The sequence below is a fragment of the Chelonia mydas genome, chromosome 8, assembly GCF_015237465.2.
Source record: "Chelonia mydas isolate rCheMyd1 chromosome 8, rCheMyd1.pri.v2, whole genome shotgun sequence".
Classification (NCBI taxonomy): domain Eukaryota; kingdom Metazoa; phylum Chordata; order Testudines; family Cheloniidae; genus Chelonia; species Chelonia mydas.
The window spans coordinates 81,772,051-82,235,325 of record NC_057854.1 but is presented as its reverse complement, the minus strand read 5'-3'; the positions used below and the strand labels follow the sequence as shown (position 1 = coordinate 82,235,325).

Genomic DNA, 463,275 nt, shown 5'->3' with positions numbered 1-463,275 from the left:
AATTCATCTCATAGAAGTACAGTTGTGCAATCTCTTTATTGTGAAAGTGCAACTTACAAATGTAGATTTTTTTTTGTTTGTTACACAACTGCACTCAAAAACAAAACATTGTAAAACTTTAGAGCCTACAGGTCTGCTCAGTCCTACTTCTTGTTCAGCCAATCACTCAGACAAACAAGTTTGTTTACATTTACGGGAGATAATGTTGCCCACTTCTTATTTACAATGTCACCATAAAGTGAGAACAGGAGTTCTTGTGGGACTTTTGTAGCCGGCATTGTAAAGTATTTATGTGCCAGATATGCTAAACATTCATATGTCCCTTCATGCTTCGGCCACCATTCCATAGGACATGCTTCTATGCTGATGATGCTCATTAAAAAAAATACTGCATTAATTAAATTTGTGAATGAACTCCTGGGGGGAGAATTGTATGTCTCCGTTTGTTTTACCTGCATTCTGCCATATATTTCATGTTATAGCAGTCTCGGATGATGACTCAGCACATGTTGTTCGTTTTAAGAACACTTTCTCTGTAGATTTGACAAAACGCAAAGAAGGTACCAATGTGAGATTTCTAAAGATAGCTTCAGCACTTGACTCAAGGTTTAAGAATCTGAAGTGCCTTCCAAAATCTGAGAGGGACAAGGAGTGGAGCATACTTTCAGAAGTCTCCGATGCGGAAACTACAGAACCTGAACAACCAAAAAAGAAAATCAACCTTCTGCTGGTGGCATCTGACTCAGATGATGAAAATGAACATGCATCGGTACACACTGCTTTGGATTGTTATTGAGCAGAACCCATCATCAGCATGGACACATGTCCTCTGGAATGGTGGTTGAAGCATGAGGGTACATATGAACCTTTAGCACATCTGGCATGTAAATATATTGCGACACCGGCTACAATAGTGCCATGCGAACACCTGTGCTCACTTTCAGGTGACATTGTGAACAAGAAGCGGGCAGCATTATCTCCTGCAAATGTAAACAAACTTGTTTGTCTGAGCGATTGGCTGAACAAGAAGTACGACTGAGTGGACTTGTAGGCTCTAAAGTTTTACGTTGTTTTATTTTTGAATGCAGTTATTTTTGGTACATAATTCTACACTTGTAAATTCAACTTTCATGATAAAGAGATTGCACTACAGTACTTGTATTAGGTGAATTGAAAAATATTATTTCTTTTGTTTTTTACAGTGCAAATATTTGTAATAAAAATAAATATAAAGTGAACACTGCACACTTTGTATTCGGTGTTGTAATTGAAATCAATATATTTGAAAATGTAGAAAACATCCAAAAATATTTAAATAAATTATATTCTATTATTGTTAAACAGTGCAATTAATCGCACAATTAATTGTGATTAATTTTTTTAATAACATGATTAATCGTGATTACTTTTTTAATCACTTGTCAGCCCTAGTTCTTTATATTCAAATAGATCTAAACCTATTTTAGATCAAGGTCTTAGGTTTTCTTGAATAAGTATCAAATTGTTTAGACTGAGCATTTCTATGTCGAAAATATATGTCACATTTTTATATAATCCTCTATGTTTTGGTTCATTTGTGGCCAATACAGAACCTCCCTTGCTCTACATTTATATTTTTCTATGTCTAAAATGTATGTATGTCAACATCTCTGCTGTTAATCCTAGAGGAATTACTACTATATTACCTTTAAATGGAATTCCTTCAATTACTGATACATCTTGAATAAAATGATTATATGGCTTTTGGTAGAATTTTTTATTATATCCTTTTTCAATAGCTGTAATAACCTATTGTAAATTCTCACCCTGTCTAGTTGCTTGTAAAATTTCTTCCTATGCTCTGATATAGGAATTATTTTTAAGTACATCTACATATACCACATCATCTTCTGTTACTCTTTCTAGAGCTTATGATGTAACCAATGTATCAGCGACCGCTAACGATTTGCTTGGCTGATGTTCTAATTTTAAATCATATAGATACAATTAAAAAAATAATCCTTGTAACCGAGGCAGTATGTCTGTCAGTTTCTTTTTTGAAATATTAACTAATGGTTTATGATCTCTGTCTACTATATATAAATATGTGAAATAGTTTGGGTGCAAAAACTAATGCCAAACCCTCTTTTTCTATTTGAGTATACTGACATTCCATTTTTGACATGGCTGTAGATCAGTGGTGGGCAACCTGCGGCCCGCGGGCTGCAGGTTATCCACCACTGTTCTAGATGCATAAGGAATTGGTTTCCAAAGATTACCATTCGTTTGTAATAGAACTGCTCCTAGGCAACGTTTGGATGCACCTGAAGACAATTTTGTACATCTGTGTTACTATCAAATCATTTTAGTACTGGAGCTGTTTTTGTTAGTTGCTTAAGATGCTTATATTCTTATTGATTTTGACAGTCCCATCTCCACTGATTATTTTTACAGAGTAAAGACCCTAGATTTGTTGTTTCTTCTGCTAGGCTAGGTATGTATTTTCCTACAAAATTATCCATACCCAAAAATGTTTGTAATAACTCCTTATCTTTTGGGTAAGCATTAACTACCTTATTTGAAACCAAATGGTAGAGTATGCCCTCAATCTTTTTAAAATGAGAACTTAGGTGCTGGGGTGCAATTATGTCACAATTTATGTGGGTGCACAGCCATATAATGACCATTGTCTTTGCTACAGTAGTTTCTCTGCCACAGCTGTTTATGGGTTTTTTTTTAATTGTAACCATCAATCATTTAAGCTTCCAGATGCCTTTGAAATTGCCAAGTACTTTATCAACTGTAAATAAGATTTTATAAAGAATTTTTAGGAAGGACCTACTTTCTGTTGGCCCAGCTTAGTAAAAAACATGGGGGGGGACGGATAGGGGGGGTGTAATGGGTGGGTTAAGAATTGTTAATGAAATGTAGAGCTTGCTACATATTTGGTTCAAATCCAGACCAGCTTAGTAATGATCAGAAGCTAATACCAGTTGATGGCTATTTGATTAATTCACTTCAACTCCCCATGGATAAGTGACCATATCACACAAACCACTACCACAGCTGGCAGAAACCAAACACTCTGGTTAATAGCTCAGCAGAGAGAGTGAGTTCTGAATTACCCTTCCCCACCCTGAGACTCTCTCTCAAATTCAGACTGGAGGGATATTGGTATAGAAAGCTTGCTACTACCTGTATCCAGTATAGAAAGCTTGCTACTACCTGTATCCAGTTCTTTACATTTTTTCAAATTTTTATTAGTGGACAGATGCCTCTACCTCAGCATTCTTATATGTACATACATACACATTTTTTTTTCTTCAACAGAGAGCTCGTAGTGAGCATGTGTATGTGCAGCTAGAACCCAGATAATCTGAGAATGGTGCCTATAGAATAGTTCCTCAAATACCTAAAACAGACCACAGTGAAAACATTCCAATCTAAATGATCACATGGACATATATTTTGTGAGTTACGAATTGTGTGTTTAGTCCTAAAAATATCATGTTACACTTAAAGTAACAAACTGTGTCCTCTTGAATTATAGTGGAATGTTTCACATATTCCTCTGTTGGGTGGAAAGAGATTGGTGGCTAGGGAATAGCCAATACGTTGGGCAGGGTGATCAACTCCCCATGTCATAACCCCCACAGAAAAAGAAAAATAACTCCTAAATAGGGCTAGCTTCTATCGTAAAGTTATTGAACTGTACCTTTTAATAGATTTTTAAAGTTTTGAACAGAGGTTTAAACACAAGACGCATGTCGTTCATCCGTAAATTGTAGGTCCCTCTTTATTCTTGGGAACCAGATGAAACAATAATGTCTCAACTGGTATTTGCAAAATGAAATTATAGAATGATCTCATTTTCAGTGAGGTTTGGGGTCAGCAGTAAACACAAGAAAACAAACTAAAATAACTATAACTATAGAATAACTATAGAAACATAAGAAAACAAAATAAAATAACTATAGAACTATAAATAACTATAGAATAAAGCAATCAGAAGGAAAGTGAAATTCAGTTGACATTTATTTTTAGTACATATTATGGGCTCTATCCTGCTATCAGTTCTGTTCTGTAATTATGCATTCAAACCCCCAGCATATCAACAAGAGAATATAGATTTCCTGATGCTGTATCATGGAACAATCCAATATTTCACTTTCAGACTACATGAGGTTAGAAGTCATTTTAATATCATATACAGCTCATTCTATTGTGAGAGGAGGAAATATGGGAAAAATAATGGCAACTTGTTTATATTCTCTGAGTAGGTAATGTCAGAATCATAGATCAGAGGTGAATGTGTATCATATTTGCTTTTATGTGGACCAATGGGTTAGTTCTTAATATCCTTTTTTTTGGTTTTCTAGGTGTAAGGTCACATTTAGCACTGAGAACCTTCATCTAAAGGTTGACTGAAAGAAAAATACATGAAGGGAATAATAGTTCAAAAATAGTTTTCCCTTTAAAAAAACCCATACTTGTTTGTTGGTGTTTCCTTCTTTGCCAGAGTAAACTGCTTCAGTGTGATTCATCCTTGAAAAGGAATTTCACTGTGCTTCTTAAATAGAAGCACGGTAACAAACATGTAAGAATCACAGTATTTTCTTTTAAAATTGTTGCTATAAAGCTTTCACGCCTTCTTCTGGTCAGTTAGAAAGGTAATTCATAGCCAATCTTTTCTTTAGACTACTCTGATGACCTTAAGAAACTGCCATGTCAAGGCCTTTATTACTGCTGGTCACAGCATAATATAGCAGGTGTTACCATGTGGTGCTGTTACACCTAGTCTTCAAGTTCTTAGCATGCAAGCAAGTTTTTGGTCTTGGAAAAAATGCTTGTGTTATTACTTTTGATTGTGCAAGAATATTTGTGTAAAGGCTGCTTTGGGAGAGAGGAAGCAGAGCAAGCAGGAGGAAAGTTTGCTCTTTGCCTTAAACTCTTGATGAGAGTCAGTTCTTGATGTAGAGTTGCTCCCTGGCCATGTAAATGAAGCAAATTATGCTTAGAATATACCCAGATTCTGTGTCACTGGTTTCTCCTCCAACAGAAGCCAACTGACAAGGTCCTGACATTCTGATATCATTTGGAAAGGGGTCATAATGGTTTCAGAGCACGACATTGGTGTTGAAGATAGAGGCAACAGGATGTGTGGCTAAGGCCTCATCTATACTACACAGTTTTGTCAAAAAAGTCAGCTTCCACGACAAAACAGTTGAGGTGTATACACTGAAATGCTCCTCGTGACAATGTAACTCCCCTGCTACACCAACCTAATAAAACCACCCCGATAAGAGCCAGAGCACTTTCTGTGACGTAGTTAGAGCGACGCAGCATCAATGTAGACACTGCACTTGGCCTCCAGGAAGTGTCCCACAATGCCCATGATGACCGCTCTGGTCAGCAGTTTGAACTCAGCTGCCCTGAAGATACACAGGTATGCGCCCCTCCTCTGTTTAAAGGCCAAGGAATTTTTGAAGTTCCTCTTCCTGTTTTCTCAGCATGGACAGTTCCATAGGTGCCGACCCACCATCAGCCACCCATCAGCTCCCTCTAACCTCCAGTGCCTCCTGCTCGCCAGTGGGCCCCATGGATCAGCGCCTCCCTCTCCCTCCCAGGCCTTCCGCATGCCACAATCAGCTGTTTTTCAGCGTGCATGTGACTCTGCGGGGGGGGGGGGGGAGAAAGGAGGGAGGATGCAGCACGCTGCGGAACTGGGCAGGGAGAGCGGGGCAGGAAGAGGTGGGGTGGGGGTGGAGCCTTGGGGGGAGGGGTGCAGTGCGGGTGGGGCCTGGGGCAGAGCCGGAGGTCGAGCACCCCGGAGCACTTTGGAAAGTTGCCGTCTGCGGACAGTTCACATAGCCTCTTCCCAGCTGACCAGGCTGGCTTGCCACAGCAGATCCGCTCCCACATGGAGTACACCAGAGCTGTTGGATCTTTTGGGAGAGGAGGTTGTGCAGTTGCAGTTCCAATCCAGCCGTAGGAACTTTGATATCTACGGGCTGATTGCTAGTGGCATTCAGGAGAAGGGGCACAAAAGAGACATGCAGCAGTGCCATGATAAGATCAAGAAGCTGAGACAGACATACCAGAAGGCAAGGGAGGCTAACTCCATTCCATGCCCTCCCCAAACTCCCCCACCACGTTCCTCACATCTTCCTGGTCCCTCGCAGTACCTCTTGCACTCCACCCCTAGGGAAGGTTTCAAAATGAAAGCTGGAGTTACACACAGCTCTGAGAGCCATAACTGAGAGACTGCTCATCATTGCCATGTGCCCTGTTTGACAAAAAAAAATGTGTTTTGTCCTGCTATTAAACTTTATTATTTGAAATAAAATGAGTCTGTGTCGTACACACATTAGTTGGTGCTAAAATTCAAACGGTGGCTATAGGCAGGAATATTTGCTCAGTAAGCCTACAGGGGTTATCCAGGGTGGCAAGTAAACATTGCCTGTCTGAATGCATCACAAAGACATTACCGGGAATCATGTTCAAAATGCTCCTTCAAAGCTTCCCTGATTTGAATAGCCCCCCACTGTGCCCCTCTAGTTTCCCTGGTATCTGGCTGCTTAAAATCAGCAGCCAGACCATCAACTTCAGTGCTCCACCCCTAGGGAAACTTTTCCCCCTTTGCTTCACAAATGTTATGCAGAGTACAGCAGGCTGCTATGACCATGGGAATATTTTCCTCATTGAGATATAACCTGCCAAAAAGGCAGCACCAGTGATCTTACCAATCAGCCAAAGGCACATCCAATGGTTATGCGGAACCTGCTGAGCCTGTTGTTGAAGCACTCCTTGCTGTTGTCAAGGTTCCTAGCATAAGGCTTCATAAGCCACAGGAGCAAAGGCTAGGTGTCCCAGGATCACTATGGGAATTTCCCATTCCCCAGTGGAATCTTCTGGTCTGGAAAAAAAGTCCCAGCATGCAACTTTCTACACAGCCCAGTGCTCCTAAAGATGTGTGCACCATGCACCTTCCCTGACCACCCTTCACTGAGGTCAGTGAAATGGCCCCGGTGATCCACCAGCACCTGCAACACCATGGAGAAGTAACCCTTTTGGTTGATGTACTCTGTTGCAAGATGGTCTCGCGCCAAGATTGGGATATGCGTTCCAGCTTATTGCCCTGCCACAGTTAAGGAATCTCATTGCCGCAAAGCCATCCACTATTTCCCGCACATTGCCCAGAGTCACAGACCTCTGTAGCAGGAGGCAATTAATGGCCCTGCACACTTTATCACCGCAACCCTTATGGGTAGACTTTCCAACTCCAAATGATTCACGATTGACTGGCAGCAGTCTGGAGTTGCCAGCTTCCAAACAGTGATTGCCACTCAATTTTCCACAGTGAGGGCAGCTCTCATTCTGGTGTCCTTGTGCCATGGTGCTGGGGCAAGCCTGACACACAGTTCCAGGAAGGTGAATTTGCGCATCCAAAAGTTCTGCTCGTCATCCCATATATGCATCACGAAGCGATCCCACCACTCAGTGATTGTTTCCCAAGCCCAGTACCGACGGTCCACTGTGTGCAGCCATTCCATGAATGCCAGTGGCAATCTTTAATTATTTCTTTCCATGGCAGGCTCCACCTATTCACTTTGTTTTGCAACTCACTAAATACTGCAGGACCAGCCACACTGTGTTCATAACACACATTGCCAGACTGGTCAGCAGTTCAGGAGCCATGCTTTCAGGCAGAGATTGCAGGCACACAGTTTAAAAGGGCTGTTCAAAAACAGCACAAAATGAAATCAGAAGCCCACAGAATGATGGGACGGTGCACCATAAAATAGTAAGCACGCCCCCTCGAGGCACTGCGATCTGTTCCCAGTGGCAGAGGGTGGTGGTGAGTTGCACAGTGGGATAGCTACCCACAATGCAACATTCTCTGTTGATATAAGAGCACTGATTGTGGAGATGCTCTGTCGACACAAAGAGCATTATGTAGACATGCACAACCGATGTAATTAAAACGGCTTATGATCGTCAACTTAAGTCTGTAGTGTAGACATGGCCTTAGCGATTGCTAACAGCACCCAGTAAGAGTGATTCATCTAGGGACTCCTGAGGAGTTTTAACAGGACATGAGTAGTCCTATTAGTGTCAGTGAGACAAATTATGTGCTTAAATTCAAGCATGTATGTGCATGTTTGCAGGAATGCCCCTTCTTCATTCACCCTTTAAACCAGGTTGTTTTTTTAAACCAACATAGCCTTCTTCCTCAATTGGTGGAATAGTAAGTTTTTGGACAACTAAGGCGTTCTTAAATGATTCCCAATCATCATTCACATTTTTCTGAATAAGTTCTTCCTCCCAGCTATTTGGCTTATAACTGATTTTAGCTTTCAGTATCCACCTTTTTAGTCCTTAATCTTCTGTTTTATTAACCATACAATATAGCTATGCGCACAAAGATAGTAAGATGAAATCTGCTGTAAAGAAAAAAAATGCCAGTATGGCTCCATAAACTGAACTAGTGCCAAGAGGCCAAAGTCTGCAGTATTTATACCAATACAATCCCATTGAAATCATTGGTTAAAATTTACTGCTACGAAGAGAACCAGTTCAAGGTCAACTCACCATTAAAATCCCACTGGGTTAAATTAAGACTTAGTTAATTCCTTGATCTTTTGCTGGTCTGTGCAAGATAGAATTTCACCCAAAGGAATTAAATGGGATGTCAACAGAGTCAGAGAATCTGGATTAAATCGAACAACAGATTTAGCAACGAAGTTCACTGGTGACTATGCAATTTGCAAAATATGGCAGCCACTAGGCTTAAATTGTTGGTGGTTGTGTGAATGCTGTCCAGTTACAGAACTCTTATTATGCAGGCTATGACAAAGATAGCCAGGGAAGCTGTATTGAGTACTATGAAAAGTTATGATGAAAGTTCTCCCATATTGTTCTGCAACCCTATTATGAGTAAAATATCCAGAGACCCCCTTCCTCTTACAATTGTCTTTGTGAGAAAGGATGTGTCTCAATGAGGCTGTTCTGTGATAGGAACTAAATGAGAATCAAGAAATATACACATTGATACCAAGGATTACTCACACACTAATGTGAGTCTGTTGGTTCTTTAGTTCAGGTCAAGAGCAGGAAGAGATATAATGTGTTTTACTGATAAATATATCTGCTACATGAAAAAGCAGCTAGTGACCTTATACAGTTGTAATAGACTTAGTTTACTTTCTTATTTGGGATATTGATGTCAGTCAATGTCAGCTACTCAGAGCTTTAATGGATGATTTTGGAGGAGTATTACCTCAGTGAAAGTCAGCTATGTACAATTTCAACCTTTACACTTTAGCAGGAGCTTTAAAAAAACAAAAACAAAAAAAACCACATGCTTTATAAAATAATGCAATCTGATAAAGCGGAGGGGCAAACAATTTATATTGAACTTTCAGAAAAACAGTAAGCAGTCAGAAAAACAGTAAGCACAACTTTTAAAGAACAGATCATACACATGTAGAAGTTTAAGATTTAAAACCTCAGGGCCAGATCCTCTTGTTTATCTCAGTTATTGATACCTTTGTGAAGGGAGTTCTGCATGTTCCCCTTGCAATCCCCCCGTCCCATCTTCAACTTTTCTGTTGTCCTGGAGTCCCGCTCTTCCTATGTTTCATGGAGGTGGTCCAGCATTCCCCTTGGCTGCCTCCCGTACAATAATTCAAATGGGGAGAAGCCTGTGGACACCTGGGCATCCCACAGATGACAAACAGGAGAGGTGGGAGCAAGCTCTCCAAGTGTCAGAGATCAATGGCTATGAACTGCCTCGATGTCTTATTAAACTGTTCCACCAGTCTGTCGGTAAGGGGATGGTATATCAGTGTTCTCAAGAACTTGACTCTTAGCAGGTCGCACATAGAATCATAGAATATCAGGGTTGGAAGGGACCTCAGGAGGTCATCTAGTCCAACCCCCTGCTCAAAGCAGGACCAATCCCCAATTTTTGCCCCTGATCCTTAAATGGCCTCCTCAAGGATTGAACTCACAACCCTTTAGTGGTTTAGCAGGCCAATGCTCAAACCACTGAGCTATCCCTCCCCCCTCCACATCTCCTTCATTAATCTGAGCACCACCCTTATATAGGCATAGGGTTGCTAAACAGATTAGCTGATGACAGTAACCATCTTTTCCCACCTAAACATAAAAAGGCACCACCATTTCTTTAATCACATGCTGTTGGACAGCAAGCTGCTGGAGCATTTGATTCTGCTGCTGGTTCTTCAGGCCCCACTTCAGAAGCTTCTCAAAAATCCATCTCTGCTTCGTTTGTTGCCTCTTCTCCTTCTCTGGCCTGCTTTCAGGCTTGGGATACTATGAGTGCCTGCATTCTCCACCACGCAGTAGGGCCAGGTAGCCCGCAATTAGCGCACATGACCACCAGCCCTTTGTCTCTGTTGGGTGACAATAGAGATACCTGGTTTCCTGACCCCAGGCCAGGAATGTCTGGGTGTGCACTTGGGTCTGGGCCTTTGCCCTTAAGTGGGGAGTCACAGGTTGAGACCCAGGTCCTTCCTTTCCACCAGGTCCCAGCCCAGGGCCCTGTGGGAATAACACCGCTAGGGTCCTCCTGCACAGATCTAAATCTGACACCCTGGGCTACTTCCTACCTATGTAAAAAGAAAAGGAGTACTTGTGGCACCTTAGAGACTAACCAGTTTATTTGAGCATGAGCTTTCGTGAGCTACAGCTCACTTCATCGGATGCATAGCATATTGTGGAAACTCCACGAAATTTCCACGATATGCTATGCATCCGATGAAGTGAGCTGTAGCTCACGAAAGCTCATGCTCAAATAAACTGGTTAGTCTCTAAGGTGCCACAAGTACTCCTTTTCTTTTTACGAATACAGACTAACACGGCTGTTACTCTGATTCCTACCTATGTGTTCCTTCAGTTTGGGGGCATGGCCCTGTTAGCTGCACAATTTAAGACTCCACCCATACCCCCCCTTGTGGATCCTCAGGGCCATACTATACGTCTCCCGTCCTTGTGGGTACTCAGGTCATAAGGGACCCAATTTTACCCCTCCATGGGCTCAGTGCTCTACCCCTCTGTGGGCTCAGGGCTAATGCCCATTCCCAAAGGACTCAGGACTCTAGGGGTCTGCACAAAACAAAAGTGAATTAGCAGTTTCAGAGTAAGGTCTGAAGAAAATCTGAGAGGACCTCAGGATTTGGCCCCATTATTTAAAGAGCGTACTTGCCTGCATTACTCATATCATATTGGATTAACAACTCCCCTCCTCCACCCTTCCCAAAAAAACCAATTCCCTCCCCTACACTTGAGATCCAATTTACTTTCCAGATTTTCCGTTTACTCATTTTTATTTTGTAGTGCATTGCAGTACATTTTATTGAGTTTGGAAAATAAAACAAGTAAGTCAATTTCGCTGTAATTTCTAGTCAGTTTCATTTTTCTTGTTCTTATTCATTAGCCAAGTGCTGGTTTAAAAACACAATACTGTAAGAGAATATTTAAATAAAATAAGATTATTAACGTTATATACTAAATGAAAATATTTCTGTTATTGGGCTATGTAACCATCCCCACACCACTACCTCTTTTTGTTTTTAAAAGAATGAATTTAGGGACCTAAACAAAAGCTGATGGCATCTGCACAAATGATATGTAACACAAATTTTGAAGCTCAACCAATGCTAGATTCAGAAGTTAGATTCCATAATGTAGAATCTTCACCACTTCTTGAGTCATGATTCCACTTCACTCAGCTAATCTGAATAGATACCAATAAATTGTATCATTACAATTAACAAAAACAAACTCTTAGCTAAGTGTAACAGAAACGGGGGGGTGGGAACTTACAGACGTTATGAAAAGCTTGCTAGATAGCTATATGGCAAGAAGTGTTCAGAAACAGTGTATTTCCTCTCTAAGGTGCAAAGATTTCCTTTTAGTCATCCCTGTCTGATGAATTTTCAACTTGCTAATGGACTGAGCACAATGTAGAGTTGCACAAGTTGTACATCTACATTAAAAGACATTAATTCTGGAACAGAAGCATAAGATTCAGCAGGTTCTGTTGAAAAGGTCTCACATTTCTCACAGACTCTACAAAATCAGGCTTCCTATGTATATTGCATCAGCCTGGATAAATGCGTCAATCCAAAAGCATGATTCTTTGATTTGGTAAAGCTATCTAGCAGAGCAGCAGCTCCTGTAAGAAATGCTGTTTATGAATGATTCCACGGTAATGTTTAAAAAAAACCGAAAAAACCCAGATGATGTTTATACATTGCAGATGTGGTTCTGAAGTGATGGTACAAACACAGGGCCTAATCCTGCTTTCATTGAAGTCAGTGGGATTTTTGTCATTGATTTAAGTGGGAGCAGAAGCAGGACCATAAGGACCTTTAGCTGGTTTCACACATTTTACACCAGTCTAGTGGACAAGTGGATGAAAGATCAGAATCGGGTCCATGGTATGGAATTCACCAATCAATTTAAAGATGAGTTCCCATAGTAAGTGATGAATCAGTGTTTGAATTACCTTTTTGAGAGCAAAATTCTGCTCTTGACACCCTCAGGTGGGCTTGGGCTGTGTAGCTGCAGCTCAGGCCATAAGCAGAGATCCCCGGAGACTTTCAGAGGGCTGGGGGCATGCATGCCCAAATGGTTCTTCCACCTTTTCTATAGAGTACCACAAAAGGGACTTCTCACACCCTCTTCTTCCTGTTATAGAATCTGTGCACCCCTGTGCTTTCTCCCAATCAGCAAGACTGAACCACTTCCATTTGCTCTCTGATGTTCTGATATTGTTAATTGCCAGAGTGCTATCTTCAAGATACACATAACCGTCAGTACAGCCAAGCTGGGTTACCCAGCCTTGCATGTACATTTAATAAATACATCCTCAGCCTCTAATTCTTCAGAGGCAGTCTCATCCGATTTTTTTCCTATATATTACAGTAATGTACATCTTGCCAAAAGTAAAAGTTATATCAAGGGAGAGATGTTATGTCAGTAAGATCTAACAGTCTGATTTCTAGCTACGTTTCACATATTCAGAGCCTGACAGATTTCCAAAGGGGCAATCATTTTCCTGGGATGGTAAATTGTACAGCATAGAACTAGATTCTGTTTACCAAAACCAAATCAGCCCCAGATCTTTCATTGTCTGATAGTAATTTAGAAGTGCATGATAAGTTATGTTTGCCTGGAAAGTCAGAATCAGTCTTTAATTTGACCCCAAGACATGCCGAGAAACTGGCAGCCAAAACAGCAAAAATGTCAGTTCTGACTTTGCACACAAATTGTTTAGGTTTCTGAGGAAGACACTTATTGAGCATTTAAGGAATGTGAGTGAAAAGATTTTCCTTAGAAATCAAACCCCATATTTTTTGACTGTTACCAGCAGTGCAGCATGAAAGATTATAAATGCAATTTGGAATGCATTGTTCTTCAGGGACAATGATAGTTTCACTGTATCTTCGTCATATAAAGTAAAAAGATATGAATTTCTAAAACACCCAGTGCTTATTTAACACTGCTGAAGCCTGTCTTCCTAAATACAAACTTAATTTACATTCACCATTCCCTAGAGTAGATCAAGAACATATCCATTTAATTGATTTCAATCCTCCTTTTGCCTGAGCTTCCTTTAAGGTATCTGAGAATAATTCTCTTCTCTTTTCTGACAGGTATATGTAAGCCTTGTCTATTCTTTACTGATTTAAGTTAAGTTGATATAACGCACTTTTCTACCAATTAAACGGTGCCCAGACAGGAGGATTACATCAATTTAATTAAATTGGTGCAACTTTTGTGTATAGACATGGCCTTGATGAACAGTCCTTGTTGAAGGACTTAGTTAACAATAGATTGCCGGCTTCCTCATCATGATCAGAATTATTGATGCAGCTGTAACCTTACTCTCTCCTTTAATCAGTCAGACTCTCTAGACACTCTTGATATTGAATAGCAAGTTCCAAATTTGACCAAAAGTTCACATTTTTCAACCAGCTCAGCAAATTACCTTGATAATTTTTGACAGCTATTAGGTTCTCTTTATTAGGCCTGGTCTACGCTACGAGTTTAGGTCAAATTTAGCAGCGTTAGATCGATTTAACCCTGCACCCATCGACACAATGAAGCCATTTTTGTCAACTTAAAGGGCTCTTAAAATAGATTTCTGTACTCCTCCCCTACGAGGGGCTCAGCACTGAAATCGACATCACTGAGTTGAATTTGGGGTAGTGTAGACGCAATTCGACGGTATTGGCCTCGGGAGCTATCCCAGAGTGCTCCATTGTGACCGCTCTGGACAGCACTTTCAACTGAGATGCACTAGCCAGGTACACAGGAAAAGCCCCAGGAACTTTTGAATTTCATTTCCTGTTTGGCCAGCGTGGCAAGCTCATTAGCACAGGTGACCATGCAGTCCCAGAATCGCAAAAGAGCTCCAGCATGGACCAAACTGGAGGTACTGGATCTGATCGCTGTATGAGGAAACGAATCTGTGCTATCAGAACTCAGTTCCAAAAGACAAAATGCCAAAATATTTGCAAAAATCTCCAAGGGCATGATGCACAGAAGCTACAACAGGGACCCGTAGCAGTGCCACGTGAAAATTAAGGCGCTCAGGCAAGCCTACCAAAAAACCAAAGAGGCAAATGGCTGCTCCGGGACAGAGCCCCAGACATGCCGCTTCTATGATGAGCTGCATGCAATTCGGGGGTGGGGGGGGCTACCACTACCCCACCCCTGTCCATGGACACCTCCAAGGGGGGAGTCTCATGCAACAGGGATATTTTGGGGATGAGAAAGAGGAGGAGGAGGAGGAGGAGGATAGCGCACAGCAGGCAAGCGGAGAAATGGTTCTCCCTGACAGCCAGGAGCTGTTTATCACCCTAGAGCCAATACCCTCCCAAACCTCACAAGGTGGGCTCCCGGACCATGAAGCTGGAGAAGGCACCTCTGGTGAGTGTACCTTTGTAAATATAATACATGGTTCAAAAGCAAGAGTGTCTAATGATTAATTTGCCCTGAAGACCTGGGATGCATTCGTGGCCAGTACAGCTACTAGAAAAGTCTGTAACGTGTCTGGGGATGGAGTGGAAATCCTCCAGGGACGTCTCCATGAAGCTCTCCTGGAGGTACTCCCAAAGCCTTTGCAAAAGGTTTCTGGGGAGGGCAGCCTTATTCCGTCCTCCATGGTAGGACACTTTACCATGCCAGGCCAGTAGCATGTAGTCTGGAATCATTGCATAACAAACCATGGCAGCATATGGTCCCGGTGTTTGCTGGCATTCAAGCAACATCCATTCTTTATCTCTCTGTGTTATCCTCAGGAGAGTGATCATCCCAGAGAATTGGGTGGGTGAGGGGTTAGTTGGGTTTGTGCTGCACATTAACCCAAAAACCGCAGCCCCTCCTTTTAAATGGCCAACCCACCGGCTGCTTGGTATGGGAAAGGAGGGCGCTGCTGTTGGAAACCATTCCCACATGTTATGAAGATTGAAGAAGCCAAAAGACTGTGGCTTACCATGGCTGCCTGCAAGCCGAATTCTGTTACCTGGCCCTGCGTGTGTGATCTCTCACACCAAACTGGCAGGCCCTCACTATAAGAGGCAAAATGCAACCTTGTACCGAAAGCACACGTGCTATGTAATGTTAACAGCTTGGTTCACCGTGAAAGAGTCGACCCATTGTTCTCTAAAATGTGTCTTTTTAAATACTACTCTCCCTTTTTTTCCTCCCACGGCTGCAAATGTTTCAAGGCTCCCCCTATCATCTCCGTCCCAGAGGCTAGTGCAGATAAGAAGGTGAAAAAAATGCACAATGAAATGTTCTCTGAGCTCAGCAGAATGCATGGAGGCAGACAATGTCAGAGTCCAGGAAAGCAGAAAATGAACGCGAGGTCAGGAGGGACGAGCGAGATGAGAGGTGGCGGGAGCAAGATGAGAGGTGGTGGCAGCGCGATGAGAAGAGGCAGGATGCAATGCTGAGGCTACTGGGGGATCAAACTGATATGCTACAGTGTCTGGTAGAGCTGCAGGAAAGGCAGCAAGAGCACAGACTGCCGCTGCAGCCCCTGTGTAACTGCCCACCCTCCTCCCCAAGTTCCATAGCCTCCTCACCCAGATGCCTAAGAACACAGGGGAGGCCTCCGGGCACCCAACCACTCCACCCCAGAGGACTGCCCAAGCAACAGAAGGCTGTCATTCAATAAGTTTTGAAGTGCAGTGTGGCCTTCTCCTTCCCTCTCCACCACCCCACCCGGTGCTTCCCTCCTGCCCCACCCCTCCCGGGCTACCTTGGCAGTTATCCCCCTATTTGTGTGATGAATTAATAAAGAATGCATGATTTTGAAACAACAATGACTTTATTGCCTCTGCAAGCAAGGTGATCGAAGGGGGGAGGGCAGTTGGCTTACAGGGAAGTAGAGTGAACCAAGGGGGTGGGTTTTCATCAGGGAGAAACAAACAGAACTGTCACACTGTAGCCTGGCCAATCATGAAACTGGTTTTCAAAGCTTCTCTGATGCTCAACGCGCTCTGCTGTGCTCTTCTAATCGCCCTGGTGTCTGGCTGCGCGTAATCACTGGCCAGGCGATTTGCCTCAACCTCCCACTCCGCCATAAACATCTCCCCCTTACTCTCACAGATATTGTGGAGCATACAGCAAGCAGCAATAACAATGGGAATACTGGTTTCGCTGAGGTCTAACCTAGTCAGTAAACTGCGCCAGCACGCTTTTAAACGTCCAAATGCACATTCTACCACCATTCTGCACTTGCTCAGCCTATAGTTGAACAGCTCCTTACTACTGTCCAGGGTGCCTGAGTATGATTTCATGAGACATGGCATTAAGGGGTATGCTGGGTCCCCAAAGATAACTATAGGCATTTCAGCATCCCCAACAGTTATTTTCTGGTCTAGGAAGTAAGTCCCTTCCTGCAGCTGTTCAAACAGACCAGAGTTCCTGAAGATGCGAGCGTCATGTACCTTTCCCAGCCATCCCATGTTGATGTTGGTGAAACGTCCCTTGTGATCCACCAGTGCTTGCAGCGCCCTTGAAAAGTATCCCTTGCAGTTTGTGTACTGGCTGACAAGGTGGTCCAGTCCCAAGATAGGTCCCAAGTTCCGTCTATGGCCCCACCACAGTTAGGGAATCCCATTGCAGCAAAGCCATCCACTATGACCTGCACATTTCCCAGAATCACTACCCTTGATAGCAGCAGCTCAGTGATTGCATTGGCTACTTGGATCACAGCAGCCCCCACAGTAGATTTGCCCACTCCAAATTGATTCCCGACTGACTGGCAGCTGTCTGGCATTGCAAGCTTCCAGAGGGCTATCGCCACTCACTTGTGAACTGTGAGGGCTGCTCTCATCTTGGTATTCTTGCGCATCAGGGCAGGGGAAAGCAAGTCACAAAGTTCCATGAAAGTGCCCTTACACATGCGAAAGTTTCGCAGCCACTGGGAATTATCCCAGATCTGCAACACTATGCGGTCCCACCAGTCTGTGCTTGTCTCCCGGGCCCAGAATCGGCGTTCCACAGCATGAGCCTGCCTCATTGTCACCAGGATGTCCAAATTGCTGGGGCCCATGCTTTGAGAGAAGTCTGTGTCCACGTCCTCATCACTCTCATCACCGCGCTGCCATCGCCTCCTCACCTGGTTTTGAAGGTTCCGGTTCTGCACATACTGCAGGATAATGCGCGAGGGGTTTACAATGCTCATAACTGCCGTGGTGGTCTGAGCGGGCTCCATGCTTGCCATGGTATGGCGTCTGCGCGGAAAAAAGGCACGAAATGATTGTCTGCCGTTGCTTTCACGGAGGGAGGGGTGACTGACGACATGTACCCAAAACCACCCGCGACAATGTTTTTGCCCTATCAGGCATTGGGAGCTTAACCCGGAATTCCAATGGGCGGTGGAGACTGTGGGAACTGTGAGATAGCTACCCACAGAGCACCGCTCCATAAGTTGATGCTAGCCACAGTAGTGAGGACGCACTCCGCCGACTTAATGCGCTTAGTGTGGACATACGCAATCGACTGTATAAAATCAATTTCTAAAAATCCACTTCTATAATATCGACCTAATTTCTTAGTGTAGACTTAGCTGAAATTCCTGCCTTAGCTCAAAGCTAGGATCTTCAGTGCTGGCAGGACCAGACACAAGAATCTTCCCAAGGAGTAAGGGAGAGCATGAGGGGGGAGATCACTGACACTTTCTTCGATATTGAAGCAGTTAAGTTTTCATTAAAAAGTCTCTTGGGAAATCTCTTGTTAACACACCAGAGAATTTAAATTAGGAGTCAGCTAGTCCAAAAAGTTCTCATGCAGAGGCTGCTATTATTTGAAACTAAAACTTAATTATAAGTCAGACTCATCAGTGCCTAGCTTGAAATTGTATGTTAAGTAAAAGGTCTCTCTTACTATTACTTAAAAGCAATCCATGACAATGCACAGGACAGCATCTCATGTTTGCAGTGTTGTAGCCCTGTTGGTCCCAGGATATTAGAGAGACAAGGTGGGTGCGATAATGTCTTTTACTGACTTCTGTTGGTGAAAGAGACAAGTTTTCAAGCCAACTGAGTTCTTTTTTGAAAGCTTGTCTCTTTCACCAACAGAACGTGGTCCAATAAAAGATATTACCTCATCCACCTTTCATAATGGAATGCTAAACTGTATTATACCATTCAGCCACCAGTTGGCACTGGGTGCAAAAAACTTATTCAAAGGAACCTCAGCTACAACTGGCAGAGCATTCAAATGATGATGAACTCATCTAGTGTGTATAAGCAAGCTCCTTAGCCAGGCTATATCTGGTATAGAAGTAGGACATTGTGTCAGGAGCAGGATAAGAACAGAAACAGAAGAAACAAACCAACCAAGGCTGCAGGCTATCAATGCACCAGAAAACTTCAGCTTTGATAGACCTTCACAATGGACAGACTGGAAGCAATATTTTACAAGATTTTGAATTGCAAATAAACACAAAGAAACTGGAGCTATTTAGGTATTTTCTTTAATTTACGCTATCGCAGAAGCAGGGAGAGCCTATCTTTAAAGCCTTTGACTTGACTGAAGACAGTTACAAAGATTACTATGAAAGGGTTCTGGCTATGTTTGATGACCACTTTATACCACAGAGAAGTGTGGTTTATGAAGGGAAATGTTTTCACCAGAGAATTCAAGAACCAGGGGAATGTTTTATAAGAGCTCTGTGTGCATTGGCTGAAAACTGATTTGGGGAATGCAAAACATGAAAATCTCAGACAGGCTGGTTATTGGGTTGACAGATAGAAACCTTTCACAGCAGCTACAATCGAAGAGGGATTTAACCATAGCCACAGCTATTCAGATAATGAAGTGGTTTGAGCTGGTGAGACAGCAAAACCAAGACCAACTCAAACTTGAAAAAACAAGAAACTAGCTTAGAAACTATTAATAGATGCAGTATTAGTGCTAGGAGTCATTACCAAAAGCCCCCTGAGGCAAGGAGAAAGAACTCCCAGACTAAGAGGGACAAATTCCAGCCTACATGCACAATGTGTGGAAAAAGTCATATCCCAAGAGATGGTGCATGTGCAGCCAGAGGTGCATGGTGTAATACATGCATGACATATGAACATTTTGCAGCTGTTTGCTGCAGCTGCACCAAAGCAGTCAGGGAGCTGATTCACATGACACACAGTCAAGAGCATAGGCGCCGACTCCATAGGTGCTCTGGGGCTGGAGCACCCATGGGGAAAAATTGGTGGGTGCTCTGCACCCACTGGCAGCTCCCTGCCCCAGCTCGCCTCTGCTCCGTCTCCGCCTCCTCCCCTGAGTGCGCTGGGCTCCACTTCTCCCCCTAGCTCCCAGCACTTGCACCGTGAAACAGCTGTTTCGCACGGCAAGCACTGGGAGGGAGGGGGGAGGAGGGTAAACGCAGCGTGCTCTGGGAAGAGGCGGGGCTAGGGCGGGGATTTGGGGAAGGGGTCCAATAGGGACAGGGAGGGGGCGGAATTGTGGCAAGGACTTTGGGGAAGGGGTTGGAATGGGGATGGGGGTGGAGTTGGGGCAGGGATGGGGGCAGTGGGGCACAAGCACCCACCGGCGCCGGGGAAAGTTGGCGCCTATGGTCAAAAGCCATTGTTTCTGGAATTTATCACTTGTGATGACAGAGCCTGTCTAGAGAGTTAAACTGACTATTCATGGCAAGACTATTCACTTTAAAATTTACTCAGGAGCTGATGTCACATGACACAGTCATCTCAAAAAGGACTTACAATCACTTTCAACCTTTCCCAGAGTTGATGTCATATGACACATCTGACTCGTCCTGGAGGTGTTATGAATTGCATGGGCCAGTTCACCAAACAATTTACAAAGACAAAAGCTATACATTCAGAGTGCACGTGATTAAAGGATCAAAGGCCAACAGCCTTCTCAACTGCAGTGTAGCAGCCATAACGGGCCTAGTGAGATGTGGAAGAATTTGGAGAATTTGCTTATATGACTTTTGAAAGATGATCCAGTACAAGTCAACTTAAGAGAAAATGCCAGCTCATACAGTGCACAAACACCTCTACCAGAGAGACCATGGAAGAGACTAGCTACAAATTTATAGGAATTCAAAGGACATCATTATCTGGTCATCGTGAACTATTTTTCCAGGTATATACAAATAGTATACTTGAAAGACATAACATGTTGCAATTTTATTGAGAAACTAAAGTGCACTTTTCTCACTTTGATATTCCAGAACAACTCGTGATGGACAATGGACCACAATTCACTGCAGCAGAATTTAATTTTGAATGAAATATGATTTTCCTCATATTACTACCAGCCTTACCCACAAGCAAATGAAAAGGTTGAGAGAGCTGTACAGGCAGCCAAGAAAATCCTACAGCAGGAGGATCCATTCTTTGCTCTTCTGAGTTATAGATCAACACCTACAGCAGCTGCTGGGTATAGTCCAGCACAACTCCTTATGGGAAGACAACTCAGAACTATTGTTCCAGCTTTGGAAAATAACTTGTTTCCAAAGTGGCCAGACACGAAGAGAGTAGCCAAACTGGATAACAAGGTTAAAAGAGCTTATGAACATTTTTACAAGAGACATCACTCAGTTAGATAACTGCCACATCTAGAATCTGGTGACTGTGTTCATGTCAAATTGGATGAAGAAAAATGGACAGACAACTCCAGCGGTCATAAAGAAAAAAATTCAGCACCCAGATCATATATTGTTCTTTTTCTTTCTTCTTTTTCCTTTATGCCGCTTTTCCTGGTGAGTGTTGTGGCAGCAGCATAGAAAGTAGGGAGGTCCAGACCTCCCCTTCCTCTGCAACAGGTTTCTGCTCCTCCTGGGGTATTACCCAGCGTTCCCAGGCCAGCCAGGAGATATAATCCCTCCAGCATGTCTTGGGTCAGCCTCGGGGCCTCCTCCCAATGGGACATGCCTGGTAGAGTTCCAAAGGAAGTCCTTCCAGGGGGCATCCTTATCAGGTACTGGAACCATCTCAGCTGGCTCCTCTTGATCTGGAGGAGTAACGACTCTACTCAAAGGCTCTCCTGTATAACAGAGTTCCTCACCTTGTCTCAGAGAGTAAGCCCAGCCACACTGCAGAGAAACTTCATTTCCTTCACTTGTACCCATGATCTCATCCTTTCAGTCATCACCCAAGGTTCATAGGTAAGGATGGGGACATTGATCAACCTGTAAATCAAGAGCTTTGTCCAAAAACTCAGCTCCCAGTTCACCACCATGGATTGGTACAACACCCGTATAACTGCTGCTGCCTTACCAATCCACCAGTCGATCTCACGCTCCCACTTACCATCATTCATGAACAAGACCTCTAGATACTTCAATTCTTCCAATAAGGGCAGTTGCTCTCCCCTCACTTGGAGAGAGCAGTCCACTTTCTTCTGGGAGAGTACTATGACCTCACGACTTGCAAAGTGAAGGGTGAGGGTAAGGTGAGATGGCAGCAGAAGGTATGGACCACGACAGATTGGCCTTCCACAATGGAAACTGGTTCTAGATCATATGTGATCAAGACAAACAGTGGAGAGTTCAACAGAAACTGTCCACATCTACAGTTTGTTCCTCAGAAAGAACCATCAACAGAGCAAACTCTACAGCTGGGAGATGCAGAACAAGAAGACGACGACTCAAGGATTCCAAACCAGCCAGCCAGTTGTTGCAACTAATGAAAAGCCAGCTTAGCAAGTTGTTTTGCGTTTGGGTTGTATAATTAAAAAAAAACAGTACAATTCAGAGGCATTTAACACAGAGATATGTACTGTTACGAATTACACCTTGTAGGACACGCACACAACTGCTGCGAATTATACCTGGTAGGACACGCACACAAGTGCTACGAATTACACCTGGTAGGACACGCACACCAATGCTGCGAATTATACCTGATAGGTCACGCACAGTTCGAATCTAGGCTGAGGCACAGAAATAAAGTCCACAACTGCAGAGTTCCCAAAAGACACTAAGTTTATTACGCTCAAGCGTGGTGCCCCCCTGCTAGCCAGGAGGGGACCCTGAATGCAAATTATACAAAGGTTATATACCTTTTAGCAAAGCATGTTGCCCTCGTGCATCGGAAACCTTAGCCAATAAACAAACCCTTGTCTTATCTACCACCTATCCCTGCTTGGTGCATTCCTCGTGCTATACCAGTATGTTAATTACACAGCATGGTCCTAAAGCCATGCATCAGTAACTTTTATTATCAGGATGGGAGGCCTCACATCAAGGCCAAGAGACAGGGAGTTAGAGACTGACAAAAACCAGATACTGCAAATCAAGGCAGGCTGGAGACAAGGAAGAGGATTTTCACATGGATTCAGTATCTAAGGATTACTCCTCCTGGTGTATGATGTGCTGGCATTTAAACAATGGTGGGTCCCAAACCAAAATGGAGTCACATGTGCTAACTTTTCCTTAACAGTACTGAACTTCAAAGACAGTATGATAGTGTAAATATTGTAAATGGCAGGAATGTAGAACTTAAATGGAGAGATGTAATGGAATGCTAAACTGTATTATACAGCTCAGCCACTAGGTGACAGTGTGTGTAAAATACCTTACAGGAGAACCTCAGAGTTATGAACACCAGAGTTACAAACTGATCATTCAACCACACATCTCATTTGGAACCGGAAATATGCAATCAGGCAGCAGCAGAGACTAAAATATAAAATAAAAATGCATATACAGTACAGTACTGTGTTAAATGTAAACTACTAAAAAATGAAGGGAAAGCACCATTTTTCTTCTGCATAGTAAAGTTTCAAAGCTGTATTAAGTCAATGATCAGTTGTAAACTTTTGGAAGAACAGCCATAACGTTTTGTTCAGAGTTATGAACAGCCTCCATTCTCAAGGTGTTCATAACTCTGAGGTTCTACTGTATTTAAATGAACCTCAGCCATACCTGGCAGAGCACGCAAAGACCTTATGATGAACACATCTGGTGTGTATAAGCAAGTAGCTAGTCCATATCTGGTATAGAAGTACATGACACCTTGTCTTTCTAGCGTCTCACACTTACTAAAACCATGCCTTCTGTGCTGGAAGTCATCACACATTAGTTAACAAAATGAAATCAGTCAGCATAGCTTAAGTTATTTACAAAACCCTGACTTCTGTTTCCTACAACACAAAGATGCTTTCTTACTCTTCTAGTCCATTGGCTCCATTGTGCATTAGCCATTGTCCATAATAGTGGACTATATGACATCTAGAGGTTTCTTAAATAGACTTAACGCTACTGATGGAATTATTCCTATAACAACCTATTTTATTCTGTATTTCAGCTTTTTAGGACAAAGGAAGTTGCCCATTTTTATCCTTTTCAAAGAAGAGTGGTAAACTACAAACTTTAGTTTTTCAGGCTTCTGTAAGTAAACAAAAACAAATGGCTTCTGGGGTGCCAAGTTATGTTTACACCTGTGGGATTTAACTAGTGCTTCTGAAATAGTGTTAAATACAAATTGTCCTTGTACTGTATTTAAACAATGTTCAGGACCAGTTTGGCTGCAACTGTTATTGTCAATAATGAGTATTTTTCCATGTGAGAGAAATATGCCTGCAGGTAAGACATCTATGGCCAATAAAAAATGGTTACTCAGCCAGGTCAGTAGAAGTTGGAGCAGGTAGAATTTCTCTCTCTGATGCAGGTCAAACAAATAGAAAAATGATTCCACAAAGAATTTCAAAACATTGAAGCTGGGTTGTTGGGTTTTTTTGGGTGGGGGGGAGGGAATTCAAAATAGACTTGTTTTTCATGAAAAATGTCAATATTTTTAACAGAAATGATCACAAATTATATTTTGTTTTTGAAGTCATTATTGTAATTTTCCTTTTCTTGAAACCCAGGGTTTTATTAAATGAAAAAAATTCAAGTAATTTTGATCATAATGTGAGATTATTTCAAGAAAAAAATTGAAATTTTCAATCTCAACAATTTTTCACATAAAGGTTAATTATTGAGAAAAACAACTTTTAATTGTAAAAGATTTCATAAAAATATTCACCGGATCTAATAAGAATTAGATCCCTCTACCTTAGAAATATTTGAATAGATTTAATTCAGTAAATTACCTGAGTAAAGCATGCCAGTGTAAACCCCACTTTGCACTAGAGCAGCTTGCATTAATGCAAGTAGCTACATCAATGTAGTCTGTGCACCATGTGATTTAAATTCCATGGTGTTTCTGGGTTACATTTTGGTGTTTCCTTTGCTGTTACAGTTTGTTATTCCAAGTGAATAACTGTAGATTTAGTAACCTCTAGATGTTTGGCCTCAGTGTAACAGGGTTCACTGACCACTAGGGTGCCTCCTCCTAGCTGCTGTGGGGATTAGCGCCTTCCAAGTCCAACAGCTCCTTCCATCACTCATGCCATGGTCCCTCTTGCTCTTTCTGGGATTTTGCATCCTCCAACTTCATGACTTGCTCTTCATGGCTTGGCCCTCCAACCAGGTCCCTATAGTCCTTCCCTTCCAGATAGCAACATCTCACTGGACAACTGTCCCAGGCAGCCTTCTGCTGCACTGTCCAGTCTGTACCACTTCCCCAGTGGCTGGTGTGGGAACCCAGGCCCACCCTCTACTTCTGGTTCCAGCTCGGGGACCTTCAAATCAGCATCCAAGATCTGCAATATCCCACCTTACCGTCATTTCCCTGAACCTTTTCCTATTCTGCCTCTCCCAGGCTTTTGCTCCACCATCCTTTTGATAAACCCTTCCTTCAAGCCCGGATCCCTGAGGTTTCTATTTTCCCCAGGCACCCTCCCTCTCTAACATCCAGAGAATAGCTGCAAACTCCCTCACTGTAGCCCTGTTCTGCTGCCAGCTTCCTAGATTTTTTACTAGCCCTGCCTACTCCTTCTCAGCTGGGCTCCATCATCATTCAGGGGTTACTTAGGCCATCTAATTCCCCTCAACTGTGGCCTATTCATTTAGCTGACCCCTTCTCAGCCTCATTAACCCCTTTTAAGCTAGTATGGGATGAACACCCCACCACACTCAGTATTTACGGATGATGTGTCAGATGACACACATTTCAATCCCTCCAACATACACAAAAGTGTTAACTGTTCTAGGAATGAGTAAACAGAGCTTTTTTCCAGCTTCTCCCATACAGTTCCAGATGCCCATTGCATTCAAATGCATCATGTTAAAAGTGGAAGTAGCATATCTGTCAACACCGCCTCTGGAAGAGGTGACATGTTGGTTTTCCCTACACAGTAGCATTGTATTTCCCAAGTCTCTTACACAAAGTCATGGTGGAAATATGGTTGTCCCAGCCCCAGTAGCTAGAGATTTCCTTTGGAAATACCCCAGTACCACATAAGGTGAGGATGGTTTTTACCAGGGAGATGGGACCAAGATATATCCACTCTACAAGGTGTGTTGGAAGCAGGCTTTAACACCTGTCCCCATTTTCACTGTGATATTGTAAGGAAAATTAAGCTTTTCAGATTGGACACCTTGCATCAAGCCCTTGCAAAGGACCCGGTACCCAATGCTAAATTAATTATCTAACTTCATGACTAGATATGATTATTGCAGGACAAGACAACATTTAGTGCTTTCTGATATGGTAAGTCTAGTCCTTGAAAAGGAACCAGTGACCTGCAGCATTTGATAGTCCTAAAAAGAGTATCTAGGCTGCCTTGACCCAATAGCAAAGCTTGCCTGTGAACACAACCCTTCCTCACTTTGGCACTCACCCAATCTGGAAATCTTATTCTAAAGAGTCCCAAGGGCTTGGCTGGGATCATCGATCACATAGAGGAGGGGAGGCGCTAGGAGATTTAACTGGAACTGAGGTAGTTACTCACTGGTAAGTGCACATGGACTTCACCACCGTGTTTACAGGTACCTGCCCTTGCAGCCTCCCTCTCCCTATCTCTTTAGTACCACAGGCACGTATTCACAAACACGTTCATACGCCGGCTCATCCACAGACACACTCATAGAATCATCGAATATCAGGGTTGGAAGGGACCTCAGGAGGTCATCTAGTCCAACCCCCTGCTCAAAGCAAGACCAATCCCCAATTTTTGCCCCAGATCCCAAATGGCCCCCTCAAGGATTGAACTCACAACCCTGGGTTTAGCAGGCCAATGCTCAAACCACTGAGCTATCCCTCCCCCCAAAAAGAATACATTTTTCACAGGAGCTACTTAACAGGGTATGTTGCTATTTAGTTAATATAGGATTTATCCAATTGGAGTAATCATGGGTATAATTATAGAGTATCAGGGTTGGAAGGGACCTCAGGAGGTCATGTAGTCCAACCCCCTGCTCAAAGCAGGACCAATCCCCAATTTTTGCCCCAGATCCCTAAATAGCCCCCTCAATCACTCACAACCCTGGGTTTAGCAGGCCGATGCTCAAACCACTGAGCTATCCTGTTCCTACCCTCCACTCACATCCCTTCCTCCATTCTCAGCCGTCCACTCACACGGAGATGGCACAGATGTATTTTCTGATGACTGCAATAACTAAGCGATGATTTTCCACTGGTTGGGAGCATTTCGGGTTGCCACTGGAGGCCCCCAGTAACAGCAGTGTCCCAGTTACACACGTGTATCATTAACTGCACTAAGTACCACGGCCAGAGGTCGGAAGCTCAGCTGGTGCCAGTACTGCGCGTCCTGGACTTGGGTTGCAATCTGCACTGGCTGCATTGCAGCCTATGAAACTTTCCTGACCACTGTGGTCCGCTGGAAACGCTTTCGATCCAGCGGACCCTGTGCCCCTCCTCCCCGTCTGCAGACTACATGCCCTGGCAGATCTGTGCAGCGGGGAGGGGGACTGGGGCTAGGGGGATCTCCTTTGGCACGTACAGGTTAATAACCCAGCTGTAAGGTGGCCGCATTTGGCTGCCTAGCGGTGCCTGGAAGCGCTGAAAGGGGCCGTGCCGTGTGCGCGATGCAGCCCGCAGGAGGGGGTGTGCGCTGCTCAGCCACCCACTCACACCGCCCGCTTGAGCTGTGGAGCGCGCCTGGCTCCCGCGGCACACGGCTGGGCGGCCGCAGCGGTGCTCAGGGGAGCTGGGGAAGGGGCTGGCTCTGCCTCCTCTCGCTCGTCTCTGCCCTCCGGAGCGGCCACAGCCAGTGGCCTGAGCCGGCGCCGCGCTGCAGCCCTCGGCTCCTGCCGTGGACACGGGAGAGAGGAGGCCCCCCGGGGCCGGGGGAGGAGCAGCAACCGCGGAGCCGTCGCCCCCCTCTCCGGCAGCCGGCGGCATGAACACCTGCGATGCCAAGGAGTACCTGGCCCGGAGGGAGATCCCGCAGCTCTTCGAGGTAAGGGCGGAGCCCAGTGACCGCCCCGAGGAGCGGAGCCCGGGCAGGGGACCGATTCCGGGGGCCGCTTCCCCGGGGCGAACCCGCGTGACTCCGCCGGATCCATCCCGGGGCGCCGAGAGCCCGTCTGACCCCGGCCCCGCAGTCCCTGGGCTGCCAGCTCCCTTCCTGCGCCTTGGGCCGGACCCCAGCGCGGGAAGGGGGGACTGAGCCAGCCGAGTGGGGCAGGGAGGGCAGGAGGGAGGGGGCCAACGGGGGCCCGGAGTGGAGGGGAATGGGCAGGATACACGGGGACAAGGGGTGCCCGGATGGCGGGGGAGGTGGGGATGAGCAGGAGAGAGGGGGCCAAGGCGGGCCCGGAGTGGGGGCGGGATGAGCAGGAGAGAGGGGGCGAAGGGGGGGGCGGAGTGGGGGCAGGATGGGTAGGAGGGAGGGGGCCAAGGGGAGCCCGGAGTGTGTGAGGGGGGAAGAGCAGGGGAGAAGGGGTGAAGGGGGGCCCGGAGTGGGGGCAGGATGGGTAGGAGGGAGGGGGCCAAGGGGAGCCCGGAGTGTGTGAGGGGGGAAGAGCAGGGGAGAAGGGGTGAAGGGGGGCCCGGAGTGGGGGCAGGATGGGTAGGAGGGAGGGGGCCAAGGGGCCCGGTGTGTGGGGGATGAGCACGAGAGAGGGGGAAAGGATGCCCGAGTGGGGGCAGGATGGATAGGCGGGAGGGGGCCAAGGGGGGCCCGGAGTGTATGTGTGTGTGTGGGGGGGGTGAGCAGGAGAGAGGGGGCGAAGGGGGGGGCGGAGTGGGGGCAGGATGGGTAGGAGGGAGGGGGCCAAGGGGAGCCCGGAGTGTGTGAGGGGGGAAGAGCAGGGGAGAAGGGGTGAAGGGGGGCCCGGAGTGGGGGCAGGATGGGTAGGAGGGAGGGGGCCAAGGGGAGCCCGGAGTGTGTGAGGGGGGAAGAGCAGGGGAGAAGGGGTGAAGGGGGGCCCGGAGTGGGGGCAGGATGGGTAGGAGGGAGGGGGCCAAGGGGCCCGGTGTGTGGGGGATGAGCACGAGAGAGGGGGAAAGGATGCCCGAGTGGGGGCAGGATGGATAGGCGGGAGGGGGCCAAGGGGGGCCCGGAGTGTATGTGTGTGTGTGGGGGGGGTGAGCAGGGGAGAGGGGGTGAAGGGGGGCCCGGAGTGGGGGCAGGATGGGTAGGAGGGAGGGGGCCAAGGGGCCCGGTGTGTGGGGGATGAGCACGAGAGAGGGGGAAAGGATGCTCGAGTGGGGGCAGGATGGATAGGCGGGAGGGGGCCAAGGGGGGCCCGGAGTGTATGTGTGTGTGGGGGGGGGGGGTGAGCAGGGGAGAGGGGGTGAAGGGAGGCCCGGAATGAGGGTAGGAGGGAGGGGACCAAGGGGCCCGGAGTGGGGGGGATGAGCAGGAGAGAGGGGGAAAGGGGTGCCCGAGTGGGGGCAGGATGTGTAGGCGGGAGGGGGCCAAGGGGGGCCCGGAGTGTGCGTGGGGGGGAGATGAGCAGGGGAGAGGGCCGAAGGGGGGGCCGGAGCGGAGGCAGGATGGGTAGGAGGGAGGGGGCCAAAGGGGGCCCGGAGTGTGTGGGGGGAGATAAGTAGGCGAAGGGGGGGCGGAGTGGGGCAGGATGGGCAGGGCCGGTGGGGTCCTAGGCTGGGCGGGAGGAGAAGGCTGGAGCCCGCTCCCCGTCCCAGAGCCAGGAGAGAGGGGACGGAGCCCGCTCGGGTAGCCCGAGGGCCGGGGAAGGCATCTGGGCTGCGCTTCTACCGCTCGACCCTCTTCCTCAGCTTGAGAAGAGCCGGGCGGGGCGTTGCCGCGCCCGCCCAGTCAGCACCGGGCCAGGGGCGGCCCTGCAGGTGACCCTGCTGCAAACATGGGCTTTCTGGCTCCTCGGACCGGGCTGGGTTTGCCTCATGCAGCACAGAAACACCCCCGCCCTTCCGCTCAGGGCTCCGGTCCCAGCCTGGCCAGCGGCCGGGAACTAGGGAATGTGTGTGTCAGTCACATATTCCACGTAACTCTGGGGCGCTTTGTCAGCCTTGGCTGGAAGGCGAATGTGCATGCTATTATTATCTCTTCCGTGATCATTTTGTCCTTCAGCCAACAGTAGAAAACGTCGTGTGTGACCAAACCCTTTTTAAAAAATTAGGTTTTAAAAAAACCCACTTAGATAAAACCCACTTAGATAAAACCCATATGCCCAATGAGTTCCTATAGAAAAATGAAATGATTGTCTAGAAACTCAGGCATAAATGATCATCCATTGTTCAAGAGCTCAATTCACTGACTGATCGATCACCCAGACTATTTCATGAGAGTTTTTTAAACATAAAATTGTTGAAGTGGTTTAGTGCAAGCTACCTGGTGTATCTGTTAATCAACATTAATTTGCTTTTTCCAGTACAATGTGGATTTTTCCACTGAGTAAATCATCTCCTGCCTGATCTGTATGAAAATATTATTTTTATACTGTTTGAAACAAGGCTTTCCCTATGAATGATTGAAAAGACATATATATAGGGCAAAGGCTATGTTTATGTTTTATTCATAAGTTTTAAAAATACATGGTTTAATTATGGATACAGGCAATTGTGCATCTAGAGAGATGCAAGACTTGTGTTAGCAAATAAAAGGCTCTGGTACTACAAAGGTATGCATTCTCCCACAGAAATATGTACATAGTTGCAATGCTCAGTTATTTGATTATACAAAAGGTGTAACTCATACATACAAATTATTTACTATATTATAAATGCAAGTGCATATAAAAGCAACATTTAAATAACTATATAAACTGTAGCTATAAAATAACACTTGGAGAAATATTGAAACATGAATGTAAGGTATTTTCATGTATTATACTATAGCACCGAATTTTATGCACACTAATCAAGGAAAGCTGAAAAATGCAATGGAAAGGACTACATCCTAAAGCATATGTTAAAAGCTAGGAGTAGGAATTGCCATATTGGAACTAATGGTCCATCTACCCATGTATCCTTTCACCAATCCTGTCTGCTCCAGAGGTGGTTATAACACCCCATAATCCACCCTACCCTTCATACACATTTATCCTGGACCAATTAGTGCAATACTACAATTAATACTACACAATGGACATTTTCTAAATGACTGTAGCTGGTGGTCAGTTCAGCTTCTTATACCACATCCATCAACATGATGTTTGAGCCCCTGTCAGGGCTTTTAAGATCTATCTTGTTTTTATTATAGTGTTGTCTCTCGAACATTAATATGAGCAAAATGTTTGTAGTCATACTGGTTTTTCAGAAAATTATAAATTTTTATTGAACTAACAAGTAAACTAGAAAACATAAGCTTTAGGGCGTATCTAGCTAGTACAAGAAACACTATATATATTTGCCAGTCAGAGATGTAGTTCTAAGAAGGATTAAAGAAAACTTGTTACTATTTTCTGCTTTCATTCCATTTGTAAACAGGAAAATAAAGACATACCTAGGAGCCTTATGTTCTAAGTCGTACTGGTGACCTCAGTGGGCCCAAATCCTACATTCCTTTAATGCCCCGAACATCGACTTGAACTGGAGATTTTGGGGGTGCAGGGAATGCACAAATGGGTGCAATAAAATTCAAAATACAAGCTTGTGTTTATTTTCATAACCTTGGAACTATAACTTATTTTTGGATGTTATGTTTCAGAGTCTGTTGAATGGATTAGTGTGTTACAAACCTGATGACCCAATAGAATATCTGGAAGGCTGTTTACAAAAAGTGAAGGAACTGGGAGGGTCAGAAAAAGTGAAATGGGACACATTTGTTAGTCAAGAAAAGAGGACATTACCACCGCTCAATGGAGGACAATCAAGAAGATCCTTTTTCAGGAATGGTAATGTATATCCTTGAGCTGAATATTTTGTGTATCAGTGTAATATTAGGCAGTTTCAGATCCACTATTTAAAAAATATATATGTACACAAGTTTTATTTTGTACTGCTATGACAAATTAGATGTTACATTTCTTTGGGGGAAAAGTTGTAGAAATACAGACAGATATATGCCAAAATATTTTAAACAAATGTGCAAGCAATTAATGAGCACTTAATTAAATAAATTACCATTTCAGGTTTATTTTAAAACTACTTTCAAGAGTGGTTGTTTGTTGTTTTTTGGTTTGTAATAGTGGGTGGATTGTTATGTTTTCTCATAATGGTTGTTATATAGGGGGAAAACTGATCAAAATTATGCCTCCTATGATGAAGTAGTTTGATGCAGAGTGGGAAGTGTGTTGTCAAAGCCATGGTTCCTGGAGGCATTATGCCTCAACTAGTGTTTGGGGAAGTGCTCGGGGATGCAACCCTTGCCAACACATTTGAAAAGGGGCATCCTGGTGCTCGATGCATAGGAAATGCAGCTCTGCGGATGCAGACGCATGCTCTTTCCCTGGCTGCTAGCACTCTTGACCGTGCCATAATTGGCCACCATAATCCTGCAGCTAAACGATGAATGTTTGTTGTGTGGATATGCTGCATTGTGGGAGAGTAACACATCTACATATATACATAATTCAGCCTCAGATCTTTACAGTATTTGGGCCAAATCTCTAACTGGTCCTCAGGAGCCACACACTCATTGACTTCAGTGGACCTACACTGCTTTACACGAACTGAAATTTTTTCCCTTTATGTTATAAACAGTTATTAGAGCTGTACATTAATTTACTAACTATAACATATATGAAGAAATGATTACAACTGGTGCTTCTCAGTAAATCTAAATCTGTCATATCAATACATGCCATTCATATATTAGTAACATTAATGATCAGTAATTAGTTCCTTTTCAAGTTGCCATAGTTATTCCTCCTATCCAATATCTTTATGCAACATGAAAGGAGTTTCCACTCCCAAAATCATGGATCCCAGGGGATCTATAGGAAATAAGGAGGGCCATCTGCTCAGAGGCTTGTGCCTTCCTGCTGTCTGCGAGGGCAGATTTTCATTGAAGAATAAAAGTACTTTACCATAAATGTAAGCTTGTAAATTTAAAAAGACACTCAAGATATCTTATAAACTAAGAACTAATTGTTTAAAATTGAATAAACCAGCTGAGTGGAGAGACTCAATACCACATACTTCTAGTAAGTAAAATGCACTTGAGATATTGAAGAAATTTTGTTACCACCATATTTCTTAATATAGCAACACTAGTCTTCTTTGTGTCAACCTCATGTAATAAAAAAATACAAGTAATGTTGACTTTACTATTTATTTCCACTTTTTCCCATTTATTTTATTGTTCTGCAGTGATGCCTGACAATCCTAACTTTCCTTATCGACGATATGACCGACTCCCTCCAATCCACCAATTCTCCATAGAAAGTGACACAGATCTTTCTGAAACTGCTGAGCTAATTGAGGAGTATGATGTATTTGATCCTACAAGACCTCGACCAAAAATCATCCTTGTCTTAGGTATGAAGGCGAAGTGAGGGTCAATTGTTTGACAAACCCATATTATTATTCTCTCTGCACTGATATTTATAGTGTGAATAAATCAGATGCCTACAATGTTTAAATGTAAACTTTCTACTTCGGTTAGGGAAAGAATATGGTCCAAGTGCAAACTATGTCTCAGGTTTGGTTGCTGGATAAGAAAATATAGTTGTCCACAGAAAAGGGAACTGTAAAATTAGATAAGCTATATCCCTTGAGAAGAAAATACTGGTCTCATATGACCTGCGCTTAAAACTCCTTGATGCATTAAATAACCAGCATATCCTGCTTGAAAGCGTGCCTCTTCAGCCCACTACTTTGAAAAATTCATCTCTAGCTACACTCAGCCAGTTGTCTGATGTGCTCAGTAAGAACGAACTACTTAATTACACATTTTTCACAAAATTCAGCATTGCTTGTTGCTTCATGGCATTTGCAAGCAAACTGATAATTTTCAACCTCAGGTAAGATTTGCTAATCACTCAGTATACCTATAATTTAAATCCAGGTCAATAGTTTGTCCAGTGGACATGAAGCATTTGCATTTCACTTGCCTGGATTACGTTTTTTGTTGTCAGGGTGTTCTATTTCCATGTGCCAAGAGGGCCTGATTTCCAAATGCCATATCAGGGCCTGATTCTCCAATGCTTTGCACCATATCTAGTCATTTATACCTGTGCAAAATGAGTGTAAATTGCTGCCAAATCAGATTTCTCCTCTCACTTACACTGGTGGTAGTGTTTTGTGCCCATTTTGCATTTACTTTGCATATGTGTAAATGACTACACAAGGTGCAAAGCAGTGAAGAATCAGATTCTGAATCTAAAAGGACTTATATTAAAGGGACCAAATGCAATCTCCATGAGAGAGGATATTGTGTGTGTCTCCTCTAAGATATACAGCAGAAGCGCTGAGAACAAAATGTCTGCTGAACTCTGCACACAGGGAGAGTTCTTAGAAATATAAAGGGCAATACACATAAAACAAAAAAGCATCACATTTTCATAGCTACTGGTGCATACCCCTCATACGACTGCTAGACAATGGTGTTTTCCTCAGCCTGTTGCTCTTACTTTCTAATGCAGAAATCAAAACATGGGAAAATTTCAGAGCCTTCATATTCTTTGAGCTCTATGACCTTCAGCAGATGGAGAAGTAACACAAATGTCTTTTATTTTTCTTATTTTAACAAATAGATGGCCGTCCTATTCATAAGAGAGCAAATCCAGGCCTCTCTACTCTGTGGCCATGGAAGGCCCTCATGCAGTGGAATCAATGTGGTTCCATTGCACAAATAAAGTGGGTGAAGACTGGATGTAGGAGAAATGCACAGTATGCGTGCACTCCTGGAACAGGGTGGAGTTTTCTCCAGTGCGTGCTTCCTGCCTCATGGCATGTAGGGAGCAAGGGATGGGTGTGTCAAGGTTCCTTCCCCACTCTGAACTCTAGGGACCTGCATGAAAGACCCCCTAAGCTTATTCTTACCAGCTTAGGCTAAAAACTTCCTCAAGGTACAAACTTTGCCTTGTCCTTGAACCCTATGCTGCCACCACCAAGCGTGTTAAACAAAGAACAGGGAAAAAGGCCACTTGGAGACGTCTTCCCCCCAAGCCCTACACCCCCTTTCCTGGGGAAGGCTTGATAAAAATCCTCACCAATTTGCATAGGTGAACACAGACCCAAACCCTTGGATCTTAAGAACAATGAAAAAGCAATCAGGATCTTAAAAGAAGAATTTTAATTAAAGAAAAAGTAAAAGAATCACCTCTGTAAAATCAGGATGGTAAATACATTACAGGTAATCAGATTCAAAACATAGAGAATCCCTCTAGGCAAAACCTTAAGTTACAAAAAGACACAAAACCAGGAATATACATTCAGCACAGCTTATTTACCAGCCATTTAAACAAAAGGAAATCTAATGCATTTCTAGCTAGATTACTTACTAACAAGTTCTAATACTCCATTCCTGATCTGTTCCCGGCAAAAGCATCACACAGACACACAGACCCTTTGTTCCCCCCTCCCCCCCCCCAGCTTTGAAAGTATCTTGTCTCCTCATTGGTCATTTTGGTCAGGTGCCAGCGAGGTTATCTTAGCTTCTTAACCCTTTACAGGTGAAAGGGTTTTGCCTCTGGCCAGGAGAGATTTTATAGTTCTCGATAGAAAGGTGGTTACCCTTCCCTTTATATTTATGACAGGGTGCTGTGAAGATCTTTCTGTTTTCCATCTAAAGGGAAACTGTGTAAGCAGCCCACAAAAGCTACTTCAGCCATTGGGCTGACTTGCCCCCATTGAATGGCTCTGAAGCTTAGCGGACAAAGAATCCTCAATGCATCTATACATCATCTGTTGGAAACTATCTCCAACATTTCAAATTCTGTACATTATCCAAAAAAATCAACCAAATTCAATTTCCTCCCTCTTTGTAAACATACTTGTCAACTTAAGTCATACCAAGGAACTAGGAACATCAACTCTGCAAAAGAGGAAAACAGATAATTATTTGACATGGGAAATAATTTTGTCCTAGTCCTCTTAACTTAGGAAAAGTTCAGAGAATAAACTCATTGTTTCATAAATCAGTTTGGTATAAGTGTAATTTTCTGACTGATAAACTTACTTCAGATATGAGAAGGGGGTTGTGAACCTTTGATACCCTACAATTTGTGGCTTAATTATTTTTTGGGGGCACAAAATGAAGATGAAAGCATAGAAATACAGGACTGTGTGCACTTCCTTTTTAATATGTGTTTCATAGCAAAGGAAAGTTTTCTTGAGGATAAGAATGAAACCCTCCTCTGTTCAGCTGTGTGGTTTCTTTCAGCTCTTTTGAAAATTTAGGAGTAAAGATTGAGATTTTTCAGTATTAATAAAGGGGATATTAATGGGTGATCTTTTTCCTAGTTCTTCACATCAAATATCCTGTGCAGCTCTGATAGAATAAGGCAAACTTTTTCCTCCATCACCAAATTTGCTATATCAGACAATATTATCTATATTTATTCTGCCTGTTAATTATTGCTCTGTTGCAGTTAGGTGATTTCAGGAAGATTTTGAATCTCCCAGTTGAAGGATAGGGAACTGAATTGACTGTCCCTCTTTGGCAACTCTGTTCAACCTTTAAACCTTGTAAAATGTTTTGATTCCCAGTTGATAGGTGCTTTATAAATAGATACCCTGTTGCCAGTAATAAAGCCTTGCAAATTCATAAGAGTATATTTAAAATTACTTAATAATTACCTATTACAATATATATAGGGCTATATTCTGCCATCCTTATTCTCACTCAGTAGTTTCTCACTCCACCAGTAGTCCCACTGATTTCAATGGCAGAATCTGGCCCACTACTATCTAACCCTAAGTCATGCTATTTTGTAGCACACATGGAGAAATATCCTAGGGTGTAATCTTTCCAACAGGTATTTGTTAATTATATAAATCCTTAAGAAAGGTTTATGGGACTAACATAGGTAATATAAGGAAGAGATACGTTATCCCTCATAACCAGTTCGTTATCTGTTATCTCAGATATTAATATTTGCTTCCACTGTATTACTTTATTTTAAAAAGTACACAGAAGAACAAAACTAATTCTAAATGGTTCTAAAATTCTTGTGGTACCTGAAGTGTGTATGCTTTGACAGAAATCATTAAATATACCAATTCACTTATACCTTCTCCGCTCGTTTAACATTTGGAAGTATGTTCATTTTACAAACTCCAGAATTTTCTGCAGACATATTTAGGAATAGACATTGATACTCCTATTCCATGAGTAGTTCCATTGACTTCAGTGGGACCACTTTTAGACTAAGGTACATTTTTAATGTGAATAAGGGCATCAGAATATCTGTCCCTCCATTTGGATTCTGTTATAGCTTTCCTTAACCGAAATGGAGAAGAGGCCTTGATACTCTTCTTCCTTACACTTGTATAAACCAGGAAAAGCTCCACTAAAGTGGTTAGTAAAGGGAGGTAAGTGAATGGAGAATCAAGCCCAGAAAGAACAAGCTCATCTGTTTTTTTGACTCATGCAAATATTCTATTTTAGATTGTTAACTTTAGGTTCAGTCCTGCAATAAATCCACTTCCACTGAACTTTGATGAGAGTGCTAACCATGGAACAAGTGTAGGATTTGATTTGATAGTACATTGGGAAATTGGTGCTGATGACAGAGGTGTCATAGTGAATTTGACATTCCGAATGAAAGCTCTATTTTTTGCTTATCTTTACAATAGGTGGCCCAGGAAGTGGGAAGGGAACACAAAGTTTGAAAATAGCAGAACGTTATGGATTTGAATACATATCAGTTGGTGAATTGTTAAGGAAGAAGATCCACAATACAAGCAGCAATAGAAAATGGAGTCTAATTGCTAAAATAATTACTACAGGAGAACTGGCCCCTCAGGTACAACTCACCTAAGAAATACCATCTCTTTGGTATTTATTCTGTAAAGATTTTTACATGCTGCGTTAATATGCATCACCAAAAAACTTTCAAAACTATTTCTCTCCATGAAAGGAAACAACCATAACTGAGATAAAGCAGAGATTAATGCAGATTCCTGATGAAGAAGGCATAGTTATTGATGGATTTCCAAGAGATGTTGCACAGGCACTCTCCTTTGAGGACCAAGTAAGAGACTGTCTTTATTCTTAAGAAAACTTATGTGTCTCATATCATTGTTAAGCTTCTTGAAATTAATGAGCAGATTCTCAGCATTGCTCTTTAAATCTTTTCAAATACATAATTACAATTGACAAAAGGTCACTTTCTTGGCATATACTTTAAGGTATGAAGATAGAAAATTCTGTAAAAAGACAGAATGTGATAGTGGAACCAATAAGCCTAACCTCCCGCTGATGTAATGAAAATCCTCCCAAGTTCAAGGAAAAAAATCTAACAATTCTCTTACATCATTTAGGAAGGGAAAAAAGTTATCCTTTAATATTTAATTGTACAATTTAAATGTTCATTAAGAGAAACACATTGTAGTCAATGAATTCCTTCACAATCAAGGAGGAATGGTCTCAAGGTTATTCTGAGGTGCTGAAAAGACTGGAACAAATGCTAAGATTAAAATTGCCTGCATTTTTGTGAGCTCACTTAATCCAGTAGTGGTCATCTCATTTTAGAAATAGTTGTCTGTTGGCTTGCCTAGTTTTGATTATTGAAATCGATTTAGTCAAATAAAATGATTGCGTAGTAAAGTACAGAGTCCTATCAGGATGACATAGACATGTATATAGACATGTATATAAGTTAATTAATCTAAAATATGTAAATGTAATTTCTACTTGGGTGCAGTGTTGTGAGGCAAAAAGTTATTTCATCTTCTGATTAAACACTGTAACATGTAATATTTCCTTATGGCCATATGCAAAGGTTACAATTCAGTATTGCATTTCTAGAGTGCTTTTCAAGCAAACCATTTCAGAGTGCTCCATAATCACTAAAAGCACTAATTATCATTTCTATACTTTGAATTCTAAATGGAATTGCCTCAATAGAAGTAACAAAAAGAAAGCAGCCTAATGAGGCTCTTCATTATTGCTCTTTTATAAGGTATAATTCTGTGTGAAGTTCAGAAAATCAAATTGAGAAAATTAAAAGAAACTGACAAAATAGTTATTATGGAAAACAGTTGACTGCCAGCTACATTTGCTTATAAATTAAAAAAGGAGAAATTTGTGGTTAATGTTAATTATTTTGGAAACTAAAAAAAGAAAAGAAATTTAGTCCGAATCATCATTCCTTGAGTCAGTTTTTGTTTTCAGTAGACATTGTTTAAAATATCTTTTTATAATAAAATTGCAGTTAGTGTAAGCAGAGTGGTGTTATTTGAAGAGAGTTATGCCAGGCAGGTGACCATTATATATAAGGTTTATGCATTACATAACATACTTACAGATATATAAGAATAATGATCATACAGTGTAAGTACATACATCATTAAAAATTGGGCCTTATTCTTATTTACTCTAAGACAGTGGTTCTCAACTCTGGTCCACTGCTTGTTCAGAGAGAGCCCCTGGCGCGCCAGGCCAGTTTGTTTACCTGCTGCATCCATAGGTTCGGCTGATCGTTGCTCCCACTGGCCGCGGTTCGCCGCTCCAGGCCAATGGAGGCTGCAGGAAGCAGCGCGGGCCGAGGGATTTGCTACCCACCCTTCCTGCAGCCCCCATTGGCCTAGAAGGTGAACCGCGGCCAGTGGGAGCCGCGATCGGCCAAACCTGCGGACGTGGCAGGTAAACAAACCAGCGTGGCGCACCAGGGACTTTTCCTGAACAAGCGGTGGACCAGAGTTGAGAACCACTGCTCTAAGACCATTTTACATTTTTGCTCAAGCATTGTAACTTGGCCTTAAAGGGCTATGGCCCCATTACACTGCCAAAGCCTTACTGTAATTGAGAATCAAGCCCAGCATATTTATTCATCTCACTATGAGCCTTTTGCCCAAGTCTGTATATGTATTTATTTCTTTAAGAACATATGGTCTGATACTGCAGGCTTTGTGCACTAAAATCTCCCATAAACATCAAGGGAAAACGAGTGTGCAGAGATAGCAGGAGTAGACCAAGAATTAACATTTTAAAACTGTATAACACACTGATGATTGTCAACAACAAAAGATAAATCGTATATTAAAATCTAATAAGCAGGACAAAGAGGAAAACTCAAAACACTATCACCAACCAATTAAATGTTTAAAAAATAACAGAACTAGAGAAAATTAAACAGTAATAAGGCATTTTACAGACAAGGTCCCAGATTCAGCAAAGCATTTAAGAAAGTGTTTAACTTTAAGCATGAGTAATCTATCACTATTTAACAGACCACTTAGGTTCTTTATTGTACTGGGTCCAATGAGAACAAAGTCCCTTCCCTGAAGAGTTTGTTGTCTAGCTTACAGATGAATGATGACAAATGGCATACAACTAAAAGCAGTGATTTAGTGGTGAAACGGAGGAAGCTTCTTGGTGCTATGACTTTGTTGTTTGATTCTGTTGTTGGCAAGGGAAGAATGAAAAGAGATGGGAGTGGAGGAATAGGCAGGAACTACAGTGCACGGGTTCTTCATACCCCAACAACTATCCTACAGTGAAATTAACCCATGTACATAGGACCAGCACTTGGCCTATAAACCTCTTAAATCCCACATAAGCCCTTACGCAGGGGTGCATTTCACTCTTAAAGATGTTGTGACTAATACCACTATGCCTCTGTCAAGCCTGAGGGGGTGATGAAAAGTAAATCCATCTGCACGGAAAGGGAGCAGGAAGAGGTAAAGGCTCATTTGTGAACTCTTCTTTTGCTGCGTTCAAATATATCTTATTGGCTTTTTTTAAAATTCAGTTGTCCTGTCAAAGTTCCTCTAATATGTGTTAAAGATACCCTTCTGGCAACATTGTTAGCCCTCATTGATCCTAGGAGACTAGGGAAACAGAGGGGGATGACGACAAATGCTAACTTGGGCTCTACCACAGACTTTCTGTGTGATAAACTTCAGTAAGCCACTTACCCTCTCTGTGACTCAGACCCCTCTTCTGTAGCATGAGGATAATAACTGAAGGGATGGCATAGTCTTCAGGCTAAAATTGATAATGTTTATAAAGTGTTTAGAGATCCTTAGGTAGAAAGTGCAGTGGAATTGTTAAGTACAAACTACTGAATGCTTCACAGTAATTTGTATAAGACTGCAATTTAAAAACATGACTCGTGTTTTCTACAACTTATAAATGTTTAAGCTTTCTTAATGGCTGTGTGTAGAAGCTATTCATAATTTATAAGGAAAGGGAAAAATTGTTCTCATTAGCCAAAAGTGAAAAGATGAGAAATAATGAGTTGAAGCTGCAGCAAGGGGCATTTTGATTAAATAAGACGACACTTCTTAATTAGAAGATCTACTAGGAAGTAGAAAATGTAAGGGAAATGGTGAAATCCCCAGTAATGAAAATAAATAATATTAGGCTGGAGTATGTACCCCTTATTCATGTTGGTGAATACTTACAGTTGGTGAATACTACACAATTGACTTCAGTTCCTCTGAAGTCAATCAGACTATGCGTGGGAGTAAGTGCCCACCAGTGTGAGTAAGGGGTGCACAATCTAGGTTATTACAATCAAATTTTAAAAGATTAAATTTAATTGAACCATCACCTGTTGTGAGCATGTATACATCTTGATCTTTTTAACAACCATTTCTCTTCCTCATCCCATCCCCACCTTATAGTTTGGCAACAGCATTCATCACACTGAATTTAAAATTACAAGACTAAACTCTTTAGAACAGTGGCTGTGTCTTGTTATTTATTCTATAAGGCACTTTGCACACTTTTGGGTGCTGTGAAATTAATAATAAATATTGTGAGTTTGTATTGGGATATGCAGAACATGCCACAGTACAGTGGATGTATAGATGACCCTCTAGGATCCCTTGAAATAGATAACATATGGATTTGGGGGAGGGACAACAATGAGAAGCGGGAACATAGTGTTGTAATAAATTCATCCCTTGTCATTTGTTATAATCTGTAGAATGCTTGGGATGGATATGTACCAGCCTGTAAAAGTGTGTAATTACCAAAGGAGTGCTCACTTGCAAAGCAGCATTTTCACTGGAGTCCCCTCCTTTTGACACTGTTTACACAGAGCTAAATCACATTGCAAGAACATACATAATGATATCAGATCAAATGGGAGAGAATGAACAAGGAGACTTTGCAAAAGGGTAAATGGTTAAATTATGTGGAATTGGAGATTGATACAAATAAAGGAAACTGGGGAGAATGGGTAAAGCAGGAAGAGAGATTAAGTTGATGTGGAGAGGGTGGGATACAGAGAGCAATAACCTGGGCAGGTTTCAAAAACAAACAGCCTTGTTTAATTCAATTAAACATTTTTGCAATATTGGGTCTTTTGGCATCAGAGGCAAACTGAGAGGGCCTGCATAGGTGCTCTGTGCCATTTGAGCCCTTTCTTTGCTCTGCCTGTGAGATGTGGGGCAGTGAGGCTGAGGAAGATGTCTTGATAGAGTGTCCGCATAAGGGGCCTCTGTACCTAAGATACACCAGACAGGCAGGCTCTACACTGGCTCTGAATAGGCTACTGTGGAGAATGTTATTGGTGGCAGGCTGGAGGTGGGCCAGGAGAGGTTCCATTCTTATCAAGATCCGGTGCTCCAAAACTTCCATATAGGTGTGTGTAAGGGCACAGGCTGCTAGGCTATGGGCTGGAATAGTGACCACAGAGAGGAAATCTGCCATACACACGCCAACTCTACAGAGTTCCGTGAATGAAAGAGATTTACTTAACCTCTATGCAGTGTTAGGGTATAAATGTCACTACAGAATCATAGAAATGTAGGGCTGGAAGAGTTGTCATGTAGTCTAGCCAACTACACTGAGGCAGGATCAAGTATACCTAGGCCAATGCTGACAGGTGTTTTTTCCAACATGTTCTTAAAAACCTCCAATGATGGGGATTCCACAACCTCCTTTGGAATCCTATTCCAATGCTTAGTTAGATAGTTTATCTTAATATCTAACCTAAATCCAGAGGTGAAAGTAACACAGAAGACTTATTGGTACGGGGGCCCAGCTCCAGGTCCCTGGAAGGGGTGCGGCCTCGGGCAGAAGGGGCGGGGCTGGGGGCTGGCCTCCCCCAGCCAGCCCATCTGCGCTGCCTGGCCTGTGTTGCCCGGGTCTCCAGCGGTGATTTTAAAAGGGCCTGGGGCTCTGGCTGCTGCCGTGGTAGCAGCAGTGGTGGCCGGGAGCCCCAGGCCCTTTTAAATTGCCGGGCTGCCCCTTTTACTCCCCCTCCCCCCCCCGTCCCCCCGTCGGTGGCTCTGCCAGTAGGATCCCTACCGTCAGGGCCACCAACAGTGGGGGAAGGGGCAGTGATGTTAAAGTGCTGCCGCGGCAGCGCTTTAACGTCAGCTGCATTTGGCCGGTACTGGTGGCTATTTCTTACCGGTATGCCGTACCGACCCATACCGGCCCACATTCACCCCTGCCTCAATCTCCCTTGCTGCAGATTCAGCCAATTACTTCTTTGTCCTACCTTCAATGGACATGGAGAACAATTGATCACAGTCCAGCTGTACTGCTACCTAGCCAGTTATTCCCCAGTTTGTATTTGTGCATTTGCTTTTTCCTTCCTGAGTGTAGTACTCTGCACTCATCTTCACTGAATTTCATGTTATTGATTTCAGACCAATTCTACAATTTCTCAAGGTCGTTTTGAATTCTAATGCTGTCCTCCAAAATGCATGCAACCCCTTCTAGTTGCTGTCATCCACAAATTTTCTATGCTTACACTCTACTCCATTATGCAAGTCATTAATGAAGGACTTGTGCCCAGTAATTACAAAGACAAGCTAATGACTAATTGTCAGAAATGGCTCACCATACCAATAAAATACAAAGGCTAAGAGTAGGGAAAGCATTCTACCATTTTTGTTTGCAAGCACATGTAGAAATTAGTTAAATAAGTGCATGTATCCTCAGAAGCATCTTTAACATAATATCTGATATTAAAATTATGTGTATTTAATTAAAAATTAAACTTATTTGGTTTTCCAGCTCATATGGCTCAATTATGAAGAGTTAGCATTCTTTGGGCTTAAATCTTTTCTTTACTTAATCAAGAAATTACAAAATGCTACAGTATGAGCATTAACTACAATGTCTGCTCTTGCATAGACTTTTTATGTTAAAATATCCCATTGATAGTGAATTCTAGTTAAACTTCTGACGTATTTCCTCCTACTAACTTCAACACATTTCTTCTTGCCACTTCGGCTAATCCAAAAGCTTGATTCACTGAACTTCACATACTCCCTTTTTGCTAGGACAAAATATAGTTGAGCCAAACAAACCAATTAATGCTAATATTCCTGAACATAGGAATAGTTTAGAGATTATAGTATCTTCCAGTTATGTTTCCACCATCAGCTTGTTTGTGCCGCGCAGCTACAATGTTCCCAAAGTAGTACTATGTAGACTTATATCAAAAACACAGTGCATCTCAGCTAGTCAGAATGCCTGTAGGAAATGGGCATCTTCAGAGTACCCATAGAATCACAGAATATCAGGGTTGGAAGGAACCTCAGGAGGTCATCTAGTGCAACCCCCTGCTCAAAGCAGGCCAATCCCCAACTAAATCATCCCAGTCAGGGCTTTGTCAAGCCTGACCTTAAAAATATCTAAGGAAGGAGATTCCACCGCCTCCCTAGGTAACGCATTCCATTGTTTCACCACCCTCCTAGTGAAAAAGTTTTTCCTAATATCCAACCTAAACCTCCCCCACTGCAACTTGAGACCATTACTCCTTGTTCTGTCATCTGCTACCACTGAGAACAGTCTAGAGCCATCCTCTTTGGAACCCCCTTTCAGGTAGTTGAAAGCAGCTATCAAATCCCCCCTCATTCTTCTCTTCCGCAGACTAAACAATCCCAGTTCCCTCAGCCTCTCCTCATAAGTCATGTGTTCCAGTCCCCTAATCATTTTTGTTGCCCTCCGCTGGACTCTTTCCAGTTTTTCCACGTCCTCCTTGTAGTGTGGGGCCCAAAACTGGACACAGTACTCCAGATGAGGCCTCACCAATGTCAAATAGAGGGGAACGATCACGTCCCTTGATCTGCCGGCAGTGCCCCTACGTATACATCCCAAAATGCCATTGGCCTTCTTGGCAACAAGGGCAGACTGTTGACTCATATCCAGCTTCTCGTCCACTGTATCCCCTAGGTCCTTTTCTGCAGAACTGCTGCCGAGCCATTCGGTCCCCAGTCTGTAGCGGTGCATGGGATTCTTCCATCCTAAGTGCAGGACTCTGCACTTGTCCTTGTTGAACTTCATCAGATTTCTTTTGGCCCAATCCTCTAATTTGTCCAGGTTCCTCTGTATCCTATCCCTACCCTCCAGCGTATCTACCTCTTCTCCCAGTTTAGTGTCATCTGAAAACTTGCTGAGGGTGCAATCCACACCATCCTCCAGATCATTTATGAAGATATTGAACAAAAACGGCCCGAGGACTGACCCTTGAGGCACTCCACTTGATACCGGCTGCCAGCTAGACATGGAGCCATTGATCACTACCCGTTGAGCCTGACAATCTAGCCAACTTTCTATCCACCTTATAGTCCATTCATCCAGCCCATACTACTTTAACTTGCTGGCAAGAATACTGTGGGAGACTGTGTCAAAAGCTTTTTTAAAGTCAAGGAACAACATGTCCACCGCTTTCCCCTCATCTACAGAGCCAGTTATCTCGTCATAGAAGGCAATTAGATTAGTCAGGCATGACTTGCCCTTGGTGAATCCATGCTGACTGTTCCTGATCACTTTCCTCTCCTCTAAGTGCTTCAGAATTGATTCCTTGAGGACCTGCTCCATGATTTTTCCAGGGACTGAGGTGAGGCTGACTGGCCTGTAGTTCCCAGGATCCTCCTTCTTCCCTTTTTTAAAGATGGGCACTACATTAGCCTTTTTCCAGTCATCCGGGACTTCCCCGGATCGCCATGAGTTTTCAAAGATAATGGCCAATGGCTCTGCAATCACATCCACCAGCTCCTTTAGCACTCTCGGATGCAGCGCATCCGGCCCCATGGACTTGTGCTCGTCCAGCTTTTCTAAATAGTCCCAAACCACTTCTTTCTCCACAGAGGGCTGGTCACCTCCTCCCCATGCTGTGCTGCCCAGTGCAGTAGTCTGGGAGGTGACCTCGTTTGTGAAGACAGAGGCAAAAAAAGCATTGAGTACATTAGCTTTTTCCACATCCTCTGTCACTAGGTTGCCTCCCTCATTCAGTAAGGGGCCCACACTTTCCTTGACTTTCTTCTTGTTGCTAACATACCTGAAGAAACCCTTCTTGTTACTCTTAACATCTCTTGCTAGCTGCAACTCCAGGTGTGATTTGGCCTTCCTGGTTTCACTCCTGCATCCTCGAGCAATATTTTTATACTCTTCCCTGGTCATTTGTCCAATCTTCCACTTCTTGTAAGCCTCTTTTTTGTGTTCAAGATCAGCAAGGATTTCACTGTTAAGCCAAGCTGGTCGCCTGCATATTTACTATTCTTTCTACACATTGGGATGGTTTGTCCCTGTAACCTCAATAAGGATTCTTTAAAATACAGCCAGCTCTCCTGGACTCCTTTCCCCCTCATGTTATTCTCCCAGGGGATCCTGCCCATCAGTTCCCTGAGGGAGTCAAAGTCTGCTTTTCTGAAGTCCAGGGTCCGTATTCTGCTGCTCCCCTTTCTTCCCTGTGTCAGGATCCTGAACTCGACCATCTCATGGTCACTGCCTCCCAGGTTCCCATCCACTTTAGCTTCCCCTACTAATTCTTCCCGGTTTGTGAGCAGCAGGTCAAGAAGAGCTCTGCCCCTAGTTGGTTCCTCCAGCACTTGCACCAGGAAATTGTCCCCTACAGTTTCCAAAAACTTCCTGGATTGTCTGTGCACCGCTGTATTGCTCTCCCAGCAGATATCAGGGTGATTGAAGTCTCCCATGAGAACCAGGGCCTGCGATCTAGTAACTTCCGTGAGTTGCCGGAAGAAAGCCTCGTCTACCTCATCCCCCGGGTCCGGTGGTCTATAGCAGACTCCCACCACGACATCACCCTTGTTGCTCACACTTCTAAACTTAATCCAGAGACACTCAGGTTTTTCTGCAGATTCATACTTCAGCTCTGAGCAGTCATACTGCTGCTCCCCTACATACAGTGCAACTCCCCCACCTTTTCTGCCCTGCCTGTCCTTCCTGAACAGTTTATATCCATCCATGACAGTACTCCAGTCATATGAGTTATCCCACCAAGTCTCTGTTATTCCAATCACATCATAATTCCTTGACTGTGCCAGGACTTCCAGTTCTCCCTGCTTGTTTCCCAGGCTTCTTGCATTTGTGTATAGGCACTTGAGATAACTCGCTGATCGTCCCTCTTTCTCAGTATGAGGCAGGAGCCCTGCCCTCTCGCTTGCTCCTGCTCGTGCTTCCTCCTGGTATCCCACTTCCCCACTTACCTCAGGGCTTTGGTCTCCTTACCCCAGTGGCTATTATTTCTGTATCACTTCAGATCTACAAATCAAGGGGAAGAGAGACAATCCTCCAAACAATAATCTCTAGTCATGCTAGCTCTCCCTGCATGGCATCCATATTTACACCTTAAAGCCCAGAGGAACAGATGACTCTTCAAATTAGAATTGAAGCGCAATTTTATTTTCTTGGTCTACAAAACCTCCATATGACTATGCAGAAATGTCTCAGCTCCCTCTGTAGATACTGGATTAGTTAGAATAATAAACTGGCTTCTAGTTTTTCTAATTTTGGTAATACTGAGGCTCGTGTCACCGTGGTATCTGAGCAGCAAAAGTGCTCAGCACCCAATAGCAGACATGACCACTTGGTTAAATTAATTTAATTCCATTAATTAAAATGATTTTATTATGGATATAAACTAGTATGGTGTCAAAATCAGACTCTGAATACTCGGAGTCACAGTTTTCCTTAGAGCCACTTGCCTATGTCCAAAGTAAAGCCTGTATTTCTCCGCTTTAACTCCTTCTCCTCATGACTGAACATCTCACATCCTAACCAGGTAGCTTTTCTCACAGGAAGGCCTTTGATTCTTGCCCAGTTTTGATTCTCCCATTTCCTATTTCAAGAGTGTTGCCAACTTGATTTGTGATATTACTGCTTATTCTTAAAATTCCAGCTCCTCGAATCATGGGATTACATGAGAATCTCAGCTGCCGTTTTAAATGAAAATAAGTTTCTAGCCCTCCTGGTCATGGAGAAAAGCTTGAAAACATGAACCAAAAAGCAAATAAAAAGAACCCCAAATTTGTTCATGATTTTTTTTTGGAGATTTGTTCATTATTTTTGAATGCTTGAGGCTGTCAGTACTGCTGATTTAATTCCGGTTTGTCCTTTCTTTGAGCCTCAAGAAATAAGTAACCTAAAAGCAGGCATTCCACTTTCCTTTAGATTGGCAAATATTGGAAAGTTATTTAAATTCCAAGCGTATTTTGGAAAATGCTGAGGTGAAAGCAATTTACTTAGTATTAACCTGTCAGCTTGAAATCCAGCGAGTCACCTACAGGAGCAGCATGCTCATGCATGTTAAGTATCTTCAGCTCCAGTGACACCATAATGCGATGGCTCTGATTGGTGAGTTGAACTCAAATAGCCTATGAAGAAGAAACTGCAGCTTGACCTTCTCATCCAGTCCCTGAGGTGACAGTAGGTCTTTCCTTCCCAGGAAAACCACAGTTTAGAATTACAATATTTTCCAGTTAATTTCAATTACTCTTATTCCATTTTCATTCACTCATATATCACTCTTTCCTTCTGAGTTCAGCAGGTTTTTTTTAATCTCAGCAGGAGTAAATCCATCCAAAGTTTGACTAGAATTTATTAACAGGTAGATATATCAATAATGAAATGAAATGTAGGGTAGATATTGCAATTAATGGATATGTTAATGAAGAATATAGAGTTTAATTCCATGTTAAAATAAAAGGATTAAGCTGTAAAGAATAAGTATTTTTAATTGTGTTGTGTGAGCTAGATAATATGGATTAATTTGAGGAAGTTAAATTTCAATCAAATATATATAATGTTCTTTTAAAGATGCCTCTGAGAACATGTACATTCATTTCTACATATGCTTTGCAAACTGGAAGATTGGAAGCCTTTTGTTTTTCTTAATTTATAGAGAACCATTTTGTATGAATTAGGTTAACCTGTTAATTCCCAAACACAGTTTTCCCAGGGAGGAGTCCATGCTCCCTCCACAATGCTGGAGGGAAACAGGTTTTGTGCAGAGAACACTGTAGGAACTTGTATAGGACGAGAATTCAGTTCTCCCCATGAGCAGGCTCAGGGCAGCACTACAGGTGCTCTAGGTCTGTTACTCAAACCCTTGGACGGGAATAGTGGCTGCAACACTTATACAGCCCCACGTTGGTATTTATGGCCACTAGTTGTGTTCTCTGTGCTGGGATTTGCAGAGCAGAACAATTACAAGTCCACTATATCACAGATCTTTTATGACCATCCACTGATGGGTGAATTTCAATCTTAATGAGAAAAGGCAGGTACTTAGTAAAAGGGGAGGGATGGTGAAAATTTTGTTCTTCAGAACAACAGAAGCTATCTTGAATTCAACCATGCTGTTATTTATCTATGATGAAAGTGACTCCTCCTGCGTTTGGTGCATTTTGGTTCATTCCAACAGCTACACACCCACCACTACCCACATCCCCTCCCACAAAGTGTTATGAGCCAGATTCTCTACTCTGCAAAACAAATCTATCTTTTCCTATCTCATCCATCACCCCTAAAATAAATCCATTGCCCAGAAAGTAAATTTACCTCTTCCCTCTCAAAAATCTATATATCTTCCTCCTCTTGCCTGCTCCTCTCCTGTTTTTCCCCATTCCTAAAACTCCATCTCAAATAGCTCACTACCCCCCACAAATTCAACTGTTTATCTCCTCTTGGCCCCACCATTTTATCCTTTGTCCCTGGCTGCTCAAGCCCCAAAATACCATTTCCTAGTGGACTAATACTTGACTAAAGGCATAAGAGCCCTGCCTAGCTGGACAAAGCCTCTCTGGACAGAAGAGTAAACTTGGTCTGCATGGTCAGTAACCCTTGCTCCCTAACACACTGCCTGTGTGTTCTCGTTACCCGCCTTGAGGTGCCTGCCGCCCAGGAGTGAGAGTTACGCTGAGGGAAGAGCAAAAGGCTGAGCTGCTGACTATATGTTTTGGATACCGATCTGCAGGGAGAAAGGCCAACTAGCAGGTAATGCTGTTGGCACTTGTTACTGAGCCCCTGCTGGCTGCTTCAGAGTCATAAGTAACAGAGCTCCCAGTCAGTGTATCCAGGATGATATTTATATGCACAGAGAGAGCCAGCACATGGTTTATATACCATTTAAATCCCACTTAAGTTCCCTCTGCACAGGCATGAATTTCATGCTCAAATCACATGTATCTGAGAGAGAAGAGACCCTCCAGCTGGTGTGAAGATCTAACCCACTAGGCAATTGCCCCACCTCTCAGTCTAGGCCTAATCAGAATAAATACCTATATGAATGTTTGGGAAACAATTGTGTTACCCATGTAGCACCTACGTTATGAAAGACTGAAGTAAATTAGCAGCATACCCCCTTCCAGCAGCATGCATCATTTGGCATAATTGGAAACACATTTTTGTTTTCCTAAAACAAAAAAGAAAAATTATGCAAATAGTCTAATAACCCAGCAGACATGGGATTATACACAGCAGATCAGTAATTATCATGGGGAGTAACAGCACAATGGACATAAAGTAACTTTATAGTAACCTTTATTAGTATAATTAGAATTAAATGCACTATTGATCTAATGATGAGTGTGCATGAACTATCAATTAAGTTTTCTCATGAGTATCCAGTAGAATGTACCAGGAATTAAGAAATGAAGCAAATTAGTGATATATATATATTTTTGGTCTATGAGGAAAAAAGAGTTTAATCATCTAATTTTCTAACTAGCAACTATTGCAATCTGACTAATAAGAGGAGACATGAAAAGTACCCCCAGAGATTACAAAGCCTCCCTGTCATTTACGCTGACTTTATTCCAGTAATACCATTGACTTCAATAGATTTACTCCCAATTTACACTGGTCTAAGTAGGAGGAGACTTGTACTGAAAAGAGAATTGGATTTGCTCACCAGAAAATTTTATTATAAAAGATAAGAGGACTGGCACCATTCTGCACCCACCTGTTGTATTTAGAGTTGAAGCTGTATGTTCTTTGCCTAGTTTAAAACTCAACAAGCAAGTCACCCATAGTAGAATACCTAATGCCTACACATGGCCAGATTTTCTCCTCTGCTGAGCTCCACTCAGTGGGGGTTGGGGATGCAATTCCCAGCTCCCTGACCATGAGGGCCAGTCTATGCCAGTAAGATTTAGAAGAACGCCTGATTGTTCTAATTTGCACCACTGGCATGGGGCCTCCAATGGATTCTACATCAATGGAGGAAAGGTGTAGTGGAATTCTACCCTACAACAGCCACATCCCATCTCAAAATGCCTCACCTTCCCTAGACACTTCACCTACACCAGGGACAGGAGCAGCTGGCACAGGAACCACCTCTACCAGCTTTATGCTAGTGGGAGCTCCCCTATAGCAGGGGAACTCCCTGCTGGACATATATGGCCAGAACATGGCCCTCTGGTGCAGTGCAAAGGGATTGGATCTCAAGTAAAGAAAATGGCCTATAGGTTTTAGATTTGGGTAATATTTATGAGAAAATTACTATGAACATAGGCAATCTCTTCTCGTTCCTGCCATCTACCAAAGGAAAATACATGCAAATTCTCAGTTTCATCCTTTAACAATTCCTTCCACCCTTGAGTTCAGAGAATTCAAGCATTGTGATTCTAGTTACTCCCTGCCTGATCCAGCACCCATTCAGATCAATGGAGTCTTTCCATTGACTTTAAAAGGCTTTGGATCAGGCCTCAGATGAGTAAGATGCCTTTCCCTGTACCCTTCCGAACCTGCATAAGAGAAAGCATGGAATACAAATATATGACATATACGAAAGCTATACAGGTAGCATGTGTTTTACATATTGGTCTTAACAGTTCATGTACTGAGTCATGTATGAATTAGTATGGCCCCTTTCATATGCTACAGTTCATATACGTGTGTAACATAGAAATAATCATAGAAATGCAGGACTGGAAGAACCTTGATAGGTCATCTAGTCCAGTCCTCTGCACTCAGGCAGGACTAAGTATTATCTAGACAATTCCTGACAGGCGTTTGTCTCACCTGTATTTAAAAACCTCCAATGATGGAGATTCCACAACCTCCCTAGGTAATTTGTTCCAGTGCTTAATTACTCTTACATTAGTTATCTGTGTACATAAAATATGTATGTCCTTTCTAAATGGATGGTCCTTAATTTTAAGAACAAATGTAGAAAGGATAATTTGCAAGCACTGAATCAGTCTGGGTCTTTACTACCTCGGTGCACGGTCTAGGCACGTATCATGGAGCATAAATCCACTGGAAGCATAAGTCTTTGCAAACATAACAGCATTTGTTCAACTCTGGAAATAGTTCAAGTGGTTAATTCTTCGCGTCCTCCTTGTAATAAATTAAACCTGCCCCCCGCGTTAACTTTTGCTTAAGTTTTTAAATACATTTTCTTCAGTCTTTTAAGTTTTTCTTTTTACTGTGCCAGCTGCTTTGGGAGCCAAGACACTTTATATATTTTTTTCAGCTTCATGGGAGAGAGGTGCAGGATGTTGATAAATTGGAGAGGGTTCAGAGAAGAGCCATGAGAATGATTAAAGGATTAGAAAACATGCCTCAGCAATAGACTCAAAGAGCACAGTCTATTTAGCTTAACAAAAGAGAAGATGAAGGGGTGACTTGATTACATATTACCTACACGTGGAACAAATGTTTAATAATGGGCTCTTCAATCTAGCAGAGAAAAATGTAACACACTCAAATGGTTGGACGCTGAAACTAAACTAGAAATAAGGTGTGAATTTTTAACAGTGAGACCAATTAACCAGTGGAACAATATACAAGAGTCATGTTGGATTCCCTCACTGACAATTTTTAAATCAAGTCTGGATGTTTTTCTGAAAGATATGCCATAGGAATTATTTTAGGGAAGTTCTATGGCTTGTGCTATACAGGAGGTCAGACTAGATGATCACAGTGGTCCCCTTCTGGCCTCAGGATCTATGAATCTATTAAAATAGGAAACAGAAAATGTATTTAGTCTTTTCAGCCATAGTTCCCTTCTGGGATTTCCTTTGTATTCCTCAGAGGAATGGAGAGCGGGGCTTATCTCCCTGTGATGGGAAATGGGGTGTGGCTCACAACCCTGGCAGTTCCCCAAGGGACACAGGACTGACCATATGAAAGCCCTCTGCCTTCCTACTGCCTATGGGTCCCATTCCTGGGAGCCAGACAGTCGGTATCTTCTCACCTATGACTTTTAAAGATGGGTAGTGAGTGTAAAGCTATAAGATGACAAGAACAATGGGATCCTGACTGTATCTGCATCCCTCCTGCTCCTTGCCTGTGCACAGATTGCTGGATCTACAGAAAGCTATCCTTGAGTCCCAAAAGAAGAGTATTAGGGGAAGCACTGGTATGGAAATGATGGATTTTTCTTTCTGTGCAGGGCTGGAGAGATCTGCATGCAAAGGATCACTTCTGCATGCTAATCCTCAGAATACAATCTGTCCCCTAGTTAGGAAATTCAAAGCAATGTACTTTTGAATGCATCTTAAGAGCAGGCTGATTTTCAACTAAATTATAACTACTTTTGAAAAAAACTTTTGTTGCAAAAACATTTTCCATACTAATTTTTACGTAAGGGACCTATATCTATCACCAGTGAATTATTCCCACACATCTCTTTGTCCACAGCAATTTGTCACATCCCTTCTTCATATGTACACCCTTGAAGCCATAGCATATATCTTGAAGATATAGCTGTGGCTGAGGTTAAGTGGTAAACAGGAAACACAGGGCTTCATGAAGAAAAGAGATGCAGTCATCACTAATATTTGGAGTGTTTTGCACTTTTCCCATAAAAATTGTATCTGCATGTAAGAGAGATGTTATCTTTTTGTGAGCAACACACTTCTTGCATCTAAATACCAAGGCGAAATGCTAATTAACATAATTTTGTAGCACTGTTTTTCAACTGCTTTCTGATTGAACATTTGTACTCTACCGATGAGGGGTATTAATGGAGCTGTCACAAAAATTAGAATCTATTTTGTAGTCCTACCACACATGTTAACATCTATTATAACCTTGAATCACTATTTCCTTTTAAGAAACCTTTTAGAGAATAGCTTGATTTGACCATAGGCTTCATGTGTTGAGAATTTTAAACTACTATTTGCACTGACATTTTCTCTGAGTGGATATGTGTTTCCAAGCATAAAAGCCAAAGCTTCAGGATAAACAGCTTTAGCTACTGGGTTTCTGGTGCTAACAGCATAAAGTTTACTACACTATTACTGTTGTTAGTAAAAAACATTAACAATAACAATACTTAACACTTTTATAGTGCTTTACATTTTAAAAAGCAATGTGCAAACAATTAATTCTTCCTCACAGCACTCACTGTGATGTACCCTCTTTTTATCCTCATTTTAAAACTTGGAAGAGAAAACTAAGACCCAGAATATGTCTTTCCATTGACTCTAAAGGGAGCTGGCCCCTCACAGTCAGCCCAGTTTGTCTAGTTGGGCCACAGCATTTGCCAGCCCACGGCAGCTCTCCTTTGTTAGGAGAGTTGCCATTGGTCAATCTAGTATTTCTTATAAGCACTGACATTGACTAGTGAGCGTGGGGGGGAAGGCTGCTCACAAAAGGTGGTGCCAGGCAGAAGGCATCTTCCTGCTTTGCCCTCTAAACCACTACACAGTCCTACCCTCTCCCTCTCTTTCTTTGGGACCTATTGGTTTCCTGGGGAATCTTTTTCTTGTTGCTTACTCTGCGGTTTTATGCTGTACATGAGGTTAGGGCAGATTATTGCAGCCACTGCAGTTGAGCAGCCCCGGTGGTGGCCTCATGCAGCGGAAAGCATGGAGTTGCGGACATTGGCTAGGCCTTGGAACAGCTGCAGGCCTTGATAAACCCAGGCTATATTAGGATGCTGTGGATTGGAGTACCAAAAGAGAGGAAAAACCGGTGACAGTATGGGGAGGCCATGGCCTTCTGCCCACCTTTCTTCACTTCTGCCAGAACAGGTGGCCATCAGGAGATATGCTGTGTAAGTTAAAAGTTAGCCAAAATTTTATTTACTTGTCCAAAATACTATATTGTCTCTGTCCATACTGGCCCTCTGCTATTCTCAGCAGAAACTGGATCAGGTTTTAGCTGACTTGCATAAGGTTGGTTAGCAAGTACAAAACGGTGGCAGAGCCAGGATTAGAGCAGTGGAGGTTCTGGGTACAACTAATATGCTCACCCCACTAGGTGATACTACCTTTCCACCATACATTCTATAGCCATACAGTTCCATGACTTGGAAATACATAGTACTTTCCCTCCAAGGGTGAGTAAATCTCATGTTGTAAATCGGGTTTGTTTACTACTATATGCCCATTAAAACCCCACAACTTCTGGTTCTTCTTCGTATCCCTGCTTAACAACCACCACCTGAATTTAACATAGCTGCTTTTACCAGAATGCTGTTGCACAGAAGTCCAACACAGAAATTAACTTTTCATAGGACGTGCTGGGAGTAATGATGTTCTTTGAAACCACTAATGTGGCAGCTGAATTCCGCTGTCACAATTAATTTGGCTTTTGATTATAGGGTGTGTGGAAGGGACAGAAGAACCCAGTTAACTACACAATTAAAATAGCTTGAAACAATATGAATTTTATTTTATTTTGTTGGAGTTGGGGTACCTGTCTTGGACTTGTGGGAGGGGATTAGAGAAAGGATAGGCAGTTTTCTACCTGAGTCAGCTATGTCAAAGAGTTTTAAAATTATAAATATAAATTATTCCATAAACTAATGGATTTCCTCTTAAAAATAACCAAAACTAATATTGCTAATTGATTTGCATTCAGAATAGCTCTTGTCACTTCAACAGAGATCACTCTGTACCAAAGAATCATTATATTTGACTGTGTTTAGTCATTTGGTTCCAATCCCCCACCTGTCAACCCCATGGCACAAAGAATGAATTAATTACCTTTAAACTTTTCTTATCATCTAGTTTAGTCCACTTAGTGCTGGTCATGCCTCAGTATCCCTTGACTTTTTTTCTTCTTTCTTACTGTTATTACAGTCCTAAAAATGTTCCTATTATCTAGTCTAAGTTTCCCCTTTTGTACTTCCTAGGTTCTGTGCTGCTGACTTGCTGCATGATGACCATAGGCTAGTGATTTGGGCTCAAATTTTGAAATGTTTACATCAATTTTGGATGCCTCAATTTTAATTCTTTTGGTGGTGAGCTGCTGTTGCTTCCATTGACTTCAGCTAGAGCTCCAGGAGCTCAGCATCCCTGAAAAAACATGTCAAAGATGTTTACAGTTGGACACCCAAAAATGGAAGCATGCATAACTAAAGGGCACTTTTCAAAATTTGCTTCTTGACCTCTCCACATTACCCACCTGTAAAATAATGACAGAACTTCGGTACTGAACCTCATATGGGTGTGTCAGCCTAATTCATGTGTCAGCCTAAGCACTGCACAATTCTGAGATGGGAGGTGCTACCATAGATAAAGTGCTAATGACTACAGTAACTTACTTATGAATGATTATACTAATAAACATGTTATTTTAGGTATGTAAATTATTCCATGTCTACATTGTAATAAGTAAAATGCATGTGAATGCTTAATGATACCCCTTTAATGTTATTAAACATTACCTTATTTAGATAGTGCAGACAAAGTCAATTTATACATAGGTAACTTGATGGGAAATAATCCATGTACCTTACACTCTTGACCATTAACTATTATATTATCATATATTTTACACACACACTATACAGCGAAGTTAAAATTTTATCAATGAATTTTAGGGACATCAGAAATAAATGTATGTGGGAATGCACACAACCCTTTTGTAATCTGTAGTCAGATGGAGATCTGCACCCAGCTTTCTTAACAGTCAGGAACATCACACACTCTGAAAGGCTAAAGAGAAAAAGATTTCTTGGTAAGATTTAAAGGGAAGCAACTTGCTTTGTTACAGAAAGAGGAGAAAGTTCAAGATAGATAGAGCAGAACAACTGGACAAGGGCTTGAATCAAGGCAGGGGTCCAGTCAATCTTGTGAAATAGCACTGCTTAAGTAGGGTTGCTGAGCATGATGCTTTGGATTCACAATCCAATGAGAATCAGTAGACTGAGGAGAATGGGTGTTTTAGGCTGGAGGGGCATCAGGACTATTGGGCAACATTTTCAAAAGCACCTAAGTGATTTAGGAGCCTAAGTCCCATCAACTTTCAGTAGGATTCAGAATCTAAGCCACTTACGTGCTTTTGACATTTTTTTCCCCATTGTATTTATCATATGGAATAAAGCAATGAACAGTGGGCTCTGAAGACTCCTGTTTCATGAGAACTTTTAGGAGCTTTTCTATGAATGGCTATCATGGCTCTGCTGGTCTTACTTATTCTGTGAGCATCTCTCTCACTTGAGAAACTTCTAGTTGATAACAGAAGTAACTAAAAGTCCATGAAGAGCTTTGAAAATCATAAGGACAATTCAGAATTTGAGGAACCATTGGGCTGATATGGTCTCACTTCCAGCTGCAACTGAATCATCTGGCTATAGAATTCTGTACTCTGTAAACTTTAGTGCATAAGGACTTAAGAAAAAGGAAAAGCTTTAGGGAAAACTGATTGCAATAGTCAAGTCAGGGTTAGGAAACATCTAGAGATGGCAATGTGCTGACATAGACACAAAAAAAAGATGAGAAAAAAAGAACATTCTGAATCAAGAATAATTGGATGATACCATCATCATTTTACTATAAGGAAACTGAGCCATGGAAAAATAAAAGATTTTCCGAAGTTGCAGAGGAAGTTTATAGTGGATCTGGGAACAGAAATCAGGTTTCCTGTCTTCTGGCTCTGCACCGTAGTAAACTCTGTAGTGACTGTTGGATTTTAAATGCCATCTTATTGAGTAAATTACTTACTTTTGGAAACTACACAGGGGTTTCCTGCGGAATATGGGATATTTATATATTTAGATTTTTTTAAGATCTAAATTTTAGTTACAATGTACTGAAAACTTTTAGTAATAAAAACGTGACAAACATGTCTATATATAAAGTACCCTGCAAAGTCAACTCAGAATTACTGAGTTTGTCAAAGTCAGCAAGCTGCTCAGAACTAATATATGCAAGGATAGCATATTTAAGACTTCCATGAAAAGGTTACTGTTGTTTATGGTTTATTAAAACACAGTCTTTTTGGATAATCCTCACTACAGATCTGCACTCCAGATTTGGTGGTGTTTCTGGCCTGTTCCAATCAGCGGCTGAAAGAAAGGTTATTGAAACGTGCGGAACAGCAAGGGAGACCTGATGATAACCTCAAAGCCACTCAAAGACGACTAATTAATTTCAAGCAGAATGCTGTTCCACTGGTCAAATATTTCCAGGAAAAGGGGCTAATCATCACAGTAAGTCATTTAGCCATCAATATATGAACCTGATAAATGAATGTATGGCGGTAGTTGAACTCAGGAGCTTAGACCTGGTACGTTGCATTCTCTTTGCTTTATAATAGTGAGTCTGAGACAAATTTTGCTCTGATTATTACACTTGTGGAACCGCACTGCAGTTATTGAAGGCAAAGTTTGGCTTGTATCTTTGTAGCTGTGGAATGCAGAGGTACTGTATTATCTCATGCATGAACTTTACATAATTTTTATTCACAACTCCATGTTAACACAAATATTTTTCACTTCCTATACTAAAGAGATCATATGGAAGTCAAAGGGTAATCTGTTTAAAGATCATATCAGAAGAATGTTTGCCATGCATGCAAGGACTGGAACAATTCTCCCAGCTCTACAATTGTGATGTCAATTAGTCATCTGTTCCATTTCCAGATTTTGGGGGTGAGAAAGTGAGGAACTAGATTTCAGATAATCTCTCGGTAACGCAGTTATGAAATTTATACTTTAAGGATCTACCTGCACTTTGAGCTGTCGGTGACTCAAGGAGACGTACCTGCAGTAGCTCTGAGTGAGCATGCTAACATTAGAATGGAGCCATGGCAGCACAAATGGCAGGAGAGGCTTAGCCACCATAAGTAGGTACTGTCAGAGACGTACATAAAGCAACTAGCTTCTCCTGCCACTCACGCCCAGGCAGGGATACTATTTTTAGCACAGTAGCTCAATCAGAGCTAGCATGGGTATGTCTCAAGCTAGAAATTAACCCCCAGTTTAAAGTGCAGACACACCCTTAATTTGATGTAGACTGCATAGCAATGTAAACTCAAACAGAAATTATATAGCTGCTGTGGAGCATAATTTCTCTAAAGAGCATTAATGCGTATGGAGTGAAATTCAACCCAGTGCAGACAGCAAGTGACCACTTAAGCCCACTTCAACTCTTTACTCAGGGCAGAAATTGTTCTTAGGGCCTTGAATTTCATCCAAGGAAACAAAAACAAAAAACGATGAAGCTTTAATTACTGTTTCAAGGTTACAGTGTCATGCATTGCAAACACATTTGGGATTCTTTGTCTTGAAAATATCAGAGAAATCATATTTGATTCTATTGATTGCGGGGCTATATCCTCAGCTGGAGTAAACCAGCATAGATCTTCTGAATTCAATGAGCAATATTAATTTACATCAATAGAGGATTTGGCCATTAAAGTGTAAGCTCTTCAGACAAGTCACATCCTGTTTATAATGTACACATAAATTTATGGTGTTATATAAATGATATTTTTTAAAACTTTGGAGACCAGGAAGGTCTGGTATAAATTGGTCCTTTTTGCAAATCAGTATGAATCGTGATCTCCGCAATATGCTGGAAAAGAGAATCCATCTTTGCACACTAAACAAGTTGTATACATAAGTGCAGCCAGAAGGTTTAATTAGTGCAAGCAGGGTTATAAAGTACTGCAAACGTATTTCAGTGATTACGCCAAGCTTATCACCTATATCACCACAAGTAAGATAGATTATGGCAGCTTTAATAAGGGGATGATTAATTTATTTTTTGCTTGGTGAAATGTCAGTAGTTCTAACGGAGGAATTGAATAACAATGCAGATCCTGAGTGTGAAAACAGATGAGCTTTAAGATGAATACCTCTAATTACTATAAAAGGATACTTAAAAAAAACTTCAGGAAAAGTACAGAATAAGCAGAGAGGCTGGTTTTAGAATCTACAGCTGAGAATTCACAATACACTTGAAGGAGCACTTTATAAAATATGGACAAGTGTATCTCTCCAACTCATTTATCTTCGGTTGTATTTGACATCTTTCATAGTCCAGTTGTAAATAGTAATTCACTGCCGTAGGTAAGGAATCTAGATAGTGCAGTTAGACTAATAATTGTTCTGTGTATTTCTCTCTTAGGACTTAGTCCTGCAAACGCTAACAGGTTTAGCCAGCGCTAGCTAGTTTAGGGTGAAATTCTGGCCCCACTGATGAGCGTGGCAAGTACCCCATTGACTTCAATGGGGTCAGGATTTCACCCTGAGTGCTTCCTACTATGAGTGGTCCCAGTGAAATCAATGCAACTACTCAGAGTGGTTAAATTACAAATGATGAATTATGAGCTCTGCCTGATAGTAAGTGTTTGGAAGATTGACCCTTAAGAGAAAAACTGGCATTATATAATGTATCATGTACAGTCTCCTTTGGAAAGTTCTGTAAATCATACAGATAATTTTTCCTGTCATTACAAATATGACAAAGTCTTTTTAATACTATGTGCTCATCAGATTCATGAATGTCAAAAATGTCCTTAAATTGAAAACTAGACATGGTATGACAAGGATAGTCAATTTTTTTTTGTCAAGGTCCAAATTTTTTGGTCAAGGTATAGAGCTCATAATTCATCATCATCAGACTCCAGAGAAAATAATAAAACAACAACAATGGTAAGTAAATAAAAAGACTGGATTAAAAATAAAAAGATGTATTTGAGACCATTTTTTATTTCAGAAGGTGGAGAAAGCTACTAGGGGAAAGGCTGTTCTAGATTTGATTTTGACAGATAGGGAGCAACTGGTTGAGAATTTGAAAATGGAAGGCAGCTTGAGTGAAAGTGATCATGAAATGGTAGCAGGCATGGTAGGAGGGAAAACAGCACAGTAAAGATAATGGATTTCAAGAAGGCAAACTTTAGCAAACTCAGGGAGTTGGTACATAAGATCACATGGGAAGCAACTCTAAGGCGGAAACAGTTCAAGAGAGTTGACAGGTTTTCAAAGAGACATTATTAAGGGCACAAGAGCAAACAATCCCACTGCATAGGAAAGATAGGAAGTATGGCAAGAGACTACCTGGCTTAACCAGGAGATCTTCAATGAGCTGACACTCAAAAGAGTCCTACAAAAAGTGGAAACTAGGCCAAATTAAAAATAATATAAACAATATAAACAAATATGTAGAAAAATTATAAAAGGACAGGGCACAAAATGAAATTAAACAAGCTAGAGACATAAATGGTAACAAAAAAACATTTTACAAAAAAATTAGAAACAAGACGAAGACCAAGGACAGGGTTAGGGTGACCAGAGAGAAAGTATGAAAAATTGGGTCGGGGGTAATAGGAGCCCATATAAAAAAAAGCCCCAAATATCGGGACTGTCCCTATAAAATCAGGACAGCTCATCACCCTAGACAGGATAGGCCCATTCCTCAATGAGGGGAGAAAAACAATAACAGAAAATGTGGAAATGGCAAAAGTGCCAAATGACGTTTTTGTTTCAGTTTTCACCAAAAGGTTAGTAGCAATTGGATGTCAAACATATTGAATGCCAGTGAAAATTAGGTAGGATCAGAGGTTAAAATAGAGAAAGAACAATTTAAAAAGTACTTAGACAAATTAGATGAATTCAAGTCACCAGGGCCTGATGAAATATATCCCAGAATACTCAAGGAGCTGACTGAGGAGAGATCTGAGCCATTAGTGATCATCTTCGAAAAGTCACGGAAGAAGGAAGAGATTCCAGAGGACTGGAAAAGGGCAAATATAGTGCCCAACTATAAAAAGGGAAATAAGAACAACCTGGGGAATTACAGACCAGTCAGCTTAACTTCTGTACCCGGAAAGATAATGGAGCAAATAATTAAGCAATCAGTTTGCAAATACCTAAAAGATAATAAGGTGATAAGTTACAGTCAGCATGGATTTGTCAAAAACAAATCATGTCAAACCAACCTAATAGCTTTCTTTGACAGAGTAACAAGCCCTGTAGATAGGGGTAGACGTGGTATATCTTGACTGTAGTAAGGCTTGTGATACTGTCTCACATGACCTTCTCACAAACTAGGGAAATACAACCTAGATGGAGCGACTATAAGGTGGGTGCATAACTGATTGGAAAGCCATCCCCAGAGAGTAGTTATCAGTGGTTCACAGTCAAGCTGGAAGGGCATATCAAATGGGGTCCTGGAGGAATCAGTTCTGGGTCCGGTTTTGGTCAATATCTTCATGAATGATTTAAATAATGGCATAGAGAGTACACTTAAAAAGTTTGTGGATTATACCGAGCTGGGAAGGATTGCAAGTGCTTTGGAGGATAGGATCAAAATTAAAATGGATCCAGAAAAACTAGAGAAATGGTCTGAAGTAAATAGGATGAAATTCAATAAGGACAAATGCAAAGTATCCACTTAAGAAGAAACAATCAATTGCACACATACAAAATGGGAAATAACTGCCTAGGAAGGAGTACTGCAGAAAGGGATCTGGGAGTCAGAGTGGATCACAAGCTAAATATGAGTCAACAGTGTAACACTGTTTTTTAAAAAAAGGCAAACTTAATTCTGGGATGTATTAGCAGGAATGTTGTAAGCAAGACAAGAGAAGTAATTCTTCCACTCTACTCCGCACTGATTAGGCCTCAACTGGAGTATTATGTCCAGTTCTGGATGCCACATTTCAGGAAAGATGTGGACAAATTAGAGAACTCCCAAAGAAGAGCAACAAAAATGATGAAAGGTCTGTTTAGTCTGAAAAAAGAGAAGATTGAGAGGGGACATCATAACAGCTGTGGTGAGCGCAGCAGTCCGTCCACCTGCCCATTATGCGATGGGCCCACCGAGAGCAGCCCCCTGCCCAGGGCAGGTGGAGAGTCCATGGCTCCCCACAGCTGCCCACTCAGCTCTTATCCTGGCTGGTCTGCAGCTCTGAGACCCCACCCCAAGGCCAGAGCCAGGTTGGGGAGAGCCATGTGGGCAGCTCTGGTGAGCTGGTGTGGAGTGGCAGACCTTCCACCTCCACCTGCCCTGGTCTGGGCTAGAAACTTGGGGGGTGGGGACACAGGCTGGGGGCTGCTCTCAGCCCCTCCTGCACCGCGGGCAGGTGTAGGGTCCACGCGGCTCCCATAACTGCCCAGGCTCCTCAGCTGGGCTCCATGGTGGTCTGGTCGGGGGCTGGGGCCTTGGGGGGAAGAGGAGGGAAAGGGGGCAGGGTCCCCCGTGGCAAAAAGTGGGAAGACTATGGCCCCTCTGACCCCCCACTTCTGGCACCACTGGATAACAGTTTTCAAGTATATAAAAGGCTGTTACAAGGAGGAGGGAGAAAAAATCCTCAACTTCTGAGGATAGGACAAAAAGCAATGGGCTTAAATTGCAGCAAGGGCAGTTTAGGTTGAACATTGGGAAAAAGTTCCTAACTGTCAGGGTGGTTAAGCACTAGGATAAATTGTCTAGGGAGGTTGTGGAATCTCCATCATTGTCTAACCTGCTCTTAAAAATTTCCAAACACCTGCCAGGAGTGGTCTAGATAATACTTAGTCCTGCCATGAGTGCAGGAAACTGGACTAGATGACCTCTCAAGGTCACTTCCAGTTCTATGATTCTCTGATTTTGGGGTCCATTCAAAAGTATCTGATGCTCCAGATCTCGCCTACAGACCACCCAGTCACTACGCCTGTGGTATGATATTACCACTAATAATGCTCTTCCAAGATTTTGTATCTTTGTCTTCCCGTTGAAAAGTCAGTGGGATTATTTTAGTTTTCTCTCAGAATTTCTGTTATAGATAATTCTATATTGACCCATCACTACTCATTGCTTGTCCAATCTAGCAAATTTTAGGGTAGGATGAGACCATCCAAGGTTGTCCCTTTCATTGACCTATAGTGCTCACAAATTGCCTGTAACAATATTTGAAGATCCAAATCATGTACCTAATTTGTTGTTAAAGTTATATATATTATTTCCTCTTCATGAATGAAGTTCATTTATGATGTAGAGTGTCCACTATAGACATGTAGCCACAGCTTCAGTTTCCCTTGAACTCTGGGTAGATTCTCCCTCCATCCAAACAAAAACTCCAACCTCAAAGGGACTGCACTGGAACCCCATGGCTTGACCACATATTTAAAGGGGGTGAATTTCACTAATCACCTCTGCTTATTGCTCTATGCATAAGCTTGGTACAGGAGGGTTAAATTTTACCTTATTTGAATAAAAAGTTTCTCCAGTTCCTATATTATTTTGGTTATGCTGTACTGCACCCTTTACTGCTTAGTTCCAGCTTCACATACCGCCCACTAGTTCCTTATATTACTCATTTTCAGATTCAAAGAGGAAAGATACTATGACGCTGCAAAGCATTATCACACAGTGCTAGAAAATTGTCCTGTGGTTTATCTATAGTAGTTACAGTTGTGCTGCCCAGTATTTTGTTTGTTTTTGTTCTTCCTGCTGGTAACGTTTGAGAGTAGCTTTCCCGATTAATAAGCCCAGGGCATTCTTGTGTTTTGGTAATAGATTACCAATGAATATATATCCCGATTTCTTGTTTTTTACCTCCAGACATATTCTGTTATATTTTTTCTACACTAACTTGCACAAATTCCTTAAAGGTACATCATTTAAGAGGTGCAGCACAGAAATGCTGCCCATGAGACAGGGGAGCGCTAGATTGGCTTTCAGAGCCATGAAAGTTGGTGGTTTTCCCATAGGATGGATGGTGGTGAGATGCAAGTAAACATATCAGACACAGGGGATCCACAGCTGTCAGAGGAAACAACCCTGCTGACACCTGGTCAGCCACACTCCTCCCCAGACCCACAACCAGCTAATGGCTGGACCTTCTGCTCAGTGACCCATAATGAGATGGAGTGGTGGCGTGAGAGCACACAAGGGTATTCACATTAACTTGCCACAAGCAGTAGTGCAGTTCTCCTGCAGTTCCCATGGAGTTGCTGCTTTGCATCTCCCCTTTTCCCAAGCAGACATTAGCTGGCTCTCTTATCCACACCATGGTTTTTTCTGCAGTTTTGTCCCCCTGCATATCCCATAGGAGGGAGCCAGAGAGTACAGGGGCCCAGGAAAATAAGAGCTGATATGAACATTTTAGATATTATTGTCCCAAGTTTCAAGTACAGAGTTCTTATTTGTGGGTAGATTCATGCTGACTATCCTTAATAGAGCTTTCCAAATATTCCCCCCTTTCTCACCTAATTTGTCTTTTTTTTTTTACTACTGTTTGAAGTCCAACATACTGATTTTATGTTAACTGATTATTTAATTTAATAATTTAAATCTTTTCTTAACACAGATATTGCAATCTATTTTCTCCAGTCTCTCAATTCTTTATTACTGCTCTTTCCAAACAGTGTTTAAACATCGATATATCTGCTTAAGTTTTCCTTGGCTCTTTTGCTCTTTCCTCCAAATTCTGACATAGATGACCATTTTTTAATGATTCTTAATAGTCCTCTTATATCCTAGTTCCCACATAACCTGCTACGATTCTGATTTCACATGATATTTCTTCTGTCCACTGGAAAATCTGTGTCTCTTTGGGCCAACTTTCCATTATCCTTCATTGTCGTAAGGCAAAGAATTGATTCTTTTTTATAAAAATGAATGCCTCCCTGTTGTCCATCAGTTGCCTTTCCTATTGCTTGGAGATCCTGCTATCTCTCTCACTGGCAGACTTGAGTTTTCTTATGTGCTCTAAAAAATAATCTCTTTTTCTTAGTGTCCTGTGAAATCTTTCATTTCTCATATTTGGCTTTTTTAAAAAAACATAGCTTATTTCTGATCTCCCTTCTGTTTGGTGATTGTTATTTTAATATGCCTTTTTCTTAGCTCTCCCTCTTTATTAATGCTTTTAAGCAATTTAATCCTAGCCATACTGATGCTCAGTGATACAAATTTAGTCCCTCATCCTGGAATGAGCTCCTCACTGAAAGACCCCTGCACCTGCATGAAGTCCCATCCCAGCACAGAGCCCCATTGACTTCAGGAGGACTGTGTGAGTGCAGGGGTCCATCCACATGAAGCTCATTGTGGGTCCAGGGCCTTACGTTGCAATAAAAGCAAATCCCCCATTAGAGCTCTGGCCCAAAGGCAATGAAACAAGATAGAATTCTGTTTGCACCCTTTTCAGCTGGGATCACATTCAAAATTGCACTGTGGGAATATGACGAGGGAAAGTTTAAATTTAAACTGCACCCAGGAATAACTCTTACAGAGGGTTGCTAATTTTGGATGGACATATTCCTGGAGGTTTTATCACATGACATAATCTTTAATTAAAAATTAATCTTTAAAATCCTGGAGACTCCAGGACAATCCTGGAGGGTTGGCAATCCTACGCAGCAATTCAAGAACTTAGTCTTTATATTCAAGGCATTCAGTGGTCTGGGCCCCAGAGTACTTAAAAGATCATCTGATGCTCCAGGATGAGCATTGTGGTTGACAACTTTGCTCCTCTGGCAAACTGAATTGCCATCACCAGGGTAAAGCTTGTCTGTGTGAAAGATAGCGCTTTCTTGGGATCCAGTCCAAGACTGTGGAACTCTCTCTCCCAGGATCTAAAAACCACCACAGACCTTACCACTTCTCCTCCAAGTATAGGGGGGAGGTACACGTCAACCTTGACTTTACTAATATGAACAGTGTACACACAACACATTTAGTTCTAAAACTTTCCACACATTCTCCCTCTGGGAAGAGGAGGGGAGAAAGAAAGAATCACATGTGGCAGATGCTAGTCGTGATGTTCAGTCTGGAAGGAATTTAGATTCTATGGTGATGAGGGCAGTGTAAGAATCTGAACAGAATAAAATAGAATTACAATAGCCTAATTCCTGGAGGAATGATGCCTCAGGCAAGACCAGAGTGGAAAAGGTTTGTAATTTTTAAAATTTTTTAATCCTGCTTATCTGCTACTTCTCACTGATATTCAGAGCTCCAAGCCTTAGGGGCGTCCTCCATTCCTTGCTCTGATTCCACTCAGGGAAAAGTAACAAAACAATTTGTCGTATGGACAATCACAACTTTCAAATGCCAAGTATAAAGTACTTACAACATATTGATCACAATTAATCAACAGAGCAAGAGAGAAAAGAAAAATTCAGCAGAAAATGTGACTAAATATGATTGATGTGCAGACATTTGAGGAAATTGCAGTCTGCTTGTTGACATTGCAGGAGAAGGAAAAAAAAGGCTAAATACCTAAAAAAATAAAATTCACTCTGTCTTCAAATTTATGCTACACTGCTGTTTATATATTTTGGTTAAACTACTGAAATTAAAACCGCTCCTGTCTATGTATATACTTCTGGGTTCCTTATTTTCTTAGTCATACTTCTTGCATTTGTATTCAGATATATTGCCTTAATTGTTCTTCTTGACATTTTTCTTGTTTTAGACCTTATTTGTTCTGGTGCTTAATTTGTAGTCTTCTTTCTTATTGTTATTTTGATTGTTTTTTCCTTCCTCTCTGCTAGTTTCCATAGGGTATTTTTCATATACCTACCCTCTGCCTACATGCCTTGCTATCTTTTCTGCCTCTTTGGTACCTCTATTGTTGTATTCAATCCCATCTGTAATAGTGTTTATTCTAAAGAGAGATCCAGCACCCCACAAATGTAAAATCCTGACATTAATGCTGACTATAGGGAAAGAAAAATAATAATGACATATGTAGAAATAGCCATTTTCAATAAACACTTACTCTATCCCCAAAGTCACATCCAACTGTAGGCCATTTAATCTCAGGGGTGAAACCTTGGCCCCATTGAAGTCAATGTGAGTTTTGCCATTGACTTCAGTGGGGTCAGGATTCTTTTCAGGTTCACAGATGCTACATTATTGGACATAATATAAGACTATAGATAGATGCCTAACCAGACAGATATGCAGAAGTTTACATGCGTTTACAGTTTACTTTAGTACACCAGCATACTTTTTTCTAAATTATGCTAATTTAAATGGTTTTTAAATGTTTACAAGACACCAAACTAAGCAAGGAAAGAAGATTCAGTGAGAGGAAGGAGGTAAAACCCACTGTCTGCCCCAGCTGTAAGCTTCCTGCTGGCTCAGCACAGAATGTCAGCCCCCCATTTTTCTTAAGTAAAGGTTTCAGGGTTTAGACTTGTGAGGGTAGTTTGTTCAGGACAGTGATGCAGTTGCCAGTGTAATAGTGAATACTGTATCTTACTGTCTGGGAAGCAGATTAGTTAATATAACTACAAAACATTCCCACCTTTAAAAAGTAGTATTTATTAAGCCAGAGACAAAGAAATAATGTGGGGTAAAAGAAGGGATTTGTTCAAAGCCACTTCTTTCCCCTAGAATGTACATTTATGACTGCAGAGTTTTAAATGGAAAGATACAACTCCTTATGCCAGTTGATGACAGTATTTCTGCTACAGCACAAAATAAGCTTAAGTGGAACTTCAGTGATGAATAGGTCTTGTGCTGGCCCTCTGCATAGGAGTGAATTTCACTCTTATGTGATCAGCTTGACTGAAGAACAGGTAGTGCAATAATAATATCCTATACTTGACATTTAGAAGACATATCACCTGAAATGAAACCAGTGCTTATCAACTGGAGAAACTATACATTAAGTTGAAGATATGGTCTGTTCTTAACCTAGTTTATTCTCACCTATTTCCTTCCCAGTAATCATCTAGAGATGAATATTTTAGAAGAGTGTACATTGGCTCTGATATACTGATGTACCATTCTGTCTGTGCAAACTGTTATACCAAATAAACCAAGAATGTTATAGATAAATGGACTTAAGTAGAAAAACCTCAAAATAAATTGTCTGTACAGTTGAATTGTACTAGACAGCTCTTGTTGTTCAATCACAAACACTTAACTGACTCATACCATTTACCTTCTAAAATAATTGTTAGGTTATATCTTGCTGCATGTTTAATAAACTGTGCCTATAATAATCCTTAATATGAAAATTCTACCATTGCAAACAACATGATGCCATTTAATATACTAATACTGCTTTCTGAGGGTTTCATTCTATTTTTTTTAAAATTGTAACACAATTAGGAAAACAGTAAAACAAAGCAAGAGAAAACAAAGAAATAAATAAATGTATAACCGGAGACATCTAACTAGTTACATGAAGAAGTATGTTTTGAGATTTGTTTTTCAACTTAACATTATGCAATAACAAGGGAGAAAAGAGACAATACTATACAGGTTAACAAGGGTATCTTCAGTGAATAGTTTAATGCAGCTGTTCTCAAACTTTGGGTCGGGACCCCAAAGTGGGTTGTGACCCTGTTTTAAGGGGATCGGCAGGGCTGGCATTAGACTTGATGGGGCCCGAGGTTCAAGCCCAAGCCCAAGCCCAAGCCCCACCTGGGGTCCAAGCCCAAGCCCTTGGGATTTGGCTTCCGCCCCCACCCAGGGTGGTGGGGCTCAGGCTTTGGCTTTGACCCCCTCCTACCCAGGGCAGCGGGACTCAGGCAGTCTCAGGTTTTGGTCCCCCCTCCTGTGGTCATGTACTAATTTTTGTTATCAGAAGGGAGTCACAGTGCAATGAAGTTTGAGAACTGCTGGTTTAATTCAAAGATAATGGAGCTAGCTCCTCAGCTGTTGTAAAAGAAGCATCGCTTCATCTTTGGAGCTACACTGATTTACAGCACCTGAAAATCTGGTCCACTAATTTCCTCATTGTCTAGGGAGAACCTGTTATGAACAGAGCTCTTCTCTGCATTATACATCCATGAACTCTTTATGGCACCAAGCAGAAATTTCAGTTGAAGAACTATCCTTCCACTGTGTTATTTTTCTCTACCAGGTAAACTAAGCAGTGTAATAGTATTTTTACCATCTGTTAGCCCTGAAATAATGGAATAGCTAATCCCTAAGAGATCTGCAGTGTGGAGCTTAGGGAAATCATATTCACTAATCTCTGAATAAAAGACTGCCTTCCAAAATTATTTTTATTAGTGGATGTCATCATCACATATCCTTGTTTACTTAATTCACTCCACCACACAAAAGTCCTAAATACTGTGATGGAGTGTATGACCTTTTAAAGGCCAACCAGGAGCTGCAAACAGAACCACCTGCATATAATCAAGGAGTCTCATTCGTGTGTGTGTACATGTATGTACTAGAAATTGTACAGCTGGTAAAGGGATGGTAATCTCTGGCCTAGCTCCCTGTTTTGGGAGCTTTCAATCTTGAGTAGTCCAAACCAGGGCTCTGAGGTAACAGCCTTTAAACTTTTGTTAAAGTGCCCCTTTTGGGGAGCTTTACTGAAGGGAGACATGCTTATGTTATAATATTTGGCTTATGTTACAGTATTTGGCTCCTGTGTTCAGTGCTGGTGCTAGCCCATTGGGGGCCCTAAGCAAGAATATTTTGGGGGCCTCCCCACACAACACATACTAATAATTAATAGAGGGCCCCCTTGAGTTGCTTTGGGCCCAAAGCAATTGTTTAGTCTGCTTATGCCTAGCACGGGCTGGGCTCTTCCTGGACTGTTAAAGTGAACCCTTTGCTGACCGCTGAGGAGGAAGAGAGGCAGGCCTCAGCAGAGCTACACTTGGCCAGAAGGTGGTGGTACTGGACAGGCAGGCCATTTTACAGGTCTATAGAAATCACAGGGAATACAAGCAAGCTACACCATAAAGTAGTTGTTGTATTAACCAAAACTGAATGATGCTAACTTTGGATCATAAACTAGTATCAGAAATAACCCCTGCCCCCCCAAGAAAGCAGAGGCTCCTCGTCTATCATTAAACCTAACTTTGTAGACAAGGGGATATGGCCCATTCCAGCTCAAATGGTGCAACATTCCTCATCCACAGGGATTGTGCCATATTCTCAGGGTGTATTCAACTGTTGATATAGTAGTGGGCACAGATTTGTCTCTGTTGCCACTAAGGAACATCCTTTTCTTTGAACAATGACTCTATTAAACACCAGAGACTCTACAAGTAGTGATTCCCATAACCATCCTAACTTGCGTTTATACACTTTACAGGGGAGAAGGTTACTTCCTCTAGGCATGTTCTACTACTGTTATTTTCTAGTGCCCTCAATCTCATATTTGAAGAGCTGTAGTTAATGGTTTATAACAATTGAATGGTTACTGTGGTCTAGGGTAGTATATGACTTTTAATTAGACAAAGAATGTTAAGATATTATTGTCTCAAGTATCTGGATTGTGAATCTTCAAACTGATTGTGAAAACAGATCTGTAAACATTCTGTTGCCTAAGTTTCATTAGGAAGTCTACAATTATATGTCTTCCACTAAAATAAAGGGACTCCTTTGTTTATGGTTTTAAGATCAAAAGATTCTGTCAGAAAATGAAGATGCTTTAAAGTGAGGATCTTTAAGAAAAATGCCTTTTTGTTACTAGAGATTCAGTGCCTATAATTTTTTTTAATTAGGCGTCTTTTTATACTGATTTACTGATGGGAGCATGGCAAGAATTCATAAATAGTTACTCCTTTAATAGTCAGTCAATGATAATGCCTTGGTAATTGGTCTTAGGGCCCTCCTGTCGACATAGCACTGTCTACACTGGTGGTTAGGTTGATAGTATAGACCAAGCCTTATTCAGTGAACAATGAATTTTTATAATTTTTGAGCAGTTCCAATTGACTTGAATTTCTTGAGTAGTGTACTTGCATTTTCAGAAAGCTGTTCAACATATTCCTTAATGATCTTGAAAAGGGAGTAAACAGTGAAGTGCCAAACTCTGTAGATGATACAGAATTATTCAAGATAGCTAAGTACAAAGCTGACTAAGATTATTCAAGATAGCAAAGTGAAAGCTTACAGAGGGACCTCACAAAACTTGGAGACAACAAAATGATAGATGAAATTCAGTATTTAAGGGCAAAATAATGCACATTGGAAAAAATAATCCCAACTACACATACATAATAATGAGTTCTAAATTAGTTATCTCTCAAATGAAAGATCTTGAAATCACCATGGATAATTCTCTGAAAACGTCAGTTCAGTATACAGCATCACTTCCAATGCAATGTTAGGCACTATTTGAAAAGGGATAGAAAATGACCAAAAAAAAATCATAATGCCAATATATAAATCCATGGTGCACCCACACCTGGAATGGTTTGTCCAGTTCTGGTTACCCCATATCAAAAAGGATATAGTGGAACTGGAAAAGGTTCAGAGAAGGGCAACAAATGTAGAATCACAGAATCATAGAATATCAGGGTTGGAAGGGACCTCAGGAGGTCATCTAGTCCAACCCCCTGCTCAAACCAGGACCGATCCCCAATTAAATCATCCCAGCCAAGGCTTTGTCAAGCCTGACCTTAAAAACTTCTAAGGAAGGAGATTCCACCACCTCCCTAGGTAACGCATTCCAGTGTTTCACCACCCTCCTAGTGGAAAAGTTTTTCCTAATATCCAACCTAAATCTCCCCCACTGCAACTTGAGACCATTACTCCTTGTTCTGTCGTCTGCTACCACTGAGAACAGTCTAGAGCCATCCTCTTTGGAACCCCCTTTCAGGTAGTTGAAAGCAGCTATGAAATCCCCCCTCATTCTTCTCTTCCGCAGACTAAACAATCCCAGTTCCCTCAGCCTCTCCTCATAAGTCATGTGTTCCAGTCCCCTAATTATTTTTGTTGCCCTCCACTGGACTCTTTCCAATTTTTCCACATCCTTCTTGTAGTGTGGGGCCCAAAACTGGACACAGTACTCCAGATGAGGCCTCACCAGTGTCGAATAGAGGGGATCGATCTGCTGGCAATGCCCCTACATATACATCCCAAAATGCCATTGGCCTTCTTGGCAACAAGGGCAGACTGTTGACTCATATCCAGCTTCTCGTCCACTGTAACCCCTAGGTCTTTTTCTGCAGAACTGCTGCCGAGCCATTCGGTCCCTAGTCTGTAGCGGTGCATGGGATTCTTCCGTCCTAAGTGCAGGACTCTGCACTTGTCCTTGTAGAACTTCATCAGATTTCTTTTGGCCCAATCCTCTAATTTGTCCAGGTTCCTCTGTATCCTATCCCTACCCTCCAGCGTATCTACCTCTCCTCCCAGTTTAGTGTCATCTGAAAACTTGCTGAGGGTGCAATCCACACCATCCTCCAGATCATTTATGAAGATATTGAACAAAACCAGCCCAGGACCGACCCTTGGGGCACTCCACTTGATACCGGCTGCCAACTAGACATGGAGCCATTGATCACTACCCGTTGAGCCCAACAATCTAGCCAGCTCCTATCCACCTTATAGTCCATTCATCCAGCCCATACTTCTTTAACTTGCTGGCAAGAATACTGTGGGAGACAGTGTCAAAAGCTTTGCTAAAGTCAAGGAACAACACGTCCACTGTTAGATTAGATTAGGCAATTAGATTAGTCAGGCATGACTTTCCCTTGGTGAATCCATGCTGACTGTTCCTGATCACTTTCCTCTCCTCTAAGTGCTTCAGAATTAATTCCTTGAGGACCTGCTCCATGATTTTTCCAGGGACTGAGGTGAGGCTGACTGGCCTGTAGTTCCCAGGATCCTCCTTCTTCTCTTTTTTAAAGATGGGCACTACATTAGCCTTTTTCCAGTTGTCCGGGGCTTCCCCCGATAGCCATGAGTTTTCAAAGATAATGGCCAATGGCTCTGCAATCACATCCACCAACTCCTTTAGCACTCTCGGATGCAACGCATCCGGCCCCATGGACTTGTGCACGTCCAGCTTTTCCTAGAATCTTTCCAGTCTTCCTAGAATAAGGTCATTTAGACAGTCAATTTTATTTGCGTTGTTTTACTTAGCAGTATTATCCATAAGGACCAGGAAGTGACTTTTCAAGCTGACAATAGCAAGCAAAATCAAATAAACCAATTTCCAGTTTACATATACCCTTCTAAATATTTCTTGCCAGATTCAACAGATACTAAAAAATGAGGGATATCTGCCTCACAAAAAGCTTCACTTATTTGTCACTGTATTACTTTTTAAAGAAATAAACAAGAACAAAATCTTAAACAATGCTGGACGTCTTTTTCTGGGGGTGGGGGGAAGGACAAAATTTAACAGTTTCCAACTACTGCAAAAGTGGAGAAAATGTAAACTTCTGGTGCATAGTCTATCAGATTTCCATGCTGTGCTCTGATCCTATGTTGGATGGCCATGGTCCATTCCAGGCCCTTTATTTGACTAGCTTATGTTGTCACATTTGACAATACTGTATTACGACCAAGAAAAAGGGCAACGATGTCACTAAAACATTTGAATAAGGATTCATTGCTTACAAATATATTTTTGTAATTGTTTCCAATACAAGAAGAGTGACAGGTTCTCAAATAAGCATTCACCAGTTTTATGAAAATCACAGAAAAAACAGCACCGTTTGAACTAATCAAGAATGTAAAAAGTATGATCAAGGGTATGGAACAGCTTTCGTACAAGGAGAGATTAAAAAGATTAGGGCTGTTCAGCAAAGAGATGACTAAGGGAGGATATGATAGAGGTGTATAAAATCAGAAATGATGTGGGGAAAAAGTTATTTACCCTTTCTCACAATACAAAAACTAGGGCTTACCCAAATAAATTAATAGGCAACAGGTTTAATACAAACAAGAGGAAGTACTTTTTCATACAACATACAATTAACCCATGGAACTCATTGCCATACTATGTTGTGATGGTCAGAAATATAGCTGGGTTCAAAAAAGAACAAGATAAGTTCATGGAGGATAGGTCCATTAACGGCTGTTAGCCAGGATGGTCAGGGATGCAACCTCATGCTCTGGCTGCCAGAAACCGGCAGGGGAAGATGGGGTGGGATCACTCCAAATGCCCTGTTCTGTACACTCCTCCTGAAACTCTGGCACTGGCCACTGTTGGGGACAGGATACTGGCCTAGATGGTCTGAACTAGTGTGGCAGTTCTTATGATGATTTCTTTACCATGGAAAAAATGGGGGGGGGGGGGAGGAGAGGGTGCGAGATAATCATGTGTGTCCTCTTAACATGAGAAGTGCAATATTATTTTTGCCAGTTTATACAATGTATTGAAATTAAGATTTCTGGTTTTAAGTTTAAACTGTAAACTACATGGAAGTCATTTTTCACAGTTCATTTTTCAAAAGAAGCAAGCACTATTATTTGTAAATGTCTTTTTTTGTTATTTTAACCTTTCTGCAGATTGTATCAATTTGTTATTGAGAAGGTAAATGACACGTATAAACACAGAAGGCGCTGAATGTGCAATTATACAGCTTTCAATGCCAAATGCCAGAGCTGTCTTTACATTTGAAAATTAAGTGGAGGAAAACTTGTACTAAGAAACTTTGGATTTTTTTAAAAATTATTTTTATTCTAAACAAAAAACAAATATACAAATATACAAGCAGTAATAATTGTCATATAATAAAGAATATCAGAAAAAATAAACACTGAAAACCAGAAACCTTAAATATAATTACATTAAGTTATATGATTAGTTACAAGTAAGATGGTACCACATCATCTGTTACTCTTCTCTGTGGGATTTGTCATAACACTCTGGAAAGAAGGTCATGTTGCATAGTGGGATGTTAAATTATATCTAATCATATTGACTTATGGTACAGACTTTTTTTTTTTGGGTACACAGACAAATAAGGCCCCAATCCTGCAGTGAGCTCACTGCAGGAACAGGGTCGTGATGGCCAAAGCTAAAACAAAACAAAAGATGATGACCTGATAGCATAGCCATGGGAAGAAAGCACATTCTGTTGGTTTTTTAAAAGTAAAACATTCACATTAGCTATAAACTCAGTCTTATATGTACAGAATAAACTGGATGTTATGAGATTTAAGGCTAGATTCTGCAATCCTTACTCACTTTGATTAGCACTTACTCAAGTAAGAAGTCTCATTAACTTCGATAGGACTTTTCTATAAATACGCACCACGTGAGTGTAGGTTTCAGAGTAGCAGCCGTGTTAGTCTGTATTCGCAAAAAGAAAAGGAGGACTTGTGGCACCTTGGAGACTAACCAATTTATTCTCTAAGGTGCCACAAGTACTCCTTTTCTTCAAGTGAGTGTAGATTGCACAACCTAGTTCTTAGTGAATCACATTACATTTCTACTTCCAAAACAAAATGAATTTCAGGACATTCCACAATCAAAAACTGGACATGACACAGGAGAGGAGGATAGGGAAGAATCTAAAACATCATATCTACTTCTGTTTATAATAAACCAACCTTTCTGAATCAAAATATTTTTATGCAGTCAACTAGTCTAAAGGCATCATCCTTCCCAACGTATTCAATTACTAACAGTCACATTTGTCTATTAGATGTTACTCTCAAGTCCTCTGATATTATTCTATTAACTTTTCCTAGTATTCAAGGCTTAGAGATGGTGCTTGTATTCCCAAATTAAGTATGGTTTCCTTGCCCAATCAAAAAGAGTGGTTTTGATTGTCTTCTGATGCATGGCTCTTTGTTTCAGTACATTAAAAAAAAAGTAAGAAGTCAGCATACTATCATCATATAGACTGAGGATCAGACCTGGTTTATCTTAGGTATATTATATGTAAGCACAGCGCTTCACATATCAACCGTGAGTTAGAGTTTGTAACTAATCCAATCAAATGACTGGCTTCAGTGAAACGTTCTTTTTTAATAAAGCATCAAAAGGAGGGACTGCATCTTCATTCATAAACTGATTGGATAGGACAACATGCTGTGGCATGCAATGCTGATTTCACTAAGATATCTTCATTATTTTGCATTTTAAAAAACTCACTTTTCCATTCAAAATAAGACAGTCAGATGAGCTATAGCTGCAGAGGACCCACCAAAAGCAGCAGAAGCTGGAAGTGGGCTTGTTGTGCACTGATTTAGAAGTTTAACAGTTATCAGCAAAGGAATGGCTTATATAGTTGTCTGACCTAATTATCATCAAACAAGCCTAATAGCTGTCAATTGTCATACAAAAACTCCCCATGGAATTTAGTTACATAAGATTTTCTCTTTATTGGATGGGAAAAGTGGATTTCTGCACTGTCTGAATACTTCCTCCTTACTGCCTTGCCATTCTGAATGGCACAGCCTTCTAAACGTCACTCACTTGCAGACCGAGGTGAACTTTAGCTATCAAGCTGACAAAACCATCCGCTACAAGCCATTTCAAAGTTCTGGTGCTATCACACAGCATCCCAGCTTGAATGTTTTGTTTTTCTGTCTTTTGGTTTCTTACTTTGGCATTATGAGTATATGTTTATGTAACTCAGTGTTTGAATGCAGTACATAGTATAGAAAAACAATGTGTGGGTTGTAAAAAAAAATTCCTTGCCCTTTAAGTATCTTTCTAAATTTCTGAAAGGACTAACTGATGATTCAGAGAAGTGAGGGAATGTGAAGAATTCTACTGGAGAACTGAAACGGCATTACTGCTACACTTTGTTGTGAGTGTGCAAAAATATTATTCTCTTCCACTCCAGATTAATTTGTCAGTTTAATTTTGTTTCACCCAGCCCTGACAAGCACTGGGGGTGTTTATAATAAGTGTATCAGTTCACATTGTATGAACTTTTGACTCCATGGTAAGGAGTCAACAATTGTTTGATTTCAGTATTTCCAGCTGATGATTAATGTAACTGAAACCTCAGTTGAGCCCCAGCTGCCTTTTAAGTGCTCTGCAAAGCCCACAGCTGGCATCCTCCCAAGCCTTATTAACCTACGAAACAACTGCAGCTATCTCCAATTGCTTGTACCCTTCCTTACTTCTGAGATTTAACATATTTTTAGATTTAACCTCTTGGAGATCGATAAGATATATTATTTCCTGAACCTTAAGCCAGTATTGCCAACCCTTGCAAGCATTTCAAACTCCTGAGCACTTCCTGGTACCATTATGGGATGGTAATTTGATAACATGGCTGTAGCAGCTGTGATGGGGTGCTCCACACACTGCTAGGATGGCACCTCCTCCTGGTCACTCTGGGGAATAGCTCACCAGGTCAACACTCCTTCCTACAGTTGCACATGGGCCTCTGCCTCTCTCCCTGTGTCTGCCATCCCTCTCTTGCTCCATGGGCTGCTGCCTCTTCATGACTCAACCTTTGGCACCCAGAAGGGGAAAATGAGTGTAGTGACCTGGCTGGAAGGCTTTCTCTAGGAAATCCTGGGCAGTGTTCCCCTTCACTGCCACATAGTGCCACTCCCTCAGCTGCTGGCATGGGAACCCAAGCCTACCCTCTAATCTGGGTTTGGCTCAGGAACCCTCCAGTCAGCCTCTAAGGTCCATTCCCTTCTAGGCCTTACTGCTTTTCCCAAAGCCCTTTTTTTTTTTTTTTTTTACAATCTGGCACTCCAGGCTTGCCAGCCGCTTAACTCCCTTTTCCCAGGGAGAAACTGTGAGCTACCTGTCCCCATAGCCTCCAAAGACTCCTCCCAGACTTTCCCAGCAGCCTTTCTGCTTCTAATTCCTGTCTTTGTAGTCCCAGCTCAGCTCCTTCCTCCTCATCTGGGGATTGTTTAGCCACCTGATTCCTCTCAGGTGTGGCCTGTTGGGTTAATTAGCCTCCCTTCTTAATCTGCCTTAACCCTTTTAGGGCAAGTGTGGGGTCGACACCCCATCACAGCAGCCAATTTCATTTTACCCAAGAAGAATCCTCACTTAAATTGATGGAGATACAGCTGATAAACCATAAGGGAGCCACATAAGTTTCTAAATGGAGAAAAGGCATTGAATCTGAGAGCAGAAACACAAATGTGTTCCACCTTCTAAACAGATTCCTCTCTAATGTCCTGGGGTTATAACACCTCTGCATTTGCTGTCAACAGGATGACCTGATGGGGTGTGTCTACACTGCAATTAAAACCTGTGAGGTGGGAGGGTCCTAGAGCTTGGGCTGCAGCCCAAACCCCTACACCACAATTAAATAGCTCCTTAACCCAAGCCCCATGAGCCTGAGCCAGCTGGTATGGGCCAGCTCCTCTCTCCACCCTCCCCTCCCTGTTTCTGCTCCCTCCTCTCTACCTCCTCATGTGAGCAGTGGGCAGGACCTCAGGTGGAAGAGGTTGAGCAAGGGCGGAGTGGGGGGCATGGCCATGGTCTGGACACCGGAGCCCCCCAAAATTAATCAGGCCCTGGGCACAACTGCCCTGTTGCAGCACTGTAAGTGTAGCTAAGCCCTGACTCTCCAATCCTGCAAGAAGCCCAACTGAAGTCAGTTTGTGGATGCAGAGGTCCGGCCATCCGCACTGATCCTCTGAGAGTATTTGTAACTTTCTTCAATTTATGCCTTTTATGGTGCTGAACATTTATCAGTGCTTAATTAATACTAACTAAGGGGAAGTAGCCTTCAGCAGTGCTCTCTGGGCTTCCATTTTCCAGTCATCCCAAGAATTTTTTCCCTTAAGATTCATACAGCCCCCTGGCGTTCTCATTCCTGCTGTGTTTAAGTAAATGTTGCTTAGTTTTCTGTTCTCCCTCAAGATTTGTGCTTGCCCTCTATCTGCCACAGTAACCACTGAAGCTTTCATGAATACTCCAGTTCTTATCTCTGACCCTGATCATCTGGAGTAAAGCACAAACAATTTGAAGTTCTGTGCATACTAGCCATCTCTTCATTTGTGCTAGGGTGACCATATTTTCCTATGCTGAATACAGGAAACCTGGTAAAGTTACTTGTATTCAAGTGAGTTCAATAGCAATCAGTCAGAACTATCCAGTACAAACAAGTCAAATTAACATCAAGTTGACTGAGCCCCTGTTCAAAAGAAATACTGCATATTTGGATTCTTTTTATTTACCTTCTAACCTTTAAGACTTTAGCGTTCACACGGGGAGAGGTGACACACGCACATTCCTGTACACCTCTCTCACACAGGGGGGAGTGGCCAACCAACCCAACCCCCCCTGGCCGGCGCTCTCTGCCCTCCATGCCGGGCTGGGCCCCCAGGATGGACCCGCCTCTCCTGGTGCCATGTCTTCCCGAGGCAACAATTGTGGGTATGCAGGGTCACATGCCCCCCTCCCAGATTTCAGCCAGGGTTCACACCAGAATATGGCCAGCAGCAGCCTTTCGGCACTGTGCGGGAGGGAAGGGATGGGAGCTGCTTCCAGCCGCAGGGGGCCCAGGGGGAAGGGATGACCTGGCTCGTGTCTTTGCAGAGCTCATCTCTTCCTCTCCCCCGCCCCCCTCCCCAAATCCCCAGTGACTGGAAGCAGATTGTCCCTTCCTGCCCACACAGCGTGGAAAGGCAGCTAACACCTCCAGGCTGCTGCTGGCCACAGACATAACCCAGCCACCTCCTGTCCCCCAGCTACAGCATGAGCAGGAATGGGTTAAACTCTAAGGCTGCATTGTGTACCAGGGTCCAGGGACCCTAACTGCAGGGGCTTCAGTAAACCTGGCGAGAGAGGTGGCTCAGCAGGGGAGAGTGTCTAGGGGACGGAGCAGCCCTGCTCTCCCTGGGGACAGGATCCAGAGCGGAGGTGGAGGGGGGTGGTGAAGCTGGTGCTAAGCTCCTACCTGGGGGATTGCTGTAGAGCCTGCAGGGTTGGGGCACGAGCAGGCTGGAAATTGCTTTCCCCCCACTCCAGAGCTGAGCTGAGGGGTGGAGAGGCTTCCCCGTGCCAGCGCTGTGCAGGGCTTTGGCACATGCAAGGCTCAGCTCCTCCTGGCCAGTACCCAGGCCAGAGGGTCTCGGGCTTTCCTGGGGTGCCGACCCAGCCAGAGGCAGTGCAGGAAGGAGGAGTCTGTCGACCAGGCTGTTGGTGAGCTGAATGCTCCGATCGGGGCTGGTTCTCCACGCAGCACTGGGAGCAGGAATGGATATGGAGGAGCTGCAGGGGTGAAGGGGCAGAGCAGGGAGAGGACAGCGAGAGGGACAGCATGTAAATGGCAGATGGATGGGCGGCAGAGGCAACACTTAACCGGCTACCATCTGGCACCTGCCCACACTCACCAGCCACCGCAGCTCGCAGCCAGTCCTGGCAGGAAACGGGACAGGGGGTGGGTCCCTGCTGGCTGAGAGCTGGCACGCAGCGGGGGCTGTGCTGATGGACCAACAGAGGGAGCGGCCCGGCCCCGCGTGCTGCAGCTTCACACCGCCACCAGCCTTGCACACCCACCCCCACTGTTGGCCACTGGACCCCCCCACTCACTGCTTGTGGGCGGATGGCTGCCAAGCTGGGATCCAGCCAGTGGCAGGACCCACCAGTACTGATGGGGGGAGACAGAAAATATGGGACAATTTGCCCATTTTTAAGAAAAAGTCGGGGCACTGCAGGATGGCTTAAATACGAACTGTCCCTTTAAAAACGGGATATCTGGTCACCCTAATTTTTGCAGTTCCTGTTCTCTTATGTCTGTTGGACTTTTCTAGAGAAGGTCAGGAATCTTGGGGAAACTGAAGTCAACATGTTTTGGGGAGTTTTTCATTATTTTTGACAACTACAGTCAAAAGACAATTCAAAAGAGCTTAATTTAACAGTGTCGGTTTAACATAATATAAGATAAGCAAATCCGTATCTTCAGCAGTTAAGACTTTATAGTGCAAATTATGTGAACTTTTCTTACATTTGGGTGATAAATATAAAATTACAGTTAAGTATTTATCAATTAAATACTTCTGAAATTACATTTTATAGAAGGTATTTGGAAGCACCTGCTATAGTTAAAAAGGCAGAACAATTTCAGTTAAAAGCTCCTATTCTTCAGACACTCAACACTAGAGCTAGGGTGACCAGACAGCAAGTGTGAAAAATTGGTACGGGGGTGAGGTGTAATAGGAGCCTATATAAGAAAAAGGCCCAAATATCAGGACTGTCCCTATAAAATCGGGACAGCTGGTCACCCTAAGAAGAACTCAGCAGAATTGTCCATTTTGTGTGGGAGTCCACAAATTAGAATTCATTCCAAAAGAGAAAGAAAACAAACATTCAAAATTTCCAGTGAAACAAAATTCTGGGACAAAAGCATTTCAGATCAATCAAAACACTTCATTCCAATTTCAACCTTTTTAAACTTGAATTTTTTTCTGGGTGAAAAAAAAGTTTCAAAATGAAAACTCAAAATGTTCTGTTCCAAAAATATCAAAAGCATTATTGGAATTCTTCATTTGTTTTTTTAAAACAAAATTTAATCAAAATTGATATTTTTTGAAACATTTGGACATTTTTCATCGAAAAACCATTTTGACATCAAATTTCCAATGAGCTGTATTCACTTTCCAAATATTCATTTTTAAAATTAAAGTTCATGCTTGCTCTCTGTACAGAGACAAAACTTTAAACAAAATGTCATAAGCTATTTATGAGAACAGAAAAAGGGAAAAGGAACTTTTCTGATTAAAAAAAAATCTAATTATCTTTTTTTAAGACAGAGCTACAATAAAAATGGCATTGAACCTTGAAACCTTGAAACAAACAATTTCCTTTGTTTGAATAAAACAAAAATACAACTGTTTGGAAATTGCACTTTTGAGTGTATATAGTAGGTTTGCTCTTAATCGCTGAAGATATGGATTTGCTTAGCTTATGTTAAACTGACTCTTAAATTAAGTTCTTTTGGATTGACTTTTGACTGTAGTTTTCAAAGATAAAGAAAAACTCTCAAAAACAAGTTGACTTCAGTTTAAATAGGTCTACAAGTGTGCACTGAAACAGATGTGCTGTGTGTACACAGCAAGTTAAATGTGGACCTTGCCCCCAAAGCACATGTGCCCAGTGTCCATGCATGGATCTCATTTCCTTTTTACATGGAAGTCAGGTCAGCCACTTCCTAAAGCCCTGTGGAGAGCTCTCCATAGGGTTGAGACCTAGAGTGGGTAGCTCCACACTAGGTCTCATGTACCCACCTCTAAAGGAGTGCCTGTGTTTAAACGCAGTTTCCCTGATGAGCGAAGACAGGGCATAACCTTGTTACAGTATAGGCCTTACAAGTACCTAGGTATCCATGTTTAAACACAGTGTGCCAGAACCAGTTGAACAAACCTTTCCCCCTCTTCAATATAGACCAGTTTTAAGAGTACTAAAAACAAATACTGAATTCAGGGCCGTCCCTAGCCATTCTGGGGCTCTACGCAGCCCCCCCACAGGGGGGCAGGTGTGGGGGGCCCCAGGCCTCCACAGAGAAGAGGGGCTGGCTTGGGGGCAGCGGGGAACCATTCCCCAGCACTCATCAGTGACGCAGCTGCGGCCGAGTTGCTCTTACCATTGCTGATGAGTGCAGGCCTGGCCCCTGCTGCAGTCCACAGGAGAGTGGGGCAGGGCTGGGGCAGGAAGGGGCAGGGCTTTGGGGAAGTGGTGGAGTGGGGGCGGGGCTGGAGCGGAGCAGGGGTGGGAAGAGGCAGATCTGGGGCGGGGAAGGGGCGGGAAGGGGCAGGAGCCATGCGGCAGAGGCGGGGCAGGGGCTAGAGCAGGATGCAGCTGTGAAAGGCACCAGGAAATTTGATGCCCCAAATTTCCTGGTGCCCTATGCAGCTGCATACTTTGTGTATGGGTAGGGACAGCCCTGACTGAATTACATTTTCTTGGAAGCTTGATAGTGACTTTCAAAAGCTACCTCACTGCAGCTCAATTTAGAGAGAAATTATGCTGTTTCCACCACTGCAATAACAATGACTGTGGAGTGACTTAACCCAATCACAGTAACACTCCTTTTATAAGCACTTAGCTACCAATACTTAGACATCTGCAGACTTCCTACTCCACCCCCATCTTCTGATTGAAAAAATAAATATGCTTTTAATTAAATTTCACTGCTCTGGGAGGATAACTGCACTTAGAAAACCTTTCTACTTGAACCTGATTTAACTTGGTAAATAATGGTCAAATATACGATAATTGTATTAGAGAACATAGAAACTTCCAGTGGGTCCCTTGCTTTGTGGATTGATTATAGTGAAATGTCTAACATTAAAAATGTATGTTTAACAAAGAAAAATTGTGAAACCTTTTTAATGGGGACTAGGGACAGGAAATAATGACAGCTATGCAGAAAGCTCTAAAGGAAAGTAAACACAGGAAGGCATGTTTCTTAGCATAATCACTCCTGCTCTGTGAGTCGAAGACAAAATTTAGCTTTTTTATTATATAAAATATATTAAAATATAGTATATTAAAATGCCCACGACAGAGTTTAGCATAGTTATTTGATACTGTACTGTTTTTCATAGCTTCTTATTCTCTGAATTGTAGTCTAACAGTAGAAAACGAAGGAACTAAAACATACTAATTGGCTGAATTTAGAGTTTCCGCTATTCTGTCTGTGAGAGACTATGAAAACTCAGCAACTGACATCCTCTACTTATCTTACTGGAATCCATTGGCACAATTGATTAGAAGCATGGTTCTACTCTGAAACAAAGCTCTTGGCTAAAGCTGAACTATGGGGCTGCTAGCACCTTGCTACACACACCTATCACAAAAACAACGAGGAGTCCAGTGGCCCCTTAAAGACTAACAGATTTATTTGGGCATAAGCTTTCGTGGGTAAAAAACACACTTCTTCAGATGCACCTATCACATTGACACAGAGTAATGGAGTTAAAATCTACATCTGCCTTTCTGCCATTGCAGCTGCCGGACTATGAGGGCTTCCACCAATGCCCACTGGTAATATTTATTCAGTTTATTAAAAAGGAGTGGCTAACACCCTCTCTCACTTTGTCAACACTGCTCCAGCTTCTAGCTACATCCACCTGAGATCCAGATATTTGTTTAAATCTTGTGCACATCCACTGCTGAGCTCTGGTAGCACCCAGCCCTAGCCAAGCCCACTTGTAACATTGATGCTTGTTCACAAGCAGGTTGTTGATAGAGTTCACAATTTGATGTGCATTAGTTAGTTTTGATGGGATATATTGGTCACATGGTGTGTTGCCATTCCATGAGGATGAGCATAACTCTTACAATCAGGCTTCCAGGGCAAATACTTAAAGTTTATTAATTTAAAATTTTCCCTTATGAGTATTCACCAAAAATTCACTCTGCATTCATTCATAAGACTGTTCACAGAAAGCAAACCTCCAATAGGGTTGAACACAATGAAAACTTACTAGTTTAAATTTTCAAATAAATATTCAGACTTTTTTCAGTATTCACCAGTCTCTAATGACAAGACATCGAAAGAAGATCAGAAAAATGTATGCATCTAAGCCAGTCACATGCAATTCTTTATTGTCCTTAAAATACTAGTGAATTTTCATTCTGAACTCCAAGTAAAAAAATGGCCACAAATTCACCACTTTCCATTGTAGATTTAAATTTTTATTGCTTTTGCACAAAATGTGTTTTCAAAAACTTTTCCCAAGCATTAGATCCTTAGGTATTTTATCTATCATCTAAATTCATTTAAAAGGTGTAAAATGTTAACTGCATAAAAGTTAACTTATATGATGGCAGACTGCGTCCTGGAAAGGAGTCATCTCTGAAAATGATTTAGGAGTCATGGTAGATTGCCAATTTGACATGAGCTCCCCGTGCAATGTTGTAGCTAAGACGGCAACCATAATTCTTGGATGTATATGAAAGGGGGTATCAAGTAGGAGTAGGGAGGTGGTATTACCTCTTTGTACGGCATTATTGAGATCATTACTGTGATATTGTTTCCAGTTCTGGAGTCACCACTTCAAAATGGATGTTGAAAAATTCAAAAGGGTTAAAAAAAGAGCTAACAAATGATTTGAGGTCTGGAAAACAAGCCTTACAGTGAGAGACCAAAGAAGCTCAATTTATTTAATTTATCCAAGAGAAGGCTGAGAAGTGACTTGATCACTACCTACAAGTGTCTACACAGGGAAGAGATTTCTCATAATAGATGACTCTTTAATCTAGGAGAAAAAGACATAATGAGATCAAATGGTTGAAAGCTGAAGTTAGACAAATTCACACTAGGAATACTGTGTGTATTTTTAACAGTGAGGGTTATTAACCATTGGGACAATTTACCTAGGGATGTTTGTTCTGTGCCTCTCTAAAGTCTCCTATGTAGTCGCTCTATGCCAGGGATGAGCAAACTTTTTGGCCCGAGGGCCACATCTAGGTGGGGCAATTGCATACAGGGCCATGAATGTAGGGCTGAGGCGGGGGGTTCAGGTGCGGGAGGGAGTGTGCGGTGTGGGAGGGGGTGCAGTGTGCAGGAAAGGGCTCAGGGTAAGGGGTTGGGGTGCAGGAGGGGTGCGGGGTGTACAAGGGGGCTCAGGGTAGGGGATTGGGGTGAAGGAGGGGGTGGAGTGTGGGAGGGGCCTCAGGGCAGTGGGTTGGGGTGCAGGGAGGGGTACAGAGTGTGGGAGGGGGCTCAGGACAGGGGGCTGGGAGTTCAGGGCTGCCCTCGCCTGTGGGTACCTCCCCTGCAGCCCCCATTGACCGTGGTTCCCTGTTCCTGGCCAATGGGAGCTGCAGGGGGCGGTGCCTGCAGGCTAGGGCAGTGTGCGGAGCCCTCTGCTCCCTCTTCCTCCAGGGGCTGCAGGGATGTGGTGCCGGCCACTTCTAGGAGCGGCCTGGGGGCCCATGGCCCCACAGGGGTGGCAATCCCATGGGCTGGATCCAAAGCCCTGATGGGCTGGATCCGGTCTGCAGGCTGTAGTTTGCCCACCCCTGCTTTATGCCATTGGGAGAGTGTTCTCCTGCTGGCATAATTAAACCACCCCAATGAGCGGCAGTACTTGAAGGCTGCTATCAAATCCCGCCTCACTCTTCTCTTCTGCAGACTAAATAACCCCAGTTCCCTCAGCCTCTCCTTGTAAGTCATGTGCCTCACCCCCCTAATCATTTTTGTTGCTCTCTGCTGGACTCTCTCCAATTCGTCCATATCCCTTCTGTTGTGGGGGGACCAAAACTGGATGCAAGACTCCAGTGACGAATAGAGGGGAATAATCACTTCCCTCGATCTGCTGGCAATGCTCTTACTAATACAGCCAACGGTGAAGGAAGTGATTATTCCCCTCTATTCGGCACTGGAGTCTCATATCCTGCTGACTCATATCGAGCTTCTGGTCCACTGTAATCCCCAGGTCCTTTTCTGCAGAACTGCTGCTTAGCCAGTCGGTCCCCAGCCTGTAGCGGTGCACGGGATTCTTCTTTCCTAAGTGCAGGACTCTGCACTTGTCCTTGTTGAACCTCATCAGATTTCTTTTGGCTCAGTTCTCTAATTTGTCTAGGTCAGTCTGGACCCTATCCCTACCCTCCAGCATATCTACCTCTCCCCGCAGCTCAGTGTCATCTGCAAACTTGCTGAGGATGCAATTCATCACATCATCCAGATCATTAATAAAGATGTTGAACAAAACCGGTCCCAGGACCGACCCCTGGGGCACTCCGCTTCATACCGGCTGCCAACTAGACATCAAGCCATTGATCACTACCCGTTGAGCCTGACAATCTAGCCAGCTTTCTATTCACCTTATAGCATGTTCCTACTCACTGTACAGCATGAAGGAAATATGCAAAGGACACTCTATGAACTGGTTATCATCCTTTACTTGGTAACCCATAAAGAGCCTGCTGGCAGAGAGCAGCCACCCAATGATCCCTGAAGAATGAGGAAGTCACTGAGCCCCCAAACACATCAGAGGCAAAGATGGAGGAGGAGTCCCAGGGCTTGCTGAGGAAGGAGAAATATTGCTGCAGGGAGTGAGGAAATGCAATTGGGGGGGAGGGGGGAAAGAGGTTTGGGATTTTGGATCTTTCATGAGCATGAGCTGAGGTGATTAAATGGAACTACCCACCAACCCAGGGCATACTTCAGTAGGTTTCACATGAATGTTTTGCACAGTTCTGCACTTTAGTTGCCTTTGACTGAGTCTCAGAATACTACAGTTTATACGTTGGTTCATAATTTGCAGCATCATGTCAGCTCTGGCACTGTAATAGCAAAGGGTACTGCAGTTAAGACAGAGTGCACTGGTAGAGGATGTTTGAAGAGCATCTAGCCACTCCATGCATGACTCCAGCCAATACATTCCTTCCCTCCTCTTTTAGATGCACTTAAAAAAAAAACCCACCCCATTTTTAGAGTGAGCACCAATAGAGACAAGACTCTCAGACCATCTCTCCGTAAAGTCTGACATTTTCCTAAAGTTTTATGAGCCAAGCAACAAGCAAGTCCTGGGGCATCCTAACCCAGAGTGTAATTCAATTTGCCATGCTAGTGCTCCAATAACAAGTTGCCCTGCTGTCAGCCACCACTGTACTACTTCTGTGAAATGTAGCTTGCCTCCAGAAATGGAGAATAGGAAGTGAAAATTACTCTGCCAGTGTGGAATATAAAAACATGACACACTGGTGTTTTGAGTTGTCATTTCAAAATAGAATAGTGTATCCAATGCTTGTGCAAGTGGTGAAATTCCTCCTTGTTCTAAATTAATTCCCAAACCCATTTGATAGGGTTAGCTTTACTATACCTTCTGCAAGACAGGTACATCCCACATGCATCCTATAAAGCACTCTCACTTTTTCCTGTGCAAGTTTACAACAGATGCAAGCTGTACAGTGCTGGGAGAGTTTGTATATGGAAGCAACTGGCTATGCTTAGAATACTGAAAAGTTACTAGTTACTAAGTCTGTTGGTAGGTCGTGTGTCCAGAATGAGCAAACAGGCTATGGTGAGCTTTGTTATGTCATTTTGGGGGGTTTTGTTGTTGTTTTGTCCGAGACAATATTGTCTCTAACAAACCTGCTTATACTGTCTAATTCAATTCCGGTTGTGGGAGAGAGTAGAACAGTATATCTACTGCAGGGTTAGCCAGCCTGGAAGGAGAGCCTAAAACTTTTGTAATGCTTTAATACTGTGTTAAAAATTGATGGGAGGAGGAATGGAAGAAAGGGGGAAAATACATTTGGATATAAATACAACATAAAAGAATGCCTATATGAAACTCTAGGCACCTTTGGTATTAATTAAAAATACAAAATAATTACAAAGCCAAAACAACACATTATGCCTCACCCTTCACAACATAACAATCACTGGTCAACCATATATTATAATTCAGAACCTCCCATCCCCTATATTCTTTCTGGACAAAAATTAAGATCTCTCTATAGCCATCTTAATTCTCCCCAAATGCCTTCTCAAACATGGGCTTTGCCTCTTAGAGTTACAAAATCTACATTAAATTTGAATATATTTCAAAACCTCTATACAGCCCTCTTCCCAATTTCACCAGCCCCCCTGAAAACCCATCAGTTAGCTCAACACAAATACATTAGGCCTTCTCCTGACGTGCCATCAAGCATTGATTCCCCCTTTCCCCCCACCATCCCCAGTTCAAGCTCTCCCTAAGTCTATCAATAGTCCATCCTACCAAGTCTAATAATTGTATGGTGTCTTCCCCATCAGTTCTCTTCCTCCCATACAGCATTAAGCACATACATTTTTATGAAATTTGTTGACAGTTAAAAACCATTGGTGTATGAAGCTTCAGGATGCTGCTTATCATAATCAAAGCATAAAGGATGACTCCTTCCCAATCATATCTATCAAAGTTGTTATTCCATACAACCCTGCAATGATTTAGGTAATAGAGCGTTCACTTATAAAGTTTGCGGATGATACCAAGCTGGGAGGGGTTGCAAGTGCTTTGGAGGATAGGTTTAAAATTCAAAACAATCTAGACAAACTGGAGAAATGGTCTGAAATAAATAGGATGAAATTCAATAAGGACAAATGCAAAGTACTCCATTTAGGAAGGAAAAATCAGTTGCACAAATACAAATGGGAAATGACTTCCTAGAAAGGAGTACTGTGGAAAGGGATCTGGGGGTCATTGGACCACAAGCTAAATATGAGTCAACAGTGTAACGCTGTTGCAAAAAAAAAAGCAAACATCATTCTGGGATGTATTAGCAGGAGTGTTGTAAGCAACGCTGATTAGACCTCAACTGCAATATTGTGTCCACTTCTGGGCACCACATTTCAGGAAAGATTTGGACAAACTGGAGAAAGAGCAACAAAAATGATTAAAGGTCTAGAAAACATGACCTATGAGGGAAGACTGAAAAAATTGGGTTTGTTTAGTCTGGAAAAGAGAAGACTGAGAGGGGACATGATAACAGTTTTCAAGTACATAAAAGGTTGTTACAAGGAAGAGGGAGAAGAATTGTTCTTCTTAACCTCTGAGGATAGGACAAGAAGCAATGGGCTTAAATTGCAGCAAGGGAGGTTTAGGTTGGACATTAGGAAAAACTTCCTAACTGTCAGGGTGGTTAAGCACTGGAATAAATTGCCTTGGGAGGTTGTGGAATCTCCATCATTGGAGATTTTTAAGAGCAGGTTAGACAGATACCTGTCAGGAATGCTCTAGATAATACTTAGTCCTGCTATGAGTGCAGGGGACTGGACTAGATGACCTCTCAAAGGTCCGTTCCAGTCCTATGATTCTATGATATCTACTCTGCTGATCATAGGCCAGTTTGTGCTGCAGGTGCATGAGAAGGGGGTGCACAGTAGATAGGCTTGTCAAGAAGAATTACACACACTGTCCCGTGGGATCCTGGCTCCCATGCAGCTGAAAAATGGACAGTGTGAAGCATCTTGTGCCATCCCTTTTCTTCCTGCATCTATGCAGAAGCTGTCTGGAATTTACCCTATTTTCGTATTAGAAATTGGCCAAACCAAAACCCCTAATCCAAATACTCACAATCTTTGGGAAGTCTGGAACAGAGTTTAAGTAGGCCCATCCCTTTTTTCACCCCCTACTTGCTGTAGAAATGAGCAAATTTGAGTTCTTTGTTGTTTTGTTTTGTGTCTGTTTGTGGGGTAGTAGTTTTGGAGGAAGGGAGGCTGATTGTGTATGTCAGTATCAGGGGCCAGACCAGCTGGTGTCCTGCTCCCAAGTTAACTTGGCTACTAGGAAACCATGAGCCCAGCTGCACTGCCTTGGAACTGGCAGAGTAGCCATAGAACCTGATATGGCTGCTGGTTTAGCAGCCCAGCTTATAATCCTGGCTCCCACAGCAGATCAACAGCTGATCAACATATACCATGCCTGCAGCAGCACTTGTCCTGCTCTTGCTTCCAAGCCCTTGCTCCAGCCTCCTTCCAGTCCCTGCTCCTCCTCTGTTCCAGTCCTGCTTCAACCGCCTGCCCCATTCCTATCCTGCTCTGACCTTGTTTCTGAACCTGCTCCAGTTCCAGCCCTCTGCCTGCTCTGACTCTAGCCCCTGTTCCTCTCTTGCTTCTGGCTTCAATCCTCAGCTCCACCGCTGGCTTATGACTGATTATCATGTATTGGCCCTTGGCTCATTCTGGACTCTGCCCCCTCAGCCTAGACCCAGTTCTAACTGGTAGGCCAAACTCTCATTTAAACCACTAGGCCTGACTACTCACAGTCCTGTCAGCAGAAATTTGAGCAGACCAATACAAAGGATAGGGCCCCTCTCACTAGCATGGACCCCAGTGAGGCCAGTTTTTCCCTGGCAGAACTCATAGGGGCTGTCCAGAACTTGCAGGCAGGTGTCCAGAACTTGCAGGCAGGTGTCCACCCTGCAGGTGCAGAATGTGGCCCCACAAACCCAGGTGGCTTCACTGACAACTCTGGCTCCAGCCTCCCAGGAGCTGAAGGCCCTGCTCCCAGACACATTTAATGGTGATCTTGTCCAGTTCTGAGTTTTCTAAGCCTATGCTGACTCCTTTTCTTGCTACGTCCCCAAGCATTCCCCACAGACCAGGACTGAGGGCTCATCATTAGCCTGCTCACTGAGGAGGCCTTGGCCTGAGCCTCCCCCATTTTGGAACAGTCCAGCCGCATCCTCAGCCAGCTGGAGCAGTTCATTCAGGCCAGGTTCATTATCTTTGGTGACCCCACTGCACCTAAACCGCTGAAGTCATGCTGCAAACACTATGACAAGGACGTTGAGCAGCTACTCAGATAAGCCTAGCAAGTAACCCATGCCCACATGGCAGAGCAAAGCAAAAAACAAAAACAAAACAAAAAAACACAAGGTCACTGCCAATCTGACCTGGGGAAAAATTCCTTCTGGACCCCAAATATGGTGATCAGTCTGACCCTGAGCATGGGAACCCCAACCTTTAAACACTCCCCTGGGAGTAATTCCTTTAGCATGCCACGGGTCACATTTTTCCACACGGGTGAGCCATGTAGCCTTAACACCTATGAGACAGAGAGAGGCCTTCAGACTCCAACATATCTGTCTCTTATTGTGAGCTCTGAAAAGCAAGTCCAGCTAAGGTAGATGCCTGTTCAGAGACTTTTCACACCTTCAGGGATCAATGCATGTCAGTCAGTATTTGCAGCTACAGCATGTATCCTTTTCAAAACAGACTGGGTTTTAATAGTCAACTGCAGTACAGCATTGGGAAGTCCTTAGATTAGCAAAGGTTAAGACAGTTCACGCAGGCCAAATGTGGCAACTGACATGCATATTGTTCACAAAAAGGCTACAGAAAATTTCCACTTTCATCACATCCATCTCCAGCTGTGGCAATCTCTGAAGCTTCAGAGAAAGAAGACTCCCTCCTGTCACCAACAAAAAACAAAAAATAAACCAAACCGAATGCATGAGAGCTGGGCAAAGGGACTCCCTTCCTGTCCTCTGCAAATTGACTGTCTGAAGCCCTGAAGCATTAGATTTTTAGGAACATAAAAGATGAATAAAAAGGAACCACCAAGGGAGGCCCTGCCCCCACCCACAATCATCCCTATCATAAAATCCCACTAATATTTGTCAAGCTCTCTCTTAAGACTAATTGAGTGATCAGTTTATGTTCCATTTTATAATCCTATTTATTGGCCAAGAAGATTCTGCACCTTTAAATTAAGTAATTTGTTTCTTTATATTTATTATCTTGGAGCATTAAGTGACAAATAGCTTCAAAACTGACAAATGCCAGGATATAAGGGGACTGTAATGTAGTGTGATTTTAAAATCTGGATGTTTATTAGGCTTTTAAATTGTGGAGGGGACAAAAGGATAATAACAGAGTCCACACCGCCGCTGTTTCTTGGATTTGGGATGGGGGGTAAACAAAACTGTTCCCTTCCTTGGGAAAAACAACCTGCCTTAGTGTGGTTTTTCCACTTTGTAAATGATGGCTGTGTATGTCACTTCCAGATTATTACTAATAAAGCATTTATCTGTATTTCCACTACATATGATTTTCAGCGTACCTTGCTCTTGTCTGTACCACAACATGGAAATGGAGGGCTGCTGAGATGTAAAGGTTCTAGAATTTGGTAACTTATCTTTATAGGTCACCTGTATGTCCCTTTAGATTTTGTAATAATGACTTGATTTTTAAAAATCATTTTTCTTTCCCTAGAACAACAACATCTGTACAATGCAGCTCCTCCAAAATTAAGGTGGTATAAGAAAGCTCAATTTTCACTTCCTCTTCCACTTTAGAATCATCAAAAGTTAGTATTCTCCATACAAAACCCCTTATTCTGTAAATATATGCAGGTACCTGGATTCTGATACTCAAGACAGACTTAATAGTACAGAGTCCATTGACTGTAGGAAATACCTATGGTGGATTTAATGTTTTACTAGAATATGGAAACCACTCTGATGTGATTTTGAAAAGTGAATCTTTTAATTAACATTATTTTCCAACAGGTTGCTTTTGCTTGCATTTCTGTACAGCATTCATATATACTATTCACGTTGTTTCTCCATGTGCCATATGTTTGTTTCAAGAACTGACAGAAAGCACACTCATCTATGCACTATAGCTGTTGTTACAGCCTTTCCTACTTACCAGATGAACAACTTGAGCATTCATCATCCAGTCCCTGTAATCCGATTAGACTTTCAGATGGATGGGAAGATTGCCATATATCAATGAACTGAGCCACAGCTTTTTCTCTTCATTCCCATTAGTCATGTTCCAAAATAGATGATATCATGATTTCAGCAGTTACAAATACTTATTCAACTTCACCTCTTTCCGTGAAGTTTTATTTATTTCCATTTCTGTATATCTGGAAGGCTCTCTGGGCAGCATTATGCCTTGCTCTGACCTGAAGTCTGCTGTACTGAGACTCCTTTATGTTCTTCTTTTGTACACTACTTTTGAAAAAAATATTATCTCCCTGTTTCATGGCTGTCATCATAGATAAACTACCTGCATTGAGACAGACCATCAGTGTCACATTGTAAATCAGCCTGTAGGGGGCAGTGAGAATGGATGACTGTACCTTCATACAAAAGCATAAGCAATCATGCAATTTCCTTGATATATTTGTTTTCTACTAGCTAAAGAGGAAAGAATACTAGATCTCTACACTGTATTCTCTTTCTCTTCCTATTTTAAGTCAGGATGCTGCCGCACTTCCATTTATTATTACTGGCCACCTAACCCACTTATTTAGAAGCACAGACAATTTTTTGAAGTGGCATATAACTTAATGAAAGCACTTCTTTGGAATAGGATTCTCTGAGAACATATTTAAAAATGCTCATCGAGTGTCTGATGACTAGCAGCACAACTGCTTTCCCTAGAAAGATTACTTATGGCATGCAGACAGGACCTCAGAATATCATTCATCATAAACTTTGCCCCAGATACATTATAATGCCAGTTACTATTTATCCAGTACTACCAAAAAGAAAATAGTAAAGAGGATGTCTCTTATTAGCCTATTTCTCTCCTAACTATTGATGTCAACAACAAAGTCAAAATATCTGCAAACCAAATTGAAAAAAAGCTCTGCGGAGTTTAAATACCTGCTCTTGTGTAATGCCAACAGATCCTGGTCGTCGTCCGGGACCAAACCAGGGACTTCTGGAGCTTAATACATGAGCCTCTCTCGACTGCATGAGCTAAAAGACACATCTCTGTTATCTAAGGGTGTAGCAGGCTCATCAGTCTCTAGCTGGTCTAGCTGCCACTAGAGGGGAACAGAGTGCCACACCAAGCAGGCATGGGTTACACTTGCTCCTACCAAAGTCAATGGCACGAGTCCCTCTAAGTGCAGTGAGAGCAGAATTGGGCAGTAACAGCTAGATTATGCCACTACAAAGGTTGGCAGCATCAGCCCTTAAATGAAGACATTTCCTCAGCTAGTATTTCTGTGTTGAACTTTATACAACATTATATTATATATAACTTTGTTTGGAGAGTAAGCGGCAGCAGTGGAAATATGACATCATTGAATTCATTAACTAAACAGAGGAATCACAGAATAGGTACTATAAACGCTCCAAAACTTTCTTCAGTGACAGAGAGAGAAGCCATGCAAATGGAGCACTGTTCAGCACCTAAGCAGCTACTGCTTGCATTACAGCTCCAGATTATTTCCTCACACCCCCCGCCTGTATTTTATTTTCAAAAGAACTTTTCCAGATAATATTGGTTTTTCCCATGTGCAGCATTAAGGATGCAGTTTAAACATGTTGGTTTAACTAATCCATTTGGTGCTGGATTAAAAAAAATCAGCACAAAAGATAATTCTGAGTCTCAGACAGTTCTGTCCTCATGTATCTCCTTAAGGGAGAGAATTAAGATTGACAGTCAACTCTGACATTTTTCTCCTCCTTCACCTTCTAAGGCCCCATATAGCTAGCTTCCTGTCCTCCCTATAATGAAGTCCATCTCTCACTCCCCTCAACTTTTGCTTATAGGACCCTATATCTCTTAGTCTAGGTTTCTGCTTTCTGGTGGAATACTCAGAAGAATGTATATGTGATACAGTGTCTAGGCTCAATGTGGCCAGGATAGGGATATCCTCTGAATTGCCTAGTTTTTCTGTTAGCATCCCAAACAACATGTTATATATTTAAATGTGATTAAAATATGTACACAGAAACTTGTTTTCCAGAATGAGACACAAAAACATTGAAGCTGAAGGACACATTGCTATTTCATCTTCTATGGTCTTTGTAGCTTTCTTTCACTTTTGAAATTAGTACTTTTATTTCTCCCTCTAATGTTGTCAAAGGAAAACCTGATCAGAAAGAGAGTATTCAATACGTTAACTTTTTGACTATGTCAGTAATTGAAAAGTCTACATAATCAGAATATATTCCACCACTTGCTACCATGCTTTCTGATTCCTACTCTGCAAATCTTACATGTGGTATTAATTATATGGCAGTGTTTCTCAGCTGAAAGATGAGGAGGAAATTAGCCCAAGAGTAGGATGTCCTGCTTTTGAAAGCTTGTTATGATTGTTGGACCACACTAGTAGAAGATATGCAAGAACTGAAAACCACAACCAAAACCCCCACAAAAGCCAACTATGTATTTTAGAGACACAAGGTGGATGAGGTAATATCTTTGATTGGACCAACATCTGCTAGTGGAAGAGACACGCTTTAGAGCTACACAGAACTCAAATCAAGACCTGACCCAAGGAAAATACTTATGAATTTGCAAATGATAAGCATTACTGAATTATAATGATTGCGATGTCTTAAACTATTCTGCTCAGAGGATGCATATTTTTGCTTAAAGTACAAATCTGAAATGTATTTTTAACAATGGCATTGTGGGGTCTTATAGTTATTTTCTCTGAGTGACTTCCAGATCAAATGTACTCAGTTTACAAGTAAAAATATGTTTTTCCTCACTGCCATCCCTGAAAACTAAAACTTAGGCCTAGTCTACACTTAAAATTTAGGTATACATAGCTATATCCCCAAGCACCATAGCTATGCCAATTTAACACCCAGTGTAGAGGTGGCTAGGTTGACAGAAGAGTGCTTCCACCACCTGGAGAAGTGGATTACCTACAGCAACCAGAAAAACACCCTTCTGTCACTGTAGGAAACAACTACGTTATAGTGCTAGAGCACCATAGTGGGCTGCTGTAGGACTGTAGGGTAGACAAGCGCTTGGGAGCCTCAAGCTAGCTACTTTCCTTTTCATGCATCATCATCCACGATAAGGGTTGCATAAATCAGATTTTGTCCTCAGCCACATCTGTGCAACCTAATTCAATGGGAATCAGACAGGTGTGGCTGGTTAAAATTTAGCATGCAGTTCTGTTGATAACAAACAAAAAGGAACTGCATCCATCTCTCTCTCAATTGTATTTTTTCCCCGGGGATAAAAGGAGCAAAAGGCAATTTAAAGGTATTTAGTTACAGTCTTTCATCCTGCAGTAAGTTCCAATTGGGCACACTGATGCACCCTTGTGGAGCCCCAGCAAAGTCAAAGGAGCATACGGGAGCATGTTCAGGCATACGGGTGCCATCCCACATTGCTTATTGCAGGGTCAGGGCCAAAATTAAGCAGATGTGATTCTGAACGCAGATCTCTTGAGTAAAAAGGTGCCATATTTATACAGTAATTATTCAAAGTAGAACTTCACTTTAGTGCTCCACCTTTGGGCAAATTTATTGTTTATGGAATAAATATATGTTAAATAAAAACCTATGCTTTGACTGTGGATATTTTGCATCACCAACGGAGGTTGGGAGGTAATTTAGCAGTACATGCAAGTAATCAACCCTTTTAGAGATCCTGTTTGGGCTCTGAAATTCTCTTTCTTAAGATGAGAACTGGATTGCGCACATAGTAGAGACTTTTGTTCTTGCAGTGATTAGCAATTCTATTTTCAATAGGTAGAAACATCCAACAGATTTAGAGATGAAATGTCAAAAATATTTAATCATAAGGGTTTTGATATTGTTTAAAACTGAATAGGGCCAGTTGAGCACCCTTATGTTCTATTCAAGTATCTGGCAGTTATCAAAGAATTGCAATTTAAAAATGTGTAATAATTCACTGAAGTACAAAACTACATCTCTGTTCCTTTCAAAAATATTCTCCCCATCGAAGTTACCTTCCTTCCCACAGCTCAGGACATTACAAGTCCTATAACATAAGGGAGAAACTTAATTAAGTGCAAGTGTTCAAGTAATTGATTTTCTTTGGTTTGCAATAAGAAGATTTCACTCTACACTTAGATCTTCAGAGTGCAAAGACACATCTGGTGTTCCCAGAATGAGAGAATGCAGCTACGTTTTGAGTTCTGGGAAACCTTTAGAATGTTTCAAAAAGATCTAGCAATTTTCCACAGCAAACTGGATTACTCAAGGGATTGTTAATACTGGGATACAGAGCCTTTCATCAGTTCAAACATGGCACGGCCCAAGTTGACAGCAATTAGACTGTCTGACAGCAATTCACCGATTTATATGCCATAAGTTTATTTTTTATTTATAAAATGTGCCCCCTACAATGTCTCGAGTAGCATGTACAAAATCTAACAAAATATACTGGTTTTTGCTATGAAACAACGTAAAAAGGACATCTCCCCAAAATATAAAAGTCCACCATTCTGCCTTAGAAAAAGGCCGGAGTGAAGGGATTCATTTTAAAGGTCAATACACTCGACCACTGCTAGATTATTAAATTCCAAAGTCAAGGACTCTCCATGGACAGTGCATTGCCACCACTATACAAACTGTTAAATTTAAGGCTGAAGACCACACTTGCCTCCGTTGTTGTCATGGTATACAGAGAAGGAGGCAAGCTCTGAGATAGGATCCAAATACATGACTCTCTAAATCCAAATCAATTTGAATTGCACCCAAAGGTCAATAGGAAGTTAGTGCAACTCCTGAAGAACTGATGTGATATGTTCCCCATGAATGATTCTGTCTAAAAAGATGGACAGGCATATTATGCCCCAGAGGTAGCATCTGAAGTTAGGGTTAGAGTTAGGGTTAGGCTACTGCACTGCAGTAACCAATACAGAAGTCAAAGGCATGGTTTAGTGGGGTACAGTCCACTTGTGAAAGAAAGAATCATGAAGGTAGTATTGTCTAGTGGGCTGAGGATGGAGCTAGGAGCCAAGAACTCACGTTTTAATTCTGACTTTGCCACTGGCTCACTGTGCAGTCGTGAACAAATCATTTAACTTCAGTGTGCCTCAGGTTTCCCGTCTGTAAAAAGGGGATAATAATTAAATTAGCTACTTTCACAGCCATGTTGTGAAGCTTAGGCTATGTCTACACTTGGAGTGTGATTTCCTGGCTTGAGTAAACATACTTCTGCTAGCTCTCATCGAGCTAGTGTGTCACAAATAGTGTAGCTGTAGTAACATGGTCAGCGATGAATGGCAGCATAGGACAGCCTCCCTGAGTTCAGAACTGCCTGGACCCAGTGGGTTGTACTTGGGACAGCTAGCCTGTCTCACCGCTCACCCCTGTCCATGCCACCCCAGCTACACTTCTATTTTAAAAACTCCAGCTCACCATGGGAGCTAGTGTGAGTACATCTAGTTGAGCTAGGAATTACACCCTCAGCTCCAAGTGTAGATGCAGCCTTAGTTAGTGTTTGTAAAGCCCTATGTAAATATAATGCCCTATGTAAGTGATTAAAAATTATTAAAGGATCACAAATACCTAATCAGCCACAGAGGGAAAATTGTGCTCTTTGTCACCAACCCCGTCTTGAATTCCAGGAGCAGTTGGGCTTAAGAGTATCCCCACACAGGGAACATTTTAGACAAACCTTCACGTCCAACCTTCCAGCACTAGGGCCTTGTCTCAACTAGGCTGTAAAAGATCATAGGTATAGATCATGTTAGCTTGCTTAATCTAACCAACACCTTCTAAAAGTCTAGGGTAGACAAGGAAGGAGTATTCTTTAACTCATGCTAAACAGATGAAGTTGAAACCTAAGGGAGTGGGGGATGCCTAATGCTTCAACTTGACCATCGTACATGAGGAAGTGCAACTTCCTTGTCTTGACTAGAGTTTTAGTCAAATCTTAAATCCTAGTCAAGACAGGATTAGAAGAAAGGGCATCATTCTGTGAGGCCTTAGAGGGAGAAACTAAAAGGAATAGGGCAGTGGAATCCTAGGCATGCTGAAGACACCCAGGTAGCTATGTAGGGTTTGATTTCCTGCACTGGTTCTTCAAGTTTTAGCTGCCTCCCTCCAGCATGTCCTGTTTCTCTCTGCTCCCAGAATCTCATCTGTTAGATTTATTCTTTCTCCAGAATTTCATATTCTTTCCCCATTTTCAGGACTATTTCTCTGGGTTTCCAAGGCACAAATTCTATCTCTGTCTCTTGATTCCTATTATGATGAATGGCCCTCAGAGATTCTTCCTTTTGATTCCTTTTTGCCTCTAAATCCACTATTAGGTGCTGAAAGGAAATTCCACAAACAACAAATACAAAACAGTTTGTACGGTGCGAGTCCTATACAAGTTGTCATGAAGGACCATGAGGGCTAATAAACAGGGTGAAACTGATTTTTTAGAAGTAGGGGCTAGCTAAGGGCTTTAACAATTTTCTGAATAAATGCTTGACTATCACACTGTATTCTTAACCAATATACATGATAAGTACTGGAAGAACAACTACATTTCCACCAATGTCAACTTTCTGCAGCCCAGCTCCAACCAGCATTTAGACTAGGCTGTAAAAGGGTTCGCACCTTTGCAGCAGCAGCCAGGCTTCTCTCACACAGAGTGTAATAAATTATGGTACTAGCACAAGGTGTAGAAATAAGAAGATTAATTCTTTTTACCAAAACGTCCTATTGCTGTTTGCATCACTAATACTAAATCATTTGTTTCATAATCTCTCCAAGAAATCTCACGCTCCTGGATCCCCAAACAAAACAAGACAAACAGACTTTGACTATAGAGCTGGAGCATGCTGTTCAGCAGAGTTTCAGACTTGAGAGGACAAGCCCATGAAAGCTCATGAACTCACATTCATCAGTGTATGGCTATTTGCCCCTTAGGCTCATTCGGCATCACAAGGCACATTAGTCTGGAGATGAAAAATTACCCCGAAATGTGGAAAATTGTGCCAGGAAGCCAGTTTATGATTAAAATTGCTCCAAGCCTGATAGTCAAGAAAGGAGCTCAAGATGTATATAAACACTCAGAACAAGATCAGTTCATCGTCTGTAACCTGGTTTTTATTTTGGTTTTGTATAAGGACAGCCGAAAGCTTGTTTGGTTTAACAGAAACTTAGAATGATTTGTGGTGAATCGGGGGTGGGGGATGGATTTAACCCTAAGTCTACACTGAGTGTTTAGTTTTCTCTTGGAAACATACCTGGCTTCAGTTGAGGAAAAAAGGCAGCTTAATTTACCCAAATGTACATTTTCCCTTTATTTCCATGTTCAATTAATATGAAGAACGCTGAAGGTAATCAGCTGGCAACATATTCAAATCAATAAAAGAAACACATGAATCATCTTCAAGCAGGCATTCATAGTTTATTAAGTAGGAACAATAAATAAAAAAATGATATAGTTGAATGGTGCAGTGATAAATACCAGAAACAAGAAAAAACAGTGTAAAATGATGGATTGGGATCAGAGACTAGGATGTAGGAAAACAGACGTCAAACTTTGGTAGGATATTGTAAATGAGACAAAGGATTTTGTAAATGAGAGAAGGAAAAAAGTCAAACTCAAGAAGCTATTGTACAATTTTAAGGGGACTTCTACCCCCATGTGATTTTGTTAACTTATGTTAACCAGGATAGTACAGATATCAGATAGCAATACACAGAGGAAACTTTTTCTTCCTCCACTTATTACAGGTAAGTTTTCAAAAGTATTTCATTTTTCTAGTAACTCACTGAAGTTCTGAAAGAACAGCACACATATTAAAAAGATTAATTTAAGCCACAATTCAGAAGTTGCTCAGCAATTTTGACGTTGAGATTAAATGTATTTTGTTACAGCTTCCCCCTAAAAATCAGGTGATAAGAACTATTCATGTGATCTGTAGTTTCACGGTCTCCACATAGATACTTTGGATGGCAGAAAAAGCATCAAATATAGTGCTATGTATTACTAATATTGTTTTCTGTGGTTTTATCTTGGAAATGTCAGTCTTTTAAAACAACTCAACTTCTTTTTAACTGCAGTCTATGAAATATGGGCAAGTTGGCAATGGAATGAATCATAGTTAAGGGCTTGATTCAAAGCCCATGGAAGGAAATTGAAAGATTCCCATTGACTTTAATGGTTTAGGATTGGACTGCATATTATATAATAGCATTCATCTAAGTAATTCATTCTGTCCAGAAGTGTCTGACTGCCTTCTCCCTTTCCAACAGTTTGATGCGGACAGGGACGAAGAGGAAGTTTTCTATGACATAAGCATGGCAGTTGACAATAAGCTATTTCCTCCCAAAGAGGCAGTGGCAGGTGAGTTACTGTACAAGCAAAAGAAACTGTTTACTTTCAACATCCAATGTAGCAGTGATTTCTGTTTTTCATATCCATCAAATATTAACGAAAACACTGAAACAAACTCTTGAATTCTTCCCCACCCCCTCGAAATTGCTAAAGCTGAGGTGATGTCTTTTACTGGACCAACTTCTGTTGGTGAAAGAGATAAGCTTTCGTGCCACACAGAGCTCCTCTTCATGTCTGGGAAGGAAATTGTATGTTTCACTGTTTGAATGGGCAAATATTTGGAGAACTGACATAATTGGAATCAGCATGGCTTGGATATGAGATCTCTGTGGTGGACCACAGAAAGGCACAAATTGGGTGTGTCACCCACAGAACAGGTTGCATTCAGTGGCTCTACAGATCGTGTAGACCCACATAGCCAAAAACCCATTGCAAGAGGAGCAGCAGGCAGCATCTGCTACTCCTCCCAATACCCACATTAGCTGTCAATGAGCTCCGCGACACATGTTGGAGGATTTTTCCCCCTCAGCCCTTCTGTGTTAGAGTGAATTTTCATGTGAACAGGAACCTTGTACCTGCCTTTGTCCTCCTTCAAAATAAGGTTCAAAAATGAGGTAATCCAGTCTCCAGACTAAGAGCTATCACTTCATTAATTAGCCTTTTCTCCATATCAAACATGGGCGTCAGACCAAAGAGGTTACAGTCAGTTGGGTACCTCTCTTTTTCAGACAGCGTGTGAGGATTAATAAAATAGCAGGCAATTAAAGGCTCTTTGCTTATTTCAATAATGTTTGTAAAGGTAATTAGCCCCAGTTCATTTTGTCTTTAAACTATTACCATAATTGCAGATGTAATTTGGTTCATAGTGGCTAACAAACAAGACATTATTTTCTGAACACATTCATGGCTTCACATCATCATATTTGATATGTCAAACCTTGAACTACTCTTACAAGATCCATGTGCAACCACCTATACAACAAATATTTGAAGAAAGAAAGCTATTCAGTGTGCTCCTAGATGATAATGATATTCTTTTTCATTGTGGATTCCTGAGATATATTGACTGTTGCCAAAAGCAACAACCTGTCATGAAATTCCACCACTAAAGGTTGCAATAAATTTTGTATTAGAAACATCTTACTGAGAGAAAAATGGAACTGTTATTCTAATACCAATCAGTTCTCTCTCTTTTTTTAAAAAAAAGAAAAGGAGGACTTGTGGCACCTTAGAGACTAACCAATTTATTTGAGCATGAGCTTTCGTGAGCTACAGCTCACTTCATCGGATGCATACTGTGGAAATTGCAGAAGACATTATATACACAGACACCATGAAACAATACCTCCTCCCACCCCACTCTCCTGCTGGTGATGATCACTTTAGATAAGCTATTACCAGCAGGAGAGTGGGGTGGGAGGAGGTATTGTTTCATGGTGTCTGTGTATATAATGTCTTCTGCAATTTCCACAGTATGCATCCGATGAAGTGAGCTGTAGCTCACGAAAGCTCATGCTCAAATAAATTGGTTAGTCTCTAAGGTGCCACAAGTCCTCCTTTTCTTTTTGCGAATACAGACTAACACGGCTGTTACTCTGAAACCTGTCTTTTTTTTAAATTATCTTTCCCTGGAAGGTGATTTTCTAAGTATTTCGCTGACTTGAAATGCTGAAATGTAAGACTTATTAACTGAGTTAGACCATTCTTCAGAGAGTTTCATAAACTAAAAGGACAATTTGTATTAAACCTAATTTTTTTAACCATGTGGACAAACCTAGGTTTCACAGAATTTTTTAAAAATTATTTTTATGACAATGTCAAATGTAAAAAGCGGAAATACAGTTTTTCTTAAAAAGATATATTGTGTGAGGATATTTGAGCCGTTTATGGACTGCAAATAAAAATAATATTTAAGTTTGTGTGGGAATATATTAATACATTACTGAAATACAAATGGTCCAAACAGCTGCTTAATTAACTTGTATCAATGTGATTCTGCTACCTTTTAATGGCAAATTAACAGCAGCTAAATTTAAACAGATCAGCATAATTTGACTCAATGATATAAATGAATATAATAAATTAACACTGGGGTACATTTCTGTGCTAGGATCCAGACATCTGTTATACATAACCGCCCATGAGTTATACCTTGATAATAGTTTTTCACTAACAGTTCTGTGCAAGTCAGCTTCATAACAACAAAAGATGGGTCAAAATTTGAACCAAATCTTTACTAAGAATGAACTGTCAATTTACAAGATAGCATAAATGCTGCCCTACGTGTTGAAGATGCAAAGTTTAGCACAAAAGCAAATAGAATTGTCTGAAATACTTTCTTCCTTCAATAACTTCTTCCTCTTTGTGGAGCTGATTATTTAGGTAAGGGAGCTCCAATAAAGAAGTAAACTGAAATCTTTAAAAAACTGTAATAAAACCTTTCCATTTTTCCCCTTTGAAAAACACAGTACACAAGAAAATTAACTGATTTCTCCCCAACCCCCATAAACACGTATATGTCAAAACTGAAGGTATTTCAGATTATAAATGCACCTTTTCAGATCAGGTCTTAGTTTTTGCATTCTGTGACCCCATTCCAGCGTAGCATTTAAGCATTTGTGTAACTTTAAGCACATGAGTAGCCCACTGAAGTCAACAGAATTATTCAGATACCTATGGATAGCTTTGATGTAAATTGTCATGTGCTTAATGTTAAGCAAGCATTTAAATGCTGTAATGGAATGGGACAATGGAATGCAAAATGATCCACACCAGCTAAGGATGTACCCCTTTGTGTTAACCATGTGCTAAAGTGCTTTGAGGCCTATATCTGTGTACAAGTTTAACGTTAGAAAGAAAGATGCAAAAAATAACAACATGAATTAAAACTTGTTTATGATTGCAGGGTATTACCAGACCACTGCTATATATAGACTAGCCATGAGCATGCACTGACATTTTAAAGAAAACATTTGACAACTCTTTCTTCATCCACTTATTTGCCTGGTCCTGAGTTCAGAATTCTTTGTTTCCCCATTCATACTGATGACAGCAACACCAGTTTAGCATAAGCCTCCTGAAACTTGGTACAGAAAGTTTTAAGCAAAGTTGGGTTGAGACTTAGAACATCCACCCTCCCCCTGACTTCCCCCACATCTTTCAAGGTCTTCTGGTGTGTCAGTGGCAATTCCCACCCCCATCCTCATCACTTCCATTATTATTATTATACAGGTTGAGCAACTGGCCCTTTCCCACTCCCATCCTCCTAAGTGAATGGCCAAGCCTGCTCTCTTCCCCTACCATCCCTGTAGTAGCAGGCTTTAGTGTGGGTCCAGCAAGTTAGGTGTGCTCCCCCTTACAGTACAGTTAGACTGGCAAACTACCTACCCCATTCTCCATTGGTACTGCAGCAATGGTATCCAAAAGCTCCACCAGGCCCCTACTGCTTTTCCTTATTCTCACAATAGCCTCTTACTACAGTGTACTGCAGGGCATCTCTTTTAGGTTTATTTCATTTCACTCACCAAAAGTATAGCTCTCTGTAGAATATTCAGAGAGTGACAGATGGTTTTCCTTTCGCTAAGTTCTCAGTGAAAACAAGAAAGAAAAAAAACCTCTCAATTTATCCTACCCTTTCTTGAACCTTGCAAAAGAGTTGGGGCTTCTGCAGTGAAAACAAGCCTCACAGTTCAAGGAAAAACTGCCATAGACAATTCGCCATGTTAAAAAATACAGAACTATTATGGCTTTTCTAGTTTAAAATATATTATGCGTGACCGTTAACTTTCAGCCCAATCTTTACATTAAAAGTTTGTGGTAGTCTATTTCCCTAAAAAGTACTTAGCTTCTAAATCCAATATTTAATGTTAATGTTCCTAGTTAGGGAGGAGATATACTGCTCACAGTAGATAAGGAATATTAGTGATAGTTAATCAAATATTTTACAAAAGTGCCTTTAAAAATAATTGGCAGTTCAAGGTAGATCATTCTCAATCAAGATTCAGGTTTAGTTGAATTATATACATTATCTACCTTGGTGTAATATTAAGATTGAGACTTCAGTTGCATAAAATACAAGAAACTTAATTAAGCTTCTCATAATAACCTTAATTCTGTCCTCTTGCACCTATCTATAAAAACAGGTATTTTCATTAGAAGCTCACAGAACACCTATACCAAAGTACAGAATGCAGCACAGGTGCATCTCTGGTTATAAAGATGGGGAAAATGTAATCCTTTTCTACTATATTAATATAACAAATTGTTAAAGTGTACAAGAACATTTTTTTTAAAACCCCACACAAACAGATGGTGGGCCAATCCATCCCTGGTGTAAATCCCATGAAGCCAACAAGCTACATCAAGGATGAATTTGGCCAATTATAATATGGATAGCAAATTAAACAGCATTGACGTAATCTCCTTTTACAAAGCTTTATGGTTTTATTCATCATGCTATCCAGTTCTGCTCCTCATGTTCTCTCTCTTATTGTTCATCTCACCACCTACACAGATTATTACTATGTAAATGTTAAAAACAAACAAAAATAGCTGATGCTTAAATGGGTTGGGAACTATGAAACAGTAAAGCCTTTGGGGACAGTGCATGATACAGACAGCTCTCCATATACACTGTAAAGTAAGGATTAGCTTTAATAGCGAAAAAACCATTTAATCAAAAGATTAGTGGCAGTGTTAAGACTATGTAGTCAGTAGTGCCTGTTCTTCCGAAGATATTTTGCTGCATGATCACACATGCAACCCACCAGAACATCATTCCCACTTCCCCATCCATAACCCTGACTGACTGATGACAGCAGGTCACAACAAAAATTATATTTATTAGCTGCTCTAGTGTTCTTCACTGCTCCCAAATTGGTAAATGGTGCTTAGGCCCTTCGCAGGCTTCTTGACAGCTAATTTGTAGCTGCAGTCTAGAATGGACTCAAAATTTGGGTCCTAGATTTTCTCATTATTTGAGTTTGTTATAACGTTAGGGTTTAAAATTCTGTAAATAAATGGCGTGATGACAAGTTGAAAGTTAAATAAGAGTAGTAAATTTTGTTTTTAATGAGTCTACTGAAGTGATAGCAAAAAATTAAAAGATATACTGAGTTTATGTTATCAGGAACTCAAATCATTTTGTAACAATGTGCCCTTTGAAACTTTCATAAATCCCAAATACTGGTGGGCTGTGATGAGCTATGAATGGGGCTAAATTATTACTCCAGTAGAGGGTACAGGGAACCCTTCCTTTCCCCAGAACACAGGGGACTGCCATAATCCATCTGCCAGCACTGGGGAGTTGTTGCTGGCAGAACTGGTGGTCCCAGAATAGATGTTTCTGGGATGCAGGTGCTAGGGCCCATGGCTCTATCTTGTCTGTTGGTACCTCTGGACTAAGAGATTGATAGGTGTCCTACCATACCAGTTTAGCCCGGGACACCTCCAGCACCTCTGGAGATATTGAGCCTCATTTTTCCAGTGCCCTGAAGTCATTTACACCAGAGCAAAGCAAATGTAAAATGCAACCATTCTGATTTACTAGTATACACAAAGTAGATTATGTCTTTCTCAGTCTATTGAGTACCATTAATTTATCTCTTTGTGTATAAAATTATTTTATTCTTCACCAACATTATAGTTAATTAAAATTCCAGTAACATTTTTGTAGTGCATTACACTGTGTACAACACTTTGCAGAATACATGAAAGGCATTGTAATTCAGACAGTATACTAATCACATTAGAGATATCTTTTAAAAGCTACAACAATCCTAATAATGAATGGTTAAAGAACCATCACACTGATTGGTATTCTTTCACATACAAATGACTCCTTGGATAGGTTTTGTTTAAAAAAAAAACCACATATATGGACAACGAGAGAGCCGGATTGAGATTGGAAATATAACTATGTCCCACCATGTGAAGTGAAAACTGCCAGTCCATGTCTGAAGTTTCATTTCCTTTCATACTTTAGGGCCAAATGTACTTGATCTGAGCCCAATTCTGGATTCTGGAGATATCGCTGATACCGAATTTGACTTTGAAGACCAGGTAATTGCTTATATAAGTATCTCTTCACACACACCTGCACACATACCCCCTCATACCCTAGTCTCTTCACTCATTGCTTTCTAGTTTATGTATATGCTGTGTTTTGCCTGAGCAAGACGGATGAAATGAATATTTACACTTAAGGGCTTTTGTTGTGCCATGTAAGCAAATATGTCATAGTGAAGTAGCTATCTGGTTATGGGACAGCAATGAAGATTACTTTGGAGTTCAAAGCCCTATTCTCCATCCCTTACATTTTGCAGTTTTCTCCATGCAATTCAGAATGGTGGCACGTGTGGTTCTGTTATAGACAAACAGAAGTCTGTCATGCTCGATTTCCCTGCCTCTCTAGGTGTATCCCATTTAGAGTAGGAGCAATGGTTAAACATATTTTAGAGAGGAGTTAAAAAGAAAAAGGTGTGGAATATAACCAAAACCCAAGCAAACACATTCCCCACTTGAAAGTGTATATGTTAGGAGCAACCCTCCTATTGTTAAATTGTTAAAAGCAACTGCAATCTCATTCCTATTGCGGGATCAAATTCAGACAGCCTTTTCCAAGTCCATGGAAAAAGAGGTGGTCAGATGGTGTGTCACCCTACTCCTTAACCCATGGAGGTATGAAAGGGCAGGACCTAGAGTCAAAGGATGGGCTCAGCCTGTTTATAGTATGTATATGCCCTGCCCTAGTTTTCCCTCCTCTATCACAGGCTACTCCTGCCATGGCAAAGCTAGTCTGGAAGGGACTATGCATAGAGCCACAGCCTGTCACAGTACAGGTCCACACTAGAGTTACAGTATGACACTCATCTGTTAGAGAAATGGAAAAGGGCATGAATAGTGTCCTGTTAAATCTTCGCTGAAGACTCTCTCCCTATTGCACTAGCATATTTTAAAGTTAATTTTTATAATTCTGCCTTTCACATTTTCATTTCCTCATTTGCATATTTGTTCTTGGGTTTTCTTTTGCCAAATCTGATGCAAACACCTTCAAAGTCTAATATATTCTACCCTCACTTACTCCTACTCCAGTTTTACTCCCAGTTCTTCCCTTTAACTGTTCTTTACAGCTCTCCCCATTCCCAGCTTTTGACTCTCTCTCACTTCTGTCCATCAAGCAGCCTTGCTCTCCCTTCCAAACCTTCCTTAAAGCACACACTTCCTCCAGTCGTTCCTAAGCTGGCCTCTTTACCACTAAGCTCCTTAAGTTTCCTTTGTTTTTTCCTTGTCTTGGTTAGGTCTAACTCTTTAGGGCAGGGAGAGGGTCTGTTAGCATTGTAATGCAGAGTGTACCATTGTAGTACTATACAAATCCATAAAAGAATAATCATGCATTTTTAATTTTTAAATGACGGATGTGTGTGTTCCCTTGGCAAAGTATGAATCCCTGGAGAAACAGCACCCCTTAGTCCACAATCTGTGTACATAAAACCAAATTATTTTAACTGGTCCTTAAAAGTGCAGCTCATGGTTACAAAACAAGATTAACAGGAAAAAGTATATGAACTTGCTAATTTCATAGTATTGGGTCATTGCATGTATGGTTGAGTTTGGAGGCAGAGGGTTAAACTTACTTGTTTTTTAGCCATATGTTTTGTTGAGAAGGCTGATATGAAACCTTATACAATTCATTAATTGCAAGTCTTCCTCCCACTGCTTGGGGTAGACTGTCATTCCTGCCCAGAGCAGCAAATTGTCAGGTTGGCAGAGAAGCAAGATTGTTGTCAACTAGGGAAAGAAGGAGAGGAAAAAAGGCGATTTGAAAACCTCCTAGCCATAAGCACCAGAAGCATCTGGTGCAGTTTTAAAGCAGCTCATTGATAATGACTGCCTTCATCAGGTAGTGGGAATTACTAATATGGCCATTGATTCAAAGATCAGGAAAACAGGTCAAGTAAAAAAAATAAAACCCACAAGACAGATTTCTATTGCTGCTTATTAATGATCTTTGTGTCTCTAAATCTGTGATAGGCATTTTATAGAAATGCATAGAAGAAACCCAGTTCTATCCAGAAGCACTTACAATCTAAATTTAGGCATGACACAAGTGAGGGAAATATATGAAAGCAAGGAAGAGAGAGATTAGGATAAGGGTTACAATCATAAAACCATCCAGTTACTCAGTGAGTGTACGTACACATCTGAAAGACTAAATTAGAAATTATCCTCAATAAAAGAAAGTAAAATGAAGTAGATTACTTGACTACGTGGAACTGCTTGTATTCAGTGCTGGAACACATTTTGACTAGGATAGTAACTTAATATCCCAATGACTTACCACATGACAGATTATTTAGTAATTGTCTCAAGCACCAACACCCTCTATAGTGGGGCTCTCAAGTGAGGTAGGCATGCATGTCTAGTTACAAGTGTGTCATGTGAGGATGTTATTGCATAGAACAGCTATCAGGAGGAATGTGAGGGCTAAGTGAGTTGGTTTCCAAGCAACCTTATGCAGCAGAGCTGCTAATATAATGGTTGAGATTTAGCAGAACATCTTGGTAGCCACTGAGCAATTAGAGGTAGATGCATTTGTGGGTTACTGCTATATGGCATGTGCTGCTTTCATTGCGGCAGATCCTCAGCAGGGACTGAGCAGCACTTGGCTCAACTGAAATGGAGGTACAAATATGCCCTTTGCACCCACTAAATTTGGGGGGGGGCTCTGTGTCAGGATGGTCCGTGAGGTAAATTAGGGAAGCCTAAGGACTTCATTAGTCTATGTCACTTGCTAATGGCCCGCCAGGGGCTATTCTGGCAGCCAAAAATTCTCTCACCCACCCACACCCTGTTACTGGCAGCCAGGAGGGTGAAGTGGTATAGGAACCTCTAGGACTATGCCACCCAAGGATTCCTCTACATAGAGAAGATCCTCCAGTGTACAGCTGTGCTGACTTCAGCACTGCTTTGCTCCACTGTGCAAAGCAGCATTAATTGCAGCTCAAGATCTGGCTCTCTTTTTTGTAGTTTTAAACTGATTCTGTACATTTTACACATTTATAATGTAAATTAGAACAAATTGCTTATAATTAATCAATAAACAAGCTGACTGTTCCCTGCTTGCTATTCATGAATGCTTTATGAGCCTGAATATTTGCACCTCAGTAAGATCCCAAAACATTGTAAGGCAACACAAGGGAGGCCACCTAAACTGAAGAAATTTAGAAAAGCAAATTTCCAGATAAGAATTACATTTCCATTTCTACTTATATCTGGAACTAACAGGTCTAACAAACAGATTCTGTGTCAGAGATGGTGTAGACAGGTATTTTAGAAACACTGTTTAGAGAACAGTTTTGAAAAAAGACCACACAGTGCATCCAGCTCATAATGTCTTGTGAAAGAATGAACCAAATTCCACTTTGTTGCTTTACCCATATCTTTTATTGATTCACTGTCCCTAAAAAATCTCAAGCAGACAATTTTTAGGACCATTCAGATCTGACTATTCCTCTTCTTCTGGGCTATGATTTCTAAGCCTGTCAAAAGGTAGATCCAATTACAGAAGTCATGCACTGCATCCTATGCCAAATCATGAAGTCTGAACTGCAGCAGCTGAATTCCCTTCCTTTGCCAAAAGTCTTTCTAAGCTGGCGTCCTGATGGGCAGATCTTGGAGTTGATGTATTCTGTTTAATCAAACATTTAAATATAAAATTCCTCATGTTGACATGTATTAGGACTGTAACAATGGGCCTGCCAGAGGGGTATAATGCCCTTGTAATGTTGTATATAATGAACTAGAAATAAAAAGACATTTATTGTTAAGCTAGAGGAGCACTTCAGATCCTCCACATCCAAAATATTGCTCCTGAAATTTTGAAACGTATTCATTAGATTAAGTCAGAACTCACTCAGCTAAAAGATCATAATACAACAATGTGGAAGAAGTGATTTATTCATAGTTCTTCTCATTTAGTAATGTTTTACTGCAGCATTTAAAACTGCAAGCTCACTTTAGAGTTAATGAGTATTTAAACTCAACAAGAATATTCCCAAGCTAATAATTTTATCTTCATTTGAGAGAAACCATATCTACAACCTTTTAAAGCAGAAACTCCTTGTCCTACACTTAAAATGCTCAGACATCTCAGATTCACCCTTATCTTCATTCTCCATCTAATTTGCAACCATAATTCCAGAATGAGATTTGTGATTCTTAGGTTTCTCACAGAGATATCTTTCTTCAATGGCACCATTTCCACAATTTCTATTTCAAAAACCTTGGATCAAACAAAGCTCCAGCCTATCCACTGCTCCTCATCTAAGCACCAACCTTTAACTTCTATGTTGGCCTCTCTTTCTCCATTAACATCTTTTAATATCCCATGCAGTGAACCAATTAATCTAATTTGGATACATTACTCTCCTTTGATAATAAATCCAAATAGAAGGTTGCATTATTTAAGGCAATCAGATCTAGTGAAACTGCATTTACTTCACTGAAGTTAGTCCACCATCATACCTGGTATATCTCCCGAAAAAAACAAAACAAAAACAAAACCACCATATGGGTAGGCATGGACTTCTACATGGGAAGCATTCCTAGCAAATGGAAGAACTACGGTTGGATGTTCCAGCCTCCTGCTAATTCCCTGCAATTAGAGGAGGGGAGGAACTGCTGTTTAGTCAGCCAAGCAATTAGGGCTCCTTTTTTAAGGGAAATGATGGCACCCAATGACCCAATTGAAAAATAGAGAGCTGGAAAAAAGCTCCTGCTATTTCTACTCATACCAGGACCCCATCCTTGGTTTCTCATCCTGGGAGGTGACAGGATTGCTTATGACAATGGAAATATATTTTATGGTATTCTCCCAATTTCTAATAACAATATTTCTAAAAATGAGTATTTCTATTATCTGTTTTATTTAATAAAGAAATATTTGCATTACAGACAATGCAGGTGTGTGCATCTGCACGTGCAGTCTTTGATAACAGAATTGCTTTCTGGCATGGCTATGTTGTCCTACTGCTCACTGTATTTGGTTATGCTTACTGCTGAGTTCCTTGGCCTTGCCATAGAATTAGTTGCTATTGTGCCATTTGATGCTAGGACTCAGACATGTTTTATCTTTCAAAATTCAGTAGTTATTTTGGAGTCTATTATTTGGTCCAATTTGAGTGCATTCAGGCCAAACAAGAATATAGATGAATTGGAACCAGTGAATCACGTCAAAGAGCTTCAGAATGAAGTAGCAAATTATTTTCTTGTGAAAGGCAAAGCTTTTATGGACGGCTTCAACCAGCCTGTAGAGTAAGAATATGCCCTCATTAGATAAAGAAGAATTATGTCTAGAAAATAGGTGGAAGTTTACAAATCTGAATACATGCTAACAAAGCAAGAATTAGTAAAAAACAAAACAAAATAAAAACAAACCCTACACTCCTGGTAACCTAGGAGAACATGCCTTAGTCAAGAGGATAAAAGCCAGATGGACAAAAATACTTTGAGGAAAAATTTTAAAAATGCTGAGTGCAATTTGCACACACATTTTTTGCCACAAAATAAATTGCCAGCTCAGATGCAGGTTTTTTTCCCCCACAGCAAACCACCTGATTATGAGTGCAAATAACATTTACAAAATGGAGATGGCCAAGTATGTTTAAGATAAAAGAAAAAGTGTCAGAAATATATCAAAAAATATATCATGAGTTCAAGCAATCTCCTGTATTAAGCAAATTGCATAACCTGATCTTTGCTGCAAAGGAAAAATGTTTTATAATTAGAAAATGTTCCAGGATTACTCAAAAAGCAACAAAGAAAAGGAGGAGGAAATAGAGGGAAAGAAACTCTCTCAAAAACAGAATTACATTCTACTCACCAAAATAGCAAATTCTTGATTAGAACGTATGGCAACAACTCTTCAAGAGGGCTACAAATAAATCTGTTAGTCTTTAAGGTGCCACCAGACTCCTCGTTGTTTTTATGGCTACACTATTACTTCCAGCCCAGAGTATGTAAAAAATTAGGTTTTAGGATATGCAAATATAAACAGAAAGGTATCAACTCAACCAATGAAAAACAGACTCCGTTGCTACCAGGATTAGTGCAACATATCCATCCTGATCCTTTGTCATAACTTAAAAACTCAACTGATAAATGTCCAAGAGAGAATCAAAATGCCCTGGAAAAAATCCTGGTCAGTACTGTAGCAGAACAATTTTCAAAAGGTGGATAGACAGCAGTGAATTCAAATTCCCTTTTAACTATGGATATCAAAGATCTTCTCTCTGCTTCTACCCATATTATCTCATTTGTCACATTATTTTGTCTCTCAGTTCCCCACTTCTGGAAGACAAGACCCATGGGAATAATCCAGCACTACAGAGATGATACTTCAAGGGCTGAAATTAGAACATGACAAAGAACATGTTTCCCACCTCTATCAGCTATACAAGAACTTTTAGTTTCCACTGGGACTTTTACATTAGTCCTTCAAGATACGCAGTGATTAAATTATTTAAGAGGCTGGGTCAGACTGCAGGAGAATACACTATGATTTTTTAATCGTACTCCAGGACATAAAGTATGTAGTAAAGTGGCAGTGGCATTCACATATGCTGTACAGCATTAATCATAAGGAATCTGACTTTAAAATATGACCATGAGCATCCAGAAGGTCACGGTCCTCCAGGCTTATCAACTCCAATGTTTTTGTTATGGGCTTTTCTCCTTCACTGATATGCAGTGGCATCACTTCAGATTATAGATCCAGATTCTGCCTTTGGAAGGAGAGAGATTATACACTGGAGGACATGAATGTCAATAAGGGAAAATGAACATTCAAATCACAGCAGAGGGTCTAAAAATCTGTCTTAACATTAGGCAGATGAAACATGCTTAACAGAAATCGACTGAAGCCAGTGCACAATCTGTTCATTTTGAGTTGCCATGGAAACTGTCCTATTAGGGGCTAAAAAAATCAGTTCTAGAAACAAAAGAACTGTAGTTTGCCTTGAACAAAGTGCTGCTTTAATATGCTCAAAACTAAATGTCGTTTTGGTGCTTTTATTTCATTTTGTACATCTTTCAGGATTATTCAGTTATTTCAAAAGGGTACATTCTATACCGTAAAACAAATCCTATAGCTCCATTCTTCCTTATGCAGGTTATTCCCGCGTAGGGGAAGAGAAATGCCACTAGGATCAGCCTGCAGACTATCCTTGGAATTCTTCTGTCAGGAATAGAAGTTTGCTTCCCCATACGTGGAAGACACAAGGCTCCACAGCCAAACCCAAAGGTCTTAGTGGAGATCTGCCAGAGACAAGGTGAAACTGCCTACTACTACCCCAAGCTAATTGCCTACTGGAGCCATATTATCAGGGGCTTCCTAGAATACCCGTCAGTTGGAATGTCATTGCATGGAGGGAAACTCATGCAGGTTGCTGCAGATTTAAACATCCACAACTTCATTTTCCAAAAACCACTTGCATTTTAGGCTCCCCAGATTCTGTCAGCAGCAGTGTCGTGAAGTTTTGTCCTGTGGCTTGTGGGGGGGCAGGAGGGCAAAGAATCCAGTTCCCCTAGTGCCTCTAGTTTAGAAGCTTAATGGCTTACAAAACTCTAATGCCTCCAGGTATTAATACTGGGGCAGTGTACCGTCTCCCCATCTTTAATATAGCATGCTTCTGTGCAAGTATACTTGAGCCTATAACCTACAGGTGCCCAGTTCTCACTCATGCAGAGCTCCCACTGACTTCAAGATAGCAATTACAGCAAGAGCAGCCACCAGTCCACTTTGAGCAATTCTTTGAAAAGAAATGCATCAATACAAACTATGAACTTTGGAAAGATGACTGGTGAGCAAGCTCTATTTTATAAAGAATGTTAATGCTCATTATTCAGACTCACACCTATTTGCAAATCTATACAATTACTTTTTAAACTGCAGTGTCTGCACAAGTGCTATTTTACTCTACTGGGTACAAAAATTGCTCTTTAAAATATTTATTCATATTGTATCAAAGCAATAGAATGGCTCCTTTGGGTACAATGTATACGTTTTAAAAAATCCTTTGCGTATTTGCCTGAGAGTCAGCATTTGTCATCAAATGCATCCTTCCTCCAGCTCTGCATCCTCTCAGTGTCTCCTCCTTTCTGAGTTACATGCTTTTGCAACACATTTTAGTAGGGTTAAATTTGCCTTTCCATGCCCTTTGGCCAAGGAAAGTGTGGAGCGGCCTGGTTTGAGAACTCCTTCCTGGAAGGTCCTTCTCCAGGACGGAACTGCATGAAAATCACACTCAAAAGAAACTCTTTGTTTTATAAAGAGTTATAAAAAAGTAGATAGAAAAAGGATTTAATACACTGTAAATGGCTGTCTCAACAATATCTAGATTTATACTTGGCCAAAAGATTCACTAGATAAGGCTTTCTCAGTTTCAGTTACAGAAGAGAAAACAACTTACATCTTTCTAAGAGCAAATTCTAGGGTCCGATACCTTTTATCACAAACCCTACATGCAGCCGCCTTTTCCTGTGTTGCCCCCCATGTCCTGGTATCCCAGTGTCTTTCAGGCAGTAAACATATTACAAGGGCCCTCTTTTCTGCAGATTTATTTCCTGGGAGTGTATCTCTCCCTACCTTAAACCAGTCTGTCCGGTGCTCTGGGAGTGTGTATCTGCTCTTTTACACATGGCCGGTGAAATCTGGGCTCAGCTATTCTGTGATAATAACCAGTTATATTCATCATCTTAAAGGTCTTCTATTCCAGGAGGTGTTTACTCATCATCTGGACATACATGCTGTCAGAAAGCCAAACTCTCCCACCACCAAACCTTTTTCTGTAGAGCCAAAATATAACTGAGAAATTAAAGGAGAAGGGAGAGAGGTTTGTACCTGGACAGTACTATTTGAGAGTCATAGGTAAATAATACATAGTGTTATGGGGAGTTGTAAGTGGGTGAGGTTAGACAAAAGCTGGCAGAATGTGAAGTGAAAGAAAATGTGGTTTTGGCTGGGTACTGCTTATAGCACGATCTAGTAGGAAGCAAACGTGCACGAGGACTGTGGCTGCATTAAGGACTGTTGGATTTAAAAACCATGTGCTTTTGCCTCATTGTATTTGGATACTCCTGCTCCAGTATTATTTTAACTTTTGAGTTCCACTATTTTAATCTTTTGTTATACACATGGATATGAATAGAGGGGGTACATTTAAAACAAAAATTAAAATGATTAAAACCCCCAAGAAAATTAAAAGTGAAGGTTATATTCTGTCCTTGACTCAGGATTTTGGATCTTTTTATTCTCAAAACTACATGACTTCAGGCGTCCACTTTGAATTTCCTGTCTTTTTTAGTTTGCTTCATAGCCTTGGGGCTTTATTTTTCAAAGCAGGTTGTTATTTTTCTGCTTTAGTTCGACTTTGTGCCCAAAATATACAAAAGCATGTGTCCCCTTTTGGGAAGGACTGTTTCTGAACCAATAAAAGTTTCTCAGATAATAGTGTCACATTAAAATAGGAGTTAAGTTTAAGAATTTGTGGCCTGATTTTCAGATGGGCCAAGCACCCCCAGCTCCATAGGACAGTATTTTATTTAAAAACAAAAAACAAACCCCAGAGCAATATGGAATGTAATAGCTTTAAAAAAAAAAACAAACACACACACACCCCCAAATTCTCTATTAATCTTCCCCCACTGGCCTGAACTCTTTCTCCTTTATATAAACTTTCAATACAGAACTTCTTTCTTCTTTCCTGGAAGAAAACTCTGGTGGTATGCAGTTCTCAGGCCCATATGCAATCACACAGAAGCCAGAGACCACTTTTACCCCTAGATCTCTTTCAGGTGCTTTTCATATTTCAGTTTTCCACTGAATATTTTCATATTATTTTCCCCTAGCTTATTTTTTTCCAGCTTGAAACCCATTGTAGTTTTCTGTCAATATTTCTCCTCTGTCCGTCTTTGTTTTATTTCTCCATTCCCATTATTATTTGCGTCTTCGCCCAATTGATCATCTTCTGCAGATTTCCAATGTGCTGTGTAGTCCCTTTATCACAGAAGGAGGAGTGTTTCTGCCAGCATAGGAACACCACATCCTGGAATGACATTAGCTACAGTGACAGAAGTAATCTTCTGTCAGCATAGATGTGTCAAACACTGGGGTTTTTGTCAGCATAGCTATGTCAGGCAGGGATGTGAAAAAACACAGAAGAGGGCTTCTGGCAGCATAGTTAATGTCAAGGGGGATGTTCCTATACTGGCAGAACTCCTCCTGTTAGTGTGTATCACATCTACACGTCAGGCTCAACGGGTAGTGATCAATGGCTCCATGTCTAGTTGGCAGCCGGTATCAAGTGGAGTGCCCCAAGGGTCGGTCCTGGGCCGTTTTTGTTCAATATCTTCATAAATGATCTGGAGGATGGTGTGGATTGCACCCTCAGCAAGTTTGCAGATGACACCAAACTGGGAGGAGAGGTAGATACGCTGGAGGGTAGGGATAGGATATAGAGGGACCTAGACAAATTGGAGGATTGGGCCAAAAGAAATCTGATGAGGTTCAACAAGGACAAGTGCAGAGTCCTGCACTTACAACAGAAGAATCCAATGCACCGCTACAGACTAGGGACCGAATGGCTCGGCAGCAGTTCTGCAGAAAAGGACCTAGGGGTTACAGTGGATGAGAAGCTGGATATGAGTCAACAGTGTGCCCTTGTTGCCAAGAAGGCCAATGGCATTTTGGGATGTATAAGTAGGGGCATTGCCAGCAGATCGAGGGACGCGATCGTTCCCCTCTATTCGACACTGGTGAGGCCTCATCTGGAGTACTGTGTCCAGTTTTGGGCCCCGCACTACAAGAAGGATTTGGAAAAATTGGAAAGAGTCCTTTTTTGTGGATACAGACTAACACAGCTACCCCTCTGATACTTTGTAAAACAATGGAATTTGATTTGCTTCATTGTCCACATACTGCAAAGTAGTCTCTTATTGCTCCCTTAGTGCCTTTAGATACTTGGACCAGCAGCCCAAATATAACTTAAAACTTCTTGAAGTTGCATGTCTGTCAAGGTTACTTGTAGCTGGAGTAGTCTCTTTTCTGACGCTACTCTGTATGCATCTACAGCATTCACAAATGCCTTTATAGGTCAGCTCTGAGTGGGTTGCAGGGCTCCAATGCAGACTGTCTGCTACTACCAGATTTTTTCCAGGAATGTAATTTGCAATTGGATTGAATCTCATTAATTTTATCAATAGACGCTGGTATTTCAGTAGTGCTTGATTCAGGTCTTTTCCATTGATGAGTGTTACAAGCAATTTATGGTCTGTTATCAGTATAAAAGAATCCAATCCACAGAAACATGTAAAAGTTTTCACATGCCCACATGCTTCCCAGGCACTCCTTTCCAATCTGTACATATCATTTTTCCTGTTTCTTTGAGTATGCGAGAGAAAAATGCAACAACATGGATCTGAGTGGAAGCCAGATGCAACAATACACCATCTAAGCTATAGCTGCTTGTATCTGCATTGACCATTGTGGGTTTGTTCACATCATAGTATTTGAACTGGAGCTGTTGAAATCATTTTTACCTTTTCGAAGGCAAATTTCTTTATTTGGCTCCATACCCACTATGTATTAGACTTTAATAGTTCATCCAGTGGTTTTCTCATTGTAGAAAGGTCTTGTAGGTATAAACCTAGGTAATTCACCTTACTGAGAACACATCTCAGTTCTGGTACATTTGTTGATGCATTCAGTTCTTGAATTGCTTTTTCTTTCTCATGGCTATGACTGATTTAATCTTTGTTTATTGTCTGCCCCTCAAAAAACTTGATTTGGGGTAGGTGGAAAATACACTTGTCCTTGTTTAGCTTCCATTCAGAATGACTAATTAGGGGCTTAAAACTTCATTGAGGGTTTTGTTGTGTTCTTCCATTGAAGACCCATATTGTCTATGAAAAGTGCAACTCCATTTGTGTTTGTGAACTGTTTTGCCATCTTTCTTTGGAAAATTTTAGGTGAACTGGTAATCCCAAATGGTAATCTTCAAAAGCAAAATTTCCCAGAGTGTGTGATAAATGTAGTCAGTTTAGAACTCTGACTAAGCAAAATTTGCCAGAATCCACTTGAGGCATCCAGCTTGGAGAACACTGTAGCTCCTTTTGTTTGGGGGAGGAAATCATTCAGTATTGGGAGGATATATTTTTCTCACAACAGTTTCATTCAGTATTTAAAGATCCACACATTTATATTTTTCCATTTTTCTTTATAACCGGTACCATTGGGTTACACCAATCTGTTGGCTAAGAGATTTTCTACATAGTGCTAACCTAGTCCATTCTCTTTAATTCAGTTTCTACTTTATGAAGCAATGGGATAGGAATCCTGCAAGGTGTGTGTAGGCTTTATGGTTCAGCAATGTCTGTCAATGTTTTTTGTATTGGATCTCCTTTCAAAAGTCCAATATCACCAAATACCCCATCGAGTTCTTCAGCCTCTCTTACTGAGGCCCATCATGGCTGCCACACTGCAGTTGAGAAGGTTGTTGGTCTTTGATCACATACAAAGACAAAAGCTGTGCATTCAGCGTGTAAGTTTTCTGTGGTGAACTGGTCCATGCAGTTCAGAATACCTCAACTGCAAATCAAGGCTGTGTCAAGTGATTTCAGCTCCAGGAAGGACTGAAGGTGATTGTAAATTCCTTCTGAAATGACAGTCACATCTGCTCTGGAGTCAATTTTAGTCAGTCTTTCCACAAATACTCATTTTAATTCTCCAGGCATGCTTGTGTAGTTACATGATGGAACCCAGCAACAATGGCTCTTATTCTCTCTAATCATAGTTCGCTCTCTCAGTGCTTCAGTATGGCAAACAGCTGCAAAATGACCATATTTTATGCATTATTACATATTTCACCTTTAGCTGAACACATATCTTGAGCTATGAAATCTTCCACATATTGTACATTTATTCAGAAAGGTTTTGTAGTTTGGCTGGAATTTTCCCCCCTCTCAGGCTCAGGAGTCTTATGATAATTACTTTTAGCAGTCATGCTGCAGCTGTTTAAAGCTTATAAACTAGTTTCTTGTTTTTTCAAGTCTGGCAAGTTTGTTTTGCTGCTTCACAAGTTCAGAATGCTTTGCTACTTGAATAGCTGTGTGAAGTGTCAGGTCTGCCTTTAATTGTAGCTGCTGTGAAAGACTGCCTGTCTCTAATATTTTCATGTTTTGCAGTCCCAAATATCACAGTTTTCAGCCAATGCATGCAGAGCTTTTACAAAAGATTCATTTTTCTCCTCGTTCTTGAATTCTTTGGTGAAAACATGCTCTTTCATACACCACATTTCTCAGAGATATAAAGTATGCATCAGACATAGCCAGAACTCTTTCACTGAGATCTTTATGACTGTCTTCAGTAAAGGGAAAATATTTAAAGATATACTCTGCCTACCTTCTCATAGCATAAATTAAAATTTATATATTGTGACGAGACGGCCGATCTTCATATGGTGGGTCCTGGGCTTTTCTTGGGGGAGGCTAAGACACCACCCCTTACCCCTGCTCTTGGGTGCCGAGGGCCCCGCTAGTGGCCCAGGAAGGTGATAGAGGAGGGAAGTGGGGGAGGGGTCTGGGTTTGCTCCTCGCTCTGAGTCCCAGCCCCTCTCAACCCCCTTAGGTGGGGTTACCCTCAGTCCTTAGACACTAGAGGGAGGGAGTCTCCTTGTCCTGCTGGGGCAGGGTCTCTCTTACTTCAGTTCTCTGGTCTTCACAACATACCTCCAAGCTCCAGTCCTCTCTCCTTCCTCCTCCTCCTATGACTTCCTGAAGCAGTGGGTTTTATTAGGTTCCTGACAGGGCCTTAATTGACAACAGGTGCTCCAATTAACCTGCAGCAACCTTCCCTAGTCTCCAGGGAACCATGCTTTAATTAGCCTAGGGTTTATATATTTCCCCTCTAACACTCTACCACTTCTCCCTGGCCCTCCTGTATCACAATATATATATTATATATACACACACACACACACCCTTACACATGTATATCTCAAATTTTCTTATGGAGTTTTGTAGCAATTTGAAATTTTGTGAAATATTGTTTCCAGTCTGTCCATTCTGAAAGTTTATCAAAGATAAAATTCTCTGAGGCATTGAAGAATGGCATGTTGATGAGATTCTGCAACATTTGTTGTATATTTTCCCCCTTCTGTCCCCTTCTTCCTTCTGTTTCTGTTCCCTTCTGACACCATGTCATTTACATCTTGTACACCATAGACTTTTCTATCAGATATGGACTGACTACAGAGCTTCCTTCCCTGGGAGATGCACCAGAAAGGTGTTCAGGTTAAGAGGCATTAATGACCAGTCCATGGACTGGCACCGATCCCAGAGATCTCCTTGGTGCACAGTATAGAAAGGCAGTAAGCTGGTCCCTGGTATCAAAAAGATTGAGAAACACTGCTTTAATTCATTGCCAGGAATGGCTGTTGTGAACTTAAGTTTGATTTGAAGCACGCACATTCCATATTGTAATACTGGTCATTGAAAATACTTCTGGTTCTGGTTTAATGCAATTCTATTGACACAGGAAAGGAACTATAGATATCAGTGTCGCCACTACAGTTGGCTACTCTACTTGTTCAGACGTCCAAAATTCATCATTGGATGCAACAGATAGCCTCTCTTCTTAGTACCAGAAAGTGAATCAAATAATATCCCTTCCCATTTTGTTGCTGAGGGATGACCTCTATGACTCTCATTTGGAGGAGAGAGAAAGCAGAGTAGTTTCTCATGAGGTTTCCTTGGGGCATTGGGAAGCAGATGCGTGGCTGTCATGGAGTGTGACTGTATAAAGTAACCTCTTTCAACTTTCTTTACAATTTCCAATGTTAGATTTAGGAGAGGAGAGCGGGACAGAGAGAACAAAGCTCTTGGAGGGCTGTTTGAAATCCCCCCTAGCATCAGAACTTTCCTTATGGGATGATACTGTTGAGTCCATAGGCATCAAGCCTTTTGGAGGGTCTGAGGCTGCTGTTCCCAGACTCAGACCAGGAACTCCAGTGTGCCTGAATGCTCTGTAAACTCTGAGCAGATATATGCCTAGTAGATCATACCTACATGCATTTTAGATCATCAGATGAACTCTAAAACCACGCAGAATATACCTGAGACTGGAACATCTTCAAACAAGCAAGTCATACATCCAAAACTTCCCCTGCTGACAGCCACCTCATGATGCTTTCTGATTCCCAGACAGGTCTCCCCATATTATTATTAATCCCTTGGAAGGTTTGGCATCCTTTGTTGATCTTCAGGGGTACCAGCTGCAAACATTTTGGATCTTATTTTAATACTACTCTAAGAACTACAACTATACAACAGACACAGAGCAGAATTGGCAAGTGGATTGAATTCAGAACTGTAACCTGGATTGCCTTGCTGCTGTAGCCTCCGATTTGGATGGCTCACAGACTGCCACCAGCAGGCAGGTCACTCCCAGATGTGTTTGTGTGACTGCAGCCTGCCAGTCACAGCCTGGCTCTCACCAGCCTGGGTTACACTGCAGGGTCACCCCAACACACTCCCAGTCTTTAATTTTTCCCCAGAAAAGTACGTCTTCTACAGTAGAACCTCAGAGTTATGGACACCTTGGGAAGGGAAGTTGTAACTCTGAACAAGCCATTATGGGATGTTCCTCAGGGTGGACTGCTGGGGGGGGCGGGGGAAATCACAGCTCTGCAGTGGCTGCCCAGTGAGTGGGGGTGGGGAAAGGCAACTGGTTCTAGCCCCCTGGCTGCAAGGGTGATGAGTGAGGCATCTGGGGCACCGCAGTGTCAGTGGGCACGTAGTGCAGGCTCTGGCATTTTAAATCTGAGCTGCTCCTCCAGAGTGCAGCATGCAGGCAGGAGCTCGGGCTCCGGCTCCTTCAGCTTATGCTCCAGGCCAGGTTTCAGTAGCAGCTTGGAAAGTTTCTTTCCCAGGGCTCTGAGCTTACAAGCTTGTCCCGCTCCCAGCCAGGGGGAAGGGAGAGGGGAAAACAGCATTCACCACCTCCTACCTGTAAGTGGCTGCCCCACACCATGGCGAGTAGGGGATGGGATGGGGACAGGCAGCCCAGATGTGCCTACCTTTAAGATGCAACACGGGCTCAGTACAGTATTTACTTTTTTCCCCCGTCTCTGCTGCTGCCTGATTGGTTACTTCTGATTTCACATGGTGTCTGGTTGACTGGTCAGTCCGTAACTCTGGTGTTTGTATCTTTGAGGTTCTACTGTACTGCCCAGTCCTCTCCTGGACAGTCCAAATATACTAAGTATATTCCCTTTAAGGGAATAACAAGCTGCTGGATATTATCTTAACTAGAGTTACTCAGACACTAAATTAAACACACTGGATTAGATAAAACAAGTTTATTAACTACAAAGAGATAGATTTTGAGTACAAGTAATGAGGCATAAAAAGTCAGAATTGGATGCAAGAAAGAGAAAGATAATCCCCTTCTAGTGCCTGACAAACTATATTAAATTAAAGCAAAGTTTCTCACCACATGCTTCTAGCAGAATTAGTGAACAAATGCTTCAGGTCAGGATCCCTTCCCCAGAGTCCAACAGCTGTTTCCTTTCTCTTCTGGGGTGCGAATAATGAGATAGACAAAAAGAGAGAGAGAAAGTGTCTTGGGGTGTTCAACTTTTTTTTTTTTTTTTTGGTTTAAAACAGTTTTTACTCCCATTTCGAAAAACATTTTCAGCTGAGAACAGGGTGACAGGCAGACTGCTGGAAGAAGGATGTTCCCTGCTGGGCTTTTTCACCTGTGTGACCTCTCTGTTTTTCTCCCTTCCCCCTTCCTGACTGATGACTGTTTACTGCTTAAATGCAAATTAAGACAAGCATACACTCCTTTGTTCAAGACAGGTCTGTTTGACTAGTTTGGTGCTAGGTGAGTACGTATTTTTATCACCATATAGAGGAATTTTTTTATTTTATGCATAAAGCTGCTATACACATTTTACCATGATATTAATGATTAGCAAGTTATGAGTTTTCAAATTATCTCACAAGGCATACCTTGTATAAAGATTATTACAAATAGTGTGAGGGTGTGAACATAGGGTGTAGTCCCTCACAGCCCTACAGCATGACGTTTAATATCCCTTCAAGAATTTTTGTTAGCAATAACAATTATACCTCTGGATATTCTTGAAGTCTTTTTGCTATGATAAAAATTGACTATTTAATCTTATTTATTTTCTCTCTCCTAGCCAATTTCTGATCCATGACAATACTTTTCCTCTTCCTTCATGACTACTTAGTTTCTTTAATGTCTTGTAGGTGACCATGTCAAAGACCTTTTAAGTCTAAATTATGCAACTAGTTCTCTTTTATCCACTGCTTTGACACGTTCAAATAATAAATGAAATAAATAATAGACTAGTAAAACATGATTTTCCTCTGACACATCAGCTTTCTCCATATCTGTTCATATCCCCTGTGCTGGTCTTTATTTTCTTTCAGAACACATTCACACACACTTTAAAAGCACCATCCATTATAAAAACATTCCACTTTCTTTATATGAATGTGATTTATGAGTCACAATTGACCATTATCACCACCTACAAAGATCTGAGTAGTGCTATAACATTCCCTCTAATATGCTTTGACTTACTGTCAACCCATTTTATTATAATAGTTATTTCAAGTCCCAATCATTACACTCAGAAAGTTAAACATATTAACCTATAACAATATTCAATAAATCTAATGAATTAAATGACAAGAAAAGATCTTATTGTAACCCAAACTATATAACAGGACATTGTTTTATCAATATTTCTGCTATTATCATTAGATCACATCCATGGTAACTTATTGTACTCCTGATATTATACTTCCAACAGCTAATAATCATCTCAGTCTAAAATCTGTCTTCCCAATTTGAAAAAGGTAGGATATGTACTCTGTTTGTTCAGTTATAGATCTAGATCCCCTAGCAGCTAGATCCCCTCTACCTGATGATCCTTCAGACAGTACGACTACATCTGTTAGTTGGGTTCAAGTGCAATTGCCCAACCCAAAAACTCTGTTATAATCCACCACCAAAGAATAAACTATATTTATGGACAACCTTACCTTGACCTACCTGCACCAGTAACACTGGACTAGAAACTGCCCATCAAATATCTCTATTAAAAGATAGATATCCCCTAACCTCAGTATGAGTTACATGAGCCTCAGCTAAATGGAAACAGCTGGCTCAAGAATATAAAGACATTTCTACTACTGAATCGCTATATTCCTGATAGTCGTCTCTTACAATGAACCACTTTCAACCTAATTATTCCTGGCACCACCTCTTCAGTTCCTTTCCTTATGTGATCATTAGCCAAGTCTTACAGTTCTTCTCCAGAGCCCTCTGGTATACAGGCAGAGCCCACCATCATCACTGCAAGCCAACAAATCCTTTACATCTTAATCACTTTCAAGACCCATCTGCTAAAAATTAATACATATAAATAGGTATTTAAAATTAAAATCTTAGTTGACTGGCTTAACCACTGACATAAGGCCCTGCCTACCCTATACAAAACGACAGTACAAGAGAAATCTACTCACCAACTGCTCCTAGTCTGACATGGTCACATCACATAACCGCTTCAAGAGTGTGCAGATCCTGTAACTGAATTCCATACAGCAAGAGTCTAGCTCTCCACCCACATCAACACAGGCTTCCTGTGGGTTTGGTTTTTTTTGCAGGGGGGAGGGAAGAGGGCAAAGGAGAATCAATCTATGAGTAGGGTTTAATACCTAGAACAATGTGAACCTAAGAAAACTAAAGCACCAAAATCAAATCCAGAGCAATCTTATTTTCTAATTATTTTAAGCCTCCTTGACTTTCTCTCTTGGCTCCCCAAAGACCAGAGTCAGTGTGGATTCTTACCTTTCAGAGTTCATAGTACCTCTTTGCCCTGTAGTCCAGTATTGTACTGTGGACCTCACTGCATCATTTCAAAATCAGTGTGATTGACTACTATGAGAGACATTTTCAAAGGATAACTGTAAATCCAAACTGTAGTCTTAAGCAGAGGAAACCTATTTTGGACTATGGCAGTTAAGTGGGCCAATGCTGATACAATTCTCAAATCCATGCCCGGGGAGCACAGTCTCACAATCCCTAATGTTGTCTCACTGGGGAAACCCTGTGGGTAAAATTTAAAAATAAAATAAAGTCTAGTGAAAATGGGCATAATTCTACACAAGAAAATCAGCATATATGCAAATAAGAGTACAAGCAAATATTTTTGAGATGATAGTTTTTGATCAATGATTCCTGGTGTATGCTATTTATCTACTTGAATTTTAATGAATACAAATACCACTTATTACTTCCCTGAACCCGGACTGAAGACTCACAAATATTGATCTTTTCTGGCACATAACTAATCCTAGAAGAGATATTGCCTGCCCAACAGGAAACTGAGAAGTTCATTCAGCGTCACTGCTGCCTCCTGGGATGTATTTACAATATAAGGAACTTCCAGTGCAAAAAATTATAGCTCTGATTGACTTAAACTTTCCTTAACCTTCTCAACAACTGAGAAGCCTGCAAGGGTCCCAGTCTGTTTAATGTAATTTCATTTGAGGAGTTGTTGGAGAGAAAAAAGAGCTGATTATGTGAAAGGATGGCAGTAACTTCTTTTTCATTTGAATGGTAGGTAAAATTATGACTAAAGGCATGCAAAAAAAAAGGGGTGGGGTGGGGACTGTTTTGGTTAGCTAACCTACATCAGCTAACTCTAGTTAAAATAGCAGTGAAGAAACTGGCAATTCAGCTTTTAACTCATGTTCAGGGGCAGTAAGTTGTATGGGCCTGTGATGCCCGGGCTCCAGCAAATTCAGGACTGGGGAGGGGCCCCCATTCCCCCGGAGCCTGCTGCTGCTGGCAGGGAGAGGGCTGGGGGGAGTCCTCCTCTCTGGCCCCCAACTCCGGAGGAGCCTGCCTGCTGCACCCCAAACTCCTCATTCCTGGCCCAGGCCCATGCCCCGCACCCCCTCCCACACCTCAAACCCCTGTCCCAGCCCAGAGCCCACACCCAGCACCCAAACTCCCCCCCAGAGCCCACACCCCCTCCTGCACCCCAACCCCCTGCCCCAGCCCAGAGCCTGCACCCAGCACCCAAACGCCATCCCAGAGCCCGCACCCCAACTTCTTCCCAGAGCCTGCACCCCAAACCCCCTACTGCACCCAAACTCCCTCCCAAAGCCTTAGACAGGTGTGTGGGGGGGACTTGGACCCAAAAATTATACAAACCTGCCATGCCTGCTCACGTTAGCAGCTTGAATTAAAGCGGATAGGAGAGTCTGTGATTGAACTCAAGTTGCCAAACTGAGTTAAAAGCCAAGTTGACTATGTACTTACTGCTGTTTTGATCTGAGTTAAGAACACACTTTTTTTTGGCAGTGCAGACATTCCCTAAGAGTTTGATTATTTTTTTTTAAAGAGACCTCAACTTAGCCTTCCATTTTGCACCCACAATTTTTTAGCTACAAATAATTTTTCCTGCAATTATTTGCATTCAAACCTACCAGTGCAAAATGAGAGGCTGCTTCTAAAAACCAGACCCTTAATATTTTACGCCTATCTTCTTCAGAGCTGGAAGGTTGATTATGTTATTCCCTCAAAAAAAGTCATACTAGATGAAGATGTCAGTGTGGAGCACCCTGCAATTTAAGCCCATTCCTTCTTGTCCTATCCTCAGAGGTCAAGAAGAACAATTCTTCTCCTTCCTCCATGTAACAGCCTTTTATGTACTTGAAAATTGTTATGTCCCCCCTCTTCTCCAGACTAAAAAAACCCCAATTTTTTTTCAACCTTCCTTGATAGGTCATGTTTTATAGACCTTTAATAATTTTTGTTGCTCTTCTCTGGACTTTCTCCAATTTGTCCACATCTTTTCTGATTGTAAGGTGCCTATGTCAAAGACTTAAAAATACTATAAATCAAATAAGGAACAGTAGCCTCATGACACAGAATAACGTTAAATAACCAGGCAGCGCAAAATAAGTAGTTAACCACACTCCTCACTTCTCCCATACCTTCTCCTCTAACAACATTTGCTGCTTCAGCAGCACTTGCAGTTTGTCCTGAAGGTCAACAGATTCAGGCTTTTTCAGACCAAAGACAAAACCACTCCAAATCCACATTATATCTCTGAACACAAGAGCCTTTATTGTGGCCAGGAAAGTTCAAAGACAGTTTGCATAACCATCCTTGCAGGAGCTCACCTAGCTGTCCTTTTCCCCCAGGCATTTCCTTACCACTCACATCTTTATCTTTGTTGGGTTCAGGGGATGCATCATCTTTTCTGACCCTGCATTCTATGGAAGAAGTTGTCACTGATGTGTGCAGGTTGTGGAAGAGAAAGCACAAAGCCGTCCTTCTTTGTTCCTCCATGCCCCTCCATACAGGGGTCAGTCAAAGTCACTTCACTCTCCTGGGTTACAGGAAGTGCTCTCCTATTATTGCCCCTGGTTTGTTGGAAAAATAGTTTCCTGACCAGCTCTAGTCAGGAGTTGAGAACATGCAGCCAGAGGGTTTACTACAAGTTCGCATAAAATGAATGTAACATATTCCAGAACTGAGGACTATAGCTAAGGATAACTTTTACCTGGATGGGTCTAGTGAATCTGCCAGAGAACCTCTGAACTCATTGTTTCTGCTACATATACAAATGGCATATTTTACAAAAACAAACACACTTGCCAAAACTTCATGTTCATCTGACCATTTTGGCAGAGGAGACTTCTCCTGAGAGCCCAAACAACTCCCAAATGGGCAAGAGAGGTCACTGCAGAGTAATGCAAGGTAGATTTCTTCTCCCTCATGATGCCATCAAAGCATGCCCAGTTCCTACTACCTCAAGAGAGAGGGTCATAGTTCAAGCCCTGAACTCCAGTTTCCTGAGAGTTAGTGCAATATATTGCGAGGGGCAATATGGTAATTTCATCTTTATAACACATACTTCACACACTATAACTCACTCTACTGTTACTTATCCCATGGTTGACCTGGAAACATGTCCACCATTTACTATGGGAAGCTATTTAGTATGCATACTAGCTGCCTCTGAAATACTTAGCCACTATATGGCTTAACACTATAATAGGCCAGTCATTGCAGCAATTACAGCATGGGCCAATATCAATCAACGTGAGCTACTTTGGGTTCCTTGTATGCATGCTTTGCAGGGAGAAATAAAGCTACATTAATAGAGTTCCTTTGTAGCCATTGTTACTGTATATTTGAGTAGGCACAAAAATTGGAAAATCATCTTTTACGTGGTTAGTTTTAATATCCACGGGTACATGAAGAACACACAAATTATGCAATAACAATTCTAAAAATGTCAATTCCTTAATTAACAGGCAGATGACCCATCAAATTTCTCTGAATATGAGAACGCAGGCGGTGAGTTTCTTCTTAAGTATAGACTAATGTATTCATTATGATCCTTTCAGTTCCCCCTTTAGTATAATCAAGTACATGATAAGTATAATAAATTGCATCCAGATTTTTTTTTAAATGAAAGAGGTATGCATTTCAGCTGCTGATGGAAAGAACATTTGATTGTGTGAAAGTACGTCAGAGAGTTACTTCAATTCCCATTCAAACCATTGGACTCAGACTTATTCAGAAGTCTTACTATTAAGCCAAAAACAGCTTTCAGAATTTGGCAAACAGTTATTAAAGGCTGAGTTGGCAGGATTCTAAGAGCAGCCTGAGTGTTAATGAACACCCTCAGCTAGTGATATCCCATAATTCGAAATGTGCAAGTCAGAGGTGAGTTGCTTCTAGTCTAGCTGAATTTAAGATAAAATTTCCTTTTAGTCAGAAATGTGGAGCACTGAATGCAAAAACCTAAAAGGATATGGAAATGGTTATATATGAACTTTAATCAAATTATACTTTTAGAATAAAAGCAAAAAAAAAACATGGTGGCTCATGATGCATATTATTCTTATCTCAAGAGCAGTTTGATTCTTTTTAATTATTATGATTTTGCCTTATTTAGCTAAGGTGTGCATATGAAAGGGCTGTCATTGTTTCCATGTAAGATATATTTTTATCATTTCTGCAGTGACTGTTACAAAACTGGGACATAAGTGAACTTGTGAGTAACAGTTCATTTCAGAATAAAGAACATTCTAGTAGAAAACAAAAGCTACTTTAAATCAAAAAGTTACCTTGAAAACCTTGCTAGGTGTTATATAACAGTGTATAGAAAGACCAGAAGATTAAAGTCAGTAGTTGCTGCCAATAAAACAAAGATTTTATTTTTATTTAGATTTTACAGAAGATTTAAGGAAATCTAACATCATTTTTGTAGTTGGTAAGTAAGAGCCTTAATATAACTGTTCCATTTGAAGCGGTTAACAATGGGTCATACAGCTTTGATTTTTTAATGTATGTAGATGAAGTACTGAAAGTGGGGGGACAAACATGACAACGAGCTTCACTTGCTGCTCCTCAAAATCTGGCACACCAAAGAAATCCCTGCTAACTTACATAAGCTGACATCATCACCATTTTCAAAAACGGAGACAGGGCCGACTGTGGCAACTATCGAGGCATTGCCCTCCTCTCCATTGCTGGGAAAATCCTTGCCAGAATCTTACTGAATCGCCTGCTCCCTCTTGCAGAGGAAGTACTTCCAGAGTCCCACTGTGGCTTCAGACCAACATGAGGCACCACGAACATGATTTTTGCAGCCAGGCAGATCCAGGAAAAATGTCAAGAACAACACCAGGAGCTGTATATGGCCTTTATCAATCTGACCAAAGCCTTCAACTCCATCAACCGTGAGGCTCTGTGGAGAATCATGTCAAAGTTTGGCTGCCCAAGCAAATTTATCACCATTGTAAGACTCCTCCATGACCAGATGACTGTCTCCATCCTGTGCAGTGGCTCCACCTCTGATCCCTTTGTTATCCGAACTGGCATAAAACAAGGCTGTGTACTGGCACCCACCCTTTTCTCCATTTTCTTAGTCTTGGGTTAGTGTTTTCATAGCGGCTGTCTACCACAGGGCATTGGCATCCAAGATCGGATTGATGGCAACCTCTTCAACCTTTCTCATCTCTCTGCCAGAACTAAAGTAATATCGGCAACAATAACTGAACTCCAGTACGCAGATGATTGTGCTGTAGTTGCACATTCAAAGGAGGATCTACAAACAGCCCTTAACTGCTTCTCTGAGGCTTACAAAAGCCTAGGGCTAACTCTGAACATTGACAAAACAAAAGTTCTCCACCAGCCAGTCCCCAGTCAGTCATCAGACCCAGCAAGAAAAGAACTAGAAAATGTAGAATACTTCGCCTACCTTGGCTGCCATCTCTCACAGAGGGCAGACAATGATGTCGAGATTCAGCACAGAATTTGCTGTGCCAGTCTTGCCTTTGGCAGACTGTCTTGCCAAGTGTTCCAACAATCACAACATCAGAACACATACCAGACTTTTAGTTTATAAAGCGGTGGTAATCCCAACTCTCCTCTATGGCTGTGAGACTTAGGTGACCTATAGAAAACACCTGAAAACCCTGGAACGCCAGCACCCACGCTTTCTTCAGAAGATTCTCAACGTGAAGTGGGAGGATCATCCCACTAATGTCAGTGTCCTCACAGAGGCCAACATCTTCAGTGTTGAGGCCCTGATTATCCAGTACCAGTTGAGGTGAAGTGGGCACTGTGTGTGCATGCTTGATGTATGCTTACCAAAACAACTACTGTATACCCAACTCACCAAAGGAGAAAGGAAATGAGGAGGCCAAAAGAAATGTTTTAAAGACACCCTCAAGATAGACATCAAGAGATGTGGTATCGACAGCACCCATTGGGAGACAGCAGCCCAGGATATGGATAACTAGGGCCAGCTTGGGCTGCACTGCTGCAGCTGCGCCTGGGGCCGAAGCGGGCTGTGTGTGGGGCTGGCCTGGGGTGCGCTACCCCAGCTGCTCTGGCCGCACCTGGGGCCAGCCTGGGCCTCTCTGGCCACGGCACCCCAGCCACGACTGGGTCCGGGCACCCCAGCTGCAGCAGGTTGGGTGCCCCTCCCCAGCAGGTCTCTGAGAGGGTTCCCTAGGCGCCTGCGTGGCGGTAAACAGGCTGGTGCACAGCCACACAGTTTACAGGGAACTTAGGTTGTAAGCCCAGTCTCTGAGGCTTCATGACCATGTGAAATGGGCCATCGTCCTTTTCATCCCTTCTTTTGTTAAATGGTCACTGTAAATACAGGTTCCCATCCTACACTTAATTAACTTAATACATACCACTAATGCCATTAAAGTTCGGGGGGCTAATCCTAGCACGTAAAGTTAAGTACATGTGTAAGTCTATGCAGGATCAGGGACTAGTTTGTATTCAGTTTATTGAAATCTCTGAAAAAAGGTATTATATTAATGTCAAGTACGTAAAATTACAGTGATCTAATTAGTGTACAGTTTTTTAACTAATTAATTACACAAAAACATTTACAAGTTTCTAAACATTTTGTACTAAGCTTTTGAAGAAAAGAATTGAGAAAGATTTTTCCTGGGTCAGGCAGGAGTGTACAGGATCACATTACAGCAGGGAGAAAGAGCAACAAATTTGAGCCCCTGGGGGTAATTCCCAATTTTTAAAAAAAAGTATATATTGTTACATGAAAATGAATTATTTGTTCCTCTGGTTGCTCCACCATAGGATGTACATGCACCTGTGCACTTGTGATTGGAAATTTTAGCTAGCAGTGTCTGAGGGTCCACACCTGTGCACCATACATCTTTGTGCTCTGGTGCAAGGTTATATAGGGAGATGTGAACCTGCTTTCACTCCGGTTCCTTCTCAGCTGCCCTTGGGTCAAGACAGATCATAACAGTGTCTGCTGCTAGCTTTGCAGTTTCTTCTTTGTGTTCTTTATGTTACCTTTCATTAGCACACTTTGTGCTTTCAGAGGTGTCTCCCTCCCTTGAACTCTTCTTTCTGCAGTCAGGGCCTTCTGCCTTTGGCTGTTCCCTTGATGGAACAGGTTATGCCAAGTACTCCAGGTTGCAAGCCTTGTCAGACATGCTATAGGTCTTTCTCCCTCAGTGACAGACATTCCAGCTGCCTCAGAGTCCCACATACCATCCAAATCCAAGGTCTGAACTGGCTTTAAAAAGCAGATCTGTCCAGACCCTTGCACCTCAGGGCAGACAGAAGCGCCTTCTCATGGAGCGCTCACTGAGATCCAATCCCACCCTGTACATCAGCCTCAGCCACTCAGGTCATTCCAATGCCTTCAGCCTCAGTTAAAAATTGTGGGCAGCTCCAGAATCGAATATTCCAAGGAAGAGTCCACAGTACCTAGAGGGACTCCTAGAAGAAGGGAAGTCATCTCCATGGCCAGAACTTAGGGAGACCTTGCGTCCCAGTATGGGTACTGTTGAGGCTTGTGCAAGCCCCAGTACCCATTAAGATGAAGCCTATTTCATCCCATACCAAGGGATCTCCTAGAAAATCACAGCCATTAGCACTGAAGTTGGTACTAGAAGATGAGCCCTCTGGACACAAAAAGAACTCTAAGGGACTCCTCTAAGAAGCCTATATTGACCTCAGTATCCTCCTCTTCAGATTATAGCCATAATGACCATACCTCAGCACAATCCCCAGTACCTTTGTCCTCAGCTCACTACCTACAGGGCACAAGGACTGCACCTCCATACCATCCAAGTTATGGCGGAACATTGCCCAGGCTCCATGGTACCGATTAGGTTTCTTTCTCATGAGGACCTCTTGATCACAGAGGAACTAGACTCTCCCTCTCAGATTCCTTCCTGGTACCATCCCACCTGTCAGAATTGGAGCTTTCACATGTGCTATTATAGTCAGCCTCCCAAAGGTGTATCTCTTTGCAAAACCATCCAGTGGAAACTGCAGACACTTTTGCTTATGGTAGAGTCACAACTCAATGGGGAATACCCTCTTCGTCACCTGGCATTACACCCTTCTCTGTGCCTACCCTCCAACACATGATCCTCAGGGTTCTAAACAGGAACAAGTGGTAGAAATTTTCATAGCTCCACGTTGGCCATGACAAGTCTGGCTCTCAAACCTGCTTACAACAGTTTTTCTCAAAACAGTTTTTCCCTGTGAATGCCACTCTGATAATGGATCTCCTGACCCAAAACTTAGGCACAACAGATCAACATTTCTGTATCTCAGAGCTTGGATCCTTAATGGTTCTTGGGCATAGAATTGGACTGTTCCCCCAAAGTTAAGATAGTACTCCTGGGAAGTAGGAAACCTGCCATTAAGAAACCTACCTGCAGAAAATGGAAGCCATTTCCAGATCCTGGCGTACTCATCGATCAATAACTCCTATGGAATGTCCACTCAGGCATTGTTGACTACCTGCTGGACTTGAAATCACGAAGTTTGTTGTGGAGCTCTGTTAAAGTGCATCTTGTGATCATTATGGGATTTCACCCTCCTGTCACAGATTGTTTTTGTACACTGTACCAGTCAGGTTCCCTCAAAGGTTTGTCTAATCTGTTTTCATAAATCAAGGAGCCTACCCCTCCTTGAGACCTTAACCGGGTTCTTAATGCACAAGTAAGTAACCTCTCCATTTGCATATTAATTCTTGTAAATTACAACCATGAATTTTGAAATAAAGCCATGCAAATTAAGGTTTTGCAAAGATCAAAAGACCACATTTCTGTACTACAGTTTTTTTAAGCCCCGTTTTTGTACTAAATATGAATAGACCCCGCTCATCACTAACCTGTATGTATATAAAAACCTTGAAAAGTGAGGTTGGACTATTACACCATTGCTATAGTAACCCAGAACTTTCATACAGGGAAAATGCACAATGTTTTGCTTCATACTTTTTAAAAAACTGCAATCCTATGTCATACAGTTACAGCAACACTTTTTCTCTCTCTCTTATTTCATTGAGAACTCATACGTGGGTTTGTACAAAACAAGGAACTGTGAAGTGATCTGTAACAAATGTAAGAAATTGTATCTGTTTGTGAGCTGTCCACACTCAGACAATGTTTCTCTCACATATATTCATATACATAGTGTTTTAATCGTTTACATAATAATTGAAATAAATATGCACATCTGCTGTAGCTGACAAGTTGAGACTGTTTATGAGATTAAAAAAATCACTAAGAAATCTAATTTCTTTCAAACGTCTCTAGTAAGGGAATGAAAACATGAACTGATTAGCAAAGATTTACACGAGGGTTAGAGTAGGAATTAATTGGAAATGCAGTCAAGTCAAATTAATTAGGCAACAACATCAATATTTTATCCAGACAACCAAAGCAAAGATATAGAATCAGAAGGGAAAAATGAGAGACATAACAACAGGGTAATAGACTACAACAACATTAATTCATTGAATTTAAAAACACAAGCTGAAGAGACAATCATGAAATTAGATATAACTCAATAAATTAGCAAAATGTGGGTTTTTTTGGATGCTAGTATTTTACATTTTTGTAATTATTGCCAATGACTCAAATTGACTATATCTCAGCTGCCCATAGTAGTGAGCACCCTCACTGTCTTTGAATAGTGAAAAATCTAGTGGACAGCTTTTAACCAGTTTCACTCACTTGATAGCCTAACACCACATCTAAGAAAACCAGCACTCATACTGGCTTCATGGGCGCACGCACGAGACATCCTCACCTTCTGCCAGAATTTGATACAATACAATAGGTGACTGAAACAATCCTCACTCTAATCAATGAAAATATTTCCATTGACTTCATTAGCATCTGGATCAGATACTACTAGGCACTCATCTGTATCTAAAGATTAATTAGTTCCCTTGCTAGTAGAGTTTTAAGTGTGTTTGTGGACAAACTGGATCTAAAATGAGATTAAAGATGCATATTCTGTTTTGTAGGCATTTCCCCCATATATGGTATAGCCCTTCCCTCTGACAGTTGCTTAATAGTTTATATTAAATAACTATTTGAGGACTAGTGCGTGGCAGGATTGGCCATTTAAATGATGCTATCAAATTGACCCCTTTGTAACAATCAGTGCCTACAATGAGTCCAGGGCTGAAGACAGTTTAACTACAAGAATAAACAGAATCAGATTGTTTTCAGATATGGCTCCAAAAGCTTTCTGAATGGTACTGGAAATAGTTGGTCCCACTTATACCTAAGGCATTCTTAGCATGGTTCAGTTGCACCGATTGGCTTTGGTTGTTCTGGCAACATTTACCAAAGAAAAATAATATAGTAAAGTGTTGAAAATGCTAAATAGCAAGATTTTATTCATACCAGATATTTCAGGATTTTAATTCCTCAGTTTCTGACAGATCAGCTCAACAGAGCTAAGTAGTCCTCACAGGTGTGTTTCTTCAGCTAGGCTGTTTTCATGGTGTCTCTCTCTGTCTCACACACACACTTTTTTCTACTACATGTACCTTCAATGCACTGTGTCCAAACAATAGCAGAACATAGCACAGGTGTACCACAGGAGGAACCTGTCATACATCTACTCTCCTCAACCCAGCTTACCTTCAGGGCTTTCCCTCTACTTCATGTTCCTCCAAATGATATGTCCTCCCAGTTACTGAGACAATTGTCTCATTAGCCCAGGAGTTAGGACTAACTGTCAGTAATCCCCACTACCAACAGGTTGATTAGCTCCAATTCAGCCCGTAACCATCTTGGTGTTGCAGCAACTTCAGTGACCAGGATGCTACAGCTAGCACTCTGTCCAATTAGCCATACCTAAAACCATTCTAAGTGCCAGAGCTAGAAGATGATGATTGTTGCTTTCTGCAGTACTTCATGGGAGCTACTCCCCTACAATCATCCAGATTAAACACTTGATATCCCTATAGCTTTTCCAAAAAGCACATGAAGATTATTTTCTGTTTTCAACCAATATGATCTTTAATACATAGTATTTCAGCAAATGGCTTAAAAGTTATGGAATTTAACAACATATAGAGACTTTTTTAAAATTTGCATTCTGGTTTCTGAGCCTTTAGGATACACTCAGGTCACATTTTCAAGCTTTTCTCCACAATGGAAGGGCTAGGAAAATAGATGAAAGCCAAGATTCTCACGCTCACTTGACTCCAAGAGCTGGAACTTTAAATAAAACATCACATATCATGAAACTCTCAATAAAGTCACAAGAGTTGGCAACACTGAAGTGTCCTTAAGACATTTCACCTACTGATGCATTACTTTCTGTCTAAGAGGCTCTGGGATACTACGTTACAGGAGTCTGACTCCATTTACAGACTCACTGTTTGTATCACACGCCTGACAGAGCACAGAATGTTTGTTCCCAAGATTTTTTACAGAGAGATGCAATAGGCTTTATTTCAGTGTGTGTGTGTGTGTGTGCGCACGCACACGCACATGGGCTGTCAAGCAATTAAAAAAATTAATTGCGATTAAACATGCTATTAAACAATAATAGAATACCATTTATTTAAATATTTTTGGATGTTTTCTACATTTTCAAATATATTGATTTCAATTACAACAGAATACAAAGTGTACAGTGCTCACTTTATATTTATTTTTCATTACAAATATTTGCAATGTAAAAAACAAAAGAAATAGCATTTTTCAATTTACCTAATACAAGTATTGTAGTGCAATCTCTTTATCATGAAGGTTGAACTTACAAATGTAGAATTATGTACAAAAAAAAGTGCATTCAAAAATAAAACAATGTAAAAATTTAGAGCCTACAAGTCCACTCAGTCCTACTTCAGCCAATCGCTCAGACAAACAAGTTTGGTTACAATTTGCAGGAGATAATGTAGCCCGCTTCTTGTTCACAATGTCACCTGAAAGTGAAAACAGGTGTTCACATGGCACTGTTGTAGCCGGCGTCTCAAGATATTTACGTGCCAGATGTGCTAAAGATTCAGATGTCCCTTCATGCTTCAACCACCATTCCAGGGGACATGCGTCCATGCTGATGATGGGTTCTGCTCGATAATGATCCAAAGCAGAGCAAAGCGATGCTTGTTCATTTTTATTATCTGAGTCAGATGCCACCAGCAGACGGTTGATTTCTTTTTTTGGTGGTTCAGGTTCTGTAGTTTCTGCATCTGAGTGTTGCTCTTTTAAGACTTCTGAAAGCATGCTCCACACCTCGTCCCTCTCAGATTTTGGACGGCACTTCAGATTCTTAAACTGTGGGTCAAATGGCTGTAGCTATTTTTAGGAATCTCACGTTGTTACCTTCTTTGCATTTTGTCAAATCTGCTGTGAAAGTGTTCTTAAAACAAACGTGCTGGGACAACATCTGAGACTGCTATAACATGAAACATATGGCAGAATGTGGGTAAAACAGAACAGGAGACATACAATTCTCCCCCAAGGAGTTCAGTCACAAATTTAATTAACGCATTATTTTTTTAACGAGCATCATCAGCATGGAAGCATGTCCTCTGGAATGGTGGCCAAAGCATGAAGGGGGCATATGAATGTTTAGCATATCTGGCACATAAATATCTTGCAATGCTGGCTACAAAAGTGCCATGAGAACGTCTGTTCTCATTTTCATGTGACATTGTAAATAAGAAGCGGGCAGCATTATCTCCCGTAAATGTAAACAAACTTGTTTCTCTTAGCGATTGGCTGAACAAGAAGTGGGACCAAGTGAACTTGTAGGCTCTAAAGTTTTACATAACTGCACTCAAAACCAAAATAATGTAACAAAAAAATCTACATTTGTAAGTTATACTTTTATGATAAAGAGATTGCACTACAGTACTTGTATGAGGTGAATAGAAAAATACTATTTCTTCTGTTTACCATTTTTACAGTGCAAATATTTGTAATCAAAATCAATATAAAGTTAGCACTGTGCACTTTATATTCTGTGTTGTAATAGAAATCAATACATTTGAAAATGTAGAAAAACATCCAAAAATATTTTATAAATTTCAGTTGGTATTCTGTTGTTTAAGTGTGATTAATCGCAATTAATTTTTTAAATCACAATTAATTTTTGAGTTAATCACTTGAGTTACCATTTATATTATAAAAAATTAAAAGCTTGAATACACAAAAGGTTAGCATATTGGCAGATGCAACACAGACACACTGATGCCTCAAAGTGCTTTGATAGCCAGATGATTCCTTTCTAATCACTGAGATGGCTTAAGGTTTTATTAGCAAAATCAGTCCTGAGCTGCACCATCCATTAAGAATATTCATTTTCTATTTTGGTAAGTGTGAATCTGCTCTCTCACTAAAGGAGATTCACATTTCCAACACAGATGGGTAAAGGATAAATAGAACATCAGCTAGCTAGGAGAGCCAGAGAAAGTGTTCCTGTTTGTAATTAACAATGTATTAAAGAAATCTAAGTGTCTCTAGCCTAATGATGATTTCCCCTGTATTATCTTTATTGATTGCATACACATAGCTGTAAGGATGGTCTTGTAGTTTGATTTAGACACTGGACTGAGACTTGGAAGGATTGGCCTTCTGTTCTATGTTCTGCCACAGACTTGCAATGCGATCTTGGATAGCTCACTTAATCCCTCTGTGCCTTGGGTTCCATATCCATGAAGCGAAGTAGTAATATTAGCCTGCTTCAAAAGTGTGTTACAAGGGTAAATAAATTAATGTATGAGGTGATCAGATAATACAGTGGAAGGGGCCATAGCAATAGACACTCGTTTCTTTTTAAAAGTGTTAAATTACAAGAGAAGCTTAGAAGAATCTTATTCTTATCCCCAACCTTTGTTCAATTTAACAGTTGGTATAAAACAGCTTTAAAAGAAGAGTGATAAGTCTTAAATGACATATCGCTCCAATCAATGGTAAAAAGTGTTTTAACAACTTCATAAGCACTCTCTCTACTATATTTGTTGGAAGGAAGAAGTATGCTCCTGAAACAATATCATTTAAACAAAACACAAAAATAATAATATCATCTCTTTCTGCCCTTTTTCTTTTGTGTGTGTGTACAAGCTAAAAGCAATAAATTCCGAACAGAAAAATACAAACCATACAAGACAGCATTTTTGATTCCTTCTGGTCTATATCACCCACTCACCCTTAAGCATTAACCAGTCTCTCTTTCTGGTGCTGAGCCCAATGGGGGTCAGCTGTGCCCAGTGAGGGTCAGCTGTGTCTAATTAGCTCACAGCTGAGAGAACCGCCCGCAGTGGATCTTGATTCATTGCTGGCAACTAACCCACCAAAGTCCAGCCCTTAGGTCAACTTGGCAGTATCCTTCCTTTGCTCTTGTCCATGGCTTATTAACTCTGATTTTACAAGCAAGACTCATCTAACAGCATGTATATTCATACTGGCACAGATCATGAACTACACATAATTCTCTCATCTAGTCTTTAAGCCACAGGTAGGACTGTGATAATAAGCCTTCTGGACTAGCAGCCAAAAGTGTGGGTGTTCCTAAGAAGAATATTAGAAGTGAACTCTCCCTACTCTTTGCACTGGTTGGTTTAGATTTGTAAACTCTTATTGTTGGACCTTGCATTGATTGTTATACAATATGGAGGGATGTTCATCTGCAACCCCCAAAACTCCTTAGCTAGAGAGACCAGCGTTTAGCAAATCAGGCAATGGGGAAAGAGCATTCTGAACAGTGAGATGAAGAAAATGGAACTCCACCATGTGGCCCCACCTGCTCCCGGGCATGGTAGGAGGAAGTAGTTTCTGCACCTCCAAGAGTACAGGAGCTACGACTGGCCCTTGAGTTGAATGCTGGAAGCTTCCTTTCACCTTCTCCCTGTGCACCTGTACAAAGGCAAGACACAGGCTAGCCCTAAACCTGAATATTTACTCCAATTTGTTTTAACTACTGTGTTACTTTCTTACAATGGGACAGTTTCTAATATAAAGAGCTACAACCTACCATCCTGCAGTCTTTGCACCTTCACTCGTGACTTGCATCCCTTCATTGTGAGTCCAATTCTGTGAGGTGCTTAGTGGCCTCATTCCCATTAAAAAAATGAGCTTCAGGCTTAAAAAAATAAAAAGCCTGCCCTCACAGCATACAAGCTCAAGGCTGTTAGCATTCTGGGACCTTTCCTGGCACAACTTACATTGTTTAGGGAACTGTGCAATTATTGGCAAGGAAGAAAACAAGAGGTAGAGGACAAAGAACTTCAAACATGGGAACAGTGTTATTGTACTTTCAATCACTGGGCTTCTTAGCTTCCCATCATGTTGTTTGCATTCATATTTCTTGTACAGTTTTATCTTCAAAATGGTTGTATAATTAATTAATTAATTATGGTAGCACTTAGGGAATGTCTACACTGCAATTAGACATTCGCGGCTGGCCAATGGCAGTTGACTTATGAGGGCTCTCGGGCTGTTTAATTGTGGTGTAGACATTTGGGTTTGGGCTGCAGCCTGAGCTCTGGGCTCCTCCCACCTTGCAGGGTTTTAAAGCCCAGGCTCCAGCCCCAGCCCAAAAGTCTACACAGCAATTAAACAGTCCCTTTGCCTGAGCCCTGTGAGCCCAAGTCAGCTGGCACAGGCCAGGGCAGGCTTTTAATCACAGTGTAGACATACTTCTAGAGTCCCCAGTCAAGATTGGTGCCTCCTTGTGCTAGGCACTGCATATAGTAAGAGATGGTCCATGACCCCAACTGCCTACAATCTAAATAGACAAGACACAAAAGGTGGGAGAGAAACCAGTAAGGAAACTTGCCCACGGTCACATAGCAGGTTAGTTACAGAGGCGGGATTAGAATTTAGGCTCCTAGCCCAATTCCTAATCCACCAAACCACTCTTTCTCATAAAAAGTATAAATAACTGGAAAACTCAGGGTCCTCTGTGACTCATATTTTCTCTGTGAGATGGTACTCAATATTTTTAAAATATAATTTAGTCTAAATTAGTCTAAATTTATACTAAATTAATTTTTTGTAGAAGAATGACCCAAAAAAATAAAATGCAATATTTTTTCTTTAAGGCAACCACAGTCTTGGGTTCCTGCCGGTGGCTGTTTTATATATCAGTATTGTAAATGCACAAAAGCAATTATATTTTTGGTAACATATTTAGGTTTAAATAAAACAGTCAACAGTAAAATATGTCATGTCAGTTCTATCCTGTAATTTATAACTAATGGTAGAAAGAAGCAGGGATAGTTCATACTTATCCTCTCGGGTCTGATCATGCAGTCCTGAGCTTAGTGGCAGTTTTGCCTCCAGAAAGAACTGCAAAACTAGGTCTGCAATTGTCAAAGTTTACACATACCTGTTTTTCTTTTTTTAAATTGCCAGTTGTCTATTAATGAAATGTAACACTCAGATGATCATCTATCAAGAATGTGTATAAACAGAGTTTGCTTAGGGTTTAGCTCTTTATGTTCATGACATATTTAAAATCAGAGAGGATGAGATTAAATCAGAAAGGATGAGATTAAAACTGCCAGTTACTAATGATCATTCTGCTGCGGTTAATACTCATCCATCTTCCAAAACCATGTAGGTGGAGCAAAAAATGACAGCATTCAAAAATTGATAGTATTCACAAAGAATTTTACGCCTTTATTACAAAAACAAGGACACATGTTCCTACTTCAAAACATGGCATAGCAACTGGGCCATTGTGAAGACTGTTAACTCATTATTTCAGGGTCTTTGCTCTGTTCTGTTTGAAAAACAATGTGAAAGAAACTGCAGTGGAAGCTCCATACCTAAAGGTTTCTAGCTGCAAGTATCTAGCTGTAGTTTAATGTGCAGTTTTATATATCTAGTATTTTTATTTGGCAGGTGTCAAGCACTGTGGAGAGTGCACTTCCTTCTGTTTTAGAATGCTATGTTGATGTAACAAGACATTGGAAAAGACATATTTTGCAACAGTGTTTTTACTGCACAAAATAATAACCACTGTTGGTTTACAGTTAAGATTACTTAAGTGCCAATCTCATCAGTGCACTCCCTGAAGAGCAAGGGAAAGTTTCATTAGGGGAACCTTCTTTCACATACCTTCCCACCAAAACATCTCTTAGCCAATCACACTAACAAACTCCAGGCTTCCAGCACTTCTAGCTCCCTTCAGCTTCCCTCACAGACAGAAACACAGCATACACGTCAAATTCCCGAAATTCACACTCTAATTCAAAACCTGAGTGCCTGCCTCAACAACATTACTGTGACCGCAGGGATGTACGTGTGTGCTGGTTTGAAGTATGACATGCTATATGTGCCTGGAGAATGTATGAGGCTGGTGTTAAGGTTTTGTGTTAGAGTGAGTTTCAGGAATTTGGTATATGCTTACAATCTAAACAGGCAAAACCAGAGGAAGGATGGAGAGAGAGCATGTAATGAACAAGCAGAGTAATCAAGATGATGGCAGTCACATGGCACATTACTGCCAGGGCTGGTCTTTTTCATATTTGTTTATATAACTGTTTTATTTCTATTTTTAAAACTTTGGGGGCACTCGGGGTTGAGGAAAGGATTGTTGGTATAAGAGAGGAGTTGGTAAAAGGAGAGGAAAACTGAGGGGGGAGCCGTGTAAAAATGGGAGGAGGAAAGAATGAGCTGGAGAGCGCACAATGAGCTGGGGGGGGGTGGAGGAGAGAAGAGGAGGAAGTAGGGCAGCTGAAGGGCTGCAGAGCTCTGAGAGGGGGGAAATGAACAGACAAGGGTGATACAACATATGAGGGGGGAAACTAAGTGAATATGAAATCAGGAGGCCATGAGGCTCCTCCCCACGTGCAGTGAGGAGGTGAGGTGACTGTGCCTAATGCGCTGGGCAGGACCCTGTGGGGCTAGCTGGCTCATATTTACCACTGACCCCCTCATCTGTAGCTGCTACTCAGATACCTAGGCCTGGATCCACAAAGGAACTGAGTTAAATCCCATGTTTAGGCACTACTCTAATCCCCGCTCAGCAGCTGCCTCACAGATGCCGACTTTCTAAAGTGCCGGAGGGTGCTCGCCCCCTGGCTGTGTCCCAGGCCCTGCCCCCAATCCACCCCATCCCCAAGGCCCCACCCCGCCTCTTCCCGCCCCTCCCCCGAGCATGCTGTGTTGTCACTCCTCCCCCCCAGCCTCCTGCTTGCATGCCGTGAAACAGCTAATTATGGCAGGCAGGAGGGAGGGAGAGGTGCTGATCTGCGGGGCTCACGGGCGGGAGTGGGGCAAGCTGATGGGGAGGCTGCTGGTGGGTGCTCAGAATCCACCATTTTTTCCCTGTAGGTGCTCCAACCCCAGAGCACCCATAGAGCCAGCACCTATGAGCTGCTTAACCCTGTACACGCCTAGACTCACTCAGCACCTAAGTTTTTGCAGTAAAAATTTCCTAGATGCTTACATTTCTGCCTCTGGGCAGGCACACTGCCACCTCACTCTAGGCATCTGGACACCTGTCTTTCTAAAGGAAAGACAATGAGATTATCCAAAAGACTCACCCTTTCCCCAAAAACATTCCCAGTGAAGATGCAGCGCCTGATGCTGTCATTGTATGTGAACAGTGTTCATTGTGATGCTGCAATAAAAGGCACTGCATTTATACAAGAAAAATGCATTCTTTTGTCAATGTTACATTATGGCCTAATTTCTGTTCTCAGTTACACCACTGTAACGCCACTGAACAATATCTGTTTGGGGCAGCATTTTCTTACAACTTAATGTGAAGGCCTGGAACATGGATACTTTTGTGCCTGAAGGGGACTGATGGCTAAATTCATGAGTGCGTCAGCCCATATTCATCCACTAAAGCAATCAAGAAAGAAAAATGGATGAATCTTGGACTCAGTCACATAGTGGAGTAGTATGCATAGTATCTGGATACTAAAGAGTTAACAGTGTTGATTGCCAACCTCAAACGTTCAAAAATTCTGAGTCAGACACCCAAATCATGAGGTTTACTTCTAACAAGTATACTGTGGTTTTGGGCTGTCTTTTGATTTTTGAACTCTCCCTTACCCCCATGTGCAACAATGACAGTGTTACCAGCTCTCCCAAATGTACAGAGTAAGGTGACTTTTTTGGTGCCTCCTGCAGATGCTCTCACCCTGGAAGACCCAGCTGAGGTCCAGTTACACAGACTTGTATAAAATGCTGCCTGTTAATGGTGCTGCCAAGCTTCCAGCTTCTCCCCAAACCCAAATATTCTAATTGAGCAATTCTGCCACCCCAGACCCATATCTGCCCATCCCACAGGCTGGCCATTCAATTCATTTTGCCCCCTTCCTAGCTTCATATAGGCCCCTGGCCCTCCTCCCAACACACCTCTGCTCCTCCTGCAGCTCCAGGAGTTCTTCACCCACCTCCCAGGCTGGTGAGGGGCAGCTCCAGGGGTTCTTTGTCCCCTCACCCCCTTCCCAGGCTGGTGTTGCAGGCATGGAGAGGTGAGGGAGGAGCAGACTGGTGGGAAGGGGGAAGCAGAGCTGTCCTGAGCCACTTAGGCCTTTCTGCTTCTTCCTCCGCTCTTGTGACAATGTCAGTGGCTGCTCCCTCTCCTCACCCTGCCAACCCAGAAATGTCTCTCTCAGCTCCTGAAAGGATGGGGTAGGGGGCTCTGCCTGCCTCCTGCAGCAGCCCTGATTGGCTGCTCTTCCCCAGGAGGCAGGTCCTGGGGGAGCCAGACACTCAGAAAGAGTTTTCCCCAGGCAGGGCTGAAAACCATTTTAAGGTTGGAGGGTCTAGTGAGACTGGCTCCAGAAGGGCTAATATCCTGGTGCCCCAAGGCTGGAACTGCACTCAGGGTGGCCAACTCTCACAGTTTTTCCATGCGTGATGGGATTTTGGCTGGCCTGGAGCCCTTCTCCTGATGGCCTGGGAGCTTCAGTGCTCTAACAAATTTGAGCTCTGCCTGAGGAAAATCCCCCTCTGACTGGCTGTCTGCCCCCTGCCCTGCCTCCTGGGTTAGAGCAAGCAATCAAAGCTACTGCAGAAAGAGCTCCCTCCCTCCCAGCTCCCAAAGCTATTCTCAGTTTCTCACAGGAAGAGAGAGGGGAGGAAGGAGCAGGAAGAGGCCAGCAGCCTTCCTGTCCTGTGAGCAACAGCCCCAGTTCATCAGCTCCTCCCGCTTCTCTGCAATGCCCAGCCCAGAGGTGAGGCGGGGATGGGGGGAGGGCTGGGCAGATGTGAGGGAAAGGGGAAGCTAGGAATTAAGTGCTGGGCAGGGGTCAGGTTGATGTGGGAGTGAAAGCTGCTGCAGCAGGAGCAACAGTCACCTTTCCCAGTCACCTTTCCCAGTAAATCTGGGAGAGTGGGCAGACACATTGTCTCACACACACACCAGCAATGGGCAGGGAGAGTTCAAAAATCAAAAGACAGACCACAAAACACAATTTCTTTCTGACTTTCTTTAAAATCTCATGATTTGGGGACTATAACATGATTTTTGATGGCTTGAGGTTGGCAGTACTATGTACTGTTTTCTTGTAACCTGATCCCTGCCTCAGAAACAGGCTTCCTGCTTCCCATGCCCAGCCTGTGCCCGGACCAGGTTAGATAATAAACCAAACATAGGCAGAAAGATCCTCTGTGTATGTAGTCCAGCCATTGCTGAGCTATAACCCCTCCATTGGAGGCAAAGCCAGTCAAACTCCTGGGCTTGCCTGCCATTCCATTCTGTGATACATCTGGAGAACAAACCAGTATCTCCCAGCACTGTGTAGAATGAATAAAGCTTCCAGTTTAGTCTGTCAGCCACTGGAATGGACAAACCACAAAAGAAACTGGCTCCCCCTGGGGAAGGGGCGGGCAGAATCTTCTGCTACCTATTGGTGCATCTCTGCACTAGAAAATACCATCACTTTTTGTACTGGGTGGGCCTTCAGGTCACGGTTAATTAGCTAAGAAATTCTGTGCACTTTCTGCCTGGTAATTTACTGCCATTAAGTTATATTGCTGATTCCACGGTCTTCCACTGGTACACCAGTGTGAAAGGAGAATCTGTTAATGGCACTGAAAGTTACACTAATTTCTGGTCCCTCAAATAGTTACCACATAATGAAGAGGAAAAAGGGGAGGAGGAACAACTTATTTTAAGAGCTAAAAAGCTCCATCAAGGGGCTTGCTCTCTTCACAGCAGTGTTACTTAATGGCAGTATGTTACCAGGCAGTTTCTGCACAGACTGCTTTAACTAACTATGTACTTGAACGCCCAGTCAGTACAAGAAGTCATGTTATTTTCATTACATTTTCCCAACTGCAGTGATTAATAAAAAGGCCAATTGCTCAGCTCCCCGCAATTTCTTTTTCTAACTCTAGATTTTTTTCCCACTCGTGAAGGTGGTCCCGGCTCTGGCAAAGGAATCCAGTGTGAACAATTAGCACAGAAATACGGATTTACGCATCTGTCCACTGGTGACCTCCTCCGATGTGAATTAACATCATCATCAGAGAGGAGCACACTGATCAAAGACATCATGGAATGTGGCGAACTGGTGCCTGGAGTAAGCTGCAGTTTCATTTGAAAAATAAAGGGGGAACAGGGTTTCCCTTAAAAAGTGTGGAAATAGGAAAGCTGCACTGGTATGTATTCCCATCTGAGGGGAAGTAAGCCTAGAGCTTGGTAGAGAGGATCCCTAATTCCCAGATATATGGCATTTCTCTTTCTTTTATATACCGGGGACATAGTTATCCCTTCTCACACCATACCCATAAATTCCCTATGGTAGATTAATTATTAAACACAATGGGCCAGATTGCATGCTACACCTTGCAAGAGATGCAACACAGAAGTAGCAGCAAAGGGAACTTTATGCCACTTTTACAGCTTCCAAATTCTGGGCTAGTCCCAGATCTGGCATGGCCTTCAGTGTAAATTGGAACATCCCTAGCAACTATTTTAATTTACATTAACTGCAATGGCTCCCTAAGGAACTGGCTGGCAACCCAGAATAGCTGAGTGCCAACTGATGGGGAACGTGAAGAGTGTAGGGGCTGTTATTCCAGGCTGTGGCCAGGAAATCCCTCTGAACTGCAATAATTCCCAGATGCGGGGCGGAGGGGCGGGAGAGGTTCCCCCCACTTTACAGCATATGAGCAGCATAAAGGACCAGGCTGCAGGCCAGAATCAGGGACGATATGATGTGCAGCAAGTGCAGTTAGATCAAGAGATGTGTGTGTTAATATAAGGCATCAAGAAATGCCGCCCATAGGAAATTAAAAGGAGTACTGGGTCTAGCTTAGTGTTGTTATCTTCCCCAGTTTGTCTGATGGGACGAACTCTCTTGTCATTTACAGCAAGATACCATGACATTGCATTGACACAATGTGATGCTGTGTCAAAATACAATCAGATTGTGAAGTATCATTATAATGTCATGAAGTTTCATGGTCCCCACAGTTCAGGGCAACTGCGCCTGTATATCCCCTCAGTGATCGAGCAAGGGAATACTCAGACTTCCAGCCCTTCATTTGTTGCCTTTCTGGATGGGGACCCATGTCTCTTTCCCTTCTGACTGGGATATTTCCAGGCTGCACAGCTTCCTGCCTTCATTGTGTTATTTCCAGCACAGACAGGTTGCCCAACTTATAACTGTAGCAATTACACCTGCTTGCTTTCTCATCAGAGATGGTTAGGTGTAATTGCTACAGTTATAAGTTACCACACGGCACTTCCTATGCAAGCCTGCTTTAGTCTTAAGGTAAAAACACTACAGAGAAAACATATTAAAAACAATAAAAGAACACACACACACACACACACACACGCTAATAAGCTTACCAGAATTAACTCTAACCCTAACATGGAGTCTGACACGAGCAGTTCTTCAGCTCCTCACCTAAGGGGATCCTTTGTGGTTACCAGTTCTTCACAGCTTCAGCTCAGAACAAGCACCCAGTTTTATGGGACCTCAGTAGGTCCAGTCCTTTCAACTCTATGCTAATAACTGCGGCCCGCATGGACCGGGGTCCTGTCCATTTGAAGGATCAGGAGAAAGGCCATCAGCCAGTTTAAAACCACGCTGTTTATCCAAAAACCATTTCTTTGCTTTTTGGTTCCTGGAGAATCTGATTTGAACTAGTATATACAGACCTTGGGGGGAGGGGTGTCAAAGGCTGATAAGGGAGGAATTACATTAGCATCCCCCCTCCCAACTAAAGAAGGTGCATAGGGTGCCATAGTAACACACACACACAACTGTATTTTAATACAATGTACTCCAAATGTATTAATTCAGTACAGTTTAACTTACTTCAGTAAAGTTTATCTTAATTCCATAAGGTTTGTTCAGGCTATTACAGGATAGTGTCTGTCTGTCACAGCCCCCAAATTGATTTTGAGACTCAGATATGTCCCACAACAACAGCGCATCACAACAGGAAAGATCCTGTAAAATTCAGAACAGGATTTGTTCTGACCCTGGTTCTGGATTTGTGTAACATAGCTGTTCCTGAGGGAAAGCTATTTCTCCCCATGGCAAACTATCCTCTCCCTGGGCAGCTAGGGGAAAAAAAGCCAGCTTTCAAGGGACCTGCCCGAAGCAAAGCAGAGTTATGGTAGTTCCTGAAGACACAGGATTAAAGTCCATGTGTAAAAACTGAACCCTTTAAAGCAATATTTATTAGTAACCAAAGAATTCTTTTTCTTCAATACAGGATATTGTTTTGGCACTACTGAAGGAAGCCATGATTGCCAGTTTAGGAGACACAAAGGGATTTCTGATTGATGGGTATCCACGGGATGTGAAACAAGGAGAAGAATTTGAATGCACGGTGAACATCTAGTTATTTACCATCATTGCTGATATTAAAATTTCAACTTGCATCTGACTCACAAATCAGCTACTCGGGTCCCTAGTTTTGACAGATATGACTCTTTATAAGCCACTGTTCCAATTTGTTGGCTAAGAGAGTAGAGCGTTGCTATTGATCACTGGGGATCTGGAATGCCAGCAATACAGTGAATCCAACTTGCTCTCCCAATTGTATGGTGTCTGCAGTGCCAGAAGAAATAAAAATTGATTTTAGCCATTTAAGTTACATTAAATATAGACAAGAGCAATTCTGTTTAGTAAGACACTGCCATTCTGAGAGTCACTTTTCTCCCTATAGCTATACCTTCAGTTTGCTTGTGCTGTTACTGCATCTCTCATCGAAAGGCAATGTGGCGTAACAGAATTTCAAGCACTATGAGATGCATGTATCATCATTATTAAGCGCTTTCTTTAGGTTGAGTCAGAGCTCTCAATGCCTGCAACCATTGTGACTGAGCAAAGCACAGGCCAAATTATTGTGGTAGGCAGCATGCTGAAATATTCATAAAAGGGCATTTTGCAAGTTTTTGTGTGATAATTTACAAAGATTAAGGAAGCTATTGATTTTTTCACTATGCACAAAGACCTACAGAGAAGTCTCAGTTATTGATTTTTCAGCCTGCAGAAAATATTCCATTCTCTCTAAATAAGTGCCTGCACTGAATTTGCACAAGCTCACTACCACAATGAAAAAGGAGAACTGGAGTGGCTGATTAGTTTATATCCTGGAGGAAAATAATAATTATGTATTCCATTATATTACACCTTCACTCTACACAGTCTTGTAACTGATTTAAAATGTTGTAAAGACTTATTGAGTCATCGAGTTCCTCCCATGAACCTTTAGTTACTTTATATAGATTCTGTTCATTACGAAAGAATCACAAAAGCCATAGGAGGTGGGAGAAATGGCTTCAGCACCCAGTCAAGGTAATTAGCAATAAAGCTGGGCAGGTCACAGATTCATTTTTGGTCCATTAGTGCCTCCCTGTGCACAAAATTAAGTAATTCTCCCATGTCTCTTTCCAATAGCATGTGCCAATTTAACAAAGAGACTCCCACAAAAATGTTCCCTCTCTGCCTCTGATAAGCTCCATATGCATTTGCATGTCTTTGCAGAGTTGGGAGGGCGGGGGGCAGGACTGGAGAAACTCTGTATCCAAGGGGAAAGGGGCAAAGGGCAGCACCACTGGACAAATAAACTTATAGTGATTGCACTTATTGGAAGTGACTATACCTGAAATAGGATCTGATTTCTTACTCAAATGAGTAGTTCTTTCTGATGCAAATAAAGTATTGAGTAGTGTAAGTAAGCAAAGGTTTTCAGGCTCAACTGAGCAAAGGTTTTCAGGCTCAGGCTCCTACTCAGTATATTGATAGTTCATGTGTTTGATCTGTGTAACTTGAAATGGTGTGGGAGGAGGTGGAGGGACATACCTGGAATATACTTAGAACAGACTGACATAAGATGCCATCAGATTCATTCCAAAGGCTGCTTGTTTGGATTTTTTTTTTTTTAATCTTCAGCAGAATCCCAAGAGGTAAAGTTTGCTGGCAGTAATAGCGGGAGGAGTTGACTCCATCAAAGGCAGGAAAGCCATCCCTTCAGTTTGGTGGTAAAATTTTAATAAAAGTTCCCAAGCGCCATCTCTAGCACATCACAGGTCTATTGGAGAGCGACAGAGCTAGTAATCATGATTCCTTAAATTGAAATATTGATTCACAGACCCAGGGAATTTCAGTTATCAGAGGCCAGAACTCTGCACCCACCAGCTTTGTTGATGTCCCACGCAGCTGGGAAAACTCAAAATACTTCATGGAAGTTATACTTTAACACTGAATAGTCCAATTAACGCCCCATGGCACTGATCAGCACAGCTAAGTGTAAGAGCTGCCAAGGGCAACTTCCAGCTGAGACAAGTTTAGCACAGCTCCTACAGGCTTGCCCAAAGGGGAGCTACCTGGTAGTGTTGAGCTGCCAACAGATCACCAAGGTCCCACTTCAAACCTCAGCCCGCTTAATGTGCAGAATGCACAGCCAGAGTCCAGTTACCTGATGAGGTGCCTGCAGTGGCCTAACTGAGTGAGTTCCACTCTCATATCTGGCCACCATTTAACTCACCCCTCACTAGGGTGACTGCCATTTCAAAATGCAAAAACAGGACAGATGCAGGAGCCCCACCCTCCCTCCATGACCCTGCCTCCCTGCTCCTCTTCTTCATCGTGAGGCCTCGCCCCCCAGCCAAGCCTGAGCCAGGCAGTGGTAATAGCTGCCCAGGGAGCCCAGGCCACTGTGGGGAGCCTCGGACCTTCCACCTGCCCTGGGTGGGGTGCCAGGTTGTCCAAGAACAGCCCCAAGCCTGTGACCCTGCCTCCCCTGTCTGTGCCACCCAGGGCAGGTGGAGGGTCCAGGGCTCCCCACAGTGGCCCAGGCTCCCTGGGTGGCTTTTACTACTGCCCGGCTTCTGGCCTGGACAGAGGTGGGGCCTCAGGGGGGAAGAGGAGGAGCATGGGGTGGGGCCTCATGGCAAGAGGGGGGCTAAGGCCCACCTCAGTCCACCCACCAGGAAGAGACTGGTGCCACCTTGGACAGGCGTGGAGTGGCGCCACAGGGAATCCAGGACAAATTCTGATCCAGAGTCATTCGGACTGGGACTTGAAATGTACATTTCAGGACTCTCCTGCCCAATTAGGGACTGGTGGTCACCCTACCCCTCACTGGCAGTTTTGGAGAGGTAACACCCAGATGGTGACATTAGAGGAAAATACGGGAAGGGCACATCCTCAGAGGCCACCTGCTGCATTGGAGGGACATCTGAAGGATCCATATGAATGGTGAGAGATACGACAGCTAGAGACAGAAGATCAGATTCTGTACTGGGTCTCCAAGAGACACAACTCAGGGCCAGGGGAAACAAAGGTGGCTTTGGGCTGCTGCAGGGGCTGAAATGGCCCTCAGTGTAACTTAGACAGCCCTGGAGGCTCCTAACCTGCTGCCCACTCTTTGTGCCTATTACTTGAGGTGCAAGCCAGAACGGCCTGAACAGTATGTGTCATGGCCCAACTCAGTGCCTGCTCTTGGGGAGTTTTCCCTCAGGCCTCTCTGGCCTGTTTGCAGCCCCTATTCCTTGCCAGAGCAGCATGTAGGGACTGGACCAGAGGAAGGAATTGCTCCCAGAATTCCACAGATACTGTTTCCTGGATTAAGCTCTATGGGCATTGCAGGAGCCCACTGGTGGCTGTACAACACTGAATCCTTATCAGCTTCTGGAACAAAATATAAAGATCCAGATATTTATTACTTAGCTGAAAAATACTAGTCACCAAAGTCATCCCTGGTGTAGCAACACTGAAGCCACTTGAGTTCCACCAGGGGCGAATTTGGTTGTAGGTAACTCAGTAAATCTTTGAAACATTTTAAATTAGTCATGATTGATGATTAATGTCATTTTTTTCTTTTAAAGGGCATTTTAATAATATTTCCTCACCGCATTAAGTTTGAATGAATGACAAGAGGTGACATCAGGAATTTGGTGAGGCTGTATATATACAGCATATGTGAAAATCATTACGAGTATTAAAGATATATACTATTTAGAAAGCTTCAGGAATAGTTCTTATAGAAATAATTACAAAGCTTAGAGGCCCTAAACTAATTCCCTCGTGAATCCATGCACCCAGCACTAGTTCCCAGCCATCATATTCTCTCAGACATATTTTTTATTTTAAATGGAACTAGTATTACGCTCCTGTAGCTGTGAGAGGTGGGGTGGGGAGAATCCTGTTTATCAATAACTTAATGTTGCTCTCCTAAAATAGTGTAACCTGAAAGAGTAAATTACATAGGGACAGTTTCAGTAGTATCTTCTCTGCAAGTAGCCCTATGGAAACATTCTAAAGACCCAGTACATCAGAGTCAGTGAGAGTTGAGGGCACTCAGAAGCATCCTAGAATTGTTCCATATCCTGCATCACTGGGCATTGTGGGACAGATTGTGCCTCCCTTATATGGAGCAGTACTGTCGAGCTCCTTTCTACAGTATCTGAGCACCTTCAGTTGTCAATGGATTTTATTCTCACTGCCCTCCCCCCCCCGTGTGTGGTAAGAATGTATTATCCCATTTTTAAGATGGGGAACTGAGGCAGAGTGAGACTAAGGCCTTGTCAAGGAAAGAAGATACTTTTTTTTAAATCATGTGGTAGCTAACATGTGGTAATTAATACATGGTAACATCCTAGCATGGATAAGACAGTTGTGGTTTTAACACATTAACAGTTCAACATAAATACAGTAGAACCTCAGAGTTATGGACACCTCAGGAATGGAGGTAGTTCGTAACTCTGAAATGTTTGTAACTCTGAACAAAACCTTTTGGTGATTCTTTCAAAAGTTTACAACTGAACATTGACTTAATACAGCTTTGAAACGTTACTGCACAGAAGAAAAATGCTGCTTTTAACCATCTTAATTTAAATGAAACAAGCACAGAAACAGTTTCCTTACCTTGTCAAATCTTTTTTTTTTAAACTTTCCTTTTATTTTTTTTCTAAGTAGTTTACGTTTAACACAGTATTGTACTGTATTAGCTTTTTTTTTAATTTTTATATTTTGGTCTCTGCTGCTGTCTGATTGTGTACTTCCGGTTCCAAATGAGGTGTGTGGTTAACCGGTCAGTTTATAACTCTGGTGTTCGTAAATCTGAAGTTCTACTGTACTAGGCTCCACCTGGTGTTTACCTCAATGTGCTAACATGTTAAAGCTACAGCCGTCTTGTTCACACTGGGATTTTATGGCATGTTGGCTAACGTGGTTATAAAACCTTTTTTCCTAATGTGGGTGTATTCCAAGTGACTCGCTCAATGTCACACAGAAAGCATGTGACAGAGCAGGGAATTGAAGTGGTGTTTTCTGAGTCCCAGTGTGCTATCCTAACCAGTGGCCCAGCCTATCCTACTATGAAAGTTATTCTAGGCAAGCACTGTAGGTGTAGTAAGCACCAGCCCTGGTGGGTCCCAGTAACCACTGAGATATATGGCTAAGTGAAAGGGTATTTTAAGGCTGTCAGGAAAGGGAAAGGTGGCTAATATCCTAGGTACTGAGGCTTAAACAGTTACAGTTCAAAGTGAGCAATATTGGTTCCTGTTCGGGTCCCTGGGGCAGTACAGTCGAGAGTCAGGGCCCTACAGGCCTAGTGCCTGGGGTGCCCTCTACAGTCCAGTTTTTGCTCCAAGCGAATAGGTGCTTGCAGGTTTCTAAGCCAGGCTCAGTTAATTTCTCTTATTGGGGTTTCTCTGTACTCGTGCCCTGCCCAGCCATTGCTGCTCCTCCATAAGTCCCACACAGAGGTGCACCCGGTACTTACAGCCTGTTCCACGCATGGCTCTACATACAATTAGGGTTGCCAATTTAGGTTGGACGTATTTCTGGAGGTTTCATCACATGACACAATTGTTCATGAAAGATTAATTTTTAATTCCTGGAGACTCCAGGTCAATCCTGGAGGGTTGGCACCCCTACATACCAGTTCCTGGGGTTGACTCTCTAATTCAGTTTCTTTCCAGCTCCCTGTTTGCCATGTGACTGCTGCTTCAACTTTCCTGCAGCTTCTCACTTCCCATACAACCACTGTTTCCAAACAGAGCCTGGAGTGGCAACTTCCTGATTCATGACCTTTTCCCTTACCTGGCCAGGAGGAAGAGGAATGTGCATTGGGGAAGGGGCTAATGGGAATTGTAGTCCCTTGTTTGGTGGATGCATCACAGAATTCATAGTGCTCTAAATGTAGGAACCTGGTTGAATCCAAAGCAGCAGAAAAAGAGAGATTTGCATCATAGTCATGTTCCAAACAGGAATTTCAGGATTCGTTCTGGTATGTCTCTTGAGCATCAAGTTTTGTGGATCAGAGCTAGCACTAAGTCAAAAGTGGTGCCAGCTCCAGCTGACATACAATTTGGTGAATCCACAGCAGAGCGCTCCACTGTTTTGGAAGAAAGGTGGAGTGGAAGGGAGGAGATTTGGGGAGAGCTCGTTTTACAATATGTACATTTTGCTAGCTGCTGCTCCCATACTTGGAAAAAGTTGCCCAACATGCTTCTAGAAATGACGAGGAATTATTTCGTCTTTGCAGTGTTGGAATCATTTCACTGTTCACAAACACTCCTTTGGTTGTCTTGACAACAAAGCTTATAGCAGTCTTTATTCTGGGATGGAGATGCTACTCTCACTTTGGAAGCCATTCTTAAATGTACTGAACCTAAGGTCATTTTCTTCTGTTGGCTCTTTAGTTTTCTCCATTATCTGTGATGAACCTGAGGGAGAAGAGCATTTACCAAGGAATCTCAGAAATTAGGTCCCTTTTAATTTAAAAGAGAAAGCCTTACAGACCCAATTCAGGAAGGTGCTGAGACCCTCTTATAAGGTGCTGAGCACCTTCAATCCATATAATGTCAATGGGAGTTGAGGGCACTCAGTACCTCACTGTGACAGCCTGCAGATGTGGTATATGTAGCTGTATAATCAATATGATTTTGTTTTCTGTGTACCACACCTTTAAATCCCTAGGATTCTGTTGTCTGTTTTGCAGGACAGAGTTGAAGCAGCACGTTACTGAGGACACGCACACATTGTTCTTTCTTGTTGTTTCCATTAATTTGGAATAAAAATTACTCAGACTGAAAGTATGACTGCTGTATATATATATTGAAAAACATAATACCAGAGAGTAGGTGAGTTTATATGCAGTCTCAGCAGAATCACATGGATTTTCAAAAGTAAAATATACCTGGTTTACCATCCCAGGTAACATAGTTACCTATCAGTCAGCTGAGTCCTTGATATCCTCTTTATAAAAGTTACATCATGGCTGTACTGAAGTTAGAGGAATTACTCCAGATTGACACCATCATAACTGTGGGCAGACTCTGGCCCATTTATCTTGCTTTGGATTTGGAGGGAACATTAACCCATGAATAACTTAGCCACAAGTGGGCAATGTGGGCATTTACTTTAGGCAATACAGATAGTATTAGTGTAGTTCTGCACCTCTTGATAACAACTTGTCATATTTAAAACTGCTTCTGGACCCTTTCGTTTTAAATCCAAGAAGACAACATTGCAGGCAGTACTGCCATTAGTCTTTCCTTGGTTGTGCTGAAAAGCCCTAGGAATGAAAGCCTGTCATGGGACTGTCCCACTGCTAGAGAGAGAGGCTCCCATAGCATAAGACCAGATGTTACAGCTGAGCCTTAGCTGCCTCTTAGAAATTCAGTATGTAAGGAAGCGGAAAAACAGGCTGAACTGTTCATAGTCCAAACCACCTCCCTTATTCTTCAGCTACTGTGAATATTTACCTTTAAAAACTTACCTTTAAGGTACTGCCTGCTTAAAAGAATGGACTCCACGAGAGCATCTTTCTTTCTGGGAGGTCCACATGTCAGTCATCTAAGGCTCTTTTACAGCCAATGATAAAGTTCTCTAGCTCCTGGTCACTAATGAAATCAATGGCCACTTTTTCTTGTCTTTTCCTAGAGAGAAGCCCTCCAAATCCCTGCTGGGATGGAAAAGAATAGAGAGCATATTTAATAGTCTGTCCCTTTCAAAGAACTTCAGACATACGTGGATGGAGATCATATCTGACATTACATGTGTTGGTCATTAAAAAGCTAAGGCACAAAATGAGTTACACCAAGCAAGGGACATAAAAGGCAATAAGAAGAGTTTATTAAAATACATTAAGAGCGAGAGAAAGACAAAGGAAAGTGTAGGATTTCAGGTCTCTACTTAGTGGAGAAAGAGAGCTAATAACTGATGACATCAAGAAGGCTGAGATTTTTAATGCTTATTTTGCTTCAGTCTTCACTAAAAGGGTTAGTGGTGACAGATACTCAACACAATTAATATTACTACAAGAGAAAAGGAACACAAGCCAAAATTAGGAAACAGTAGTTTAAAGGATATGTATATAAGATAAATGTTTTCAAGTTGGCGGGCCTGATGAAATTCATCCTAGGATACTTAAGGAACTAGCTGAAGCAATCTCAGAACCATTAGCAATTATCTTCAAAAACTCATGGAAGATGGGTGAGGTTCCAGAGAATTGGAGAAGAGCAAACATAGTACCTATCTTTAAAAAGGAGAACAAAGAGGAGCTAGGGAATTATAGACCAGTCAGCCTAATTTCAATACCTGGAAATATACTGGAACAAATTCTTAATCAATTTGTAAGCACCTAGAGGATAATAGGGTTATAAGTAATAGCCAGAATGGATTTGTCAAGAACAAATCCTGACAAATAAACAATTTCCTTTTTTGATGGGTTTACTGGCCTAGTGGATGGGGGGGAAGCAGTAAACAAGATATATTGTGATTTTTTAGTAAGGCTTTTGACACAGTCTGACATGCGATTCTCATAAACAAACTAGGAAAATGTAGTCTAGATTATATTACTATAAAATGGATGCACAGTTGGTTGAAAGATAATACTCAAAGAGTAGTTCAGCAGTGGTTTGCTGTCAAACTGGAAGGAGGTATCTAGTGGATTCACACAGGGATCTGTCTTGGGTCTGGTACTATTCAATATTTTCATTAATGAATGAGGTAATGGAGGAGAGAGTACACTTAAGAATTTACAGATGGTACCATGCTGGGAGAGATTGCAAGCACTTTGGAGGACAGAATTAGAATTCAAAACAACCTTGACAAATTGGAGAATTGGTCTGAAATCAACAAGATGAAATTCAGTACAGATAAACGCAAAATACTACACTTAGAAAGGAAAATGAAATGCACACACACAAGGTGGGGAATAACTTGGCTAGGCAGTAGTACTGCAGAGAAAAGGATCCGGGAGTTATAATGGATCACAACTGAATATGAGTCAACAATGTGATGCAGTTGCAAAAAAGGGTAATATTCTGGGGTGTATTAACAGGAGTTGTATGTAAGACATGGGAGTTAACTGTCCCACTCTACTCAGCACTGGGAAGGCCTCAGCTGTAGTATCGTGTCCAGTACTGGGCACCACACTTAGGCCAGAGGAGAGCAACATAGGTGGTAAGAGGTTTAGAAAATCTGACCTATTAGGAAAAGTTAAAACAACTGGGCATGTTTAGTCTGGAGGGGGAAAAAAAGACTAAGGTATGACCTGATAACAGCTTTCAAAAATGCTAAGGGCTGTTATAAAGAGGATAGTGATCAATTGTTCTCCATGTCCACTGAAGGTAGGACAAGAAGTAATGTGATTATTTAGCACAGGAGATTTCGGTTAGATCTTAGCAAAACTTTCAAACTATAAGGGTAGTTAAGTTCTGAAGTAGGCTTCCAAGGGAGATTTTAGAATCTCCCTCACTGGAGGTTTTTAAAAACAGGTTAGACAAACACCTGTCAAGGATGGTTTAGGTTTACTTGGTCCTGCGTCAGCGCAACAGGCTGGACTTGATGACCCAGTGAGATCCCTTTCAGCTCTACACTTCTATGATTTTATGATCTCCATGCAGTTTATCACATAGTAGGCTCAGTCCTACAGTTCTTGCTCAGACAAAATTCAGTGTCAATGGGAGTTTTTGGCTGAGCAGGCTGCAGGATAAAGTGCACTGCAGCTTTCTTAACCCAACATGTAGAGAAACATCCATGACTGCCCTTTACAATTAATTACTGGGAGTCATCCTCAGAATTTTTGTAAGGATCTCACACACACACATGATATTTTATAACATGGGAACAGTGTGACCTGCCTGGGTTGGTTTTTTTTCCTCTTATTTTTACAGGTTCTTTTTCAGCTGGGAACAAGTAAATGCATATAATATAATCTTCTATTTAATTCAGAAATTGACTGCCTTTGCCATGTCCCAAGAATGAAAAAAAAAAAACCCACACAAACCTATTTCATTTTGCCGTGGTTCACTTGCGCCTCCCTTGGAAAAGGTCAAAGCCTCCCCAGGGAAGGCAGCTTCACAGTCTGAGAAGCACACAATGGTAGGTTTCTTCTTATATGAGTTAGAAACAATTCATCTCTGCATAAATCAAAGTGATATAACACATCTCTCTGTTCATACTGGAGCCACAGGGATGGAGAGTTACATCTCAAGTAGACCTAGGCAAATACTGCAGTAAAGTATCTATGAACATTTGTTAGAGTAAATGCAGTGAATTACATTGGATGGCATTCTTAAACCCCTTATTGGCTGTGTAATTGCTATTCAGGCAGGGTTTTGTTGACATAAACATTTGGGGACATTCATACACAAGACTATGTGTGTTTGTATGTAGTTCTTTTATTTGCATGCAATTACACATGTTCATGTGAAACCACCTAGTTGCACTTGAAACTATCCAAGTTATAGTCATCCAATCATGGAATTAAAAACAATACCATGTGATTAGTCACAAAGCTTGACCAGCAAATACTGAATTCTTACAGTGGGCACTCCAGAAACTGGAGTGTGTTTGCATAAAGCATTTGTTGGATAATTACAAATAGCAAACAAATTCTCAAAGCCCTAGTCTGGTTCTTAGCTTGTAATTACTTCAGGGCTAGGCCTGTATCTTTGTTTGTGTTTTCCCTAGCACAGGAAGGCCATTGTCCTGACTGAGGCCTCTGCTGTATAACATGACTATTTGTTAATCATCATAGAATATTAGGGTTGAAAGGGACCTCAGGAGGTCATCTAGTCCAACCCCCTGCTCAAAGCAGGACCAATCCCCAATTTTTGCCCCGATCCCTAAATGGCCCCTTCAAGGATTGAACTCACAACCCTGAGTTTAGCAGGCTAATGGTCAAACCACTGAGCTATCCCTCCTCCCTAATAATCTACTTGCTGGCAAATCACAAATAGAAGAGGGGCTAAATTCATTGAATAACTTGTTTGCTGAAGAGAGTTGGTCTTGCTTTAATTATATGACTAATCAGATAGCTTATCTGAAAAAATTTGGGTTAATAAACAAAACCAGATTTTTCCAGCCCAGCATTTGGACTAATTATTGTTTCTTTGCTTCTGTAGATTGGGGAGCCAAAGCTTGTGCTCTGCCTGGACTGCTCCACTGAGACCATGAGCGGTCACCTTTTGAACACTGATGATGCCGAAACTGTCATGAAACAAATTGAAACGTACTACCAAGCAACCGAGCCCATGATTGCATATTATGAAAAGAAGACACAGTTATGCAAGGTAAATTACTTAACTTTTGAATTAAGCTATTGTTCTCCTCTTCCATTATGTGAATGGTGTTTCAGGATTAGTGATGGAAGGACCATTTATAAACTGTGCTCAATTCCTGCCAGCCTCCCACAGAGCTCATATTCTGATTTGATTTCATCTTTCTCTTGCTTGATTTATTTTCTCCTGTGCACAGACTGGCATTGGCAATTTCAAATAGTCTCTGTAAAATACACTGTTACTTCCAAACACCAAGTGGAGCAGCCTGCATTATGCAACTTCTGCAATCAAATTCTGACTTCTGGAAAACAATTTTAAAGCATAAAAAGGCAGATTCACCTAGAATACCATGCAGCACCACAAACCATAGCATCTTCTCCTATTAAAATCTTTTATTTAAAAAAATCTGTGTATACTTCTCTGCATGGTCACCCAGGACCCACGGTAGCATAAACAACCTTAGTGTGACATCTAAACCTCCCTCCTGTGCAGAACTGAACACACACCTCCACACCAGGTTTACATAGCCCATTAGGGACAGATCTTCAGCTGGTGTAAATGGCATAGGGCCACTAATTTCAATAGAACCACATCTTTTTACACTTGCTGAGGATCTGACCCTCATAGCGTGACTTTAGTTAAAGTAAAAAGAATGAATAAGCAGCACTTTGTAGAGCTGCAAGAGGAAAACAAATATAAGTTTAATTGATTGATGTTGATGTGCCTTGGAATCCTATATACAATGGTCACCCCTCCCCCCACATTCACAGATCACCTTAAAGGAGGATAGAAAGAAGTTCCGAATCATGCATAGCCCAGGGTTCCCCAGTCACTCCTTTGTGCCTTGACCTGGGGCCAGATTCATTCTTGCTGGCATTGGGAAGTAAATTACATCTTCCAGTTCCATCTTGGACCCCTGCACCCAGGAAAGGGCCAGTGGTGATATCAATGATGTCATTTCCACCTGAGACCCCCCCCCCAGCCCTGCAGGGCAGAAGCCCCAAACCCCACCACTCTGCCACAGGGCAGAAGCTCTGAGCTCCCCTGCCCCAGTTTGTTAGGTGGAGTAAGGATGCGGGGGGGCTCCACGAACCGCGCTTTAATTGTAAAAGAGCCGCATGCGACTCAAGAGCAGAGGTTTGGCCACCCCTGTACTATGTGAACAAAAAATTGTAGTGGATAAAATAATAACACTTGGTCAGTCGTTTTGCTATGAGAATAATATATAGTAAATGAATGAATTCACATGGCTGGCGCTCTTTTGGGTAATGTTGATTGCTCCTGAACCACGGAGATCTGACAGGTTTCAGAGTAGCAGCCGTGTTAGTCTATATCTGCAAAAAGAAAAGGAGTACGTGTGGCACCTTAGAGACTAACAAATTTATTTGAGCATAAGCTTTCGTGAGCTACAGCTCACTTCATTGGAATGCATCCGATGAAGTGAGCTGTACGTCACAAAAGCTTATGCTCAAATAAATTTGTTAGTCTCTAAGGTGCCACAAGTACTCCTTTTCTTACTGAGATCTGAGTCTCCCTGGTGGAGGGGAAATTTGCAATTTGCAGGGCATGGGTTTTGCTTTCTCACTCATACCAAGTTGCAATATATTATTCAGACTGCTGTGTGCTGCTCTGTGGCGGGGCTAGGGGCTTCTGCCCTGGAGGGAGGGAGGTCTCAGGTGGAAATGGCATCATTGATATCACCACTGGCACACTTGTGTGCTCTCTGAGATAGAGAAGTGGAGTGGAAGTCAGGTGAAAAATAGAAAAATCCAATACTACTTCTGATCACAACTTCCTTGTATTCTAAATCAAGGAATTTGTCACAGGCTTTGTTACTTTATGGATCTAGCTATGTGTACAGGATAGAGTCTTTCTGTAAAGGCATTTCAAGATACGTATTTCGTATACTTGCATTTTATTTTAAACATAACTCACGTTTTCACCCTCAGGAATCTAGTTCATTCTTAGGTGGGAAGGAGCCATTAGAAGGGCACTGTGTGCAGGGAAGGAGGGAGGGTTTCTGGCCAGTGTATTGGGACTTAAAGGTGAAGCAAGTCCTACTCCACCTCACTAATGCTGGGAAACCCCTCCTGCTCAGGCCTGTGCTCCCAACAGATGAAATTTGCTGCTGTGCTGAGGGCCCACACAAAATGTATGCCCCTTTAAATCTGACAAATCCTATTTTGAGGGATTGGGAAGGATTTAAAAGGGCATAGGGTGGGATTTGAAAAGGTGTTTAAGGGGCCCAAATCCCACCCAGCTCCCTTAGGCTGCTTTGAAAATCACAGTTGTCTTTATTTTTAAATGCAGCCTGCCCCAGTACATGACCAAATACTGCTTGTGCTTTTACTTGCAGGGAGATTAGCAATCTTACTTAAATGTTCCATGTTGCAGCTTTCAGGAGCATAAGGATACAGCACTTCTAAAAGAGCCAGCCTTTGCGTTGGCACAGAGCAAAAAGACAGAGTTGTCAATTAGCTTGTCAAAGAGAAGACTATTTTTATTTGGTTTCAACATTTGTAAGTGAATTTAATGCTGAGACACTGGATCAGATTGGCAGCCCTGGCAACTGAGTCCCCCCATTTATCCACAGAACAGGTACAGTGCGGGGCAGTGGCAGTGCAAGCTCCCCTGCACTTCGCAGCTCACCAGCTCTTCAGTCAGGAACTGGAGGGGCTATGTGTGCACGGGAGAAATTCACCTTGGCGCAAAAGGCCAGCACAAGGCCTAGAGTGGCCTCAATTGGTACATCACCCCGCGGCCCAGGGATGTGTTTCAGCTTGAGTGAGAGGAGAGGTGGGTGCATTTCAACTGCCTGAAGTTTACATGTGAGCAGGTTCCAAACTTCCCTTTTGTTTTCTGAAATTTCTTACTGACTGCCCAGTACTGCCTCCCCAGTCTCTGGTTATAATGTCTCGTTTACTTGGTACAGAGTCAAGAATCTGTTTGCTATATTTTTGTGCATTTAATTTTGTTTTTAAAAAGTCCTTTCTTCCACTAAACAATTAGTCCCCGCGTTCTATTATATCACCGATAGAGGACTGTATCAGTCACCTAATAAGGCCAAGTGACCTCTGCCCCCTTAATGTAGTAATGGGCGGGCATTAAAAAAAATAAACAAGTTGTGTGCCAGTCACTGCCACCTGCTCAGTCATCTACTTTATGTTTCATCCCTACCTTGCCTCTAGCTGTTCACTGCCCAGTTAGGGTGCAGACTCGTTGGGGGATAGGGAATCAATATAAATACATAAACAAACAACAGGATTCTTGCCAGCCTCAGCCATTAACTGCATCCATAGCTTTCACTCCACCCAAAAATGCATTCCTAGACCATTTGTCACTCCCCTTGATAGTCTCTCTTTCTCCCTTTACTTGGTCTTATTAGTGTTCATGGTCCTGCTGTTGAAAGGAACAGACACACACAGCGCATTATCACATCCTAGCAATGGTTTCTTACTGTTTTCTCCAGCTCCTACATGTAGGTTTTCCAAACACTTTGTAGTTTGCCCCTCTTTAGGTCACTCTGACAAAGGATATGAATGTAGCTCACCCTGTTTATTGGTTTAAGTCTAAGCTGAAAATGTTTTCTTTGTGGGCTAGACTTGTTAGTCTTTGTTTTGAAGAGTCACTTTCCCTACTGCTGTATAGCGCCATGATACGTGGGAATGGCCCTCTATGAATGAGTGACAGATCACTCTCCTGGCTCATGTAATTTTTGGCCAGCAAGGGTGCCAGTTAAATGTCAGTTAGGTGGGGAAGGTAGAGATGTGGAGTAGGGGCACCATATTTTATAAAGAGCCCAAACATCAAACCTTAGTTGGTTCAGTAACTGCATTAGATTTACTGTTAGAACATACATGGAAGGAGCCTTAAGGACCTTATGGAGACCAAGAACCTTTGGAGTCAATAGGATTCTTGAAATGATGATTCGGCAGTGTCAGATTACTGTGGCCGGAAGGTCAGGTCTCCATTTGAAGTCACTCTTTGAACAAAAGATAACTGCTAACTGCTTCTATTCAGCAACTAAGGCCCTGCACCCAACAAAGATATTGGAATCTTAATATGCAAATGATTCCCACTGTCTGTGAACCTGACAGGAATAAATGATAGCGAACCTTTTGAAAGCTCAGCTGAGCAGAGGCACAGGGAGTGTGCCACATTGATGTGCAGTTGCAAAAGAAATCTAATCAGAGAGAATAAAGGGGATAGAATTGAAGGGGTTTGGGGGTTTAGTTTGTTTGTTTCTAATCTGCACATTTTCCATTTGAGCAGATAGCTTCCAAACCCTATTCTGGGCATCAAAGTGACTGTAACGGTGGGATAGAAGTTTTTCCATTTAAGGAATTTAAAATCTTCGTATTAGGGGCAATTCGGTTCTCTATGATCCCTACCATGTGTGACGCAGTGCACCCAGCTGGTAACGACGACTACAGATTGTTTTTACAGATTATTCCTATCCTACATGTAAGTGCAGAAAGTACTTTTGAAAGGAACAAAGACTGTAACTTCCTTAATACAGAAGCATTCATGCTGTTGAGTGTCGTTTTTCAGAAATACAAAGCTGCTGCACTATTTTAATTCAGAAAGCTGATATAAATTTGCAATTAACTATTGAACTATGTCATTTTGGGGTAGCTGCTTGTTATGGCAGAAAAACAGAAAAGTGAAAAATTTCATAACAAAAAATGCAAAAGTCAAGGTTTAGTTAAAATAGGAAAACTCATGGCAAAAGTCAATCCCAGGTGCAAGAACAAACTTATGGAACCATACTCACATTTATTATGTGTGACAGCCACGTGTGAATCCAAATTAGGTGCTTCTTTTAGAAAGGGCTGTATAAACAAAGACACAATTTAGGGCAGGCTGCATTTCAGGAGCACTGCAGCACACATGGTTTGTAGGCTAAAAGGTTTTATAGCAAATGTTGATTTTTTTTTCTAGTACAAAATCAAATTATGAACTACAAATATATTTTACTCTTTTTGCCATTGAACATGGTTATCCACAGGGACAGGGTTTTTGAGGAATTATAAGTTGTCTTCCACAGTATAATGGTTAAGTGAAGCAGAGTATGGGTCTGGTTTCTTATTGTATTTGAGTGCCTAAAGATACAAGCTATTCTACCTGTGTAGCTACATGCTGGACTGAAAGGCAGGCTGCATCCACACTTGTCACTGGAGTGTGTAGTTACACATGCCAGTGAAAGGCTCTGGCAGGGGGGAGGCAGCGAGTTAAGGCTCCAGCAGCAGGGAAGCTCCCTGACAGCTCTTTTCCCTCCACCCCCCTGCCAGATCCTTTCCCTGCTGCCTCTCCCCTGTTGCTGGAGCCTTTCACTGTGGCAGGGAAAGTCTCTGGCAGCGGGACACTACATTGCTAAAAATAGCAGTGTAGACATGGGAAGCGCTGCTGGGGGTTGGAGGGTGGTCTGGGACTGTAGCCAAGGGGTTCAGGTGTGTAGTCTACTACTCGCCTAAGCAGTGCCTCACTATTTACAGTGCTATTTATATCCTTTCTAGCTGGCATGCTGTGTGTGTACACACCCCACCATAAGTGTAGACATGACCACAAATAGGCACCTATTAGGATTTTCAGAAGTGCCTAAGTGCCTCACCCCCATTGATTTCCAGGGGAGTTAGGCACATAGGTGCTTTTGAAAATCCCACTAGGCATCTGTCTGCATCTTTAGGTGCCTAACTACCTTTAAAAATCAGGCTTGATATCTAACGTAATAGTGGTTTATTCAGTAGTTCTGCTTTTTACTGAGAAAGACAAATTCTGATTATTCTTAATATCTGACTCATCCTTTAAAGCTTCGTTTATTGACAGTATGTAGGAGTTTAATAAGTAATATTAACAGCAATGCCATAGGCAATCAAGCAAGATCCCAACCTTGGTTTACAGTAGCTGAGTAGGTGTATTCCTAGGATACTTCATGTTCAAATAGACAGCTAAATAAAAAGAGTGTGCACTTAGCAAATAATGTAAGCAGCCTGGCCCAGTGGATTTTTAGGGATTCATAAAACTTCCCTATTTCAAATTACATCAGCCTGAAGTTTAGCCTACAAGATGTCAATCCAGATGCAGTTTTTTCCTTCTACTTTTAATAACAGCTCTGAAAAGTAGTTAAGTCATGTGCTGGTTAAGGAGAAGTAAAAGAAACTTTTAGTTACTTATTGCAGACTTTTTGCATAGCTGTTACAAAACCCCCCACAATTATTCATAGAAATTGCCATACTGGATAAGACCATCTAGTGGATTGTCCAGTCTCTGATAGCAGCCAACACTATATGCTTTACCGTAAGGGTACCTACATGGTCTCGTTTCTATAGTCAAAAGCTCCATCTTCCTCTGTGGCAATTTCAAGTTATGCATTTTCAATACTAAGTCATGCAATGAAATAAAAATATGGGAAAGTATAAAATAAACTGAAAATAATACCAAAATAAACAACACAAGGACTAAAGGACTGAGTGTAATATTTATTTTCAGACTTCACACTAAAACCCTCCGTGTTGGAATTTACCTAAAACTGCAGTGGAATTTCCAATCAGATGCACCACAAAAACCAGAGAGCCTTAATACTGTATTTAGATCTAGCTCACAACAGAGGACACACAATCTTGAACTTACCGTACCATTTGTGAGTTCTTAGCTTGCAGGGTCCATCATACACTTGAAGGAACAAACTTCTCTTTCAGGCAGTGCTACTCGCTGAGATTATACAGGTGCTGGGATAACTTTGTGCTATATCCTGCGAGTTGGACCTTTTCCCTTCATGTCTGGTGAGGGCCAGTGGTGGTGGAACGGGGCCCATTGTTGGTCAAAATTGTCAGTGTTTCCCGTTGAGTGGATAGATTCCAGCAGCTCTTAAATAAAGTATTGCAAATCCCATGTTCAGGAAACCAACTCTTGATGCTGACAGTCTGGCTATTGGCCTGGGTTCTAGCTCCCATTATTAGGAAGCGTCACTGACAGGAGGTCTCCACTGCAATAAAAAACCTGCAACAGCGAGTCTCAGAGCCCAGGTCAGTTGATTAAGGCTTACGGGGTTCAGGCTGCAGTGCAGATTTTTGGGCTCAAGCTGGAGCCTGGGCTCTGAGATCCCCACTCCCCTCACGGGCTTTCAGAGCCCAGGCTACAGCCCAAGCCCAAACGTGTAAATTACAAATTTTAGCCCCACAGCCAAGTCCTGTGAACCCCAGTCAGCTGAACTGGGCCAGCTGTGGGTCTTTTATTGCAATGTAGACATACCCCCAGAAGGTGGTAGCAAGGCAGCTACACTGGTTGCATTTGCTAACCTCCTCCCAGCAATGGTTGAAGATACAGGATCTCGGGAATGGAGGTTGTTCATAAATCTGAAATGTTCCCTAACTCTGAACAAGACATTATGGACTTCAGCCACTAGGGGGTTGGGGCTGCAGCCACGGGGGATGGGTGAGGGGCTTCTGACCCTCGAGGCACCAGCGTTCTGGGTTTCTGCCCCGGAGGAGCACCAGAGCTCAGGGCTTTAGAGCTGGAGGGAGCTGTGGTCGGGGCTTCAGCCCAGCAGTTCCATTCCCAGCTTCTGCCCCACAGGGGGCATCAGGGCTCCCCACAGCTCCATTCTCCTCCCTCCAGTTTCTGCCAGGGGTGGGGGCACACCAGGGCTCGGGACTTTAGCCACGAGGGGAGTGCTGGGGCTGAAACCAGCACTCCCCCTTTAGCAAAGTCCTGAGTCCTGGTGCCCCCCCCACCGGGGCTGAAGCTGGGAACAGAGCTGCGAGGCTGAAGCCCCGAGTCCCAGCGCTCACCCCAGGTCTAAAACCCTGAGCCCTGGTGCTCCCGATGGTCAGAAGCCTCAAGCTCCCCCTCCCCCGTTGACCAAGAGCCCTGACCCCCCCCTCCCTCTCGGCCCCATGGCTGAAGCCCTAAGGCAATACAGCACTTGCTGCTGGGTTTTTTTGGTCTCCACTGCTGGCTGATTGATTATTTCTGATTCTACATGGTGTCCAGTTAACCAGTAAGTCCGTAACTCTGGTGTTCATATCTTTGAGGTTGTACACTAACGTGCTCATGCTGATTCTTTGTCTTCGGCCTACAATACAGTTGACCATGAGATCTAATTGGTTTGTTTGTGAACGCAAGGGGGGTGGATGGATCCTTTCCTGGGTGTGTCTGTTCTTTTACTCCTAAGAGAACCCAAAGTGTAGTTGTGGGCAATAGTTCCGCTGCCCCATGAACTGCCTCATGGGGTACTACAGCGGCGGATATTGTCACCTCACTTGTTTCAATAGGTAGGAGGGAGAGTAGGAGATGTAGGCTACCGGGTATCCTTGATTTTTAGATGTTACCCCCCTCCGTCCCCATTGGATCCACCAAAATCCAGAGTTGTTAACCTTTGGACACATTGCAAAACATATCCTTTCCCCCTCTTCTCTAAGGCTGTTGAGGAGGGAATGTGCTGAGGTGGCTCTAGTTATGGACAGGCCTTTATTTAGCGATTTTAAAATTATGGGATAGGCACATAGAGCCCTGAATGGGCAGCTAATGTTATATTTTAAAAATTTGAGAAATAAAAGAATTTTGAGGAACTTTTCTTGCACTGAAATTTTGCTGGCTCTAAAATATGTATTTTGTGTGCATACAGTGTAGAGCTTCATACTTTGGAAGAAACAATTGAATTAGAGATTGAAACTTTAGTTCAGATCTCAAATTCTGTTTCACTACATAGATGAAGCCATTATTTATCAGTGGTAATAAACATGATAGATTGGATTACAGATCCTGTTTGCAGATATTTCTGGAATACAAAATATAAAAATTTAGAGAGGTGTGTGAATGGTTTTAATAGGCCAAAGATGAAACTCAGAATAAAAAAAAGCATCTGACACTAAATACAAATGAAGAAAATCGATCCATAATGAAAAGAAATAAGCTGTTTCCAGATCTCACTCAATCACTGTATTAATCTACACATTTCCCATATAATACACAGAACAATTAATGGCTGTAAACTCTGTTCCCCACAGCCAAAACACTGGTAATTATTCCACAGCATAGGAAGCAGTTTTACTCTTTCTTAGTCAGTTCTCCAAAGTGAGTCTAACAGCCAGGAGAAAATTTGGTCAAAGCAGAATCTGTGAAGAACTCAAGGCTAAAGAGAACAACTCGGACTTATCGTCTCTTTTGAAGAAAGTGAGCAATGGACCAGAACAAAAGCAATGCCCACTGCAGAATATGCACTGCCCAAAGGTCATGAAAAAACTGGAACAAATTCACAAAGCTTGAAACACAAAAAACTCAAAACTGACATGCTAGGTTGGGAGCTGTTGCCTGAAAGCCCTTACATCATAGGATTATATGCAGTGACACTTCAAATGACAAGAAAACAGTAAACAAGTCAGTGCTAGGGACTTATTTTTTTTTTACCAGTATTAAATGGGGCTATTTTATTGAGTTTATGTTTAACATAAAATAGTGTTAAAATAGAATCCCAAAAATTTGAGAGTCCTTTCCATATATCAAAGTTGTTACGATATTTTAAACTTCAAAGAACTCTGCAGAAAGATCAATGTACAATTGAGTGACCTACAAAACCTCCATGCGATCTAGTGGAAGCATAAGAAATGAATACGCTGTTTTCCAGTTCAGCATTTAATGAAGCTGCAGACACTACAGTAGGATTTTCTTAAGGAGCATGTTTATAAATCCAATCCCAAATCCAATAACCCAGAATTAGTACTGCTCTGAGTCCTTTGGATCAATTATTTAGACAACATGGGTAATTTAAATTGTTACAACGTAATCAGCATAGGCTGGTGTTCACAACATCATTTCTATGTAACATACTTTTTGTTTTAATAGATAAATGCAGAAGGAACGCCAGAGGAGGTTTTTCTTCAAGTTTGCACAGCAGTTGACTGCTTTCTGAAAAAGGAAGAGGAAGCATTGTCTCTTTCAGCAGAAGTACAGTAATGGTTTATACGCAAAAGTTTCATCTTATGTGCACTTGTCACACTTGACTAAAATGCTGTTCAAAGCAATATCTGCTGTTTTGAGAGGTATCTGGAATTAGTGCATGTGGTATTCAATGTTATTTTAAAATAAATCTTTTATTTATAATCATACAGTATGCTAAATACAAAATGGTCTCCACACTAAAACCACACTAGTACTGTATGTTGTTTATCAAATTGTTTGCACCGGTTAAAAGCAGCATGGTGAACAGCAGCTCCAGTTTATATTTATAGTATCATGCATTTGAATATAATCATATGTATTGCACAATCAGCAGTCAGCTCCGTCAACTGCCATATAGCAAAGACTTTCAGGATTGCTCTGTCTCATTGCAATGAGGTTATTTTTTTTCTTTCATTAATTAACACTGTTCATTTTTGTGCTAACACTTAGCTTGTTCCTGATTTATAGTGGTTGAAATCTGTTCTCTGCCATTGTGCTTGATAATGGAATATTCCTGGAATTAGTCATGCTAATTTGTGGAGCTGTGGAAGTTGAACAGACTTTTAACACTTCCCCAAAACACTGTAAATGCATTGAAAAAATGAACGGAACATGCAGAAATTAACAAATACTGTAGAGGTCTGTCCATCTGTTGCCATCGCACAGACAAAACTGCTGTGAAATCTTTGCTGTGCTGGTAGAATTTGCTGTATATTGTAACAATTTTCTAATTGGGCAGGGATACCTTTGTTCTTTGCTGAAAACATGAACTGAGTAATGTTGGTACAATTAAAAAAGTGCAAACAGATAGTTCTCCATGCTAATAATAGTTGCATATTTCACTGTTAAAAATTAGCATGTGAAGTTGTTCAACAGCCATTATATATAAAGATATATAGCAGATACTATTAAATCTTACTCTCTAAGTATTCCAAGTGTAAATTTCAGTTTTGGATCCTCATCTGTTGTCTTCTAGTGGCATTCCCAAACTTTGAAAATGACAGTCAAAAAGAAAAAAAAGAAGAAAAAAAAAAGAGGCAGGGATTGTTTGATTCCTGTTGCTTGTATCTTTAACAATCTATCTTTCCAAAATATCTGCACAAAAATATGCAAAATCATATGATATTTCCATCTACTCAGCCAAAATGCTTTTGGTATACTGGTAGCCAAAACACCCCAAACTTATTTGACAGTCTTGTGAAGTAATTGCATCCTCTTACCGTGCTGTTGCACCAGTCCATAGTTTAAGTTTGCATGATTGATCTTTCCGTCAATAACTGTACTTTCAATGAGCATTTATGGGGCAGATTTGTATTTTTAAAGTTATCTTTCTTGTAATGAAGACATAATACAAATAAAAAGTATGGACAAATGCTAAGAGTCGTAATTTATGCTGCAGTACACTTGGGTTTGATCTTGCCTAAAGCTCCATAAAATATGGATAACTGATAAATATAAATCAAATAAAGCACTCTAAACTCCCCCTCCCCCCAAATCACGGCAGGTTTTTTTTTTTTTTCCTTCTACTTCCTTGCCATCTGCCATGTGAGCAAATAGCTCCAGTTATTCACTAAATGGCAATTTTAGACCTGCTTTTCTCCTTTAATCGTGGATGTTCTTGCTTCCTTGGGTTCCTTTATAAGTTAACCTTTACCTCTGACACCAACTGAAGTGCTATGCGAACTCCAGAACATTGCCATGAACCACCTGGAAGAGTATGTGATACAACATGTCTAGCAAAACACTTCTTGGAAATAATCAATTTACCTTCAGAATGCAGCCAGACTCCTCCAGCTTGAAGAGAAACATCCTTTTAGCCTAGATCTGAACCTGGTGGCACTAATGGCTGTACTCTTATGCTATTTTTCCAGTAATTAGAGGATTTTAGAATGATCATGTGGTTGTAAATTATCCTAAGCACACTCGCATATAGGTATTTGTAGTTGTTCCTTGAGTTATTTCTCATTAGAATGACAATTAAAATGAGTGGAATGTGAAACTTTGATTTTTGGTGCTGTCCCTCAGAAACTGATCATCAGTTTCTAATTCCAGAAGTTATTTACAATATTAGTCAACATACAATTCCATATTTTAAATGTAGTATGTCAAATCTTACCCTTAATTCCACCCTCCTTCTTATATCACATTTCCTAGTCCAGTGGTTTTCAACCTGCGATCCGCGGACCCGCTGAACATCTGCACTCTATGTCTAAGGGGTCCGCGAATGGTGACTATGAAAATAAAATTTCAGATCTCAGAAAAGGCATTCTGTTTTTTCTGATCAATCAAACGGATGTGAATACCCCCACCTACAGGTCAAAACCCAGAAGTGTTGTTGTTACCATAGAAGCCCACAGTTTAGTGCCCTTTCTCACACTGTGTCAAATGCTGTGCAATAAAACATTTACAGTTGAATTCTGTTCAGTCAGTTTTCAGTCTAAGACTTCTATGGTAGGAGTCTCTGAATCACAGGTTGAACTTTCAAAGGGGTTTGCAACATCCATTTCAAATTTTGTAGGGGTCTGCAAATGAAAAAAGGTTGAAAACCACTGTCCGAGTCCACCAGGTATATCTGCTGTGATGCCAATCTAGAACCAATGCAAACATTACATGGATCAAATATGCAAGTATTACACACACACACACACACACACACACAAAGATTTCCCCCATCTCAGTAAGTAACACTGTTTTTGTGTAAGTATATTATATATTTGATATCCACCACTCTTACATATATCTTCATACAACATACATACTGTGTGTGAGAGAGATAATTGTGTGTGCATGCACACCATATATACACACAAATATTCATTCAAATTAGAAACAGGGCTTTAATCAAGAGATTTTAACTAAGGGATTTCATGTCTGAATTCCCTCATGTCCGAAACCCCCACCTCATTCCACCCTTCCCCTTCAAACTGTATTAACCTTTCCCCTGTGCACATTTGTAATTTTTTCCCACTTATGTATTATGGTTATTTCCCTCTAAGAACATTTTAAAAGCCCTTCAAAAATAAGATGACAACAGATTTCTCTCTTTAGTAATCACTCTTCACCAAAACAGCTTCCATGACAGTAGTGTAACTGAGTGGGAGAACATAATATTATATGTTCCCATGACATTATAGATTCTATCACACAATAGCTTTTGTCTTTCATCAAAGAGAAAAGTGAAATACATATGGTATCTTTGTTGTATTATATATCTTTAGGTTTATTAATTTCTCAAAGTATATGAGATGTTTACAGATGATGTATTACATCATTCAATGTTTTTAGTAACTGTACTATATTATCTACTCAATATATTATATGCTTAAACTTATTTTCCTTAGAAACAAATAGTATGAAAACCTAAATGAAATTGTGAAATTTAACATTGTGATCAGGCTACAGTTAAAGTTACTATCAAATGCAATCAGCCAATTACCCTTCTTATTGCCATGGTTTTAAGCTAATGTGTTTCTTTTACATTCTAAATCACTCTGAAAATTTGAGTTTTTGTTTCAGTGGAAAACTAATACAGTTTAAAATAATGCATGTTTCTGAATCACCAGTGATACAGTTCAATAAAAAAAGTTATTAGTTCAAAAATATCACAATAATTACAAAGCTTTGCAGACATCAGCACGTTTTGAGATTAATACAGCATACCAAAGTTGCTAACGTTCCTTTCTTCTTCAGTCTGAAAAAACAACAACCCAGTTTGTGAACAGGATATGAGAAAACTAAGGCTCTTATCCCGCAAGAGGCTGAGCACATTCTATTAGGTGCAGCGTACGTTCAGTTCCCGCTGAAGTCAACAGTAGTGCCAAGTGCTGAGCCAGTGCAGATACGGGCCCTTTAAGTATTCATGTGACCTACTAAAATGTACTATTTTCTATTGTTAATGTTGGTTAAAAAATTAATTTCTACCCAGAAAGGAAATCACAGTAAGCATTCTATATATAAACAGAGTGTATCCACATAGTTTATTTCTCACAGTTCTCCTGACAATTGAACATTATTTAAGAACATACTGTATACACAGATAAGAAGAAACATACAAAATGTTTTAAATGATGCACAACAAAATCCAGCAGTATAAAAGAATGCATGTGAACCTTTGCTCACTGCTCAGGCTAAATTTAATCACTTGTTTAAATAGTAATAAAAATACAATCTTTCATGGATCTTGTGCAGACTACAAAAGAGGAAAATTATTACCATATATATGATTTATATTAGGCAGTTTTCTTTGATGAGTTGCACTAACAACTCCAAATACAGAGGCAGAAGGCTGTGTACTTTATTTTAAAGGAGTTAATGTTGAGTATTAGAGACTTTACACAGTTACTACCACTGGCACTTTTCACCATATTTTGTACACATCACATGATCATCTTATATAACATTACATTTAAAAAATATATCTGAGTGACAATTTTTTAACATTCACAAACCATGAGCTGGTTAAGGAAGCAATGCAACAGTTGCTCCCTGTAGTGCTTCACTGTTGGTAATAGAGTTCATTGTGGTTAAAAAAAAAAAAAAATTAGAAGTCAATGTGATTAAGCAGCTCCAATTTAATAAAGACCTGTAACCAACCATCACTGGAACAGTGAGTATTTTTTAGAGTATATCCTAGAAGCAAACACTGTCATTGGTTAAAACCTTGCCTAAAGAAGTCAGTTCCTGTGCGGAAAACTATTTCACAACAAAACTGCAAGCTACTAAACTGTTTTTATATAAATACTTCATCTTCTCTGGATCTCATAACCAAGTTCTTCAAAGCCTTTGGAATTTATTGTATCTTTAAATGCGTGCTCTCATTTCTGGCTCAGCCTTCTGTATTTTTTTTCCTTTCTTTTTTGTTTTGTTTTAGATTCACCACCTAAAAATGACTAAGGTGGGAAAAGGAAAGTCTCCCAGTGAAACCTTCTGCACACTAGGAATGTTCAGCTGCTGTTCAGTGATCAAGAACCGTGACAGTTCAGAGCTGTAGTTTGACGAGTACACCCAGGAAGCTGTCATGCTGTGAGTGACATTTCAGGGAAAGCAGAGTCTTTCCAAAGTGTGCACGGAATTAACAATGATGCCATTGTTACTTTTCAAAGAGGATAGTAAGCCCAGGTAGTAAGTCTGCTTCCCATGTCATCTATTTGCTGGAAAGTAGTTTGGGTCAAGATAATTGTAACTGGTGCCTTGGGACATGCAGTAGTCTCTATCTAAGAATGTCTCTGCTCTGTAAATAGGCTGTAACTGGTGATCTTCTTTGTGAATCTCTGTTTCATGTAGACTGCAAAGGAAAGAAAACACAATTTGGCAAGTGAACTTATTTTTCATAATATATTCACTTCCAGAATAATGAATATATGTTTCTTTTTATTTTTTTAACTGACAGATGCATGTCAAATTCTATATCACACATCATTATTTCACAGTTGAGGATTTCAGAGAACATACTTTCCCTGTCTCATACTTAACAGTCCAAATATTAATTACTCTCTCCATTACAGTGAAAGAATGACTTTCACACTACCAGAAAACACACAAAAAAGAACTATTAGAAACACACTTTACAGTTATAATCTGGTCACATCTAACTTTCAAGAGGTATCATGGAACAGATAAATCCCATATATGAGAAGAATTTACTCAGTGTTTACGCCTTAAAGGGTTATTCAAGTAATTGCAAATAATAAGCATCAATGCTTGCTGCTCACCAGTCAGAACAAGAATCACAGAAATCCAAGGACATTTCTTGAGGGCAATCCTGGCAGTGCCACCGAATGCCTTGAATGGGTTCAGTTCCGCAGTTGTCACACTGTGAAACATATTGAACAAAAAGGTAGTGAAAGAAAGAATTTATGTTAAAAATATATATAGTTTCATCTCAACCAATGTACTGCATTCAAAGGATAATAAAGAGCATGGTTTCTTGCAAAATCATCACCACCTGCAGATGAGCTCTGTATAATCCTGAAAGTTTGTCTCTCTCCCCAACAGAAGTTGGCCCAATAAAAGATTATCTCACCCACCTTGTCTCTCTAGTATTTATAAATTAACAGATCCTAGGAAAGACCACTTAGACTGCTGATGATCATCCTACTTTCTGCTTCATTCCCCACTCCCTCAAGGCTCCCATTGCAATTATCCTTCTGGCCAACAACAGATGGACATGCTTTCCTCTGGAACCTATCAGTGCCAGTCCTAAACTGGCCAGAGGAGTTGCTGCAGAGTGATACAAGGCAGTCCTTTCTAGCTCAGGGATGAGCATGATGACCCTGCAATTCTCCAAACTCGACAATCTGAAATGCCTGAACTTGGGATCCTCTACATGCAAGCAAAACGTGGTATCACTAGACAGCCGCATTAGCAACCTTTTAAGGTAAGCTGTACGGAAGAATAAAAAACAGTTACTCACCTTCTTGTAACGGTTGTTCTTCGAGATGTGTCGTTCATGTCCATTCCAATCAGGTGTGTGCGCATGCACGTGCACAGTAGCTGCAAGATTTTTCCCTAGCAGCAACCATAGCCTGGCCACCCTCTAGAGTTGCGCCTTCATGGCACCCAATATAGAGAGCACCGCTGACCCATCACCCCCGCAGTTCCTTCTTGCCAGCTACTCCGACAGAGGGGTAGGAGAGTAGGTATTGGAATGGACATGAACAACGCATCTCGAACAACAGTTATGAGAAGGTGAGTAACCGTTTTTCTTCTTTGAGTGCTTGTTCATGTTGATTTCAATCAGGTGACTCACAAGCCCAAGTTCAGGAAGCGGGGTCGGAATCATCCCCTGATTGCAGCACTGCTCGTCCAAAGGCCGCATCGTCCCTGGCCTGCTGGGTAATCGAGCAGTGCGTGGTGAAAGTGTGGATGAAGGACCATGTCGCCGCGCTGCAGATTTCCTGAGTGGGGACCTGTGCCAGGAAAGCTGTTGATGAAGCCTGCGCCCTAGCGGAGTGCGCAGTGATCAGGGGTGCAGGAACTCCTGCCAGGTTGTAGCATTCCCGGACGCAGGATGTAATCCGTGACAAAATGCATTGTTACAACACAGGCAGACCTTTCATTCTGTCCACCACTGCCACGAATAACTGGACTGATTTTCTGAACAGCTTAATTCTCTCGATGTAAAAGGCTAGCATCCTGCGGACATCCAGAGAGTGTAGTCTCTGCTCCCTGCCACTGGAATGCGGCTTAGGGTAGAACACTGGAAGAAAGATGTCCTGGTTCACGTGAAACCGTGACACAACCTTCAGGAGGACAGCAGGATGAGCTGCACCTTGTCCTTATAGAACACAGTATAAGGGGGCTCTGAAGTTAGAGCCTTGAGTTCAGACACCCTCCTGAGGTTATCGCCACCAGCAACGCCATCTTGTAAGAGAAAGAGAGAAGGGAGCACGTTGCCAAGGGCTCAAAGGGTGGTCCCATGAGCCTAGAAAGGACCAGGTTGAGGTTCCAGGCTGGGACAGGCTGTCAGACATTAGGATATAGCCTGTTGAGCCCTTTTAAAAACCGGCTGACCATAGGGTTAGCAAACACCGAGCGGCCCTCCTCGCCTGGGTGAAAGGCCTAGATGGTGGCTAAGCGCACCCTTATCGATGACAACGAAAGCCCCTGCTACTTCAGATGGAGGAGCTAGTCCAGAATAAGCAGCACTGGGTCCAGCGTCGGCGACGAATGGCGCGGCGCCAACCAGACTGAAAATCTCTTCCGCTTGGCAAGGTAGAGGCTCTCATAGAGGGTTTTCTACTGCCAAGGAGGACTTGTCTAACCTGGTCTGAACAGGAAAGCTCCATCGGGTTCAACCATGGAGCTTCCACACCGTAAGGTAAAGCGAGTTGAGGCTCAGATGTTGAAGACGACCATGATTTGCGTCAGAATGTCCGGGAAGAGCAGCAGGGCTTCCATGGACATGTCTAGAAGAGATGTATACCAGTGCTGTCGGGGTCATGCTGGAGCGATCAATATAACCTGAGCTCATTCCCTCCGGTCTTGAAGAGCACCTTGTGAATGAGTGGTATGGGCGGAAAGACATATACAGGAGAGAACCTCCTCAGTGGTGGAGGAACGAGTCCGCTCTGGAGCTCGGGCTGTGGTTCTGGAAGGAGACGAACAGCTGGCACTTCCTGTTGTGTCGCGTGGCGAATAGGTTTATCTGGGGAAAGCCCCACCCCTGGAAGATTGAAATCGCGACATCTGGGTGAAGGGACCGCTCGTGGCCATGAAACAACCTGCTGAGGTGGTCCGCCAGCTCATTTTGTACCCCGGGGAGGTCCGATACTTGCAGGTGTATTGAATGTTCTACACAGAAGTCCCACAGCATGAGGGCTTCCTGGCACAGGGGAGAGGACCGTGCACACCCCTCCCCCCCCGTTTGTTAATACAGAACATTGCAGAGGTGTTGTCCGTCATGACTGATACACATTGTCCCGTTAAGTATGCCCGGAAGGCCTGGCATTTCAGGCACACCACTCTCAGCTCTCTGACATTGATGTGGAGAGCCAGATCCACCTGAGACCAAAGACTTTGAGTCCTGTGGTCTCCTAAATGTGCTCCCCAGCCCCTGTCTGATGCATCCGTCACTAGAGACAGGGACGGCTGTGGACTGGCGAAGGGGACCCCTGAGTATACCTCCTGAGGGTTGAGCCACCACAGGAGGGAGTCGAGGACCAGGAGAGGTAGAGTCACTATCTGTCCAGGCTGTCTCTGGCCAGGCGGTACACTGACGCCAGCCACGACTGAAGAGGTCTTAGTCTGAGCCTGGCATGCTGCACCACATAGGTACAAGCCACCATGTGTCCCAAAAGCTTCAGGCAGTTTCTTGCTGTGGTGGTGGGAAACTGTCTGAAGCCTCGAATGCTATCCGTCAGGGCCTGAAACCTTGCTTGCAGCAGGCATGCCCTGGCCTGGGTCAAGTCCAATACTGCCCCTATAAACTCTATCCTCTGGACAGGGGACAGAGTGGACTTTGCTTTGTTTAAAAGGAGACCCAGGTTGATGAAGGTGGCTCTGATAAACTTGACCTGAGCCTCTACTTGGGTCTTGGAGCGGCTCTTGATCAGCCAGACGTCGTCGAGGTAAGGAAACACCTGAACCTGGTGCCTGCGCAGAAACACAGTGACGACTGCCATGCACTTGGTGAAAACCTGAGGTGCTGCTGACAGGCTGAATGGGAGAACTGTGAATTGGTAGTGGGTGCTGTCCACCATGAACCTGAGGTACTTCCTGTGGGGCTGAGTGACCGCGATATGAAAGTACGCGTCCTTCAAGTCGAGGGCGGCATACTAGTCTGCTGGATCCAATGAGGAAATGATGGAGACCAGAGAGACCATGCGGAACTTGAGTTTCTTTATAAACTTGTTGAGTTCCAGCAGGTCCAGGATGGGCCTGAGGCTGCCTTTAGCTTTCGGTATTAGGAAATACAAGGAATAAAAGTCCTTGCCCCTGTGCTGCTGAGGAACCTCCTTCACTGCCCCTAAAATAGGAGCGACTGCACCTCCTGGATAAGGAGTTGCTTGTGAGAAGGGTCCCTGAACAGGGACGGGGAAGTGGGGTGGAAGGGCACAGAATTGGATGGAGTATCCCCTGCTGTACCGTGCGGAGCACCCATTGGTACGAGGTAATAAGGGATTATGCATGGTGGAAAGGGGATAGTTGGGACGAGAAGGTAAGACAGGATGGATCCATTTCCAGGTGTGGTACACTGTCCTCAACCATGCCTTCGAAAGGCAGGCTTAGGTCCCGAAGATGGCTTCGGTTGTCCCGAGCTCTGGCCAGAAGGTTGACGTGGCCTTCTCCTGCCACTTCTGTTCTGCTTTCTGGAGCCATCTTGACAGTTCTGCTGACTGAACCTTTAAGTGGGCTGTGGCCGGAAGTGTCTCTGCTGAGGGGAAGGCGTGTAGAGGCCCAGGGACCTGAGGGTGGCTCTGGAGTCCTTCAGGCTGTTTAGCCTTTTGTCTGTCTTTTCCAAAAACAGAGTCTCACCCTCAAAAGGCAGGTCCTGTATGGTCTGCTGGACCGCAAAGGGGACTGGAGCCACTAGCCCCTTCTCATGGATACACCCATGGCCATGACTGTAGTGGCAATGTCTGCCCCATCAAGTGCTGCTTGCAGGCATGTCCTGGAGATCAATCTCTCCTCCTTGACCAAAGCCGAGAATTCAGCCCGGGAATCTGAGGGAAATAACTCTAAACGTAGCCATTGCCAAGCAGGTACTATAGGTATACCTGCTGATGATGGCCTGTTGGCTGGAAATGCAGAGTTGCAGTTCCCCTGTGGCGTATACCTTCTGCCCGAATAGGTCCAGTTTTTTTGCGTCCCTATTCTTGGAGGAAGGGCCCTGGAAACCCTGCCTCTCTCACTGGTTAGCAGCGTGCACCACCAGTGTACAGATGTTCGTAGCCCATGGAGGGCACAAAGTACCACCGTTCATTGAGCTTGGCAGTAGGCGGCAGAGAGTCCGGGGTCTGCCACAGGGTCTTGGTCATATCCGGGATAGTTTTGATTAGTGGTAAGGTGATAAAGGAAGGGCCCTAAGGGGCCAGGATGTCCACCATAGGGTCTGCATCATCTACAACTTCCTCTGCCTTAATGCCTAGACCCTGTGCGACCCAGTGCAGCAACTGCTGAAACACCCTGGAGTCTTCCAGAGCTGGGGCAATGGCAGTGTCTCATCTGGGGACGATAAGGAGGCTACTAAGGAAGGTAGTTGCTCCCTTCCATCCCCGCTGGAGGGATCTCTTGAGCCGGTGGGGACAGAGGTGGAATGGTCTGGTCTTGGCACCATGAAAGGCATAGGTCCAGGCGTTGACGTCGGCCCCCACACCGGTGCCGGCTGCACTGTCTGATGGTGTGTGTGCACCGTGGTTGTAATCGACATCGGCGCAGGCAGCATCCATGACGGCATCGGCGTTGGTGCCAGAGCCGGTGCCAAAGGTGCGGTTGGTGCCGTACCCTGAGCCGCTGACACCTCTGGTGCCAAGGATGTTATTGAAGGTGGCGCCGCAGTTGGTGCCGATGTCAGCAACAGAGCTGCGGTTGCTGGCATCAACGATGGAGATAACTGCTCAGCCACTGGATGTGGTGGGACAAAGGTTGCAGACACCAGTGAAGCAGCACCCGAGTGAGATCCTTGGCTCAGATCCATGGAGTCCAGAAGGGCCATTGAGCTGGGTTCTGCCATTGAGGGGTGCACGGCATTGGCTGGGACCTCCTGTGGTGCCTTGAGCTCCATCTTCTGCTCCTGCTATAGTTGGACTTTGAGGTCTCGGAATACAAGGACCAGGGCAGCGCTGCACCTCTCGACATGGAGCGTCAGAAGCCCGGGGACCGACTCCGCTCCCTGGATGGAGGTGCTGGTGTCTGTGATTGCTGAGGCTACGGGGAGCAGCACGACATCATAGCTGGCTTTCCCTTCAACTGCACAGTGCGTCATGGAGCCTGCAGTGCTGACGCCTTCTCCTGCCTCGGGGGTGAGAACAGTGCCATGAGTCTGAGCAGGTCATGTGCTGCCTCAAACACTTCAGGAGTGGACAGAAACGGCAGGCTCTCTGAGGGATTTGGTGAGCTCGACAGGCCCGGACTCGACTGCCTCGCTTGGGGAGGAGTCAACGTGGCCACCCCTTGAGTTTCGGAGCCGTGGCCCAACTGTAGTACCACTGATGGCTGGTCTCTGGATCTAGGCAATGGGGATCGGCCCCTTTCAATTCTCCTCTTCTTCTGCACCAGCAATTGGAACTGGTACCAAAGGTTGGAGTGTCCCCGAGACACTCCATGACAGTGCCTAGAGTCCTTAGCCGTGTCTTTCTTCGATGCCTCTTGAAGAGGGCACCGGCGTGCTCCGCACCGAAGAGGATGTGCTGGTGGTGAGATCCCCAGCACCGGGGTCCAACTGCGGTCGAAGAGCTGCCTCGATGAGGAGGATTTTAAGCTGCTGCTCTCTCTCTTTCAGGGTTCTTGGTTGGAATTTTCAAGGTTTCAAGATTTTACAGCGGTCTTTTTGGTGACCCTTGCCCAGACACCATAAACAGGATGTGTGGGGGTCACTTTTTGGTATGCACTTTGCTCAGTCCTTGCAGGTCTTGAAGCCCGGGGATCGCGGCATGCCCCAGAGGCAACAAATAAGTGGGGTGGGACGCGGGGTAAACCCCTGTAAATGAAACTTACAGCTGACTAACTAACTATACTAAGCTACATGATCTGAACAAACAAGGTGAGTACAACAGAAGCAAGAGCAAGGGAAGTTCCACCTACCGTCACTGGCAGTTAGGGTGACCAGATGTCCCGATTTTACAGGGAGTGTCCCGATTTTTGGGTCTTTTTCTTATAGAGGCTCCTATTACCCCCCACCCCCATCCTGATTTTTCTTTTCAGACCTTGCATTCTGATTGCTGTCTGGTCACTCTACTGGCAGTAAGAAGGAACTGACTGGGTGGCGGGTCAGCAGGGCTCTATTTTGGGCGCCGTGAAGGCGCGACTCCAGGGGGCGCCCAGGCCGACCCTATGGTTGCTGCTAGGGAAAAATCTTCCAGCTACCGTGCACGTGCGTGAGCACACACCTGACTGGAATCGACATGAACAAGCACTCAAAGAACATCATACATTAGCTTAGGTTTATTACACAGTAGCGTTTCCAAATTCAGTACATACATAACTTATACTCCATGCAAGGCTGGTAGTTCCACCTATTGTTAAGGGTGCTTGACGGTTCCCATGATAAGACTTGATTTCAGTTGCTTATAACTCTGCCAAAAAAACCCATTTGGACTGAGATTTTCCATGCTGGGTATTAGCCTATGGCTGGTTTTTACTTATTTATTTTTAATTCTACCGAAATGGTTCAGCCATTTCCAAGAACAAGGCTAGGGAAAAAGTCCGTAGTTCTGCCCATGTTAAAAAAAAATCATGAGACCTTTTTTACTTCTTGCACCCTCATGCTTTGGAGCAGGGACTTGAAGGGGGTGGCCTGTGTGTCATGGATGTGCCTTTTGCTATTCCCAGGAAAAATCCAGCCAAATTTGTCCAAGTTATAAGCACAGGAGAAATCTCAGTTCTCACAGGCTCAGTAGAGACTTCTTCCATTTTACCAGTTAAATCTCTGAAGATTCCTTCCTCACTGAACATGCTCAAGCCTCTCACAGATCCTAATGCTGACTACACTCCACATGCACCATTCCCACAGAATGACTGAGCATGCTCCAGTCCAAGGCTTCAGGGGTGAAGATGGACTTTCCCTGTAATGGGACTGAACTGCAACTGAAAGCAATGAGTCTTTCTTGTGCTCTCAGTGACTCCCCTACTGGCCACCAGTCAGCGTGGAGGAAGATGATGCCTACTTTGAATGCAGAAGGGACAAAAGCTAGATCAGGGGGAGGGAAAAGAGGAGACTGGGACTGGAAGTAGGGAAAAGAGGAGACAGACTGGTTGGCAAGATTGGGACTGGGACCAGGCATGGCAGGCCACGACTGGTCAGGCAAGGAGACTAAAGCAAACTCCCCACCATAGCCTGGACCGGAACACAAGATTCCTGAGTCTCACCATTCTTGCGCTGACAGCAAATAACTGTGAAACCCTCTGGAAAACTGTGTCTCATCACCTCTCTACTGGGAGTTCCACAGAGAGGATTACACCCAATGATGGATATCATTCAGTGCACAGGGCGGACCCACTCTGGAAATGAATGAGGGTTGTACAATAAAGGAGGCTGTTGTCTCCAGGACTCTGTTTCATTTGTTGCAGAAGTTGGAAGGTGTGTAGTGAATGAGGCAGAGGACTGGACGAAAAGGAAGGATGGTCTCATGGTTAAGGCAGTTGAATGGTGTCCTAGAGAACTGGATTCTATCCCTTCCTCAGCCACAAAGTTCCTACGTGATGCTAGACAAATCACTTAAACTCTTCATAGACAGGCACCCAGAAAACGAACACACAATTAGTGAGACCCAGGGATCTGATATGCAGAAATGCTGAGCACTCAGAGCTGGAACTGAAATCAATGGAAGCTGTACTTAGAACATATAAAGTGCTATATAATGCTACATAGTCTGAAAAATGAGGTTCTAATCATTTCAAACTGGGCACTCACTACTGGGGGCAACTTTTGACCTTAATCTCAGGTCTGTGACTGAGTCTCAGTTCCCCATCTGTAAAATAGAATATCACCCCCCCCCCGCCCCCGCTCCAGTTCACAGGGCTGTTGTGACAATTAATTAATGTTTGTGAAGCACTCAGATACTAAAGCGATAAGCACCAAAAAAAAGCCCATGAAGAAATAAACAATTGTGTATTCTGACCAGGGTTTCAATAATGTGCAGTAAATGAGGCAAGAAGCCACACTTTGAACAATCAGGAAAAAAACTAATTATTGAATAGCTATTCATTAAGTAAGCAACGTCCACACTGTGCACTGAATGAGCTGGCAGTCCAGTGGAAAAATAAAGTATGTGTTCATGTAACTAAAACTGTATCATGATGCATACACACAAGGGGGACAAATTATGGTTGCAAGGACAACCTTAATTCTGGCATTTCCTAACTTCTGATTTAGTAACCTTAATAACATTTTGAATATAGTACATTAAAGTACTAAATCAGTAACTCAAATTACTTTGTCCATTATATTTCATAGCTAGAATTGCAATATTCCTGCTCAAAGTCCATATTTTCTATTCTGAATGACAATAATAGCATTCATTTAAAAAAGCCTCAGCTTTCCCATACCGTGACATAAGTCTGTCAGTATCAGTATATTACTAGCCTGATAGTCTCAGTTTTCAAGTGTATGTCAGTCTCCTTGGACTGAATGACCTTGCATTCTTATAGAAAAGGCTACTACCAAAAAAGCCCAATAAGCCCTTTCTCATCTCTAAGGAGTCAAGGCAATTCCTGCACGACTGCATACATGGGGAACAGCCAGAGATGAAAGTAAGTTAAAGGACTTACTGGTACGCTGGAGTCCTGAGCAGGGAGCTTGGCCTCAACTGGAAGAGGCAGGGCCTTAAATCCCCGGGCCCTTTAAATCCTGATTTAAAGGGCCTGGGGCTCCAGCTGCGGTAGTGGTGGCTGGGAGTCCCAGGCCCTTTAAATCACCCCCGAGCTACCAGCTGCAGAGGCAGTTTAAAGGGCCCAGGGCACGATTTAAAGGGCCCAGGGCTCCAGCTGCCGCTACTGCAGCGGAGCCCCGGTCCCTTTAAATCACTGAGGAGCCCTGGGGACTCCAGACTGCCACCGCTACCCCAGGGCTCTGGGCTCTGGCAGAGCTTTAAAGGTAGCGGCTGCTGGAGCCCCAAGCCCTTTAAATCCCAGCCTGAGCCCTGCTGCCCAAGCTCTGGGGTAGCAGCGGTGGGGCTCCGGCTGCGATTTAAAGGGCCCCGGGGCGGTAGCAGGGGCTGGAGTCCCAGGCCCTTTAAATCCCCGCCAGAGCCCCACCGCCACTACCCCAGGGCTTTAAATTGCTGTCTGGGAAAGCCGGTCCCGGTACGGCGCACTGGCTCTTGCCGGTACGCCGTACCAGGGCGTACTGGCTTACTTTCACCTCTGGAAACAGCTACAAAGAAGCTTGTTGGTAATGACTGAAAATCCTCAAACTGGAACAGGTATCCTCGGGCACTCCCTCCCTTTTCAATGTTGCCTAGAAACGGATGGTGCTGCGGATAGCACATCTCTGTATGTTAAGTGTAAAAATATTATTTTTATTCATCTCATACCAACATCATTTTATTTCCTTGCTTGAATCTTCTCTTCAAAAATTGCTTGGAGCTGGCCCAAATGCTGCTGCAATTTTTCGCTGCACCTACAGCCTCAGTACACTACCTATTGATCTACCAAAGTTATCATTCCACATCTCTGGCTTTTTTTTCCTTCAAAAGGACAAATTCCTGAAAGACTAACTTTTTAAGTGACTGGGAGACTTAGCTACTATTAACTGGGATTAATTTCACCCTTAAGGTTTAATACTCCCAGTACCCCAAAAGAGATTATATTCCAAGAGGAGTTTCACAAACCAGTGCAGATAGCTGTAGTCATTTATTTTTCTTTACAGCGAGTTTTATTGTGCTGTCTGTACATTTCTAAGACAAAATCCTGCATTATGAGATTACATATTTCCATCATTATTTTTCCTATATATCTATCACTCTGAAAAGGAAAGTTTCCTATTTTCTTAGAAAATCCAATTCCTGCTAGTTTTAAAAAAAATGCTCACACTAAATTGAATACAGTAGAACCTCAGAATTATAGAAACCTTGGGAATGGAGGTTGTTTGTAACTTGGAAATGTTTTTAACTCTGAACCGCATCTTCACCTACTACGTGTAAGTGGCTTCCCCGTGCATGGGGATGGGGACAGGCAGCTGGTTCTAGCCCCGACTGCAAGGGTGATGAGTGAGACACCCTGCGGCCCTACGGCATCAGTGAGTGCGCTGTGCAAGCTGTGGCCCTTTAAAATTGAGCTGCTCCTCCAGAGCGCAGCATGCTGGCAGTAGCTTGGGCTCACGCTCCAGGCCAGACACTGGCCGCAAGAGCAGAAGCTCCCACCCCAGCACCAGCAGCTTCCTTGCAGCATAAGCAGCTTGGGCTGTGGCAGCTTCTTTCCCAGGCTTGGACTGAGCTTGCAAGTTTGTCCACCTCCTGGTCAAGGGAAGAGGGTGAAATCAGCACCTGCGGCTTACAGGAAAGCGGCACAGACCGCAGCATTACTCCTGCTCTGCCTTGGGCTGGCAGCGGGGGCTCACAGCTGTGCCTGTGAACCTCAGAGTCTTCACCTCCTAGCTGTAAGTGGCTGCCTCGCAAGTGGGGACAGGCAGTCCAGATGTGCCTACCTTTAAAATGCAATACAGGCACAATACAGCATTTGCTCTTTTTTTCGGTCTCTGCTGCTGCTTGCTTGCTTCCGGTTCCACATGGTGTCCGGTTGACCAGCCAGTCTGTAACTCTGGTGTTCGTATCTTTGAGGTTCTACTGTTACAACAGATTACCAGTATACCTTACCTTGAAGCCCACATGCTGCACAAATCCACTTTCTGCATGCATCTGCTGGAGTTTTTGCTTCTTCAACTTTTTTAACTCTAGCAGTTCTTTGTATTCAGGTAATTCTCGATATGCTATCGGGATACTTTCTTCATCCTGTTCAAAAAAGAAAACCTTTGCTTTGAGGATATCATTACTGAGAAGATCTACCTTCCTTCAACATAAAAGTGTGATCAGATTTCTTTCAGAAAAATATTGACAGAATAAACTACATAAGAGACATACAAGAATTATTTGGGGAAAGAAATCTATTGTTAATGGCACGGGAAAGGTTTGACACCAGCTGCTAAATTTCTGAAAGGACCCATTTTGAATTAGTTAATTTTAACTCCTAAACTAATTAATGGACTTGCTTGGAAATTCACAGAAAACTAATCTTATACTCAAAGTAAAAGTGCTGTAAAATTTTAGGGATGATGCGCTGTATTTTCCATACATAAAGAAGTGGCTGAATTCCTGCTTTATATGAAAAAGTCAACTCAGGGCTTGTCTACACAGGGAAGTTGACCAGCACAGCTAATGCAGAATAAGCTATACCAGTCAATTTCCCCTGTGTAGACAAGGCCTTATCCTTAACTATGGAGCAGGCAGCAAATGGTGCCTCCAGAGTCAAGAACTATAGATAAACCCTTCCCACTACTTGCTGGTTGCACTGTGATGCCCCACAAAATCATTCTGAGATGACGCAACTGCCACTGTGGATATGTCTACACTGCAATTGAACACCTATGCCTGGCCTGTGTCAGATGACTCGGGCTCACAGCGCTTGGGCTCTGGGGCTGTAAAACAGCAGTGTAGATGTTTGAGCTAAGGCTGGAGCCTGAGCTCTGGGACCTAGCTAGGGGAGACGGTCCCAGTGCCTGGGCTCCAGCCTGAGCCCAACTGTCTACACTGCAATTTTATAGCCCAGCAGCTTGAGCTCCTCAAGCCCAAGTTAACAGACCCGGGCCAGCCATAAGTGTTTAACTGCAGTGTAGACATACCCTGAGACCCCTGCTTTGAATCCTGAAATTCAATCCAATTTACTCATTTTGTCAGCAGGGCATGATATTTTTGTTCTCCTAATACTGTCATTTTGCATTGATAATGGGTAAGGCTGCGATTTAGTCACGGAGGTCACGGAATCTGTGACTTCCAAAGACCTCCATGACTTCAGCCAGCGCCTGCTGGGAGCTGCAGGTTTCCCTGCTGCCTGCACAGGTGGGGAGCTGCGGGGTACCCCTGCAGCTCCTGGCCTCCACAGGTGGCAGGGGAGAACCCCACAGCTCCAGGACACTTTGGGCAGCAAGGGGGAACCCTGCCGTTCCCAGCTACGGCAGGGGGAATCCCTGCTGCTCGTGGCCACCCCAGGTGCCAGGGGGGATCCCCACTGCTCCCATGCACCATGGGTGGAAGTGGGGATCCATGGAGCTCCCGGCCGGAGGGAGGCAGGGGGGATCCCAAGAGCTCTGGGATCCCAAGATCCCTGGAGCTCCCAATGCCCCCGTAGCCAGCTGCCCAGGCTACCCATTTTGTCATGGGTATTTTTAGTAAAAGTCACGGACAGGTCAGGGGCTTCTGTGAATTTTTCATTATTGCCCGTGACCTGTGTGTGACTTTTACTAAAAACATCCATGACAAAAACTTAGCCTTAATAATAGGGTCTTTCTGGTAATGGAGCTCACCTGTCTCTTTCTACATTACTGCAAACGAGAAAAATATCCATCTGAAATGCTGCACTAATGAAGAATGAAAAGAGTAAGCCAAGCTTCCTAAAATAGGACCAAGTCAAGCATTACCATTGCAAAAACCAAAACCAAAAGCTACTAGTAGCAAAATTGAAAAGAAAAACTGGTGTTGAAATATAGACTCCCTAAATCTACTATAATTGTGGTATCATGGGGTGAAATGTAAGCAGTTTGGGGGGGAAAAAAAAAAAATCTAGATGTAGAATGTAGTACAAAAAATTATATATATGTGCACAGAAGAAAAGTATAATTGATTCCAGAATGATTTGTTAAGATAAAGAGAGGCAAATTTTAACATTTAATTTTTTAATTTAATTAAATTTAATTAATTTTTAAAAATACTTGTTTCACCTCTTTTAAGATTCATATAGAAAAATAGTAAGTTACTAGTAAGTAATAGTAAGATATGCTGGTAAAGGATGGGAGAGAGAGATGTCCCAGACAGCTCAGAAATTAAGTCACAAGGAGAAGACAGAGCATGTCTAAAGACAAGAGATGTGGCTGGAACTGAACAATGGATTCAGGAGTATCTAACAATTTAAGATGAAGAAAATGCAGTACATGTCACAAAGTCACTGAGAAAAATTGAACTGATCTGTGCTGGACAATCTCATTACCTTTTGTTATGCTGTGAGGCTTGTGAGTGATAACACCCTCCCCCCAGCATTCGCACAAAGATAAATTAGGGGGGGTGGGATAGCTCAGTGGTTTGAGCATTGGCCTGCTAAACCCAGGGTTGTGAGTTCAATCCTTGAGGGGGCTGTTTAGTTGATCTGGGGCAAAAAATGGGGATTGGTCCTGCTTTGAGCAGGGGGTTGGACTAGATGATCTCCTGAGGTCCCTTCCAACCCTGATATTCTGTGATAAATTCAGCAGGCCAGATCCTTCTGTCTTGACTTCAGTGGAGTCATGCTGATTTTACACAAGTGGAGAATCTAGACCCATAATCTTCAGCGGTAGGATTTATTCCCTACATACAGTATTGTGTAAAGAAGTATGAAAAGATGTTTATGTTATAAGCCCACAAACCCAGTCCACTGAATACGTAATGATGAGTTGTCTGTGATGAGACAACTGCTGATGAGTTGTCTGTGTGGACCTCTGCATCTAATCTCGATTAGTCCAGCCACTAAGGTAAGACAAAGAGCCATATATAGTATGGGATGCAATTATACCAAAGAATGATGAAAGGATTTAGTCCTTTTGGTGCAACACTTTAGGCAGAAATAGGTCTACACACTTTATCTGGTGTTCAGAATAATTCACAGTTAGTGACTGAACTGTTTTTGAAGATGTGAACGTGCAATTAAAAGTTTTCGGAAGTGTCTAATTTAGGGGTCGGCAACCTTTCAGAAGTGGTGTGCCGAGTCTTCAACTATTGTAGTATGCAAAGTAAACAAGGTTTTCAAAATGTTTAAGAAGCTTCATTTAAAATTAAATTAAAATGCTGATCTTACGCCAGCGGCCCGCTCAGCCTGCTGCCAGCCTGGGGTTCCGTTCACTTAGGCCAGCAGCAGGCTGAGTGGGGCCTGCGGCCAGGACCCCGGCTGGCAAGGGGCCGGCAGCCAGAACCCCAGACAAGCAGCGGGCTGAGCGGGGCCAGCGGCCAGGACCCTAGACCGGCAGGACCCTAGACCGGCTCAGCCCACTGCTACTCAGCCCACTGCCGGTCTGGGATTCCGTCTGCCGGCTCCTGCCAGCCAGGGTCCTGGCTGCCGGCCCTGCTCAGCCCGCTGCTGGTCTGGGATCCCAGCCCTGCCCACACAGAGTGGGTATCTACCTTCTCCCTAGTTCTAGCCCATTCTCTTCCTCTCTCTCTGCTCTGAGCGGAGGATGTGAGTGCACTGAGCACAGGGCTGGGAGTGAAGGAGCAGGCTGGGGGTTGGGGTGTAGGGTCTGGCCAGGAGCTAGAATGCGGGAGGGGACTCAGGGTTGGGGCAGGAGGTTTGGGTGTGGAGTGCTTACCTGGGCAGCTGCCATTTGGTGCAAGCGGTGCAGTGGGTGCAGGAGCTCCCGTTTGATGCTCAGGGTGGGGGTGGGAATGTGTGGGCTGCAAGAGTCAGGGCATAGGATGTGGGGAGGCTGGGTATGTGAGGAGGGTGCAGGAGTCAGGGCAAGGGGCATGTGAGGAGGGTGCAGGAGTCAGGGCATGGGGTGTGGGGGGGCTAGGTATGTGGGGGGGGTGCTGGAGTCAGGGAAGAGGGCTGGGGGTGTGCAGGGGTCATGACAGGGGGCTGGGGGCATGTGAGGAGGATGCAGGGGTCAGGGCAGAGGGCTGGGGGCATGTGAGGAGGGTGCAGGAGTCAGGGCATGGGGTGTGGGGGGGCTGGAGTCAGGGCTGGGGTTGTGGGGGGGTGCAGGGGTCAGGGCAGAGGGCTGGGTGGGTGTGTGGGGGGTGTAGGGGTCAGGGAAGAGGGCTGGAGGTGTGTGCCTGAGCGGCTCATGGCAGGGGGCTGGAGTGGATAAGCTCTGATTCCATCCCCCTTCCCCAAGGCCCCGTGTCCCCACCTCTTCTCCGCCTCCTTCCTGGAGCAGCATGTGTGCTGCGGCTCCACCACTTCTCCCCCTCCCTCGCAAGGGCCATCAGCTGATCGGCAGCAGGGAAGGAGAGGAGGAGGGGCAGGAACCCAGCACGCTGGGGGAAGAGGTGCGGGAGGGGAGGGGACCTGGCAGGCAGCAGCATGCCGTTAAAAATCGGCTCGCATGCTGTCTTTGGTTGCCGACCCCTGGTCTAATCCTTCCATGGTATCATGTTTTTTGTTTGCTTCTTTTTTTGGTTTGGACTTTCCCTGAATTTTCTGTACTTGACTCTTCACATCAAAGAGGTGCCAGAATTCAATCTCCTGCTCCACCTGGCTTATGCAACTGAATTTGCAACAGTTTACTATATACCTGACAATGTTTAAGTAAGGACACTTTTTCCAAATATTACTACTTAAACAGTCAAGAAAAACCGTGAGTGAGACATTTTGCAATTTTGTGTTTAAATGACATACCGATACTTCCTCCTCTGCTGCAGCATCCATATGGCTCTGAAAACTGGATCTGTCATCATCCTCATCCATATAAACTGGAGGTTCATGGGATGTCATGAATGTTGAAGGTTTGAAGAGATGTTTATTTAGGGGGTGCTGTCGCCTGCTTGATGACTGTAGTAGAAAAATGATGAATAATGTTCAGATCAGATTCTTCAGAAACTATTTTTTTAGTAAGAAATTCCTAACAATAAAACCTGTAGACAAAATGTTTACAATTTTTATATGTGATCTCTTATCTTTCCCACAAATTTTCAGACAGCATCCACTTCTGAGCCTAGTACAAGTGTTCTGGGGGCATTCACTTGAGAGATTAATACATTATGCCTTGGAGATTGCTTTCTATTATCTGTTCCATACATAAATACTGTGACACAATCCTATTTTAGATAAACCCCTAGTAATGAACAGTCCCTGCCCTGAAGAGCTTACAATTTAAATAAATAAGATAGACAAGAGAAAAGAGAGGAAGCAGGATTATCCCCATTTTACAGATTGGGCTCTGTAGCACAAAGATATGAAGTGACAAGGTCACACAGAAACACTGTGGCAGAGTCAAAAATTGAAAAGAGGCAGTTTGGCCTATTGGCAAGCGCACAGGCCTTGGAGTCAAGAGACCTGTGTTCTATTCCTGGCTCTGCCACACCTGTCGGCTTTCCCCCAGCCCTTAGTTTAAAAAATCCACTACAATCTTTTTAATTTTATATGCCAGCAGCCTGGTTCTATTTTGGTATTGGTGGAGCCCATCCTTACTGTATAGTTTCCTCTTTCCTAAAAAGTTCCCTAGTTGCTAATAAACCTAAAACCCTCTTCCCCACTCCATCGCTCATCCACACATTGAGACCCTGCAGGTCTGCCTGTCTTTCTGGCCCTACGTATGGAACAGGAAGTATTTCAGAGAATCTTACTGTGAAGGTCCTGGACTTTAAGCTCTTACCTAGCTGCATAAATTTGGCCTCCAGGACCTGTCTCCTACCCTTCACTATATCATTAGTACCTACATGTACCATGACCACCAGCTCCTACCCAGCACTGAACATAAGTCCGTCTAATATCTGATGAATAAGTCTGTCTAGATCAAAAAAATTTTCAGTAGCCTCAGAGTGCAGCCACCATCTCTTGCCAGTGGGCCACTCTGACAATTTTTCTTAAATTACTTAATTAACTTTAGGAAAAACAAATAAATATGCACATATACATGTCCACATCATTGTAATTTATGTAGGATTTTTTTCCAGACTCAATAATAAAAATAATGTACAGTTGTCTCTATTCTTTACTGGGCCTAAACAGAATAGAAACACAAATAAGGTACATTCTTCTCTTTTTTCTAACGTCTTTTGCTTTTTTGGTTGTCTTTTCTTTTTTTTTTTTTTTTTTTTTATTTTTTTTAAAGATGTGCTAGTTACTAAGTCTGCTGTGAAAAGTGGCATTAACAAACATACAAATATCACTTTTCACAGCAGACTTACTCAGCCCCAGCAAGCTTTGAGATAAATTAAGCCCTGGATGGGCAGGCGGATATGGAGGTAGTGGGGGGCAGGGGCACTGGAGACGGGAGTGACCTTGGGGCCAAAGCTTGCCACCGTACGGCCAGGGAACGGAGCCTGAAGCTCCATGACTGGAGCCTTCCACCCTCCATCTGAGGGCTGAAGCCTGACCCCACTAGCCCTGGGAAGATGGGGAACTCACTGGCTGCCTGCTCCTCCAGCTCTTGTGTCTCCAGAGGTGGGCAGGGACCAACCACTATTGGCTCCCCCTGCACAATCACCACCCAGGAGGCTGTGATTTTTAAGTTTTCAAAGTGGCAGCAATGTTAGCTTCTTCTGAAAGGTTGTCTGCACAAATAATTCTGATGGCGAGCATTCTTAATTAAAGATCTGATGCTGCTAAGACATATATGTGCTTATCTTTACACACTGAAGCCATGTGCATAAATCTTTACAGGATTCGGGCCTCTAATTGCAAATACATTTTAGCAGAGTTATCTGGTGTGAACAGATTTTGTGGACATTACTGCACCCACCTTTGAGAATTTTGAAGACCCTGAAGTCTGGCTTAAATCTCATTAAGATGGCTTAATTGATATTCATGTTTTATCAGTTTATATTTTCTTTTCTGTTAATGTCAATGAAAGGGTGCCAATGACGTGCTCTGTGCTACAGCTTACACACCAAAAAATGATAAATACATATAATGAAGACAAAATGGTAAGCAGAAGAACAGGGAGATGGGTGTTCTATAACCTGTGTAAACTTGAGTAAGTCACTTCATATCCTATGACCATCACAACAGCATCTGAGCGCCACATAAAATTGCATCAATCCATGTTAGAGAGACAAGGTGGGTGAAATACTATCTTTTATTGGGCCAACTTCTGTTGGTAAGAGAGACAAGCTTTCAAGCTTACGAAGATCTCATCTTCAGGTCTGGGAAATGGGACATCTCTCACCAACAGAAGTTGGTCCAATAAAAGAGATGATCTCACTCACCTTATCTTTCTAATATCCTGGGACTAACGTGGCTACAACAACACTGCATACATCAATCCATATGACTATTTTAAATATACATTTGAGTTTCTCTTCTCTTCCCAGTACTAGGAAGAATTCTCAGAAACTTCATTGAACTTCTCCTTCTATTCTTATTCTTTTCTCTACCATTCCAAGAGCAACACTGTATTCAAGGGGGACGGGATTGGGAGGGCTGAGGGTGGAGATTTGTTCACAAAGAACTTACTAAGTAAAATCAAATATGATGTACAATAATAGTGGATGATCTTACATCTTAGAGGAGTTCAGGCCTGAGAAAAGCATTCAGTTACAGTGTTAACTCTATGGCCGTGGTAGTTTAAATATACTCATTTTTGTGAAAACTCATCTTCTGTGTTTTTTATTTTTTATGGATTTAAAGTTTTGGTCTTCTCTGAAAGGTGACTGTGAAAATGCCATTGCTGGGATTCTATATTTTTTTGTCTTAAATGACTACTAGATCAAATATGCTCAGTTTACGCGTGCATGTGCTAGGGGCAGGGGGACTGAGGGAAGAGAGTAAACAAACCTGCCAGCCCTGCAAACTCAAGTGTGTGCTTCTGATTGGCACTTCATCACCAATAAAGACACTGCAACAGGAACTAACTTACTTAAAACAACTGTTGATGTGCAAGCCAGAATAGAATCCAGCTTTCTCTCTGGTGCTAACAGCAGTAAAAAATACCTCTGTCAGTGAAATAATAGATACATATCACTTGGGATGAGCAGTCTATTTAATAAAAAGGTTCCATTCCGCACTTTAAAGTAGGATCCTTAGTATTTTCAAAACTAATTTGCATGTAAATGCACATGCAAATATGAAGTTTCTGCTATAATGTAGTCTTACCTTTTTGGAGTATAAATATAAGTTTGGAGTTCTGCCTGGTACCGGAATGCCAGCTTTAGTCAGTTTTATGAAATACTTTTGCACCCTGCTGGCAACCTAGAAGAAACAAGATAAGTTAATTAAGTGTTAGATGAATAAATAAATACGCTATGACCTTTAAATAAGGAATTCAAATACCCACTAAAAATCTAATGTTTGACTGAAGTGCTTAAAGAAAAACACAAACTTCAGAGAAAGATGACATTCCAAACTTTATGTAATATTTATAAAAGGCAAATGTCTAGGTTATTCTTCTGCAAAGAGTTAAAAAAAAAATTGGGGGTTGAGCATAGCAGTTAAGTTTCTGATTCTGAAATTGCATCAAAGATATTGTGTGTGATTGTGTTCTCAGATCGTGGACCTAGACATATTTGCCCACTCTACAGTGTTGAAGAAGAACCTGTCCCTCATACGGTCTTTCTGCTCGATAGACAACAGTAGATATTATGCATTCACAGTACCTTACGATAAGAGTTAAAAGTAAATGACTCTGTCAGCAGCTGGTCACAGGGCCATAGCCGGATTAAGGCAGGGGCTTTAGGGGATGCAACCAGGGGCTCCAGCTCATGGGGGGCCCCGCAAAATAAATCACAGGCAGCAGTCTCTGGGCCGCTAAAAGGGGCGTCTGGCCTGGCCCCATGCTGCTCCCAGCAGTGGCTGGCCCCTGGGGGGTGTGTGTGTGTGTCCGTGTGTGTCCGTGTCTGTGTCCACGCACTGCCCCCGCAGTTCCCCTGGCCAATGGGAGCTGTGGGGGTGGTGCTTGCGCGTGCAGGGAGCGCACGGAGACACAGTGTCCCCCTCCTGCGAAGGACACGCAGAGACATGCCAGCAGCTGGCTGCTTCCAGGAGGGGCATTGGGCTATGCAAGGCAGGCAGCCTGCCTGAGCCCTGCTATGCCACCGGCTGGGAGCTGCCTATGGTAAGTGCCTCCCAGCTGGAGCCTGCACCTCGCACCCCCTCCTACACCCCAATCCCCTGCCCCAGATCAGAATCCCCCTCCTACACCCCTATCCCCTGCCCCAGCCCCCTCCTGCACCAAACTTCCTCCCATGAAAAAGACTTGTATACAGGGGCCCCACAAAATCTAATAGTCCCGGGCCCACAGGAGCATTAATCCAGCCTTGCACTGCACAAAGTCTAATGGACAACAATTAGACCTGACAGCTTAATCATGGTTTGTGGGCATTTATTAAAAATTAATACAATTTCACATTTAAGAGTCCTAACAAAGAGCCCTATGGTCAGATCCCTTAGTAGAGATGTTAGTAGTGCTGCAGCCCTTGCTTTGGATGACTGATTACATTTTTCATCAAAATATTAACAGGTTGGATCTGAGGATTTGACAACTTTCCTGATTTTTTTTTAATCCAGTATGAGTATTTTAAAATCTCCAAATGGAATGTGGGCAGCTCCATTTTGCATGTATTTCAACATCCTCAGGATGCAGTAATTGATGTCAGTAGTCCCCAGGGCATAGGCACTAACAAAAGCAAAGAATTTGTTGGTGAGGTTCCTTCCCCCAGAAGCAATCAATTCTTTTCCAACCAAAATACTTTTTATAGTTTTAAAAAATTCTTGTCTCTTTATGAATCGACCTGACTTTTGCAAGGCAAATCCTACATAAGAATTCCATTACTGAAGAAACTATGCAAAAGACCACCTGACACCTACCCCGTATAGTATTTCCTGGAATGTCTACAAAGCAACAAGAGAGATGATTACTTATGCAAGAGAATTCTCCATTACCTGTTTTGCAGTTCGATTTCCCAGTTCATCAGCTATCTTCTGCCACCGTCGGGATTCTACTTCCTCTGGTGGGTACTTCAGGAGTAACTGTTCAAGTTTTTTCTAAACCAAGCACAAGACAAGTTCATAAACATTAATACACCTTATCTAGAAGGGGCATGGCTTGTCACTAAAAAAAAAAAAAATCAAACTGGTGCAAAAAATGAATAAATACATACATGTTATCTTTGACTCCAAAGCGTTATGCGCTTTAAACGTTACTACACAATTTGAGTTTATTTCGGTGAACATCACTGTTCAGTTACAAAATGGTCTACGAGCTAGCTAGGGTTTCCCATTACCTGTTCTTCTACAGTCCACAGCTGGTTAAAAGTTTCGGGTTTGGTCTCATCGCAAAGTCGCCCTCTTATCATCTGCTTAAATACAGTATATAACATGGAATAGGACTTTAGAAAAAAAGTTAGGATAACTTGACTTTAACCCTTTTTCCACCCAAGTAAAAGAAAAACATACATGAAAACATTATTTTGGTAGAGGACAGAAAAAAGCTATCTGACTTGGTCACATGAAAAAATGATATCACCAAGTGTTTTGATGACTGAATTTTTGAACATTTGGAAAGCAAGGCATTAAATTTATTATAACAATTTTAACACTACCCGCATAATCTAGTATTAATAAGTAATCTATTTTAAAGTTACTATTTTGTAAAATTTTGCCTACTTTCTTTTTTATAACATTTACCTGTGGGCGGCTGTTTGTAGAACCTTCTGGGCCATCACTTAAAGGCAACACAGAGTATGAAATGGACTCTCCATCCTTCTTGGGATCCAAAGGGCTTTTTGGTCTTGCAGGCAAACCTACTACAAGCAACATAAAGAAAGAATTATTAAACCAACATAGCAGGTTATTTTTTCCTGTAATATACACTTAGTTTTCCACTTACCTTTATCAAAAATCAGCTTCGCTCTCCTACTGTTACGTTTCCGGTTTTTGAATTCTCTCTCAAAGTTTCCAAGGCTGGTGGTATATTGGTCCCAGGCAATCTCAGGCAGCTGGACAACTCTTTGAGGACATGGAAGCCCTATATCAACCTGAAAGAATCAAAATGAGAAGCAATACTTAATGCAGTCACTTAGCATCCAAATGAAAGGATATGGAACCACAGAAATCCTGGATCTGTTTTTAGCTAACAGCAGGAGTCAAAGTTTGTATATTTAAGTGCCATGCAGCACACATTCTTTATATAGGGAAAGCATTTTCAAAGAGCGATACACAGCAGGGCATATAAAATATGCAGCGGCACGGTCAATGATGGTTTATTGGACATGGAGTTTGAAAATTACATTGAATAGTTGCAGCCAAGTATTTCTGATTTTCATATCCTGTTACTGTCTATCTTCATTGATTTGTTAAATATTAAAAAAATACTGTATACCCAGACCTGTACTCCTGCAAGCAAACACAGCAGACTAACGAGAACTAAAAGTAACCCAGTTATCAGAACTGATTAATCACATCCACATGTAAACTTAAATGTCTACTATAATAGAAATGACTGCACATTATACTGCGTTTTTACTGTTAAGTTGATTTTGTTGCCTTCTGCCCACAATACAATTGCTGGCAATGTTCAAAACACACACATACACACACACCATTTGGCATAATTTCTTTGGCCAAAATGGTAAAATACATGAAATGCTCTGCAACAGGCATTAATGTTTTCCAAGGACTGGCTGATATGGTTGCCAGAGCACAGTGCTTGGATGCCAGATGAATCACAACTATAACTTGTTGAATTTATTTCTAAGCACTCACAAAAATCAATGGAAAGACAACCATTGACTTCAGTGGCCTCTGGATCAGGCCCCAAGTTTATATTAGCCTATGGAAAGGGAATCTCCCAGAACCAGCATCTCGCCTTCATTAAAGCACAATGTGCTGCTATCAGAACATAAGGTCAGTCACTGCTTTCATTTAAAAAAGAAACTATTAAGACTTTAAAAAATGTGTTTTCCCTGTTACTGTTGTTATAACTTCCCTTTAAACTTTTGAAAATGAAATCTGTTTCTTTACTGAAATTTGTTCTCCTCCTCCACACATGTACACTAGCTTGATATAATCACTGGCACTCTCTTGGTTTGAGGTATGCTTTTATAGCTCATTTTGCTTTCAGTTTACTAACTACATTTCCTGCTTACAATCTCCATTTAAAAGTACCCTAACCTGAAATAGAACTCAAAGCATTTAAGTCTCTTTGGTGACAAAGGCCAATGATTTCTTGATATCATTCCCTACCACAAAATGCTTTCTTTCTGATCATAGAAGTCTTGAAAAGCCCATATGCATTGAAAGCTTGAAGACAAGATGAGTTTTATACTCCTATAAAAATGTGTCCTTAACAAATTTTTCAAAATGACTTGTATTTTATAGGTTTAACCAATATTTAACCAATCATCAAACCTGAACATAGGGCAGTTTTCTCTCACTACAGAATTTAAACCTTTTAATATTTACACAAGTATATATAAAATACACTAGTTTTTAATAGGTGAGGAGTTAATTGTTATAAAAAAAGTTCTCGTAAAACTTAAGAAATGCCTATTGTATACCTTCTTTTGGAGTCTTTCCACAAATCCAATGGGATTTTTCAGTGCTTCTCTCTGGTGTCTGCCTAAACTTTCAAGGTCTTGAACTGCTTGAGTACGTTGAGCCTCGAGTACAGCAATCGTCTGTAACAGTCTCTGATAACTACAGAGACAAAGGGAAACATCTCACTAAAGTTTTCTAGCAAAAACAGCAACAAAAAATCTAAATGCCAGCCATGATTACCCACTAAGAAGAAGTCAGGTAGTGTTGTACACTTATCTGTAACAGTTTAGCAAAGCATTTTACTGAAACAAAAATGGTCTTGACTGATATTTAAGTAGTTAAATACAAAGCACACCAATAAAACAGAAAATTCAGGCATTCCTTTAATATGAAATCCTTATTCTAGCAGTTTGCTCATAAAAATGGCAACAAATCATGGTGACATAAGGCAAGCTCCTGAGCTTCCCAATAGCTACATGTGACAACCAGAATTGCTCACAAGAGTAAAAACAGAAAGCAAAAGACATGACTTTTTATTTCCTACCTCAAAATAAACTTCCCCACACCTCACCCCACCCCATGACAAATGGTTCCATTATTAAGTGTTAACTTGTTACTCTACCACAAGTGGAGAAGAATGATTGAGATACTCATCTACAGAAACAGAGAATTTCATAGCAGCTTCAGATGAAAATACTACAGTGCAATTATTCACAAAGAACAACCAAGAGAGAACTAAACAGACTCAAAATGAACATATACAAGAAACCACCTCGTATAAGAATAAACAAGTCCAAACCAAAAATTAATCCCCTCCACAACATCTGCCAAGCTGTACTCAACATCATCCTGCTTTTCCAGAATGTAAAATTACTTAGGAGAGTATCTATTAACATATTTCCCCACAAGCTGCTTTCCGTAAGTCAACCTGGTGATGAAATTATATGTTATTGTAATATGAACCTTTAAAAAAATTCAGAGAACTACTTTTTAGTAGCTTTTTATTAATGTTATAGTTGTCATTGTTTGGAATATCCTAATAGGAGCTGGCTAATAAAATTTCTCTCTATTGCCTGTGTCCTTTACACATTCACCAGGTTAGTTCCAGTATTTCTAGACAAGATAAAATTAACATGCATCTCATTTACGGTTTCTGAAACGGAATACATATATTGTAAACAATGCTTTAAGAACATGTTAAATAAATGACAAAACAAGTCAGGGGGGGGAAACACTCACAACATTGTTTTCTGTTGTTCCTGTAAAGACCTTGCCTATTTTATTTCATTTAGGTTTCTGAGTTGTGTAATGGTGGATGTACCTACATATATATGACTCCAGTCCTGCAAACAAGTAAGTTTGAGTAACTTTTGCATATAAATATTTCTGATATGTATACATGTAGGTCATGTCTACACTACAGCTATTACCGCTGCACAGCTATGGCACAGTGCAACCCTGAGCAACGGAGCTATGCAGATCTAATTTTTGAGTGTAGACCATGCTGTAATATTATAATTTTATATAGTTTAAGCCAGGGGTTCCTAAACTTTTTGCAGGTACAACCCCATTTTAATGAAGTGAAGGTCCTGCCGGGACCCCAGACAGCGTGGAGGACGCTACTTTATAAAGCAAAGTGTCGTCCCCCATGCATTACGACCTCGCATGCACCACATATGTGAGGTCACGCTGTGCAGTGCAAAATGGCATCTGCGTGCACTAGGGATTGCCGCGCCCCCATCTGCTGATGGCACAACGCCGTTTGGGAACTCCTGGTTTAGGCCCAACAATGTAACCTGACTTGCATTAAACCCAGAGAAAACCTTAAAAACAAAAATTATCTTCTATTTCAACAAATTCCTTTTTTCTATTGATCTTTCACTTAAAGCAAGTTTAACACAATGAAGCGTCAAGTACAAGTGTGAATGATCAGATCCAACTCCAACTAAAGTGAATGTGAGGGTATTTCTTCACTAGCAACGTTAAAGCACTGCCGCTGTGTAGTCGCAGGGAGTAGCTACCAGCGCAGGGAGAGCGCGGCTCCCAGCAATGGTGCACTGTCTACACTGCCACTTTACAGTGCTGAAACTTGCAGCACTCAGGGCTGTGTTTTTTCACAACTCTAAGCGAGAAAGTAGCAGCGCTGTAAAGTGGCAGTGTAGATAAGGCCTTGGTCTCTCCATTGACTAGAATGGGAATTGGATCAGACCTTAAAGGCACAGATCAAAGCAGGACCTTCATGTGCCAGGTACAAAACAGGCACCTCATGCCACCAGATCCTTGTGCTTTGCTCATTTGAAAGTTGTGAATTTTCCAATGTTAAATGGTCCTCATACCAGAAGATAATTGTCTCCCCCGCCCCCCCCCCCTTTTTTTAAGAGAACAAAAAATGCAGTAACTGAAAACAAGGAAAGAAGACAAGAAACCTAGGTTCAGGTCTGCAGCCTCTGCAAGAAAAACACAGGGCTTACTGAAAATAAGGCACATGACTTCTTCTATTGGGGGGGGGGGGGGAGAGGAGGCAAAGTGTTGACATTTGTCTGTATACACCTGAAAACCAAAAAACCCAAAATACTAATTAAACAAGCAATTAATAGGGTGCAACTGTTGGAACAGCACTCCAGTTTCCTCTAAACCAACAAGAAAATGTTAAAAACTTACATTTTTGTTATTTTGCTATTTTATTGGGGGGGGGGGGGGGAGGAGATAAGATGACTCATAAAAGTTCCTACCTTTTCTGAACACAGTGACTACATTTAATGGGATATTTACCTGGAGTATCTTATCATCAAAGATATACAATTTAACATATTAAGTCTTGAGAATTTGCCCAAGAGACTGAGGTGATTCAAGTGGTTAAGGGCCTAATCCAGTGACCACGGAAGTCAATGGTAAAACTCCCACTGATTCCATGGGCATTGGATCAGGTCCTAAGCCTTTCACCTAGCTTCCTAAATTCACATCACAATCACCACACAACTCTGCACAATGAGCAGTGTCTGTCTGAGACAAGCCTTAGATCTGAGTGAAAGATGTGTCACTGGTCAGGATTAAGGTACATTAGCAGAACTGTGTAAATAATCAGGGGGTAGCCATGTTAGTCTGTATCCACAAAAACAACAAGGAGTCCGTTGGACTCCTTGTTGTTTTTGTGTAAAAAATAGCACAGGGCCTGACACCATTATTTGTGGCTCGAACCAGTACTAGTAATCCTTCACTTTCATAACTACACACAACAAAAGTTTGCAGAACCAAGGTTAAAAATATAGTTAATTATATATAGTCAATTACATAAATTTAGTAAATAAATTATATAAATATAGTCAATTACATAAGATTTTAAATAAACTTCTGCCTTCTTATTTCTTAATAAAAACCTGGGGTATCTTAAACTGTTTTCCCCAGACTGTGTTTAAACAACTGTTTTTCAAAAAGAATCCAAGATAAAACAATCACCGAGTTCAATCGCACTGTTTAATGTTTTAGGAAAAACAGTTATTTAAATGATTTTAAGTAGTGCATCATTTTTCACAAGGACTAATGTTTTTCTAATATCAGTCTATGAGACAGGGCATGCACATACAAAATAGAATGGTCATCAGCTTATTATGGCCTTAATATACACAGTTGTGGGTGGGCCTAGAGGAAATTACGTTCCTGAAGAAACAAGAAAATTCAGATCTGTGTAACTATTTCTCCCCATCTTGTGGTCTGATCAGCTGAGTAAGACACTTTAGGAATTGCAAGTTCATTGGTTCACAAATTATCTCCCTTTGCTCTTGATAAAAATCAGAAACGTAAGAAGTATTCAGAAGTATTACATGCAATGTGTATCTGCAGTTACTGTAGCTATATCCTCAGGCCAAACCCAACTTGCTGAGCAAACTATTCAGATAAATAGGATTTCCCAGTAATGTTTTTAGCTTCTGCTAAAGGTATTTATTTCTATTTGGAGATTACAACATCATCAAGGGATATTGTCATATAATTTAGCTTCCAAATTTAAGTTTTGTGTAATTAAATGAAAAGATTCACAAAATAAGTTTCTCATTACATTTTTGAAAATACAGAAACCAGCTTTTCATCCTGATTTCTCTTACGGCCGCAGGACTGTAGAATCACATTAATACATGAAGATCAGAGCTGTCATTTTAAAAGTAAGTAAGTTTATAAGTCTCATGGTTGCAAAGTGCAGCTTGAAAATGTGAACACTAAAAGTTGAAAAAGGAGGAGACAAAAACACTTTTTTTTTTTTTAAATCATGTTTTTTGGGAGCCTGGCTCATGCTTTTTTTTTTTAGATTTTTGTGGCTGGAAATACAAGTGTTAGTACTACAAGTCTCTTTTAAAAAAAAATAAAATAAATGTTTTAACCTGACAATACACCTACTGATAGCAGGAGTACTGAAATTGAAGGTCCTACACACCTGTTTAAAGCAATCTAGACAGAATATAAATTGATATTTAAAACTCCATGAAACTCATAATGGAAGATCAGTACTTTTTCAGCACAACTACTCTAATAACATAGTAAAATATTTCTCAAAATATTAACATCGTTGCCAAGTGAACCTAATCTAAATCAATTGTATTATTTTCCTATAATTAAAAAGTGATTAAGTAAGCACTTTACTCTTGGCCCAGTACAGATTAAATGACTAAATCTAGAATGAGCATTATTAGGTTACTTACAGATCTTAAAATTAAATATAAAATAACATTGTCAAGTCCTTTAGGCCTGAAATTAATTAAACTGTACTTTAAAAATAACATTCTAGTAAAAAATGTCATCCTTGTTCTGATAGTGCTTTATTTCATATAATTAATGCCCTCTCCATCCCCTATGCTAAATAAATAAAATGAAAATTAAGAAGTGGAAATTGTCTTTTTTTCCTAGAAATGAACTAAACTGGGATTAGATTTCCCCCTCCCCCAAGCTTTTTGGGGAAATGCAGAATGTGTGATTTTTGCTTACTTATTCAGTCCAGTATATACCATATTGAGACACATTTACGTACCATTATGTGGAACTCTTCAGAGAGCGCAAGTGCAAAGCATGAAACAGTTCTCAAGGGCTGACTGTCCTGCTGGGCTTTCATTGCTCTTTCCTTGTCTCCCCTTATCTTGTTTCTATTACTTCTGTCTATCTCCAAATTCCAAGCCACCCTCCCCACCCCTGCCACCTCTTTCCCTTCTAAAGTTCCTGGTGGATGCTATACAGTCTTCATAGAAGAGAATGTATTTCAAGTTCCTTGACTACAAGACAAAGAAGAGAAAGAGTTAAGAGTGTTGCCTTCCTGATGGATCTACTGCCTAAAATCCTTCTTCAATAGCAAAGCACCTAGGTGTAACACATTACATTGTAAACATGAAAATATCAAACTCTTGGCTGCTTTGGTCTCCATTCACAACAGATAACCTACTGGGGTGTGACATCATGTGTGAGGGAGACAAGTGTCCTGAAAGCAATCTAATCTCTCTGGAGCAAAAATAATATTGGTGCTATAGATTCACATCAATATCTTGCCACAAACCATAAAGTTACCTCCACATGTCAGACCTACAGACTTGACTGTGCAATAGTATATCATAAAGGGGAACTTCCAGGGTGCTTTGAGGAAACAGGAAGGTTAGAATCAGTTCACGCAACATACACTAAGTGACCCTAAATAAATTCAGTCTGGAAAGAGTGCAAAGCAGCCATCTTTAATATTTCCATATTTTCTATTCCACGGAACAAAACAAATGTCCGTGGCTTTTTCTTTTTTCCTCCTTACTGCCTGGTGTTTGTACCAGTGGTTCAGGAGTGCCACTGTCAACACTCATGGACTTCAGAAGATACCATAGATTTTCATCCTTTTAGGTAACATCCCTTTAACTCGTACCTTAAGCAAATAGTGTACAACATTTCCTTGTAATATGGAAGCACATGCTTTGTGTTCTGTTACACTTAAGCAATTCAGTCAGATTTCCTTCACTACCAGGTTCTCAAATAGCCATCATACTTTCTTCCTTTTTACTTTCAACGCTGCTTCTTAATTATACAACCAATTACTCATCTGACCACCAATCTATTAGGTTTTTAACCATTCCAATTTTCAAAGATGCATACAGACTTTTAGCTGTATGACTCCCATTTATTTTATTATGAAAACCAACTACCTTTTTGAAACAGATTTATTCAAGGAAATTACAGGCTGAATATAAACATTTCACATCCTCCAAACTTTCTTCTTCTCCTCTATCTATAAGTAGTGACATAACATTTTGATTATATTTCAAAAAATGCAGTAAGTCACAAGTTTCATTTTTTAACCAGGGATCTTAAAATGTGCATGCACTATGTTTAGGATTAGATGCTTTTCTGCAGTGGCACAAGCAAAGTGGCTATTTTCAGAATAATTTGGTTTATAGACTTTTACTATACATTTTCTAGGTTCTCTGTGAATATAACAATATGAATTATAATTCAAGTCAGTCTCTGTACCTGTGCTAATTCACCAGAAGACAAAAGCCTTGTCTTCCCTGGGAAAAGAAGGTATGTTTTTAACTCAAGTTAATTAACTTGAGGCAAAATCTCAGAGAAGACAAGTCATAAGATTTTGCTAAACTAAATGAGAACTATGTAGTTGGAGCCTAGAGCCTTTACAAACCACTTCAAAACTTCCAATTAAATTCATACTTTGATGACCCACCAGAACAACACTTCAAACTTCTTAAAGTGAGCTCCAAACAATTGAAGTCTTAAATAATTTCCTTTGATTAGGGCTTTGAGGAATCACCAGGAAAAATGATCCCTTACAAAACAACAAAACCATCTTGCACAATTACACAAGTGTACTTTTATTAAACTCACACTAAGGGTATGTCTACACTACGAAATTAGGTCGATTTTATAGAATTCGATTTTTAGAATTCGATTTTATACAGTAGATTGCGTATGTCCATACTAAGCGCATTAAGTCGGTGGCTAGCATTAACTTACAGAGCGGTGCACTGTGGGTAGCTATCCCACAGTTCCCACAGTCTCCGCTGCCCATTGGAATTCTGGGTTAAGCTCCGAATGCCTGATGGGGCAAAAATATTGTCAGAGGAGGTTTTGGGTACATGTTCTCAGTCACCCCTCCCTCCGTGAAAGCAATGGCAGACAATCGTTTCACGCCTTTTTTTCCTAGGTTACTCGTGCAGATGCCATACCACAGCAAGCATGGAGCCCGCTCAGCTCACCGTCACCGCTGCTGTTGTGGGCAACTCTACTGTGGCGGCTGCTGTGATCCAAGTAGCCAATGCAATCACTGACATTCTGTTATCAAGGGCAGTGACTCTGGGAAATGTGCAGGCCTTTTTAGATTTTAGGTGCATCATATTCCTGTCCTTTGCCGCTGGTGAAGAAGTCTTGCAGCCGTACATTCCAGTCCGGTCAGCACTGTAACACCCCATAGCACTTCTGTGGTTGACACATGTAACAGCTCCAGGGCTCTTGCTCTTTTGCCTTGGCCAAGGTACTTTGCCCTACCAGGACCTCCAAGCATTCGATTACAGAAGCACCTGCAGCCGCTGGCATTGCTACATAGCAGCAGCTCCTGGGTGCCTTCGCAGCAGACGGTGCAGTAGGACTGCTAGCCGTACTCATCCATGGTGTATGGCTCCACCACTTCCGCTGCAACTCTGCTCTCCTGCTACTCTGCAGCAGACGGTGCGGTAGGACTGGTAGCCGTCCTCGTCTTGTAGCTTGGTCAGGGGTTCTGGGAACGTCTTCCCTGCCCGGCTCCTACCAACCTCCAGGGCATGGTGTACGGCTCCACTGCTTCTGCTGCAATTCTGCTCTCCTGCGAGCTGGAGGCTTCTGCCTCAGGCTGCTCTCCCAGCCGGCAGTACCATGTGGTTGCATCTACCCCAGCCTACCCCTTGCTCCCATGGCTCATGAAGCCTGGACAGGAGTAAGGAGCAGTTCAACTATAGGCTGAGCAAGTGTAGCATGGTGGTAGAATGTGCCTTTGGATGCTTAAAAGCTCACTGGCGCTGTTGGTCAGACCTCAGCGCAACCAACGTTCTCATTGTTATTGCTGCTTGCTGTGTGCTCCATAATATCTGTGAGAGTGAGGGGGAGAGACGTTTCTGGCGGGGTTGAGAGGTTGAGGCAAATCTCCTGGCATCCGATTTTAAGCAGCCAGACACCAGGGCGATTAGAAGAGCACAGCAAGGTGCGCTGTGCATCAGAGAGGCTTTGAAAACCAGTTTAATGACTGGCCAGGCTACGGTGTGACAGCTATGTGTGTTTTTCCTTAATGCAAACCCGCCCCCTTTGTTGATTTTAATTCCCTGTAAGCCAACCACCCGCCCCCCTTCAAAATAAAGTAACTATTGTTTTGAAACCATGCATTCTTTCTTTATTAATTAAAAAAAAAAAAGAGAGATAACTGACAAGATAGCCCGGGTGGGGTGGGGGAGGAACCACACTAAAAATGAAACTGTCTGAATGACAGCCTTCTGTTGCTTGGGCCATCCTCTGGAGTGGAATGGTTGGGTGCCTGAAGCCTCCCCACCCTGCGTTCTTGGGTGTCTGGGTGAGGAGGCTATGGAACAAGGGGACGAGGTTATACAGTGGATGTAGCGGGGGTCTGTGCTCTTGTTGGCTTTCCTGCAGCTCCAACAGACGCTTCATCATGTCCTCACTACCCCAAATTCGACCCAGCAAGGTCGATTTTAGCGCTACTCCCCTCATCGGGGAGGAGTACAGAAGTCAATTTTAAGAGCCCTTTAGGTCGACGGAACAGGGTTGGTTGTATGGATGCAGTCATTTTTAAATCTACCTAGTGCAGCTAAATTCGACCTAACCCCATAGTGTAGACCAGGACGCAGACATAATTAGATACTACACTGACTTAACTCAAGTTACAGACTTAATCTTAACAACAAACATCTCTAAAATCATTCAATTATTAGCACTTCTGAAAAAATTAATGCACAGTGCTCTCCACAGGAACTCTTTCAGTCTGTGAAATTAAGATTTGTTTAAATCTACAAATGCAGTATTAGAACACTAATGACAGACAAAATACACAGTAGTTTGTAGAAAGCCTTCGAAATAAGAGGTTACTAAACTATCTGATAATCTAAATAGGTAGGGTTCTCTGTGATCTTTAAGATGAAATAAAAGGTTTCCTGAGACTGTACTTTTAAAAATAAAATAGGTTTTAAAAGACAGATGTAAATTGACAAGAATCCCCTACTCAAGTGTTCTGCTATAATGTTTGTTGCACCATTTTTAGATTGTCCCACAATGTAAGCACTACACTGTGCTCTCGATTTCTAGAGATGCTGCCATATGGGGGACAGGGGAGCAGGGTTGCTTAGTATGATGCTACCTTTTTTGTTTTTTTGGACAAATTTCTTTGGGAAATCATGTTCTTTTTTTGCCCACAACAAATCCTCAAAGTAGTGCATCTAGTCATTTCTGAGATGCAAGATCCATTTGTTTTTTGCTGTGGTCATTTTTTTTTTTTATTACTTGTCCTGTGCTAATTATATTTCTGTTCTTAGGTATCCAGTAATGGATCACATATTTCATCTTTATTGAGTTGGGAAATGACAATGGCTTATCATAAGGACTGTGGTCTCTGACATACTGGCTTCCACTTGCTTTACGAACAGAATGTTTCTTGCATTTATTTTTCTTTTTAAAAAACAGAACAAAAATAATAATAATAAAAAACCACTTATATGCAAACTTCTTCACAGATAATGTGATGTCATCAGGGTCTTTAAAGGAATGGATTTCTCTCCACCACATCACCAGTCTTATACTGTGCTACCACTGGATTTCTTGGGTCACAGTTAGTGCCAACAACTTTACCTATAGCTTCTCAAGGCCTCAAATGTTGCTTTCAAAACTTAATAGTTCCATGTGACTAATGTTTCAATGAATTGGTGATGGGACATCAAGTTTTTCACTGATAGCTCACCAGTCCAAATCCATTCTAAAGCAGGAAATGAAAAAACACCCACTGTAGCTAATCAGTAATTTATTAAATGAGTTTTGTGCTTCAATTTTGTTCTGACAGGTTTCTATGCCACAAAAACCATCACAAGTAGCAGACTTGTTACTTGTTCATAATATTAGCAGAAGTGTCAAATTCACTGGATGTGCATGAAGGATGCCATACCCTCTTCTCTTTAAAAATTAATCCCCCCAAAAGGTTTGGGTTTATGTACATAGGCTGGACTGTGGAGAAGTACATGCTCTTGTCTCCACTGTAAATAGAGAACTTCCATCACCAGAGTTGTCCGTTGTACACTAAATTCACATACAAAATGTAAGGAAAAAATCCGAAACCATTATGGACCCACAATTTGGCAGTTTTCCTTGATCTGATACATTGGCCTCTCCATTTTCACCTTCATTTCTTGTTTTAAGTTGGAGATCTGGAGAGAACAGTATCAATTCTGCTCTTCTCTCAAGTAAAACAAATTAGGCTTGTGATACCAGCAGGAGATAATGAACTGAGTTTTGTCAACACCATGTGATAACACAACTGATTACAATGCCACAATATATTCAACCTTCTTGTATTTGCTTATTTAATCACTCAATGGAAATTGCTAGAGCTTTGGACTCTTACAATTTCACACTATATTACCAACTCTGCCTTTTAGGATTTATCAAGTCTATCCACCAGACACATGTATAAGCAAATTATACTTATTTGGGTTTGGCATCGATTGCATATGTATTGGAAACGTTTGCATTACCATGACAGTAATAATTTTTTCTCTGACCATTTGAAAGTGGGGTTATCTCCTGGTCTTAGAACCCTTATTCAAATGCAGTTTTCTCCTCGGGCTAATTCTAGGCAATAATTTTTGAAATAAGCAGATAGTTTATGAAATTATTTTGTTTTACATGTAGGCTTGGCAGAATTCAATTTTTATTTTTTATAATTTTTATGGATAATATTGATGTTTATTTTTAAGTATTTTTTCAAGTTAAATTTTCACAGTGGTGGAAAATTATGAAAGGGATCAGACAACAGGGGGTCAGCCAATAATTATTTAATAACAGTACATGCTAAGATTCCAAAAGTTAAAGCTTTATAAACTTTAAAACATAAATTGTGCCAAAATATACAAAGTAAATATCCTTAATTCAAACTCTAATATGTTCTCAAGCAGCATTTTCTTACTTTGCCTATCTGTATATGTTGATTATTATTTATGGAAATATTTCTCTTTGGTTTGTGTCTGTACAGTAAAATTGACATTTACCAACATTTATTGATACAAAAATATCCTTCCTAACCTATTTATATGGCTAGCACAGAATAAAGCTGACAGCTGTTATAAAGGTATTGTTACAGAATACTTTCATTACTTTGGAATTTTATATTTAATAAAAATGAATGTACTGAGTTTGCTGCTATTTATTGTTTGTGCACTTTTCAGAATAAGAGCGGTCCTGTCAGCTGTCTGTGGATCTAGAACAGTGGTGGGTAACCTGTGGCCCGCACTTCCCGCAGCTCCCATTGGCTGGGAACGGCGAACCAAGGCCACTGGGAGCTGCGGGCAGCTATGCAAATGTAAACAAACTATCTGGCGGTCCACCAGCGGATTACCTTGATGGGCCATGTGCAATCCGCTGGCCGCAGGTTGCCCACCAATGAACTAGAACATCCCATGGCACCTTTCATAAGACAAAGGTTTTGGTCTTGTGACCCTGGTAACAAAAATATTTCTTCTCTTCCCTTTCTAATGTTGTGCACTGTTGGTTGCCACTTTCCATCCCAAAAAGTGACTGCATTTCAGTGGTAGTTTGCATATATAAGAGCAATTATGGTCATAGATCAATTTTTGGGATCTCTGGTGCTAAACAAACACAGTTTTCAGTTTTACAAGACTTGAAATACCAATTCTGCCATTTCTTGCTATTGTGCGCTTAGATAAATTATTTTAAGCGAAAGAGCAATATCAGTTTGTCGAGCATTAGACTAAACCATTGTTTTACTGCCATCTACTGGCATTCAAACAACTCAAGAAAAGTCTTATATTTAGTCATCACCACAGATTGGGGCAGAGGGGCGGAGAGGAGTTGTTTTTCCCCACCTGCTAGAACAGTGATTCAGAAGAAATCTCATTAGATCCTGGGCTAAGTAAGGATTAGTATATTACATACTTTATATTAGTAGATTGTAAATTACTGCAGAAAAAAATTAAAAAATTAAATGCATTTAGAATTTAAAATTTAACCAACAGCAAATAGTATGAGATTGGCTTTCCGCAGAAATCTATTAATCAGATCAAATATTTTCTCTCCTGAGCAAGCTGTATTTTTTTCAGCTCAGATTCATTCAGTAGGCCCTGCTAGATTTCAGGCTTGAAATCCTTTTTCACCGACTGTCATGATACAGCAAATGTGACACCATGGCAATGAGCACAAAGTATTCTGAGGCACATCTGAGACTAAAAAACAAGGAATATATTGGGGTAAGAAAACTGGGAGTCAGAGACAGAGGTAGATCCAAGTCAGGGACTGATGGATAATATAAATAGGGAAGGAGAAGAAGAAAAGGGTGTCTTGTTCTTGGTCTCCATTTAAAAAAAACAAACAAACAAACAAAAAAACTTATTAATTTTACATCAGCTAGAGTTAGGGCTACTCTACACAGGGACACTCAGGAAACTTAATCTGAATTAACTAAAAATGTGAATTTACAGTGGATTAGTTAAACAGCATTAAATCCCTGTGTGGATGCTTTTCATTCATAATTAAAGTGTCCTTAACTCAGTTTAGCTTCATTCACTTCGCAAGGCTACATTTACACTGTGCCGCAGTGTGGACTATAGGGGTGCAAACTGCAGAGCGTACCAAAGAGGACTATTGTTAACACACACTGGGTACCTTTTAGTTTGCGTCAGCAGTGTCCTTAGGGGGCAGTTAGAGGACAACACTTTGGTACACTGCAATTCACACCCCCTTAGTCTACATGGCACGGCACTGACAACAAAACCCACATGATTTAAACTAAACCAAGTTAAGGACACTTTAATTCTGCAAAAGTGCATTCACATAGGGATTTAATGTGGTTTAACTAATCTGCTTTAAATTCACACTTTTAGTTCATTTGAATTTAACTTTCCTGAATTTCCCTATGTAGACAAGCCTTTAGATTTAAAAATTATTGCACCTAGTACTGGGCACTTGACCAGTCCAAAACTAATTGGTCAATTGACTCATCAAATATTGTCAAATAATATAAAAAATGGTTAAATACTTGAAAGTACCAATTTATTTGAACAGTAACAACAGTAACAAAAGAGAGGAAGGCTTTATTATCTCTAATAGGCTTAGACTTGGATAGATACTTATGCCTAATTGCAAAAAACAAGTTACTTAGATGAGTTATTTTAACTCAGAAAAATGTGAAACAATTAAAAAAAATCCTGAAAGACAGAAAGGAACTACGTAGGCTGCTGCCTACATCAGGGCATTCAGGCTCAAATATCTGACAACATGTGACCATGATCAAATAATAGGTGGTCAACTGACTGGCTTGCCAAGCCTACATCTGGGATTGAAAAAAGTGACATCTGGTGGGTAAGAATGCTTGAATCCCACAACCAGGGACATGAAAAATCTACTGTTGGGTTGTTTTTGAAACTCATTGTGCAGTAGTTTTATAACTATTCACTTCATTCGATACAGAATGTGTTCTATTGTCCTCTGAATGTCCTTATAATTCCCAATATATAATGAAAAAAGAGACCAGGTGGATGAGGTAATATCTTTCACTGGAACATCTTATGTTGGTGAGTGAGAGAGAGAGAGAGACCGACCGTGTGGCTCGACAGCTTGTCTCTCTCACCAACAGAAGTTGGTCTAATAAAAGATATTACCTCATCCACCTTGTCTCTCCAATATCCTGGGACTGACACGGCTACAACTACATTCAATACAACAATGAAAAAAGAAACACTTAACACTTATGGAGTGCTTTCCATCTTCAAGGTGCTGCACATATGTGAATCTTCCCCAAAACCTATAAGGTAGGTAAATCCTGTTTTGTAAATAATGTCAGAGTTATTTTTTTTTTCATTTGTCAGCTTGCCGATTCTCTCCAACAATGTTCTTAAGTTCCTACCTTGACCCAGAACCATAATATTTACTAGTTTACTAGCTTTAATGGTTTATTTTCTTGATGCCTCCCTCTTAAAAGAGAGCTGTTCACCATATTCAGTAATAGGAAATGTAACAATATAACGCCAGTGAAAGCATAATAAATCCCTCTCCACAAGTACTTCCTGTGATGGGCTGGATCACAGAAACACCCTTGGGGCTGCCACCTGATGTGCTAAGACTACTTCTGCCCCTGCTTTCCCTGCCAGTTTGGGACTCCAGCACCCTGTCTTGTGGAGCCAGACACGCCAGTCTGCTCCAACACAGACCCAGGGTCTGAACCACGTGCCCCAAAGCTGCAGACTTAACTGAAAGCAGCTTAAGAAATATTCCTGTCTTTAACACTCAGATGCCCAACTCCCAATGGGGTCCAAACCCCAAATAAATCCGTTTTACCCTGTATAAAGCTTATACGGGGAAAACTCAAATTGTTCGCCCTCTAGAACACTGATAGAGAGATATGCACAGCTGTTCCCTTCCCACCCCCCGGTATTAATACATACTCTGGGTTAATTAATAAGTAAAAAAATGATTTTATTAAATACAGAAAGTAGGATTTAAGTGGTTCCAAGTAGTAACAGACAGAACAAAGTGAATTACCAAGCAAAATAAAATAAAACATGCAAGTCTGAGCCTAGTACAGTAATAAAACTGAATACAGATAAAAATCTCACCCTCAGAGATGTTTCAATAAGTTTCTTTCACAGACTGGATGCCTTCTTAGTCTGGGCACAATCCTTACCCCTGGTACAGCCCTTGTTCCATCTCAGGTGGTAGATAGGAGATTTCTCATGATGGCTCCCCATTTGTTCTGTTCCACCCACTTATATATATATATATCTTTTGCATAAGGCAGGAATCCTTTGTCCCCCTGGGTTCCCTCCCCTCTTCTCAATGCAAAAGCACCAGGTTAAAGATGGATTCCAGTTCAGGTGACGTGATCACATGTCACTGTAAGACTTCATTACCCACTTGCCAGCACACACATATACAGGAAGACTTACAAGTAAAACAGAGCCATCTACAGTCAATTGTCCTGGTTAATGGGAGCCATCAAGATTCCAGACCACCATTAGTGGCCCACACTTTGCATAACTACAATAGGACCTCAGAGTTATAGTTCATATTTCTAGTTTCAGATACAAGAGTTATACATTTATACAAATAGGATGACCACACTTTATAAGCTTTGTCATGATACCTTACAAGAGACCTTTTGCATGGAGCATATTCCAGTTATATTATATTCACACTCATTAGCATATTTTTATAAAATCATATAGAGTGCAACGTCACACTTCCCATTTAAAACTATGTAATCTTCCATATCTACACATCTCCCCTTTTGCAAACACCTATAGGCTGCCTGTTCACCACAAAGCTCACAGCAGTCTTTGCTTTCCTTCCTTTGTAGATTGCTCACTTCTTATCTCCTGCTCCTCTGCTGCTGGCCTAATGTCCCTCCAAGCGTCACATACTGCCTCCACTCCATGTTACCAGAGGTAGACATGGCCTCTGCCTGTTTGCTGACTACTTACAATTCCTCTTCGGCCTTCTTACAGATCTTCTGAATGTTCCAACTATTCTCTAGTCTCTCCTGTTTACAAACAGCATCTGGTCTAACTCCCGAACAGGCTTTACTCCTCCTAAATGCCTCAGTCTACTGTTCTTCACATAACATGGCATCTGCATCATCTTCTGTTCCTCAACACCAAAACTTCCACTCAAGGCAACCAAGTTCCTATATAATTCCCATGACTAAGTATTCGCTCATCCGTGGCTAAAATCTCTCACACCGAGAAGTACTGTTTCTCCAACATTTTTCTTCCTGCTTCTGTGTGCAACAAGGAATAGGACTAAATCCTGATAATCTAACTGGTCGTTTAAAGTTCCCATAAAACTGAATAATTTTGATAAAACTTTTAGCCTCCCAAAAATATAAGAGGAGCAACAAGCCAGGATGCTTGTCCCTTGCGATCAGGGGAAATAAAGCCAGGGAGGAAGTGAATCCAGGCAAGACACCCCAACCCTGATGGCTATCAAAGTTTCAAAGAAATTGTGGCCTCTAAGCTGTTATACATTTATGAAGATGCCTTAAAGAAATGTATGTTACCTCCGACTATGAGGGAAGCCCTAATTACTGTACTACTTAAACCAAGCAAGGGTACAAAAAAGTGTAATACGTATGTATGCACCTATCTCTTTAATCAATATTGATATAAAAATACTTTCAAAAGTATTGGCTAAGAGGCTTGAAAAAATAATGAGTGACATGGTTCACTCCAATCAGGTAGGATTGATTAAAAAAAGGCATGGTTCAGCTAAAACATGTCAGTTGATTAATGTTATGGCATTCCATGAACAGTAAAAATTCCCATGCAATCATTTCACTCAATGAAGAGAGAGCCTTTGACAGACTGAACTGGTAGTATTTGTTTCCTACCCTAGCTAAATTTGGGTTGGGGAAATCCTTTATTTCATGGATCAGTTTGTTACATTAAAATCCCAATTCTTGTATCCTATCAAATTGCACTATATCCCCCAGTTTGATCTGTTTCAGGGACTAGACAAAGATGCCCCCGTCCTGTTCAATCTAGCATTATGACCACTTGCAATACTAAATAGGGAACACAAAGGTATTCAAGGAATCAAACCAGGGACTCAGAACACAAAAATCCTTCTGTATGTAGAGGCCATCCTCCTATTTATCAAAAATCTGGACCAGTTTAGTCCAAATATCCACAAACAATAGAAAACTTTGGTAAATTCTCTGGTTACAAGATAAACTGGGTAAATCAGAAGCAAGGAGGATCCTATTGGATCTAGCTAGAAGTTGCTCTGCTATAGGGACATGCAACAAACAAACCTCAGATATCTCAGCATTCTGTTCCAAAAGGAAATTAAAAACAGTCAGAGTTAACCTAGTCCCATTAATCATGCAGTTAGCAAACAATTTAAATAGATGGCAGGCACTACCTCTCTCCCTTTGGGGAAAAATAAACAATCAAAATGAGTACCCTTCCCAGGATCCTTTTTATTCTGAATTCCCTCCCTATCTATATTCCTCCCTTTTATTTTACCAAAATCACCAATACGGTCAGGTCCTTCTCGTGGGTTACTAGTAACAAACCCAGAATCTCCTTTAAAAGATTACAGCTCCCTCTCAAAACAGGTGGTTTTAGATTTCCTGACTTTGAACTTTACCATCAGGCACAGACAAGCAGCACAGTGGCTAATTCCCTGATGCTGCAGAGCCCCATATTGTCTCCAGCTAAAAGTAGAATTAGTTGCTCCTTTTCCCCTTTCCAGCGTGCTGCACTTGGATTACTACTGATTCCCTAAAGAATAATTACCAACTACAGTATTATGGAAGCCATAAATACTTGGCATGTCTACTAAATTTAAAAAGAAAAGGAGTACTTGTGGCACCTTAGAGACTAACCAATTTATTTGAGCATAAGCTTTCGTGAGCTACAGCTCACTTCATCGGATGCATACCGTGGAAAATACAGAAGATGTTTTTATACACACAAACCATGAAAAAATGGGTGTTTATCACTACAAAGTTCCCCCCCCTTCAAAACAGGTGCTTCTAAGTCAGACAAATGTTGGTGCTGTGATTCGGGGGGGGGGGAGGGGGGAGAAAACCTGGATTTGTGCTGGAAATGGCCCACCTTGATTATCATACACATTGTAAGGAGAGTGATCACTTTAGATAAGCTATTATCAACAGGAGAGTGGGTTTGTGTGTGTGGGGGGGGGGAGAAAACCTGGATTTGTGCTGGAAATGGCCCACCTTGATTATCATACACATTGTAAGGAGAGTGATCCCTTTACATAAGCTATTACCAGCAGGAGAGTGGGGTGGGGGGAGAGAAAACCTTTTGTAGTGATAAACACCCATTTTTTCATGGTTTGTGTGTATAAAAACATCTTCTGTATTTTCCACGGTATGCATCCGATGAAGTGAGCTGTAGCTCACGAAAGCTTATGCTCAAATAAATTGGTTAGTCTCTAAGGTGCCACAAGTACTCCTTTTCTTTTTGCGAATACAGACTAACACGGCTGTTACTCTGAAACCGACTAAATTTAAAAATCACTCCCTTCTACATAGCAAGGCATCTACCTGGGATAGCTTGAAACTGTATAGCAGAGCACCCCATCATTTGTTGAGATTGGATTAGGAAATGGATTTGACCATCAGTCAATTTGTTGAAAATGATACCTTCCTCCCTCTTAAAATATTAAAAGAAAGGTTCAATCTAGAGATTAAGGAGTTGCAATATATCCAACTTAAACATTCCACCTCCATTCTGTTTTCCCACAATGCCTGTGCTACCCCAACCCACTGGAACTGCTTTTATTTTTCCAAATATTACCCAGATTGCCAAGACCTATGGCAATACTATATGAAGACTTGGCCAGTAAATCTGAATTAAACACGGATTCCCTAAAAAAGAAATGGGAATAGCAACTAACTTAATTATAGTCTGCTAACCAATGGAAACAAATTTTAGCCAATCCTCTGAACTGTTCCCCTATTTAAGATTAAGCCAGCAGAAAATCATATGGAGGATGCACTGGTCCCCTCTCTGATTCTTCAAAACAGGTGCCTCTAAGTCAGACAAATGTTGGTACTGTGATTCAGCAGGTGTTAACTTATTCCATATGCTCTCGGAATGCTGTTATACTCGTACGTTTTGGGCAGAGTTAATTTTTTTCCTATCAAATAAAACTGTGTTACAAGCTACATACATAATCTTAAACCTAATGGATGTTAATTGGAAGCTGAATAAATGTAATAATTATTAGTGTTCAGCTGAGCCAAAGTTTGCTAAAAGACTAGTGCTACAAAAATGGAATTCCAAAAAATGACCAACAACTGAGGACTTAAGCATAGACATCATAAGTTTGGCCACACTGGACAGAACTGTATACTGTAACAGAAATACTTAAGAAAAATTCTCAGATATAGGATGCTTTCCTGGAATTATCTGCATGGTCCTATTAAATGCATGAGCTTCTCCTCCTCTTCTCCCTTTCCTCTCTATCCACTTCCTTCCCTCCCCATCTCTATCCCCTTCCTCTGAATTTTGCTTGTATTCTTCATCTTATTTTAATACTTTTATTTTACTTCGTTTGATATTTATAAACAAATTGTAATTTGTGTAATACAAATATTTGATTTATATTTTAACCATTCCTATTATATAATTAAATGTTCCAAGTATCGGTAAGGTTAAGTAACAAATGGTTATTATATTATGAGACATTTATATACTATGAGAAGTTTATGAATAGCTTATGTTTGGTTTTTCTGTATATTTTAAAATTTTAATAAAAAGTTAATGATTCCCATATAAAATAAGTCCTGTACCATATTTAGCTTAGTAGAATATTATTTTATATATCATTTTGACAGAAAATATTGTTTATTTTTAAGCATTTTTTTCAATTTTTATCAATTTACATTTTCACAGTTGTGGAAAATTATGGGGACAATAATTATTTAATGACAAAACTGAGATTCAAAAAGTATAATCAAAGTTTACTGATGTTGACCAATAAAAATCTAATCCTTCTAACCTTAGGCCATGTCTACACTACAATATTATGTCAACCTAATTTACGTCAGCATACAACCACTGAAGTTATTAAATCGCTTGTGTGCACACACTTGGCGCCTTATGTTGATGGTGCGCATCCTCACCAGGAGCATTTGTATCCATTGTACTGTCAGTGTGGGACATTATGGAACAGCTCCTGAAGTCCAGAAACAGTCAACGTAAGCAATGCAGTGTTTACACTGACACTGCATCGACCTAATTCCATCGACAATGACTATTCCGCTCAGGGAGATGGTGTTACTAAATTGGTGAGAGAGGCACTTACATTGGTGGGAGACAAATTTAAGTAAATGTCGACCTAACCATGTAGTGTAGACTGGGCCTGATCATATGATACTCTAATTTAGATGGTCATCAAAAATACATCTGCTACTTAAATTGTTTTTACAACACCTGTTTTCATAGGATCCAACTCTGCTGGTTCGGACATACTAATTTTATACTGGTGTAATTCACTGCCTTCAAATGAGTTATTTTTTATTTAATTTGATGTACATGATAGCCCAATCAAGCCCTTCCCTAGTAAAGGTTATAGCAATTTTGTTAGTACTGTACTTTTCAAAGAGTACATGTATCCCAATGGTCAGTGTTTGTTACAATCCCCAGCTACAGAGCCTAGTTTTTCCAGGTCACTCCATAGAGAATCATGCTTTTAAGCTCTGGAGGTCCCCAGTTCAATCCCTAGCATCAGCCATCATGGAAGTATCACTATTTTTTAAATTAAATGTCAGTTATGTTGTATGTAATTAACACAACACAGTTTAGGGGTGAGGAAAAAAGATGAAACACACACACACACACACACACACACACACAGACACATAAATCTTCAGTAAATTAATGATTCATTATTTTCTTCATAAGGACAATATCAAAATTGACAGTGGCTCAAAAATTAATTATCCTAAGGTAAGAGAGACACCCAACTGTTTGGACTGAGGTTGCACAATGTAGAGATACTAACCTACCCTAAATTTACTTTTTAAAATATGCCCCAAATGCTAAAAATGTATCTGACCTTCAAAAGTAGGGAAACAACATTATTGAAATGTTATTTTCACTGCTAAGCAATACAACTATTATCTATTATATATCTGTGGTGATTGTGGGCGCTTTATGTCAGCCTTCTATTCTGCCTGATTAATCCTCTGAACATAGTACTGAAATATAAAATGTTAAATAAATAATATTCCTAAAATTACAAACATCTAAAAGTGAGCCCTGAAGCCAGAGTAAGAAACCAATTTGTGTGTAAGCTAAAGGCATGGTCTGTTCCTCAAGGAATGTACTGTCTAAGTGTACGTCTACACAGCAAACAAACAAAAAACATGGAAGCAATATTCAACTGACTTGAGCTTGCAAGGCTCACGCTGCAGAGCTAAAAATAGCAGTGTAGAAGTTTGGGCTCTGAGACCCCCTGGCTGGGTTTCAGAGCCTGGGCTCCGGCCCAAATATCTACACTGCTATTTTTAGTGTTGCAGCGTGAGCCTGAGTCAGTTGTCCTGGGCTCCGAGTCTCACTGCTGCAGATTTTTTTTTCTTCCCCACAGTGTAGAGGCACCCTGTAAGGACAGACACTCTGAGAAACCTAGAGGATAACTTACTCTTTTTTTAAAAAAAAAATATGGGAATAGTGACGTGCATAATGACATGAGTTAGGATCTATACTCCTCACAAAAGTAGTGGGTTGTTGGGAGGGATTTAAAGTAAGAAAGAGGGAGACCTGGTGCACTGATATAGGAAGGTTTCAGAGTAACAGCCGTGTTAGTCTGTATTTGCAAAAAGAAAAGGAGTACTTGTGGCACCTTAGAGACTAACCAATTTATTGGAGCATAAGCTTTCGTGAGCTACAGCTCACTTCATCGGATGCAGTGATGCATCCGATGAAGTGAGCTGTAGCTCACGAAAGCTTATGCTCAAATAAATTGGTTAGTCTCTGAAATAGGAAGGTTATTCAGGCACATTTCTTCATGCTTAATTCTAGGGTGGGGGGGACATGTTCCACATTTCTAACCATTTTTAATATTTTAAAGCTGCCAAGACACATTGATAATTTCATTTACTTTTTCTGCACAGCATTTAGTGTTCAATTATTTTTCCAGTTTTCCATATGCATCAATAATGATATATAGTATAACTTGTTTCAGTCCTGCCAACCCCCAAAGTTCAAAAATCCTGAGTCAGATCCCTTCAAAAAATCACAAGAGCTGTCCAAAAATGATGATTTTTTAAAAAATTATAGTGTGTATTTCAGTCTGTCTTTTGATTTTTGAACTCCCTATGCATCATCCCCACGGTGAGAGTCAATTAGTGTTGCCAACTCTCCCAAATTTATTGGGAAAAAGTAATTTTGGTCCCCAGTGGAGATCTCACCTCTAAATCTGCTCATCTCCCTGCTTAGCAATTAATACTGCCCTCCCATCTCTCAAATCAACCTTGTCCCACAGCCCCTCAGCAATTCTACTTCACATTAGTTCTGCCCTCCATCCTCATCAATTCTTAGCCTAAGTCTGCACCATCCTCGGCCCCCACGCCACCTAACTTCTGTTCTTCCTGCAGCTCTAAGCGATCTTCACACACACCCATACACACACCCTTTCCCAGGCCGGGGTGACCAGCTACAGTGGTTCCCCTCTCCCTCTTCCCAGCGCTGGTGTTGCAGAGAAGGAGACAGGGAAGGGGAAAGAAGGCCACCGTGAGCTCAAAGGAGGGGAGGGCAGAGGAGGCCACTCTGAGCTGCTGGGGTCTGTCTGTTCCCTCCCCTCCTGTGAGAATGGTGTTGGTTTCTGATGGGACGGAGAGATCTCTGACTGATTTCTGCAGCAACCCTGATTGGGTGCTGTTCCCCAGGATGTGGGAGGGATGGAAAGGCAGTCAGTCAGAGGGGGTTCTCCATAAACAAGGCTCAAATTCACCAGATCCAGCTGAAATCCCACAATGCTGTTGTTTAATTAGGGGTTTCTTCTAGATCATTTAAGTAGATTTTCACTAAGCAAAAAAGCAAGGGGCCAGAATAAAGTGCTTAAGCAATACTCTTGTTCTAAGAATATATTAACAGCTTAATCCATTAGGTATTGCATTATACTACTATTACAGAACTACAATCTATTTATACAGAACATGACTTGCAGTCATGAACAGTTTAATGAGTCCTGATGCAAGGAATCATCTATAAGGATAACCTTTAGACTAAATCTTCAATAATCAGAAGGCATAGTAAGATGCTATGGCAGAAAGATGAAGCTAAACAAATTCAAACTGGAAATAACGTAAACATTTTAAACGAGGATAAATAACCATTGGTAAAGCCTACCAAGGCACATGGCAGATTTTTTCATCACAAAGTCTTTAAATCAAGACAGGATGTCTTTCTAATAAGATATGCTGTATTAAAAAACACGGCTATTGAATTTGATGGGGGAATCTCTGGGTGAAATTCTATGGCCTGTGTTATGTTGCTCAGACTAGATAATCATAATGGTCCTTTTCTGGCTCTAAAATCTATGAATAAAAGACTGAAAAATGTGTTGGCATTTTTCAAAACTATTTGTATAATAAATATTATAGGATCCAGTTGATGCCTTCAATAAAAAGATGCCAAAATGTATACCAATAATTTTAAAAAAGCAAAATATGTTACATGGTATTAAGAAACTAATGGAAAATAATACTGAAAATATACCACCACCATCATTAGTTGGCCTTGAAAAATTCCACATTTTCACTCAAGTTTTTGTTTTGCTTTTGTTGTTTTTTCTATTTTGCTGTGCTTTGACATGTCTTTTTATTACCATCAATCATACTGGTAAAAGGCAGGTAAGCAGATTTTGTCTTTAGGCTGGGAAAATTGCACAGTTGAATCATTGTATAAATCAGTATTATGTCCTCACCTTGAACACTGTCTGCAGAAAAAAAGAGTGAGGCCATGTCCACATTAGCGAACTTGCAGCTGTGCTTGCTGTATGATTGTTCATGTAGCAGCTCAGTGCCGACAGGAGAACTTCTGCCGACATAGCACCGTGCGCTCAAGCGCTTATGCCAGCGAAACTTGTCGCTCAGGGGGGGTGGTTTTTTCACATCTCTGAGTGACATAAATTTTGCCAACATAAGTGGTAATGGAGACACAGCCTGGGAGAAGACGTAACAGTCAACTGAACTTTAAAATTTCATTCATTATTTTATGTCTATATCCTATTCCTAGTAAGAACAAATTTAAAGGAAACAAACTAATAAAGGTATTTATTTCCTTTAATCACTTCTAAACACCACATGATTAACACCTAGCAAATATGAGCTCCAATCAGGATTGGGGCCTAGTGGCACTATTGTAATACAAACAAACACCACCATCAACCATCACCTATGGAAATCATTTCCAAGAGGGATTAATGGAGCAAACAGCTTAGTGGCTCTTGATGGGTATAAGTGAACAGAATTCAAAATCAGATTAGAAATTTATATTTACATTGCCTGGGATTAAGATGTATGACGTATCAACCCTCTTGTTTCAGGGCATAAACCAATAACTACACCCAGATTTTGTACCAATATAATTATCGTCATTAGGGGTATGATTTAAAAAATAATCAAAATAGTTATACTGGTACAACACCTAGTATGGACACTTTTTTATCATCATAGGTGCCTTTCACTGGCACAGCTGATTCCCCTCCCATATAGGAACAGCTGTACTGTCATAAGGTACCTTTATACTGACATAACTATGGAGTTTATATCACTTTAACTATCCCAGTATAGTTAATACGGCACAACTTTTGTGTGTAAACAAATCCTAAATACTTGGGGTAAAGAAGAAACTCTCCAGACACATTACTGCAAAATTGTACATTGTGTTTTCTCATGCACCTTCTCTGAAGCATTTAACAGGTACCACTGTCAGAGACAACATACCAAATTAGGTAAGCCATTTCAAAAACCAAAGGAATATTTCATAGAAAAGTCTCATGTTTGTTTAGTAGAGTATCAGAATATTCTGTTCATGTTTCTTCTGAACTACAGACAGCCCTGTTCTACTTTAATTATAACTTTACAAGAACACTGCAGTTCTGTAGCAGTTGCTTTTCTTTTAATCTGATATTTCTGACACCTCCAAAGAGAGACTGTTGGTCTAATCTTTTGTCACTTTCCAATTTAGATATTCTACAATAATTAATGTACTTTAAAACTGATTAAGCATTTACAAATCAGTAGGTGCCGAATGTTATCTTTGCTTTCTTTCTTTTTAAAAAATTATTTAAATTTGTTATAGACTATTAATTAGGCTGCACTGTAGTAAATATGTATGCATTTATATTTTTTAGGAAGGTGATGAAACTAAGGACTTGAAAAAAATTACTTGAAAAAAACTAGCCGAGGCCTAGTATACACTACAGTTAGGTTGATGCAAGGCAGCTTACATTGACCTAACTCTGTAAGCATCTACACTAAAGTGTCACTCCTGCTGATGTAACTCGCCCGCTATGCTGACTTAACTCCACCTCTGTGAGAGGTGTAGCAATTAGGCTGACATAGTTAGGGCAACACAGTGTCAGTGTAGACACTATGTTATTTACGTTGACTCTAGTGGCCTCCAGGAGGTGTCCCACAATGCCCCACCGTGACTGCTCTGGTCACTGTTTTGAACTTTGCTGCCTGTACAATACCATGTACATGCCTCTCCCCTTTTAAAGCTCCATGAATTTTTGAAATTCCATTTCCTGTTTGCTCAGTGTGGAGAGCTCACCTAACAACTACCAGATGACCATGCTGGCTCCATGCTGCCTGGGGTACACAGGAAGTGTTGGATCTCCTGACTCTGTGGGGAGAGGAAGCTGTGCAGGCACAGCTCCAATCTAGCTGAAGAAACGTTGATATCTACAAACGGATCGCTCGGGGCATGGGGGAGAAGGACTACCAGGGGGACCTGCAACAATACTGCATGAAAGCAAAGCAGAGGAGCTGTGGCAGAAGACAAGGGAAGCTAATACTTGCTCTAGTGCAGCGCCGCAGACATGCCAACTTTACAAGGAGCTGCATGCCATCCTCAGCCACCCCCACCCAAAGGCCCCGTGGATACTTCAGGGGAGCTGAAGTCACAGGTCCCTGGAACGAACATTGAGGAGGAAGTCTTGGATGAGGAGGAGGAGGAGGAGGGATAGTCAACCACGGATCCAGTGGCAAAGTGAGCCAGGACCTGTTTTTGATTCCCGAGCAGTCTGATGCAGGGGAAGAAACCTCTGGTAAGTATGCAGTTTGCTTTGATATTGCAGGGATACATCTGTTTATTTACTCTTTTTAAATCAAACTAGAAGAGGTAGGAAATAACCAATAGAGATAGAGTTGCTATCTGCGTCTCATTTCCCATGTACACTTAGGCAAAGGGGGCATGGTAGAACAGTTTATGTGCACCGGGATGTACCGTGAATCCTCCATAGCGATCTCGAGGAAACTTTCCTGGAGGTAGTCTGCAATCTTCTGCTGAAGGTTTCTGGGGAGGGCTGCCTTATTTCTTCTGCTGTTGTAAGACACTTTCCCATGCCACTCAGCAATTACTTTAGCTGGCACCAATGCAGCACACAGGCCAGCAGTATAAGGACCCCGTCTGCAGCCGGATGCATGCAGGAGCTCTCCCCTTTCAGCCTCTGTTCCCTCAGGAGTGAGATATTGGCTAAAATCACCACCACCTGTGGAAAACGGTGCCAGTATCCAATTCAATTGCTCTATCAGCATATACTGATGCCCATGAGATAACCCCTGCCTTACTGACCCAACTAGCCCTCTTCCCCGTCCCTGGGCCATATTCACCATGGCTGGGACTGCTGCCGTGTTCTTTGAATCTCAAGAGGAAGTGAGAATGCAGTGTTGTAACTTGCGTGGGTCAAAGGGAGTAAGTTCAGTATACCAAGTTTTCATTTATCTTGGGAGTACACTCACAATAGTACTTCTGTGCATATCTTTTGCAACTGGAAACGTGGTCTTGACGGTCTCTCCATCCACACCAGCACAGCAGCTTTAGCCAGATGAGAAGGAAGAGGACACGGGATGACATGTTCCAAGAGACCCTGCAAGCCTCTAGTGCTTTGGATACTGAGCACAGGGCTTAGAGGATCACCCTTGCAGACAGAATGGACAGGGATAGAACAGAGAACAAAAGCACAAGAAAAGGAAAGACACATGCCGCAGGAGATGCTAGCATTTCTCAAGCAGCAAACAGACATACTGGAGATTCTTGTTGACTTTCAGGCTCAACAGACCCGCGCTCGCCTCCCTCTACAGCCCAGACAGAACTGCATTCTGGGAACTCCCTACACACCTACTGCACATTCCACGTGGCATCCAGAGCCGCAGCACTACCCCACCACTCCACCCACAGGGAGAGCAGAATCAGAGTTGCACATACACTGATCTGTGAAAGACACGGTTGGCGTATGTGTTTGTGAAATGAAAATAACTGTTCTTTCCCCTTCAAAGGTTCTTTCCCCGTGTATTTATAAAGTTTCATTCAGTTACAAATATGTCTGTTTGCATGGGTTTGGAATAAAAATCTATAGAAACTTAATTCATCTTTATTAGTTCATAACATACGCTGGTTGGGGCTGACATCATTCACGGATAACAATAGGTGCACTTGCAATGTTATATTACTACACACACAGCATTCATTACAAGTTTCGTACCCGGGTGCAAAAAAAATACCAGGCAGAGCACACTATAGCAACACACATTACTGTGGCTCACTATTAAAAAGTTTCTTTCAATGTGTGCCTGATCCATATACCTCCCTGTTGAGCTCTTCTTATAAGACCTGGTATCTGGCTACTCAAATCAGCAGACAGTCATTCCACCTCTGCCCTCCACCCTGGTGGAAACTTTTCCCCGTTTGCTTCACAGATACTATGACGCACACAGCTATAATCATTGGGATTTTCTTTTCCACTGAGGTCTAATCTTGTAAATAGACAGCACTGGCGGCCTTTCAAACAGCCAAAGGCACATTCAACTGTCATTCTGCATATAGGGCTGTCTGGCATATATGTCCTGCATATAAGGCTTCATGAGCCATGGGAGAAGGGGTAGGCTGGGTCTCCCAGGATCACAACTGGCATTTCAACATCCCCAATGGCAATTCTCTGGTCTGGAAAGAAAGTCCCTGCTTGCAGCTTTCTGAATAGGCCAGTGTTCTGAAAGATGCATATGTCATGCACCTTCCCTGGTCTTCCACGTTGATGTCAGTAAAACGTCCCCAGTGATCCACCAGCACTTCCAATATCATAGAAAAGTAGCCATTTCTGTTGCTGCACTCTATGGCAAGATAATCCTGTGCCAAAATAGGGATATGCGTGCCATCTATTGTCCACCACAATTCAGGAACTCCACTGCTGCAAAACCATCTACTACATAGGTGCTGACTCTATGGGTGCTCCGAGGCTGGAGCACCCACAGGGGAAAAAATGGTGGGTTCTGAGCACCCACCAGCAGCCCCCATATCAACTCCCCCCACTCCCACCTGTGAGCCCCGCAGATCACATCTCTCCCTCCCTCCCCATGCCTTTCGTCTGCCATAATCAGCTGTTTCATGGCACGCAAGCTGGAGGCTGGGAGGGAGCGGGGAGGAGTGAGGACACAGCATGCTTGGGGGAGGGGTGGAACTGGGCGGGAAGAGGCGTGGCAAGGTGGGGCCTTGGGGGATGGGGTGGAGTGGGGGCAGGACCTGGGGCAGAGCCAGAGGGCGAGCATCCCCCGGCACTTTAGAAAGTCAGGGCCTGTGATCTACTATGTCCTGCACATTGCCCAGAGACACAGTCCTTTGCAGCAGGATGTGATTAACGGCCCTGCATACTTGCATCACAGCAGCTCCCATGGTGGATTTCCCAACTCCAAATTGATTCCTGACAGATTGGTAGCAATCTGGCATGACAAGCTTCCACACAGTGATCGCCAATCGCTTCTCCACTGTCAGTGCAGCTCTCCTTTTGATGTCGCTCCGCTGGAGGGCTGGGCAAGCTCTGCACACACTTCAACGAATCTGGCTTTGCGTATTCAAAAGTTCTGCAGCCACTGCTCGTCATCCCATACCTGCATAATGATTCGATCCCGTGAGTCAATGCTTGTTTCTTGGGCCCAGAATCAGCACTCCACTGTCTGCAGCTGCTCTGTGAATGCCAACAACTTTGAACTGTTTCTGTATCCCACAGCAAGCTAGCCTCCAAGGAATCCTCATGTTCCCCGCGGCTCCTCTGGCGGCTCTGCAAATACGGCATGTGCTGTGCTCGCAACACTCATCACAGTAGTCCACAGATGTGCAGGATCCATGCTTCTCACACAGATGGTAGACACGTGGGTTTACAGGGCTTTTGAAAAGAGGCACAAAATATTATGGGATGGAGAAAAATACATCATGGGACACTGAAACCATCTTCCCAGTATCTCCTGTGCGACTCGTTTGTTCCCTTGAGGCATTTCAAACCCTTCCCAAAACACCCTGCACTAGATGGGGGCGAGTTACACAGTGGGATACCTACCCAAGGAACACTGCTCTCTGCACAGATGCAAGTGCTAGTAGTGAGAACATGTACCGCTGACACAAGGAACGTAGTGTGGACAGGCAAAAGCAATTTAATTACAGGGATGGCTGTACATTGACGTAACTTAGGTCAACTTAATTTTGTAGTGTAGACTCGTCCCAAGACTAAGCAGATTAGCCATGCCCCAAGGCAATAACTCCTGAAATGTTAAAGGAATAAATCCATTGTTTACTGTTTATTGGGTACTTTATGTCATTACACCATGTGACAACTTTTTATTTAATATTTTTTTTTAAACGTAACTTACTAACATCTCTTGCTTTAGTTTGCCCTTATTCCTAGCTTCACTAGACTTTTCCTTTCTTTCCCCCCCGCACCCTCCTTTAACAAACGTGCATTGCTTCCTTCACGCTTTGGTCTCTCTTTGTGATTGCTATTTTCTCTTTCTTCCACCAAAATCTCCTTCTCTCTTTCTCTCCCTCAATATCACACTTATCTTTCCTACCTTGTATCAATCCCTCCTTCTCTTCTATGTCCATGCTCTCACAAGCAAACATTTTTCACACATTCCCTAAACCCAACCCATCACATAAGCGCTTTAACATTTTAACAGATGCCTAAGAGCCACATAATGAAAAATATTAGTCAAAGACCAATAGAAATGATGAGGGCACTCCCACTGTCCAGGTGCCAAAGGAAAGAGGAGGGTACAGGGAGTAATATCAGGACGTCATCCCAAGATCCTTAGTGGGTTCAGCTTTAAAATCAGCCTCTGGCTACTAAGTGCCTAATAAATTTGAAGCGTTCCCTTTCGCGTCTCCACAAAACCACTGTGCCTGCTGGAAAGAAAAATGAGCATGCACATTCTGTTTCACACTATTGCTCCTCTTTCATTTCAGGGCCCTATCAAAATAATCGGCCGTCTCCACTTCTCTACTATTAGGTGTCTTATAGGTGCTGTGATTACAGTGTGTGTTTCTGTTAGTTCACCTTTAATCACAGCATTCTGGCTATGGCGAGGGAGATGTTTCCACTACGGCACCCCCTCCCTTCAGATGCAAATTATTAAATCTTCTTCCCTAATAAGTAACTGCAGTTTCTGACCCTGTTCCTACTCAAAGGTTTCCCAACTAGCAACAGAGTGAAATTGACCTTATTATTGTCAGAGTCCTGTGGACAGCAATGAAACTGGTTAGTTTTACTCTGCTGCAATTTGGCAAACCTATGAATAGCTGGATAGGAAGTGGAACTGTTGTCCATCTGCATTGGTTTAGGCTCCACTCACATTTGAAGATTATTTTTGAAAAAAAAAAAAAAAAAATCTTTATAAAGGAAAGCTTCAACTCTGTAGAAGTTGCCAGCACTCATCCAGAGAAGCTTTTTACTAGCTATGTGTTATTCATCGAAGCCATTTTTCAAGTCATGTGGAGGGTTAGTTTATTATTTATTAATTTAATATTTAATGTAATATTCTATTTACCGATACCTATTGCTTTCTCAAGGTTGTATCTCTTATAAATGTGACACTAATGGAAGCTGCAGAGAAATTATACTAAAATTTTGAAATTGTGTAAGTTTGGGGTCAGTTATAAAAAATAGCAGAACTTCACTAACACCACTTAACTTAATCACATTTTATTAGTATAATGTTGTTTAGTAACAAAAACTTATTTGTATTACTAAATTGTAGTTCATTTCAAACTCATACAAAGGATTTCTTATACATCTCCTTTATGCTTCCACTTTATGGAAGCACCAATAGTGGTTCCACAGTTCAAGTTCAGATTTTCATTTAAAGCAGGGATTAAGCTACTTTGTTCTGTATGAAAAATACAGCCAGACCTCACCAAAATTACAGCACGTGCTTGAACACAGAATAAATTTTCTGAATTGACAAGTAAACCCATTAAGTGTCTTATGAGTTAAAATAAACTAAAAATCGGTAATTTAAGAAATGTATCACCCTTTGTCAGACCATTCTGTCCCAAGTGATATTAAGAGAACAACACAGACCCTTCTCACAGTTAAAACTCACTCCAACCATATGCATAAACTACACTTGGAGATTCTTTTTAAGGATTAGTGGTAATTTATTCCCATTATTCTTCAAAAGTGAAAATTTCTTCTTTGGCGGCGACTGTCAAATAATATTCTTCTACAGAGAATATCAAGAAGAATTGCTCTGTTTCAAAGTATTTGCCATCTCCTATTGTTCTCAATGTCAGTGAGGGTACAAGGCCGCTATTAGCAAAAAAATGGCCTCTTTCAAAATGACCACCGGCCCCCATTGTTCCAAGTAAGAGTAATGTTAAATTTCCCTCAGGAAAGATGGTGTGCCCCATGAAGAAAGGAATAATGAAAAAAATTAACATGTCTATAAAAAAACAGTATGATCTAAACTGGAACTGCACACACTATTAGGCTCAATTCATAAATGCATTTTCAAGGTGGAATAAAGGTATTTCGATGCCTTATCTGTGCATTACCAAATCTTAACATGTTTGGATTTATTTTAACTTTAACCTTAACTCTGAATTCTCTGGTTTTTATCTGTGAATAGATTAATGAAAACCAGTAAAAATATTAAAATGCAAAAATTGGAACAGTTTGTCATGAAATCATTATAGATTTATAATTCAAATGGGTTCTCTGTAAGAGGGTCTTGAAATAATTGGTAAGGCAAAATACGTGTGTGCTCACAACATACTGGAAGTTAAAATATCTAGGTCTGACCCTGCAATTCTTTGTCCGCAGGTGGACTCTTGCATGTGTGTGAAGCCTACTGGCTTCAATTAGGGCTCCACATTGACAAAGCAATCCATCACAGACAACAAATAGGGATTTTGTAAATGTAATTAAACGTTTTACACTCTGTCTTTGGTTTTAAACTCATATATGAATATGTCATTTTTAAACTATGAAATACAATAAATGTATGCAGAAAGATATAAGGAAGAACTTGTCTGTTGGAAAAATATGGATCCACATATCCTGTAATCTAGTTGCCATATGCAGGTCCTTGTGCCCATGCAGAACCCCACTGACTTCAGTGGGATTCCTTGCAAGTGTAAGTGTCTCCCTGAAAAACTGATTTCAGATTTCAGGATTCAGGCCATAGCTGTATAGCAATACATAAAGGTATTATGAACTCACTCAAATTTGGCCCAGGGACTATCCAATCTCACAAAAGAAAGTTCTGAGCAGACACTTCCAGCTCCCCTCCCCATAGTCCCTGTAATGCAAAGCATTTAAATACATAAACATAGGGAAAGTACTGTAATTGGAGAGAAGTAGGTAAAAAATAAAATAAAAAAAAAAAAAAGGCAGAGAATGAAGGAAAAATGAAAAGCAGGACAAAGGGAGACACATACTGAAAACAATAAGCCTGAACTGAGAGAACAGAGAATTTATGGCAAGTAAGTTAACGGGAATGATGAAAGTTAACAAGGAGACAGCAAGGCGATATATTAGCAAGTATTAAGACATAAGACGACTAAATAAAAAGACTTTTGAAAACTGTGTTAAAATGTAAAAATTCTGTAGTGGCAAAATATATGGAAACACTTTAAACTACATACAGAATGGCTTTTTCAGAGAGGCACTTGTACGAGCAGAAATGTACAAAAGAAAAACAAAATCGAAGATTGAATTAACAATATATATGAAACAAAGGAAAAAAACTCAACATTTTACAATTATATAAACTCCTAGATCAGCCTGTTATTGTTTATATGTACTGCTGTACAACTACTGTTTATAGTTTTCTGAATCACTCTTTGGAGAAGGACTGTCATTTACTATAGGATTGTAAAGCACTTACCATGACCTGGATGAGACTGTTATACCCAATATAAATATTAAATAATAATATTCCACTATCCTCCCATTTTTGTGGTATTTATTTTCCTACAGTATTTTCATATTTCCTTAGAAGTGTTCACATAAAAATGTTTTATGGACACTGCCAAATTAAAACATCATAATTTCACATTAAAAGGCTACAATACATATGTTATTACCTTGTTTTTCTGGGAAACGAGTCTTTGGGTTTTTGGGTTGGCCTTTTTAGCATAGTCTAACAGTTTCATATTTCTATTTAGGACTGTAATTGTTAGAATTTTACAAATTAAGTTATTGGAATTATTGTGAGTTGTGTAAATGTAGGAAATGCCTTATATTAACAAGGAAATCAATACAAGTTTAATGTTCATCAGTAAATGACAATCCATGATAATATTGCATAAAACAATAAAGCCATTCTCAAACATGGTGAAACTTAGATTTATGAACTGTACAGTTAAGGTCTATGAGAACACTAGGGAGAGAAACTGGGCAAGTTTTACAGATGATACATTGTTTTAAGGCAGTGGCTCCCAAACTTTTCAGGGTCACCCCCCTCTTACTTCTGTTCTCCCCCATCCCACCCCACTGGGGAGTGGGTCTGTGGCTCAGGGAGGTGTGGAAGAGCGGGAGGATGCAGACAGGTAAAAGGGGGCTGAAGCTGGGGCCTGAGTAGGGGGCGGGTCTGGGACTGGGACCAGAACTGGGTGCAGAGCTGCGGCCAGGGGCCTTGGTTGGGGGCAGAGGCTGGGGGTAAGGCTGGGAGCCAGGCCATGCCTGATGTGGGGGGTGCCAGAGCAGAGCTGGGAGAGGAACGGGGCCGGGTGGCGCTCCCTCCCCACCCCGTGGGAGCTGGCCTAGGGTACAGGTGGGTATCAAAAAACACTGACTTCTCTTTGATAATCTACGGAGTGATTTAAGTGTCATCTTTTGAGCGGCTGCCTGGATTGATTTGTAAGAAGGAATTAAAAGGCGAACGAAGAGCAAGACTCACCCACAAAGAAAAGACACGGTTAATCATGAATTGCTGTAAGATAGAGAGAGCTTATGCTCTTTGCAGAGCTACTAAACAGAAGACCACCACACTCTGCAAAGCCAAAATGACACAGAACTAACAGCGTTTGCCTGCTATAATGGAAACTCTTTAAACAGGTCTACATTAGAGTGAACTAGGGACCTTTAAGTTCACGCGCACGGCTTCCACACAGGGGAGTTATAGCACAGCACTTTGGTGCACACTGCTATTCACAGCCACTTAGTCCAAACCGCAGGTCAGTGTTGACTTGCACATTCTTTCTAAGGAAGAAAGACCGCAGATTAAATAACAGTATTTCAGTGGAACTGTGCTTTCCACCTAGAAAGTGGGCACAGTCCTTTCCTGATTTATACCATTATTTATAAAGGACTTCAAAAGTCTCCCTTTCTTGCTATAATAACTGATGGAATGTCCCACATTTCAGAAACTCTAATACTTAATTAAAATTCTGCATCTACATCATTACCTCTTAGCAATCACCAGAGACTAGCAGCCTATAAATATATAACCATTCCAAGCAGCTGTCACAAGCAGCCTGCCAAGCTCAACAATAACTAGTTAAATTTAAAAAGCAATTGTACACATACAGATGTTAAAATACTGGTCCAGGTTTTCAGGTGGCCTCAAACCAGCCTCTAAACTGTATAGAAATATATGTTTACACCCATTTGCACATACTACTACGGAAATTAAATGCACTATTATCTAATATTTACATCCACATGTGGATTTCGTCTACAATAATGTGGGTTTTGTGTATACTTAATTTTGGAAGAGCAAAATCCAAGGCCACATCTGAAAATTTGCCCCACTGTCACATTCTATTCCTAAAAATCAGCAATTACGGAGCTGAGAGAAAAACTGTCTTCGCACTGACATAAATTAAAATAGATCACTTTGTTTAAAATAAAAACAAAAAAATTAAATGAGAGAAAGTGATCAAGTTCCCATTTCATCTGACCTTCATCATACATTTAAGTCTTATACAATACGCAATGTCTGTCAATGGGAAAGCAGCAAAAAATACTTGGCTTGAGAAAGTGCTGTAGTGCACGTACATTATGCAAACCTCACAGCTGAACTACTGTATACTTTAATTGGCAGCTTTCTCTAATCAAAGCAATTTACTTATATCCAATACTGAAGAAATTTCATTATAAAAACAATGTAACTCCAAAAGCCATAATAACACAGTCAAACTTCTGCAGGATTAGAGACAATCATCTGTGTCTTGTGCCTTATAATGCCCCAGGGGTGCCATTATCTCTGGAAACCACAGCTTCTGTCAAGTCTTACAGCTAGCAATAACTTTGTTTGTCTGTTCATATGAAGCAAACTAAAGCTCATCGGCACTTAATATTTTTGGTATTTCAATACTCTGAAGAAAATCTAGACAATATATTAAATAGCAAGAAAACAAAAAACAAACACAAATTTTAAAAAGGTCTTGAAATTGTTATGTGGTATAAAGTTGTGGTCTGATCTGTCATTCTAGGGCAAATTCTTTACATATAAACTATATTTATATAAAAACCAGTGCCTTTTCTTTACAAGGACTTTCATCACGTTACATATTTGTTTTACTAATAGCTATTCAGATAATAAACAAATGATGTTTATACTTGCTAAGGGAATTAGAATATCAATCTATACTTTCTGTACTAAAATAACGTCACCATAGATGAAAACATGATGCAAATGACAACACTGGTGTAAATTTTCAAATTGCTGCACTGGAATTTAGCAACATGACAAGTTAATTGACATGAAAAAAAATATAGCTAAATCTCTTCACAATGCTTGGAAAATGGATGCCATAGCAACTTGTTTATATACTCTGCTATGTATAGTAGTATCACCATTTAATAAACCTGTATGTACTGTAACTGTTAGACAGGTTGATAAATAATCAAAATGTATCTAGTTAAATTAAAGGATGTAATATTTTGGTTTGGTTTCTGTAAGTTCCTTGGGGGGAAAACAACAGAAGTATGTTTAAAAAAAAAACTTTTTGCTAGAAACTTAAATTATTAGAACTGTATAAACCATATTGCTGTACCACACTGCATATTACGTAGATGAAAGGTTACTTTTTGAGAGGATATGGGAAATGAGGGTTGAAGTTAAAGTATTTATGAAAACTAATAATAGCTGAACAATTAAGAAATTGAAATACTTAAGTTATTGTGGAATTACTTAAAGATATATGGATAATTTTTGAAAATGAGATTTTTGGCTAAGGAACAAAAGCAGAATTCATGGTTACCATAGTTACACATACTCTTTGTTGTGTTTCAATGCCACATGATCTGATTCAAAGTAATACACATCAGGCTCTTCCTCATCATCTTCTGCAGTGTGCAGGTTGGCACTCTCTTTGGCAGATGATATATATCCAGCAATGAGCCGAGCCTCAGAGGGTGGCTTACTTAGTCCATCACTCATATAATCTCCAGAGTCACAACCTCTCACTTTTTCACTCTGCATAATTTCTTTAGCATTTATGGGAGATCCACGGATATTATTAGTACTTGCAGCTATATTCTTTTCAGTGAGACTAAGATTATTTTCCTCAACCTGCCCATTTTCTCTACAAGGCGAGTTATTTTTAGTGGGGCTACCTTTGGCAGGGGCGGCCCTTCGTGGTGAAGTTCTCAATGTATATCTGTGTTCTTGAAGTTCTGACATAGATGTAATTTGAGCTGAAACACATTCCACCACAGAAGATGGTGGTTCAGGTTCACCTGAGATTGATGTACTATCACGATTGGTGTTCAGGTTGCTGTTGGTGTTTTCAGCACACTGTTCCTTTGAGGCACTGCTGTCTCCCACCACATCTACCTCCTCCTCAGAATCCCTTAAGAAAGATGACTGGATTTCAGAAAAGGACCCTGTAGCTGGCTCATTTGCCTGATCAGCATGTTCTGCAGGCAAGCAGTCACTTATTTTGTGGTCCTCTAACTTTACCTGTTCAGGTGAATTTGTGCAAGGCACATAATGGTCTATAACACTGTCCTCCTTGCTGCTATTAAGCAACAATGAAGAATGGGCAAATGAATTCCCATTTTCTGCTACTATTTTCTCCTTGGGCATACAGGAACCAGCACTGTTCTGTTTAGTGTTCCCATCAGGCTGACAGTCATCACAGTTTAGGGCATCTGATTCTCGCTCATCAACCCCATTGACAGCCTGATAGCCCGTGAGCTCTTCAACTATTGCAGAATTATTAAACCCTTCCGCACAGACATTCACCTTTTTAACTTCCCTTTTGTCACAATCATCCAGTATAAGACATCGACAAGCTTGTTTAGTCCCTGCAGAGACTGCATCATTGTCCGATATGGAACTCTTACACTCCAATGATTCCTTTTCTGCTTTAGTAGGCAACTCTTCTTCTGAACTGTTTGCTACTTCTGAACGCAGGCAACGTTTAATTCGTTTTAAAACTGGTGATACAGATTCTGCTGGTCTTTTCTCACAATTTTCCACAATTTGTTTCTCAACATTATCTTTTTCAGAAGTAGACAGTCCTCTCTTTCTAGGGCTCACCCATGATTCCCGAGCACTTTGTTGTTTCAAGTCAGTAGTTCTTCCACTATTACTTCCCTTTTGAGTTTGCACAGACTCTGGTCTCTTCTTTGGTGATCTTGATCGTACTTGAGAATGAGGAGATAATTCTTCTGGATGAGCAATACTACGGTTTCTTAAGGTTCGACCACAAAAGTTTTCATCCAAACCATTTAACCCCACTGTTGATCTTGTAACACGAGTAGATCGAGAAGCAGCCATACTATGGCAAGTCCCTAAAGTATGTTCATCATGATCCACTCATTGGGAAACCTTCAAAAAAATGTAAACAAAACAATGAGAAAAAAGTAACATTCAAAAACATCTGCATTCATAAAAAATATGCTAATGTTCTGAAGGATATATTCTACATTGTGACAAAGGTACCTAATTGTGAAAATTAAATATGTTTATGAAACATATAGTTATTTCTTCCCTCTGTTTCAACCAATAAGGACTTTTACAGAGATGTATATTGGCCCCAAGAAATAGAATAGTTTACTTACTATTTCTATTTATTCTGTCTTTAGAACAGGTATCAGAGTATCATTAAAGTCTGAATATCAAATATAACTGGAACACTTCAGTATTACTAAAATGCACTATTTTTTTACTATATTGTACAAAAAATCATTTTGTACAGGCATGATTATTAAACGTCTGCACTCAAACAAGAAAGATCAAACCTCATCCTTAAAATTCCATATTCATCAATAGCAACATACATTAATTATAATCACATAGCAAGATGAAATAGAAAACATAATAATACAATATCTTGCTAACTGAATCTGTTGCCTTTATAAATCAAAGACAAACTGATAAGTAACATTATTTTCATTTGCATTTCTAATTTGACAGATGATCAAAAGATGTTACTCCTGTCAAACCACTAACAGTAGAAATGGGTCCAAAAGAAACATCATATTTAAAATTTGCAGTTTGAACCTATTCCTCTAATGATGGACCAAATCATTTTCTATCTCAAATTTTGGGAAAAAGTGGGTTCAGATCTAATTTTCAAACCCCTGCGTATGGATTAGAGGAGATGTTAGTGTGACACAGTAGGACTCTCTACGTTTCGTCCAATCCGTGAATCTTAAACCCCAGCCGTATCTTATTGCATTCCTCATATTATTTAAAAGTTGAACATACAACACTGGACCTTAGCATTGGAGCTCTATTACATCAAAGATGATGAACAGAATTTTTTTTTTGCATATATTTAACTGCATATTTTTTCTTTTCCACCTGTCAGAATTCCAGATTTCAGCAACCCATTCAACTGACATATATGATGCACAAGGCCTGAATGCTATTTTAAAAATAAATAAATAAATAAATAAAGAAAGAAAGAAAGAAAGAAAGAAAGAAAGAAAGAAAGTCAGGCCACCCACATGTTATTGATAAAGGCATGAATTGACAAATGGAAGGGAACTACTTCAGCATTTTTTTTTTTCATTTTCAGCCAGAAGGAAAAAGAATGACAGTGTCACCTCTCAGAAAACTATATATATGGATAAGTAGGGTAAACAGAAAACATTGGGAGTGTGCTATTTGTATCAATCAGGGCAAGACAATATGCTTCTAGAACAGTTTGATTCTGCTTGACAATGACAGCAACTAATGGAACTGCCTATTTACATGTGCTTATATTAAAATTTCTATTTCAAATACACTTAAAAATTCCTAGTTACATTAAGTACCAGATATCATAATAGCAAAGTATTACTTGGTAAACATTATGACCATGAAACAAGGAATGATTTACATTCTATATATAAAAATCAAACAATGAAAAATTTGTTACTATTTATTAAGGTTAATAAAAAACATAGACAGAGCCTAAAGTAATTGTTTGCTATTATTAGATGCAGGTTAATGCATCCTAGATACTCATCCACGAGAGTATGAAAATATGTAAACTTATCTTTACCGTATAATGACAGTGAATTAACAAGACAATTGTTAAGAGAGTATTTAAATGAAAAACATTGCTATACATTTAAATAAGTTAGTTAAAGATTATGTAGAAAATAAGTTCAGAGTCCTGACAAATTAATTTCTCAAAATATGAGACTATTCTACGGTATTAACTAAGCCAAATCAAGGTCTCTCCTTTCCTTAATTCGTCCCTGTTTTATGCACCACAGCAGTACAGACACATGAAGCAATGCTGACTGATTACAAAGACATTTGATAAACGTTACAACTTTTAAATTGGGAGAGTGGGTGACAGATGGCTAAAAGGACCTGAAGCAAAGCCTTGTAGGGACCAGGGCAGCCTTGAAGGAGGCAGCAGCTGCATTCATAACTCCTAAGCAGCGCTGCACTCTTGATGCACTGTAGGTGAAATCAACAAGGAGTCCTTGTGGCACCTTAGAGACTAACACGTTTATTTGGGCATAAGCTTTCGTGGGCTAAAACCCACTTCATCAGATTCATGGAGTGGAAAATACAGTAGGGAGGTATAAATACACAGCATATGAAAAGATGGGAGTTGCCTTACCCACTGCATCTGATGAAGGGGGTTTTAGCCCACGAAAGCTTATGCCCAAATAAATTTGTTAGTCTCTAAGGTGCCACCAGGACTCCTCATTATTTTTGCTGATACAGACTAACACGGCTACCACTCTGAAACCTGTAGGTGAAATAGTTCTGTTCCTTAAAGCCATAGGATGGCAGCCACATGCTTCTGTATCTTTCTCCATGGTCCCCAAAGATAGTGCACTAGCACCTTCTGAACCTCATGTTGCTGTATTCCCCATTTCTCTGTCAGGCTACACAATTTCTCTCTCCTGGAGATCCTAAAATGGCAAGCAGATAAGCTGAGGAACAGAAAATTACAGGAAAAATTCATTTGTGCTGATCTGCATAATAAACAGATTTAAGTGACATCTTAGCAAAAAGGTAAATTATATGGTATTTACATGGTTGCATAACCACAAATTACATGATGCCCTGGATATACTGAAAGAAACCAACATTCAAACACTAATGCAACAGGTTAGAACCAAATCAACAACACAAAGTCACATGGGATGTCATCTCAATTTATCTAATTATTTTAACTTTTTCTGACAAAGTCTTAAGTAAAAAAATGAAAACACAGGTTTCTACATTTTATCACCTGGGGGGATCCTAATTACAAGATAAAATGATTTGACCCCTTTGCAGCCATAATTATGTGTACACACAAACAGTTAGACATGGTTTATGCCCATTAAGAGGAAAATAACATAGTAATAACCATCGGAAGTAGAACTGATTCTGTCATAAATTCTCAAGGATCTTTGCTCTTCTACAAATATTTAAAGAAACATAGTTGCGCATGATCCCAATTTGGCTGGTACTATATAAGAGTTAGAATATCTGACCCAAGAACTGGCAATGGTAGCAAGCAGCAGGATATAGTAACGATGCTGTACTTAGAAAACAGCAGCACCTCTCCCAACAAGTTAATCACTCCTTACCCTTGGTTGTCTCTTAATGGTATATCTATACTGTAATTAGACATCTGTGGCTGGCCCATGCCAGCTGACTCAGGCTCGTGGGGCTTGGGCTGTGGGGCTGTTTAATTGCAGTGTAGATGTTCCAGCTGGGGCTGCAGCCCAAGCTCTGGGAACCTCCCACCTCACAGGTTCCTGGAGCCCAGGCTCCAGCCCAAGTGTCTACACTGTAATTAAAGAGCACCTTAGCCCAAGCCCCATGAGCCTCAATCAGCTGGCATGGGCAGCCATAGCTTTTTAATTGCAACGTAGACATACACTTAAGTGTAAGAGGCCAGCTCTCAGCACTGAATCCCATAGCCACCTCTCTGCTATGCTCAGCAAAATGTTTCATCTGAAACTGAGAGTCAGTTGGCAGTGAGCATGATCCTGAGCTCCACTCAGGTGAAGAGGAAGAGAAATCAGTAATGAGAGGGGAAAGGAGAGAACAGCAGCTATGGAGGTAAAGGAGAGAAACAGGGGGAGCACTAAACCAAAAGAGGAAATGGAAGAAAAATGTTTTCAAATACGGTTACGGTCTGTACAGGTTGCTGTAGAGTTTTAGTGCATTCTAGTAAATATTGGACAAGGCTGTACCATGTGGCGCATGAAACCTAAATTACTCAGCTGAATAAATTCTGCGGCAAAATGGACATTATGTAGCAACTTTTAACAATCGCCAATTTTTTTACAATATATACAGCACCAGAAGTCAGTACAGTGATTTTCACAGAAATGAGAGACAGTATATGCCCCAAAGAGTTTACAATTTAAAATCATTGGCAATTTTCAGTTTGTCTAAAAATGAACTACAAACTGAAGATAATTACAGAAGGAAGACTTTAGACTGGATGACTAGCTGAAGGCATGCATTAGCATGAGGGCAGAAGATGCTGAATGGGACTAGGCAAAGAGATGCCATATGGGGATCTTTAACTGTGCAGGCATAAGACTCCACTCTTACAGAGTTTAGGAGCCCTGCTGAGCAACTGTCTTTGCCTACTGCACTGCATCTAAACTGTGAAGGGATTTCATATAGCATAACAACGAAAAATAAATAGTTAACATGTGGAACTTCTAGCACTCCCCAAAATTGAGCTCTTATTCCTGGGCAGCTTTGGCACCCTTTATGGCAGTTAGCTGTCTCCTCCTGCAGTCCTTCCACTGATTCATCTTTCTGCGTCTTTATGTCAGTGTATGGAAGAGCAGTTTGCTTACCATCTTGATGAGATGGGTAAAATAACTTTTACCTCACTGCCTCCCATTCTGTTCTGTTAAAGGCAGTAGTGAAGAAAGAAATCCACTGAACTTCCTCTTATGCGGAACACACAGAAAGACCACAGACATTGAGAAAAAAAGGCAAAATGGTAGCAAAAAAAGCTGAGGAGCTGGTAGATCGAAAACTTATGCTCAAATAAATTTGTTAGTCTCTAAGATGCTACAAGTATTCCTTTTCTTTTTGAGGAAAATAATAGTTACCATAGTAACTGTGGTTCTTTAACATAAATTTCCTGCAGGCTCCACACTCAGTGATGTACATTCCCTTTACCTACAAGCTCAATACTTTCTGGACAGCAGTGCTTGTTGGGGCTATGTACACACACCCGACTATATCCTCACGCATTACCTGATGATAAATGGGGGTTACAGTCCCAAAGGCCATCCATTTCCTTCCATTAAATTATTCTCCAAAATAGTCAGGAAGATGGGAGACTACTGTTAATCAGTGCAGACAGTATCTCGAAGAAACTATGTTACTGTGATAGGTAATCACTTTCTTTTTCTTATAGCATTGCCTCCATAGATCTCCACTCCTGTTAATAAACAAGTGGAAAGGAAGTGGATTTGAGGAGTCTCAGCTGAAACACTGCAGAACTTCTCTCCCGAACTGAGAATGTAAACTAGAAGCTAAATCCAGGGAGCAATATGAAGATATGGCTAGAACTCCACATAGCAGCCTTGCATATTTCAAGAACAGCCACTGAGGCAGCTGTAGGTATTCAAATCCTGCTAGTTCATAGCAAGCAAATATGCATAGTCTAATCCACTTCAAAAATATCTGGGTGGAACTTGACTGACTTTTAGAATTACCCTTGTGCTTATCATAATACAAATTATGTAGGTGACTTAGAAAAATGTAATTCTGTTTAGAAAGCCATTTAAGTGCCTCCTTCATCTCTAAAAAAATGCAGACTCACCTCACTGGTGCTTAGAGGAAAAAATGGTAGACAATAACTGGTTGAGGGAGAAATCAGAGTCCACCGCAGATAAAGTACCACCTTAAGACACATCCTATTCTATACAGAGGTTCAGCCATTGGTATCAAGAGTTCAGTCTCTCTTAGCTGACATAGTCTTTAGTGAGAGATGATGCAAGGAATATTCTGACACGACGGTCACTTGAACCAATCTGAGAGCACATTTACATCCCTAAAATAAAAGTAACTCCTGAACAGGAAGAAACTCATGCATCATTTTTTTCAAAACAAAGAGAAAATAGTAGATGTGACAGGTTCGGTCACAGGGACCCCCTTGGGACTGTCACCTGATATGCTGAAACTACCTCTGGGCCCGTTTTCTCTGAAGTCTTGTTGAGAAACCAGAACCCTGTCTTGTTGAGCCAGACACGCTAGCCTGCTGCAACACAGACCCAGGGTCTGAACCACGCCCTGAAAGCTGCAGACTTTAACCAAAAACTGCTCAGCAAGTACTCCTGTCTCCACAAGCCAGTTCCCAATGGGATCCAAACCCCAAATAAATCTGTTTTACTCTGTATAAAGCTTATACAGGGTAAACTCAAATTGTCCCCCATCTGTAACACTGATAGAGAGATATGCACAGCTGTTTGCTCCCCCAAGTATTAATCACTTACTCTGGGTTAATTAATAAACAAAAGTGATTTTATTAAGAATAAAAAGTAGGATTTAAGTGGTTTCAAGTAATAACAGACAGAACAAAGTAAGTTACCAAGGAAAATAAAACCAAAACACACAAATCTAAGCCTAATACATTAAGAAACTGATTACAGATAAAATCTCACTCTCAGAGATGTTCCAATATGCTTCTTTCACAGACTAAACTCCTTCCTAGTCTGGGCCCAATCCTTTCCCCGGTACAGACCTTGTTAGTTCCAGATCAGGACGATGGGATTTCTCATCACTGGCAGCCCCCTTTGTTCTGTTCCACCCCCTTTTATATCTTTGGCACAAGGCAGGAATTCTGTGTCTCTCTCTGGGTTCCCACCCTTCCTTCTAAATGGAAAAGCGCCAGGTTTAAGATGGATTCCAGTTCAGGTAACATGATCACATGTCATTGTAAGACCTTCTTGTTCATTACCTAGTAGCTGGAAGACAGGTACACAGGAAGATTTCCATGTAAATAAACCCATTCAAAGTTCATTGATTCTGAAGCACCCTTAATGGCTTCCACGTAACATGTTTACATCAATAATACAAGTTTATACTTTATTCTCTTAACTCCAGACATAGAAATAATACATGCAAACAAACAGGATGAACACACTCAGTAGATCATAAGCTTTGTAATGATACCTTACAAGAGACCTTTTGCATGAAGCATATTCCAGTTACATCATATTCACACTTATATTTCCATAAAACATATGGAGTCACAGTCGAGTCCTGTATCAGTGGGCAAAAGGACAAAAATCACAACCAGATGCATTTTATGGAGCTGCAGGAAGAGACCAGTTTCTCTGAGAAGAAGCAGGTGCCTCAGAAAAAAGGGAATGGAAAACTGGAGAGCATAAGAACTATTTTGTCTTACCCAGAAGGAAAGAACCTCTATATTGTGGAGATTTCTAGAGGATGGTCTCCTACTTTCTGGCAGATAATTGTGGATTTTTGAGCACTCTAGTCTGTCTAATTTGGTCATTCTGCTGGTGTCCATACTAATAGACTCAGGAACCTCACACTGGGATGTTGAATTTGGCCTTGCTTCTAACACAGGAAATCTGATCCATTGGGCAGATACCCTGACTGATCTACTGGCAGATCGGAGAACTAAAATTAACCAAACCAAGTTGAGGTTATAAGAAGCTCCTTGATCTTGTTCCATAAAATCTTCGGTTGAACCAAGGGAATGAGTGGAATTGGAGGAAAAAAATATATGGGAATGTCTGGCTCTAGCCTAAATGAAATATGTTTACAGATTCTGAACTTCTCCAAATCTTGAAGCAGAAAGTTGCACTTAGTATTGTGCTCCATGGCAAACAGATCCACTTGATCTCGGAAGCAGAGCTTTGGCTACTGCCTCTTGGGTTGGGTGCTGTACTTCTTGCTGATGTCATCTACCAGGATATTGTCTTTTCCTGTAAGATGGGGATCTGTGAGCATGATACAGTGATGGGCACATTGGTTCCAGAACTTCATGGCTTCCTGATGAACAATATGAGGTGTAAGTTCATATAATCATAGTGATAGCATTAAAATGTAAGAGAAGTGCTCCTTAAAGGAGGCAAGGATTCTTTATAGGCCAGAAGGGCCAAGCTCAGTCACAAGACAATACATGAAGTTGGATCTTCTCCTGTGTCTAGAGGCCTTAAATTAGGAATTGATCCAGAAGAACACCTCAAATTAACCCTAAAACATAGTGTAGTTGGGTGAAGAGTTTGCTTTTGTCATCATATCCTTGTTTTATCCATCACAATATGGAAAGTACAACTGCAGGAGGTATGGCAATCTGTCAAGTCCATGTTAAGGGAAAATGTTCCACAGAACAAATAGGAGAGTTAGGCACCCATCTTCCACTGAAAGGGCAGTTAACTGACTTTTGTGCCTTTAAAAATCTCTTCTATTGTCTAGATGAAGATTGTATTTAGCCAGACCTGCAATTATCTCAACTGAAGTTGAGCAAGAAAAATGATAAACATGCAAAAGAAATGAGGCCCAATTGCCTAACTACAGCAGAAGCCACTTTGAACATAGCTTGGAATCAGTATTGTGGGAGATACAATGTGGTGATTATGGAGTTCCAAACTACCCGTATGAGATCCACTTGTGAAAGGGCAAAAATGGATTTTGTGATGTTAACTATTAGGTTCAATAACAGGAACAACTGGCAGAATATATTGAGGTCAGACTGCAACTTTGAGGCAAATAATCTTTTATTAGTTGCCGAGGCACTCAGATAGATCACTAATATTAAGGCATTTGATGAAAACTTTTAGGGCCACAGAAAATCTGAACTTCAGAACCTATTGTCAGCAATGATGGCATTTCACTCAGACCCAAAAGTATTTTCAATGAGCAGGTATTATCACAATATGGAACATGTGTCCTTCAAATCAAGAGCTGTAAACCAATTCTGCTGACACAGGAAAGGAACTATGGATGCCAGTGTCACCATACAGAATTTCAGTTGCCTATTTTACTTATTCAAACATCCAAGATTCATCATTGGATGCAACATCTAGATTCTCTTTCGTGAACTAGAAAATAAAGCAAATAGTATCTCTTCCCATTCTGTTGCTGAGGGACCTCCTCTATGGCTCTCTTTTGGAGGAAAGATAAACCATAGCAGTTTTGCCTTAAGTTCCCGTGGGGCATCAGAAAGTGGATGGGTGGCTGTCATGGAGTGTGACCGTATAAAGTAACCTCTCACAACATCCTTTACAATCTCCAACAGCAGATCTAGGAGAGTGGGACAGAGAACTCCTGTATTGTTGTTTGGAATAATCTTTAGCATCAGAGATTTCCTTATGGGATGACACTGTTGAGTCCTGAGACATCAAGGTTTTTTTGGGTGTGAGGCTGCTTGTCCTGGATTCAGACCAGGACCTCCAGTGTGCCTGAATGCTCAGTAGCAGATGATGAGGCCTATATGTCTGCTCCCAAAGATGGTGCTTGAGTCAACTCTCTTAGACTTGATGCATGCACCTTGAGAAGGCTAGCATACAAAACAGAATTCAAGATTATGTCCGTCCCTGAAGCAGAAAAGGTATACGCTTTTTCTGCACAAAGAAACTGCACCAATATAAATCAGTTAAAAAAGAGTAACTATCATTGATTTAGTTTAATTTGGTAATAAACTGAAGTAAGCTAAATTGATATTAGCTATTCAAACCAATTTAAGAATGCCCGCATTGAAAACTACACCAATTTAACTAAATTCATTTAGAAACTGATTTAGTTAAACTGATGAAACTTCTGTGAGTAGACTGGGCTGCAGAGTGTGCTCATCAGTCACAAATACAGTACCAGTACAAGAAGGACAATGCTTGAAGTTGGCAGATTTCGCCACAATCATCCAAAGCACATCAAGTAAGGCAATCTGCCTTGAAGTGGAAGATGCTGAAGGGAACCTAAGGAAAAGAAAGAGCCAAACAGGGGCAGAACTTTCCAAAATGTGCCAAAAAGCTATCCCTTACAATAACTATTATAATTTTATACTCATAAGAACAAGAAACAGAGTGGTTTTCCTAGAGACACACCCAGGATGATAATGAGACACATTCTGAGGGCTTGTCTACATAGCAAGTTAGTGTACAGCAAGCCCTGGTCTGAATCTACAGTGCACTTGATTGCTGCACACTAACTTGCTGTGTGGCTCTTCCTAATGCACACAGAAAGTTCCATACTGCACTTTGCTGTATCCTGTGCCAAGCTAATGTGCTGTAGGTTCATACCCTGGCTTGCCATGCGATGTGTAGACCAGACCTGAGTTTCTGCTTGTGCCTACAGTTGTCAATATTACTTCCGGGGGAATTCTGTGCCACTGTGTGCATGCATAATTAATGAACCATGCATATTCATTTTTTTGCATACAAAAAAAGCTTCTGACAGAAAGCTGCTGCTTTTGTCCACTAGAGGGCGCTGTGGGGCTAGTACAGAGCAACAGCTCCTGGCCAGCTAGGAAGAAAAAAAAGCCTGCCTTCTTCACAGCGCCTGTCAGGCCAGGTCAGGAGACAGGGGCTATGGGGAGACAGACAGCATGGGGCTGCTGGGGGATCAGACAGGGGCTCATAAGGGCTAGTGGGGGAGGATAAACTGGGGCAGTGGCTGAATGGGAGTGGAGTCACAGGGCCACAGGGGGACGGAGGTGCAGGGCCACATGGGGATGGGAGAGAGGGTGCAGGGCCACATAGGGATAGGGGGTGGCTGAGTGGAGGCACAGACACACCTGGGAACAGGGGGAGTGGATGCTTGCGTGAGGGTGGAGGGACACATGTGGACAGGGGGCGCAAGGACACATGGGGACTAGAGGTCAGCCAGGGTCTGCATGTGGGAAGCTCCCTAACAATCCCTCCCCGCCTCCCAAAAAAACCTGTTCCATACTTTTCCCACCCATACTCAGCAACCCTTCAAGTTCACACCCAGGCTCCTTCCCAGCAATTACTTTCCCTCCCTCAGCTCCTCCACTACCCCTGACTCCCCTAAGCCTTTGCACTGTTTCTGAGGGGTATGGGAAATACTGTTCTGTATTGTAGTTTACATGAATTATTACTCAGGGTTCTGTATTAATATGCCTAGTAAGGAATCTATTTGTCAAAGAATATTTCCTGAATCTTTTTTGTTGTCTGTACTGTTACAGACATACTTGCTGACAGGTATTTTGAAATAAATGATGAAAAATAATTTAAAGTGGTATGATTATATTGTGTTATTTTGACAAAATATGCAGAATTTGAAAATACTGTGCACAGAATTTTTAATTTTATTGCAGAATTTTTAATTTTTTGGAGCAGAATTTCCCCAGGAGTGCAGAATGAACCAAGTGGCAGTTGGGCTGTGCATCCTTAAATAACCTGAGGGGTTTTGTGCACGATGTAACTATTTTGAAAGTTCTGAGGGCACAAACATCAGTCAGAGCGGAGAGTCACACAGGCAATATCCAAAGAAGAAGTGGCCATTTTTGTAGACGCATGTGGTACAGAAACAGACTTATGCAGATATGTGCAAAAAGGTAAATTATCTATGTCACATATGCTTGTAACCTGAGCGGCAGTTCTCACATACTGTAACACACAGGTGCAGGAGATGCTCATTCTTTCCAAGTCTAACATTAAGACTCTGTCGTCTTTGGCAATAGAACTAAATGGCTGAAATTCATTAAAGAAAAAAAGAGCTTACTATAATTTACCATGCTACTTTGACACTTTCTGACTTCCAATACTCATTTAATGTTTGCAACATCAACTGAAGTGCGTGCCACAAAGCATCACTAAAGTGGCAGTCCCAAATTAAAATGGCAATAGCACAACTCAGTGAAAGAGATATTGAAACAGTGTCATGTTTCCCTAAAACCACCTTGAAAGATTTTATTATTTATTTTATAAATAACTTGTATTTTATTTAGGAAGGCCACATTTTTCAAAATTAGGCGCCCAAAGATAGGCCTCTACATCCACATTTAGGAACCCATTGACTTTGGTGGGAACTGTGGGAGGTCTACCCAATTATGTAGGTCTTTAAATATGAATTTAAGGGCAACTTTAGGCATCCAGTTCTGAAAATGCTGACCTAAACATTTATTTCACGAACATTTGCACATATCATAATCAATCACTAATATTTTCATTAAACAAATTCCATAGTTTATAGACCCAGTTTTTTCTCAACATACACATAATTAGAGCTGGAAAATAACTGATTTTTCAGTTCAGTGACTGAGCTGAAAAATCTTGGGGGAAAAACCCTTTGTTTTTGATGGACTCAAAGTGACTTTTTTGTTTGTCTTTCTCACCAAAAACAAAACCAAAAATGTAAAATATTTCATTTGGCATTTGTTTTGGTGGTTTATATATATTTTTTGAAAACCAGCTAAATTTTAAAACATTTTGCTTAGATATTTTCAGACTGTCCCCTCCCCCCCTTTTTTTTTTGGCTAAAATTTTGACAAATTCACCCAAATTCATTAAGTTTTGGTCAAGCCAAAATTGAATTTTTTTGGTACATAAGCTATTTGCCAAAAAAATTAATTTCTATTAATTAATGCACAAATTGAAGAGCAACAGAAATGGGCAGAACTAAAACTACACACTGACAACTGTAATTCTGCCACTTTCTAACTTTCATATGCTTGACTTTGCAACCCAAATATTCTTTTAACTGGGGGTTTTGTACATAAATTTCTAAGGATTGGGTTTTTTAAAGAAAAAAGGTAAAAACAAACTGAATTATGTGCAACTATAACACCATTCAGTATGTACTATCATCAGGGTTAAGCCTGAACCTTCAGCACAACATAGAGCAGACTATCATTTTAAGATAGAGGACTAACTACATTAGCTGGCAGTAGCTGGTATTCCAGAGGGAACAGAGCACTGAGCTCCTATAACCCTAAAAGAGACAGAGTGAGTGAGCTGCTGGGGCCACATGCTGGGTCTGGAGGGTTGGTTTAGGTGATGAGGGGAAGAGGGTGCCCAACAGGGGTGAAAGTGGGCTGGTACAGGCCGATACAGCGTACCGGTAAGAAGCTGGTACCGGCCTGTACGCAGCCCACGTTAAAGCACTGCCACAGCAGTGCTGTAACGTTGCTGCCTCTTTTGCTTCCCCCGTTGGTGGCCCTGCCAGTAAGGCCGCCAATGTGGGAGGTGTAAGGGGCAGCGATGTTAAAGTGCTGCCACGTCAAAGGACCCTCCTTAAATGTCGCTGCCCCTTCCGCCCCCATGTCGGTGGCCCTGCCGCTGGGGACCTTAGTGGCAGGGCTGCCGATGGGGGAGGCAAAAGGGGCAGCTGCCCTGGGGCTGGCAATTTGAAAGGGCCTGGGGCTCCTAGCTGCTGCCGCTACCATGGCAGTGGCTGGAGCCCCGGGCCCTTTTAAATCGCTGCTGGAGCCCCAGGCAGCAGGAGCCAGGCAATGCAGATTGGCTGGCTGGGGGAGGCTGAGCCCCCTCAGCCCTGCCCCTTCCGCCCGAGGCCCCGTCCCTTCCAGGGGCCGGAGCTGCACCCATGCCGGTAAGAAATTAATATTACTTTCATCCCTTGTGCCCAAGAAACAGATTGATTGAGAAGAGCCTAGCCTAGTTCTTCCCCCCCCCCCCCCCCTTTTCTAAATGGGGCAGTTCCAGATCCCCAGAATGGGAGAGAGAAGATGTGAGGAGGGAAAGAAAGAGGGAACACTGGGGCTAGATGCCAGGCTCAGGAGGGCTTACTCACTAGGAGGTGACTAGGTGCGGGAAGGTTGTTCTTGTCCCATGAACCACTGGGGGCCAGGACTGGCTGTCCCACCATGCCCTAGACAAAAAAAGCCCCACACAACTCAGCTCCCCACAGCGGCTCTAACAACTCCCCGTACACAGTGTGCTGCTGCTGCACTGGTGACAGAATCAGCCCAGCTTCAAAAGGTGTGAGCACTGTACTTAGTTGTTATTTTGGCAGGCTGCCAACATTTCCTTGAAGCCTGCAAGTGATAGTAATGGCAATTTTTAATACTTTATACCTCTGCAAAAGCTTGACAGAATTTCATGTGACAAAGAAAGAGCACTTCACTAGCCTGAGGGAGTTCTCCAGGCTGCAAACAATGGAGGCTTCCGAGTTTCTCAAAGAAAAAGTTGCAATAATTCTTTACAATGGAAAATATTAGGTAAGCTAAATATAGGGGTCACTACCAGCTATCCCCATAATATGATGACATTTTTGGATAAATTTTCACAAATTTGAACTGTAACAGTTACTGGGAAATAGGCTGAAGAAACTGCAAGAACTGAAATAGAAAATAAACAAATATTGACTAAGGTGCTTGTAGTCTTCCTAGAATAAGGTCATTTAGACAGTCAATTTTATTTGCGTTGTTTTACTTAGCAGTATTATCCATAAGGACCAGGAAGTGACATTTCAAGCTGACAATAGCAAGCAAAATCAAATAAACCAATTTCCAGTTTACATACACCCTTCTAAATATTTCTTGCCAGATTCAACAGATACTAAAAAATGAGGGATATCTGCCTCACAAAAAGCTTCACTTATTTGTCACTGTATTACTTTTTAAAGAAATAAACAAGAATAAAATCTTAAACAATGCTGGACGTCTTTTTCTGGGGGTGTGGGGAAGGACAAAATTTAACAGTTTCCAACTACTGCAAAAGTGGAGAAAATGTAAACTTCTGGTGCATGGTTTATCAGATTTCCATGCTGTGCTCTGATCCTACCAATCACCATTGTGGATGGCCATGGTCCATTCCAGACCCTTTATTTGACTAACTTATGTTGTCACATTTGACAATACTGTATTACTGTATTACGACCAAGAAAAAGGGCAACGATGTCACTAAAACATTTGAATAAGGATTCATTGCTTACAAAGCTAGTATGTATTTTATAATGAAAATATATTTTTGTAATTGTTTCCAGTACAAGAAGAGTGACAGGTTCTCAAATAAGCATTCACCAGTTTTATGAAAATCACAGAAAAACAGCATAGTTTGAACTAATCAAGAACGTAAAAAGTGTCAAAACCCTAAAGACACATGGCCCTTATATAATATTAGGTAAATGTTAAAATGCCTGTCTGGTTCAGATATTTTTGAAGTAATTATTAAGTACAGCCAATCAACTATTTAATGTAAAAGAAAACTGATCTACCATAACCATAGTAGAGCCAAAAGTGAGTTCATAAATCATAGTTCCAATTTACTATTGGAAGAATTTTAAAGTCACATGAGAAAAAAAGCTGATCACACACAATAAATACAATCGCATGAAATATAAAGGACATTTTTATAACTACACACAAAGAGAATGGATTTCAGCCATTTAATTTTAATCAATCGAGCAAATGTCATGGTTTCTTAAATATAAAATGAAATCTTTTCCAGGCGGTTATATCAATTTTGGATCAATGATTTAGGGCAGGTCAATGCTTCAAATTCACATTGGTGCAGCTGCACTGATGCAGGCTGTGCTGCTGTGTAGTGCATCTGATGGAGATGCGCTAAGCCAATGGGAGAGGTCTCCCATTGGCTTAGTAAGTCTACCTCTGCGAGAGTCAGTTGCTATGTTGGCGGGAGAGCTTCTACACAGAGGGTTATTATCAGTATAACTACATCTCTCAGGATCCACACCTGAGTAACGCAGTTATACCGAAGTATGTATGTAGTCATTGTAGTGTAACCAAGCCTTAGACTTTTGATCTGCCATTTGACAACTGATATCTTATAATGTTGGAACAGTTACAGTGGGACTCCAAACTTTGGAGTGTGCGCCCTTCTTCTGTCAATATCTTGAACATGGAAGACTAATCAGATTCCTCAAGTATGTCTCTATTTAATCTCTGTTCTTGTAGCTGAATTGGCATGCTAAAAAAGAGTAGTACTTTCTAATAGTCTAATTCTATGCTTCCCTTAATCATTACTGCAAAAGACAGAAGGCCAAGTGTAATTCTCATGGTCAGAGTTTCCTACCTCCATCTGAACTTTTTTTTAAAATTAAAGGTGTGGGGGAACCAAGGGAAAACTTTTAGCGGTATGACAAGCCTGGAGACAAGTTCCTTTTTTCTGTTGGTACTGACTGTAGTGCTGGAAGAGCTGTTTAAAAGACAGACCCAGCATCATGCAAGATATTTAGTGTTACCTGTGATCAGTGTTATCTGTTCATACAATACAGAGTGGAGAGAGGATAAACAGTAATAAATAGTGCTATGGAAACAAATCCAACTGCAGAATTACAAAATCAGGACTGCACTGTTTTATTTCCCAGTACCATGGCCAGGAAGTAGCTCATGAGTAGACATACAGCACCTATAACAGTACTAGTTTTTCCTCACAAAACTGTATTGGATACAGAAGAGGAGAAACCAAAAGTAAGATTCAACCTAGGGGAGAACAAAGGCCAAGTGCAAATATATACACTGTAGTACACTTGTTCTCTTTCACTTTTACCTTCTCACCCTTGAATTATTAAAGAAAATATATTAAATGTATTTAGTATTACCTACAGCACTTTTACTCTTCAAATTACTTTACAAACATTAACTAACAACACTTGAGTTAGGTTGTAGTTTTCATAAGAGCAAAGCCCACAATAACCCCTAATTCAGGCTCCCAGTCCTGTGCCATACCTCTCTTTAGGTGGATAAGAAGAGCCCAGGACTTCAATATCCTTGGGGCTCATAAATTCCCTTGGCTTCCCTACTCAATTGTCAGGGAGTGTGTGTGAGGGAGGAGTGTTACAAGAGTCCGCAAGTGGGTCCCCAACCTGTTTTTTCTCCCCAACCAAAACACTCCATGCTAACTTGTTTCCAGTAGGAATTGGTTTTGTGCACAAAACAGAAATGAATGTACTCATCCAAATGCAACACGTTTTCATTTGCCCTAAGAGTTCAGGCACCAACACTACAATCCAATAACTATTATTTGGAAAAGCATACCAGATAATGACATAAAAAGGAGAATCCAAAGAATACCACTACATTTCATAATGCGTATTTCCAGTAAGACTGCAGTAATCTACTAAAGAGTAGGAGTTATTAATCTCTGAGCTATTTTCTGAAGTTCAGGAAGAAACTGAGAGGGTCATGGACATGCTTTCAGATGTGCCAAACTCAACTCAATTTGCGATGAAAGCCAGAAATTTTTACCCGCAAACCATTATTTGGGTGATATGCAAAAACAAAATGTCATGGGTATTTTGGAAATCATCTTTTTTATTCTCAGCCTGATTGTAATCTCAGACTGTGGTGAGAGTCAGGATTAATTCCCCTGAAGACAGTAGTTGCACCAGTATAAAGTTAGCATAAATGAGAGCAGAATCAAACTTACCACATCTATCTCTAGCGAAAATGCATTAGTTTAAAAAAAAAAAAAAAAGGCGTAGTGATGTTACATAAAATATCATAGTTATTTCACAAGATTAAAAAAAATTCTGTATCTGTATTTGGATTAGCCAAATTAGATGTAAATTATCATTAAGGTTCCTTAATGTAACCATATAAAAATCACAGAATTGTGTAGAAATGTTAATTGATAAAGCCACATGATAACTGTGCAGCTCTTAAACTGGAGAAAGTAGATGGCAGGTGACAGAAAGGGCTAAAGAAGGGGTGGGCAAACTTTTTGGCCCGAGGGCCACATTGGGGTTGCGAAACGGTATGGAGGGCCAGGTTGGAAAGGCTGTGCCTCTGCAAACAGCCTGGCCCCCGGCCCCTCCGAATCCCGCCCCCTGACTGCCCCCCTCAGACCCCCTGACCCATCCAACTCCCCCCCCGCTCCTTCTCCCCTGACTGCCCCGTACCAGGACCCCCCGTCCCTAACCGCCCCCTCAGGACCCTACCCCCTAATCAACCCCCCCTTTCTCCTTGTCTCCTGATCGCCCCCTCCAATCCCCCAGGACCCCACCCGCTATCCAACCCCCCCTGCTCCCTGTCCCCCCCTCTCCCAGGATCCCCCCCATCCAACCCTCCCTGCTCCCTTTACCCCCCTCCCAGGACCCCTCGATCCTCCGGGACCCCACCCCCATCCAACTCCCCCGCTCCCTGTCTCCTGACCGCCCCCCTCCACGAACCTCCAGCCCATCCAACCATCCCCTGACTGCCCCCCGTGACCTCCTGCCCCTTATCTGAACCCCTCCACCCCCCCCCTTACCAGGCTGCTCAGAGCGGCAGGAAAACCTGGGAGGTGGGCAGGCACAAGCTGCGCGGCACACATACAGGGGAGGGGCTGGGGGCTAGACTCCCTGGCTGGGAGCTCAGGGGCCAGGCAGGATGATCCCACGGGCCAGATGTTTGCCCACCTTTGGGCTAAAGCAATGTTTTACGGGGAACAGGAAGAGTTGCCATTCAGAACATAAGCCACATAAGATGAGAGCAAAATGCCAGCACAAGCCACAACAGCAGAAGATGGATGCCATACAGAGCTCCTAATTTCCAAGAAGCACCAGGATGGGAGTAGGGTTGCCAACTTTCCAATCGCACAAAACCGAACACCCTTGCCCCACCCCCTGCTCTGAGGCCCTGCCCTTTTCCGAGTCCCCGCCCCCACTCGCTCCATCTGCCCTTCCTCCATCACTTGCTCTCCTGCACCCTCACTCGCTTTCACCGAGCTGGGGTAGGAGGTTGGGGTGAGGGAGGGGATGAGGGCTCTGGTTGGAGGTGCATTTATATCCTCCAGGATAGGGCCAGAAATGAGGGGATCAGGGTGCGGGAGGGGGTGTGGGTGTGAGAGGAAGTTCTGACCAGGGGCAGGGGGTTTGGGTGCAGGAAGGGGTTTGGGGCAGCGCTCACCTCAGGCAGCTCCCAGAAGCAGCCTGCATGTCCCTCTGGCACCTAGGTGAAGGCGTGACCAGGCAGCTCTGCGTGCTGCTCGTGCCCGCAGACGCCGCCCCTGCAGCTTCCATTGGCCATGGCTCCCGGCCAGTGGGAGTTGCTGAGCTGGCTTTCAGGATTGGGGCAGCACACAGAGCCCCCGTGGGCACCCCTGTGCCTAGGAGTCAGATATGCTTCCAGGATCTGCGCAGAGCCAGGGCAGCAGGGAGCCTACCTTAGCCCTGCTGCACGGCTAACTGGACTTTTAGCAGCCCGGCCAGCAGTCCTGACTGGAGCCACCAGGGTCTCTTTTCGACCAAGCATTCCGGTCAAAAACTGGATGCCTGACAACCCTAAATGGAAGTGGCTTCTTCTACAACTTTCTCTTTGCTCTCTGAGGCCCTTTCTAACCCTCACACTACTCACGCCCCTAATCCTCTGCAAGCCTCTTTCCTGCAAAATGCTTTAAATGTTTGGTAGGTAAACTATAGGCTGAAAGGAAAAGACAATCTGGGTGGATATATGAGGCAGAGAGAGAGATTTATATGGCATCTTGGAACAAACAATCATGCAGCCATTCTGGTAAAGTGCTCTGTACACAGGGCACAGGGCAAAATATACCAGTGAGATAACCAGATGAACGTCCAATCTCAAAACAAGGTATTTTTTTTTTCTGTTGTTTCTGTGTTTTGTTGATGTTTCTTTGTTTCTGTCTTTGGTGAATTACTGTTAATAGGATATAGCATTATTTAAATGCATTGCTTAGAAAAATAATGGTTATTTCATAGGAGTGACAAGCAGGGAATAGATATGTGCAGTACAGCAATCCTTAATAGTCGTATTAAACCGTTACTGTGGATTATTAAAGGCTAGCTGGCACATTTGTCAATATTACACCAAATGCTGAAACACGAAAAAAATATACAGTACGATAATCTGCTGTGCCTTTACTCACATTTTACACAGGCACAGGATTACTTACTAGAGGAGCGTATCTTGTACCTGGTTCAAGTTAACTGGTTTTCAATTATTTCCAAATCAATATGCTGAATATCTGCTCAGCAAAAGCCCCAAACATATTTTGCTAATTTCTGATACACAAAAGAAGGTTTTGTAAGGATCCACAGGACTAAAATCTGGATCTGTGGAGCCTGGGACAACTGCCTTCCACCATTACCATTGGCCACACAGAATCACAAACAAGAAGAACTGTGGAGATTAGGTGCCTCAGAAAGTACCACCCAAACGGTCTGGAATAACAGCATCCTGTGGCTTTCCAATTGACCCATGCTCACTATTTAACCCTTGTGGGTGGCCTAGGAAGTTGTCTGGGCAAATATGTAGACTGCTGGCTTGCTGTGACTCTAGAACTCACCTTGCTTGCTGATCTCATGTCTTCGACCCCAGCCTGCCTCCTGCTTCCAGACTGGTAACTCTCTCTGATCTCTGGCTTCCTACTCCAGCCTGACTCTGGCTCTTGCCTCCTGACTCTGGCTGGTAAGTACCTCTGATCTCTGTTTTCTGATCCTTGCCTCACTCCGACCTTGGCTCTTGTCTACTGATCCCCGCTCTAGCAACTACTCTGATCCCTGCACGCTGACTACCACCTCATGATTGTCCTTGTGGTGACTCCAGCCCAGCTGTGACCCTAGACCAGACTGCTGGTGTCCTAGTCCCTTACAGGTATAGAAGGAACAACATAGCAGTAGGCAATTGCTACAATCCTCACTACTTCAGTCTGGTAACAGAAGAGCTGACTAAGAACTTTGCAAAACTCTTTAATAAAACTAAATCAGGAAGTCAATAGACTTTTGAGAGAGTTTCTTACAAGCAGTTATTTTATGGATAAAACACAATCACACATTATTTGCAACTCAATAGCTGTATCTTGATAGTGTCCAACATTTGTTCATAATAGTTTTGTTTCACACTTGATTTAAGAGCTCTGAGATATGCTTTGCAATAAAACACACCAAAGAGAAAAAATGAAAGTTATGAAAATAAAGCATGCAACAGGGGAAGGAAGAGAGCTGAAACTAATGAAAGAACACTCTTAGTGAAGAGAAACCATCTTTTTGATATTCATTAAATAGGCTCAGGATTGAAAAATCTATTTTTGTACTAGGGCTTATGAAAAAGGATTTTTTTCACCAAACAGCAAATTCAATGAAGAAAAATGTACAAATATTTTTGTAGCAACGTATTTATAATGCTCATAAGTTTTAAATATACTTATTAAAACACAAAGTGTTTTTCCCTTTACAACATACCTAGTTTTTCCATTTGATTTTCAGTGTATTACCAAGAATGTGATGCTGATCAGACTGCAATATCATGAAGCAAAAGATGGACTAAAATAAAGAACTTTTTTGATTAGAATACAACCCCCTTATGACTACATATTGAAAAAATCGTTATGAAAGTTAAGTGAATTTGTTTTATAATGAGATGGGTAAAATATTTTGGATCTGTGTGACAAATTGCTGTTAAAGTACAAGGTTCCTGAAATACTGACATATTTCTTAGTAGCTAAACAGATTAGTCATCTTTTAATATAAGAAGAATTTTGTAAGTAAGATTAACTCAGGTTTCTAGCCACAATGCTACATTATTACTTATTAGATAGCACTGTAACAGGACTGTCTGTCCCTTTAAGCCCCATCCCCAGCCAGTCTTGTTCAATGATCAGATCCAGCTGGGAAAAGGTCAGGTGTTATTTATAAAGGGCTGAGAGAGCTCAAATGAAGTGCAGCTGTGGGAGTGGGGGAGGACTCCCGTGGCTCACCCTGGAGCAGTGAGGAGAGATACAAGGGGCCCCTGCAGAAAATCCTAAATAAGGGGCAGAGACTGGGTTTATACATGCAACTTATGTTGAAATGTTTTATCGTTTGAACAAACTTTGGGCCTGGCATTAACAGAAACAGGCCCACATCCCTTCATGTGATGGAGAATGTGGGCACATGGTTGGTCCCTGAAATTGTGGGATACGTAAAGGTGTGTCCTTTTGAAGACTGGGACGTTGGGGAAGTGGGTGATGACCCTCAGAAACGTGGCCCTGTGAATGAACAGAAACAGTCCCCAGTACAGAGAGTCAAATGAGGGAGAAGTATATAGTATGCTAATGGAACTGAGAGTACCCCAGGCACCTGAAGTGAGGCAGGAGGAGAGAGAGATTCTGTTCCAGCCAAGGGACATAGAGAGATTGGACCCCAAGACCAGCACACCTACAGAGATGATGCACCAGGCTGAGATAGCAGTGGTGCAGCAGCCTTAAAGCTATCCTGAAGACTGCTACACAAGTAGGCGGGGAGTTCTGGGGAAGGGGTTTCTAGAATGATAAGAATATGTGGAGCTCTTTGCCCAGTCTAACAACCCTAATGGTTGCGGGAGCAGGGGTAGGGTATGAACGCCAAGGAGTGGAAGTGCAAACTTGAGATTGAGTAGTGTATGGTGTGAGTACAGCTAAAACAATGAAACAGTATGATATTCTTAAGAATTATACATCTGTTAAACTCAAGCATTCTGATAACAAATAATTAAAGGATCCAGCCTCTTCTCCACTACCATACAATTACTTCACTTTGCACTCTCAATCACCTGACTTATGTCACCCACCCTACACTTGCACTGCTCCCTAAAAACTGCAAAAAACAGACAGACAGAAGGTCAAAATAACTAATTTGGTGATTACTGGAAAAGGACTGCTTAAATAGGGAACAGAATTTTATTACAGTCTAATAATTTATTATTGGTACTCACCGAAACACATTTAACCCATAACTCTGAAGAAAGCTTTTTGTTTTGTTTTTGAGTTACCCAAGTTGAGTTATTTATAAACAAACACCAAAAGTGCAAATTTGGTTGGTATATAAAGTCTGCATGAAGGAAGTCCGACACTGCTAGATACAAGGAATATCAATATTAGGTTTACTTTTGCAGACTTTACCAAGTTTATTTTAAAATATTACAAATTTATGTTTAACATATACAAATGACACTGCCTCTCCACTCCTTTCCCTGCATCCCATTCCATAACTCCCAAGACTCTCTCCACTTTTAGGTCTACCTCAGACTGCTCTTATACACCCTCTTCCAGACTCTAACCCTTCCATATTTACCCCACCTCCATGTCTGAATTCAGTAGCAGGTCATCAGTGAGGTTGGTTGCACCATCTATTATTCAGGTTGCCTGACACATTCAATTATAATGGATTTCTATATGGGGAAATTTACTGACAGAGCTATACCAGTGTAATTATCTGGCATAGCTATGCCAGTATAACTCCATGCATGGCACTTTTATTCAGGAATAAGAGTGCCATTTTCTGATTGATCTTATACCACATTCAAAGCATCATAAGCTAAACTGAAAAATGCACTGTTATACCAGAAGTGTCCACATAATGAGTTATACAGACATAGCTATGCCAGTATAATTATACAGGTATACCTGTTCCAGTAAATTTCCCCATGTAGACAAGTCCTAATTGTTTTAAATTGCTTATAATTTTGCCAAACTTTAACCATTTAGACTGAAATTTTCCCTGTCAGGTATCTGCCTCAGGTTGAAAATTTTTGGAAAGTTTCACCAGAACTGAGAGCAGGGAGCCTGTCCCTCCTGTCCCCCCAATGACCTTCCCGCCAGCACCCAAGAAACAAGGAGGAGGAAGTTGCTTGACTTGAATGCTATGGGGACAGGAGCTGGAATGGGGGTGAGGAGGAGATGGGGGCAAGGAACCTGGTGAGACTGTGACTGGAGGGGGGGAACTGTGACTGGAAGCTGAGGGAGGGAGAACTGGGATTTATTGGGAAGGGGACTAGGGGCTCAGGCAGGGGACAGATTAGGCAAGGAGACTGGGTACTGATGAGGCAGGGTTGGGCAAGGAGATTGGGAACAAGTGGCTGTGGGGGGAAAGAAATGAGGATGGGAGGGGCAGAACACTAAACCTGAACAAAGAGCTAGGGAAGCAGAGAAGATTGGGACTGTGTTTATAAGGACACTGGGAGCCAGTGGAAGGGACAAGCGTTGGAGGGAGTGGAGACCCAGATCTGACAACGAACCAGGGTGCAGAGGGAGAACTGGGAGTGGCTGTCCAGAGAGACTGGGACAAGGAAACAGCAATGGAGGAAACTGGCACTAGGTGCCCATGAGGATTGGGGAAAAGACTGGAGTCCAGGGGGCAAGGGAGAGACATATTGGATGAGGGAAGAAAGGGAGATCTGGGACAGGGTGGCAAGGGTACTGAGGACAAGGAGTTGAGACAATGGGCGAAGCTGAGGCTGACTGGATCAGGTCATTAGGACTGGGATGAGGAGCCATGGGTTAGAGAAAAGACAGGACTGGGACAGAGACAAGTTTCTCACACACACACACTGCCCTCCCCTGCTCCTCCAAAAAACATGTTAAAAGAAAATCAAGATTGTAAACTAAGACACTCAAAAGTTAGGAAACACCGGAATTTAGGATGCCTGTGCATCCTTAATTTAGCCCCTTGTGCATAGGCATTGTCTTCAGCTACATGATCACATAGTGTTTTTTCAATTTTTAAAATTATTTCTAAATTACAGGGGACCTTCAGCCCATCTGAAGTTTTGGAAGCAGAACCAGACCTCTCAGTCACTAGCAAGAAAGGTTGTGGCTCAGTCCCTGAAGACCTACACAGTTTAAGATAACCCTTTGTTGTCAAAGTTAACTGCCTGGTCAATGAACCATTACAGAACTCGTGTCAAGAAAGATAGTTATTACAATTATGTATTGCCCAACTTAACAGGAACATCAACATTTGTTAATGGAATCAAAAGCCAAAACGGGTCCCTGCTTGTAATAGAAAACAATCTGCCAAGGATGGGCCAGTTCTGTGGAACTTATTTGCTCAGAGAAAGGAAATTTTCAAATAAGAACGAATAAATCTTTCTATTTTCTCTCATACTAGAAGTCCGCAAATCTAATTCAGTAGGATTGGGAGAGAGGGAGAGAATTATATTCTAGATAGAACACTAGAACCACCAATATTAAGGTTGTCCAACACTTTCCATTCTGATTCAAATATTTATAAAACTTCTAAATATCGTCTTGGAAGACTAAAGATTTGAAATAATGTTGACCTTTCCTAATAGCTATTCTCTTTTCTTTGCATTCATAATATTTTTTCTACAGCTGAATATTGGCAGACCCTATAATTCCATAATAGATTCCAATGCTGCTCTAAATCTCAACACATCATTAATACATGACCTTTGATATAGGAACCCACATGTTCTTTAGCAATTATGGATCTTGGTATCCTGTGTAACAAACATTTAACTTCCAACATCAGGACAATTTTAAATTCAGTAAGTGATATACTAAGCTTTAGGAAATGAAGAAATTCAAAGGACTAGTTCTCAGTTTTAGATATTTAGTCCCTATGTTGATGGTGGCACGAATAAAGTCACATCTGAATATTGATACCATCCTTCTTCAATTAAAGTTAGTGGCAAAACTCAGGATAAGGCTCACAGGACCATATCCAATAGCCACTGAAGTCAATAAAAAGACTCCTAATACAGTGAATTCAGCAGGAAGATTAAAAAGGTAACTTCAATCTAAAACATTTATTTTGGTAAAACTAACTCTTTATGCACATCAAAAGTAAGAGTTGTCTGATACATTAATACATGATAATCTGTCAAGATAACGAGACGCAGACTAAACCAGTGTTTTTCAAAGTTCAGGTCGTGACCCAGTACTGGGTCGCGGCATGTAAGGCACTGGGTCGCCGAGCTCAGCACCCAGGGACCCTAGCAGCTCTGGTCAGCACCACTGACCAGGATGTTAAAAGTCCTGTTGCCAGTGCTGCCCAGCTAAGGCAGGCTAGTGCCTACCTGTTCTGACAAAGCGCTGTGCCCCGGAAGTGGCCAGCAGCAGGTCCGGCTTCTAGGCAGGGGGGCCATGGGGCTCCACATGCTGCCCCTGCCCTGAGCACTGGCTCCCCGGCTAATGGGAGCTGGGGGGAGGCACCCCAGAGCCTGCACCCCCAGCCCAGAGCCATCAGCCCCCCCCACCCAGACCCCTCCTGCACCCTAAACCCCTCATCCCCAGCCCCACCTCAGAGCCTGCACCCCCAGCCCAGAGCTCTGCCCCCCTCCTGTACCCTGAACCCCTCATTCCGAGCCCCACCTCGCAGCCCTCACCCCAACCCTCTGCCCCAGCCCTGAGCCCCTCATCCCCAGCTCCATTGGGTTGCGGGCATCAACAATTTTCTTCAACTGCGTCCCCAGAAAAAAAGTTTGAAAACCACTGGACTGAACAAATGATTTTCATGTCCTGCCTCACAAATCAGACCTTTACTCCTATCTACTATCATACTATATATTCACCTCCTCCTCCCCATTTTATCATATCATCACAGCCTTATGTCTGCCGCCTAAACTGACATATTGTCAATGTGAAACATAACCCCATCTGCTAAAAAGCTTTGCTCTTATCCAACATCACTTGTACACAATTACAGAAATGTGTTTCAAATACATTTATTTAAATTATAGAGGTATTAAAGTTTAATTTAAAAAATTAAAATAACTTCATTACAGTAACCATAAGTCAATATGTATTCATTAAAGAAAATAGCAGATGAAAAATAAACTCTTAAACATAGCTAGAATATTATTTTAAATCAGTAAAGACATCTAGAAACATTGTTATTTCCTAATAGTTTTATCATTATAGTATGAGAAAGATATCAAACTTTAAAAGCCATTTAAGAAGTATTATCAGATTTATTAATTCCTTGGTTACATTGGGTGGATTGGAATGTTCAAAAGTTATCAAGTACTTATCAACCCTTATATTAATTAATTAGTGTCTGAAAAGTAAGGTGATGGTGCCTTCCTCCACTCTTAAATGCCCTCTGATAAGCCGTGTGTGTGTGTGGAAGAAAGCGGCAGCATGGGAATCACTGTTAGAAAGACACACTGATAGCTACTTCATAATCAGTTACCAGACTGACAGCAGTGATTTATCTTCAGAATAGTGGCTGCAGGCCAGCAAACCTATATGCACTATTGCATATTTTTTAGTCCTAATTCTTTTAATGTTCAAGACCATGTATTTGAATTGGACTGACTAGAATTAACACACTGGCTCCTCATACACCAAACCTACATTACAATTCCCAGACCCTCAAGAAGAGCATCTTGTACTAGAAAAGTGAAGTAAATGCCATGGTGATTTTGGATGTATGTCTTTACTCTTTGCAAAACTGTATTAAGTGCCATGCTTATACTATTACAAACAATATTCTGATTTGTTAATATCTGTTGTGATATAGGAATTATCCAACCAGATCAGATGAATGGTCCATCATTTTCAAGATGGTGTCTCAAAAAGTGACCAATATAATTTATTTCAAAGAAAAGTGTTTATATCAATAAGAAAAAAATAATAACCCCCCATACCCATGTAGACAAATATGCTATAGCCTGCCTATAGAGAAGTTTCTTTCTAATTCCTGGAAGTTAGTGACTGGCACAAGGGTTGATTTTACTAAGTTTTATCCTAACTAGTGTAACTGTGAATGTTACTCATACAAGTGTCCAAAAGTTTGTAATCCTACAAAGCTCATGCTTCAATAATACCTTTTGGAAATAAGTTCCACAGGCTAATTTTACATTGTGAAGAAAATATTTCTAAGTGTTTTATAACTATAATTTTAAAAAATTAGATTTTTACATCTAATTTGCCTGGTACTGAAGTAAGACTCACTGATCTGTCATCCCCAGGATCAGCTAGCTCACTTAAAAAAAAACAAAAACTCAGGGCTTGTCTACACTGGCACTTTACAGCACTGCAACTTTCCCACTCAAGGGTGTGAAAAAACACACCCCTGAGTGCTGCAAGTTTCAGCGCTGTAACATGGCAGTGTAGACCGTGCACCAGCGCTGGTAGCTACGCCCCTTGTGGAGGTGTTTTTTTTTCAGAGCGCTGGGAGAGCTCTCTCCCAGCACTGTGCCAAGACTACACAAGCCATTAACATTGCCAGTGTAGACAAGCCCTCATTTTTCTTAAATTAGAACTCAAATTCCACCACCACCCAAATTCCCAGTGATAAGTTCTCCCCCCCCCCCCCCCCATACAGGTAAATGTATCCTCCCCATTGGATGGATTTTTGCATTACCCACTCCCCTGAAATTGTCTGCCTGCAGAAGTTCCAGCTGAAATTTCCCCTAAGCAAGTAACTTAATATTTTAATTATATACATGGCAGATTATTGTGCCACTGGCTTGAGCATACCAATTCAAAAATGTTTGTCTAGCACGTCCCTTGAATTCAGTGAAAAGTCACTCTTGCCCCAACCCTTTCTGATGGCATTTATGATGATTACACCATACTGCATTCTCTGCCTGATGAGCTGATGAGGCTCCTACCAGAGCAGTTGTGCTTGCACTCTCTCTTCCAGGTGAATCCTGACTTTTAGGATATTGTTCTCTGGCCCTTATGTTGCCTAGCGAAAGGGGTCAGGAGTGACAGCATGCCTAGGCAACCCGATCTATCGGGGAGAACATAATGTCCAGGAGTTATAAAATTTCTTGCACACTAGGACAATGAGAAGACTATTTTCTTAGCTTGTGAGATGGTCTTGGTGATATACTCTTTCAACAAATGGACTGTCTCCAACAAGTAGAAGATACCCCAGCAGTATATCTGATGTTGTCTCAGAGTCAAGGCACTCTTTTCCCAATAGCTTACAAAATCCATATTCTTCAGAAGGGGCACATTTAATTCCACTGAATCACCCCAGAAGGATTTCAACTCCCATGATTCAAACCTCAGCCATGTGACTGCCATCATGCACTCTCATCAGGAGGTGAGACTGTAGTGCATCATCAGAGATGTAGTCCAACAAGGGAGCCTAGCCTATAGAGGAGAATGGGTAAATTACTACTCCAATAATCATCGTGATGGCATTTCAGAATTGAAGTAATTCAGTTTTCTATTTTTGCTGAAAAATCAAAATTTCTCCAACTATCTCTATTAATTACTAATGTTTTAGCAGATTTTTTTGCTCCATTGTTTTCCTTTGACAATATTTTTGTATCATTTCCAGTAGTTAAAAAAGTCATCATATTAAGCTTTTTAATCCTTCAAATACATTTAGGTCACATGTAAATCTTGGCACTTAAGAGTAACAGGAACTCAACAGTTCCTCTTCCCCAAAAAGATACTGGCTAAGGTTAGGAAGTCTGAACTGTGGTATACAGTTCTTAGTCCATACATAGTCAAGTAAGGACTTAGAAGCAAGCGTGCAGTAAAACTCTAAATACTTAAAAATACTGTGTAGATGCTAGATAGCACTAATAATCAACACGTCCTGTAGGATGGCATTTAATTAGCATTCTACAGAGTTGTAGCTTCTGAGCAATGCTTTAATCTAAAAATTACAAACAAGACCATCTATTTTCAAATCATGGATTATGACATAAGGAAGGCCTCCACTCACATTCCCTAAATGGAATTATTTAATATCCTTTCTGACAAATTTATTACTATGGTGTCACGCAAAACAGCAGAATTTACAAACTGATGACAGCCATCAAGACAATTCTGCCAATAATCTTTTAAATCCATCAGCACTCAAAGGACCATAAAGAATCACAGTGAAGTGGGAGTGACAGGATTGCTTCTAATGCTGTTTCACAGATATGTCTTTTTCAAAGATACTTTTATAGAAAACAAAATGAAAATGACTGTTTTCTGTTTTGTTTCAAATGTGAACAACCTTTTTTCCAGTAGGTAAAATATGCTTGCTTGTGGAAAACCTGATGTATATATAAATTACTATTTTTGCAAATTGCATTTTAAAAATGATCGCTTTAAAAACGTCTCAAAGTAGCAACTTTTTGACAAATGTTCACAAAGACATTCAGCATGCCAATATGAAGTAGATAAGCTGTCACTTCAATACTTATGGGGCTTAAAACAAAGTAGTACTGCACAGGTAACGAATAATTTTTAGAACTCCTCATCCACATCAGGACAGATTCAGTAACAGAGTGATTATCCAAGTTCATTCCCTCATCTCAGACCATAAAATTATAACCATCAATAGGACAAAAAAAAAATAATTTTTTTTTAAAACAATATTCATCATGGCAAACTTACAAATCCGACCACTATTGAGCATTTTTATTGCAATCACTTTATCGTGAGAGTCTTACTTGGACATTCATGAAATGACCTTGGACTTCATTTACCCCTTACTACCGTTTTGTGCCTGTAAGGTGCTAACCCCAGTGTTAAATCTTTAAATCTTCCAAAATTAACTCTCTCTTACCACTCCTTCAAACTACACTCCCAGACTCTCTCTATATAGCTGTCATCTAGCACCAACCTAACACTTCCTCATCCTCCTGCCTGATTTTGATTCCTGGCCCTCTCTCTTTTTCGGTACATCCCTTATCACCACTAATTTCAACTTCTGTGTTGACCCCTTAGGCTCCAGACTCCCCCCCCCCCCCCCACCTTTTTTAAACTTTTATTTTAGATCAGGGATCGGCAACCTTTGGCATGCGGCCTGTCAGGGAAATCTGCTGGCGGGCCGGGTCGGTTTGTTTACCTGTAGTGTCCACAGGTTCGGCTGATTGCAGCTCTCACTGGCCGCAGTTGCGCCGCCCCCAGGACATCCCCCTTCCTGCACTGCTTTCCACAGCCCCCACTGGCCTGGAACGGTGAACCGCAGCCAGTGGAAGCTGCAATCGGCCGAATCTGCGGACGCTGCAGGTGAACAAACTGTCCCAGCCGGCCAGCGGATTTCCCTGACGGGCCGCGTGCAAAAGGTTGCCGACCCCTGGTTTAGATGAACTCTTCCACTCACTGGACCTTGTCTTCACTAAACCCTACTCTCTGCATGATCTTTCAATAGCGGAGTTCTCTCTCTCTCTCTGACCACTATCAAATTTCCTTCAACATTGCCTGCTTAAGTATAGAAAGAAGGAGCACCAAGACACGGAAACAGTCATCATTCATTTCCTTCCCCATATACACTATCCTCGCTCATCAAGCACTTTCTAAACAAAGTTCTCTAAGTTCCTAGACATTATGCTATATGTAAGCATTCTATCATATTACAATGACCCTTACTGAGAAGATATCTATTGCAACACTGCCCACCTACCATCTGTCCGCTTAGCACACTAACATATTAGAGGTAGTTGTTGATTCGTATATATGCTCAGATTCTCCATGTATTCCCTTACCTGTTCTTAAATTAGCTGTAATTAGCTATTTTTGCAAAAACTCTTCCTCGTTTCTAATTGTCCAAATTTATTTTTCTTGTCAGACAGATTTTGTAAAAAAGTTAATTATCTCAACCATTTTGAATTAATTTCATACCCGTCTCCTCATTTATGAATGGCATAATAATTTCGCTCTATTGGTTCAGTTTACTCTGACATATTTCCAAGAGCCCTATCTACTTATATTGTCACAGTGGCACTACCAAAAAAAAAAAAAAAAAAAGTTAGAACACCAAGGCCCATAACCATGCCAGACAACTAAGAGACAGCAAGGGAAGAGACTTGCAGCACAGACAGTTTATTAATAACTTGTATTTTGTTTCCCTTATTACTTGGCATTTCTATATACTCACACTGTGGAATATTAATGATTTTCTTCTTCTTTTTTTGTTTCAGAACACCTCCATCTTCTGCCTTACTTTCTATAGCCTCACCTAGGCTAGGTTTTTTCCTGAACAAATTTCCACAGTGTTCGCAACGGTGGAAGTTGAAGTATACACAAGGTACCAGTGTTTTAGCTACCACATCAATGCCAGGTTTAATTGATACATTTGTCAAAACACCAGCAATGCTACTCAAAGTGGCGGTCCATGGACTGGTGCTGCGAGTCATCGGCTGCCGGTCTGCGCACACACTGGAAAAAAAAAAACTGCCGGTCCCCCACATCAGATAGCTTGAGAAGCACTGAGCTAGAGCCTGTTCTACATTAGCACTCCTACCGAAACTGCAAGAACACACCATAACTCATGAGTTAAATGACAACTCACCTTCTCCTTTCTCCAACCTTTTAGAAGCCCAACTCAATAAAATAATAAATTTCTTATTACAGCACTCAATGGCTATGGTATAATTTTTTTGTCATTTCATTGGTCATGATAAAATAACCAAGTGCCAACAATGGTCATGTTTTAACAAATCGCTGATTAAAGCACTTACATTTTTCATGTACATTTTACATAATGAGGTTGGAAAACTCAAACTTCACAGCCAGAATTCCAGGTCCTTTGATATTTCTTAAATCTTGATCGCAGGCGACAAGAATCTGGCATTCAGTACCATTCTTTTCTTTTACTTATAAAAGATTAATATAAAACCAACATATATTTGAGTAAATAACAGATTTTCCTAAAATGTATGCACATAGATTTTCATACGTCAAGAGGCACTTCCACTTTTTTTTATTTTTCAAGGCTTATCTTGTTTGTTCTTCTCTTGGCTACTCTAAGGATACACTAAATGATCATTTTAACAAAATGGAAGGAGAATCAGGTACCTTCATATTTTATAAATATTTATTTAAAAAGAAAACTATTGGCCAGCCCAGCTATATTGTTGCAGTACAATGCATTGCCACACAGAGTATGCAAGTCCAGCACCCTTACTGATCTCAGGCAAGAAGGGTTGGGTGTGCCATAAGATGAGAGAGAGATGCCTGACATACAAAATACCTACCAGGTAGCTTTAAACAAAACCAATATTTTGGGCCTAAAGACAGTTTTATAAAACATATTCATTTATTTTCAGGAGTAAAAAAACCTGTTGAAATATTTATTTCAACATTCCCTTAAAGTTTTTGGAAACAATACACTGTACCATTTCACTAGTGCACAAGAACCAGAATGTGAAGACAGACTAGGACATCAGTCTCGTTTGACTGTCTAGATAAGTAAACTGTCTGCATAAAGTCCTGCCCAAACTAAGGATGGAACAGAAGCATAGTTTTCCTGAACTATGTGAATTATATTGTGCTACAGTAGGTCTCAAACTTTTTTACTGGTGACCTCTTTCACATCGCAAGCCTCTGAGTGCGACCCCCCTAATAAATTAAACACACTTTTTAATATATTTAACATCATTATAAATGCTGGAGGCAAGCGGGGTTTGGGGTGGAGGTTGACAGCTCAGACCCCCCACATAATGACCTCACAACCCCCTGAGGGGTCCCGACCCCCAGTTTGAGAACCCCTGTGCTACAGTGTAGTTCCCCTAAAACTCTGATCCTGCAGTTGACAATACATATGCAAACATCTGTGCCTGCAGATCTCCATGTGGGTGCAGGGGTCCAACTGCAGGATGTCTTCTGAGCATCTCCTCACAAATCCTGGCACAGCAGTGATGCCAGAGGCAGAGCCAAAGCACGTTGCACTGTACAGATTCTGGGCAGCACAGGTGCACATAGGCAGATGGGGACAGACTTCCATAATCCAGACAGCCCCTGTGGGACATCTAAACTACCCGAGGGGCTACTCTGTCTGCTATAACAGCCTGGAATTCAGACTTAAAGCTACTATAGCCCTCACTCCCTCTGAGCTCTGTACTCAGCACCTGAGAGGCTCAAGGTTTTTAATTTGGCAATATCTCTTTAAAATTCATAACAAAGAAGTCAGCCATATTTGATCCAAGTTGTATTTTGTAAACCTGCAAAAAAACCTGATATTTGCCCCCTTTTTACTTAGTTCTTACGAATGAATACATTTATTATTATTTTGTGAAGTAGAAATTTTGTGAAGACTTTTCTGTTTTGAATCCGTTAGTTGTACAGGACTACTTATGGAAGATGCTCATTTGTTCTAGTCCGGACGTTATTTGTTTCAGCAATTTTATGAGGTTGGCATAGCAACTACTACTGAAAATCTTTACATTATAAACTTGGGAATAACTCCTAAAGAAATTAAAAAGTCACTGTAACCTCTTCTGGATTAATTTGATTTTATTAGTCTATGACTGGTATAAAATATTCTATTGCGTAAGAACACGATGTTATTTTGGATGCACATCTAAAATTATAGTCAAACATTTATGGGGTAAAACTGTCAAGTTAAACGCTTAGAGAGCCCAGTGTTGCTAATGTTTCTTTTCTGGTTCACTTACAACTGAGCCCAAGGCATTAAAAAAAAGAAACAGCATCTGAGGAAGCCTTGTTTGCCCATTTTAGAGTGCAAGTCCTTTCCAAATATTGTAAGTGAAAAAGTTTAAAATTTCTATGCCAAGTTCAGGGTTTCCTCTTTCTTAATTCCTCTGAAGAGCTGGCATCATGGATTAAGGAAAGCGAGTATTAGCCTGACAGATTTCATTTACATGCCATTCCTCAGCTTTGAGCTTATACTTCAGTGTTGTAAGGCTCATGACTGGAGATCAGTGGTGGGCAACCTGCAGCCCACATGCAGCCTGTCAGGGTACTCCGCTGGCAGGTCACCAGACAGTTTGAATATATTTGCATGGCCACCCGCAGCTCCCAGTGGCAGTGGTTTGCCGTTCCCAGACAATGGGAGCTGAGGGAAGCGGCGCAGGCTGCAGGGACGTGCTAGCCACCACTTCCCACAGCTCCCATTGGCCAGGAACGGTGAACGACAGCCACTGGGAGCTGCAGGCAGCCGTGCAAATGTAAACAAACTGTCTGGCGATCTGAAACCCAAAGAGTTAAGGTATGGAAACGGACTCAACCTTAATTCTGCCTTGTAGTGACACCATGCAGAAAAATGTGTGTGTGTGTGTGGGGGGGGGGGGGATCAAATGAGTCTTCATAAATCATTTTCACCTAATCAGGGATCACAAACACTAAAATACATTAATCATAAATGTATGCTTATTGTTGAGTATTACTACAGGGCAGAGTTAAAGCTGTGGAAAGATACTTGGATATCTATCTAGCAAATCTTATGTCTGTTACAATTGGAGCTGTGATTTTCAACATGTGTAGGCACACCCACTCTAGCTTTAATATAACTAAATTTACAAAAATAGAAACTGAAGACACATTGGAGTGAGCTTCAGCACAGGGTAGGAAAGCGAATACACACCCAGGGTCCCAGGAGCACTTGTACAGCCGGTGCTGAAGCCCATGTCGCTGTACCTTCACTGCTCTTTTTAGCCACGCTAGCTAGACTGAAGCTAGCCTAGCACGGATATGTCTACCCAAGAGGCAATCACATCTCTTACTCCAGGGTAGACATACTATTAGATACTTATATAGCTCCCATCACGGTAGTATCTGAGCCACAATATTTAATGTAGTTATGTTTACAACACACCTGTGAAATAAGTAAGTATTATAATCCCCATTTGACAGATGGGAAACTGAAGCACTGAGAGATTAAGTGATTTACGTATGGACACACGGGAAGTGTGTAGCACATTAGAGAACTGAACCAGGGTCTTCCATGGCCCCAGTTAGTATCCTAGGCAGCAGAACATCCTTCCTTTCATACCATAACATGTTTGGATCTTTAAGTTTAACCTTGAACTTCTTGGACTTGTAATATTTGTTATTGGGATAATTACAATATCCCTGTAACTTTTTCTTTTTTAACTACAAATCTCTAATATGGACTCTCAGCCTTAATTTATTTTTTTAAAATATTTTAATATTTACATTTTAAAATAAATAAACAAAGAATAAATCTTGTAAACGTTGAGGTATATTTCTTAATTTGTTACTTAAGAATATGTTTGAGCTTATTTATCCCCCCACATGCTTCTTGATGGAAAAATACCGGAGTTTTTCCACTAGTGGCTTGTTACTTCTATAGAAAATTCATATTATAAAGAAAATGCAAAGTGCACAATGAATAGGAGCGTAAAGTACAGAAAACCTCTGCGCAAGAGCATGACAAAGATTCTTCCTCAGCTACTGAGGAGAGTCAATAAGCACCAGCTTATAATAAAAAAGATCGTCAACATTCAATAATATTAGAAAAACAGGAAGCAAACCACAGTGCTTTAGTTGTTTTATTATAAACATTATTTAAGGCAGAGAAATTGAATCTATCAGACTTAAGAGCAGAAAGGAAAATTAACAGCTGGTCATATCAGAGTAGAGTTTCTCTGTAAGCACACTAAAATATTTTATTAAAATAACTCCATTCATTACTTTGAAATAAATACTTGGAATTACACAGAAAAGAATTCTGCCCACAATCTCACAACACTATTTTGTACTTAAACGTATTTCCATTTTTCTCCCATTCCACAGGAAAAGGGGCGGGGGGAAGCAACACAAGATCCTTTTTTTCAAACGGGCTATCTGAACACACATTATATTATTGTGAGCCTAGACGAAAGGAGCCCCCAGCATATCAACATATTTCAACTGAGGCAAGACAAAGTCATAGTCTGCATTTGACTCCTCTGTGAGAAATGATTCTGTTTTTTTAACTGTTTCTTTGCTTTGCTCTATTTTACAAAACATAGTATGTTGAGTACAGTGCCCTTCTTTTTTCAAATGATATGAAAAATAGCCTTTTAGAGCAACTCCAAAGAGCAAAGGAACAAATGAAACTAGTAATGAATACTTTTGTTTTCAGGGACCTCAGACCCTCATCCATACTGTTATCCAAAGCAAACCACAGGTGGTTGGTTTGTTTTGTTTTGTTTTTTTAAGACCACCATACATGCTATCACCAAACTTCTCAAAATTTAAATCTCTAAATCAATTTTTTTGCAAAACATAGTAATAAGGAAATTAATTAATCCACCTGACCAGCCTCAGCTAGTAAAGTATGTTCGCACCAAGAGACATTACTGCATCCATATCCTATGCTATTCCTGACCATACAATAGTCACAACATAATTATCCCTAGATGTGCAAAGACTGCTGACTGTTTAATACAATAAACTCTTAACAGTACCATTGCAATGTTTCCAGGGGCAGATAGATGTACCCTTTATATGGAGTTATATGGACAAAAGACACAGAAAATAAAATGAAAAAGTTCAGCACACATTTAAACATCTGACCACCACGCAACCAGTCAACTTTAACTAGCTTTACTAAAACCAGAATGAGTCTCCCACTCAACAACATTTTTTAAATTAAGACCATCGTCAATTTAAAGCCTTTTAAACTGCTTTGGACTTTGTCCGATGTGTGTACCTTATGTGTTTGTAACAAACTCAGACACGGATTTATTTTATATCCCCTGACTGAGAAAACAACTCTTAAATCCTGTGCACCGAAGAGTACCTTCGCTTTGGAGATCTGAATGCGTCTACCTTGGATTACACTTGTTTTATGTTTTTCTTTCTACTGAACATCTTTTTGAAAAACAGTCTTGACAGGTGGGCAACAAGTACCCTACGATCTACTTACTGCATCTGTGTCACACAATATAACCATTTTCACTATTGTTTTTGCACAGTATTTAAATTGAATAGCCACTGAAGAAATAAATCTATAGACTCAATAGTTGAGTTTGGTGTATCTAAGATGCAAAATTCAAGGATACCAATAATTTATGCCACTCCTGTATTCCTGTTGCATATTCTGACATTTAAGAGTTCCAACAGCTTTCTTTTTAAATTAAGCAGAATTCTGGAAGACCATTAACAGAAGTTTGCAAACACTGCAGAATCTTTGTCCAGTAGCATCTCAAGGATTGGAGTCAGCACAAGCTAGTATTTCAAATAGCAACATATTTACCTAATTATGACAAAAAGTTTAGAACAAAAGCTAAGTGCCTCTCAGTCTTCCACCACAACCTCTAAATAGATTAACGTGGGGCAGCGATGGGCTTCAGGGGGATCAGTCCTACACATATTTCATCCTCGAGACTAAATAATTTGGCCCCTGCCTACATCATTTTCTGATTTCTTACTCCATCTCCCTCACTCCTTTCACATCACTAATGAAGTTTTTCTTGTTACCCTCTTTTCCTATTCATCTTCATACCTCCTTCAATGTATGGAATGAAACGTGCCTGAAATGTGCATCTTAATGTGCCAGTCACCTGCTCTTTATTCATTCAAATCCTCCCTGAAAATCTGCTTCTTCCAGAAGGTTGACAAATATTGAATCAATGTCAACAAATTCTGTCAACATACCACTTAGAACAAAACCATTTCCCCCACCTAAAATTAGCACTACTCTCTTGGTCTCGTAGTCCATTCTTGCATTGCATATAATTATTGTGTTATATGCCAACAGCATGCTGCACACTGCTCCAAAGACTGCAATCTCCCTGAGGCAAAGACATTGTTTTATATTTTGTATGGTACTGAGCAAAGTGACTGCACTCAACAACATCATGCATCAGACCAACTTGGAACGGACAGCAGAATAATCAATGAATGACTGCCCAATAAATAGTGGCAGGAGCCCAGAAAATTCAAGTATTTGGATACAGATGCACTAGAACCAACATACTTTTTTTTAGAGGGCTGGCTTGTGAGGTATCATTTGACTTAAGAATTACTGGAGTTGGTCTTACATTCATCAAGCCCTACTATATATTAAAGAAAAACCAACTCTGACTAATGTATGAGATAAAAATAACAGATACTTCACCATTCTCCCAGGATAGCATTTTCTATGTTAAATAAAGAAGTGAATGATCAAACAATGCATTTTAACAGGAAAGTTAATCTGTGGATGATTTTGTGTTTATGTTAGTGCTGCTCCTGTGTTTCTAATTAAGACTGGATGGTGCTGTGGGGGCTGCAAAATAATAATGAACTTCTGAATCCAGGGAGTCCAGAGTCCTCTCAATTTCACATCCACAAGTAGGAATGAATGATCCCACTATTGTGGCCTGAGCAGAGCCACAAGAAGCAATGAGCCTGAAGCCTTTTCTTTTACTCCTCAAAGTAAAAAACTAGTGTCTTCAGAAAACCAAAACAGTAAACCATGAGTATACTGAAAAATATAAAACCATAAAAAAAAAAAAAACCACTTGCCAAATGATAGGAGATATATTTTCTGCTACTCCTCTGGGAAGGCAAGAAGACCAGATAAAAAGGGGGAAAGTTGCAGACCAAAGAGGGATGAACAATGAGAGCTTCCGATTGGTTTCTTTCCTGCCTGAAATCTAGAGAGAGAGGAGCTATCCACAGATCTGCACTGGTGCAAAATAGAGTTCAGAAAAAAAATTAATTTAAATTGTGCCAATTTAGACAGCTTGCTGACGGCTGTCAACATGATCAAATACCAAAATTCTGGTCAGTTAAACTGACCGCTGTTTTAACTCTGGCTTTTTATGTACAATGAAAATCTGCAAACATAAATAAAATAAAACAAAACCAAAAACAAACAGCGGTTAGTATTGCAAATTAAACAAAACAGTAAAATTCTGCAGGCAACTGATTTTCAGTATTGGTAAAAATAATGAGTCCTACAAATGCAGAGTAAAAATAAGTACAGATTCATTCTGGAATATACATGCCAAATGTAGGCATCTGAAAAACAACTCCTTCCTCCCCACCCGCAAGCTGCTTCTCATTTAGTCTGAATTTTAATTTTCCTGTTGTATTCATAAATACTGAAGACTGACTCTTCTTAGTTTTGATGAGAATATATATTTTTATTACAAAAAAGTATTGCCACTCACTTCAAGTTAATATTTTGATTCTGTCTTAATACATCAAAATTGGATCATCTCTTTATCATTCAAAATATTTTCTTAATATTGTTCTACTACAGAGATTCTAGTGGACCAGACATGGTCTGTAAAATATTTGCTAATGAATGAGGGAGAACCCACTTGTCACATGATACAAACCTGTCATTTTACCTTATTAAGGACAACTAAAAGGACAAACACCTTTCCCAATATTATTTTCCAGTATAAGCAATAATTATAGCTGCCATAGGAATATTATAAAATATTGAAAATAGGAAGGAAGGTGGCTTGTGACACAGAGAACAGGAGAAGGCAATATCCGTATTAAAGTATGGTACAAAATATGAAAGTTGGACAACTCCTGACAAAATTGGAACATTCTTAAAATGAACAACTGAAAAGATGAATTCTTCTACATCATTCAAATTCTGTTTTAATATAAGGGGAAAGGCTTCCTTCACTATTTTTTAGAAATCAGTTCCCATCAGTTTTAAGATCAAATTCATGTTTTTATTGAGGCAATAAAGTTTTAACTTAAGAAACATCTATAATTCCTTTCAGTTATAGCCCACGATTTGGTTGAAGATATAAAAAGAAACCTCATATCAACGGAAAGGAAACAAATACAAAAGCACTAAAGGATTTATGTTCTCAGCATTTGAATCAATGTAAAAATCAAGTAATTTTCCATTTTTTTCTTTACTGATTAATGACTAATTTGCCACCAGTTACAAACAACAAAATGACGACTCAGCGTTAAGCCAAAGCAAGCAAGAAACAATCCTAACAGACTAATTATGATTAGACAGTAATAGACTGAAGCATACTTTTGTCAACAGGCCATGTTTTGCCCTCACCTTTACTTTGATTACAGATGCCAAAATATGCAACATAAGTTATATTTTGCTGTACTTCAAACCTCTACTCAATCTAGAAGCACATACAAGCATGACAGGCTGTCCTTCATTCTCCATTAAAATCTTGGAGGTACCCTTAAAAAACATGTTTGACTTCAGTATCAGAACAGCTTGAACAAGGTTGCACAAAACACAGACAAGAGTGATTTTGGAGAGAAATGGTGTAGAAGCAAGAATTATTGAGTTCTTAACTGTACTGATTTGTTTAAAATCATCATTTTAGTCTAGAAAGTGTTTTATACAGTAGAAAGAAAACCTGTTACTTCAAGTTTAATCCTACTTCTAATACAGATATTTCAAAATTAATTTTAAAAAAGTTTTTCAAACAGAACACAAATGTTTTTATGCAAATAAAAAGATAGCAGTGCAAAAGACTTAGCGTACCTGGGCTACCAGGGCCTGGATGTTACAGAAGGCTAGGGATATATTTTAGTGAATCTGATCTTAACAGTTCTCTTTTAGGAAGTCTGCTCTACTGTGAAAGCGACATTTGAAAAGAGAAGCCATGTCTATAGTGTTTTTAAGGCTCTAGTTATATAAAACTACCTGTAAAACTTGATTTATAAGCAAGCTGTCATAAGCACAATGCAAGATTGGTGCTAAAGCAAATGCTTTGCCAACTTGAAAAAAAACTACTCATCCCAGATGAGTGAGCTTTCCCTACCAAATGAGGGGAGCTACCGCATTAATTTCTACAGAATAAAAGTCTTTAAAACAAATTATAGCCCTTATAATTGTAAAGATAACCTGCCAAATTTGAACAAAAAGTAAACCAATTAAATGCCACAAAAATGGAGGCTGTGGAAGAAGCAGAGACCTCAACCCAGCCGACTGAGTACTGTGCGGAATATAGAAGGGAAAGATGCCCTCTCCCATCTACTCGACAGAATGCTGGTGGAAGGATAGAGTAACAGAGCCTTTCCATCCTTGCAGATGCCAGACAGCTCTAGGGAATGGGTAGAATAATGAAGAATCCCCCAACTCAGCAGCCAGAAGATTCTGGGAGAGGAATAAGAGAGAAAGCTCCTTCATCCTTCCAGGAAAAAACAGGATGGTGAAGCTTCAAATTTATTAGACTCTTTCTAGCCAGAAGCTCATACAAAACAGAACCCCTGAGCAGAATAGGAAGGAATCCTGGCAGAAATCAAAGCACCTTCCCATTGTTCAGCAGGTAGGGTGGCAGAAAAAGTGGAATGGAATCTCATTAGAGACTCGTCCCTGGGCCTCACTGACAAAGACCCAACTCTTCTTTATTACTTAACTCTGTAGTACATTTGGTGTTCTAAGTAAGTGTCTGGTAAATTTTTCAGATTCTGCAAATGTTAAATATATTCACAGAGAAAATATGATTATGCTTAATTTTTTCCTTAGTAATTATGCTATTTGAAATAGTTAATTACTTAAAGAAATAAACATTTTATAATTACAGAGACAAAGGAATAATCACTTTAGTTTTTAATCACACAGAGAACTCAGAATGGTGCAAATTACAGTATTGTACTAAATTACTACCACATCAACTTAAAATAGCAATACACCTGGAGGATCATATTAAAAAAGATATTCCTATTTAAGGTCCAGTCTGCTACTACTTATCCACACATAGTTGCACCATTCAATAGAATGAAAATAAATAATTTATTGTGCAAGGCTGCAAGTTTGGGCCCAATCTTGGGCTCTAAGACATTTCCTCTTAAAACTACTTATTTTATACAGTCTTGAGAGCAATAAAATGAATGAAAAGCTTTCAACTGGAGTTGGATCAGACTCTAAATAACTTGCTCAAAGTCATACTGACAGGGTAGAATCCTGACTTCACTGACATCAGCTAGAGTTTTGCCATTTACTTCAACAGGGTCCAGATTTCACCGGACATCTGCAGCAGAGCCAAGAAGACCCCAATATCCAGGTTCTCTATCCTGTGCCTTGTGAAAATATTGAACATCTTAGCATGTACTCTTCTACTTTATAAAATCTGCAAACTCCTCTCTATTTTTTCACTCCTAGAGCTATATCATCAATTTTTTGAATAGTTACTGCTTCTATTAACCTTAAACAAAGTACCTTAAAAATGCCCAGATATTTTTATGTAAAACAGAATACCAATTTTACTGTATTCAACTTAAACATATAGTTACTTTCAAGAAAAACTTTTTAATCATAAGCTACAAATCTACAAACTAATTTTTGGGCATCAATTCTTGTATAACAAGTCTTAAAACACATCACAAGCAAAAACTTCAAAAAGTGAATCACAGTTAATAAGATTAATCTAACATTACAACTAGAAAAACACAAAAAGTGTGTTCTCAAAGGTTTGCCAACTTAGTATTTAATTGGAGCTAGATCATAAGCCAGAGTTCCACCTCTGGAAATTTGAGTCCTTTTACCTGGACTAAGTTACAAGGTACAGTGAATCTGGTAATAGCAACACAGATCTTAGTGAATGGGTAGTCCCATCATAAAATTAATATACCACATTTCTCAATAACTGATAATATGCTCCAGAAGTCCAGACTTAAAGAATTGAGGGTCACATGTGTAGAATGTGTAGAAATTTCAGAGCTATGTAGCAGTCTAGAACTGTAACAACAAGGGATGTTGCAATTTTAGCATAGGAGAACTGTCAGGGCGCCTTGAGTAGCCAGAAGTGAAATGTAACAGGGATGCTACCAGGCAGCAGTAGGACCATATGCAAAACCCTGTGAGGGACCAAGGTTAGAAAAGCAGGGAGTACTGCAAAGGTGGAATGCTTTGGTACTACAGAATATTATTATTTTCTTTAATTTCCAATAGTGGCCACAGTATGCAAGGAACCGTTATAAGAGAAAGTGTGTTTCGGGTGCTGCATCACACTGCAGTACAGTCTTGGGAGGTCATGTCTGGAGTACCTGTCATCACTACCCATTCTATTTAGAGTTTTCTACCTCACCCATCACAACCATGATATTGGCATGCCTGTAAAACAGAAGTGGTGAGGGTGCTACAGGGCACCCTCAGAGGCATCACAGCAGAAACATGCAAGGAGCAAGGTATAGAATAGCACGAATAAAGGACTAAGGGGCGTCATCACCAGGAAGGACAGATAAAGCAGTGCTGGGAGCCAGGTCTACACAGGGAAACAGCATTATTATTTGTTCTGATTTCCAGTAGTGACCACAGTGCGCTAGGCACTTTGTAGCTATAAGAGATGTGTTTCGGGTGCTTAAGCGTGCTGCCCAGAGGATGGCCCAAAGCGCTACAGGATAGGGCATGGTCAGAGTGCAGGAAGTCTGGTTTGCCTGAGGACAATGGGAGGTGCTGGGAAGAGGCAGGGCTGTATGGGAAAATATAAGGGCGCTATGGGGCAGGCAGACAGCAGGGGACGCTTTGGGGCAGACAGCAGGGGCCGATAACGGGGGGGGGGGGGCACTTGAGGGCAGACAGCAGGGGGCGCTGCAGAGGGGAACAGAAACTGCCAGAGAGCCACAGGGGGTCAGCAAAAGAGATCGGGTCGGCGCCTCCTGTGGAGCAGCAACGGTTACCGCACGGGCCCAGCGTGCGCTGGTCCGATTCCCTGGGGTGCTCAACCCCGCCCGCCGTGTGCCCTGAGGCAAGGAGGGTGCGAGGAGGCTGGTCCCACGGTCCCCGCCCCCCAGACCCCAGTTACCATTACCCAGCAAGCCCAGCGCCGCGCCGCCATCCTGCTGCCGGCCAGCTCCCACGGGAACCACACAGCCTCGCGAGAACTCACTCCCTTTCCCTCCTCCTTGTCTCATACTGTCCCCTCCCCCACAGCTGCGCTGGGAATCAACATGGCGCTGGCGCCGCGCACGTGTCCCGGTCCCGCAGCAAACGCCTCGCTCTGGCACCCGGCGCGCGCACACGCACATGTACACGCAAGCGACGGGAGGGGGAGGCGGAGCCGAGGCGCACGCGCAAGAGTTGCCCTGCTGCTCCGGACCCAAGCTGCCGAGATTCGAACGGGGCGCGCGAGCCTCCTCCCCCACGCGCTGGTCACGTGGGAATTTGCCCCTCCGTCTGCCCCCCCTCGCGGGCGCCGAATTCGGCATCATCCGGGTCCCCCCTTTCCCTTGTGTGGAGGCCTCACCTGGCTCCCGCTATCTCGCGCGCACGGAGCCCGCCGGCAGAGGAGCCGCTTCCCCTGCTCGTTCTCTCCGTGCCGCGCACCAGGCAGCGGCGGGGGCAGCGGCAGCGGCGGCTCCACACAGCGCCTGCTCCCCCCCTCAGCGCGGCGGCTCCTTCCGCTTCCTTCCCCTCCCCCCGCTGCAGCGGGGACCCGCTCCCTGCAGCTCCGCCTGCTGGTAGCTGGGGGAGGCGGCCAGCCGCCGCCCACGCTCGCGGGGTGAGGATCGGCGCTGCCCCGCGGAGCGGGACGCGCCGCCGAGTGACTGTTCTCCCCGAGTGGCGTGAGGGGGACGGTCTCTGGCTGGGCGCGAGCCGGCCCTGCCCACGGGGACGCGACGGGCGCCGGGCCAGAGGCCGTGTGAGTCAAGCGCCGGGCTGGGGCCTGACTTGGGCCCTGCGAGGTGCGGATGATGGAAGCGCGAGGTGCGAGGGATGGGGCAGAGCGGGTGCGTTCCCTGCCCCCATCGAAAACCCGCCTCTCTCCGGAGCATGCAGGCACTGGAGTGGCAAGGCCTAGCCCTAGAAAGCGGTTCCATCTGTTCCCCAGGCAGGCAACTCTGGCTTCTGGGCTTTTAGACGGTTGCCCGTGCCCCTTTGGCTTAAGCACATGAGCAACTTTTGGGGTCTTGCAAGTTTGTGTCCATTAGGAAGAGAAATGGATGAGGTGAGTCAGGTGTATTTTCTGGCACAATCCTGTTGATTTACAAAGGGTGTGCAGAGAGTTCTGTTTCCCTGGATGTTGTAGTAATGAGTAAGGCAGTTTCCTTGCTGAGCCAATCCCCAAGCCAGTCAGTTCTCTGCTCAAGGAATTTTGTGTCTGCTCCTTCACGTGATCATGCTCATGTCACGTGTTTCTGTCGCTGTCTGCTGGCTTTCTTTACATGCACTCAGCTTGTACTCCCCTAGCTTCTGCGTTTGCAGTCAGGTAACACATCATCCCACAGAGGTTAGCTTCTGCTCAAGCATTGCCATATGGCCCATTGCTTTGGGCAGTGGCAGCTTTTATTTCCAACTATGTCACGATAAAAAAGCTTAATTGCTCCTTCTATGGAGCCTGGAAGACGGGTGCTTTGCTTTAACCAGATTTGTGATTGTAGATGAAAGACTCACTTGATGGCAGCCATTAAACATGTTCCCAGCATAACAATATCGTCTTTATTTGTGGCCTTTTCTAGGACAAGAAGGTTAACTTTATCGCTGCACACCAGGAACAGAGTTTACACAGCCTGACCTGTCACAGGCACCGGCCCCTTCCTTCATGTTTTATCCAAACTGATATTGCCTACCTTTTTTCCAAGACCTTTTCAATCAGCTATCTGACTATAGCTGTTCTGTTTTCACTCCAGGATGCTGTCTGTCTTTAGGCAGATCTGATATCTTTTATTGATCTCTTCCTCTTCCATAGTTGCAATTAATTACTTTTCAGATATTTAGGGATTTATAAAGGGTTAGCAGAACCTTAAATTTAGCGTGTAAAGAATACAGATAAGTGTAGTATGTTACTAATATCAGCCCACCTTTCTGTGAAAGCTGTCCTCTGCACTACCAGAAACTTCTAGTTAGCCTTCATGGTTAATCCCAGGTTGTTTATAGTGCAGAAATCCAACCTAGGGATTAACATGTGTGTGGATGATTATGCAGTAGCAACTCCGTAGTTAAGGATGCTACAGGATTTCCACTTAAAGCCAAATTTTCAAACATCTAAAATCCAGATAAGTAATTATAGCAGCTTGAAAATTAGTATGTCAGTTCAGGGCCTGGCGTAGAGTTTATGGTGCAAATTAGAGATCAGGCACGCACGGGGTTCCTGTGATACATACTGCCCAAACCACCTCTCCAAAGAAAATACCTGTTTTTAAAATTGTAAGAGTCTTATGTTTTTGTACAGAGGTCAAGTAAAAAAGAGGGGTTTAAAGGAGAGTAAATCTGTATCATTGGGCAGGTAAGAGGGCCAGAGCTGATAGCTGCTGGGCTCTAAAGAGAGTAATTCCTAGCCCCACACCACTTGCCACTGCCAGCTGGTTAAGTCCCTGCCTCCCTGCGCTGCTTTCAGCAGCTCCCATTGGCCTGGAGCAGCGAACTGTGGCCACTGGGAGCCGCGATCGGCTGAACCTGCGGACGCGGCAGGTAAACAAAGCGGCTCGGCCCGCCAGTGGCTTTCCCTGCATAAGCGGCGGAACAAGTTTGGGAACCATTGATCTAGATAACTCTGGTTCTTCCTAAGAAGACTCCCCTTTTCCTAAGAAGAAAAGGAGTACTTGTGGCACCTTAGAGACTAACCAGTTTATTTGAGCATGAGCTTTCGTGAGCTACAGCTCACTTCATCGGATGCATGCTCAAATGGATGCTCAAATGGATGCTCAAATAAACTGGTTAGTCTCTAAGGTGCCACAAGTACTCCTTTTCTTTTTACGAATACAGACTAACACGGCTGTTACTCTGAAACTTTTCCTAAGAAAAGCTCTTAGCCAGCAAGAGCTAACTGCCAATCCCCAACTATTATTCCCAACAGCTATGGACCTTTCCTTTTTCAACTTTCTATGGAGGTCATGCCAAATTTTCTGTTCAGAGTTCCTACCCAACTACAGATTTAATATTGATGCTAATTAGATGTACTCTGAAGACAAACAATCCTTCTGAACAGCATTTACAGTATCTCCATTAACTTGAGGTCGCAGTATTTATGGAGCCAATATCCCTTCGTACTAAATTTACTTCAATGGGGGTCTGAGCAATCTCCAGTTTCCCTCACTGGGGTTTGTTGAGCAGAAGACAGATCTTCAGCCCTTTCTCTGGTTAAGGCAAAACCCCAACAATCTTCCCATTTCCTGCCAACTCTCATATTTAGACCCAACAGTATCCAGGAAGCAACTAGAAAGTTGCCATGAGAATTCAGATATCACTTTCTAGAATGCTTTGGTGCTTTAGAGTCCTGCCCTTTCACAATAATTAGTAACAAAATGTTATGCAATGTATTGGCAGGGCAACAGCTCAATTTAATAACTCAGTGGCTTACTTTCAAAATTAGTGCCAAAATGTAAAATCAAATGCCAAAAAGTTGATTTTTTCAAAATACCACACCACAGCCAACTTTAGGGAATATCTGCCTACTTAATATTTAAGCAGTTAATTTTTTGGAGGGAAAAAAATCCCTCTTGGAAGAATATTTGCTTTTGTATGTATTTTACAATGTAATGAAACAATTATGTAACAGGTTGACATTATTGGGAAGAAAAACAGTTCATTGAAGAGTTTACAGGAAAGAATGACTTCAGACTAAAGAAGGGAGAGTTTACTTGAGATAAGAGAGAAATGTCCTTATTGTAACAGCAATTCAACAATGGAACACCCTCAGCACATGAGGTCATTGAGGCTCTATAAATGATGTTTAGAGATTAGATAAGACTCAGTAACCTTTATGATAGATACAATCCTTTGCAGACATAACTTTTTTTTATTGTATGGGAAGGTGTAAAGATTTTGTAAAAGCTGTTAGACTTAAATAAGTGGCAGAACGGTGTGCTTTAGAAAAGCTGAAACCACAGAAAACAGACACTGAGAAAAGAAAATGATTAATAGAAAACTGCATTTCCTTTTGACTGAACACACCAAAAGTCACAGGGAAGCCTATTCAAAAATTAAAGCTGAAAGGGAACGTATTTTTGTTTAACAAATGCCTGTGCTATTAAGAGCCAAATTCTCACCTCCCATCTTATCTTAGTTTCATGTCCTCTGCTTTGCTGCCCAGCCATGCTTGCTGTTGCCCCTGGACTGCATGAACATTTTCCTTACTTGTGCTTCCAGGAGCTACTATGACTGCCAGCTATCCCTGAGATCTCCCTTGTGTGCCATGAATAGGAGGAGTGAGTCTGATAAAGGATATTTCCTCATCTGTAATTCTCCATCCAGATGTTTTGTTTTATAGGGGTAACTTTTTAATTTAAAAATAAATTATATAAATGCATTTAGTGGCTCTTTTGCTTAACATAAATCTTTAATGTGGGGGTCTATTACAAAGTGCTTTTATGCAAAAATAAGTTGCTATATTAAAATATATGCAGTAAGTCATCACTTTCATTCCATATTTACTCCTGCAAGTTTAATGTATGTTAGCAATCTAAAAGATAGTAATAAAAATGTTTTGCTCCTTTCTAAGACTCAGAGAAAGGACTGAATATATTTTTTTCAGAAACATTTAGAATGTCTGTTATAATTCAGCACAGAACAACGTTGCTCCATTTCATAAATACATGAGGTCCCAAGTCTGAAATTCTTACTCATGAGACTATTCCCATTTAAATCAATTGCACAAATGGCAAGAGTAAAGGTTTCAGAATCAGGTGACTAGAGAATAATGTCTGGAATGCAGTGAATTACAAGGAAATGATTTCATCTAGCTCTTTTGGTGACTCAAACCACAAAAGCAGTACTCAAAGCTGAAGGCAGTCAGACATTCTGTTTAGCTCACCATAGTATACATATTGTCATTTAAGATTACAATATAGCTGGAACTTGGATTGTACATTACAAAACTAAAATATCAGTGTAACAGTTTAAAATATTTGAAACTAGTGTATTGTAATTGTTATTTTACTTTTAGCTATTTTGAGTTTCACTCTCCTTATTCTTGAACTTTGGTTTAAACTTCCAAAAAAGTAACACACCCATTGGGGTCTGGAAAATTTCAGAGTGATGGGTGACAGTTGAGGAAGGTTCTGAGTAAGATTGGAATGGAAACCTTTATGTAATTTTAATTGTAGCAGTTGATACCATTTACATCATAATCAGTTAAGTTATTTGTAGGTCTTGGCACTAGAAGAAATCTATGAGGTGGAAAGTTAAACAAAGCTTTTGCTGAGAGGGACATTGCCAACTTAATCTAGATTTTTTTTTTTTTCCCAAAAATTAGTTAAGTCATCTCAGTCTCCTGAGTCAACCTGCTGACTTTTGTGGCTTGCAATCATACTTTACTATTTTTAACAATGGTTTTCCTCTTCCTGGTGCTGAGTAGGACACAAGGGAAACTGAATAAAGCCCCAGTCCTGTAATGAAGTGGTATGTGGGCACATGGATTCAACTACTCAGATCTAGTGCAGACTTACATTACTGATTACCGATTGTGCTGTTGATTGTATTTTTGCTACTCTAACATTCCTTGCCCTCATGGCCAATTCATTCACTTCTGGAATTCTCCCCTGTACTGACCCTTACATATGGTAACTCCTACCAAAGAATCATAAATCCACTCACTACCTTGTCCTCTTCAAGTGCCTCTGGAAGAGTCTCTGCTCTTTTGTTGTACCTACAGAACACTCTCATAAAAATGGTTCCACTGGCAGTAAGTTATATTGTGTGCATAGCTAACATACACAAACACATGCTTGTATTATTGTTACCTTGTCCTCCCTATCCCTGTTTGTTTCACTTACCCTGAAATTACTTATCCAAGGTTACATAGCTGGTCCATAGCAGAGACAGGAATTAGAGCCCTTGACTTGTCACTTCCAATCCAGTGCCCTATCCACTGGACCTCATTGTTCTATGTGCTGTTCAGACATAAGGTATGTATATGCTGCAGTGTACAATTGGCTGGGCCCCTTTGCATGCAAAACTGTGCTTGTGGATGCTCACATGTGGGATTGGTATTGCACAGCTGCATCAAAGTCAGACTCATCTAGCTGTGTGCACACTGGTATTGCTGTTAGACTGGTTTGGCACTAGGATTGCTTTGAACATATCCCAGGGTTCTTAGTACTTCACTAACCTGGGCTCTTCTGGAAAGTGGTTTGCAGTATATTGTGGGAGAACTTGCCCATCCTTCCCAGGCCCCTACGCAGAAGCGTTCTTAGCCCACTAATGCATTTGGCTGTGGCACACCCAGCTTGGCACGCTCCCTGCTTCTGGCCATTCCAGCCCATGCCAAGCCATAGCTTGAGCACAGGTGGATGAGCTGTTCCTGCTTGTGACCACTATATACAATGGACTGTGGATAGCATTTCACCAGCAGTGTCTGACCCTCAGAAGATCTTGGAAGGGAGTTCACTCATGGCAGAGTGGAGATATACCTGTTGCGTGCTGCAATCATATGTAGACTAATGCTAGATAGCTAGTACCATGGTGGGATCACATCATCATGCAAACTTGGGATGAACAGCAGGGGGCCCAGCACTCCAGAGGAAGGCCAGCTTCATGGAGCCGTATGAAGAGCATGCTCCCAGACACACAAATGGTGCTGTGATAGCAGCAATTGATGCTATGGTTTACCAGTGGGTGGTGGACATAAACAAGGTGCCAGAAATAATAGCTGGCTTTGAGATAATTGGCTTCCCCCAAACTGTGCTGGGCCAGCAATGGCATTCATGGTACTGCCACGAAGGGCACAGGAAAGTGAAAACTGCAAAGGTAGTTATGCATACATTCTGCAGGCCTTAGTCAATCAAAAAGGCAGATTCATAAACACCAGTGCAGGCATGTACCGGCAAGTTGCATGATGGCAGCATGCTGAGCTCTGGTGGTTCCTGTTTGGACAAGCAGGAACCATATTCCCTCCAAATAACATGGTTATCATTGGGGGTGAGGGTCTGTGCCTATGCTTACCCTTTACAGCCATAGCTCATGAAACTATAGTCTGGCTACACAGCTGACCTGACAGAAGCCGCTTAGCAGTTACAGGATGTGGTAGTGTGCACATTTGAAGGCAAGATGGGACTATCTACAAAACTGGATGCCACTGTGTCCAATGCCATCTGTATTATTGTGGCATGCTGCACTCTCCACATCATCTCTGAGGATAAGGGTAAGAATTTTCACATGGATTAGGCCGGACACCATTGGTTTGCAGATCTAGTATAGGCAACCTGAAAGAGCTTTGTCATTACTGAGACTGGTCCAGGCAAGCAAGGGAAATACAAGGGATTCCTTGTGTTCCCATATCCTTTCAGTGCAGGGTGACACAGGAGGAAATGTGCCCTGTGCGGCTGTAAGAGACATATGAGTTTATTTGCTATTTTTTATTTGCTGTTGCTTTTATGTGGTAAGAGTTGGATATTTTATTAAAAGCTTTGGACAACTTCATGACTATCTTTTTTCAAGCAAACCAATTTATTAACATAACCAAAAGTATTCTGAAAGCCATTGCAGGCATCCCAGCTCCCTGTACACAAGTAAGTGAAAGTGCAAACTTGCAGAATTGTGCCATTACCTAAAGTCTCAGCTGTAGAGTCTCATTGCTAAAAAACAGTTACCTTTTCCGTAACTGGTGTTCTTCGAGATGTGTTGCTCATGTCTATTCCAGAATAGGTGTGCGTACTCGCACGTGCACCGGTGCCGGAAGTTTTCCCCCCCTGTACAGTACCTGTAGGGGGGGAGCGCCCCTCACGACCCCTGGAGTGGCGCCTGCCTGGCGTGGTATAAGGGGAGCTGCGTGTTCCCCCCACCCTGAGTTCTTTCTTGCCAGACAATTCCGACAGGGGAAAAAGGGTGGGGTGTGGAATAGACATGAGCAACACATCTCGAAGAACACCAGTTACGGAAAAGGTAACTGTCTTTTCTTCTTTGAGTGATTGCTCATGTGTATTCCACAGTAGGTGATTCCAAGCTATATCTGTTGGAAGTGGGTAGGAGTTCACAAGTTCCCAGGATGGAGGACAGCCCTGCTGAATCCGGCGTCATCCCTGGTTTGGGGGACAGTCGCACAGTGTGAGGTGAACATGTGAACCGAAGACCACGTGGAGGCCCTACAGATGTTCTGGATGAGGACGTGGGCTATGAAGGCAGCCGACGAGGCCTGCACCCGAGTCGAGCGTGCCCTCACAATGGGTGGCGGGGGGACACCTGCCAGCTCATAACAGGACTGGATGCATGAAGTGATCCAATTGGAAAGCCGCTGAGTGGAAATCGGCTGCCCCTCGCGTGCTCAGCCGAGGCGACGAACAGTTGGGAGGACTTTCTGAACGGCTTGGTCCACTCGAGGTATAAAGCCAGAACCTGCAGCACATCGAGCGTGTGGAGACGGTGCTCCTCACTGGACGCGTGAGACTTGGGGCAGAGGACCAGTAGAAAAATGTCCTGACCCATGTGGTAGGTGGAGACCACTTTTGAGAGAAATGCAAGGTGTGGGTGGAGCTGGACCTTGTCCTTATGGAAGACCATGTACAGCAGTTCGGAGGTCAGGGCCCTGAGCTCCGATACTTGCCTTGCCGAAGTGATTGCAACCAGGAAGTCCGCCTTCCATGAGAGGTGAGACTAGGAGCACGTGGCCAGTGGTTCAAATGGGGGCCCCGTGAGACGAGCTAACATCAGGTTTAGGTCCCACTGCAGGACCGGGGGTCTAGAATACGGAAAAAGACAGTCCAAACCCTTAAGGAACTGGCCAGTCATAGCATGGGAAAATACCATGTGCCCTTGCACTGACAGATGGAAGGCTGATAAGGCTGTCAGGTGCACCTTGGCTGATGAGGGCGCCAGGCCCTGGCCCTCAGGTGGAGGAGGTAATCAAGGATAAGATGGATCGGGGTGGCCACAGGGGAGACACCCTGGTCCGCCGCCCACTTAGAAAACTGGGACCACTTCGCCAAATAAGCGCAGCAAGTGGAAGGCCGTCTACTTTCGAGGAGGATGTGCTGAACCTGTTCTGAGCACGTCCTTTCCTCTCCACCTAACCACTGAGCAGCCACGCCGTGAGGTGAAGAGCCACTAGGTTGGGATGGAGGAGGCGGCCTTAGTCCTGAGAGAGCAGGTCCGGGCGGAGCGGCAATGGCCAAGCTATTGCCAGGCCCATGAGGGTCCCGTACCAATGTTGCCTGGGCCACAGCAGGGCAATCAGGAGGACCCGGGCCTTATCCGTCTTTATCTTCTCCAGGACCCTGCTGATTAGAGGGCACAGGGGAAAGGCGTAGAGAAGCCGGCCTGACCAGGACAGGATAAAAGCATCAGAGATAGCTCCCCACCCCAGGCCCCACCAGAGCAGAACCGGGGGCATCGCTGGTTCTGCCGAGTCGCAAATAGGTCCACCTGGGGAGTTCCCCACCTTCGGAAGAGCTGATGGGCCGCTTCTGGGTGGAGGGACCACTCATGTTGCGAGGAAAAGTCCCTGCTCAAGCGGTCCGCCCTCTTGTTCTGGGCGCCCGGTAGGTGGAAGGCCTTCAGGTGGATGTCGGGGCTATACAGAAGTCCCACAGCCTGAGGGCTTCGTGGCAGAGGGCAGAGGATCGGGTCCTGCCTTGCCTGTTGATATAGAACATCGAGGCCGTGTTGTCCGTGAGGACCCTGACTACCTTGCCCTCCAGGTGCGAGCGGAAGGCCATACACACCAGCCGCACCGCTCCTTGACGTTTATGTGTAGGGTCAGGTCTTGAGCCGACCACAGGCCTTGGGTCTGAAAGTTTCCTACATGGGCCCCCCAACCCAGGTCCAACGCATCAGACACCAGCTCCAACGACGGGGTCCTGTCCCTGAATAGGACCCCTTGGAGCATGTTGTTTGGGGTGGACAACCACCGTAGGGAGGTGTTCACAGAGTTTGGCACGATGAGGACCTTGTCCATCCTGTCCGTGGCCTGGGAGAACTTTGAGGCCAACCAGAGCTGGAAGGGCCTCATCCTGAGTCTGGCATGATGGACCACATATGTGCACGCTGATATGTGACCCAAGAGCTGCAGGCAAACCCTGGCTGTTGACACCAGGAACCTTGTGACCGAGTTGATGAGACCTTTCAGGGTCTCAAATCTGTCTGGCGGGAGAGAGACCCTTGCCGACGCTGCGTCCAGGAGTGCCCCGATAAACTCTACGCGTTGGGCCGGGACTAACATGGACTTGGTGTTGTTTACCAACAGGCTCAAGGCGGTGCATGTGGACAGGAGGAGCGCCATGTGATCCCTCATCTGCGACCGGGAGGTGCCCTTGACAAGCCAATCGTCCAGATAGGGAAATATCTGGACCCCCCCGCCGTCTGAGGTAGGCCGCTACCACCGACATGCATTTTGTAAACACCCTGGGGGCAGTGGACAGACCAAATGGGAGAACCATGGATTGGTAGTGATTCTGTCCCACCACGAAACGGAGGAAGCGCCTGTGCCCCTTGAATATGTGGATGTGGAAGTACGCGTCCTGTAGATCGAGGGCAGCGTACCAGTCCCTGGGATCCAGGGAGGGGATGATGGAGGCCAGGGAAACCATGCGGAACTTGAGTTTCACCATGTACTGGTTCAGATCTTGAAGGTCCAGGATGGGCCTGAGCCCCCTTTGGCTTTCCGGATAAGGAAATAATGGGAGTAATACCCCTTGCCCATGAACTCTTCGGGCACTGCCTCTATCGCTCCTAGTCCTAGGAGCCACCCCACCTCCTGCTAGAGTTTTGTGTGAGGGGTCCCCCAAGAGGGACAGGGACGGGAGGGGGGTGGTTGGGCAGGGAGGAAGTAAACTGGAGAGTGTAACCTTGGGATATGGTTGAGGACCCATTGGTTCGAGTTTAGCCACAACCATTCCGGGAGGAAAGCACACAACCGGTTGGCGAAGGGGAGCTTTATTGGGGGTGGATCCCGGATCAGGACTGGCGGGGTGCCCCCAAGCGTCCCGTCAAAAGCGCCTTTTCCCCGCCTGCTTGCCCTTGGAGGACCTAGGCTGAGGCGCAGGCCTAGACTGCCTCTGAGGGGCTCTCTTACAGTCCTGCTGCTTCTTATGGGCGGCCTCATACTTCGGGAGGGCGGCCTGGGCGGGAGTCTGCTGTGGCTTGAACTTAGGTTTTGCCAGAGCTGGGACATACAGGCCCAGAGTCTGGAGGGTCGTGTGGGAGTCTTTCATGCCATGCAGCCTTGTATCTGTTTCAGCCACAAACAGAGCTTTCCCGTCAAATGGGAGATTCTGCATGGATGACTGCGCCTCGCTGGCCAGCCCAGAGAGCAGGAGCCATGATGCCCATCTCATGGACACCACGGACGCCATGGATCGTGCGGCCATCTCCGCAGCATCCGAGGCTGCCTGCAGGGAGGGCGAGGAGGCCAGTGAAGTGCTCTGGGTATTGGCTGGCACCGGAGGGTCCACCACCTGGTCAGACTCCGGGCACGGTGCAGAGGACGTACATCCCACTGACTCTTTTCTCCGGGGTCTGGAGAGGGAGGACAACGTTGCTTCTGAAGCTCCAGCCACCAAGCGAGCTCCCACCCAGGACTGCGCTGGAGGCTACGGTGCCCACTGGTACCATTAGGCCGGCCACGACGCTTGGTGCCACTGCACCTGCTGTGGCACTGGCGGGGCCGGCTGTTCGGGTTGGCTGGTCTGGCCCATCGAAAGACAGCAACAAATGGAGGCCGGGCTAGCGTAAGATCTGCTGCTGTTTCTGGACTGGGAGGAGTGGCAGTGCCGGGATCTATGTCAGCCACGGGACCGTGATTTCAACGTGGAGGACTAGTACCAACGGTAACAGCTGCTCCACGAATGGCCTCGACAGGCAGACCCACGACAGCGAGATGCCGGCGATCGACAGCCAGGACTGCGATGTCTTGGCGGAGTCTTGGAGCAGGAGTCTGAGCGGGAACGGCGTCGATGACCGTGCCATGACCAACTGCAGTACCCCCTCCGAGACAAGGCCTGTTGGTGACGCCTGCTGCGGTCCTGTCGATATTCGCTCCTTGAGGACAAGTGGTGCCGAGAGTCCCAGGCGGCCGGAACCCAGCCAGACAGTCTGGTCGGCATCGAGGGCGATCCACATGGACTCTGCTGGGTGGTGGGCGGTGAACGGCGTTGAGAATGTTCCTTCGACCAAGACCGGTACCGGGCTGGAGGTGACTGTGGAGATCCCAGTGGCGGCTTGTCTCTGGAGCATGGAGCTGACATCGGCGGTGCTCCGGGCACCGGCATGGACATAACGTCCTGGGCCACCTGGAGGGCTTCAGGTGTGGATGGCATCTGGACATCCGGAGAGGCCTGTTCCGAAGGGGCAGGGCTACTCCGCTCAACGTGAGTCAGAGGCCTGGGCCCCGGTGGGGATCGAGGACTGCCCTACATGGGCCTAGCCTCTGTCCCAGACTTCTCTCGGTGCCGCTGCAAAGAGGGAATCTTCCTGGCCCTTTTGGCATGCCCCGTGGACGGGGAGCAGTGCCGACTGGTTGATGGCACCGGAGGGTCACCACATACCAATGCCACGGTGCCGGGTACCGGTTTGGAGCGGTGTGCTGGAGTTGGGGTCAGCGCCGACTTCTTCAGGATGGCCCGGAGCCTAATGTCCCTTTCTCTTTTGGTCCGAGACTTAAACAACTTGCAAATTTTGTACCTTTCGCTGATATAGGTTTCTCCCAAACAGCGCAAACAGTCTGCGTGTGGGTCACTTCTTGGCATAGAACGCCAACAAGAGCCGCACAACTTAAACCCCGGGGCGTGGGGCATGCCCTGGCCCTGAATGACTGACTGACTAAACAGCTAACTAATTACAGGTACTAACACTGAACAAACGAACAGTTCTGGGGACGAGCTACAGCAAAGCTGGAGCAGAGTATTTCCGATGCACCTTCACTGGCGGCAAGAAGGGACTGAGGGTCGGGGGAGCACACAGCTCCCCTTATACTGCGCCAGGCAGGCGCCACTCCACGGGTCGCGGAGGGCGCTCCCCCCCATGTGTACTGCTAGGGGAAAAACTTCTGGCACCGGTGCACGTGGCGAACACACACACCAATTGTGGAATAGACATGAGCAATCACTCAAAGAAGAACTGGATGTTATATGTGTATCCATTCTCATTACTTGCAGCTTTACACATTGTACAGAGATAGAGTAAATGGGGAACATCTGCCCATTCCAGTTCATAGAGTGGGTCATAGCCAACCCCATCTTAGGATTGTCCAATGGCTGCACAGGGTGCAGGATGTGGTAAAGTGAAGGAGAGTCCATAGGCATCAATGATGGTGCAGGAGCTATAGCCTGCTAGCTATCAGGATGAGCAGCCACTCACACTGCTCCCTCTGGGCATGATCAAGAACTGCATCACTGTTCTCCCTCACTGCTGCTCCTCCAGGTGTTCATTGTTCTGACCTGTGCCCTATCTCAAGCAACAGGTCATCTGAGCCTTTTCCTTTTTCCATGCTGGTTGAGGGTCCTCTCCTCAAGAGTCCTGGATGATTGCCTTGATCCAACAGGGCCTTCAACTTTTAAAATTATTTTTGGTCCATAGAAAAAGAGGGAAAAAAATCCCCTGTCATACCATAGTTTGATACTTTTATTCCATCTTTACACACTGGCATCTTAAGAAGCTCCTTGTAGTCATGTACCCAGACCAAAGACATAATAAGGAATTTCAGATTTAATTAAATATACCAGGAACTGATTGGGGGGTGGTTAGGCTATTTAGACCAGGGGGCCTGTTCCCAGTATTGGTTTCAATATTATTTCAGGCCAGGAAAGCCTGCGGGAGGTCGCCGTGTGGAAGAGGGAGCAAATGTTCCAGGCTAGTGCTGCAATTCCCTCTATCTATACAATGGAGATCTTTTCATCACCTGCTGGCTGAACAACATAGCAAGGAGTTGAGAGGGCGGTTAAACTACAGAGCAACCACTGGAAGTTTATCCTGCCCAGAAATCTCACTGATTCTCCTGCATGAAAAAGTCTCAAGCACTACCTGCCATGAGGGGAGGAAAATTCAGATGAACATTAACAGGATACTGAATCAGAATGTGGAGGCTTGCTAACAGCAGAACCGATTCCCCCTGCTTCCTTTTCTCCAGCTCAGACAGCATGCTGTGGACGGACTGGGTCAGTAGACCAAGTACAGACATCCCGAAGGGACTTTTTTCACTTAATACAGCCACGGGGGTTTATAATCTATGCTGTCTGGGACAAGGCTCTAATGCTAATAACGGTGTAACTGTATCAGTCTGCCAGCGTGACATAGCTACAAACCGAGCAATATATGCAGAAATATGCACTCATGTTTGCTAATCCTGTAATTCTTATTTTCTTTTTTAAGTGGAAACTTAGTTGCATGTTTAATTTTTTCCCCCATGTGGAAGCCACCTTGGCTACATGGTGGTCCCACAGAAGGAAGAGGACCAGGGAAACGGCATGACTTCCACCGTCAACCGTCTGAAGCCATCCCGTTCCAAATATCCTCCATAACTATTTTATTGGCCATAACCCAGAAATCCCTCCCATTTATGCTACCATTTTCCCCATAATTATAATAAAGATGTTGGCTGCTGCTTACCCAGCTGCTGATCTGTTCCAGCTCCTGTGCCACTCCCTCCCCAGGCTGTTCCCTGGGCCCATCCCTGAACAGATCCTCAGAAAACAGGCCCAGGAGGCCCATTAGCCAGCTGTAGGGCCTGATCTGGGGTATGTTCCTGTGACTCTGCCTCCTCTCCTACCAGGGTTTCCTCCGGTGCGGTCCCTTTTCCCCTCATGCTCCAGTCTAAAAAAATCTTACTGTTCCTGCAGAGAAGCCCGCCATCCAGGACTGTGGGAACACTAAAAAGGCCAGGTGGTTATGGTCACACTTGTGTTTGTGGGAAGGTTTTCATTTTGTTCCCAAAGAAGTGTTTTTTAAAAAAGTATTTAATTCTGCCATTCTGTATACTTTTCACTCTGACATAGTAATGGCAGTGTTATGATGTGGAACATTTTCTGGGACCAAATACAACTTTGTTTGAAGGACAGATATGCGGTAGGATTCCTAGTGAAATCAGTCATTTACAATTGAACATTTTGCATGCAGCCTCTCAATAAGTAGTAGGTGTGATACAATTTGAAATGTGATATATTATTTCTAGTGCAGGAAAGATGATCAAACAGTGCAAGCTGGGAAAAAAAATCCCATTCACAAATCTCAGTGAAATCTGACAGTCTAATACATCGTTTTCAAAGACAAGCTTTATTAGTTATTCGCTCTGAAAAATTGCACTGATCTATTATTTATCTTAGCTAGGGTTCCTGACACTTCCTCAAAAGTCCCAGAAAAATGGTAGTTTTGGCATCAAAGCATTCTTCATTTCTAACCAGAACACTGTAAACAGAGATGAACCATTAACTATTACTAAATTAAGACTCCAATCCTGTGAGCACTCATGCATGCGACTATACAAAGGCTTAAGTGTTTGCAGGGGACTAAATTATGTTCAGATTCTGGTGAGAGCTTGGTTGTCAGTACTACTAATATTTATTTACAGTGACATATTACACTCACCGTAAATTTCATTCACATCTGTTCCCTGTCTTGTCTTTGTTTTGGCCTTTATTTGACCTGGCAATGATTAGTTTTGTAAAAATTTTATAAAAATTATGCTTAATTCTATATTGCTTGGTTCTTGGGCAGGGAAGTGAACTAATTAGATTACAAACAAACAAAAAGCAAAAAAAAAGGTGAGACAATGTGGCCCTCTACTAAATTTGTACAGATTTCTTTAGATTCTGAAGAGGTCACAGCTGAAATGTCTTGATATTTATTGCTTGTGTATTTAAATCATAGAATCAGTCTAATTATAAACAGCATTAGACAAGAAATGTAATTAGAAATGTTTCTAATTAAATGATTAAGCCACTGAATTAATTGCAACCAACCAGTTACATTTGGGCAACTATGGAAGTGTTTGTTTTGCTAAGAAAGCTGAATATCTAATTAAAAAGTCTTACAGTTGGTCCCGTAGAGAAGGTTTACCCCGAGGTGGAAGGAAACATCAATATAGAGTGTCAGTCAGTGCTACATATCTGTTCTTTTGAATTTACCATTTTAATGAAAGCCATGGGAAAAAAATGTCAGTGTCACCATGGTAACCAGGACATCTTGTTTTAGAATGTACACTACAAAAAGGTACATAGAAGAGACAGAATAAAATTAATCACCTCAAAAAATGTTGATTTCTGGGGAAAGCAAACATTGCACAATCTGAATTACAATATGAAGGAATTTGCAATTTCTTTTGGAGAAAAGGATATAAAAATTGTTTTGGTATTTTTTCTTTTTATGACTGCAGCTATTTTCAGCTAAAATAGTACCGACTTGCAAGAAGTAAATGGCTTTTCCTACTGTGCTGTACACAAGCAATGCCCCCATTCATAGTTTACCAACCAACCACCTTTCCCATCATTTAAATGAATCTATTCATCTTATGATTTACTGTGATGATGTTTGTATATCACCTTATTTCTACATTTCAGTGTCCAAATTTAGTGTTGTACCTTTCCCCCATGCAGTTCAAAGTCTTGAGCAGGAAATATCTAGATAGTAATTGTCAGAAAATTAAATTTGGCTTGTTTCCACCAGTTGGGAGGAAATAGACTGCATGGATAAACAGAAAACAACACTTTTTAAAATCCACTTATATACCCATCAATGACTCCTAAGGGAAACTGTGCTCAGGTGACTTCTGTGATGTAAGATGCAATACTTATAGAAGCTGTAAGACCTGCCAGTCACATCAGGTGGTCCCCAGATTCATTTTGAAATGAGTCCACTTTTGCCATCTAGAGAAAAGAGCTTTCATTTGGGATCTGGCACTATTTTGGTTTTAGGCAGGGAATTAGATTTGATATACAAACACCTTCACATGTCCGTGACGTGACAAGCATGTTGACTCCGCCTTTCTAGGGCAGACTAAATCACAGAATTAAGTGGTTTTGTAGAGGTTTCTAAAGCCTCAGCAAAGAGAAGTATAACCAAAAACAGTTTTCTTCAGCTAGCCTCTAGATGATGCCTAAGTAGCATATATATTGCATACAGGCAACTCAACAGTTGAAAGATATGAGAAACAGATCCCACCAACCAAGGTAAGGAATGTAGTGCTATCAGAGTGCATAAGAAAATTCTCTCCAACTGAGTTTGACAAACTTATGTAAACCTCTTGGCTCCAAGTTGGGTCTTTTCTTGATATGGTTATTCTGTAATGAACACAGGGAACAGCTGTACCTTAACTATCATTTAGGGAAATCACTGAAAGTAAGCCCAATAGCTATCAGAGAAGCCAATCTAAATATTTTTCCTTTTTAGGAAAAAAAATGGATTATCCAATATATCCACTCAAGATTCTTACCGCTCACTAGAAATAGAGGCAGGTTTTTTTTGGTGCCCCCATGTTCATCAAGCTTAAGTGTTAAATCATAATCCACTGGAGAGGGAGGTGAAACAGATTATGTAGGTTTATAGTACTCCTCTAGCTGGGATTTAATTTACTAGTGAAAAAAATTTCTGCAAATTCACAGTACAATTCTATATACTTCATGGATGGCAAGAAAGACTAACCTTTTGGAACCGTTTAAACCGTAAACAGATCTGAAATGCGAACCAGCACAATTTGTTATGAGTACTGTTCATGAACACATTAGAAGGTTCTTCCTTCACTTCCTTCTGCTAGTTCTGAAGGAAAATAAACTCATGCCAGAAAATCTCATCTCATGGTGTTTGGAAATGTTGTTGAGCGACAAGGTGGGTGAGGTGGTAATTTTTATTGGACCACGTTCTGTTGGTGAGACACACAAGCTTTCAAGCTTACACAGAGCTCTTCTTCAGGTCTTGGAAACTCACTCAAAGTGTAACAGCTAAATACAAGGCCTCCAGTCAGAGGTGGGAAGGCGCGCGCGCGTGTGTGTGTGGTTAAGGTCAGAAGGGACCATCATGATCATCTAGTCTGACCACCTGCACATTGCAGGTCACAGAACCTCACCCACCCACCCACCCACCCCTAACCTCTGGCTGAGTTACTGAATTCCTCAAATCATGATTTAAAGACTTCAAGTTACAGAGAATCCACCATTTACACTAATTTAAACATGAAAGTGACCCAGGCCCCATGCTGCAGCGGAAGAGAAGGTTACTTGCCTGTAACTGGAGGTTCTTTGAGATGCGTAGTTCTATTGAGGGTTTATGCATGCATGCCATGCTTCTGGAGCCAGAGAATTTGAAAGTAGTAGTGTCCGTTGGTCTGCACATGCACCCTCGCCTCGCCTCATGGTTTCATCCAAGGTGATAAAGGGCAGGGCAGACTGACCACATCTCCAGTTCCTTCTCCATCACCAACTGAATAGATCCGCAGCAAAGGGGAAGGAGGGTAGAAAGTTGAATATAGACAGTGACCACACATTCTGAAGAACCTCCAGTTACAGCTAAGTAACCTCTTCTTCTTTGAGTGATGGCCCTTATTGTATTCCACTGAGGGTGATTAACAAGCAGTACCTAATTTGGAGGAAGATGCAAGGATGAGAATGGAACAGTTGAGGGGAGGACAGCGGTGCCAAATGAGTCATCTGTTGCAAAAGTATGTACCAAACTCCACATGGCTGCCCTCCATGCATGGGCGCTTATGGAATGGGCTCTCACTCTGAGCGATGCAGGCAGTAGCAACAACTAATAGCAGAATGTAATGCACCCCAAAATCCACTTGGAGATTCTCTGTGTGGAGATCGCTTGCCCCTTAACTCTCTCAGCTACTGCAATAAACAATATCTAGGAGACTTCCTGATGAGTCTTGTCCCCTGCAGGTAGAAGGCCATGGCCTGGCAGACGTGGAGGGAATGAACTTGTTGTTCCTCTGCTGAGGCATGACACTTTGAAAAGAAAGCAATTAAATATATGAGTTGGTTGAGATGAAACTGGGATATTACCTTTGGTAGAAAATTGGGATGTAGGTGCAGGGAGACTTTGTCCTTATGGAAAATTTTGAACGGGGGGGTCCGTCATCATGGCCCCAAAGTTCACCTACCCTTCTCGCCAAAGTGATAGCCACAAGTAATGCAACTTTTATGAAAAGGAAGGACAGACCACGAAGCCAGTGATTCGAAGGGCTATTTCATTAGTGCCATTAGAATGAGGTTGAGGACCCACTGGGGAGCGATAGGTTGTATGGGTGGGAAAGTTCTGAGGAGATCTTTCCAAAACGTATTAGTCAACAGATGTGTAAATACAGAGTGTCCTTCCATGGGGGATGTAAGGCACTGACTGCCACTATGAGGACCTTGAGAGAGTTGAGGGCGAGCCCCAATGTCTTCCAGGACAGGAGATAATTGAAAAGAAGGGGAATCTCTACTTCCTGTGGGAAAAGCCCTTTCTGTTGGTCCCAGGAGGTGACATGTTTCCACTTGGCCCAGTAGGAACACCTAGTGGACTCTTTTCTGCTGCTCAAGAGGATGTCTTGCACTTCCAATTAACACTCCCATTCTAGAGAAGCTGCCCATCCAAATACCAAGCTCTGAAGTGACATGTCTGCAGATTGGTATGTCTGATCCTGCTGTTGTGTTGCATTAGCAGCTTGGGGAAAGCAGGTAGGGGAAGTGAGGGATAGGCTGACATGCAGAGAAGGTTGGGAAACTAGAACTGTCTTGGCCAGAATGGGGCAATCAGAATGATAATGGCTCTCTCCCACCTGATCTTGTGGAGTACACATGGCAGGAAAGGTGGTGGTTGGGGAGGGGGTGCGGGGGAGAAAGCATAGTTGATCTGGTCTGACCAGCGGAGTATGAGAATGTCACCTTGAGAGTGGATACTGACACACCCCTGCTCCTCCGCACCCCCCAGAGTAGTATGTGCTGCATTTGTTGTTGGCATGGGAGGCAAAGAGGTCTCTGCTCAGAGTCCCCCATTGGTTGAAGATGTCACTTATTAAAGTGTCATGGAATTTCTACTTGTGATCAGCCATGAATCTTCTAGTGAGAACATCTGCAATCAACTTCTGAGTCCCTGGAATATAAAGCTGCCAAAAACAGGATCTTGTGGGTGATGCACCAATCCCATAGATTGACTGGCCTCTGCACACACAGCAGTTGACCTCGTGCCCTTCTGTTTGTCGATGTAATAAATGATGGTGTTGTAGTCTGACATGATGAGAACATAATGGCAGCGAATGGATGTGAGAAATGCTTGACACATTCTCTGTACCACCCGGAGTTCCAGAATGTTTATGTGCATCCTGGATTCCTGAGGGGTCTGTGTCCCTTGTGTCATGTGGTCTCACATGTGTGCTCCCCATCCTGCAAGGGATGCGTCTCTGATGACTTCCCTGTCCAGGGAGGATGGGAGGAAGAGGATCCCTACTCAGACCTGTCACAGGTCTGTCCACCAACAGTGGGAAGAGTCTACCAATGTGGGGGACTATCAACATAAGATCTATGGTATGCCACGTGGGTGAGTAAACTCTCTGAAGCCACATCTGTAGGCGAGCGAGGCAGAGGTGAGCACGGGCAGTAACGTATATGCAGGCTGCCATGTGGCCACGGATGGATAGGCAAGTCCTGACTGGGACAGATGGACTATAGATTATTCAGGGGATGAGTTCTTGCCGAGTCTGGAATCTGTCCCTTGGTAGGTAAGCTCGTGCTGTGACTGAATTGATGGAGGTCCCTCTGAACTCTAGGGACTGTGTGGGAACCCAAGCTGATTTTTCGACATTGACCCTGACTCCTATGGAGGAAAGGAGTCTGAGCAACATGGTGGTTGAGATGAGAGCTTCATCTCTGGATCACGCTTCTAGTAGCCAGTCATTGAGACAGGGGAATATAAGGACCCCATAATGCCTGAGGTGGGCTTCTACAACAGAGAAAACTTTGGTGAAGACCCTGGGAGCAGTGGCGAGTCCAGATGGTAGGATCCTGTATTGAAAGTGCTGAAGGCCTACCAGGAAGCTCAGGAGTAATCTGTGGGTTGATGTAAAAATAGGTGTCCTGCATATCGAGAGCCATAAACCACATACCTTTTTCTAGCGACAGTATGATGGCTACTCAAGTGACCATACCAAACTTGGGTTTGTGAATGAAGCAATGGAGGGGAGAGAGATCCAGGACTGGTCTCCAACCGCCTTTCTTTTTGGGTATCAGGAAGTAAGTTGAATAGAACCCTGTCCCTTGATTGTTTGGAGGACTATCGCTCCCTTTGTAGTACTGAATCTATCTCTAGGGCAAGGATGCTCTAGTGAGAATGGTCCCTGAGAAGTAGGGTTGTGGGTGAGGTAGTGTCATGAATTTGATTGGATAGTCATAACAGATGACATCTAGCACCTGCTTGTCTGTTGCTATTGCTCTGTAAGCTGGTAGAATGAATGCTTGTCTGTTGCTATTGCTCTCTAAGCTGGTAGAATGAACGCTAAAAGGGATGGGGTGGTTGTATGGCAGTAGGCACACTGGTTGACAGCTCTGTAGTGGTACTCAGAAAGAGCTTTTCTGAGAGGGTTGCATGTGTGTGGTGATGTAGGCTGTGAAGGCAGGCCTGGAGGGTATTGGGTCTTCTGGCGCTTGCGCGGTGGTTCGTTCAGTCTTTGGTGGAAAAACTGGGTAGTCCTGAACCGCTGTGTTGGTAGTGGGCAGTAGAATTTCTGTTTGGGTACAGGTGTACAGATGCCCAGAGATCAAAGTGTGGCTTTTGAATCCTTCAGGGTATGGAGTGAATCATCAGTTTTCTGGTTAAATAGATGCAATTCACTGAAAGGGAGGTCTTCAATGATTTTTGCACCCCTGTGGGGAAACTAAATGAATGAAGACACAATTCCTTCTGCATGACAATGCCCACAGCCATTGAGCACAATGAGGTATCTGCCATGTCTACAGCAGATTGAAGCGCTGATCATGCCACAAGTTTCCCTTCATCCAGGATAGACTGGAACTGGGGTCGATCTTGCTGAGACAGCTTTTCAGTAAAGTCCTCCAGTTTGCCATAGTTGAGGAATTCATATTTAGCCAACAAGGCTTGATAGTTCCAAATTTGGAACTAGAGGCTAGCTGATGAGCAGACCTGGCTTCCCAGAAAGTCCAACTGTTTGCCCTCCTTATCAGCTGGGGTGTAGTGCAGGGGCTGGGGTCTGGACCATTCAGTTGCTGCTTGCACCACAAGGGTATTGGCCTCGTTTACTAGGAGGCCTAGGTTGGCACACAGCCAAAAGCAGCTCCACATGGTCCTGTACCCGAGACCGGGAGCTGCCCTTGAGCAACCAGTCGTTGAGGTAGGGAAATATCCGGACCCCTCAGCGTCCGAGATAGGCCACCACAACCGCCATACACTTTGTGAATACTCTGGGCGCGGTGGACAGGCCAAATGGGAGGACCGTAAACTGGTAGTGGTCCTATCCCACCAAGAAACAAAGGAAGCATCTGTGCCCCTCGAATATATGGATATGGAAGTATGCATCCTGAAGCTCCAAGGCCACATACCAATCGCCAGGGTCCAGAGAGGGTATGATACATGCCAGAGACACCATGCAGATCTGGCATTTGACCATGAACTGATCGAGGTCTCGCAAATCCAGGACAGGCCTGAGCCTCCCTTTCGCCTTTGGGATAAGGAAGTAATGGGAGTAAAACCCTTTTCCCCAGAACTCCCTTGGAACTTTCTCCACAGCTCCCAAGCTGAGGAGCCGACCCACTTCCTGCTCTAACAGGGGTACATGTGATGGGTCCCCCATGTCGTCCCAGGGAGGGGGGTGGGAGGGCGGGGGTGAGACAAACTGTAGCATGTAGCCCTGGGAAATGGTGTTGAGGACCCAATGGTCCGATGTTATTCAGGACCATTCCGCAAGGAACGCGCACAAGTGGTTGCTGAAGGCAAACTTTTTGGTAGGAGGGTCATCTCGGGAGGCACCCAGGTACCCTCCTGCAACCAGTCAAAAACGTCTCTTGCCCTGCTGCTTGCCCCTCGAGGGCCCAGGCTGAGGGGCAGAGCGAGACTGCCTCTTAGGTTGCCTCTTTTGGGTCTTGGACCTCTTATAGGCGGGCTCATATCTTGGCTGAGGAGCTGGGGCGGGAGCCTGCAGCTTAGGCTTGTCCTTGGCAGGCGGGACATAAAGCCCAAGGGTTTACAGGGTAGAATGTGATTCCTTCATGCCATGAAGTTTCACATCTGTTTGTTCCACGAACAGGTCCTTGCCATCGAAGGGAAGATCCTGCATCACAGACTGTGCCTCCGTGGACAGCCCAGACAGCAGTAGCCAAGACGCCCTGTGCATGGACACCGCCGAGGCCATGGACCGAGCAGCCGTGTCAGTTGCATCCGAAGCTGCCTGCAGAGCAGCCTTTGCAGCAGCGGCACCCTCCTCCACAAGCACCTTAAATTCCTTCCTTTCATGCTCCAGAAGGGAGGGTTCGAATTTGGGCAGTGACCTCCAGAAGTTAAACTCATAACAGCTAAGGAGGGCTTGGTGGTTGGCCACCCAGAGCTGGAAACTGGACAACAAATAAAGCTTCCTACCAAATGAGTCCAGCCTTCTAGAGTCCTTATTCTTGGGTGTGGGTCCTGTCTCTCCCTATGATTTACAGACTCCACCACTAGAGAGTAGGGGGCCGGATGGGTAGAGAGATACTCATGCCCTTTCGTGGGCACAAAATATTTGCGCTTTGCCTTCGACATTGGCGCAAGGGAGGCTGGCATTTGCCAGAAGGCATTGGAAATCTTAGCCACCCCTTCGTGCAGCGGTAGGGCCTCTCTGCCCAGGACCGAAGAGGAGAGGACATTGAAGAGCGAGTCTGAGGGTCCCTCAATCTCCTCAGCTTGGAGTTGGAGGGTCAATGCTACTCGCTGCAGTAGCTCCTGGTGAGCCCTGAAGTCCTCCTGTGGTGCGGAGGGGGGTGGGGCTGCAAACTTGTCATCCGGCGTGTGGGAGGAGGCTGGTACAGAGCTCTGCACATCAGCCGGCGCCGCGGGATCCACCCCTTGGTCGGACTCCGCGTGTGGTGCTGAGGATCCATGACCCACCGATCTATCCCTTGGAGGCCTGGATAGTGAGGCGGAGGGAGCCTCCGATGCCCCTGCTACTGAATGAGCCTCTGGCTGAGCACGCACCGGGAGCTAGGGGATCCACTGTCACCACTGGCCCTGCTATGGGGGCCCTTGCCACTGACCGTGCTGTGGCACCGGCAGCACTAGCTGGTCAGGTTGGCTGGGCTGGGACGTAGGGGGCCACATGTGGGACGAGGTCAGGGTTACCAATGACCTGTCAGTACCATGGGAGCAGTACGATCAATGTTGCCGAGAACGACGTCTGCCACAGGACCGGGACTCCGACGTCGAGGAATGGTGCTGCCTCGTGCTACTACTTCTCAAGACGCTGCGATGCCTAGATCCGCGATGATGCGGAGCTGGCGATCCCCGCCAGGAGTCATGGGCACAGTGGCTCGAGGAGAGAGAGCTGGTGGGTGCTGCAGAGGGCCCTATTGCATGGGAAACCAGTGGCTCCTCTGCTGTTGTAGAAGAGGGTACTGACATGATGCCAGTGGTCTTTTGGGGTACTCATAGTGGCAGTAGAGAATGGGAGGCCCTTGTACTCCATTGGAATCCTCTGAGGATGAAAACTCAGATCTCCATAGCAGGAGGTTGCACTGGCTGTCTCAGGCTGATGTGCAGGGGTGTGGAGGGAGAAGCTCCCCGACCTGGGTCCGAATGAGGCCTCATGGTGACTTCCATGCAGCCTTCTTGGGTAAAGCTTGGTAAGGAGTTGCAGATACTGCACCTGGATGGAATGGGGGCTTCTCCCAACCAGTAGAGGCAGCATTGATGTTCATAACTGATCAAGAAGGAATGAGGGCAGGCAGATTTTAAATCCTGGTGTCTTTGGCATAGCCTGGTACCCACCCACAGGTACTGAGGTGGAGGGGGGTGAGGGGGACGGGTAATCCGTAAACAGATTCCCCCGAAGTCTCAGTTCTACTACAAATACTACTAAAAGCTAAAACTACATTATAACAGTAAAAACAGAAAACACTTCAAGAAAAACTAACTATATACAATTCTAAATGTTTGAAGGTGCATCATACTTGAGAGAACACTAGTAGCTCTCACTCTGACCATGCAGCAATGAGAAGGAACTGGAGACAAAGTCAGTCCGCCCCGCTCTTTACCACCTCTGACGAAACCATGAGGTGAGGCAAGGGCGCATGCACAAACCAATGGACACTACTACTTTCAAATACTCCAGCTTCGGACACGTGTAACATACAATGGAATACAATAGGGACCATCACTTGAAGAAGAAAGCAAACCCCCGCTCGGGTCTCTGCCAATCTGACCCAGGGGAAAATTCCTTCCCAACCCCAAATATGGCGATCACTTAGACTCTGAGCACATAGGTAAGACCCACCAGCCAGACACCTGGGAAAGAATTCTCCGTAGTAACTCAGAGCCCTCCCCATCTAGGGTTCCATTACCAGCCACTGGAGACATTTGCAGCTAGCAGTCGCAGACTGGCTACATACCATTGTAGGAAGTCTCATCATACCATCCCCTCAGTTTGTTGCAATAAGTCATAAATCCACTGTTCAGAGGGAGTATTATTATTTTATACCCTGAGAAAACCTGCTTCAATACAGATATACCCCCTCCCGGACTGCACACTTGTAGTTGTCACTTGCCACTCCACACTGGAACCTATATGGGATATCATTAAACAACTACAACCCAAACTCGATGAGGGCCCCATCCTGAAAGAAATCTTTCCCGAACCCCTCTTCTGGCCTTCAAACAACCCCCAAGGTGGTCCAATAAAAGATATTACCTCATGTTGTCTCTAAACATCATCTCCTAACACCTAAATGGGGAAAACTTTAAGGAACACCTCTTGAACACATGAAATCTGTATTGCAATCAAGTTACTACATATTATTTGTATTTCACTTACAAGAATTCAAACACATTTGAATAAATATTTCCAGTTTTTAAAGGTCATTTTTATTTAAACCAGCCTTAAATAATGTTGATTTCGGGGGGGGGGGGGGGGGGGGGGGGGGGGAGAAAAAAGATTGAATGCCATTCACATTCCAGTATACATTATCCAGCAAGATTTTGTAATCTTGCAACATATTTTATCCAACTTCTGACATCACAAATCATGCCAAAAAGTATTTTGCAACTATACAATGATTTTTTTCAGTTTTAATTAAAAATTAAAAAAAAGACTAGACAATTTAATTTCTTAAGTGCGCATCAGTCTCATGTCCACAGTCATTTACATTCCACGCTTCATGCTCTCAACAAATATCCTAAAGAAGACTAAGATTTTTTTCCATCACTGATAGTATTGAAGATATTTGGTAGGTTTATATACAGAAGCTTATTATATGATTTAAACTTTAGTAGGCAATAAGTTACTGACATATGCTGACCAAAACAATATTCCATCCAGACTAATTATATATTTGATACATTCAAATAAGAAAAGCATTTGAAAGTTTTATGCTGTTCATTATTTTATACATTGCAGTGCAAACAAAAAAAAGTGAAACTTAACTTTTCCTGAGTGTTTACTACTTCCCCATGATCCATTTAAAATATGCTCTTTTTATACCTCGTCTTGTCAAAACTGTACAATTAAAGACATGCTGCATTTTGTAAATGTCAGAAAAGACTGATCAGTAATTTATAGCGATATTTAAAAGCATTTTTAAAATCCTTCATCTCAATTTTATAATTCTACAAAGGACAGCATAGGTTTAATATGTAGCAAAAAAACTGTGTTGATTTTTTTTCAATTAACCAAATGTTCCAAAATATGTAAGTCACATACCTTCCAAAACATGAAGGGAATAGTCTGTCTGAAAGGTTTCAAAGTAAATTTTTTAACAAATCTATATTATAAGTTTCAAATCATTCTTCCATTACTAACATAATGCCCAATGAGCTGCCCCTTTCTAGGCAAAAATAAAATAAAATAAAAACTAAACACCTTTCAGGAATGTGTTTTGGGCAAATGGAAAGGATTTCTTAAAAATTCATATTTGTGCTGATGGCTACAGACCACGAGTTTCTAATTCAATCTTCTCCTCTGTTTGAAGCACATCAGGTTCTACTGGAGCAACAGGTGGTCGGAGCATGATCTCTGGCCCGCCCCCATAGATTGACTGGAGAAAATTCCAAGTTTCTTCGGAAATCTGTCCAGAATCTGCTCCTGAAAACAATATATTTAATCTTTTTCAAAAGAGTATCTTTAAAAATTTAGATTATGAGTTAGAAAAAAAAAAGATGTTTAAGAGTGGCAGAAAACTTCTTGCCCTAAATACTAAACACTCCAATTTAATATCATCCCTTTGAATTTCTGCAACACTGTACATACTATCCAACCTGGTGACAGTATTTTGTAAGTGAACTGTCAAGAACATAATGGAGAACAAACTGTTTCTTACATTTAATACTAATTAATACCAAAACCAACTGGTCACCAGAGAATGTGGCACGTAATTTTATCTCAAATGTACAACTAGCATATCAAAACCCATAATAGGTTATAAAATGTGAAGTTTCTACAGTGAATCATCTTATTTGATATATTTGTCCACCAGGCTGATTGCAGACAAGTTTGTGTTCACGTTCTGGCAATCAAAGGATTTCACATCCAACTCCAGCTAACTAAGGCATGGAGTTAAGGGACTCCACGAAGTCCAGTCTGCTCACAGTGGCTGAGACAAAGCACTAGAAGGGCAGAATATAAAGCAGGAAACACGAAGAAATTCTCAGAACCCAAGGAAGAATACACCAATAGGACATTACAGATCACAACAACAGAATCACATTGACTTTAACAGGTGTTGGATCAGCAATTACGTGGTACTGTACAGTATTTACCAGAGTTCCTGTCACCTCTCTCTCTTTCAACTCAGAGTCAATGCAAGGCAAGTGAGTTTAGTAGAAATACTTTTCCAATTCCTATCTAGTTCTATTATGGCTTAGGATAGCTAAAGCTAGAGTGAGAGCTTGGTGGCCAATCTACCAGCAGTGATTTAACACCAAGTTTCCTTATTGTTGTATGTTATAGACAGATGCTTAACATATGGACACTGTGTATATAGAGTTTAAATAATTAAACCTCTAATATACCATGGGTCTAAGTCTCATAGAAACCAAGTAACAGGATAATGTAAATATTTAGCCATACTGCCTGTAAACTTTAAAACCACATCTTAGAGGGTAATATTATGAAATGCATTAAGATGAATTTTGAAAGAGTATGGTTACTATATTACTCCTGGGGGCATTCTGTGCCACTGCATGCACACATATTTCAAGTAATGCGCATATTTTTAATTTTTTTTTCCAGAAAAGTTGCTGGAGTTCTGCCTTTGTCCCACCAGAGGGCGCTGTGGCACTAAAACAGAGCAGCAGCTCCTGGCCAACCCCAGCTCAATAGGGAAGAGAAAGAGCCTGCCTTCTTCACAATGCCTGTTGGGCCAGGTCAGGAGATAGGGGATATGGGCAGACAGACAGCGTAGGCTGCTGGGGGGGTCAGACGCAGGCTCATAAAGGCTAGTGGAGGAGGACAGACTAGGGCAGGGGCTGAATGCAAGTGGAGGCACAGGGCCACAGGGGGGAGGGAGGTGCAGGGCCACATGGGCAGAGGGGGAGGGGATGCAGAGCTACAGAGGGGAAGGGGGATGGCTGAGTGGGGGCACAAAGACACATTAGGACAGGGATACATGGAGATGAGGGGAGAGGGCTGGCTGAGGGGTGCAAGGACACATGGGGACGGGGGGAGGGGTACAGGGCCGTATGGGGAAGGTGAGTGGGTGGCTGAGTGGGGGTGGAGGGGCACATGTTGACGGGTCAGATGTGCCTGACTGAATGGGAGAGGCTAGGGGTCAGCCAGGGTCTGCATGGGGGATGCTTCCTAACAATCCCTCCCCGCCCCACCCCCGCAAAAAAACCCTGTTCCATACGTTTGCCACACATACCCAACAACCCTTCACGTTCAGACCCAGGCTCCTTCCCAGCAACTACTTCGCTCTCCCTCAGCTCCTCCATACCCCTGACTCCCCAGGCCTTTGCACCGCTTCTGAAGGGTACGGGAAATATGGTTCTGTACTGTACTTTAAATGAATTACTCCTCAGAGTTCTGTATTAATATGCCTAGTAAGAATCTATTTGTCAAAAAACATTTCCTGAATCTTTTTTTGTTGCCTGTATTGTTACAGACATACTTGCTGACAGGTATTTTGAAATAAATTACCAAAATAATTGAAACTGGTGTGATTATATTGTGTTATTTTGACAAATAAAATAAGCAGATTTTTTCAGAATTTTAAAATATTTGTGCAGAATTTTTAATTTTTTGGCACAGAATTCCCCCATTAGTACTATATGCTATGAATGCAGATGACGCTTTCTGTATGTAATGACCTACCAATAACAGTCCACTAGAGGACTCCAGCTCTATCATTCAAATCCCCTTCAGAACTGACTTCTATCAGGCTCAAAAAAATTATTAAAATTATTTTTAAAATTTAATAAGATCCTTTTCCTCTAGGTCTCCCAGTGCATTTTTTCTATACTTTTCCATTTTCTGTATTTCTCTTGGGCACAGACTTTGATATTTTTGTCTTGAGCTGAGCACACACACATTGTGGCTATATTCTTTTAGTTTGATGATCCAGATCAGGACAGACTGTTTAAACGGATGTACCTTACATCCAGTAGCTTCAAAGCCAGCACCTCCAACCTAGAAGGAAAAGACTCCAAGCTCAAAGCATACTGAGTGGTACACATCTAACGAAAGACAACAGAGAGAAAATACTTTCCCCCTCAATAGAAAATTAGTTCTCTACACTATTTTTGATACTCATATCTGTAGTTGGATTTATCTGCAATAGAAGCTAGTCCATTAATTTTCTTGGGTAAACTGTCAGGTGGCCTGGCTGCTTGGGGTCATGTGTTTGTTTTTTTCTCCAACTGCCATGCATGTATGATCTGAAACTTAGCATGAAGAGCATAAAACCACTAATACCTGCATACAGAACGTCATAGCAGCATTTTCCCCAAACCATTAACAAAGAATAGGCTGCATAAATAATTTACAATATCATTAGTTACTTACCTTGTTTTAATATAACATTACTACATTTAGTGACTGCAATCTTCGTATTATCAATAGGGCCTGGAGGATCTAGTGTGGAAAACAGAATAATAAAAAATTAGGACACTGAAAATGGAAAGAAAGTAGTTTTTATTTATTTTTTTTTTAAAAGAGCATTGCAGTTGAGTTGCCTCCCATTGGTCTACTCACTGCTGAATTGTATACTTTGTACGGAGGAAAAGGAAACAGATGATTTCAGCAATAGTACTATGATACAAAGATACAAATGGACATTTTTCAGAAAGTAACCATTGCAATAATGAATAAAATCTTCGAGCAGTTTCAAAAGCAAGTTAGCCACAATTGCTATCCTTACCCAATCCCCATAATGATATTATCCAATATTTAAATTGTAGCTTTACAAAAGAGACTTGCACCTGAAGACAGCTCTATTAACAAGAGCTGCATAATTCCTGCATAATACTTGCAACATATCAAAGCATGCATTAAATATTTTCTTTACTATTCTGCTCATGATATTCTTTGTTCTATCCTTCTGACAACATTCAGACATAATTTACTTTACTGGTACTATTACCTGATAAGACAGAGAACATAATGAAAGAGCACAGATTACCTACCTACTGAAGAGAGTTTTATAACCCCAAGTAGTTACTTACCACGGTCTTTCCCCTTCACAAATCCTTCCCATTCTCTGAACCACTGCATACTGATGCAGTAAAAAATGGATGGAGATTCTTCTTCTTGGAATGCTCTGTTGAGCTAGAAAAACAATAAAACAGACAGGCCCATTACCTGCATTGTTATAGATAGATGCAAAATGATTTTTTTCAGTAAACCATGATTTCTATCTAATATCTGATGAGTTGAGTAGCAATATTTGGATTGATACAAAATTATTTAAATGTTCTCAGTGTATCAAAGCAGTAAACACTTGGTAGTCTTGAATCTCAAGAAAATATCTGAAAGTCAATTCCTACTTGAGAGTTTAAAGATTTTATGTTTCCTTTGAATAAACTAGTACCTTAACTAACAACTAAAACTAATGCTCCTCTATTGAGCATAAGAGTGTCCACCACCAACCATTGCAGGGGAATGTCAGGGAAACCCAGACTCATGTATGTGAAAGAAGAATCAAGTTACATTTTATTTTACCATATAAACAGTTTTGCGATTCTTATATCTAAACCTGGTTTTCTTAACGATTTGAGATCTTGCTGACTTTCCTTCAAATGAGACTTTGGAAAGAAAAAACTGATTTTGTGCCCTTTGTTTTCTTTATTATAATGTAAAAAGACAGCATAAAAGAGGTTTTTATTCCTTTTTTTTTTTAAACTCTAGAAAAAATTGTTACTAGCCTTCTGTAACTGCTGTTACAGTAACTGCTGTTCTTCAAGATGTGTTCCTCATGTCCATTCCATGCTAGATGTGTGCAAGCCCACATGCACAGTTGCCAGAGACTTTTTCTTTAGTGGTATCCATAGGGCAGGCCATATGCTCATGGAGCTCCGTGCTCATGAGCCCATATAAGGAGCGCCTCTGGCCCTGCGCCCTCTCAGTTCCTTCTTGCCGACAATTATGACGGAGGGGTAGGAAGGCAGGTCACAGAATGAACATGAACAACACATCTCAAAGAAGAATTACAGAAGGTTAGTAACTGTTTTTTCTTCGAGTGCTTGCTCATGTCTATTCCATGCTAGGTGACTCCCAAGCAGTAGCCCTGGAGGCAGGCTGAGAGTTCATGGACATGCTTCTTGCAACATTGCTCTTCGGAAACTGGCAATGTCCCGGCCTGCTGGGTGATGGCGTAGTGGGAGGCAAAGGTATAGACCGAAGATCAGGTAGCGGCTCTGCAGATTGGTACCTGCACAAGGGAGGCCACTGATGATACCTGTGCCCTCATGGAATGGGCAGTCATGACAACCGGGGCGACACCCTTGCCTGTTCATAATAAAATTTGATGCAGGCGGTTATCCAAGACGAGATCCTCTGGGACGATATCAGCAGACCGTTCATCCTGTCCGCCACCTGCCCTCGTTCTGTGACAGGAGGTAAGGAGTGATCAGTAGTAATCGGTGGACGTACGCCAGCTGCGACAGATAAGGGTACCACATCTGCCTGGGCCAGGTGGGGGTGATAAGAATGATGTTTGCTTTTTCCCTTTTTATCTTCAAGAGAACTTTCAGCAATAGAGGGAATGGGGGAAAAGTGTAAAGAAGGCCCTTATCCCAAGGAAGGAGGAGAGCATCTCCCATGGAGTGTCAACCCATCCCCACCCTGGAACAGTACTGTGGACATATTTCTTGTTTTGGTGAGTAGCAAACAAGTCTATTACCGGTGTACTCAGAATATGTAGTGTAAAATCATCGACTATTTCCCATTTGTGGTTGTGCGGGAATTTGTGGCTGAGACAGTTGGCTATCATGTTGTGTATTCCCAGTAGATAAGCCTCTGATATTAGGACATTGTGGGAGATGCACCAGTTCCATAGCTTCAGTGCTTTTATGCACAGGGAATGAGACTTTGCACCTTCCTGTTGGTTTATGTAGTACATGCAGGCCATGTTGTCCGTCATGACCTTTGTATGCGTGTTCTTGATCAGTGGGAGAAAGTGAGCGCAAGCATTTCTGACCACTCTGAGCTCAAGCAGGTTGATGTGGAGACACATCTGCTGGAGACCATCTGTCATATGTTGTATGGCCATTGAGATGTGCTCCCCAGCCTATAAGGGATACGTCAGTGGTCAGGAAAAGGGATGGGGAAGACTGTGCAAACGGGATTCCCATACAGATGTTTATTGGGTCCTTCCACCAGTCTAAGGATTGCTTGACCCTGGTGTCAAGTATCAGAGGGGTAGCCCTGTTTGCTGCTTTTACAGATCCAGAATAAGAGTCCTGTGGCACCTTATAGACTAACAGACGTACTGGAGCATAAGCTTTTGTGGGTGAATACATCCAACGCATGCATCCGATGAAGTGGGTATTCACCCACAAAAGCTTATGCTCCAATACATCTGTTAGTCTATAAAGGTGCCACAGGACTCTTTGCCGCTATTGACTCTGGTGGGCATCGATATAAGCTTGCCTATGTTGTCTCTGTTTGGCCTGTAAACCCAACTGAACCAAAACTGCTGCTTCGAGATTGAGGGCTGAGACGAAGACAGCTGTGGTCCTGAGGGGAATCTTGATTTCTTTCTCTGTGGCTCATAAGATCTCTGTGACAAATATTGAGGTGTGTATTGCGATGACCGGGACTTACACAGTGGCTAAGGGCTGTATTTTCTCTTGCAGGCTGGCATGTATATCCCCAGGGAATGAAGGGTTGCCCGAGAATCCTTCAGTGTGTGAAGGGACGCATATGTCTTTTCGGCAAACAGCTTCGTTCCCTCAAAGGGAAGATCTTCCACTGGACCACTTTTGGGAAGCCAGACAACCGCAGCCACGAAACCCTTCTCATAACCACAGCTGTGGAAATTGAACGAGCCGCTGTGTCTGCTGCGTCTAATGTGGACTGTAGAGATGTTTTCACCATCAGCTGGCCCTCATTAATTATCGCCATGAATCAGTCTTAGTGGGAGATCTGGGAGCTGATCGATAAAGAAATTCACATAGTTCTGGTAGTCATATTTGGCCAACATGGCCTGGTAATTAGCCACCTAGAACTGAAGAGTGGCTGATGAATACACTTTTCTGTGAAACAGTTCCTAGCGTTTCCCATCTTGGTGGATTTAACCTGGTATTGGAGGCGTCTAGAATTAACCACATCCACAGTGATGGAACTGGAGGCGGGTGGGAAAATAAATATTCGGTGCCCTTTGCCGGCACATAATACTTTTTGTCCACCCACTTACATGTCGAAAGGCCGAACACAGGGGTCTGCCAAATAACTCTGACAGGATCCAGAAGTGCCTCATTAACTGAGAGGGTCACTGCTAGAGGTGGAAGATTGTTCACCAGTTTGTGGTGAGGTTCAGTCACTTTGTGCACCTGTTATTGGCAGGACTTTTGCCACCCTCTGAGCTAAGTGATTTAAAATAATCTGTCATGGATGGTGGAAGGGACATCTGCTGCCTCATCAGGTGAGGACAATGAGAAAAGCTTGAGGGGTGTATTTCCTTTCTGCCTCACCTTCAACTTCCTCCCCGAGTTGCTCAGGAGGTTCTGAACCCTTTGACACCACAGCAAAAGGGGGGTGCCTCCTTGCCTGTTGGTATGCCACACTTGGGGCCTGGGATGCTTGTTGCCTCTGAGCCAGCCAGGGGTCCCAATAGGTCCACTGAGGGTGGAAGCTAGCGGCTGGTACTATGGCTGCCCAAACCATAGAGGTTGAGGGTCGGGTGGGCAATACGCCTGGTGTCCATGATGAAATTGGGACTCATATGGCGGGTAGGATGACGGTGGGAACCCAAGTGCTCTCGCACACTGTCTGACTCTGATAAGGAGAAATGTGGTGCGCAGCATGGAGATGTCATTGAGTCCAATGCCCTTGGAAAACTCAGCATTAGAGCCCCAGTACTGAGTATGGGCAAGTCTGGTGTGTCAGACACCAAGAGGTCTGTTGTGCAGGTTGGAGATGTAGACCTAGTCCTTTGGTCCGCCAGTGCCACGCACACTGGCGTTAGTGCCGATGACCGTGTAGATGTAGCCTTCGCCAGTGCAGATCTTCCATGCTTTTCATGCCCCCACATCAAGTACCGGTACTTTTTTGCCGGTCCCCATCAGGTCTTTGGGCAGATTGCTCTCTAAGATTGCTCTCTTAGCTTGGTACCGCGCATGTTCTAGATGCCTTCGGCATCGTCAGTACCGATCATTTCTGGCTCAACTGAGGCTTGCTACGGGGACTCACAGACCTTTTCTTAGTGGTCTTAAGTGAGTGGCTCGTCTCCTTGGGATCACCTGCCTTCAATGTAGAAGGTTGCAGTGACAGCTCTGGCATTTGAAGCCTTAACTCTTTGTCCTTCCTGGACCTAGGTTTTAACTGCTGGCACCAACCACACTTTTGTGAACTGTGCTTTTCCCCCAGGAGGCGAACGCACTGCAAATGTCCATCTGTCATTGGGATGAATTCTTTGCTGCTAAGTCACTTTTTGAAGCCTGGAGAGCCAGGCATACCTTTGTCCAGGGGTGGTCTGCACCATCCCCACCAACCCTTCTTTTTTTTTTTTTTTCCTTCTTTTTCGGCATGACCAACTCAAAACAAACCAGGTACTAAAAGAAAAAGGCTTCAAGAAAAGCTAAAATTTGCAAAACTATAGGGAGTTAATGATCCATTAATGGACAGCTCTTAGCTCCAAGCTGTAGCTCACGAAAGCTTATGCGCTAATAAATTTGTTAGTCTCTAAGGTGCCACAAGTCCTCCTGTTCTTTTCTCTAGCCAGGGGCAGTTGAGAAGGAACTGAAAAGGAAATGCCTGTGCATGCTGGCTAGCCTCATGGCAAGTGGGGAGACGCATGTGCGATGGATTGCTATTGAAATTCTTCAATTGGCACTGCGGGGGCGCACACACACACACCCACCCACCCCTATAGTGGAACATCTATTGAGACACTACTTGAAGAAGAACTGATTGTTCATATGGTGCTGGCTCTATTCCTTGTTTCCAATTAAGTAGCACTAAAATAATATCAGCTAAAAACATATTCAATGTTTCCCTAATTTTACAGGTCTCACATACATAATTGCCATAGATACCACAGGGATATTATATTATTGCAAATGAGAGTAGGTGGTTCATGTAAAAAAACACTGAAATATGAGTCACACTATGAAAGAAGTTGAGAATCCTGGTCAAAATATTGCTTCTGAAGAATCTGCAAGATAAAGTCAAAAAGACTGGAAAGAATCAGAGAATACAGATTACTAATTTTTACCCGAATAAATATTTCCAATTCAGTCTTCCTTCTTTTTTCAATTTTCTCAGCCTCTATTTGGCAGGTATGACAAACATACAGGTGGTTAACAGCTGGTCCTCCCCCATACCTATAATCATAGTAAATTTCATTATTAATTTAATGACAAATATTTCATATTTCTCCTCCACATTCTAATAGCCATGAGAATGTCAGCACCAGATTCTGTTTGTTTTAATGACATGTGGCAAACACACAGCAGTGTAGGCTGAATTTCTTATTTTTAATGCTATTACCCTGGATAATTCATCTGTAAATTGGGGCAAAGCACAGCTGCACATAGTAACGAGAGCTGCTGAGAGTTGTCTGTAATACACTCAGGTTCTGGTCACTATGACACATATAGGCTACCATTTATTCTCTATACTACAGTAATATTTACCATAACTGGGGATACTGGCATTTGATCTTTGGAAAAAATCTCTTTCAGATTCTGCCTCGCTAGACCCAGTCCGAATAGTTTATTATTGAAATCTTCTCCTAATAAAGAGAGTTGGCCACAAGTTCCTTCAATGAACAGTACCAAGTTTAAAAAAAAAAAAAAAAGTATATTTAAAGAGAAAAATAACCTTTATTGCTCTGATACTATCCACTACAAAAATGCAAACAACTCCCCCCTCTCCCTCCCCAAAGCCTTCATGGCTCTACCACAAAAAAGCTAGTAGCAGTTTATTACCTCTAAACCCAACAGTTTTGAATGAAGAAAAAGAAATTAATACAATTAACAGAAAAAGCTTTAAAAAACAAAACACTTTTGGACATGTCTCCCAGATGAGGATTCAAACAGCAGCTATTATTAGTCAGTTATTAACAATTTTATTTGCATTTTTAAATGCACAGTTTATCTGACATGCACAGAGTCATTCTGGCTGTTTTATTTCGCTTTTGTTTCTCAAAACTAAATGCACAAAACTAAAACAAAACTATGAAGGTGGAATACAAGACCAATAAAACCCTCAGCCCCACCCTACGCCAGTAAAAAGTTATCTGAAGTTTAAAAACAAAGAAGGAACAGTATATTTTTAAAATCCACCCACCACATGGCTTAAACAAATTATCATCCAAAAGAATAACTCTTCACCTGGTAATTCTGATTCAAAATCCTAATATAAGCATGTTTGATGTGCCACATTAAAAATGCCACTTCACATTTGTATGTCACCAAAATGATTTCGATGTATTTGCAAACATGTCACCAAGTTCTGTGGGGTGAGAAGAGGAGGTGGGGGGAATTTGGGATTGCAGGGCTGCAGTGGCCAGAGAAAGGGGTGACTTTCCACAGCTCCAAGGCTGCGGCTGCCGGGGAGAGACCCTCCTCCTTCCCAGCCCCGGCTTGGGGGCTGCTGTGGAAGGGGAGAGAGGGCACATCCATCGCATTAGAAAGGTAAGACTACTAATATTAAAATATGAGTTGTGTGCTTTTATTTGTAGAACAAAAAAAGTTTATTATTATTAAGTTTTTTTTATGTAGCGCATTTATCCAAAAAGCTTTACAATAGTTAGCTAACGATACACACAACATTTGGAAAGATCATTAAGTGGTCCACCGAGACACTCAGCAATTTTCAAGTGGTCCATGGAATAAAAAGTTTGAGAACAACTGCTCTACATGATTCCAACATCTAAACTTGCTCAATGTCCACTGTTTTGTTCATAGAAGATTATTTTTCTACATCTTTACCTTTTCTGCCAACTGCTAGCACATAAGAAAGTCATCTTCAAAGCCACTGCTAATACCAAAACGCAGGGCAGTCAGTACCATTCTCCTGGAGACAGTGCAGCATTGGCTGGACTAGAAAACCAGCAGTATGACAAAGCAAAGACTACAGGACTGCTCCTGATCAAATGCCTACATGGCTTGAAGCCACAAAGATCATGCTGAATAATATTTGTTTCAGCAGAAAGGTCAGGTTGAAATGTAGACTATGGACTGAGGGTAATTTGTGTTCCTTTCCAGTGAAATTCATTATTTATGGAAGAGACACAGCAATTTGGATAATCTGATCCTACCTGTAGGATCTGATTTAGCTGTAGGATGCTTACATTCTACCTAACTGATACACTGTTTTATTTCATTGGCTGATTATGCAGATGAGTTTTTGAAAATTAATGCTAAGTGCTTTTTTTTTTTTTTTGCAAGCCAGTTCTTTGAAGCAATGATAAAAACCACTTTACAACGCCTTGTTTACTTAGCTGTACAAATAAGCTCCAGTCTAAAATCTGGCATTTAAGATCTTGAATCCAAAGAGAATTTTATTTGAAACCTCTGAAGATAGTAAGTTTGGTTGTTTAGGATTATTTAGACGATTATCACTCCATTTACAAAAAAATAATTTGTGAGGATATTACCCTTCAAGATATAGAAATGTCACATTTTGTTTAAATTAAAATTGAGTTATTTCATTACAATAAGATATTGTACCCACTCAGATTTTTGTCTCTTATTACTCATCAAACTTCATGGATGCATTTAAATCAGTGACAGTCTTGTTTTAGCTCAAGCACTAAACAATACTTTACAAGATCACATTTTAGATTTTGAACTATATTCTCTACCTATATATATTTTCGACTGAATAGGTCATATGCTGATTATACTGTTTACTTATTAAAAATAAAAGGGAAATGCACCCACTAAAAGCATTCTTCTTCTTCAGGAAATTTAGAACCATGAGAACACACGTACACTTTTTAGCACTTTACTTAAAATGACACCACCTCCCCAACGCTGAGGAAAGGATGAGAGAACAAATATCACATGACAAATGTTAGCCATGTTGCTTAAATTGGAAGGCACCTGGATACCTTGGAGAAAAGGCAATTTCTGGAAAATTTCAATTTTGCATGGGAAAACTTTGATTTTTCCCAAAAGAATTTGATTTCTTGTTAGAAATATCAAAATGAAATATTTCATTTGAGAATGGTTAACCTAAAATGGAATATTTAATTTTTTTCATTTCAACAAAACATTAAACAGTATTTCCCTATCATGGCGCATTGTCTTATGAGATTTGTAATTCCAGCCCCCATTCTTGCCTGACTGGGTTCCCTGGAGAACTGTTTTCAGAGTAGCAGCTGTGTTAGTCTGTATTCGCAAAAAGAAAAAGAAAAGGAGCACTGAATGCATCCGATGAAGTGAGCTGTAGCTCATGAAAACTTATACTCAAATAAATTTGTTAGTCTCTAAGGTGCCACAAGTACTCCTTTTCTTTCTGGAGAACTGTAACTCCCTTAAGGCAATGCACTGGTTTCCCTCTCACTGAGCTCAGAGCTTTGTGGGAGATCTAGTCTAGTCAGGGACATGGCCCCATAGGAGAGAGTGGGATATCAGGCTTCCCAACGGCAATGCACCACAACAAGATAACGCAGGTTAACATTGAAGTTACTTGAAACAAAGCATTTCAGCACATCCCAACAATCCAGAACGAAGTATTCTGATTTGGGGAAATGTTGAAATGATTTTTGATCAAAATTTTTTGACATTTCCATATACAAATATTTCAGAATTTCTGTTCTGCAGAAAATTTTGAAATTTCAAATTTTCATCTAATTTCAGGATGAAAACAAATGTTGAAATGTCAGAATTTCCCAGAGAATGGGAATGCCAATTTCTGCTCAGCTCTAATAAGTACCTCTATAGAATAGAACTTGTTTACTCTCTGGTCTGCTCTGCATACAAGTTACACTGGTTTAACTAAAGCCAGGTCTGCAACAAACTTTTGCAGGGATAGCAATGTTAGTTAGAGGTGTGATTTTCTTTATTACACTTTTATACTGACAACAGCCTCATGTAGATGTAGTTATACTGGCATACATGTGTTTTGGTGGGTATTGCTTATTTTGCTGGTATAAATGGTCTCTATACTAGAAGGGTTTGCTGATACAGACCTGGCCTAAAGTTATGATTTTAAACTGATTAGTTATACCAGTGCAACTTTTATGTAGACAAGTCCTCTGAAAGTATTGAAGGCAGTTTGGTCCCAATCAGGCTTAGTCCACCTTTACTTGGTTCCACAACAACAATCTGAACATTTTTTTAATTTAGTTTTTGATGGGTGAAATTTAACTACATTTGCAATAAGAATTTCAGTTTTCTTCAGCTAAAGAAGCCTATTAGATTAGCATAGAAAGACTGCTCCACCAAGCTGTAGAGCAGAGGTAGTCAATAGGTGGACCATGGGCCAAATCGGGACGGCCAGACACTTTTTAACAGATCCCAAAATCTTTTTATTTATTATCATTATTGTTATTTTTTATTATTTTCTCTGGCGGCTGGATCTTGACTATACCTTGACCAAGAAATTGACTACCGCTGCTGTAGAGAGAGAAGGCAGCAGGCACTGTCTGCCTAGCCTGAAATGCTGACAAGACCCCTGATTTGCAGTAAGGATAAGATCAGACATGGGAGGGGCATGTCTCAGAACATGGTATTTTCAAAAGATCTGTAACTTTCTAGTGTTTTTGAAGTTTCCTAAGAGCTGTTATACTTTGGTCTAGTTCTGGTTGTTGAACTTAGTGTGGGGGTGGTTAGTGGCCTTAACCACTACTGGTTAGTCAGTAGGAGGGACAATAAAAACAATCAGGTCACATTTCCTCCTCTGGCCCTCAATATGGAGGTAAAAGAGTAATTCCCAGTATCTCTGCAGGAACACTAAAGAATTATTTGAGGAGTAAACCCTTCTCTGCTGGAAGGAGAATGACAAGCATGGAAATGGGTGTCTCTTTGGGAGGCACTGGCAAGTTCAGGGCTGGGGGACGGGACAGAGAGGGAAGAGATACTGCTTGTACGGGTTAGGTGCAATGAAAAGACAAGCTCCATAAAGAAGTGGGAAGAAGCTGGGTGGTGGGGATGTAGGAACACATTTCCATTTTTTGCTTGGGGAGATCTACAAATCATTACACCCCCGCCTGAACTTTCATGCTTAGATGCCTGGGATTTAAAAGATAAAAATTATTGGAATGTGTAATGTGCAACAGAGTCCTCACGGACCTCAATGGGGCTCCCATGAAGCTTTGTTACTTTAAAAAGAATTGGGCCTTACAAGGGTCACTCCTTCAGGAGGCACACAAACTCAACCTGCTAGAGGAGTGCAGAGGAATTACAGAGAACCCTCAGAAGTAAGTTATTTTGAAATAATTCTGGCAGATGACAGACAAAAAAGACAAAACCAAGGGAACAGAAAACTAGCTCTTTCTATAGCTAGGAAGCTGTGATACACAGTTCCTTCAAAATACCTCTTGCAAAGCATGTTTTGCTGACATGCTTTGTTATTTTGTAGAATATATATAGAATTTATTGGTATGATTCCCCAGTTACCTGTAAAACCATTTACTTGGGTTGTCTTGTACAAAGCAGATTTCCTAAATCTGCGCCTTGCACTCCATTCTCTCATCCAGAATTCTATTTTTAACACTAACCCTAAAATTTGTGAACTCACGACTTAGCACAAATGCTGGCTCTCAAACCACAGCGCAGAGCAGTGTCAGTTACCTGCTATATAGGGTATCCCATATGTTCTGAGGTAGCATTACAACCAAGTCCTCTATAAAACCAGCTTTATGTGGAAGAACACCTATAAAAGAAGAAAAAAGTCTTACTACATTTTTTTTTTTTTGGGTGGCTATTCTACATAGAGTTAGGAAAAGAGATAACTAATGTTTTAAAGATCTCTAAGTCACGAACTACCTTTTGACCACTTCAAATCAAAATATAAGATATAATATAGTAAATGTTGTTTTAAATGATGCGTCAAAGTACCAACTCAAGAGTAATCTCTTAAAAGAGGCCCCACTCTCTTTAAGGTGTGGCTGAAAATTTTACTGGAAAAGCTGAAGGGAATCACATCAAAGATTTAATTCAGACATATTTGAAAGCAGAAATGGATTGATTGTAAAGGCATCTTTTAAGAATGCTGGTTGTAAAATGTTTTTTTAAATGTAGGATTAAATTCTAATTTAAAATTGCTACTTAAGAACTTCTAGATTACTCACATAAAAGCCATTGATTGTGACTTACCAAATTCTATTCCACTCACTACTCAGTAAAGCTCTTCAGGCTTTCTACATAGCATCAATAGTCTACAAAGAGGGTTATGGATAATGAAAATTCAGGAAGAGGGGGAACAGAAGAAAGGCTATGGGGATTATTTGCTGTTGCTCCTACGACTGTACGAACACTCTGTACTATAAACAGCTATTGTACACACACAGCATTCTAGCCTCTCCATATGGGGAAAACTAGCGAGGATGATGCACACGTGGATGTAAGGGACTGGGGGTCTTGAATGCTGGTCCACAGGACTCTGACACGAGTAAATTCCAACCTGCCACTTGTTGTCAGAAGAGGAGCCAAACTGTGATAGAAAACCCCAGTCCTGGGAACTGATTGGTGGACCAACAGGGATCCCAATTGGCTCATAGCTCCTATTTAAACCCAGAATAGCAACTGCGTTCACCATATTTAGGGCTGCTTCCCTGGCAATACCTGCTCCTACTGCTGATCTCCTGGTAACCTGACCTTGCCTGTCTCGTGACACCTGACTCTTGAGTTTGCTCTCTGGCCTGTGTCTGACTCTGATCTCCCGGTATCTGACCCAGCCTGACTCCCGACCCGACCACTAGGTCAGACCATCCATGTCCTGATCGTGACACTGGCATCTGTAGCAGCCTTGAACAATGAGGAGGTGGTTCTCTTAGGCTCAGGTTCTCCTACTGCACACCTACACCCTGCAAATGGCCACACGCATAATATTTTCTCTTTTGCACATGGTTACTTGGGAGAAGGTGCTGGATACTGCGTGGTGGTTGCTTAGAAAATCAGATGCCAAATTAAGGGTGACATCACAAAACAGTTTTCACGAATGTCTAGCAGAGGAAGGACAACTTAAAATTTGTGTACAAAACATGCAAGAAAGTGTCCTTAATCATTACTGTTTTCACATTGGATACCCTGTTGTGCCCTATCACTTTTGGGTTCCTGGGATTTTTATCCTCAGGGTGTAGTTGTGACAAGGATTTAGGTTACAAGGTGTTAGTCCAAACAGTTATTAGGGAAATATAACGATGTAATCCAAGGTATAAAACAACAAAAAATCAATATAAATGTTTTGAAAACATGCAGACCATATTAGGGTGCTATGGAAAACATGCACACAGAAGAAAAATTATTATATACACTCTTTGTGGAATTACACACTGTGGTCAGACCTTGACTGTAAAACACTTAAAGTAGGTCCCTAACCAGAAATGATGACAAGATAATAAATAACCTTGGCTTCTGGGTAACTGATAAGAGTAAAGAATAAGAAACTGATTACATACAAGTTCCTGTATTTTAAAAAATTCCCTGCTGGCCAATGAAATAAATCTTCATCCTCAAAGGTAGATGTTCTGTTTTACTGGTACTTCATAAAAGATTAGCAGTCTCACCTCCATGCATACAGAGGAAATCATTATTTGAAATAGGTCCTGGCTCAGCAAAAGTCTTGAATTTATTCAGCCACTGTCGAGAAATATAGAACTGCAGGAGACTTGGTTCCATCATAGTCAACAGACTTGATACCCTCTGTCTCTCTCTTCGTGCTTCTTCGTTGCTCTTCCTATTATATGAATTAAAAAAAGCATTAAGCACAGGATGTATCCTTATGTGTGGTGCTGATTTACTCTGAACACAGGTTTGGAAACCAACTTTTTCCTTCACTGAATTTCTGGGTCATTACATTTAATACACCTAAAAACCCAATTAAAAATATCCCATTACTATACCATTAAATAATTTTAATTCAAGTTAAAATAACCAACAGAAGAGACACCTATTTAAATAAAGGATTTGAATTTTAATATGTACTACCAAGATATAAATATTCCACATGCTTGAGTTTGTATTCTAATTTTGAAGCGTTTGCTCACAACAAGCACAGTGTTCTTTTTGACAATATGGTCTATTCCTAAAAGGAACACAGATACAGTCATTCTGGGTCAGATCAATGACCACATCTTGTCCAGCAGCCTGAATCTTGTGCTTCTGGCAAAGACAAAAATATTATCAGAATGTATCTACTCATCTGTGCAATTCTATTGTAACTTATTTCTGCTAGACTCAGCATTCAACTTCCGGTAGCAAACACATATCCTTTGTTAATTAAAACTAGATGTCAGTATAAAGAATGTAATGCTTAAAAACAGAATAGTTTAATAGTTGTAAAACAGTTAAAAGGTAAGAGACTGCATGTACAGTTCCAAGTATAAAAGTGACAGAGACTAAAGATGGTAATAGCAGGTGTCTCCTTTACACTGTCTCAATTTCAGAAAAAGACCAGGACACAGAAAAATAAGCACACAGTAAAACCCCTGTTGTTCCAGTTCCCAGCTGCTGAAGAGTTTCCTCAACTCCCTTTATAGCTCTAACAATCTTAGTCTGTCTGTGTGCAGAATCCTCCCTATATGCATCATCCTCTGAATAAAAATGAGGCAATCTTAGTTGCCAGTTCTAAGACTCTTCAAGTTCTAGTAATCTCACTGAGTTTTCATTATCTTCAATCTGCACAAATAATGTTCTGATCCACCTCTCTGGCTTCATTCTGAAGTTTTATAAGCATTTAAACATTCAAGCAATTTCACCTTGTAATTGTTACATCAAAAAATAAACTGGTGGCAAAGCATTTTCACTAAAGCAAAGCAAAGCATCTCCATGGTGGCATTTAGTGCTCCTCTCAATATCACATTAGAACAAATCTTCTTGAAGCCTTTCCACTATGGTAGTGCTGCTGCATTAGTGCCTTCTGCAGAAGAAGAGTGCAGCCTCCTTTTTTCTTATACTGAAATTGCTATGAATTGTTAATGTGTCTTCTGAGGGCTATTATAAAATAAAAGCATTTCTCCAGCATAGTTCATTTTGTGGTGACACATACTTACCATTAGTTCCATCTGAACTACAGGGTCTCTTGCCAATAGCTGAGTGTCTGACTGACCCAACCTCCCCTCCCCAAATCCAAATGTCTCACAAAATTTATTTAGCAACCTAATTTTAAAAGCTGGGTGCCAAATGGCCAACAGCTCAAAAGTGATTCATTTACTTGAACAAGGTTTATACTGACACTGACCTTTCTCCTCCTTTTATTCACTTTCTTACCTGTAGAAGAGAACATAAGCTTCTGCATTCTGTACAGTGGATTCTGGTACTTCTGTGACACTATGATCATCAAATTCATACCACAGATTATTTAAATTGTTTCGGCAATAAGCTATATAATGTCCACCTAGAGTCAGAAGGTACAGTGAAACGTGAGGCTATGAACAATTTAGGTAACAGGTGAAGAGACAGAAAATTGTACATGTTTTCACCACATATGTTTTATGGTATTAATGAAAGGGACTTTTTACTACAGAATTTGGTTTAAGTTCCTTATAAAACTAAGATCAGCTTTTTGTTCCATTCCCATCAGCTAAAGGGAAAAGGCAGACATGGTTATGTTCTTTCAACATAAGCTCTGCTCTCCAAGTGATCTTTAGTTTGACTACTTGTGGCACCTTAGAGACTAACCAATTTATTTGAGCATGAGCTTTCGTGAGCTACAGCTCACTTCATCGGATGCATACTGTGGAAACTGCAGAAGACATACATACAGTTTCCACAGTATGCATCCGATGAAGTGAGCTGTAGCTCACGAAAGCTCATGCTCAAATAAATTGGTTAGTCTCTAAGGTGCCACAAGTACTTGTCTTTGGAACCTACTAAAGAACCTATTCTGACTCCCATTTCTCACTGAATGCACCCTAGTTTTCTCCTGGTCTCTGACTCTTGAGAATAACATGGAATCTAACTACAATAGAACCCCACAGTTACGAACACCTTGGGAATGGAGATTGTTCGTAACTGAATAAAACATTATGTTTGTTCTTTCAAAAGTTGATAAATGAACATTGACTCAGTAAAGTTTAAAAGCTGTATTATTCAGAAGAAAAATGCTGCTTTCCCTTTTTTTTAGTAGTTTATGTTTAACATGGTACTGTACTGTATTTGTCTTTTTCTTTTTTTTTGGTCTCTGCTGCTGCCTCCTGATTGTGTACTTCCAGTTCCAAATGAGACGTGTGGTTGACTGGTCAGTTCATAACTCTGGTATTCATAACTCTGAAGGTCTACTGTAGAAAGGAATGTTATGTCTGCTTGATTGATTGATTTGGGCATCATTGGGAAGCACATTACAACCAGAGCTGTTGGATCTGCATTAGATGCCAATAGGTTTCAGGATAGAACTGAAAGCATTTACTGTTAAATCTATGTCTTAGATGTTCGGGGCCCTGTTACATGAGAAATTGCCTCTCTTCCCACGCCAGGTTGCCAGAGTTTATAACAACAGAAGGACTGGAAATCTTTCAGCCAAACAAGAAGGAACTACTGGCAGAATACTCTTCACAAGGGGAATGTGCAGTGCACTCCCCCTTGACAATGAGAGCCAAGATCAGCTAATTCTCTGGACATGCCACAAAGTCCATCTTTTCTCCACAGATCTTTGTGGACGGAGGAGCTTATTTTATTATCCACATTGTATTTGCTTGTGGTGTAGCTAGCTGGGATGAGCAGTCCTTTATATTGTATCATTATTTGTACTGTGTACTTGAATTTATGTAGCAGACAACATCAGGATCATAGAATCGTATAGAACTATAGAATATCAGGGTTGGAAGGGACCTCAGGAGGTCATCTAGTCCAACCCCCTGCTCAAAGCAGGACCAATCCCCAATTTTTGCCCCAGATCCCTAAATAGCCCCCTCAAGGATTGAACTCAAACCCTGGGTTTAGCAGGCCAATGCTCAAACCACTGAGCTATCCCTCCCCCGATGGTTAACTAGAAAGGTTTTTATAAGTACTTTTTTTTAAGACATAGGCTTGGTTGATCCATTCTTCTTCAAATTGTACAAGATTCCTAAATAGCATTCCAAATGTATGTCACAACTCACTTTAAAAAACAAACAATCAACCAGAACATGTACTAGCTTCTGTCTTCAAACAACAGTAAGACTACTCAATTTTGGAATTAATATTGCTACCACCATTTGTCCATATTTACCTTTCAGACCAATAAATCTTAATGGTACCCTTAATCCCACATCTACATCCATAAAATGAACATCTGTCACTATGTTTGCATTCTGAAACAACAAATCAATACTTACTGCTGGCAGTTCCATGATGGCAGATGACAGACAAGAGATCATATGTCACAATCTGAGCTGGACTGTCCTTAGCAACGAAAGGCTGAAGATCAAGTCCTTCCAGGGGAAAGGATACATGGGTACCAATTTTTGTGGAAAACATGAGCTCATGTCTGAATCTTTTGAGATGAATGCACAGTATCTGTAAGAAGAACTATCTGTAATTTAGAACTAATTGATGTGTAATTTTCTATATAGCAACTATACTGCAGAGGCCCTATTGCCCTTCCTCCCACACTATTAAAATCTTAGGGACTCCTATGGCTCCAGTACAAACAGCTGGAATCAATTTCTTCTGCAGTCGGAGGCAGCTGATGGCAGCCTCAGGATCCTCCCCATTTATTTTAAATTAGTTGCATTTGGGATTTCCCCCCAAAAATCATCTTACTGATCCTGCAAAAATCCTAAAGGCCAGCACTGAGCAGCTGCCAAAACCTGATGTTTCAATAAAGGGCAAAGCTCTTCCCCTACTGCATTTAATTATTTGTGCAAGGCTGTCACCAGGGTCAAATTCCTTCACGTTTCTTGCAGTCACCAGCTGATGCTCTGAAGGATAAGATTTAATTACCTTTAGCATGCACAGCTACAAACCTAACAAGTCAGAAACATTTCCAGCTCAGCTACAGTATTTAACTCTATGACCTCCAGCAGAAGTGAATTCCACAGGCTGGCTACAGGACTGTAGGAAAAACATTTCTTTTTTCTTCTTCTTCTTCCAACTTTACCTTTCATTTTAACTACTGTTAACTTTCTTGTAAAGTACCTGAACAAATGTAATTAGACGCGAACATGTTTTTTTCAGGATTGCAAGCATGCTGCTACATTTTTTAACATGCAAGACACAATCTACTTTGTATGCAACTCATTAACCTTGCCGCATTCCCAATCATGCAGAAGAAACATTTTAAAATGCATGTGATTACCTCAGGAAATTTTTGCACTTTGCAGAATTTCACTCCATTTCTTAACCTAAGCAAAGAAGAAAAACATTTAGTCCTATAAATGTTTCACCTCCTGTGCCAACTCAGCAAAAACATGACGATGAAGTCTTAGGGTTGTGCGTTACATTAGTAAACCTGAAATATTTCTGGAATGCAGACTAGACTTACTGAAGCCAAAGTGATATGAATAATGAAACCTTGAAGCAGAGAAAATCTGTTCCATTGAATAATTCAAAGCAGTAACTATGTATATGCCTACCAGTTCTATCTAGCCAATGGATTTTCTTAGTATGGGGAAAAGATTGAGCTTTTAGACTTTATGAAAGCAAATTATAGCTGAATTCCAGTTTTTGTCAAATAAATTCATTCTTGAAGAAAATTTAACCGCAGCAGAGTATCAATAAATAATTTTAATGGAGTGCTAATATGTATTTTACTGTCCCTATACAATATTTAAATTATACAATGATGCTTGAACAAGAAAACAATGTTATGTATAACAGCAACAACTGTTAAGAGTCTGACAGTGTTTCATTCCTTTATTTTGATAAAATATCATAATTTAGACTGCATTAACAATTAAGAATTTATCTTACAGTAATACAAAGGGTTGCTATACATTTAGATGATATATTTCTTTTAAGGGAGATAACCAACGCCCTGGCGGGTGTTGAACAACCATCAACAGCCATTATCCAGCAAGGGAGCTACAATGCAATGACTCACTTGCACAAGGCCACACCAGGGAAATTGCTCAGCCTCACCTTGTGACTCAGCAATGCCCATCAAACATGCCTGGACTTATGTTCTCCAAGCACATGGAGTAAGGGTATAAAACAGAACACGAGGCCCCATGCTTTGCCTTTTCTCCTCCCCCCACCTATGCAAGCAACAAGGATGCTGAGAAGACTGATGATTTCAACAGAGGAGACTGGCCCAGGTTTAAGAGACAAACCTGTATATTAAGGACTAAGATCCAATGGGGGTGAGAATATTGCTTGATCTAAATACTGTCAAGTATGATGAGAGTTAAGGCTTAGACTGCGTGCTTATATATTTTATTTTATTTTCGTGACTGACTTTTTGCCTATTACTTATAATCTATGTTTTGTAATCAATAAATTTGTTTTACTGTTTACCTTTACCAGTGAGTTTGCCTGAAGTGCTTGGTAAATCTGCTCAGGTTCACAAAGGTTGGTGTATGTCCAATTTCTGTTCCAAGAGGCGAACCAGTTAATAAACTTGCATTGCTCAAGAAAAGGTCTTGAACAGTGCAAGACGGTATATTCCCAAGGTGCAAGGCGGGGAGCTGGGGGGATTTAGCTGGTGCCTTTCTCTGTGTGGTTTATGAGTGGCTCTGGGAGCATTCATGCAATTTAGCTGGGTGTGGGGCTCCACATGCAGTTGTGTTGAGTGATAACAGTGCCTGGAGGGTTTTACTGCTTGTCACTAGCAAAGCACTAAGAGAGACAGCCCAGGCTGGAGAGGTAATGGGGCACAGTGGTCCCACAGAGCAGTCCCAGGCTGCACCCTGGGGTCCCATCACAATCCCAATATGGTTGACTCATCCCTAAAGCACTTCCTGGCTGACACATCTTCATTGTTACTAGACTTTTTAGAGGTATAGTACAAGCTCTCATAACAACGAGCTGCCCATCAAAAATGTCCTTGTACCAAAAGTACAGGATTCTCATCTATGAAAGTCACTGTATGTTGCATTTATTTCCACACATTAAAACTTCTGCAGCAACATTAATGTGCTGATCAAGACCAAGGCTTATCAAAGCAAATGCAAGGTAAAAGATGACTTACTTTTTACACTTTTCACAACTGTACATGTTATCACCTGTAGATATTGGGGGGGAGGAGGGGGAAACACAACCATTATTCTCTAAACACAAGTAGTTATTCTTCAAGCTATCCACTATACTTTATTGATAACTGCCATTTACAATAGCTATTACACTTTTCTCTTGCTTTGATTGCGTCATCGTAATTTCAGGGATCATTTATTTTTCAGGTTAAATGTTTTCAGTTCGTGCCTGAAGACTTTGAATTGCTCTAGAGAAAGTTTAGCACTTCACTGAGCAAATGTATGATATGGTTTTCTTAGGGTTTATGCTCCCAAACATTACAAATATATTCTGGATTATGTTGGATGATTTAATCATTTTAAAATAAAAGGGAACAGTACACATTTTAAAGGCAAGAGAAGGAGCAAATTCCCAAATTTAGACTGAAAATGTCCTGAACTTCATCTGATTTTATTTTATGAAGAGAAATTCCATTATTGTATAATTCCAAGAAAACTTATGTGGAAAATTCTTGCTTCAAAATCCAGTTAAAAAGTGGTTTATTAAAAGAAAAAAACAACAACAAAGGTTGATCCTATGACCAGGAATATTTTTAAAAGTCTGATGTGTGCGTTGGTTCAATTTTAAAAAAAAAGCAAAAGTAAAATACCTCATCTATTTACCTTGTTTTAAAAAGAAGGCACATTAGATATGTATTTTAAATAGTGGCTTACCCTTGAGCTCATCTCTGGCGAAAAAGGCAGCAAGACAATCTTGTAAGGTTACTGTTGGACCCCAAAACCAGCTAGGAACACATGAGACAACAAACCTGAAACATCATTGACAGAAAACACAACAAATGTTCTGCCAGTAGAGCAGAAACTGCAATTTTAAAATCTAAGCACTATAAAGAGAATCACTTACCTTTTAAAGTACTCCACAAAAAATGCTATCCACCCCTGGGGAGCATATGCTTCACCACACGACCCTGCCTTGACTAGAGAAGTCTGATGACTTGCTGAATGCAGTTTGGCAAGGTCTTCCTTACCTGGAATAGGCAATGACAGATCCTGAAAAGTCTCCAGGGTAACAGACACCTATGCAAAAAATGAAGTAGGGAGGAAAATTAGGCTTTTGTTAAAAGAAATAAGCAATTAATTCTAATTTTGTAAAGTACACTACAGTATTTTGTTACTTTATTTTATAATCTTGAGAAGTTAGATCAAAAGAGTGACTGCTAACAAAAGATTCAGTGTTTTACTCCTAAAATTCCACTAGATGGCACTCTCTCAATTATCAATTAAATGGATTTGGGTCATAAAACCAGTCTTTGGAAGAACAGTGCACCTGGTAATTCTTTTATAGCTAAAGTAGTAACAATGGCTCTTTTATAAACCCCCGCTGGTTTATCCCATGGTAGTGGTCATGTTAGTGGTAAAGAGCTTTTCACAGATGGCTCTCATGGGTGCTAATTCTTCCAAACGTTATTCAAATTATTTTGATGGTGTTTTACTTAGAAACAGCCCTCCCCCTCCAAATAAGAATGAGCACTTCTGACTTTTGGGGCTATTTTTAAAGGAAACTGAAGTGGTTTGTTATAATAACTTAGAAGTAAATTTTTGCTAAGAATCATTTTTAGAAGTTTTTTTAATTACCTGCTACTTTTTAAGTGGCACTATGAAGAAATGGGACTTGCTTTTTTCAGTGGGCACTGCCATTTTTACTAAAGAACATTACACTTTCCAGCAGGAAGCTGAGCTTCATAAGGCAGACTAGGACTTCAAACCACTTTGAAAAATCTAATTTTAAATGTTTTTAACAAGACCTGAATTTTCTCAGCCCTAACTTGCATGATGAGGCTGTTGAAACAGTATGACTAGCTACCCTTTTCTATATTCCAGATAATTAAAAACACTTAATGACTTGCCTTTTCTAATCCAATGTAGCAGTTAGACTATTTTATATTACATGGAATTTTTCCTTGAGGAAGTTGTGTGTGTTAGGAAGTCAGGCAAACCATGATTGGATTTCTCTGCTAAATGAAGTTGCAGACATAAAAGATTCCTCCTCCATATTGGGTTCCTTTCTTCTGCCGTGAACTGCTTTTCACAGGCAAAGGCTGTGTGTTGGGGGGGAGGAGAAATCCTTTATTCTTATTTAAAAACAGAAGAATTGAAAAGATGCACCTCATAGCTTAACATATAACTGAATGAGCAGTTCTGAATGATATTAGCAATCTGTGAGTGACAGCATGTAGACACCACAGTCCTTGGTTAGCCATAATACCATAGGAAAAGGAACTGTGGCCTTCACCTGCACACACACCTTGCTGTGTGTCTAAGCAAGGTAACATAGCTGTTCAGCTAGTTTATAACCAATAGTGGGAACCTCCTGGATGGTGGGAAGGAAGAGGAAGGTAAACGAAAACTTTGCTGCACTTGGAAAAAAAATTTGGTTGCAAACTAACACCCACAATTTTGTTGAGTTTCAGTTGGGCTTATGTTCTTTCTATTCCCAAATGAGAGGCAAGAGTCTACATTAAAGAAGGGTTGCAACAGTTACTATTAGGGGCTACAAAATTAAATTGAGGAGACATAACAGCTGCAGAACTCAGAAAGGGGCCAGCAGCCTTGCTTGAATGCCCAGGGAGCCCGCCACAAGAGAAATCCCAAGAGAAAGATTACACATGTAAAGGTAAAATGACTGAAACTAACTATTATATTTTAATATAAAAATGAACATCACATTCACGTCAGAACATTTCCCTACACTCACCCTATCACAAGTCAGGCACTGCACTGAACTTATGATGGTCCCATCAAATATGTCAGATATGACACTCCTGTATTTCTTGTGTTTCTTCTTTTTTGGAGAAGATACAGTTGGAACTAATATAAAAAGACAAGAATAAAAATGGTTAAAGAGGGTTCAAAGTACAGTGTGTAACCTTTGATTCTGCTTTGCCTGAATCCGTTTTTAAAATGACAGGATTAAATGAGTACGTGCCACCTCTTTTCAGGATTGAGATAAAAGAACTAATTCCCTTTCCCCATTATCTCATCCCCTACGGAACCAGGCAGCCAAATTACTGGCAGCTATGGCTGAGTTAGTATATCTCCTAAGCTCAATTGTTCCTGTGGGTTCCTAGTAGAATTAAGGTAGACAGACAACCATGCTTGATCCTTCTCTCTTTCCTAGTGGAATTTCCAAGGCTAGCATTTAAGTTAAGTAAAACTCAGACTATTAGAGGGGCAATCTTAGAATCCTTAGTGTATTGCTCTCAGATTAAGGCCCATTTTAAGCATATTCTCACTCAGAGTATAAAGTTCATACATCTGAGAGCATATGCTAGCCTCATTTGACCGTAACAGTTTTGCAGGGAGTCTTCAATATATCTTGGTCCAAAGGACTCAACTGATACAGACTTGAAATGCTGAGGCACTGATTATGCTGGGCCAAACTGGGATGAGTCAGTGATAGATACAGAATTTAAAAAGCAGACTGACTGAAAAATAGAAAACCTGCCCCCTGCTGAGACTGCCTAAGTGGAGCAGTCTCTAAAGCTCTCAGAGGGATTTTCCCCAACAGATCTGGAAATCAAGTATAAATAATTTCAAGTTGTGATCTGTATTAGATGAACAATAGCTGCTTCTCTGGAGTACAAAAAACCCTTCAAAAACAGTCTCCTGGCCCCCCTACATTAGAGACTAAAACCTAGAAGCATCATACAAGATATAGACTGCAAATGCTCTTGCAGTACCCTACCCAACAGACTAAGGTCCCCAAAACTCCTCCTATAGGAGTCTTGGCAGTGGACCTGCTGATTTGCTAGTTGCCAATACAAATAAGGAACAGCAAAGTGTGGGGCCAAAAACAGTGAAAAGGTAAACAAACAGCTCCATACAGACCTCCCCGACAGGGATGCATCTCCCCAAGGCTGCCTCATAGACAAAAGAACTCCATACACTAACTGGATGGCCCCTAAGCAAATACCTTTGAGTGCCTGCTGTCTCATGTAACTGAAATTGCCTCCCTGCCTCATTGCTAGCTGAAATAGGCTTGGAAAAGGGAAGAGTTTGGATCTGAAGAGAGAATACTGGCAGGAAGAAAAGCCAGCAAGCAAGAAATCTCACTGGCAAGTCCTCTTTTCATGTGGTACTTTAGATGTGCATTTTGCAGGAATCCATGAGTTATGCAGCAATGCCCACTTCCTGGTCCCAGTAAAGTATCCTTCAGTCATGTATTTTTATGTTAAACTGTTTTAGAACACTTCACATTTTCAATTTGCCAGAGATCTCCATACTGAAAATGCATAATTGCATGACAGATGTAGTTGGAGGGGGAAACAGAGGTATTGGCTTCTGGGTAGGGGACGGTTTGCCCTTGTGAGAGTCAGGAAGGCACAGGAGACAGTTCTGCTTTTGGCAATCAGGAGGCAGTTAAGACTTTTGGTACAGGGCAGGGGACAGATCTCTATTATTTCCACTCTGGACAAAGATGGAGGTAACTTTAAATCTGAGTGAGGAAGAATGAATTTCTCATTCCCCACTCCAGCAAACTTCGACACGAGCCTCACTGCAATCTGCCCCATATCTTCCACTACACACAATTATGGCATTAGATTGATATTTCTGGAGAGCTGACCAGGAGTGAAACAATGTTGCCATTTAAATTATTCTTGTTAGACTTCAGTGCTGACATACCATCAACAGGAATGGGTCAGTTAACATCTCTTTGAGAGCTGTGGTCTTTCGCTCTTTGCCAAATATAGCAGGCATCACTGTATGAAGGTTTTCTTCACAACCATAAATAAATAAATCTTCAGCAATTATTCATGAATGCTCAGATTTTGAAGCGCAATTATGCAGCAAACTCAAAACCATGGATTATTATGGAACAATTTACATCAATGAATTATCACACTATATCTAGAGTCTTGCACATTGGCAACAATCCCAAAAGGGGGATGCAGGCAACCCCTCTGGGCCATGTCTGAAACACCACTGTTGTCCAGATCCTCAGCAAAGGAAAGGAAGTATAATGAAGCAGAGTACCAGAGTGGCTTTCCATTGAAATTGCTCAGACTCCTGCTGATGGCTGGAGAAAGGCCGGCTATTAGGCTGACCACCTCTGCCACAGATGAGGGAACAGCAAGCCTGTCAGAATGGGAATTTCTGGAAGTTTGGTTGAGACCACAATCAACTTCCTAATGCTTTGAGTAGGCTGCCTGGAATCTGAGCATGCTCGGGGTCCCTTGGAGTTAAAGCTGTGACAGATGGTGGAGAGAAGATCTGCTACAATGGGACTTCAGATCACTTCTCCACCAAGCTGTTCATAGGTTCATCCAGAGGAAAGAAAGGGATCAGGAAGCTCGAGGAGTGGAGTAAGATAGAGCTGCCCCTGCTGGAGGACTTGCATTTTGGTGTCAACTCTATAAAGGGACCACAGAGAGAGATGCAGCCAGGGTACAAAGTGGGGGAACCTTTTGTGGAGACAGAAGAAACTGCTATAAAAACATATCCCTGGTGCTGGGAGACTGCAATAACGGAAAAGGAGCACTGTGTCAGAGCCAACCCTGCAGGCAGTGAGAGCCTAGCCCTTTTAGGTGCTGACCAATTACTGATGAGTAGACTGTAGAATGGAAGCAGCCTAAACAGACTCTCCACCACTCTGTGTGGGTAGCAGAAATTAGGACTGCTACAATGGGTGAACTTGCCTACAGCAGTAGGAACAGGCATGAGCTCTTTCACTCTGGGGAGACTCAACTGATGCCTTGTTCCCGCAAGAAGCCTCTCTCTTGAGTACCCAATGGGCTCCTTTCCAGACTCTCCTCTAAAAACACAACTTTTTTCCTTCTATGAGCATTCTTCCCGCCACCTCCATTTCTCCAATCAGGTGCTATAAAGAAAGATCAAGAAAAATATTGCTCCATGCTTCAAGAGCAAGGAGACAAAAACAACTGGAGAGGCAGGAAGTGCTATGGATACACAACTGCTTATAATGACTGGTAGTGACACACCATTCTCCAATAAAGTGAAAAGACACAGTGATGTAGAAAATCATGAGAAGCTCTGTATCCCATTAGCACGGTGTCAACTCTCTAAGTAGAGGCCTGGCAGCATATAGTGTCAATATTAAATACACCCTCTTCCCCCCGCAAAAAAGGGCAAAAACGAATGGCACACTTATGAGCAATGTAATGCAAAGAGAAAAAGAAGCTTATACCTTTTTTGTGTGCAGGTGCCAATCCAGACCATAATGAGCCTGATTTTGGAGGAGAGGTTGATAAACGTGTATTCACTCCTTCGTTTGAGGGAGGGCTTTGCGGTCCTGACAGATCAGTCATGTGGACATCACTGATGTAATCTGCAACAGAAATTTGTATTACTGCACAGCCGAATTTTTCCAACAGTAAAGTTTTGCTTCAGGTTGAACTGCAAAACAGTTAGATAACTTACATTTTAGCACACCAGTAGGTGACTGATTAAACACTTGTGTATAAGAAAATTCAGTTTTAATTCAGCAACTGTTAAAGCAGAAATGATGAACCAATAAAATCCAAAGGCAATCACCAAATGTAATGTTATCCGAAGTCTTTCAATTGTTACAAAACTTGAATAGTTGGTAAATAGTCACTGGACTTCAAAATGGATTAAACAAACATGTAATCGAAGTACCACATTAATGAATTTGAGCACCAGTTTAGAAACCAATCTACTCTCGTGGGATACATGACAAGTTATACATCTAGAATGGTTTCCCTCATTTTTACTTTTACATGCATTTCAGCTACAACTATGATTTTGTTATAATTACACATTAGCAACTGATCATACAGTCACCTGAAATTCTGCTGTGTATTTGTACTTTGATTGTTCCTGGATTATGTAAAAATTCAGCAGTTTCTGAAGCAGTGTTTGTGTCTTTTTTCAAGTCCTCCATAGAACTTGCCCGGTTAAGCTTGTTACATGGTGTTTTTTCTTTCTGCCGATCTTTGGTTGTGAGGGAGTGGTTTTCAACATCTTGAATTAACGTAGTAGTCTCTGCATAGTCCTCTGAGAAGGGTATGGAACCAGCCTCATTTTCTGCCTTATCACTGCTACCACAAGATTCACAGGACTGGAAATCTACATCTGACTGGATCTTGTCTTCTTCCATACTCTCTTCTATACTTGTAGAGTGGGTATCTTCTATTTCCATGACTGGTTCCTTTAACTCTTCATGAAGCAGATCCATTAAACAACGCAAGAATTCTTGTGCATCCTGGAATTTAAAATAAGGTACATAATCCCCTTTTATATTTAGAAGATATGCACACAGTGGTGTCAGAACAAGATGAAACAACAAAAAGCTAAAGCTGGCCACTAAATCAAAGAAGTAAAAACAAAGTAAATGCCTCCTGTCCAGTCTGGGGTGCAAAAGAGAATTAAACTGTCAGTCCAAATAATATTTCATTTTGGATTTTGTAACCTCCTACACGAGTTCCATTCCATGTCACGAGGAGTCTTACTCGGCAACTTTCCTTCTCACACTTTCACTCATCACAAAGCTGATACTCTGTGCTAGGATATTTTACTTGTTAAAATATTTCTTGTGTGGTCTCTGTGACAGAGGTTCCTTGGCAAAGGGTCGCCTGTTCTTTGCAAATAACACTTAACTCAGGCTTGACAAAGTCACTACACCAAACATATCTTACAGGATATTTATCCATAAAAAGTAACATGTAAGGTAGCTACAGAAAGCTCATAACTCATTGAGATTCATAATCACTGCATGGTGTATGTATAGGTAATATTTAAGTAATCATATATGTATGTTGAAAGTATGCTTTATGGACTTGGTGTAAATGTTAGTCACCAGAGGATAATGTCTCAGTGATAGCCTATTCAGCAGGAGCGAGTTGCCACCCCATCCTGTTTTGCCACTGATGCAATGCAAGGCTCAATTGTTTAACCTTGCTCAATACCAAAGCTTTCAATGGAAAATCATCAGAGGCAACTGCAAACAATCAAAACCACTTGAAGGTAAAAAAGAAACATTATGACAAGATAGGGGTTCACCCTATGAACAGAAACAAAAAACTGTTTCAGGCTAACACAAAGGAAGGAAAAAGAAAAAATGAGTACTTGTGGCACCTTAGAGACTAAAATTTATTTGAGCATAAGCTTTCGTGAGCTACAGTGATTTTCCACTGAATCCATCTGATGAAGTGATCTGTAGCTCACAAAAGCTTATGCTCAAATAAATTTGTTAGTCTCTCTAAGGTGCCACAAGTACTCCTTTTCTTTTTGCGAATACAGACTAACACGGCTGCTACTCTGAAACCTGTCACAAAGGAGGGAAACGTACTCTGCATCTTGCCACTGAGAAGACATCTTGAGGAACAAGGTATTCTCATGAAAAATTGATCCTGGTTTCTGTGAAGTTCTGAAACAGACTTAACATCGGGGAGTAGGAAACCTATATTATTAGCTAGGAAAGGTAACTTATTAATAAATGTAGATGCAGCTTCACATTTTGATTTTGTTTTGTATTATAGCTATTTTTGTAGTTAAATCTTTATTCTTTGCTTACAAATATCTACTTTTGTTTTACTGCAAGTGGTTCACAAGTCTGTCTGATTTATGGGAGCAGCGATTTAAGGTAAAATTAGTAAACTGGGACACACTGCACCTTTGGGAGCAGAGGATCTGGGATTTCTGTGAGTAGTCTGTGTCCAGGGCAGCATATCACAGAGGACTGATTCAAATGGATTGGGGTGCACCTTTTGTTAACCTGCAAGGTGTAGACAGGGCTGGCATAGCCCAGGGGAAAGAGTTCAAGTGGCTGAAAGGCTAATGGTGGTAAGGAGCAGCCAGGCATGGGCAAAACTCCCTCAGGTTGGAGGCAGGGGGTAACAAGGTAACTCTCAGTCCTGGGTACCCCAAGAACCATCACAATGACGTGCATCCTAATACAAGCAACAACCAAGTACTGTACCTGGTTAGCTCCTAGCTGTGCAGCTACCAGAGGTTGTCAATAAAGGAATCTAACCTCATCATATAAGATTTTCAAACTTTTTTTGCAACACCCAATCAGGGCCTTACATACACTGGTGAGGAAAACAACATTTGCACCTTTCAAAAGACTCAAGTTTAATTTGTCCCAGCCCTCCAGCTGTGCCTGGACCGGAGAAGGAAACAAAGGGAATGTTGTAGATTCACACTCTAACAGCTCAGCAATTTCTTGTGGAAGGAGTGGGTGAGCTACCATGGCAATGGCACTGCTGAATTACTTTCAGTTTGAGCTCACAGCTGTTCTTATAAGAGCAGGAAGGGGGCAGAAGTTTGACCTCTTCCTGGCTTCTGCTGCTCCCATCTTCATTCATTAATTCCTAGTATTTTTGTTCTTAACCATTGTTTATTCTTGTTGTACAGGTAGCTAATTCATTAAGAGGGTATCTTTTGGTCCAGTGGTGGTAGGTTTAAGAGGAGTTTGGTACATAATCATTTGGTTACTTGCTTACAATTTATTAATGTCACCACTGTTTGGTTTCCGGGACTCTCCCTCAGCCCAATGATCTGTACACCTCTAAATTTAAAACTTTTAGACCTGTTTGCCCTGGCTGGTAATTCTTTTAGGGGAAGAGATACTGTTGCAGTTCAGGACTATTGCACCTGTATTTCCCCTCAGTGCTCCAGCAAGGGCACCACCCTCAGACTCCCAGCTCCCCCTCAATTGCCTTTTGGGGAGGAGAACAACAACTCACTCCCATGTGACCGAGGTATTTCCAGGCTGCACAGTTCCCTGCCTTCACTATGTTATTCCTAGGGCATCACCAAATTCAGTCCATTTTGGTCAATTTCATGGTCATAGTATTCTAAAAATAATAAATTTCATGATTTCAGCTATTTAAATCTGAAATTTCACAGTGCTGTAATTGTAGGGATCCTCACCCAAAAAGGAGTTGGGGAGGGGGAGGGGGAAAGGTTGCAAGGATATTGTAGGGGAGGTTGCAGTACTGCTACCCTTACTTCTGCACTGCTGCTGGCGACGGTGCTGCCTTCAGAGCTGGGCAGCTGGAGAATGGTGGCTGCTGGCTGGGATCCCAGCTCTGAAGGCAGAGCTGCCTTCAGCAGAAGCGCAGAAGTAAGGATGGCATGGTATGGTATTGCCACCCCATACCACCCTTACTTCTGCACTGCTGTCTGCAGAGCTGGGCTCTCAGTCAGCAGCAGCCACTCTCCACCCACCCAGCTCTGAAGGCAGCAGCGCAAATGTATGGGTGGCAATACGACAATCTCCCTTAAAATAACTTTGCGCCCCCCTGCAGCTCATCTTTGGGTCAGGACCCCCAATTTGAGAAATGCTGGTCTCCCCTGTGAAATCTGTATAGTATAGGGTAAAAGCACACAAAAGACCAAATTTCATTGTGTGTGGGGGGACCAATTTTCACAGTCTGTGATGCATTTTTCATGGCCACGAATTTGGTAGGGCCCTAGTTAACCTCAGCAGAGATGGGCTGCCCAAAGCACACCTGCTTGCTTTCTTTCTAGAGATGTTTAAGTGTGACTGCCCATGGTTATAAGTACCAAGCAGCTCTTTTTATGCAAGCTTATTTTATTCTCATGGTAAAAGCACTACAGAGAAAACATATTAAAACAAAAAAAGAACCTACACTCAAGCCAATAAGCTTGTCAGAGATCACCCCAACTCTAACATGGGCTCTGGCAGGAACAGTCTTTCAACGGTCACAAGTTTATAACAGCCTCAGATCAGAGCTAGCACCCCATGTTAAGGCCTCCGTAGGCTAAGACTTCCCAACCCTTCTCAAAGGAGTGGGGTCCTTCACAGACCTGGGGCCCCGTATATTTACTAGATCAGAAAGAAGTCCGAGTCAATTTAAAACCAGGCTATTTATCCAAAAATCCTGTCTTTGTCTGTCGGGCCCTGGAGAATCCAGTTTGAACTAGTATATGCAGATCTCTCCAGTGGGGTTGCCTCAAAGGGCTAATAATGAAGGAATTACATTAGCATCCCCTCCTACAAGAGACAGTACATACAATTCCACAACAACACATACACAACTGAATTTTTAATACAATGGACTGCAAAGGTATTTAACCTAATTCAGTAAGGTTTAACTTAATTCAATACAAATTTATTTTAATTCCATAAGATTTTACCAAGATATCACAGGATAGTGTCAGTCTGTCACAGATACAATGGCTGAAATTCAGCTTATGGGGTGGGGGGGGGGGGAGGAGGAGAGGGGTGAAGGCTCTTGGTCTCGCAGTCCTGACTGGGAACAAGATGACCACCAGGAATTGATAAAATTTGGCTGTGGGAGACCCCAGTCTCTCAGTGAGAGAGCTAGGTCACTTTAACACTGCTTTGTTTAAGCAGCCACTATGAGACCTAGTGAGTATCTTACAGTGATGTGTTGAGGAATAACATTAGGGTCTCCCCTTAAATACTTAGGGGAGTACAGAACGGTACGCTCATCCCAAATTTTAGCTTGCAAGGACTAAATTTCCCGGAAGAAATGTATGTTAATAAAGCTGCAGATGATTTTGCCATTTTTCCATATATTAGTGAATTAATTTCTTCATTTAGATACATGAATAAATTGTGGACACCCTGGTCACAATGGAAAGTCAGGATGTCAGTAATAATGAAAAGCATCTACGACAATTCTGAAGTTTGCTATTTTGACACTTACTTGACACCACAGACAGTATTTGCATATCAAAAATACATATAACCCTCCATTTCACTAATACTAACTTCATTATACTGAATTACCAAAGTTTTCCAATATAAACTACTGCAATGCAGAGAATCTGACAAAATTATTAAGGATCTGATTCTTATTACAAGACCAGAAATTGAATGTGGTCCCCACAATAGGGATTTTAATAAAATATGTTTTAAACAGTAAAATAGGTATGTTAGAACACACTTCATTAAAGATGATTTGAAGAATGCACCTACAATATAATTCAGTCACATAACCACCAGTGCCCGTGCACTACAAGTAATTACTACCTACACAAGAGCTGGAGGACACAAGTATTCAGTATCCATAATGCTGTAAACCAACTTAAGTAACATTCAAAAGAAAAGAAAAAGATGTGGGGCTCATTGTCTAAACAAAAAAACTGGATACTACCAACTCAGCTTAAAAATATTCAAACAGTAAATTAATATGGTAAAAGTTTGCTCTATTATATTCTTTATGTTTGCCTAGCAAGACCTTTGTGTCACTTTCTGGAACAGCTTATATGCCAGCTACTTTACTTCAGGTGACAAGTTTCTATTATTAACCATTCTGCTGCTTGTCCCTGAGAAAGGAGACATTCACAAGGATCATGGAGTTTCAGCAGTTTCTCAGCTGAATTCAGCACAGAAGTCTGTGATTCAGAAAAGTTAGAGAGGAGTTTTAGGGGATATAGATTTAAAGTATGGAAAGGTAAAAACTAAAAGTTTATGATTAGCTTGGTTTAAATACATATTTTTTTCTACTTTATGAAGTTTTAAATCCGACAATTTAATCTACCTGAATCATGCAGTTATACCTTTGACACTTCATTGTCATAATATTGGATAATACTAAGAAAGGTTTACCTGTTGGGAGTAGCCTCGAAACGTTGGATTAATTGTTTTAATTCCTTGAAACAAATTTGTAGGAACAACGGAACCAGGTCTGGGAAAGAAAAGTTTGGAAAAAAAATTAAATGAACTGTAATTTTCTAACTTCATTGGGATCATCATCAGTTTGATCACTGTGAGACACATTTTAACAAACTTGTTCTATATTATTCTTACCCCAATGTAATCTTTTTTTGGGGAAAGGGGGGTCTTCAATATAGAAACATCTTTCTCCCAGAGCACAGGAAAACCAAAAGTGTGAAATTGGGATTTATGTTTAAAGGCATTCAAGCAAGTTGTAACCAAAATTAATCAGCAATACAGCAGAGAAATAATTTGGTATGCATGATAGAAGTCAATTTCCTCCAAAGACCCATTTAAAAATATTAAGGAGTATTTGTTTATTACAGGGTAAATGCAAGAAGATAAGTTTATTTGTAGAACATTAAATCCCCCTCTGAAATAAAAAAGACTCATGTCAAATGGATATAGAGTCAAGGCCACAAAGAAGTTGTGGTCTATATATTGAGCAGCACCCATAGATGAGTGGGTGGGTAGCAGCATAGGCACAAGAATGGTGTGCAAGTGACTCCAGGATACAAGATATCACACAGGGACAATCAATAATACATAGTTTAGTCTTTAACTGTATCCAAAACCAAAAGTGAAGCCATTTTGGAAAGAAAAAATGGGAAGGAAATTCCGCACCAATCTGAATTTTAGTATAAGTTGTTGTGAATGGTTCTTCTTTTTAAAAAAGTTAATTTCTCTTACTTTTAGGTTTTTTTTGAAAGGAGAGAAGGTGGCTGATTTGCTCTACTCCATTTTCTCAGAAAGTACACCTAAAAACACTTTTCAGATAATTCAGGAGATAAGGAGAAAAGTAAGTATAGAGCTTCAATACTTGTGTGGCCACAGTGCTGTTCCTGTGTGACTGCAACGTATTAACTTGGGTCTTGTCTACACATAAAATTATGGAGGAATAAAGTAGGGTGTGAATTTAAAGTAGAACAGTTATTATAAAACAAATCCACGTGTAGACAAGCCCTTACTATAGAGCCTAACAGTGCAGCTCTTTTTTTTCCTGCCTCCTCTCCACACAAATTCCAAATATCAAAAGTGATGGATTATTTATAAAAACAAGTTATTAAAATTTATAGAAGTCACTGAAATATGGGAAATCTATGTATGTAATGATGCTGTATGAAGCAGATGGAAAACCAAAGTTTGCTCTATCTCAGGTTGAGCTTAAAGTGCTGGAAACTGGAGGCTCAATTATCCATAAAAGAGAGCTCTTATTTATAACTTACATGTTTCATTGTGTAAGGAAATCAATCTTGTCATGTTTCCTGGGATGAAAATCTAATGCCATTACGCAGGATTATGGGTTCAACTACAGGAATAGCTGCAATGAGCAAATCGTTCTTTTCAACCCGAAGGCAAACATGATGCCATTATCACTCAGCAGCTAAATGACATTTGTTTTGACTTGTCACATGATACACAGAAAAGCCTCTTCCATGTAACTTTCCCACTAAAACAAACATTAACTTCCCAAACTCCACCACACATCCTTTTAGAGTTATTTTTAAATTAATTAAATTCAAAGCCTGTAATACATCTTCTGAATATCACGCATGAGAAAACAATTGGACCTAAGACACGTTCACCGCTGTGCTGCACTGCTGTCCAAAGTTTATATATAAACATTCCACAAGAAAAGTGGTACAATACCTGTTTTTGTGCCAAAGTTCTGTCATCAGCTTGAGATAACTTTTACATATTGCTGGTTTCTTATCTGTTCGTGCTAAGCCCCCGCAGTCAAGAAAAAACTGTGTCAAGGGTGGGCTGATTAGAAGGAAGAAAGCAAGATTATTATTCTTTAAATAGTGCTTAGAGAAGTGTAAACCACCCCCTACATACATTTTAACAGCATGTTAGCAAAGGCTAATTACTGACATTTACATGGTAAACGTTTAATGATTTATTTTCCTAAACCCTCTGGTAACATTTATATATCCTGCTTATTTGGGCCATTTTGAGTGGCACAATACCCCTCACAGACCAATCCTGCCACTTGTTAGAAGCACTGGAATTGTCCAGTGGGAGCCACGTTACAAAGGCAGGTTCCCTCTAGCAAACGTAGCCACCGGGCGATCGTGGCATGTCCCTGTGATCCTTGCCGTGCAAAGTCATGATGGCTGAAAGCTGGCACTTTCTGATTCTGTAATATTCTGCAAGACATTTTCAGATAACTTTCATAACTAATATTTTAAAAATATTCCTTAATGTCTTACAATATATCACTGTAGGGACAGGCTATACAGAAAATTACAGAATTTCAGAATTACAGAAAAGCTTGATCTGGAAAATCTAACTTTTTTTGGAATAAATAGGTGGATTAGTTCCAATATCTATTATTTTAAGCAGCACTGAGAGAATAAGTTGTTTCCTTAAAATATACACTTTACCATACAGAGGAAGAAAACACTGGGAGACTACCTTTAAAGGGACAGGTTTCAGAGTAACAGCCGTGTTAGTCTGTATTCGCAAAAAGAAAAGGAGTACTTGTGGCACCTTAGAGATAAATTATAAATTAATTATGCTCAGATAAATTGGTTAGTCTCTAAGGTGCCACAAGTACTCCTTTTCTTTTTAAAGGGACATCAACTAAAAAAAAAATCACTAATGACAGAAAACTGTTTACATACAAGTACTGGACCGCCTAAGATTACTACTATGGAGATTAAAGAGAAAAAGTCTCAGCATCAGTTTACTTTGTGCATTTGACAACCTTTCAAATACAGAAGTCTATTTCATTGTTTCCCATGTATAGTTTATCATTTTTCTATATTTGTGTGGGTGTTTCTCACAGAAACAGTGGGAAAACATTTTGGGGAAAAAAAATCAAAGCATATTCTAAAACCATAAAAATTAGCAGGGAGACTCAGAAGTAGGTGTAGTAACGTACCTGAAACTATCCTAGCTCCTTTTTCTAAAACGATAATGTCACATTAAGGAACATACCTCACATGAGCAGTGAGAACTGATATTAAGATTTCTCTTGGGAATAATACATTTTGTAGACTCTAAATTGAACTGCTGTTAACTAGTTTGGGTAACCCAGTGCTTCCAAGCTTTCAAGAGGTGTTTTAAATAGGTGTTTAAAAATAATTTAAGTATTGGTTGTACATACCTTTGTTGAAGAATCTGTTAATGGAAACATGAGTAGTCTAGGGATAGGTCAATCAAATGCTGGTACCTCTCTCTGACCCGCCCACCTGTCACCCTAATCCCCTCTCCACTGGGTATTACTTCTGGATCCAAGACTGACTAGGGACCAGAAGCAAGGGGTGGCATGTGACCCTTCTAAGAATTCCCCCGGCTGCCCTCTACCACTTGGAGTCAGTTTCAGCCCTGTAGGACGTCCCCAGGAGCAGTTTTGACCAATCATGGCAAGTTCCGGAGGGGGGTGACCCATCTGGAAGAGGGTCATGGTCCTCTGCCAAATGGCATGGGTTTCACCCCCATAAGCCCTTCCATAAGGCAAATGTATACCAATCAAAATAGATATAGCACAACGGTCTAGGTGGGAACCCCCGACCTCTGGAGCTCAACGTTCAGACGGTTGGCTGCACTGCCCCGGAAAACCCATCACTGCGTGGAACAGGCAGTCTTGTTTCCAGTGTATTTTTCAGAAATTGTGGATGCACTGAGAAGAAAAATGGCCTCTTTCACTACCCCCATGAGAACTACGGAATTCATTTTAGCTCTGAGGATGCTTGGCTGCCTGCAAAGAAAGCTCTACTTCAGCGACTATTCTGAGGAAAAGGAGGGGAGCCCTTTGGCCTTGCCGTTGATGGATACACCAGAACCTGACCCCCAGATTCAAGCGCTCATGAGGCAGACTGATAAGCATGATGGACACTTGTCGTCTGCTCCCATGAAGGAAAAGAACCACGGCTCGTTGGAGTCACCATCGGATAAGGTGAAAGGAGAAGACTTTGCTCAGGTAAATAGACTATAAAAAGTGGTGGTCAAGGATGAGATGCAATGAGGTAGGAACTGACCTGGGGTTGCATAAATCTAACAACAGGGGACTTACAGCTGTTTCTTTTCCAAAAATCTCTCACCAGCTCAATGCCACCTTTCTAGAGGTGGCCCTGGACAGCATTACATCAGGGAGCAAAGATGAAATCAGGCCCAACATGTTTTTGCTCAACACCAAGACAAACTATTCAAGAGGACATCAAGCGTGAAGAGGGCAACAGCTCTATGGATTTAAGGAAGGTCCTTGGCATAGATCTAGCTCAGCCAGTGCCACATCGTTAACGTAAAAGAGTTATGCAGTCTATTGTACATGTTTCTTTTTATGCTGTCCTTAATCACTGTCTTAGGGAGAAGCTTTCCGAGGATTGTGAGGGCTGTGTTATAGATGCTCCAGCTCAGTGGCATCATGACTGTGTGAATTGGACTTCAAGCTCCGGGCCCTGTGTGCTAACTTGTGTTTGGAAAGTTTAAACACAGTTATTGCCATTGGCTATATAATGCAATGTCTGTGCTTAATCCAAGAAAATGTAGCACTAAGGGTGACCTTGGTAAATGCTCTGCAAAGCTCTTGAGACTCCAACAGTATTTTAAACAAAATTATCAAACCGAGTAATACCACTTAGCACATTATATTGACTGCCTGATCCACACAAAAAGTTACAGAACTCTGCTTAGGAAGAAGACTACAGTACTTGTAAGAAATCAGAAAGGATTAAGTTAGAGGGGACAAACATGATATAAAATATAATAAAACTTGGTATTTGTAAATAAAACCATCTATTGAAAAGGGCTTTGTGACTATCTGTGTTTCTGTTACAAGGTCTGAGTGGTCCTTAAACAAGATGAAAGATTTGATGGGGCATCTTGATTTGTTTTCAAGGGCTATATGTCTTTTAAATAAAAAACAGTTTCGGAATACCCAGCTATTGTGTCTTTAAGAAAAGAGACCTATTTACAGCAAAAAGCTGAAATGCATGTAGTAAAATGCAGGGTAGAAATAATACACAAAGCTCCCATATTTTGTATAGAACATGGATGTTTGAGAAATGTGGTTGCGTACAATACAGCTGATTCAACCCCATGGAACCATATTGGTTTAACCACAACCTCCTGAAAAAATGGGGTTGAACTATTGCCTTCAGATGTAATCACACACTCATGTTTCCTTAACATTCCAACGGAGATAAAAGATTGTATCTAAAGGATTTGGGGGACAAAGCTGCCAAAAAGTTATGGGGCAGGGTCATTTTTAAAATTTTACAAAGGCTAATGAGAACAGAAAAATACTAAAGAGATGCCCCCTAGGGGAGACTCTCAAACTGCCATTCTGAGAATGAGGAGGCTGTATCTGATCCTGGTCTCCTACGGGCTATGGTGACTCTCACATGGAATCTGATTTAGAAATTCAGAAGGCTCTGTAGAGGGCTTCTCCTTGTCTACATTCCATCTACTCCTGATGATCCCTGCGGTAGCCCCTTGGAAACTGACTCTCAGATAGGGTCTGATGTAGAAGACACACCTATGGTTTTACAGAGGAACCCCCATATACCTCTGCAGTTGCAGATCCCTAAACAGATGTGTATATGGAGCAAGTGAAAAGCTGGCAATGGGAATTAACTAGATTTAGCTGTGCAGCATATTCTGAAGAATTTTGTTTTGTCAGTCTTGAGAGGATGAATTCAAGCTGGCAGGTTGTGGATGTTAGGACATAGATATTCAGGCCTGTCTGTAAAGGCCTATACTCTAAGAATTTAGGTGTATTCTTATCACTTAGCTAGTTATAGAGGTATAAAAGAGAGAATCAAAATCACTGTCTGCCGGAATAAGGGCCTTCTCTTACTGTGACAGTCTGAGGCCCTGTTCGTAGGCTAAGGCCTTTGGCTAAGCAGCAGAAACAGTCATAAACTGGGAAGAAAACGGTCACATCCTTACATTCCAAACTAGTCACATTGAAATAAGGTGCTATTGGGCTGTTAGGAATACAGTCCTGTCCTGATAATACCTATCACCTCCAGAGAAAGGGAAGTGCCTAGAAAATGTAAAAGGAAACTTAGTTTGATAGCATCCTGTCTGGCAAGAACTCACTTATCAATAGCTGGGATGTGAAATCCTCACTTCTGTATTGTTTTGTCATTGTAGTCCCCATTTCCCCATTGTTTGTCTGTATAATCTCTGTCTGGTTCTGTGCTTGTTTCTGTCTGCTGTATAATTAATTTTGCTGGGTGTAAACTAATTAAGGTGGTGGGATATAATTGGTTAAATAATCATGTTAGGACTGGTTAGTTAAATTTCAGTAAAATAATTGGTTACGGTATAGCTAAGCAGAACTCAAGTTTTACTAAAAGAAAAGGAGTACTTGTGGCACCTTAGAGACTAACAAATCTATCTGAGCATAAGCTTTCATGCTCAAATAAATTTGTTAGTCTCTGAGGTGCCACAAGTACTCCTTTTCTTTTTGCGGATACAGACTAACATGGCTGCTACTCTGAAACCTGTCAAGTTTTCAGTCTGCAGACTGCATAGTCTGGAGTCAATCAGGAAGTAGGAGGGAAATGGGAACAGGGAATGGGGGTGGGGAAATTGGAATCATGTTTTGCTAAGGAGGGGAAATGGGAACAGGGAGTGGGGGTGGGGAAATTGGAATCATGTTTTGTTAAGGGGGAGAATAGGAACAGGGACACAGGTAGGGCTCTGTGGTGTCAGAACTGGGAAGGTGGACGCTAAGGAAGGAAACTGGAATCATGCTTGCTGGAAGTTCACCCCAATAAATATCGAATTGTTTCCACCTTTGGACTTCGGGTATTATTGCTCTCTGTTCATGCGAGAAGGACCAGGGAAGTAAGTGGGTGAAGGAATAAGTCCCCTAACAGTGGAAGCCATGCACAGGGAGATACAGTTAGTTCTTGACAACATTAATGGTAGGCTAGCCCTAGATTATTTTGTTCAATTACATGTAGAGAGCTGTAATTTAAACAATCCTTAAACAATCTTCAGTAAGATGAACTAGGGATGACCTCTCTACTGATGATTTCTTAAATCAGGTTGGTAAACTGCTACAGAGTAAGAGAGAGATATATGTTCATGGGACATTACGCTGCATTTCGATAGTTGTAAAACAAACATGGGTGGGAATGGCTGTAGAGTTTCCAATTCTATCCTCAATAGTCTACTCGACCATAAAGAGATACAGTCTTTAGTAGACTTGTCTTACATTGGTACTACTTTGTGTTTTGCGTGTGACCTCCTGGCTGTCATGTCTGATGGTAAACCTACAGATGCAAAACTGTTAAGATGGAGCAAGAAAGCTGCATGAGACACTAGGGTGGTCAAATTAAAAAAAATTATGCTTGGCATTTCCATGATTTCTGTAAAAATGCTCTTGAAACAAGAGGACCTTTTCACACAGCGATGGGATTTCCAAGGGGCAGTGCTGCTGACTGGCCAACCATTGAGCTCCAGAGAGGAGAGTTCTGGGCTAGACCCTTGTGCTATACCTATTCTGATTGGTACACAAAAAGGGTCTATGGTGGTGAAACCCATGCTGACTGGTAGAGGACAGTGGGAGGAAATCTTAGAGGGGCCATATGCCACATGTTGCTTCCTGATCATGTCAATCTCGGCCCCAGAAGCAATACCCTAGGAGGAGAAGGTTACTGTGACAAGTGGGTGTGTCCTTAGGGGTCAGGGAATGGGGTCTACATTTGATTGACAATGTACCCCTAGACTAATCCGTCAAACCTACCGTTGGTGTTGATAAGACTTATGTCTGGTATACACTAGAAAGTTAGGTCAACATAAGGCAGTTTACAACCTAACTCCATAAAGGTCTACACTACAATGGTGCTCCTGCCAATGTAAGACGCCAACTACATCAACTTAACTCCACCTCTGCAAGAGTTGTAGCGCTTAGGTCGATGTAGTTAGGACAACGGAGTGTCTGTGTAGTCACTGTGTTAATTACATTGCCAGGAGCTGACAGCGCGGAGCCCCGCCACCACCTCCTGGTGAGGAACTGGGGGTTGGGGAGGGAGGAGAGCTCAGAGCCCTGCTGCTGCCTCCCAGTGAGGGATGGTGCGGGGGGAGGAGAGGAAGGAGAGATCCTCTCCCACCCCATGCCCAATCCTTCACCCGCAGTCAGCCAGGCATCGGGCTCTTCTCCCCCATCATCGCACATCAACAACCCATAATGCCCCACACTGTCAGTTACATTGGTGGAAGCACTCCTGGGGAGGACATGCACCGCCAACAGGAGGAACTAGCATGGATATGAAATACCACAGTAATTATTGCAGTGGCTGTACATCGACCTAACCTAGGTTGATTTAATTTTGTAGTGCAGACAAGGCTTTAGGGCAGGGGTGGGCAAACTTTTTGGCCCGAGGGCCACATCTGGGAATAGAAATTGTATGGTGGGCCATCAATGCTCACAAAATTGGGGTTGGGGTGTGGGAGTGGGTGAGGACTCTGGCTGGGGGTGCGGGCTCCAGGGTGGGGCCAGAAATGAGGAGTTCAGGGTGCGGGAGGGGGCTCCAGGCTGAGGGAGGTTGTGGTGCGGTGGGGAGGCTCAGGGGTGCAGACTCTGGGCAGTGCTTACCTCAAGCAGCTCCCGGAGGCAGCAGCATGTCCCTTCTCCGGCTCCTACACGGAGACACGGACTGGCAGCTCTGCACGCTGCCCCGTCTGCTGGCACTGCCCCCGCAGCTCCCATTGGCAGTGGTGCCAGCCAATGGGAGCTGCGGGGGCGGTGCTTGGGGCAGGGGCAGCATGCAGAGCAGAGCTGCCCCTACTCATAGAAGACGGAGGGGAGCAGCCCTCGACCCTGCTTCCTGGCTGGACTGCCGGAGGGGGGCCATGCTGCTACTTCCGGGAGCCACATGGAGCAGCCCCCGACCTTTCTCCCTGGTTGGAACGCCCTCTACCTGGTTGGAACGCCCCCAACCTTTCTCCCTGCGGGAGCTTGAGCACCTGATTAAAACATCTGGCAGGCCGCATCCAGCCCGCGGGCCATAGTTTGCCCACCCCTGCCTTAGGGTATGTCTACAGTGCAATTTTACAACCCAAGCTCCACTAGCCCAAGTCAGCTGACACAGGCCAGCTGAGGGTGTTTAACCGCAGTGTAGACATACTCACAGTGTGCTTTTCAATATGTATATGCTGTAGCAATTTAAAATCAACTGGTGGCCCAAGGAAATTCTAGGAACTATAACCTTGACCTCTCCCATACCATTAAGATTGACCAGAAACAGTAGTTAACTGGTTACTGATCTATAAGAGATATTTTGTTAGAACAAAAAATATATTCGAAAAAGCATTTGGTCCTTTCCCTCTCTTCTTGCCAAATTTCCAGGCTATTTTCCACCTTTTTATTTATTTTTTCATTAAAAGACTTTAAAAAATCCCACAGCGTTTTTTGATAATAGCAAGGACCTCAGAGCAAATAATGAGGAGTGGACAGATCACTGTACTGAATCCAGGAAACCTGGGTTCTATTCCTAACTGTACCACTGGCCTGCAGGGTTGACCATGGGGCAGTCACTTCCTTTCTCCATGCTTCAATGTACCCATCTATGAAACGGAAATAAAGATACTGATTTCTTTTGTAAAGTACTTTGTAATCTACTGGTGAAAAGCCTTACATAACAGCTAGGGATTATAATTATTAATACCAAATCCTAACTCAGCACAGTTTTGGAGTGGGAAGTCTCAAACAGAAAACATAATAGTCAGCAATAAATCATTAAGCATAATAATAAAAGTCTCAGTTTGTTTTTGGTTCATTATATAAAAGGAACAGCTAGCAAGACTGAAATTCAACAAATGTACTTTAAGTCAATAGGTTAATTAACAATCTACAAGGACAGGCTATTTTATAACTGGAAACATTTAATAAAAAATGGAAACAAAAATGAACCAAATATCCCTGATACTTTCAAGTATATAGCTATGCAGCTCTTTCTGATCTATGAATATTTAGGGATAAAACAAAAATCTTTCCAAATGATTTCACTTCAATTTTTATCATTACTTATGTACATTATGTATGTTTAGTATATAATTAGAATCTTGAAATTCTTTGATCTATTTTTGCGATTAAGATCCAAGTAGTTCAAGTGTTTAATCAACTGTGTTTTATATCAGCTGCTTTTATAATTTTTATAAAATTTGCAAGTTTAAACTTCTGTCACTAAAAGATTACACCATGCCACCTCATTTTAATTGCTATAAATAGCAATTTGAAAACTTCCCAGACTGAAAGATAACATGGTAAAAAGGAATTTAAAGCTCGCTTATGCCCCATACATCATATTACCATTTGCTGACTGGAGAAGAACGAAAGAAAACAACAACTCAGGTATCAAAGAATGGCCCTACACTTAAAAAGAAGACCTGGATATTTATGGCCAATTCTCTTTTTAATTTTTAGAACTATAATTGTTGGTTGAGGGCTGTGAGATATTAGAGAGGAGGCAGGAAAACAAACCCACATACTGCTATTCAAGGGAAACTATATACATATCCTACAGCTCTTAAGTAATACCATTGATTTCAATATCACTATTCATGCTACTGCAAGATGAGGCTACCAAACACATCAAAATGAGGTTTATACTGGTATGATTTTTCTAAAACTTTTTTGAGGGTCTGGTTTATAACCGAAGACATGAAGATACACATACTACTTTAAGGTTACATTTAACAGGTATTTTCCTTACCAATTGGAAAGAGCTTGTAAAGCTGCATTCATGTAACAAGTGTTTCCAATATTTTTCAATCCTTTAAGACCTGTAAACAGGAAAAATACATCAAGCAAGCTAAAATTTAAAAATAAACTTGTAGGAAATTAATCTTTCCACTCAAAAATTTACTAGTCAAATTTTGCTCCCAGCTACACCTCTGCAACCCCTTTGAGACCAACAGGATTGCACAAGTGTAAGTAAGCACAATTTGATTCCTAAACAGATAAATTATTTCAACTCCTATTTTGCTGTTGGTTGATTATAATACCTAGCGTAAGTGGATTTTATTTTACCTTTTTATTCACACTTAGTATCTTTATGTATATTTGCAGAGTGACACAGTTTTGAAGAAAGATTATAAAGATAAGGGTTTGAATGTTTTAATTTTACTTGCATTTAATGAGTTTATTAGTTCAAACGCATTCTACTGTTTATCTGTATATGCCTGATGTCTATAACTGTTATATAACTGACAGGTTTTTAGGAGGATTTATCAATGGCTTTTCAATACCTTTAATCTGTGCAACGAATATTTAGATTATATAACAGTACATACAGTTTTCTCAATGTGTAATTATATTTGCAAATGAATCAGTTTTAGTTAATTTATGTTCTTTTTCTCTCTCTTTCCTGTATAGATTTATTAAGTGTGAATATTTATTCAGGACAGCTTCATTCACCCTCTCCAAAAAAATCGTATTTTCAGACTAGGACTACTTCTTTTCTTAATTAACTCAGCAAACATTATATACACTCACTCTATCTATAGCACAAGTTATAATGGGGAAAACTTTCATTATAGGGCTCAACTGGTAAGCATTAAAATATTTGAGCAGTCTGTACCCATGCAAGTAGTCCTAAGGGCTTCAAAAAGAGTACTCCTGCAAGTCAGAACTAGCAACTATTACACGGTCATCTCAGTTCAATTCAATTCAATTTTATTGGCATGACAGGTTATACAAGTGTTGCCAAAGCATAAATGAAACCAATAAAATAGAAGTTGGTCTCAAAATATAATAAAGTTCTTCTACAAGAATAATTGCAATGTACTACTGAAAACAATCTAATCACTATTTCTAATTACCAAGGAAAGTTACACAGCATTTAAAAAAAATATTTAGCCATCAGACAAAGCCTTCAGCTCAACAGTCTGAAAATTAACTGAGACAAGAAATGCATCTCATCATTTTAATATATGAGAGAAAGGACTCTGCAAGTTCCAGTATTATTTTTAGAAAACTTACTGGGTTAATTCAGCTAAATTAACCAAAAATATTTTCTAAAAACAAACAAGCAAAAAAAATAGGACTTAGCTTATACGAACTGAGAAAGTCTCCTTTCTCTCTCTCTCCATTTCCCATCGCTCAACCTACATCAGACTGCCATTCCTGATTCTTCCCACCAGGAAGACTAATTCTAATTTGAGGCAGAAGGAATACCAGTCACAGCTAAGGAGATACAGTACTGAAATACACTGTATTTGAAAAAAACTTTTTGAAGTATTCTATTGTATGTATTATATATAATTTCATAGGCTCTGCCTGATTCTGCAGGCACTTACACATGATCAACTTCAGTGGGATTGTTCACAAGCATAAACTTAAGTAACTGTGTAATCATTTAAAGGATTGGGCTTTTATTCAATATAAATTTATTTAGCGACATTTTTAACAACTTATTGGTATAGTTTTCACCAAGTAGTAACTGAACTATTCACTGCAGTTACATTTAATACTGCTTCATCCTGCTGTCCAGTATATGCTTTTTCAGAAACATTTAACGTTTGTTTTTAAATAAAACATTAAGATAAATTTGACTTGTGAAAGCTTATTCTTTCTTGAAGCATATACAGTGCTAATGGGAATTAGAATACAACTTTATCCATACAGCAACTTTCATATAAAGTGTATCCCCAGAACACTTCATAGGGTTAAATACAAATTAAAGCAGGAGGAGAGAAACTAAGGCATTGACAGGTGATAAAAAACAGGTTTTTTCAAAGATTTAAGAGCAGATGGTGAATCAGTGAGGTGGAGACACACAGGATCCAGGGACAGTTCAGTGAGTGGTTTGAGCATTGGCCTGCTAAACACAGGGTTGTGAGTTCAATCCCTGAGGGGGCCATTTAGGGATCTGGGGCAAAAATTGGGGATTGGTCCTGCTTTGAGCAGGAGGTTGGACTAGATGACCTCCTGAGGTCCCTTCCAACCCTGATATTCTATGAGGAAGGCTATGCCAAATGGCAAGAGCTGCAGAGGAAAAGGCTTTGGGCCATCAACAGGGAGGCTGACCTGGCAGAAAGCTGGTGCTAGCTGAGTCAAGGGAGAACAGAGACAGAGAGAGAAACAAGGTCCATGAGATAGAAACATCTCCCCATCATTGATAAGAGAAGGAATTGCCTTGACATGTTCACTGGTGTCTCAACAAAGCAGCTCAGTAAAATATAACCAGCAGATAAAGTGAAGGAAGTAGTAAACAAAAATTATTCTTTATAAAAGTGATCCATATGGGAGACTTCGAAGAGATGCCCACGGGGGTTCGTTTGTTAAATGACAAATAAAACCCTCTCAGTTTTGGGAGTTTCATTACGCTTCCCCCTTACATTTTCCCCTTTTCCATTATATAAATACCAGGCTTGGGTTAACTTTTGCACTGATAGCATTTGTCAGAGCATGAAATCCATTACTAACAAAACAAAACAAAGTGCTGGGAACTGCAGACCCAAAACGTTAACCAGTATTCAGAAAGCATTCATATAAAGCATCTTTAAAAAATAAAAAGCAAAAATGTTAAAACAAATTTTGCAATACCTACCCAGTTACCAGTGTGGCTATGACACATATTTCAGTCCAATGAAAACTAGCAACTACACTAAACATCACGACTGCTTTCTTTATCAGTGACTGATGTACTACAAATAACACCACGAGAGCCTCTTCTCTGAAGAAAAGGAAAGGATGCTGCAGTTAAGCATCAAACTGAAAATGCAGCTCTTATTTTAGAATGGGGGAAAATAGTTCCAGCTGGAATAGATGTAATTTCTAAACAGCTGGGGAATGGATTCAAAGAAATACTCATACATGGTGGAATTACTGAAGTGAGGGCATTGACGGAGCAATTAGTTGACAGTGTAGGCTTTAATCCTCCAGTTTCATTACCTCTTGTCTTCAGTTCATCTTCTTCCACCTCTATATCTAAAGCATCAAATACAGCACCTAGAGGAATCTTCAGTGTTGGATTACCAGGTATTTTAAAATCCTTATTAGAAGAAAAGGCAAAATATAAAAGTGTGATTATGTTTATAAATCCATTTTTTCTTTAAGTGTTAGTACAGTTTTACTAACATATGCCTATGAACTAAACATAGGAGTGCATTCAAAATAACTGCCTTCTAAATGCATGTTTCTTTTTATGTAAAGCAAAAGCAGTTTGCAGCTACGCTATGAAAGTTTACTAATTCAAGCAGGTACGTATGGTAAGAATACAGCACTGCACCATTTTGTGGAAAACGCTGAGAAAATAAATCAGTCAAAATACAATGCCAAGCACTGTAAGATTTCCTGCCACTGCTTCAGGAACAGCAAGCCTGCTTTGCAATTCACCACATAACAATGGATTATAACCCCAAGTTTATAAAGGATTACATGAAAGTCAGCACAAAAATTTGCCACCAGATGGCCCACTGCATTTAATCAAGAGAGACAGAAGCTGTCGAAAAGGGATCCTAGTGGCTCCGGTCAGCACCCTGACTGCCTTTTGGGTTGGGAACCCCATGGCTACAGTACCGCTGACTGGGCGTTAAAAGTCTGGTTGGTGGTGCTGCAGAGCTAAGGCAGGCTAGTCCCTACCTGTCCTGGCTCCGTGCTGCGTCCCAGAAGAGGCCAGCAGGTCCGGCTCCTAGCGGGGAGGCCACAGAGCTCTGCACGCTGCCCCCACCCTAAGCACCGGCTCTGCACTCCCACTGGCCAGGATCCGTGGCCAATGGGAGTCGCAGGGGCGGTGCCTGTGGGCGAGAGCAGCGTGCAGGCCCGCCTGCTGCACCTCCGCCTAAGAGCTGGACCTGCTGTTGGCCGCTTCCAGGGCGCAGCGCAGTCCACGGTGTCATGTCAGACAGGAAGCCTGTCTTAGCCCCCCCACTGTGCTGCTGATTGGGAGCCACCAGCAGTAAGTCTGTACCCCAACCCTGAGCCCAAACCCCCTGCCCTAGCCCTGAGCCCCCCCAAACCTGGAGCCCCCGCTGCACCCTAAGCCCCTCATCCCCAGCCCCACCCCAGAGCCTGCATCCTCAGATGGAGCCCTCATCCCTCCTGCTCTCAACTCCCTGCCTCAACCCGCAGACCCCCTCCTACACCCTGAACCTCTCATTTCTGGCCCCACCCCAGGCCCGCACCCCCAGTTAGAACCCTCACCCCCCCTTGCACCCTAACCCCCTGCCCCAGCCCAGTGAAAGTGAGTGAAGGTGAGGAAGAGCAAGCCACCGAGGGAGGTGGAATGTAGTGAGCAGGGCCTTGGGGAAGGGGGCGTGGCCTAAGGGAAGGGGCAGAGCTAAGGTGTTCGGTTTTGTGGGATTAGAAAGTTGGCAACCCTAACAGAGATGCAGTATGAGATAGGCAAATTGTTATTGTATTTTATGTTGTTTTCCTGTGAGCACATAAGGGGAGAAAATCCCAAACAAAATTTTAAGATAAAAAGCAACACAAATGTCACAAATCATGCTTATTTCTCCTCATGCAATGTCATGTATGCTGCAACTTCCTTGAGCGTAGAAAAACAATTGGGTATTGGATGCATTTCAAATCTGAATTCTGCAATCATGCCAAACATTTTTAAGTCAAGACACCATATATTTCAGGAGCACACGTGAATAACATCAGAAAATCCAATATATTTAGCTGAACCACTACACAATTAGAATTATGTGGTTGGTGTTTTAAGAAAAAAAAATGTATTATGCCTTGTGTCAAATCTACTAATAATTAAAACTGAAAACAAGCTAAAGTTATACAAGTATTTTTTAAATAATTTCTTCAGGGGTATTTTTCCCCTAAAACTTCTGTGACTTCCCTAACAATATTCAGGTTTCAAAGTATCAGCTGTGTTAGTCTGAATCTGCAAAAAGGAAAGGAGGACTTGTGGCACCTTAGAGAGTAACAAATTTATCTGAGCATAAGCTTTCGTGAGCTACAACTCACTTCATCGGATGCATTCAGTGGAAAATACAGTGGGGAAATTTATATACACAGAGAACATGAAACAATGGGTATTATCATACACACTGTAACAAGAGTATTGTATAATTTTCTTTAAATCAACTTCTTGTAATTTTTGGATTTATTGTGCTATGTTCTTTCCCAGAAAAAAAAAGTTTTCATTGGCATTGTGCTTTTATTCACTTTACTCTTTACACACTTATTTTTTATCATTGTATTTGAACGTCAGCCGTCATTTAACAAGTAGTTAGGCATATAAATAGATAGTGTCTATCCAACATTCTTCACATTAAAATAACTCATCTAGTGACTACAGGGAAATTCTGATACAGCATTTTCCTTGAGAAGCTGCATGTCTAAATATTAATTATTTAATATTCCAACGTGGACAGCACTGTTCAAAAGGTCCAGTCCTGCAAAACCCTCAACTCTCACTGATTTCCGTGGGAGAATAGGTATGTGCTGGATGTGCAAGTCACTACCTTCTCCAAGGAAGGTATTTACAATCTACTTTTAATATATGCAGCATAGTTTATTTAATGGCATAGTTTTAGCTTGTACATGGAAGCCTTAAATACCTGGGTTTTTTTCCCCTGCTTTCTTTATTTGTCCCAATTCAGCTATTTCTTTTTCATTCATTGGAAGAGCTTATGAGGTTATACACACAACTTGATGGCATTTCTCTGTAATGTAATTGCTTTAGAATGCAACATCTGATCAATTCCAAAATATTCTTGGCATCAATGGCCAGAACCATAATCCTTCTGGTGAAAATCAGAAAGGAGGAAAACGGGGGACATGTGAAGCCCATGCCATCTGCTAGCACAGCCAGAGCTTCAAGCACCTCTGCAATTATCTATAGATCAAACAACTCTTTGAGGGCACCCATTAACACCTTCCAGCCTAAGAATACCTCATCTCCTCTCTACCCATTCCTCCCCATAGAGTTTAATATGTTAACACCATCAATGACTTATCTCCCAGACAATTAATAATGGCGGGGAATGGGGTGGGGTAAGAAGAGGAAAGGGGAAAATGGTGGTGTGCATATAGTCCCCGGCAGATGGGGCGGGAAATGAGGGGCACTGGTATGTGGCAGGGCTGTCCCTAGCTATTCTGGGGCCCTAAGCAGCCCCGCTGCGGAGCTCAGGGGAGTGGGGGAGGGGCGGGGCTGGGGCGGAGCAGGGACGGGAAGAGGCAGGGCTGGAAGAGCTGGAGCAGGGGCTGGAGCAGCACACAGCTGCGCAGGGCGCCAGGAAATTTGGTGCCCCAAATTTCCTGGTGCCCTACGCAGCTGCGTACTTTGCGTATGGGTAAGGATGGCCCTGTGTGTGTGTCAGGAAGTGATGGAAGACACACAACTCCTGGTGAGGAGAAAGTGTGGGGCCCTAGTATGAAGGAGGGAACACAGATTGTCCATGGCATGGAGGGGCATAGGTGGCACACAGAACCCCTGAAATGGGGGTATGGGGAAATGGGAGGTGCAAACAGATCCTGGCACAGATGGACAATAAGGGACCCTGGTATGAGAGGAAGTGGGCAATGAGGGAGCACAAAGAACCACTGATGATGAGGGGAGGGAAGACTGGGGGTGGCACATAGAGATGCTGGTATGAGGGAAGAATGGAGGACTCTGCTATGGGAGGAGGAGAGATGGGGGGACAGATCAAACCCCTGGCAGGAGAGAGACTAGGGAACCACTGAAATAGAGGGAGCTAGAGGGTGGCACACAGGGAGCTGGAGAGGGGAGGAATGGGGAGATGCAAGGAGCCCCTGGTGTGCACAATGAGCTCTGCCTAAACAAGCCACAAAGTGTGTGACCCCCTAGATATTTTACTCTTTCAGCTACAAATGTTAATTGTTATAAATTATGTGTTAACAATGGTCAAGTTCCTCTACTATGTTATGATCATGTAATAAATGACAGTTTAGAAATCTAAATTTCTAGTTTCATTTTATTATAGAGTTTCCTAAATCCTGGCCATGTGTAAACATGAAAAAGCTTAATTATCCTAACTGCACTACAAATAATATCAGCTTTCTGATGACTTAATTGTACATTAATGTGTCTTTGATGACAGCATGCTTTATTCTGTTCACTTTTCTTTTTAAAAAAAATCACACACGCCACAGAGACCATTTACTCTTGTCCTCTGAAGGAAGAATATATCAAAGCTGAAGAGATCAAAATTACTACAACTGTGGATGTACTGCCCAATGGAAAAAGAAAAATATCTCCAATAAGAAAACGATTACATACCTTGTTAGTAATTTAAAATGATGCAAACCCAGTAAGTTTTACTGAGCTATACCAGAAATATAAGGTCATGCAAATCCTCTTAAATTTTTTTGTATTCATTCAGCCACCAATATAGACTGACAGTTGCTTGCATGTTTCTCTTGATAAACACAATACTTGTGTCTCCATGTGAATTTGCACCTCTCTTTGGCTAGAGGCTCCATAAACAGACACCAAAACAACTTACTCTTCTGCATACAGTAGCCAGTAATAATTTGAATGTGACAATTAAAAACTTCTCACTAACTATAGGATGGGAAGCAAAGTTAAATGATTATTCCCATCTTAAAACTCAAATGTAATTTCATATTCTCTGGTTGATTTAAAAAACTAAATAAAATACACTCATATTCTTAGGAAACAAACAGAGTGATACACAGAAAGATTTAATGTAGGTTGGGCATTAAGGTGCATTAGTCTTCAGAGACATAAGAAGGGAAGAGTACAGTACAGAGAATCACATTATCTCCAGCACCAGATAACACACAACTGGGAAATAAGACAAAGCACAGCTAAAACAAGGTCTGTGTTTATTTCACTTTTTTAAAGAACATACCTGTACACTATTTCCTTGTGTTTGGTGAGACAGTCTGGCATTTGGTAATGGAGAATGAGATCCCAATTTTCTATCCAAAAATACCTCTTTGCTACATGTATAACACCAGACACGCAGGGTGGTAAGATTGACAGTTAGACAGTGCTTTGTGTCCTAAAACAGAACAAAAAAAATGATTTAGGAACTTGCATTAAACCTCAGTGTGTCCAAGCCAGAACTGTATTAATATGTGAAATCTTTCAAAAAAAAAAAAAAAAAGACTAACATGTACCAGGTAAAAATATTAAATCTAGCAGCAGTTCAGCTGTTCCTCAAATCCAAGCTTTTAACTCGTAAAACCTAGATTGAAAGGGTCCAAACCACAAACACCATCTAAGAGGTATGTCTGCTTTAACTATCAGTACAATCTGAAAAGAGAAGATCTCAGTGTTGTCCATAATCATCTTAAACTGTTACAATTCACTCATCAAGAAAGTATCTGGGTATTGGTAGGGCCCTATCAAATTCATGGTTCATTTTGGTCAATTTCACAGACAGATGATTTTAAAATTAATCAATTTCACATTTTCAGATGTTTACATAAGGCTATTGTAGGGGGGTTGTGGAGCAGCCCTGCAGGGGAAGAGGAAGTCTTGTCCCTCCCCATCCCCAGCTGGGACTAGCAGCTGGAGCCCTGCGCAGAGTAGGAGTCCCCAACCCTGTGCAAGATTTCATGGGGAAGATCAGATTTCATGATCTGTGATGTGTTTTTCACAGCCATGAATTATCAATACCTAGGGCCCTACCAATGGGATAGAATGTTTTCATCTCTAGGTCAGTATTTAAAAATCTCCCCTGGACATAGCAAGTAATCAAGTCTTTGGCCCTTAAATAGCTGTCATATGGTAATGTAAAATGAGACATTTTGGTTCAGTTCCTAGCAAACTACAAACAAGAATGTCAGCTACAAAATGTTGGGGATATATCCTGAATCCAGTTAGTTAAACTGTTATAGCAGAAAGGACTTTTAAGTACAGTCTACGTACTTGGAACTGCCCCCCAAAATCAAGATTTATATCAAATTGTAAACATTAGAACAGTAGCATGTGTGTTCTCATCAGATATACAATGGATAACAAAACTGACAATCCTATGGCTGATTTGCTCAGGTTCAAGCATGTAGTTATGTTCAAGCATAATAAATAAGGCTCTCAAATGAAAGGGTGGGTCTCAAGTATGCTGCCTTATAAAGTCTAAGTTCTTTGATGTTTCTTATCTCATACAGGTCAGTGTTAGTCTAACTGTAAGTTAGCATTCTGGATTTAGTCCAACAAATATCTGGAGTTAAATGATGGTAGAAAAGGACGTTTACCCCCGAGGTGCCTCATGCAGGAAGTTCCGAGCCGGTGGGTTTCTGTGAGACAGAGGTCCCCAAAGAATGGGGCACACCCCCCTGGGGGGTGTGGAGGAATGCCCAGAGAGGTGCGGTGGGGCCTGGCCATCCCCTACAGTGGTGGGGAGGGAGCGCCACCCAGCCCATCCCCGCTCCCAGCTCTGCTCCAGTCCCGCCTCCAGCCACGTCCCTGACTCCCGTCCCCATCCCCAGCCTCAGTGCGGCTGTGCTCCCAGCCCTGCGGCAGCCCTCAGCCTTGGCTGCTGGCTGTGTCTCTGTTCCCAGCCCAGGGCAGAGGCTGGGAGTGGAGCCGCACCTGGCCGCGGGCCCATCTGATGGCCTCTACCACAGCCTGGCTGCAGCTCCGCTCCAGCTCTTGCCCTTGCCCCAAGCCTTGGCCCCTGGCTGTGGCCCCAGACCCATATCCAGTCTTGGCCCTCTTACCCCTATCCACATCACTCCCTCCGCCCCCCCCCAAACCACAGCACCGCTCCCAGCTCGGGGGGGGGGAGGGGGGGGGACAGGGGCATGGACAGGGATGGGGGGGGGGGGCGCAAGCCTCAAAAATTTGAGGACCGCTGCTGTAAGAGCAGACCCAGAAGCTCCTGCCTTGGTATCCCTAACACAATCTATTTTCATCTTGTTTTCATATAACACTCCTTTCTTCTTTGATCTCTCCATCTGAATTTCTTCTCTCTGACCACCATCTCCCCTCATTCAATATCACACCACACATTTGTCCCATCCCTGCCCCATCACTGGGCCTTCTGCAACCTCCAGTCTATCAATGTTCATGAATTTTCTGCTACATCAGGCCCCTCCTCCTAACCCTCTTGTCCACTCTCCACTCTGCTTTTTTCTCCACCCATGCCCCTTTCTATCACTGTGAAGTCCAATACACCAATTCCAGACCTGTCTCACTCCCAGCATCTGCTCTCTCCATTACTGTCCTTGTGCTGCTGAGCATCCTGGGACCTCACTAACTTCCTTCACCGCAGATTCCTTCTCTCCTTCAACTATCATCTCCCTGGCGAAGCAACTATACTTCTCCCACATGGAGTCCCATGCCCACAGTCCCCATCACTTCTTGGCAACCTTCGAGTCCCTCCTTAAAGCACTCCCCTTCCTGTCTCTCTGCACAGGATCTTGCAGTCTTCCAGAGGAAAAAAAAAAAAAGAAAAAAACAAAACAAAACCCACCAGGAATCTCCCCCTTGCACTTTCTCTTCCCTTTCTCCTGTCACCAGCCTTGAGGTCTTTTGCCTTTTCTCCTATAAACACCCATATCTGCCACAGTGATCCCATTCCTCTTCCTATCTCCTTACTTCTATTGCTCATTCTTCCCTTATCCTTCTTTCTCAACCTCTTCCCTCACAATATAAACAATGTCCTGGTCTCCCTTGTCCTCCAAAAACTATCCTCAGTCCTACCTACCCCTCCAGCTACAGCCCCATATCTCTCACACGTTTAAACTCCTTGAACACAGTCTACTACCAATGCATTCACTTCTCCTCCAATCCAGCCTTGGACCCCCTCCATCTGGCTTCCAGTGTTTCCACTCTACTGAAACCTCTCTTTCTAGGGTCTCCAATTATTTCTTCCTACACAGATTTCAGCCTCAACTCTTCCCTCATCTCCTTTGACCTTCCTGCTGCATTTAATATTATAGATCATCCTCTCCTTGATATCATATCCTCACACTGGGCTTTCCAGATACTGTCTTCTCCTGGGTCTCCTCTTACCTCTCTGACCATTCCTTCAGTGGATCCTCCTCCCTTCTCTCACTCTGTGAGAGGGCTCTGTCCTTGGCCCTTTGCTCTTCTGACTTTAAACCTTATTTTTGGGCGATAGTTGGTTCACATGGCCTCAGCAGTCGCCTCTGGGCTGATGGCTCACAACTCTCTCTCCAGCACTAAACTGTCTCCTATCCAACTGCACATCAGCTTGTCTCTCCAACATCTCTCCTCCTGGATGTCTTAAATAGAACATGGTCAAAACCCAACTCCTTATCACTGTTGACAATGTCATCCTCCTCCCCGTCACTCAGGTCTGCAATCTCAGTCATTTTTAATTCCTCCTTTTCCTTTGCCCCATACAGCCAGGTATTTCCAAATCCTGCCATTTCCTCCTCAATATCTCCTACATCTGTCCTCTCCACAGTCAAATATCTCATTCAGACCTTAATTATTCCAATATTCTCTTCTCCAGGCACCCAAAAACACACGGTGAGCATTCTCTTTCTCACACGGTGAGTGCTCTCTTTCTCTTAAACACAAGTGAGCACTGTTGGCTAAACTTACATTGCTTGGCTACTGATTTGATCATAACCTCCCTCTCTGAACCCCCCGGCTGGCTCTCCATTTGCTACTGCATCACCTTTAAGCTTCTTGTCATCACCCTCACAGCTCTGTCTCTCCCTACTTACTCTCTCTTAACAAGCTTCATGTTGCCCGGCCCCTTTGCTCCACCAAGTCTCCAAGCCTGTTCTGAGCTTCTCCCACAAATCAATGCTGTGGATTCTTCCACATGGCCTTCTATGCATGATATGATATTCTCAAGCTTATCCTCAAAGCCAATACATTGTCTACATTTAAGTGTCGCTGAAAGACTTCTCCCAAGTTGCCTACAGTGATTCAAGTGATACCATATATAAAAATTGTAAGCTTCTCATTACAGGAGTGTTTGGAAAGTGCACAGCACATTGCGGGTGCTATCATAAATAATGGCATGGAAACAGCCTTGCTGTTGTACAAGGTTCAAAGACACTCTTTCCTAAATACACATACACCCTCCGTACCTTCCCTCTCTCATGTGGCCACTCCACCTGAGTCCCTGCTCACAGACTACTATTGTACTTTAATAGCACACAGAGCTTTGGGGCAAAGTGCACTTCTTGTGCAAGCTGTTGTAAGCTACAGATAAAATTTTCTCTGTTAATATGGCCTTGAACAATGCCAGTGTTTTTGACTTGCAGACTTTTGGATAACAAAGTTGCTAGATACGATGACATTTCCTATATTCATTTTCAGCAGAGTAACTGAAATAATTAAGTAGAACTTCCTTAATTATCAGGATAAGTCTTCACCTGTAGCTTCAGCTATGTAGAAGCCTACAATAAACTGCTACAAACCTCTACAGCAAGGGCTCAATATTCTCTAAGTGGAGAAGTTAAAAATTATTATTTCTAGCATAGCCAAATGCAAAAGAGATAAAGTAAGGAAGCTAGTGAAAATGAGAGGGAGTGACAAACTGACATCAACCTTAATTGTTTCTCAAGTTAGAAAGATCAGAAATGACTATCTAGAATACTAGAGGGATGGATTAAATGGATAAAAAGAGCTTCAATTAGATATGGGCTATTGTCCAGAAATTAAAGGAAATGAAGGAAACTGAACAAGAATGTGAGACATTGCTGTTATAAATGACAGCAGGTAAAGCTATCTTTTCCCTTTGTGCTACCTGAAAAACACATATCAATAACACTAACTTAGGGTGTAAGGAGGCAGCAATAAACTCCAGTACAGTGCCAGGAGATTATAAATGTTTATAAGAAATGCTGGGTACCACCCACTCCACAAATGCCCTACAAGTAGCTCACACTATATATCATTTTACTTAAAAGTTGTAAAACTGATCTTTAATGCTAGTCATTAGCAAATCAGATTGTGAGATACTATATTAGGATTATATCAATGTCTAAATATTAGCTATATTATAGTAACACACTAAGGCTAAATCCTGATTGATACGCTATCCTGCTGTGAACAGTAAAAAATGATCCATACCCCAGGATATAATTATTCTAATTAAAGATAAGATGCAAGAAGTAAAAATAGAGAATACTGACAGGTGGGAAATGAGAAAGGTGGATGAGGGCAAGAGTGAGTTTCTTCCTAAACAGTACTGAAAGCAGTATACTTTTTGATATCTTTTGCTACAGAGCCTTTTGGGATAACTGATCTATGGAATTTAGATACTGGTGCTGTTAATGAAATCAAAGTTTTTAATCACTTGTGTACACTCATTCTCCAACATGTTGAAACACATTTACAAGCCACCTCCCACCACTGTGCTATAAAGCAAAAAATAAAGTATCACAAAAAGAAAACCTCTACTTGAAATTCAAACCAGTAAAAACAAATGAGAAATTTAATATAAGGAGAAAGGGATGTTAATGTATTACATATAGGGCAAACAATGATAAAAAAAAATCCCAGAGGCCTTAGGCAAAAGCCTTAAGGTATTTAATAGAAGTGTAAAGAAATTATCTAAATGATTGTCAGGAGACACTGGATCCACATCCAAGGGGCCACAAAGCTACAATCACCTGCCAAGTTGAGATGCGATTCCTGTGTGGTAAAACTCATGCAGGAGCCCTTGAGTATAGCCAGGGCCTATGCCATTATAATTTTAATAACCAGTAGTGCCAGGTTAAAGTTAACCTGACACTTGGTAGACAGCCAATAGCCACAACATGGGGTGGATGTAATATGAACACAGCTGCTCCAATCAGTGCACAAATGTACTATATTCTAGACTAGCTACATGCAGCTGAGTTACCCTGCAAAGAGAAATCTCAGTAACTGAGACCTGTGGTCACGAGGGCACTGTGCTGCCTGTCATGGTATACAAACCAGACTCTGTTGTAATAACTGTAATGGGGATCCTTTGAAGCTGCTGGACAAAGAGACCCCTTGCAGTTCTCCTTAGCGCTCTAATCCCAGGACTAATTACTAGCACAGTATTATCATCTGGGGCAACGCCTTGGCCTGGATTCAGCAGTACTAGAACAAACTGCTGACTGACTAAACAATAGCAATGCATCTGTAATGGACTGTCATTGAATAAATAGGGTGCAAGCCTGAACAACAACGCATTTTTGTACCAAGTCAGACATATAGCCCGCATATGTCCAGAGAAAGGTCATATTAAAAGTAACATTTTTAACTTTACTACCACTGAACATAAAAGAGGAAGAAGGAAAATCTCACTAGGTTTAGAATTTCTGAACCGAAGTCTCACACTAATGCTGAAGCAGACCCGAGTGCTCTCCCCAGCTGAAGCTGCTCTACCCCTGTTCATGATGCACTATGGGAAAACTGAACTGTCCACATTGCACCTTACAGGAAGTTGTTGCAGCCCACCGAGACATCCTGTCAGGCCATCTTTTGGACATACTGACAGCATTTTCTCACCTACCAAAGGCACCTGTTGGAGCAGGACGACGATGACAACGTTAGAGACATGGCAGACTCAAACTGGCTAATGCTGCTTGTGACTCTCAGTATAGCCGCTGATGCCCCTATGTAGAACAGCGCTTCTGGAGCAGCGCCACAAGCACAGACTGACAAGCACATTGTCATGTGCACCTGGAATGACTACTAATGAGAACCTCCACAAGAAGAAAGCTACATTTCTGGAGCTTTGTAAGCAGCTTGCCCCAACCTTCCAGTGTCATGACACATGCAAGAGGATGGCCAGAGAAGCAGGTTGCTATATCCACCTGGCTACTCCAGAATTATACAAGTCCATTGCTAATCAATTTGGCATTGGAAAGACAAATGTGGATAAAGTGGCAGTGGAAGTTCCTGAGGAAATCAGGTGTGTGATTTACTGCAAGATTGTGGGCATAAACAATATCCCTGAATTACTGCTGGTTTTGAGAGAACGGGGTTTCCAAACTGTGCCAGAGCCATTGATGGGATTCATGTGCCCATAGCCTCCCTCCTCAAGGACACATGAGTACATAAACCACAAAGGATACTATTGTGATGGAGGTCCTTGTGGACCAGAGAGACCTATTTATGGATGCCAACATGGGCTGTACTGGAAGGGTTCATGATGCCAGGGTTTCCTGCCGATCAGGAGTTTACCTTCATAGTCAGACCAGGACACGATTCTCACCAGACAACACTGGCATAAATGGAGTAACTCTCCCCCTGTTATTCTAGGGAACCCCGCATACTATCTTTTGCCTTGGCTTATGAAACTATTGATCTCAGAGGCCCTGGCCAGAAGGTTTAATTACACTCTCAGTAAGTGTAGAATGGTGACTGAATGAGCATTTGGCAGATTGAAATCCCCCCAGCTCCATTTACAGAACTGTTTAGATTCCAGTATCATCAATGCTGCCTGCACTGTTGAGGCTTGCTGTGCCGTACACAATCTTTGTAAAGCCAAAGGTGAGCCATTTCCCCCTGCACGGACCTATGACAGAAATGGATTGCTGAACCAGAACACTCAGCCAGACAGTGTGCCTCATCATGTGTTTATTATTCAAAATACACATTATGAACACAAACGTTCTTAATAAAAGAAAAGCCTTTGTTTGTGAACATGGCAGTATTACAAAAAACAAAGACAAAAACCCCATATTAAAGCACAGTCAGGCAGGCCAGTTGTCATTACTCCATCAAAACAACAGCAATAAACCAACACCAGTTGTAAAACCAGTAATAAAACATAGTGCATAAAATAAACGGTGAACTGGGCAAATAGTGAAACTGGTGCCAACAAGCAAATGCCCTACTTTTCCATGTCCTCTCCCCCACCACCAGTTTTCCTTTCCCTTCTTGCACTTTCGACACTTGGTACCACTGCACAAGGACAGAGTCCTGCAGGGGGCTATATTTGCCCTCTCTAGTGTTAAGTAGCGTTAAGTCCCAGTTGCAAGAGTCACCCAACATAGAACTGTCCAAAATGTTTGTGGTCTGCAGCACATAGTATCAGGGAGGGAACACAGGATGTCGTGCAAGAGCAGCAAGAGTCTGTACTCTTGTGATCATTAGCGCAAGCAGCCTCTGAAATAGATCTTCCTCCCTCAAGCAACGGTTCTGCTCCAAAAATCACACTGCCAGTCTCTCCTCATACACTAAAATTCTGTCCCCATGATCTTCAGCCTGTGCCTTTCCACTTGTCATGAATCCTTTTCCCTTTCATATTGCACCTGCTTATTGGCCCTGTCCAGAATATCCTGTAAGTTTATCACAGAAACTCTTACTCTTGGACCGGTCTGTGACAGTTTGAAATCTCAGGCTCCTGCTGCAATGTGGCTTAGCTGGCGAGGTACAAGGGCCTGCAGAGGCTGAAGGACCTGCATGTCCAACAGAACACTATCATCTCAGTACTTCAAAAATGGTTCAGTGCATCCACAAAGTACCTGTAGAATCTCAAAGCCAAAAACTGACACTTCGATAATGCTGCTTCAGTATATTGTAAGAGAAATGCTTCGGTTCCCAGAAGCTCCATGGACACAACAGAGTTAGAGTGAAAAAGAGCACAACAGTAAGTTAAAATTTACAAATGCTATGTTTAAAGCAACGGTTCTCAACCTATTTACCACTGTGGGCCACATATGTAGCACTCTGTGGCCTGGTCTACACTACACAGTTAGGTCGACGAAACGCAGCTTAAGTCAACTTAATTATGTCAGTGTCTACACTACAGCCGTGTCCCACCGATGTACATACCCTACTACAATGACATAACTCCACCTCCATGACAGGCATAAGGCTTACCTCGGCGTAGTTAGGTGAAGCAGTGTCTGTGTAGACACTCTTACTTACATTGGCTGTTAGCTCTCTTGTCAATGTCACAGCTCCAGGGGAGTCATGAAATTGACAAAAAGCTGGGCAGCTAGAGCCCAGCTATCCCCCACTCCCTTGGAGAGCTGGGTGGCTGGCTCCTGCTCCCAGCTGGGGGTGCAAAAGCCAGCCTCCAACCCCCACCCCCCGCTAGAAATTTTGGCTGTCCTAATTTCACAGCTCCACGTTGAACCCATGAAATTGACAAGAATGACTGGCTCCCGGCAGGGAACCAAGAAGCCCTGGGCGGCTTCCTTCCAACACAGGACAGGGAACTGGGAGCCGAGTGGCGGGAGGTGGAGGCAGCATGCCCAGAGCCCGGGAGACTGTGGGGCAGCCAGGCTCCTAGCAGGGAGCTACCACTGGAGCTAAGAGTGTGGGAAGCTTAAGTAATGAGAAATGAGAAAATAGCACTGCTTCTCTTAGGTCAGTGGAAGCACTCCTGATGAGGACACACACCAATGATCCAAGGAGGGTAATGTGGACACGCACCACCTCAGTAATTACTGCAGTGCCTGTAAGTAGACCTAATATAGGTCTACTTAAGTTTTGAGTGTAGACATGCCCTGTGTCTTATGTGGGCCACATCCACACAATAATATATAACCTGTATATCACATGGGCCACAGCTGTGTGCTGATTGGGCTGCAAGTGGACCATGGGCTGAGAACCACTGGTTTAAAGATTGCAAACTATTGTAGGCTTTGGGAGGAGGGGAGGGCACGCAGATTACTACCTAAGCCTTCTCTATCCCTTTAGGCATTCCACATTTCTGGGGGACATAATCCTTTGAGTTTCCTGAATGGCAAAGTGAAATTTTATTCCAAGCTGCCAGTGGCAAACCAGCCCGAGAGGTTTTCAAGCTATGACAATTGAGCAGCACATCTGGTAATAGAATGGGCTGGCGACCTTCAGAGGTGGGTACAGAAAATATGTCCTTCTCGAAATGTGAATAGCTATTTGGGGTTCCTAGTATGGGAAAAGTTTGCAGCTATCAGCATCTGTAATTGAGTCAAAATTCCTGGGGGAATCAACAAGATGCTGTGTTAGCATCCACATGGATTACTGCCTCCCTATAGATTCCAATAAAGCCTCCTCTAACTAAGTCTACATATACGAACACACAGTATAATGGACTGTCAAAGAATTACACAGCCATCCCCCCTTCTTCCTTAGCACATTTCTGTACTTCATACAGCCTCAGCTGTATTTCAGACATTGATTTTTTTCATCCGTGGACTATATTTCACCCTCCATCTTTACCGTGTACAGACGGCTTGTTACACTGTTGTGTGGCTGATTTATTCAGAATGGCATACTAAAAGGGAAGGTAATATATGATTTTTACTTTTAACACCTCAGCGCATCTTTGCAAGAACGTGCAAGTATCAAGTAAAAATGAAAGTGTGAATGCTTGTTTAACTGTTGTTTATGCTTCCTGGTCTCCACTTCGAATTCCACATGATGGTGGTGGTTGTGGGTTGATACCAAGGCTCTGGCACGCATTCTACCATTAGTGGAAGCATGCTGCTACCTGTAGCTAGCAATATATTTTGCTTTGGGTCAAACCACAAATCCCTCCCACTCCTATAACAAACAGCAGCAGCAAGCATGGAACAAGAAACTTACCAGGCTCTGGGACTACTTCTGCTGGTTTTGTGGCAGGCTGCTCCTCCTGGGGATCATCAAACTGCCCCTCTGAGTATGGATTCAGGACATGCTACAGCTGCTCTGGTGGAAAAACCTCCTCAGGAACTAGTGTGAGCACCAGAGTCATTTTGGTAGCCTATTCCAGCTCCCCTCTGATTCAGCGTTCAGAAGGTTGCCACCCCAACTGATGGTGACCCACTGTTGGCTCCACACTCAGCACAGTACCCAGCACCCCGTCAAACTCCTTGTAAAAGTGGTAGGATGATGGAATGTTCCCAGAGGTACGGCTCTCATCCTTGGCTTTACAACAGTTGCTCTTGAGCTGCTTAATCTACTCCCTGCACTGGTCACTGGTCCAGTCAATCCCCAGCTTTGCCAGCTTCTTCGCTCTTTCCTGATATGCATAGACATTTCTAGCCCTCGTACTGAATTTGAATGTTTTGGTCACCTCGCACCAGGGATTTACCAAATCTGGCTGATCTCATGACGAGGTAGCAGCGTGCAAGGTAAAGCACTTCTAGTCAATGGCCATTGCAAATGCATGAGAAGGTTCACTCCGTTTGCAGTTCAGTGGTCAGAATGGAAGGGTTAAATGGCAGGCAGCCATGCTTGAACCAGTGGGTTGCTTCTGTTGCAACTACTTAATGTGTTTACACTATCCAAGATGGTTTGTGTAAAATGGGACAGTGTGTCCATATGCACAAGCATCCCGTCTAACTATGCTGTGTCTATCCCATAACTGAAGGCACAGCCCCCTAGACCAGGTTCTAAGCTTGGTAGGAGATGCACTGAAGCAGTACATCAATACATATATTATACAAATGCACTTTATTATATGATATATATTTTCCAAATGTTCAGATATTCTCTAAGAGTTTCCAATGTAATGTACTGGAGGTCAGAAAGAAGAGGACTGCACAGTAAAGTGAACGGCCCTATACAAAAGTATATTTTCCTCCAAAGGTTCAAAGACTTCCACAATCTTTCCAAAGACCTTTCTGCTGTAGATTCAAGTCATGAGAGAAAAACATCCACATGCTGCAGAGGGTACATCTATAATCCAATAAAAAAATCTGTGGCACCAAGTCTCAGAGCCCAGGTCAGTTGACTCAGGCTCATGGGGCTTGGACTGCAGGGCTGAAAATTGCAGTGCAGACATTTGGCCTGGAGCCTGGACTCTGAAACCACCCCCCACTAGGTCCCAGAGCCTGGGCTCCAGTCCAAGCTTGAACATCTACTCTGCAATTTTATAGCCCTGTGAACCCAAGTCAGCTGACCCAGGCCAGCTGCAGCCATGCGGTGGGTCTTTTACTGCAGTGTAGACATACCCTTAGAGTGCAGACAGACAATTAACCCAAGCATCATACGTAGGAAAAAATAATCTATTTGGAAAAAAAAAGACATTACTGTTTATATAATAATGTCTGAGAAGAGTAAAAGACAAAAACTTAATAAAGCCTCCAAACACAGGTCAGATGGCAGAATGCTGCTAGGAGTTGCAGGAATTATGAACAAGGTTCTGTGAGCTAAGCTGCACATTAGACCTGAATTATGGAGCAGGAATCCTGGACTACGCAATAATGATTTTTCCACCCCTTCCCCACACCAGTCCAAACTCTTCATTATTGATTTCAACATTAAATTCAATGTATTTTATGCAGATTTGTATATTGCAAACACAAAGATGCTTTCCAGAAATTGTCAAGGAGAAGCAAGATGTTGTACCAGCGAGACAAAATTCCTCCTCCCTTGTTACACATTGACAGTAATTAACTGTTCCACTGCACCCAAACCTACTGCCTGTCTACATCCAACAGTGACAAAGAATTTTTGTTAAAATGATCAGCAATGAAATAGTTAATTTAAAAGAGCATAATTAAACTGCAGTGTTAACTCCCAAGTGAGAAGCATGGGGCATTTTATGTTGTGGAGCACAATTATGCAGTAAGTTTAAATAGATGAATAATTATGTAGCTGCATAATCATTTTATAAACACATGGGCCCCCAAATGAATTAGACATGATCCCCAAGCGCCAGAAGGCATCATCAACAAGCAAAGCTTCAACTCAGGAAAAACTACCTGACTGCATTGGTCAAAAACAACAAGAATATTGTTTAACTATACTTCCCTTCCTCCATCTCCTCCTCTCAAGGAGTCGGGGGGGGGGGGGGGGGGAGAAAGCTGCTGTCCTAGAATAAAGGGCTTTTACCATTTGATGGCGAGACCCTAGATGACAAAAACTAGAATGAAACCGTGTATATATATGTTATATATACATACACACACACACACACCCCTACCTGAGAATGTATGGTACTGTGATCTACATGGGATTCACCGCAGCCAACATACGAACATCTATTCTGTCAAACAAAAATAAGAGACATAATTATGGTGCAGTATACTCTATTAATTCTTTTTAGTGAGTTGTCAAATCAAACTTACAGAACAAAGTGATACAGCTTCCAAATGCATTTTTAATTCACACTATTGTACATCTGCAGGATTCTGAAAAGAGCAAGGTATCACTCAAGGTAAGCACTGCAATAAATAATATAGTAAAGCAATGAGAATGCGGCAAGATTTTCCTCTGAATTTCCTTGATTTTGAGGGTGGGGTTAGACAATGTTTTTGATGTATGTGTTCTCTTCAGCTGTTTTAACTTTATCTTTTTCTTATTTAAAAAACAAAGTGTCCAAGATATTCTGAAAATCCATGAAATGTAAACATGGCACTATCAATTGTGTGTGTATTATTTGGGATCTTTAATTCAGAGTCTGCCTCTAAACTGTCAAAATTGTTAATATTCAATATGTCAATCATTTCAACATCAGTGCACATTTATATGCACATCAAGGCTATTGACAATCTGAATATTATTTTATAACCTACGGATTTATTACCCTTGAAGGCTAATAGCCATCAACATCCCATCTTTAAGCATGTGCCATATTGAGTTACAAAATGCAGTGTCTATTTACTCTCAACAATTCTGTTATTACAGTTCTGATTTAACATGTAGTTGCTGAGCTGGTATGTAAACTTGAAGCTGTCCGTACAATGCTAACCTCAAGACATTGCTATTAGTCCCTCATTTCCATGAGCACCAAACACAAGCGCTTAAGTAATCTGTACATACTGTTTGTGCACATTAACACAGATGTTGCTCATACAAAGCGTTGGTACTTAAATGTCAAATAGCTCCTGTACGTTTGCATTAACTGCTTTCTAAAACTTTAATAGCACGCATTTATAGAAGATAACAGTAGGTACTGGTTAAGCAATGAGGATAATGAAGTTTCTATCATGCTGGGATCTCACCATGTGCTGGGTGCTTGGCTAAGCACAAAGGGGAAGGCAAGGTGCCAAATCATCCAAGAAGAGGAGATATCACACCATGACACCTCCTTTGAAGTGTCTTTTTGTGATTATAATATCACCCTATGGAAATGCTGGTAGGAAATTAAAATAAATTATTCAATAAATGTCCAAGTGTTCCAGATTGAAGTGGATATAAATTCAAAACAGACAAAAAATGATTTTTGTTTAGCAAATGCCTGGTGTTCTCTCTCCCCCCCCCCTCCCCATTTCGTTTTGTAACTTTTCCACCGGATATTCCCATCCTTCCCACTCCTTCCACTTTGCTTTCCCCCACTAAAAGTTTTTTTAGATGTAATTTGGTAGCTTAAAAAAACAGTTTAATGAGAAATTGTATAATACTTCAGCCAACCTTCTCTCTTTTTGTGAGAAAAACAGAAAAATCTGTTCTTTTTCTTGCAACCAGGATTCTCTTGAAGAGGAAGGGGGTGGAAAGCAATTTTAGAAATATATACATACTGGTTGCTCCCTGTCACGTTTCAGCCCAGATTTGAGTGTTGACAAGAGATACGCATCTGAGCTCACCGAGGAGTTGAAAAACCCTGCTGAGGCAGATCTGCACACCTGCAGCACCTCGAGTGACATTTTACAGCTGATTCAGCTGCACTTCCCTTCTTGTACCACAGAGATGCACCTTAATCAGAAGCAACATTCTCTCCATTCATTTTTTAAAAACATCTGGAAGCCCCCCTTCATGCCAAAAGCTGGGATGGTGAAGCAGCAATATATCTTAATGCTGGAGGTAAGGTGGTGAAGTTATTTTAAGAGGGAGGGGGAAAAGAGGTAAGTAGGTAGAGTAGGTAAGGACAAAGCCTGAAGAAAATACTTTTTAAATGTTTGTATGGAATTTTTAAATGTTTGAATAAATGTTTATTTTACTTGTTTTGCTTGGTGACAATGAAGTGACACTAGGTCAAGGGTTCTCACAACAATTGTTTTGGTGGCCTCAGAGTGCGGCCACCATCTCTTGCCGGTGGACCACTCTGACAAGTTTTCCTAAAATACTTAATTAACTTTAGGAAAAACAAATAAATATGCACATATATACGTCCACATTCTTGTAATTTATGTCTGATTTTTCTTCCAGACTCAATAATAAAAATAATGTACAGTTGTCTCTATTCTTTACTGGGCCTAACAGAATAGAAACACAAATAAGGAGCTTTGTATGTTCTTGGTCTTTTTTCTTATGTCTTTTAATTTTTGGTTGCAACCCCCCCGCCCTTTTTTTTTTAAAAAGATCTGCTAGTTACTAAGTCTGCTGTGAAAAGTGATATTAACAAACATACATATATCACTTTTCACAGCAGACTTATTCAGCCTCGGCAAGCTTTGAGACAAATTAAGCCCTGGATGGGGAGGTGGATATGGAGGTAGCGGGCACTGGAGGGGGCAGTGACCTTGGGGCCAGAGCTTGCCACTGTATGGCCGGGGAAAAAGCCTGAAGCCCAGTGGCTGGTGCCTTCCACCCGCCACCCAAGGGCTAAAGCCTGACCCACCAGCTTTTGGAAGATGGGGAACTCACTGGCTGCCTGCTCCTCCAGCTCTTGTCTCTCCAGAGGTAGGCAGGGCCCAACCACTGCTGGCTTTGCCCTCCCCCCATCACCACCCAGGAGGCTGTGGCCACAAGAAAAGTCCCTGGTGGCCACAAGCAGACACAGTGGCTGCATTTGAGAAACACTGCATCAGGTAATGCTGTGCTCTGACAAGTCAATATTTACTGTAAATACCAATAGTATTTCCACTCTTTGTAAAGCAACTCAAGAAATGTAATTTGTTGTGATGCATTAAGACCTTCCCAGGACTACTGACCAGGCAGAACATACGATTTCCTAAAGCTATTTTATAATCTACCTCACTGACAAATAACCCTGGAAAGGCTCGTGAACAGACAGCAAAATTTCATTTTTAAGTTCATGATCATTTTCAGTTACAAAATGTAAGCATGTCTGAATCTTGGTTACAAAGCAAATCACTTTGAGGCTAAAAGCATGTATGGTAAGCTTTGATATAAAGTAATGTTTAGAGTTAAATTTTAAGCCCCTCATAATAGCTGTTTATGCAGGAAATGTTGCAAACCTTTATATACAGCTTCACTAGAGGACCACCCAGATCTATCACACATATCCCCTGCAGTAGATCAGCTTACCTCTAAGCATGCCCAAAGGTTTGGTCCTCTAACTTTGCAGTCCTGACAAGTGCCCTGTTAATAAAATATAGATAAGGAATTATTTTACTAATCCAGTTTCCAGGGATTGGTTCTTAGCCCAATGCTATTTAACACTTTTATCAATGACCTGGAAGAAAACGAAGTCATCATCATGATAAAAGTTTGCAGATGACACAAATATTGGGGGAAATGGTAAATAATGAAGAGGACGTGTCACTGATTCAGAGCAGTCTGGATAGCTTGGTAAACTGGGTGAAAACAATATGAGTTTTAATATGGTTAAATGTAAATGTATATCTCTAGGAACAAAGAATGTAGGCCATACTTACAGGATGGGGGACTCTACCTTGGGAAGCAGTGACTTTTGAAAAAGATTTAGCGGTCATGGTGGATAATCAGCTGAACGTGAGCTCCCAGTGGGATGCTGTAGCCAAAAGAGCTAATGAAATCCTAAATGCATAAACAGGGGACTCCTGAGTAGCAGTAAAGAGGTTTTTTTACCTCTGTATTTGGCACTGGTGCGACCACTGCTGGAATACTGTGTCCAGTTCTGGTGAACACAATTTAAAAAGAATGGTGATAAACTGGAGAGGGTTCAGAGAAGACCCAGGAAAATGATTAACTAAAGCAATGGTTCTCAATCTTTCCAGACAACTGTACCCCTTTCAGGAGTCTGATTTGTCATGTGTACCCCAAGTTTCACCTCACTTAAAAACTACTTGCTTATAAAATCAGACGTAAAAATACAAGAGTGTCACAGCATACTATTACTGAAAAATTGATTACTTTCTCATTTTTACCACGTAATTATAAAATCAATTGGAATATTGAAGTTACATTTCATTGTGATACTTGAGCCTGTTTTTCACTTGCGAGCTTTGTCTGAAGCTGGAGCCCCAGGCAGTGGGTGGGGCTGACGCCCAAGCCCTGCTGCCCAGAGCTGAAGCACTGTAATTTAGCTTCACGGGGACCCCCGTGGCATGTGGTTCCAGGCAATGGCCCTGCTTGCCACCCCTAGTATCAGTACTGCACTTGCAATTCCCCTAAACCCGCCCTGAGACACATTTCCCCCCCCCCCCCCCCAGGGATCACATCCCTCAGGATGAGAAACACTGATCTAGACTGAGTACCCCCTGGAAAACCTGTGCATACCCCTGGTTGAGAAGCAGTAAACTGAAGGATTAGAAAATATGCCTTATGACTGAGCTCCTTGAATCTCTCTCACTAGCTTAACAAAGAAAAGGTTACGGGGTGACTTGATTACAGTCTATATGTACCTTTGCAGGGAACAAATATTTAATAATGGGTTCTTCAGTCTAGCAGAGAAAGGTATAGCATGATCCAATGGCTGGAAGTTCAGGCTAGACAAATTCAGACTGGAAATGAGTTGTAAATTTTTAACAGTATGAGTAATGAACCATTGGAACAATTTAATAGGGATCAAGGTGGATTCTCCAACACTGACAATTTTTAAATCAAGATTGAATGTTTTTCTAAAAGATCTGTTCTGGGAATTATTCTGGGGAAGTTCTATGTTGGACAGGATATCAGACTTGATGATCACAATGGTCCCTTCTTCCCTTGGAACCTCTGAAAACCAGTGCAGTACCATGGCCCAAGGAAACAAGACTCCAGTGCAAAACAACATAAAGTAACTGGTACCGCAATGAAGACTTAAAATACTCAGTTGCTCATCACCAGATGAATTTACAATTTTTGTAATCTAATCTTTGTTGAAAATCAAGAATTTTGTTGATGCCATTCAGTTTTTGTTCCACTTCTATTACCTTTTAGACTGTGCCAAAACTCTCTAAATTTCTTAAGTGTTCCAGAGTAGAAGGGAATAGACATCAAGAGAAAAGTCTGCTATACAGCACAATGTGATATTTCACTTGTTATTTGGGGCTTAAAAAGGAAACTAAGTACATATACCATCTCATTTTAAGCTTTCAAGGTCACACTGACAGACACTGGTTATTTTAAAACCAACCATTCTGCGGCTTGACTTTCCTTTAATAAAGAAGCATGAAATTTTTAAATCACAAAATAAACAGCATACAAAAATATGTAGTAGCACAGAAGTGCCATACTTCTAAACAGAGAAACAAGAACCCAACTGTTGCATTTTCAGTCTAAGAAAATATACATAAAGCAGAAGAAGTTGGACTCTTTCTCCACCTCATAGCCACTATAGTTATGAATTATTAAAAGTTTCAGCTGCCATATTTAATGAGATAGGAAGCAAAGGTTAGATAGAGCAGAGGTTCTCAAACTGTGGTCCTTTGACCAAGAGCATGTGGTGGTCCAGTGAGAGCTGACTGGTCACAGGATGCTAGCTTCTTCTCCTTATTTTCTCTGATAATAGCATTAAAAGTCAGCTAAAATACAATTAATTCTTTCTTTATGTTACTTTTCAACCTTAGCAATTGTAGTTGCTACAGGGATGTTACCGCATTTCAAATGAAAAGGGAAGCGGTCTGTACAATCACTAATAGGAGCCAGCCCACAAAAATCTGTCTTAAAATATAGCCATACTATGAAAGAGGTAGAGAACCCTTGAGACAGGCTAGCTGGTACTGTTGGTATATAATTATTCATCTTTAAATGTTATGTATGAAATAACTGGTTTTACTGCTTAAATCAGCTCCATTCTTCTTGTTTCTTTTGTTTAACAGTAGAACTCAGATCATGTACACTGTAATTTACAGTGTAAATGGTAAGACTTTAACCTAAATATTTTGTCCATGATCACATTTACCACTTAAATGTGTTGCACAAACAGTAATTTGTCGATCCATTAGCAACAAGCCCTGCAGCTGAAATACACAACTGGATTTACTCCAGCAGGGAACCAAGTAAAGAACTGAAACTCACATGAGATTTCCGTATCAATTCTTCCTTTGTTATTTCGCCAACCGATTCCAAATGTGGGCAATCACTGCTGAGAGCTGACATTTTAACAACAGTAGTTTTCTAGCTCCTGTAGCATTTAAGATGAGGCAATATCTACAAGACAGGAATAAAAAAAATTAAGTATAACCTGAAGAAATTTTATTCTTGTAAGCAGTAATATTAGACATTTGACAGAACTGCTGTATACATTTAACCTTATAATATAAAACCAGGACAATCCCATTATCTGTTCAGTTAAATAAAAGTACACTTGGAAAATGCATATGCTGCATTTTAAAATTAATGCAAGTAACTGTTTATTGAAAGTAACAGAATCTAGTAAATAAAATTAAATATAGCTGAACCTGCTAAATTGTAAGTCTGCACTAAAATGGATTTTTGCATTTGCAACTTACTGAGACATAGACCCTATGAAATCCTGCTACCATGCAAGCAACAGGGACACTGTAGCTAAAGTCATTTTCCCCCACTCAGAACAATGAGGGAGAACCTAATCACTAGGGCCCTACCAAATTTGTGAAATTAACCGTGGTCATAGGATTTTAAAAATAGTAAGTTTCATGATTTCAGCTATTTAAATCTGAAATTTCATGGTGTTGTAACTGGAGGGATCTGGACCCAAAAAGGAGTTGTGGGATATTGTAGGGGGGGTTGTGATACTGCTACCCTTACTTCTGCACTGCTGCTGGCGGTGGCACCACCTTCAGAGCTGGGCAGTTGGAGAGAACCCAGCTCTGAAGGTAGAGCCACTGCCAGCAGTAGCTCAGAAGTCAGGATGGCATGGTATGGTATTGCCATTCTTACTTCTGCACTGCTGCCTGCAGAGCTGGGCGCTCAGTTAGCAGCCACCACTCTCCGGCCGCCCAGCTCTGAAGGCAGCACGACAGTAAGGATGGCAATAGTGCAACCCCCCTAAAATAACCTTGCAACCCCCCTGCAACTCCCTTTTGGGTTAGGAGCCCCAATTTGAGAAACTGTGGTCTCGCTTGCGAAATCTGTTTTTTGTGTGTGCTTTTACCCTATATTATACACATTTCACAGGGGGAAACCAGATTTCACAATCCATGACTCCCTTGTTGAAGGAGAAAGGAGCAGATATAGGGAACTTTATCCTGGTCTCATTTATTTACAGTGACATACTCCTGAGCAGGCATATTAGATGTCAAAAGGAAAACGTCATATGTAGTACAGAACTCTTTTCTTCAATTCTTTGCCAGACTTCCACTTTCTCTGATGCAAGTCTGGTTTAATGCCAAATATATAAAATCTTTTGTTAGAAGCACTCCAAGGTTGTCTCAGACCTGGTCACTTGGTCAGATGTCAGTTAAAACTACTATTTGGTGGTTGCACAAATATATCTGATTGTTTTGCAATACAAAGGAAAAAACTAAATTTAGTTATATTCCCTCAAACACAAGGTATGTATGATTTATCTATAGCAGTGGTTCTCAATCTTTCCAGACTACTGTACCCCTTTCAGGAATCTAATTGGTCTTACATACCCCAAGTTTCACCGCACTTAAAAGTACTTGCTTACAAGATCAGACATCAAAATACAAAAAAGTGTCACAGCACGCTATTATTTCTCATTTTACCATATAATTATAAAATAAATTGAATGGAATATAAATATTGTACTTACATTTCAGTATACAGAGCAGTATAAACAAGTCATTTTCTGTATGAAATTTTAGTTTGTACTGATTTCGCTAATACTTTTTGTTTCTTGTAGTAAAACTAAGCAAATATCTAGATGAGTTGATGTACCCCCCTAGAAGACCACTGCGTACAACAGGGATATGCAAACCTCTGGTTGAGAACCACTGGTCTATAGACTGTACAGTCTGACAGCCTTTACTATGCTCACCCAAGAACTTTCTCTTGATTCACGCTGCTTTAACAGCTAGCTACTACCTTATTCTTTCTTCTGATTTGTCACCAAAATCCTGGAACATGCTGTGTAGACTTCCTCTCCACCAACCCTTCAATCACCCCTTCCAGAATGAATCACCTATACCAACTTCCCAAACTAAATCCAAACTAAAGATGCACTTCTCTATTCTTTGTATTCTTGATATGTCTGCTCTCTTCAGCATCATTTATCGCACTCTCCTCCATTTTTTCTCTCTTCTATTGGCTTTTGCAGCTCTATGTTCCTTTGGTTCTTCAACTACATATAATCATAGGACTGGGAGGGACCTCTAAAGGTTATCTAGTCCAGTCCACTGCATGACTGGCAGGACTAAGTATTACCTAGACCATTCCTGACAGGTGTTTGTCTAACCTGCTCTTAAAAATCAACAATGATGGAGATTCCACCACCTCCCTACGCAATTTATTCCAGGGCTTAACCACCCTGACAGTTAGGAAGTTTTTCCTACTGTCCAACCTAAACCTCCCTTGCTGCAATTTAAGCCCATTGTTTCCAATCCTATCCTCAGAGGTCAAAAAGAACAATTTTTCTCCCTCCTCCTGTTAAGGAAAAGTTAGCATATGTAACTCCATTTTGGTTTGGGGCCCACCATCTAAAAGCAAGCACATGGTGCACCAGGAGGAGTGTTTCTTAGATACTGCATTCCTGTGAAAATCCTCTCCCCCTTATCTCCAGCCTGTTTCAACTCCCTGTTTCTGTTCTTTGTCTGTTCCTAACTCCCTGCCTCCTGGCCTTGATGTAGGCCTCCCATCCTGATAAGAAAAGTTACTGATGCATTGCTTTAGGACATGTAATGTAGTTAAAGTAATGGTTTAGCACGGGGAATGTACTTAGCAGGGATAGGTGGTAGAAAAGAGAAGGGTTTGTTTATTGGCTAAGGTTTCCGATGCACGAGGGCAACATGCTTTGCTAAAAGGTATATAATCTTTGTATAACCTGCATGCGGGGTCCCCTCCTGATTAGCAGGGGGGCACCACACTCGAGCGTAATAAACTTAGTATTTTTGGGAACCCTGCAGTTGTGGACTTTGTTCGTGTGCCTCAGCCTAGACTCGAACTGTGCGTGACCTATCGGGTATAATTCGCAGCAGTTCCTGTGCGTGACCTATCGGGTATAATTCATAACACTCCTTGTAACAACCTTTTATGTACTTGAAAATTGTTATGTCCCCTCTCAGTCTTCTCTTTTCCAGACTAAACAAACCCAATTTTTTCAATCTTCCCTCATAGGTCTTGTTTTCTAGACCTTTAATCATTTTTGTTGCTCTTCTCTAGACACTCTCCAATTTGTCCACATCCTTCCTGAAATGCGGTACCCAGAACTGAACACAATACTCCAGTTGAGGCCTAACCAGCGCAGAAGTAGAGTGGAAGAATTACTTCTCATGTCGGTCTTATAAAGCTCCTGCCAAAACATCTCAGAATGATGTTTGCTTTTTTTGCAACAGTGTTACACCATTGACTCATATTTAGCATGTGGTCCACTATGACTCCAAGATCCTTTTCCGCACTATTCTTTCCTAGGCAGTCATTTCCCATTTTGTACGTGTGCAACTGACTGTTCCTTCCTAAGTGGCGTACTTTGCATTTGTCCTTATTGAATTTCATCCTATTTACTTCAGACCATTTTGAATTATAATCCTATCCTCCAAAGCACTTGCAACCCCTCCCAGGCTTGATATTGTCTGCAAACTTTATAAGTGTACACTCTACACCACCGTCCAAATCATTGATGAAGACATTGAATAGAACTGAACGCAGAATTGATCCCTGTGGGATCCCACTCATTAATACCCTTCCAGCAGGACTGTGAACCACTGATAACTACTCTCTGGGAACGATTTTCCAACCAATTTTGCACCTGCAGTTAGTAGCTCCATCTAGGTTGCATTTCACTAGTTTCTTTATGAGAAGGTCATGTGAGACAGTATCAAAAGCTTTATTAAACTCAAGAAATACCATGTCTACCACTTCCCCCCGTCCTCAAGGATGGTTAGCCTGTCAAAGAAAGCTATCAGGTTGGTTTGACAGGATTTGTTCTCGACAAATCCATGCTGTTACTTAGCACCTTATTATCGTTTAGACGTTTGCAAATTGGATTGCTTAATTATTTGCTCCATTATCTTTCCAAGTACAGAGGTTAAGCTGACTGGTCTGTAATTCTCTGGGTTGTCCTTATGTCCCTTTTTATAGATGGGCACTATATTTGCCCTTTTCCAGTCTTCTGGAATCTCTCCCATCTTCCATGACTTTTCAAAGATAATCGCTAATGGCTCAGATATCTCCTCAGTGGGCTCCTTTAGTATTCTAGGATGCATTTCATCAGGCCCTGGTGCCTTGAAGACATCTAATTTGTCTAAGTAATTTTTAACTTGTTCTTTTCCTATTCTACCCTCTGATCCTACCTTATTTTCACTGGCATTCACTATGTTAGACATTGACAATTGCCTCTTCAGCCTTTCCTCTTCCTCTCTATAGCCCAGATAAGTTAGCATCCCTCATCTTCTCTTTCTCCAAATCCTCTTTCAAGGAACCCACCAATCTCATGGTTTCGCTTACTTCATCTATGCCAATGCTTCCCAATTTTACATCTTGCCCACCCTTGCCCGATCTCTGGTTACAGCTACACTTAAACTGCTACAGTGGCATAGCTGCATTGCTGTAGAACTATCAGTGTGGCCACTCAGTACAGCGACAGGAAGGATTCTCCTGTTACCGTAGTGAATCTACCACTCCGAGAGGATTTGTAACAATGTCTAGGGAAGAATTCTTTTGTTGACCCAGCACTGTCTACACTAGGAGTTAGGTCAGCTTAACTATGTCACTCAAGGATCTGGATTTTTTTACACTGATGAGTGATGTGGCTGGGTAGACTTAACTTTTTAATGTACACCTGATCATAGTCTTACCTACTGAACCATCTTCCAAACATTTCATCCAGTTGCCATCTCAAACTCACTCCCAATCAACTTTCTGTTTTTCCTACCTTCACAATCACCATTGATTACAACCCTATCCTATCCATTAAAAAGGCTGAATTAAGTTATTTGTAGATGAAACAATGCACTGTTTGGGTTTGGTTTAAGCTTTGATTGGTTATCTGTGGGTTACAGAGGGAAGAAAAGCTGCTGCTTTTATCTTTTACCAACCTATATTTTAAATGTATGTCAAAGATGCCTGGAACCGTAAAGATGCTTTTTAAAACTACATTATAAAATCAAAACAATTAAATGAGCAGGGTTAACATCAAACCCTTTTATTTCTAAATTCAATATTTTCTCTACTTATCTGGGCCATTTTAGATCCTCTTGAATGTAGAATAAGGAAATTCTTTTGTTAGTAGCAATACGGCCTCCCAGAGGCAATATACTGGGAGACAGCACAACAACTGTGATACAAGCATTTACTTTTCATCCGATGAAGTGAGCTGTAGCTCACGAAAGCTTATGCTCAAATAAATTGGTTAGTCTCTAAGGTGCCACAAGTACTCCTTTTCTTTTTGCAAATACAGACTAACACGGCTGTTACTCAAACTTTTGACAGAAGGTCTTTTGAAAATGTCAAAGTTTAATAGAGTTAACATTCATTAACACAGCAGCAAAATTATAAAAACCAACCATCCAACTACTTTATAAGCAAAAATGTTATGACTTGGCAAGGCTAGAAACACTGTTGCAAACCAGTACAAATATCTTCCAAGCCCTTGTACTGGACCAGCAATTAAAAATGTCATACCCAAGACCAAGCTGCAACTAGAGAAGTGTTCCTCAAATTATTTAAACCAAGTATCTATTTGCAGAATAATTTTAATTTTCCTGCCAAATGCTAAAATGAAGATGGTTTTCTGGATCAGAATTAACATAAACTTAACTGTGCTTTTCATGTTTAAAAATACGAGAGATTTTGCTCTTACACCAGTGGTTCTCAAACTTTTGCATTGGTGACCCCTTTCACATAGCAAGCCTCTGAGTGCGACCCCCCCCCCTTATAAATTAAAAAACACTTTTTTTCTATATTTAACACCATTATAAATGCTGGAGGGAAAGTGGAGTTTGGGGTGGAGGCTGACAGCTTGCAACCCCCCCCATGTAATAACTTCGCGACCCCCTGAGGTGTCCTGACCCGTGTCTTACACATTTCCTTAAAAATAAGATAAAATCTAAGCTAAAGTGAAAGTTTCAAAATGATGAATCCTCCACAATTTCCTTTAACATTAATAAACTCCAGTTAGAACGAAGAAAGCCATTGAGTATATGGAAGAGGTAGCAGAAATGCAGTCTTCTTTTTGCTCTTATTACAAGCCCTATCAAGGCATTAGAAATGATTGACTGGGTTTTGAATCCAGTCTATACCAGCTGAAAACCTCAGTACTGTTTTAAGGCTGAAGATCAACACAAATGCTTCACTTAGGAAGGAAGAGTATAATGGATTAGTAAGGACCAAAGGCTTAATTATTTTATGTACTAAGATTTCTGAATGTATTTCTCCCAGTAATACAAAGCAAGCTAGTGGTGAGTTCATTTTGCATTACTGGATTAGTAACTAACAAGCTGCTTTAAACCTCTGGAACTGTGCCTCAAGTCCAAACTGCAGTCCTGAACAAACTAAGATTGATGAGTTCAGCTGAACCTTTCACACAGTTAATCCAAGATCACAAATTCAGCTCCTATTTTTCTACATGCAGCCTGTACCAAAGAGCAATCTAGGATCAAGAACACATATTCTCATTTATGTCCATCTATGATGAATGACCTCCATTAGCAGTAGGCAGCAGTTACTGGCTTATACAGGGAATCCCATACTAATGCCAGACCCTCATATAGATGCGATCAAAAGGCTTCTCTCCTTTTGTTACCAAAATTAATTCCTTCCTTTCTTTCCTTCTATCCTTGTGGCCAAAAAACCAACTCATGTTCTGGTGCCTTATCCTTTCTTGTAGTCTCCTCCTTGCTCACGTCTCCTTTTTCCATCCTTCCTACTCCATCTAAAATACAGGAGCTAAGATTATCTTCCTATCTCTCCCTCCCACAGTAGCCACTTCTCAAAGACCTGCACTGACTTCAAGGTTCTCCTTTCAACTTTCAAAGTACTCCATAAGTTCCACCTCTGTCCTCAGTACTCCATTCCACTTTGTAGTCAATCCTGAGTCCAGCTTGGTGCCCTTTTACACTCTTATTATTTGTATGACTGTAGCATCTAGAGGACCCAGCCGAGACTGAGACCCCACTGTGCTTGGCAATATACATACACTGAAAGTCAGATGTCACAGATTGTCACCCCTGGGGTGCAGTCTGAGAGCTGTGAGAAACCGCTGCAGCCGTGTAACCACTCAGTTGAATTGGCCCAGCTCACACTGCTTTCTATGGTTGGAGACACAGCCAGCCTAACGCAGGCCCTGTTATCACCCGACACGACAGCAGGTGGTGCCACACATCCAAGCTGAGCTACCTGAGAGAGCAGCTTCACCCAAGCCACTTAAATACATAAAACAGATAGCAGCCAACTTTCAAGCTTTCCAGACTCTCACCCCTCACTGCAGTATAAACCCAAAGTGATACTGTCTTGCACTGCACTGGCAACTGTACACCGTAACCTCAGAGAGTTTGCCCATCCCTCAACATGGAGAGGAATATGCAACGGTCTTTGCCCCTTGAGCTACAATCTTCTTACACTTCACTCCAACTCACTGATTTAGATAAAGCAAAATCAAATTTATTAACTACAAAAAGATAGATTGTAAGTGATTATAAGGGATAGCAAACAGATGAAAGCAGATTACACAGCAAACAAACAAAAATGCCCACTAATCTTAATATGCTAAATAGATTGGATATGAATTAGATTCTCACCCTGAGAAATGATACAAGCAGGTTGCAGATTCTTAAGCGGCAAGCTGCACTTGCTTTACAGCTTGGAATCCCCAGGTCTTTCATACACAGGCTAGAAATCTTTTTAGCCTGCAATCCAACACTTCCCCGAGATCAGTTTTTGTTCCTCTGTGTTTCCAGGAGCTGTCTTGAGTGTGGAGTGAAGAACGTCAGATGATGTCACTCCCTGCCTTATATAGCTTTTGCATATGGCAGGAACCCTTTGTTTCAAAACTTGGTTTCCAGACCGGTTTGTGGAAAAATACTGACATCCCAAGATGGAGTCCAAAATCATGTTGTCTGGTCATATGTCCTTGTAGAGTCATAGCAGCCTTACTTACGGGCTGTCTGTATCTTCTCAGGAAGGCTCACCAGGTGGGGGATAAGCTTCTCCTATTGTTTTTCCTAATGGCACATTGTCCTGAATAGGCCCTTCCCCACCCACTATCTAGACTGAAAGCATCTTGCCTAATGGGCATCACCCAGGTGTGATGTATCTTTATGTACAATGAAAACAAAATGGCTTGCAATATCAAAAACAAGAGCCACAGTTTAACTATACAATATTAAATGAAAACCTGTGGTAATACAGCCTCCTTTTTCTGCAGCATGGACAAAATTACATTTACGTATTCAGCATCATGAATGGGACAGTAAAAGGAATAATGTACGTAAGAGAGAGAGAGTTCTGAAGAATAAGTTTCTACTATACGAGGCAGGTAGAAAATGTTTCACATTTTAAAATATCTGTACAAGCCACAAGAAACATTTCCTTGTTGATAGGAACTTCCAGAAATAGAAAATAACCATGAATAACTTCTACATCTAGTATCAATGTGCTCCACAGGTTGAGCGCACAAGAAACTGACTTAAAGATCTGTACTGTATATGTCCAACCCAGATTTTTTACATGCCTTGATTGTTAACGAATCATCTACTTTTAATCTCTCTCTCTATAACTACATTTATACAGATGTAACTACATTTGAAACACAGTCAATATTCATAACTTCAAACACAAATGATACATGCATACAAGTAGGATAAGCATATTCAACAAATCATAACTTTACCAATGACATCCTACATGACCCATCTTGCATAATATGCATCAGAATTATGCCATAATCATACCATAATATCACCATGACGAATATGGGATGCAGTGTCACAACAAGTCCAACCCCCCCAAAAATAGGAGCAAAGGATAAAAGGGGAAACAAAGGCACAGAGAACTGAAACAATTCAGTGAGGAGGGAAAAATAACAACACAAAATGTGAAAATGGCACAGGTGCTTAATGACTCCTTTGTTTCAGTTTTCACCAAGAAAGTTGGTGGTGATTCGACCTCTAACGTAGTGAATGCCAGTGAAAATGAGGTAGGATCAGAAAAGGCTAAAATAGGGAAAGAAAAAGTTAAAAATTATTTGGACAAGTTAGATGTCTTCAAGTCACCAGGGCCTGATGAAATGCATTCTAGAATACTCAAGGAGCCGACTGAGAAGATATCTGAGCCATTAGCGATTATCTTCGAGAAGTCATGGAAGACGGGAGACATTCCAGAGAACTAGAAAAGGGCAAATATAGTGCCCATCTATAAAAAGGGATATAAGGACAACCCGGGGAATTACAGACAAATCAGCTTAACTTCTGTACCCGAAAAGATAATGGAGTAAAAAATTAAGCAATCAATTTGCAAACATCTAGAAGATAATAAGGTGATAAGTAACAGTCAGCATGGATTTGTCAAAAACAAATCACGTCAAACCAACCTGATAGCTTTCTTTGACAGGGTAACAAGACTTGTGCACAGGGGGAAGCAGTAGACGTGGTATATCTTGACTTTAGTAAGGCTTTCAATACAGTCTCATATGATCGTCTCATAAACAAACTAGGGAAATGCAACCTAGATGGAGCTACTATAAGGTGGGAGCAGAACTGGATGGAAAACCGTTCCGAGAGAGTAGTTATCAGTGGTTAACTGTCATGCTGGAAGGGCATAATGAGTGGGGTCCCGCAGGGATCAGTTCTGGGTCCGGTTCTGTTCAATATCTTCATCAATTATTTTGATAATGGCGTAGAGAGTATGTTTATAAAGTTTGCGGACTATACCAAGCTGGGAGGGGTTGCAAGTGCTTTGGAGAATAGGCTTAAAATTTAAAATGATTTGGACAAACTGAAGAAATGGTCTGAAGTAAATAGGATGAAATTCAATAAGGACAAATGCACACTACTCCACATAGGAAGGAACAATAAGTTGCACACATTCAAAATGGGAAATGACTGCCTAGGAAGGAATAGTGTGGGAAGGGATCTTGGGATCATTGTGGATCACAAGCTAAATATGAGTCAACAGTGTAACGCCATTGTAAAAAAGGCGAACATCATTCTGGGATGTATTAGCAGGAGCGCTGTAAATAAGACACGAGAAGCAATTCTTCCACTCTACTCCGCGCTGATTAGGCCTCAACTGGAGTATTATTTCCAGTTCTGGGTATCACACTTCAGGAAGGATGGGGACAAATTGGAGAGCGTCCAGAGAAGAGCAACAAAAATGATTAAAGATCTAGAAGACATGACCTATGAGGGAAGATTGAAAAAATTGGGTTTGTTTAGTCTAGAAAAGAGAAGACTGAGGAGACATAACAGTTTTCAAGTATGTAAAAGGTTGTTACAAGGAGGAGGGAGAAAAATTTTTCTTTTTGACCTCTGAGGATAGGACAAGAAGCAATGGTCTTAAATTGCAGCAAGGGAGGTTTAGGTTGGACATTAGGAAAAAAGGGTGGTTAAACCCTGGAATACATTGTGTACAGAGGTTGTGGAATCTCCATCATTGGAGATTTTTAAGAGCAGGTTAGACACACACTTGTCAGGAATGGTCAAGATAATTAGTCCTTCCACAAGTGCAGGGGACTGGACTAGATGATGTCTCGGGGTCCCTTCCAGTTCTATGATTCTATGAACTTGCCCAAAAGTCACACAATAAGACAGTAGCAGAGTTGGGAACAGAACACAAGTCTCCTCATACCTAGTTCACTGCTCTACCCACTAGACCATAGTGCCTCTCCAGTGGCTACTGTTCACTTAGAAAAACACTTCCAGTTAATGTGCTACTTCCCTCAGTTATCCTCCCAAAAGCTTCTATCAGGATGTTTATTCTATCAAGTACTGGTCTCTATGGCTATTAGCCAAGATTGTCTGGTGAACAATCCCATGCTACAATGCCCCTAAACCTCCAACTGCCAGAAGCTGGGACTGGATGATAGAGGATGGATCACTCATAATTACCCTGTCCTGTTCATTCCCTCTGAAGCACCTGGCACTGGACACTTTCAGAAGATAGGATACTGGGTTAGATGGACCGCAGCACTGACCCAGTATGGATATTCTTATGTTCTTGTATATTGTACCATACGGTCACTGAACCAATCATACATTTGCTTTTCAAGATATGGACTTGTTACACAGTAAATGAAAATGTGCTAAATAAGTAAGTGCCCATGTATAGCACCATGCACAATTGTGGTCCTACAGAAGTAAGGTATTGACACTGTTAGGCTCATCTTAAAAATCAAAATATGTTATATAATACTCTTTCATGCTGAGCAGATCTGACAATTAGAGCAATGTGAGTGGCATCTTAAATCTTCATGTTAGGCAGCCTCTTTCTCCATTTACTACTTATAATTCCACAGCACCACAGACTGCATAATGCTTAACACTGAAGAACTACCTCATCCATAAAAGTCCTATAATTGAAAAGGGTCCCTAACCCCTCAAACATTGAGATAGACAATTCAGATAACACCAAAAGGATCTGACAGGCTCATGCACAGACCCTGAAGCTTACACCCCATTTCCACTTAGATTTAGATAGCGTCACGATATATTAAAACAAAATCATATAAAGTATTTAACGTAAGCAATTGTTCATCTACCTCAACTATAGAAATTCTATAGTGTACTGGAATGTATAAATAAATACACACATCCCACTTCCTTCATTATGTTGAAGTCCTTAAAATATACAGCTATTTTACCAGTGATTTCATAGGATTTTTTCCTGATTGCTAATCTATATATACTATATACAATGAACAGATCCAAATAAGTTTTGTAGGATTCTGAAAGAATTCATGTTCATCATGATTAAACATACAGAAATAAAATCATGAGGAAACAAAGTCTTAGTCTTGGCACAAATAGAAAAATAATGCCGTTTAAGTTAAGACTGTTTATTAAAAATACAACATTCAGAAAAGTTAATCAATAAAGATAGTGATTGCCTTATATGGTATTACATTCCAGTCATGGAAATTTAATTATGTTATGTAAGTAACTAAAAATAAAGTTGACCACTAATAAGAGTTGAAATGATTTAAAAAACACTCAAAGACCATCACTTTGAACTTGGGGCAGAAATAAATGTGGATCACATTTGGCTCTAATTCTGCAACTGGCTCCATGATGACATAAGGGTTTGCCTGTGCAGATCAAGTTTTAGGATCAGGGTCTTCATTTGCACCTGTGTTAACTTCAATAACCACACATTCAAGGGCATTTATTTCATTTTTTTCAATAAAAGAAATATGGCTACAGTGCTGTTCGTGCAACATTATACCTGAAGATTTAAATACACAAAAGTCAAGAAATCCAAAGTTATGGGTCTTTCAGCAACTGTTATGCCACCACTTGTACATTAAAAAAAAACAACACTGCATTCAATTCACAGTATTGCAAAGTACACACCCAAATAAGCTTCAGATTTCTTTATGTATTCAATTAATTAATTTGTAGATTTTTTCTATCAAATAGCTCTGTGTGTGTGTGTATGTGTATATATATGATAAATGCTCACAAAACTACCCAGTCCTTTCAAAAATCCTGTTACAGTGTGTCTTGATCTCCTACAGCAGTAATTTCTTCATGTTGACTATAAAATACACAAAGAATAGCTTTTCACGTTTATTTCGAGTTTTGAGCATCTTTGTTCCTACATTAAGAGATGTGACAAAAGGAACATGGCTTCTATGTCACTTTATCCTTTAATTTACCAATTGACTGAAGATGCTTTACAGTCTTCTTCCCAGGAGTAATCTCCCACCACTTCATTTTATGTAAACCCCATCAATACATCTATTCTATCCTTAGAATATTGACAACGCTTTAACAGCCCAAACACAAAATCTGCTTTTCTACACTTATTATGAAACACTGCCATATTGTTGTCAACTGCCAATAGCACGTTCAGAGATAACACTTAGAAGAACAGAAGAAAATACAGTATTGTCCCTGCTCTGAGATGCAAAACTCACCCTAGGCAAGTAGTATTTTTACAGGCAAACCATTTTCACTATTCTTTGTTCTTGTAATTCCTGTGCTCTCTGAATAAAAGGAAACTCAAAATAAAACCACACTCAAAATGAGAGTATACTCTTTAGGTATAAGGTCATTTGTGTTTAATTTTCCATCGTATTTTGATACATCCAAACAACTCATTCACTTTTTTGTTTTAATTAAAAATTCCACTAACACAGCATAGGGAACTGTACACCCTAATTCTATGAGGATTCTGCTAGCTCGGAGCCCATCATCACGTAGAAGTTTAGACTGATTTTCACAATATACATTATACTGCAGTATCTGGCACATTTTACCTATTGCACAGCACTGCTTACATTTACAAGCATTATAGGAACAAGAGAAATGTGTCTAGGTTTCATTTTCTGGGCAATCATGCTGTCCTATCCCTTCATTTGATTAGCTCTTTCTGAAGTTTGTCTCTATGCTCCTTAGCTATCACCACCGTAAAATAAATGTAAATCCCCAGCAAATACTGCCACATGTCTATGTGCCTCACACCCCGAATCTCAGGGCTACGAAAGTATTAACATCATACCCGCTTGTTAAATGACAGCTTTATTGAATGAGGGAAACTCCGCTTAAGGAGACTTGATGGTCTCAGCCAGCTGTTACCAGCAGAGCACCCACACTCCGCAGACCCCTCTTCGCTCAGGCGGCCCAGTGGCTGATGCTGCAGCAACGCGTGCGGCTCTGCGCGGGCAGCAGCGCCGAGCAGACCCCTCCAGACACCAGCCGCGGGCAGGCCCATTACACAGCGCAACCCAGGGCAAACCTGCATAGCGGCGACCAGCCCCGCACCTGCTGCTGGCCTCTCGACCACGCTCCCTCCTGCCGGCTCCCGCAGCGCCGCTCGTTAGTTACAGAATAAGCAGCCCCCAGCACCGCCGGCTCGGGGAGTGGCCGTGACTGGGAACAGGCTCCACATGACCGCTGCCTAGGAGCGGCCGGGACACCGGGGGCGCAGGAGGCGGCCTCGCAGGGGGAGGGCGGGTCCGAAGGGGGACCGTGCCGGGCCCGAGGCAGCGCGGGGGATTGGAGGAGGAGGCGGCAGTGTCACAGCCCAGGCCCAAGGGGCAGGGCCCGCCCGCCTCAGGGAAGGAGCCCCCAGGGAGAGGTCTCCGCAGGGAGGACCCAGCGCCCAGACGAGGCGGCAGGCGACGTGCGGAGGTTGCCGCAGGGGGCAGGAAGGGGCGTCCGGGCCAAGGATTCGCTGCGCGGCGGCCTTACCTGGTTCGCGGTGCCCAGCTCACACAGACCCCGCTATTCGCTTGTCCCTCGCTGCCCGCAGCGGCGGTTCCTTCCGCTTCTTACTGCCCGCTTCGCCTGCCTGCGGTAGCAGCAGGTCTGCCCCGAACGATGACGTGCGCCCCTCACAAAGATGGCGGTGCCTGGTTGTATCTCTCGCACACATTCGGACAGCGTCGCCCCGCACAAAGATGGCGGGGCTGGGTGTATCGCACACATTCGGACAGCGTCGCCCCGCACAAAGATGGCTGGGCTGGGTGTATCGCTCACATTCGGATCGCTTCGCCCCGCACAAAGATGGCGGGACTGGGCGTATTGCACACATTCGGACAGCGTTGCCCCGCACAAAGATGGCGGGGCTGGGGGGTCGCACGAAGATGACGATGACTGACTCTTACAATGTATTACTCATGTGAAATAGATGGCGACTCCCTCCCGCCCGTGTTTCTTTTTTTTTTTTTTTTGACACCGGAAGTAGATCTCCTGTCAGTCTCCTAGCAGCGGGCGGTGCGGTGAGGGCGCTGCTGGGGTAGGGCACTGGCTGCTGTTCTTACCGCCGGCAGGTAACTTGGGGCGTCGGCCGGAGCCTGCAGCGCGGCCTGGGTGGGGCACCGCCGGGGGGAGAGCGACCGAGCGAGCCTCTGTCTGCGCATGGGCGGGGTGAGGGGGTGCTGCGTGTTCGCCCCTGAGCTGGCTGCGGCCATTTCTCGGCGCGGGTCCTGCTCCTGACCGGGTAAGGGCGGCTCCCGCCCTGTTCTCGGGGGGCGCGAACCCGTGCAGCGCGTACACGGCGCGGTGAGTGTCCCGGTGGCACGACGGGTGCTAAGCGAGGGGCCCTGTGAGCCCCCGGCCCGGAAGACTGAGGCAGCTCTCAGCACCCCGGGGCAGGTGTGTCTCCCGCCCCAGCGGCAGGCTGCGGAGATTAGCTAGCGCTAGCCGCCGGAGGCGGGCTCAAGGGTGCTCTCTTCACAGCGCCTCGGAGGGGGGCCGGCAGAGAGGGGAAAGGACGGTCCTTCCCCAGGAACATCACGGAGACCGAGTGCAGGGTAGGTGGATAGTTTAGGATGGGGAGAAATTTCTCTGCCTTTCACCCTGTGATAGGGGTGGCCAAACTGCAGCTCCTGGGCTACACCTAGTTTTTTTTTTACTATTAAAGCGTGGCTCGTGGATTCCCTCCTATATCACCCCCATTCTCTGCCTATCAGAGTGTGGGTGGGGGGAGCTCAGGGCTTCTGCCCTCTGGTGGGGACAGGGGGGCTTCTGCCAGAAATAACTGGTGGTGGCTGGGGCACAATTTAAAGGTTCAACTCCTCTCCCCCCCCCCCCCCCCCCCCGCTTGAGTCCGGTCACACCAGGCATGCTTCCTCTCTTATCCTCAATGGCCCCTCCCTGCAACTCCCAAGTGTTAGCTCCCTGTGGAGAGACAATGGCAAACAGTGGGAGCTGCACGGAGAGGCCTTTCTATTTTAGCTCTACAGAGAGAGGCAGGGGCTTTCCCCCTGCTGTTCCCAGCTGTTTGCTGCTGCCTTCCCCCATGGCCACAGCTCTCCAGCTCCAGCAGCTGCCCTGCAGGGAGGAGGCCTGGCAGCACCCTGTGAGTGAGTGGGTCCAGCAAACCCTGGCAAAAATCTGGGAGGTCATGTGACCCGCCTATGCCCTTCCCGGATGCATCACCTCTAGCTTCTGCCCAGCATGGAGTGGGGATTTGGGGCTTCAGCCCTGCTGGGCGCATCTGCCAGGTCTGGGGGCCTCAGTAGAAGCGGGGCAAAAACCCTGAGCCCCGGCAGTTGTATCCTTGCTCTCAAACTTCTGAAGATTGTCTTATGCTGCTCAGAGGGTCACCCCTGCCATATGATGAACTACTTGACAGGTACCAAATGGCCTGTCTCTACAACTGACCCTGCAGCCTGTCTGTGTGGCCCTTCTGCTTTTTACTTTGTATCTAGCTTGATTGAGAGTAAGTAGCGAAATTCCCTTTAAGAAATGAAACTGCAGCAACTTTGAGCAGCCACATTATTCCCCGTTGCATGATTGTAGGAGATTCATACCTTAAAGGGGGGAGGAGATACTTCAAGTGCTTTAACTCTATGGTCACTGATTATTCAATTTTAAGATTTCCAAATTCTTTTAGCAGCAGATTTTGTTTCCTAAAAAACAGAGATCATGACTTGCAGAAGTAAATTCGGTATGGGGGTTATGCATAAGAAAAGAACTGAAGTCTCTGTCTTGCAAGCTGTTCCATGTTTGGATCCCCATGATTGAATATGGGGAGCTTTCTCCACAGAGCAGTTAAAAGTATTTGGGCCTAATTTTATTTCAGTTTTTCACCCTATTCTTGGTAGTTGCTACTGAGAACACTAGTTTCACCCCTTCATATAAACGTTACTCAAAATAAATATGTATCCTATAATGTAAGGTTGTTGGAAGTTTTCAGAAGAAAACTATGTATATGCTTGTGATATATAATTTAACATGTAATTTTCATTTGGCAGACTCTGAGATACCATGTGTGACTAAAATGTTTTCGAGGTAGTTTTACTTAATGAGGTAATGGGAGAGAAGGAGCCATGTCGGAAGAAGCTGTTAGTGAGACACACTTTTCTTTGAGGACAGCAGCTTTACGGGTATTTGATTTTCCACTTTCCTGGTATTATTCTGTCATCCAGGTAATTAATATATTTCAGTAGTCTCATTTGTGGTGGTCTGTTTTTAGAGACAGATCTGAAAATGTTTCTTGGTTAATTTTTATAATGTTTGTTTTAAATCAGTTATTCTGTGCATAATATTTGGTAGTAGCAGAGGCTGCTCTCTCTGCATTAGTATGTGCCTTCATTGTGACAGGTCTCTGCTGATAAGTCAGATATCACACTCTTTATGTTCAAACGTGATTAATCCTTGAGTAGTATTATTTGGTTCATTTCAAAATGTTTTCCTAGAGTGTAGATTTTTTTTAATGAACTTGTGTTAATGAATTGACACACTAAATGTAAAGATTAATGAGGTGAGTGCTATTAACTATCAGATTCATTTACAATACTGTAGAACTTCAGAGTTACAAACACCTCAGAAATGGAGGTTGTTCATAACTCTGAATAAAATATTATGGTTCTTCAAAAGTTTACAACTGAACATTGGCTTCGTATAGCTTTGAAACTTCACTATGCAGGAAAAAAATGCTGCTTTTCCTTTTTTTTTTTTTTTAGTAACTTACGTTTAATACTGTACAGTATTTTTTTTGTTTTTGCTGCTGCTGCCTGATATGATTGCATACTTCCGATTCCAAATGAGATGTATGGTTAACTGGTCAGTTTGTAACTCTAGTGTTCATAACTCTGAGGTTGTACTGTAGGTAATACATACATAAGGGCGATCTGTAGTTGAGAGCCTCTTGGTTTACATCCAGCCTGTTTTCTATCTTCAGTACCTCCTTATAACTGAAAATCCCCAAAAATCTTAGCTAATGGCTCTGTTGGGTAGGGGGTGTGGGTGTCAGGACTTTGGGATGCCCTGGACCTGGGTTCTGGGAGGGAGTGGGCGTGGGTGTCTGAGCTGGGGGGCCCACGGCTGGGCTCCGGTCAGGAGGAAGTGCAGGTGTCTGGGCTGGGGTAAGGCATGGCTGAGCTCTGTAGGGGAGGGGGTGCCCTGCGACTGGGCTCTGGGAGAAGAAGGTGTGGGTGACTGAGTCGGGGGCCCCCACAGCTGGGCTCTGGCGGGGAGAAGGTGCACGTGTCTGGGCTGGGGGCAGGGCCATGGTTGGGCTCTAGCAGGGAGCGGGTGCAGGTGTCTGTGGTGGAGGGGGTGCAGGTGTCGGGGCCGGGGGGGAGGCTGGGCTCTTGGGAAAGAGGGTGCAGGTGTCTGGGCAGTAGGGGATCCACTGCTGGGCTCTTGGGGTGGGGGGGAGAAGGTGTGGGTGTCTAGCCCTGCAGCTGGGGGCGGGGGGGGGGGGGGTGCGCAGGTCTCTGAAGGGGGCCTACGGCTGGGCTCTGGGAGAAGAGGGTGCAGGTGTCTGGGTCAGAAGGGGAGGGGGTATGGGTGTCTGGGCTGAGGGCATGGCTGGTCTCTGGGGGAAGGGGGTGTAGGTGTCTGGCCCCGCAGCTAGATTCTGGGGGGAACGAGGCAGAGAAACAGGGTTGTCGTATGGATTTCTTTAGCTCTCTACTCCTGGGGGCAATCTTTTTGTTGTCTGTATTGTTGCTAACAGATATTTTTAAGTAAATTACCAAAATAATTGAAACTGGCATAATTATACAGTGTTATTTTGACAAATAAAATATGCAGAAATTTGCAGAATTTTAAAATATTATGCACAGAATTCTTATTTTTTTGGCACAGAATTCCCTTGTAGGGCATTATGGCTGAAGAAAAGTCCATGTCCTGTTGCCCTACCATGTAGAAAAAGGTGGAATGCTACTAGTCTGTAAAATAAATAAAATATAAATTTGGATCCAGATCTCATTCTCCATTTAATCCACACAGCCACTTTGACAGGAAATCAAAACTTGGTCTACAGCAGGGGCTCTCAAACTGGGGGTCGGGACCCCTCAGGGGATCGTGTGGTTATTGCATGGGGGTTCGTGAGGTGTTAGCCTCCACCCCAAACCCCGCTTTGCCTCCAGCATTTATAATGGTGTTATATAACAAAGTGCTTTTGTATTACCCCTCCCCCCCCTTATAAATTAAAAGTTTGAGAACCACTGGTCTACAGTCAGGACCGTCTACAGATCTTTCTAAAAAGTAAAGACACTGATTCATATTTAATTTCAGTGTATAAAACCAGTGGCTTCATTAAATACATTATGTATTGAAATACAACTATAAACATTTTTATGGTGTATAACTTTGCATACTTATTAGTACCCAAAATAAGATTATTTTTCTTGTTTTACTACAAAAAATGAGAGTAGTCACTGCTGAAATACTCATTCTTTCTCCTGTAAAACCAGCTCAGATCTCAACGCACTGAGTCCGCTGGTCTCACCCTGTGTTGCTGCAATGTTGTCACCAAGCTAATGCACTCTATTAATATTGTGTCCAACTGTAGGATTAATTTTACATCCTAAAGCTCTCCTTTATGTCTGTTCAATTGTTCCATAATATATGCATGCACAATTGTGTGAAAAATAAATCCCACAATATCTAATTAAAATTTTTAAAAAACCTGAATCTTATGTAATTCATTATTATAAATAATTGCAACTAGCCTTTTTATTTAAATACATGTGTGTATTCTTAAATATTCTGTTGATATTTGCTCACTGTAATCTTGTTTTGCAGTCCTGCTGGGTTTTTAATGCTTCTCTTTTCAGATTAGTTCTGACAACAGTATTTATTAGGGCTGTCAAGCGAATAAAAAATTAATCATGATTAATCGTGCTGTTGATAATAGAATACTATTTATATAAATTTTTTGGATGGTTTACACATTTTCAAATATATTTCAATTACAACAAAATACAAAGTATACCGTGCTCACTTTATATTTTTTTATAAATATTTGCACTGTACAAATAAGAGTATTTTTCAGTTCACCTAATACAAGTACTGTAGTGAAATCTCTTTATCATGAAAGTTAAACTTACATAAATTATGTACCAAAAAAAAACTGCATTCAAAAATAAAACAGTGTAACACTTTAGAGCCTACAAGTCCACTCAGTCCTCCTACTTGTTCAGCCAATTGCTCAGACAAACAAGTTTGTTTACGTTTACGGGAGATAAAGCTGACCGCTTCTTATTTATAATGTCACCTGAAAGTGAGAACAGATGTTGGCATGGTACTTTTGTAGTCAGCATTGCAAGGTATTTACATGTCAGATATGCTAAACATTCGTATGCCCCTTCATGCTTTGGTCACTATTCCAGAGGACATGCTTTCATGCTGATGATGCTCATTAAAAAAATAATTTGTTAATTAAATTTGTGACTGAAGTCCTTGAGGGAGAATTGTATGTCTCCCGCTCCATGGTTTTACCCACTTTCTGCCATATATTTCATGTTATAGCAGTCTTGGATGATGACCCAGCACACGTTGTTCATTTTAAGAACACTTTCACAACAGATTTGACAAAACGCAAAGAAGTACCAATGTGAGATTTCTAAAGCTAGCTACAGTACTCGACACAAGGTTTAAGAATCTGAAGTACCTTTCAAAATCTGATCGGGACGGGATGTGGAGCATGCTTTCAGAAGTCTTAAAAGAGCAATACTCTGATGTGGAAACTCGAACCACCAAAAATGAAAATCAACCTTCTGCTGGTGGCATCTGACTCAGATGATGAAAATGAATATGCATTCATCTGCACTGCTTTGGATCATTATTGAGCAGAACCCATCATCAGCATGGACGCATGTCCTCTGGAATGGTGGTTGAAGCATGAAGGGACATATGAATCTTTAGTGCATCTGACACATAAATATCTTGCAACACTGGCTGCAACAGTGCCATGCGAACGCTCGTTCTCACTTTCAGGTGACACTGAAAACAAGAAGTGGGCAGCATTATTTCCTGCAAATGTAAAAAACTTGTTTCTCTGAGCGATTGGCTGAAGAAGAAGTACGACTGAGTGGACTTGTAGGCTCTAAAGTGTTACATTGTTTTGTTTTTGAGTGCAGTTAGGTAACAACAGCAAAAATCTACCTTTGTAAATTGCGCTTTCATGAAAAGGAGCGTGCAGTACGGTAATTGTATGAGGTGAATTGAAAAATGCTATTTCTTTTGTTTATCATTTTTACATTGCAAATATTTGTAATAAAAATAATATAAAGTGAGTACTGTACACTTTTGTATTCTGTGTTGTAATTGAAATCAATGTATCTGAAAATGTAGAAAAACATCCAAAATATTTAACAAATTTCGATTGGTATTCTGTTTATCAGCGCAATTAAAACTGCAATTAATCGTGATTAACTTTTTTAATCACGTGAGTTAACTGCAACTAATTGACAGCCTTAGTGTTTATATAAACTTGTGTTTTCAATCTTGGACTAGATCTACAGCTCTGGCCGTGATACACTGTGAGGGTTGGGATGAGGGGCAGAGGTGGCTCTAGACCCTTTCCAGCTGTCTTACCCTGTGATTGGCTAAAGGCTGGCCTTACCTGAAGTGTAATTTGCAACCTCAGGGTTTCTTTAAATTACACTTGGCTAATTATATCTCCAGGCAATCTACAGCTGAGGATTGCCAGGCAGCTGAGATGTTCCAGCCATGCCCTTATTCTGAGGGAGGGGCATGCTGTAAAACCACTATGCCCACCCTCTGTTGGAGCCCCAAAGTGCTGGGTTTCTGTTTTCTGCTCTCTACCACCAAAACAGCATAAATCCCCTACTTATGATCTAGCACCTCATTTTCCATTTAAATTTTTTTCTTTACTTTCCTGAACTGTTTGCCACTTCAGATGTTGAAAGTTTTGTTAATATTTTTAATTCCAGTTGTTGCATATTTAGAGTGTTTCTTATTGGTATCTGAATTTTACTGTTTATCACATTATATAGAGAGATTCACAGAAGAAATTCATAGATGTTAGAGACTGAGACTCAGTCTGAGGCTATTATATTTAATCACCTAGTTTATTTCTCTGCCAATGCAGAATTGTGCTTTATTGTGCATTTATAACGTCAGGTTTTCCGTAAAACTTAATGTTAAAATTTCAAATGAAAGTGGCTTATATCCAGACAAAAATGTAGAAGTAAAATATCACTCTGCTAGCCAAATACAAAGTGTAAGCACATGTGTTTCAAACTAAAAAAAGGAATAAATTATGTTTCTTAAATTGTGGAAAGAGGAGGGATACTGATCCAAAAAACGTTAGTCCATTTGGTGTTCCTCATGGTTTTTTTGTTTGTTTGTTTTTAAAGCTGTTGGGTAAATAATTTGGAAAGTAGCTATGGGATCTGACGGTTACTGATATTTAAAAATGTTTACCTGAAAGTTTCAGTGTCAATTCCTTAGGTAGCCAGTAAAATTTTAATAATGCTTTAAAAAGATCCCAGCTCTTGGGGTACATCTTTAGTGAAGATTTCACTGAGGTGACTGGCACCCAGAATTGTCTACTTCTGGTGTGAGAAGCCACATTGCAAAGCCCACAACTGTCTTACTGTGTCTTCACTGGTGCTGCACTCACTACTCCTGGGGGAATTCTGCACCAAAAAATTCAAAATTCTGCATATATATTATAACATAATATAATCTCTCTTTTATGGTATAATTGAATATGGTTTCAATTATTTCGGTAATTTATTTAAACTACAATACAATGGAGAATGGCAGTGGGGAGCATTGGAGGAAATCCCCAGTCCCCTTTGGCTAATAGTAATGTAGCTAGGTTTGACCCTTTATTTCTGGTTATTAGTCAACAAATATATACAGCCATATGCTCAGTGTTACATTGTAGGCAACTGAAGAGCAAGTGAGGGCCGGGGAATCAAGCTCACAATTTATACTGGCTACTGACCATCTCCAGAAAGGTCAGTAGCAAGCAGTTAATGGAGCACATTTTTTCAGTCCAAAAATTTAGACCAGTTCTAATCACTAAAACACCATAAGCATTTGTAAGGCCATACTGTCCTTTATACCACTCTGGCAATGTAAAGGAGCCTTAAAACTTTTACCCTTGTTTTATATTCCTGGGGGAATTCACAAAGACAATGGGAACAAGTCACTAAGCAAGCAGACTGCTGTATTGCGCTCTGACTGAGGGGACAGAGCCTGCCCCATGCCTGCCTACCTCAGAAACACCCTGAAGCCCTGCTCCTCCACACCAACCGTGCCGCAATAATGAGCAAGAGGGACAGAGTGATCCCCCCCCTTCACCCCAACAATGATTTAAGTCTCTACTGGCTGCTCTGGGTGCCCAAACCAACCTGCCTTCGCTGCCGGGGAGGGAAATGTGATCACTCTTGCGCCTTCCCTTTACTTCTGTGTCAGAAGTCATTTTTCTGTGGGGACCATGAATTCTGGGCATGTACAGTGACGCAGAATTCCCCCAGGAGTAACTCACCCATGTGTGTCATTAAGTCATCTGGGGGCATATCCTATGGTTCGTTGTGCAGCAGTAAGCTGAGCTACTCTGATTCTTTCCCAGTGAATTGTGGAAGAACTTGACTATCCTTCTGGGCACGCAGGGGGAATTGTGGGAAGGCATTGAAGGACTGTCTTCATTGCAAAGCTGGTGGGTTATCTCCAGGTAGCTTTGGTTGAAAGCACCACAGCTCTCAGTTGAAAGGGTTGTGTGTGTGGACGGGAGAAGGATGTAGGAGCCATGCCTGAATCAGAGCTTGTGTTAACTTTCAATGATGACATACTCATGATTTCTTTTCAGGTAAAACTTTCCCCTGGGTTGAAGAAGCTGTTTGTAGTAACAGCAGTGAGTGCAGTATCTGTAATTTTTCTAGCACGTCATTTTAAAAGAAAACGTGGAAAGAAAAACACAAAAGTGTCACCATGGGAGCCAGGCCATCTTGTATTAGAATGTACTAAAACAGCTGCATCAGAAAAAGGTACATGAGAGAAGCAAAGAAGCCTTTTTTCTTCTCTTACATAAACCTTATGTAACCCTTCTGCCCGTCAGAGGTGGCAGCAACAAGGGCCGGGTTCAATATCTAGGGGATCCATTCCAATAACGCAATGCAAACCGGCTCGAGCCCCCACCCAGTGACCTGGGACAAATATATACCACCCCCGCTGGGCGCCTCCAAGAGGCAATACTTCCCCTCTCGCAAGCACATAGTCTGAGTGTAGCAAAAAGCCTCTTAATAACAGAGAGAAACAATGTGGCATTATGTTGGGGAAACACCACCAACAGGATTCATAACACAACCCATGAGCAAAAAAAAAACCCACCAAACCCACCCATGCAAATTTGGGGCATGCCCCTTTCCCTTTGGTTCTTGAGTCCAGCAACCCCAAATCACCCAAAGTCCCAAAAGTCCAATGACCCAAAAGTCTCTGTCCCTGGTCAGGGCAGCCCCAGAGTTCGAAAGTTTATCTACGGAGCTTTACCTCCCACCCTGGGTGGAGATGGGACGGGGGTAAGAGGCACCTTACATGATCTGAAGCTGACCGTCCCACAGCTCCATAGGTCTTCGCTCCGCTCTGCCAGCCGCCCCACAAACTCCTTCACTCAGCTCCGCTCCGCGGCCCACAAGCAGCTCCCGCTGTCCCACGAACTGCTCCGCGTCCCACCAACTGCTCTGCCAGCCTGTCCACAAGGCACTCCAGCCGTCCCGCAAACTGCTCCACGATATATCTTCAGGCTCCCCCACTACTTAACACAATGCTCAGTGATTTCAGCTCTTAGTCAGTTCAGCTCTTTGGTGAATTCAGCTTGTAGTAGGGGAGCCTCAGTGCTGGTGCACCATTAGCCCAAAGTGAGCTCAGCAGCCTGTAACTAGACTTCTAATGAAATCAACATTAGCTCTGATATTCCACAGTGGAGAGAGGAGGAAGTGCAATTAGCATGTAAGGCCCTCACTAAGGGGCCCATGCCACCAAGTATTAATACTTATCCCCAGCCTCTCTCAATTCACACAGTTTTGGAACCCATGACCCTTGCCTAGCAAGTGCTACTTAGTTGATGGTGAGTCCCTCCATCATAACAAAAGGCCAAGTACAGTTCCAAGCACAGTTCCCATAATCAGGGTAATAACAATTTATTCTTCCTGCCCCAATAACAGAGACACTGGGAATCCCACAGCAGCCAAAGTGACCATTTGGGCAGCTATGGCCTCAGTCTAGGCGGGGTGGGTGTGCCTATGCAAATGAGATCGGCCCCTGAAGTTTTTTTCCACAACTTGCCACACCTCACCACCAGATGTCAGGGTGGAGCTCATCCTGACACTGCTTACACTTAAATACTATGTAATCAAACTCAAGACAGATTTTTCTTTAATTTTGGAAATAAGGAAACTGTGTGTTTGTAATTCTAAGGTGTTCAAAGAAAACAGAAAAATAGACAAGTGTAAAAACAAAAATTAGAACCCTATAATAACTCAGGCAGGCATTGCTCTGAAAGCCAATGTTTTAATTATAATCTCTGCAAATAAAATCTTTTAATCGAAAGCTTATTGAGAGTTAATAGTTACTGTTAAGTTTTCAACAGTTCTGAAGATATATCTTGACTATTGATAGAAGTGTTTTTGATATCTTTTAGAGCAAATTGTTTTAATAATGTGCTCATTTTTGCAGGTATTTTGATACTTTTATATGTAAACATCAAAGTGGGAAGATAAGATTAGTCATTAAAGTTCTTATGTGACACAGTGAATATTTAGATAAAATTCAGGGCTGAACACTTGCTGATATAATAAATGTTTCTGGTTACAGAAGCTTTTAACATTAGTCTCTCTGTTTATTAGGTTCCAGTTGTTCCAGTAGCAGACAAAACTTGACTCTTTCTTTGAATTCAGCCAAAGAAAAAGGATCTCAGTCTTGTGTTTATGCAAGTGGAGGACTTTTCAGTAAATATTCTGGTTCAGTACAAAGTTTGGCCTCGGTAAGTATTAGCTATTCTTAAGGATCTGTTATACAGTAAACTGAATAAACTGCTGAACTTTAATTTTCACTGCCTACCATGAATGCACACAATTCTCTTGAGCTGAAAATGTCTGGCTGTATGGGCTGCACAGCCAGAAAGATGCATGCATGGTGAAGGTTAGCTTATCTTTTATGTAGGAGCAAGGTAAGTTCCACATGAGAACAGCTTTGAAGGTGGAGGAGGAACTCTCATAAATCCTCCATTTACTGTGTATATCTCCCTCTGGACATGTCTTTTACTTTTTTGTGCTAGCACAGCTCAGAGGAGGTCATACAACCTGGTGTTGGGTAGCTCGGAGCAGTGAGAAGAGGACTTGTTCTTCTCTGAGTGCTGATCTCTATGGGTATTCACTGTGGGTGTGCATGCCCCCGGGACCAGAAATTCTTTAATAGCAATGTCAGTTGGTCTGCACCCTGCACCTCCTTGTGCTTCCGAATGAAGACATAAAGGGTAGCGCAGACTGACCACCTTTCCAATTCCTTTTCTGCTGCTTGTGGTCTGGGACTCATTGGGATGGAAACTCCTGTGTCCATTTTCTACTCTTCAGCATTCTGCTGTTGAATCTGTAAATATTGTAAATAGTTTTTATTTTTTTAGTGTTAGTCAGTTGGGAATCGGGGCGGGGGGGAAGGGGAGGGTTCCCCATCCTTTGTTCCCCCATCATTTTGGGCATCTATTATGCCCAAAGATCCAGGCATTAAGCCTTGCCTGCCTGCCCCCTGGGTCCTCGCTGTGAGCAACCCCGTGAGAGAGCTTCCTGTATAGTCTTCGGGGAACCTCATGTCCCCTCGAAGTGCAGCATCTGCTGCACTTTGCCTGGTACACAAAGGGAATCTCGTTAGTTCAGGTTCCAGGGACAAGTTATGGAGCTCTCCATGAGGCCCTGTTTGAATCCTGCACCTTCCCGCTACCCTTTCACCTGCCTGGAGCCATCAGGTGGCACCCTGCTGTTATCTAGTATTAGTGCCTCAAGCACCGCTCAAGATTCCATGCCCTAGAACGAGTGTACCTGGAGATTACCACCTAGAAGAAACGTGAAGAAAGATCAGAGTGGAATTTTTTTCACTGTATAGTGCCTGATGAAGCTGTAAAATATCCAATACAACACAAAACTAGAGAGCAAGATTTATTTTTTAAACTTGTTTTTCATATGGTTTTACAATCAGGTGTCAAACTTAGTTTTGAAACCTAACCATTACAAATTGCTGATTATATTCTTGTTATAGTAATTATTACTGATTAATTTTTATCATGCATTTGAATTTCCCAGTGAGACTGAATATTAACACTTCCATTATATCGTTGTTAATACTTGAGTGTGGTGTCATGAAAAGCAATTAACATTACTCTTGGCCTGAAAAGAGCCAATACTTTGTTATATTTTTTGAAATGTAATCTGTTACAGTAACTAGTTGTAATCAGGGCTATTTAGTGCACTGCACCAGGAAATAATTATTATTAAAGTACCCTTCGTTTAACAATGCACCTCACTTTTTTAGGTCCAAAGTGTCACCTCTTCTCATAGTTGTGCTTGTGCCAATTCCAGTTCCTGGGACAAAGCAGATGAAGATATTAAGCTTGTCAATATTCCAGTGACCACACCTGAAAATTTATATTTGATGGGTAGGTTATAATAATATGTGGTATGGTGCAGTACTATGTTCTTGCCAGCCACTTTCAGATGCTTTAAAATTTTAACAGATTACCCTGATTTATAGTAAAGTGACTCCTTCATAGTATTATCATGATATGCTTCCAAGGCCTCCTAAAAACTTGATCTTTTTACTTATGCTAGACAAAGTACCTCCAATATACAGATATCCATGAATTCTTATTTTACCTAAAGCCGATAAACAGATTGTTGACATAGTTTGGCAAAAAGAACGTACATTCATGAAATATTTCAGCCTCACCAAATCTGCATTTTTATTTTTTTGGCTTAAAAAAGTTCAGCCAAAAAATTTCACCCAGCATTGATTTTAATGAATTTAGAAAAGGAAATCTTTCCCTGTTATGACACATGCAGTTTTTTTAAAAGATGAAAAGTTGACAATATACGTTCGTTACATTAACAGATTGGTAGTTAATATAAAATTCTGTAAGTAAGTAGGAGAGAGATTCTTACTGAACTCCTGTGTGCTTTGCTTTAATCATAAATTACCTCTTGTCATGAACTTAAGGAAATAACGTTGGAATTGCTAGTAATTTAATTAAAACAATATTTCCACATGTACTATAATCTTATTTTGTGTGTGGTTAGTTGTGGACAGTGATATATAAAAGAATGCAGAGGATTTCTGTTGATGTAATGGAAGTGTTCATGATCTACTGAAGGTATGGAGCTTTTTGAAGAGGCACTACGTCGATGGGAGCAGGCACTGACTTTCCGTAGCAGACAGGCTGAAGATGAAGCAAATTGTAGTTCCATCAAACTAGGAGCAGGAGATGCCATTGCAGAAGAGAGTGTAGAAGTGAGTATTACATACTCTCTCATATTAGTATATAGTTGTAGCATAGCCAAATGACTGAAAATATTTGAGTAACAGAACTTAGCTTCTACTGCAGCTGCTGAAACTTCTTCTGAATACCTGCAGTTGGAGCACTTTTTCTTTTTTTTTTTTTTTTCCCTCCACCTCACCCTTTTCCCCTAGCATTAGCCTGTTTTTAGCCATACAGACAATTGTTGCTCCATTAGCATTCCTCCTGGAGGATATTATCAAACCACCACACAATCAGAGGTCCATTGGCATTCCCTGAACCAGTTCTCTGCAGCGCACCCATTTGTCACTTCCTCCCGAAGTTAAAAGGAAAACTCTGAGATGGGATAGGGACTCAGTACAAACGGCTCCTGGGAGGGAGAACTAATTGGTGAACATGCACAATGTAATGAAATTAAACTTTGTTCCCCTTGCCCATAAACTTCTGTCCTAAAATGCCTGATAGTAAAGTATGCACACATATCTCAAACACCATGGCGTTCATCATCACTAGTGCAGTAAATATCAGGAATGATTTCATTCATCTTACAAAGATTTTTGTTTTAAATGCTGGTTTTATTTTACTTATACCTAATAAGGTGTATCTGTACCCAGTAGAGCAAGTATTTTGGATGCCTGAGCTCTTTGATAATGTCTGAACTTTTTTACTGCGTAGTTAATGGGATACTGTGAACTCTTTGGAGGCTTAATATTTTTAGAGTTTTGAAAAGAAGTAGTTTAGAAATAAATGTGATTTTCTGTTAAGTACAGTATAATTTAATTTTGCTTGCAGGATATCATTAGTGCTGAATTCATTCATAAGCTTGAATCCCTGCTTCAAAGAGCTTATCGTCTTCAGGAGGAGTTTGAGGCAACCCTTGGGGCATCTGATCCTTCTTCCCTAGCTAATGATATTGGTGAGTTCTTCTATCTTTATACTTTTATCATTCTTAACATGATCAACCAGATGGTAAAAAAAACACCAAAGACCCAATAAACAGAAATATACTGATCAGTAAATGGACCATCATCTCTACATAATTCAGTTTTACCCCATTATCTGGCTTAGTATAATTGCATGTCACTTGGCTCAATCCCCAAACTTTACCCATCTTTATAAAGGGTCTCAGGAAGAGTATTTTTCTGGTATATTTGTATTTCTCAATGTTCCAGGATTTCTGAACCTAAAAATATGTTATAATAATATTTGTAGAATAAGAATACATGGACCTTAAAGTCTGAGTCTATTTAAATTGGCTAGTTAAGATGATACTTATAATGGGGTGATAAGGGTTCTCTGAACTTTCTGAACTCTAACAATAATTCCTGAAATATTATGTAGAACTGGGGGAGTTCAAGGATTGCACGAAAATAATCATGGCATAGACGTACAAAAAATGAAAGAGATGAAATTTTGCAATTATCCACACACAAATTTGTCCTGAATCCCTAATAAATTCCATGAAATTGTCTTCTGAATCACCTCCCCTTCCATTTGTGATCACATAACAACCCTGTGGTAACTACTAGAACTGGAGTAATATTAGGAGTGTTTCTATTTTAGCTGTCTTTTCTTTAAGGGGAAAAGTTAATCCCACACTCTTGCTCGTCACTTTCTGTCCTGTTCCTTTTCCTTTCCTCTCCTGCACATGCATTAGTGTTAATTTCAAAAATGATCAGACCTGAAAAAGATTTAAAATAAGATATGGGGGGGTTAACTCCCCTGTCCACCTCCAGTGTGTGCACAACACCTACAACAGCTTTGCAAACAATTTTAAGGTTCCATCATCTCTTCTCCTTCCTAGGCTTAATGTTGGAGCAAAGAAGATGGGACGAAAGGAAAGCAAAGCAGAGAGCAGACTGACCTGTTTTTCACAAGAAGGGGAGGAGTTAGCAGAATAAGCTTAGCAGCTCTGCTGTTGCCCTCTCTCCTTGTGAAAAAGGTACTGACTGCTGCTTCTTTCCCCTCTTTTCCCAAAATTTCATGTCAGCTCCTGAGAGGAAGAGCTCTGCCTGCCTCATGTAGCAGCCATGACTGGGTGCTCTTCCCCAGGAGGTAGGAAAGGCTATAAAAATTCAGTCTAGGCTGCAAATTGGCATACAGTCTCCTGGATGGAGTCCATGGGGGGCGGGGTGTGAGAGAGTTACACACACACACAAAAATAGGTTAAAAGAACATTATTAAGGTTGCAAAGTCAAGCACTCATAAATTAGGAAATGGCAGAATTAAGGTTGTCTTTGGAACCTTAATTTGTCCCTGTTGTGGATATGCACTATGATAAATCTTTAATTACGTGAGCCCATATTATATTTTTCCACAAATCCCCTGCCTCATTCAGGGCACAGAATGGATGGTGCTCAATGAGCAGCTATTCGGTATTTTGTTACCTTCATAGTTCAGTGTGTGGCCCCAGAATTCATTTAGTCCCATTATTCAAACCCTGTTCTAAAAGCAGTATTATTAATTTCCTCATGGGCTTTTCTATGGTACTCATCACTGTAATATCTGAGTGCTTCACAAATACTAATTAATCTTCATAATACCCCTATGAAGTGAGGGGATAGTATTATCCCCGTATTACAGATGGAGCTTTGAAGCACAGAGGTTATGGTCAAAAGTATCCACTACGTTTGGAGCCCAATTTGAGACATTTCAAGAGTACTTAAGGTTGTAAAGCACTTTATATATTTAGGCATGGCTTCCATAGACTTCAGCTGCAAGAGCCCAGTGTTTCTGCAAATTAGACCCCAGGGTCTCAAGTCAGACACCCAGAAAATGAAGAACATACAGTTAGTGAAAAGCCTGTGAAAAGTTTGTGACATGCCTGGCATCATGTAGGAACTCTGTGCCGGGGCAAGGATAGAATCCATTTCTCCAGGGTAGCATTAAGCTGTCTTACATGAGAGACTGTCCTTTTTCTTCCTTCAGTCCCCTGCCTCATTCACTATACACCTTCCAATTTCTGTAACAAATGAAGCAGGAGTCGCACAGACAGCAGCCTCCTTGCATCTGCAACCCTGATTTATCCCCAAAGCAGGTCCGTCCTGTGCAGTGAATGAGGCAGAGGTCTTGTGGAGGAAAAAGTAGTATGTGATCATATAATTAAAGACTGTATCATAATGCAAGTGCACAAGAGGGTGAGACTGAGGTTGCACTGGCAACCTAAATTCTGGCATTTCCTAATATTTGAGTGTTTGACGTTGCAACCTTAGCATTCTTAACATACTTTTTGTGTGTGTACGCAGTTTCCTAGGTTTTCTAAAAAGCCAACTGAAAAAACTTATTTTGTCACGTAGCAGGGCCGATCCTTTAGATCCAACATACAGACCTCTGCCACTTGAGCTGTTAGAGTAACTAATAGGCTGTTATCCTTGGGTAGACTGGTACTAGATGGGGATGAGAGAGAGCCTTTGCCAGAGACTTTTCACAGATGTTTGCTGAAAAAGGAATAGTGAGACTCGGGAAATTTTAGGTTCCATTCGAGGCTCTGAAGGGGAATGTACTGTAATAGGCACAGAGTCTTCTTCCCTGTCCCTTCCAACCTGTCTTATTGCCATTCTCTTCACCAAGCCATTTCACTTTGGGCTCCTTAGGCTTCTTGTCTCAGTGTCATCCCATCTTCCCTCTTGCCCCTTTCTCATTTCCCGTTCTCCATCTCCATTGGAGCATAGTTCCTGTTTCGGTCCCTGGACTCCTAGTCAAATCAGGTTTCCTGTTCTCTTCACCCAGCCATTTATCAGTTCTTCGCCTGTATCCTGGCTTCTCCTCATATGTCTCCTCCTACCCAGTTCCCAGTCTAATACCCAACCAGTCCCACTCCCCCTTTCCTTTTCCCTTCTCTTCCCTCCAAAAAAAACCCTGTCTCTTGTCCGCTTTGCATTTGAATCCGGCAGCTTCGTCTCTCCTTCCTGGGCATCAGCTAAGGGGCACAAAAAGTACAGGAAATGCTGTCCCCCTATTCTCAGGACCCAGACCTGGCCCAGCCCACAACAGCTCAGAGCTGCCATTGCAGGGAAAATCCTGCTCCGCCATGAGCTGAAGCTTGCTGTGTGGATGGAATCTTAGGAGATTTTCTCTGTCAACACTATTAAGTCTGATCATGTGTGAACTGCAGTTATTTCAAAGACTTATAACTTTGCCAAACTTGGGGGGAGGGGGATTTTCAGAGGGGTGGACAAAGATATGTCCCTGACACACAGGCCCCCTGATCTAAAATGGGTAATTGCCAATTACTTAATGCAAAACAAATCTTATGTTTGTTAGCTTTAACTTTGAATGTCACCAGGGGGCAGTACTTTTCATCTGTTAATCCTGCTGATATTCTATAACCACTAAATATAGCTCTTAGTAACATGGGAGTTTAAATTTAGGTCAAAGTTAGCTTTCTGGCATGTTTCTTTACACCTGTTACCGTAACTCATAAAGGAGAAAGGGGTATGGATGTTACATTTTGAGGACTGAAACCACAGTCATATAAATTTCCATTGGCACAAGGTTCCCATGCATATCAGCTATTGTCAGTTTACTTGTAACTTCTTTCCTGTAAACTCAAGTTTTAAACATTGATCACTCAGTCCTTAGAAAATTACTACTTTGTAAATATGATATTTTGTAATCTGTTTAATTATAGCTGTGATTACACATTTAAGACTTCATTTCTAAGACAGACTTTTTAAAAATTGATGTTCCACTGTTTGTCAAATTCATTACTTGTTTACTAAGAGTCTGTTCCAAGTAATTGCATTCTTTTCAAATGTTCATTCTGTAGCTCCCTTGAGGGAGAGCTTATCAGTTGCCTGATGCAATTTACTATGCATTTTATTTATGCAAGCCAGCTTGAGTGGGAATACAACGAATAAAGCATTTTGATAGGTAGGGCCTGCTAGCCATGTTGTTGCTATGACTTTTTTGTTGGTATCTTAAATTCATGGTCTGAACAGCCAGTTTTAACTTGGGAAGAATGTTTCAGTCTCTCTCCAGTCAAACTGAAAGACATCGTCTCAGAAAAATTATGGCATTTCTTGTGGTAATCTGCAAGGATTTATAGTGGCAAATACTTTTTGTTCAAGATTTTCTTTATATATATAGAAGACTATGAACAAATTCATTATCTGATGTAACTTATTTTGATGTTGATATGGCTAGTCACTATAATGCATGTGAATATTTTTAAGTATAGTCTGATATTCAAACATTAAATAGAATGAAATGATAATTAGATCAAATTTTCTCATGTTAATTTTTTGTTGTGGCTTTTTTGAGAAGGGTCAGGGAGGGGTAGAACAGAATGGAGAAGGTTGATGTCTCTTTGACAGACACTAATTCCTGTCTTCTCCCTTGTCAGGGAATCTGACCTTTATAAACCGTGTGAGAGAAATCTGTGGGTGCACTTAACTTCCATTTGGTTTTATACTTGCAGCCTTACTATAAAAACTGCCCCAAGCCAGGACAAAGGGCCTGATCTGCCTACCGTAGAGGTCCGTGGGAGTCAGATCAGACCTTAAATGCACAATCTTCCTGTAAAGTGTTACGAATGTGATGTGTGAATCTTCCCTGATGTGAATGTAAAATATGGAACCTTGTATGGAATAATTTAAACCAGCAGATTTCAAACTGTGTGTCGCAACCCCATTTTAATGGGGACACCAGGGCTGGCATAAAACTTGCTTGGGCCTGGGGCCAAAGTCCAAGCCCCACTCCTCGGGGCTGAGTCCCAATGGCATCAGCCCTGTGTGGTGGGGCTCAAGTTTCAGGCCCCCTCACCTGGGGCTGATGCCCTTGGGCTTCTGCTTTGGCTCCCCACCCTGGGTGGGAGGCTTTTTGGCTTTTGCCCCCATATGGGGCGGTGAGGCTCGGGCTTCAGTCCCCATCCTGGGGTCGTGTAGTAATTTTTCTTGTCAGAAGGGAGTCGTGATGCAATGAAGTTTAAGAACCCCTGATTTAAACTATTCCTGCCTAGTAACCTCTTCTAATTCTTGTCATTACTACTTAGCAGCAGTGACCATTACATAGTAATTTATGTAAATAATTTTACCTTTTTTAATCTATTATTCCTGTATGTTTTTGTATAGGGGAAAAAGATTATGTACAATTTGTAAATTTTCTCATAATCCTTCAGTGCTTGATACATTGTTGGTGCTTTTAGAATGTATTTGTCATAAGAATTAAATCTAAATAGTAGGGCTGTCAATTGCAGTTAACTCAAGCCATTAACTCAAAACAAATTTAAGTTGGTAGTCTATTATTGTTTAACAGTGTGATTAAAACTGTGATTTTGATTTTTTTAATTTAATTTATTATAAATATTTTTGGATGCTTTCTACATTTTCAAATATATTGATTTCAATTACAACACAGAATACAAGGTGTACAGTGCTCACTTAATATTGATTACAAATATTTGACTTAAAAAGATAAACAAAAGAAATAGTATTTTTCAATTCACCTCAGACAACTATTGTAGTGCAATCTCTTTATCATGAAAGTGTAACTTACAAATGTAGATTCTTTTTTTTACATAACTGCACTCAAAAATAGAACCATGTAAAACTTCAGCACCTACAAGTTCACTCAGTCCTACTTCTTGTTCAGCCAATCACTAAAACAAACAAGTTTGTTTACATTTACAGGAGATAATGCTGCCCACTTCTTATTTACAATGGCACCTGAAAGTGAGAACAAGTATTAACATGGCAATGCCAGCTACAGCAGTGCAAGGTATTTACGTGCCAGGCATGCTAAACCCTTGTATGCCCCTTCATGCTTTGGCCACCATTTCAGAGGACGTGCTTCCATGGCGATGATGCTCGGGTTTTTTTGGTTTGGTTTTTTTAAGCGTTATTAAATTTGTGACTGAACTCCTTGGAGGAGAAGAATAGTATGTCTCCTGTTTTGTGGTCTTTGCTACATTCTGCCATATATTTTGTGTTATGGCAGTCTTGGATGACGACCCAGCATATGTTGTTCAATTTAAGAACACTTTCACTGCAGATTTGACAAAACGCAAAGAAGGTACCAATGTGAGATTTCTAAAGATAGCTACAGTACTCCACCCAAGGTTTAAGAATCTGAAGTGTCTTCTAAAATCTGAGAGGGATGAAGTATGGAACATGCTGTCAGAAGTCTGAAAAGAGCAATGCTCCAATTTGGAAACTACAGAACCTGAACCCCAAAAAAGAAAATCAATCTTCTGTTGGTGACATCTGACTCAGATAATTAACATGCCTCAGTCCACACTGCTTTGGATTGTTATTAAGCAGAACCCACCATCAGCGTGGAAGCATGTCCTCTGGAATGGGGATCGAAGCATGAAAGGTCATACAAATGTTTAGCACGTAAATATCTTACAACGCCAGCTACAACAGTGCCATGCAAACGCCTGTTCTCACTTTCAGGCGACATTGTAAATAAGAAGCGAGTAGCATTCTCTCACGTAAATGTAAACAAACTTGTTTGTCTTAGCGATTGGCTGAACAAGAAGTTGGACTGAGTGGACTTGTACGCTCTAAAGTTTTATATTTTATTTTTGAGTGCAGTTACGTAAAAAATAATTCTACATCTGTAAGTTTTACTTTCACGGTAGAGATTGCACTACAGTACCTGTATGAGGTGAATTGAATTTTAAAAAAATTTTAAAATACTATTTTTTATTTTTTTTACAGTGCGAATACTTGTAATCAAAAATAATATGAAGTGAGCACTGTATACTTTGTATTCTGTGTTGTAATTGAAATCAATATATTTGCAGATGTAGAAAACATCCAAAAATATCTCTATAAATGGTATTCTATTGTTTAATAGTGCGATTAAAACTACAATTGCTTTTTTTAATTTCACAATTAATTTTTTAATTGTTTGACAGCCTGACAAAATAGCAATTCTTGAGCATTCCTTAAAAATGGGTTAGGGAGGAAGTGGAAGCAACTTAAAGAAAAAAAGTTACTTTTGCCTGTAGGTTTCCCTAAAGTATTTGTGCAGCATGTTGTAGCAAGTTAAAATTTAGTTTTAGTTTACAAGTTCCTCCTTCTATTTTTAAAGATCTACATATACTTCATAATTTGTACGTGTTTACATATACTTGTAGTATTCGTTTACTAATGGCAGGAGGAACTATACCAGACAAATAACAAGTTTTCCTGTGAGACAAATACTGTTTTTTTCTGGCTGGAGTTGCACAGCATGAGGTTATATAAACTGATTATCAGAAGCAAATTTTGGCCCATATCTATCATTGAAATGTTTTTTTCAGTAAGCTTTGCCTGAAAAGCTGAAATAGAATGTCAATTTAGCATATGTGGCTTTGAAAGATAAAATTAGGAGAGGTTGTTTCTGAAGTGATACTTTGGCAAATTAACCTTGCAGACATCAGGATACGTTACACCTCCATTTTATTTTGTTCCTCTGCCTTTTTAAAAATAACACCAGAATGGAATACTGTAAGTATTGCATAAAGCTGTTGAAGTGTGATGACTAACATTCTTTCAAAGCAATCCACTGGCTAGTGCAGGACTGCACGTTGGTATTAAAATTAAATACAACTTTTGTCAGTAGCACATTTTGAAGTGGAATCACTTGAGTGAAAAATGTTAACTTTTTTCATGGCAAACATACTAAATTTCTGCAATAACTTTTTTTTTTTTTTGTTCCCAATAGCTGGCATGGTCTAGCCACTTCTATTTATTTTACATATATTATTGAAACCAGAGTTTCCATTTACGTCCAGTCTACACTAAAGGACTGAAGTGTTTCAGAGCTTAACATTAGTTAAATCCTTCTAGTACAGTTAATTTCTGAACTTGTCAGTGTCGATGCAGTGGCCAGCCAAGCTTACCTAAGCCAGGGCAATGCCTCCATATAGGACACTCTACAACAATTGATGCCCACTGAAGCACCTACCCACAGTTCTTTATACAGCACCCCTGTCAGACTATAGCAACAGGTGTGTAGTTAGCAGCAGTATGATGCAGACGTTTTGATTTAGAATATATATATTCATTCTCTGACATGCATAGTTGCATGTATAGTTGAGCTTGCTTACGTGTTTCCATTCTAAAGGGCCTCTTTCTTTATAACTTTCTCAAACTTTCACTTTTAGGCTTTTCTGATCTCTGCTCGGGTGAATTTGTCATTCTGGAAAGTCAGAATAAAAACATGTTATAGAATAAAGACAACAGAGGGGGTAAAATCTGTCATTAAACATTTTTTTTTTTTTTGTGCAAAATATTTAGCTATTTATTGCATGTAAGAAGAATGTTTTTGGTTCGGATATGTCCATTTCAGTGGCCTGGGATTAATCCCTTCTGATTTGATCAAAGTGCAAATTATTTCATGTACTTTTTGCCTGTGCATTCATTTGTTTAATAGGTTAATAAAAATTTCCAAGCATTGTTGTAGCCCTGTATGCTTGCTTAATTAAGATGACAGGAATTTTTGCTGGGACAAATTTTTTTTTTAACCCTGTCATTCAGTGCACAAGTGTAGATTGAATGAAGTAGGGTCCTGGAGAAAGAACCCTCCTTCCTTCAATACATGTGTTGAAGAGGCTTGCCTCACTCCCTATTATTCTTGTGAGAAAGTGGAATGCATTCAGGCCCCAATTCAGCAAACCACTTGAGCGTGTTTAAGTCACGTGTTTCAAAGTTAACCATGAGCTTTGCTGAATTAGATTCTTAAAGTACATGCTCCATGAAGTCAGACTTTGCTGAAGCTATAAACATAATATATTTTTCAGAACTGAGTATACGTGCCAGCACATATGCTTAAAATAGATTTGTTTGCCAAGTGATGATGTAATCTCCCCTCTTGGTTATGATGGACAGTGTATCTTTCTTTAAATGGGAAATAAACCAAAATATATTCCCTTGGCCCTTACTACCTACCTCAGGAAGCCTGTATGCCACTGTGATATAAGATTTAGCACTGGCTAAGGAGAGAAGCTTTTGCAAAAACCCTTCATTTAAAATATTGCTAGCACATCGCTGGCAGGAGCCCGTGCCTCAGTGAGTGAGCGTATTGTGTGGGGCTGTGCTCTTGTAGTCTCCAGCAATGAGTTTAACATTCTTGAATGTTAATTTACCTCTCTTCCTTTTTCAAAAGATAAAAATCCCAGGACATTGTTTTAAAAAAGCTTTCAAAATACTGAGTAATTACTAGCAGGTTCTTGTCATTACTATGCCTCTCTGTTACTGATTTCCCCTCGTTGTCTGCTTATCTACCTGGGGCAGCACAGCAGAGATCCAGGAAGGTGGCAGAGAGCTGCTTAACAGAGGAACAATAGGTAGCGCAGATTAATACCCTGATTCAGTAAGGTACTTACGCAAGTGCATAACTTTAATCACATGAATAGTCCCATTGCATGCTTAAGTACCTTGCCTTAGAGATGAGAAGACCTTTGAACTTCAAGCCTAGTGAGAAGGATGCACTACCTAAAATCTCTGTAGATGTTCGTTGGGCCTCCCTTCTGGGAGAGTGAGACTGGAAACTGGAGGAGGATGGGGAGTTAACCTTAGAGGGGAAATTAAAAGTTTCTCTGAGAGGAAGCCCTGTAATTAATCTTCCTCCCTCTTCCCTTCCAAAAATGTGTTTGGTTTTTTTAGGTTTCAGAGTAACAGCCGTGTTAGTCTGTATTCGCAAAAAGAAAAGGAGTACTTGTGGCACCTTAGAGACTAACCAATTTATTTGAGCATAAGCTTTCGTGAGCTACAGCTCACTTCATCGGATGCATACTGTGGAAAGTGTAGAAGATCTTATTATATACACACAAAGCATGAAAAAATACCTCCTCCCACCCCACTCTCCTGCTGGTAATAGCTTATCTAAAGTGACCACTCTCCTTACAATGTGTATGATAATGAAGGTGGGCCATTTCCAACACAAATCCAGGTTTTCTCCCCCCCTTCCCACACACACAAACTCACTCTCCTGCTGGTAATAGGTTGTCCAAAGTGACCACTCTCCTTACATTGTGTATGATAATCAAGGTGGGCCATTTCCAGCACAAATCCAGGGTTTAACAAGAACGTCGGGGGGGGGGGGGGGGCGGGGGGTAGGTAAAAACAAGGGGAAATAAGCTACCTTGCATAATGACTAAGCCACTCCCAGTCTCTATTCAAGCCTAAGTTAATTGTATCCAATTTGCAAATGAATTCCAATTCAGCAGTTTCTCGCTGGAGTCTGGATTTGAAGTTTTTTTGTTGTAAAATAGCGACTTTCATGTCTGTAATCACGTGACCAGAGAGATTGAAGTGATTGGTTTTTTTAGTGAGCTCTGTATCTGAATACGTTAATTAATGTGCTATAAGACTGAATTTGAGTGGACAGATCATTTCATAATTGCTGCAAAACAGCTCTGCACAAAAGTAGAGGAGGGACTGGATTCCAAAGCCTGTTTTTAAATATGAAAAGAACAGCTAAGAAAAGGCAGTGACATCTGAATCAGACGACTGAGGTATCTGGAAGTTATCATGGCACTCTGTTATAAAATTCCCAATCGACAGCCTAGATTTTTTTTAAAAAAAGTATTCCTGGAATCCAAAGTAGTTTGCTGTGGCCAAAATAGATTTAATGATTTCTAGGCTATGCAGAGTGGGAAGGAAGAAACAAGAATAAGCTATGTTGACAGTCTGTTTGAATTAACTCTGAAGGAATTAGACAACCTCAGATGCCAAATCTCTGCTTTCTTTAATCAAATTAAATTTAAGTATAGAAGCCAAATGATACATGAATTATTAGGCTTCAAAACAAATGGGATGGCCAAAAGCCAGTCAAATTCTTCAGTAGATGTACTGGAATTTTTGGATTGGGATTTAAGAACATTAGTCTAAAATCAGACAAGATCCACTGATTGTTGGCTTCAGTGCCTAGCAGAGGAAAAAAGCAGAGGCTTCAGTGCCTAGCAGAGGACATTGTCTGCCTACATAAATGTTTTAAATGTGACTTAAAGCTTGTGAAGGGAACAGGATCTTTTATGAAATAAAAACTTGCTGGAAATTTGAAAGCAGGACTAAGAATTCACTCAATGGTATTGGGAGGCAACTCAGAATAAGAAGTTATTTTATGATGGACTTCCTCTTGAAAGTGCAAGAATATGTCAGACAGCAACTAACTTAGAGGTTTAGTACAGCTTAATTTGGGTTTACCAGTTTTAAATTCCAAGTTTGATTGTGTGATGGTAGAGTAGAAAAGTGGAACGTTAAAGGCACTAAACAAACAAGTGCAAAACAGTTACTGTGTTGCCTGAACTCAACAAATTAGTAAAATGCTGTTATTCGAAGAACAGTTCCTGTTTGTAATATGTTTTAATAGCTCCACTACTCGCTCTTTTTCATACATTTAAAATTGTGCAGGAGGCAAAGAAAAGGTTTAATTGTCTAAATTCTGCCATTGAGCTTCTCCACAGAAGTTCAGCATGATTACCGTCAAGACAGTATAGTATAAATAACTTTATTATTCAGAGATTATGGCACTGAACCACATACAAGACTAACTTCTGGACATTAATTTACTATGCAAGCATAAGAGAAAATATCACATAAATATTGGTTACACACAAGCATACCATAAGAGCAAGAAGCCTTATTGAGAGTCATTGGTAGAAACTTATAATGTGCAGGTGTGAACAAACAAACGTAATGTTCAAAACAATTGAAGGAAAAGTGAGAACCTAAAAGGACCTCATTGTATGTGGACCACAAATTACCAATTTCAATAAAACTTGTTATATACATCAAGCAAAGTTAATCAGTAACAGACAAAGAAAAGGTACAAGCTCATATTTTTATGTATGTCGGAGTGTGATCAGGTTTGTTTACTGAAGATGGTTCTCTGAATAATCAAGGAGATGGTCCAAACTATGGTGGTGGTTTAGTCTTATTTTGAGGTTTTAATTTTAGGTTAAATATTTAAATAAAATAGTAGTATTTCTTTTAGGTTATTTTTATTTGTATATATTTTAGAAGTTGGTAATTTGTCGAAAGAGCTAAAACGTAATTACACTTCAATTCAAAATATCAAACATAAGTTTTTTTTAAAGCTCTAAACCATGAAGAATGTAGCTGTGTTTGGTAACTGGTGTAACAGCCAGGCTGAGCAAACTGTCAAGGGGGCAAGATTTGAGTCTCTTGCCCTTCTTTTGTGCTAACAACTGGAACTTTAATGTCAACTAAATGGGCCATTTGTGAGGAGGATATAACTTGGAGACTAGTGATTTTCTCTAAGGATTCTGATGGACTGCAAAGGGATGCTGTGCTGGTGATGAGTGTGCTCTTAGAGAAATAGAATTTAGATAATACATGTAGATAATAGTTGTTACTTAAAATAATCGTGTTGGTAACTGTGCTAAATCGTTGTTTTTGATTATTGTTACATGGCTTCATCTTTAGGGGATATCTACTGAAGATTCACCAACTTCTTCTCTCAGGCAGATACGACTTTTGAAGTGAAGTTAACCAGTTTATAGGTGAATCTTGGAAATTTTAACTTCAATGCACCAAGAGCCAGTTCCTGCTTAACAGGACTGATTTTTTCCAAATCTTTACTTAACACCTTGATTAAAACTCCCCTGAGTTGTTGTTATGATTGTTGATAAAGGTAAATGAAGTTAAAGCAGCTTTGGGATTTTTTTGGACTCCTAAGTGACCCTGGATGCCCAAAGAGCTATGGTAGTAACGACCACTTCATTTGTGACTGGCTAGAACACAGTGCCCCATTCTTTTGAAATTAGATCTAGTTACGGTAATGCATTTGTGAGTTCAGGGTTTGATTATTGCAGCTCATTTCTAGGTGTGAAGCTTTGCATGAGAAAGCTGACTGATACAAAACACAGCAGCCAGTCTGCTTAGCCACATACGTCACTGTGAGCACATCAGCTTAAATCTCTGTACTCACCCACTCCCCCCCCTTCACCCCCCCCCCCCACCTCTCTGCACTGGGTTCCCATTGAATAAAGTCCATTATAAGGTTTCTGTCTGGATCTTCAGAGTCATCCAAGGGGTTTGGCTATAGTAACCTGTCATCTCACCTGTCCCATCCCCAGTACCTTTTCACTGCAACTATATGCCATTGGATCCATGATCCTGAGAAGCCAAGAGGAGAGAATCATGAGTTCAACTCACCGAACTTTCAGCAAGAGACTTAAACTATGCAACTTGACGCTACAGATGATAGCAACAAGCCTTGTGGCATTCAGAACTAATACAAGCTGCATCTCTCTGACCTGCAGAAAGCTTTTTACGCACATGTTCCTGCTTTCACTAACACATACACCAAAATAAAACCCCCAAACTCATCCCCAAAAACCTTATGAACCATTCTTCCCCATTTCTTATACAGAGTGGGATCTGAGAAAGATGTTTATATTTTTAAATACTTTGCAGTCTCCTTATGGGACCTGTTACCCATCTGGCTGTTGAGAGGACTCTGTTAATTGGAGCCAGAGCTACTCATGAAGAGACCATCCCCTTCTCTTTTGAGAGTATGATGCGTCAGTGTTAGAGCACGGAAGTGCTCACACTATTACAGGGCCATATAAGTACATAGACATAAAGCAGATTCTACAATAACTTGTAACCACTAACGCTTTTAAAACACTTTTTTTCCAAACTGACAAAGGTTTGCAAAATCCCACATGAAACGAAGCATGGATTTATAAACTCAGACCATGTTCCATTTCTTGAGAATTTTCAATAGCCTTTATTCTAGTTTTAAATCAGCTTTAAATTTTAGGGCACTTTGACAAGAAGTGGAGAACTTAGGACTTATAATGGAGAACTTAGGGCTAGTTTACCAGCAAATGTGGTCTGTAGTTAGTACGTTCTTCAAGCAGCTGTTCATTCCTAGACTCTCATTTTGCTACTGTCTCTTTTCTCGTGTTCTCATATCTAGGAATGTTCTTGTAACACTTGCACAGTATACACTTCAGCTGTAATTTAATTTGTACCCTAAAATTTTTAGAATGTACCCTTCTTGTAGTGTATTGAAGGTGTTAAGCACCTTCTTAGCTGATGGAGTTTTGGAGGCTAAGAGCAGCAATAGGAAGCCAGGAATATCTGACCAGCAGGTTTTTTTGGTTTGTAAAGATTGATTTTTGAGTGAACCTATGTCACTTGCCAGAAGACTTAATTTTCTATCACTCAGTAGTTAATACTTTCCTTTGAATTGGTTTGGTGTTATAATCCTATGAATTTTATGCCATTCTTTATAAATAACAGTAACAGGAATATGCATTTTTTGTGTTTAAAACAAAAACTGATATTCCACATTCAGTTTAAATTTTAAAAATATACATTGTTGAAACCATGCACATGTCAGAAAATTCAGAGTTACCATTCCTACTATAAATGTAAGTCAGCCAATTTGCACGCACACGTGCATTAGAGAAGGAAGATTACCATATGCAGTAATACAGCATTAGCAAAGAAACTTCCATTTACTGAAGTTTATAAGCTTATATAAAAGATGAATTTAAATAAAAATTAAGAGAAACCGTGACTACAACAAAATGTGTCCTATAGAGCTACCCTTTGTCTGGGAGGATAGATCATGTTCTAAGAATCTGGGTCACTGTGTTATGAGTGCTAAATACCATATTTAGGATCACAAAAATCTTCTATTCAGGACTTTAGTCTACCCCTTATACTATCTCTAGAGACCACCACTGTCACTGAACTATCTTGCAAGGAGTACTAGAGAGCAACTTTGTCTACACTCTTCTCTTTCTATCAACATCACATATAACAACTTTAAGGAGGATACTAAAGCTTAGGGCTCCCACAAAGTATTGCCGCAAAATTTTGTTTTATTAACCTACCAAGAAGGCTGGAAGTTAGAGTGACCTTGACAGTCAGTAGATGAGCTTGTTAAAGTGCCAGTGCCAGCTGCTCAGCGTGGATAACTTTAATGGGCTGTATCTGAAAGTTGGGGCAAAAATCTTTTTACTCACATAACATGTCTTGCTATTACAGTTTGTGTTGGTTTGTACATATTTTTAAATAAGGAAATCAACTGGCACATAGAAATAGCATTTTTGTGGAAAGGTCGAATAACTTGGCATCTAGGAAAGGTATGTAAGTTGCTAATAAAACTAGTAACTGGTCTCAAAGATTTTGACAGACATAAAAATATTTCCTAAAAATGAATGGCTGTAGAATTTTAAAAATATTATGTCTGGTAGATAGTTATTTACCAAGGGATCAACTTTTTAAAAGTAATTTAAAAAAAAATTACTGTTTTCAAGATAAAATTTTCAAAAACGCCTACATTCCACTTTCAACGTTCCTAAGTGACTTGGGTGCATTAGAAATTTTTTATCTTCAGTGTCTGAAAAACAAATAAATCAGTTGGCAAAATTATTATTCCTAGTAGCATAGTCTGTTCAAAAGTGTGCATAACAAAGACTAACGTTCGAGATTGTTTGAACTTTTAATCTCTGCCTTCAACTCTTCTTAACTGTAACTCCACTTTCTCTTGTAAGCTTTTCCATAGCATGAACTCCATTATAAAAGAGGGATTGGTTTGTGACACTGCTTCCATGATTCACAGTTGCACAGACTGTTTCCCCTTCCATTCAAAATTCCAGAACCAGAGCCCCACGTATGCTACAGCAAGCCAGGCCTAAACTCTGCAGCCAAGTCCCTAGAATCAGTGGGAATGTGGTGCAGCAAGCTGAAAATTCTCTGGCTGTTTCATTTACATTAGGAACCATTTTTAATAATTTCTGTTTATAGATGTTCATATTTAATCAATTCAGTGGCCCCTGTGTTGTGATGACAGACATAATCTATGTAATTTAATGTCAAGATTAAGATTTGTAGTTTTCAGAATGCTGAAGATTTTTATCTTGACTCATGATTACATAGTAGTCAGAGACTAATGGGAGGTTTTGGCAGCAGGGTAAAGGTACATTTGAGGCTTTTCCAATGAGAAGATATGGGAGACCTTATCGGATTATGAGATAAGCATACAGCAGGGCTTCCAGGGGTTCTCACAATACATTTTTTGGTGGCCTCAGAGTGCGGCCATCAACTCTTGCTGGTGGTCGCACTGACAATTTTTCCTAAAATACTTTTTGTTTTTACTAAAGGTAATTAATATGCACACATACATGTCCAAATCGTTGTAATTTATTTATGTAGGGTTTTTTCAGCCTCAGTAATAAAAATAATGTACGGTTGTCTCTATTCATTACTGTACCTAAACAGAATAGAAACACAAATACGGTGCTTTGCATATTCTTGTCTTTTTGTTGTTGTTTTGCTTTTTTTCATTGCTTTTTTTTTTTTAAAGACTTGCTAGCTAGTAAGTCTGCTGCTGTGAAAAGTGATATTTGTATGTTTGTTAGTATCACTTTTCACAGCAGACTTATTCAGCCCTGGTAAGCCCTGGATGGGGAGGTGGGCAGGGAGGCAGCAGGGCCAAGGGACAATGGTGGGGGTGGTGAGCCTGGGGCTGGAGCCTGGAACCTTAGCATGTTGCCACATGGATGGAGCCTGAAGCCCTGTGGTCAAAGCCTCCCCCCCTCCCCCCACCTCCGGGAAAGTGGGGAATTCACCAGCTGCCTGCATCTCCAGCATTTGTGTCTCCGGAGGGGGGCAGGGCCAACCTGCTGGTGGCCCTGGAAGGTGGGCAACTGCGTTGCCCACCTTCCCCCAAATCACAGCCCAGGAGGCAGGGGCTTTTCTGGTAGCCACAGGTGGTTGCATTTGAGAAATGCTGCCTTAGGCTATATCTACACTTACACTGCTACAGTGGCATGGCTTCAGTGCTGCAGCTGCACCGCTATGGCGATGTAAGTGTCGCCACTCACTACAGTGAGGGGAGGGGTTCTCCTGTCACTGTAGTAAATCCACCTCTCTGAGAGCTGGATTCTTCTGTCAACCTAGTGCCATGTACACCACGGGTTATGTTGGCTTAACTTTTTAGTGTTAGGCCTAGCCTGATTCTTATTTACACAAAGACTGCTTTACCAAGATCTTTGTGTAAATGAGAATCGGGCCCTATCTAGGTGTTTCTGCTAAAGGGATCAGCTGTGAAATGGTTAACGTTAATACTTGCGTTGTTAGCAGAGGTTTCAGAGTTCACCTCACTGAAGTGAATGTGGCAGTTCACATCTCTCAGACCAATTGTAACAGGCTGTCTGCAGACTCAGGAAGATCTGGAAGATAATACTGACTTGGCTTGCCATTAGCTCGTGATTTAGAGCAGTGGATCTCCACCTTTCCAGACTACTATACCCCTTTCAGGAGTCTGATTTGTCTTGCGTACCCCAAGTTTCACCTCACTTAAAAACAACTTGTGTACAAAATCTAAATATACAAATGTCAAAGCCACCATTCTGAAAAATTGCGTACTTTCTCATTTTTACTGTATAATTATGAAATAAATTGATTGGAATATAAATATTATACTTACATTTCAGTGTATAGTATGTAGAGCAATATAAACAAGTCATTATCTGCATGAAATTGTAGTTTTACTGACTTCGCTAGTATTTTTTATGTAGCCTGTTGTAAAATTTGGCAAATATCTAGATGAATTGATGTACTCCTGGAACACCTCTGCGTACTCCCAGGGGTACACATACCCCTCGTTGAGAACCACTGATTTAGAGGTTTTCTTAACAACCATGAGGGGTAGAAACTATTTTTAAACTGAAAGTTTAGATTATGGAACACAGTTCTGTGGTAAGGATCAATTCTATGGAAAATTCTGCAGCCAAACTACAGCTACATGGAGCCCTGCCTTTAACATCCGTATTACAGCTATAGCAATTGCTTATGTGGAAAAGTAATAAAAAAGCATTTAATGTATTTTTAGATGGGTATTAATGCAAATTATGAGCTAGAAATGAGGAAGAGGCAGTATCGGTTTACCAGCCTGCTTTCTGTAGACCTCCAGCAAGTGCTTTGCAAGCCACCAGTGGTGTACAGTTGAGTCTGAGAACCTCCGCTGTCCCAGCTTTCCAGTTTTCAGTACAATATATGATTGTTTCTTGATGCTTGGAAAATCCACCTGGATGTTGTAATTGTTTTGTTTTCTTATCTTTAAGAAGGCTAGCAAAGAGAGAGAACACACAATTAAAAACAATTAGAGTATCTGACAATCAGTGCTTTAATATGAGTGTGATAATACACCCCATATTCTTCATAGAGATATTGTTGTGATATGAATATGGCATAACTGAGTTGTATTTTATGGAAGATTGGTCATGTGAGTTATCATTGGAAGGGTTATGACTGATCATCCTATTTGTATGCATGTATCATTTTTGTATCTGAAGTTAGGAATATGGACTATGTATCAATTGCAAAAGTGTTTGCACCTGGGGAACGCCCACCAGACAAAATGCAAGCAGGCTCGCTGGTTAGTCAATGGGCCATTAAGGAGAACAATAGGACTTCGAAGATTCTAATCTCCCACCTTCTTGAGAAGCTTCCTGGGATGCTGCTTTGACACTGCAGGGTCATGTGATCATGTCACCTGGTACTGGGCCCCATCTTGGCCTAGTAGTATTTTTCCAGTAATAGTGAGTGGGAAACAAAGGATTCCTGCCATATGTAAATCCTATTTAAGGCAAGTTAGTGAGTTAATCTAGGTCGGTTCTTTACTGAATCCCCACCCAAGATGACTGCTGAAAACATCTAAGACTGATCTGGGGAAAAAAGGACTGGACCCAGGCAAAAGGTGTCTGGCCTGTGAAAGGAATATCTGGAGTTCTAAGATGCAAGTAAGAGGGGTTTGTCTACAAGAAACTCTGCAACCTGCTTAAAACAACATTTAGGGTGAGAAATTACTGCTTGTAGCCAGTTTCTTTAGTGTATTAAGCTCAGTTTGTGTGTTTCCTTTATTTGCTCAGTAATCTGCTTTGATCTGTTTGCTATCCCTTATAATCACTTAAAATCTATCCTTTGTAGTTAAGAAGCTTGTTTTTGTTTTCTATAAACCAGTTTGTGCAATTCATAACTGAGGGACAAAAAACTGTGCGTATCTTCCGCCACATTGAGGAAAGGAGCGAATTTCATGAACTTACGCTGTACAGTTTTCTGTGCAGGGCAAAACAATTTGGGGTTTACACTCCAGAGTGGGTATGCACTTGAGTGCTGGGCAATTCCCGAGCTGAGTTTTCCCATGCACATCTGATATCAGTGTCTGTGTCTGTCTTTCTGCAGCTGGGTGTGGCCCTACCTGCCTGTGTGCTGGAGGAAGCTGGCACAGCAGGACAGCGTGAAGGAGCCCAGGCTGGTGGAACAGGCAGGCTCAGTGGTACTCCGGTACATCAAGTGGCACCCCAGGGGGGAAATCCGTCACAATGTGTAATAGTGAAATTGTGATTTAAAGTTGGATTCAGTCTAATTGAATGCAGTATAGCAATATCTAAGAACGCTTTTGTCCAGACTTTTAATACTATTTTTCCTTGGGTCTTCTCAAAGACAGATATTTAGTTTGATATTGATATTGTTGATTTATTGATACCTAGTGCATAATTTGTTGAGCTGCCATTCTAAATCTATAACAATTACTGAAATAATAATGTGGATTGTAGCATTTCAACTGATGAGTAAACCATTCCAGTAAAACTGGCATGCAGCCACTTTGCTGTGTAATAGTGTTTTTTATAAAGTATAATGATAGTAACTGATCTGGATGACATTGGGTAGCTCATTGTTGCTGGCTGCTGGAAATAAAACAGACTTTTTAGCAACACATGTGTAATGTTTGAAGGTAAAGGAATCCAAGATAAATGTCTGTGTTCTGTTGAGAATGTAGTGTGAAGTACATCAAGCCAAGATTTGACTTAATGACTTATGAATCTAATCCTTCTGTGAAAGTGCTTCTGCATGATTAAAATAAAACCATATATGCTGGCAGTGTGTACAGCAATTGTTGAAATCTGAAAAAAGTTAAATGCAAATTGAAAGAATTTGTATTGCAGATTAATAGAATGTGATATTAGTGGAAAATACGGGCTTTGTTGAAGGTTTTAAAAATCATAATGCTGGTAGAAATTTTTCTGGATGTGTTTGTTTCACTGAAGAGGATTGTGGGGAGTTAGGAGAAGTGTTTGGGGGGGGGGGGGGGAGGGTAAATTTTCCCTTGCCGTTCCCTTTTAAGAGCACGAGAACCAGAAAATAAACTGATTTTACTCTGCTTACTGTCCAAGCTGAGTGAAATGGAAAAACTAGAGAATTGGGATAATTTAAAAAACAAAACAACAACAAAAAACCCAAAACACAACTTTGTGGCTTGGTTTAACTAGAATTAGAGTTTCTGTTTTCTTCCTTTTTTAAATGATCAGTATAACTGAGATCACACAGAACATTGGTCACATTATAAAATTTTTTTGAAGGATATGTATATTTAAAATATAACAAAAATGAGTGGAAAGCAAAACCTGAAGCAATAAGATGCATTGAGTATTTCTAGGATTCTTATACTTTAGAGCTCATTGGATGTATCTAATTAGGTGTTTTAAAGTTGTTTAAAATTACCTTATGTTTTTTTAAAAACCTATACCATACATAACATGTCCTGATTACTTTAAAAAAAAAAAAGCTTTTATTTGACATTTTGTAAGGTTTAAAGTCTTAGCTGATTATTTAAATTAGTTTAGTGAAGTAGTAGATCTTTGAGGAGAGAAAAACAGCCTCAGAGGACAAAACCCATAAGACATCTTTGGATCTTTCTTGCTGTTTTTTTCCACTGGAAGTCTCATATATGGCAGAAGTTGATGTTTATAAAGCCACTCTGCAAATAAAAACTGGGGGAAAAAAACCCAAATCTTGTGTGTGTTGGGGAGAAGAGTAAGGGTTTGGTTTGGTAACTTTTTACTCTTATAGCTGTATGCTGTAGCATTCTAGGTACCTCAACAAAATAAATGCAATACTAAAACTTTAAAGTTTTCAGTGCATTCATTATATCAATTTGCTTAAACAACTTTTATATATAAGATGTATGACATCTTATTGTTACAAAGTTAAAAGGAAGGCCGCCTTAAAAAATGCCATTTTAATTCAAGACTTGTAACTAAATCAATAGACTGTCAAAGAAAATGACAAACTGGTATATTGATTTCTTTTCATTTTTAAGATAAAGATACCGATATAACTGTGAGGGATAACACAGAAGATTTCTGTCTGCGAGATACACTGAGCATTGCATCAACAGACTCCTTCGTTTCAGCAGCTGAGGTAAGAGTCAGAAAGATTTCTTCTTTAACCATACTAGAATCTTTCTTTCATGAAAAATAAATAGATTACTAGTGTTTCTCATTTCTTACTGTAAATTAAAAGATACTAATTTTTGTGGGGAAAATAAACGGCATCTTACATGAAAAAAATGCCTCCCTCTGTAGACAACTTCCTAGTACTTTTTTTACTTTGGACCGGTGGAGTCACAATCACACTAATTCCTGTCCTCTTTGTTTTGCTTTCAGAACTGTCATTTTAGTGCTTTTTTTGTCACCTAGCGGCACATTCCATGAGTTAGCCATCCTTCTAAAAATGAATTGCTAACCTCTGTAAACAACCATCTTTCTGGGTATCAGAGCTGGATATCTATGAACACCTATAATGGTTCTGATTACTGAGGAAGCAAAATTTAGACGGGACAGTACCGACCATCTAAATAACTGTATTATTTTGCTCCTGCCACCTACCCATAATTTGAAGGTTTGGGGGGAAGATGCTTCACTTGTGAAGTGAATTATCTGAAATTGATTGCAATTAAACTCTTGAGCATATGTAACCATCCAAGATTTCCTGAGTTTGGCAGCTCAAAGTAACTTGCAGTCCTATAGGGAAAAGTAATTTCTAACAAGGAATATATCTCCTGTGACTAGTTGCCCTTTCCTGTAATTTGGAGAAGACTATCCAAGGTCCCTTCAGATGAGTGAGTGCTGTCAATTCAAGAGGATACAAAAAAAAAGATACCCCATCTCCCATTTTTTTACATGAGCTTTCCTACTATTTAAGCAGATATGCAGAGAATGCACTCTGTTATCTTGTGTCTGCTTGGTAACAGGCTGGGGACACAGTCTTTCAGTAAGAGAGATTGATATGTTTTGTGAGGGAGATTCTTCCTATCCTGAGCAATGTTCCCTCTAATTTTTGACAGACCATGTGCGCAAAACATTTCTTCTGTGCAAATTGTTGTGCTTCTGTACAAATTTTTGTGCGTGCGGTGTTTCACCATGTGCGTGGGGTTTAGGATCTGTGTGCGCCCACACACGCGCACAGGTTAGAGGGAACAGTGATCCTGAGCCTAAAGTGATTCAGTCTCCTTAAGAAACACTGTTATAACTGGCAAGAACAATAGCGTTGGCTGTTGCCTTTTTAAATCGTCAAGGTAGTCTCACCATCTTGATATTCTAAAGCCACTAAAGGTATGTCTGCATTTCAATCAGGAGGTGAGATTACAGTACAGTAGGCATATACACAAGATAGCTCACTAAAAATAGCAGTGAAGATGCAATGGCATGCGCTTGCCACTTGAATATGTATCCAGGGTCCCACGCAAGCTTGTATTTGAGAGATTGATCTGTGTTACTGTGGCTTCACTGCTATTTTTAATAAGCTAGATCAGGTATGCCTACCTGTGCTACAGTCACACCTTCTGACTACAGGGCAGACATACCCTTAGTGCCAGTTCTGATTCCCTTCTTCCCAAAAGCACAGAAAATGGTGTAAGATACTTTCTTCCTGTTCAGTTGTCTTGGCCACTTAGCAATCATACCCTAAACGTCGTGACCCATCCCAGTGACATTCATTTGGGGATCCTACTTGTTACTTCCCTAGCAATGAAATTTTCCATTGGAAGAGGAAGTTCTGAAGATCAAGGAAGCGGCAAAGAAGTTCATAGGAAACTACAGATTTCTCATTCAGAAGTGTATTGGGTTATATTTTATTCCCTCGCAGTTGCTTCTGTGGGAATAAACACCTTCAGGGCCTAGTTCTAGTTCAATCCAGGTTGAGTAGTCCCACAAATAAGGAATGCACACTAAAAACAAAAAATCAATGAAGGACTACCCACCATGAGTCAAATGGTGTCTGATTACCAATTATGAGCCTCCTTGCTGTGGAAACACATTTGAAGCCTGGTAAATGAGAAACATCTTCATATGAATAGCCTAAAGAGTAAGTGGTGAAGGCCTTTTCATGTTTAAAAGTGACTACAAAGTGTATAAACAGTGTTTTCAGCATTACGTTTGAAATATCAGAACTTGCCAACCTGCAAGAGGATTTTGATAGTCTTTAGAGGGTCTAGAACGTCATAACTGTAGGTTGAAACCTGAGCGGCAGTATTCCCAGCCCCTAACCATGGGGGAAGGGGATGTTCCATCCTAATCTCAGCCACAGTTGTCATCATACAGTACTGATGTTCAGTGTCCCCAAAGTTATCTACAGCAAACCAGAGGTAACTCTGTGAGCTGAAGTTACTAATGTTTTTGGAGGGGTTACTATTTTGAAGGCATCTGACATTGGGGTGACGGGGGTTGAATCGCCTTTTACAAATCTTAAAAGCCTCACTTTAAAATAAAAAAAAAAAAAAAAACTTTTCAAAGATTTAATAGTTCACCTTTCAGGCAGTCCAGTTCTGGGAAACCAATCCTATTTGATGTGATACCCCTGGCCCGGTCACGTGGGGTTTGAACTTGGGACTTCTGGATCTAAAAGTGTAAACCACCACAGCTTGAACTAAAGGATCTGGGTCGTTAAAGGTTTGTTAGCTTACTGGCAGTATCATACTCAAATATCTTCACATGGTCTAGTCACAAGAGAGCGGTGAAGAATCAAGCTCTGTTAATGTGGATTATCTAATTCACACGCAAGCACAGACTTTAAAAAAAAGATATATTTCCAAACTAGGCAACAAGGCAGCCATCTTTTCTGATGGATGAACCTGCACTTGCTTCCCTGTCTCTGGGAAGAGAAACACTTTCAAAAAAATAACTGAGGCAGTCTGCTGTACATATAGGAGAATGAAAAATTATTACTTCTTGGTGTATTTCAGCTAGTGGTAGAGAGGAGTAGGTTGTATTCTTTATGGGGTTGGAATGAACCACAAGTTTCTAATTCTGCTCCTAGATATGGCGTCTACTTATCCATTATTGTCTGTAGCTGTTGTACATCTTCCTTCTTGTTTCATTTCTTTGCAAGAAAAAACTGTTATTTCATCTTGTTCTTCGATTTTAGTTAATCTTACTAATCATTCTGAATTATACATTCTCTTGTTAGTGGTTTGTAAGAGTCAGACAGTAGTTTCTTAGGAATTTTTGGCAAAGCTATGAATACGTCTTTTAAAAACTTGGAGGTAGTGTGCCTCAGGGACTTACAAATTATGGAGTTAGTGCTCCCTTTGATGCTAGCATGAGAGGTTCTCTTTAAAAAACATTCCATGCTCTATATGTTGTTAATTCTGTCTGAGTTTCAACACTCTAGTATCTGACCCTTTGTGGCAAGACTTATCTCCACTGTGTTAAAAATGGGGATGTGAAGCGTACATGTTAGAGTGTCAGTGTTTCTCACCTTTTGGATTCAGAGAGTAGTTTTGTGATGGAATTGTGGCACGTTTCCCTTTTCAAATTACTAGTCAAGTTTATTGTTCCTTTTGAAGCCCCTTGTTCCTTTTGAAGTTTTATCTGGACCAGGAAATTGTATTGGCAAACTTTTGCCTTTACTTTGTTTCTGAGAGAGAGAATTTGACGGACCATTCCTAGACATTAGGAACTTTTAAATTGTGTTATGGTGAGAAGGGAAAAGAAGAAATGGCAGATGAGATGACAGTGTTACAGATGAGATGACAATGTTACAGATGTATTTTCAAAGATTATTCATTGATACAGGCACCTTTTTCAAGTTAAAGTTAGAGCACATTCCTTTCTGGCTCAGATATCTTTGTAAGCTAAGAGAAGTCAGTCATACATAGAAGAAATTTTCAAGCCAACTGCCTGATCCTACTTGCATTCCTTTGCCAGACATTATTTCTCAGAAACATTAAATTCCACTGAAGCAGCTTTTGCACACAGATGTCACGACAGTTGTACCCTTTTAATTTTCCTGTCCTAATTAATAGCTTGTGGATTGACACTTTAGTTTGAGTGGTAGATACAGCTAAAGAAATTTAACTACAAATTTTGTTTCTTGCTTTTAGACCCAGGATCTGATCCTGTTTACACTGTGACTGTAGAAACAGAATACATTATTTGGGAGGGTCCTGCTCTTCTTTATGCTTTAAAAGACTTTCTTGAAATCTACAACTGGAAGGTATTTGAAGAAAGTACCTTTTAATTTATTGCATACAATCTGAGTGAGACCACATCCATAAATTCTAGACTCAATTGGAAATAAAAGTTCCGGAGATGGGGGGACACTTGTGAGGAATGGGGCTGGGCCTGAAGGTTGTGTGGCAGGTGAGTTCTCGAGACCACAGGCATTCTGACCCAGATCCTCAGCTATGTCACAGTGCTAATCAGACTTTAAAAATACCTTTGTGCTCCTCAAGTTTTAGCAATTGCTTGGGAATAGTTCAGTCTCAGGTAGGGGCTATGGTTGGCTAGAGTGGCCACCAAGTTCATCAGAAGGAGCCATTTTGGTAGCTGAGAATAGCCAGCAATCCACAGGCAATATTCCCAGCACAGGTTCCCTCCCTGTGAGAGAGCCTGCTCTATACTGACAGGTATTCCTGAGGGGGCAGGAAGTTACAGACCTTTTATGTTACCAGAGCAGGGTCATGAATAGGCCCTTTGTTTCTTCATGGCTTGCAAGAGCATTTGTCTTTTCTTCCTGCCTGTCTGGGACAAACAAGACACATGGGATGTGGTTTAACTAGGCAGCAACTTTATTAATTTAACTCATCTGGGAGCTATCCAGTAATATATTGCCCAGTGCAGATCTTTGTTCCCTCCATAATCTGTTCCACCTGGTGGAGGACTGTTGTCAGTCCCCATTTCCCATCACCTCTCCACATCTGGTCCTAACACATTGCTGGGACATATCTGTCCTCCAGGGGCTGGGAAAAAGAGTTCTCCTCCCTGTACCACACAGTAGGAACCCCAGCCCGGTTCCCCAGCTGCTGCTTCTAACTTCACTTCAGATTCCAGTTTAGCAGACCCCCTGTCGAACAAGTATCTGCACTGGACACCTGTTAAGTTGCAACAACTTGAACTTCACCATTGCCTTCTAACCAGCCCACTAGGTTCCTGGGCTGCTATGGGAAAGGCAAAAATAACTCTGGCCATTCTGGCAATGAGGGGAAAAGTCCATGTCAGTCACAGAAAAGGCAATTAGCACAATATCCAAACCAGACCCAAAAAACCCTGGTCCTAACCTCAGAGTGGGAGCTGTTTTTCTGGTCATGTGATAGCCCCAACCAGGGGAAGAGGCCTTATATGCCTTCTTCGTGGGTCTATAGGACCATATGGGCTTTCACTGCACCCCCTAGACAAGCCAGTCAGCTCCAAAACCCATGAGGCAGCTGAGCACCCATTAGAAGGGTGGGGGGTGACCCTTCAAGAAGCCAGACAGCTCTCTTTCCCTTGCCTTTCCAGACAAAGCCCCCCATCTCTGAGGCTGCTGGGATGCATTGATGGCTTTGGACTTAAAATTTATTATGTTGATTTTTTTTAAAAAAATTCTCTGATTCCAGAAATCCTGCTGCTAAAAACTGAGCCACAATAGAGGTAAAACGCTTCTTTTTTTATTGTCCCCTAATTTTATGACAGAACTGCATGTTCATCAGTATACTTGCTAATTGTCACAAACCTTATTTGACTACTAGATTTGCCCCTTTTTGATTTTGACTTGGATATTTTTTACTTTATAATTTAGATTAATAGTATTACAGAACTAGGATGAGTTGCCACAGTTTCACTATGAGGAACACTTTAAAGTAATTTCATATTTTCTTTGTCATTAAAGTGCTATGACTTATTTTTCATATCCAGGAAAGTGAAAACACTGCGGCTACTCTGTCTAGGGCATTTCAGGTCTTTAACTCTCCCTTACAGACAATTAAGTAAAATATAAATACTTTATAGCTGTAATAACTAACTTATAAATTATCTCCTTTGTCTACATGCTTTGACTTGACGGGAATGCGTCAAGAAAGCAGTTGCTTTCTCATGGGGTTCAGCTGTTGTAGCGTGTGTTGCTATTTTATTTCATCTGCAAAGTATAAGAAGGAGTTATTAACTACAGGTAACATTGCGCCTGATACAAATCCCATGGAAGTCTGATCAGGCCCCATGTTACCTGTATTCCTTCTCCTGCTTTGCAGGTGAAGTAAAGCATATAGGAGTTTGTTGGCATCCTTAGGCGTTGGATTGGACCTTTTAACATTAGTATGATTCAGTGTGTCCTATTATGTGCTTGTTCTTTTTGAAAATATTTACATTAAAGTTTGAAAAATACCTTTCTATAAAAATTGTTAGGCTGTAACACTGGAAAACAGATTCTGTATGAAGTAAGACTTTTTTCTTATTCTGAAACTAGTGGAAAAACTTGCATAACAAGTATGTTTATACCTCAAATATGAAAAATACTAGAAAATCTGTTTATTCCTACCACTGCTAATCAGTTAAAATATTATTTACAACTTCTCAAGTATACATTTGACAATCTTCACTGAAAGAACTTGTTGCTTTTTTGATTAAATAAGATAAAGCAACTTTAGAGAGTAACACTGTAAATTCTCTAAACATGTTTTAGGCTATTTTGTTACTATTAATATGATGCTATTGTTAACTAGTATCAAAACTTTGATATGTTTTCACAGCTGCAGATTTATTTCAGGAAGTCTGTTTATCCTAGTCCATTCTGCCAAACCAACAAATAAACAAGACAGGACAAAGATTTAAAACTCAAGACAGAGCTGTTAATTTTCATGCTAGTTTAATTGCTTGTAAATTGCTCCAAGTATATTATCTTACCAATTTTTTTAAAGTTTTTATTTTTCACTTATTCTCTTAAGTACTCAGTCATGCTTTTGAACACAGTTCAGGAAAGCCTCTCTCTTCAGGTCAATACTTGCACACACTAAGTCCCATTGAAATCAGGGGAATTTAAACACATGCTTAAGTGCTCTCCTGAATCAAGGCCATAATCCTTACTTGGTCTAACTCTCATTGTAGTCACTGGGGTTTGCTCCAAAAGGGACCACAGAACAGGTCCACTCAGGAGTATATTTTTCTTATTAATATGCATGTAGAACTTCTCCTGCCACCTCTTACAGAGATGTATCCCCTATGATGGAAAAATATGCCCCCTTTTTTTTTTTTAACTTGGAGATAAATTTGACATTATCATCTTAAAACTTAATGTTAAGGAAAGACTGTGTTTGAAGGAAACATTGTAACAGTTGTTTGTCTAACTTTGAACATGTCTAGAAGACAGAGATATAAATATGTTAAAAACCCAGATAGAGTATATTTTAATTGTTGTAAAAATTAGTTTTATTTAAGACACTTCTAAATTAGGGGTTTGATGCTTAGAAGTACAAAATGTCTTTTCAGGCGATCAGCAGTAATACTGTAAAGTAAATTCTTTTGAAGTTGTTAAATGTGTGTTCTAGCCATTTAGTAAATAGAAAAATGTGTGCCTCTATGGTTTTTTGGATAGATAATAAGAATGATGTAATGTTTGTAATAGAAGTGGTAACTGTTTAACCTACCAGCCATACCGACAGCTATGTGGAGTGAAAAATTATGATATTCCTAACATACGATGCTCTACATTAATGTTTTTTGAATGGTTTAAATATTATTTTCTTTAATAACATTCTGTGGGATGGGTAATGATGCATTTCTGTAGTAATGTCAGCCAAAGGTTTAAACTCAAATATTAGAAACCGTAGACAGAGAAGAGACTTTTTTGGCGCCTAAGTAAAAAACTGGATTGTAATGTCTTAATCATAGAAAATGTGTTTTAGTAATTAACAGCCATGTTTACTAGGAAAATGACAGTGATTTCTATAAACATTCCCAGCTTTCTTTATGATGTGATCCTCTTGCCCCTTTTAATGCCTCATCATCAATTTATTCTTCGTGACCAGCGGAGAGACATTTCCTTTCAACAAACCCTATGGGTTTAAGTATTCAAATTCTGAACACGCTAATCTGAACCTGTTCTACAATTTAACTCTGCAGAAGCTCAAAACTGAAACCATAGCTTTCATTTTAAAATCCACAATGTTCTAGAATGTTGTTTTGTTTTTAGTATTGAGTGTTGACCAGTTATAGATACAGTTAACCAACGTAGAAAAGAATATTCCTTTCATCAGACTATCAAGCAGACTTTGAATTAATTTATTTTACTTTTAAAATCATTTTAGCAAGTTAGTTAATAAGCTTTAACAAAAAATATCTTTCAGCTTACTGAACACAGAGAGATCCGAAATACCTATGGTCTAGAGTCTCTTTGCCATTGTCCATTATATGAAGAAGCTATGCACTTAGCAGAAGAGGGCAAAATTTATTCCAGAATATTAAGGTATTGATTTATATTTACTAATTAATTTCCAAGAAAAGCCAAGGAATAAAGATAAATACTCTACATAATACTGCATTTAATCTCCTAATCTCAGAGTAATGGATGCTATTTCTAAATAAATCCTAGTCAAATTGTACTGTGCTTTGGTTTTTTAAATATAGTTTACAACTTTTTTTCCATTTTATGTAGGACTGAAATGTTGGAGTGTCTAGGAGATAGTGACTTTCTCGCTAAACTTCACTGTATTCGGCAGGCTTTTCAGGTAAATACTTAGTTATCAGTGTGGTGCACACACTCTCACTCACACATTCTCTTTCTTCTACAATATGTATATCTTAAATGGAGCAGAGTTAGGTCAAAGCTAAGAGGTTTTTGACTAGCTCTACTTCTTCAGTGACCTATTTTTAGTGTAATAGTTATATATTGTAATTATTGAATGCTGTTTGAGAGCAGCATATTTTTGTTTAATATTCAGCTCACTGAAGGAGTGGCTTTTTTATGTTTTGAGAACTATGAACTTTTGAGAGTTTTTTCATTAATTTTAAAGCGTTTTGAGTAACATTTTATCTACTTAAGAATGTTGTTGCATTCAGGTGCCTGCAATTTAAAGGACATGCTTAAGTACCTTTCTGAATCAGGGACAATATGTTAAGACAAAATGAATGGCCTCTTTGATAATGATGTGCATCACTGGATGGGAGACCTATCTTTTTGAGTATCCTTGGAACCTTTGCTTCCTGGATTGGTTAGAAGTATTGTATTTGCATACTGTATTAATATCAAGCATCTCATCTGATTTGACTAAAGAAACTAATAGCCTCATTTAATGCAATTCCCTTCATAAATAAATTGTGTACTTATAGGTCTGTATTGCCTGGAAATTTTTCTAGGTAATTCTTTCAGAAACAGCTAACAGACTATTTCTTGCTGAGAGTGGAAGAAAAATTTTGTCAGCTTTAATTGTGAGAGCTCGAAAGGTAAATTCCTTTTTTGTTGTTACTTTAGTGTATTCATTGTAACCAGAGATCAAAGTTCATTTGTCTGGTCTTAGAGTTAACCATGATAAATTCTCTAGGCACATAAAAAAAAAAAAGAAAACAAACCCCAAAACACTTGCCTTTTAAGAGTTTAGAACTAAAACAAGTCGTCCTACTAGGAAATATGACACTTAACTGGCTGTATTTCACAGAATCCAAAGAAATTTGAAGAAGTCTTTGATGAAATGATATATTTTTTAGAGAAAACAGACCACTGGGATAATACTGAAATGGAACTTGCTGCCAGGGGGGTAAGTTAGGATTTCTGTAGTGCTTTTTTTCTTCATTAAACTTGATTATACAACTGTTTCCCCTTTCAAAATTGATATTTATTAATCATAAGTATGAGAAATCCAGCTGCTTTTTTATACTTCAGATGATTTAGAGAAATGTGCTTCCACTTCTTTTTTAAAACCTCTGTACCGCTGAGTTGCAATGTCAGGTTCTTTTCCATTAGTGAAATGCTTTTTAGTGTTACCTAAATAACTTAAAATGATAAATCTGCCTGATCGATATATAGAGTATGGAATACTGGCTTATGCTCTGTTCCAGTATTGAAAGAGAAGTTAAGTTATTTTGATCTTATTCTAACTGAATGCAGGTGAAAAATCTAAATTTTTACGACATTGTTCTGGATTTTATATTAATGGATTCCTTTGAAGATTTAGAGAATCCACCCACATCTATACAGAATGTAGTAAACAACCGTTGGCTAAATTCCTCCTTTAAAGAAACTGTAAGTGGTTTTTAAAATTTCTTATACTATGATTCTTAGAGATTATTGTAACCGATAGGAGACATGATAAAATTACATTAGTTTCAACATGCTTTTCTAAAATTTTTAAATAAGTATACTATTGGGAATAGATACCTGTCTCACTCTTAAAGATTAGGATACCAGCATCTGTAGCAACTGAACTCATCCTTTTTATCCAGGGGCTACGAACAGTGCAAGTAATCACAATAGGTGGCTTCAACTCTGATCTGGGGAGACCTTTCTCTCTGTCAGAGGTAATTCCATTTCCAACTATAGCTCAGTACTAAAATATTCCTGAGCAAAAACTACTACACTTGTCAGTCTTGCAAAATCTTAATTTTTAAAATTTACTAGACTTACTTGCCAGCCGTTTGCCATGATGCTTGATTATAATGGAAAAAACTTGTACTCACTTGGCAAAAAGAAATATTTGCCCTGGATGAGTAGAATTTTGCAAGGCTGGTGTGTATGTTAACCACATTTTGAAATAAGATATACTGATTTATGGAGGAAATCTATTCGTTCATATCCCAGAATTGTACTGGTCAGGTATGGAAAAGTAGCAAGCATTGTAAAATATACAAAGACTCAGACATTCATAACATTTTCAGAAACTTATTTTAGGTTTTTTTCATAGGTGCATCAGCCTGTTTTGCTTGCTAGAAAATGTTCATAATAATAACTGAGCTTATCCATGCATGTTTGAAGGAAGGGATTGTGGTGTGGCCAATTGTTCATAGGTGAGAGATGTTGCTGTCATTGCATCTATTTAGAACTATAAACTGCTGGTTTTCCTTTTCCTTTTTTATTTTTTACCCTTCAATTGAAATATTTCTTCTACAGAAAAAAGGTAAGGCACATATTTTTTGTAGCATATGTGGAAAGTTGTGTTTTGTGAGTAGCAAGTTTCCTCATGGTATTGAAGTAGCATCACATTCCATCAGAATGCTGTTATGTTCTGTGGGGGAGGGGAGCCTCGATTTGCCAACAATATGTTATATTGCTCAGTTCCTTATTTGGACAAAACTCCATAGCTGTATGCAAAACTATTTCAAGTATGTTCTTTCTTAAAGTGAAAAAGGCCATTACTGTGTATTCATATGCTTCCTTTTAAAATCTGAGATAGTTATGGTTTTGGAACACACACATTTTGGCACACAACATACTGTATGTCTGCGAGGTTGAATTTAAGTGTTGCTAATGTTAAATTGTGAAAAACAGTTAGGAGGCTTAGTAATTGAAATACAATTTGGCACCAACGCAAAATGGGACAGAAATTTCTGGAAAATACACAATTTCATTTTTTAAAATTTAAACCTAAGAAATATGAACTGATAGTAAAATGAGCTATTCACAACAGATAACATTTTATGTTTGAACTTATGCTATCACAGCATTAAAATAAAGGAAATAACTCGTCATCGAATGCAAGATCTTATAGTCTACTGTTTTTTAAATAGTTTTCTTGTGTAGAAGTTACATAAATAATTTCTTCTTATATTTAGGCTGTGGCTTCAAGCTGCTGGTCGGTACTGAAGCAAAAAAGGCAGCAAATGAAGGTAAATTGTCTTGAGATCTAATCTGAAGCCTGTTTAATTTTATAATTCAGAGATTCTGACCAAACTTGAGTGACCAACTCCTAGAATGCTAGAAGTTTGAAGTCATGCTGTGTGCCATCAAAGAAGTAAATTACAAAGTCCTGCTCCTGCAGACACTTAAAAGTGTACATGTGTAAAGTCTACCATGTCAATTAATGTGGTTTCATGGACAGTAAGATGACAACTCATTTGCAATGTTCCCTCTAATCTTTTCCATCCATGTGTGGAATGAATTTTGTTATGTTCACCAATATCAAGGTAATGTGTAGATGTGCGCCACCAGTAGAAACAAAAAACCTAGGTATAATATATATATTTTAAAAGTTACCGTAGGGATAATTATTCCAGCCAGGACAGGTTAGACATTTCAACTCACTAATCAAAGAATTAAATTTAAGCATAAGGGAGAAATAAAAATTAGGAAATGCATAGACCAGTCAGAAAACTAAAATAACAGCACTTCGAAAGAATAAAATTGTAGAGAATATATGTGCATTGCAGGAAATATCAAGAAGTAACAATACAAATTGTGTTGGGAGGTAAGTGTGAAAGACTGTGTGTGTGTGTGTGTGTGTGTGTGTGACAGACACACACTATGGGGTGGGAGGGATGTGATGTAAGGAGCTTACACTGACCTAACTTTGTCAGTGTCCACTCTACAGCTTTGCTCCTGCTGATGTGAGTGCCCTACTACACCCACATAATAACTCCACCTGCACGAGAGGCATAGTGCTTATGTCATTTTTTTAGTTAAGGCTACACAGTACACACTGCGGGTTACTTACATTGGCTCCTGGTCTGTCATCCCAGGGAGGGATGCCTGGGCTTCCAGCCAAGAGCCCGGCTGCCCCTGCCTGACTCCCTGCTCGTAGCTGTGCTGCCTCCCGGGCTCCCGGCACAGGGAGCTGAGAGCTGGACGGGAGGAGAGGGTGGGCTGGCAGGCTCTCGGCAAGGAGCTACGCACACAACTGAGAGCCTGGGCTCTCAGTCCCCTGCACTGTCCTTCTTAAGTTGGTGGAAGGGCTCCTGGTGAGGAGTGCATCACTGACCGAAGGAGGGTGGTGGAGACATGCACCACTGCAGTAACACTGCAGTGGCTATAAGTTGACCCAAATATAGGGTCTGCTTAAGTTAGTAGTGTAGACATGCCCTGAGGCTTGAAGACACTTGCAAGGGAAGCAGAATGTTTTTGTGGGTAGAGCACAGAATTTGGAGTCAAGATCTGCCTCTAGTCCTGTCTGGATAGAAGTACTTACATGGCCTCCATTACCATATTATCTAAATGCTAAGGGATTCAATGTATTTATTCTCTCAGCATTCCTGTGGGAGGTATGGAGGTACCATTATTCCCAAATTTTACACAAGGGGAGTTCAGCTATAGAGACTAAGTGACTTTCCCAAGGTTATGCAAGAAGTCTGTGGCAGAGTAAAGAATTTAATCTAGTTGTCCTGAATCTCAGCTAGCACTCTGAGTGTCCTTTCTCTACCACTGACTTCTGATCTCAGGCAAATCATGTTGGCGATTCTTAACAAATCCATTTTTCAGAAGGTTGCCTTCATTTGTAATGGTATACTTTGTAATAGATCATTTAAAAATCATACAGTCTGAATAGGAGACAGGAATCTTGAGTTATCACACCACTGTATCAATATAGTTCTTTGAATGGTTGCAAACATGTATTCCACTTAGGTGTGCACACCCCCACCACACTGAAGCTGGAAATGTTTGCAGAATTCATAGGGGTGGCGCTTATGCCCTGTGGCACTAGTCCCTCACCAGACTATTTAAGGGCAGCACCACCCCAACCCCTCTCAGGTTCTCACCACCTGTAGCTACAGTTGGTGCATTCTATGTGGTGGTTTACCTCACTTTTTTTCCTCAGTTTCTCTGTGAATTTATTGTATATAATTCATTGCTAGGTCTTGTAGCTTAGTAGTACCTTTAGATTTAGTTACAGTAGTTAGGATAGATGGTTGCCCTGGGCGATTCCTTCACTGGGGTTTAAATATTGTCTGTCATGTGGGTTAACTATCCACAGTAGTGACCCCCACACTCGTGGAGAGGGGCACATTAAGGAAAGGTGCGCTATATGCTAGTTGTTTAAGAAGAGCACTTAGGTGGCGAGAGACTTGCATCCGAAACTAGCAGCTCTTTGCCAAAGTGGGCCTACTGCTTTGCTCTATGGGAACCTCTTCAGATTGTCTGGCCCTGTGCTTTCGTTTGGAGCCAACCTGAAATGTGGCTTCTGGCCTAAGATCCGGTGCTCCCTCTAGCAGGAAGAGAGATCTTTCTTCTTCCTTGGTTCCTCAGTCAGGTTTTTTTCAGGACTTGGAGGGATTTCTCTTAGTTGTTTAAGAGGAGTGCTGACTGGCACCATGAGTCCTTTGGTACTCATGATGGAGCTGGCCCATCTAACCACTCCCCGGTATCATGCCAAGTTCATTTGGACTCTGTACTGTTGACTCTGTTTCTGGCCCTGGGGCTTCTGTTGAGTTTGATACCAGTGATGGCAGCATTGGCATTGATCGTCTTCATGCCATTGGCATACTAGACGACATCTGATCTGCTCTGCCTTTCCATTCCTGATTCCCCTATAAACGCCAGAGTTCAGGTGTTGTCAGTTGCCATGGCTTCTACATCGTTGTCTTCTGCTGCACCATTGCCGTTGTCTGTTCAGGTCACGTAGGTGTCTCACTCCTTGGTACCACATTTTGCACTGTCCGGGTCTCAAACCGCAGAGTCACAGCCAATGTCTTTTGCAGTACCAAAAAAATCATCAGTGCAGATACTTTCTTTGGCACCGATGATGTGTGTACTATGGACCCCTTTGTTGGATTTGGTGCTGACATGGGTTTTGGCACCCTCGTTTGCGCCAGTGCTGGCTAAAGGTTGATGCCTCTCCTGATACCGATGGTGTTGATCACTCATTCATCCTTGGCACTGATGAGTTTTTCTTATTAGATGTTGGACAAGGCTGATGGTTTGTTTGCTCCATCAGGGGAGGCTTCTCTGTTCCTACCAGCTGACTCCCAGGGCTTCTAGAGATCTGGTTCAGGGACATCTTCCTCTTCCCTTTCGCCCTCGAAGCACCTCAGATCATCATTGGTACCAGGATTGACACTATTCCTGCAGCAAGAATAGGGGTCGTGGCCTAGTACCCACTGGCCACCAATGCCTTACCTCTATTCCCAGTTGCCTCCTTGGAATTGTTGGGGTGTATCCCAGTCTGGAAGATCCCACTCTTCGATGTAGTCCAGGGCAAGATTGCCAATTCCAGCTGCAGTCTCTATTCCTGAGCCACTTCTATTACAGGTCATTCTTCCTGCGCTGGTCCAGACTGACCCTCTCATGCAGGAACCTGCCCCCCCCCCCCACCCACAGCAGCTTCTGTTGGCCCTGCACTACTCTTCTTCCTTTCTGGATGACTGCAATACTGAACTCTTCCTCATCAGTGCCTGAGCACTTCAAGTCATACTAGGACCTTCTCAGGCATATTATCTTACACCTTGGGATCCAGGCCAAGTACATATAAGAGAACACATAAGTTGCAGGTATCCTCCAGTCCTCAGCTCCAGGGAGAGTTGATCTCCCAATAAATGAAACCCTTTTGCAGCCTGCTAGGTCCCTTTGGATTACCCCAGCTTCATTACCTCCTACAGCTAAGTGGTATGTACCCATGCAGTGCTTTGAGTGTTTTTACTCCCATCCAGCTCTTAACTCTCTTGTGGTGATGAAAGCACTAAATGACAAGTTACTACAGGAGAGATATAAGTTCACCAGTAAGGATAGGGAGTCCAAGAGGCTGGAATTGATGGCGAGGGAAATTTTGTACAACTTCATCATTGCAGATGCACATTGCAAAGCAGCAGGCACTAATGTCCAAATATGACTTTGTTAATTGGGATGCTAAGTTCAAATTCACAGAGAAGCTGCCAGAAACCTCCCTGTAAGAGTTTAAGGCTTTCATGGCAGAGGGCCATCTGGTGGGCCAAGACTTTATTGCAGTCGGCTCTGGATGTGGCGGACATCAGCTGTGACCATGAGGCGGGCCTGATGGTTGCAGATCTCCGGCGTAGCTCTTGATGTTCAGCAGTACACAGACGACTTATCTTTTGGCAGTTATTTTTTGTTTTCAGAAAAGACTGACAAGTCCTTATGTTAATTTTAAGGACTTGTATATGAGTTTGATTTCCTTGGGAGTTTATACCCCAGTCACAGAGAGGAGTCAATAGCAGCACCACTCTCAGCATTTTTTCCACCAGTCATCCTTCCCTGTGAGACCATAGGATTTTTCCAGGAAGGGTCATAGATTGCAGAGGAGGTCTTCTGGGTCCGATTTCTACTCCCAGGGGAATTCTGCAGATTTCTTTGCTTCTCCGCAGAAAAATTACTTCTGACTGAGAATCAAAGGGAATCCACAAGAGCAGTCATGCACCCCTCCCCAGCAGTGCAGGCAGGTTGGTTTGGGCACCCAGAGCAGCTGGTAGAGATGTAAATTGCTGCGGGGGGTGGAGAGAGAGAGAGAGAGGCTCGCTATTGCAGCATGCTAGGTGTGGATGGGCAGGGCTTTGGGGTGTTTCTGAGGAGGTAGGTGTGGGGCAGGCTCTGTCCCCTCAGAGCAGAATGTAGCAGCCTGCCTACTTAGTAAATTGGTCCTGTTGTTCTTAGTGAATTCCCCTGGAAGTATAAAACCAGTGTAAGAATTTTAAGGCTCCTTTACATCGCCAGAGTGGTGTAAAGGAGCCTTTTCATAAAGGACAGTATTACCTTATAAATGCTATGTGCTTTAGTGATTAGAAGTGGTGTAAATTTTTGGACTGAAAAAATTTCCTATCAAAATGTGCTCCATGAACTGTTTGCTACTGACCTTTTTGGAGATGGTCAGTAGCCAGTATAAATTGTGAGTTTGAATCCCCAGCCCTCACTTGCTCTTCAGTTGCCTATGATGTAACACTGAACATATGGCTACATATATTTGTTGACTAATAATTAGAAGTAAAGGGTCAATACTGGGTCAACTACATTACTATTAGAGGGGTTTGGTGATTTCCTCCAGTGCTTCTCACTCCCGTTCTCCATCCATTGTATTGTAGCTTAAATAAATTACCAAAATAATTGAAATTAGGTGGATCATATTGTGTTGGTTTGACAAAAAAAAATGCAGAATTTTGCAGAATTTTAAAATATTGTGCACAGAATTTTTAAATTTTTGGTGCAGAATTCCCCTGGGAGTAAATTTCAACCAGCCAGCTCATCATCCTCCAGCATCCATTTTGACTTGCATGTCCAGGACAGTGTTCTAGTTGTGACCTCCCCTCCTCAGTTCAGAGACAGGCTGTCTTGCTTTTACAGTACTTGTGATATGGTTGCCACAGACAAATGAGTCCTAAGCACCATGAGATTAGGTTATGCCCTACAATTCCTGTCGCCTTTCCCCATACCCCTTCAGGGACCCCCTCATGAGACATTGCTCTTGCAGCAGGTCCAGACTGTTCTTACACAGGGTACTATTGAGAAAATTCCCCTACAACGTCGAGGAAAGGGTTTTTCTTCCAGGTATTTTCTGATCCCCAAATCCCCAAAGTTTGTCTATCGATCAAGGTGTCTTTCGCTGGACAAGGTTGTCTTTGTGCCTCTGGCAATCCTAGCCTCCTTTGAGTGGTAGACAGTTCAGAGCAACGTATGCCAATGTGTTCCCTTTGCACATCTTCCACCGGCCAGAATTATAGTCACCAATGCCTCCTCAATAATTTAGGGAGCGCATCTAGGGGTATTAAAAATGCAGGGCTTGTGGTTGGAACAGGAAGTTTCCCTCTCTATCAATATCCTGGAACTCCAAGCCATTTACAACGCCTGTCAAGCCTTTCTGGGTCACATCATGGCACAGTGGTTCATATACTCATTGACAATACCACTGCAGTGCGTTACGTGAACAAGCAGGGAGGCCCACTCTAACCAGATGTGTTGGGAGGCAATCAAGTTGTGGCAGTTCTGAAACAGGGAGAGCATCATTCCCATAGCAGCACACTTACCTGGGGTCCAGAATCACTTGGCAGATCACCTAAGCAGGAATTTCTCCCAGAATCACAAGTGGTCTCTAGAGTCCACTGTGCTGAAGTCCCTCTTCGTGGAATAAGGTATTCCAGCTATTGATCCGTTTGCAACGAGAGACAGCAAGACGTGCCATCAATTTTAATCTCAAGCGGGTCTCAATCCAGGCTCTTTAACCAATGCCTTCCACCTTAACTGGGGGTTGAATCTGATGTACGCCTTCCCTCTGATGCTAATCATCCCACACGTCATTCTCAAGCTGAAGTGGGATCATGCCAAACTAATTCTCATTGCTCCACCTTGGTTGAGGCAATGTTGGTTCTCTGACCTACTCGGTCTATTGGTTCAGACTCCCATCTCTCTCTCTCTCTCTCCATCCTGACCTACTACTGACTCAACACCATGGTCATGTTTTGCATCCAGCACTCAATACTCTTTATTTCATGGCATGAATGCTTTTATGGCTAGATGAGCAGAAGGAATGAAGTTTGGATGTTGTTGGACAGGTGTTGTGTAACAGTGGGAAGCTTTCTACTAGGATGACTTATTTGGCCAAGTGTGAGCAGTTTTCAGTTTGTTGCTTGCGTGGGGAATTCAGCTGGCATACGTTCAGGACGTTGTGGAGTACCTGTTACATCTTATCTTTTGGTCTGTGTCTCAGTCCATTGAGGGTTAGCAGCGATCTTGGTATTTCATCCACCCATCAAAGGGAGGTCAGTTTTCCCAAACCCCATGGTGTTGAGATGTCTAATGGGAGTCATTTGTCTCCAACTGTCTGTGAAAGAGCCACTTCCCTTGTGGAATCTTAATACTGCCCTGACTGCCATCATGGGTCCTGTGTTCAAGCCCCTGGCAACCTATTCTCTGTCCTTCCTGTGCCAGAAGACATCCTTTCTTGTGGCTATTACATTTGCAAGGAGAGTATGGGAGGTCTTATTGACAGAGTCCCTGACATACAGGTTTTCAAGGACAAAGTGGCTTTACATACGCACCCAAAATTTTTGTTAAAAATTATTTTACAGTTTAATCAAATTATTTACTTACCGGTGTCCTTTCCTAAACTGCACTCCAGCGCAGATGAACAGCGATTTCACATGTTGGATTTGAGACCACGCTTGATGTTCTATCTACACAGAACTCAGCCTTTTCAGTCATCGCCTCGTCTGATTTTCTCCTACGCAGATAGATTGAGGGGTCAAATGGTCTCTGTGCAAACGATTTCCAGATTGATAACTTTCTATATTACATCAGCATATGAAGTAGTTCAAGCGATGCTTCCGCGGAGGTTGCGGGCTCATTCGACAAGGGCCCAAGCAATGTTGATAGCATTCCTCAGTGATGTTTTGGTATTTGACATTTGCAGGACTGCTGCCTGGCCTTCTGTACATACTTTTACTAGGCACTGTGTAATTACCACTGTGTCTAGGTCAGATGCAAACTTTGGGAAGGCAGTCCTGCAGTCATTGTTTAAGTAGACTCTCTGAGCTTGTGAGTCACCTAAATGGAATACATGTCTGCAACTTTACTTGAAGAAGAAAAGACGGTTACTTACCTGTATTGTAACTCTTCGAGATATAGGTGCAGATGTGTATTCCATGACCCACCCTCCATCCCATCTGCATCAAAATCTCTACTCTTGACATTTGGTGTGAAGGAACTGAAGGGGGTTGGGACGGTGCTGTCCTTAAATAGCCTGGGGAAGAACAAGAGCCATAGGATGAAAGCACTAACCCTACAGGTACTACTGGGCAAAGTTCTCCAGTTTCGGAGTGCTGGGGGTGCACACACCTAAGTGGAATACATGTCTGCGTTCACATCTCGAAGAACAATAGTTACAGTACAGGTAAGTAACCATCTTTTGCAAATTGTGAATCTTTACTCCAGTAAACAAGACATTTGTTTCCATGCTAACAGTTTGTAAGAGCGTGTACTTAGAAAAGTAGTAATAATGAGTCTATTTTCATCATTTCAGTGCATAGATTATTTTTCTGTTTAATTCCCTATACACTGAAGTCCCAGTCCTGCAATACTTAAATATGTGCTTAACTTGACTCAGTGTGACTAGTCTTGTTGACTAATGGGTCAACTCACAGTGCATAAAGTTAAGCACATATGTAAGTCTTTGGGGCTAAGGTTGAGACTAGTTGAAGGGTTTTTGTTTTGTTTTTGTTTTTGTTTTGCTTGGGAAAGGGGGTGGATTGGTGGCCATTCATTGGTGTGTGCATAATTCTCTATATTGTATTTTAGTTTGAAATGGGTGTTGATAGAATAGGCTGGCCATCAATAGATATTTAAGTCTGAAGGAATAAATAAAATACGCAAATAGATGTAGTGGACACATTCGTTTATATATCAACCCTCTCAGGCCATATATGTTTAGTTTATCAAAAAGAAGACCAAGAGATGATTTGATGATGATGTGTATGTACCTTCCAAGGATAAAATACCAGGTACTAAAGGGCTCTTTGATCTAGTGGAGAAAGTCATAGCAGGAATCAATGGCTGCAAATTAAAGCCAGCCATACTCAAATTAGAAACAAGATCTAACTTTATCAATGAATGATTAACCATTGGAACAAGTTAGCAAAAGAAGTGGTGGACAGGATGCTTTCAGAAAGATGCTTTAATCAAACAATCCAGGTGTAACTGGATGAAATTCTATGATTTGTGTTATATAAGAGTATTATACTATATCAGTGGTTCTCAACCCACAGGCCGTTTGCCACACAATGAGCACACAGCTACAGCGCATGTGACATCCTCAGGGCCATACAGGTACTATATATATTGTGTGGATGCGGCCCCCATAACACACTGAGAGCTGCATATCTGGCGCACAGTGGTAAATAAATTGAGAACCACTGGACTAGATTTGATGGTCTTTTCTAGCCTTAAATTATTAATGTATGAATATCAATATTATATCGAGATTCCTTCAAAATGTTTATATTCTAAAATACTGCTGAAGATGAAAACTTTTAACAATCCTGCCACTTACTTGATATACAATGTAATTTAAATGAGTAGTTTGGCTAGTTACCAGAGACTTACATAATGCCTTAAGTTGATATAATAGGGATTTATACTGAGAAAAATAACTCCTTTCTCTACTACTTACATCACCAGGTACCTGACGGTTTTTTTGCACACTTCTATTCCATTTGTGAGCATGTGAGTCCTGTTTTGGCATGGGGCTTTTTGGGACCTAGAAACTCTCTTTATGATCTATGCTGCTTCTTTAAGGTATGCATCCTTTTTGTAATGATCATTTATCTAACATAAAAAAGCACCAATCAGATGGGAGGATCTTACTTAAAGGGACACCATTAAGATAAAAATAATGTATATAAAAAACCTTTGCTAGTCAATATTCATCCTGATTATTTTGTTATACCAGAGATTAATGTATCCCAGTTGCCACAAATAACAGGGATTAATTTGCCCCCTACTAGAAAAACAATCCCTACCTATGTTGCTAATTATACTGTAAGTCAGGGGTGGGGAACCTTTTTTCTATCAGGGGCCATTAACCCACAGAAAAAAATCAGTCGCGGGCCGCACGCAGCCCCGTGGGGCAAGGGAGGGGTGTGCAGTGGCTCAGGGCTTCCCCTAGACTCTGGGGTGGGGCCAGAAATGACAGGTTCAGGGTGCAGGAGGAGGCTCGGAGCAGGAGGTTGGGGTGCGGGAGGGGGTGAGGGTTCTGGCTGGGGGTGCAGGCTCTGGGATGGGGCTGGGGATGAGGAGTTTGGGGTGCAGGAGGGGGTTCCGACCTGGGGCAGGGGGTTAGGGTGGGGGTGCAGGCTCAGTTGCGGGCCACACACAACCCCATGGGGTGGGGGGGGAGGGGGAGGCACCGAGGCTCAGGGCTTCTGGCCCACGGTGCAGAGACTTGCCACAAGCCAGATTAAATTAAGCAGCAGGCTGGAGGTTCCCCACCCCTGCTGTAAGTTAACAACACACTAAGAATTGTCAGAACATAGGACCCCCAGTCTTGAAAACACTTAGGAGTCTGTGTAACACTTTGTACATGAGAATCCAACTGAAGTCATGAGACTACTAGTATACATAAGTGTTTGCTTGCAACATTAGGGCTATAATTTGCAATTCACTATTTATGGTGTTGCACTAATTTTTTATTTCATTTTGTGTGAACAGTGAACCTAGATTGGTTAGTTTTACTTATTTATAGTCCGTTCCCTTTCTTGTTCTTCCATGCACTGTCGAAGTGCTGTTGTAAGCTTTCTTGTTTATTTCCAACACTGCAGCTCAGCGAAACTTCTTAAGAAAAATATTAATCCTGAACATTTCTATTAATCTTAGGTTGGTTTTGGAGCCTAAACCTACCTGACAGTGTCTATTTGTAATGGTTTTTTTTAAAACAGTCAAGAGAGTTAGTAACTGAATGTTGGGAGTTAAACACAGTAAGAAATTTCCCAATAAATTTGTGTGCATATTTTATATATGCTTTGGAGAGATTATGTATAAATGAGCAAAAATATATAACATTGTCTAATTAATATTTAACAAAACTCTATACATTGCTATAAGTAAATACAGGTTTTTCTTTTTTATCCACTAGGATCAAGTTCTTTACTTCCTCAAAGACATTTTTGACTTTGAAAAGGTGCGATATTCAACTATGGAGAGTTTAGCTGAAGATCTTATGCAATTGCTAATGCGTCGCACTGAACTTTTAATGGCCTACCTTGGAGCTGATTCACTAAGGCATGTCAGTGGTTGCATAAGTGGTCATGGACACATCACGGCCAATGGGCTTTTGGAAGAGAAAGTACAATAAGCTTAAAAAAACCTAAATTGAGTGCACCTTGCCTTTTCCCCCTCCTCCAGTGCTGTCATTACTGTTTTTGAGCAAACATCTGAAAATATAACTGTTGCTAAATATGGAATGGACTCAGGGAGATTAAAAAAAAAATTAGGAAAAGAACTGGTGAGCATATTACAGTATATATACCTAAATTTAAAAATCACAGCTCAGCTGTCTCTGTATTTATATATAATGTACCCCAAAGTTTTTTCTGCAATATTTGGGTAAAATGTATTTATGAAATACTGTACACTTGCCACAGATATTATGTAGTATGTGGTATATGGAGTTATTAGATGAGTTTGTCTTTAAGCCTTATTATATGAAATGTTCAGTACAAACTCTGCAATGTGCTTTATGTCTAGAAAGTGTTTCAGCCAAGGTATACACATCTTTCAACCTATGTGATACACCTGCCAAAAAAAAACAAAATAAACAAACAAAACTTGACAAAATATTTAACTACACCCTATACTTGTGTTTGTGTAGGTAAGCAGTCATTTTGTATTGAAACATAATGGAGTAATGTAGTGAATGCAGTCACAATTTGGGCAGGTGAAACTAACATGAAAAACTCAATGCTAATTGGTGTTGGCTTAAAATATGTAAATACATCATCACTGAGGTTGATGTTTGAAATCACGAGTGTGAGATCACTGTTTGGTATATTCTAAAAGTAATGACAGTTTCTTCAGGTTAATTAATTGGTTTAAAACTCATCTTTCTAAGTTTTTAAAACTATGCTGTGATTATGAATAAACTAGTATCATTCTTGGTTCAAATGTAGCATTTTAACTATATTTTAAAGTAAGGATGTATAATAAAACCTAAAGACATGTTGTTTCTCAATTAAATCAGTCTCAGTCATTTCTTTCAAAAAGCCAGCCTTCGGTTTGGGAGAGGACTTTATATATGAGTTTTGGTAAGTGTGTCTTTCAGTACACACAACTGGTGCTCAGTTCAGGGAATCTTTTGTGTAGTCTTGTCTTGAATTTCAGAATAAAAAGTTTGAGGAAAAACTTTTTCATGGGTCTCCCTTTTAGAGAAGCCACAAAGACCCTTTTTATGGTACTTTATAAGAATAGAGTATTTCAGCATCTGAGTGATACACATAATAGAATAAATGTTTAGCTTTTAAAATAACGTTTTAGATTACAGTTACAGTTCCAGGTTCTGATACTTAAGGCTCCAAGGCTGAAAGTCTTAAGTTTAATGTTGCATTATAGGCCAAAAACAAAAGTAAGAGTTGAGTAAGATTTTTTTTATTTGTGTTAATGTGCCCTTCCACAATCCAGTTTTTAGAACAGATTAAAACATTTTATTTTTATATATATAAAAATATGGAATAACCTGTAGCATCTTAATGTGCTGGCACCAACATTTATGACTTCTTGACAGTAGTTGCTAATGCAGACTATAAGCGCTATTGTCACCATATGCTAGATTGTAAGTGGTTTAGTAGCTATTGTCTTTACTCTGCACTTTCTAGCTCAGATCCTTAGATGTGGACAAAATGTGCTTTGTGCTCTCTTGGTCTCATAGCATAAATTAGAGCAGCTTTCAGATTGCTATAACTTGTGCTGGCTGTCAACTGCCATGTGGTCCAGTACAGTAGCTGGGGATCACCAGAGTGCAGAGAGCTTGTAGCCAAGTCCCTTTTCCCTGGCCACGTTCCCTACACTAGCGGTCAGGAGTAAAGATGGTGCAGGATCCTGTATGTCAAACTGAAGTGATCTTTCCATGGCTGGCCTCACTGGCTTTCATGCTGCTTTTGAACTGCTTTTGCACCAGAAGTGTGACATAAAGCAGCCACAACATTGGGAGAAATGTCCCTCCATATATAATAAACTTAATATGGGATAATTACAAATAACTCTGCAGCTTTGTAGCTAAAAGTTTCTAGTTTCGAATATGTAAACAAATTGGAATTGTATTTCATTAAATATATTTCTGCTTCTCTTGCAGAAACCAATCCCAAAAAAATGTAAAATCATGGATAAAGATAAACATTCTGAATACAAGAAAGGTGGTGGTGTTACTTGTGAATCTATGTGAAATGTCAACTGAAATATTGTTAAAATCAGAATAATAATTGATGTGTATGTGTAATACAGATACCAAAAACTGGTGCTGATCTGTCTGTTTCAAGATGCATGACCTGGCATCTCATCTCACTATATGTATTTTCTCCAAAGAGTATTTTCAGATAGAGTGTGGAATCTTTTTCACCTTTCCTGTTCAGTTCAAAAGAAAGATACTCATTTCCCTTGGGGCACAGTTCCAGAAATTCACATTTTAACAATTTATTGTGATGTATAAAACTGGAGTATACTGAATAATGAGATATTTAATTAAGAATCAAACTGGGAATGGAAGTACTAAGGAAACAGCATGCTCTATCCAGCAACCTCACCAGCTGAGATGATGTCAAAGGAAGCCCTGTCCATTCTCCTCCCTCCATTCTACATAAGATGTTTAGAACACTGCCACCTAACACTGCTCATGAGGATGTGGAAATTTAGTTTTTACAAAACCAAAGTTCAATAGAAATGTCTTCTTTTACATTCTAGTGGGCCCAGTTTTTCCCACCCTACTAACAAATGTGCCCCTATTGGTAGGTGCAACCCATTGTGCTTGTGCATAATATAAATGTAAAATTGAGTGGAAACTGAATAGTCTATTTTATATCCAAAATGAGAACTGCAGTTTGTATTTAAAAAATGCTAAATAGAGAAAAATTAATGAAACAGTTATTGTTAATGTGCAGTGTTGTAGCCATGTGGGCCCCAGGATATGAGAGAGACAAAATTGGTGAGACGAGACAAGCTTTTGAGCATCAGAGAGCTGAAGAAGAGCTCCGTGGTGCTCAAGAGCTTGTCTCTTTAACCAGCAGAAGTTTGTCCAATAGAAGATATTACTGCACCCACCTTGTCTCTCAATTATTTTTAAGTCTAAAGTGGTGTACAACAGGGGTTCTCAAGCTTCATTGCACCATGACCCCCTTCTGACAACAAAAATTACTACACAACCCCGGGAGGGGGGAACAAATCCGGGAGGGCAAAGCCAAAACCCAAGCCCCACCCCCTGGGCGGGGGGGGGGAGAGGGGGTCAAAGCCCAAGGGCTTCAGCCCCATGCAGGGGGCCTGTAACCTGACCCCCGCCATCCAGAGCTGAAGCCCTCAGACTTCTGCTTTGGCCCTGGGTGGCAGGGCTTTGGCCCTGGGCCCCAGCAAGTCTTAATGCCAGCCCTGGCAACCCCATTAAAAAGGGGTCGTGACCCACTTTGGGGTCCTGACCTACAGTTTGAGAACCACTGGTGTAGAACATAGATGATAATTCAATATATTAATTTTTAATCTTTTAAACCTGTAGAAGCTGGTGGTAGTCAGCATCGCACAGAATTAGGATTAGGCTCTAAATCAGGTTCACGTGTTTCCTGTTCTGATGTAGTCACTATCTTGCTTTTCAGCGAGATGATCACCACTGTGTGCTTCAGATAGTATGTAGCAAGTAGTACTTATCATGTGAACTTCCAATAAACTGTGCTTATGAAAATGGATACAGATTTGGAGAGGAGGAGTCAGTGTTCATGGATGCAGTTATTCTGGACTGTAATTTTTTTTTTCTAGTTCATCCTACAGCTGGCTGCTTCTGTCACAGAAATTAATTCCTTTGCATGGTTGCCTAGAAGAAAGTACATAAAGAAGATCTGTTGCTAACCAGCTACATATATCTGAAGTGCTTTCTACCTATGCCTGCTATCCTGGGAAGCAGGAATGCCAAAGTTACACTTCAGCATTTATGGTACGTCTCCTATTGCACTACAGTGGTTTATATGTAGTGTTTCATAATGAAATATCAGAACTGAATTTATTTGTTCAAACATGCTACTTCTGAATGCAAATTTTGATGCTAGTTGGAGCAAGTTACATGCAAAAGCCATATGGTACTGCTAAGGTCAGTCAGAAACATTAAATGATACAAGGATTAAGATAGGTTTCAGAGTAGCAGCCCTGTTAGTCTGTATTCGCAAAAAGAAAAGGAGTACTTGTGGCACCTTAAAGACTAACCAATGTATTTGAGCATGAGCTTTTGTGAGCTACAGCTCACTTCATCGGATGCATTCAGTGGAAAATACAGTGAGGAGATTTATATACACACAGAACATGAAAAAAATGGGTGTTATCATACACACTGTAAGGAGAGTGATCACTTAAGATGAGCTATTACCAGCAGGAGCGGGGCGGGGGGTGGGAGGGAAGAGGAGGGAGAAACCCTTTTGTAGTGATAATCAAGGTGGGCCATTTCCAGCAGTTAACAAGAACGTCTGAGGAACAGTGAGGGTGGGGTGGGGGGAAATAAACACGGGGAAATAGTTTTACTTTGTGTAATGACCCATCCACTCCCAGTCCCTATTCAAGCCTAAGTTAATTGTATCCAGTTTGCAAATTAATTCCAATTCAGCAGTCTCTCGTTGGAGTCTATTTTTAAAGACTTTTTGTTGAAATATTGCGACTTTATGCTCAAATAAATTGGTTAGTCTCTAAGGTGCCACAAGTATTCCTTTTCTTTTTAAGGATTAAGATATTTATATTAGCTGTGATTTAGTTGTAATCTCACTTTTAATATGTTAATGATTATTGTACTTCACTTATGTAGTCTGTTTTTTACCAAACTAAATATGTATCAACTGAAGTTGGTTAAGGGTAAGCATACTGGTGAACTGTCTACTGCTTCAATGAAATGTGTATATCGAGTATAACAATTCAATGAAAATACTATAGAAGAAAAATAATTCTCATTTTGAGTTGTACAATGAATTTCCATATATAAAGCAAAAAATTACTATATATTTGCTCTAATGCTCATTCATTATATGTAGTTGGACCAGCTTGATGCATATCTACTCCAGTACTTCCTTACATGTCTAAATTTTAATTAGGTTTTCCTATAACGTGCGTGTGTACTTTAATATACCAATATTTTATTTGCAGCCACCTTTGGCACCAATGAAACTTGTAGGTATTGGGGTTTTCTTCTCAAACTCTTTTTAATTTAAATATTTAAAAGAAAAAGTAGGGGGGCAGAAACTATTAGAACATGTTTCATTTAGGTGCATTAATTTAAACTGATAGCATGGCCCTTTTTTGTTCAATTCTACACACTAAACAATCCCCAAGCATGATTTTTGGCATAGTAAGATGATGATCTAGCAAAAGTCTAACAGAAAATTGGTGTCGTTTAGTCCTGTAGTTTAAAAGTTATTAGTCCTTTCTTCTATCAACCAAAACATAGGTGAAGAAAAGATATAGACGTAGAGTGTCAAACGTATAGCCTGGAGGTAGGATCTAGACCATGTCATGAGTGTAAGTGGCATGACAGACCCATACAGACCCTGCTCATAGACCTTGGAGTGTTTGATGGGGCTTAATCCCCACCAGTTGAAAGGCAAGAGAAAGAACCCCAATTAGTCATGCTTTGCATCTGGGGGGTAATTAATAGCTCTGCCTCCTTAGGCCAGGAGGCAAGAGGAAGCTCAGTTGGTGAGTAGCTGCAGAGGAGACAGGTCTCTCTGGCAGAGAGAAGCCCTGGGACAGGGTTTAATAGCTAGGAAACAATGGAGGAAGAACATTATAGGAGCAGGTTAGGTTCCTGCAGTGGAAGCCCTGAGGTAAAGTCAATAAGGGAACTACAATGAAGCTTCAAAGGGGTATAAGGATATTAGTTTGAAGACTTCTTTTGATTTTTATTTGGACTTGTTTGTGGTAGCCTGGAAGAGGTTTAGACTTTTATGTGACATGGCTGTAGAACCAAACCACTGAACATCCAGAGGGGATTTGGGGGATGAAGCAGGCTGGGATAGGCCACTGCAGGTCAAAGGAAGAGCCCAGTAGGGGAGCATTAGAGACAAGGCCACTTCAATCAAAAATGAGATGGCTCCTATGAGGTGAGAGTGCACTACTCCAGAGTGTAAGCCAATATCACAATGTCTGTCAGAGTCTGAAACAGTGACTATGAGGTGTGAATGTTCCTGTCCTCTTTTAATTTTATTGGTGTGTCAACTCTAACAGCTAATGGGAAAGGGGATGGAAGTGAAGCCTTCAAGGGATGAGAATTGCAAGTTGCTGCCGGGAAAGAAAGCCAAAGGACAGAACAGAGAATGCATGCAAAGAAAGAGAACAGA

General features: G+C 41.6%; 5 protein-coding genes and 1 long non-coding RNA gene across 35 annotated transcripts; 3 read left to right on the top strand and 3 right to left on the bottom strand.

The window, feature by feature from the left end:
- The first annotated feature begins 27,189 nt into the window (after positions 1–27,189).
- AK5 (adenylate kinase 5) lies at positions 27,190–173,524 on the top strand. Its single transcript, XM_037907662.2, has 14 exons — positions 27,190–27,804; positions 31,480–31,666; positions 33,084–33,251; positions 37,515–37,684; positions 37,799–37,912; positions 58,292–58,483; positions 102,235–102,325; positions 108,300–108,376; positions 130,742–130,784; positions 131,662–131,706; positions 148,586–148,749; positions 150,902–151,018; positions 162,057–162,224; positions 172,056–173,524. Exons 1-14 carry the CDS (start codon positions 27,745–27,747, stop codon positions 172,164–172,166), a joined length of 1,707 nt encoding a protein of 568 aa, XP_037763590.1. The 5' UTR covers positions 27,190–27,744; the 3' UTR covers positions 172,167–173,524.
- On the bottom strand, positions 117,001–125,569 carry LOC122461396. Its single transcript, XR_006283257.1, has 3 exons — positions 124,863–125,569; positions 123,484–123,642; positions 117,001–117,040 (listed from the first exon to the last, which is right to left on the bottom strand). It is a non-coding gene; the product is annotated as an uncharacterized LOC122461396 (long non-coding RNA).
- A 2,575-nt stretch (positions 173,525–176,099) lies between the features above and the next one.
- Positions 176,100–283,601, bottom strand: ZZZ3 (zinc finger ZZ-type containing 3). Of its 8 annotated transcripts, none has more exons than XM_007062568.4 (12): positions 283,310–283,601; positions 238,160–239,718; positions 201,704–201,842; positions 200,035–200,182; positions 199,833–199,951; positions 199,430–199,504; positions 199,089–199,190; positions 197,304–197,399; positions 193,887–194,039; positions 189,125–189,259; positions 177,863–177,963; positions 176,100–177,435 (listed from the first exon to the last, which is right to left on the bottom strand). In XM_007062568.4, exons 2-12 carry the CDS (start codon positions 239,665–239,667, stop codon positions 177,291–177,293), a joined length of 2,721 nt encoding a protein of 906 aa, XP_007062630.1. In that variant the 5' UTR covers positions 239,668–239,718; positions 283,310–283,601; the 3' UTR covers positions 176,100–177,290. The 8 variants fall into 8 exon arrangements, with proteins under 8 accessions (XP_007062630.1, XP_043376744.1, XP_043376743.1 ...); XM_043520809.1 differs by having other exon boundaries at positions 199,833–199,948; positions 283,310–283,551; XM_043520808.1 differs by having other exon boundaries at positions 199,430–199,501; positions 283,304–283,546.
- LOC119567001 (translation initiation factor IF-2-like) lies at positions 280,608–306,928 on the top strand. The gene is made up of 3 exons (XM_043521511.1): positions 280,608–280,708; positions 283,432–284,228; positions 306,593–306,928. The coding sequence occupies exons 1-3, from the start codon at positions 280,608–280,610 to the stop codon at positions 306,781–306,783; spliced, it is 1,089 nt and encodes a 362-aa protein (XP_043377446.1). The 3' UTR covers positions 306,784–306,928.
- Positions 306,929–309,370: 2,442 nt separating this feature from the next.
- USP33 (ubiquitin specific peptidase 33) lies at positions 309,371–398,638 on the bottom strand. Of its 8 annotated transcripts, XM_037908012.2 has the most exons (25): positions 398,321–398,573; positions 383,892–384,023; positions 380,997–381,050; positions 377,770–377,832; positions 364,864–365,016; positions 359,957–360,056; positions 356,775–356,844; positions 347,746–347,859; positions 345,988–346,066; positions 340,224–340,644; positions 339,607–339,747; positions 336,157–336,269; positions 334,306–334,478; positions 334,116–334,210; positions 333,401–333,434; positions 331,571–331,616; positions 330,609–330,789; positions 328,564–328,690; positions 326,862–327,031; positions 324,925–325,006; positions 319,395–319,503; positions 314,185–314,287; positions 313,526–313,594; positions 313,115–313,150; positions 310,486–310,609 (listed from the first exon to the last, which is right to left on the bottom strand). In XM_037908012.2, exons 2-24 carry the CDS (start codon positions 383,970–383,972, stop codon positions 313,131–313,133), a joined length of 2,598 nt encoding a protein of 865 aa, XP_037763940.1. In that variant the 5' UTR covers positions 383,973–384,023; positions 398,321–398,573; the 3' UTR covers positions 310,486–310,609; positions 313,115–313,130. The 8 variants fall into 8 exon arrangements, 6 of the variants coding, with proteins under 6 accessions (XP_007062633.2, XP_027680801.2, XP_037763938.1 ...); XM_007062571.4 differs by lacking the exon at positions 313,115–313,150 and having other exon boundaries at positions 309,371–310,609; positions 334,116–334,186; positions 398,321–398,638; XM_027825000.3 differs by lacking the exon at positions 313,115–313,150 and having other exon boundaries at positions 309,371–310,609; positions 398,321–398,569.
- Positions 398,639–398,756: 118 nt separating this feature from the next.
- MIGA1 (mitoguardin 1) lies at positions 398,757–457,945 on the top strand. Of its 16 annotated transcripts, none has more exons than XM_043520814.1 (17): positions 398,757–398,901; positions 399,311–399,384; positions 400,831–401,004; positions 407,655–407,832; positions 409,690–409,826; positions 411,368–411,491; positions 412,203–412,339; positions 413,139–413,262; positions 434,427–434,527; positions 442,704–442,822; positions 443,012–443,084; positions 443,713–443,799; positions 444,012–444,110; positions 444,461–444,595; positions 446,122–446,175; positions 455,393–455,509; positions 456,846–457,945. In XM_043520814.1, the coding sequence occupies exons 3-17, from the start codon at positions 400,906–400,908 to the stop codon at positions 457,062–457,064; spliced, it is 1,803 nt and encodes a 600-aa protein (XP_043376749.1). In that variant the 5' UTR covers positions 398,757–398,901; positions 399,311–399,384; positions 400,831–400,905; the 3' UTR covers positions 457,065–457,945. The 16 variants fall into 16 exon arrangements, 15 of the variants coding, with proteins under 15 accessions (XP_043376749.1, XP_043376754.1, XP_043376748.1 ...); XM_043520817.1 differs by lacking the exon at positions 399,311–399,384 and adding an exon at positions 399,742–399,932 and having other exon boundaries at positions 398,762–398,901; XM_043520819.1 differs by lacking the exon at positions 399,311–399,384 and having other exon boundaries at positions 398,760–398,901; positions 400,831–400,962.
- Positions 457,946–463,275: the final 5,330 nt, after the last annotated feature.

What these genes read in the sequence shown, in the direction of transcription:
- AK5 (XM_037907662.2), top strand. Translation starts at nt 27,745, where the DNA reads ATGAACACCTGCGATGCCAAGGAGTACCTGGCCCGGAGGGAGATCCCG. An exon ending in AGATCCCGCAGCTCTTCGAG is followed by an intron (nt 27,805 to 31,479) that starts GTAAGGGCGGAG and finishes GTTATGTTTCAG; the next exon opens with AGTCTGTTGAATGGATTAGT. An exon ending in AGAAGACACAGTTATGCAAG is followed by an intron (nt 162,225 to 172,055) that starts GTAAATTACTTA and finishes TTGTTTTAATAG; the next exon opens with ATAAATGCAGAAGGAACGCC.
- MIGA1 (XM_043520814.1), top strand. Translation starts at nt 400,906, where the DNA reads ATGTCGGAAGAAGCTGTTAGTGAGACACACTTTTCTTTGAGGACAGCA. An exon ending in GTATTCGGCAGGCTTTTCAG is followed by an intron (nt 443,085 to 443,712) that starts GTAAATACTTAG and finishes AAATTTTTCTAG; the next exon opens with GTAATTCTTTCAGAAACAGC. An exon ending in TAATTGTGAGAGCTCGAAAG is followed by an intron (nt 443,800 to 444,011) that starts GTAAATTCCTTT and finishes TGTATTTCACAG; the next exon opens with AATCCAAAGAAATTTGAAGA.
- LOC119567001 (XM_043521511.1), top strand. Translation starts at nt 280,608, where the DNA reads ATGGGTAGAATAATGAAGAATCCCCCAACTCAGCAGCCAGAAGATTCT. An exon ending in TTCCAGGAAAAAACAGGATG is followed by an intron (nt 280,709 to 283,431) that starts GTGAAGCTTCAA and finishes CCTCCCCCACAG; the next exon opens with CTGCGCTGGGAATCAACATG. An exon ending in CGAGGGATGGGGCAGAGCGG is followed by an intron (nt 284,229 to 306,592) that starts GTGCGTTCCCTG and finishes TTCCACGAACAG; the next exon opens with GTCCTTGCCATCGAAGGGAA.
- ZZZ3 (XM_007062568.4), bottom strand. Translation starts at nt 239,667, where the DNA reads ATGGCTGCTTCTCGATCTACTCGTGTTACAAGATCAACAGTGGGGTTA. An exon ending in TGTGGACTGTAGAAGAACAG is followed by an intron (nt 199,191 to 199,429) that starts GTAATGGGAAAC and finishes TGCTTGGTTTAG; the next exon opens with AAAAAACTTGAACAGTTACT. An exon ending in TGCAGCATGTGGGCTTCAAG is followed by an intron (nt 177,964 to 189,124) that starts GTAAGGTATACT and finishes TATGTTTCACAG; the next exon opens with TGTGACAACTGCGGAACTGA.
- USP33 (XM_027825000.3), bottom strand. Translation starts at nt 383,972, where the DNA reads ATGTCAGCTCTCAGCAGTGATTGCCCACATTTGGAATCGGTTGGCGAA. An exon ending in AATACACAGCAGAATTTCAG is followed by an intron (nt 339,748 to 340,223) that starts GTGACTGTATGA and finishes TTTCTGTTGCAG; the next exon opens with ATTACATCAGTGATGTCCAC. An exon ending in CGCCAGAGATGAGCTCAAGG is followed by an intron (nt 333,435 to 334,115) that starts GTAAGCCACTAT and finishes CAATATCTACAG; the next exon opens with GTGATAACATGTACAGTTGT.